The sequence below is a fragment of the Tiliqua scincoides genome, chromosome 1 (genome assembly GCF_035046505.1).
Source record: "Tiliqua scincoides isolate rTilSci1 chromosome 1, rTilSci1.hap2, whole genome shotgun sequence".
NCBI lineage: Eukaryota > Metazoa > Chordata > Lepidosauria > Squamata > Scincidae > Tiliqua > Tiliqua scincoides.
Window position 1 is genome coordinate 64,376,636 of NC_089821.1, and position 436,602 is coordinate 64,813,237.

Below are 436,602 nucleotides of genomic sequence, written 5' to 3' on the forward strand. Positions count from 1 at the left end.
GGTTAACAACTCATAGAAATGTTGGCAGAAAAACAATGAAAGTGTTTCAGAGAAGCAATTGATGGCTCAGAGATCTGCTGTTGTTCCTGACTGATTCAGTTGTGTGCCTGTATTTGTGCGCGTGTGTGTGTGGGGGGGGAGACACCCTCTCAGGCAGAGAGAAATGCAGCTGGAGACACAGGCGAGAGCATGTCCCAACTGGCCCTTGGTAGAAAAACAAAGCTGCACAATGGTGGCATACACTTAAACGTGTCACATTTGCACAATTTAGGAAACAATCCTAACCAGGTCTACTCAGAAGCAAGTCCTATTTTGTTCAATGGGGTTTACTCTCAGGAAAGTGTGGTTAGGATTGCAGCCTTATTTTGACAGCAGTATTGAAGGTTTTGTGGAATTCAGCATATTTTGGCAAGGATCTTCATGGCAAACAGCAAGAAGGCAAGAAGTCATACAGAAGGGAGGCCCAGGCAAAGAACAGCAGATGGCTGTATGGAGCAAAGTAGCCCCACCCCTGAATGCACTGGAGAATCAAGCAAGAAGCTCTCCCTGTTTAGTGAGACGAACTTCTTTTGGCAGGCAATACTCCCCTGCTCGGTCCTTGCCCCAGTCCCTGTGCCATATCACAAGCTCTTTTTTATAATTGCAGGACCATCAAAAGCAGTTTGTGATGCAAGTCAGCTGCTCTCAGGAAGGCAGGATGGGGAGAGCGATAAGAGTTCTGCTCTTGCACAAATCATTCCTTAGGCTCTGAGCCCTAAGCAGACGTTGCCCATACATTTTGAAATGACTTTCTAACATAAGTGATACAAACCCATTTTTAAAAGATGGATTGAAAGGGTTCAAGGAGATTCTTTCCTTTGATGCTTCCACAGTTGCTTAAAAATAGTCTCACTCTGATAGGCCTGGAGGAAATTTCTGAGTCTGCTTCCTCAAGATGTCCACCTCTCTGCTCGCTTGCATATCAGAGATGACCAGGCCACTCCTCCTCTCTTTCCCAGATCAGATTAGCTGACCTACCATGGAAAGATACCACACCTGAGTGGCAGGGCACACATTGCTGGAATGCAGAAAATTCAGTTCTGTTTCTGGAATTTCCACTTAATATTTTTGGGTAGATTTGGGAAGGGATGTGTCTGCGATCTGGGGGTGGATAGGCTGCTACCAGAACATGCAAAAAGATGCCACTGGTCAAAAGTAATGGACTGATTCAACGCATATTCAAACAGCGGCATTTCATTAGGGGTGGCCCAAGACCTTTTGGTGCCCAGGGTAGTGTGCCAAGTGCTGTCCCCCATCCCAATATGGCGATGTGCAAACTTCTGCTCCTCATATTCCCTGGATTGGAAAAGGAAGAGGGGGATGGAATGGATAAAGAAGTGTGGAAGAGAGTGGAAGTGGGAGGAGGTGCCCCCTCACCAATCTGCTGCCCAACTTGACCTCACAGATGGACCAGCCTGGCATTTCATCATTCTATTCACAATGCTCACTAGCACCCACTGTTCTAGCAATGATGAGGAAGGGAAAAAACCCTAACACTGGCACACAAATGTGCAACTGGCTGTTTGGGTTTTGTGTGAGATTTCTTTTACATTATTTTGAGGCTGCCCTGCACCCATGTACCAGCACAGAGCACAATCCGGGTTGCTGAGGTAGCTGCTGTCTGCCCCAGTCAAGCGTGTGGAGCACTTGATGGGCACCAGCATTAGGCAAAGGTGGAGGAGCTGGGCTGGTGGAGGCACTCTGCAGCAGACAGGCTGTCAGAAGGTCACTGGGTGGATGACACATGTACCTTCTGTGCTGCTTGAGTTTCTCCTCCTGAAGTGCCAGGTGGGCAGGACTAGGCTGTGTTCTCTAGTCATAAAATAAATAAATAATCAGGGGCAGGATCTGGGTAGTTGTTGAATGCAAGAAGACTAACTGAAGGGAACTGATCTGAGCCAGGATCTTCTATGAAATCCTTTCATGGGTTCTTCTATGAAATAGGAGTTGCAGAAGTAAATCAAAGGAGGCACCACTTTGGCCTTGTTCTTAGTTTGAGGCTTGGGTAAGGCAACTGTTTCCATCTGTCCCTGCACTTTCTTTCAACCAGCGGCCAACTGAATGCCTCTAGGAAGCATACAAGCACACCACGGGGGATCTTCCTGCTGTTTGCTTCCTTGGATCTGGTAATCAAGAGGGAGAAAGGAAATATGTGGACGTGTGCGTGTGTGTATGTGTGTGTGCGTGTGAATGCCTGGTTGCCAGACTCCTGTCTTAATGCAAGGGGGGGGGGACGACGACACTATGAGTACTGTCAAGCTTTGCTGTCGTGTTCCCTCCATCTAAAATGGATAAACATTTTCTTATTTCCTGAAATATATAATGCAAATCATGTGTGACTGTAGCTTGGCTCACTTTCTTGAGATACCTGCTCTATTTGTAGGTTATTTCCTACTTTCTGATAGGGTCATGGTTGTAGTTTGTTGATCTTTGAGATATTATATGTGGATGGTGTAGCTCGATGGCAGGGGAATCACAAACACATGCAATAGCTGACACCTTAGGAATAGAGCATTTTCTGTGGGTTCTGCCTCCTAATCTGCTAGGTTTTGCAAAACCCTGCCTCCTGTCCTGCCGGGTTCTTCCCAACTGTTAGTGGCTTGGCAGGTAGGTGAGACTTGTAGCATTCTTTACTTTTCGGAGTCACTAACCCCCCCCCCCCATAGCTCCATAAGTTAATGGCTTCATGTCAGATGTGCATTCTGAGGGACTGAAGTTTTGCAAATTGGTGAGGAATGTAGTTGGGCACTGTTGCAAATGGGAGTTGTGGTCAAGGGATTTTGTCTTAGATTCTCCCAAGAGGCCAGCTTGGGCACTGTTTTGCTAAGAAAAATGCATTGGGATGGTGATAGAAAATTCTGATGGAGCAGGACATGCCCCTGACTGAAGGTCACTTGCTACCCAGCCACTGCCACCTGCCTGCCTTCTACTACTGGAGTGCTTTATTTTCCAGGCACGTTGGAGTAGAGTTCTGAAATGTAACTGAGCATAGCCCTGGCGGCACTAATTACTCAACTTTGAGATTTTTGAGTTTTTAATAAGCTTTTGCCAATGAGAACAAAATTGCTGTTACCAGCAGAAGTGATTTTTTCCTCTCAGTTCCAGCCTCCTCCCCTTACTGCCCAACTCAAACCGAAAATCATACTTCATGCATTGATTTAATGTCTCCCTAGAAGCAGCCAGAAACCTTTGCTTTGTGACGCAGCTCACATGGGGCTATTTTTGGGCAGATATATAAGTTGTTTATAGGCATGCCTGCAGCAGGAGGCAATTGTAGCTCATGGACCTGCAGCTCTCGTACATCCCATATCAGATTGCATATGACAGAGTAGTTGGAGGTACGGGAGCCAGCACTTGTATGCATGGCTATCTCTGGCTAGGCTATTATCTCCACCAGCTGGTGGGTGCTCATATTCTAGGAAATAGAGGGGGGCTCATGATGCGGCAGCAGTATCAAGTATCGCCCCACAAAGCAAGGAGATTTGTCACCCTCCATCATTTGAGTCCCTCCCCCAGGCAATAATGTTGTACTGCTATAAATATTTGCCATAGTTGAGAGATTTATGTGGCACAGAGAGCTTCTTTGTAAAAGACCGGATGGAAGCAGCCTTGTTAGAGCATAAGCTAGGAACTAGAAGTCCCAAAGCAAATCTCAGCCAAATGAATTCACTGGCTAGCCTGAAAGATATTATTTCTTAGTCCCCCAATAATAATCTGGGTTTAATGATACTGGCTTATTATATGAGGGTGCCATAAAATTTACTCAGATAATGTACGCAAAGTGCTTTGAGCATTTGGAGAAAGCACTACATAAAGAATAAACAGTGTAATTAACTTACTAAAAGTCTGACCCCATGCAGCATTTTCATTTAGACTGAGCAAGATCAGCTCAAAGACAACCTTCATTACCAGTCATCCTGTGAGAGATGAGGGTGGGATGGGAGGAGACTACAATGGGCATTTTTCCGCCACCCATGACAGTTTTGCACAAAACCCCAGAACATCAAGATTAAAGACTGCAAATGGATCATCTGGCCAGACTACTGCAGAATAATACTATGTTTGCATCATCAGTCATGCCATTGCTCACTGGTGTCACTAGGATTTGTGTCACCTGGTGCGGGAGGCCTGCGCATCACCCCATGCAGTGGGCGGGGCAACGCCCCAGGTGGTGGTGTGGTGATGTACCATCGCCCTTCCCCCACTGGTTTTTTGGCTGTACCTTTTGTTAGAACACAGATATTTCACTGTGGTTTGTTTCATTGCATTCTGCATGAAATTACACATTGATTGATATATAACATGATGGTATTATTCCTCCAAATTCTGATTTTAGTGATTTTGAAAACTTGTAGCAGTTCTCAAACTTTTAGCACTGGGACCCACTTTTTAGAATGACAACCTGTCCAGGACCCATTGGAAGTGATGCCAGAAGTGACATCATCAAGCAAATTAAAATAAATAATTATAAATAATTAAATTAAAATAAAAGAAATAATTAAATAAGGGGGAGCGAGTCCTGTTCCACCAAGTGCATCTACTCTGAAGTAAGTCCTGTTGTGGTCAATGGGGCTTACTCTCAGGAAAGTGTGGGTAGGATTGCAGCCTGTGAGCCCAATCCTATGCATGTCTACTCAGAAGTAAGTCCCATAGTGGTCAATGGAGCTTACTCTGTAGTCTGTCTGCAATAACAACCCCCCAAAAAGAATCAGTGAGATTTCCAGCCCTCCCCAGTGCCCAGTTTAAAGTTCTTCTATTTCAGGCATATCCAGTATTGTTCAAACTGTGCAGTGCAGCTCTTTAGGGAGCCGCCAGGAACTCAAAGGGGAGGTGTGGGGTGTCCTCTCACAGCGATACAGTCACACCCCTGAGCAGAATGCGAGCCCGTCTTCTGCTGTCATCTTCGCTTTTTTTTTTAAAGCAGAAGAAATGGGAGTTGCTCAGCTACGAGAGTGGCTGCTGCCACCCCACCCTCTTCTCCCTCCACTCCGAGGCTGCCGCCTTCTGTGTTCGTTGCATGTTGTTTCCAAAGCTCTTCGACTCCAACCCCCCCATCTGGCACGTACCAGGCATGCTCAGCTTGCAGTCCTTAACCCTCACTGATCCTTGTCTGGTTGGTTCCTACTTCCCAGCCTGGGATCACTTCTCATCAAAGTGAAATCTCTCTTTTCAACCCCCTCCCTCTTCCCCCTTTCGATCTCCAAACCTTCCTGCTTTCCTCCCCCTCCCCAAATAAAATGCTTCCTATTTTACCAGTCACCAGGGGTCTTAAAGTTGTTTGCATGCAGTTGGCAAAGGGGGGGGGGAGAGCTCAAAGGGCAGCTGGGAGGCAGGGAGTTCCTTCTCGGGTGTTTTTGGGAGCTGCATTCATTGGATCAGGACCATACTAACGCTGTTGGAGTCCTCTCAGCCTGCCCTTTCTGACAGAGTAAAGCAAGTATATGCTTACTCGAAGTATATGCGGCCATGTGGCTTCATTTCCAGTTCAATAGACTAGCCGCTGGGAGGGAGGCAGGGACCTCCTTCTTGTGCTTTTGGGGCTGCATTCATTGGATCATCGGGACCAATCAGGTGTCGTTGGTTTTCTCTCAGCCCACCTTTTCCAACAGACTATGGCAAGTGTGCCTACTCGTGAGTAAGTGCGCGATATGGCTCACTTTCACTTTCCATAGGGATCCATTCATTTTTTCTTTCCGGTCTTTTAGCCATAACTTTTGAACAAAAGGAGCTTTTTCGATTCTGTTTTTTGCATTGCACTCCGCTAGCCATTCCACATCCAACAGTGTATGGTATGATGGGGTAGCTCTGAAAGCTGCGAAGTTAGCACATCCTCCCCCCAGGGCACGTCACCCCCCAGCGCATCACCCGGTGCAGCCCACCCCCCCGCACCCTCCTAGCAACACCACTGCCATTGCTGCATCAAAAATGAATAAGAATATGTTGCATATCTCTTTTCAGTAATCATACCAATACAGCCCCTGAGGGCCCAACCTTGCTTTAGGCCACTTCTCACCCCAAGATTTTTTTCTTTTGACTTCGTTTTGAAGTATGTCATCATATACTCAGAAGTGCTTGTTGTCCACTTCTCTAAAACGACTTTAGAATCAGTGCCAACTGAGAACCCTGGGGGAAGTCCTACATCCCCCAAACAGAAAAGCCTCCCTCCCTAGCACTGTATCTCCTAGCACCCCTTTACTCTGGCTGTTCTTGTGGAAGTTAGTGGTAAACTACATGTTACATGATAATAATATAATACATGCAATGAAGCTCTGATTTTGTTTAAGTGGACTGCAGTCTCAGGGACCTGTGATCTTGAGCAAAGAAGTAGCACTGTGTTTGTGTGAATACAGAGTGTGTATTGTGTAACCCTTCCAAGGGGATATGTGTGTGGGGTGATGGTGGTTAACCCTTTCCCTACCAGCTAGTTTTCTGCTTGAAAAACGCCCCAACTGCTTTTCCTTTCATTGAGGGAGGGAGGTAGTCCAGGTGCACATTTATATTTTAACCATACATCTGGAATCCCTTGGGGAAAACCAATGTGGGTGTGTAATTTTAAGCAGAAGCCCAGTTTGTAAGGAAAGGGATAATTACCCTTGGGTTCAGTCCTGGCTTTAAACAGTTTTGTATCTGAAGCAAAAACTCCATGACACCCATTCTCTGCTCATTTATTTTTACTGGCACACAGAGATGGAGGTTAGAGATTAAAAAGCTTTATCTTCTCTGGAATCTGCTGCCCAAAACAACTACTTAATCTATAATTTTATGCTTTGTCCTTCTCCAAAGTTCAGCTCCTTTGTTTTACTTGGGCATTGCTTCACGTTTTGCAAGGAGGCTGGCTGTTAGGAGAGAACCACCAGCATGTTCACCCCATTGGTACTGTATGCATCGCCTAGGATTATATCCCATTTTAGAGATGTCCAAAAGTGGGGCCTTTGAGAGGGGCGGCCAGCCATGCTGAGTCAATTACAGTAAATGCCAAAAAGCATCTCATGGCACTTTAAAGACTTCTATGGAATATGTTTTGGTGGAGTAGTGTCCATGAAGTGGATTATGAAAGCTGTTGCCACAATAAATCTGTTAGGGCCCAATCCTTGTACCACCAGCGCAGAATGTTGGACTGAATGAGGACTGGGCCTCAGCACCAGAAGAAGTGGGAGGAGAGCAGCTGGCAGTAAAGCTTTTTGGGATGGTGGGGGGGAGAGGCAGGAAGGGAACAGAGCTGGGTTGGAAGAAGGCAAACTGTGGGGTGGACTGGACCCAGGAGGGGGATGGAGGTGGTTGCAGGCCCTGCTGCTGAATCCTATGCCCTCTTCCAAGCCAAAAAACCCCAACATGGTCTCTTTGGTTCTGCACCTGCTCAATAGCGGGTGAAGATTGGAGTAGCCCCATAGGGGCCACTGTTGCTCAATATGGGGTAAGGGAATGATTGTTCTCTTACCCTGAAGACCGCTGGGAGCTTCCCTGGCCCCATAGGTTACAGTGGTGGCTATTTCAGCACCGCTGTAGCCCTGGGTGTTAGAGAAGCATAGGATTGGGCTGCTCTTCTTCAAGATATCACAAGATTCTTTTCTGAGTTAGAGTTGAATTTGGTGGCTTTGCTGAGATCCTACAGAATATGGAAAAAAGCAATATTAGGAAGCCAGCAGCATTCAGCATATTACTGCAGTCAGGACGATCTTCTGTTGTTCAGCACTTGGTCCCCCTCAGACCCCGATGACTGCACCTTAGCATGCTAGGACTGCCATCTCTGCTCTCTAAGCAGGCAGGAATGTGCACATCTAGATCCGACTAGAACGCACGATAGTCCAGGGATTGGGACAACCAGCAGTGTAGTATTTACATGCCCAGGCACTGAGGTAAGATGTCTTAGCATATTTGGCATCAAGGACAAGTCAGGCACACCTGCGCAGTTTGGGCACACTCAACTGCCCTTGAAAATATGTTGGGTCATTGAACTCTCTGCCTGTGAGCAGTAGAATGCAAGGAAGGAGAATCTTATCTAGGAATGTGTTTGCGGTGAAGCTAGAACTAGCTAGTAGACAGCCGGTATGAAAGGTAGCATCCTTGTGGAAATTTCCCAACTACGTAATCTTATATCATGTGTTTTGAGACTTAATAAAAAGCTGGGTCAGGAGCTGGGAGAGAGCACTTCACTTCTCCCTTGATTTCATTCCTGCTCCTGCTTCCAGCACTTTCAACCTCTCTGAAACCTGTCTCTGTTGTCTAATTCTTGCTATGGCTTTTCTGCCACACCAACACAGCCTCTCAGGCTGCTCCTCAAGTAGCACCAAAATGCTACACGGCAGCTCAGGACAAAGCTGCCCCTTTTGACTTGCCTTTAAGCATGTGTGGAGCACCTCTCCTTTCTCCAGAGGGTTAGCGAGAGGGGTGTAAAACGCTCCTTCATGGTGCCTGATCGTGCTGGGTAAGCGGCCCCTCCCCCTTGCTGCCGGAGCCATTCGGGGCAGTGAAAACGCAGAGGAGACCATTCAAGAAGAATGAAATTTTGAAAAGGAGACCTAAGGACAAAGTGTCTCTGACCATGTGCCTTCATATGCCCTTTCCCTCTGAGAATGCCCCCTTAAAAAGCAGTTTAGACACAGGGTTGCCCTTCATGTAGGTCTAAGACAGAGTTGCTACACAGTAATTGGGCAATTAGGGCATTGCAGGAGCTTGTCCTCATTCTGTCATGCTCCATGCGTGTCATGCCACATGGGATTATCTCACACAGTGTACCATAATAAGCAGACAAAGATTCAAAGCAGACTCTCTTGAATTTATACTTGCAGCCAAGGGAGCTGATTCCTCATGTCAAACTTCTTTCCTGAAGGCAAGGGCAATGTTGCTGGAGTGGGAAGGACAGACTGACAGGCTGAGAGAGAAGTGCCTGTTATGGAAGTGGATCATGCCAGGGGTGTCTGATGCTATGGGACTCAATGGAGGATAATTAAATCAAACACTGAATATCTGTTTTCATTAATCACCTATATTAAAAATTCACACTGGAGGGCAAAAGCATGAATATGGAGATGGATCCACGTAAATGAAAGGCTTCTCCAAGCCTCTGCCCAGGTCACAGCAAGTGCAGGAAGAGAGTGTGTGCCCTAAGGCCAATATGCAAGAAGATCAAGTCTTGCCTTGTGAACAACTCAAGGCCTTATTCCTAAGGAAGGCAGGCCCACTATCAGGCTAAATATGCACCAGTTAGGTGGAGCAACCAAATTGACAGAATCCCTCAGGGTTGCCATAGCCTAGTCTGGTGACCCAATTTCCAAAGCTGCAAATTATGTACAATTGGCACCTCTGGTTTGTGGCTTGTCAGAGTTCTGTTTGGCCTTGCTTCTTCTATCAAGAGTCAGTGAAAGGAAGGACGGGAAAGGATGGTCATCATCCATGGTTATTTCTCACTGCTGGGGCAGAATGGTTTCTCACATCAACTCTGCTGCCGTTGGTTTCTTCTGGCTGTGGGAGGACACTGTCAATTCCAGTCAGGTATTAGTTTGGACATACCAGACTGTGACTCCTGACACCTGGTGCCCATCCAGTTTATTATTCCAGAGAATAATCCATTCACCCATCATGGATCATTTTTCTTTTCCCAGGTATTCAGCCATAGCCTGCCTTGCATATAACACGGTTTGCTTCGTGGGCAGCCAGCCAGACTTGCCAGACTCATCTTTGTCAATGGCTCCTTGAGAAGTTCCCCAACATATCCAGCAGGAGGAGCTTTCAGACTGCTCCTAGCACATCCAAGATAAGCACTTCTGCAAACACGACTTTTTCCCCATGACTTTTTTTTTCTCCTCATATCCCCTGCCTCCTTGCCTATATGCAGGAGTGTTTGGGGGACAACACAGTCCTGGAACGTGCTGGAATCCCTAGCATGTATTCACTGCTGAAACAGAGACGCCTGCGTTGGCTTGGTCATGTCGTGAGAATGGATGATGGCCAGATCCCAAAGGATCTCCTCTATGGAGAACTGCGATACAAGGACATCTGCAAGAGGGATCTGAAGGCCTTAGGGATGGACCTCAACAAGTGGGAAACCCTGGCCTCTGAGCGGCCCGCTTGGAGGCAGGCTGTGCAGCATGGCCTTTCCCAGTTTGAAGAGACACTTTGCCAACAGTCTGAGGCTAAGAGGCAAAGAAGGAAGGCCCATAGCCAGGGAGACAGACCAGGGACAGACTGCACTTGCTCCCGGTGTGGAAGGGATTGTCACTCCCGGATTGGCCTTTTCAGCCACACTAGATGCTGTGCCAGAACCACCTTTCAGAGCGCGATACCATAGTCTTTCGAGACTGAAGGTTGCCAATACAATGTTTGGGGGACATGATGCAATCCGCCAATTAAATGGTCTTTTCAATTTAACACATTGCCTCTGGCTATCCTTCATAGTAGGGCACTACAGAGGATCAAGAATGTTTATGTAGAACGGCTAGAGAGGGGATTATTTTCTGCGGAATGTAGGGGGTGTGTCTGCAGGGGAATTTCCCACAAGTTCAGCATACATGCTGAACTGGACGTCTGGCAAGCAGTACTTGAAAAACTGAGGAATTATGTTGCTGGGATGGGGAGCAGCAGGCACCATATTCTTCTATTAAGACTGCTACCAGCACTGACCCTGCACCTGCATGGGGCGATGACTTCTTTCTTTCTTCATTTGAGATTTGCATCCCACTCCTTCCATGTGCAAACATTCCCAGGGTGGTTTCTCCAATAGATGAAAACAATGAATGGTAAGTTATAACAACATGATGGCAACAGCATTAGCTGGCTATTGTAGAACAAGGCCGCAAGATAGCTGTTGTAGGGCCTTCCCCCTACTAGTTGCTTACTATGCATCGGTTAATTCAAAGCATCAAGAATTCTCTCTCTACCTCTGTACTGAAATCATCTAGGAATCAAATCTGGATTCATGTTTCTGCACTGGAAATGGTATTTGAATTTGAGCTGCGGGCAACCCTCCCTGCTTTAGCTCACTGCACAACAAACATGTCTGAGATCAGTCACTGCCCAGTCCTATCCCCCACCATTAAAGATGATGCAGCTGTGCATTTGGAGTGCATGCAGTTGGAGGGAACAGTCAGGAAGCCTGCCAAAGATAAGTTAAAAAAAAATTTCAGCTTACCACTGCATGGGCCTCCTGGTGGCCTATGGGTCTCTTCGACGCACATCTGGTGTGCAGCTGGTGTAAATCAAAGGAGAGAAAAGGGGCAGGGTGGGTTGGAAAAGAGGGGTTAGGAACCTGGTGCACACTTGTGCTGGTGGAATCCATCCTCTCTCTCCCCTTCCCTGCCCCTGTCCCCCAAAATGCCCTCTCCCTCCCTGCCCTTGACATATCTCCACCGCCAACTTACCTAGAGTGGCAAAGCCTCTGGAAGTTGCTACCACATGTGCCTCCTGTCTCACTTGCTCTCATCTCTCAGACTAGAGCAGCCACCAATGAGAAATGTGGTTTGGCTTTGTTAGGTGGGGAAGTGAAAAAAGTGACAAACATTTAACATTCACACATTGAGTGAATTCACACAGCCAGGAGAACAGCAGAGCAGGGCAGGCAGAGGAGCATGTGACAACTGTGCATTCCTTTCTTACATTTTGTCACCCATACAGATTGCCAGTGTTGTGAAGGGCTGTTTTAACACTTGCAGCATTTCAGAGGGACCAATATGAGTATATAGGCTGGGTCATGAAAATACTAATGACATTTTGATGTCTCACCATCAACTTCCTTCCAGGCATTTGCATATACATTAGGAAACTGTCAGTAACAGAGTAAAGGAGGATGGAAGCGAGAAAGTTTAGGTCCTAAGCCCAACTCCAGGTAACAGGACTGAAGTCAAGAGAGAGAGGCCTTCAATGTGGCAAAGTATTGCAGATGCAAAGACTTCAGTCAGATTGTGACCCCTTGGTGCTGAAGAAGTGAGACCAAAAGAGAAAGGAGAGGGGGAAGGCTACTGTGGAGATCTTGGAGAGAAGGGTTATTGGAAGATGGTTTTATTTTTTAAGTACATCAGGGCAGGACAGAACTTACAGAATAAGCAAGAGGGAAAATAAGGCCTGTTACTCCAGCATAGCATTTTTGGTCCCATGCAATGACTTTTTAAGGTCATCCTTATGACCCACACCCATGGGAAACCCAAGCACATTTGTTAGGATTTGGGAAAAATTGGGGGAAGGATTAAATGACAGGAAGTAAAATGAAAGCTACGTGTACATGTAGTAGGACTGTCAGCTCATTAAAGATGTTTGATCACCATCTGACTTTTAGCAGATCCATTGATTAAATAATCAATTAAATTTAAATATATGTGCAGATTTTGAAAACCTCAATATAACAATCTTTTCTGAGATAATGCAGGAAATGCAATTTAAATTACAAATCAATAAACAAAGCTGCTGCTCACTGTTAGAAGATTAAGGCCATCCTTAATAGGAGATTTTTTAAATTCTTTATTACAGTAACTGGGTGCAGGATAATGGCAGCTAAAGAGTTTGAGGGCATTGGCACAATTGCTGCTGATAATGCCTTTGCTCAGAGGTGTGTCACTTTTGAACATTTTTATTGCAGGATAGAAAGTCCAAGAGAGCAATTTTCAATTTTCTAGCAAAGGCAATTTGAAATGCATGTGTCGGATATGCAAGGCAATTATTCAAGCATCAGTTGTGGAAACAGTCTTATATTTTACATAGACTGAGGAATGTAATTGGACTAAATAGAAATATTAATATACTGGAGCTGGCTTCCAGCATGGGTCAAGGGTTTAGGATTAGTGGGTTTAGGTGACAAGGCAGGAACCACAGTGGCTAGAATAAAAAGGCATTAATTAGTTCAGGGAAAGATGTCATTGCTCCTTTATCTGAATTCACTCTGTTTGTCAAATGTGTGGTCAGTAGGAAGGGAATTCACAGCCCAGTCCTACCTAAATCCCCGCACAGCTATGCAACAGTGCTGATGTGGCTATGTTGCATCCCATGGGGGATTTTTGGCTGCTGGAGGTCTCCCTGGGGGAAGCCCCAGCAGCTGCAATGGGTCAATTCAGACCTGCGCCAGTGATATCACTGGTTAACGTCCATGCAGCTGGATCAGGCCCAAGAACAGGGTTTCGATTTGGCACACACTGGTGCTGCCAATCCCACCCCCTCCTGCGCCAGATCCGCCCACTCTCAGCCCACCATTGCCATCCCATTCTGCCCTCCCTCCACCCCATTCAACCCCCTCCCCCTCCTCCCCCACCCCTGTGCTGGACTTACCTTCTCCAGGAGGCCTCTGTTGCTCCACTGGTGGCAGTGGGAAGGCTGTGGCCTTCCAACTGGCACACCTGGGCCTTGCATTGTCACAGAGTGCTTTACAGCACTTTTGCGATAGCATACACCACTGGAACACATGTTCTGCCGGCACAGTCCCTCCTTAGAACTGAGTTGCCATTTTTGGAAATCTGATGAATCTGTGCCACTTCCATGTGCCATCATCCCTTACCTGAGGAATCCTTCAGTTCAGTGGAGATCCTGGAGGAAATGTGCAGTGGTGTGCGATGGTCTCCTAGGGTTTGTTGGGGTCCCTTGCAGCTTGTTTGCCTTTCCCGTGTTGTGTGGGAAATTCTCATTGTGAATGGTGCTTTCCAGTTCTTAAGAGCAGCTTGGCAGGCAGAGGGAATGGGGCTAATTACCTTTGTCACCAGCTTCTTCTCTACCTACAGTGAGCAGGAAGCATATAATCTGTCCTGTCAGAGCAGAGCCTGCAGAGGGTAAAAGTCCCGCCTTCGCCCACCCCCAACCTCCAGCAACCCCACATGCATCTATTCAGAGGGCTGTCATTGCCAAAACACCGCTGGCTGACAACAAATATTTTGCCAGGCGAGGAAGGGAAAAACTGATTAAAGTGGGATGGGCCGTGTGATTCACAGGATTAACTGGCAGCTTGGAGCTTGGGATGAGAAAAAGCAGCTTCCCCACAGCAGTACCCGCAGTCCTGCCAGATCACCTCTGAATACCAGAGAAGCATCACTCTGTCCCTTGGTTCATCCTGGGAGAGAGACCCTCAGTGTCAAACAGTTTAGTTAAATAGTACCAGGATCAGCCAAAGATTGTCTTGCACTTGAGGCAGGGGACCAAAGTCCACTTCCTCTTACTTGGCATTCCCGGGCCTCTCCTCCACACTTCCTCTGTTTTTCTATTTCCCTCTTCCTTTTCAAAACTAGGGAATGTGGGAACAGGAGCAGGAGCAGTGGGGGCCAGCAGAGGGTGGCAGAAGTGGGCAAAGGCACTCCCCACCCCTGCCAATTTGCTACCTGAGATAACAGCCTGTCCCTGAGTAGAAGCTAGCAGATAGCTGGTGTGGCCGAATGTCTCATATGTTGAACTTGGTCTGGGGGGACCCAAGTTTAAGGCCCCTGATATAAAACTTAATGGTCAGTCATGATCCCTCAGCTGAAACTACTTTGCAAGCCAGTTAGGATGATGAAATGGGATAACACCTTAAGCTCCTTATAGGATAAATGTGGTAGCAAAATCAGATCTGCTTGCCTTGGCATATATATGTTCTGCATGCTGTTTTTGCTCATCTCCCACACAGTTAATCTTTGGGGGGGGGGGAATTCCGTAACACCCCCTTCCATTCTGAAGAAGAATGCTTATAGTTTGTGTACATTTCTGAGGGAGTGTCACCATCCATAACTCTGTCCATGACCATCTCTCACAGAACTCAGAGGTACAAAATGTTGTAGCAGTTACTACAAAAACAGGAACAAATTTGGGAGAAAGATTCCCAAGCAAATTATCTTAATGTGTTTATAATAGTTCAAGTCTTTTCCTGATTCAACATATTTTACTCCATTCCAGATTATAGATTTTGCTTTACAGAAATGTTTTTAGAAGAACAGGGAGTTGAATCCAGACCTCGGTTTAGATCTAGTGATGTGCTTGGGCACCCTCAATGGGGTCTCTGGCTTCTTCCTTCTGAGTGACAGATCACCTGGGCAAGACTTTTGTTTTGTAATCTGCAGCTAAAGCTCTCATTTGTATCACTTCTTGCAGGTTGTCATCTGCTCATCCAACCTGTCCCTCCCAGGGCCCCGCCTCCTTCTCCAAAGGCTTCAGGAATGCCCTTAGCTCCACATCCTCCTTCACATTAAGGCACAGACTGCCTTTATATCCCTCTGGCTGCCATCACATGTGCTCTATCCCTCCCTTATCAGGTGTCGATTGCCTTAGCAACAGGAAAGACTTCCTTAAAAACCTTGTGAGAGGCAAGGGTTTCTTGCACATGCCTCTTGCACTGCTTTTTTCTCCCAATGGGGGAATTTTTGCCCTAGGCATGAGGTGAGTGGCAGTGCCCTCAGAGACCATAGATTGGGTGCCAACGAGGACAGATGTAGTGGGTTCTAAAACACCAGAAGTCCTGACAGCTGCAATGGGGATGGTGGCCAGGATTGGACATCCTGGTGATGGGTCTACTGGTGATGGTAAGGATCCCAGACACTAAATATCCAAATTATTCTTTTTTCTCTTTTTTGGTACTGCTTTTCGCAGTTTTCGGCCACATTGGTGGAAGGGAAGTTTTAACCCATTGTCCAAATCAGAACCTCTGGTGGTTGCTATTTGCTCCAAGAGGGAAGCTCCCATTGGCTTCTCTTTTGGACCTAATAGCAACTTTGGGGCCCAGTCTCAACTGGGGCCACAGCAAACTATTAAAGACCTTCTCTCCCTGTGCCATGGTCCCATCCTGACTGGGGCTCCTGAGGCTATTATTTGTAAACCAAAAGTAAACATGTCAGAGCCAGTGATGCATTTGACATGATGTAGTCATGAGTTACTGCTTTTCTTAGGGTATAGCGCAGTGGTTCTCACACATTTAGCACAGAGACCCACTTTTTAGAATGAGAATCTGTCAGAACCCACAGGAAGTGATGTCATGACTGGAAGTAACATCATCAAGCAGGAAAATTTTTAACAATCCTACGCTGCAATCCTACCCACACTTACCTAAGAGTAAGTCCCATTTACTATCATTGGTAAAAGAATATACATAGTAGCTTATTAAAAGTACAGGTCTGTAACATTTCCCCAAATGCAGTCACATCCCATGGTAGCATCAAGTCTAATATATTAAAAATAAAATATTGAAATGAATGGGGACCCACTTGAAATGGGCTTGCGACCCACCTAGTGAGTCCCGACCCACAATATGATAAACACTGGTATAGCGTATACCTCAGGGGAATTGGGTTAGGTTATTATGCCCCAGCTTTTGTGACCAAAGGCAACAGGTCATGTCTGCAAAGACATAACTTCAGTTTAACAAATCTTTAAGGTATTTAACTCCTGTTCTCACTGAAAGAGGACTTGAAGTGAGGAGGGAGCAATTCCTGGTCTGGAATGGTTTGTGTGAATGCTGTCAGAATAGGGTTCTCTCCACTCTATTCCAAGTTGTTTTCATCCACATTTACCATGATGAAATTAAGCAGACAAGTGAGCTTAATTGCTACTATTGACTCTTGTAATTCCTGCATCGTTTTTTACAGCTCCCTGAGGCTTGTTGTCCAACACTGTTACCTAAGGTTCTTTTCTCTTTTTGGTGATGCCAAACATTAAAAGGCAATTTTCTATTTGCAAAGTATAGGCTACATCAGCTGCCACCTTGTCTGCTCTTGTTAAGAACATAAGAACAGCCCCACTGGATCAGGCCATAGGCCCATCTAGTCCAGCTTCATGTATCTCACAGCGGCCCACCAAATACCCCAGGGAGCACACCTGATAACAAGAGACCTGCATCCTGGTGCCCTCCCTTGCATCTGGCATTCTGACATAACCCATTTCTAAAATCAAGAGGTTGCACATACACATCATGGCTTGTAACCCATAATGGATTTTCCTCCAGAAACTTGTCCAATCCCCTTTTAAAGGCATCCAGGCCAGATGCCATCACCACATACTGTGGCAAGGAGTTCCACAGACCAACCACACGCTGAGTAAAGAAATATTTTCTTTCGTCTGCCCTAACTCTCCCAACACTCAATTTTAGTGGATGTCCCCTGGTTCTGGTGTTATGTGAGAGTGTAAAGAGCATCTCTCTATCCACTTCATCCTTCCCATGCCTAATTTTGTATGTCTCAATCATGTCCCCCCTCAGGCGTCTCTTTTCTAGACTGAAGAGGCCCAAATGCCGTAGCCTTTCCTCATAAGGAAGGTGCCCCAGCCCAGTAATCATCCCACGGAAAGTGGAAAAGTGCCATACAGTTTGCATGCTCATATAATACGATCTAAAGGAACTACACAATCATTACACAACAATATCCCTTGCAGTGTGTTTCCCTATGCAACACAATGGGGGGACAAGGTTTGGCTGCCACAACAGCATCCTTTAAAATTGCACTGCTTGCAATGTTTTTTCTCTGGCATAGCATCAATGAAATGTTACCTTTCTGCCATGCTATCCCTTGAAAACCATTCTCTACCATTGTCTTGATGAATCAGGGTTGCTGGACTAACTTGCCAGTAATGCATCCCATTGTGTTCCCACTCATCATCCCTGGAGCAGCATAGTCTACAAGAAGTGGATAATTCTGCTACAGTAGCACAGCTTCTCCTCCCCTATGAGTGACTGTGGCTCTGTGCTGCATCAACCTCTCATTTGTTGTTGGATTTCTTCAGTATACATCACCCACTTGAATTTCCTTACTAAATTGCTTAGCACTCATTTCACAAAAGAACAAGGTTTCCAAGGAGTGGGTGAGATCAAAAGAGTGCTCAGCTAGTATCCACACATTTCTCTGCTCTAATTATTCACTTTCAAATTCTTCTGAAGAATTAGGGTTGTCTTTAGGCTAATTTATTAAATAGAGGTTCACTTGTAGCGGGTGCTTTAGCATTTGCCGACCCGGTGCTGAGGGAAATGAGACTTCCTGGTGAGCAATTCACATTGCCTGAGACTTGAGGCCCGTCAGTCTGATGGGAGGGGAGGCTGATGGGAGGGAAGGCAGATGAAGGCAGAAAGGTCCCCCTCCTGCTTGAGACCCCATACTGACCAGTGGCTGGAGGATATGATACTCAGGTGAAGGGTGTAGGGGACCAGGTGGGAAGGACTACTTGGGTCAGCATGCATTCATTCATTAAGGAAGGTTGCAATCCTTCCTTAATGAATCCTGAAGAATGAAGTTGCTGATCTCTTGACTAAAATATGCAACTCGTCCCTCAAAACGGCCAGGGTGCCAGAAGATTGGAGGATAGCAAATGTCACGCCGATCTTTAAGAAGGGAAAGAGGGGGGACCCGGGAAACTATAGGCCAGTCAGCCTAACATTTATATCGGATAAGATGGTGGAATGCCTCATCAAAGATAGAATCCGAAAACACATAGACAAACAGGCCTTGCTGAGGAAGAATCAGCATGGCTTCTGTAAGGGTAAGTCTTGCCTCACAAACCTTATAGAATTCTTTGAAAAGGTCAACAGGCATGTGGATGCGGGACAACCAGTAGACATTATATATGTGGACTTTCAGAAGGCGTTCGACATGGTCCCTCACCAAAGGCTACTGAAAAAGCTCCACAGTCAGGGAATTAGAAGACAGGCCCTCTCATGGATTGAGAACTGGTTGAAGACCAGGAAACAGAGAGTGGGTGTCAATGGGCAATTTTCACAATGGACAGAAGTGAAAAGCGATGTGCCCCAAGGATCTATCCTGGGACTGGTGCTTTTCAACCTCTTCATAAACGACCTGGAGACAGGGGTGAGCAGAGAGGTGGCAAAGTTTGCAGATGACACCAAACTTTTCCGAGTGGGGAAGAGCAGAAGTGATTGTGAGGAGCTCCAGAAGGATCTCTCCAGACTGGCAGAATGGGCAGCAAAATGGCAGATATGTTTCAATGTCAGTAAATGTAAGGTCATGCACATTGGGGCAAAAAATCAAAACTTCACATATAGGCTGATGGGTTCTGAGCTGTCTGTGACAGATCAGGAGAGAGATCTTGGGGTGGTGGTGGACAGGTCGATGAAAGTGTCGACCCAATGTGTGGCGGCAGTAAAGAAGGCCAATTCTATGCTTGGGATCATTAGAAAAGGTATTGAGAACAAAATGGATAATATTATAATGCTGTTGTACAAATCGATGGTAAGGTCACACCTGGAGTATTGTGTCCAGTTCTGGTCGCCGCATCTCAAAAAAGACATAGTGGAAATGGAAAAGGTGCAAAAGAGAGCGACTAAAATGATTACTGGGCTGGGGCACCTTCCTTTTGAGGAAAGGCTACGGCGTTTGGGCCACTTCAACCTAGAAAAGAGATGCTTGAGGGGGGACATGATTGAGACATACATAATTATGCAGGGAATGGACAGAGTGGATAGAGAGATGCTCTTTACACTCTCACATAACACCAGAACCAGGGGACAGCCACTAAAATTGAGTGTTGGGAGAGTTAGGACAGACAAAAGAAAATACAGTGGTGCCTCACAAGACGAATGCCTCGCACACCGAAAAACTCGCAAGACGAAAGCGTTTTTGCGATTTTTTCTGGTGACTCATAAGACGAATTTTTCTATGGCCGTGCTTCGCAAGACAAATTTTTAAAATTAAAAAGTTGAAGTTTTGTGCTTGAAATTTTTGAAATCCTCTGTACAGTATGTATGCCTTTAAAGAGCACTTAATAAACACTTTGTAAATGAAATTTGACTTTGTTCTGACTTTTTTTGCCCTTAGGAACGCATTAATTAAATTTCAATGCATTCCTATGGGAAACCGCGCTTTGCAAGACGAAATTTTCGCAATACGAAACAACTTGCAGAACAAATTAATTTCATATTGTGAGGCACCACTGTATTTCTTTACTCAGCGTGTGGTTGGTCTGTGGAACTCCTTGCCACAGGATGTAGTGATGGCATCTGGCCTGGATGCCTTTAAAAGGGGATTGGACAAGTTTCTGGAGGAAAAATCCATTATGGGTTACAAGCCATGATGCGTATGTGCAACCTCCTGATTTTAGAAATGGGCTATGTCAGAATGCCAGTGCAAGGGAGGGCACCAGGATGAGGTCTCTTGTTATCAGGTGTGCTCCCTGGGGTATTTGGTGGGCCGCTGTGAGATACAGGAAGCTGGACTAGATGGGCCTGTGGCCTGATCCAGTGGGGCTGATCTTATGTTCTTATCCTATACACACTTACCTGGGAGTATGTCCCATTGCACTCAATGAGACTTGATTCTGAGTAGACATGCATAGAACTGGGCTGGAAATGTATGCCCTGTTTCCCATTAGAATTATGGTGCCTGAGACTGTCCAGAACTGCCTCCAAAACAGAGGGGAGCCAGAGGCAGCCAATCCAAAGACACATGGCCCTCCCCTCAACCCCTTCCCCCCACAACCAGGACCAGAGAGGGAAACAAACCAGTCAAAAACACACACAGCAAGGAATCCAGAACTGCCTCCAGAACAGAGGGGAGCCAGAGGCAACCAATCCACATGGCCCTCCCCTCAACCCCCACAACCAGGACCAGAGAGGAAAACAACCAGGACCACAACCAGGACCAGAGAGGGTCACCACTGATATGGTATTCTCCCTTAGACAGCTGCAGGAAAAATGCAGGGAACGACGACAGCCACTCTCTATGTGACAGGAGGTCTGGTCTAGAGGGTAGAGCCTCCGTCTGCCTGAAGATAACATCCACAAGGTCGCCAGTTCGAGGCCACCGGCACCGTCGACCTTGGAGCAGCTGACAAGCTGAAGCCGAGCAATTCTATCTGCTCTGAGCGTGGGAGGATGGAGGCCAGAATGTGAAGCCAGATTGGAATGAAACACCTTGAATGTAGTCGTTCTTGAAAGAAAGAACCTTCTTTGAAATTGTAAAAATCCCTATTTAATAAGGGATTTAATAAAGCCTGCCTATGTAAACCGCCTTGAATAAAGTCTTGAATAAAAAGACCAAGAAAGGCGGTATATAAATACATGTTGTTGTTGTTGTTGTTGTTGTTGTTGTTGTTGTTGTTGTTATTCTTTATAGCCTTCATAGATCTCACCAAGGCTTTCGACCTGGTCAGCAGGGACGGCCTCTTCAAGATTCTCCCCAAGATCAGATGTCCACCCAGGCTCCTCAGCATCTTCAGGTCTTTCCATGAGGACATGAAGCACACTGTAGTCTTTGATGGCTCCACATCAGACCCCTTTGACATCTGAAGCGGAGTGAAGCAGGGCTGTGTTCTTGCTCCTCTTCTGGTTTAGCAGAAGCAGAACGTGATCTCTCCACTCTCACTTTCCCTGACCTGGGGAGCCCTGCAGGCACTTGCGCATGGCTCCCCGCACCCAGGGACGGCTGCTGCAGAGACTGCAGGGTGCACCCCAGTCCCTGCAGCCCCCTGAGCGACACAATCCTAGGGAATCACGTTGCTGCCTCCCCCCCGCCCCCGCCAAGACTTACTGCAGGTTTCAAACTCCCTGAGAGTTTGAAAACCGCAGGGTTAACCTAATGTGAGCTACAACCTCATCCATTACCATTTGGGAGCCATTGGCCTGTCTCCTGTTTTTCATTCTTTGTTTCTATTCACTGTATCTGCCTGACTTTTTCTTCTGGGTCAGATGTATTGTGTGAAAGTACCAATTTTCCCTCCTCCCTCTTGTTTTTCTTTTTCATTCTCCCTCACTTACCACTCTTGCTTTCAGCAAAAACTTTGAATGTGTCAGTGGCCTCCACTTGCCATTGCTTTCAATAAACCTGATTAGAAATGAGAATTCTTGGCATTCTCTTTGGTTAAAATGGTATTCCTTGCCTTCCTTCTTTTTTCACAGGCACCTGCTTTGCATGAAGAAGGCCCCAGCTTCAATGCCTGGTGCCTCCAGTTAAAAGGATTCTGGATCAGCAGTTCCCAAACTGTGGGTTGCAACCCAACAGTGGACTGTGAGCCGATTTTTGGTGGGTTGTGAAAAAGTTGCAGCCCAGTGCTGGCTATAGTGCCACGAGGCATTCTGAAACGTTACCTGGTTCCTGCAAGGCAGTCTGGGATGCTGCCCTGCTGTTGCAGCCTACGAGCTGGGTCGCAGTGCTAAAAGGTTTGGGATGCACTGCTCTGGATAGCAAAACTTTTTAAAAAAAGAACCTTTATCAGGGCCAGCCCAAGACCTGAGGCAGCATGCCAAATGCTGCCCCTCTTACATGGGCTGTACTAGCCTTTGCTCTTCTCACTCCCTGGTCTGGAAATAGGAAGGTGGAGGAGAAGAATTCCAAAGGAGAACAGGATAGTGGGATAGATGATCTCACTTTAGACACTCTCAACTCCTCCAAACTTCCTCTTCTGTCCCATCCTCCTCCTTCTGTTTCAATCCAGGGAGCAGAAGGAGGAAGAGCAGTGAAGGCACATGGTTGAATGGAGGTGGGCACCCTCCACCAATTTGCTGCCTGAAGCTACCTACTCATGGATAGGTCAGCTATGCCCTGCCCCTCTTGATCTTTTGAAAGTCTGTAATTGCCTTTCTTATTCTAATGCTATCTGTAGATCTCTCTCTCTCTCCTGCATGCAGAACACAGGTGCCTGGATCCTGGCAAGCATTGTGAAATGTTATCACGTCCCCTGACCCTGATAGCGAGCACAAGGCCACCAGTGCAGTTTCTGGCAGTCATATTTGTTCACTTGCATCAAAGAAACTATCTGCTGGCACCAGGTAAGGCAGCATTGGGGGCGGGCAGTGGTAGAAAGAGGGAGTAAGTGAGAGAAATAGGGGTGCTTCTGGGCAGGGAAGGGGTGAAACTGGGCATTGGAAGAAGGTGGGAGGGGGTGGATCTAGTGGCAATGGTGGATACCAGATATTCTCTTCTCTTTTTAAAACCTTCCTTCCCCTTTTCCTTCGTCAGATATGCACCACCAACAGAGGCAGTATATGTCTGAGGAGACCCACAGGCAACCCCAAGCCTTATATGTTGACCTTCCATTTGGCTTTGGGTCACCCCCCCTCCCACACACACACAATAGGATGCAGTGCACAACTTTTTGGCACATATGCAGCAGTGCTGAATACGGATTGGGGCCCAGTTGGATGGTTTACCCTAGTGGTTCTCAAACGTTTTTGACAGGCTGCTGCCCTGTTTATAAATATCAAGGGGTGTGGCTATAATGGTAATTGGGCAGCAGTGCACCCCCAAGTACCAGCTTGTTTAACTCTTGAGGTGCATAGCCTAACCTGCCCGGTCAGTTCTGCTGCCCAACAAAAATGGGGTCACAATGCACTGGTGGGTCCTGGACTCAGAATTTGAAAACTGCTGGTCTACCTTGACTGGCAGTAGTTCTCCAAGGCCTCAGTTGGAGAGGGATCTTTTCCAGCCCTGCTATCTGAGATCTTTTTTCCCTGGAGGCACCAGAAATTGAGCCTGAGAAGCATGTGCAGGACTGAATGCCCCAACAAGTAGGTTTTCCCTTGCTATGACTTTTTTCCCATGGGGGTTACACTGTGAAGATGTATCATCATATTCATGTCTATACCAATGAGATATTTGTGCAGGAATGCATGAGTGAAAATAAAGTGCATTCATAGGAATTGTAACACTAAACTCACCTTGAAGGAAAGGTGAATCAGACAGAAAAGATTAGGGTCTCTTCGGCTTTCAGACCAACAACTCAACTGCTGTGACTGAATAAACAAGTAAGAGCTTCTCAATGTGAGACTGTGGATGTCCATTCCAGTCATCATTGGCATTTGTCAAAAGCCTACATAGGTCAGCATCGCGAAAGTTAATGTTGTGAAAAAGCTGACTATGGCGAGAAGAATATATGGAGCGGTATTGAACTCCTGAATTTTTACTTCCAGGAGGCTACGTTAAAAGTTCATTTTAGTGGCAAAAATGAAATTGTAAGTGAATAGTTCCAAAGTTAGCATTTTATTTTAGAGTCAATACTTGGATGCACTGCACAGCTTTTGTATCTTGGTCAATGGAAACATTTTGTGAACTGTCAATTTGATATAGAGGCATAGGGGGCCACTGCAGTTTTTGGATAATTGGGTATGGTATTTCCAAGTATTAGTGCTGGGCAAACAAGTGAGGAGTTCTCATTCAGAGAGCCGTGCAGTTTTCGTCAACCTTCTGGAATGTTCAAGAAGGACAATTGTTCAGAGTGGTTTGTGAGAGGCATCACTTCCATGGGTTTGCACACACATTTCTTTTGTTTCAGAGTTGACTCTGGTCAAACAGTTCTTGTAGGTGTCTGGAAAAAATATGAAAACTTACAAAATCTGTTTAACTGAGGTGAAAGTACACCACAGGCAACCATACCTCTTTCAAGGGCCTTTCAACTCTGAAAACAAACAATTGTCTCCAACAGCAGTTGCAAAAGAGAAAAAAAAAAACTATAATGGTCATGGAAGTGGAATGTTACGACATTGAAAGAATGAAGGAGTTTGAGCTTAAGAAAAAGGAGGTCCCAAAGAAAAATAATATCCTTCCACAACAGAGAGTTTGTGAAGTATGGTGGCCAGTGGATTGGAATTAGATTGGGAAGACCTGGGTTCCGATTCACGGTCAGCCATTAAGCTCTTTAATAACCACACAGGAATCATTTTCTCAGCCTCACCTACTTCACAAGGTTGTTGTGAGGACAGAATGGGAGAGCTCCTACATATGCTGCTCTCTTCTTATTGAAGGACAGGTTAGGTACAAATATGATTGCAAGTTCACAAGAAGAACCTATCCTTCTCCCTCCCTTCTTTTTTCATGGCTCATAATATGTTCTTGCACTAATGTTGCTGTTGTTGGTGGTAGATGTAGGACATTGTTGCTGTTTCCTACCAAGATCTTCGAAGTCTCTGTTCTTCCACTGCTCATATCTCACTTGCTTAAAGGCAAGGGATGTTGAGTGGGATGATTTCCGTTAGTGGGTCAAGAACACTTTTCTCCTTCATGAATTTTATTTCCCACCTGGTGACTAATGCAGTGTTGGGGGGGAAAAAGAAAATACCCAAGCCAGATTGGTTTGCAACCCTGTTCACTTTTGAACATTTCCATTTGTTCACATTTGCTTTTTGCTTTAGTACAGTTGGTGTGAGAACTGATCTTTAGGGGTGTCAATATGAGGTGGAGAGTCTTTGACTACTGGTTGAATGAGATCAGAGCTGGCCAACTGAAAGTCCATAGCCAGGTTCTAGCCCCTGAAGGGCATTTCACTTGTACAGAAATGAAGCCCTGAGTTGTGCATTTCATATAGTATTTATTAGTATCAGAGGCTGTTGTTTCTGGAAAAGCAAAAGGTTTTACTTTGAAGGCTCTTTCAAGAAGCCCATTTATTCCTCCATCAACTCCTGCCCAATGGATGGCTAACGGAGGTATTGGCCCATGCTTTGGGGGTCTCTCACCATCAGCAAGCAGAGCTACTTGCTACTGTTCCTCCTCCTTGCCAACACCCACTTGCCTGCGCAATTGCTGTCCTCCCCTCTCCTGCTGTGGGCCCAAACTCCACCGCCTTCATCAGAAGTAACAAGCAGAAGGAAGCTAGCAAGTGTACTGTGGTGGTTGCTGCTCCTTCTTCCTGACTCCTTCTCAGTGCTACCACTTGCTCACTGGCCCACCCTGGCCCCCTCTCTGGATAGCATTATGAAAGTAGGGAAGAGGAGGAACAACTGCCGCTGCTAACCAACCCTTGGTGAGGGAGAGGTAGCCAGTGAGTGTAACAGGTCTCTCTCATCCAAGTCTGACTTGTTCAATCCCCCATCCTCACAATAGAGTTATCATCTTCTAGACCAGAGAATGGAATCGTTCTATTACAGGGGCTCCTGGAGGAAAGGGGAAGAGATGACTTCCTGAAGCGAGACAGCAGCCTATGTTTTCGCATCTGGGGGTGTCCAATTCTTCTCTGACACTGTCAATAACAAGATTCTAAATCTGTCTCTGAGTTTGGTGGGGTGGGAGGATTTGCGTCAGTTGGTGACTTTTATAGCTGAGAGAGTGGAAAGGGGGGACTCCTGGAATGTGAAACAGCTGGTGCTTGAGTCATGGAATAAGACGGCCTCCTCACTGGCAGATTGGAAATGGGGAGCGGGTGGTATTTATAGGCAGTTTGGCTATGACATGATGAAAGGAAAGGTGGGTAGACCCATCACCTTTTCACTATGTGCGAGGAAGGCATTTTCCTGGAATTTACCTTTGTAGGTTTCACTTCTTCACTGGTGCCTCCAGGTAGGTCTGGCATGGGAAATGTGTGACTCAAAACTTCCCTTCCCCTAAATTCAAGAAACTTGGTGAGGACACAGCCCATGAGAATTCTCCCCAAGAAGCATTTTCCCAGGTGGGCATTTTGCACATGCAGAAAGCAATTCTTCGAACTGTGAAAGTCCTGTGCTATCTTGCTGTTGGGAATCCACTTATGGAAAAGGGCTTGAAAATCAACTGTGCAGTTATGTTTTTGCTCAGTTATGTTTTGAAATAATGTGCCCATTATTTCAACCTAGACTTTCCCTAGAGACCCATGGAGGTCTTTTGCGTCAGCTAATGTTATAGGTTGTATCTGCTTAGAACATATGCAGAACCCCCCTCCCCCCATTGTACATGAGCTAGGACAGTGGTATTTAAAGTAGTGGTCCATGAACTGGGACTAGTTCATGAACCACTGGCTTCTGGTCTGCAGAGAATTGCAAGGAAAGCAAGAAACAACAACAATATGGCATAGATTTTCCCCTGACAAACTGGGGAAAAAACTTGCCAGTCCCTGGCCCACATTGGAAAAAAAATTCTGGTCTGCCACATCAGCTAATTTGAGAAGCACTGAGCTAGAAGACTCCAAATAAAGAGACTGCTCTGATAGTCTTCATAGCATTGTAGTGTTATAGGTAACAGGACGGAGGGAGGGTGGCAAGAAGGGTGAGGTGGGGGGATCAGGCCTGAGAGGGAGATGGGATCAGTGCCAGCCATGCACACCGTATCCTATCCCCCTCCCAGGCCCCATCCTTTGAGACTGAGCCACTCAGCCTTATGTCTGACTTGTGTCTAAGCTTTTAGTTTGTGCAGGTCTTAGTAGACGTGGTAAAGGCTGGGGCTTACTCTGGAGCAAGAGGACAAATCTCCTCTTACATGGAGGAGACCTCCAGCCTACCACCTTCCCCCATAGGATGCAGCGCAGTCCATTGTGGTCCCGCTGCAGTGGCGCAGAGGCAATAGGATAGAATTGGCTAGGCTTATGCTCTAGGTTTAAGCTGTGCCTGGAAATCTCCCTGCTGTTTGCACTTTTCTAGTTGTTGCCCTTACAGCCCACCTGTTCCCACTATGCATGCTCTTCTCTTGGTCAAAACTCCTTAATTTGCATGATGTATTCTGATCACATAATTGGTCTCTTGTCAGTGCATAATCTTGTCACCAAGAAGACTCAACTGGTTTTATGTCCCAGAGTATTTCTGCTTATTTTTTTCTCCTGAAGACAACACATCAGCTCTTTTAAATTATCATGTCCTTCCTCAGCAGCTGTCAACATGCTTATCCACCTCATTAATTTTTAGTGGACATTGTCTTAACTCCATATTATTGGAAGATCAGAGTGTCCAGTTAGAAGAGATAATTGGCAAGAGCATTAAGGAATGTCTCTCCCAACCTGTCTGCCTAACCTGTCTTTTCCCCCCTCAAGCAGGACTCATCTGGTTGCACTTTTTAGATGATCATGAACAACAGCCATATAAGTAGCAGGGTATGTTTTACATTAGATGGACCTGGTATGCTATATTTTTTTTTTTCCTCTTGGCATTTGGCCACCTAGTACTTTGCTAAAGGGAAAAGGGTGGGAGTTATTAGAGTAAGGACACAATGAAACAGAAAACAGGCAGGGTTAGCAAATTTAAATGGAGCTTTGATGTTGCAAATTTCAATGGAGCTGGAGGCAGGAGACAGTCCAAGAGAGTAAGAAGCAGGTCTGATGAGGGCATTGCTGCCTGCAGTGTGCACATGCATTTCCTTTGCTTCAAGAGTTTTGTCCTTTTGTCTGTTGTCCCTCAGCAAAAGCTTTTTTTTGGGGGGGGGGGGGGTTCTGAAGCACCAGGGATGGGGATGGGGATGGGATGAGTGTGCACAGCATAGGAAACGGCCGCTCTTTTAAACCTCCTTCAGCTCCCTGGAAAAATCCTTCTCTCCAGTCTGTCTTCAGAACACTGGATTCCAGACTATTCAGGCCCAGGGACTCCTCCACACCAACCTCTCCTAGCCCTGTGGTTTGTCAGCAGCAGCAGGAGCCAGTCACTCTCCCATTCCCCACTATTCCTCGCAGCAAACGCTTCGCTTCTTCACTCCAATCTGTCTGGTGCATCTGTTGTTCTGGCTCGGTGATGATAGCGAAAGCGTCAGCAAGGGAAGGGAAGGGAAGGGAAGCACACCTTGGTTTTTTCCCATGGTTTTCCAACGGCTGCACTTTTCACTCTGAAGAAGCAGGCAATGTCAGCTGGTGATCATTCCATGTGATCCATGCAGTGTCAGGACCTGTTAACAAGTGAAGATGAGTGGCTTCTCTTGAAGCAAGTGGCTATTAGTCATGCAGGGGAGAAAGCTTCAGGGACTGGGCCACCAGACACGAGGCTGCAGCAAGGACTCAGCAGTCAAGGTGCTCCAGTACATCCGCACTTCAAGATGCTCAACACTCTGGCATGAGTGGACTTAGATTTGTGTCCACATCTATACAGTAAAAGTTGCAATATCCCATTTCTTTGGGACTGAAGGGTTGCTGGATATTGTCATTTTCTGGATATTAGAAGAGTATACCTAACCTCATGGATAATGCCCCCCATCCCCCCCCAAATCACTGTAATAACACCAAGCAAAGTTACTCATCAGCAGTCTCTTCTGCTGTTTGCCTTAGTTGATCCTTCCTTGATTAATTCTTTCAGTCACCTGGAGAAGTGCACAAGCATTCTGAACTCTCACTGCCACTCTGAATTGCTGCTGGGTGCTACCAGTTAAGCCATTTCTGCCCAGTGTTGCATGTACACAACACAACAAGGACCAAATGTGTACACCTGTGGGTTGGGCAGAAATGAGTTTTCATAGAACAGCAAAACATAATTGGCCTTTTAGACAATTTCTGGTTCTTAGGGCTTCCTGATCAGCCTGCACCAAATATTTCAGCTTTTGCTGTACTGGTCCCTTTCCTTCTGATGGCCACTCTTGGTCTTGCGAATGTTTCCCTAATTCCCCCCCCCCCTCTTGACTCATGCCTTCTGCAACCTCCAGAACTATTTTGATTCCCAGCAGTTTTCAGTTGCATCTACCTTGGTATAAATTTTAGCTTTCGCCTTATTTCCAATAATTTACTGTTACTGATCGGGACCATTTCCCAATCTTGTCAAGATGTTCCTTAAGTCCCAGTTCTGCTGATTTATTGGAAAAGTTCCATGGCAGCCGCGAGAGGATGCCTAACAGTTCTGGTGGAGAGAGACTTTCTTGCTTATGCTACCATTTCCAGAATGGTAATCCTTTCCAGTGAACATAAGAACATAAGAACAGCCCCACTGGATCAGACCATAGGCCCATCTAGTCCAGCTTCCTGTATCTTACAGCGGCCCACCAAATGCCCCAGGGAGCACACCAGATAACAAGAGACCTCATCCTGGTGCCCTCCCTTGCATCTGGCATTCTGACATAACCCATTTCTAAAATCAGGAGGTTGCGCATACACATCATGGCTTGTACCCCATAATGGATTTTTCCTCCAGAAACTTGTCCAATCCCCTTTTAAAGGCATCTAGGCTAGACGCCAGCACCACATCCTGTGGCAAGGAGTTCCACAGACTGACCACATGCTGAGTAAAGAAATATTTTCTTTTGACTGTCCTAACCCGCCCAACACTCAATTTTAGTGGATGTCCCCTGGTTCTGGTATTATGTGAGAGTGTAAAGAGCATCTCCCTATCCACTCTGTCCATCCCCTGCATAATTTTGTATGTCTCAATCATGTCCCCCTCAGGCATCTCTTTTCTAGGCTGAAGAGGCCCAAATGCCGTAGCCTTTCCTCATAAGGAAGGTGCCCCAGCCCCGTAATCATCTTAGTCGCTCTCTTTTGCACCTTTTCCATTTCCACTATGTCAGTGCTGGGAAATAATTTTTTTTTTCTTCTGCTGCCACCCAGAAGGTACTCAGTAGCCTTCTGGGTGGCAGCTCAGTAGCAGCTCAGTAGAACTCAGTAGCCACCCAGAAGGCACTACAGTAACAAAACTACTTTCTGGAAAGTGCTGCCTTTTGTGGTTAGGCCTGGAATGAAGCACTGATATTAGAACGTTTTTACTCAAGAGAAGGGATGAATGTTCTCATTTCTGAATCACTGGACTGTGAAAATACACACACAGTCCAAGGCAGGATGCCCCATATCATCATAGTTGCAGGAACAATATGTTTTTGAAAGGAATTTTCTGCCTAGAACAGTTGTATAACAGGCAGAAATTCAACAAGTGTGAATTCTTCTCTCCTTTCTCCCTGAATATGCCTGGAAATCTAGTCATAGGGTCATAATACAGAAACTTTAAAGACACCAGTGCCTAAACTCAAATAAAATAATAAACTGCAGTTATTAGGATTTGACAGATGGCTGGTGTAAACATGACACACAGAGTGTGTTTTTTAAAGGCACCTTACCCATGCAAGAATATGCATTCACTACCAGGTTTAACTTGGAGGCTGGCACTTGCTAGGGCAACATTGGCATTATCATTAGGGCAGAACATTTGGGCAATATATACCCTGACCAAATGAACTCCTGGTGCTAATCTTTCCTGCACAGGTGCCAGCAACCCAGTTTATACCTACTGCTGAGTGCACAGAAACTTCCATGGGTAAATGTGTGTGTGTGTGTGTGTGTATTTAACGGACCTCGTGGAGAAAGCGTGAGAGAAGGAGAAAGGTGAAGGTTGTAGAAGGAGATAGTTTGCTTTAGTCTTGCCTTGTGAATAGTCCTGTGTGCCAAGAATACATTATAAAAGACTTGTGGTTAGAGTTGAGCCCAACTGGGGGGAGGCATGTGTTGTGAACACTTCCATCAAAATGCACACATGCAATTTTTCTCACCCCTTTGTGACATTCCTTTCACACAGACCGTGGATGTATATTCTGCCTCAATGATTTGAGCATAACTGTGCCTGACTACAGCTGGATTAGGATGAAGGTCTTGGTGTGCAGTATTGGTGGGCAATGAAGCCCACCCTTGGGGCTGTCTTGGCAGACTGGCATGTTTTGCATTCTGATGGTCCCAGGTAGGGCCAGGTTTAGGAGCTGTAAGGCCCAACTGGAAACACTTTTGCGGGGCCCCCTCTAGTTTTGCAAGGCCCCCTCTACTAATTTTTTTAGCTCTTAGCTTGAATGGAGCCAGACCAAGAAAAAAACATCTGTTACTTCTGCACAGGTGGACAGGACCTTTAGCGGTACAGTGTACACCTAGTCCAGAGCACTCCCTGCCACTTGCCTGTCACTGCCCCACTCGCAGCAGCCCATTCAGGAGTGAGATAGGGAGAGGATGGCAGTGGGAGCTGTGAGGGTGGGGGAAGAGAGAGGCAAGCTTGCTGCAGCCTGCATAACACCAATTTTGGGCCAATTGGAAGCAGTGGTGGGCAGGAGCCGCTTCCAAAGTGACCCAATTTCAGGTCAGTTGGAAGCAGCAGTGGGCAGAAAGGCAGTGTGGGGCCCCTACCATGCACAGGGCCCAAATGGGTGAAATTGCCTAAAAGCTGATCCTGGTCTCAGGTTAAATGCCTGCCATGTTCAGGGAATGGAAATCAAGCAGAGATTATAACAGCCTCACTACCTGATGCCCTGGAGAGCTGCTCCCAGTCAGAATCAGATAATAGTTGCTAGAAGGTCTGACCTGGTATAAGGAAGTTTCTGATGTTCAAGACAGCAGCCAAGTTGTTCAGGCAACGAGAAGGCATTCCCTTCCCCTCCATTCAGAGAGAAGTCAACAGAAAGGCTTCAGCTGCCCTCGGTAGTGTCATCACGTAGCCAAATCTGATCGGCTGTGTGGTTTGTGATCTCATCTTACTTGCTGCAGGGTCCCTGACAGGCTGGGATCATTCAGTGAAGAAATGTTTTCAAGTAAAGGTGATCTGCTAATGTGGCAGCAGATCAGGCAAACAGTAGTTATGAACTGGTGTGAAAATTGCATGAAAGTTTGAAGAGTAGTGGATTTTCTGTGCGGCCTTTCTTGTAGGGCCCACCCCCCTTCCCAGTTCTTCAGACTGTAACCCAATTTATTTGTAAATCGTATCCCAATTTAATCAGATGTTCCTCATCTGATTAAATGAGGATAATTCCCATCCCATCTCAAGCCTTGCCTGCATACTGTATTTTGTTTGTTTGTTTTTAGGGATGGGAAAAAAGAAGAGGGCCCGTTGCATACAGTGCATGTAATAAAGTATTCAGCAAAGCAGAATTCAGTTTCATATGAAGCCTCTCAATGGCGGGGGAGAATCAGAGAGCATGATTTGTAGAGGGCTTACAGCACAATCCTATCCATTTCTACTCAGAAGTAAGTCTTATTTATTTCCTTGGGACTCACTCCCAGATAAGTGTGTCTAGGATTGTGCCTTTAGTTATACTGAGGTAGGATGCAGATGAAGGGAAGGGCATTATGATAGCAGAAACTAATGGAGACTATCCCATCCTCTTGGACTCAGAGCTCCATCCAGTCCGGGTTTCTACCTACATAGAATATGTGCCAAAGTATTCCAATGACTCATTCATCCCTGAAAAAAACAGAAGTTAGATCCTTTTAAAAAAAAAAAAAAAAAAGAGTCATGGTCACATATCTCATGAGCAGCCGGCATCCATCTGGACCTTCTGTGTGGAGGAGACAATCTGTGTACAAAAGAGAACAGAAGTTGGAAAGGGTTGCCAGAAGTTATTTAAATGGGCAATCAACAAGCTTAAACAAGTGGAATGGTTGCATGGGAACTGAGATTTTATAAACCATATTCAGTTCAGTTCAGCCAATGGGGCAACCAAAGAGCGTTGAAGTACTTCCAGCACCAAATGCAGCATCAGTGAATCAAAAGAAACATGGGAAAAAGAACGCATCCATTTCATTAGGTGCTTAGAGAAGGATTTAGACTACACATGCAAACTCAAATAGTGGAGATGGCTGGTGCAGTGTTCCAGGATAAAGACTGGAATGTAAATCTGCAGGGGTCTAAAAGCTCAGGATGCTGAGAAAGCCACAACACATCTCCTGCTGGCAGGGTGCTCCTCTTCTGTTTAGCAGCAGGAGAGTAACATTCCTCTTCACTCTAGCATAGCATCTTTTCTAGTGGATGTTTGCTGGTTTGTCTGCATCTTGTTTAGACTGTGAGCCCATTTGGAACAATGAACCATTTATTTAGACGTGAGTATTTTTGTTGAAAAGTTGTATACAAATATACTTATGGCCCAATCCTATTGAGGGCCTACAGCCAGAGGCATCTCCCCAGCACCTGGGGCAGTGACGTCATGATGTCATGCAATGTTGTGACATCACTGTCCTGGCTTCTTCTGGGGGTGGGGCTTTGTTCACCTCCTCCCGGCATTGGGAAAGGCTGTGAGCCTTCCCTGATGCTGGGAGGAGGCGTGGCACAGCTTACAGCACTTTGTCCTCAGGGAGAACATCTTGACGTTCTCCCCAAGAGTGGGCCTTTATGTGCCTTCTCCCATCACTGAGAAAGGCTTGGAGCCTTCCCCAGTGGCAGGAGGTGGTGCTACAAAGGCTGCAGTGCTCTGTCCTTGAGGTGACTGGGTAAAGCTTGGGGCCAGTCATGTGTCCCTTCTGGCATGGTGCCTGGGGCATGTGCCCCTCAGGCTCTGCCCTAGATATGCCTCTGCCTACAGCAGTGGTTCCTGTGGGTCTTGTAAGTCCTGGGATGGCTTCACAAAAGTGATGCTGCTGTCATGGGCTGTGGGACCACCAGTGCAAACAGCTGGAAAATGAATACTGGGCCTCACTTGTATACCTCCCATAGACTTCCCTGGGGCAAATGCCCCAGGCGCTGGCCACTAGGAGGCCGCGGAAGCTCCTCTAAGGCTTCCGATGAGGGCGGAAACTGTGCTTCCGGTTTGCCAGAAGCACAGTTTATAGTGTCGGGGAACCTCACAGAGGTTTCCCCTACGAAGGAGAAGGTCATGTGAGGATCCATGAGCCTCTGGTAAGTAGGGGGGCTGCATTTCTGCACAGGGGTGGCGATAGACCGTGGGAGGGGGCGCCATCTCGGTGTTTTGCCACAGGCGCGAGGCTGCAGAGGTCTGCGGCTGCTGGGCCTCTGCTCCAGCTGTTAGAGATGAGAATGGAACAAGAAGAAAAAGTCTCAAACAATTCTTCAGATAGTTGGACCCACAAAGCATACCATTTAACAACACAGACATCTGTTAGGCCGCAGGTTCAGCTAATCATGTGTCACTCAGGGCTCTCATCTTACAAAGAAAAGAATTTAATTAGCCGGAAAAGCGCACTAAGGCTGAAATCCTGTAACAGCTAACAGAGTAATGGCCCAATCCCAACCCCTCCTCACTGCCCAAACTAGTGTTCCAGCAGCAGGCCATGCTTTATGGCTGTCATGAATGGCCTTCCAAAAGCACATGGAGCCACACTTTTCTGGAACATTGGTGGCAAGGGTAGGTAGAAAGATAGGTCAGTGGAGAGGATGGAATGGAGCAGGGGGAGGGAGGGCTGGGGTCATGATAGAGTAAAGAGGGGGTGGCACCCCCACAACTTGTGCTGGATCTGTCCCTTCCTATAGCTGGCATACCTCCTTACTCTCCCTGGACTTGTGCCAGCTAAACAGCTGATGCACGTTTGAGGAGACCCATTGGTGAGTGGGAGACTTATGGGGAGGTAAGGGGAAAATCTTATCCCAAGCCTCCTGATCCCCCCCCCCCCCCGTGCAGCTCATTGAACTGAGCTCAAGTCTCCTTGGTGCAGTTACATAAGCAACGGGGAAGGATAGGATTGGCTGTTGCCCTCATTGAATACAATATGACTTCCTTCTGAGTAGACATACATAGAATTGCACTACAAAAAGAGGATCTGCATGCTTGGTCAAATGTGAGCTTAGCAGGAAAAAGTCACAAAAAATGAGATGTTCATGGAGTACACAGGCTAAAGACTATTTTCCCTCTTCAACCCAAGGTCTGTACCATTCATCAAGGAGATACACTCTCTAACACTGATCAAATCCTGCTGTAAATATCCATGACTGCACTATCACATGGCTAACAGAGCACTGCCCTGTAAATACCTGATTGATTTGGGAATATATCTCTCTGGCTGACACAGATTCATGGACTATACTTTGACTGTAATGCAAGAAAAAAAAAAATCAAAACACATCTACTGTGTGAAGCTGAAAAATTAAAGATGAAACTTCATGGAAGCAACGTTTCATGAGAAAATTTGTTGTGACTATTGTTTTTTTTATATCAGACAATCTGAGATGTTGTAATGGAAGATCAGAGGATCATCAGGTGGATGCTGTGGTGTTGACAGCGATTCCATGTTTTGACAGCTGGTTGACAGCTCTGGGAAGGGCAGGGCTGGCTCCACAGCTGTAATCAATCAAGGCCAATGGAGACCTGGATGGACACCTGAGCTTCATTTGACCTTGATGGGACTTTGAATGGACATGGACTGAAAAGATGGCTCACCTGAGCCTAATTTGGACTTAACGGGACATACAAGGATAAAAGGCAGCTTCAGAAGGAGCAAAGCTACCTGACCAAGAGGCTACCTGACCCCAGACATACAGAACAGACACATGGGAGAAGGGGACTGCCAGGACCCTGCTGGAGGACACAGAAGAGAGGACTGCCAGGACCCTGCTGGAGGAGACACTCTGCTGGAGAAGACTGAACTGGGAAGACTGGACTATGCTTTGGAGACTGGATTGGACTTGGACTGGAGGCTTCAGACCTTTACCCACTGAGTTAAGTGGAGTTTTGGGGAGGGAAAGCCTCTGGACAAAAGGACTTGCAGGGAGTGTCTGTATTCATAGCAATAAATTCTTGTTAATTGCTCAACTGATAAGGAGTTCTGTTCATTTCTTTGCACACCACAGCTGTTCTTGGAAAAGGAGTTTGTTAATTAGCCAAAAAGTGGGCATTAGAAGGGAGTTGGAATACTCGGACAGGACAGATGTAGATGGTAGAGTTAAAGCTGTGGGAGAGAACAGTTCCTTCATCTTCCCTATAATATGAGCCTGCATGAAACTTTTATTTCTACAAAGATTTGGGAAGTGGAATGTGACATGCAAACTCCATCTTTCCCAGGAACCTTGAGTTTCCTCAATGAAAAAGTTATCAGTAGCAGCAGCAGGCAAGCTTTCCTGAAAGAGAGCATGCTCATTACAACCTGTCTTCTCCTGCAATGTGCAGTGTCAGGAGGATGTTCTGTGTGTTGTTCTAGGTCATGTCCTTAGTTCAGGTGGGACAGTAGGGAGACTGTCAGGCCTTTGGCATCCCAGGCCCTGAATTGTTGTAAGCCAAGATGTGGCAGGAGGGGCCTTGATGTGTGAAATGCCTGGTGTGAAATGTAAATTAAAGGAACACCAGCACTGTCCATGTAGGCTGATTAGCAATCAGTTGCACCTGTTGCAGGTGTGAGTCACGTGACTTGGGGAGAGATGTGTGCAGAGTCACGTAGGCTATGGTGGAGTGGTGCAATGCACCACTGGACAGCCAATCAGAGTGGGTCACAAGACTGTCTTGTGATTATGAGGTCGCCCTACTCTGATTGGCTGGCCCTGGTATATATGGGGGCAAGAGCAGACATCAAATGTGGGCTGCTGTGGTGGAGTTTCTGTGTGTCGTGCTGCTGGTTTGTTCTGTGACTTGGACTGTGCTTCATCGTGACTGTGCCTCTCTGTATCCGTGACTTCTGGACTGTTTGACTGACTACCCTTCTGCCTGCTCCTTGACCAATACATGCTTCTGCAACAAAAAAGCCTGTGTCTGCTTCTTTGGCTCTGTTTGGGATCGCCTGCTTCTTGTGCTGTCTCCCTAAGCTCCCGTGCCACTTTGCTATCGGGAAAGCAAGGGCTATCCTCCCCTGCTGCCCTGACAGAGACCCAACCAACTATGCACCCTAGAATAAGCCCCAGTGTCTTCCACAAACTGCTGAGGCACCTGCACAGATGGAAAGCAGCTCCTGAAGGCAGGACCACTGCTGCAATACATGCAAGTTCTAGATAGAATGGATTTGGGAACACAAAACTCTTAAGCCATCCACCCTTGTATATTCATGCTGGTCCTGGACATTTCTCTTAGGGATGCTGTTCTCTTAAATGCGTGACAAAGCACCACAAGTATCAGCAAGTACTGGGCTGTCTTCTGTGAACTCCTTTCAGGGCTGTGCTGGAGTTGATTCCTTGTGTAGTAGTAGCCTTCATACCACACATTAGAGCATCACCTCTTAGAACTAAGCACAGACCGATGGGCTCTATCTGCAGTGTAATGCAAAGAAGGATTCTGTATTCTATCAACTTCTGTTAATGAATCCTTTTGGGACATGGAGTTGGCAACCTTCAGTCTCGAAAGACTATGGTATCGCGCTCTGAAAGGTGGTTCTGGAACAGCATCTAGTGTGACTGAAAAGGCCAATCCGGGAGTGACAATCCCTTCCACACCGGGAGCAAGTGCAGTCTGTCCCTGGTCTGTCTCCCTGGCTATGGGCCTTCCCTCTTTGCCTCAGACTGTTGGCCAAGTGTCTCTTCAAACTGGGAAAGGCTATGCTGCACAGCCTGCCTCCAAGCGGGCCGCTCAGAGGCCAGGGTTTCCCACCTGTTGAGGTCCACTCCTAAGGCCTTCAGATCCCTCTTGCAGATGTCCTTGTATCGCAGCTGTGGTCTACCTGTAGGGCGCTTTCCTTGCATGAGTTCTCCATAGAGGAGATCCTTTGGGATCCGGCCATCATCCATTCTCACGACATGACCGAGCCAATGCAGGCATCTCTGTTTCAGCAGTGCATACATGCTAGGGATTCCAGCACGTTCCAGGACTGTGTTGTTTGGAACCTTATGGCGAAGTTGGAGTGTCCTCTCCAGTGCGCGAAGCCTGGGTAAAGAAGGTATGGAGGATAGGCTGTTACCTGTGCAGCAAATCCCCGCTCTCCACGTCGCTGGAATGATCCAATGGAAAGGCAGAAGCCAATAGGGTTGGTTCCAGCGGCGTCGCAGGAGTTGCCAGAGCGTGACTGTGTACAGCCATGAACGGCCTCAGGGACTCCGGCTCCTGATTTTGCCTCGAGGTTGACTCCTGAAGCCTTTTCCACAACTGGATGTAGCCACAAGGCAGTGGAGGTTTGGGATCAGAGTTTTCCTTCTCTTAGATGAGCTGCCTTATACAGAATAAGAAAGACTGAAGGCCCAATCCTATTTGGGCCTTATGCCAGAATGCTTGATCCAGTGGCATAAGGCCTTTTACAGCTGTTGTAAAATGTGACAAGCCATTTGGCACAGCTTAGCCACTGCCGGAAGCAGTGAGCAACCAGTCCGTGTCTGCCACAACCCAAGCAGACCAGGGTCACCCACCTATGTTGATAAGTCAGCGCAGGGGTTCAGAGGGAAAAGAGGAACAGGGCAGGAAGGGGGAGGGGTAGATTGGAGCTGGGAAGGGGTCGGTATTGGTAGCCGCAGTACACATCAATATCTTATCCCCCTTCTTGGCCTTGATCCCCAAACCTGAGTCCACAAAGACCTGCACCAGTGGTATATCTGGCACAAGTCCGAGTAGACCCAGTGGGCTGGTGTGGGCTGACCCCGGGACAAGGGAACAAATGTTCCCTTACCCTTAGAGGCTGACACCAATCACATTGGTGCAGCTGCATCACTGTGGAGGGAGTTGAGAAGGATTGGCTGTGAAAGAATAAGAAAATGTAAGGAACGGCAGTAAGATAAAGTCTGGGGGGAACAACTTTTTTTTTTTTTAATACATGGTAGTCTGAGGCACTGTAATATAAGCATGCCCAGAACCTCCCAGCTTTATTAACTTCCTGCATTGTAATGGATGAACCAGCACTTCAGAGTCTTCAATGTTACCATGTGCCTTGTGGGGCTGGGGTGGAATTATTTTTAAGTAATCCAGACAGCACAATCCATTCTACCTCTGTTCCCCTTTGTTCTTGCTCTCTTTTCTTCCTATGGCTTCCTCCTTTTTGTGGTCTATTAAGGGGTAACACTTAACAAGCCAAGGGTGCTTTTTCATAGGACTTCCTGAAATGGAATTTCCAGAGTGGAGGAGAGCAGGGCAAATCGCAGCGTGGGGTCAGATTGGACTGAGCTACAGCTGCCTGGTCCTTCTGTAACGTGACTGATCTGGCTCAAATGTAAGGCGCTTCCTAGTCTCTTGAGAGCTAAATACATATAGATTTATAGAAGTGGGTTGATGGCTTCATTAGGTTCCCTTCTCACATTTCTGTGTCCTGGATCCAATCACTCCCCATGCCTGTTTGGTTGTATTGGAAAAGATGCTTGAAACTCTAGTCATGAAACTTCATGTCATGTCTAATCTGTCACATTCAGAGACACCCTGATCAGAGTACCTTCTGAAGTAATACAAATTGGTTCTGGCTCATGTTGTTATTATTTGGTTTAAATGGTTTAAGATGTTTTATTTATTTTTAGAATTTTTAGTGTTTTATTGTTTTGCTGACACTAAGTTATTAATAGCTGTTAACTATCTTGCATGGAAAGGTGAGATAATATTTTAATAAATAACTTTTGACGGGAATGGTAACGCTGATTCTTCTCATTCTATAATACTAGAAAATAGATTTCTTTCTAGTGGTGGGGCACCAGCTTGTAGGACCAGTTCATAAGTTATTTTGTGTGAAAACTCACTTCAGCAACTAAGGCTAAAACACTATACACACTTAGGGCCCAATCCAGATTTTTGTGCACTGGCTCATTGCTGGTGCACACTGTCACAAATGTGCCATTTGGCATGTTTGCTAGCCTTACCATGGGCCCAGCACAACAGCTAGCCCAGTGTGAGCCTGCGCAGGGCCCATGGTCCACCACCCAGTGCTCCAGGCAATGCACCAGTCGGCAGAGAGGTAAGACGGGCAGGAAGGAGGCGTTCTGGGGCAGGTGGAGGGAAGGGGGAAGGCATAGCGGGGGAGGGAGGCAGGACTGGGGGAGCTCAGTTCTGCCAGATCTGGCACCCTGTGTTGGGCCGTGTGGGGACTCCTTGGTTCTGCACCAGCTAAAGAGCTGCCGCAGACTCAAGTAACCGCATTGCAGGGCTACTTCTCTTACTTGGGGGAAGGGGACGAATGTCCCCTTCCCCCGAGGACCTGCTGGCGAATGGCCGATCCACTTAAGATGCCACAGCAGCCATTTTGGTATTGCAGTAGCCCCACGTGCCAGACAGTTCAGGATTGGGCTGTTACTTGGGAGTAAGACCCATTGAATGCAGGAGGATTTTTTTTAAATAAACATATGTAGGATTGGACTGAGTTACTTTTAAATGCTGAGGTGAAGTAGAATTTCTTTGCACCTACAAGGCTTATGTTATCTGTAAGCAGTATAGGAAGTTGGTAGAAATTCTTCTAGGAAAATATTCCTGTTTGAAATCAGTGCCAACTTTGGCAAGAATTTTTTAAAAAGATACGAAAGGATCAGGATTAGAAAAAATGGGTGGAAAGCTACTGTATAAGGTGGAAAGCAAGGAGTATAGGAATAAAGTAAGTAATAAAGGAATAAAATAAGAAATTCCTAAGGGATAAAAGGACCTGGATTCAGGTCTGAAAACTATTTCAGACGGCAAGTGGTTTTAAAGTTCCATCAATAAAAACAAAACATTAAACAGAATAAATGAGGTAGCCTATGTATCAAGGATGCAAAAGATAGCTTCAGTATGGCACAAATTCTTAATGCATACTTTGGCCTCTGTTTTTCACAAAGATATTGATAATGCCTTTACTGAAAGGATAGTTGATGTACAAAAAAAGAAGAAGAAAGGTGACGACTAAGGAGTTAATGCATCTCAGACTGAAGCAAAGCTCAACATCTATGCAGCCCAGTTCTCTACTTGCTTACAGGAAGTCCCACTGAATTAAATGGGACTGACTGTGGTGTGGCCATCAGCAGAGGGGTGCTTGTAGGGCAGATGTTCTGCCAACGTACATTATTTTGCACTGGTGTATTTTGAGGATAGGACTGGCCTGTAATGAACTTGTTTCTTGAGGGTCTGATAGTTTCTGATAGGGTCTGATGTGTGAACATCTAATATTTACATACCACAACAACTTGCACGATAAGAATTGTAATAAAACAATTGACTCTAGAATGGTATCAGATGACAAGAAATGTGCCACCTATATTAAAAAGAAAGAATAATGGTAGCCTGGCTGTCTTGAGAACTGCTAGTTTAATTTTAAATGATGATATTTCAGGTCTAGTATGAATATTATGACTATTAAAGGAAAGAATAATTAAATTTATTATGGAAAATGGCAAATTAGATATAGGATAGCATATGATCACCAAAGGAGGGCAATACAGATTAATCTGTTACCTTTTTCTGAGTAGATGGTTGATTTTCTTGTGTCCAAGGGAAATGCAGTTGATCTAATCAATTTAGATTTCAGCAAAGCATTTGATGCAGTGCCATGTGGGAAATTACTATTTAAATGGGAAAAGTTGGACATGAATATAATGAAAAAAGGGGGAAAGGAACTGGTTAAATGGAAGAAGCCAACATCTGTGCTGAATGGCAAATTCACCGTTTGAAGCGAAGAAACCAGTGGAATTTCTCATAAGGGCCGATCTTATTGAATATGCGTAAGCTGTTAACGCCATGGCATTGTGTTCACGATATTGCTGAGGATGCCAAGTTAGGAAGCATTGTTGGTACAAATAAGGAATGGTGTGTTATTCAGGATTAATTGCACAACCTCTTGGCCTATGGAAAAAAAATAGTGGGAGATCTTGCTTCAGAGACTAAAAATAAGCTTTTTTTGCTATGTGGTCAGATGTCTGAAGTTGAAATCACAAAGGAGGGTCTTGGTTAATCACACAAGATTATTGTGCTACAAAAATGCTGTGTTAGCAGTTCTGTTAATGATGGAGAACCACTAGTATCATCATAAGACTGTTATTTTTATACCCACAGGTCTGCCTCCTTACCCATGGATTCAGGATCCGCAGTTTTAACTAACCAAGGGTTCTGAACCCACAGGGTCCAGGTGGAGGCTGGAGCTGTACCTTCTGAACACGACTGGAGGTGTGCTCTGGTCACATTTGGAGGGCCTTCTGAGGGCTGGGGAGGCCTCCCCCACCCTCAGAAGGCCTTCCAGACATGACCAGAGCACAGCTGCAATCGCATTTGGAAGGTTTCGCATGCCCTGACCCACAGATTTGATAATCCGCAGGTTTCACCATCCATGGGGATTCCAGGAACAGACCCCCAGAGGATGTCAAGGCATGACTGTCTTTTATGTTATTATCCATGTCACCCTTCAACATGAATACTCTCAGGATGTGACCCAATAATAAGGAATATGCCACAGTACATACTATACAGTAAAACCACAAGTAAAACCTTACAACAGTAGGTAATTCAGCAACAAAATCACAGTAAGTAGTGAAAACCTTGGAAGAATAAAACAGTCTTGCAAAGATAGCAGAGAGGACACCAAACAAGACTCCCTGGGGAGACAATTCCAGAAATCAGGAAGGCCCTCTTGCCAGTCGCCAACCACTTGGCAGCAGGGACACCTAGCAGAGAAGAGGGGGGATCATCTACAATACAATCTCCCATACAAACTGAGTGAGGTATGTAAAAAATTTTCTTACTTAACTTTTTGTAGACTGTCTGGCCTACAGTGGATCTCCTTAGAGCAGTGATTTTCAACCTATTTAATCTTGTGGCACACTGGCAAGGCACTAAAATGGTCAAGGCACACCATCAGCTTTTTGACAATTGACAAGGCACACTGTGCTCTCAATGGGGGCTCACATCTCCCAATGGTCCTATTGATAAATGACGCTCTCCCAAATTCCCACAGCACACCTGGGGACCACTCGCGGCACACCAGTGTGCCATGGCACAATGGTTGAAAATGGCTGCCTTAGAGTATGCCGTAGCTGGCATAACTCTGAGGACAGGCAGAAAGCATGTCAGGCTTGAAAAATGGGGATAGCATTCCAGCGCACACTACTACTGCCGGGATCTACCCTCTATAGCCTCTGAGAGGTCTTTGCTCTCCCCATTCCCTGCTCCAAACATCTGCCAAACTGCCCACAATCCACCCATACCCCAACCCTGCCAGCACCTTACCTGTTCTGACATGAGCAGGGTTCATATGTGGTGAGTGTGAGGGGCCTCCGGCCATTTCCCCCAGCTACTCCAGGGCTCAAAATGGCAGCACAACAGTTGCACTGCTATTAGAGGACTCATGGCAGCAGATCTCCCAAGCTGCTACCAATAAGCCCTCTGTAGGATTCGCCTGTAACAGTACAAAAAAGAAGGTAAAAGGAAAGAAAATGTCTTCAGTAGCAGAGAATGGAATCAAGAAAATCGCAGAGTGTGGCTTCAGTCACTTTAATTAGCAGAGAAACAAAAAACATGTCCCCATATCTGCTGAGAAATCCCTGAACTGTCTTTTAAAAATATGGAGTACAAGAAATCTCTTGAGAATATGAGATTGTTTGGCTTCCAAATGTTCTGCATATGTACAGCTATAGTGAAACAACTGGATACCAGAGATGGGCAAATCCAGCGTGGCTTGACTCGAGTTGAGTCAAAAGTCTCCACCTCCCGTGACTCGAATTGAAAACAAGTCCTAAGGGGGGCTGTTGAGTACGCAGAAGCGCCACTGCTCCAAAGACCCAAGGTCAGGCAGTTGCTCCCAGGAAATAACGAGGCACAGATACGGCAGTGCACTATCACCAGATGTCCTTTACTTGAAGTATGTACAATATGTACAGTGCCAAGGCAGCACAGCAAAGCAAACAGCAAAGATAGAACTTGCCACAATCTCCGATCACCAACTCCACTGACGTAGCTTCCCTCAGACACTCCACATAACATCTCCCACACAGCAGCTGCACAAGCTCCAATATATACTGGCACTAGCCAATGGGACCCTGGCTACGATCTGGTGACAATTTGACTCATAGTCTTGTGACATGGTATTGCAGGCTATTGCATCATCCCTGCTATGCCCTGTTGCATCAGCCAATCCCATGATGCAACAGGTCTACAATATATGTATTCAAGCCAAGACATCAGGGCCTAGCCTTGCCCTATCCAGCCGGTAAATTCCTATAGGCCTGGGGCATATATCACAACAGGGGCACTTTGCAAGTTGCCTGGAGCATTTTCGCGACTCAAAAAGACTCGAGTCACGAGTGTTTTTGATACATACTGTGTCAGGCATGGGGAAAAAAAAAACAGAGCTGCTGCCAGGGTGTGTGTGTGTTGGAGTTCCCTATAAACTCTCCCCTGCTGTCCCATCCCATCCATAAACAAGGTGACAGCGTGAGAGTGGGAACAGAGGAGGCAAGTGGGTCACACACAGCAGCTGTGAGGCTTATCAGGATGGTTCAATTCTTTGCAGCTGTACTCAAAAGTAGTCCCACTTCAGTCAGTCATTCAATGGGGCTTCCTCCCCCCAAGTAACTATGGAGCTCACAGCAACCATGCGACTGGAAAGTGTGATCTCTACGAACCTCCCCCCCGTCCCCACTTCCCTGCCTCCTTTTTCTCTGGGCTTCTCTGGGCAAGCCCCTTGGGTTCCTCCTCCTGCCCTCCCTCATCCAAAGAAACAAATCAGACCTCCCAACCTTCATCCAATGATCATCTGTTCCTTCAGAGATGGGCAAGAGTGCCCACACCTGCCTTTCCCCTCCTGCTTGAATGTAAAAGCAAGCATTGACCTTTCCTTGCCTCCTGGCTGGAACTTCCCTACTGCTCTCCCAGTCTGAATGATGGCCCCATAAGGTTTTTCACACTGCAAAAACAGTAAGCAAGTGCACACCCAGACACAGACAGACTCTAGTCTGCATGTGTGGGAACTGAGTGCTGAGTCAGGGGCCCTTGACTGTTTTGTCAAGTCTTCCACGGATGTGACTTGAGTGTACACAAGACAGGGAAAAAGATTGATTTAGGTGACTCGGACTTGAGTCACCTGACTTGAGTTCCCAGTCCTGTTGGATACGCACCCTTTATGGGCTACAGCTCATGAGAAGGATGGAAAGGTGAATGTTATCCTTTCTAAAGTCTAGTTCTCTAGATATCTTACCTCAAAACGGACTTAGCTGGAGATCTTCCAGGGGATTTCGCAGGGCCTGTGGGTGCTCTCAAGGCTCTTCATTTTGGCACTGATTTTTACACAAGCATTTGGTCATGTGGAAAGGAAGGGGACTCTGAAGGAAGTTGCAGGGAATCAAAGGCTTTGTGATTCTCCAGCACAGAGAAGTTCAGGGAACCTCTGTGTGTGGGAGATTCCAGAAAATTTGTTTCAGATATATATTCTTGCAATTTGTTTGTGTCTGACTGCCAGCATTGAGCTGATATATACAGCTGGCAGTATGCCCTGCCTCTAGCTTTTAAACCCCTCTGAGCCTTTCTCTTCCTGCAGGTCTTTGGCACACAGTGTAACTTGAGCTCCATTTCATAGGCCTTATTATGATTGGTGGCGAACTGAAGACCCATACCCTTCCTTCTCACCTACTGTGGTGTCCCACCAACAAGAAAGAGGAGGGAAGATGGTGAGATAGTAACATGAAGAATGGAATGGGCCAATGGAAAAAAGGAGCTGTGGAGGAATGAAGAGAGGAAATGCACGGAGTAGCAAAGAGAAAGAGAGAAGGAAAGTAGCTCTTTTGTCTGAGATTGTCAAAGACTCAGAGCCTCAGGAAACAATCAAGCAGAATATGTGGATGGGTTTCTCTCCCCACTGCTCTTCTAGTCATGCTTTAGGCAACAATGACAACAAATCCCCCTGGCCAGCCAGGAAGGAAACCTGCTCCATCTGTGACTCAAACAGCAGCTGTTTCACATTCCAGGAGTCTCCCCCTTCCTTCTCCTTCATCTGTAAAAGTCACCCACTGACGCAAATCCTCCTACCCCCCAAATCTGAGAGACAGATTTAGAATTTTGTTATCGACAGTGACAGGCAGGAACTGGACGCCCCCAGATGCTGGGAGATGGGCTGTTGTCTCACTCCACTAAGTCCATCCCTGCTCAATCAACAGAGGGAGGCAAATTCCCTTGTCCCACTCAAAGTGCTGAGACAATTCATCTGGCAGAGGAGGTGGTACTCAGTGGAGGAGAAGTCTGTGATGGATGAAGCTAGGGAGCTGCCTGTCATCCAGTCTTTGATCAGCATCTAACTGTGCTGTGCTCCAAGGAAAGACACTCTGAACCTGTTGCTCTGCTCTCATGGAACGGAATGGAAGGAGCGCTTTTCTAGAGACAGGTTTTGAAGATGTCATGTGATGCTTTAACAATGCAATCTATGCTCAAGGGCAGTGGTTCTCAAACCTTGTGGTCTCCAGAGCTCTTTACACACCTTAGTGGAATATCCGGGAGCCCTGCCCAGCTCCTATGCAAAGTCTTGGGGAGCCCATGAGCACCGGTGCATGCACAGAGTGGTGCAACAAGCAGATGGCAGCCATCTCTGGGGTGTTCATGGAGCCCCTGAAGGGGTCTTAGGGATCTTTAAAACCCTCCTTATACCTCACCTGCATTGGAATGAGTCTGCACTGGAATCAGTGCTATTGACTCTCTCTTTTGACTGTGAAAGTGCAGCCCTGGTCTTAGAAATAGCCCCATTTGGAGCCATATGGGGACAAGGGCGGGCAGGCTGATTTTGCTGTATTTGCCACGTGCCTCTGATAAGTGCTGTTACACACCCCACAAGCGGAGATGGTGGAAAACTGCCACTCCACCATAGGGGGAATGTACCCCCTGCCCCAGCTTACCTACGCCACTGGAAAGATTCATGCCAGGCCATTAGGTTGCACAGCCACTAGGGCTTAAAGGAATCTGATTCTTTAAAGGGATCTGCCTCTTTAGAGTGCCATCTGGTAAAAGCCAGAACTCCAGTTTGTGGTCTTTATTTTATTTATTTATTTGCAGTCGATCCTTCTTGTCTACAGTTTTTCTACCTGCACATTTAACTCAATGTGGAAGGCCACTGTGGACTTGAACGGCCTTGCCAATCCTTTTTTTAAAAAAGTCCCTTTAAATCGCGGTTTAAACAGTTCTTTTCTTACCATAGTAGAGCGGCAGAGTGGAAGGCAGGCAGCCTCAGGCAATTAGAATCACTATTTCTGTGAGGTTGTGACCTCCTCCCTTAGCCCTTGGTTGCTCCAGAATGCAACTTGGAAGCATTTAATCACTTTCACATTGCATTCTTCACCAGGGCTAAGGGAGGGAGTCGCTTGCCTACACATGACTCCAAAATAGCCATTTTAATCGCATGAGATTGCCTGCCACTCTGCTGCTCTACAATGGTAACCAAAGCAGTTTGTAAACACAATTGTTTTAAAAAGCAGGTTTCACTATCCATGGTTTTCAGCATCTGCAGGGGTTCTGGGAACAGAACACCTGCGGATGCCAAGGGCCGACCAGTATTGCCTTTCTCTTTGTGTAAAAATACTCAGTATTCAAGATGGTTTACAAAGGCAGGTGAATCTAAACCACAATTTTTAATGGGGTTTTACAATATTGTTCTGTGAGAGAAACTCACAGAGCCCTCAGTTCATCAGATGTTTCCCTTCATGGTGTGGTTATGAGTTCTTCTGGCTATATGCCATTGAGCAGGGGTGCTCAATAGGTGGATCACAATCTACCGGTAGATCGCGAGGCAAAATGAGTAGATCGCGGAGTGCCGACCCCCCCCTTCAGGTGCCTCTGGGAGGAAACGCCGGGAGTAAGGCCCATTGTACTCAATGGGGCTTACTCCCAGGTAAGTGTGGCTAGGATTGCAGCCTCACAGCCTAATCCTAGGCATGTCTACTCAGGAGTAAGTCCTGTTATACTCAGTGGGGCTCACGGTACGCCAACATACATTGTACACATAAATGTTATATGTTATGATGGCGCGAACATTGTAAAAAAAACTCTGGTAGATCTCTGGGCCTTGCTGGGTTTCAAAGTAGCTCTCGAGCCAAAAAAGTGTGAGCACCCCTGCCATTGAGCTTCTACAGGCATCTGTAAATCAAGCCAGGTAGGTTCTCACAGCAGGTTCTTATTTGTTCTCGCCAGCCAACCTCCCCACTCTCCCCCACACTCTCATTATGGCAGTTCATCAGTGTCTCTGCCCTCTCACAACAGGTTTTAGCAACGTTATCTGCTTGGTTTCCAGTCTCTCCTCCAGGCACAACCAACTTGTTCCTGCTTAGCTCTTCAGGTAGTGTGGCAGCTCAACTACTGGACCACACCTTGTGCCCCGCCTTTCCTATACACAAGGCCAGTGGTGGATCTCCCCAGCCCTGCACCCTGGGGCAAAGGTCCACAATGGCACCCCCCCACACACACACACAGGATGCTGCCACCCCCCCACACACACAAATCCCCTCCCACTTACCTGGAGCATACAGAGCTTCGCACAACTCCAGGATGCACCGGGGAAGCCTACTGAAGCTTCCCAGGCTCTTAAGCTGTGCTTCCAGCAAACCAGAAGCACAGTTTCCGACCATGTCAGGAGCCTCAAAGAGGGTTCCACGCGGTCCTAGAGGTGCTTGAGGCTCTGTGCCTGGGGCATTTGCCCCTTTTCATTAATGGCAGGTCTGCCACTGCACAAGGCAATCTTTGTCAAGTTTACTGAATGAATGGCCTTCAATGAAGTACTTATACTGACTACTAAGCCTCTCTGAGGCTCCTGACGCGGTTGGAAAGGGTTTACCAGAAGCACAGCTTAAGAGCCCGGGGAAGCTTCAGTAGGCTTCCCCAGTGCATCCTGGAGTTGCACAAAGCTCTCATTCATGTTAGCGGCCTAATCCTATGAATCATTTACAGCAGCAGATCTATCAATCATCTGTTGTAAAAGATCCTGTGATGGTACAAATGTCATGCATATTGGAGCTGCTGACAGAAATGACCAGTGGCTGGAAATGGCTAGCAGCTCTACCTGGACACTCTGCCAGCCCAGGTAAAGTTGGGCTGGGGCAGGTTCATGGGCAATTTGGGGGAAGGTAGGGGTGGGAAGTGGGAGGGCAAGGGTAGGGAGCAGGCTGGTGGGAACAGCAAATGCCAGTCCTATCCCCAAGTTTTCAGTACACCCTGACTCCTTTCTCAGACTTATGCCAGCAAAGTGGGTCTTATGCCAGACCCATTTAGTTGGTGTGGATCTAAGGAGACCCACAGGAGAGCAGGCAGCTTACTAGGAGGTAAGTAAAGCAGTTTTTTTACTTACCTCTTGCTGGTCATCTGATCACACACACAAAATCCATAGCATGCAGTGCTCACTCCACTAGAGCAGCTGCATGCTATGGAGTGGCAGGGAATAGGATTAGACTGTTGAACTTCAAATCATGAGACATTAAAACAGTTCTTAACTGTTTGCTTAGTCCAGAATGTTTGCATTCTTAGTCCAGAATGCTGCACTATCGGCTTGCGCTGAATGGGGTTGCACTTCCCCTGAAGGAGCAGGTTCACAGCTTGGGGGTCCACCTGGACTTGCAGCTGCTCCTGGATTCCCAGGTGGCGGCTGTGGCTAGGGGGGGGGGCCTTCGCTCAGCTTCAGCTGGTGCGCCAGCTGCAGCCATACTTGGATCGTGCAGACCTGGCCACGGTGATCCATGCCTCGGTGACATCGAGGTTAGATTACTGTAACGCGCTCTATGTGGGGCTGCCCTTGAAGATGGTTCGGAAACTGCAACTAGTGCAGAATGCGGCAGCCCGTGTGGTTACTGGAGGTAGGCAGTTCGACCCTGTCAGTCCGTTTCTCCAGCATTGGCTGCCCATTCGTTTCCGGGCCCAATTCAAGGTGCTGGTTTTGACCTTTAAAGCCCTATACTGCTCTGGGCCAGGGTATCTTAGAGATTGCCTACTCCCATACAATCCGGCTCGTCCTCTTAGGTCATCAGAGAAGGCCTTTTTACAAGTGCTGCCGCCTAGGGAGGTACATGGGGAGGCGGCAAGAAATAGGACCTTCTCAGTAGTGGCACCAATGCTATGGAACTCCCTTCCCCTTGTCTTAAGAATGGCTCCCTCTCTTGAGACCTTTTGGCGAGGCCTGAAGACCCTTCTGTTTAAACAAACCTTCTGAGTTCTCGGCCATTTTAACATCTTTTAATATTTTTTACAGGCCTGATTCTTTTATGATTTGCTGCTGCTCTATGCTCTTTTAACCTATTTTTTATCTGACTGCTGTTTTTGTGATATGTGTTAATATGTTTTTATTTGTTTTAAATTATGTTTTTAAATCTGTTGTAAGCCGCCTTGAGTCCCTTCAGGGAGAAAGGTGGGGTAAAAATAAAGTTGTTGTTGTTGTTGTTCTTATTATTATTCTTATTATTCTTAAGGCACGTTTATAAGGAGATGGAGACTTAAAAGAGGGCCAGATGTGTATCCAGTGCCCATCCACCCCTGCCATGCATGCTGAGGTATGCATACAGTCTGGTGTCATGCTGTTGGTTTGTGAATGTCATAGGACAGAGGCTCCCAAATGTATCGTAGTCATGGCGCCCTTCCCCCACAGCGTCTTGTCACAACAGCACCACACACAAGATCTCACAAGAATCGTGCAAGATCTCAGCCCAGGCAAGATGGCAGTACCTAAGAGAGCTGGTAAGAAGAGGCTGTTCGGGATATTTTGCAGGGCCCCTGTGAGTTCACTGAAGCGCCCTGAGGCACCACGGCCACAGCGCACTGTTTGGGATCCACTGTAAGAAAATTGATGCCTGCCTTTCCCAGTTAAGTCTGTGCCACACATTTCCATTTCCAATGGGCATAGTTCTGGCACTTGCCCTGCAATCATCACAGCAAGGAAATGCCAAATAAAGTACCAGAGGAAATAGCTTATGGAGAACATGGTAGTTGGTTTAGTGCATTGATATGATTAAAAGAGTAGCACTGGCACAGGAGAGCGGTATGGGAAAGGAAACAGGTGGTGTTTCCACTCACCTCCACACTTTGTTTGTTTTTGGATTTTCTCCTGGTGCGCTGAGCCTTAAGCCTTCATTGATTGCGGGCGACCTTTGTGAAGGCCTCCCACTGCTTCAGTCTCTCCAGGAAGCTGAATCAAAGCTTGCTGGAGTCAATGGGAGCTTTTCCATTCACTTTAGTGAACTCTGGCTCAGGCTCCAGCTAAATGCCGTTTCATTCTTTCCTCCCAGATTTGCTGCTCCTCTCCAGTATTTGCATCAGTGTCAAACTGTGTAGTGCAAAAGATGTTCATAGGAAAAGATGAAACAAACACAGGGAGATTTTGAGGTAGTATAGCTGATTGGAAGTACTTTTTTTGAAAAGCCCTTACAGCCTTCCAAATCTAAATTGTTTTGAGGGAGAATTGGGACACAGTGAAGTTTTAATTTGTGACCAGAACTTCATCACATACATACATCTTGCAAATCATGGGATCTCCCTGGGCTCTACAATCGTTCACTCCTCTTTTGCATCCTTTAGCCCTCATTCCAAACCCTTCACTTTTTAAGTCTTTCCAGACAACCTGTTTTAAATGCAAGCAAACAAAAAAAGTTTTTTAAAAAATGCACTGTTCCTCATTTGTTGTGTGGAATCCAGAATAGCACTTCTGTAACAGAGATGTTGCATTGCAGGTTGCAAAATGTTCTTGCTAAGAAAATGCAATTACCTTGCAGGTATTGCACACATTGCTATTTTCATATTAATCACTAATCACAGACCTAGTTTTGGTTCTGTATCATTTTTGTTGGCCATGGGGCAAGCTATGATTTTGGGCCCTTGCACATGTTCAGGTCCTCTCAACAGCTGGGGTTGGGGCTTTCTAGACTGAGAGTCCAATCCTATGCATGTCTACTCAGAAGTGTCCCATTATAGTCAATGGGGCTTACTCCTAGGAAAGTGTGGATAGGTTTGCAGCCTGAATCATCCTTCTCACACAAAACTTGCAATAGGAAACTAGCCAGAGAAACAGCCATGCATGAAATATTGTTCTTGGTTATGTGCAAGGATTGGTATAGAGGGGCATTCAGTTATGCAAGCCAGGGGCAGTACCAGGTTTTGCTGGCCATGATTTTATGATTGTAAAAATCCCCTTGAGGGATTTAGAAATGCCTGCCTATGTAAGCTGCCTGGAATAAAGTCAGAGGAGTAATCCGATGACCAGAAAGGCGGTATATAAATACCTAGTTATGATGTTGATAATGATGATGATGATGATGATGATTTTGGGCCACTGTGCATGTTCAGGCCCTCTCAACAGCTGGGCTCTTGTGGTGGTTATCAAACTTTTAGCACCATGACCCACTTTTTAGAATGAGAATCTGTCAGAACCCGCCAGAAGTGATGTCATGACTGGGAGTAACACCATCAAGCAGAAAATGTTTTAACAGTCCTAGGCTGCAATCCGACCCACACTTACCTAGGAGTAAGTCCCATTCACTATCATCGTTAAAAGCATATACTTAGTAGCCTGTTCAAAGTACAGATCTAGGACATTTCCCCAAATGCAGTCACATCCCATGGTAGCATCAAGTCTAATATATTAAAAATAAAATATAGAAATGAATGGGGACCCACTTGAAATTGGTTGTGGGTCCTGATCCACAGTTTGAGTAACACTGCTCTACAGCATTTACCCCCTCTCCGGCACTCTCTACATTCCCCTCTCCTGTACCCTTCTTAAATGGCCAGCTGACAGGCAAGTAGGTGGTCATCTCTCTTGCCAAGGTGCCCGTATATGACCAGTGCAGACATTCTTTTCATCCCATTCCTTCCTGCCAATCATACTTGCTTTCAGGAACTCTCTGCTAACCCAGAGACCCCTAGAAGCAATTAGGAAGCTGTGTGAGTCAGGGGAGCAAACAGAACACAAAGAGTTATGTATTTAGGAAATTTTGCCAGGTGTAGCTTTTTAAACCTTTCCCTATTGGGCTGCACCTGCCAAAATGCCCTCTTCTAAACAGTGATTAAAGGTATAGGCACTCTGTCCTCCATTGTTTCTGGTCACCCTGTATGAAGAGCTTCTTGCTTAACACACCAGGCACCTAAAAGGTGGATTTGATTCATGGTTCTCCTGCAGTGGGTTCCAACCTTTTTTCACTTGTATACTGCTTGGCAACCCATTTCCATTAATTGTACCCTTCATATTAGCTGAATATTTGTAATTAATATTAATAATACAAGCCCTCATCTCCTCCATATGAAAACCCAGACTTCAAGTATTCATCACAGTATTTTCTCTTTTTATCTGTTTGAAGAACTGAAGACACTGCCTTTTCACTGTTTTGCACCAGAAGTGTCCTGAGGGATTCTTGGTGACTGATCACTTTCCATATTATGTTTCAGCTTTTTTACTGTGCTGGTTTTCAATCACTGATTCATAGATGAATTGATGACCAAAACCTAACTGTTGGTGGAGATTTCACAGCCAACTAGCTTACCTCCCTTCCTGGCCCTGCAAGGTAGCCCTACCTGCCTTTTCCTACCATTATTCCATTCTTTTTCAAGTACCCTTAAAGGTCCTGTTGAGTGCCCCTAGGGGATACATGAACCCCAGGTTGGGAACCACTCTTCTGCTGGTATTTTGTTTACAGTGCACTTACTCTGATAGTGTTTACAAAAAGGTTGTGAAGACCAGAATTTAAAAAGTTAGAGCAGCCATTTTCAACCACTGTGCCATGGCACACTGGTCTGCCGCAAGTGATTTACAAGTGTGCCACAGGAATTTGGGGGAAAGTCATTTATTAGTAGGGTCAATGGGGATTGTGAGCCCCCCACTGGGAGCATGGTATGCCTTGTCAATGGTCAAAAACCTGATGGTGTGCCTTGACAATTTTACAGCCTTGTCAGTGTGCCGTGAGATGAAAAAGATTGAAAATCACTGAGATAGAGAATAAAAATATATCTTAGGATCTTTTTACTATATTGTTAATAAATTAGAGGCTGTAAAGTTCTTAGGTAACAATTACTGGCAGGTTATTTTTCAGGATCTAGTCTTAGGTAAAATCAGACAAAACTATTGTTACAGTATGTGCCCCATACAGCAAGGCAATTTGGTGGCTGGATAAGGCAGGCCTACCAGACTGCTGCTGTGTATAAGCAAATGTAAGCATACCTGTCAGACAATGGGGCAAGGACCAATCAGGGCAAAGTGCTGAGTCATTGCACAGAACAAGGAGAGATGGGAAAAGCTAATGCAATCCCCACCCAGGATGATGCAATGACATTCCTCAGGGATGAGGTCATGGCCTTTCCCATTGGCTGACAGGAGTATAAATGGCCAACAAGCACACTCCACTAGGTGAATTATAGGAGTGAGTTGCTGCATGAATCCTTGATTTACTGACTACTTGGACTGTTTGCTGGACTGCCTCTGCTTGCTGATTTTTGGAACTGCCTTCTACCTGTAAATACTGCCTGTAAATAGACTCTGGTGTTGGTACTTCCCTGGGTCTTGCCTCCTTTTTTGGCGTCCTTCCCTGTGCTCTGAGCACCACACTCTGCAACTGCCGGTTTGCGCTTCTGCTATCTCTGTGTTTTGCCCAATTATCTCTAACAACTATAGTCAGACACCCCCCTAAGTTTAACCCCCCCCAATCCAAGAGTCATAGAAAATTCCATGATTTTTTGCTCAAAAACCTGCCCTCGACTTATCTCTGAGATCAACTTTTGCTCTGTATCTCCAATTCCACTGTACAGATCTGTACAGATCTGTCAGCTGCAGTTTTAACAGCTGCAACCACCATGAAATGGCCACCGGGGCTCTTCACAAATGGCAGGTTTCCTCAGGAATAATTTCTCCGTGTATGAAAAAACACCATTAACAAAATGTGAACCCTCAGTGTGCATGGAGTCTATAATGGAGTCTATAACGTATTTGGGGGGGGGAAGTGTGCAACACAGCTCAGTGTGTGCTTATGGTAGATGATTTAATAGATTATTTTGCTCATCCAGGTTGTTTGATTGACTTCTGGCATGTATACCCCAAATTCCTAATAATCAAGAAGAACGAGCAGATTTTCACATTCACTTGCTACTTGGTCCATAGATTCTCCTAGGTGAACCCTGCTCCCATACACATAGAAGTATGCATCACCAGACTCACCCTTAGTCATGTAACATCAAGATTTGTGCAAGTAATATCATTGGTAGAAGGTGAACTTGGGGTTGTTGTCAAAGTACTTCCTTAATGAGATGCTTCACAGCCACCTCCTCATATATTCAGTGTCCCTGAGGGACATTGCTGGTCACTTCGGACCGAGATCAGCCACCTTTGAGTTAAAACAGATTATTAAAGCTCTCTGAAGTGTGCCAGCTCCCATTATTGCTCAAGTGCAGTCATTACCATGTAATAATCACTAATCCCTTCATTACTGGTTATCTCTACTCAGAAGGTACTCAACCATGCCCAAACGTATATCTTCCCTTTGCTCTCTAGGAACTGTGCATCCCAAACCCCTGGAAACAATCCCTGATTAAGACCAACCAGCTCACCGCTTTGGCACAGTTCCAGAACAGGAGGGGGGGGGGAAATCACAGTGTATCTTGACAAGGCAACCACCCTGGCAATCTTCTGTTGTTGATCCCCTGCTTGGGCATGTGCTTCTTAGCACAAGTCCTTTTGGGCTGCTTGCATTCCTCACAATTCCTCATTTTGGTACAGCTGGGAGCTCAGAAGGAAAAATGGGAAACTAGTACGGGTCCTTGGATGTCCTGGCTGTTCTCTGCTCTCCCCCCATTTTGCTTGCCCCAAGTTTGGTGTCATTGGAACAAGCCAGTACATACCCTGCGATTCCCCAAACCCAGTGCAGTTTACACCACATGGCTGGCGATCCACCAAGGGCCTGATGAGCCTCCTAGTTTTGCTGCCTGTGTGGCACTGCTAAAGTGTGGGGGTGGGGGGTATTTTGAAGCCTCTGGAAGGCTGTAATACATGGCTGGAGGCTATATTTAAATTTGGTGAGCTGCAAGTTCTGCAGATCTGGGTATGGCAAGAGAATTGTTGCTTCCTGGTCATACCACTCTGTTAATGACCCCCACCTACTCATCTGCCACTTACGTGCTAGTAATGCATGTGACAAGTCCTCTTACCCCCCTTGGTACTAATCCAACCCCTTAATGTTTCTAATGTGGCACTAGAATGACTGCCTGAGTTAAATCCACATAGAGAGGATGTCTGCGCAGCATTCTCCTTATCGGCTGGATCAGTGATTGCTTTAAGAAGGCTATTAGCAGGCTTTGGCACAAGTCTTTTTTAAAATCAGAAAGCCCATGTGGCTGCTCATTGGCTCAAAGAAAACCTTTCTCCCGCACATTTGCATTATTGACTATGCTTTTTTCTGCAGACAGCTATTTTTTGCTTAGGTTAATTGGTTTGGCCAATTTCTTATTTAGTTCAAGGATATTACATTTACTCCGTACCCCCACCCCTTTTCTATTCTATACCTTTCTCCACAGTCCCATGACTTACTAAAGATAGATCATTTTTATTTGCAAAACAGTCCATGAAAAGAAAGCATCTCTTGGGCACATTCCAGACAGGCCTTCAGACTTACGTCAAGCTCAGTTTCCATTATTTCATCTCTGTGCCTGCCTTTGAAAAAACAAAGATGCAGTTTTCGGAGCGCAGATGTATGAAGAATACATTCAGACAGGTTCCTGGATCGGTCTCGTGAAGGGTGATGGAGGCTTTTAGCTCTTTGGAGTTCATTTTAGCCAGCATGCCATTTGTTCTCATATATATATATGAGACTTCCCCTCATTCAGTGCTTAATTCAGGCCATCAACTCAAATTCAGCTCAAATGGAAGGGTCTCACAGCAATTCCCCAGTCGCTCAGACTCAGCTGTTGGTGAGTCTCCTGTGAGATAAACCTTCAGTTATTTGTTTATTGAAAATGCCCACTGCTTGGAAAAGGATGAGGCTCACCCCAAGGTTGGTGTTCCTGCCAACAAAGGACGTGATCCGCAGCAATCAGTGCAAGTAGGTTTAGCATGTACAAAGGAATGTGTCATAGGCTGCAATCTTAAACCCATTTACATGGGAGTAAGTACCATTGAACACAATGAAATTTAGGGCCCAATCCTATCCAACTTTCCAGAGCTGATGCACCCATTCCAATGTGATCTGTGCTGTATCCTGCCGTAGGAGGAACAGTCATGGAGGGCTCCTCAAGATAAAGGAAGATTGGGAAAGATTCCCCTCACCTTGGGAAGATTGTGGCTTCATCAGCATTGGAAAGTCGGATAGGACTGGGCCCATACTTTTCAGTAGACATCCTTAGGATTGTGCCATCTTTATCCTTTATCTGCATCTTTGAGTCTTTGAGTCCTTTATCTGCAGTCTATGCAGGTTCAGCTGCCACATATGAGAGTTTACATCAGCGGAACTCCTGCTTTCATAAAATGGCTGCTGTTGGAGCACATAGCACTCCATTAGTGGCCATTTTGTGAACGCTGGCACTAAATGTGGCAGCGCTGCAACCCCACCGACTGACCCCATCAGACGAAGTAAGACAGCAGTGGGGGCAGGGAGGAGGAGGAATGGGAGGGGGGAGACAATGGGATGGGGTGGATCTGGCAGCAATGGAGTGCACTGGATCCTATCCTCTTTTTTTCAAACCTCCCTGCCCCTTTTTTCTCAGTTTTGTGCCAGCCAAAGGGCTGGCACAGGTCCAAGGAGACCCACTGTGGAGTGAGAGGTTTAAAGAGGGGTAAGGGAATATAACTCCCCTTTCCCCTCTGAAGCCTCCCAATTGCTTCCCCATGCTGGATACAGCACACACCTTTTTGACATGGCTGCAAGGGCAGGGGTAGGGATAGGATTGGGCTCTAAGACATGCTCTCCATTTCCACAGGAAGTCAGCTCTGATGTGCCATGTTTCCCAGAACGTCTTGTGCTCTCCAAGTAACAACTGGCTGCTCTAGCACTGTCACAGCTGAATGTGAACCTACAGAAAGGACCCGCATATTTGCCTGCTGGAGATGAGTGAGGGACTATAGTTGTGATGCCGCAACCTCCACCTGGTTAATGGGGCTCCCCTCCTTGCTCATTTCAGGGTATAAGGAACACCATTACTGGCAGAGAAGCTTCAAGGGTGTGCGTGCATGAACTGCATCCTCCGCTTACAGATTTCCTGTGACCCTGCTGCTACCCTGGAGCAAGTGACGGGAGGAGTGAAAGCAGCATGATCAATGGACAGAAACCAGATAACTTTTTTTTATGTTTGCTTGGTTTCCTCACTCAACTGTGCAAATCTACAGTATTAGTGTAATTATGGACTTCATAAAATTTTTAAAATGTCATAAAGTTTTAAAAGCATCATATCTGAAGGTGACAGATCTAACAAGAGAAAATCTCAATGCTAAGGGATTCCAGAAGGGTGGCCCTGTTAATCAGTGGTGTCTCGGGGGGGGGGTGCATCTGGGGCAGACCTCCCCAGGTGCCACGTCCAAGGGCGGGTCAGGGGTGACAGGTGCATTGCCCAAGCACCTGCTGAGCAAAGCTCCATGCCATATTTGGTGGCAGAAGGGCCCGTCCTTGCATCTGAAAGGCCACAAACTGCAACCCCTGGAAACAATTGGTGGTGGTGCAAATGACACACTGACATCATCATGTCACCACCAAACTGCTTCCAGGTACTGTGCCTTACACCTGTCTGCCAGGCAAGCCTGGGTCCATCATTGCCAGAAGCACCCACTGGCCAGAATGGTGAGCAAGGGGTGTGTTTTGATCTATGGGGAGTTTCAAACAGTGGGGGGAGTGACAACTGCCGGGGTGGGGGGAATGCATCAGCAATGCATTCTGGACAGACTATTAATCTGTCATAGCAAAAGCAACTGAGTGCTAATGAGTAGGGCAAATGGAGGGCCCCAGGAAGAAAGTTATATTGGCAAAGTCTGAGGACAGCTTTTTTTTCTTGTTGCACTAGACCAGGGGTGTCCAAAGTTTTTGGCAGGAGGGCCGCATCGTCTCTCTGACACTGTGTCGGGGGCCAGGGGGAAAAAAATAATTAATTTACATTTAAAATTTGAATAAATTTACATAAGTTTACATAAATGAATATATTAAAGATGAACTTATATGAATGAATGAAGGTCTTGCAATAGCTCAAGGCCTATAAAAGGCCTTGCACAAAGCAAGGCTGGCCTTTCCTTTGCTGCCGCTACTGCATCACGGATGTGAAACAAGAAGCAGTGGAGGGAGCCCTCATCCCACAGCTCACATGAGAGGTCAAACAGTCGCCCTCACACTGAGAGCAGTTGCGTCGGGCCAGTGTGGGCTCCAACAAATCTCCGGAGGGCCAGAGGCTCATTGGAGACTTTGGGCTCCCTGACGGCCGCACTGAGAGGCCTCGAGGGCCGCAAGTGGCCCCAGGGCCGGGGTTTGGGCACCCCTGCACTAGACAGTGCACACTACTACGTGAATATGATCCTCACTTATAATGTTGCCGATGAGTAAACAGTTCGGGTATAGGGGCAGGGCAAATCCTATGAATTTCTGTTCAGTGGAGCTTTTTCCTTGGTAAGTGTGCTAGGATCATAGCCTTAAAGCATCGCCAGCTGAGCAGTCTGTCTTTGTTTTGCCTTGAGGCTTGAATAATTTTCTGCTCTACCCAAGCAGGAGTGCTGTGATGAAGTTTCAGAAGCCATGGCCTGGAGGGTTGATTTGAACAGTTGCTGGTGCTCAGCTGCTGACTGCACTGCTAAGTGTGTTAAGGGAATAGGGTCCTGGTAGAAAAATGTGTCTCTGTCTGTGAGTCCAACATGATATTATTGGGGGATTTGGAAAAAATCCCTCATCTCTTTTCTGCAGTCTGCTCATCACATGTTGAGAATGGCAGCCGTACTCCAACCCATATTGGCCTGTCCACTAATTCACAAAGCAAGTTGGGGCATCTGGGAGGTAGAGAAGGCAAGGCAGGCCAGAGATGCAGGACCTTAGATGAGATGAAGGATGGCTGAAACTGCTTCTGCTTATGTCATCTAATTATTCTCATGTATCAAAAACAGCTCTCCCTTTCCATCTATAATTTGTTGATATTTTGGTTAAAATTAAAATTATCAAAATATTGAGTGCTTTGAATTCTATCTTTCCTCCAAATGATGATGCTGAATTTATTTATTTCACTGATATCCTATCCTTCCTCCAGGCAGAAGCGGCTTGCACCATTGAACCATTCACTAACAAAGCTATACTGCATCTCTGAAATGAGACATGATAGGGCAAAACCGATGCCAGTTTTGGAATTAGCGCCCCCAGTACACCCAAGATTAGGTCTAACTTTTAGACAGCAAAGTGTGTGTTGGCCTTTGTTATTGACAGCCTGACACATTCCAGGATATTGCCTTCTTTTGAGGCACCTTCTGCAAAAGTAAATTCTCAAAAATGAAGGCAATATAAATGAAGACTGACAGCAAACAATCAATATAGTCCTCATCTGTGAGGATTTACTCTTAGAGAAAGTGCCACAGAAGAAGGCAATGGGCTGAGATGCATTCGGCTATCAATAATAATCTAATATATATAAGTCTCTGCACCTGTTTGGAGGCTAGTAAATATACAGCTTCTACCTTAGTTCTGGAGACAGCAGATTATTAATATAATTCTCATCTTTGAGAGTGCATTATTGCAGAAAGTTATGTTTGATTAAGGACTAATTTCTGTTTTTTTATGACTTTGTTAAAAGTTCTCCATCCTTCTGTGTACATATTTTTTAGATACTGGCTTCATAAATTCCATGGTTACAAGTTTGGTGTTGGAGGTAGGTGGAGAATTTCAATGTATTTTCAACACAAACATACATGTCTATGAAGTATGGCTCAATGTGTTCCCAGGAAAGTATTTGCAGGATTGCCACCTTATTGCACCTTATTGGTGCATTCTATATAATTTTGTTGTTATATTTCATATAATTAGTATATTTCATAATTTATTATTTCTTGATATTTTCAGGGTTGTATTTTTAATTGGTTTGGGTAATTTTTAAAATGTCTGTTGCAGTATAAATATGTTCAAATATTTTTTACATTAATTTGGTGGAATTTTGGGTCAATAGTCTCATACCATTATTAGTAACGAGGTTGAACCGACTTCTCACTTTGACGTGTATTTGAGAGCATCTATAGTGATTATTCCTAATTGTCTGTTGAGTGCTTCTGATGAAGGAGCAACATGTCATTCACCATCTGCTGTCATAACGCTGCAGTAGTATGGTATTGGACTATGCCAAAGCAGGGAAGGTGGTGGCAGGGGCAGGTTGTGGGTAGTTTGCAGAAGACCAGGAAACAGAGAGTGGGTGTCAATGGGCAATTTTCACAGTGGAGAGAGGTGAAAAGCGGTGTGCCCCAAGGATCTGTCCTGGGACCTGTGCTTTTCAACCTCTTCATAAATGACCTGGAGACAGGGTTGAGCAGTGAGGTGGCTATGTTTGCAGACGACACCAAACTTTTCTGAGTGGTGAAGACCAGAAGTGATTGTGAGGAGCTCCAGAACGATCTCTCCAGACTGGCAGAATGGGCAGCAAAATGGCAGATGCGTTTCAAAGTAAGTGTAAAGTCATGCACATTGAGGCAAAAAAATCAAAACTTCACATATAGGCGAATGGGTTCTAAGCTGTCTGTGACAGATCAGGAGAGAGATCTTGGGGTGGTGGTGGACAGGTCGATGAAAGTGTCGACCCAATGTGCGGCAGCACTAACGAAGGCCAATTCTATGCTTGGGATCATTAGAAAAGGTATTGAGAACAAAACGGTTAATATTATAATACCATTGTACAAATCAATGGTAAGACCACACCTGGAGTATTGTGTCCAGTTCTGGTCGCCGCATCTCAAAAAGGACATAGTGGAAATGGAAAAGGTGCAAAAGAGAGCGACTAAGATGATTACGGGGCTGGGGCACCTTCCTTATGAGGAAAGGCTACGGCGTTTGGGCCTCTTCAGCCTAGAAAAGAGACGCCTGAGGGGGGACATGATTGAGACATACAAAATTATGCAGGGGATGGACAGAGTGGATAGGGAGATGCTCTTTACACTCTCACATAATACCAGAACCAGGGGACATCCACTAAAATGGAGTGTTGGGAGGGTTAGGACAGACAAAAGAAAATATTTCTTTACTCAGCGTGTGGCTGGTCTGTGGAACTCCTTGCCACAGGAAGTGGTGACAGCATCTGGCCTAGACGCCTTTAAAAGGGGATTGGACAAGTTTCTGGAGGAAAAATCCATTATGGGTTACAAGCCATGATGTGTATGTGCAACCTCCTGATTTTAGAAATGGGCTATGTCAGAATGCCAATGCAAGGGAGGGCACCAGGATGCAGGTCTCTTGTTATCTGGTGTGCTCCCTGGGGCATTTGGTGGGCTACTGTGAGATTCAGGAAGCTGGACTAGATGGGCCTATGGCCTGATCCAGTGGGGCTGTTCTTATTGTGCCAAACCGTCTATCACATCTCATCACACTACCATTCCCAATTTCTTCTCCTACTCTGCCTTTACCTTGTTGTTCTCTAACATCCCCATCCTCGTTCCATAGGGATGAGGATTCCCAAACCAGATGCCCCTCGGCTCCTGTCGGCTTTCCCCCAGGGATCAGTTTAAAAGCTGCTCTGCCACCTTTTTAATGTTATGCACCAGCAGTCTGGTTCCATTCTGGTTCAAGTGAAGCCCGTCCCTCTTGTACAGGCCCCACTTGTCCCAAAACGTTCCCCAGTGCCTAACAAATCTAAACCCTCCTCCCTATACCACCGTCTCATCCACGCATTGAGACCCCTGATCTCCGCCTGCCTAGCTGGCCCTGTGCGTGGAACTGGTAGCACTTCCGAGAACGCTACCTTTGGGGTCCTGGCTTTCAGCTTCCTACCTAATAGCTTAAATTTGGCCTCCAGGACTTCCCGGCTATACTTGCCCATGTCATTGGTGCTGACATGCACCACAACCGCTACCTCCTCCCCAGCACTATCTACCAGCCTGTCTAGAAGAGAAGTGATGTCCGCAACCTTCACACCAGGCAGGCTAGTTGCCATGCGGTCCTCACATCTATCACAAACCCCCCCTCTATGTTTCTAATAATCGAATCCCCCACTACAAGAAGCCCCCAACCCCCCTCCCGCCGAGGAGTATCCTGAGTACGTTCGGATACAGGCCCGTCCCCTGGAGAAGGGGTCCCCCTAGCGGATTGTTTCCCTCCTCTCCAGGATGACATCCTCCAGCCCCGAGACTTCCCACCCGGGCAGCTGAGGAGCTGCACACTTGACGTTGGAACGAAACCTGATTGTCCCCGAAGTCTTCCCACAGTCCTCCTCTGCCTGCCTCTGCTTCTCCAGGTCAGTCACCAAGGCTTCAAGGGAGTGGATGCGTTCCCTGAGTCCCTGGAGCTCCTTGCACCGAGGACACCCCATGACTTATGCCCCAGAGGGCTTTTGCAGCACTTGATGCAAAACACTAGATAGCCCCCACCCTGCTGCTGGCTGTCTGACTGCATAGCTTTTTTATTTTGTTTGCTTTTGTTTAGGGGTACTTAAAAACCCTACACTGGTTAGCAGCCCTCTTCTCAAGGGAAGAGAAAGGGCGGTATCTGGGGCCCTGGCTTCCTCACCCTGCTGCTGAACTCACACAGTTGCTAAACTTGTGGTGCCTTACCTGGCACTTTGTTCCAGAGGCACTGGGTTTCCCAGAGGGCACAGGTGCTTCTGCAGAGAGGCTCACACAGTGACAGGCACTAGCTCTATACTCCTAGCTAGCTCCTCCTCCCTCCCTCCTTGCTGATTGAAAAGGGGCTGGTCTTCCCAGGTGAGATTTCCCTGAATGGGGTGCTTGGATTTGCCTAATGGGGCTCTTATCAACTCCTAAAGGTCAACTGCTATGACCTAAAGGACAATGACTATGCTAAATTGCCCTGGCTGGGTGGGAACTGGCCCTTCCTAGGTTCTTACCCTCCTACTTCAGTTCTCTGAGGCTGGACTGTTTTAAGCTGGTTTTTTATTTGAGTTTAAACTGCCCTGGTTTAAGAGTTTTTTGGCTTGGCAGAACTTACACACTAAGGTTTAAATCCTGTTTAGCCCTGCTAAAATCCTGCTTTTATTAAGTGTGCACCTTTATTTGACTGATTGATTGATTGCTCTCACCTAGATCCTGTGTCCTAATTTACTGAACCTTTAGATTATGTTCTAACTTAGATTAAGTTTAACTTGGGTCAAGTATAGGGTTAATTTCAACCAAGTAGAAAAACTTGCTTTCCACTTTATCCTCCTCTGTTTTATTTATTTTTCCAAGTGCCTGTACCATGGGCTCTTACTCACAAGTAGGACTCTGCTCCTGCTCAGAGTAGACCTCTGTATGCACTTATGTATTTATTTTTATTGCCCTCACCTAGCTCCTGTGCCCCAACTTGCTGGACCTTAGAAGCCCTCCCTCAGGTTAGATTAGGTGCTAACTTAGGTAAAGCTTAGGTAAAGCTAAGCTAAAGGTAAAGCTAAATTTCAATGTTGATCTAAGGTTGATTTAAGGTTAGAAGACAAAGAGTTAGAAAGAGTACACTTACGTTCTCCTTCTCTTCCTCCTCTCCTCTTCACAACTCAGGAAGTCTTCCCTCTCAGGAAGTCTTCCCTCTCCTTCTCTAAAACTCAGAGGTCCACTTGCCTTCCACTTCTGCTAAACTCACGGTGCCTTACCTGGCACTTTGTTCCTGAGGCACTGGGACAGAGGCCACGCGCGCTTCTGCAGAGACAAAAAAGATTGAAAATCACTGGCATACACCATAAGTTCTACTGGCATGGCTGTGTGGCAGAAGATGGTCGTGGATAGGACTGGGCTGTTAGAAACCCAGCTTGTTGATTCATTCTGTCTGCTGTTTAGATGCTCAAAGCCAAGGACATACAGGGAGCAGCAATTGCACAATGGGCACTGTTGTGGCCAATGTTGTAGAAGGGAAGATTTGTTTTGTAGCGCTGGATCAACTGATGATTCCCTGGCAGCACAGATTAATAGCCACAGTAGGGACAGGGGTTAGGGCATTTCACTGAGCTTATGAAGGCAATAGGTTCTCATATGCGATAGTCATCCTTTGCCTATTGTCTGGCAGTGGGCTGTCACTTGATACACTGATCTAAAGAAACTTGTAAGATGTGAAATTGATCACAACACTGTCCTGTGCATTGTTGACCAATGAGTTAAAAGCGCCTTAACTAAGGGCCCAATTCTATCCAATTTTCCAGCACCGGTGTAGCCGTGCCAATGGGCCATGCACTGCATCCTGTGGTGGGGAGGCAGTCACAGAGGCCTCCTCAAGGTATGGAAATATTTGTTCCCTTACCTCGGGGCTGCATTACAGCTACACCGGTGCTGGAAAGTTGGATAGGATTGGGTCCTAACCTGGCCAAATAGCTTGAAATGGACTTACATAAAATATGATATCTTGTGTTAGGCAGAGTGATGTATTGTGTAAACAAATTTGCAGGGCCTTGTTCTGTATTTTTACCTGCATTGTGGGACTTAATATGTGCTGTCTGGGAAAAAATAACAACAACAGGGCATGCTCGGAATAGAGAAAAGAAGATTAAGAGGGAGCATAATAGCAGTTTTCAGTTATCTAGAAGGCTGTTACAAAGAAAAGGAAGGATCATTTACCAGGGCTGCTTACTGTTTATCATTCTGTAGTACTTTTCATTGTATTGAAGTGCTTTATAATTTATATGTTTTATGCCCTCACAACAGCCTCATGAAGGAAGTTGGGCTGTGGAAAGATGGCTTGAATGGGGCAAGGTTATTCCAATTGAGCTTCATGGCTGAACAGGAAACTGCACTGTGGCTTTCTCACAAAGCCAACACTTTATCCACCATATCATTTTTTTCCCTTTAGGAAAAAAAATGCAAAGCAATATCCTCATAGTTAAGCAAGGGAGATTTCCTAGCGCTAAGAAAATGCTAGAGAGACCCATGATGGACCACTATCCACAGGACCACAATGCAGTTGGGGGAGACATTGTACCTCCTCATCTCAGAGAATTATCTGGCTTAGGTTGCAACTCAAATGGATGCATTCAGTTGGAAGAAATCCTAATTAAACCAGCTAGGACTTGGACTCTGGGGAAGATTTAGGCTGAAATGTCTGGAAACAATTTCTTTATCCTGGAACTGCTGGACAAAATGGAACACACCTTATAGGGAAGTTGCGGAACCTCTCCCACTAGCTTTTGAGAGGATGCAGAATGAACAGGTATCATTCATGTTTTGGGACTAAGCAGGACTGAGGCATAGTGAGAGCTGCGTAAGAAGAAGACCAGGCTCTTTGAATGAATATGCTCCTCATGGACTACTAATGTGTGACATGCATTGAGACTTGCATTTTTCTGCCCAATAAAACCTGCTTCCAATTTCTGTTCCTATTTATCTCTCCTTTCCTCCAGACTCCAGGGTGGCGGTTGAGGGCCTGGAGCGCTGTCTGGAAGCAGTGAGGATCTGGATGGGGGCTAACAAGCTGAAATTAAATCCGGATAAGACAGAGGCTCTCCTGGTTCGGAAATCCTCGATGCAGGTGCTGGATTATCAGCTTGCTCTGAATGGGGTTGCACTCCCTCTGAAGGAGCAGGTCCGCAGCTTGGGGGTCCACCTGGACTCGCAACTGCTCCTGGATTCCCAGGTGGCGGCTGTGGCTAGGGGGGCCTTTGCTCAGCTTCGGCTGGTGCGCCATCTGCGACCGTACTTGGATCGTGCAGACCTGGCCACGGTGATCCATGCTACGGTGACATCGAGGTTAGATTATTGTAACGCGCTTTATGTGGGGCTGCCCCTGAAGACGGTTCGGAAACTGCAATTAGTGCAGAATGCGGCGGCCCGTGTGGTCACTGGAGCTAGGCGGTTTGACTCTGTCAGCCCGCTTCTCCGGGGGCTACATTGGCTGCCCATTCGTTTCCGGGCCCAATTCAAGATGCTGGTTTTGACCTTTAAAGCCCTATACTGCTCTGGGCCAGGTTATCTTAGAGATTGCCTACTCCCATACAATCCGGCTCGTCCTCTCAGGTCATCAGAGAAGGCCTTTTTACAAGTGCCGCCGCCTAAGGAGGTACGTGGGGCGGCGGCAAGAAATAGGGCCTTCTCAGTAGTGGCACCAATGTTGTGGAACTCCCTTCCCCTTGACTTGAGAATGGCTCCCTCTCTTGAGTCCTTTCGGCGAGGCCTGAAGACCTTGTTGTTTAACCAAGCCTTCTGACGTTATGGCCTTTTTAACATCTTTTATATATCTTTTAGTTGCTTTTTTACAGGCCCGATTCCTCTAAGAACTGCTGTTTTATGCTCTTTTATTCTGACTCTTCTGACTACTGTTTTTATGGGTTCTGCTAATGTGTTTTTTAATATGTTTTTATCTGTGAAATTATGTTTTAATTTGTTTTATATGTTGTTAGCCGCCCTGGGTCCCTTTTTGGGAGAAGGGCGGGATAAAAATAAAGTTTTATTATTATTATTATTATTCCTATTTGGGGGGCTTCACTGGATCAGATGACTTGCAGCTCTGCACTTCTATAAATACTGTATTCCCTGCATCCCTTCATTACTTGAAGGAAGGAATATACTGTATTTAAAAGCAAATATTTGAGGAATATGGAAATGCCCAAGGGCTTTACTGCACACAAGTACAGCCAGTCTCCCTTATTCTAGAGTCATATCCCACAAGCCACTTCTCATGTCAAGAAAAACTTCTAGGACAGTGGTATCCAAACTGCTGATCAGGGGTCACCACCCCCAATTTTTGGTGGGTCGCAAAACTGACAAGCTGATAGCCAACAAGGAAAAGGTATTGAGCCCTATGGAAACCAAAATGAACAACACGTGTGTTTACTCATGAGTCAGCAAACATGCCTTGGTCTACTTCAAAGGGCACACTGAAGGAAATGCAATGTCACCAGAATGGTCCCGATCCAATGAACACAGACCCAAACAAACTTTTGAGAAAGAAGTCCACCCCTGCCCCCCACCATGATAAGGAAAATGTATTGAGTCATATGAAAAGCAAAACTGAGCCACATGTGAGCATTTATTCTCAAGTATGTGACTGGCTTAAGGTGAAAACTTATTTTTTTTTGTCTTGCGAAGCTTATTGGGTTCCAATAGATAGAGTGTAATTTTAAATAGTGGGTCCTGGTACTAAAAAGTTTGGGAACCACTGTTCTAGGATCAAACCTTTGCATTGTTAGGTGTGTTATTCTTGGATCAATAACTTGCCTTTGGAGATTTAAGCTTACATACTCTCTAGCAGGGGGCATTAAAAGTTGGGACAAGTCACCATACAGACTTATTGACATATATCTGCCAGGCTTGATCTTCTCTTTGTGCCTCATTCAAAGGTCATTAAAGTCAATGGGAGATTTTCCATTGATTTCAAATAGATTTTGATCTAGTTCTTAGCCATCTTTTTTTCTTCATCAGAGTTTTAGGGCTGTGGTGTGTTTGTTTTTTTCCTTGTTACTTTCATAGAAAGCACAGTACCTGCATAGGCATCTCTCCATACAAAACCAGCCGTTAATGCCTTGTCACTGCTTCGCTCACCTTTTGTCTCTTCGCAGAAAGGCAGTGTCATTTCACCCTCTGGTTCCTAAGAAGTTTTATTGTTTAGGAACACCAGCTCTGTGCTTTGTGAATTCTGTGTAGTTTACAGAACATGTGTGTGTGTTTAGAGAATGACAACCAGTTTTGGCATAACAAATGTACAAATGTACAATTAGTGTTTGTGTTGGCAAATTAAGAGAAGCAGTTTGGGTTGATGAAGTAAATTATGAAGAACAATGATGGGATGGGAGAGAGGGGAAAAAGATATGCCACTGGGCTCTAAAGACCGCTTTAAGAGCACTGCAGAGGGAGAAGAAGGGCAAATGGAAGAATGACTACAGGGCCTGTAGGCTATGTCAGGCCTGATGTGGCTCTCCAACCAGCCTACTGACTGCATTTCCCTTTCATACCATGGCTGCCCCTTCATCATTGTCTGTTGCTCTTGGGTGGCTGCCAGATTCAGGGTCTCTGGACCATCTTCTTCCTTGGCCTATGTAATGGAAGATCAGAAGATCATCAGGTGGATGCTGTGGTGTTGACAGCGATTCCATGTTTTGACAGCTGGCTGACAGCTCTGGGAAGGGCAGGGCTGGCTCCACAGCTGTAATCAATGAAGGCCAGTGGAGACCTGGATGGACACCTGAGCTTCATTTGACCTTGATGGGGCTTTGAATGAGCTAAGGAGGTAGCTCACAGCTGAGCTGCATTTGCACTTAATGGGACACAAAGGATAAAAGGCAGCTTCAGAAGGCCCAGAGAAGCCAGATGCTGACCCAGAGGGAGAGCTGGAAGTGGGACCCTGACCCAGAGGGAACCAGACCAAGAGGGCTACCTGACCCAGACCTACAGGAGAAGGGGACTGCCAGGACTCTGCTGAAGGACACAGAAGACTGGGAAGACTGGACTGTGCTTTGGAGACCGGATTGGACTTGAATTGGAGGCTTCAGACCTTTACCCACTGAGTTAAGTGGAGTTTTGGGGAGGGAAAGCCTCTGGACAAGAGGACTTGCAGGGAGTGTCTGTATTCATAGCAATAAATTTGGGTAGTTGCTATAGATAAGGAGTTCTGTGTTCATTCCTTTGCACACCACAGCAGTTATTCTAGAGAGAGAGAGGGTGGTAATTAGCCAAAAAGCGGGCATTAGAAGGGAGTTGAGATATTTGGACGGGACAAATTGGCGTAGTCGGCAGGATTTGAAAATTAGGACAGGACAGCCTACAATGCATGGTGTATGGGTTGGTGGGGAGCAGAGAAGGGGCACTAGTATTGATCCCAATCATGAAGTGATGGAGCAGATGACCACTCTGGGGTTTGTCAGGAAGTGGTGCTGTCTCAGCCAGCAATCACACTGAGAGGCACCTGTCTAGCCAGTAGAAAGTATTGTGGGAAATGCCTGAATGTTGTTTATGCTTCGTGTTTTCTCACATCCTGCTCAATCTTCCCATCCTTAAATTTGGCAAGTACAGAGGGAATGACAGAATTAGAGCATGGGATTCTCAGGGCTTGTATGTAATAAGCAAGCTGTAAAGGGATGAATGGTTAGTGATAGTATAAAGTCAGTGTTCCCATGAGTGGTCCAAGTGCCTCGTGGGAAAAGGAGACATCTCTCTTAGCTGAGCAAATTTCCCCTTTCACAATGTCCTTTACACCTTGCTTCAGTGATTCTTAAATCTTGTTGTATTGGGAACAATTTTTCTGGTTTGCTTATTCTTTGTAGACCATTGGTATCATTTGTGTGGCATTTGAGACCACAGTGAAAATAACAAAGAAACTCACTAACAAGCAGAGATTTTGTGCAGACACAAGTTAAAATTCAATGAAGGATCAAAAGATTTCATAATTATTTTTATAGGAAACTCCTTGCATTAGATCTGTCAGTTTGTGTTTACATACAATGTAACAGACTGAGGAACTGGTCTCAACTGGGGCAACCAGGTGCTGTTGTTATCCTAATAATTATTATCTGATTAACAGTCCAACCAGAACAGCTTGTACTAGGCCTATGCATGAAATCTACATAGGGCCTTATAATGTAATGGATGAATCTTTGATAATTTAAATTAGCCCAAGGCAGAAGCAAATGCAGATGGCTAAATATACTTATCCTGGAATTGCGCCTGTTGGCCCTGGTTCCAACTTCCACGCATTCACGTGACCCACTGTATGTATTGGCAACCTTCAGTCTCGAAAGACTATGGTATCGCGCTCTGAAAGGTGGTTCTGGCACAGCGTCTAGTGTGGCTGAAAAGGCCAATCCGGGAGTGACAATCCCTTCCACACCGGGAGCAAGTGCAGTCTGTCCCTGGTCTGTCTCCCTGGCTATGGGCCTTCCTTCTTTGTCTCTTAGCCTCAGACTGTTGGCAAAGTGTCTCTTCAAGCTGGGAAAGGCCGTGCTGCACAGCCTGCCTCCAAGCGGGCCGCTCAGAGGCCAGGGTTTCCCACTTGTTGAGGTCCATCCCTAAGGCCTTCAGATCCCTCTTGCAGATGTCCTTGTATCGCAGCTGTGGTCTACCTGTAGGGCGCTTTCCTTGCACGAGTTCTCCATAGAGGAGATCCTTTGGGATCCGGCCATCATCCCACTAAACATATCTATTTATGCACAAACTGTACACCCATAGGCACTATATGTGCATTTCATACACAGTTCGTACCTTTTATTTTGTGGTTGTCTGACTCTGGACAGAGACTGTGTGCATACAGTTTATACTATCACATCACTGCTGTGCACAAGCTCAGATGAGCCAGGGGTACAGCCTTAACTGAACTTACCTGCATTTACTGATCACAGAGATGTTATCTGCAAAGGGCTAAGGAGCAGCATTTGTAGGAAAACCAACATTGAGTCTTGTGGCTCCTTATGACTAACAGTTCAATCCAATGTAAATACCCATGTGGTAACGCAGCAGGGCAGTGCAGGTTACGCTGCATCCAACAGGGGAATTTTGGATGTCTCCTCAGTTTAAGAGAGCGGTTTTCAAACTCCTGGAGCGTTTGAAAACTGCCCTAAGTTCTTGTGGGGGCAGGGGGGAGGCAGCGGGGGCTGGGGGAAATCAGTGGTGCAATCCCCAGGATCACGCAGCTCAGGGGGCTGCAGCCTGCAGGAGCTTGGGTGCACTTACCAGAGCCTCCTGCAGCCTCCCAGGGGTGCTGGGAGCCCTGTGCAACCTTCTGCAGGGCTCACCACAGCTTTGAAAGTGAAGTGATTGCGCTCTACTTCTGGTTCTGCAGAAGTGGAGCGTGATCCTTCCACTTCTACTTCTGAAGCTGCAGGGAGCCCTACAGAAGGTCACGCAGGGTTCCCCGCACCCCCGGGAGGCTGCAGGAGGCTCTGGTAAGTGCACCCAAGCCCCTGCAGCCTCCTCCCTGCCTCCTGGCTGCCTCTGCCCCTTAAGGGGACAGAGGCCAGGGCCCACAGGCTGGGGCGTCACAGCGCCCCAGTCTGAAAAGCCCTGGCTTAAGGGCATTTGCTCCCTTGCCCTGAAGTAAGCCCCAGCCACTGCAATGGGTCAACTCAAACCTGCACCAGTGATATCTCTGGTGTCTGCATTGATCCATGCAGGCAGATCAGGCCCAAGAAGTTTGGATATGGCATGTGACAGCACCACTGACCCCACCCCCACCTGGGCCTGATCGTATCTAATTATGGATAGTTTACCCATCAGTTGTCAGGTAGAGCTACCCAAGCTCAGGTAGAGCTCTGCCTGCCCATACCAACTGATACCAGCATTATGTAATGGACTGCTCCTACCACCAATAGACAATATGAACCATGAACTCTGCTTTTCCTGAAAGTTAGGCCAAGCCTCTAAAATTCAGATCAAGCCCTGGAGTCCATTATGAAGTCTGCCTTTTCAAGACACACACCCTGGGAAAGAAGATAATCCCATCTATGCAACCTCCTGTTTTCACTGAATATGCAACTCCCTGGTTGTGCCTGCATTTTAATGCAATTCCTCAGTGTATCCAGTGCTTCAAGCTCTCGTTGTATTTGCATTTTGGTTGTCTCCACTGAATGCTACCCCTCAGCCATTACATGTAATCCCTGTGCGTAATTTTATGCATCCTGCTTGTATTGCTCCACCTACAAGATACCTATTGTGCAACATCCCTCACACATCTGCATTTTTGGCTGTCACCATTGAGACAGTGGCTCTGTTTGAAAATACTGTCGATTAAATGCTTCCTGCAGGACATTGGAGGCAGTGTATTTGACAAGAAGTAGATAACTCAGGGGCTATCTTAGGACCTGATCCTATGTTTCGCATGCTGGTTCACTGCTGGTGCACACTGTTGAAAGGTGCCGTAATGTACATAAGAACAGCCTTACTGGATCAGGCCATAGGCCCTTCTAGTCCAGCTTCCTGTATCTCACAGCGGCCCACCAAATACCCCAGGGAGCACACCAGATAACCTCATCCTGGTGCCCTCCCTTGCACTGGCATTCTGACATAGCCCATTTCTAAAATCAGGAGGTTGCACATACACATCATGGCTTGTAACCCATAATGGATTTTTCCTCCAGAAACTTGTCAATCCCCTTCTAAAGGCATCCAGGCCAGATGCTGTCACCACATCCTGCAGCAAGGAGTTCCACAGACCGACCACACGCTGAGTAAAGAAATATTTTCTTTTGTCTGTCCTAACCCTCCCAACACTCAATTTTAGTGGATGTCCCCTGGTTCTGATGTTATGTGAGAGTGTAAAGAGCATCTCTCTATCCAATTTATCCTTCCCATGCATCATTTTGTATGTCTTAATCATGTCCCACCTCAGGTGTCACTTTTCTAGGCTGAAGAGGCCCAAACGCTGTAGCCTTTCCTCATAAGGGAGGTGCCCCAGCCCAGTAATCATCTTAGTCGCTCTCTTTTGCACCTTTTCCATTTCCACTATGTCCTTTTTGAGATGTGGTGACCAGAACTGGACACAATTCTTCAGGTGTGGCAACAGTTAGCTCTGGCCTATCGTGAGCCAGCATCAGTCGGAGGCTGGCCAGATGCCACCTGGTGCTCTGGGTGAGGGCTGGGTGGTGGATAGGTGAGTGGACTCTCTCACTGTCTCATGGATTGAGCTGCCTGACCTTTACTTTGTCCTCTTTGTTTTTTTGCTGGAGGGGGAGTTGACTCTCCTTGACCTTTGTCATTCCTGTTCTCCTGATCCTCTAAACATGCAGACATCCCGCTATCAGCTCTGACCAGATACATGGGGTCCAACATGCCATGAAGTTTCATGCATCCTTGCAAAGGAAATAGCTCTAGGAAGGCCTGTTCCAAATTTTAAGACCTGTAGATGCAGCAAAGATGCACATGCTTTTGAACTGTAAGTATATATTTCTTTCTTTGAGACCTTTTTTCTACTTCTGCTCCTACTTCATCCTCAGCAGCAGTCTAGCAGAGGTTGGTGGTTTGCTTCAGGAAGAAGGGTATTCATCTTTCTAGCTCATCTTTACAATAAAGGATTTATCAAAGACCCCAAACACTGACATAATAGACAAGTCTCTTACACATACGATCTGGTCATGCTCAGAAATACATTTTTTTTGGGGGGGGGAGGGGGAGAAGTTATTAATTGCAATGTAATATTGCAACAATCACTGACGATCAGCCTAAAGAAAGCACAGGTCATGGTTCAGGATGTGGACTCACCTCCCTGCATTACAATCTCTGCGCATGAATTGGAGGTTGTCCATGACTTTGTGTACCTTGGCTCAACGATCTCTGACACTCTATCTCTCGATACCGAGCTAAACAAATGTATCGGTAAAGCAGCTACCACGTTTTCCAGACTCACAAAGAGAGTCTGGTCCAACAAGAAGCTGACGGAACATACCAAGATCCAGGTCTACAGAGCTTGCGTCCTGAGTACACTTCTGTACTGCAGCGAGTCATGGACTCTTCGCTCACAACAGGAGAGGAAACTGAACACATTCCACATGTGCTGCCTCCGACGCATCCTTGGCATCACCTGGCAGGACAAAGTTCCAAACAACACAGTCCTGGAACGAGCTGGAATCCCTAGCATGTATGCACTGCTGAAACAGAGACGCCTGCGTTGGCTTGGTCATGTCGTGAGAATGGATGATGGCCAGATCTCAAAGGATCTCGTCTATGGAGAACTTGTGCAAGGAAAGCGCCCTACAGGTAGACCACAGCTGCGATACAAGGACATCTGCAAGAGGGATCTGAAGGCCTTAGGAGTGGACCTCAACAGGTGGGAAACCCTGGCCTCTGAGCGGCCCGCTTGGAGGCAGGCTGTGCAGCATGGCCTTTCCCAGTTTGAAGAAACACTTGGCCAACAGTCTGAGGCTAAGAGGCAAAGAAGGAAGGCCCATAGCCAGGGAGACAGACCAGGGACAGACTGCACTTGCTCCCGGTGTGGAAGGGATTGTCACTCCCGGATTGGCCTTTTCAGTCACACTAGACACTGTGCCAGAACCACCTTTCAGAGTGCGATACCATAGTCTCTTGAGACTGAAGGTTGCCAACAACAGGTCAGAAACCATCACTACATCCAGTGGCAAGGAGTTCCACAAACTAATCACATGCTGGGTAAAGAAATATTTTCTTTTGTCTGTTCTAACTCTCCTGACTCTCAATTTTAATAGATATCCCCTGGTTCTGAGCATACTCAGTAGATGTGTTCATCAAGATACAAATTAACAAATGGAGGGGGGTAGTTAGGATTACCACTCTTGACCTCTATGCATTTAAGGGTCCCATGTGCAAGAAGCCCTAAACCATATACCTGAATATGCAGAGTCTCTGTCCTGTACCATATTGTGCATAGAGTAGCCTAGTTGTGTCCAAACATTAACATAGATTCTGTATACACAGGATCCTTGAACACATGATTCAAGAACAGAACTTGTGGGCAGCTTGATCCCAGTCAGCCCCCTTCACATATTCATTGAAGCTCTGAACAGGTCTTGAATAATGATTGGTTTGATCCTGGAATATGAGGATTCACTCCTGTGATTTTGTTTAGCCGCATTATCTAGGGAAGCAGTTGAAATATTTTTTATTTTCTCCTGCTTTACTGCATTGTTTTAGAAATCCTTGGTCTTTGCATTACCTTCATCCTTCCTCCCTACCCATCCTCCAAGAGAGCAATAAACAAAAAAGAAATATTTATTTAACAGCCATTGCACGCTTCATAATGCTAACATTTGCATCCATTTCAGACAAAGCCTAAACTTCAGAGAAAGGAAATGATGGCTTCATTAAATCCAATGCTTGTAACTGTGACTGAAGAAATTAACCACAGCTGCAGATCAAGAGGAACAGAGGCCCAGCTGACAGCCCTATGCTGTAAAAGGTTACTCAGCTGTAAGAACCAATGAAATTTAGGCCTTCCAAATAAAGCATACTTTACTGTGCACACTTATTTGTCCCATTGAACTCAGTGAGACTTCCAAGTAAATAGGATTGGGCTGCAATAGCACATAGAATTGTGGCCTCATTAAGTGGCTATACTCACTAAGTGAGTTATAAGTCACTAAGTGGTTATACTCTGTGTAGTATAACTTAGTATGGAGCCCAATCCTGAGCTTTCTGGCGCTGGTGGGTATGAGCGTATTGCTGGAGCTGGGTATTGCAAATGTGCCGTAAAGTATGTTTACGGCACCCTGAGAGTAGGGAGTGCTGGAGCTGGACCTCAGCACTGAGAAGAGTTGTTGTGGGACTAGTGGATGGTAAGTAGCACCACTAGATAGTAGTGCAGCTTTTAGGGTGGGGGAGGATGGGACTGAATAGGCGGAGATAGCAGCAGACTCTGCTGCCATATCCTGTGCTCCCTCCCAACACAGGTCTCTCAAAAATGGGCACAGATCCAATGAGACCCATTGGCACTGGAATGGCATTACCCAGGGTAAGGGAACAAATGCTCCCTTTTACTGAGAAGATTCCCAGTGTTAGCCCAGTGCCCAAAGGATGCAGCAGCAGTCATTTTGGTGGTGCTGCCTCCCTGGGCACAGGGGAGGATAGGATTGGGTTCATAGTCTTTAGACTAAGGGGAATAGTCTGTTGGGAGACAAAGAAGAACTAGACACTTAATTACTATGGTATTTTACAAAGATGGCTACAATTCTGCTACTATAGTGACTGCAGGAGGCTTCAAAGGCATAGAGCAGTCATTTTCAACTGGTGTGCCACAGGTGATCCTGAGGTGTGCTGCGAGATTTTGGGGGAGGGTCATTTGTTAATAGGGCCACTGGGGGATGGGAGCCTCTGCCATCAATGGGTGTACCTTGTCAATGGTCAAAAAACTGATGTGAGCCTTGACAATTTTAGCACCTTATCAGTGTGCTGTGAGGTTGAAAAAGGTTGAAAATCACTGGGATAGAGAAATATGGCTGGCCGTATTAGGGAGAAGTGTAAAACTGCTGGTGATTCCTTTGGAAATCAAACATAAAAGAACCCAAGAGTCTTCTGGACTGTTTTTTCGTCAACTAAACCCCACCTCCTATATAGCTGAAGACTTTAACAATAAGGCACAGGGAGAACTGAGGGATTCCCAGATGTTTATCAATATTTGTTTTCAACCTGCCAAAAGAATCGGACATAGTAAGGTTGCCAAAAGCTGATTATTGGTGGTTCTCCCCCCCCCCACCCCCACCCCCAGCATTAAGCTTCATTTTAACACTACTGAAAGATGCTGGGTGAAATTATGCTGGAGAGTCTGGAATTTCAGACAACATTCACAGCTGGTTAATAAGTAGGTGAAATTTCCTTTGAAGTTTCTCATAATATTTTTGCACATCTCTAGTGTTGAGGTCCTACTGGATTTAAAGGTCTCAAAGGCTGGCTAACAGTCCACTCCTATACAGGTCTTACAGAGATGAATCTCATGTGCTGCCAATGTAAAGCTTGGAATACTGGTGTGAAAGCTGCACCACTGTTGTGTGCTTCAAGGCCACTAGTTGGCACAAAAGGCTGGAGGCCCTGCGCATACAACAGTGGCTCCAAGATACCCTGCCAGAGCAGGTAGGTTGGTGGTAAGAACTGTTTGGGGTAGGGACAGGCAAGAGGGGGAGGATCTCAGCATGCACTCAGAGACACCTCTGCATTCTCAGCTGCAAATGGCACAGGGGGTGAGGAGAGAGACCACTTTACACAAGCATTCAGATGCCAGAAAAACTTAGGGTGCAATCCTAACACACTTTCCAGCACCAACATAAGGGCAATGCAGCTCTCAAGGGAACAAGCATTCCCTTACTTTAAGGAGGCGTCTGGGAGTGCCACCTAACTGCAGGATGCATCACACGTCCCATTGGCACTGCTATGCCATTGCTGGTGGGTTGGTTAGAATTTGGGCCTTAGTGTCCCGTCCGTCCCCCCGGAATGCCTGTGGTTTAGATATACCCAACTTTTATGGATGATGTGGTCTCAATGATGGTGGCCTACATACCTAAACAAGAGGGGGTTGTTAGGCCTTCCCACAGGGACTGGCCTACAACTTTAAATGCTTTAAGGCACTAAGATGAGATGCAGCTACTGTTTCCCTCACCCAACCATCTCCTCTACTGCAATGTGTAACTTGGCTGTGTACATTTCAGTCAGAAGACACACTTCTACTTTTGAAGAACAGGCAGAGCCAGGAGCTGGGGGTTGGTACTCTCCCACCCTTTCACTGCAAGTAGCAATCCTGAGCCCTGATGAAGATTGCCCATTTCTGCTGAGGAGGGAGGGGGTTTGGAGTCAATCTACAAGTGCAAGAAATAAGATTTTTCAACCCTCCTTGATGATCCACCATGCTTCAAATGTTCATTCTTACTGTTTCATGGGACTGTTTTGCCCCCAAATTAAATTGTGGCTCCTAGGCAGAGTATTATTATTAACAGTATTTATATACCACTTTTCAACAAAAAGTTCACAAAGCAGTTTACAGAGAAAAATCAAATAACTAAATGGCTCCCAGTCCCAAAAGGGCTCACAATCTGAAAAGATGCAAAAGAATACCAGCAGACAGCCACAAGAAAAGACACTGCTGGGGTGAGGAGGGCCAGTTACTCTCCCTCTGCTAGAAGAGGAGCACCCACTTACCAAAGATTTCCTATCTTTGCTTATGTAAGGATGCTTTAATGTACTCCTGTCCTTTTCTTTGGGCTCTCCTTGATTCCCCTGCACAGTTTGCCACAGGAACACTTACCATGCATCCCCTTCAAATGCTGCCTTAGGAGTAAGTTCTACTATGTTTGGGGCTTAATCTCATGTTGTAGGATTGCAGTCTTGATGGCTTGATTGCAGTCAGGTTGTAGGATTGCAGTCTTGATGGCTTAAATTTACACAAGCTTAGATGCTTACAATGGCAAGTTTAACTCCCTGTGGGACTAGTGAAAGTTAACTCTTCAGGTTGACTGGCCATGGGCACCAAGTCTGCATGGAAAGTGACCTAGGGCAACATGAGGATGGTTGTAAAGTACTCGCCTATCCTTTGGATTTTAATTTTCTTATAGGTTATTTTGGCTCTCTTATCACAGAAAGGAATGCAGCCAAAAATATAAATGTTACTGTTTTAAGTTTATTTCCAATACTGCATTAACATGCTCCAAAGGCAGGCTACATGCTAAGCCAAGAGGTTTGGTTTTTCCTTTCATTCTCAGTGCACTCTCCCTGCTTGAGGCCTCTCACCTTCCCTGTGCCGTCTTCACTAGATACAGGAGTCATTGATTTGATGGGCAGCCCCTGCTGAGCAAGTTGTTCCTCATTGTCTCAGCCTCAGAATTCAGATCTGAGACGTAGGTACCCTTCTTTCTGATATATCAATGGCCCAAATTCACTGAGGAGGAGAAGCACCAAAACGAAGCAGTGTATTGTTTTCTGTATTTTTTTCTGAACACAGATGTTATTCATCTACACTCTTGATTTTTTTAAATGCATTTATTTATTTTTATTTTAAAATATTGATATACTGCCTTTCTCTCTTACAAAAGAGACCTAATGTGGTTGACAACCAAAAGAAAAAATATTTTTAAATACAATGATAATAATACTAAATTCAGTGGCTCCAGCAGGGTTTGCATCACCTTGTGTGGGAGCCCAGCACATCACCCCCATGATGGACTTCCTCCCATGCAGTGGGCGGGGCATAGCCCCAGGTGGTGGGCATGGTGACGCACCATTGCCCCACCCTTGCTGGTATTATGGCTATATACGTTTTGATAGAATAGAGATATTTCAACGCAGTTTGTTTCATTGCATTCCCCATGAAATTATGCATCAAATGATATATAACATGATGGTATTCAAAAATACCAAGATTTTAAAAATTTTGGCTAGTAGTGGTGTCAACCCTCCTGTGCATGTCACCTGCTGCAGCCTGCACCCCCCAGCAACGCCACTGACTAAATATAATCTAAAATACAAAGTATAAAAAACAGCAACCAGACATAAATCACTGCAAAGAGAAGGCCATCTAAACTTTTTTTTAAAGACTAGAATTTTATCCAAGTCACCACCAGAAGAACAGGAAAGGTTCAGATGTTCATTCTACAGGAGTGAGTTCCATAACTGTGGAGCCACTTCAGAGAAGGGTCTCCCTCTTGTTGCCATTATCCAAGCATTATCCATAATCAAGCATTATCCAAGCAACAGCACACATACAAGAGACCCTTCCCAGATGTCCTAAGAGGGTAGGTCATTTCATATGGAAGGAGGTGGCCCTTCAGGTACCCCAGCCGTAATCACTGAAGTGTTTTAATGGCCAGCTTGGAACTGAATTGGCAGCAAGTGCAGCCATAGGTGAAGCAGCCCAACAGAGTCAATTGCCTCACCCCTTTAACCACACAGGCTGCTGCAGTCTGCACAGAACTGCAACTTCCAGATTGTCTTCAAGGCCAGCACCATGTATAGCATGTAACCATAGTCAAGTCTCTCAATGTGGTATCATGGTTAGAGTATTAGACCCAAGTTGAAATCCCCACTTGGCCGCAGAGTTTACTGGGGCTGCAAATCTAAACACACTTTCTTGGGAATAAGTTCCACTGAACACAATGGGCTTACTTCTAAGTAGATATGTATAGACTTGTGCTGTGGGTGACTATAGGTCACCCATTATCTCTCAGTCCATCTCACAGGGTAACTGTGAGGATAAAAAGAGGAATCATATATGCTACCCTAAGCAACTTGGTGAAAGGGTGGGTTAAAAATGTAATAAAAAAATAGATTTATTCTAAGCATTCATTCTCTAAATTGCTATAATTCTTAGCAGATTCAAAGCCCAATGATGACTCCATGACCACTCATTTCACAGGTTAAAAGAAATCATAACTGAAATTAGCTGTCATTAAAAATTGAATAATTCTTGCTCAATGCTTTTTCAACAGGGTCACTAATACAAGGTTGCATAATTTGCTATTTCTCCTCTGTGTGGGGTATCTTGTATAATACACAGTGCATCCTGCTATGGGATGCTTGTGTATATAAGGATCAGGAGTAATTAGGACAGCATTTTCTTATATATATAAAAATATAAATAATGACTTCAGTGGGTCATATCCTAGGTGAATGTGCATACAATTGTAGCCTTATTTATTATTTTATATTATAATATATAATTTTATCCAAGCTTTTCAGTTTTGGGAAGAAGTCACTGGAATTCCAAAATACAATTTTATTTGAGGAATGAAAAGGTCTTCAAGAAAGCGTCACAGATTATGATAATGGGTCTAATGTGGAATTATTGTCCTGAAACAATGATCGTCCCTAGTGGGAAAGAAACATTATTATGACTCTTAGATAGCACATAAAACAGTAGTACACTTGGGGAATAAAAAACTAGTAAGCGGTTTTTGTTATAAATCCCATTGTTCTTTCTACTTTGAGAATCACACTGATGTCTAATTGCTATGGGACTACTGTATGCTTTAATGGCAAAAGTAGTAAGTTATGTAAGAATAAAAGAAAAAGACACATAATTGATACTTTTGTAACAAAAAATGAACATCTTTTCACTGAATATTGTAATAGCAACCAAGTACAAAATATTATTGTACTTTATTCTGAAGTATTAGAAATGAATAAGAAGTACAGTTGCCCCTTGTCTTACGGAGGGGTTACATTCCAGTGTCGGCGTGTAAAGCTGAAATAGTATATGCTCATAATTTCATTGAAAATTCCTCACATCTAGAAAATACATACTGTCTTTTTAAGAGACACACAGGAACTGAGGGAACAGCAGCTACATTCTCCGATCTCACGGTCATGTCCAATCTGATCACTAACCCCATGGTGAGCACTGTAACCAGTAGGTGGGCCTTAGTCCAGTCCAGCAACTACTTGCGCCTGTCCCAAGGCAGGCTTCCTAGTTTCTGGGACACCAGGAAGACAGATACTGGGCTGGAAAGTGGGCAGGACCACATGCGTCCATAAGACAGGCCCCAATTAAATGGCTCAGTCGGTGCCAGTGCTGGGGCAGGAGCAGCAAGATGGAAAGATGAGGGCTCTGTCTCTACAGCCATGGAAAGAGACAGTAGCCAGAAGCTACTGTGGAAGCTATAAAACCCCCCTTTTATCCGAGTTATGCAGAGGAAACAGGGGGAAGCTCTCCAGGCTTGGCAGCAGGAGCCCAGGTTGATGTAGAGGGATGACCTGGAAGCCCAGCAAGCAGATACACTGTACTATGATTATAAAAATCATAGCCCCCCTCCAACCTGGACCTGGGGAACCCCACATCTGTGTATTGTAAATTAGATGCGTTGTAGTCTAAAGTCACCGCCTTGATTTCCACTAAGTTTGCATTCTCTTAATACATCTTTCTTTTTCTTCTTGATCGAAGAGGAGACTGCTGCTCACACCTCCTGATGTATCTTAAGTCAATTCAAATCCAATTAGTCCAATTCAAGTGTGAATTACCCAGTTCCACAAATGAAACTGTTTTGACAGGCAGAAGTCCCCTTTTTATAGCCTATTCTCTCTCCCTTTTAATTTGTTTAATTTCAGGTATTTTACTTCCCTTGTTAAACTCATTTAATTCCATTTCTGATTTTGACAGCTAGCCATTTTCCTGTCAATTGTCACTTTCAAGTCTTGAATTGTTATGAAAAGTACAGATAATAAAGAAAAACAATGACAACAGGGATGTTTCTTGAGTATTGCACACCATCTGCTAATAAATTCCTAAATGGTTCTAATCATTCCTGGCTCCTTGTTAATTTGTGATCCTCTTGGGATGCATCTACTATATTCCAGAACAGTGAAATGACACATGAAATTTAATTTCTTTGTATGTAATCTTGCAGACTCATTCCTGTCCTGTTTCCACTGTTAGTCTGAAGGAAAAATTAGGAAGTTTTTCCAATCATTTGTCAAGATGCTGCTTAGAAAAATGGAAAATATTGTCCAAGGCTGTTTCCTCCACAACTATCTGGTATGAAGAGGAGAAGAGGGGGGAAGAGAATTCGGGGGGGGGGGGGGGAGTGGCATTCTGCAAGGATCCTGTCTTGTTCATCATAGATTTACCTGATCTATTCTGAGCTACCAACTGACCTCTCAACATACATAATTCTCTTTCATTGGAGAATTTCCTCTTCATGTTTATCCAGTCTGCATTTCTTTTCAGCAGTTCTCAAACTCATGTGTTGAGTTTGCACTGCTATAAGTCTTTGCGGGGGTGGGGAATGGTGGTGATATGATCCTCAGGATCATGCCAGCTCCAGGGACAGAGGGGTATTTCTTTACTGACCCTCTGCTTGCGCCAGCCCCCTGGAGGTGCTGAAAGACCCACGGAGCCTTCTACAGGGTTCCCAGCAGCTCAGAACTTTGAAAAAATGTGATCGCAACCCACTTCCAGTTTTGCGATCACAACCTGGAAGTGGGTTGCAATCACATTTTTTCAAAGTTCTGAGGTGCAGGGAACCCTGAAAAGGGCGCCGTTGATCTCCCTGCACCCCAGGAGGCTGGCGCAAGCAGAGGGTCAGTAAAGAAATGCCCCTCTGTCCCCGGTGCTGGCATGATCGTGGGGATCACATCACCACTATCCCCTCCACCCTGCTCCTTAAGGGGGCAGAGATAGTCCTTCTCAGGATGGTGGGTCATGACCCACCAGTTTGAGAACCACTGTCTTAGATCATATATCCTTGAGGCAGAAATCACAAATCACTTCTACCTTTTGTACAGTATCTAGCATGTTGTTGCTGTTAAATGAATCTTTAAACAATGACAACTATATAGAAGTAGAGCAGCTTACACAGGGAAGTGCTTAAACCGATAGTATAATCCCGTTATTGTGAGGAAGACATCTTGATAGAAATATCATGTCAGGACTCAAGCCCATAGTAGGTAGAGAAGGCAGAAAACACTGATTTTGCAAGAACACTTATTTGTTTGAATATCATCCTTGTAATCTCTCAAGAGCTTAGGACAGATTTGTTTTCACAATTATGTAGGGTACTGTGTTAGGACAAGATAATATGGCTTTTCCAAGTCCAACTTTCCCACATCAAAGCCCTAACTTTCCCACAGCCCAACTGCACCATGCTAGTTCATAGGCACACTAACCCATATTTGTCTCACTGATTTAATGTGACCTGACATCTGTGGATACCCTCAACATCCATCTATGGATGCCAAAAAGCCTTTTCTTTCTAGAGGCAATATCTGTTCCAGTACCTGACATCTCGAATGTCAGGTCATCTTACAGTAAGTATCTTACTAAGGGGCATCAATATTTTTGCCTAGATCCTCCAGTGATTCAGTTTTCTCATCTATGAAACAAAAGCTGCTGTTTCTTTTTTCTCCCTGTGGAATAAGGCTAAATAGTTAACGGAGGCAGGAACAAGGAAAGCAAGTGAAGAGTGATTCACCCAGACTCTTTTTGCGGAGGCCTTACTTTCAACCTTGTTCAGTCTTGGTCAGTGGTTTCCAAACTCCTCCAAGGGAGTTGGGAACCCTGTAAGTGGTTGCAGGGGCAGGGCAGGAGCGAGGGGGTGCCCTAACAGCGCTGCAGTGATCATGGCACTACAGGGATCGAGGGTCATTTAAATATATGGGAGGCGGGTGTTGTGAAGCCTCCCAGAGGATGAAGCCTCTGAACAGAGCTCACTGCTGCAGTGGGGAGGCTCACAGAGGAGGTTGAGAGCCTACAGGACCCTCTGGGAGGCTTCACAACCTCCAGGTATGCTTAAATGACCATGGGTCCTCATGGCATCACGATCACTGTGGCACCATCAGGGCACCCATTCCTGGGCCACTCCCCTTAAGGGAGACCAGAATCAATTGAGAGAGAAGACCACCTTTGGATAGGTGAAACAACACGGAGAGATTTTCCATAATTCATAGCACCAGATACCACTGCAACTACTATACTTTTCAGGTGAACCAGACATGCATTCAGGTGTAAAACAACAAGTGCTGATTTACAATCAAAGTACATAAGTATGCATCCTGGCCCTGAGATTGTTTGCAACAAACAATCTGAGAGATCTGAGAGTGTAGTGCTATAGGACCTGCTTCACTAGAACTATATTAATGTCTGGGTTGATAAAACATTCAATCTCCTCTCCAATGTTATCAAGTCTCCTAAAATAGTTGGGTAAATGAGCCTTCAGTGCAGGGAGGGAAAGATATGAAAACACGAGCGAGGAGGCTGAAATGATATCTCTGGACTTTCATTCTCTTGCTTGTGTTGCTGCAGAAAATGCCAACTGGAGGAAAGGATCTCAGCAATAAGTATTTTTAGTTAAAATTACTCCCAAAGAAACAGTGGTGCATCTTGCCCTAAGGAGTGTAAACATTTGAAGTAGGATGCGCATGGAACAAAAAGCAAGCAAAGAGAAGAGGGCCAGAGGAGCAGGCAAGATGTAAAAAAAAGAAGCCATGAGGTCAGGTAGCAGCAGAAGAAAAGAAGAAATCATGCATTCCCTTTTCAGAGTGAAATTCGGAATTTTTGTGGTCTTGCAGTGCTTTCAGTTGGACTCTGCAGGAGTTACTGTGTTCCTTTTAAATATTTAGATCCCACTTTCTAACACAAGTGGCTGCAGGGCAGCTTACAAATGAAGATAATAAAAGAGACTTGTGCTACATTTGTATTGGCAACCTTCAGTCTCGAAAGACTATGGTATCGCGCTCTGAAAGGTGGTTCTGGCACAGCGTCTAGTGTGGCTGAAAAGGCCAATCCGGGAGTGACAATCCCTTCCACACCGGGAGCAAGTGCAGTCTGTCCCTGGTCTGTCTCCCTGGCTATGGGCCTTCCTTCTTTGCCTCTTAGCCTCAGACTGTTGGCCAAGTGTCTCTTCAAACTGGGAAAGGCCATGCTGCACAGCCTGCCTCCAAGCGGGCCGCTCAGAGGCCAGGGTTTCCCACTTGTTGAGGTCCATCCCTAAGGCCTTCAGATCCCTCTTGCAGATGTCCTTGTATCGCAGCTGTGGTCTACCTGTAGGGCGCTTTCCTTGCACGAGTTCTCCATAGAGGAGATCCTTTGGGATCCGGCCATCATCCATTCTCACGACATGACCAAGCCAACGCAGGCGTCTCTGTTTCAGCAGTGAATACATGCTAGGGATTCCAGCACGTTCCAGGACTGTGTTGTTTGGAACTTTGTCCTGCCAGGTGATGCCGAGGATGCGTCGGAGGCAGCGCATGTGGAAAGCGCTCAGTTTCCTCTCCTGTTGTGGGCGAAGAGTCCATGACTCGCTGCAGTACAGAAGTGTACTCAGGACGCAAGCTCTGTAGACCTGGATCTTGGTATGTTCCGTCAGCTTCTTGTTGGACCAGACTCTCTTTGTGAGTCTGGAAAACGTGGTAGCTGCTTTACCGATGCGCCTGTTTAGCTCGGCATCGAGAGAATGAGTGTCGGAGATCGTTGAGCCAAGGTACACAAAGTCATGGACAACCTCCAGTTCATGCTCAGAGATTGTAATGCAGGGAGGTGAGTCCACATCCTGAACCATGACCTGTGTTTTCTTCAGGCTGATTGTCAGTCCAAAATCTTGGCAGGCCTTGCTAAAACGATCCATGAGCTGCTGGAGATCTTTGGCAGAGTGGGTAGTGACAGCTGCATCGTCGGCAAAGAGGAAGTCACGCAGACATTTCAGCTGGACTTTGGATTTTGCTCTCAGTCTGGAGAGGTTGAAGATCTCTAGCCTTCATAGATCTCACAAAGGCTTTCGACCTGGTCAGCAGAGACAGCCTCTTCAAGATTCTCCCCAAGATTGGATGTCCACCCAGGCTCCTCAGCATCATCAGATCCTTCCACAAGGACATGAAGGGCACTGTTGTCTTCGATGGCTCCACATCAGACCCTTTTGACATCCGAAGCGGAGTGAAGCAGGGCTGTGTTCTTGCACCAACCTTGTTTGGGATTTTCTTCGCTGTCCTGCTGAAGCAGGCCTTTGGAACTGCAACAGAAGGCATCTATCTCCGGACCAGATCAGACGGAAAGCTCTTCAACCTCTCCAGACTGAGAGCAAAATCCAAAGTCCAACTTGTGCTACAAGTAAATGTAGTATTGGTATAATGTTATAATTTTTTATTCTGACATTGTTTGTTGATATCTTCTGTAAGCAACTTTGGAAAACAGGCTTGCAAAAAGTTGAACAGAAATGTTTTTTTTTTAAAATTAAGAGCTGTGTTTTTCTCATTTTAATCTGCAAGAACTTTTTCAACTATCATCTTAAAACAAGAACAAATGACAGACTATGTTAACTGCCGTGGCCTTTCCCAGAGACATCTATTTCCCCCCTTTTAAATGCACCCAGCCTGAGGAAAAAGCATCAGTATAACTCAAAAGCTCACATACCACATTCCCATCCTGAGAAAAATGGTTTTTCTAGCACTTTTTAATTTTTTTTACTTTGCTGATCTTGTTACATGTTCCATTTTTTGTACTAGCTGTAGCTATTTACCATTTGACCATCCTTTACATCACAGATATGGGATAATTAAAGATCAGAGATTTGAAGGCCTTTTTTTATTTTTTTGCAGTATTCAGATGTCAGGGGACATAATCTCTTTATAGAGGTTTTAAAAATGGTGTTATTTATTTTACTCAGAAGTAACTGCATTGCGTTCAGTAAGACTTAGGCTGTAATCCTATTTTACTCACCATAAACAAACACCTCTACATTAGACTTCATATCAATGTTGTAACTGAGGGATTGTATGAATGGTGCAACTCAATCCTACCCCGATCAGTTTATGAAATGCAATGGTCCTGATTGAGGTGACACTGCATCCCATGGTGGTGGTGGGGGGGGACGACTGACAGCCTGTTCAACAATGGGTGTCTTCAGAACTATACCAGCTATTTAGCTGGCATGAATCTGAGGAGCACAGGGGCAGGTTCAGATTAGGAAAGGGGGATAGGACCCCAGTGTGTGTCACTGTTACTGTGATCCACTCCTGAACCACCCCCAGTCTGCCCCACCTCAATTCTCCCCTGACTGGTTCACAACGCGCCCCTGCCACCACCTGACCTGCTGTGATGCAGCACGGTTGGGCTGTTGGCACATGCATGGGCCCTTTGGCTGTTTGCGCCAGCACTCCCACAGCTCATGACAGCAGCACGTCTTTTGTGGTGCCACACCAGCATTTATGGCAATTGGTCAGGAAATCTGTCACCCTAATCGCCCAATACAAGTGGGCTGAACATTACATGACCTATGACATTTCATAGCATTTTCTAACATATATGACATTGAATAACAATGATGTTTATCACTATAATTTGGAATGATTATTTATAGATTATTTTTACTGAGGAAATTAATTTAGGATATTTGGTTCAGCTTTTTGGATATACCTGCCCTGAACCACCCCCCCCCATGTGTGTATTTCTATAGCTCTATTCAATTCATTATTGATTTGATTGTGTGTTTTTGGATGGCTGGATATCGTTATATGTGGCGCTGTGCACTGGCTTTGTATTGTGTTAAATAAAAGTAATAATAATTAGGAAAAGAATATTTTAAATAGAGTTTATTCTACTTATTCAGAGGAGCAGGATAAGGATGCTAATTTCTAGTTGGGTCTATATGGTCCCTGGGAACCAAGTGCTGCGCCCCTTACTTGGTTCAGTAATACTGAGGAAAATGCATATGTTTAGAGGCTCTCCTGCTTGAAAGTCTCAGGTAGTTATTTGGTAGAGAGAATTTCTGAAGAGGGCTGAGGATGGCTGTGGTTGTTCAGAAGGTGGAGGCTGCTATGTCCAAAAGTATACCCAGAGACAAGAAAAATGCACTGTGTACTGAGAATTTGAGTGCTATGTACTCGAACAATATGGGACATACACAGTACAGGGGCAGCCCCACTCCATCTCCACCAAGTCCAAAATTAATCAACTGTCACTGCTCCTGTTTCAAGAGGCTCCAAGAATTATTCTACTGTAGTTTTGTTGCTGTGAGTGGAAATGTAGCCCCGTCCCAAATACAGGGCTTTGAATGTTTCAGAGCAGTCCTTCAGACATCTTTTTCATGCAACACAACACCGAGCAAACATCTGGAAAGCCAAACATGACTGGAATGAAGAGGTGAGGTTTCAGTATTCCTCTCATGGATCCATCCTGCCTCCCCCATTTCCCAGGCAGCCCAGCGAAAAGGCCCTGGAGCTGTTCTGCTCGCTGGATGCTCTGCTCAGCCAGGTTTGAGTGAAGCATTAAAGTAGCAGAAGAGCTCTAGGGGGTCTGTGCAGGGTTCCACTCAGACCTTGCTCTCCATTTCATAAAAATTCATTATTTCTCCTCTCCCAGGCGGCAAATGTTATTAAAAGAACAAAAGACGCCCAACCAGAAACATAAAGCAATCATTAACATGAGAACAGGAGCAGGAACTGCACTGGAAAGCAGAATTAGAGAGGCAGATTACGGCCAACCAAAGGACCGTTTTCACACAGTTATACTTGCCCACCCACCTCCACTTCCCTGTAGGCTGAGGGTGTTGAGAAGGCTGGGCCAATCTTCTCCCAGGGCCTCCACTTTCACACTTGTTTAAGTGCTCCCATGTGAAAACAGTGCCCCAAGTTAAAAGTACATTAGGGCAGAGTTGCCATATTTGTTTTTAGAAAATCAATCCTGCTTCTGCACCTTTAACATGCAGAACATGCAGAAATTAAGCAGGTGAAATGTTCCTTTGCATGGAAGTAAACTGGCCTGCACTGCATCCAGAGCAGTGCAACTTGGAGTAAGGAGAATTCATTCTCCTTACCCATGTTGTCCAGCAGCTGCCCCCATGGGGGCTACGCGAATCTGTGCCACCTAAAGAGGTGGAGCAGATCTGAGCGGCCCAGTGTATGTGTGGGCCACGCGGAAGGGAGTTAGGATCCTGAGTGCCGGATCCTGGTCCCACCACCCCTCCTGGGCCTTGTCTTCCCACCAGCCCAGCCTCCCCTGCCCTGGAATGCCCCCATTCCGCCCTCCCCTGACCCCTTGCACTGGCCTGGCTTGGCCGGCATATACTCACTGTTCCACCAGTATAGCAGGGCTGGATTTGGCCTCCCAACTCCCCCAGTGGTACAAAGTGCTTTATGCGAGATAAATGGCAGATGCGTTTCAATGTAAGAAAGTGTAAAGTCATGCACACTGGGGCAAAGAATCAAAACTTTACATATAGGCTAATGGGTTCTGAGCTGTCTGTGACAGATCAGATCTTGGGGTGGTGGTCGACAGCTTGATGAAAGTGTCAACTCAATGTGTGGCGGCAGTGAAGAGGGCTATTCATGCTGGGGATCATTAGGAAAGGCACTGAGAATAAGACACCTAATAGCGTAATGCCGAATATCCAGTTCTGGTTGCCACATCTCATAAAGGATATAGTGGAGATGGAAAAGGTGCAAAAGAAAGCAACCAAAATGATTACTGGGCTGGGGCACCTTCCCTATGAGGAAAGGCTACAGCGTTTGGGCTGCTAGAAAAGCATTTGGGCCGCTAGCGTTTGTTCAGTCTAGAAAAGAGGAGTCTGAGGGGGGACATGATTGAAACATACAAAATCATGCAGGGGATGGACAGAGTAGATTGAGAGATGCTCTTTACACTTGCACATAACACCAGAATCAGGGGACATCGGTGAAAGTTGAGTGTTGAGAGAGTTAGAACAGACAGAAGAAAATATTTCTTTACCCAGTGTGTAAGTAGTTTGTGGAACTCTTTACCACAAGAAGTAGTTATGGCATCTTGCCTGGATGCCTTTAAGAGGGGATTGGACAAATTTCTGGAGGAAAAGTTCATTACGGATTACAAGTCATAGTAGGTAGGTGCAAGCTCTTGGTTTTAGAGGCAGGCTGCCTCTGATTGCCAGATGCAGGGGAGGGCACCAGGCCACAGGTTGTTGTCTTGTGAGTTCCCTCAGGTATTTGGTGGGCCACTGTGAGATACAGGAAGCTGGACTAGATGGGCCCTTGGCCTGCCAGTGTGGCTCGTCTTATGTTCTTAAAAATGGAACTAAACAACAAGGTTATGGAATAGCTGTGATGGCCTTGAAACCTGAAAATGAACATTTCATTAGGTGACAACTCTGGCCACACAGAAGCCTTAGTTTCTACACAAATCCCTTGGCCTGATCCAGTGGGGCTCTTCTTATGTTCTTATGGCACTTTTGTGACACCTCTGGGCTGTTGGCCCAAAAGCGCTCCTGGATTGCATTCTTTGGGAGTTGCTTTGTTCACTTTGTGAGTTCACTTTGTGAACTTGTTGAAAAGCAGTACATATATATTCTTAATTATAATAATAATCACAGCTAATACTAGAGCTCCTGTTCAGTTGTATGAGTTCATCAAGTTTTTGTTGGTTACTGATTTGTTGGGTGACTTGTGCTTTTTTGCTCCCCCCTCCCCGCTTTATGAGGGAAAAAAGGCACACACAAAAAGCAGTCAACCACTCAGAGCGGCTCACAACCGCTCCCAGCGGACCGTAACCCAGAAGAATTTGGCTGTGACATGATCCCATCACTACAATTATGGCCAGATTTTGGTGTATTGGGCGGGGGGGGGGGAGGGTGTAAAACATTTTTGTGCCCCTGGGTGCCAGATACCTTAGCTATGCCACTTTGCTTAGGGATCTCACTATTGAGCCCCAGTGCCTTTCCTCAGAACAAGGAGAGTGATTATTGGTAATATGAAGTAAAAAATGATACTCCAGTTGATTAATGTGATGCCCAGTGATGAAAACTGTGGTGGTTATAATGAGAGCAAAGCCCTTAGTCTGAAGAAACCCAATAGAAAAAGAGAGAGAGAGCCTGCTAAGATGGCTTTGAAATGCTAACAATTTTGATAAATTAGAGACAGGGACTGAGATCAATTAGATGAGATTCAGCGAGAATGTGCGCAACATGATTTATGTGAGAAGAAATAACCATAAGCACATGTATAGAATAGGACACACTAGTGAGGCAGGCAGCCTGCAGAGAAGGGCCTGGATGACAAATGGAAGAGTCTACAACAGACTTGCAAAAATGGCAAGCACCCCATTGGGCTGAATTTGCAGGGAAGTCACATGGGCAACAAGATTATTTCACTCTGACTAAGGCCACAGTTGGAGGCTTTTGATTTTGAGCACTGCAATTCAAAATGAGGAACTAAAGAGAGATCAGAGGACAACACCAAAAGCCATAAGGGATGTTTAGAGAATAAGTCCTGTAAGGAAAGGTTAAAAGAAAACAGCTTATTGAGTCCTTAAGAAAAGACAGCTGAGGAGGTGCTGGAGAGCCAGCTGACAGAAGGAGGCTGATACAAGTAGTGGACAGAAGAAAGGAAAACAGTAGCTGAAATGGCAACTGGAAATACAGTACTTAGATTGACAGTCCCCTGTTGAAACACCTCCCTGCTGGTGCAGCTATGCCCACGGAGAGTGTACTATATCTTATTGTGGGGGGGGGGGGCAGTCACAGAGATTTCCTTAGGTAAGGGAACTTCAGTTATTTTGACTTTTGTTTCCTTACTCTGGGGAAAGCCTCCACTTCCCCAATGGGCCTCTTTGGGTCTGCTCCGGCCACATTTGCCAGCCATTACACTTCCTCTGGCATCCCCTCACTTCTGCCAAAATTTGGAAAGAGAGGATAGGAGGGAGCTGTAAGTAACCCAAAATGTCCAGAATTTAACTTTGGATTGGAGTAGTAATATTAATAATAATAATAATAATAATAATAATAATAATAATAATAATAATAATGGTATTTATATACCGCCTTTCTGGTCATTAGATTACTCCTCTGACTTTATTCAAGGTGGTTCACATAGGCTGGCTATCTCTAAATTTCTGAGTGGATTTTTACAATAACAGAAAGGTTCTATCATTCAAGAACCGCACAACATTTCAGATGGATCTATCACTATCAAGACCAGCCGATCCATGAAACCAACTGAAGCTGTCACCTTGGCAGTGGACTGGAGACATTTCTGTCCACCTACTTGCCTCTGCTGCTTCTCCTTCTTCTTCCACTTCTTGGACTGGAATAGGGAGACAGAGAGAAAGAGGAAATGTGAAGGGGAGTGCTGAGAACATTGGAGAGTAGGAGGAACAGATGATGTTCACTGAATAAGGGGTGCAGCATTTGGCATGTCAACTCAGGTGTCAGGACATCTTGCACCAGCACTGCACAGAGTTTGGCAACATCCCTGCTGAGGGATGGCAGGAGAGGATCAAAGAGGCCAAAGGGCTTGTTAGCTTTAAAATGAATAAAACAAGAGAGGCTTCAAAATACAATGTGGCAAATTAGATCAGGCAGTTTTTGAGTTTTATGAAGACAACTAAGACCAGCATCCCATGGAGGGCACATTTTATTTGGGTCTGTTCTGTAACTGGTGGGATATCAACTTTTGAAAGCAAGTACCTTAGAATTATGGCCATTGTGAGCAGTGTTATGTTTCTTCAATAGCAACTGCTGCAAGGTGCATGCTTGTAATGGCTGGTTGCTGAAAAGAAAATTACTGAGCAATTTTAGGCAGAATGTCATTGAGTTTGCTTAGAACTCAACAGTCTTAGCATTATAAGAGACCTGCTGAACAAATCAATCTACCCAGTGCTAGAGTGTGCAATTTTTGTTAAGACATACAGATGCAGTGTGTCTGTCCACCTTTAGTAGGTACTTTGTCAGCTTGCCATGACCTGAGGAGTTAAGCCTGAGCAGCTGTTAAGCCAGGTTGGGTGGCACATTCACTCTGACAATGGTAGCATGACACCTTCAGAAAATGTCAGTGTGACAGAACTAGGGGAAGCCCTAGAGTTTTGTGCCTTACTGCCCTTCTAGAAGCTGTCATCAGAGCAGAGCCTGAAAGACATATGAGGATGAGGTCACCTGAGGCAATGGTAGTTGCCAGCCATGATGAACCCAGAAAACAGGGGAAAGTAAAATAGTAGTGAAATGGCAATCATGTTGCAAGATACACCTGCCTCAGACCAAATCTTCAAGTGCATAAGCCAGTGATTCCTTTAGCTTTTTCCTGCAGAAAATGGATCTATCTTCCCATGACAACATTCATTTAGTCCTTCAAGCTAGCTTACTGCTCCCATGTGCGAGCCATAATATGAAAAAGGAAGGCTAGTATAGTAGCAGGTCACCCTGGAATAAAGGCTTATTGAGGTGAGTTGATGTTCAGGTAGCACCACTGAGACTTGACTCATCTTCCTGTTCCTCACGCACAAGGAAGGGCATGACCAGAAGCTGTAGTGTAAATTGTGCATTCTAAAGCCAGAATAAGCAATCAGAACTGGAATGAGAAAATGTAATCCAAAGCCAAGTAAAAGCTTTCTAAATATGTGAACATGTTTGGGCAAATACAGCGACAGACTGAATACCACAGGAACAGTGCAATGGCAAGCATGATTGATGCTCCCTTTGTAATTAAAATACATGCTGAGCATTCAGTCATCACCAACATAATTTCTCAAATGTTGAATGATGCAACAAAGACAGGCTTCTCCAGCAGAATGTGACAACATGTGGCCAGTGACCACAGCCAGTTCCGAAACCTGGGGAAGAAGGAGCCAGGGCAGTGCTCAGCTCGCCAGGGCCTGGCTGGAGCCGAGGGAGCAAAAAGGGAGGGCAGCACCCAAGAGGCAGAAATGAAAGAAGGCGAAAGAGGCAAAATTCAAGGAGGAGCAAAAAAAAAAAAGGAGTGAATTATAAAGTATTCTAATCAGCCCAGTGTGTTTCAGCTCCATCTTATCCAAAGGAACTAAAAAGCCAAATATTCAACAGACACCCAATTAAACAATAACTAATACAAAAATCTCTCCAACACCAAGCCCAGCCAAAGGAGAAATAATGCCTGAAGCATCACTGAAATTCTGACATGTCCCCACAAGTGTTCTCCCTCTTCGGTTTAGAGGTGGTGACAGCAATGCTAGATGACAGCAGTGACCTGCAACACCCCCCCCCCAACCATGGCACCACTGCTTTCTTTCCTCCCCAGCAGTGATGGGTGGTGGTGCCACGATCTCTACCTCTTTCACCCGCAAAACAGCAGCATTGTGATCTCGGTCTCCTTACCCTTCCCTAGTGATGTCAAGCAGCTTACATTTTTCTCCTCGCTCTGCCACTCTGTTCTAAACTAGGGCAGCAAAACGGTGCCAGAGTAAGGAACAAGATCTATATAGCTTTTTATAGGGACATTCTAACACTGGTGGCCCAATCTTATGCAAAGATGGCGTATTAGGTGCAGGTTCGCCTCTGTGATGTCCACTGCATCCAACACATTGTCCCAATAAAAGGGGGGAGTAGGATTTCTCTGAATGTCCCAGCCACCACATAGTCCCCTGTTGCTGGCATAGCTCTGAGGAGCTGCTGGGGGCATGTCAGGCAAGGGATGGGGTTTGGGATCCAGTGGCCACCAGTTCCGTCTTGTCCCATCCCCATTCTGCCCTGTTTCCCACCCCTTCCTTGCCTTTCCACTGTTGGGGTTGTGCCAGTGGCCATTCTGTGCCTTGGTGCCAATGTCTAGCTTTCTGCATTACCATTCATGCAGTCACCACCTATGGAAGGTCTTCCATGATAGCATGGCAGCCTTTGCACGGCAGTCTAGTGGTACCCTGGCATTCCACAGCATAGGATTAGGCTTTAGCTTGAGCCCCTTCTTAATAACTAACTCCAAATTCCAAGCATGGAATTTGCTTTCTTCACCCCTGCCACATACTGGGTCAACACTTTAATTGAGTTTTATTCCTGTACTCGTTTCCTGTTCTTTAACTAGTTACCAGTCCATAAAACGACCTGTCCTTTTATTCCATGATTGCTAAGTTTATTCAAAAATCTTTTGTCAAAAGAGTTTTGGAAGTTTGAGTATACTATGTCAACTGGATTGCCTTTACTTGTCCATTGACATTCTCAACTCTAGAAGGTTAGTTAGGGAAGGCATACTTTGCAGATTCTCCTTAAGCAGGGATCTTCTTTGATATGGTTAATAATTTTATCTTTAATTATGCTTACTACCAGTTCACCCGGAGCACACATTAAGCTGACTGGCCTGTAATATCCTGGATTCCCCCTGGAAACCTTTTTAAATAAATCAGCATTATGTTGGATACCTTCCAGGTCTGGAATGGAGGTTGATTGAAAGGACAGATTACATATTTTTGTAAGAAGACCAGCAATTTCACATTTGAGTTCCTTAAGAACTCTTGGGTGGATGCCATCTGGACCCAGTTACTTGTTAACATTATAAACTAAGTTAAAAAAACATTGCATAGGCATGCTAGCGCTTATGTCATTAAGCCCGGGGGACGACGACGACGACAATGAACTATCATAATAAGCCCTGAATTATCAATTGCTCATGAAATCCAAATCTTCCATCCAGTGTCCAGGAAGGCAGCATCCACAATCACTTGACACAAATGGACTGTTTAGAGAATGCGCCATCAATTCCATTCAGTATAGGTGGATTCCTACAGCATCCAGCTGTGGTCTTCCAGAAACCTGCACTTGACTTTCAAGCAATTTCAGTCTATGAAAGTTGTTTTAGTTGGTTGATGCCAATTGCTTGTACCTCAGCCAAAACTGATATCAGGAGGTGGAGGACCTGCAGATTGCTGGATGTACTTTGATTTCTCCTGCACATTTAAGACCAATTTCTCTGAGCCTTGAGAAATCGTATTATAAACGTATATGAAAATGGAAGCAATTTCATAGTCATTACCATTTGTTCGGTCAATCAATACGTGGAACTCAGTTAACCGGTTGCTGTAACTACATATCTTTTCATTATGTTGAAGGCCACATCTCTCTGAGACTTGGGGAAACAATGGAACACCAAACTAGGGCAGCAGTAGGCAGCTTCCCTAACTGGAGCTAAGTCAAATAATGTAGGGGGGGGGATTGGGGAAGTGGGGTAAATCATGATTTGCCAACGCGCTCAAGTTCATTTCAAGGACTGTTCTGATGTTTTGGTTTGAGGAGGGAATGTGTCAGTATCTGCTGAAACAGGTAGCATTCCCCATCTTCCTGTTCTATACCAACATGCAATGAAATAGTGAGTATTAAAGATGATTTGCAAACTAGCTATGAGAATTGTCTCAAAGGAATAAAAAAAACAGGGTGGTTTGAGGAGTGAGAGCACCAGAAACTGCAGCTCCTGTAGAATTTCTGCCTGGACATTTACTGTAGTTAAACTACATTTTGGGGAAGCACTGTGTTTTGTACAAATGCATCAGGTAAATGTTCATCAGGTGTACCTGGCAAGTGATTCGGGAAACATCACCTGTTGAGTGTTTGCCTGGATACATCCCTCCCAACCCAGTGACAAGCTAAAAGTCCAAGGCAAAGTGTATGTGCATTAAGCCAGAATAATATATGAGATGGTACAAAGTCTTTAATACTTACATGGAACAGAAGTTAAGCCAGCACCAATTTCTAATTCCCCATACTTTGGGAAGCACAAAGGAAAATTTTAAGCACCTTAATATTGACTGATCTCCAACCAAAAGTTTTCTGATATTTTAATGCAATAGTACAATAATAATCTTACAACCTAACAATCCACAAAAAATGGTAAGAAGCTACTGTGTTCATCATTCATCAGAATTATAAGAATGCAATTCTTTTCACACATGCCTTTAAAAAAATTGTACCAAAATATCTCCAATAATGTGAGGGATACACTCCTGGAACACTATGTGAAATAGCACTACAGGAGATGTCATTAGAGGTGCTTGAAAATGGTGTAATTTATTTTACTCAGAAGTAAGACCATTGTGTTCAGTAAAACTTAGAGCACAATCCTGGCTTTGACTTTGGCTGGTGCAGATCTCCTGCACTGGCCCAGGAGTGTTGCAGCCCAGGAATGTTGCAGAAAGGTGGTCCGTGGTCCAGTGGGGGAAGGGCAGAACAGAGGCAAGGAAAGGGTTAATGGGGCACAGAGGGAGGGAAGGTAGGGCTCAGGCCCGGGAGGGGTGAATGGCATCAGTGGCAACAGCCATATCTTATTCCCCATCCTGGGCCTGATTTTCCAACATGGGGCTGCTCGGGCTTGTGCCAGCAATTTTTATGGTCTGAGCCTGAATAGCCCCATAGCTGGGGTTTAACCCAGGGGAAGGGGACATTTCCCTCAGGGAGACCTCTAGCAGCCTCTGTTCCCACGCTGGATGCAACAGAAACTGCACCGCCACTGCTGCATCACAGTGTGGGACTTTGGTTAGGATTGGGGTGTAAATCTTATGCATGCGGAACAATCTAAAGTGGGCCCTCTTTATCCATGGGTTCAGCCTAAACAGATGCTGAGACTGTGCCTCAGAGGGCTTCAGAGGGCCTCCTGGACATGAACAGAAGCAGGTAGGTGGAGCAGGTAGGTGCTCACCTCTAATTCACACCCATCACGTTCTGAGGCATGGGGAGGTCGCATGTGGATGTGAAGGGATTGATTACCCACATATCATTTTTTCCCCATGTGAATGGGAATACTGTATACTTCATCAGTGCTACTCAAGTTGTACCTCACAGGCTATACTGGCTTTAATCCATTGGATTGGTGAATTGCTCTTTCTTCGAAGCAAATTTACAGTAAATGCAATTCCCACATGGGAACTGCAGATGCCCGATCTCGTCTGATCTCGGAAGCTAAGCAGGGTCAGGCCTGGTTAGTACTTGGATGCGAGACCACCTGGGAATACCGGATGCTGTAGGCTTGTACCATAGTCTTTCGAGACTGAAGGTTGCCAACCAACCATGGGAAATGACCAGAAGAGACACCAGCAACAGCCATTGGAGAAGATGCCGTGCTGGGTGAAGAGGCATAGTTCTCCTCCTGCTAAACATAAGAGGATACCACTTTTAAAGGCGCCACTTTGCTCACTTAGCAGGGTATGACCTCCTATACATCATTTAGACCTCCTGTATGTAACAATAGGCTGGTCCTCATTCCCAGTGATATCCTTCATTAAAAGCCAGTGACAATGGATCTCTTCAAGATTAAGATCAACTGGTACACCAGGCCCCTGTGCATCACAAAAGCACCATAAATTGCTTTGTGAGACTGGGTGCACTAGCGTGAATGCTGAAGCCTTCCTGCCCACACTGGCACAGCAGAGGATATCTGCCAAGGGTGGGGAAGGGTGGCAATGGAGGCAGGGTGGCAGGAGGAGGGGTCAGTGGCACCAGAATGCACCGCATCCTATCTCCCCCCCCCCCCACCGGGCCTGATCTGCCAACATGGGTGCATGCAGACTTGCACCAGTCATATGGTTTTCACAGACCTGAGTAGACCCATTGCATGGCTGGGGCTTTCCCTGGGGCAAGGGGATGATCCCCTTGCCTCGAGGATACCCCCAGTCCGCAAACCTCCCTCCCTCCAGGATTCAGCACAGCCCACTCTGGCCTCTCTGTACTGCTGTGGGGAATTGGCACTGGATCGAGCTGCCATTAGAAAATTTAACAGCCCAATTTATCCTCCACCATTACATGCAGCTACAACAATGGAGTGTGTGCGGCGTGTTGGAGGGGACGGGGACAAGACCACCAGCATAAGTAAAAAATATGTATACTTACCTGCCAGTAGACTACTTAACCAACTGTGGATCTCCTCAGACTCATGCCAGCAAAAAAAAGTTTGAGGAAGAGAAAAGGGTATGTCAGGCTGCAAAAAAAGGTTGAGCATCATGGCGCATGATACTGCTACTGCTGCTGCTGCTGCTGGGACCCACTCCCTCCCACCACTCATTTCAGTAAGCATTACAGGAAACATCATTTCCTATAAGGATGCCTGAACTCTTTAGGATACCTTTTTTGTATACAGATAGTGAGCACACCTGCTTCTGTGCACTCAGTGTGTGTTTTGCAATTTATGCCCAGAATTGTATTGTACAGACTTTCATTCTGCCTTACATGATAGGGCATGGCACTGAGATTAAGGTCCAAATCCTAACCCACTTTCCAGCACTGGCATAGAGGGGCCAATGGAACGTGTGCTGCACCCTGCAGTTGGGGGCACTCAAGGAGGCCTCCTCAAACTAAGGGAATGTTTGTTGCCTTAACTTGGAGCTGCATTGCCCTTATGTCGATGCTGGAAAGTGGGTTAGGATTGCGCCCTAAGTTATTCATCTAGCACTCAGATCTAAATAGCACAAAGCAAAAAGGAAAAAAAAAGGATGTTTGCGGCAGTGCCATAAGAAATCTCTCTCTCTCTCTCTCTCTCTCTCTCTCTCTCTCTCTCTCTCTGCTGTTGTCCAGCAGATTATCTTCAGGGCTCACCGAGAGACCATAGCTTGTGGGTGCATTTCCAGCCTGCTTGCTTTTTGAAAGAATTATTAGTTGTTCATTGTGCTTGCGGCAGCTCATGTATGTTATTTAACTGCTGTCATTTCAGTTGCCCCTGAGCAGAGAGGGACTTGCTGACAAGAGAATGTTGCAAATTGCAATAACCAACTGAACTGATGAGTGTGCTCCCAAGGGTAGCATGCTCCCTTGCTTGCTCTTCATTTCCTGGCAAAAGTGCTAGCAGGACCATGGATGCTGAATCCTTGAGTCCCAACACCAGAACTTTTAGCTAGTGCCAACCTAGACTGCCTCCAATCTCCTGGAACACACACACACAGCAGATCATACAAGTTAAATAACACCTTCCATTGAGCCACCTGACCGGTTCTACCCCAAATACAGTGTGTCCAGAGAAAGGCAAATCAGGTGCTTTGTCTCCAAGGTACAATTCCATTCTTGTCAGCTGATGAGAATGACCCAGAGCCCGTCCTGCGCTCACCTGCTGAATTAGCATCCTGCCATAGCCATTACAGGAAGAGTGAGACTCGTATTACGTGGCCTACATGAAAGACAGTGTTCTGCTGCATTGGGCACAGTGCCCTAAGAAAATATGGGGATGCAGAAAAGCAGCCAGAAGCTGTCAAACTTCAGGCAATCTTTAGTATATTCAGCTTGGATGGTTCTCCACTACCAATGCAGGATTCAGGGAAACTGATGAAGTCAGCAAGAAATGGAAAGGACGAATTGATTCAAAACTGGATGGCCATGGACATGTGTATCCCTTTGGGTTTGTGCACCTGCTATGCTGACAGCCACTGCCCAGGTCAGTTCTCCTCTCCATACAATCTGCTCAGGCAGCAGAAGTCACAGTTGCTGTAGCCAGAAAAAATTGCAGTATCGGGTGTTTCCACAAGTTAGTAAAATCTTTATTATTTGCATTTCCCTCAACTACAATCTGAATGTAAAGCTCAGATTAACTAGAATGTTTCCATTTGATTTAACAATGGTTCTCTTTCACTGTCTAATCCATATTAACAGCATGAGGGACGCTCCAAAGTGCTGCTCAAGTCATGTCTTCAGATAATCATACCTAGTTTTTAAGCAGCAAACAGTGACAATTCACAAAAGGGACGAAAGAAGCTACCGGGGGTGACTACAGGCCATTCTTACAAACAGTAGCGTAGCTAGGGGGGTGCAGGGGGTAGCAGGTGCACCGAGCTACAGGGTGGGTGGGGGCAACAACTTGCAGGCAACAGCACCTGTGTGCAACAATTGGGCTGCTGCCGGCAGCCCTGCCAGTGCCAGGCACTCCGGAGGGAGGAAGGGCAACAGTCACGGAGAGGGGCGAAACAGCATGTTGCCCCTCCCTGCAGCCAAGATGGAAGGTAGTCTAGCTCGTTGGTTCCGGCAGAGCTCAAGAACCACAGGTCTCGGCAGGCACAAGGAGCTGGCCCTCTCCCCCTCCCGCAGCTGAGATGCTGGCAACGGACACAGACCTCCTCGGAGTCTTCCTTTCATGCACCTGCCAGCCCTCATTCCCTCCGTGATTTCCTCCACCTGTCCTGCTCAACATGCTGCCCCCTGAAGCCCTATGTGGCTTAAATGGCAAGAGAGGCGTGTGGGGAGCGAAGCAGAGCGTGTCAGTGCTTGTTTGTGTTTAGAGAGGGAGGAAGCAGTGTGTTGGTGAGGGGGGGCTGTGGGATGCTGATCAGGACACTGGGGGTGTGTGTGAGAGAGAGAGATGGAGCCCCCGATAGGCAGGCATAGCCCCCAGAGACCCTTGTGGAGCCCAGCCTGGACTGAGGAGGGGGTTCCCCTTGTGCAGCAGGACCAGTTGCTCACCACTCCCCCGCCCTGCGCTGCCTACTCTCCTCTGCTTGTCACAGTCCTCTCTCTACTTGCCTGTTCCCTTATCCTCCTCTCTCCTCCTGGCAAGGCTGCAGCAGCCCAATTGTCTCCAAAATCTAAGCCAGTAGGGCTTGCTCCCAATGCAGGAGATTGGGCTCTGAGGCTGCAACCCTATCCACACTATCCTGGGAGTAAGCTCCATTGACTAGACTGGGCTTGCTTCCAAGTAGTCAGGCAGAGGACTGGGCTCCAAGGCTGCAATCCTCTCCCCACTTTCCTGGGAGTAAGCCCCATTGACTATAATGGGCTTGCTTCCAAGTAAACAGGCAGAGGATTGGGCTCCAAGGCTGCAATCCTCTCTGCACTTTCCTGGGAGTAAGCCCCATTGACTAGACTGGGCTTGCTTCCAAGTAGACATGCAGAGGATTGGGCTCTGAGTTGGCTGACTGTGATAGGTTACCTGCGCATGTGCAGGAACCTGAAAAGGGTAGCAGGCAAGGCACAGCAACCTGGGAGGCAAGTTGTAGCAGAAGCACTGAGCAGCAAGTGGTTTGGACTCATCATTTATTCACATAGTTCCTCAATTCCACTTCCTAAAGGTAAGCTGCTGGCTCTTATGATTGTCTCCAGTCCCCTCCTGCCCATTTCAAACAGTAAGGCTGCAATCCTACCTTACTTCACTTACCAGGGAGTAAGCCCCATTGAACACAATGGGACTTACTTTTGAGCAGATATGAATAGATTGCGCTGTAAAAGTGCAATAAGTACTTTCACCAAGTGTTTGCTATTTTAAAATATTAGTGAACTTTCCAAACAACACAGTCCAGGAACGAGCTGGAATCCCTAGCATGTATGCACTGCTGAAACAGAGACGCCTGTGTTGGCTCGGTCATGTTGTGAGAATGGATGATGGCCGGATCCCAAAGGATCTCCTCTATGGAGAACTCATGTAAGGAAAGCGCCCTACAGGTAGACCACAGCTGCGATACAAGGACATCTGCAAGAGGGATCCGAAGGCCTTAGGAGTGGACCTCAACAAGTGGGAAACCCTGGCCTCTGAGCGGCCCGCTTGGAGGCAGGCTGTGCAGCATGGCTTTTCCCAGTTTGAAGAGACACTTGGCCAACAGTCTGAGGCTAAGAGGCAAAGAAGGAAGGCCCATAGAAAGGGAGACAGACCAGGGACAGACTGCACTTGCTCCTGGTGTGGAAGGGATTGTCACTCCTGAATTGGCCTTTTTAGCCACACTAGATGCTGTACCAGAACCACCATTCAGAGTGCGATACCATAGTCTTTCGAGACTGAAGGTTGCCAACAATAACTTTTCTCACTCACTTTAACAAATAAAAAGACCCAATGTAATTAATTAAATTTGATTTCTTTGCCAGGAGGGGGGCTACAGAATTTTTTTTGCACTGAGCAGCAACTTGGTTAGCTACACCACTGCTTACAAATACTGTATTTGGGGGGGAAGAAATGCAAGGAACCTCTCTCTCTCTCTCTCTCTCTGTGCGTGCACCACTAACTAGACAATTTTAAACTGATGATGGCAAGCCCCAATCAGAGTGATTTTCTAACCTTGGATAATATGCAAATATGCAATGGCAAATATTCCAGGTTCAGTGTCTCAAAAATACTGTGCACCTACAAGCCCTTATCTATGTCTGAGTCCCTATCTGAAATTGGAAGCAGCCAAGGGTTCTCCTTTCACCATATCTTTTTAGCCTGTTGGGTGTTCAGAGCAGGGGCTAACTCTTTTTTGCATGTGCATGGAACTGCAGCATTTAGCTCACGTAATGTGCAAATTTGGTCAAGGCACTATGTCGCCCTAATAAAAGTTAAGAAGAAGGATGATATACATGAATTAATATACAATAAAGTGAAAATCAATAGATGCCGCTGTGCAAAGATGTCAAAAGTGCTGTTCAAACATCAGCTAATGAAACTAAATATTACCTTGTGCATTAAAGAAGGGCATAATGAAGACTCAGGGAGGAAAGAGACTGTTCCAGCTTCTGCACAGTGGAATTGTGATTGGGGTCTGAACAACAGAAGACTGAAAACATTTAGCTGTGAAGCATAAGTCTGATATCTGTGTTTGGAAGGATGAGGAATTTTGCCTGCAGACCTTGCAACAATACCTGGGGAATACCACTCTTTTTCTCCCAGTGTTTCTCACAGCCACTGCCCAGGTCAGTTCTCCTCTCCATACTATCTGCTCAGGCAGCAGAAGTCACAGCAAAAACATTTGGTGGACTGGGGAGAGGAGTCAGAAGCACTTCTACCTCCCAGAAACTCTCTTGGCCATCACCATAGAGGAGAATGGAGCCACAGCAGTTGGATATCAGCATAGGTCATTTGGTGTGGGCGATAGCATCTGGTATTCCAAAGACAGATCTTGTTTATAGTATTGTGGACCACTTCAAGAAGCATTCTGGTTGGGAAAGCAGCACAGAGATACACGATTATAGACACACATCAAGCCCTCTCCAGATTCATTTCTGATGGAGTTTTTGCTTAGCTGCTTCTCAATTGGTTTTTTTTTTTTTAACTGCTGGCACTTCTTTCCCTCTAAGTGTACTTAATAACTGTAAGTAATGGCCGTTCCATCTCAAAAACACCATTCAAATGTTAATGTGCAAAATTTTTATGAGCTGGGAACTATGTGTCCATAAGCAGTAGGTGGTTATTGTATTAATTCATGCCTAAGGAACATTCAACCCACATTGACTATACCAAGGAAGCCTTATTGCCCACAGAGCTTTTAGAGGCCTGCCCTTTGCTCCCAGATCATCTAGCTGGCAATGAAAGAAGCTTCTATTTAAATAAAAAAAAAAAGCAGCTGAATCAACCTTCACCAAGAAACTCAAGGAGATAAATTATAAATCTGTGCAAATTGCTTCATTCTTTGCAGTTCAATTAAATAAGACCTGCATAAAAGAAGGATAAGAAGTATGAGTGAGAGGAGAAGGGTGGGGAACATGCATTTGCTGTTTTCTGTTCCTCTGAAGGATGCTTCATAATCTATGCACACTGTGCCCCATTTACAGTGTACTATATATACAATAGGATTCTTCCTGTAAAGACTGGGCAGTTCTTCCTTCAGTGAGGGTTGAGTTGGGAGGGGGGTTTAAGAAAACAAAATCCTGCCCAATGAGCACCCCGTTTACAAACTGCTAAATTTATGGAGGAATGAAAAATCTCTAAGAAGTGTTTTTTGTTTTTTTTTGGAAGGTGGAGCTCTTGAAAGATCTCATGTAGAGCCTGACAAATTGGTTGGCATACACACAACATAAAGATACGAGTACAAAGCTGCAAGAGAGAGTTCCACTTGTGAAAATTGGTGCTGTAATTACATTGATGATAAAACATCAAGAGAACATTTAAGAATAGATAGCATGAATGGAGCCTTCTTGCTCTCCCCCCTCCTAGACATAGTTCACACTGAATATCATACGTGATAGCAGGAAGGGCATGTGTCTGAAGCTCTCTCTGACACCTCACCACATGTAACAGAAGCTCTGTTTGCTTTATTTATCACCCCAATGACAATTTTAAATTAAAACATAGTGGGCAGAATAAATGCATCCCCTGCGCACGTTAAGGGTTCTCCTCTTCCTTCATTTCTATGTTGGTACCTCCCTCTTTTTCTCCATTGCTCTGAAACCCCATCAAAAAACTGAGATTATATGTGAAGAAACAGACCTGAGAAAAGCACACAGAAAACAAAAACCACCCAAAAATCTAACCCAGAATAGTTAAAGCCTCCTAGTATGCATAGGCACATAAATCAAAAATAAAAGCCAAACCACACATTAGTGTGCACCCAGCAGTGTGGTGAGCAGTGAGGATTAATGCTTTCCCCTTGCACTATTTCTTCTTATACCAAAAATCTCCTCCAGGGCAGTAAATTGCCCCCCCAAATGGCAGTTTGCTGTAAACAGCTAGCTGGGGGAAGGGGTAAATTGCTGCAAGGGGACAATTTTTCAACATGAAACTGACCCAGGAAGAGAGTGTTACCCCCACGCTCTCAGCATACATTCCTTGGTCTGATGGGAGACAGCAAATTTTTAAGGAGAAAAGGGTCGCTTTCAACTCATTTCCACATTAAATCTGTCTTCTAACAATGGATTTAATAATGTAATGTGCTTGCAGCAACTGTTACCCTGCACATCCCTGATCTTGTCTGATCTTGGAAGCTAAGCAGGGTCAGGCCTGGTTAGTACTTGGATGGGAGACCACTTGGGAATACCAGGTGCTGTAGGCTTATACCATAGTCTTTCGAGACTGAAGGTTGCCAACCAGTTTGGCTCTAATTTGATTTATATGGCTATACATACTAGCATACTAAAGGTAGCATGTTCGAGCCATGTCTGTGAACTAGGTAAGAAACTTATTTCCAGCTAGAAAAGATCTGGCATCATTGGTGGCATCATGCAAGTGGCCAGGGCATGACTCCTAGGGTCCCCACATGGAGCCTTGAGTCTCTGCTACCCTAAGTAACTAGAAGGGCTGGTATTTAACCGTATAAAGTTGTCATAGCATTAATATGTTGTCGCTTTGGGCAGTGATATCCCACAGATGTTAGGAAGGGCACAGTACTTTCATCCATGCCCCATGAAACCTAGTGCTGGCTGTAAGCCAGAACCCAGCTAATGAAACTAAGTAAAATGGCTGCATGTTCTTCTCTTCATAGTATTGGGTTGCTGCTAGAGCAAAGCACTTTTAAAAGAGGGCATATTCTGGAGTTCTAGTGCTCAAATTCACACATAATGTTTGATGGGGGTGTGTTGGTATGCCATAACAAAAGTCAGTGCTTCTGTTCTGAGGCTGTGATATCCGGCAACAAGGAATGATCCATTAAGGATGACCCCATCTACAACAGGGGTGCCCAAACCCCAACCCGGGGGACACTTGCAGCCCTCGAGGACTCCCAATCCGGCCCGCAGGGAGCCTCCAGTCTCCAATGAGCCTCTGGCCCTCCAGAGACCTGCTGGCCTGATGCAACTGCTGTCAGTGTGAGGGCAAATGTTTGAACTCTTGACAAAGGCTCCCTCCACTGCTTGCTGTTTCACGTCTGTGATGCAGCAGCAGCAGCAAAGGAAAGGCCAGTCTTGCTTTGTGTAAGGTCTTTCATAGGCCTTCAACTATTGCAAGACCTTCATTCATTTATATAAGTTCCATCTCTAATACATTCATTTATGTAAATTATGTAAATTGTTTCAAATTTGAAATGTAAATTGATTCTTTTTTATTCCCGGCCCCCCGACACAGTGTCAGAGAGATGATGTGGCCCTCCTGCCAAAAAGTTTGGACACCCCTGATCTACAACATGGTTTCCTCATCTATACTGCTACTGTTGTCTTTACGTTCCAATACATATTGTCCTTTTACATTTCCGAGCATTCCTGTCTACTTGATCAGTACAACTGCACTGTAGAAGAAGAAGCATACTGGGGGCAATTGCTTGAAACTTTACTGTGTCTGTACCTTTTCCTTAGTTAGTGAAAAGCAGCTTAAGAATTGGAGTTTCAAACTGCAAGAACCACTTTTTTAAAAATAAAATTACGAACCTGGCTCAGAAAAAGCATGTCTGCAAAGTTTTTTGCCCTTAGGATGCACATTTGTTTCCCACTAGGAGGGTTGAGATTTTACTTTATAAAATGGAAGCTTAAGTTTACACAACCACATGCAGGGGGTTTGTAGCCTCTAGGTAAGTTATTCCAAGTTTCAGAGCACATTTTAAAAATGATGTTCAGTCAACTTTCCCTCTTTATTTGCTGCTTCCTTTGACATATCTACTGCTTGTTCTCAAACTAAAAGAACGGAGGTGGAGGAGGGGTAGGGTGTACGTAGTTGAAAGGAAACTTGGCCAGATAACTGATTTTCTGAGTCATCCAATTCTGTGACCCTCTTTGCCCTTAGTAATTATCACTCATTAAAAACTGTCAGAAGCTTCCTTCCTCTTCCCAATCTCCCCTTCCCTGCTTGCTCTCACTTAACATGCACATAGACTGTACTTAGCCTGCACACAGTTCCATTACATTGGCAGCCTGATCTTAGCCATTCAGATAAGTCTAGCTGAGACCTTCTTTAGACTTGCTGGAGACTGATAGAATGTTGAGCTTATAGAAGGGATTATACCATTTCAGACAGCAGATGTGGGAATCTAGTTTTTAATGCTCCTCCTTATGAAAACCTCCCTGCATGCAAACAGAAAACTAGTGCAGCAGAGTATAACCAAACTATCCAAGCCCTTGGTGTACTATTCTGGTTTTCTATTTGCAGACAGCTTTTGCAGGAGAGCATTCACTCATATGATCACCCACCTGCAGTCTGAAGTGGTACCGTGCATTCTACGACCTATTTTGTTGCATGCAGAGACTAGGCCTGAGCTTCCTAGCAGATGAGCACAGGACTGCAACTCTGCAGTAGAAGTTAATTGCTTGTTTGAAAAGGCTTGAGGAGGAAGATGCCTTATTTCTACAGCAGAATTAAAACTATTTTATAGAACCAGTTAGTGATTTCAGCACCCATAGGAGGCTTGTTCCAGCAATTTACTTAAGTATTAGATTGTAATGCTGATGCACAAACGTTTTCCTGTTCAATTTCTACAGATACTTTCCTAATCGCACAGGATCTCCACTTAATGTAATGGCTTTGGTGTTACTGTGGCAGAAACAGAGAAACTGGGATTTGGGAACTGGTAATATCTCGAGGAAATGCACAAATACAAAGTGCATTGTAACATAATATGGTTTGATTCATACAAACAAGCAGCTGTGCTGTGATCACTGATGTCAGAGAAACTGAAGACCCAAGATAGTATTGGTGCCCTTGAGATGGCTATACAGTATTCTTATGCCAAACTATACAATAGGACACTAAGGGCGCAATCCAAACCTGCGCTGGAGCAGACAAGCCAGGAGGCTTGCGCTGCATCCAACGCAGCTTCGTTGGCTGCAACGTCTCAGCCAGAGGCAAGGGGAAGCTCTTCCCCTTACCCCTTTGTAAGGGCTGCTCACCCCAATGGGTCTCCTCAGACCTGTGCCACCTCTGAAGGTGGCGCAAGTCTGAGGAGAGCGGAGCAGCTTGAAGCCGCTCCGTTCTCTGCGGGGACAGGGGTTGGGATCCGGCATAACTGCCGGGTCCCAGCCCTGCCCCCGGCTCCCCGCACGCCCGCCCCCGCGGCCACCCATTGCCTGCCCTCCCCTGCCCAGAAACACCCATCTACATGCACCAACGCGGCTTCCTCCCGCAGAGGCGCACACATGCTTTATGGCATGTTTGTGACCCTCCTGGAGGACTTGTGCTGGCCTATGTGCCAGTTAGGATAGGGCCCTAACTTTCTTAAGATTTATAGAATCCATATAGCTTCTGTGTAGCTATTAGCTTATTTCAAAGAAAGAAAGAAAGAAAGGAAGGAAGAAAGAAAGGAAGAAAGAAACTTGTTAGCTGAAGATATTTTATTTAGGTATGTGCTTTGGCCTTGTCTTTTCAATTTGGCAAACCATATGTATCTTGTTAATGAAGCTGAACCAAAGCCTATCTACAGGTAGAGATTATGTATTGTTGTATGCTTGGATTATGCTAACAAGTTTTGGGGATGTCATTTCAAATAAATAATATGATTTTGGAGAAATGGAAAACTAAAAACATGCTTTATGCACATCAAGCAAGGTTTTGGAAAAAGCAAGTATACTAATGCCTGCTTAATCTTATGTGTACTCCAAATAAGGTGGTGGGTTGGTCTCTGTAACTGTGGATACAAATAAAACTATAAAAACTTTGAACACCTTTGTTAACAGTGTGTACTCCAAGACAGCTGGCCTGTGACAGTTATGTTGGCCTGGGCATCAGGCAATTGCTCTTTACAATAAAAGAAAGAATCTCTAAGCTAAAAGCTACTTGTGTCTTCAGCATGTGATTTCTTCAGATCAGAACCCCAGGGGAGCAGCTAGTTCCCCAACATTGGAAATCCAGAAGGGCATGGAGAATTGCCCACAGGACAATCTGACAATGTGTAGTTGACCACCATGCGGATTTGCCAATTTCACCACACTACTGTACTGCAAAGTAGATTTTGATACTTTGTGGTTACATGATGACATCTACCTGGTGAGTTATGGATCCATGTGGCATGCATAGATGTGTGAATTGGGCTTATGTTCCCAAAAGAGGGTGACCACACACTTGCGTTCACTTCCCATACACAACTCTTTGAAGAACTGGGACAGCAAGGAGTTACACAAAGAGTGCCACAGGCTGCTTGCCTAACATGTATTTAAAAGGGATTGCAGAAGTGTAGCAGAAGCCTGGAACACAGTTGTAGAGCAAATGGGAAAAATGAGATGGTACAGCTGATTGGAATAATCAGGGTTTTGTAGGGCACAACTAGATTGAGGGAATGCACAGTAGATACGAAACTGACAGCACAATCTTATGCAGGTTAATGCAGAAATAAGTTCTATTGTGTACTCACCTCTAGGAAAATGTGTTTTGAATTGCAGTCTGAGACTCAGACACATACAACTTATGTACGTACCAAACTAAAGTGAGCATTTTCAAGCTATAAGAAAACATAGTTCATTTTGTGCTTCAGAGAAAGGCGAGTCAGTTAGAAAAACCTCTCCATCTCCATTGCATCTTACAGGCGAAAGAATGACAACACTTCCTTCCTTTCATCTTTGGCAGGATTTATCTGTATAAAACTGTTCAAACTCTTTTCAGGGAAAAAAGGGAAAATAGTTTGGTGAATACATTTTCAGCATTCAAATTGCTCATTTAAATCTCTCTCCCTATTTCTCTGTCATATATACATATTTCAAGGACAAAATCCCAGTTCAGTTAAACTTAGCAATAATTTAAGTGCAAAATTGTGTAAGCCAGAGTACTATTTTTATTTACTTTTAAAAATTCTATCCTGCCCCTGCAGAGGCCACTGTCACAGCTTACAACAGTTAGAACAAGAAAACATTTTAAAACAAAGGGAATTTAAAACAAAAACAATTCAAAAAAAGAACATAGAAGGTAGCAACACAAGCAGAATAAAACTAAAAACAGTAGCAGTGAATTAAAATTTAGAAGCCTACCAAAGCCTACCAAAAAAGATCTTTCAGCTCAGGGGATAGAGCAGCCATTTTCAACCAGTATGAACATATAAGAACATAAGAACAGCCCCCCAGGATCAGGCCATAGGCCCATCTAGTCCAGCTTCCTGTATCTCACAGCGGCCCACCAAATGCCCCAGGGAGCACACCAGATAACAAGAGACCTCATCCTGGTGCCCTCCTGGTGTGCCCACAGTGCCCACACTGGTGTGCCACAAGTGGTCTGCAGGTGTTTTGCAGGAGTTTGAGGAAGAATCATTTATTAGTAGGGCCTGTTGTGTCCCTGTGGTTCAGGGGAGGTTGAGACACTTGAACATGTCATGTTCTGTTGCCCATTTTATCAGGGGATCCGAGATAAGTTTATTATTCCCCCCGAGCAGAAAATTTTTGGGCTTGTCACAAACAGAAATGGCCAAGAAATTTCTTTCAGGTGCTAATTCTCAGCTTTTAAGACCAACTGCAAGTTTTTTGGCTGCTGCTTACAAAACCTGGATGGGCATAATTAATAATGAGAGGAAATTTTAATTGCTACGCCTTATTTGTTACAATACTGTGATGGCTATTTTAATGTTGAATGTATTTTAATGTTGAAATTTTAAATTCCGCCTGTTGTAGGGCGGTATTGTGTATTTGTTTTTGCTGGTCTTTGACCGTAACAATAAATACCTACCTAGCAGGGCCATTGGGGGATATGAGCCCCCCCACCAACAGTATGGTGGCCTTTTCAATTGTCAAAAGGCTGATGGTGTGCCTTGACAATTTTAATACCTTTTCAGTGTGCTGAGAGAAAAAGGTTGAAAATCACTGAGATAGGGATTGCCAGAGTGAAATGGATGGGTCCGCTGGGGTATGACTTTCAACAAGAGCTGAGGAGGCCTAGGAACTCCTAGGGCTGGTGATGGGATCCTCTGTCCTGTGGCCCCTGCAGGGAGCCTGTGGCCAAGGCTCATAGCCAGCAGGGCTTGATCTGGCCCCCATCTGTCCCTCGTCCTACCTCTCCAGTTGTCCACTTCTTCTGCTCCTTCTGCCCCAAGTTCTTCTTCTCTTCTTCCACCTCTCAGCCCCTCCAAATCTCCTCCTGGTTGACTCCTCTCTTCCCCTCAGTCCTTGCTGGTACCACTCTCTGCTCTGTCCTTGATTCCTTGGCCCTGTTTCTCTGTTCTTGGTCTCCTTTTCCACCTCTCACTCCCTCTGTTGTCCCCTTCTGTGCCTTGCCTTTCTCTGCTATCTTTTCCCTCACCACCTTTCTCCCTGTTGTCTCCTCTCTCTGCACCTTCCTCTCTTCTCCCATTTGCACAGATTTTGAGGCCAGCCAATCTGGCCTGGTCCACGCCCTCCCAATCAGTTGCCCCAGCCAGCTGCCTTCATTTTCAGATGGTTCCATGGTGCCTGGCAATGACATCACTTCCTGGTGCCTTGTTGCCAACTGACCAGCCAGAATGCCTACAGGTAAACTACACAGCAGCGCAGGCTAGCAAGGGACCTCAGAACCATTTTCAAAGGCAGCCCCATACCCCAAACACTAGATCTGCTGCCATCTGTGTGCTGGGAAAATTGGGAAGGCCCTTTTATGTTAAAATATGTATACTTTTATGTACCACCACCGACCTTTTGGTTGCTGGTGAATTGAGTAGTCCCATTGTGGGGTTACACTCTTTACCCAGGGGAAGGGGACGAAAAGGCGCAGGATATGGCAGCAGCCATTTTCAGCGCCGCCACAGCCGCGCGCCCTGGGCAGCTCAGGATTGAGCTGCCCATCTAGCTCTTATTTCTCCATCCCTGTCTATAAGTCAGCAATGGGAATGCTTTGTTTTTATATTTAGCCCTACCTCTGTGGCTTGTGGCTTGCAGCTGCTCCAAGTAAATGATGTCAATGTAGCATACTCGTGAATGCAGTATGTTTCAGAGGAAGGCATTTCATAAGTCACTGACCTAAAATTCAGTAATAAAAGCATTCACGTAGACACAAAGTCAGGAAATGAAGCTTTCAGCTAATACCAATCTTGCCAACAACCAACTTAACTCTTTTCTGTGACATGACATGTGACAATGACACAAATACATGAAATTATCAAGAATGTTTGTAGTTCACCTAAGCAGGTTAATTAACATTTTTTCAGTATTTGCATTATTATCTGCACATAGTGAATATGGCCAGTAGTGTTGGGGGGGAGGAGCAAAGCACTAAGTTTTGCAGGGTGCCTCAATGTGCCCTGTAAACTGCCCCTCCTCCTTGCTTTCAGAGCCATTCTAGATAGTGAAAGCAAGCACTGAGGTGTCTTCCTCTGTTTGGGGTCAGAGGCCATTTAAAGTTTCCCAGGCTAAAAACATACTTGTGTTACTCCACTATTAAGAGCACATTGCCTTAGAGCAGTGCTTCCCAAACTTTCCAGCCCAGTAATGCCCTGCTCCTTGTGCTACTGGTCACCAAACCCAAAAGTGCCAGGGTTGGGAACTTGAGTCAGTGACTTGGACTCCAGTCGCAAAAATGCATGATTTTGGATGACTCGTTGACTCATGAGACACACGTGTGGAAGACTCTGAAAAACATTTGAGTCAGGGCCCCCCTGACTCGGCACTTGTCCCCACATATGCAGACTTGAGTCCACCTGTGTCTGGGTGAGCTTGCTTACTGTTTTCATGGTGTGAAGAACCTTGTGGGGCCAGCATTCCAACCAGGCAAGCAGTAGGGAGGGAGCCTCATTGAATTACCTGCTACAGTGGGACTACTTCTGATTAGAGCTGCAATAGATTGGGTTGTCCTGGTAAGCCTCGCAGGTGCTGTGCATGACCCTCCTCCCCCTTGCTACTTCTGTCCCTGCTCTTACACAGTCCCTCTCATCCCTCCCATCCTCCCTTACGGATGGGATGGGGCAGCAGGGGAGTAGTTAAAGAGAACTCTGACACACACACACACACACACACACACACACACACACACACACCAGCAGCAGCAGCAGCCCTATTTTTTTCCCCATGACTGGCTTTTTAAAGGGGGTGACTCAACTTGAATCCTTTAGGGTCACTAAAGGGTGACTTGGAGAGTTCCCCCATGTTGACTTGTTTTCGAGCTGAGTTGCAGGGGGGCAGTGACTCTTGACTCGACTTGAGCCATGCTGGACTTTCTCATCCCTGGTAAGTGCCAATGATGTGAATGTGCAACATGATGATGTCATTGGCACATACTTTCAGGCTTGGTGAATGCAAATGACTCTGAAAGTGTAAATGGGGTGAGGGTGGGTGGGAGGACCCACAAAACCCAGTGAAATGACAGTATGTGGAGCAGAGCTCTGCTCCATGTTCTGTCACATTACAATCACATCGCCGAGCGGCTCAGCTGGTGCATCTCCCACGACGACCCTGGGATCTTGTCACAATGCTCCATGGGCATCATGGCACCCTGCCTTAGAGTTACACTGATCCCAAAACTCTCTTATTAAAATAACTTTTGACTGAAATCTTCTGTACACTTACTTCAAGCAAGTTCCATTAAAATGCTGTGAGATTTACTTCTGAGTAAATCAGGAGATTGGGCTGCACATCAATCAAATTCCAAGGCTGCAATTTCTAAGACAGGACTGCAGCAGATCCCCATTTATCTCTGTGGAATTTGAGAAGGGGTTTGAGTATGGCTCATTGTAAGGAATGGAAGTTGTGCAGCTGTAGCACCTGATGAACTGCCCCTCTGGTTATTGGGCCTGCTTTTCGTCTCAATTTCATAGTCCTGTTTAAATCATTCCATATGTCATATTCCAAGGCAGGGGTGCTCACACTTTTTTGGCTAGAGAGCTACTTTGAAACCCAGCAAGGCCAGGAGATCTACCAGAGTTTTTTTTACAATGTTTGCGCCATCATAACATATAACATTTATGTGTACAGTGTATGTTGGTGTACCTTGAGCCCCACTGAGTATAACAGGACTTACTCCTGAGTAGACATGCCTAGGATTAGGCTGTGAGGCTGCAATCCTAGCCACACTTACCTGGGAGTAAGCCCCATTGAGTACAATGGACCTTACTCCCGGCGTTTCCTCCCAGAGGCACCTGAAGGGGGGGGGGTCGGCACTCTGCGATCTACTCATTTTGCCTCGCGATCTACCAGTGGATTGCGATCCACCTATTGAGCACCCCTGTTCTAAGGGAACACTGAGTTTGCTTGGGAATAAGCCACCAGTGAACTCAGGAAAACTTACGTCCAGGTAACTGTACCTAGGATTGGGCTGGTGCAGATGTTTATGCTTCTCTAGTGTACTGTGGCAGCCAAATTTCGGATTGCTGCATTTGGGTTTTTGTTTTGCTGTGGTATAGTAGTTGCTGTTTTGGGTTGGTTTGTTGTTGGATCAGCAAACAACATAACTTTCCTTAGCATTGCAGGAATGAGAGAATCAGGACCCTGGCAGTTTCCTGGCTTCAGCACCAGGGAAGAAGGGCTTCACTGACTGACATGAAGGGTCAAACTAAAGGTGCATGCAAATGTGCGTATTTGACCCTTGCGCCGTTGTCGATTTTTAACAGATAATGTAGGAAGAGTTTGCAAAATGACTCTGTCATAGTGCCTGTAGGGCAAGCTGAGTGTTGTGGTTTTGGGTTGTTTCACACAGTACCTGTAGTGTATCCCCCCCCCCCCCAGCACAGTATCTTTTAAAAATCAACAATGTGTCAAGGGTCAAATGCAAACACATAAGCATGCATTGCTACTTCACCTATACAAATCAATCAGTAAAGCCCTTTTAATCCTGGTGCTGAAGCCAGGAAACTGTCGGACCTGGTTCTCTCCATGGCTGTTTCACACACCTCTCCTCACCCTGGCTGCTCTATTCGTTTATAAAAATCAAAATTCAAAGACCAAACTAAGACATTTCTGTGCACATCAAGTTTGACCTGAGTACAAGTCTGTAAAATGGACTGAAAGAATTAGTTTTGTACTGCTGTCTGCTCCCATCACACCTTCTTTACCTTAAAATTAAGACTATGGTAAGCGGCAAAATTGGAGCCACCTAGTGGTGGGAAATAGGTGGTGCCTGCAGAACTTAACTATACAAGAGGAGCGTTATGGGTGGGGCTCATGTATAAGTTTAGTTGTAGAGATTTTTGAGATGTGGGGACAGTCAACTGGTATGGCCAGAATTAATTACTTTGTATCAGTTATCTTCAAAAGGCCAGTGGTCTTTTTTGTGCCATGACCCCAATAAAAAATAAGTATGAGTTTGGGAACTCACCACTAAACCCGTCCCCCTCTTGGGACCCCTTGGGGGCACCCAACCCTGCCCCCATCATCACCTACCCCACCTTGTTTACCTCTACCTCTTGTGTCTTCACAACAAACTTATAAGGTAGCAACCTAAGCAGGGCTGGCTTTAGGAGCTGTGGGGCAAGACAGCAAGAAAAGACTATGCAGGATTATACCAAGAACCCAGTTATAAGGCTTTACCATTACTGGATTGGATCCAAGCCCCTTCTTGCACAGGCTCTGAAAAGTTGCTGCAACCCCTCAAATGAGGCTTTGCTACCCCATTGGGGTCCCAATCCACAGATTGAAGAACACTGGCTTGTACTACTGATAGCTGAGCCTCGGCTACAAGAGGAAGAAATTGTATATTGAAGTGGCACTGCATACCCTAGCCATGTTACTGGGAATAGTGGTGTGTATGTAAATACTCATTCAGCTAAGATTTTTGATAAGTGTAGAGGGCAAGTTTTGCTGGAATAGGTGATTTAAAACCATTGTCTGTTGTTTAATAAAGGTTGGTTTTTGCTGTGTTGTTGGATGGATTGAAGATGAACTAAGTCTGAAAAGAGAAAGTTATTATTGAACTTTTGTTATCACTTGAAATGAAGCAACTATTGAACATAAGAACATAAGAACAGCCCCACTGGATCAGGCCATAGGCCCATCTAGTCCAGCTTCCTGTATCTCACAGCAGCCCACAAAATGCCCCAGGGATCACACCAGATAACAAGAGACCTGCATTCTGGTGCCCTCCCTTGCATTGGCATTCTGACATAGCCCATTTCTAAAATCAGGAGGCTGCACATACACATCATGGCTTGTAACCCATAATGGGCTTTTCCTCCAGAAACTTGTCCAATCCCCCTTTAAAGGCATCCAGGTCAGATGCCGCCACCACATCCTGCAGCAAGGAGTTCCACAGACCGATCACATGCTGAGTAAAGAAATATTTTCTTTTGTCTGTCCTAACCCTCCCAACACTCCATTTTAGTGGATGTCCCCTGGTTCTGCTGTTATGTGAGAGTGTAAAGGGCATCACTCTATCCACTTTATCCTTCCCATGCATCATTTTGTATGTCTCAATCATGTCCCCCCTCAGGCGTCTCTTTTCTAGGCTGAAGAGGTCCAAACGCTGTAGCCTTTCCTCATAAGGAAGGTGCCCCAGCCCAGTAATCATCTTAGTCGATCTCTTTTGCACCTTTTCCATTTCCACTATGTCCTTTTTGAGATGTGGTGACCAGAACTGGACACAATACTCCAGGTGTGGCCTTACAATCAATTGGTACAACGGCATTATAATATTAGCCGTTTTGTTCTCAATACCTTTTGTAATGATCCCAAGCATAGAATTGGCCTTCTTTACTGCCGCAGCACATTGGGTCGACACTTTCATCGGCCTGTCCACCACCACCCCAAGATCACTCTCCTGATCTGTCACAGACAGCTCAGAACCTATTAGCCTATATGTGAAGTTTTGATTTTTTGCTCCAATGTGCATGACTTTACACTTACTTACATTGAAACGCATCTGCCATTTTGCTGGCCACTCTGCCAGTTTGGAGAGATCTTTCTGGAGCTGTGCCATACCGTCTATCACATCCCATCATGCTACCATTCTCAATTTCTTCCCCTACTCTGCCTTTACCGTGTTGTTCTCTAACTTCCCCATCCTCATCCCTATGGGATGAGGAGTCCCGAACCGGATGCCCCTCGGCTCCTGTCGGCCTTCCCCCAGGGATCAGTTTAAAAGCTGCTCTGCCACCTTTTTAATGTTATGCGCCAGCAGTCTGGTTCCATTCTGGTTCAAATGGAGCCCGTCCGTCTTGTACAGGCCCCGCTTATCCCAAAACGTTCCCCAGTGCCTAACGAATCTAAACCCCTCCTCCCTACACCACCGTCTCATCCACGCATTGAGACCCCTGATCTCCGCCTGCCTAGCTGGCCCTGCGCGTGGAACAGGTAGCCCTTCCGAGAACGCTACCTTTGGGGTCCTGGCTTTCAGCTTCCTACCTAATAGCTTAAATTTGGCCTCTAGGACCTCCCGGCTACACTTGCCCATGTTGCTGGTGCCGACATGCACCACGACCGCTACCTCCTCCCCAGCCCTATCTACCAACCTGTCTAGATGAGAAGTGATGTCCGTAACCTTCACACCAGGCAGGCAATTCGCCATGCGGTCCTCACATCCGTCGCAAACCCTCCTCTCTGTTTCTAATAATCGAATTCCCCACTACAAGAAGCCCCCGACCCCCCTCCCGCCGAGGAGTATCCTGAGTGCGTTCAGATACGGGCCCATCCCCTGGAGGAGTCTCCCCTAGGGGATTGTTTCCCTCCTTTCCAGGATGACATCCTCTAGCCCTGAGACTTCCCACCCGGGCAGCTGAAGAGATGCATGCCTGTGGTTGGGACAAAGCCTGATCGTCCACAGAAGTCTCCCCACGGTCCTTCTCTGCCTGCCTCTGCTTCTCCAGGTCGGCCACCAAGGTTTCAAAGGAGCAGATGCGTCTCCTGAGTCCCTGGAGCTCCTTGCACCAAAGACACCCCCATGACTTATGCCCCAGAGGCATATAGTCATACATGTGGCACTCGATGCAGAACACTGGATAGCCCCCACCCTGCTGCTGGCTGTCTGACTGCATAGTTTTTCCCCTGGTTTGTTTAGGGGCACTTAAAAACCCTTCACTGGTTAGCAGCCCTCTTCTCAAGGGAAGAGAAGGGCAGTGTCTGGGGCCCTGGCTTCCTCACTCTGCTGCTGAACTCGCACCGAGACTAAACTCGAGGTACCTTTCCTGGCACTTTGTTCCCGAGGCACTTGGTTTCCCAGAGGCCACTTCGCTTCTGCAGAGAAACTATTGTTGCTATTGTTTTGTTATGCTGCTGGTTCAGCTGAGACATTGCTCCCCTTTTGTGAGCTGTTATCAGGAGGAAGAGTTGTCACTTGGTTTTAGGGCAGAGGCATGCAGAAGGACCCAGGCTCAATTTCTGCTGTTTTTTGGTAGAAGGACCCCCTCAGGGGTCAGTGATAGCCAGTACTGTGTATAATTGATAATATTGAGCAAGATGAGCCAATAATCTGATTTGTTAGAATGTAGTGTCCTGGATTACCTGTACTCTTCTGTGTCACCTTTCCTGAAATTACTTAGAGCTGATTCATCAACCCTCAAGTGTATAGTAATGGTGCATAGTCGTAACAAGTGCACTGTGAGTAGTAACAAATGCACTTGGAGAACTGTGAGTAAAACTTAGGGAGTGTCTCCTAGATGTTCATCTAGACTTTGGGGGCAAAGCCTCCATTGATTGTTTGAGAAAGCAGTCAGTTTTTCATGCTGTGTTCTTTTGAGTTTTTGAATAAGTATTTTGAATAAGTATTGAGTTTTTGAACAAGTATTTTGTTCTTGTTTGCGTAACATATGCTTTTGTGAACTTGAGTACACTCCATCAGATGCACAAAGTGTTTTCCCCATTAGGGGTGTACACAGACAGAGACACACACAGAGAACACAGATAGATATAGTGGGGCCAAAGGGATAAATTCAAGAGATGCATTTAAACTTTCCATAAAAATTGGTCACAGGCTGTAACACATAAGGGCACTGACAATTCAGAACAACAGCAATTGTTGCTGATGCAGTCTTCCGGGCTATGCTAAGTTAATTAACACATGTAATGAGATGGGAAACAGTTGTGCTTATTTAAGCCTACCAGGATGGACTTACTGTAAACACTGGTATAAATGGCTATGGAATGCAAAAGAATACAGTCTGTGACTATTTAATCACAGGGATGTGAGGGAATGTACATATTTCCTCCAGTTTGTAACTTTAGTGTGCTCTGTATTGTTATACAATGATCCAGTTTAGCTATAGGCAGATAAATTGAAAGGTCAGCCCAGAAAACAGAAACCAAAAGTACTGGTTGGAGAAATGGAAAAAAAGGCATTGAGAAATGGTAAGCTAAAAATACTACATTGAAGAAGCAAAACTTAAAAGTGACCATCTGATTGGTTAGAATCTGAAAGGAAGGGCCTGTGTTTTCTTATTTTAAGTTGGTTGAGTCAAAGCACAGGAGTAGCGGTGAAAGGAAGAATCAGAGGAAGTTGCTGCTGTGCCAAAAAGGAATCAGGACAAAGGGAGCTGTCCCCAAGAAGACATAGCTAAGGGACAAGAAGTCAGACAGAAAACATATGAACATTGCTTTAGTTTGGAACCCGGCTACAATAGGGTACAAATCTAGTTAGGGTTAATTGGAAGTTTATTTTCTTACTCCATATGCTTTTAAAAAAACTGTTTTACAACTGTATTTTTCCTTGCAGCCCAGTCCTATGCAGGATTGTGCTGCCGCGCAGGGAGCTTTATGGCAGTGGAAACATCTTCCACTGTGGTAAAATGGCTGTCAATGGCATGTGCGGCGCACCATTGGTGGCCATTTTGTGTGTGCTGCTACAAGAGGCAGTAGTACCGCAACTCCACCGCACACACTGGACCTGGAAAGTCAGGGGGTGGAGGTGAATGGGGAGGATGAGGACTGGGGATAGGTTGGGAGAGAGAGGAGTGGAGGTGGGGAGAAGATTGGAGGGGTGGTTCTGGCAGCAATGGCATGTACCGGACCCTATCCCCTTCATTGAGGAGCTCCCCGTTCCTTTTTCTCCCCAGAAGCGGTGGCGTATATTTGAAGAGATCCATAGAAGACCCTAGGGTAAGTATAAAAGTGTCATACTTTTTGATTGCCGTCAGATTGCTGGATGCAACATGCACCTTTTTGGTGTGGCTGTATCAGTGGGGGAGGGGAGAAGAGGATAGGTTTGGGCCCTTGGTTTCTGATCTTGTTAGTTTCCCACTTCTGCTAATGGCCAGCCCCACTATAGCAAGTATTGGGAAAGTGGCTGATTTGTAAACAAAAGGCTGCCTAAGGCAGCAAACTGATTTAGTGGGGGCAGTCATATAAAGGACTTATACTTATTGGCAAGGGAAATTTCACAGCAGGAGTAGGATGGGATAGGAAGGGAACTAAATAAGGTGCTATTGTTCACCTTTTCTCCTGTTCATGGCACAGGTTACTGCTGGACTGTACTAAAGAGTATATTAAAAGGAAGTAGCTTTGGCACTAACCCTTTCTATTCCTTATTTCTACACTTTTATATTGTGAGAGAAAGTTTAAGACTTCTAGCTTAGGTGGAACTTCACTTGCTTTTATTGTGATTATGTGCAAAGTTCCTGGAGCTACGCTACAGGTATAGTTAATCCACTTCCTCATCTTTCTCCCACAGTCCTTGACAATACTTTTCATTTGTTTGTGTGCATAACAAGTGTTGTTCATAGGGGAAAAAATGGACCAACAAGGTGGAAAGGGCTGTGATATCAGCTGGAAGCTAATTTATGTGCTAAATGATTAAGTTTTTGCATATGTCTAGTCAGAGAACATTTGGCATTATACTGCACTCAGAGGAGAGCTGTGATCCTACACAGTTGTAGGGGGCATAGTAGAAAAAAGTAAAGATTAGGGATTTCTTTCCTTTTTTGTCTGGCTTAATTTTTTCTATTTGGAATTTTCACAGCTTAATTTGCAAAGGTTCTTGACTCATGGGCTCTGCCAGAGGGACCAACTGCATCTTAGTGTCTAGCATGGTGGCTTATCAGAGGAGGAAGTTGCTTGCTAGTTCTCCACTGTGCTCAGCACCACCATTGTGGATGGCAAGAAATGCTCAATTGCAGCCTGGGGTCTCAAGAGGCCAGTTGGGTGCTCTAAATGTGCTGACTCAGTCCAAGATGCTCTTGGATAGTTCCAGCTTTGGTATCCGTTTACCTAGATTGCCATCCCAAACACACAGAATACTAAGCTGATGGAGAGACAAACCTTCCATATTGTGTTTTTGTCTGGTGATTCTGGATTGGCCATATGCATTTCAGGGTATGAAGGAAGCATTCAGCAGTGCATATTTTATGACAGAAGACTCAGTCATATCAACCCTTTTTTACAACAGGTTACTGTACACTTAATTACTTGGCTATCACTTGGAAGAGAGCAAGTGAGTTATTAATAGGCTCCTCAGATAGTAGACTCTCCCCTACAAGGGCTGGTGGATTTCTTTATTATCAGATGTGGAACTTATCTACATATCTTACAGTTTGTTTTTTGTTCTGATAGGTTTTCATTGAAATTGTTCTGAAATGTATTTCTTCTCTGAGCATTCCAAAGCAATACTAGATTGTGAGGCCATTGGGGACAAGACTGTTAACATGTACAAAACCACAAGAAGTTGTTCTGAATAAATTGAATAGAGTGGGATATAAACCAAAGAAGTAAAGGTGAGGAAAACAGCAAAAACTGGAGTGAAGCTAACTTCTGTACAAGAACTCATCACCTCTGTGGACAAAGTGAATTAACATAAACAAGATACATTTTGCCAACTTACGAGGATAGGCATAGATAGAGCAACAAGAAATAATTAAATCTTGTTTCTGGACTTAATATATGGCATAGGCAATATGGACCCTGCTAATGTTTCTTAGTTTTAACCTGTTGTTGATATGTTCTTTTGTAGCTGTCTTATTAACGGCTCCAAGTTATCTTTTGATCCTGATTCAAGTTTTTCTTTTCTGCTCCCAGCTGATAGAGCAAAACTGTGATTGGACCCTGGGAGTATGCCCTTCAACTTTTTGTCTATTGAATGTCAGCATGTTTCTGTTACTCCATTCTTTGTAAGATCACCCCGTTCATCCTGCAGAACTTCCTGATGGGTGTTACAAGAGTGCAGGACTGTGGGTGAGATGGAAAGTCTATTTCTCATCCTGGCAGAATCCCTGGCTCATCATGGATTTGATCATGCTGCTGTTTAATGCATACAAGTGCTGAAAGACTTAGGGATCCAGAACAATTGTGGTGCAGTGTGAGCTCCATGTCTAGTAACTGGCACCACCAGTCTTTAAGAGCCAGGAAGTAGCCCAAAAGCCTTCAGCTGCTCTGGGGGTGAGGGACTAGCTTTATCCAGGGTGGTGGCAGTAATTATAGGACTAGTTTCCCTCAAGAAATGTGTACCCAATTGATTTGCCAGTGTGTGAGCTAGCTAGGGTCTATGTTTAAGAACCTTGTACTCTGTGTGTGGTAACTGTAACTTGCTATCTCTGGAATGCTGTGCCCCCTAAGATAGCCAGGAATTGTAAGAACCTAAATTAAGAACAATAGCCTTTACCCTTAAGTGAGAGTTCAGACGCCCTGAGAGTATGGGTTACCTACCTAAGAACTAAATTGGGGACATGCACCCTGAGCATCTGTGAGGTTGGGATGGTGTGTTGGGTGGGATAGTAAAGCCAGGGAGCCCTGGGTTATGGACTCCTGACTTTCATAGACAGGTGACCTTCAAGTAACCAAAGTCTCTTGACTATCTCACTGTGGGGTAGATCAAGTAGGCTTCACTGTCCAACGAGCTGACTCATAACCATGTTTTTTGCTTACCAGTTTGTAGGGAATAAATGGGAAGGTTGACAGTAACAAAAGAAAAATGCAAATGACTAAGCAGCCCTTCAGGATGTTGATCATTAATAGGAATAGCAACAGGGAGGTCAAAACAGGTTAAAACAAATAGGAAAAATCAGGGATTTACACCAGAGTGTGTGTGCATAATTACTGTATGTGAGCACTCTTTATTAGTGGAAGTGGTTGTATAAGTTGCAGAACAGCGGAGAACTTGTGAGTGTGCATGCACTTTTCCTTGATAGTCTTGGGTGAGGGGAAGTAGAACTTGCTAGACCTTATATTTGTGTTCTTGGGAAGTTCATACAGTGGAGTGAAGTAGAATGGAGCAGTGATTTTTCTGTCAATAGTTTAATGAAAGGTTCCCACAAAAAGCTTCCCTGTTGCTGTGCAAAAAAAAAAAAAAAAGCAAGCCCAAGCATGAGGTGTGTGAATGCTCACCACACAGAGGGTAAAGACCGGGCAAGCTATTCATTTGCCTTCCCCATTTAAACAAAACTATTTTCTCATAGCCCCAGGGAAGCAAACAAGATCAATTGGCAAACAAAGTTCTATTAAGTGCAGTTGCTGGAAATGTTTATACGTTATTCCTGAAAAAAATAGACTGACTTTGCTGCAACTCCAGCCCACTGTTTAACAACTTGTGCAATATTAAATGCTGCATGTGTGTGTTTTGGTTCACCTGCTCTGTTTAGCAGAATCCAACATGCCATAGTACTTCACCACTCCTTTATTGGCATATGACAAACCCCTCTGAGAAAAGGAGCAAGCTTGCTTGGTTTCAAGCCAGTTCGAAAATAAAATCTTTACAGAAAGGTCACAAAATATTTGTTCCAAACCTGACTAACCACACTGAACTTCTGAACCACACTGACCTACTGAACATTTTACTTCAAAGAAAAAATTAGCAATCACTCTATCCTAGTTCCCTTTCTTAAAAGACCATCCTCTTATTAACAATATACCACTTTAGAGTATACAGCATACTAACATTTATCTCACATTGTCTTCACAGTGGCTCTTGTGAACTTGATTAGCCAAAGATAGTGACCTGGCTGAGCTATAATCTTCTCACAATCAAGCCCTAACCTCCAGTCAGAACACTGTGTTGTCTCTTGGTGGGTGAAAAGGGGACATAGTAGTCTATGTTTAGAGTATGTCTATGTCATAGTAGTCTAGATCAGTGGTACTCAGACAGGTGGGTCACAACCAGGGCTTTTTTTCTAATGGAATGCGGGGGGGACGGAGTTCCGGCACCTTTTTGCAGGGGCCCCTCCCCTTTGGAGGCATTCCAGGAGGGGGGGAACAAAATAGAGGCATTCGCTGGGTGGGTGCTGGGGGGTGCAGGGTGCGTGGGCGCCTGGCCCCTGCCTGACCGCAGAAGGACCCCCTCCTGCCCCCATCTCCAAGCTCTTGCCTGAGCCCAGCCCGCCTCCCCTCCCCCCGTGCTCTGCTTCCCTGTGCAGCTTCCAAGCCGGTGGAGGGCGTGGGGGACGCGCGCTGACGCGGAGGAGGAGGATGGACAGCCAGCCAGTCAGCCAGGGAGACGGGCTGCGGCACCCATGGAACGCCCAGGCACTGGCTTGGCGGAGGAGGAGGGGAAGGAAGCTGACTGGTGCAGCCCCCGTGCCAATCTGCAGCACGAGCCTAGGCATGTCTACTCAGAAGTAAGTCTCATTGTGCTCAATGGGGCTTGCTCCTGGGAAAGGGTGCATAGCCTTGCAGCCTGAGAGCCCAAGCATGTCTACTCAGAAGTAAGTTTCATTGTGTTCAATGGGGCTTACTCCCAGGAAAGTGTCATAGCCTTGCAGCCTGAGTAGATAGGCAGAGGAAGGGCTCTGAGGCTGCAGTCCTCTCCACACTTTCCTGGGAGGAAGCCCCATTGACTCTAGTGGGACTGACTTCTGAGTAGACAGGCACAGGATTGGGCCCTGAGGCTGCCATCCTATCCGCAGTAAGCCCCATTCACTAAAGTGGACTTCTGAGTAGACATGCATAGGATTGGGCTCTTAGGCTGCAATCCTAGGCACTTTCCTGGGAGTAAGCTCCATTGACTAGAAGAGAGTTACTTCAGAGTAGACATAGCTAGGATTGGGCTCTTAATCCTGGCAGAGGTATATATTTGCACCTGTTTTCACATGCTAAGGGCAGGTGAAAAGGGATTCTCCATGTGTACAACGTGCTGTCCAGCCTTGCCAGAGATCCTCCTCATCCTTCCCCCACAAGCATGCCTTCCGCCAGCCAGTGTTTGCAGCTCCTCTCCAGCAATGCACAGCAGCTACTCAGGGCAGCAGAGAACATACAATTGCATGCCAAGCGCCTTCCCAAAGACAGAGTATTCTGATACCTGAATTAAATCATATTTAATGGCTTGTTAGCAAACGTAGCTGTTTCTATGTGCACCTCAGGACCCATCTTGTGTAAGAATTCCTTTTTTGTTCTTACTCCCACAGTTGCTTAATTTTATTACATGGAACTCATGTAAGCCATTTTCCAGAATCCATTCACTGCTTCCTCTCCTTGAAGTAGTGCCACACTACATACTACACGCTACAAGTGCACCTGTGCAGTATTTTAGCTAGGGGGAAGGGGATGTGGAGATTGACAGCCCAATCCTATGCATGTCTACTCAGAAGTAAGTTCATCTTTAGGGGGGAAGCACATAAAAAATATTTTATTTCTCCAATAAAAAACGGCTAATAAATAAATAAATAAATAAAAGATTAACAAGTTGTGAGTTCCTGCACCTTTTTATTTACAAAAAAAGCACTGGTCACAACCCATCCACTCCTGTAACATAGCCTCTGGCCCCTTAAGGGGCAGGGGAGGGGAGAGGAATGAGGGCAAAGGGTGGTACTTTTACTTACAGAAGGCTGCTGCAATATCCACGAGCTGTGGGGACCCTTGTGCAGCCCTCTGCAGGGCTCCCCAAGTCTTTGAATGTTGAAAAAAAAATATGGCAAGACTGCTTACATTGTGTGAAAATTAAGGTGACCATCTTAGTTTCTAATTTCCCATGTTTTGGGGAGCACAAGGGAAAACTGTAAGCACCTTAATACTAAGAACATAAGAACAGCCCCACTGGATCAGGCCATAGACCCATCTAGTCCAGTTTCCTGTATCTCACAGAAGCCCACAAAATGCCCCAGGGAGCACACCAGATAACAAGAGACCTGCATCCTGGTGCCCTCCCTTGCATCTGACATAGCCCATTTCTAAAATCAGGAGGTTGCACATACACATCATGGCTTGTAACTCATAATGGATTTTTCCTCTAGAAACTTGTCCAATTCCCTTTTAAAGGCATCCAGGCCAGACGCCATCACCACATCCTGCGGCAAGGAGTTCCACAGACCGACCACACGCTGAGTAAAGAAATATTTTCTTTTGTCTGTTCTAACCCTCCCAACACTCAATTTTAGTGGATGTCTCCTTGTTCTGGTGTTATGTGAGAGTGTAAAGAGCATCTCTCTATCCACTCTATCCTTCCCATGCATCATTTTGTATGTCTCAATCATTTCCCCCCTCAGTCGTCTCTTTTCTAGGCTGAAGAGGCCCAAACGCCGTAGCCTTTCCTCATAAGGAAGGTACCCCAGCCCAGTTATCATCTTAGTCGCTCTCTTTTGCACCTTTTCCATTTCCACTATGTCTTTTTTGAGATGCGGCAACCAGAACTGGACACAATACTCCAGGTGTGGCCTTACCATCGATTTGTACAACGGCATTATAATACTAGCCGTTTTGTTCTCAATACCCTTCCTAATGATCCCAAGCATAGAATTGGCCTTCTTCACTGCCGCCGCACATTGGGTTGACACTTTCATCGACCTGTCCACCACCACCCCAAGATCTCTCTCCTGATCTGTCACAGACAGCTCAGAACCCATTAGCCTATATGTGAAGTTTTGATTTTTTGCCCCAATGTGCATGACTTTACGCTTATTTACATTGAAACGGATCTGCCATTTTGCTGGCCATTCTGCCAGTTTGCAGAGATCCTTCTGGAGCTCCTCACAATCATGTCTGGTCTTAAATGAAAAGGTTTTAAAAAAATATTTGAATTATTAGTTTTACTGAATAGATAAAGAAACTGAGTCTGAAAACTGACATTCTCCCTCCCAGCTGCCAATAATGCTTATTTTTTGGGGGGAGGGGGTCTTATTCAGATTGTTGCATCAGTATAAGTAGCCACTAGTGCAGCTAGGAAATTCCATAAAAGTATCTGTGGTTAGGTTCTAGCAGCAAACAGAATGCATACTTTCCTGAAAATAAACCCCACTGGAGGTAATGTGATTTACTTTTTGAAGAAATATGCATAGACGTATTATAGCCCAACTTAATTCTATGGGCCCTTAGTTGCAAGTAAGTCCACTGAAATTTCTAAAGGAACATGCACACATAGGAGTGTGCTAGGTTGGTACAATCAAGCTGCTCAACACATTGACTTCTGTGGAATTTAAGCAGTGTGCAGACTTGCAGCCCAGAGGTGAATGAAGAGTAGCACTCATGTCAGATTTCATTTTTGTAATGTCATTCATTATCTTGGGTACAGTTTCCTTTACACAGTGTTTCCTGCTCCTGCAGCAGTGAGGCTCTGGATTTCCCCACTAAATTTAGACAGTTGCAAAACACACAATCACACAAAAGAGTCAGGTTGTGGGGTCATAAAGTAGCTGTAGTAAAAGTATAAGATGAGAATGATCTGTGCCAAACAGGTGCCTGGGTATACTGGTGAGGACACTTCATGTGGATGTTCTGACTTGTAATTGTTAAGGAGTGGGTGCCAGCAATGAAGGACATCGGGTAGGAAAGGTGGTCAGAGACTGAGGGCCCAATCCTATCCAACTTTTCAGCACCAGTGCAGCCATAATGCAGCCCTGAGATAAGGGAACAAATGTTCTTATACCCTGCGACTACCGCCCCACCACAGGATGCAGTGTATGCCCCACTGGTATGCCTGCACCGACAGTGGAAAATTGGATGGGACTGGGCTCTGAGACTCATGACTAGGCTGATACTAGAAAGATCTGTAACATTTGTACCTCTTTAATGTGGTACAAACTTTTACATGTAAAAAATACAGTGACAGATCACAGGTTGTAGTGCTGTGTGCCACCTCTTCATGTAATTTATCAGTATTATACTATAATATTTATATCGTGTTTCCCTTCAGTGCTGAAAGTCACTTCAAACATTATTTTAGTGCTCTTTATGGCAACCCTGTAAAGTAGACTAGAATTGTTATCGCAGCTTCATGGAGTGGGGAGGGATGAGATTGACAAATGGTGGCCTGTTAAAGGCCACCCAGTTAGTTCATGGCTGAGCTGAAATCTACACCAAGGCTAAAATATAAGACCCTAAAGTTAGAGATAAAGTTTGCTGTCCCAACCACATATACTGTACACTGTATTAAGGCCCACTGAAATAAACAAGATTTGTTTGCAAGTAAAAGGTTTCATACAGTGTGTTTAAAAAGTGTCTGGGGAATGTGTAGGAAACAGGTTTTCGTTTTCAAAGTGTCTGTTTCAGCTCTGGACTGACTACCCCTGTATTTCTCAACGTTTGTCTTCCACCATACCACTTCCCATGGCCCACCTATCTGAAGTACCACTGGAAGTAACTGGTGATGGCATCATTGCCAACTACCTCTAAGCTAGGAGGCCAGATGTGATGCGACAGACACCAGTAAGAGGTTCAGGGTGGACAGGAGAGCTTTTTGGAGCACAGAAGAGAATGCTTTGGAGCTCTGCCAGCCAAGCCAAGTGTCCTACCACTGTTTGTTGCATCACATTCCTGGTTTTGCTGCCAGGTGGCACGGGTCCCACAAGTACCACCAGACACCACCTCAAGTACTACTGGAAGTACCTGTACCACTGGTTGAGAAACACTGGACCACCCTCTAATCTCACACATCCTTACATAGGATAGTCTATGGGTTTCTTTTAGTTTACTGACAGGATGTGTTGTCGTCCCCCCCAATTCACTTAGCAAAATAATTTAGTAGTGATGAAAGAAGAGCAAGGAAGCTTCATCCACATTTGCTTGCTCTGGGAATTCTACAGGGACCTGTTCCATCACTCAGCGCTTGAATTCACCCACCAGCAACCAAGGCTGACAATCCAGTCCTGGTCTTGGCTGCGATCGTATCAGCGAAAGTGCCTCTCCCGAAGTCTTAGAGAGAGAGAGACGATGCTTTCTCTTAATTTACTAGAAGAAGAGACGGAACAAACTCTGAACTGGAGCCAAGGGCGCACAGGAGCAGACTCTCCCCTCCAAGAAGAGCACAAGCCTATGCATGTCTACTCAGAATTAAGTACTATTATAGTCAGTGGGCCTTACTCTTAGGTAAGTGTGGATAGGCTTGCAGCCCAAGAAGCCTGGAAATTCGAGGAGGCTCAGAACCCAATCCTAGGCATGTCTACTCAGAAGTAAGCCCCATTATAGTCAATGGGGCTTACTCTCCGGTAAGCGTGGATAGGACTGCAGCCTCAGCCCCTCCAAAGGAGTGGGAGGCTGCTCTGAACTAAGGATAAGGCAGATCATAGGCAGGCCAGTGGTGGAGGAGGGCAAGCGCTTTGGGAGGAGAGATGACACCTGAGCGCAGCCACCTCTGGACACCGAGCCCCGGGAGGAAGGAGCAGAGGCGCACGGGGTCGCCTGGGGCAGTTCCTTCAGAGCTGGAAAGGGCTCCGTCTGACTGACTGACCCCTCCTGAGTGCACTTTGGAGCTGCTGCGCCCACCGGATCGCACTGCCCCTCCGCCACTGGTAGCCACGCCGGCCAGCGGGCCCTTCTGGGGAGTGTGCGCACAGGAAAGGCTGCCCAGGCTGGGGAGCCTGGAGAGATTTGCAAAGCCACCACTCCCCGCCCTTCCAGGAGAACCAGTGGAGGGGGAGGAGGCCCCACGGGACACCGCCGGGCCCTTCCCAGCCGAGGCACTCGGAGCGCCTGCCAGGCTTCTGTGTGCGCCGCCAGGCCGGGTGCGAGCGGAGAAGTCACCTCCCCGGGGGACGCGCGCGCAGCCCCCAGGAGCAGCCATCCAGCCAGCCCTCTTTCTGGCGCGCTGCTCAGGGCTGTGTCTTTCCACGGCCTGCGTGCAGTTCCCTCTCCCGCCGGCAGCGAGCAGCAACCGGACGCGTGCGAGAGGGAGCAGCGCAGTCAGTCACACACACCGCACACTCGCACGGCGAGGGGAGGGGAAGGCTCCAGAGGCTTGGCATGTTCCTGTGTGGACGCGAGTCAGTCAACGAGCCCGGGCGCGGGAGGACGAGCCCCGACCACTAGGCGCCTCCTGCAGCCACTCGCCTGCCCTCCTCATGCCGGCTCCCGCTCTCTCGCAGCCCGCCGCCCGGGACGCCAACCTGTTCGTGGAGGTCACTCTTGGGCCGGCGGCAGCCTGTGGCTTCCCCTCCTTCGCTTCTTGCAGCATCTGATGCTCTTCCCCCGGGGGAGGCGAGCCGGCGCTGGGCTTTGAGGAGCAGCAGCCCCGTCGCCCCTGCGCAGCTTGGGACGTACCACCCACCCATCCCCGCCCCATTAACACACCCACCAGAGGGATTTACTTTGGCAGGAGGAGCCCGCGGGCTGCCACGCCGAGAGGAAGATGTACATAGACCAGGAGGCGGCCAAAGGTAAGCGCTGCTGCTTGAACGCTTGTCGGGGCAGGGAACCAGTCCCGGGCTGCGCCCACCATGCGCTCCGGGCTGCAACTGGGGCGGCCGCCGCCGCCGCCGCCTTTGTGTTTGCGGGCGTGAGCGATGGAGCACCTGGAGGAGCGAGCAGGAGGAGGAAGGACGCCTCTGTGTGGCTGCCTGGGCGGGGAAGGGGAGGGTCGGCGCTCCGCTAGGAGGCGAAAGGGGCTCGGGAACGTGCTCTCTTGGCAGCGGCGGCGAAGAATGGAGGGCGGTGGCGGGAGGGAGGCGGGGAGGGGCGCCGCCGTCTCCCCGTCCGAGGAGGCAGCGACACCCTGAGGGTGCTTGGTGGGGGGGGGCGACGAGGGCGCCGCCAGGAGGGGACCCAAGTTATCCTGGGAGCCCTTCGGCCGCCCTGGGCACCTGCTGGCTGCTTTTGTTTCCGGGCAGCGGCAGCCACCCAGGGGAGGGACTGGCTTGGGGACCGTTGCTGCTGCTGCTGGAGTTGGTGGGCGGGAGGAGACGCTGCCAGGCTGGGGAAGCGCCCCCCCCCCGCTCCAGCCAGCCTCCCCCTCGCAGTTCGCTCCTCGGACTTCGCGGAGTTTCCTAGCTGCCTGCAGCCCGGACAGAAAGTCGCTCGCGGGCTGCCTCTTCTCGCCACGAGCACCTGCCATGCTGGGGCAGCCTGACCCAACCCACCGCTGCGCGGCGGCCCGGGAGAGAGCCCGCTGGCTGCTGGGCTGCCTTCCGTCCCCCGTCGGAAGCAGGCTGCTGGTGCCCGCTCCTCTCCTGCAGCCTGCACGGAGCGCTCACTTTTTCTGCTGCTCACAGGCTGGTTCTGCTGAGCTCACGCTGCCAACAGGCGGCTTCCAGGAGCACGAGCTGCATCAGTGCAAGCCGCACTCAGACCACGCCAGTTTTATTCTGGAACAACTGCCTGGGGAGTCTACTCCGGGATTCACAACAGTTGCTTCCAAGCGCCACCCCCACACACGTGTGGCATGAGGAGAGAGCCTACTCTCGGTTGCTTTGTGTGTTTCCAAACGGTGGCTGCACCGGGATGGGGCTCGCTGTTTTGTCCCTAATCTACTCACTTGAGTAGTGTGGTGCTGCCATCAGATTGCTGGTAGTATAACAGGGATATCTTAAAATACCAGGGAGCAGGCACATGCCCCCCTCCCCTTTCCAAATCTGACTACACTTGTGAAAGCAGCCTTTGGAAATGAGGCTTCCTGGTTCATCCAGTCTCATACATATTACAATAGTATCAATAGATTTCCTCCCTGAAGTGGCTGGGGTTGGAGGGAAAAAATGATCCCAATCAGCTGGTTGAACCCTCCCTTTCCCAGCAGTTGCTGTTTAGAAAAACGGGTACATGTAAGACCAAAGCTTGAATTACAAGTAGGGTAACCACTAGTTTGACATCTCTCACAGCGACCAGCACCTGCTTCCCTGAGGAAGTGTAACCAAGGCATTATGGAACTGGCAATCGAAGTTACTTCCTGGTCCCTGTTGCATGGTGGCTGGAGCAAGTATACTGATCCACACTGATTGCTGTTTTGCCAAGAGCTAGATAGAACCTCCATGGTCAGAAGTATTCTGTATCTGAACACCAGTGGCTTGGAACAAACAAGGGAAGGCAATTTTGCTGTCATGCTCTGCTTGTAAGCTTTCTGGAGGCAGTTGATTGGTCACTGTTGGAAGAGAATGCTGGGCTCTCATTTTGTCCAATAAGGCTTCTTACATTCTCATGTAAAAATTACAGTACTCTATTATGCTAGGCAGTCAGCTTTAGTGATATCTCATGGCAAGTATTGTCACATGTTAATTAGGTTGTGTTTGTATGTTGTGTCAAATCTCTTAGTGATTTGGAGCTTGCAGTCTGTTACCTTTGCTGCCTATTTTTTGTTCAAGTGCAGGTAGATAAAACACCCAGCATCCATCCTCCATAGTTTTCACTACTCATGTTTATTATGTATGTAATCCTCTATTCAGAATAGCTGCACTTTTCTTCCCAGCTTCAGTGCAATTGTCATAGGCCTCTGAGCCCATTTTTCTGCTGTATTGGGAAACAGGAGGTCAAACCTTGAATGCTGCTCTAGGCAGGAGAAAGGCAGTCCTTTGGAAAAGAGCATTGTAATATTATTTTCCAATTATCCATTTTATTCTCCCTTGTTTATTTTTCACAGTTGCAGCACACAATGGAGAAGTACACTGAGTTGCCCACTGATGTCAAAGTTTCTCTTCTGAGTTACTTCAACACTGCAGATCATACAATCCAATCCTTGTTGAATAGGTCCTTCATTCTTGGGCTACCTATATCATGCAGATCTTTTGCTATGAAAACTGAGGCATAGTACTTCATGTGCACTAGTGCAGTGGTTCTCAAACTTCGTAGCACCGGGACCCACTTTTTAAAATCACCCTATTGAGACCCACCTAGCTTTACAAGACTTTTTAAAAGGTGATCTAGAAAGAAATAATATTTTTATTTATTTGCAAAAAAAAAAAAAAAAATCTCAATCCATTTCTCATAATGAGGCAGCCCTAATGAATAGCCTCAAGTCTTGAGGGGCTTAATCATGTGACCCAGACTTCACCTGCACCCACTACTAGTCATTGATTTAAAAAACAAAACCAGATAAAAGACTGTCAAACATTTTTCTCCCTATATTTACACAAACTGCAGGAGCTCAGTTGTTTGCAGGGCAATCTTGCAAATTGCAGGAGCTTAGTTCTTTTCAGGGCAGTTAGCAGCCCTGTTTTTTGAGTAGCCTCAGAGCTTGTTGCAATTAGTTGTCTGATCTTTCCATCACCCTGTTTTCATTGGAGGCTCTGTGGGACCTACCAGAAATTGAGTCACGACCCACCAAGTTGGTCCTGACCCAGTTTGAGAAACTCTGATCTACTGAATGGTTTGTGCTCTGATGAGGTCCTGCTTCTGCACTTATACCAGCCTTTCAGGATTTGATCTCTACACTGATTTTGTTTTCACACTAGTGCCACATGAGCTAACCTGAATTGTTTCTTTCTGCTTGTGTCACATTTTTGTGATCAGTTTTGACCACGCAGCTGCACTGAGAAGTGCACCTGTTATCTTTACCCCACCTCCTCCAATGACCACTTAGGATAGACCCTGCCCCACCAGTTCCATTGAACTAACAAGTTCTGTACAAATCCATCATAACAGAGAGGTGATTGATCCCTCCTCTTTGTATTTATAATGTTGACCAAATGTATGGACAGCTATTACTGATAAATTACCCTACTGTCAGGCTGTCAGTGGGAGCTAGATGTGGAGATTCTAGGTCAAATCTTATTATGAGATGCAGGCATTGCCATACTGAGTCAAGCGCATGGAGTGGTTCTCAGCATGCTGCCTCTGACAGTCTGTGGTCTCTAGGGAGGTTCAGGTACAAGGCATTGTGATGTTTGCTCATCCTCCACTACTCATTCCAGCATTTGGTAGACAAGGAGTACACAATGTCATGGAAAATTGAGATTACGGTTCAGCATTCTTTCTGTCATACTACCCTGGAAGTAATCACTGAACTTGATGGGGCTTACTTCTGAGTAGACATGCCTAGGCTTGCACTGATAAAAGTCTTTATGCTGATAGATTCTTCAGCTTCTTTGCATCTCATTAACACGTAATCCATTTGCCTTCTTCCAGTATTTCTTTTAAAGCATGTATTGTGCTTCCACCATGAATCTTCTACAGAATCCTCTACAGAAGATTTCTGCACCTCAAAATCTTCTACAGAAAGTGTTCTGCACCTCATACTTGTCAAGCTTACCTGTATCCTCAGTGTTTCTACGCTTACAACCCAATCCTATGCATGTCTACTTGGAAGTGTGTCCTGTTGTGTTCAATGGGACTTATCCTAGTATGTGTGAATAGGATTGTAGCTTTAAACTGCAGAAAACTCACTTTTTTGTGATCAGTTTTTGCCACTCAGCTACACCAACATGCTGCACCTGCAACTCCTATACACAGGCGGCCATCCTGTGCACACACACTCAGGAAACTTTGAGACTTATTTCCAGGTAAACATGCATAGACTTCCCTGTTCAGAACAGAGCTCTATAAAGCAGAAGGATTGGACTTTTAATGACTTTTAATGACAGGATATACTCTGTAGTTTACTTAGCATTGTGCTTACTCCAGACTACTGTAACTCTTACTCCATTTTACTCTGTGACTTTCTGTTATACAAACATTCCCCATTTGATCATTCTTTTTGAGTGCCCCAGAGAGTGCTTGATTGCTGAGTTCCAGAGTTCAACCTGTGCAGAATGGCACCTTAATCCTAAGTATGTTTACTTATAAACAATCAAATTGATTCCAGTGGGACTTAGTTCCAGGAGAGTGTGCTTAGGGTTGTAGCTACAATGTTACAGAAGCATGGAAGAAGCTGGTAGAGAAATGGAGAAACAAATAATTTTTTCCCCCTATGATTCAGAAGTGATAATGTAGGTAATGCGTATGGTACACATTACTCCTTTTACAGCCTGGAAACCCTACAAGATTAAATTTAACTTCAGAACCACACTGCCCTGCTATATATAACTCAATTGATCCAAATAAAGGAATAATCTAAACTCTTCTGGATTCTGTTCACTATTTTGACAAACTAGAAGCCATTAGGATAGCAGATAGTCTATCCTATATAGGGAGAGCATCTATGGATGTGATACTGATGTAAATAGCACATACAGGACAGTGTGGAAAAAGGTCAGTATTAGCACACACATCACACCATAGATTTAGCAGAACTTTACATTATGTGCTATTTTGTGCCCTAAAGATGGTATGAGATGACTCTGACCCAGAAATAATTTGAAGCATTGGTTTAAGATCAGGTTTCACAGTGACAGCACAATCCTAGGCATGTCTACTCATAAGTAAGTCCTATTGTATTCAATGGGGTTTACTCCCAAGAAAGTGTGTATAGGATTGCAGCCGAAATTTTCTTCCTGTTTCAGAAGAACTCTGTCTCTCTCCCCCAAGCCCCTAACATGACAAGTATTTTCTACCATATAAAAACTTGCAGGATAGCTGTACTAGTCTGCACTATTTATAATTCTCTCTCGCTCTCTGCCTATGAAGGATTACACTGTACTTTATGTATCTGATGAAATTGACACTAGTGGACAGAAGCTTATGCTGAATTGCATTTGTTAATATTTAAGGTCCCACAAGATTCTTTGCTATTTAGTGATATGTGATAATCACACCTTCACACTTGAATACAAACTTCTTTGCAGATTGTTCACCTGTTCTGTGAAAAATGCAAGGTTACTTGGGCCGCGCAAGAATCACTTGCACTTCTCAGAAACAGTTTTCACAGGCTGTCTTCACATCTTGAAGGAAGTTGATTAATATGATTAATGTAGGTTGAAGTTCTATGCCTAGTTAAGAATTCTTAAGCCCCTAACTTTACACAAGGAATGCTTTCATTTAACTATACACAGACCTGAGTGCTAGCAGTATGCTAGGTGCAGTACAAACAAAACAATGACATAGTCCTTCCTCAGTGCAGGGGCTGGGAAAGATGAGAGAAGGCAGGGTTTGACTGAAGCACTAGCAAGGATAAGGGAGATTAACAGCCCAATCCTAGCCACACTTTCCTGGGAGTAAGTCTCATTGGACACAGTGGGACTTACTTCTGATTAGACATGGCTAGGATTGTGCTCTAACGAAGTTGCACACATTATATACAAGTGACTCTGTGGTGGCGGCAGTGCAGAAGAGGCCTTGGGGAAAGAGCAGGGTTTAAACAGGATTTTAAAGACTAGGAAGTTTGACAGTAGAGAGAAAGTCGCTGCTTCATTTCATATCCCTGTTTTAGATAAGTTTCTAAGGAGTGAGAGAAGTTTTGTTTGGGGAGGAATAAATGATAGAAGAGAGGTGGCAGCAAGAACATGGAAACCAGTCACAAAGGTCTTTGAAACATTGTAATTTGGGTGCCTGTGTAATTTATAAGCTGATTAGGGTTCTCTGGATAAAAGGTGCTTTTCTGTGTGACGTATTATTAATTATGATTAAAGTGAGATTAACAATGTAGAATGCAGGCACCTAGCAGAGGTAGAGTGGTAGAGGCTAGGGTGCAATGCAACCTTTCAGGTGTACCTTGAATTGCTATCAAAGCAAGGATAATTCTGTTGAAAGGGCCTCTGCAGACACATGCAATATGGAAAATGGGGCATCTGAATTGGCACTGCATGCTTTCCTAAAGTGCCTTGAACAGAGGCATGCCAAATTGAAAAATAGACTGAGAATAGCAGGCGTAGACAACTGGTCTGCCTTGAACAAAGGCTAGACAGGCCCTTAAAAGAGCAGCTAGCTAGCCATTATGAGTGCCATGTGAAGAGCACCCCTAAAGGAACACTGACTCAATGGTTCATTATTCTGGATTAGCTAATCCAGAATAGACATCCCCCAGGATTAAAAATACCACTTGAGAACAGCTGTGTATTTAGGAACGTCTCTGAACAAAAAGTATTCTGAAGGTGAACTCAGATTTATTTCACAGAGTTGGAAGAACTGTACATAATCAAGTCCAGCCCCTTGCCAGTGTAGACTGTCCAGAACATTCCCAACAGAAGGTTATCCAGCCTTGGCTTAAACACCTCCAGTGATGGAGAATCCATCCATCGAGTGTGTTCTGAAGAGACTGAGTAGTTTGTACTCTCAGGAAGTTCTTCGTAACATTTTAATTGAAATCTCCCTTGTACAAGATGATCCCTTGTCAAGTAGCAATTACCATGCTGGGCATGTAACCTCTTGGTAAGTACAGTGGGTCCTCTCTATCTTCTTGCTAAGAGGTGAGAATTGCTTTCACTTCCCTGGTTCTCCAGATTCCTTATGAGGTGCCAGAGCCTGGTCGGGCTCTTCTCAGTACTAGGCAAGACGATACCAATGACTGACTGATTTATCAGACAAGTGCACACCTTTGTGAGTTATCACTTGGTAATTTTTAAAAAAATTCACCCTGATTGTGTGACTAAAAGGGTTGTTAAAAGAGCAGCCAATGTCTTCAGCGGTGTTATGATTGCAGGAATATACTTTGTTCTATTTGATTTTTTTTTTATAAGACCCATTGAGGGGTTTTTTGGTAAGGCTCACCTATTTGAAGAGGGATGAAGCTGTGCACAGGACAGAGTGTGCCCAGGCCGTGCTGCCTCCAGCAAATAAGAGGCAGACTAAAACAGAAAAGATGCCATCTTATGGCACTCCCACCCTATTAAAAGTTGGAGCTGGGGGGCCTTGGCCCTTGCTAAAATGCCCCCCCCACTCCTTGTTTCCCATTCAGCAAGCGCCCTTTTACTACCGGAGCACATCCTTCACCCCAGTGGTGTAGCTGGAGGGGGGGGCAAAGCACTAAGTTTTGCAGGGACCCTCACTGCAGTGTTCGCCTCCCTTTTGCTTCCATGGCTCCGAAGGGGAGGGCCCGCTTGCACGCTGCTGTGAGGCTGCCTGCAAAACTTAGGCTGCAATCCTAGTCCCAATTACCGGGGAGTAAGCCCCACAGAGTATAAAGTAACCAGCTTATGTGTAGGCACGCATAGGGTTGGGCTGTCAGTGCTTTGCACCCCCTCCAGCTACGCCACGCCTCTCCTATGCCTTGCCATGGCCGCAGCTCCAGCCCAGAGTGACTCCGGGGGAGGAGCCCCGTGTGCCCGGCAAGCTTTCTCCTCGGGAGCCTTTGGGTGGTTTGCGCGCTCTCTGCCCCGCTGCAGCCTGCAGGAGAGCCGCGCGGGCGCTGAAGCAAGAGGAGGAACCTGCCCGTCAGTCACCCCGCGCCTGGAGGACGTGCGCCTCCCTCCGCCCGCGGTTTTGGAGAAAAGCCGAGCTCCTGCAGGGGAGGGGCCTGGAGGAGCCCCGAGCGAGGCTGGCTAAAAATAAGATGAGAGAGCATCAGAAGGGGGCGGCCCGGGGCTTTGGTACGCACCGAGTAGCTGCCTGGCTGGCTGAGGTGAGCAGCCCCCGCTCTGGATGGAAGGGCGGGCGGGCGGGCAGGCAGGCAGAGCCGGAGAGACGTCAAGAAAGGCTCCGCGGCTGTCCAGAGGGGAGGCACTGCTGAGCCGGAGCTGCCCACACGCGCCCATGTGCTCCCCGCGGCGCGCCTGGCGCTTCCCGCAGCAAGGGCAACATTAGCCGGGGGGGCGGGGTTTGTGCTGCGTCTCCTCAACCCTCCTCCAGCCGCACGCCGCGCTCTGTTTCTCCCTGCAGCTCCTGCTCCCGCAGCCCTGTGCTTGAACGTGGTCTGCAGTTCAGCCCCCCCCCATTTAATCCTGAATCTTCTTCATCTGTGATTGGAGCCCCTGATGGCATCCCTTGCAACGCCCCCTGACTACTGCAGGCTCTTATAACTACTGCACTACTAAGCTACCTTGTCCCACTCCATTCAACACCGACTGGGGCAGTCAAACCCCCCAATGCATCTGAGGCAGCCAGTTTGCCTTTCAACCCCTTTTGGAAGGGGGGGTATGTACTCACATGCACCCCTCTTCCTGATCCTTTCACAAGCTTCCAGAAGCCATCAAGGAGGACAAGTGAGGGTGGTGCTGTCCCCAGAGGCTGGGGAGTGATGGGCAAAAGGAGCCAGCAGGCAAGGGCATGTGAGGTGCTCTTGCCGGTCTGCTGTGACTCTCCAGTGGTTCGCTGCCTCATAGGCATGCTCTGAGGAACAATTGGGAAGAGTGGTGGCGACAGCTTAAGTTAAGCTGCAGCTTAAGAGACTGCTGGCAGGAGCAGCAGCCCCTGCCCACCTCCTCTTCCTGAGTCTGTGGGACAAATGGGAAGAGGAGGTGACAAGCCCATCCGAGGTGAGGTAAGCAGCCAGTAGAGGCAACAGGCACATGTTTGGATTGTGCAGGGCGCCCTACTAGGCTGACACCCACTGCCAGACCATTGCTTCACCACACCTTATGGGTGAGCCGGCCTTGCCCGCTATTGCTGTGTTTTCTTGCTTCCTTTCCCCAGTCTCTGGCTTGTGTGCTGCCTTTTGAAAAGGCAGTGTGAAAGGCAGGCCAGGGAGAAGAAGTCAGTGCCAGGAGCCACCAGCATTGCCAGCCAGAACAGAGCCACTGGAGTGGCCAAGGAGTAGAGTGGCCAAGGAGTAGCAAGTGGCTGCCACTAAGTGTAAGGTTTTTAGTCAGGGGAGAAAAAAGGAGGGGGAAGCTGTGGTGGGAAGAAGGAAGACTGTGGGGCTCAGTGGTTGTGATGCACTTTGCACATTGAGGGATAAGGACAAAATTAGGAGGGGGCACCTCAGACCCCTTCTCAGGTGCCCAAAGGGCGTGCACCAGGGATGACCTCTCTACCTTTTCCAAGCTAGAAAAGATGCCAAAAATCTCTAAGAGGCCTCTCATCTGCACTCAAATTTGCCTGAGTGAAAAGCCTTGGAGTGAAACTGTTGCATCACTGAGACTGCTGCCTTTTCCTCCTTCTCCCTTGTCTAGATCCCGCCCACTTGCTGTAAAATTCCTCTGATGCTGTCAGGTGCTCAATGTCTCCCAGAATAGATCCCATGTCTGTTTCCCTGACCATCCTGCCCCCTCCCCAGCCAAGTGGCAGGTGAGGTCAGGTTGCTAAAATTAAAAGCTATTTTGGTTATGAAAGGATGACACCCCCTTGCCAGACAGAACCTTCGATCTGCTGGAGACACAGATGGGGGGTGGGAATTGTAGATCAGAAGATGGTTCCATTGGGGAGGGGGGGTTAGAAGGCGCTAGAGGCTGTGGTTTCCATAATCTGTTCCCTTGTAGCTTTCAACCTGGCAGAGAGAAGCAAAGCAACAGGAAAATGAAGACAGATGCAGATAATATCATCCCTGCCACTCCTCAGGCCCCCTAGGGTTCAGCTATAACATCTATGATGAATATAACAGGGAAGGCTTTTTTAATATATAAAGGCAGGCAGTAAGATTGCCATTAAGGGAATGTGTTCAAAAACCAGATTGCTTTGGAAAACGGAGGTGCAGGAGGGCTAGACTAGACACTTGGAAAGCTAATGATTGTGGGGAATCTCATTTCTTTTTGTTTTGAAGCAGGAGTTGTGGTATCCTCTCATAGATTGGGCGGGTTGCCTGCTGCAGGTAGCAGAATGCTAAGTTTCGTGTGTCTTTTATCTGATCCCTCAGGGCTGTATGTCTGTGAGGTCTGCCAATTTCAGACATGTGCTGGGAATCTATACAGAGCTGTCTTGACTAATCCCTTTTGCTATGTCTCACAGTTTTCACTTCTTTCTTCCAAAAAGTTCAGGATATACATGATTTCCACTCATTTTCTCATCACAACAAGCCTGTGAGGTAGGTTAGGTTGAGAGATGGTGATTGACCCAGGGTGACACAATGTCTGAGCAGGGACTTGAACTCAGATAGATATCCCTGGTGCGAGTCCAACACTTTATTCATTGTATCACATTCGATATCTTGAAGACTGTGCCAGTAAGAGGCTTGGCAAAGAAATCAAAGTGAAGTTAAACAAAAATTGCTAGTGAGCAAGGCTGCTGCTGTCTTGTTACTGGAGTGTTGGGTATGGAGATGGAGAACCAGATGTAGCCCGCTGAGTAGCTTACTACATATTTGAGCATCTGAATGATATATTGTAATCATCTCATGTTTAAAAAAAGGTGCATCTACTGTATGTTGTACTGCAGTGATGGTCAACTTCTTTAGCTTGAGTGCTGGATGCTCCCCAGTCAAACTACTTAGGGGTTGGAGCTCTACCCATCCAATCTCTGACATTATTGCATTCCAGCAATTTGGCAATGAGGAATCTGCCTTCAGGCTAAGGAACCTAGCAGATACCCCTCCCACTGGGAAATGACTGATAAGTCACTCAGGAAGTTGCCTGTCAATTGAACTCTGCTTTTCTGATGAGAGGGAGTGCTTGCTAGATTTTGTTTGAAGGAGGGGGCCCCATTCGGGTGAGGCCAGAGGACTTCATTGGCTGGGGGTTGGCTATTCCTGTTTTATGGAGGGTAATGCCAGCATTTACTCTAGCACAGATGTGACCAAGCCAGCAAACACACGGAGAGAGATGATCCCATTTGTGTAGTAGCCATGGGAGGAAAAAAACACAACTCTGTTACAATATATAGGTTTCTCGTCCACAAAGATTGGATTGTATCCAAATAAAGTTAGTCATGACTAAACCCAGTTGGTGTTAATAGATTTAGATTAGTGGTGGATAACTTGTCTTATACACAGCCCAACGCAGCTGTGGTTACAAGCTGTGGTTACCACAGCTGCCTTACAAGAATATCTGTAAGAGGGATCTGAAGGCCTTAGGAATGGAACTCAACAGATGGGAAACCTTGGCTTCTGAGCGTCCCTTTTGGAGGCAGGCTGTGCAGCATGGCCTCTCCCAGTTTGAAGAGACACTTGGTCAATAGACTAAGAAGGAAGGACCATAGCCAGGGAGACAGACCAGGGACAGACTACACTTGCTCCCAGTGTGGAAGGGATTGTCACTCCTGAATTGACCTTTTCAGCCGTTGTTCCAGATGCTGTTCCAGAACCACCATTCAGAGCGTGATACCATAGACTTCTGAGACTGAAGGTTACCAACAACACAGCCCAATCATAACTAGTGCTGGCACAGCCACACCAAATGGCCGGCACTGTATCCCATACAAGTTGGGAGCTGGCTGGAAGTCTCTACTTAAGGGGATATTTTCCCTCTTACCCCAACACCCCAGCCAGCTCTATGGGCCTGCTTGGATCTCAGGCAGCAATTTAGCTGGCAGAAGTTCAAGCAGCCCCTTGTAGGGCTGTCTGGGCCAGGAATGGGGCTGGGATATGGTGGAGGAGGCCTCCACCAAGCCTGTCCCCTCCTGGGTTGAATCCACCCCCCATAACACCCCCCCCCCCAAATTCTCCCTCCTTATCACCTTCCCCATGCCCTTGTGCCAGTTGGTGCAAATCCTACCTCCACCAGTAGCCCTGTATTGGGATGCGGCATCAGTGGGGCGCTGTAGGCCTCCCCACCAGCACTGCTGTTTTAAATAATTGCAAATGTGCCTTAGAGCACATTTGAGACACTCTAGGCCAGCACTGGTGTGCACTCCCTTAGGATTGTGTTTGGATTACTTACTCATATTGTATTAGCAACCTTCAGTCTCAAAAGACTATGGTATCGCGCTCTGAAAGGTGGTTCTGGCACAGCGTCTAGTGTGGCTGAAAAGGCCAATCCGGGAGTGACAATCCCTTCCACACCGGGAGCAAGTGCAGTCTGTCCCTGGTCTGTCTCCCTGGCTATGGGCCTTCCTTCTTTGCCTCTTAGCCTCAGACTGTTGGCCAAGTGTCTCTTCAAACTGGGAAAGGCCATGCTGCACAGCCTGCCTCCAAGCGGGCCGCTCAGAGGCCAGGGTTTCCCACTTGTTGAGGTCCATCCCTAAGGCTTTCAGATTCCTCTTGCAGATGTCCTTGTATCGCAGCTGTGGTCTACCTGTAGGGCGCTTTCCTTGCTCGAGTTCTCCATAGAGGAGATCCTTTGGGATCCGCCCATCATCCATTCTCACGACATGACCGAGCCAACGCAGGCATCTCTGTTTCAGCAGTGAATACATGCTAGTGATTCCAGCACATTCCAGGACTGTGTTGTTTGGAACTTTGTCCTGCCAGGTGATGCCGAGGATGCCTCGGAGGCAGCGCATGTGGAAAGCGCTCAGTTTCCTCTCCTGTTGTGAGCGAAGAGTCCATGACTTACTCATAACTAACTTCCTTTAGCTACCACTTATTAATTCTACATAGAGAAAAGTAATATATGAAAAATTGATCTCAGATAAATTATAAGTTTAAATGCAATAAAATACTTTATATATTTATAAGTGCTGAGGAAACAATCCACCATCCTCTCAGGATGAAGCTTGAGGGCATGGTATTCCTGGTAACTGGGCAAAGAGGTACCTTTAAGTGATGGTTCTCCATTTAGCAAGGGAAGATCAACTGTTCCTAGTCATCCTAACGTATTCCAGTAGCTGTTTGTTGGTGTGCCTCTTGTGTCTTTTTTTGGAGTGTGAGCCCTTTTGAGAGAGGGAACCATCTTTTAATTCTGTTATGTAAAGGCCCAATCCTATCCAATTTTCCAATGCTGTGCAACTGTGCCAGTGGGGTGCACAGTACATATTGTGGTGGGAAGGCAATCATGGAGGCCTCCTTAAAGTATGGGAACATTTGTTCCCTTACCTTGGGGCTGCATTGTGGTTGCACCGGAGCTGGAAAATTGGGTAGGATTGGGCCCTAAGCTACTTTGTGAACTTTTTTGTTGAAAAGCAGTATATTAAGATTTTCATCCTTCAGTTTCAGGATCTACAGAGTCCTTAAAATCACAAGATTGAAACTTCCATGGCACCATTGATTTGCCTGCTGTTACATTTTTACATATTTTTAATCTGTGTTCATGTTATCTTGTGTAGATTTTTATTGGGTGCCTGATGGGTTATGCTGGGGTTGAGTTTTAATTCATATTATGTTTATTATAATTGTTTTTAGATTGTTAACTGCCCTGCACAGTTGGAAAGGCAAGAAATAAATTTAAAACAAACATTGGGGGGTTTGGACCAGGTCCTGCTTGCTTCAAGACTGGGGCATCCAGGCTTCAGCATTGCTAATGTTTATGGCAGTGTGGGTATTTTTGTTCGCCTTGAGCTTTGGAAAAGGCAGGGTATACTATAAATGTTTTAAATCAATATATCCTGATTTTAGAAATGGGCTATGTCAGAATGCCAGATGCAAGGGAGGGCGCCAGGATGCAGGTCTCTTGTTATCTGGTGTGCTCCCTGGGGCATTTGGTGAGTCGCTGTGAGATACAGGAAGCTGGACTAGATGGGCCTATGGCCTGATCCAGTGGAGCTGTTCTTATGTTCTTATTAAGTTTGTTGTGGTCCATCATTCCTTCAAGGAGTCCAGGGTGGCTTACATGAGTTTTTCCCCATTTTATCCCCACAATATCCTTGTGGTGATAATATCCTTTTGATGTAGGTTAAGCTAAGCAATTGTGATTGGCCCAAGGTCATCTAGTGAACTTCCTAGCCAAGTGAGAATTTGAACCTGGGTATCCCAAGACTAATGGTTCAACAAGTAACTACAGAATTCTGGCTCTGCTGTACCGGATATTTTTTCCCTTACTGGCTTTATTTTTCTAAAATGATATGTCTGTTGTCTCACCTTACACCAGCATGTATTGGTCTGAGTGCTTCTTTCTCATCTAATTTGTTTCTGCTTTGTCCTGACTCATCCTGTTCTCCTTTCTCCCATTATGTGCTTTCCTGAGAGTCCTATCTGTGATCAGTGTATTTAGGTTTGCAGGAAGCAGGACAGACGGGCACCCAGGTGAGATCGACACTGATGATGCAGAATGGGAAGGATGTGAGACAGGAGGAAGAGGTGACCTTGTGTTAAGTTAATCAAGTCTGAGTGGAAAGTGACCAATCACATGAGAGCAGATAAAGGAGGGTTATTGTAAGGGGCTAGGAGAAGCTGGAACAGAAATGGGAATGTTTATGGTCTTTGAGGCATTCTTTACCTAGCATATGTGCACTTATATGTGCACTGTAATTCTGTTGATTTTATTGCTGCATTTTAGGAATATTTACATGACCAAATATTGCAGCAGTTACAGCAGTGATGACAATAATGACTCCATTGCATAGAAAAAAGTTTCTAAAAACTGAAAGTACTCACCAACAATAATAAATATTTATATACACAATAGAGTTTAATTACCATAGGTGTTATTCCAGTAGTTTTCTTATGCTTATGTTACAGAAGAATTATTTCCACATGTGGACAAAGACAGTGGCTACTCACATCACATTTTTCACTGCCCAGGTGATGCGCAACCATTCCCTAGCACAGATTTCAGGGTGTAGAAAATACCTTTTGGAACTGGGGGTGAGTCTCTGTACCACTAACCTGGGGTTAGAAGGAAGTTTGTTAGGAAGAGAAGGCTTTCCTCCTTGTGGAGTGTATGAGATTAATCTTCCCTGCTTTCTTAAATGAATGATATTAATTTATGAACATTATGTACCTATGCTTTGAAGAGCAGGCATGAATGAAATTCCAAGTACCTGTTTGTATTGGCATCTAACATTTTGATGCTGGCACCTAGGAATTTGAAACACTTTCTAGCCATGCCAGGAAACAAAATCACAAGGCAGTGCTTATAGTATCCTTGAAGCCTCATGATTGAACAATGTAGTTCCCTGATTTTGTGTTAGCATTATGTTGGAATGGAATGGAATGCAGGTGTCCTACATATGAAGATCAGAGAGACAGACCAGGAACAGACTGCACTTGCTCCCGGTGTGGAAGGGATTGTCACTCCCGGATTGGCCTTTTCAGCCACACTAGACGCTGTGCCAGAACCCCCTTTCAGAGCGCGATACCATAGTCTTTAGAGACTGAAGGTTGCCAAAAAATAATACCCTAAGACAGTGTTTCTCAAACAGGGTGAAACTCTCAAGGTGGGTCGTGAGCCAATTTCAGTTGGGTCCCCTTTCATTTCAATGTGTATTTTAATTTTTATTACATTAGACTTGATGCTACCATGGTATATGACTGCGTTTGGGGAAATGTTGCAGGTCTGTACTTTTAACAGGCTACTATGTATATGCTTTTAACAGTGATATTCAATGGGACATTCCTGGGTAAGTGTGGCTAGGATTGCAGCTTTTGGGATGTTTGGGAAATTTTTTTAACAGATCAGCAGCTTCTTAGGAAGGCTAGGAGGGTTCTTCTTTATTTTAAATACATTTTTACACTTCTACTTGTGTAAACTTTTAATTTACTTAATTAATTTGATTGTGTGGAGGTGTTAAAAATTTTCGTGCTTGATGACACTTCCAGCCATGAGTCCATGATGTCACTTTCAGTTAATGACATCACTTTCAGTAGGTCCCAACAGATTGTTATTCTAAAAAGTGGGTCCCAGTGCCAAAAAAGTTTGAGAATTGCTGCCCTAAGAACTGTAGGCTGACTGTACTCCAGAGGAACAGCTCTGTCTATGAGATGGTAGCAAATTGGATAAATTGTCTGTCTGTGAGTTTTCACAGATTGGACACTTGTTTCCATCTTATTTCTGTTTAATTCTTCCAAGTTTCACAAGACTTCTGCATTTTTCTTATTCATGTGGCGTTACCCAGTGCCCTTTGGTAATTAAATTAGCCCGAATCCTCTTGGGCTACAGCAGGCTACAAATCTTTTAATGAATGAATGAATGAATGAATGAATGAATGAAAGAGCATACTCCAATCAAAATCCTAGCCACAGTGGTGGGGGATTCATTTGGGAGTAGCCAGTCAGTGAGTGCACACCTTTACCTATTCCATGGTATGCTTCATATGCTCATTCATTCCCTTAGTTACTTTAGTCTCCCTTTCAACAGGGCTCTCAGCAGTAATTGCCATGGTTTGCATAAAATACTGCTCAATAGGTCTGAGCTATTGTGCATGTATAACATCCGTTCTTGACATTGACTGAGTGGAAGTGCTGAATTGGTAACATTTGGTGTATAAAACCCTGGTGGTTCAAAGATGCATGACCTCCTCTTTCTCTGTCTTATTGGCGTGGTGTCTGCTACATGCACAGTTTGATATTATACTATCAAATTGTGTGTGGACATAATGCCTTTCTAATGGGGAGAATTATGGGTGTAAAATTAACTCCCTGCCAGGGAATTTTGAGCATATGTGTGGTTATTTGCCTAGAATCTGCGATATATCCTGTAGCAGGTGCAAAAAATGGAGCAGACATTTATATGTGGCAGAAACGTAGGGCATGTGATCACTAGACTGTTGGGTCACTAGAATTTGGCCACTATGCTGAGATATCAGTCTTAGGCAGCGGTTTTCAAACTCACTGGGAGAGTTTGAGCCATTCTAAGTCCTTTCAGGGGCTGGGGGAAGGCAGCGACGACGTGATCCCCAGGATTGCGTCGCTCAGGGGGCTGCAGGGGCTTGGCTGTACTTACCAGAGCCTCCTGCAACCTCTCAGTCTCCCAATTTTCGGGGAGCCCTGCAGACACTCGTGCAGGGCTCCCTGCACCCCAGCAGGCTGCAGGAGGCTCTGGTAAGTACTGCCAAGTCCCTGCAGCCTCCTGAGCTGCCTCCTTGCTGCCCCCGCCCCTTAAGGGGGCAGAGGCCAGGGCCTTCAGTCTGGAGCGTCAGGATGCCCCAGTTTGAAAACTCCTGGTCTTAGGCACTACTAAGTGTGAATGCAGCATCACTTATGTGTACATCAGCGAATCTGCTGATACAGAGGATGTACCACATAAATGTGGTCATCATTAAGTTCTTGTGAGATAAGCCACATAAGGAAGGTGAGTGCATTGCCCATGTACATATCCTCTATTCATTTGTGTTGTCATGGTATCAGTCACTATTTGAGCAGAATCCAATCATATTTGTAGGTAAAGGTGCTTGATGCACCAAATAGCAAAACAGAAGAAGAAGATTTAATAAAGTAACTCAGTAAAAATAGAAATGGAGATTAGAATAGCTATATGCTCATCAAGTTTGTCTCCTGAGGCGTGGCCTTCCAGTACATGCAAACATGTACAGCTGGTTATATATTTAAACAGGTTATATATTTAAACAGGTGCTTTTTTTTTTCTTCATGCAGTCCTTCCTGGATGCAGGATCATGCTGAGAAATCCTGGAAGGCATACAGCCCACAGCCATCAGCTGCCATTTCCATCACAGTGACCTGCTGAATTGTTGTGCATTATGAAACAGAAATGGCTGATAGCCACTGTGGCTCTTAACATGTGCAGCCCAGTTCACATTATCCCACCCCAGGAAAGATTGCATGCAAAAACAATGATTTAAAGCCTGGTTTGTTAGGCTGCAATTCTGTATACACTTTCCCAAGAGCAAGCTTACTTACTTGTAAGTTGACATGCATGGGCATACCCCTGCTAACTGGGTAAGAGGCACTTTTTCAAGTGGGTGCTCCTTTTTTTAGCAGGGGGAGAGTAACTGGCCCGCCTCATCCCAGCAGTGTCTTTTCTAGTGGCTGTCTGCTGGTGTTCCTTTGCATCTTTTTAGATTGTGAGCCCTTTTGGGACAGGGAGTCATTTGTTATTGGATTTTTCTCTGTAAACCGCCTTGTGAACTTTTAGTTGAAAAGCAACTTTTAGTTGAAAACAGTATATAAATACTGTTAATAATAATAATAATAATGGGCTTGTGCTGTTAGTCTGTGAGTGTGCATGCTTCCCATCCTTTCCTCTATCCTTCATCTGTTTTCTTCGAGTACCACTCTGTCATGCTTATGTCAGTAGTGATAAGCTAAGTGTAGAGAGCAGGGAGCACCTTCTCATTCCAATTTTCTGCAAACTGCCCCCTCTCCTGGCAATGGTTAATCTCTAAAAAAGAGAAATCCTGGCCTAATGCTTGCCTGAAGACCTGGTACTTGAAAGCCAAGACATTCTGCCCTCTCATCCCAGGGTCACAGAAGCTGATTGTAGCTTCTAGGGATGTTGGAAATGCATTTGGTATGTGCTGCTCATAGGTATTTTTATTGCTATTATTAGTTCATGTGTACCAAGGATGGGTTCTGGCATTCAAAACAGGTACTGGAGCTGATGCACTGTTCGGATATACTCCCTGTTCAATGATTGTGTCAGACCTGGGTTAGGTTTTCCTTGCACAGGAATCTGGAAGTATCTTTTTGATTCTTTTTCTATTTCCTCTGTCACCTTAAATGTGTATAAATAATTGAAGCCCTTGGAGGCAGAATGCAAAAGTGATTTTGAATGCTGCTGAGGTGCAAGAGCTGATTCAAGGCAGCTGGCAGTCCCTGGTGCTTCCTATGTCACATCCAAAAGCTCAGGAACAATTCTGGGGGCTGTTGTTGCAGAAGGATGAGAATTTCACTCGAAAGAGCTCTGAAGAGATGATGCCTTTATAAAGAACAGTTGAGGTGATGTGGCTTGCTTCCTTCCCTCCTGCTGTGAAACATACGGAGGGTTAGGGAACTGTATTAAATGTTTAATGAGAATCTGACTGTGCAATGTTGGCAGAACCACAATCAACGGCCTTTTTTCACATCATGGGTCACTGGTTTTACACATAGCTCACTCCATGGCAGCACCAAAGAGCCCACCCCCCACCATGGGAATGGGCACATCAGACCTGCAGGAAGCAAGTCACCAAGTAAGCAAGCTCCCCAACTACGTTCAGAACCTCACTGAGACTTCAACAACATAGAGCTCTTTGCTATTCTTGCCATCATCTTACTCCCACCCAAGGCTGATGGCATGCTCCCACACCTTTTATTGGGCGCTGTAGCTTGGTGACAGAAGTATTTACTCTGGAAGAAAATGAACAGGCTCCTTTCCTCCAGATTTTCTAGATCACCACTATATACTGGAAATACTCCTTAATGTCCTTCAGGGCACACATCTCCTCAAGGACCTGAGCCAAGTGTGTTGAGTTGAACAACATGGGCGTGTGCACATTCAATAGGGAGGACAAAATATTTATTTTACCCCCTAGTGACATGAGATGACTTTCTGCATTAATGTTTGAGTGGAGATCTATGATATTGAAACTGTGAATGGTTAACAAACCTGTTTGCTACATGCATAATAGACTTTTTGTGGTGCCGATAAGGGTCTCGTGAATCTTCAACATGAAAAATATCTTGCAATGGAAGTAGCAGTTATGTGGCTCTATCCTGTGTCTTAAGGGGTTGTTATGGCTGAGGCTGCAATCTTCTGAATGCTTGTTTGAAAGTAAACCCCATGGAATAAACCCCACTACTTCTAAATAAATGTGTAGGTTCAAACTGAAAATATGAATAAACTTGTTTTTATCATGGGGAGACTGTAAGAAACATCCATAACCTCCTTCTACCCTAATGTGCAGTGCTGTTCTTTGTTCAGTTACTTCGTGCAGGTGAGAGAAGGGACTGGTGAGGTTAATCATTTTAGAGCCCAATCCTATACCTGTCTACTTGGAAGTAAGTCCTATTATAGTCAATGGAGCTTACTCCCAGGAAAGTGTGGATAGGATTGCAGCCTGAATGTATCAGCTAATTCAACCTTCTTAGATGTTGGAAGAATTAGATCTGGGGTTGAATTTCCCTGGGGATTAAGTAAGGAAAGTAAGACTATTTCTTTCCTTACTGTGACTCAGCCTCGTGATAAGTCAAATAATCGAAGAGAGTATTTTGAACTAAAGTTTTATTGACAGAACACCAAAGTGAATAACCATGATTCTTGTCTATAGGGAGAAACTAGATTGTCTGGATCAGAAGGAATAATCAAAAGGTGCTTCCTGCATCCAGAACAATTTTGGATCTACAGTACACGAAGACAGTAGCTCTTAATAAGCACGTTTGAGTCCAGGAACCAATGAAACTTTGCTAGTGGGGTGAGAAGAAAGAGGAGATGGCAGTGCTAGAGAGAGTGAGAAGGATGAGCATGTGATTCAACCTTTACCATTTATCATTGACCATTTTTGTTCCATTTACCATTTTTGTTCTAGTGAAATATATTTATTTTGGAAAATTCACTATCCTGTTTCAATCAGACCAAAGCAGAGAGCTACTGCCCTTACTCTCTAGAGATTACTCATGACTAACACTTCAAAGTTTGTATGTGTGTATAGGTACAGAGAAGCTGGTATTGGCCAGTTCAGGTGGCTCCCCAGTCACTTCTTTTGCATCTAGCTGAGGGATCATGTTGAGGGAGCTCTGGCCATTGGACTCTCTCTGAATAGGATGGCATTCCCTTTTCCATTTCTGATAGTAGGAACTTTTCCAGGACAGTCTGTGTCAGGGTGCTGTATCTGTCCTAGTCATCCCAGAAGGAAGTCAAAAGTGCATGGGAAAATCAAGTTAAGTACATGGGCAGTGCGCCTTGCTTCTTCTCCTCATCCCTATGCATTCAGTTGATCTCAGTGGCACCACCAAATCACTGAACAAATATAAAAAGAAGCTTCAACAATTGCTCTTAAATTGCATGATTTTTGCAATTTAGGATATATTCAAGAATGTCTTCCCTCAATGCCCCATTCCCCCCAGCTACAATCTTCAGTTCACTTAATATCAACACCCTCTGATGGTGCAAAGGACCCTGGGATTGTGCAGGGCAGTTAGGCTTGCCCTGAGTGGATCAGGTGGTTAGGTATGTACAAATCGTCTTTTACTTTTTGCAGTATCAGTATTGAGTTGGACCTGGGTATGAGCATAAGAACAACCCCGTTGAATCAGGCCAAAGGCCCTCTAGTCCAGCTTCCTGTATCTCACAGCGGCCCACCAGATGCCTGAAGGAGCACACAAAACAACAAGGTGTTCAAGAATTCTTCTTGAATTTATGTACAGTTACATTTCAGTTTGGAGTTGCGTGAATGTTCCTTTAAAAAAAAACACATAAAGAGTGTGCAGTTCTGACAATCTAAGTTACCCATGTGGAGGGGTTTATGATAGCAGAAGAGTCCTCTACAACCATAAAATTGCAACCAATGGTGTGTGCAGCACTCTGGCAATGACCATTCTGCAGGTGCTACCACAAGAGATGGCAGCGCCACAGCTCCCCTGCTGGACCCTGCCATGTCCACTTGACTTGGTAAGTCAGCAGTGGGTGGGTGGGTAAGGAGTGGGGCTGGAGGCATAACTGGAGGAGGAACTGGGGCTGGGATGGAGGTGGGAGGGTCATGCTGAACTTTACACCTTCCATTTTAAGCCTCCCCATCCCTTTTCTCTCCTTGGAAACACATCTATTTTGGTCTCATAGGCTTTTTAAAAACTTTATTTTCATTTTAAACAAGAACAAAGCATGAAATTACACACATATAATGAATGTGAACTAATGGAAAGTGGATAGCTAAATTCAAAAAACACTGAGTATAGTAATCTTTGGTGAATTTTAAAAAAAGGATATATAAGCTATCAAAAAACCAAATAACATAAAAGTTCTCACTTCACCTAATTATAAATTATGTGTATTTTAATTTATATTTATAAATATATTTTTCAGAAGTGACCCAGATAGACTTAAATATATCCTATTGTAATTGGTGTCAATATGCCATTCTTTCAAAGGTCTGTAAGTTCAATAAACCTTCCATCCATTGTGAAATAGTAGGTGATTTTTTTTTCCTTTCAGTTTTGCAGTACAGTTAGTTCTTTTTATATACGAATTCTCTTTCTGCAAATTCACTTATCCATGAGAGGAAGAAATGCTATCTACTATAATTATCCACACCTCTTATCTCATTATCTGCTATGCAGTAACCTTCTGGAGGCTGCAGGGACCTTCAGAATGGAGCCTGTGACCAGTGTGGACCTGTTTAAAATGGCCAGTGGAAGCTTCTACTGGTCATTTTAAAGGGATCTGTGCTAGTTGTGGGAGCCATTCTGAAGGTCCCTGCAGCATCTGGAAGGTCTCTGCAGCATTGAGAGATATTTTGGTACTTCCTGCTGCACTCTGTTGGCTTCCTGAGAGTCTGTACTGGATTCTTCATGGCAAGGAAGACAACCCTTTCCTCCCCAGGTTACCCCATGTACCTAATCTCATTGATCCCATGGAATCAATGGTTAGTTATTTGCGAATTCACTATCTGCTAGGTTTTCCAGGAACCTAACCCTAGCAGATGATGATAACTGACTGTATCAATCTTTTAGGTATTGTAAGGGCACAGAGAGTCCATTTCTGTTGACCCATAGTCAGTCTCCAAGTTACGGATAGATAATTCAGAATAAGTATCTATTAGTAAATATCAAAGATTGTTGTAGCTTAATAGAAGTGGCATATGTCCAAGAAGACCCTAGGGAGCCCAGGGCTTATGTGAAGCTATCTATAAATCAGTGTTTCTCAAACTGTGCGTCGGGACTCACTAGGTGGGTCGTGAACCAATTTCAGATGAGTCCCCATTCATTTCAATATTTTATTTTTAATATATTCGACTTTATGGTACCATAGTATGTGACTGCATTTGGGAAAATGTTACAGACCTGTACTTTTAACAAGCTACCATGTATATTCTTTCAACAATGATAGTCAATAGGACTTACCCCGGGTAAGTGTGAGTAGGATTGCAGCCTAGGACTTAAAAATTTTCCTGCTTGATGATGTCACTTCTGGTCATGACATAACTTCCTGTGGACCCTGACAGATTCTCATTCTAAAAAGTGGGTCCCGGTGCTAAATGTGTAAGAACCACTGCTATAAATGTTTTGAACTTTTGTTTGAACTTCCCATTTGCCTCTTTTGGATGCAGTTTGTGCCTTTTTGGCATGGCTGCATCAGCGCTGCTGGCAGGAGATAAGATTGGGGCCCCAGTCTTATTTCTGATTACTTCCAGCTTGTGAGCCATTGTAGAACCTGGAGCAGAGCTGATTCGCTTCGCTTCACTCCAAGTTCTGCAGCATGAGAACAGGAAGAAGCCTGGTTGCTCCAAGCCCAACCAAGTCATTGCTCCAAGTCAGGCCACTGTAGAACTTGAAGCGGAGTGAAGCGAGTCAGCTCTGCTCCAAATTCTGCAGGGGCTCGCAAACTCGAAGTAATTGACGGTGATGGTGAAAATGCCATCAAGTCACTGCCAATTCCTTCTGTGCCTGCATACTTGGTTGACTGATGTTATAAGTCACCTTACTGGATCTGAGGCCAGGTAGTAATGCCATTGCTTATGGAGATGTTGGGCTGGTAATTGTGACACCCTGATGCCTCTGTCTGCAGAGCCCATAGCTGACCTGTCAATGACTTGCATTTCTACTCTTTTTCACTGTTGACTCCCTGCAGTGGAGAGGCCCCCTTGTGGCATGGGAAATAGTCTGGAGCAGGGGTGTCCAAAGTTTTTGGCAGGAGGGCCACATCATCTCTCTGACACTGCTTTGGGGGCCGGGGAAAGAGAATTAATTTACATTTAAAATTTGAATAAATTTACATAAGTTTACATAAATGAATATATTAAAGATGAACTTATATGAATGAATGAAGGTCTTCCAATAGCTCAAGGCCTATAAAAGGCCTTGCACAAAGCAAGGCTGGCCTTTCCTTTGCTGCCACTACTGCATAACAGACATGAAACAGCAAGCAGTGGAGGAAGCCCTCATCCCACAGCTCATGCAAAGAGGTCAAACAGTTGCCTTCACGCTGAGAGCAGTTGTGTCGGGTCAGTGCGGGCTGCAACAAATCTCTGGCCAGAGGCTCATTGGAGACTGGGGGCTCCCTGAGGGTCAGGTCTTTCAGACCCTCTATTAACTCCTTCAGTTTCCCTACACTTTCGGCTGTGACCGCTTTGTCTCTTCATCCTACATTCATCCTACATCACTGTGTTTTCTCTGAACTCTATCGCTTTATCTTTCTGCAACCTTCTGCTTCTGACCTTCATTCAGTCTCTAAGAGGCCTCTTATCTGGTGATATAGTCCAACCCAAATGTGACTATCCTTTGAGGAGGAATTCAAGGAAAGTACAAGAAATCTGTGTTCAGCCAATGATGGGTTCATAATTCAGTTCTCAGGTAAACCGTTCTTTCTCTGAATTCATATTGAAATGAAGGACCCACATGAATCAATTCATGTGGTAATTCACCTTTCCACACAGCGTCATTCATAGAATTCACTCAGTACCTTTGGCGTTGGGAAGATTTGTCAAGTACACAATAATGAAGAATCCTGCTTTCAGTGAGGAATAAATCCCAAGCCTAGGGTAATGAATCCAGCTCAACCTTAGGTCTGTGAATATCAAAATCAAAGCAATTTTCTACTTACACATACACCCAAGTGAATTAGTTATCATTAAAAGTTACCTAGGGCAATTACTCTATGTCAATCAGACTTCATTTATATTCCCACTTCGGGTTTTTGGGAGGGGTGATATTTGTATTATAGCTAGATAGACTTTTCCAAGTGAATGTCTAATCCCTTTATTTAATCCTGTTAATCTTTGACTTCAGAGATGAAGCAATCAGTTCTGCAAACTAATTATATGTTGTGTGAAGAAGTATTCTATCAGTTCTGAATTTACCACTTTCCATTTCCATTGAATGTTAATCAACAGTTCTTTAGAGGGTGTTAAAAAATCTCTTATTAGGAACAGAGAGTCACTTTGAGGTAATAGCTGTTGTTGTGGAAGCTTTTTAAAGACCAAACAAAGTCACATGCAGAGATAAAGGAAAGAACAGCCAAGATAAGAAGCAGCAGCAGCTTCTGTCTTTCCCGCTTGGAGTTTAGCTGCTGACAAAGCATGTATTACACAAAACCTTAGTGGCCATTTGAAACCCCAGCAAGGTCACACGAAAGCATCATTTTCAAGTTGTCTTTTGGTCTCAGCAGTGTTGCAACAGGAAGTTTGCTTAGGCTGTTATAGCCAGGCTATTAGTGAACAAAAAACAAGAAGATGAGGCAAAAAAAAAGGTCAACGTGAAGTAGGAAAGATCAGAATAGAACTTCTGTTATAGGAGAATAGGAAGCATTTGATGAAGGACTGGGTGGCAGTGAGATGCAGTAAAGGCAGTGAAGTGTAAGTTGATCAAAGTTTGACTATTTTCTCCTGTGCATGTGGTGCACAAAGTATTTAAATGATGGTTTCAGCACCTGTATTGGTTCATGGCTTTCACCACTTGACCACATTTTTCCTTGCATAAGAGCTTTGTTGGATCATGCCAAAGGTCCATCCATAGTTAGCAGCCTGTTTCCCACAGTGGCCCACTAACTGCCTCGGAAAAGTCCCCAAGCAGAGGAGAGATGCATAGTAATCTTTTGCCCAGGGGTGGCCCAACTGGGTCTGCTGTTCAATGCCAGCTTTCCCAGCCCATTTCTATCCTATCTTCTGACTCAGCATTCTGCTCCTATCTCCACTCCACCAGCCATCAGGAAAACCCAGGGAGTCAAGTGGCAGGCTTCCAGCACAAGAAGAATGCCCTTTATTGCAAACTCCGGGCCTTCTGTAGGACACTTTGTGTTGGGATAAGAAAACCCTAGAATCTGTAAAAGAAATTGCATGACCCTCTCAACTTCTGCTGAGAGGACAAAAATGCCAAACTGCATTCACCATTCAACCCATATCTCGCTATATAGAAAACAGTCTCCAGGAGCTGATAATTGGCTGTTCAGGAAAGATGCAACTAGCTAGCCCAACAAAGATTGTGATGCCATTCAACTGGCATAGTAGCTCAGTGAAAGGACATATTGCTGAAGTTAGCATTTTACCTTTGATCAGTGTACCGTGCAATAAATGCAAAGCCGTATTCTTTCCTGATCTTTGACTGAACCAGTCTAAACCTTTTACTCACTATGGGGTTTGGCATCCCCATTATTAATTTTCTGTCCCAAATCCCCATCCATGTCATATAATACAACTCACCATATGACTCAGGTCCATCAGTGTGTTTCCCACTTGTAATACATATCAATGGCATTTGCTGATGAGGAAGGGAGACTTACGTTCAAATGGCACAACTCCTGCAATGAACTTTACTAATTTACTGATTGTGTGTGTGTGCATGCTTGTAATTTTGGATCACAGACTCTGGGATTGGAGAAAAGCTTTCACTTTGTAGTCATGGACTAGAAGCACTAGTCAGGGTAGAGTCCCAAATGTGACAGAAAGCTCTAGATGCTACCAACTAATAACTAACTTGACATCTACTTTTATCTCACTCTGGCAGGTGCCATTTTTCACAATCAAGTATGAAGTGCCAATGGTGGAAGCTGTAGCCATGAAATGAAAAGATATCTTTCTTCCTCTTTCCCTCTCTGTCTTGCAAAACCTTTCTTGGGGAAGCTGTCATCTAGTAAAACATTGTTCTAAAAGGACAGAGGCCTTGTCCAATCAGAGTTAACTTAGCAGAACAGGGATCTGAAGAGTTACTGTAGTGATTTCTGCAGAGGCCTTGATGATTATGTCTTTCTGTTTAATTAAATACTGTGTTTGCATATGTTTGTGTGCTCAGACACATATAAATGCAAATACACACCAGCCAGCTTTCTCTTTCTAATGGTGACTTTAGTTGTGTGCATGATCCCAAAAAGTGATTACTGCCCCTTTACACGGTTCATGCCAGCATGTGCTTCTGAAAACAAACATCACCATTTGCCAGCAACTCCTTCCACACAGGTGGAAGGAGCTGAAATATACTTTAGGCATTCTGTATGGGGATTCTGAAGATCAGAGATAGGTCGATACTGTGCATTTGAGTCTGTCCTCCATATACGTCTTCAGCTTACAACCTGCCATTTGCAGTACAAAGGGGGATGTTGTAAGAGCACTGCAGATCATGCACATACACAACTAAAATTCATAATGACAATGTAGTGAATAGTGATCTGACAGAAGAAAAAAATACTTAACAACCACAAACCTTAAGCACTTCCTACGTTTCACATATAGAATTAAAAAGACCTAACTAAGAGTTTATAAAATTGCCATGCGTGCTCAGCTTTCTGATTGTGCAGCATCAAAGGGGAAAGTAATTATTCTGATGATCTTTGTTTGCATGTCATTATGGCTAGTTGTACCTGACATGCCCCACTGGGGGCTTTGCGTACTCCTCTTCCATTACCTTTGTGTAGCTAGAAGATATAAGTAAGTAGGACTTGGAAGTATGTTTATCTTTCCTCCACTGGAATTCTGTCATTCAAGATGACTTCACAGTAAGGGCCCAGTCCTATTGGGTTGCTGCACCCCTGGAACTTGTGTTTCGCAATGCAGCATGCATTATGGCTGTCACAGAAGGTGACACACCATTCAGTGCAACTGGGTTGCCACCGCAAGCAACATACAGCCATGGCTATGCATCAGCGGTTCACCAAGGAGTCTTGGTGCTAGTAAGTCGTAAGTTGGGGGGGCAGGATGCAGGGGTGGGTAAAATTGGGTGGAAATGGAGAAGAACAGCGCAGAGACTGGGGCTGTGACCCATTAGTTCCATTTGGGCAGTACAATCTTGCCCCAGAGCAAGGGAACAAATGGAGGAGACCTGCGGGACTGCACCTCCTGCAGGATGCAGCACATCCTTTGGTGACACAGTTGTGTTAGCTGGGGGGGGGGTTAGGACTTGATCCTATCAGGGTTCAGTACTGGTGCTGCAGCCAAGCATTGGTGCTGGGTGTTGCAAATGTGTCATAAAGCACGTCTGCAGCAACCTCGAAGTAAGCGGTACTGGCAGGGAGGCCTGCGCCACCTTGTCAGTACCACCGAAGAAGCCCCGGTTGCTGCTGGTGAAACGGTGAGCACTGGGCGGTTGGCGGGAGGGCAGGAGGGAGGTGTTCTGAGGCAGGGGGGAGGGTAGAATGGGAGGAGAGACCAGACCAGCACAGGGCTTCTCAGGTCTGCACTAGCAATTTAGTTGGCACAGACTCAAGAAGCCCCACTGCAGGACTGAGCTTTTCTCAGATAAGGGGACAAATATTCCCTTCCCCTGATGAGTCCTCCAGTGGCTTCCTTGGCCTCTCAGGATACAGTGGCGGCCATTTTGGTGCTACTGTATCCTGCGATGCTGGGAAGCATAGGATTGGGCTGCCTGTTGAGATTAGGGGCTGTTATCCTGTTAAGGGGAGGCATGTGCTTATCATTCTTTGGTGCAATGAAACAACCTGCCTAAGCCAAGTAAAGAATCCTGTCTGACTGTCAGACTGTCTACTTGCAGACTATCTAGTTGCTGACTTTTTTTTTTTTGGTTGGCAAATTCTTCCAGTTATTGAAACTAAAAATGTCTCCCCACTGTTTCAGAATATTGTTGCTTCACTGTCATATGCACAACATGACTTCAAAGAATCATTGGCTACCATTTAAGTTTCCTTCCTCCTCTTCCTTTCTCTAAAGAGACCCAGTTTATTCCTTTCCTGCTTTCTTCCTGGCTCCCTGAATCATACTTGCATGTTCTAAATCCTTTATTATTGCTCTTTAAGCAGTCTGGGTAGATGGTGGGAGTGTCTTTGGAGACCTTGGGCTGACGAATGAGGGTCTTTTATTAGTTTATTTGCACAGGTTGTCTTTCTCCCCTTATTCTGGTGTAATGCATATGTGTATATGTAGGTGCATCAGTCTGTCTAGGATAGTTTTGTATTAAGTCCATGTAATGCTTGCAAGTATGGATTTTCCTTCTTTGCAAAGGCTTAGAGAAGGGAAGAAGTGGGAGAATCTTTATTTTATCACATTGCACGGGGGGGGGGAGTGTACTGACTCAGCGCAGATTGCTTGCAACTTTGTCTCCTGCTTGGTTATGTGAATATGCTGAGTCTGGTGGTATTGTTACACCCCTTAGTGACACTGCAATCCATTCCACGTACATAGCTCTGACAGATTTTAATGAAGATTCAGTGGGATCACATGTGTATGTCTATAGCCTGTTTTATCTCCCATGTGGATTACAATTGCATAGATATTGGATCTTACTTTCTCATATGTGCTTAGCATCCGTAAAGAGCTTTCTTGGAAATCTAGCTCAGTACAACTGCTCAAGGCTGGATCATGATATGTTTCCTTTTTGTTTAGTACTTTTAGATCAGGGGTGGGCAAACCTTCAACAATTTCAGCAGGTGCAGCTTGTCATCTCACAGAGACAAAGCAGCACCTGCTGAAATTCTCTCTCCTACACAATTGTTAAAGGTCCAGGATCCCTACAGTTGAGTTTGCCCACCCCTTCTTTAGATGAAGCAGAGAGAGGCCATGCCCCTTTTAAATGGAGCATATGTGACATAAGTCGCCTGAGTCATTGGAGGTTTTTGGAGTGCAGTCTTTGTGTGTACAACATGCTGCTGCTGTAATACATTGTGGGGATGGGGAAGCACTTGCTACTAGAGGTGTCAGCAAGAGGGTACAGAGAAGGCAGAGGACAGAAATGGAGCCACATTCTCTTTTGGCATCAACTTCTACAGACACATGGAAATTTGGAAATGCGTGTGTGCGTTTTAAGCAATATGTCAAAATATTTAAGCATTTTGCAGAAGCATGGCCAAAACCGTTATTTATAAAAGATGACATCTTTTGTGGGTAGCAAGATCTTTTAAAATCTTGCCTGGCGCTCTCATGATGGAACTCTTATCACCAAGCCAATCTGGTGGTTTCTGAATCATCACTCATAGCTGTCATAATTTATTATTATGCCTTGTGATGTTACAGTATTAGGCAATTGTCCAGTTTCTTCTGTGTTCCAGTTAACTGTTTTGACTTGAATCAATAAAGAAGAAGGATAGGATGAATGGGGTCCAGGCTGTTCAGTGAATTGGTTTTCCACTATACCAGGTGAAAAGTAAAAGAAGCAGGCCTAATTCCTAAAAAGTGTGTATAATTCAGGCTTGGGGGCCAACTACTGATGATGTGTGTGTGTGTCATATATGGGGAAATGGGGCAATCAGAAACCTTTTCATAGTTATGGAGAAGAGGGAATGTCAACAGGCACAACTGTTTTCATCCTTGCAGGACAAACGGAATCCCCTTTGAATTGAGGACAGCTTCCTCATTATTAACATTCCGGCAGGGCCTGAAGACTTTTTTGCTTAGGAAAACCTTTGAGGCGCTATAAGGGTGTTTTTATAAATTTATAAATTATGTCTTTTTACTGTGTGCTTTTAATCTGCTGCTATATATTTTATCTTGTTTTAATTGTTTTTAAGTGTTTTGTATTTTTAATGTTTATTTTTATCTTTGTATTTTAACTTGATTGTTAGCCACCTTTGGGGGGAAAGGCGGAATACAAATCTAATAAATAAAAAAATAAAAATAGACAAGAAAGCTGAGGGGTAAAATAAGTATTGGCAACACACTACACAACTGCTAGTGTGCACATTCACATTTGATCTGTTTATACAGGTGTGAAAAGAAAAATTTGGTTTAAATGAGAGTTGGAGCTGTGAAAGGTTGATGAAGTCACAATGTAAGTTTTTTATAGGAATAGTGGGAATCCTGTTTCAAAACCAAAATACTCTTATCTATACTTGAATCACTCAACTAGAAAAGGGAGTTTCATTCTGCAGTAATGTTCTAAGATGCTGATTCTCAGTCCTGTCCATTAATAATGACTTAGAGCTCTACCACAAACCATCAGATTTGGCATGGCTATGTGGGAGAGTCTTGAGTTGGGTCTCCTGGGAGTCAGTCTCTGGCACTTTACCTTCTGTATCCACCTGCATGGATGCCCATCTTCAGACTGGGGGATTAAAGTCTCTTTGGCCAAGGATGTAAATGGGTGCAATAATGGACTGAACACAGTCAGTTGTTCCCAGTCTACCTGTGGTGTGCTGTTTGACTTTTATACTCTTTTATAAAGAGTTTTATACTCTTGCCACTAGGCCAGTCTGTCAGCAGCTTTGCTTCATCTTGCATCTGCGTGACGGACTCCCTGGGTACTTGATCCCATCCTGGCCCTTACACTTTCTGCTTCTGGCTCTCTGCTTGATGCAACCTACTATCTGATCTCAGCCTATCCATGACTGGCCACTCCTTTTGTGTCAGGTCCTCTGCTTCACACTCACCAATGCTTTCCTAGCCAAGATGTGACAGATCACTAAGCAGTACATCAACTCCTTGTCAGTAGCCAATTCACCTGTTAGACACAAAGGCCAAAATGAAAGACCAGTCATCACTATTCAGGAAGTTCAAGTCCAAATCAGGATCTGAGCCCTCAAAGCCTGCTGTTTTACTGCTGGACCACACACCAATTTATCTGTAACTCTGGGGATTATAATGTATGATTAACTTGTAGAGACTAACAGGTCAGTTCACTGTCTAATTTATGATGGGACATAAGTGCTGTGGGATTCTTATCAGTAAATAGCTATCATTGCTGAGAGCGTGAAAGGACTGGGGTGAGTAGCCTTCTGAGATATCATCCAGAGAATTCATTGGGATCTACCAGTGACCATTTCTTTTTTCACCCAGTAGCAAGATGGACTGATCCTCTATATATGGTATATATTTCAGAAAGTTGTTTTTGTTCTGTTCTTGATTGCCTCATTGTTTCCTCAGAATCTGAATCTTGAGTGAAGCTGACTGAGAGTGCTTTCAGCAGGATAATCCTTTGGGAGGCACAGCAGCACTGAGGGACAAGCTAGGGAGTGGAGCATGGAAAGAGCATTCCTTCCATGTGCTTCTTTCTCTACAGTTGTATGGCCCAGTTGTATTGCGAGATTATAAATGGGGGGGGGGAAGCACCCTGAGAACGAAACAAAAAAAATGGTGAAAATGCAGGAAAATGCCCTGGTATCTGCGAGGGTTCTGTTCCGGCCACTGCCACCACCCCACATATACTGGGGATCCACAGATACCAGAGAAAGTGAAGGGTGAGGATAAAAATAGCTCTTTTTACCTTAGCACAGCAAAACAGCTGTGTTTTAGGGTTGCAGGTAGCCCTGCAGCCACCTGCAACCTCTTTCTGGTTGCTCTGAGGCTCTTCCTTTCCCCCCAATGGTGCCCCAGAATGCATCACGATGCATTTTCTTCCTGGTCATGATGCACTCTGGGAACAATGGGGGAAATGAGGTGCCTCCGAGTGTTCAGATACAGCAGTTTCGCTGTGCTAAGGTAAACAGCTATTTTAATGTTCCCCTTCACTTTTCCTATATTTTAAAGGTATCCCGGTATCCACGTCCCGGGTATCCACAGAGGTGTGGATAACTGAAACCATGAATAGCAAATCAACCGAAACTGGGGTATGTACTATAGTCCCAACATGCTCCAAGTGCCGACTGCTTTCTTCAGGTGAACATAAATATTTCCAAAAAGTGTTACCCCCCTAAAGGGAAATTAAATATCTTTCTCCAAGGACGAAGTTAACTATTTGAGACCACTGGACCAAAATATTCCTGTTCTGTCACCATTTTTTTGTTTAAGGAAAGTTAGAACAATACTGTATACTGATCTTGCTGGGCTTTGCTATTCATTGCTGTTCTTGTCCAGTTTGGTCTACAGTGGCTTCAAAGTCTCCATTGGAGCCTCCAACGGGTGTCTGTTTCTGACTCATCCTGGCCTCCATTCTCTCTCTTCTGCCAGCCCCCCCCCCGCCTATCATTCTGTCTGCCAGCACACAAGAATGTTGATGAGAGGCTCCGCAGTGACCCCTGGCATTGAGCAGCACTTTGAAAATCCTTTTGTGGTTTTCTTAAGTGAAAACTAAAAGGCACCACAAAGCGATGGTTTGCCTATGTGTGCGTGTGTGCAGGGGAGGGAATGGTGACGTGGGCCGCTAACCATGATATCAAGCTCTCTGTTAGTGGGTAGTGTGGGCAAGATACGAAGTGTTCTCCACCCTAATGAGTGTCCTCTCTTTCTGCCCTAAAGAAACAAAGAAACATTGCCTGTATGTAGTACAGCTGCTTTGCGTTCGTGTTTCCCTCACCTCTCTGCCCTGTGCAGCACAGAGGGACTCTGCACAAGGCCAGGCAAGAGAGAGTACAGACAAGAGCTGTTGGAGTGCAGATCTAGAATGGATTGCTCACTTATTAGCCTCACAGTAGGGGAAATGGTGTATGTGTGTATTTTTCACACAGCCTTTGGGAATTAACATTGTGGTACATTTCACAGAATTGAAGAGAAAAATGAAGAAGGCCAGTACTCGGGGAGATATATCAGGACATTTATTGTGCAAAGGCAGTGGCGTCACTAGGGTTTGCGTCACCGGGTGCGGGATGCCAGCGCGTCACCCCCCCATGCAGTGGGCGGGGCCCCAGATGATGAGCGTGGTGATGCACCATCACTCCGCCCCCACTGGTTTTTTGGCTGTACCTTTTGATAGAACACATTCTGCATGAAATTACGCATTGATTGATATATAACATGATGGTATTATTCCTGCAAACTGTGATTTTAGTGATTTTGGTCACTAGTAGTGTCACCCTGCCCCAGGGTGTCAACTTACTATTACCTTATTGCAGCGGTTCTCAAACTTTTAGCACTGGAACCCACTTTTTAGAATGACAATCTGTCCAAGACCCTCCAGAAGTGATGTCATGGTGGAAGTGACATCATCAGGCAAATTAAAATAAATAAGTTTAAATAATTAAAGTAAAACAAATAATTAAATAAGCAGAAGCCAGCCCTGGTCCACCAAGTGAATTTCCTCTGTAGCCTGCCTGCAATAACACCCCCTCCAAAATCAGTAAGGTTTTCAGCCCTACCCAGTGTCCAGTTCAATTTAAGAACTTCTGTTTCAACCAGATCACTGTCAGGATCCACCTGGCTTTGCAAGACTCAAAAAAGTTCACCTTATCAGCTGAAGCCTCTGTTTTGATCCTTTTTAGTGGGGGGGGGGAGGCTGCCTTCTGGAGCATTTGTCAAGCTCCAGTTCCATCAGATCAGGACCATTCTGGTGGCTTCACATTCCCCTTTGCCTGGCCTGACCACCAGCCAAGGCCCATTTGCTTACTCACTAGTAAATGTGACTGTGAGGCTTGGTAGTTTCGCTTTCCATAGGGCTCAATACATTCGTCTGCTTGGATGGACTTCCTTCTCAGGTGTTTTTGGGGGCTGCATTCATTGGATCAGGACCATTCTGGTGTCATTGGATTCTTCTCAGTCTGCCCTTTCCGACAAACTAAGGCAAGTTCACCTACTCACAAGTAAACGCACGATACGACTCACTTTCCATAGGGATCCATGCATTTTTTGTTCTCCAGGTTTTTGGCCATAACCTTTGATAGAAAGGAGATATTTCACTCTGGTTTTTTGCATTGCATTCTGCTCGAAATTCTGCATCCAACGGTATATGATATGATGGTGTTACTCCTAATTTTAGCGTGTCACCCCCTGTGCGCATCACCCGGTGCGGCTTGCTCCCCCCCGCACCTCCCTAGCACACCTCCTTGCACTGTGCAGAGGGAACAATCTTCACAGAAACATGTACAAGAATTTGTATTCAGGAGCGTTTGAGCTGCTGGGGAGTAGAAAACCCACCACTAAATAAAATTTATAATGTATTTTACATTTCTAATTTGACAAGTGCTTGACATATTTTATCTTGCTTATCTTCAAACTCATCTTGTGAGTTGGTTTCTAATATTTCCAAATGTATAGATGTGGAACTGAGGTTGAAAGTGAGAGTCACTTCTCTACAACCACCATCCATGGAGGACTTTGAGGACTTTGAGGACTGCATTTTCACCCTAACAGTCTAGCTTCAGTTCCTCCTTTGTTGCCATCACTCAATATTGCAATGTATTAAGGACCTTTCTCATAGTTGTAGATGGGTATGATGAAGTTTCTAGTAGTAATTGGTTCAGTTTCCTGCTTGTCACAAAAAGCTGATTCATTTTAAGGCCCCATAACAGGGATTGGCTTCCCTACCTGCCTATCACAGAGAGGCAGGGCAGTTAGAAGATCTCTAGAAATGATCAGCTAAAGTTCACATATTGATCTGAAATAATTAGTGAACTCTTGGACTACAAACTTCTAGTCTTACGTATTCTTGCAGCCCTCCCTCACTCTTCCCTGTTACGATATTCCCTGTCAAACGATATTGCCATTGTTTCACCCATGCATCAACAAGCTATGTTCCTTGTCCTCTATCCTTGAAGTGCTTCTTATGTGATGATGAAGCACATGTCAGCATCTCTAAGGCTCCATCTGTGATCCTAAAAGAAGTTTGGGTTTTTTTAGATGTTATAGTTGCAGAGATACTTTGACAGTTCAGTGGAAAAATGCTAAAAGGCTGGAAGGGAATAAAAAAGTCCAAATCCATGAGCTATTTCAACTCTCATTATTTTTTAAATCAGTCTAGCAATACTTTTTAAGGGCTGACTCACATTTTCCCTTTTTGAAGGTAACAATTTCAAAATAAGGACACTTCAGAATAAAAGAATTTTGCATTCTACACTTTAGAGTTTAATTTTGATGTAACCCACTCAGAGCTCATACACAATAGGTTGCAGAAGTAGAAATGATGGTGATAACAGTAAGAGTAATTTCTGTGTTCATTTGTATATGTTAACTCATTTGTTTTACACATATCCATATTTTGTTGAAGTTAAACTATCTAATGTTGTAGATGAATTACCCTCCTTCTAGTAACCAAACGGAGGGCCCAATCCTATTCAGCTTTCCAGTGCGGATGCAGCCATGACGATGAGGTGTGTGTTGCATCCTATGGTGGGACAGCGGTCACGGAGGCATCCTCAAGATAAGGGAGCATTGCGTTCCGTTATCTCAGGGCTGAATTGTGACTGCATCAGCACCTGAAGTCTAGGTAAGATTGGGCCTCAAGAGCCAGAAAACCATCAGGCAAGTTTTAAAGTATCCAAATATCAACTTTAGACCATAAAAAAACTGTCATAAATGTAGAGTGTCCACTAAGTGTAATCTAATGTCTGTTATTCTTATGAAAAGGATATACAAATTATGTCAATTATCCATAAGTGAACTATGCAGATTAACCGTGGTTTTCTATCTTTCAATATTAGATTGCAGTGCAGGCTTCAGCACTGAATAAGTGCTGAACAAGTGATGGCCTCACATCCAACCCTTTCTGTTCTCCTCTTCAGCTCTGTAGTACGCTGTCCTGCCATTTTCATCTCCCATCTACTGGCTGCTACCCCCCTTATCTGCTTCCTTCAATCTTCTCTTCTTATTTTCCTGACTAGTATTTTATTTTACCCTTAAGCATGCACATTTAGTCTGCCTCCTTGCCACCATTTACTGGTGTTAGACCTGTAGCTGCTGCCTTCTGGGGTTGCTTTGGCTTGGAGTTGGCCTCCTTATTTAGTACTCCCAACTGCATGGAGTGTCCTGCAGCATCCCCAGGAGAATGCTCCAAGTTGCAACAATTCCCTTCTCTGACCACATGGCATACTCAGTGCTGTAGAACAAGTAGTCCTTCTTTGGAAGTGTCCCTTTAGCTCCCGAGACGTATTTGAAATCACCTGAGTTTTAGTGACAGGTACTTGAAACAGACCCAAACAGACAGACAAACGCTGATTTTATGCTCCCTGAGAGACTGTCCTTGTCAGTCTCTGTCTCCCTGTTGCTTTCTTAACAGGCAAAGTTCCCTGGGGCTTGAATGGTTTTCTTTACACAGAGTACATTCAAGTGGACAGCACTGCATGAAAGGTTACTATCTTGTGCAGGAAGTAGAAAACCCATGCCTCTGGGATGAGACTGTGCCATTCCCTTTGCGAAGAAATGCCAACTGCTCAGGTTTGGTTCTCCTTGGCTTAAGACAGGGGTGTCCAAACATTTTTGGCAGGGGGGCCACATCATCTCTTTGACACTGTGTTGGGGGCTGGGGAGAAAAAAGAATTAATGTACATTTAAAATTTGAATAAATTTACATAAATGAATTTATTAGAGATGGAACTTATATGAATGAATGAAGGTCTCGCAGTAGCTCAAGACCTATAAAAGGTCTTGCACAAAGCAAAGCCAGCCTCTCCTTCACTGGCACTACTGCATCACAGATGTGAAACAGCAAGTAGTGGAGGAAGCCCTCATCCCACAGCTCAGGTGAGAGGTTGAACAGTCGTCCTCATGCTGAGAGCAGTTGCGTTGGGCCAGCAGGGCTCCAGCAAGTCTCCAGAGGGCCAGAAGCTCATTGAAGACTGGGGGCTCCCTGAGGGCCTGATTGGGAGCCCCTGTGGGCCGCAAGTGGCCCCCGGGCCGGGGTTTGGGCACCCCTGGCTTAAGACATTGAATACTTATAATAGTGAATGTGAATCTTAGAGCTGGGATATTTTCCAAACAACACTGCATTGATTGGTATACCTGCGTGTTAAGTGTACTATACTCATGTGTGTGACAGAGAGAGTGAGAAAATAGGTGTTTGAATTTATTTTATGTAAACTTAGCCTGTGTATTTTAGCTTGACGTGTGTGTGTTTGACTGTGTTCACTGGTGAGAGGTATATTGCATACAGGGGTGTGGAGGCTTATTCTACACACATGTATGTATGCCCAAGATCAGGCCTTTCATATATAGTAATTCTTGGACACACACACACACACACACACACACACACACACACACACACACACACACACACACACAGAGGACTTTAATGTACAGACCACTGTAAGAGAACAATTTCATTATATACCAGAAAATAATAGGTTGGGTCAGTTCACACAAGGGTGTACAGACAAACTAGCCACATGATGTATTAGATATACCTGTGCAACAGTTTTGCATGTGCCAGTGCACACAGGGTGTGTCACTGTCTATTGTTGTGCTAGGTGTGTGTGTGCCATAGCTTGCAGTAAGCAAACCCCACCTGGCAGCAAATGCACCAGTGTTCTCTAGGAGCTGAAAACACCATACTCCAATTAGTGTGTTTTATTTTTGGGTATCTCAGTAAAGTCAACACCAAGCAACATGGAGCCTAGTGACTTCTATTTCCCAGCTGAGATTGCAGCCTTCCATGTATATGCGTGACTGAGGCAGAACTCAGTTCATAGCAGCTATGCACATTTAGGGCTCCAGTGATATGTGTGTGTGTGTGTGTGTGTTTGTGGGTATCAGGAAATTGGAGAAGGAGTAGTGGTGAGACAAACGGGATGCAGGAGGGGGGCAAGAGAGGGGTTTGTGGGTATCAGGAAATTGAAGAGGGAGCAGTGGTGAGACAAACGGGTAGATGAGCCTCGTCAGCCTGGAAAGGCAGCTCATCTAAGAGAAGGAAAGCTCTGATCTCAAACCTCCACTGTCTTGTGGCTACATCCAGTTGTGGAAAAGGCTTCAGGAGTCAACCTCGAGGCAAAATCAGGAGCCGGAGTCCCTGAGGCAGTTCATGGCTGAACACAGTCAAGTTCTGGCAACTCCTGCGACGCCGCTGGAACCAACCGTATTGGCTTCTGCCTTTCCATTGGATCATTCCAGCGACGTGGAGAGGGGGGATTTGCTGCATGGGTAACAGCCTATCCTCCATATCTACTTTACCCAGGCTTCGCGCACTGGAGAGGACACTCCAACTTCGCCATACGGCGTCGGCACAACACGGGAAGCAGCAGTTACCGGTTATAAGTCTTCACTCGATTGGCGTAGAGCGTGATGCCAGGGGCTGTTTCCGACGGTGGGAGAGATCATTGCATCTCATTGGGCAGCTACCGCCCACCTTAAGCTGGGCAGTCCCCAGCCAGTAAGGTGTTGCCTCGCCACGGTCCGTTAACCTCACGGGGTGCGTGGGGTTTAGGGTGAAAACTGACAAGCGGATCGACAACTCTGCACCATGCAATAGAAAACAGAAAACTCCTGCCCTAAAGCCGGGCACCTGGAACGTAAGGACAATGACACCTGGCTTCTCTGATGCCCTGCAAGAAATAGACAACGCACGCAAAACAGCTGTCATCGACATGGAGCTGAGCAGACTGCAGATGGACATCGTCGCCCTTCAAGAGACGAGGCTGCCAGATTCCAGATCTGTCAAGGAGAGAAATTTCTCATTTTTCTGGCAGGGAAAACCACCAAACGAAACCAGGGAACATGGTGTTGGCTTTGCGGTCAGAAATACCCTGCTGAAATCCATTATCCCACCTACTGTGGGAAGTGAAAGAATTTTGTCCCTGCAGCTCCAGTCATCAGCAGGACCTGTCACTCTCATCAGTGCTTATGCACCGACTCTGTCGTCTCCAGCAGAAGCCAAAGACAAATTCTATGATGACCTGGCCACCGCTATCAAGAAGATCCCCGTAAAAGAGCCATTGTTCATCCTCGGCGATTTCAATGCTAGAGTTGGTGCTGATAACAGTTCGTGGCCCACTTGCTTAGGTCAGTTCAGCATTGGGAAGATGAACGAGAATGGCCAACGCCTGCTAGAGTTTTGCTGTCCTCACGGTCTCTGTGTCAGCAACACTTTCTTCAACACGAAGCCCCAACATAGAGTCTCCTGGAGACACCCAAGATCAAAGCACTGGCACCAGCTCGACCTGATTCTCACCAGACGCTCCAGCCTTCCCAGCATCAAGATCACGCGCAGCTATCAGGGTGCTGGTTGCGACACCGACCATTCCCTGGTGTGCAGCAGAGTGAAACTGCAAACAAAGCGACTGTACCACACGAAAAAGGAAGGAAGACCTCGCATTGATACCAGCAAGACCTGGGATCAGAGAAAAGTGGAGGAATTTGCACGAGCGCTTGAGGAATCTCTTCCAGGCCCGGTCGATGCAAACGCATCCAACAGATGGGAACATTTCAAGAATGCCGTTTACAACAACGCCTTGTCCATATTTGGCAAGAAGACCAACAAGACGGCAGACTGGTTTGAAGCCCACTCTGAGGAGTTGACACCAGTCATTGAGGAAAAGAGGAGATCTCAAGCAGCATACAAGGCCTGTCCCAGTGAGCGCAACCTGCAGGTCCTCCGAGCTGCTCGCAGCAAAGTCCAGCAGACTGCCAGGAGATGTGCTAACGACTACTGGCTCCAGCTCTGTTCCGAGATACAGCTAGCAGCTGACACGGGCAACATCAAGGGGACGTATGATGGTATCAAGCAGGCCCTAGGTCCAACACAGAAGAAAATTGCCCCTCTGAAGTCTGCCACAGGCGAGGTCATCCAGGATCGGACGCAGCAGATGGAACGCTGGGTGCAGCACTACTCTGAGCTATACTCCAGAGAAAATGTAGTCACCGAAGAAGCGCTGAACAACATTGAGTGCCTGCCTGTGCTGGAGGAGCTTGACAGTGAACCAACCCTAGAAGAACTTTACGTGGCCCTGGACTCCCTTGCCTTTGGCAAGGCACCTGGAAAAGACAGCATCCCTGCTGAAGTCCTAAAGTGCTGCAAAGAGATCATTGTCACTGAGCTGCATGAAATCCTCTGTCTCTGCTGGAGAGAAGGTGGAGTACCTCAAGACATGAGGGATGCAAACATCATCACGCTGTACAAGAACAAAGGCGACAGGGGTGACTGCAATAACTACCATGGCATCTCTCTTCTTAGTGTTGTAGGAAAGTTGTTTGCCCGAGTTGCACTAAAGAGGCTCCAGGTACTTGCAGAGAGCGTTTATCCAGAATCACAGTGCGGATTCCGAGCCAACAGGTCCACCACTGATATGGTATTCTCCCTTAGACAACTGCAGGAGAAATGCAGGGAACAGCGACAGCCACTCTTTATAGCCTTCATAGATCTCACGAAGGCCTTCGACCTGGTCAGCAGGGATGGCCTCTTCAAGATTCTCCCCAAGATTGGATGTCCACCCAGGCTCCTCAGCATCATCAGATCCTTCCACAAGGACATGAAGGGCACTGTTGTCTTCGATGGCTCCACATCAGACCCCTTTGACATCCAAAGCGGCGTGAAGCAGGGCTGTGTTCTTGCACCAACCTTGTTTGGGATTTTCTTCGCTGTCCTGCTGAAGCATGCCTTTGGAACCGCAACAGAAGGCATCTATCTCCAGACCAGATCAGATGGAAAGCTCTTCAACCTCTCCAGACTGAGAGCAAAGTCCAAAGTCCAGCTGAAATGTCTGCGTGACTTCCTCTTTGCGGACGATGCAACTGTCACTACCCACTCTGCCAAAGATCTCCAGCAGCTCATGGATCGTTTTAGCAAGGCCTGCCAAGATTTTGGACTGACAATCAGCCTGAAGAAAACACAGGTCGTGGTTCAGGATGTGGACCCACCTCCCTGCATTACAATCTCTGCGCATGAACTGGAGGTTGTCCATGACTTTGTGTACCTTGGCTCAACAATCTCTGACACTCTTTCTCTCGATACCGAACTAAACAAACGCATCGGTAAAACAGCTACCACGTTTTCCAGTCTCACAAAGAGAGTCTGGTCCAACAAGAAGCTGACAGAACATACCAAGATCCAGGTCTACAGAGCTTGCGACCTGAGTACACTTCTGTACTGCAGCGAGTCATGGACTCTTCGCTCACAACAGGAGAGGAAACTGAACGCTTTCCACATGCGCTGCCTCCGACGCATTCTCGGCATCACCTGGCAGGACAAAGTTCCAAACAACACAGTCCTGGAACGTGCTGGAATCCCTAGCATGTATGCACTGCTGAAACAGAGACGCCTGCGTTGGCTTGGTCATGTCGTGAGAATGGATGATGGCCGGATCCCAAAGGATCTCCTCTATGGAGAACACGTGCAAGGAAAGCACCCTACAGGTAGACCACAGCTGCGATACAAGGGCATCTGCAAGAGGGATCCGAAGGCCTTAGGAGTGGACCTCAACAAGTGGGAAACCCTGGCCTCTGAGCGGCCCGCTTGGAGGCAGGCTGTGCAGCATGGCCTTTCCCAGTTTGAAGAGACACTTGGCCAACAGTAAGAGGCAAAGAGGCAAAGAAGGAAAGCCCATAGCCAGGGAGACAGACCAGGGTCAGACTGCACTTACTCCCGTTGTGGAAGGGATTGTCACTCCCGAATTGGCCTTTTCAGCCACACTAGACGATGTTCCAAAACCACCTTTCAGAGCGCGATACCATAGTCTCTTGAGACTGAAGGTTGCCAACAACATAAAATTATGCCTTAAGCAGTGCAGCAGGCACAATGTTCGCCCATGGCATTTTGCTTCCTGAAGCTGTGCATTAAATGGCACCCTCTCCCCCCCTTACCTTCTATTTAAGTCACCCTGCCAAGTCCTTCCTATCAAATTTCTCCTTCTTCCTTTTCTCTAAGGAAGGGAACAGGAAAAACAACATGTTACCATTTCACCTTCCTTCTTTTGTAAGCCATCCCTTGGGGTGGGAACTGGGTGTTCTACTGTGCTCTTATAAGAACTGACCCAGAATTAGCTGTCTGAAGCAGCCCATTTCACAGTCATGCCAGTTCTGAGTGGTAGGGAAGGGGGAACCTGACCATTGCTATGTTCCCTCGTCCCTCTCTCGCTAGCCATTCTTTTATCTTTGTCACATGTACTACTGCAGCTGCTGGTGAATAGATGTAGCTCGACAAAGCTTTCAGTGAAAGTCTGGAGAGCATGTGAATCATGCTTCTTTAATTGTTTGTGACCAGCATTTGCACTGGAGGAAAAGCTAGAAATATGGTTCAAGGCAGAACTAGAATGACCTCTAATGTTAGCAGGGTAGAAGGTGCAGACATTTCTGCTGAAGGTGTGCAATAGATGCAGAATTTGGCTGGCTCTTCAGATGTCTACTGATAAGACTATAGCGTCCTAGACCAGCAGAAGGATTATTTACACCAACAAAAGTCAGCATGAAATCCATTGATGGAACTGACTACAGTTGACTCAGTGGAAGCAGTGAATTAGGTGCCCAGGAAGCTAATAATGAAAAGTCCTGGATCAGTCCAGTCATGTTAGCTTCTATTTTAACTTATACTTGTGCTGCAGGTTCTCAGCCAGAGGATCATGAGCAGTGGTCAGATTTTCTGTCTCCTATCTGCAGAGTCATTTGCATCTAGAACTCTCCCCCTTTGAATGCAGTGTTCATCTGTTGCATGCGGTTTCCTAGCATGCATTCTGTCAGTAGCATCACTAGGATTCGCGTCACCCAGTGTGGGAGGCCCATGCATCACCCCATGCAGTGGGCGGGGCAACACCCCGGGTGGTGGGCATGGTGATGTACCATTGCCCCACCCTCACTTTTTTTTTTTGCTATACCTTTTGTCAGAACACAGATATTTCAATGTGGTTTGTTTCATTGCATTCTGCATGAAATTACATTGATTGATATATAACATGATGGTATTATTCCTCCAAATTCTGATTTTAGTGATTTTGAAAACTTGTAGACTCTCTCTCTCTCTCTCTCTCTCTCTCTCTCTCTCTCTCACACACACACACACACACACACACACACACACACACACCCTATCAACTTACTAACACCTTATTGCAGCAGTTCTCAAACTTTGAGCACTGGAACCTGTCTCAGGGTGGGGCAAGTCCCTTTCCCTTTAAGATGGATTAAGTTGGGTGTTACCCAGGTGTAGTGCATTAGTAATTTAAAGAATAAAACCTGGGCATGGGTGCCTGAAAACACACACAGCAGGAGGAAGGGAGCTGGGGGTTAACAGCTTTTATACTGGAAGAAATGCTGAGAGACCTGGAAGATGGTAATTTTAGCCTCTTTTTAGATATGATCTTTTCTTGTTTTTAAGCTACTGTAATTCATGTAAATATGTTATTGGAGCAATTGAAGCTCCTTAAAGCTATAATAAAAATCTTTTACATGAAAATTGAGTGCAATAATTAACCAAGGACATGTATGTTAATAGGACCTGGGGCTTGGAGTAAGCTAAATAAATAAACATTGCTCTTGGGGGTTTGTGGAGGATGGTGTAGGTGGAGGAGAGTTAAATCCTGGTTGATTTGGGAATCTCCCCTGGTCCTTCCCTACCCCAAGGGTGATGTTTGTGACAGGACCCACTTTTTAGAATGACAGTCTGCCAGGACCCATTGGAAGTGATGTCATGGCCAGAAGTGACATCATCAAACAAATTAAAATAAATAATTATAAATAATTAAATTAAAATAAAAGAAATAATTGAGGAGCCAGCCCTGTTCCACCAAATGAATTTTCTCTGTAGCCTGCCTGCAATAACACCCCCTCCCAAAAAAAAAAGAATCAGTGAGATTTCCAGCCCTCCCCAGTGCCCAGTTTAAAGTTCTATTATTTCAGGCATATCAAGATAAAGAACCACCTGCCTTTGCAAGTACAAAATAGAAAACATTCTCCTTACCAGTTCAAGCCTCTTTTTTGTCCTTTTTAGTGGGGGGGGGGGGGGAAGGCTGCCTTCTGGAGCATTTGTTGCACTCTAGCTCCATCGGATCGGGACCATTCTGGTGTCCTCACATTCCCCTTTGCCTGGCCTGACCACCAGCCAAGGCATGTCTGCCTACTCACGCCAGTAAATATGGCCACGCGGCTTCTTTTCAGGCTCAATAGACTTGCAGCTGGGAGGGAGGGACCTTCTCGGGTGTTTTTTTGGGCTGCATTCATTGGATCAGGACCATTCCAGTGTCATTGGATTCCTCTTAGCCTGCCCTTTCCAACAGACTATGGCAAGTACGCCTACTCACAAGTAAATGCACGATATGGCTTTCATTTTCCATACGGATCCATTCATTTTTACTTTCTGGTTTTTTGGCCATAACTTTTGAAGGAAAAGAGCTATTTCAATTCCGTTTTTTTGCATTGCATTCTGCTGGACATTCCACATCCAACGGTGTATGGCATGACAAGGTAGCTCCTAAAGCCGTGATTTTAGCACATCATCCCCCAGGGCGCATCACCCTCCTCTGCACCTCCCTAGCGATGCCACTGCATTTTGTTCAGCACTGTGGCATTCAGCACTTACTGCTTTTGGGAGATTCCAATCATCTTGGTGCTTAAGCACATTCTACAGCTTCAGGATCAGTGGTGTAATGAAAATATCTGCCATTACAAACTCTGAACATTCTATTTGTTTTGCAAACTTTAAAAAACCAGTGCTGCTATTGTGATATTTGGCATAATATACATCGTGAGATGTTCTTATATCAGTCATAGTTGTCCTGCCTGAGTACTATCTTATGGCTGTCATAACTTCAGATTATTGGCTGAAAGAACAAGGTAGATACTTTACCAAAGTTAGGCTGCTTCAAGCAGGTCTTTGTTTTCTCAGCCTTAGGGAGCAAACAGAAGCTGTTTCTCAAGAAAAGTCACACCCTTCATTTATAGGGTTAATTTCCTGGTTCAGATGTTACTAGCAATCTCACAGTCAAATGGGTTTGAAAACCAACTAAATAAAACATCTATTAGAACAAAGACTGACAGCCCAATTCTATCTAAAGCCAACCACTGATGCAGCCATGCCATTGGAGTGCACATTGCATCCTGTGGGGGGGGGGGGGCAGTCCTAGAGGTGATCTTCTCCAGGTAAGAGGACAAGGGAACATTTTTTCCCCCTTGCCTGAAGGGTAAACCTCTGGTGCTGTGATGTCTACTTAGAACTGCACTCCTAATTTTGCTGGCACAAGTCTAAGTGGACCTGGGAAGGGGATAGGATATTGGTAGAGCTGTCTTCCTTGCCCTGGTCTCTGTCCCGTTCCTCCCCCTCCCTGCTCTGTTCTGTCCATACCCTGCCCAGCACCCATGCCAACTTACTGGTTCCGGGTCTGTTCAGGAAGCCAGTGGTGTGTGTCCATTGCAGTCCAGCTTCATACAATGGCAGGTCATACTTTGCAACCACCATAAAGCATGCTGTGCTACCAGAACTGACAGTGCAGGGGGCCCATAAGAGTGACTTTTAGGTTGCAATTCTATCACTTTCCTGAACGTAAGCAACAATGAACACAGTGGGATTTGTGTAGAAAGTAAGGCTTCTGAGTGGCCAGAGTTGTCACCTAATGAAACGTTCATTTTCAGGTTTCAAGGCCATCACAGCTATTCCATAACTGTTTCTATAACACAGCTATTCCATGTTGTTTAGTTCCATTTTTCTTAAAGGCACCTGTTCTTTGTTGAATCTTAAAATGCTGGTGTTGCTACCAGAGTCCACGCATGGCTAGAGTCTCCTCTCTAGAGGTAATTGGGGGTGGGATTAGATTAGCAGCTAGTTGATTAGCAAAGCCTGACTAAAATACTCTTGTTCTTGTCCTGGCATTTAGATGGGAGTAGACTCTGCTGTAGGCGGGTTGCAGCTGGCCTTTGCAAGGTTCCTTTGAACTTTTGGCGGGGATATTTGCCCCTTTTTGTTTGTTTGTTAATCCAGTAGATAGTGATATTTTTGGTCTTAGCGGGTTTCCAAAGGTCAGTTTAATTGTATTTTTATCCTTTAATAATGCCCTATATAGTTTAGGGCACAACATTGGGTTACTATCTGGATTTGATGAATGTGGCCTTGAAACCCAAAAATGAATATTTTATAAGGTGACAGTGGGACTAACTTCAAAGTAAACATGCATAGGATTGCACTGTTAATCATATTTCTGTATTGATACAACCTGCTGGCTTTTTTGTGGTTTTGCTTAAGCCCTTACTTGGGTTGTAAATGGTGGAGCTATGCTGTAGACTATGAAAGAAGGCATTGTGCTTCTTTTGGACATTGAACTTGAACCAATAAATGGTTTCATGGTTGGAAACTCAGCTGTTCCTTATTTGATCTCTCTGATTACTAACTGAGCTGTCTTATTCTATGGGAAGTGAACATATTTTAAATACAGGGTGTCTCAAGAAAATGTACACACACTTTATTGTGTCAAATGTACAATGCTATAATTCACACATATACTGCATCTGGTATACACAGAAGCAGTACCTTGACCCAATTAATTAGTTAATAAGTTAGATTAGACCAAGTACTCAAAGTCCTCCACTGGCATCTATACACCACTGACATTGTTAACTAAGGGATCTGAAGACATCCACCAAAATGCATGCTGAGATGGTTCTACACATCTCTTCAGTTCCTTCCTGTAGATAGGACATTGCAGGTTTTCTACAATGAACTGAAGTATGTATGAATTACAGCTCATTAAAACGTGAAAAAATTAGGAAAAAATGTGCATACATTTTTTTTAGTCACTCTCTATATCCAGGTGGGACCTTGTTATCCACAGGAGTTCCATTCCTGGACCCTGTCCAATGGATACCAAAAACCATGGATAATCTGTGGTTTTCAGGCCCACTGGAGCTCCAAACATGACTGGAGCCTTGCTCATGTCTGGAGCCATTCTGAGCCTTAGAGAGACTGCTTATGCCTCTCTGAGGCTCAGAATGCCACCTGGAGCCATTTTTCAGTGACTTCTGGTTAACCAGAAGTCACTGAAAAAAGGCTTTGGAGTGCATTCTGAGCCTCCGAGAGGCTGTGCATGGTGGCATGCGTCCTCTCCAAGGCTCAGAAAACCTCTCAGATGTCACCTGAACAAGGTTCCAGTTACATCTGGGAGATCTTCAGTGGTGCAATCTGTGGGTTCAGAACCTGAAATCCACGGATGTCACATCTGTGGTTAAAGAGTTCCTTCCTGTATAAAGATTTGGCTGTATTGCTGGAGTTCTGTTGGTGAATTACTTATTAGTATGTTGAGTTGTGATTTTCTGTTGGTAAAACATTCATTTATTTTAGTTGTATTTACTATTTTGATAAGTTGAAAGTTCTGGGATTGCAATTTTTTCCAGATGAGTTTTGTTTTGGTGCTCAGTTTAGATAAGAATAGTGGATGTAACATTCTAACTTACTGACTCTGTCTAGGAACAGTGGCGGACCTCCCATTCACTCTATGGGGCAAATGCCCTGAGCACGGAGCCTCTCTGAGGCTCCCGATGGGGTCAGAAGCTGTGCTTCCAGTTTTCCAGAACCACGATTTAAAGCATTGGGGGAACCTTCAGAGGCTTCCCCAATGTGTCTTGGAGTTGTGCAAGGCACCGTGTGCTCCAGGTAAGGGGAGGGGGCAGATTTATGCTTGTGGGGACGGCAACATCCCTTGAGGGGGCGCCATCGCGGACTTTTGCTCCCGGGCATGGGGCTGGGGAGGTCTGCCACTGGCTAGAAGTAATTTTGTAATGGTTCTTATCATTTATTATAAGGAAACAGAAGAGGGTTGAAAATTTTGAATGACATGATAGCACAGTACCTTCCCATTTACAGCCAAGAATTTCAGACTACTTTCCTATTAAGATGGCTGTTATTGTAGTGTGCAGTGAACTCTATAATAGGAACTGGTAAAGGACTACTGGGTAATGAAAATAAAATTATTTCTCATTTAAGTATATAAGACAGGGGTGCCCAAGCTCCAGCCCTGGGGCCACTTGCGGCCCTCGAGGCCTCTCAATGTGGCCCTCAGGGAGCCCCCAGTCTCCAATGAGCCTCTGGCCAGAGATTTGTTGCAGCCCGCACTGACCCGACACAACTGCTCTCAGCGTGAAGGCAACTGTTTGACCTCTTTGCATGAGCTGTGGGATGAGGGCTTCCTCCACTGCTTACTGTTTCACGTCTGTGATGCAGTAGCGGCAGCAAAGGAAAGGCCAGCCTTGCTTTGTGCAAGGCCTTTTTTAGGCCTTGAGCTATTTCAAGACCTTCATTCACTCATATAAGTTCAACTTTAATATATTCATTTATGTAAACTTATGTAAATTTATTCAAACTTTAAATTTAAATTAATTCTTTTTTTCCCCGGCCCCCAACACCGTGTCAGAGAGATGATGTGGTCCTCCTACCAAAAACTTTGGACACCCCTGATATAAGAGGTTGAAATAGTCGGTTTGGTTAGTTGCACTCAGAATTCCTGTCATGGTATACAGTCATTGACTGAAAACTGATACTGGAAAATCATTTTCATTCCTTTCCCAGGTGAATTACAGTCTAATCCTGAGCTGGGCGGGGCTGTGGTGGTGCCAAAAATGGCTGCCGCTGCATCCTGTGCACTTTTGGCAACCACCAGCGGCTCCTCGGGAAAAGGGAACTTTTGTCCCCTTCCCCTGGGTAAAGAGAGCAACCCCGCAATGGGGCTACTTGATTCATCACCGACAAAATAGTTGACAATGAATCAAAAGCCTCTGTGTCGGGCAGTGAGCTGAACTTGGAGGCTTTGAATCCGGTGGAGTATTGCTTCACCGGTCCTGCCTTCCTCCCCCCGGCACGCCTTGCCATGCCCTCTCACCACCTCCCGCCACCCGGTAACACCTTCTCCCCACCCTCTCCCGCCCTCCGCCTGCCTCCCCCCTCCCCGGAACGCCGCCTCCCCCCATGCCCCCACTTACCTCTCCGCCACTTGGCGGTCCACGCAACCGCCAAGTGGTGGAGGCTGGGCGCCCGCCCAGCAATAACCCAGCACCGGCCAGCGCTGGGCTACCACTGGTGCTTACCCAGCACTAGGGACCGCAAACATGCCTTATGGCATGTTTGTGACAGTGCACTCTGGTGGTGAGCCAGCGTGCTGTGCTTAGGCTTGTGCTCTTAGTCAGCTGCTGGCCCAATTCTACCATGTGCCCAGTGGATATATTTAAAATAGTTGACCAAGTTGGTAACCTTCAGTCTCGAAAGACTATGGTGTCGCGCTCTGATTGGTGGTTCTGGAACAGTGTCTAGTGTGGCTGAAAAGGCCAGTTTGGGAGTGACAATCCCTTCCACACTGGGAGCAAGTGCAATACATACATACATACATAAGACCTTTATTGGCATAGATAATGGAAATACGAAACAACAACCAAACATTAAACATTCAGAACACACAATAAAATAAAGCACTCGTAATCATCCAATACCCCCTCCCCCCATTCACCATAATATAGCGGAAGACCCAGAATTCCGTCCTGCCAGAATCCCAGAAACAAAGTTGGCAACCTTGTCAAGAGAGTCAGTTTCCTCTATGGAAAGAAGAGTTTGTAATTTAAATGAATCCTCCCAGCCCTGCATTTTGTTCAGCAGTGGAGCCAGACAGATCTTACGAAGGGTATCATGGAGTGGGCAGTAAAAAAATATATGATGTAATGTCTCCACACAATTCCTGTCACAGGTACATCCTCTTTCTGAGTAGGGAATGCCACTAAACCTGCCCGCTAGCAGAGCTGATGGAAAGGCATTGCATCTCGCAAGGGAGAATGCTCTGCGAGCCTGTGGGCACTGCAGATGATAAAGGAAAGAAGCCGGCTTCCCAAAGCTGACTGGGATGTGCAGATGGAGAGGGGAGCAAATGGTGTTAGCTGCACAGAGTAACTCTTGACGCTCAATATCGAGCAATCTTTCCTTGATAGTCCTGTAGGCTTCGCTTAAACCAATCATACCCAGGCTTGCTGTGTCTAGTCCTATAGATGTAAGCTTGGTGAGTAAATCCGCAACCTCCACAGGCAGTACTGGATCAGCCAGAAGCTGGTACATTAGCCCATATGGGGCAGCACTGAAGAGGATTGCAAGCCAAAATTTTACTGATCTCAACCAAGCCAATGTTTTGAGTCTAATAAAACCCACTTCAAGACACATAGCAGAGTATGGAACACATCTGGGAAAACCCAAGATCCTCCGCAGGAAGGATGCCTGTATGCTCTCAGTTGAATGATTCAAGGCCTTATGCCAGATTGGACAGTCATAAAGAACTTGCGAAAGTACCTTAGCCTTGAATACCTCTAAAGCAGCCGGGACATATCTGTTACCTTGGCTAAAAAAAAACCGGGAAATTGCAAGGGATGAGATTTTTGATGCATTTAGGACTGCATTACGGTGAGAAACCCACGAATGCTTATAGTGGAAATTAATGCCTAAATATCTGAATGTCTTTACCTGTTCCATTTTGTTGCCCATAAATGACCATTTAAATGGTTTCCAATTGTTGGCAAACACCATGATTTTAGATTTAGAGTAGTTAATCTGTAACTTGTTGGATTTAAAATACTCTATAGATTGAGTAGACGTTTTAAGCCAATTCTTGTTCAAGAAATAAGAGCCGCATCATCCGCATACAGTAATAGAGGCACTGGATGGGACCCAAGTATTGGGCAGTGACTATCCACTGTCTTCAAGGCTGGGGCTAAATCATTCAGGAACAGGTTAAATAGCATGGGAGCCAAAATGCATCCCTGCTTAACCCCTTTGTTTATAGCAATGGGGTGTGTGAGGCTACCACTCCTGGTATATCTAACTTTACATGATGTGTTAGAATATAAGATCTTAATTAACTTCAATAGTCTTTTATCAATCCCCATGCTGGCTAATTTAGACCAAAGAAGATCTCTATCAATGGAATCAAACGCAGCTCTTAGATCAAGGAAAGCCACATAGAGTCTTGCCTTGGCTTTCTTAATCTGTTTATAAACTAGGTGAGATAAAATTAAACAGTTATACATCGTTGATTTGCCCCGACAAAATCCTGATTGCTCAGGACCTAGGATATCCTTAGAGTTGGTCCAGATAAAAAGCTTATTATTTAGGTATTTTGCATAAATTTTGTCTATTACAGAGAGCAAGCTGATAGGCCGGTAATTTGCAGGGAGATTAGGGTCACCCTTTTTAAAAACTGGGATGATTGTTGCCGAGACCCAATCTTTGGGAACTAAGCCAGTCCTATCGATCGTTGTGAAGAGGGGTGCAAGCAAGTGAGCCCACCACTCAGGGTCACATTTTAAAAGTTCAGGAGGTATTAGATCCGGTCCGGCAGCTTTCCCTGATTTCAATTGATCTATTATCTGTATGATTTCCATGGGCATCACAGGGGGCCAGGTAGGTAGATCAGATGAATTGAAGTCGGGTTGGGTATCTGGGGATTTAAGTGCAATACATTTACTAAGTAAATTAGTAGAGAAACATTTCCAAGAGTAAGTTAACATAAAAAATCAACTTACTACAAAGTAATGGCAGGAGAAATGCAGCTATTTCTAGAACACAGTAAGGCAGTGGTTCTCAAACTCTCTGGGAGAGTTTGAGAGCCACTAAGTTCTTGCGTGGGCAGGAGGGGGGAGGCAGGAGGGGTGGGGGAAGACAGCAGCGCGATCCCCAGGATTGCGCTGCTCAGGGGGGCTGCAGGGTGCGCTGCTCAGGGGGGCTCCTGAGGGTCCAGGGAGCCCGGCGCAACCTGCAACAGGGCTCCCCGCAGCAGTGAAAGTAGATGCGGAGCGATCGCGCCCCGCCTCGGAAGTGGAGTGCGATTGCTCCGCATCTACTTTCACTGCTGCGGGGAGCCCTGTTGCAGGTCGCGCCAGGCTCCCCGCACCCCCAGGAGGCTGCAGGTGCTTGGGTACACGTACCCAAGCCACTGCAGCCCCCCTGAGCGGCGCGATCCTGGGGATTGCGCTGCTGCCTCCTCCCTGCCTCCAGGCTGCCCCCACCCCTTAAGGGGGCAGGGGCCATGGCCCGCAGGCTGGGGTGTTGTGACACCCCAGTTTGAAAAGCCCTTCAGTAAGGGTATATCATGGTCAGAGAATCTCCATCCATCCCTAACCCTGGTTTTCCTTTACCATTTAGATATTCCCCTCCAACCTTACAACCTGATTTGCTTTCGCTGGTTGTTTCCGCTTCATAGCAGAATGGAGATTTGACTTAAACTACAGGAAAGCCAGATTCAGATATTTCTAATCTTGGTTGGCAACCTTCAGTCTCGAAAGACTATGGTACAAGCCTACAGCACCCAGTATTCCCAGGCGGTCTCCCATCCAAGTACTAACCAGGCCTGACCCTGCTTAGCTTCCAAGATCAGACGAGATTGGGCATGTGCAGGGTAATCTTACCATGACCCAAAACTGTAGCCTCAAAATGTATCATTTTTGAGCACAGACTCAGTTGAGAGATCTGTAGATTTTGGTAGCTCTTGGACACCACTGTTAATTGATCCAGAAGTGGTCTATTTAGCAGTCACAAGAAACAAGCCAGTCATTTGATTTTCCGAGATGCATTCAGAGTTATTTTCTCTGTTTTTTTTCTATCAGTGTTATTTAAAGAGACACCTGGCCTCTGCTGTCAACAGAGCAGTTGTCTTTGTTCTTCCCACTGACCAGATTTTCAGAATCAAGAGAGGACTATCCAAATATAACACTGGCAATATGGAAGCCATTTTTTTTTCCAACAAAGACTATTTATATACTGTCATCCATTGAATGTTTTCTTTTCATCACAGACTCTGTATTAAAGAGAGAAGAGTTATTGCCTACAATATCCACAAGACAGCCTGTATTCTTTTTCTTTAAGCTCTGTAAAAAATTGGCAGTCCTGTTGGGCAGGAAATAGATTTCAAAAAATTCTCATGAACTTGGTGAAGATGAAAGCAATCTACCTGGTCCCAGTTTCTCCATCATGCCAGCTGTAGCATCAATAACTGAAAAATACCTATTCTGTGTTTTTAATAATGGTACAATGTATTCCAGTGACTCTTCCACTGTAGAGTCAGGTCCATTGAATAACTTGGATCCAAACATGGCTTTCATGTCTTTGCAAATCTGAAAAGGATATTGGCTGATCTAGAAACTGAATAAACAAAATAGGCAAAGATGTTGTTAATGGAATTACGCTTGCCCCAAGTCCCCATTAATGAATCAGGGTATGTTTACTGTAAACTCTTTGTTTGAAGAGTTAGTAATTTATGTACATTTGACTGGTGGATCATAATTCCGAGATTAAGGCTGTTGAACTTGTGTCCTGGAATGTTTGGGAAGAGAGTGAAAAAGGCCAAGTTAGAGATTATTTGGTTTATACTGCACTTATCTTTCACAACATCTGGCATACCGAAAGTGATCATTTAAAATTAGCTGCTTTTTGTTGAAGTTGCTGGTAAAATTAGAACCAGAAGTCATCTTTTAAAATGTGACTCATCTTTAGAGATAAATTGTATTTGTCACTGATATCTGGGTAAATTATGCATTCAGGATTTCATCTATACATTAGTTTAGGGATCAACCTCTGTAAAGCATATTTTTGTACTTGAACTCATTTGTTTTAAAAATTTATTTGTATGTAAGTACATTTATGTTCTGCTTTGTAGTGTTCCTGAGCAATCTTGTTTTATTGCTTTATTGTTATAACCTTGTTATATCAGGATTGCTGATATATTTTGTTAGTATTTATTTTTGTTTCTATGGCCTGTGGCTAAGACAATTAACATATAAAGTACCATTATAGTGATGCCACAGCCCCAGCTCTAGGGCAGAGCTTATGTATTCTTGCTAAAAATGTGCTCTTAGGAAAGGGTTAAGTAAGTTCTCTTTGAAAACCATATGCTACTTGAGAGGGTTTTTTGACTAGCAGTTATTGGATAGAGGCAAACTGGAGCCAGTCAATTTGCAGAGCTGTCTAGCTCAAACCAAGAGTTTTCCTTGTGACCTCCATTTCAACTTTCCAGACACTATCTAATGCCTGCAGCTTTATCACCTTGGGCTGTGATCTTGTCATGTCTCATAAACTGAGCAGAGTTAAGCCAACTCAGTGCTTGGATGGGAGGTCTCCAGGGAACACTTCAAGGATCAGCACTGGTGCTTCAGGTTGTAGCATCCTTCTCCTGGCATACTTTGCCTCAACTGCTGCTTGGGGTGTTGTGATACCATCACAGAAGAGACTTAGGCATTTACAGAACTTGTCCCTTTGTGGTAGTTATGTAGTTCCCATGACTGACATTAACCCTGCCATCTCAGCCAAATACCCAGGTCATATGATGTAGCCCACAGAACTGCCTCAGAGATTGATCATTTCTTGGACCCGCTTAATAGGAGCTGCTTGAGCTGCTGTTTCTACAGTGCTCCACCTGGAGCTGGCTATGTTTTGTTGCTGGATCAATTGTGTTTGTAATGTTCTGGATTGCTTTGTTTTGGTGACTGATTCTGTTCTTAGTTCAACAACTGGCGAGATGGCAGAGCAAATGCATATCACCATTGTGTGTATTGCTTTCAGGAAATGAGTCTTGGGTATACTGGGGTCCAGTATAAGTATGCAAGGTATTTATTTGTTGTGAGCATGCACTGCTTTTATATCTGCTCTCTTCAACTCCTAATGAATTAGTGGTGAACACTGCATTTATATGGCAGTGCACAAGGGATCCATGCACAAGGGATTCTTTCCAGATCTGTATGGCGCAGGAAAGGACAGAAAGTCATTTCCTTCCAAACGTTTAATCTGCGATATGGAAGGAATTGCTCATTAGGTACAAGCCAGTGGAGGAGTTGTTATATAAATATTCTTAATAATACCACTTTTCAACAAAAAGTAGGTCACAAAGCAGTTTACATAGCTAAATAAATGGTTCCTTGTTCCCAAATGGTCACAATATTTTTAAAAAGATGCAAAAGAGACACCAGCAAATAACCACAGGAAGAAGATATTCTGGGGTGAAGAGGGACACTAAGTATAAGAGGGACACTACTTTAAAAGGTGCTCCTTTGGTTAGTTTCCAAAAATCTGGATTATCACAGGTCTAGCTAATGAACAAAGTCTTTATGCGAGCATCCATACAGCAAGGAAAGCAAGAAGTAGAAATAGATGTTCTTTTAATGCTATCAGTTCCTCAGAGCTCAAAGCACAATCTCAAGTATAAGAACATAAGAACAGCCCCACTGGATCAGGCCATAGGCCCATCTAGTCCAGCTTCCTGTATCTCACAGCGGCCCACCAAATGCCCCAGGGAGCACACCAGATAACAAGAGACCTGCATCCTGGTGCCCTCCCTTGCACTGGCATTCTGACATAGCCCATTTCTCAAACCAGGAGGTTCCACATACACATCATGGCTTGTAACCCGTAATGGATTTTTCTTCCAGAAATTTGTCCAATCCCCTTTTAAAGGCATCCAGGCCAGATGCCAGCACCACATCCTCTGGCAATGAGTTCTACAGACCAACTATATGCTGCGTAAAGACTTATTTTATCTGTCCTAACTCTCCCAACACTATTTTAGTGGATGTCCCCTGGTTCTGGTGTTATGTGAGAGGGTAAAGAGCATCTCTCTATCCACTCTATCCTTCCCATGCAAAAATATAGTCTTCAGCCAGAAGAATCTCCATTAGATTATTTTGTGTGCCTGTAGCAAGTTGTGTTGGTGGGGATTTTTTAATGTATTAAGCACACAGCCTGTAATGCAGGTCATTGTGATTCTCATTTTACAGTTCTGGAACTGAAATGAAAACATGCTGGCTTGTCTGAGGACCCAAAATTAGTTTGTGGCAGAGATGGGCTTGAAAGTAGTCTGGTCCCAATGATGTAGCCACTGGACCACTCCTACTGTGGCTAGGACACCAACATTTGGAAGGATCAAAGTCCCCACCAACTTACCTCTATATTTGGCATAGCCGTTTGTTTGTTTTCTTTAAGCTTGGCCTTGTGAAAGCACTGGCATCCAGTGTGAACAGAAAGGAAAGTGGAAAAAAGAGTTTCCTATGAGCCTGTGAGCAAAGTTCATCAGCATACTCAACAGATAGGAGACTATTCTTTATGTATCTGTTAGGATAGGAGGATGGGGTGAGCTCTTCTTTCATAAAGGGGGATATATTGAGTGAGGAGCATTAATGATGTAGCTGAGGAAGAGAAGAATGATCTTATTCTAGCTAAGGGACAATGCAGGGAAGCTTTCTGTATAGGAGGTGTCAGGAAAACAGTTGACCAGTTATGTTGGTGAGGTAAGAAATGCATATGAAATTTCCCATGGGTTGATAATAGGGAGTGGAGTAGAGTCATTAGAGTGCCTCAGTCCTGTGAGTATATATGGAAATTTGATTGGTGGGGAGAAGTATTAGATCCAGAATGAATAAGAGCACCAGTGTGCAGGATCACAGCCCAAGAAACTGTACCAATGAAAGAGGCACCAATGGTGATGGATAAAGCAAATCTGCATCTCTGGTGGGGCTGGGAGGGAACAGGAGTACGAGACTAGTGTGTCCAATTAAACAGTTAACTGTACTGTAGAAGCCACCTGCCCTCTGTATCCCAATGGAAGAGAAACACAAATGAGCTTGTTCTAATTATCCCTCTGGCAAATACACACCAGCCAAGAGAAAAGAGCACCTGTCATCTGTGGCCTCCTCCAGACTTCTTTCCACTAGGGAAGGAGGTGTAGAGGGGTTTGATTCTGTCATTTGTCTGTATGTGTAAAACTCCTGTTACTGTATGCTGTATTTGCAAACCCCTTCCTATGGTTGTAGGGTTGGGGAAAGCAGGTAAGTGTAGTGTAAAGTCATGCACATTGGGGCAAAAAATCAAAACTTCACATATAGGCTGATGGGTTCTGAGCTGTCTGTGACAGATCAGGAGAGAGATCTGGGGGTGGTGGTGGACAGGTCGATGAAAGTGTCGACCCAATGTGCGGCAGAAGTGAAGAAGGCCAATTCTATGCTTGGGATCATTAGAAAATGTATTGAGAACAAAACAGCTAATATTATAATGCCATTGTAAAAATCGATGGCAGGGCCACACCTGGAGTATTGTGTCCATATTGTGTCCAGTTCTGGTCACCACATCTCAAAAAGGACATAGTGGAAATGGAAAAGGTGCAAAAGAGAGCGACTAAGATGATTACAGGGCTGGGGCACCTTCCTTATGAGGAAAGGCTATGGCGTTTGGGCCTCTACAGCCTAGAAAAGAGACACCTGAGGGGGGAAATGATTGAGGCATACAAAATGATGCATGGGAAGGATAGAGTGGATAGAGAGATGCTCTTTACACTCTCACATAACACCAGAACCAGGGGACATCCACTAAAATAGAGTGTTGGGAGGGTTAGGACAGACAAAAGAAAATATTTCTTTATTCAGTGTGTGGTCAGTCTGTGGAACTCCTTGCCACAGGATGTGGTGATGGCATCTGACCTGGATGCCTTTAAAAGGGGATTGGACAAGTTTCTGGAGGAAAAACCCATTATGGGTTACAAGCCGTGATGTGTATGTGCAACCTCCTGATTTTAGAAATGGGCTATGTCAGAATGCCAGATGCAGGGGAGGGCACCAGGATGCAGGTCTCTTGTTATCTGGTGTGCTCCCTGGGGTATTTGGTGGGCCGTTTTGAGATTTAGGAAGCTGGACTAGATGGGCCTATGGCCTAATGCAGTGGGTTTGTTCTTATGTTAGGTAAGTGAAAGAAATGAAGAGAAATTTAACTGCCTTTGCAGCTAAGTTTCCTTGGATTACATGGATGTGTGGGTTCCCAGCTTTTTTCATTTTTCTGTTCTGGGTAGTGTCAAAGATGTAGTCCTTGAATTAATCACAGAAATTTTCCTTTAGTACTAAGCAGTCTTTACTGCCTTTTCTGGAAATTCAAAAATCTAGTGAAGGTATTTCTGCTTTCATCTCAATCACTGAACATGTCATCCAAGACCTGCTGCCATGCTTATCTTTTCTATCAGGTTTCGATATATACCAGATATTCAATGGTAAATATATTAGAAATAGGAAGATTAGCTGTTGGAATCTCCCCCAGACACTGCGAGGGACAGATAATAATATTAATAACATTAATAATGTTTCAAATGTTCATCTGTACAATCACCTAGGAAAGGGAGGCAAATATTATCCCCCTTGTTCTGCCAGATTCCCAGCCCAAGCCTCACTTAGGGAACTTATGCCCTCTCTAAGCTAATTAGCTCCCCTTTCGTTCCCCCAACAATGGTCCCAGTTCTCTACTGCAGTACTGCAGACTCCACCACCAGGGTCGCTTGCCTGTTTAAACTGCAGGGACCCAGTTCCTAAGGCAGCAGCCCTTCCAGGTATAGCAGCACACCTCAGCTCCCCGCAGCCTGTTTGAGTAGTCTGTTAGTCAGTGAGCCAGATAATCAATTAGCCAGAAGGTCAGTCCAGAAGGCAGAGCCGTAAGTCAACAGTCCAGTAGGTCAGATTCCAGGTAAGACAATCAAATCAGCCAGTTGCCAAGCCAAAGTCCAGCGTCAATAAGCCCAGTCAATCTCCACTCCTACAACCCACAAACCCTTCCTGCCTCAGGTGCTCCTTATATCCTTAGGTACCTCATTGCCTCTAGTGGCTGCAGCTGTGCAGCACACCCTTTGCTGAAAGCCCAGGCCTTAACTCTTAAAGGAGCCACTGCAGACACCACATTCTACCTCCTTGCCAGATCTTCCTCGATTCCAATACACCCCTACAGATGGTACAGGGGAGATAGAAGAAGTTGAGAGAACAGCAGCTTGCCTAACCCTAAGATCCCTGCAGTGAGTTTCTGGTTGAGAAGCGATTTGGACACTCACTTTCTTAGCTCATAGTGTTTCTTTTTCAAGACCCTTCAAAACATCATTTGCAACCCTGAGCCATGCCATCTTCCATAACTAGTAGTGGTATTTCTATAGCAATATTTTCATTGCATCATTTTGCTGCCATAACTCAATGTACGAAGTCCTTTTTGTGCCTCATTTTGCAAGAGGCTCAGTGCAAAAATTATTATTTAAAAATTTCAAACCCTGCTTGTCAGCAAAAAAGTTCATAAAGGGGTTTACGTAGCTAAATCAATAAATACAATCATATACAAATGGTACTGTATACCTTTCTTTCAAATAAAATAAAACAAATAATGGTTTGGGAGCGTAAATTATCGAAGAGATTAATGTGATGCTAGAATGTGGATTCCTGTAGTAATTTTACTAATAGCCCAGTCCTAGCCCCCACCACTGATACAGCTGTGCTTACAGGCATGCACGGCATCCAGTGGTGGTAGGGGGGAATCAGATGGCCATCCAGGGGATAAGTAAAACACTTTTTAAAAAATGGGTCTCCTTGGGGCCCTTACCAGCTATTTTGCTGGCATAAGTCCAAGGAGAGAAAGGGGGCATGATAAGCCAAAAAAATGGGGGATAGGATCCCAGCACAAGTTGCTCTTACTGAGAGCCACCCCCTCCAGCCTGAATTCAGACACGGATCTTTCTCAGCCCATCAAGAGATGCAGAGATTGAACTTGAGAACTTCTACATGTAAAGCAGATGCTCTGGCACTGTCTGACAGCTCCTCCCCTTCAAGAAAACTTGATAGTCTTGGCAAATACTGGAAATCCACCCGTATGCCTATACTGTATTTCCTGAACAGACATATTAGTAACAGAGATCATAAAGGGATTGCAAGTATTGCCTGCCAATTATTGCAATTTGCATTGAAATAATGCACTTTTGGAAAACAATGTATTCTACATGCTTCTTATATTAACTATAGTTTAAAAAATATTTTGTTGGTTCTAATACCCATCCTGAGAGGACTTATTTGAATCAGCTTCATAGTAGAAATCCGAACTTGTGTATCCCAGAGCCAGGCTATACACCAGTCTGTGGATGGCAGGTGGACTGTGAGACCCTGAGAAGTGGTCTGCAAGGTCTCAGGAAAAAAATTGCCTTTGATCTCTTCCAGTGTCCCTCCAAGCGAGTGCTACCACAAGGACCACCAGAGAGGGTGGAGAACAGAACACGCACAACCGGAGTTGGCAACAAAAGCAGCAACTCAAAAATCTCTGTAAATAATAAATTACAAATAGAACTCTAATAAATCTTTTCTCTTATGAATTTAACTGCATTTTTGTGTGTGCAGGGGATGGGGGTGTTGGGGATGGAGGAGTTGCATGTGGTCTTTGATGATTTCATTTTTTGCCTCAGTGGTCTGTGGGCTCCTAAAGGTTGGGAACCACTGCTATACACAGTATAATATAATAGACCTAAAATACATGAGGAGGTTATCTTATAACACATGTGAGCAAAAGTGCAATAAGTGGAAGTGTTATAATACTGGTCACTTGTCTTAGAAGAAGCTGAACTGCACTCTCTGACTGCTCACAAGTGAGGTTTGTAAGGGCAGCAGAACTCTTTATGGTCCTATGTAACATTATGGCAGTGGTTCCCAAATTGGTGGGTTGTGACCCACCAGGGGAACTGGAAGAGGGCCATTCCTCCTTAAGGGGATTGGTCCAGAAATGGGTGCCCCGATGATGATGATGATAATAATAATAATACAGGTATTTCTATACCGTCTTTCTTGGTCCTCACATTTCTCCTCGGACTTTATTCAAGGCGGTTTACATAGGCAGGCTAATTAAATCCCCGAAGGGATTTTTACAATTTGAAAGAAGGTTCTATCTTTCAAGAAACCAAAACATTCAGATGTTTCTTTCTGATCTGGTCGCAACATTCTGGCCTCCATCCTCCCACGCTCAGAGCAGATGGAATAACTCGGCTCAGCTTGTCAGCTGCTTCAAGGTCGCACAGTGCCAGTGGCCTCGAACCGGCGACCTGTGGATGTTATCTTCAGGCAAATGGAGGCTCTACCCTCTAGACCAGACCTCCTGCCCAGTGATGGTGCAGCAGTGATCGTGGCATCACTGGCAGCAAGCCAATTTTAAACTTACAGGGGGGGGGGGGAGCACAGGCCTCCAGGGCAGTCCTGGAGGTTTGCAGCCCCCTTTGCAGGCCTCCACACTGTAGCAAATAGCTTAGATTGTCAATCGGAACCCACTTCCGGTTTTTGTGAAGCCTCCACCCAACCCCCTACTTCTATGAATATGTAACCAGTAGCAGTGGCATTCCTGGAGAGAGGGGCTAAGCAATATGTTTCTTCAGGTGCCAGGATGTCCATGTAAAGTGGCCCTACCAGCTTCTGTGTCACTGGCTGTGAAAGCAAAGTGGAGGTGTCTCCTCAGCTTTGCTCTCGCCTTCCCGAACAGCTCAGTAGCTGAGGGGGCCACTTTACACAGGTGTCCTGTTGCCTGAAGAAACTTACTGCTTTGCTCCTCGTCCAGGAATGCCTCTGGCCAGTAGCTTGATGAAAGGGAAAGACCTGCTCTGTGATGAGCCCAGTAACTAGTTCCTGGTTTCACTTGAGCATTTTGTGCACATTATGTAGGATAGAGAGAATTGTGACAGGAAGCAGTGCACACGGGAAATTGTAAGTTCCATGCTGAGCAGCACAGGAGTGGGGAAAGGACAAGGGAGGGCAGGAAGGGGGTGGGACGGATGGGAAGGGTGGTGGTGATGCCCGAGGATGGTTGGATCAGACCCAGCAGTGGGCAGGATCAGTAACAGCAGCACACACTATATCATATCCTCCTTCCAGTCTTTAGAGAGCTGTTGCCTGAGGCAGTGATGGTGCAGATACACTGGCATAAAGTTAATTGTTTCAAAAAATGATTTGGGTGCCTTGTTTAAAGAGCATATAAAACAGTATAAACACAGGTGTGTGTCCCCATATGCACAACAGCTTTGAGAGAGCTTTTGCATGTGTGTACGCTAACATCACGAAGGCTTTCGACCTGGTCAGCAGGGACGGCCTCTTCAAGATTCTGCCCAAGATCGGATGTCCACCCAGGCTCCTCAGCATCATCAGATCTTTCCACAAGGACATGAAGGGCACTGTTGTCTTCGATGGCTCCACATCAGACCCCTTTGACATCTGAAGCAGAGTGAAGCAGGGCTGTGTTCTTGCACCAACCTTGTTTGGGATTTTCTTCGCTGTCCTGCTGAAGCATGCCTTTGGAACTGCAACAGAAGGCATCTATCTCTGGACCAAATCAGACGGAAAGCTCTTCAACCTCTCCAGACTGAGAGCAAAGTCCAGCTGAAATGTCTGCGTGACTTCCTCTTTGCCAACGATGCAGCTGTCACTACCCACTCTGCCAAAGATCTCCAGCAGCTCATAGATTGTTTTAGCAAGGCCTGCCAAGATTTTGGACTGACAATCAGCCTGAAGAAAACACAGGTCATGGTTCAGGATGTGGACTCACCTCCCTGCATTACAATCTCTGCGCATGAACTGGAGGTTGTCCATGACTTTGTGTACCTTGGCTCAACGATCTCTGACACTCTTTCTCTCGATACCGAGCTAAACAAGCGCATCGGTAAAGCAGCTACCACGTTTTCCAGACTCACAAAGAGAGTCTGGTCCAACAAGAAGCTGACGGAACATACCAAGATCCAGGTCTACAGAGCTTGCGTCTTGAGTACACTTCTGTACTGCAGCGAGTCATGGACTCTTCGCTCACAGCAGGAGAGGAAACTGAATGCTTTCCACATGCGCTGCCTCCGACGCATTCTCAGCATCACCTGGCAGGACAAAGTTCCAAACAACACAGTCCTGGAATGTGCTGGAATCCCTAGCATGTATGCACTGCTGAAACAGAGATGCCTGCGTTGGCTCGGTCATGTTGTGAGAATCGATGATGGGCGGATCCCAAAGGATCTCCTCTATGGAGAACTCGTGCAAGGAAAGCACCCTACAGGTAGACCACAACTGCGATACAAGGACATCTGCAAGAGGGATCTGAAGGCCTTAGGAGTGGACCTCAACAAGTGGGAAACCCTGGCCTCTGAGCGGCCCACTTGGAGGCAGGCTGTGCAGCATAGCCTTTCCCAGCTTGAAGAGACACTTGGCCAACAGACTGAGGCAAAGAGGCAAAGAAGGAATGCCCATAGCCAGGGAGAGACACCAGGGACAGACTGCACTTGCTCCCAGTGTGGAAGGGATTGTCACTCCTGAATTGGCCTTTTCAGCCACTCTAGATGCTGTTCCAGAACCACCATTCAGAGTGCGATACCATAGTCTTTCGAGACTGAAGGTTGCCAACATGCACGCTAACATCAGATGAGGAGCAATTTCTTTCCCAAATTACTGCAGATACTCGCCTATAAGTTGACCCCACAGATAAGTCGAGGGCAGGTTTTGAGCCAACAATCATGGAATTTTTTATGACCCTTGGATAAGTTGGGGATTAAACTTAGGGGGATGTCTGACTATAGTTTTGTCTGATTTTACCCGAGGCCAGATCCTGAAAAATGACCCACCACTAATTGTTACCTAAGAACTGTAGTCTCTAATTTATTAAAAACATAGTAAAAGATCATAAGATACCTTTTATTCTTTTTTAAATTCTGGTCTTCGCCACCTTTTTGTAAACACTATCAGAGTAAGTGCACTGTATACATACCAGTAAATCAGTGGTTCCTAACCTGTTATTCACGTACTCCCAGGGACACTCAACAGAACCTTTAGGGGTACTTGAAAAAGAATGGAATAATGGCAGAAAAAGGCAGGCTGTACTCCAGAATGCCTTGCAAGGACCAGCAAGGCAGGAAGGGAGGTAGCTAGTTGGCTGTGAAAGCCCCACCAATAGCTAGGTTTTGGTCATCAATTCATCTATGAACCAGTGATTGAAAAGCAGCACAGTAAAAAAGCTGAAACATAATATGGAAAGTGATCAATCACCCAGAATCACCACACTTCTGGTGCAAAACAGTGCAAAGGCAGTTTTCAAACAGATGAAAAGAGAAAATACGTGATGAATACATGAAGTCTGGGCTTTCATATGGAGGAGATGAAGGCTTGTATTATTAATTACAAACATTTTGCTAATCTGAAGGGTACGATTTATGGAAATGGGCTGCCAAGGGATATGCAAGTGAAAAAGGTTGGGAAACACCATGAATCAAATCCACCTTTAAGGTGTCTGGCTCTACATACAACATACAACCCATAACACATAATAGAGTGTGCAATTCAATTCACAGCAGAGAGATGAGATATTTGCAACCCTTTTTACTTAGAAGTAGACCCACTGCTTTCCATGGTTGTTATTCTGAAGTAAGGGTGCACTGAATTGTAGCCTGGGAAGGGGGATCCCATCCTGGTGTTTCAAAAAACGGACCTGCTTTGCAAGCTTTTGCCAAGCAGAACAGGCTGCAACAGAAGGAAGGAGAATAAAAGGTTAACTTTGGCTGGAATGTCCCAGGAAAATCACTATAGCAACTAAGGAGGTGCCTGCCTGAGCTGATCAAGAAAGAAACTGTTCAGAGTTGAAAGGCTCTGCCCTCTGATTGACCTGGAGATAAGGCCAAGTGATAATTGGAGCTTGATACTATACATGAGTATCTATGTACTTCTGTACCTCCTAGACCCCATAAGCAGTAGTCTCTGGTGCTGTTAGAAGCCCATGAGGAAGGCATTTTGTTTGGCTCTGCATTATACTGAGCTTTGTTTGGCTGATGTGCTTTGTTACTCCTGAACTAGCACAGGTGTGAAAGATGTAAATTCATAGCATGCCAGCTGAGACCTAAAAATAAACACAGATTTATTGGACAAGCTTGGCAAATAAGGAATGCAGAGAGGCCTAGAGCCAGAAATGCAGCCTCTAAGGCCCTCCAGCACAAACATGCTTTTAAGTCAAGGCCAACTGAACTTTTTCAGTTTTAGTCAAGTCAACTGAAAAAAAAAGGAACACTTTTGTCACTTTCTGAACAGGACACATTGCACTTTGCTGCAGTGAAATATGATAGTATCTGCCAGCCCTAAGAAGCAAAGAGAGATACACCCCTTAAAGGGACAGAGGAAGCTTTACACAAGCTGGTGGGTTGTGACCCATGAGTTTGTGTACCACTGTACTAACTAAAAGAAAGCCAAGCCAAGCCAATCTCAATTTGCATCTAGGAATTAAATTATGTGAAATTACATTCAATTATTTAGGAAAAAAGATATGATTCTCTGGAAACTGAGTTTTGGGCTAAATTTGACATTCTTCAGAAGTGAAGTATCACTCCAAAACTCCTCGTATCCCACTGTGATTTTGGGTTCCCTGCCCCAGAGGGGCTCATAATCTAAAAATGGTGCCAGCTTTGTCAAGTAAATAGTTCTTATTCCTGTTTTAAGATGGAGAACTGAGGCTCTAAGATACAGCTTTTTGCAAAATTGGTCTTGTTCTTAGATCTGAATCCAGGTCTCCCAACCAACAACTGCCCTGCTAGACCATGTAATTTGTAGTCTATAGTGGCTAGGAACAAAACAGAGAAACTACTCTCAAAACTCTACCTCAGTCTGAAATTTGGCATGAAATAACCATGTAATCCTTATAGAAAAAACACTTCTCTATTATTTTATCTTGGCATGGCAGTTTTCAAAGCAGAAGGTAGCCCTCCTTAAGGAGACACAAGTGTGATTTCCTTCTTCACTGATCCTTCCCACAGGTCTCAGCCTTGTCCCAGCCACAAGTCCCAGCCCACACTCCAACTAAAAAATGCCACTGTTGCATCTGGGTGGGACAGATAATGCCTACTACCTTTTGGTATGCCAAGCACTTGCATCTGGGAGAGCAAAATGACAGAAGAATATCAAATCAGCAGTCACAAAGTGCTCCCAGAACAGGGATGGTTACAGTCTAGGATAGAGTTGCCAACTCTCATTGAAGCTATTCCTCAGTATGTGTTTTTTCCTCAAAATGCAACGATGTTGGACATTCCTGGAAGCTCTGTAAAAATCTCTGGGTTGCTTTCAGTAGTCACCTGGAGATTGACATTGATTCCTGGAGACTCCAAACTGATCCTGTAGAGTTGGCAACTCCTAGCTTCAGCTGTGTATGTGTGCTTTTGGCAATTTTACTGTATGCATGCTGTGTGTGTGTACTGGCAGTGCTCCACTAATCAGGAAGGTCTTTGCAATAATTCTCCCAAACCCTTGCTGTAATGGCCTTTAGGGCGCAATCCGAACTAACTTTTCAGCACCAAGGTAAGGACTATGCAGCTTCTAGATAAGGGAACAAACATTCCCTTACCTTGAGGAGGCCTCCGTGACTGCCACCCAACTGCAGGATGCAGCACATGTCCCATTGGCACAGCTGTGTCAGTACAGGAAAGTTGGTTAGGATTTGGGCTTTAATGTATTTGCTCATATGTTGCATTTCCCCAGGTAATCCTGGAACCTAGAATAATCCGTGTGTGTTTGGTTTGACCAAGTCCTCCTCAACATAAAGAGGCATGACTTTCAGAAGGCATTTGACACGGTCCCTCACCAAAGGCTACTGAAAAAACTCCACAGTCAGGGAATTAGAGGACAGGTCCTCTCGTGGATTGAGAACTGGTTGGAGGCCAGGAAGCAGAGAGTGGGTGTCAATGGGCAATTTTCACAATGGAGAGAGGTGAAAAGCGGTGTGCCCCAAGGATCTGTCCTGGGACCGGTGCTTTTCAACCTCTTCATAAATGACCTGGAGACAGGGTTGAGCAGTGAAGTGGCTAAGTTTGCAGACGACACCAAACTTTTCCGAGTGGTAAAGACCAGAAGTGATTGTGAGGAGCTCCAGAAGGATCTCTCCAGACTGGCAGAATGGGCAGCAAAATGGCAGATGCGCTTCAATGTCATGCGCATAAGTGTAAAGTGTAAAGTCATGCACATTGGGGCAAAAAAATCAAAACTTTAGATATAGGCTGATGGGTTCTGAGCTGTCTGTGACAGATCAGGAGAGAGATCTTGGGGTGGTGGTGGACAGGTCGATGAAAGTGTCGACCCAATGTGCGGCGGCTGTGAAGAAGGCCAATTCTATGCTTGGGATCATTAGGAAGGGTATTGAGAACAAAACGGCTAATATTATAATGCCGTTGTACAAATCGATGGTAAGGCCACACCTGGAGTATTGTGTCCAGTTCTGGTCGCCGCATCTCAAAAAAGACATAGTGGAAATGGAAAAGGTGCAAAAGAGAGCGACTAAGCTGATTACGGGGCTGGGGCACCTTCCTTATGAGGAAAGGCTACGGCGTTTGGGCCTCTTCAGCCTAGAAAAGAGACGCTTGAGGGGGGACATGATTGAGACATACAAAATTATGCAGGGGATGGACAGAGTGGATAGGGAGATGCTCTTTACACTCTCACATAATACCAGAACCAGGGGACATCCACTAAAATTGAGTGTTGGGCGGGTTAGGACAGACAAAAGAAAATATTTCTTTACTCAGCGCGTGGTCGGTCTGTGGAACTCCTTGCCACAGGATGTGGTGCTGGCGTCTAGCCTAGACGCCTTTAAAAGGGGATTGGACGAGTTTCTGGAGGAAAAATCCATTATGGGGTACAAGCCATGATGTGTATGCGCAACCTCCTGATTTTAGGAATGGGTTAAGTCAGAATGCCAGATGTAGGGGAGAGCACCAGGACGAGGTCTCTTGTTATCTGGTGTGCTCCCTGGGGCATTTGGTGGGCCGCTGTGAGATACAGGAAGCTGGACTAGATGGGCCTATGGCCTGATCCAGTGGGGCTGTTCTTATGTTCTTATGTTCTTATAGATTAATTTGTTAGGGAAGATGGCAGCCCTGATTTCTAGAAGATCATGCTTCTGGCTTCTGTATGAGTTTGGAGAAGCTAAGGGTCCAATCCCATCCAACTTCTGAGCACCAGTGAAGCCACAATGCAGCCCTGAGATAAGGGAACAAATGTTCCCTTACCTTGAGGAGGCCTCTGTGACTGCCTCCCCACCAAAGGATGCAACGCATGCCCCATTGGCATGGCTGCACCGGCACTGGAAAATTGGATAGGATTGGGCCTCTTCCTCAGCCAACTCCTCCCCACTGTGACTCCCCAATATGTCAAACTCAGTCTGAATGACAGAAGTGTGACACAATGGGTACATCTATATGACCTAGATTCTTATCAGGAGAAAGGATTATTTATTTACCTACTTGCTTCCTTTACAATATTTCCATAAACAGCTAGTTCTTACTGAACAGCTCAGAAAAAAGGGATGGAATAACTGTGGGAGATTATTAGCTACTCTAGTATCCACTGTCTCATTCCATTATCAGCACTTGACTTACAGTGGTGCCCCTCTGAAGGGAAATCTTGCTCCTAGAGGACGTGATGAAGAATTTTTTCTCTTGCAATTTAATCCATGCCAAGGACACAACCACTGCATCCATTTGTCAATAAGCACGTGCCTATGTTGTGAAGGACATTTCGGAGTGAAAATAATGTGAGTGATTATTTTGAGACTTGAGTTGTCTCATTGTCTGCCTTGTGTGAATGTAGAGAAAGAGCAGGCCGCTCTGTTGCGGTAGCAACAAGTGTCATAAAACAAATCGCAATACTGCATATTTTAGTGTTTGCATGGACTGAGGATCTGCAAGGCTTCTGTGGATCTGTTCGGTGTGATTGCCTGTTCCTCAGCCCGCGGCAGGTTGTTGCATATTGTCAGGTTATTGGTGATGTCTCTGTCACTTCTTGCAGAATTCAGGTCATTTTTTTTCCCTTCCTTCTTCCCTCCTGCCTAAGGGAAAGTTGCTCACTTTGTCCAGTAATCGTTCTGGTATTTCTTGACATTTTGCAAGTGGAGAAGAAAGTGCCCCTGAGTTTTAATCTCTTCCCTGTCACAACAATTACAGAATTGTCCTTCACTTGGTTTCCATTGAGCACCCCCCTCCCAGCATCCATCCCTATTTCTGTTTCCCAGTTTGTCATCCCTGAGTCAGTCTCAGATGAAGACCTGCCTCTATTCAATGTGTCCTGTTGTTGAAAAGTAAGGTATGTGGAATGGAGTTTCTATGGATGGTCTCGACTGCTTCTGTTTCAAGAGCTTTTTCCACTCCTTTCCCCAAATACACTGTACTCTAGGCAGACTCATGATAGGATTCTGAGCATTAAAGACTGAATTGCACTTTTCCCAAATAGTACAAAATTCAGAATAGACTTTACAGGATAAATGTTATCTGGAAAAGAGATCACTGGGATCTTACAGAGTCTTAGTACTCTTTGTGTATGTTTGTGTTCATTTGTGCTGGAATCACAGTGGTGCAGAAGCAAGCCTGCAGGCCATTGTGGATTCATGGCAACATCAGTTCTGCTCCCCCAAATCCAAATCAGCTAAAATTGCTGCTTTCAGCTCTCCTGGACAAGAGAATTGATTTGTGTTCCAAATATCTAGAACAGACAACTGGCTGTGGTGGTTCCATCAACCACCAAGCCGTGTTCCAACCTAAAAGGTCACATTGTTGCATATCAGAACAGCATGGCTTATGGTAAAACTAAAGGATGAACTTCCTGGTAAACTGGGACAATAATCTTGAAGTTTTTCAGTATGGTACCAGTGACATGTGGTGAGGTCCAAGACTGGGAAGGCAGTGTATGTGGAGCTTGGTGACCCCAAATATGGTGATGACGTGATCTCATCACTGCCAAACTTCTGGGTCACTGAGCTTCTGTGTTATTTTTACACAGTGCTTGTGCAATCGCAGCAGAGGCTGAGCTTTCACTGCCGTAGCTCTAGTCTCTTTACTGGGAGAGACTAGAGCTGTGGCAGAGGAGAGCTCAACCTCCCCTGCAATCACACAACTACTCAGAAATAATGTGATTCCCTGTGATTGTACACATGCTTCACCCAGTTTCTAAGTGGTTGAGCAATCACAGGAGAGCCTGATCTCTAGCTGCCACAGCTCTAGTCCAGCTATAAAGTATGTTGTGACAGCAAGCCGGTTTGGCGCAGCGGAGGGGAGATCTGCACTGACCCGGCAGCACCAGCACAGGAAGCAGTGCACACTGGAAATTGTAAGTTCCGTGCTGAGCAGTACAGAAGTGGGGGGAGGGCAGGGAGGGGATGGGGAGGGTGGTGATGATGCCCGAGGAAGGGTGGATCAGACCCAGCAGTGGGTGGGTCAGTAACAGCAGCACACACTGTATCATATCCTCCTTCCTGGGCCTGATCCACTGACATGGGTGCACATGGACTTGCACCAGCCATATGGCTTGTGCAGGTTTGAGTAGACCTATTGCATGGGCTGGGGCTTGTCCCCTGGGGCAAGGGGACAAATGTCCTCTTATTTCGTGGACACCTCCAGCATGCATATTTCCCCCACAGAGGCAGCAGGATGCAGTGCAAGTCACTCTAGCGCCACTGCATCAGCACAGGGAAATTTGCGCTGAATTGGACTGTAACTATCACCATTATCAATATGGATTGGAACATTGTGTTCCAAGCTATCCATATGCAAAGTAAAACCAAACTATTGACATCTTTTGAAGTCATGCTGGTACCTAATAGAGCTAGTGATGATGATGATGATGATTTCAACAGTCTGGCAAAAGGGTAACGGGGAATGAGCAATCCATTGAGGGTTTGTAATTGTAAAAAGATTAAGAACTGATCTAGTGCATACCACCAGTTCACTATAAAGAGGGAGCTGATGAGTGCAACCATTTTGAAGAGAACCTTATATACCCAATTGGTCATAAGATTCAGCCCTGCACATGCATATACCCATATCTGCATTTCTGGGTACATACACATCTCTATGTACCTTTCGGGATCCTCAGATTCTGCTTCATCATTTGGGGAAATAAGATCAGGTAGTATTGGTAGTTGGAGTCTTCTCAATAAATATGCCTAAATTATGGAACATCTTTCCAAAGAGGTTTGTGAAGCATCTTCTTTGCCCGGTATGGGGTAGCAGTAGCTTGTTAAAACTTTTTTTGGTTGAGGCAGGCATTCTGTGATGGTGTTGGGGTGGTGTTTTAAATTTTTTCTTTTTTCAGAAACTTACTGCTTGATCGTCTTTGTCTTTTGCATGTCAGATGCTTAATGTGGTGTGGGCAGCAGGGGTGGCTTGTGTGTGATTTATATAGTTTGTTATGTGGAGAAAATAAGATCTGAACCAAAAATGCTATTCCTTTTGTGTTGCTTTAATTGTTATTTGGTTGGGTTTTTAAAAAGGGTTTTTTTTTAACCTCTCCCTGGGCATTTTGTTACAAAAGGGATGATAAATTGTAATAATTCTATTTTATATGACAGTGATTATAGAGAGTGTGTCTTCAGAGGTGTATGGTATCCTAGGATATGCTTCAGTATAGATTCACTATACTGTCTGTTATTTTGGTCCTTTTTTGCACACATTCTGAGTTTGGTCTTCTAATTCTTTGTGATGTTGGGAGTCCATGTTGCTTTGCCTGAGATGACAGCAGAATACCGATTAGCCACGAGAATTGCCCTAGTTCAGCTCTGCAGCTGATATTGGGAAAAATCCTTCCTCTGTATGCTTAAGGCTTGTTTGCGGAACTGATTATACAGTCTTCCATCTGGTTTTGGCTTCCATAGGAGCAAACTGGAAACCCGCCTTTGCCTCCAGGGAGTTAACCAGTGCTGCCAAATAGTTCACACAGTAGCTTGATTGGTGATACGTATTAGTCAGGCTTGCTTAATGGCAAAGGAAGCACATAGGGCTTTTATCTTTTTTATAGGTGTTAACAGACCTTTAATAGGCATTTTAATCAGAATATAAACCTCTACGATGCATTTATTATGATGACAAGAAATAAAGGCTGTGTCAGAATTTCTGTATCTCACAGATAAAATATTTGCTTTTTGAGGTCTGTTAGCAAGAGATCCAGATTTTATTTTGCACAGGATGATGGCCTGAGAATGAGAATTTCTCATGTGGAAGATGATAAACAAAAAATAAGCAAGGCACACCTTTACTGGAACAGCTTCTGTTAATGTAGCAGTATGCAAGTTTTCAGATCATACAGAGCTCTTAGAATTTAAAAAGCAACTAATTATGTTGATTTGCTACTGCTGTATTTAGAGGCTGGACACAAACAATAATTGCAGACAGTTTCAGATTCAGTCCCTTGCATCCCGAGATAGAACTGGGAAAGATCCCAATCTGGCAGGGAGTGTAAATGATACCCAGTTAGATGGTGTAACTCTTGCAACTGCCGAAATATAAGAAGAGCCCCTCTGGATCAGGCCCAGGACCCATCTAGTCTAACCCACTATATCTCAGTGGCCCATCAAATGCATCAAGAGCACGATGCCAGTATCCTGTTGGCACACCCTTACATCTGGCATTCTGAGACACATTACCTTGAAAATTTGGAGGTTGCATATACAGTGGGCCCTCCTTATCCACAGGTTCAGAACCTGTGGGTTTTACCCAAAGCAGGTTCAAAACCTGTGTCTGGAGGGCCCACAGAAATCTACTGCCAGTAGCTCAAGTACAGGAATTGCCACTGGGTTCCATTCACACACTATGTGAATGCTGCTCTGGAAAGAACTGGAGTGCATCACATGGCGCTCCTTTGTAATGTGTGAATTTGATCTGAGTCTCTGATTTTCATCAGATTATGGGAGCTACCCTACTTGGATAGGCTGGTTTTTGGTGCATTTCTGTGAAAAGAACAGCTACACACACAATTCCTATTTTACTCAATGGCCATCTTCTGATATTGATTCTCTGTCCCCTGAAACCTCATACTGCCAGGCAGAATGATGCAAAATGATGGCATTGTGGATGGGAAAAAATCACTTCTCCATTGTGACAGAGCACATTATTTTTTATCTTTGGAACGCTGCAGCAATTTTTAAGTAGAGCAAACCTGCTCCCCTAATTTTGCCTTGTGCCAATTTTGTATCGAAAGCCTATCAAGCACAGACAAATGTTGTCCCGTGTGTAATTTGCTAATCAGCATGTATATATGGCAAGCATGTGCAAGGTGCTTCATTTTTCAGAGAGGGACCCAATTAAGTTCTCGTGTGTTCTGTCGTTATTGGTCAGAGACTCTATTATTCTTTCCTGGAGGGAATCTACTGCAGTTTGGCAAGCTACAGCAGAAACCTTTGTGCATATTTTATCAGTATAGATTATTTATATTATAGCAGCACGTTCAGAATCAAACCACACTGTCTTGAATTCGACATATCAACACAGAAGAGTTCCTGTGCAAAAGAGCTAAGTTGCCTGGTCACGTGTGTAGCTGGAATAAATGTACTCATAATTATGTTTAAAGAAAATCCCACCTTCAAAAAATGGTCACATTCAGTATGTGTGGTAGGAAGCACACTTACATAGGTCAAAATCAAAATCCCTGGCAGCCATGCAGGCTTATTTCATTTAGTGTAGAGAAATCTTTTGTTATGTCTGAAACCTTCAGAATGGCTACTTGCTCAACATGTATAATTTATATTAGGAGCATACCAGATTATTAACTTTTCAAACACAGAAACCAAAAATGGCACTTGGGACAGCAGCAAAGCACACTGAAATTTAAAAAAACCAAAACTACAGCAGAATGGTGTCCTACAGTGCTTAGAAGGTTTACAGCACAATCTTGTGCATTTTTAATCAGAAGTGAATCTGGGGCTTATACCCCAGTGTGTGTGCAGGACTGCAGCTTTAAAAATAACCTTTAAAAAAAACTCTAGTTTTTACATTTGTGTTTGTATTTGTTAAATGCAAATATTGCAGATAAGTAGCTAACCCTGACTGCTATGAACTAAGGAATACCTGTTCTAAAGACAAATAGCAGCGTAGCCCATGAACTATCCCTAAGAAATCAAGTGTGGAAAATGGGAATGATGGTGAGCTGATTAAGGAAGTGTAGTGTGAGAATGGGAAGACCCTTGCTCAGGCTTTACCTCAGCTCCTATGAAGTCAAGAGGTAGTCTTGGGTCCGCTACTGTTTGAATCCTGTCTCCACAATCTGTAATACGAGGATAACAATGCTTCTAGGGAAGTTAATTAGCTTGACAGCCCAATCCTATCCTGCGCTGGAACAGACAGGCCAACTGGCGTATGTCGTTACCCAGAGAGGGTAGGAGGTGGTTGCTGCAGAACTCGGAGTATGGGAATTTATTTTCCCTTACTCCATGTAGCGTGGCAGCAACCCCTATGGGGCTGTTCAGATCTGCGCTAGCGAAATCGCCACACAGGATGGTGTAACACTGCTAGGCAAGTCATTTGAAAAATCTGGAATAAATTCAGAGCCAGCGTCTTGCACAGTGCAAGAAACTACTGCTGGGGGAGGGGGGAACCAGAAACTTTTTATGGCCCATCTTAAATTAGATCCCTGGCAGGCTAACTAAGATGATTTATATGGGGTTTCTTGTGATCAGTGCCAGGTAAAAAATCCAGGGCACTGGCAAGTGCACTTGCTTTAACAGCACATATCCTCAGGCTGCAGATTCCTGTTTAACAACATGCTAATGTTGCACACACTAGTTTCAATTACATAGTTTATATGTAACACTGAGTGTGCAAAACTCAAAATGGTTAACATGCCTGGCTTTTAATGTCTGGGTCTCAGACAAAACTCCACTATGTGCCCCGAAAGGCCTTTTCTGAGTCAAAACTATCCAACTTCAGTGCCTTTTGTAAAGCACTTTCAAGCAGAAAAGTGCGATAGAAATTATAAATAAATAAGCAGCAGCATCTCGCTATTTATATAGGTGGGGAATAAAGGTACAGAGAATCAGATGCATTCTAGTCTAACACTGTAATGCTGCAGAATCTAGTCTTGATTTCTTTGACTTTCCTTTTATCAAGCCAGTGAAAAATGTCCAGGTGGAGCAATAGGTTCAACATCATAAATAGATTCAGAATCATCTTTCATGTATTGTCTTTCTTCATCTCACTGTGCTTTTCTCTTGAGAATCTGAAAACCTTAGTAATTATATGACTTCTCTGGGGTTTTTTAATTATTTTCTCTAGAGAAATTGTTTTTCTTTTATTGTGTTGTTGTGTGTTGTTTCTGAGTAAGTTTGCCGGGGCGTATTCCTCTGTGTGGCTCTTTACAGATCTAACCTGCCTGTGTCGCTAAGCTGTATTCCTCTTCCTTGGGGATATTTTCTCACAAGGCTTGCCAAAGAGAATTGGTGCCAGGTTTAATGTGTGGCAGTTTTTTTTTTCTTTTTCATTCACCGATAATTTTGAGACTACAAGTTCACTTGTACACATTAGTAGGAGATATTCTTAAAACCACACTGGCATGGCAATTACACACTCTCAGTTGGAAATGTATGTTTTTGCAGACACATACTTCATACTGTTGAGACTGCTGCTCATGAGTCTCAAAGCGGGGAAGGAGGATCAGGCAGGTAACCTGTCCTGTAGCAGCTTAATTGAATAAGCCCAACAACATGTTTTCAACGCTCAACCTTGGATAGTGTGAAATGGAATAGTAATGCTTTTAAATTGGTATTGCCGCCTAAAAAATGGATCATCTCCTAGCCCCTGCTAGTATCTTTTTCCGCCATTGCTATTCCTCCTATTCTACAGGGATATTCAGGATGAAATATAGAGTGGAATGTTAAGTACCACATGGAGTATTCCTACTCCATTAGGGGAATATAATATATATCCTCTAGCTAGCTAGCTTTGTGTTGTGGAGGAATCAGGGCGGCTAGGTCAATTTCTAAGCTCTGACACATAGTGTATTTTGTATACACATAGTGTCTTTTGGGCAAATGCAGCAATTGTGCAGAATTTGGGACTGGGCTTAGCATACTGGAAAATTTCAGCTTTCCTTTAAAAAGGAGGGGTCATTTCTAACTCTTATTACTGTTAAGTTAGATTTGAAAGTGCATGGACAGTGTTTGAGAAAATAATCAAAAAAGAGAGTGGGGCTAAATATGTTTTTCACGGATCAGTGCCACCACATAGCTTTTTCCTATCCACATGTTTAGCAGACGCAGGATAACTTAACAAAATCAGTAAATGTATGGAGATTTTCTAGACACACCTCATTTTTACAGGTTGCAGAATTCAGTCTTTCTTGGCCTTAAATCTGAGTTACACTGGTGAAGAATTTTAAAATATTTCTTTAACGGAGCCAGTATGTGCAATCATTGTCTTAGAAGATAACATGAAGTTATATTGATGCATGAAGAGACTGCAAATCTGTATACATGTATGTTGGTAACTGCATGCACAAGAAAGCAAGGATAAATGCATTTGGAAAGGCACAAAGCAACAGATTTAAGTCAATAGTTTCTCTTCTCTCCCTCCTCCTCTTTCCAGCCACCTGCTTGCAAAGATGTCTGTGAGGATGAGTTTATGCAGGATGCAGGTATTCAGGGTGCTGTTTAAAGGCGCATCAGACAATGAGAGACACTTTGAAATGACAGTTAGCTGTGAGCTGTGCATGGTGACAGTGACTAGCAAATCCGGTAGTAGCCTTTGGCAGAACTAATGAAGCAGGTAATCTACTCATCAATAACAAGCAGTAAAAATGGAATTATATTTCATCAAAAGACCAAATAGTATTGAATACTGATGAAAGTATTGCTGAAAAATAATGGCTGTCTCATGCTGTTCAGCTTTTCTGCTGCTCCCTTCTTCCTCTCAGCCTTTTCACTCACTTGCTCTTTATTTCCCTCTCCCTGCTTTTCCAGATGATGGGTGGCACTCATTTGGGTCACTCAAGGATGCTGCTCATGAATCCATGTCAGAAGCATACCACACATGGCAAAGGGGTTTCTTCAAAGGAGCTCCAAAACCTTCTGCAAGAAATTGAGGTGGAGGTCTGACTGACATCCACCTCCCATCATATTGCAGGAGGCCCTGAACACTGAACTCCTCACAGACATGAAAAATCCTGTGAAGTAAAGCCTATGTTCAGCAAGCCAAGTGCCTGTTCATTCTTTCAGCCTTGAACCATTTTATTGGGGTTTATTTTTAACCATTTTATTGAGCCCCACAGTCTTCCTCAGGTGACATGAGCTATGGAGCCATTGAGGTTCTGCTATTACGAATAATTTCTCCTTGACTGAATGGGCACAGGGCTCTGTTATTGCCAACTAACCAAATTCCATCAACAGTCTGCCACTAAATCTGGTGCCCAGGCACCTGGTGGCCTCTGCAGGCTCCCAGAGCCTGCTGTGTCTCATATTTGCACTCTGATTCTGTCTGCTTCAGCAGATAAAATAAATTTATTGAGAGAGTCTGAGAGAGAAGGGAAGAGAGAATAAACAAGTGCCTTATTTATCATACGTGCTTGTCTCAATATGTCCACGTACACAGTGCCTCTGCCAGAAGCAATTACCATCCAGGGCGAAAAAGCCCAAACTGATGAGAGGATGAGCTTGGTAAATGAATCACGGCATGGCACTCTGCACCACACTCATGGGGGCTGGGGTTGGACTTTTTAGGGGCCCTATAAGGAAAGGGCCGTCCGATACTGCAGTATTCCACCAACTAGCAACTGCAGCTGATCACACCTGTGCAGTTGAGAGCCATATAGCCTTTGCCTGGTTCTCATTCCATTTTCCTTTTTTGCCATTTGCTCTGACAGTTACCACACAGATCAGTTGTGTACAGTTTTTCTCATCCTCCTTCTACTGGCTTCCAGTCTTCTTCATCCCAGAGCTGAGGGTCACCTCACATATTGACATTAAGTGTATGCTGAAGGTGTTCCAAGTGTACACATAAAAAAATAAAAACGTGTTACAAACAGGTATAATTGTTCTCACATTTGTCAGGTAGCCTCCATTGGCTGTTGCTCCATTGGCTGAGGGACACTGAGATGCAATCCTGAACTTGCCTCGATTTAACAATGTGTGAAGTGGCCTTTATGGATTTAGGAGCAATGCATTGGTTGCATCACACTTAACACAAAAGGCACAGTAGGCTTTTGTACTGTATTCCATTCTGTCCAGCTTCCTCCCCCTCTTTCCTTCTCTGCTGCGAGTTCACATGTACACATGAGTAATCATTTAGTCGCCAAGCTACGATTTCATATCCCCTGCTAACTGGTAAAGAAGCACTTTTAAAGTGGTTGTTCTCTTATATTTAGCATGAGGAGAGCAATGGCCTGTATTTATTCCAGGGAATTCCAGTGAAATAGCTTTTCCACTGACTATTTGCTCGTATTATGACTTCTTCCTTTTTTTTTTTTTTTAAAGGTTTGAGCCTCTTCAGGACAGAGAACAATATTCTCTTCCATTACTTTGTAAACCACTTTGTGAATTTTTTTGTAGAAAAGCAGTACAGTATATAAATATAAATAATTTCAATCATTGCAGGTCAAACACCACAGCTGCAGCTTTCATATCTCCTGACATTTCCTGAAGCAGGGTACTTTACAGTGGAATAATTTAAATATTGGGCAGTGAGTTCCTGAGTGATGTGTGACTGATTCCTTGCAACCAGCTTTGAACAGCCTAAGTTTAGGGGGCAGTGTGAACATGAGGATGAGCACCATGACTGGTATACCTTCCTGCCTCACTTCCACACACCTTGGTTTCCTCTGCCCCAGTTCTTTGCTCTCCGCTGCTGTTTCACTTTCCCTTTTTGCTCTAGAGGTGTACATAGGCTTTGTCATAAGACAAAGGAGCAGAAGAGAGGCACCTCCTCTCTAGTAATAACTGTCTCCTAGTCTAAGCTTCATTTTGCCTCTGGCCAGAGCACTGCCAGATGTTTCTCTTTTTCAGCTAGTGCAGATCTCTACAACACTTCATTGTCAGAGATCCAGCTTCTAAGCTATGTCTGTCCAATGGTTGAGCTTTTCAGAATGGCATCTTCCAGGGATGCGTTTCTCTCTGGTGACTGCAACAGGGTTTTCCAAAGCCGAGGTTGTCATCCATTTTTCCCTGTTGTCTTACTGAAAGGATTGCTAACAACTCCCTTTTTATGTTATTTTAAGGTCAGCTTCAGAACTTGAGAAACTGCTATATAAAAAGTGCACATGTGTTTTTGTATTTGCATTTTTAAAAATGTGCTGACTGACTGACTCATCAACACCAAGCCCAAATCCCTGGACCTAGAAACATGAAATACAGGAGTATATTCCTTTCATGATGTAAGCACCCACTAAGAAGGCATTTTTAGAAATTCAGTGCCTAGGGGGTGAAAAGGGGTAAAATAACAAAGAAGTGAAGAGTGAAGTGAAGAGAAAGAAGTGGAGGAAGGATGTCAATGGCTGACCAGGAGTGAAGAAGGACCATGCGCTGGGAACAGTGAACACCATCCACCCAAACAACACTGAGTCTTATCTTTACCTGCTACTACATAAGGTTTGAGTCCCAATGTTCTTTTCAGAGTTGAAGACTATGAATGGTGTCCTTCATCATATATTCCAGCCTACATGCAAGGCATTAGGTTTGCTGAAGGATTAGAGGCACCGAGACACTAACTTGGAGGAAGCTACCCTGTGTGATTCTCCATTCAAGAGTTCTTCACAGTGATGTTGATGTTCTGTCAGCTTTCCAATCCTCCATTTTTACCCCCAAGAACGATGAGGCTGCTGTAATTAATGAGACGGTACTTAAGTTGTTTGAAGGGTCAGAAATGGAGTATAGGGCTGGAGTCTTGCTGGTGCAAACAGATGACACGGTCCACTACCCTGTGGAGTTCCGCAGCACCCTCAACCCTCCTGGCTTCCCAGCCCACGAGCTTCTCTCAAGTGGAGGCTCCAGTGATGTTGCTGTGGAACCTCAACACACCCAAACTCTGCCATGGCACCAGTCTGTGAGTGAAGGCCCTCCACAGGAACATCATCAAGGCCACACTGTGGGTCCTAGGTGCTCACTAAGAAAGCTTTTTGAAAATTCATCCCCCAAGGGTACATTTAAGGGTTGAATCCCAAATAATGAAAATATCTGCCTTCTTGAAGTCTAAAAACTACAATGTGAGATTTCAATTTAAAGGGAATTTCAACCTGAACATGAATGTGGTGTTGGTCATGTCATTTAATGGAACCAGGACTTTAAATAATTACAGGGTGTTGCCTGACATGGGGTAGTTGTGCTACTTTTAAATTGTTCATTGCAATCAAAGGAAAGTTTATTGGACTCAAAATGATTTAAAGTAGTTAAATACCGTAGCAAGGCACAAGTATCAAGCTAGTGTATACATATTAAGAGTTGGCTAGTTCAGAAGGAAAGTAATATGAGAATGTTTTATCAATGAGCCCTTGTTGGTCTGTAAAATGTACTTAGCTTGGTGACTTGCACATTTTCTTGGTCTGGCTTATGTTTACACAGCACCGCTCTTTCTGCCTAACTTTCTTTCTTGGGACCATTGGCAGCTATACAGTACTATCCTTGCTATATAAATGTGCCAGAATGAATGATCATAACTAATACTAAAGGCACATCTGAACTATCAGATATAAATATAAACATGTTCTGTTTTGTCATGAATCCTGGAAACTGAATTTTTGTAATGGTGCTGAGACTTCTATTAGCAATTCCTAGCAATCTCTGTGACTCCCCCCCACTCATGGTTGCCACAGTGTCCCAACACAATTTCAAAAACATTGTTTCCTCCTCTTCATGTTAATTAGCAATGCTGGGAATCTGTATTGTAACTCTTCTGTTCATTGACATACAGTTTACTTCCATAGGGGTCCTCACCTGAGCATCCTGAACATTCCAGAGCATCTTTGCACTCCAGGTGGTAGATACATGCCCTTTTCCTCAGATGTATGTTCTACTGCATGTGGTACACACACACACTCACACACGTGGGGGGTTGGGGTGGAGAGAGACCTTGACTGCACCACACTCTGAAGTACTGTATATTCTACTTACCCAGCTAGCATCTACTCAGGTCTTCTACCATCCTCTGCAATGATGGCATTAGTTTGTTCTGTTTATACATTTCTCCCCCAGGTTTGTAGCACCAACAGCCAAATAGCTTTAGAGCCTTCAAGCTTGTCACTTTTCTATCCTAGAAAAGTGACACCCTCGTAGTCACCCTGTTTGCAATTAACCTCTCACCCTGCCCACCCTTGTGTAGCTGTTCTTTTAGAGTAATGGTATAAAAGTCGGCATCACCAACTTTATACTCTTAGCACCTCTAAATGGCCTCCAGAATATTAATTTTTGTAATATACAAACTGTATGCTCTTTCTTCAAAGCAAATCTCTGTGGCATTTGCTACCTATTAAGCTCTGAGCCTGAGTAAGCTCTCATGTTCAACCTTAGTACTCTTCCTACTTTACCCCAGTGGGCATGGGTTTCAGATTTTTCCTCTCTCACCCTTTCTGGCCATCACTCTGCTTCAGGGCCCCCACTTTTATTTTGCTCTCTTTCCTGGCATTAACATGCCCATTCACAGATGTTTTCCTACATTCATCTCCCATTCCACATCCCTGACTAGTATTCCCATTCAGTGCTTTGTTCCTAAATTCCAGAACTGGAATAAGAGTCAGTGGTAGGTGTAAAGGATCAGCAGCCACCCTGCTAATTAAGTAGCACTAATTGACTGAAAAAAATAATTTAGTCGGAGAGCAAAGGCTGCAACTTACATATTCTATTACTTAAGGTGAGAAAGTAGGGCAGAGTGTAATGGGGACAGATTCACTGTGAAATTTCAGGGCTTTCTATCAAAATAAAATTTTCATGCTTAAGTCTTTAAGGGTGCAATCCTAGAAAACAAGTATTTCTCAGACTGTTAGTTGGGACCCGCTAGGTGGGTCGTAAACCAATTTCATGTGGGTCCCCATTCATTTTAGTATTTTATTTTTAATATATTAGATTTGATGCTACCATGGTAAGTGACTAAATTTGGGGAAATGTTACAGATCTATACTTTTAACAGGCTACTATGTATATACTTTTAACAATGATAGTAAATGGGACTTACTCCTGGGTAAGTGTGGATAGAATTTCAGCCAGGGATTGTTAAAAATTTTCCTACTTGATGATATCACTTCTGATCATGACATCACTTCTGGTGGGTCCTGACAGATTCTCATTCTAAAAAGTGGGTCCCAGTGCTAAATGTGTGAGAACCACTGCTATAAAGCTAATTGGTCAGTGCAAGTACCAGCCCTCTGGTATCGTGAAAGTGCTATAAAGCACTTTCATACCACCAGGAGGGGAGGGAGTCCGACACAGGACCCACTCAGCCGGCCTAACAGGTGAGCCCACACCGGCTAAGCTAGACTGGCACAGGGGTCTGGGTGAATCATTGGGAGGGAGGTGTTTGGGGGGGAGGGTGGGTGGGCCTGTGCGCATGGGGATTGATCAGGGTGCGGGACCAGGATCTGGCACTTATGCTGGATCCTATCCCCATTCCCAGGCAGCCTGGGGCAGCTCCAGGCTGCTTGGATCTGCGCCACTTCTTTAGGTGGCGCAGATATGAGTAGACTCATTGGGACTGCTTCTGTGTTACCCGGGGTAAGGGGAAGCAGTTCCCTTTGCCCTGGGCTGAGCCACTTTTGGCCCCAACCCTGCCTTGGATGCAGGGCAGACCCGCCAGCCTGCCTGCTCCAGGGCAGGTTAGAATTAGCCTGTAAATTGACCTGATTCCCTTACCAAGATCTCTCTGGGGTAGGAGTGTTGACTGCAGTGCTACAGAGGTGATTCCTACATAATGGCTTATATCAATAATGTGCTTTTGAAATAATCCTATGGAGCATACCAATGAGAAATTTAAGTTGAAATGGGTTAGCTGTGTTTCTGTTGTAGGAACTAGTCTGTGAACAGGTTCCAACAGGAATTGAACATCCTCCTTATGAGATCATTTTGAGAAACATTACATGGTTAACTATTTCTGACTTAATTTGTCCAAACACTTGCAGTTCTGCTTCACCTAGTTCCCAGGTTCTTTCATGTGCTGTCTTGGCAAGTCATTGTCTTCCCTCTTCTGCCTCTGTTGGGTTACAAACAACAACAGCATGTCAGTCCTTTTCAAATTAAGTCATATATTCTGCATTTTTTTTTGTCATCTTCCAGCTCCCTACTACTATGGCAACATGGGGAGGTATTCCCACAATAACTAAAACATATTTTCTTTCCCTCCTCTGCCTCCACTACAATTTCTGTTTCTGCCTCTCCGGGCTGCTTTGCATGAAGTAGAGTAAATTAGACAGAGGCAAAAGAATCAGTGCTTCTCCCAGGGAAATCCGAGGGGCAGATTGCCTTCTATGTCCTACTCTGTTTATGTTCGTTTTTGTCTTCTGTGAAGCAGGAGTGGCAGGAATGGAATATAGCCCACAGAATGAATACATAGAAGTTTGTGAAAGTCTACTGCGCACACGCTCATACAAATAAATCTTTCTGGATTTACCCATGGCATTTTTGATACCATGCTACCATCCATCCATGAAAATTTATTCACACACACACACACAAAGTGAAAGATTCAGCCTTCCATGAAATATTTCCTGCTGCAAGTTATTTATGTTTGTGGTAGCTACTTCCAGTGTTGCACTAAGGCCTGGCAAAATGTTTTAGAACCTCACAGCAGCTAATGGGAAAAAGGACCAACACCTCCTCCTCTAAAAGCATAAAGCTGCCACATTTTTGTGGTGCTTCTGCACATCTGTGTGAAAGTTCTCTGGCAGTTCAGGTCCATGTTTTTTCTGAGTCAAAACCAAATAAGGGCTGTGGAAAGGGAAAGTTGTATAAACATAGCCGTGCTGGCCCTAGATTGCTGGGACAAAGCTCTGCACTGGGCCACACATGGCAGCCTCTGCCCACCACCTGATGGTGCATTGGGTGTTATCACTGTTGCTGCTATTGAAGTGGCATCTAAATTATGCTATCTAATTAGCATAGAGGTCATCTAAATTATTTTAACTGGACTGTGTAACTAGGATGCTTTCAGGAACATTCATGAAAACTGAAGTACTAACAGGTTGAGGTCTGTGATGCAGAGCAAAACTTCTTCATTAGGAAGGCCTCTAGTTCAGTGCCTGAGCACAGGTTTCGACTGTGGAAGTGAGGGTCCACTGGTGTGACTCTATCTAAGTCAGCTCTTTATATATTCAGTCAGCAGGAAGGCCTAAATCTGCCAGCCAGTGTGCTTTTCTGCTAGAATCTACCAATCTGTGTTGATAAAGCATGAATTATGATAGTTGCACTAACAAATAAGTGGGGGCATCACAGCTCAAGATAGGTAAAGAAGGGAACACCAAATTACTTTAAATGAATTCAAGGCCCCAATCCTAACTAAATCCCCCTGCCGATGCAACGGCACCAAGGAGGTATGTACTGCATCCTATGGGGGGTAGTTTTGGACGTTTCCTCAAGGTAAGGGAACTTTTGGTCTCTCATCTTGGGGAAAGCCTCTGCTTTTCCTATAGGTCTCCTTTGTTTTTCACCGGCTGTTTTGCTGGCTCAGGTGCGTAACCGCAGCAGAGAAGGAGAGGGATCGGCCACACCATTCTCCAGCAGACTTCACTTTAAATACTGCATCCAGTTTTGTGCACCATATTTTACAAAAGACATTGATCAGTTGGAGTGGGTTCAGAAAAGGGCACCAGACAGCCCAATCCTGTGCCCCCCCCCCACTGATGCAACTATTCCAAAATGCATCCTACCAGGGATGGTGTAGAAGTTGCCAGAGTGGAGTAGAGGGTTGGAGTAGTGAAGCTCCACAGTCTCTTCCAGCTCTACATTCTATAATTCAGATATTTGATTTTAAAAGACATGTATCTTGCAGAAGTTATGGTTCTTTGTGGTATACTGTGATATACCAAATATCAGTCAAGGAGAGATCTCTCTTCAGCTCAGATTTGCAAAAAGGATCTAATAAGGACTTATGAATGCCCTGCTCTTCCCATATACTAACTTAGAGTCTGCCTAATATGGAAGACTTTGGACTCATGCCCTAGTTGCACCATGAGCAGGGAGATACCCAAAAATACAATATATGTATTATAGTTACTTTCCATGTCATCTTTTTTAGGTGTAAGCATTAAGATGTGATATGAATACCATAAAAATGTGAAGTGTAAATACAAGTATCTGCAAACATGTATTGTACAGGTATCCTTCTCAGGAAACTGGGATTGGCTCTGGTTCCCCATCAACCATATACTTAGTGAGAAACCTGGACTTACTACCAAGTAATGTGTGAAGCATCCTTTAGCATAGAAAGATACGTTCCCCATTTAACAGAGTCCTCCTAAAATATACCTTGGTTCTTTCTGATAACTGGGGAGAATCAAGAATACTGGGTAGATTCCTTTCCCTGTATTTTTGCAGTGAGTCTCCTTTTTCTGTTGCAAGTGGGAATGTTGATCTCAGCTTTCAGTATGAGCCCAAACTCAGCCCTACACCACAGCAAGAGGAAGGTAAGTAAACCTCAGTTTAGGCAACATCCTCTCCACTGATTTCTCTTTTGCTCCAGCTCCCTTCCATCCTGGGGTTGCTGTTCCTTGTAACGGATTTTTCTGCTAATGAAGTTCCCAGTCTTGGCCCTATTAATACCCATCTAGAGCTCATGGCACAGCTTTGGTGTGTGAGCTGCATATTTCTAGGAGCAGAACAAGAGGCAAACCAAGACAAATTAGCACAATCAGCCATGCAGCTCCATTAAGGTGAGCCACAGGAGGCACACAGCTAGTGGTCAGTAAGAGCCTGAGAATTGAAGGAGGTAGCTCAGAACATGTGCTTTTTGTGTGTATGCATTTGCACACACACCTGAAACAAAACAACCCTGCACAAGTTAGACACTGGCCTCCTATGTTGGGCCTCAGGAAACTAGAGGGAGGAGACAGAGAAAATGCAAGTTTGGGGGAAGGAAGCAAAGAAGTGGATCATTTGCAACTATATCTTTTGTCACTGCTAGCATTTGAGACAGATAAACCTTTAAGACTGAGTACCTTTAATTTCTCAATTAGAAAGAAACCATGCTGAGTAGGATAATAAGGGAATGACATGTCACTGCTGAGCTGAGATCACAGCAAGACTGAAAGGCCTTGGAGACAGAGGCAGGAGCCATAGAGCTACTGAACAAAAGTCTACCAAGGCAGGTGGTGGTGATAGGCATACACCTGTGAGACAGTTGACGGGGTGCAGCATTAGAGAACCTTTCTATTCACTATTAAATAATTTTGTCTGAGTATCCTATATCTATCTTCTAATTTGCATAACCATGCTTCGTGAATGGTGCTAGTCCACTATCCAAACTTAGTGCAACATACATTACATTCCACCCTCCATCACAGTGCAATATTACACAAAGCAAATGATTCCTAATAAACTGCCAATATAAACCAAACACAGGAAGTGTCAAGCACCAATTGTGTGGTATAGGAGTGCTTGTTTGTTTCTGAGGCTATAGTTCTGTACACACTTTCCTGGGAGTAAGCCCCATTGAATACAGTGGGACTTACTTCTGGGTAGACATGCTTAAGGATTGTGCTATTAGCCTGAGCAGAGGTATTTGGAAATGTTATTTATTTAACTCAGAAGTAATCCCATTGTATTCAGTAAGACTTGGGCTGTAATCCTTTCTTACTCACTGGAAACAAACACCTCTATATGAGTGTGTAGGTGCAATACAAGAAGTTTGCATATGTATGAAGAAAAGGAGGCAGTGCTACTGAAAAAGAATGAGACAGAAAGGGACTGAAACATATAACACTGAATTTTATAGTCATAAACATATGGAGTATAAAAACCCTGAAATTAGCAAATGCTAGCTTGTTCCGCCATGGAAGTAGAGTATGCTAGTGCCTGCTAATTCTGCCATCCTGCCTTGTGTATTAACAAATGTCACCTAAGACAGGTGAATGATCCACTTTCAGAATGTATTTGTTGGGGCCAACCCACCTGAGAGCCCCTGACTTATCTGCAGGGGATGAGGGAGCAGCGTCCAACCCCGAGCTGTCCTCCAAGAATGTGGATGGATCTGCGCTGCTACTGCCATCCCTGGAGGTGGTGAGTGCAGTCCCAGCAGGGAGGGCGGACAAGGTGTAGCCTCCCCGACTGCCCCCCCACAGCGGACCAAGACCCCCTTTAACCAGGGCAGGCAGCAGGAGGAGCAGCCGCTGCTCATACCACCTACCCGCTGCCAGGACACCAGGAAACCTTGTGGCTTCCCAGGACGGCCCATGGCAATGACCTCGCCAGCTGGAGACACCTGCAGCAGGCCCCACTCTCTGGCAAGGACACCACATGTCATGGCAATGGGGCGGGCACCCTCTCCACCAGGGCAGGCAAGTCCAAGGAGCCGAAGCACCCCCGACCTGACAGGCAACTGCCTGCCATCCCATTAGACACCAGGGAATTGGCAGGGGGAAAGGAGGCTGGGGTCACTTTAAGGATAGCTGGCAGGAAGGGGGAGGAGTTGGGCGGAGCTGATAAGCTCCATAAAGCTGGGTCTGGCCAGTGATGATGAGGAGTGAGGACAGGTAGTGCAAGGCCTGCCTGTGAGCCAGCCACTGGCTTGCCTTAGGACCCAGGCAAGGGATTAGGTTGCATTCAAACCCCCCCCCCCCCCAGTAGTCTGAGGCCTCCCTGAGCTTCCCCTACAGGCTCCAGACCCACTGAAGGTTACGGGCAAGCCATGCCTATTTGACCATCTGCCAGCCCAGCAATGTTGAGCAAAGCCCTGGGCCAGAGGCCTGATAGTATTTAAATCTCTCTCACGCATGCACACACATATCCCCTTGAGACAGTTTGATTTTGGGTGCTTCTATAACAATCTGTATTCATTCCACTCAGGATTCTTAGTAAGGATAGAAGAAGCATACATTCAAGAACAATGTCATGAGAGCTTCATCCCTCAGCTGGTGGAAGATGGGGCATGAAAAAAGCCACTTTGCTCACTTGGCTTCTCACACAAAACTCGTTTTCACACCCACAAGTTGTTGTGGGTGCTGGTTACATCTGTCATCTATCTTTCACTCAACCTTTAGTTCATGTGTGACACATGTTGTATTACACCATACACCACCTGTATGTATGAGTTTTGCCTGTACTGGCTTGATGTGCATAAGTCGTATGGATAAACTCTGATTCAAGTCCCATTTCAATGTCTGAACTGGCTTTGAAAAATTATACTACAGGTATAGCACCTCCAAGGTAAGCACCACGGAGAACACTCATGGCAAAAAAAAGTCATAAAAGAAATCTAAAGAAATAAGAAATCTAAATGTCTTCTGTGGCTTCTAGTCAACTGAGGATGCAGGCTGTGTGCCAAGGTACCTACTGTCAGGACTGATGGGTTGGCTGATGGGTCAGCCAGGAGGCAGGTGAATCAGCACTTCAGTCATCATATAGATAAGGCTTTAGGCAGAGATTCAGGTGAGGCATGCAGAGCTCCAGGCAAAGGCAGGTAAGGCTTTGGGTCTGGTCAGGCTAGGTTCAGGACCCTATAGAGGAACACCTCTCTCCCTATAGCTCTACTGATTTCATGTTCTTAGGATTGTTGTGTTTAGGTAGTGCATATGTTTTGTATGTTTGATTCTATTGTATAGAATTCTTTGGAATTTATGTTTTGTCATTTATTACTTAGATTACAGTGTGCTGATATAGTGCTTTGTTTGTTATTTCAGACTGATTTTGGTTTCTTGTTTATTATTAGTGTTGTTAGTATTTTGTTCAGTTTTGTTCCCATTTTCCCCTGTGGGTGGATCTCCCTTTAGTTATAGCTCCAGCATTTGTCCACTCAATCCCTTTTGTTTAGTTATATTGATAGAATCATAGAATTGGAAGATACCCACAAGGTCATCTAGCCCAACCCCCTGCCTGAGCAAGAAATCTTCTAGAGCAGTGGTTGTCAAACTGGTGGGTTGTGACCCACCAGCTTGTGTAAAGCTTCCCCCATCTCTTTAAGGGGTGGGGGAAGCGAGGGAGATAGCAGCACAAAGGGGCTATTTTTACCAAGGACTGCTGCAGGAGTTGCGGGGAGCCCCAAGCAGCGCTCAGCAGAGCTTTCCAATGCTTAGAATGTGGACGTAGAATGCTAGAATGTTGAGAAAAACTGGTCGCCGAGCAACCAGGAAGTGCTTAGCTACCGGTCTTTCTCAACATTCTACATTCTAAGCATCGGGGAGCCCTGCGGAGGGCTGCTTGGGTCTCCCCGTAACTCATGAAGCTGCCAGCAGCCCTCAGTAAGTAAAAATAGCCCCCTTTCATCCCTGTTAGTGACATGATCCTGGGGATTGTGTCGCTGCCCTAGCTCCTCCCCTGTAAAGACTTAGGGAGTAAAACTCTCCCTAAGTTTGAGAACCACTGCTCTAGTCTAGAGCATCTCCAGCAGATTTCCAGTGAGGAAGAATTCAACTCCCTTGATAATTTGTTCCACTGCCAAACTGCCCTTACTGTTAAGAACTTCTTCCTGATATCCAACCAGAATCTCCTCTCTTGCAGTTTGTATAATAATTATTAAACCATTTAAAGGCTACTGAGCCCTATGAAAACCTAAAAGGAGTGTGTGAATAGATGTGTGCGCATCCTCTTTTCTCCCTCTGGTGGTCAGCAACAGGATCTACAGTCCTCTGATAATACCACTATGTCTAAAGCGATCAAGCATTATGTATTAGACACTGAGGGTTAAACTACATAGCGTTCACAGCATGGGACTACTATTGAAAATGGTATCCCTGTGTCATGTTCTCTTTTCCATCTCTAGTAACATGTAGTATTGTTTATCCCATATTGTGACATCATCACATCGTGTATTTTTACACCTCCACTGGATATCAGTGGCTGGCAGGGGCAGAGAAATATTGTCATTACAACACTGGGTAAGCCATCCTATATATTATAGGAGCAAAGAAAATAATTCAACATGGGGATGTTGTTTCTGGCAGCAGCTTCACATTGCATGTAACTTGTAGCTCCATGCCATGATCACCCTTATGGCAGGGTGCCAATTGTTTCCATACAGAAAGAAGAATTCCACTGCTATTATTACACTTATATAGGAAGGGACCACAGATGGTTTATCAGGTTGTGGCCCCAACATAATAGGTGCTATAAAAATATGCAAACTATTTCTCAAATGTCTTGTCAATTAAGTCTTATGAATTCTAACAAATATTTGTGCAAGTTAGCTCAAGTAAGTGATAAATTGCTAATGTGAGTAAGAATTATTCATATCAGTAAGCGTAGCAAAATCTGAACCACTGCTATTCCCAAAATATTAACCTCAAGGTTGAACAGCGTTCTGTCAGGTCATAAATTTGAGGAATATGTCTAGTAAATTTAACGAAAAGCTGTTCAGGCAAGTCTGGATACAAAAATAAGCTCCTCTCAGCCATTCATAGATGGGGGTGGGACTGGAACCAAGAAAGAACTTCGCAGGTTTTGTCTGGTCCTATAAATCAAGTAGTTGAGATTTAAAGCCTGAGACTTGTGCCTTACCTTTATATGAAGATATTTGCCTTTTAAATCAAGCCTCGAATGGTTTACTTCTGTGTCACAAGGGTGCATGTTGGTTTATTATCCTTGTTGTGATGCTAAACATGAGCTGAAGTGTGGCAGCCACAAGTAACACAGCTGCCTTTGCTTTGTTAATTGGCATTCCGGTCCAACCTTACAAAAATTGTAATGAAGAAGCATCAGTGTAGGGAACAAGCCTATTATCTAGCTCTCCCTAGCATAATAGTACCTCCTGTGAGTTCAGACACCTTGAGCAGATCACTTAAGTCTGGTTTATAACAATACTCAAAAGAAGAGCTGCTTCTGACGTAGAATTTTGCAGGGGGGGGGGGTTTAAACCAAAAAAGTGGTGTTTTGGTATCATTGATCTGTACGGCAATGACCATTTAGACATACTTTCTTAGTGCCCTGACTCAGTTGGGCTCGGTTAGCTCCTCAGTGGAAGGATGACATCAAAAGTTATTACCACCAACTTGCTTTGATTGCTCTGAAGGGCCAAAACCATGTGGAAGCAATCAGAGATGGACTCTGCGTATGGCTGAATCCACAGTTAAAATTAAGAGAAAACTTAGCAAGGATTCTCTGTACATAATGCTTAGAGTAAGAATGGATGTAATAATATCATAATACAGGTATACCATATCTGGGTATAAGAATCCCCCAAAGATAACACTACTATGAAAATGACCCTAAGTATCCACTCTGCTAGAGGAGCAGATTTAACTGTATGTGCAGAAAAAATATCACCACCAGCTAAGGAAACCCAGATTTGCCATATTTTCTGGTTGCCATCTTTCAGTTTTCACAGAATTCTGAATAATTTAGCAAAGACTGAAAAGAAGAGCAAGGAAGAGGCTAATAAAGCATTGTCTTTTCTTGGCCACCTGACTCAACAGCATTCTTTAAGCAGAAGTGTTCCATTCCTTATGAACCTGACTATTTAACTGAGTCCCAGTTCCAAAGTGGTGCCTTGGTGATGAGAACTTTTGGCTGGTTTTATGCTGGATTTTTTTAACAGCTGTCTTTGCTGAACTTTACAAGTATACGTGTCATTTTTGTATACCATATGACAGCTCCAACTGAAGAGTTGTTAACAAATGTTATATTAAATATACAGTAATGAGAAATCCCATTTAAGAAATTATCAAGAAAGGAACTGAAAACAAAACAGCAAGTAGGTGGCCATTCTGTAAATGGTACCACCAATGTCTTGGTTGCCTAATCGAAAGCACAATATTATAGAAGTATAGATGCTACAGAAAAGGGCAACAAAAATGCTAAGGAGGTTGAAACGTTTGCTTATGAAGAAAGGCTTATGGAGCTGAAAGGATGCCGGGTAGCTCAATCCTGAGCTTCCCAGCACCTGCTGGAGCACTGGTGCCAAAGTGGCTACCGCTGTATCCAGTGAGCGCTAGGAAGGTCGCCTCAAGGGAAGGGGACTTTCGTGCCTCCCCCCCCCCCCGAGGAAAGCCCCAAGCCCTACAATGGGGTTTCTCAAGTCTATTTTGCTGGCGCAGACTTGAGAGACTCCGTCAGGCTTGTGGCCAGACACGTTCAAGATCCAGCGAGGCAGGGCTCCGCCAGTCTCACCCTTATTCTGAACCGATTCTTCTCCTGCCGTGCCCTCCCCTTGCCCCTCCCAGAGGCCACACTACTGCCCAGAAATTGCACTTACCCCTGGTGGCAACATGACCTGCCGGTGCTGGGTCCAGTGCCTCTTACTCACAGAGTGCCATAAACGCGCTTTACAATATGTTTACAGCACCCAGCACCAACACTAAGGCTCTGTACTGGCACTGGCTGCATTCCAGTTTGGGCCCTAAGGTTAGAATTAAATCAAGGGAAGTGTGATCAAGATGTACACAGGGCAGGAGGTCTGGTCTAGAGGGTAGAGCCTCCGTCTGCCTGAAGATAACATCCACAAGGTCGCCAGTTCGAGGCCACCGGCACCGTGCGACCTTGAAGCAGCTGACAAGCTGAAGCCGAACTATTCCATCTGCTCTGAGCGTGGGAGGATGGAGGCCAGAATGTGAAGCCAGATCGGAATGAAACACCTGAATGTAGTGGTTCTTGAAAGAAAGAACCTTCTTTCAATTGTAAAAATCCCTATTTAATAAGGGATTTAAGTAAAGCCTGCCTATGTAAACCGCCTTGAATGAAGTCTTGAATAAAAAGACCAAGAAAGGCAGTATATAAATGCCTGTTATTATTATTATATTATTATTACACAGTTAGGAACATTGTGGAGAGTACAGAGGGAGTTACGTTTATTTTCTTTTTTCTTTCTCAAAATCCTAGCAGTAAAACTGGGAGTGGATCACCAATGTTTAGGACAAATAAGATGAAGCATTTCTTACTCAACCCATCAAAAAAAAGGAACTACAGCTTGCTAGCAAAATGATCTTAAGATGTACTGCAGAGTCCTGAGATTTGGTTCTCTCTGGCCTATAGTTCATTTTCTTTCCTTCTGTTTTTGATCCATGGGAGAAATGCAACTCCACTTCTTTCATGCAGTTGTTGAGAGTGAGAAATACAACAGGGTTAACTTCATTCCATTCTTGCAGCCCAGTAGCCTTGGCCTTGCTCACTGAGGCATTGTCTGCAAGCAGCACAAATAAACCCACTAAAAAATTTCACTCAGTAGTCCAGTACTCACTTCAAGTGAGGTTTTTCTAGTCTCACTAGATAATTGGGAGGGAAGGGTGACTGGCAATTGTATGCAGTGGTTTCTTTGTATGATTTGAGAGCAAGCCCATTGTAGAAGTGTAAAACCTTTTGAAAGTGCTTGAATCTACTTCAGCGCCCCCACAACTCCCTCCATGCTGATCAGGTTCCTCACCCACAAGCTGTCTCCTTGCTCTGGAAAATGCACACTTCCACACAGACTATAATCATCTACCTTAGTGGGACAGCTCATAGCATTAAGCAGTAAGACCTAAAGGGTCTGGATTCACCCTTCACCACAGGGTTAACCATGATCTCAGAGGTGGCCTTGAGCAAATCACTACATTAGTCTCATTTCTCTATCAGTAAAATGGGAATGTTTTTCTGTAAAATTTTCACCAGTTGGGATTTTATGAGGATGAATGAGTTCAGAATATTATTTATTTTTATTTTTCAAATTTTTATACCGCCCTTCCTCCAAAGAGCTCAGGGCGGTTCACACAGCTGCTCCCCTCCTTCTTGTCCTCACAACAACCCTGTGAGATAGGTGAGGCTGAGAGAAAGTGACTGTCCCAAGGTCACCCAGGAAACTTTGTGGCTGGGGGGGGGGGGTTGAACCTGGATTATCGAGGTCTACCTACCAAACCACTACACCACTCTGGTGGACCGTCATTATCCACAAGGGTTCCGTTCCTGGACCTCTTGTGGGTTCAAATTCTGCATGATATCAAATCACGTGGATTTCGGCGTTCACTGAGCTCTGAGTGCAACTGGAGCATTGCTCTGGTTGCATTGAGCTGTTCTGAGGCAGTACACAGCCTTCAAGGGCCTCAGAAAGGTGACTTCTGGTTTTGCCTTCCAACACTTTTGGGTGGCCTTTCTGAGGCCCATGGAGGCTGTGCACGGCCTCCATAGGCCCCAGAAATCCCCACCCAAAAGCATTGGAAGGCCCCCAAAAGCGTTGGAAGGCAAAACTGGAAGTCGCCTTCTGATGCTTTGGGGGGCCTCAGAAAAGCCTCTGGAGGTCCTAGAACGGCACTTCCAGTATTCGGCAGTATGTGTGCAGCCTCTATGGGCCTTAAAAGAGCCTCTGGAGGCTTCAGGTTGGGCCGAATGTGGCTTAATGGGGGTCCAGGGGATCCGCATTGAGCCAAATCTGCAAATCAGAAATCCATGGATAAGTAGGCTCAAGCTGTAACTGCCTTGTACACCTTTACTGTAGTTTTAGTTGGAGCAACAACCCTATACACACTTTCCTGGATGCAAGCCCCATTCAACACAATGGGAACTTACTTCTGTGTAGATATGCATAGAATTGTGCTGTGGGGCTACTTTATCTCTCTTCACTCATTAAGCAAGTGAGTCAACAGAAATAAAGTCAAAGATTAAAAGCTATAGAGTACTAGTGTTATGATACAGGTAGATTTTCCTGTATCTGCACTATTCCAAAATCCAGACATTTTTGTCCAAGCTTTGTTTTCTGTTGTGTGAACGCTAGAAGATCTTGTATTGATTCACACATAGAATGCAGGTGCAGGCTATAAGTTCTGTTCTCTGCTCCATGGTATGTATCTCTACAGACATCATTGAAAAATGTCAGAGGCCAGCAGACACCCATACGGGTAACAGTGAAAAGGGCAAGAGGAAGCATTTCTCATTGTATTTATGCAGTTATTCCAAATTCCAGACAAATCCAAAATCCAGACACCTTCCCATCCCAAGCAGTCCAGATAAGGGATACTCAATATTAGCAGGTAGCACAGTTGCGCAATTGTGTCACTGTTCCCCATCACTTCTGTGCATCCTCACGTATAAGAGTGGGCATGCATATAGACACTTTTAAAGATGCTAGAACCTGGGGCTGCTTCAGCCCCTCCTTTCAACCAGTGGTACTTGCACATGCATTGGTGCATACCTGACAATTGTTTTGTTATCTCAAATTCATAAAGTTGTCATTGCACTATATGTTCCAGATCAGGATTTCTTTCTCAGCATAGACAATGATACCAGGTAGTACTCAGCAGAAGGGCAGCCAGTAGAACAATATCAGACATGGAGCTAAATGTCTGCAGAAATATGTAGGAAGTTGTGATTTGAGAAGTCATATCTGTTGCTGAGAAGCCTTCACCTGCACCATTTGTATTTCACTTTGAGAGCCAAGGTGGTATAGGGTACCAGAGAGTCAAAAAAGAGTCAGAGGGGCTCAAATATTGCTTATGAACCCCAAGGAAATTAATTGCTAAAGACATAAAGTCAATTCTCTTTATTTGTGCTGGGTAGGACCCTTTAAGTGTTACCCTAGCCATGTGCACACTGCTTTTATTCAGCAGCTCGCACATACCAGGGGTAGCATTTAAATAACTATTGGGGGGTGGGGGTGGATTTTTTTTTAATGAGGAATTTTTTCTCTCTCTTGTACACACACACACACACACACACGCACGCACAGAGAGAGAGAGAGAGAGAGAGAGTGGGGGTGCTGATTTCATGGTAATGTCCTGCATGGTTGGCCCCCTGTCCATGTGGTTGAGTCTTTTAAACATTAGTGCAGCCTTATGGGAGTTGCCCACAGAAAAGTAGCTTCTGCATGAATTAAAGCTTCAGGGCTCCTTAAATATTACCTATGATTTGGAAGGCAAAGGCCTTTAGCTTGTTGTTTTCCTGGAACACATTCCTCATAAGCAGGTATGATCATTTGAGGTTTGATGTTTGGCTACCTTTCTGCCATCAACAGATTGTGCAAATGCAAACTCCCATTTCTATTTCTCTTCCTTCCCTAAAATGTAAGAATATACAGTACTTAAGCAACTGATGCTTACAGGTCAGTCTCACCTTCATTTGCTAACTGAAATTTTTACTTTCAAATGTGCTAGCTGATATGACACTTCCTCCTTTTTGAACTTTTCTACTCTTAGCTGCTGCCAATTTTCCAGAGCAATTAACTTTCTGGAATGACTTTTCTCCTGTTTGCTCTCTAGCCAGAGGAGTTTCCCCCTGCTTTGTTGCAAAAAATATATTGAGAAGAATTCATCCTGAGAACTTAAAGTTCTGGCAATAAGATATTCTAGACCAAAAATTGTATACATTTTCTTTTGAACAGTAGCAAAGTACAAATTGCTGCTGCATGTTAGCAGAACATTGCTTGATTTTCATGAGAAAAATAGCAGGGCCCTCATACCTGTTCATTTCTAAACATGAAATGAGTTGGATTCATGAGGTTACTTTGCATGTTTACTTGTCTATAATTCACATCACTTTAGTTTTTACAAACATGACTGGCGCTAAACTACATTTGGAATTATTGCATGCAGTTTTGTTTTGTAAATCATACCTTGGAATTGCTATCTTCAGATGTTAGAACTTGAATCAAACCTTAAACAATCTTGATTATGGACTTTGAATGAGAGTTTAGCGAAGCAATGAGGTTGAATTGCTCTTCACTTGTTTCTGATTCTTTCTAAATGAGCAATGTTTGCTCTAAGGATCTAGACACACTTTTCCCCAAAGGAAATTTTGAATTTGAAGAATTTCTGTCAAGTATCCATGAGCTGCATAAAAATGTCTGAGGGACCTCAGGTATCTTGGAACCCGTATTGATTTTAACCTTGCTCTATATTTAAATGCTCCAAACTGAGGGCCCAGTCCTATCCAGCACTGGAGCTGCAGTCCCTAGGTAAGGAAACAAATGTTCCTTTACCTTGTGGAGGCCTCCAAAACTACCCTCCCACCACAGGATGCAGCTCACACTGCATTGGCATGGCTACACCAGGGCTGGAAAGTTGGATAGGATTTGGCCCTGAGTCTCCTATATCATATGACAGGAGAGATTCAGCTGCACCATCTCCAAGGAACCTGTTGAAGAGGAATTTTCTGGTGCCTCTTATGGTTGGAACCACCTCCCAGTTTTCTACCACCTCTAGCAATTTGGTGTGAATGGGCTTTACTAGTGCAGCATGGAATTATCTGAGAATCTTATCCCTAGAAAATAACAACTCAGGATACTTCATTCTTATTCATTCTTGAGGACTGCCATGTAAATCACCTTGAGCTATTTCTACTATCAATCCCACCTGTATTCATTAAATGTCAGCCTACACTGGTACTGATAACATTTGTGTTAAATTTAGCTGGCAGATCTGTTGATGAGTGCTTAGTGTGGAGAGTCTTGCCTTCTCAGCAACTGAAATGCAGATTGCATGATTGTGAAAATAATTCTGTGTTCCATAACTGTTAGCCTGTACCTATTCATACAGAAGTCACTTGATCATCTTGTGCAGTTCGGACCAGGGTATATTTTGTCGTAGTTTACAGAACTCAGGGAATTGGATACAGTTTTACGGACATGGCTTCACAGCTCAGTTCTCCTGGATATATCTCATTAAGCTTACTCCTTCTGGTTTGTTGGAGAGTTTGACTGTATGGCCTCTAAAATCTTAGGATTCCATGAATCAGTGACTCATGAGTTACAATTAATCCTAAGTCAACTGCTCAGTCTTTTACTTCACTCCTTTGCCTTTCCCATCTTATTTTTTGTCTGTATAGATTACACATTCTCTCAGAATTGGAATGGTATAGCCATAGGATTTGGTATAGGACCTACATCAGACTAAAGACTCTGGGGCTGCTGTAAATAATGCCAATAAAACCACATTTTAAAAAAATGATAGACTAGTGGCAATAGGCTTGTAGGAGATGTATTCAGAGAGATTTGGTAAGGTGGGAACCTCCCAAATGCAGCCTAATCTTGTAGAAGGGAATTGCATATGATGACCCTGAATGATTTCCCTTGCTCTCATTTCAAATATATTAGATGATGCACTGTTCTCTGTTTCAGTAGCTCATTAGAGAAAACATGAGTGCTAATAGAAAACGAGAGGATGGAGTAGGGTTTCTGGAGAAACCAGGCTCTGCCAGGTTTTTTATTATTATTATTTTTGATCCCTTTTGCTTATCTTGGGCTCAGTGTCCTACACTTGGTCCTTTGTATTAGGAATCAGATTTCTTGGATGCTGGAATTGCCACATTACAGTACATTGCTGGTCCTACGCTTGATTGGTGTTGCTACTGAAACATTATTACATAAGTAGTAATTTTCCTCTGTGTATCAGTGTGCATTCACCATGTGACTACGTAATGACAACTGCTTGCAAGGAAAGCAGTGACACAGCCGAGGTCATGCTGTGTCTTTAGGCTGATCAAAATCTAGGGTCTTGTGATGACAGCAGTGCAAAAATAGTAAAGATTTGTCAAAGGATCCCATTGTCCCTGTGTTTACTGCTTGGCAGGTTAATGAGCAAAATTATTAATCCTGTTTCTGATCTCAGCTTGATATTTTTGGTCTAAAATAATCTCTCCAGTAATATCCATACAACCTGATGCTTGATAAGGAAAACCGTTCTGATGTGAAACCGTGAACACAGCTCCATGTCCCACCATCTTCCCCATTAGAAGAGGGTGTTTAGTGTCCTGCCTGCCCTAGAGACCAGCCTCTGATCAGCACCATGGAGAGAGGCAGTTTTAAAATGCCAGCTACCCTCAACAGCTGCTTTCATTGGTTCTGCTGTGCAGGCTAGCAGAGTTTTAGTGAACAGCCCTCACAGCAGCTTATCTGGTTTCAGGTTATAAATGTTTAAAATTAAGGGATGGTCCCAATTCCCTTCTAGGCAACAGTTGCTAAGAGTGTTTTAGACAAAGATGCATCATTACATATCTGATTGAGGGTTGGGTGAGGTTTTTTTTTTTTTGTGGGTTTTTTTTTTCTTTGTACTGTTTCTCTTGGAAGATGAATGGGAAACACCTATGTCTGCGGCATCAGTCATCACAAGAGCCTGAGCTACAATGATTACTGTAAGGTGGTTCAGTGTGTTTCTTTGTCAGGCAGTTATTTCCACCACTGTGCCTTTTCAAAAAGAAAAAAAAAGTAAAACATCTGCTGGGATGCATCTTGCAGCCCGTCAACAACAACACTGAGGCGTTTGAGTGCTTAATAAAGCATTTGTCTTCCTTCTCTCCCCTGCTCATTATCCTTTCTGACAAGTCATGTATTCCTCCCCAACACCAACACCACCCCCGACACATGACACTGTACTCTAATTAATGTTTCTCCCATCATCCTACAAGCCCGTGACACTCTCCAGTACAAGGGTGTGGGAATAACATGGCTGATCCATATGCATTCTGCACCCATCTTCTTATCTCTTGGGGACTCACTGAGTTGATTTCCATTAGGTGTATTCCTGACTTGCCATGTTTTCTGCACTATTATAAGGCATAAGACTGGCATTTGTTACAAGCAGCTGCTTTTGTGGCTCATTCTGGTTTGCCCTGCATCTTAGCCCTCCTCCAGAGATAACACAGCTTTTCCGTTTGCAGTTCTTCTTTTTCTCCAACTTTCCCCTCCAGCACTGATGGCATTTGCAGATCCATTTATGGCCTCCTTTTAGTGCCTTTACAATACTTTTCTTTGTCAATTACATGTAGCATGTGTTTTCCTCTGATTTATGCTAGGTTTACAAGGTGGTCATTTTCCTATCCATTGAGAAGCTAGTGATGCAGAGATGAATTATTGGGGGGCGGGAGCAACTGAGAGAATCATGTGAAAGGCAGCTCTGGGGATTAAGTACTGATATCAGTAAGTGCAATGAGAGAGAGAGAGAGAGAGAGAGAGAGTTGGAGGTATTATCAATATGGCTTACTATAGCTCTTTGGACCTGCTCATTTAAAGAAGCACATTGAAATGAAATACTTAGAATATGAATACACTGAAGGAGATTAAAGAAATGTACCCTGTGGCTTGTAACTTACAAAGTCCAGGCAATGAGCACAAAGCACAACCTCTCTTATTCTAGAGCAGCTGGTGTAGTGCCTGTGTGCCAACCTACACAGGACTCTTAACTAGGAAAACAGTTGCTTCTGCTGTGCAGTGTTTAGTTTGCATCCGAACTCAAAAGTGGATTTTGTTTCTGGTTCTAGGGGTCAGTCTTGTGAAATAATAACAAAAGAGAGAGACCTCTGAGCGTGTGCAGAATGCCACAGCTCCCACTCAGTAGAGCTAAGGTTAGAGCAGCACAATATTTCTCAGCCAGGGTTGCATGGGGAACTCCCAGGGGTGCTGTGACCAAACCCCCTCTGAATAAACATTGTCTCTGTTGAAAAACAAGCCTACTCCAGAAGTTGTCTGCACCTGCGTCTCATGGTCTCTGCACTTATATCTATTCCCTAAAAGCACCTGCATGAGATTAGTGAGGTATAGGGAGGATGGCTGTTGATAGCAGATAGTGGCAAACTCACACATATTGCAGAGTAGCACAGTAAGTGGGGGGGGGGAGAGATTGGGGGAGCTGATAACCTGCAGAAGTATCCTAGTGGCAGCTAAGAAGTTGAGCGTGTAGGGTCCTGTTTGGGAGAGGAGTGTGGAAATGACAATGAGTGGAGGGAAAAATGACAGCAGCTGTTTGTTCCTGGTGTAAGAGAATGGGGAGAGGTCTTTGAATGAGACAGACCAAAGCTCCTATTAACATACACAGAATATCTCACAAGAAAAAGAATTAATCTGCTCAAAATGTTTTGATGCTTTGTATCTATATATTTACATTTTTATATGTGGGTTCTTAGTGATCTGAGGCATGACTTAGCTATGGGGATGCAGGTTGGCTGGGGGCCTATCAGGTTCCTCAAGATGTTGCAACGTGTTACAGCGGTTCCCTAATCAAAAAAGAAAAGGTTGTAAAACACTTGGTTAGATAATGTGAACTACAAGCTGGCCTAGGTTCCAGACCTGTTTTCTTTTTCGAAATAACGTACTGCTGCATGGCTCTGCAAATGCATCAGTTGCTTCTCTTCATATATAAATCATAGCAGCCAAATAAAAACCTGTAAGAGAAATAATAGTTCAGGTATGTGGTGAAAAGTATTTCTGATGATATCAGGGGCTGCATAGAGCACTATAAAACAAGCATGGATGCCAACTTCAGCCATGGGATCCAGCCTATAGAGCCCAGGCTTTTATCAGAAAACTGTATGAAAGAAAAAGCGAGAGGAGCTCCAGATGGAAAGAAGACAATCCTGTGCTCTGCAGTCCAGGGGAAATCACACAGAATCCCAAAATCAAATATATGAAGTCTTGATTAAGGTCTGGTCAAAATATGTGGGAGAATGAGGTGGTAGAATGAACTGTGCCACTCAAGAGTGAGATGGAGAGAATGAGTACGTTTTTGAATGCTCTTCTTTGTTCAAAGCTGCCTGCAAATAGCATATTAGAACAAGTAGCTGAGGACTAGGATAGAGACTTTCTCCTCACGGCATTAGTCTTCTGTTTGCTGGCTGATTTTTATTTGGAGGTGCGTTCATATCTGGAATTCCCCACTATTGTCTGAAATGGTGCAATCCCTACCGTCAAGTCATTTCATCTTCATTCTCCTGCATGTGTAGTCCAGGCTTAAAATCCAGGGGTGGGAGATGAGTAATCTGCATGGTTATAATTATGACTCAGAGGCCTCTGATACATAAACCAGCACTTTGTGCAGAATTCTGAGAATGCTAACTTTTAACAGAAAAAAAACAACAGCAAATCTCTAGCTTTCATAGATTTGGTGGAGGTGAAAGGTTGCCAACGTCTGCTTAAAACTAGAACAAAAGTGAAAGTTTTCCCTGGTTTTCGTGATTATTTTTGGCAGTATTGAAAAGCACAGTAGCAGCAGACCTGTCATTATGTGAAAGGGCTAAATGCCCCAAGCACGGAGCCTTGCACACCTCTAGGACCGTGTGGAAGCATCACGGAGGCTCTCAACATGGTCGAAAACTGTGCTTCTTTACTGCAAGCACAGTTTAAGACCATGGCAAAGCCTCAGGAGGCTTCCCTATGTGTCCTAGAGTCACTCTAGGCTCCATTTTGCTGCAGGTGAGTGGGGGGGGGGGGCAGATTTGTGCATGGGGGCCAGCGGCATCCCATGGGGGCACCATAATGGACCTTTGCCCTGGGGCGCGGGTGGAGAAGTCTGCCACTGGAAAAGCACACCCCTTCAATGATTTTTCAGTGATTGTTTCAAAAGTGTTTACCTCTTCAGAAATATTACCCTAATTCTGGATTGACTTGGTTTACTCTCAGTGGTGTTACATAGCTAACGTATGATTGGCTAAATCACATCATGAGATCACACAATTTACTTTGTATGCCTGATTGGCTGGAATTACTATGGGAGACACTGGGTAATTAAATTAAGGATAAGAAGTGCTTCTCTGGGTTGCACACTGTCAGACCTGTGTTTCTTCTTAGTAGTGAAATGTGCATGCATGATAATGCACCCTTAAGACCAAAAGGCATGGGCATTGAGAGCATGAAATATATAGATACACAAACATTTGTGACCTTAATTTGAACTGAGCTGTTGGTAGTACAGTACCAAAGGAGGGAGAAGCTATACAGGGTCAACCAAAATTTGAGTGATTTATGGCATTTCCACCAAAAACTTAGGATTGTGCTGGATCCTGCAGAAGTAGTATTAGAAGTCTTAGTATTAGAAGTTGAATTTATTGTTTCACACCTAGCAAGACTTCTGTTCTAGATTTCCCAGAATTTAGACCTTTCTTCAAAGAGATTACCCATTCAACTCTAGAGGAATATGATTATGGCAGCAGATCACTACCCTCCAGCAACAGGAGGACAGGCCTGGTTCTTAGATTTGCTCTTCTTAGCGCTCCTTGGTTATTCTCTCTTACCTTCTGTTGCACTGGATCACCTTTCCTGGGCTGAATTAAATAAAATGCTGGTTCTACTTTGAAGCTTTTTATCCTCTCTGCACAAACCAAACCCAGATCTCCTTGTTCTTCCATTCCCTCCCCTTCTGATTATTATTTCTCAGATTGTTAGCAAGGTGCTAAAGCTAGGTGGGGAGGTGGCAACATGCCTTCCACTGACACTGAGCCAATGGCATCAGGAGTACAGATGGGAGCCATTGTCTCCATTTGGTTCTCATAATTTGAGCCGTATTTCAAAATGTCAGAGACAGGCTTGCCTTTTTCTCTTATCTTTTCTTTTCTCCTGCCCCTTGGAAACATGTACACACAAAGACATTTTAAAAATCAATTTGGGAACATTTTGCCTTTGGTGAACAACACCCCCTCACATACGCACACACACAAACGCACGCACAAGTCCTCCCCCAAAACTGCTCCAGGCAGAGAACATTACAACTGGCTCTTTCTGCCATTGTTCACTCCACTGCCTGCCGTATGGAACAATAGCAAGAGCAGGCTCTGGCATCTGTCACCCAGACTGAAGGTTCCATTTCCAAAACTACCAAGCCATTACATTTAGTAATAGCAGCCAAGCGTGCTGGTGGAAAATGTTCCATGCCTCGGCATCACAGATGTAGTGGGGGAGAGGGCTGCAGGAAGTTGACTACTAGCAGAGGGCACCAGAAGCTTGAAATTCAGGGGGGGATGCATGGATAAATGGATAAATCATGGATAAATCATGCAACCTCCTGATTTTAGAAGTGAACTATCTCAGAATGCCAGATGCAAGGGAGGGCACAAGGATGCAGGTATCTGGTTGTCTTGTGTGTTCCCTGAGTCATTTTGGTGGGCCACTGTGAGACACAGGAAGCTGGACTAGATAGGCCTTTGGTCTGATCCAGCGGGGCTCTTCTTATGGGTATTGGGGAGAGGAGCAATGGCACCTAATTGCACTTGACAGGAACGGGTGGGGGGCTTTTGAATAGTGTGACCATCTTGATAAAAACATGTACAGTGTTTTCTTCAGTGTGGTTGAAGTTGGAGTGTGTAAGACTGGTGATTTCTCACAGAATAAATTTTATAAATGAAAATTCCTGCCTCAGAGGCAGCAAAGGGTCTTATTTGTTTCTTGGTGATGATGGTATGTTCACAAGATCACGCAATTTGATTTGGGGTTAAGTAATCCAGAATAAATAATGCGCCTTGATAAAGCTCATATAATTGTTAGTGTAGATGAGACTCTCTATCCAACACCTCAGGACACATGGTCAAGGTCATTTTGACTGTGTACAGCAGTGTTTCTTAGTGTACTCGTAGGAGGTCTGGGGCTCCCTGAGACCCATTCAGGGGGCTCCATGAGTGGCAGCCACCTGCCCAGTTTGTTCATCCTACCCTCCTGCCGCCCCTGGCTCTCCTTCTTCATTCCCCTCCTGTTCTGGCTTTTTGCTGGTATTCAGCATGAAGTTTGGCGTTGTGCCACTCCGCACGTGTGCTGGTGCTTTGGGTCTCCCAGACTCTTCATGTGCCAACAGGGCTCCCTGAGACTTTTTTAGGAGCATAAAAGGCTCCAGAGATCAAAAAGTTTGAGAACTGCTGGTGTACAGATACTTTCTCAGAGTCCTAAGAGTAATAAGAGACCTAAGGCCACACCTGGAGTATTGCGTACAGTTCTGGTCGCCACATCTCAAAAAGGACATAGTGGAAATGGAAAAGGTGCAAAAGAGAGTGACTAAAATGATTGCTGGGTTTGGGTACCATGAAGAAAGGCTACAACGTTTGGGTCTTTTCAGTCTAGAAAAGAGGCACCTGAGGGGGGGACATGATTGAGACATACAAAATTATCCAGGAGATGGATAGAGTGGATAGAGAGATGCTCTTTTCCCTCTTGCACAGCACCAGAACCAGGGGACATCTACTAAAAATGAGTGTTGGGAGAGTTAGGACAGACAAATGAAAATACTAAGCGTGTAGTTAGTCTGTGGAACTCCTTGCCCCAGGATGTGGTGATGGCCTCTGGCCTGGATGCCTTTAAAAGGGAATCGGACAAATTTCTGGAGGAAAAATCCATCACGGGTTACAAGCCATGATGTGTATGTGCAACCTCCTGATTTTAGAAATGGGCTATGTCAGAATGCCAGATGCAAGGGAGGGCACCAGGATGCAGGTCTCTTGTTGTCTTGTGTGCTCCCTGGGGTATTTGGTGGGCCACTGTGAGATACAGAAAGCTGGACTAGCTGGGCCTGTGGCCTGATCCAACAGGGCTGTTCATATGTTCTTCTTAATATTGCAGAACTATCATAACCATTGGTTAGAGCAAAATAACACCAAAATGGTGTTATTTATTTTATTCAGAAGTAAGCCCATTGTGTACAATAAAACTCAGGCTGTAATCCTATCTTACTCGCCAGAAGCAAACACCTCTACACATGGTACACATGTTCTTTTTTCCTGATCAACTGTGATTTCTGGTCAAACCAGTTTTGCAAGTTTTTGTAGTGCTTCAAGCAGTACCGGGGGGGGGGGGGGACGGGACGGAACCTGATGCTACCCACCAGCAGCAGGTTCTGCTTTATTGCAACAGATGTGGACAGTATTGCAAGAGTATTGCATCACTATTGGATAGGTGATGATGATACTGGTAATGAACAACACCCTGTTCCTCCACCCCAGTGCTTGGGACATTTAAAAACATGTTTTCTTATATTTTATTTTAGTATGGTGAGTGGCATGTGTTTATACACATGAGCCATCATGTAACTTCATAAAACGACTCCCAAACGAGCATGCATAGGATTGCAGCCTTACTGTGCATACTTGCCTGACATTAAATTCAGTGGAGCTTAGTTTAGAATAGACCTGCATAGGTTAGCACTTCCAATGTCTTTCAATTGCACCTTCAGAGATTTACAGCCCTCTCCTATTGCCAGGCTGTGCTGCAGGCAGTGACATAGCATGGGTGGCGCCACAGGAGCAGTTGCAAAATTTAAAAAGAAAAAAAAGTAGTAATAACAAATAAAATATAGCACGCTGTCCCCCTCACATAGAATTTCTTGTCTCCAGTTCTGGACTTCAGTCCTGGGGAGGGGGGGGACATCATGCTGCCAAGATGGCAGCAGCCAGTGTGCACCTGACAGCAGCCTGCAGCAACTGCACCCTGAGCACTGAGGGACTTGGGCTTGGGGGACTAGTGATGGGGGGGCACTCATTGCCTCTTGCTTGGGGGCAAACAGGAGATAGCTGGTGCTGGGGAAGGTGACAGAGCAAGAGGAGGTAGTGGCTGCCTCTTACAAACAATTCCTTTTTTTCTATAAAGGGGCGGTTACAGTGGCGGTATGTGGCAAACACAGCCAGTTGTCACCTCTTGCTCCGGGGGCTTCAGGGTGACTGAGGGCTTAGAGGGGGCCAACAGGAGGGGCCTGGTGCTGGGGGGAGGTGGCATAGTAAGGGGCAACAAATGGCAAGGGACTGTGTTTGCTGCAGTCTCTTGCAAAGCATTCCATTTTGTTTCCTGTAGAGGTGGCAGTGATGGACGTAGTCCCTTGCCGCTCATCACCTGTTGCTCCAGGACCTGGGGGGTGAATGGGGGCTTCAGGGGGTGAGCAAGAGGGGCCTGGTGCTAAGGGGGGGTGGAAGCGGCAGAGCAAGAGGCAGCAGCAGTCACAGTGTTTGCCCCCAGCAGCTCTTGAAAAACGTGCCACTTTTTTTCCTCTCCAGAGAGGGTAAAATGGCATTTTTTGCAGGAGGTGGCAGAGTGGTGCGCATGGCCTCTTGACTACTGCCACCTCTTGCTCTGGGAGCTTGGGGGAGAGCAGGGTCAAACAGGAGAGAGGCTGGGGCTGGGCAGAAGTGGCAGAGGGAGGGGGCAGCAAGCTGCTGCGGGGAGGAGATGGGTTTTTTCCCCTCTTCTTTAAAATAACTTTTTTGAAAAGCCCAGGTGTGACGTTATGCCTGAAAAATATGTCACTTTTGGTGTGTTTTCACTATCATGGATGCAGACTGGGGACATGACTTCATCCTTGAAACATTCCTTGAGACAGCCTGTGTATTTGCTGAATCTCTTCAGGCCATTGTAACTGGGTTTTGTTCCTCTTGTTTAGAGTCCATATTCTGTTCCCAGTCTTTGAATCAAGTGGCCAATATTCTGAAACAAGCTGACATGCCACACAATTTGAAGATGGAACTGGAGGGATCAAGCATTCAAACACAGGCTATTCTTTCACCGCCCCACTTACATGCCTGTGTTAAGTTATTCTAATTTTAATAAAATGTCTGAGCAGATCTAAAGGAGAACAAGGAGTGGGAATTTCAGCTAGCCATGCCATAGTGCTGCAAGAGTGAGGAAAAACTACCCATGCTTTATCTGCATCGCTTAATCAGGAATATTATTCACACTAACTCCACTTAAAAAAAAATTGTATATTAACAGAAGCAAAATTAAAGTGAACTGAAGCTTTGTAAAACTTGAGCCATGAAGAAGCCTGAGCAAAGGAAAAGTCCATGGCTGCAATCCTATACTTACATATTGCTGCCTTAATCCCACTGATGCCAGTGAGTTTTATCCTCAATAAATGATGGCAGGATTACACTCCATGTTCTTTAAAAGTGTTTAATCTCTCAGGCTATTTAAACACAAGAGTAGTTGAAGTATATTGAAGCTAATAAACCACTCTGTATTAAGCAGTCTATTTAAATGCAGTCTTGCAATTTGTGTCACTGTATTTTGACTTAAGAGGCATGAGGGTTCTATAGTTGTTTTAAAAGTTAGAACAGAAATATTTTAATACGTGTATGTATGTATGCACACTATTTATTAATTTGTTTAAAAATATTTGTGCCCTGTCTTTCTTACTCAGTGAGAAACCAAAGGCAGCTTACATCAAATTAAATATATATATATATATATAAAAGCAAGTTCACAATCAAATAAGCAAATCAGTAACTATAAAAAAACCACAAAAATCGTAACTGCAATGAACATTCACAAATGAGCAGCCAGATACAACAAAGTAAAATTGATATCAAAATGCCTTCATATGACAGCAGTCCTATATATTGTGATATTACAGGATTTATAATTGGTGCCTAAACCACCCATGAAATCTGGGGGGGGGGGGGTTCATTGTGGATGAGATCATGTAACCAGTTGAACAGGAGCTATCAGAGTGTGAATATATGTGCTTGTGAAAAGCAATGGCATATTCCACCACTGCTACCATAAAGGTCATGTCAGGTGGCTGAGCTCAGAAACAGGTCACAAAGATTTGACAGCAAAGCTGACTGAAGAGTCAATAATTTCCTCCTGATTTCCTCAGAATGAATCTAATCAAGGGTATTATGATATTGGTTTGGTGATAATATTAATATCATTTTCTTCTGGGCTATTCAAGCCTCCTCCAAAATCATTATAAATGTGAATTATGAAGGATTGTTGATATTCAGATGGTCTTCATAACCCCAAGCTATGATGAGGTTATGGTTATCTCCTACAGTCCCTTCATAGGTTCTCCTACCTCCTGACTCTTTCCAAGAGAGACTCTCCCAGAAGAGAAAGACATGCCAAAGGAATGTGCTTGGCTCCAGAAGGCAGCAACACAACCAAAGCTGCATCTGTAGTTTAGAATGCAACTCATCTATTTTGGAGCATGACTACAGAGGTCATCAAGACACTGATTGGAGATGTGTTTACATATTTAGAGTAAATATTTAAAGTTGAATAGAGTCTACAGAAAGCTCCAGAAAGGAGGCAGGAAAATCATGGACAGCACTCCACATGTCTTGGCCAATCAGCTCTCATGATCCACATATCCCTGGAGGGCTTTGGCATGACATAATGTTCAGAAGGTGACATTCCATCCTGGGTAGTAATTGTTTGCAAAACAAACCAAAACAGCTTTCAAAATGGAAGGGTGTTCCCGCCACATTGTTTTGCTAGGGATTAGCAGTTCCTTCCCACTCTTGTGAAGACCTTAACCCTTCTTGTAATATCCTGTTTAGCTAGGAAATAAGCCTTTTACATTTCCAGAGATCAAAGCAATGTCATTAGCACTGAAATGGAGAATATGAGCACCTTAAAAAGGGCTGTATTTTAGTTAATCTTGGAACTTGCTAGGGTGCACTTGAGGCTACAGCGCGAATCCAGCACAATAAAATTCTCGTTCCAACAGCAGTTGTGTCTGAACACTGCTAAAAATGTCAAGCAATCCAAGAGGTTGCTTTTGTCGAGCCAACCAATATTCAGAATGATTGATGTAATCTTTTGAGCTACACAGAACTCTTTTTCAAGCATAAGTTTTCAAAGTACAGTATAATTTTAAACAGTTTAAAAAGAAAGATGATCTTTGAACTGATGGAAAAGGTGCAAAAGAGAGAAACCAAAATGATTTACTGGGCTGGGTCACCTTCCTTATGAGGAAAGGCTACAGCATTTGGGCCTCTTCAGTCTAGAAAAGAGGCCCCTGAGGGAGGACATGATTGAGACATACAAAATGATGCATGGGAAGGATAACATGGATAGAGAGATGCTCTTTACACTCTCACATAACACCAGAACCAGGGGACATCCACTAAAATTGAGTGTTGGGAGGGTTAGGACAGACAGAAGAAAATGTTTCTTTATCCAATGTGTAATTAGTATGTGGAACTCCTTGTCACAGGACATAGTGATGGCATCTTGCCTAGATGCCTTTAAGAGGGGATTGGACAAATTTCTGAGGAAAAGTTCATTATGGTTACAAGTCATAATAGGTATGTGGAAGCTCTTGGTTTTAGAGGCAGGCTGCCTCTGATTGCCAGATGCAGGGGAGGTCACCAGGACGCAGGTTGTGTCTGTTGTCTTGTGTGCTCCCTGAAGCATTTGGTGGGCCACTGTGAGATAAAAGAAGCTGGTCTAGATAGGCCTTTGGCTTGATCCAACTGGGCTCTTCTTATGTTTTAATGAAGTAGAGTTGTGGGCAGCAAGCAGCTCACTGACCAAATTTCTGGTGAACCTCCCAATGTTTGACAAAGAAGGCAAGAATAGGTAGGCCTTGATATGTACCAGCAAGACACCTTCTGGTGTTCTGAAGGGGCGTGTTGGAGGTGGGGTGGCTGTTTATGTTAAGGAAGGGATAGAATCCAGCAAAGTAGAGATTGAAGGTGGGTCCGACTCCACCGTAGAATCTCTGTGGGTTAAATTACCAGGCTTGTGCAGCGATGTAATACTGGGGGCATGCTATCATCCTCCAGACCAGAAATTGGATGGGGACCTTGAAATGAGGACACAGATCAGGGAGGTGACAAGGAGGGACAGGGTTGTAATCATGGGGGACTTCAATTATCCACATATTGACTGGGTCAATTTGTGTTCTGGTCACGATAAGGAGACCGGATTTCTTGACGTGCTAAATGACTGTGGCTTAGATCAGCTAGTCACGGAGCCCACCAGAGGGCAGGTGACTCTGGATTTAATATTGTGCGGTACGCAGGACCTGGTTAGAGATGTAAACGTTACTGAGCCATTGGGGAACAGTGATCATGCTGTGATCCGTATTGACATGCACGTTGGGGGAAGAATACCAGGCAAATCTCTAACAAAAACCCTTGACTTCCGACGGGCAGACTTCCCTCAAATGAGGAGGCTGGTTAGAAGGAGGTTGAAAGGGAGGGTAAAAAGAGTCCAATCTCTCCAGAGTGCATGGAGGCTGCTTAAAACAACAGTAATAGAGGCCCAGCAGAGGTGTATACCGCAAAGAAAGAAGGGTTCCACTAAATCCAGGAGGGTGCCTGCATGGCTAACCAGCCAAGTTAGAGAGGCTGTGAAGGGCAAGGAAGCTTCATTCCATAAATGGAAGTCTTGCCCTAATGAGGAGAATAAAAAGGAACATAAACTGTGGCAAAAGAAATATAAGAAGGTGATATGGGAGGCCAAGCGAGACTATGAGGAACGCATGGCCAGCAACATTAAGGGGAATAATAAAAGCTTCTTCAAATACGTTAGAAGCAGGAAACCCGCCAGAGAAGCGGTTGGCCCTCTGGATGGTGAGGGAGGGAAAGGGGAGATAAAAGGAGACTTAGAGATGGCAGAGAAATTAAATGAGTTCTTTGCATCTGTCTTCACGGCAGAAGACCTCGGGCAGATACCGCTGCCCGAATGGCCCCTCCTGACCGAGGAGTTAAGTCAGATAGAGGTTAAAAGAGAAGATGTTTCAGACCTCATTGATAAATTAAAGATCAATAAGTCACCGGGCCCTGATGGCATCCACCCAAGAGTTATTAAGGAATTGAAGAATGAAGTTGCTGATCTCTTGACTAAGGTATGCAACTTGTCCCTCAAAACGGCCACGGTGCCAGAAGATTGGAGGATAGCAAATGTCACGCCTATTTTTAAAAAGGGAAAGAGGGGGGACCCGGGAAACTATAGGCCGGTCAGCCTAACATCCATACCAGGTAAGATGGTGGAATGCCTCATCAAAGATAGGATCTCAAAACACATAGATGAACAGGCCTTGCTGAGGGAGAATCAACATGGCTTCTGTAAGGGTAAGTCTTGCCTCACGAACCTTATAGAATTCTTTGATAAGGTCAACAGGCATGTGGATGCGGGAGAACCTGTAGACATTGTATATCTGGACTTTCAGAAGGCGTTTGACACGGTCCCTCACCAAAGGCTACTGAAAAAACTCCACAGTCAGGGAATTAGAGGACAGGTCCTCTTGTGGATTGAGAACTGGTTGAAGGCCAGGAAACAGAGAGTGGGTGTCAATGGGCAATTTTCACATGGAGAGAGGTGAAAAGCGGTGTGCCCCAAGGATCTGTCCTGGGACCGGTGCTTTTCAGCCTCTTCATAAATGACCTGGAGACAGGGTTGAGCAGTGAGGTGGCTATGTTTGCAGACGACGCAAAACTTTTCCGAGTGGTGAAGACCAGATGTGATTGTGAGGAGCTCCAGAAGGATCTCTCCAGACTGGCAGAATGGGCAGCAAAATGGCAGATGCGCTTCAATGTCAGTAAGTGTAAAGTCATGTACATTGGGGCAAAAAATCAAAACTTTAGATATAGGCTGATGGGTTCTGAGCTGTCTGTGACAGATCAGGAGAGAGATCTTGGGGTGGTGGTGGACAGGTCGATGAAAGTGTCAACCCAATGTGCGGCGGCAGTGAAGAAGGCCAATTCTATGCTTGGGATCATTAGGAAGGGTATTGAGAACAAAACGGCTAATATTATAATGCCGTTGTACAAATCGATGGTAAGGCCACACCTGGAGTATTGTGTCCAGTTCTGGTCGACGCATCTCCAAAAAGACATAGTGGAAATGGAAAAGGTACAAAAGAGAGCGACTAAGATGATTACGGGGCTGGGGCACCTTCCTTATGAGGAAAGGCTACAGTGTTTGGGCTTCTTCAGCCTAGAAAAGAGACGCCTGAGGGGGGACATGCTTGAGACATACAAAATTATGCAGGGGATGGACAGAGTGGATAGGGAGATGCTTTTTACTCTCTCACATAATACCAGAACCAGGGGACATCCACTAAAATTGAGTGTTGGGCAGGTTAGGACAGACAAAAGAAAATATTTCTTTACTCAGCGTGTGGTCGGTCTGTGGAACTCCTTGCCGCAGGATGTGGTGCTGGCGTCTAGCCTAGACGCCTTTAAAAGGGGATTGGACAAGTTTCTGGAGGAAAAATCCATTATGGGGTACAAGCCATGATGTGTATGCGCAACCTCCTGATTTTAGAAATGGGTTATGTCAGAATGCCAGATGCAAGGGAGGGCACCAGGATGAAGTCTCTTGTTATCTGGTGTGCTCCCTGGGGCATTTGGTGGGCCGCTGTGAGATACAGGAAGCTGGACTAGATGGGCCTATGGCCTGATCCAGTGGGGCTGTTCTTATGTTCTTATGAAGCAAGAATGCATATGTGGGATTACTTAGCCTAGACGAATTATTTAATTAATTAGTTATTGCTTAACTGTGAAGCAATCCTGAGTATACTGTCGTACTTCTAAATTTCAAATACAATCATGGAATATGGAAATTTTGTGTGTATGTACCATTGGTAGCTGTGACTAGCCTTAGGTCCCAGGGTCCAATCCAACTTCCTGTACTTTTAGAAGAGAACAAGTTACTTTGAAGCTGTAATAATGTGGGGCGCAGTAGAGAGAGCGGCTGTTGGGCAAGGCTGCCAAAGCTTTTGACCAAGGCTTTGTCACTTCTGGGTAGGAAACTGCCAATAGATCTGACCAGCAATGCTGATGACTGAGCTTTCCTTAATTGGGAACCTGTTGGGGAGAGAAAATCAAAAGGGTAAGACACAGGCAAGGCATGTTGGGAGAAGGAGATGCTAGAGAAAAGGGGATTGGACAAATTTCCGGAGGAAAAGTCCATCAGAGGTTACAATCCATGATATGTATGTACAACCTCTTGATCTTAGAAATGGGCTACGTCAGAATGCCAGATGCAAGGGAGGGCATCATAATGCAGGTCTCTTGTTATCTGGTGTGCTCCCTGGGGCATTTAGTGGGCCGCTGTGAGATACAGGAAGCTGGACTAGCTGGGCCTGTGACCTGATCCAGCGGGGCTATTCTTATGTTCTTATGTTAGAAAGACAGATCATTGAGAGAGAATGGTAAAGGGAAAGAACAGAGCTGAGAAAGGAAAACTAAGGTGAAAGTAGGGCTGGTAGTCAGGCAGAAGGAAGGTATAGCTGGGGGAAGAAGCAGAGGGTTGAGTTGGAGAAAGGAGACAAAGATGGAGGGACGGGGCACAGAAGATTGGATGGAAGGTGGAAAAGTTGGAACAAGCTGGAGAGGGAGACTGCTGGGGAGGAAAGGATGGAGTAGAACAGAGTGAGCTAAAAAAAAACCCAAGTATTTCTCTAGGGGAGTTGCCAAGCTATACCCTCACAAGATGGATCTGGTTCCTACCTGAACTCTGACCACTGAGGATATACCAGCACCTCCCTTCCAAGGCGGGGCTGTCAGGAGGTTTGAACAGTGTCTTTGTAAGCCCTAAGGAAGGTATGACTGTGGTCCAGAACAAAGACGGTGACAGGCAGCCAAACAGAATAGCCTGCCAGAGTCTGTCTCCCTTTCCAGGCCTTACTTTTCTCTTCTGTCTTTCTACCCTCTGTCTTGTAAATAAAACTTCAAATAGCAGCACCTGATACCTTTGTCTCATATTCCATGCTGTGTCTTTTGATGCCCTTTGATGTGGAACTTCCCCCACAGGATGAGCAAGAGAGGGTACCACACCTACAGTCGGAAAGGAAAAAATCTGCAGACTTGTGGGTGTGGTATGCTAGAGGCTCAGGAGCAATGAGGAAGTTGCTTTAGATCTTGGTGACAGAGGAGTGAAACAGGAACAAGTTGCTGCTGACTAAATGTAGGTTGATGTAGTGAGAGTGAATACTGTGCCTCAAGGGCAAGTTATGGAGGTAGATGTCCCATGGAGTCTACTTGAAGACTTGCAACCCAATCCTTTGAGCCACTGCACTGCAGCAACCTTTTATAGGATCAGAGAAACATTTCAAGTACCCGTCTGAGAGAAGGAACCGTTCCTTGCATCAGTGCCGGGACCCACCTTCATCTTAGCATTGATGCAGCAGTGCTATTGCAAGTACTCAGCTTTCCATCACGAAGTTGTGCTCAGTCTTTCCATCACGAAGTTATGATGAACAAGGAGCTTTTGGGAGGTGTGGAGGAGAAAAGGTATATGTTGTTAGTGAAGGGAAACCAGCAATGGATACTTCTACATGATGCTAAGGAGTAGTAGAATAGCACTGACTCCACAGCACAGATGTGGTAGCAATGAATAGAATAGGAAGGTTTGGGCGTGTGAAATGGCACGTGAAACAGGTGAATAAATCTGCTCCCCTGGTATAAATTGCTGGGGAATTCTTCCTAAGTTGCCATGCTAACTGCAGAACTAGCACAAGCATATGTTTAGACCACAGCACTGGTAGTCCCATTGGATCACGCGGACTTGGTTGTCTGCACAATTATTGTAAGGCATTGGTTTTGTAGTAAGCTTTCAGTTATCTACGGTAAAATTCCCAAAAGGAAAGTTGATCTTCGGGGCGAAATAAGCCCAGTTTGTATAAGGCAAATTTCATTGGAACTCTGCAAGTTCTACCCATCAATGATCTACCATTCCTTGGAACGCAACCTGGAACACCACCACAGATTTGCAAGCACTTGTGTTTTATGGGATGTTAGTGATCCCCCCCCCGCCCCCAGGTTCATAACACCTGATTCCCAACCAGTGGGACTGCAGTGGATGAGGGAAGTAGGAAGCCAGGTCATGCTATGAACTGCTCAGTGACCATTTAACATTCTTTCTAATGGTTGGTCAGTATACTAGTTAATTCTAAGAGTTCAAGATTCCCAGGCAGGAACCTTCTATTAGACATGAATAAAAGGAAGTATATACGAGTATGTAAATTGATTTTAGAAGGGAGCAAGCAAACAGGGAAACAGATTGAACATTTCAAAGGCTCGTAACCTTCACTTGGATTTTTTTTTAAAGGAAACAAAGCACAGAACTATTTAGCAATACATGGTCATAGTTTCATAACCATCAAATATACAAAGTTCATATTTTTCTTGCCTACCCCAAGCAGTATTTTGTGTGAATCCATCCCAATAAGCTCCTGGAAAAATGTACAGAACCTTATAACACATTGATTACCCATCTACTGTGCTATCCTTGAGGGGAAATTGCTGGCCTATAACTAATAAATTTTATTCGGAGGTAGCAGCTGTCATTGCTAATGCCTTGCAGAGTCACATAAATGTCTGACCCTTTTGTGAATTTCATTAAACTGTTTTGTCTCCATAAGAAAGCTGAGTGAATTAAATATTAACTATCATTATTTAATATATTGCAGTAGTGCTCAGGGGCTGCAATTGGCACAGGGAATATTGCCATGCGGGGTGATTTGCTAGTGTCTAGGAAAATCAATTGATTAGTTACAACAGTCATTAGACTTTGGAGGACTGCAACACAATTGAGGAACTTCAGCCACTATCCAGTAACTCACTATGACCAGCTTTCAGAAGTTTACCACCACCACCACCCCAAGCACAGGCATGCAGTTGTGTAGATAACTTGCATTTCTATTTGCCATGCTTCCACCTTCATATCTGGCAGAATGGGCAGCAAAATGGCAGATGCGCTTCAATGTCAGTAAGTGTAAAGTTATGCACATTGGGGCAAAAAATCAAAACTTTAGATATAGGCTGATGGGTTCTGAGCTGTCTGTGACAGATCAGGAGAGAGATCCTGGGGTGGTGGTGGACAGGTCGATGAAAGTGTCGACCCAATGTGCGGCGGCAGTGAAGAAGGCCAATTCTATGCTTGGGATCATTAGGAAGGGTATTGAGAACAAAATGGCTAGTATTATAATGCCGTTGTACAAATCTATGGTAAGGCCACACCTGGAGTATTGTGTCCAGTTCTGGTCGCTGCATCTCAAAAAAGACATAGTGGAAATGGAAAAGGTGCAAAAGAGAGCGATTAAGATGATTACGGGGCTGGGGCACCTTCCTTATGAGGAAAGGCTACGGCGTTTGGGCCTCTTCAGCCTAGAAAAGAGACGCCTGTGGGGGGACATGATTGAGACATACAAAATTATGCAGGGGATGGACAGAGTGGATAGGGAGATGCTCTTTACACTCTCACATAATACCAGAACCAGGGGACATCCACTAAAATTGAGTGTTGGGCGGGTTAGGACAGACAAAAGAAAATATTTCTTTACTCAGCGTGTGGTCGGTCTGTGGAACTCCTTGCCACAGGATGTGGTGCTGGCGTCTAGCCTAGACGCCTTTAAAAGGGGATTGGACAAGTTTCTGGAGGAAAAATCCATTGCAGGGTACAAGCCATAATGTGTATGCGCAACCTCCTGATTTTAGAAATGGGTTATGTCAGATGCAAGGGAGGACACCAGGATGAGGTCTCTTGTTATCTGGTGTGCTCCCTGGGGCATTTGGTGGGCCACTGTGAGATACAGGAAGCTGGACTAGATGGGCCTATGGCCTGATCCAGTGGGGCTGTTCTTATGTTCTTATGAAGGAAAACCTGAGCCAAACAATCTGTATCTTCATGACTCATGCCCATGCACATGTTAAGCAAGAGTACTGGCTGGCTACCAGAAGCAATGGCTCTCTAAGGTCAACTGTCAATTTGGTCACCAATTGCCAGTTGTCTGAAAACTTGAGAAATGAAAGAAAGCAAGTTCTGGCTTCTGCAATTGGCCAGAGACCTAAATGCCACTGTGAGGTTTTATCAGCTGCCTCACAGGATGAACACCATGGCAAGGGGAAGATCAATCTGACCCCAGCCAGTGGCCAGAGAAGAAGGAACTGTAGGGAACTCACTTTCTCTTCCCCCAAAAAAGACTCTCCTCTAACTGTCAGTTGCCTGAGGCCTGGAGAAGCAAATGGAAGTCTCTGCCATCAGACAGAGGACTAAGGAGTTTCATGGTTTGTTTGTTTTTTCTTGTAAACTGCCTTTGGGATAATTTTGATTGAAAGTTGGGGTATACATTTTCAAAATAATTAACCATGTAGGAACCCGAAACACAAACTTCTGCTTTGTATGACCTCCAGTGTTCATCACCGTGCTTTCTGTACAAATATAAAAGAGTTGGACGCATTCTCAGCATCACCTGGCAGGACAAAGTTCCAAACAACACAGTCCTGGAACATGCTGGAATCCCTAGCATGTATGCACTGCTGAAACAGAGATGCCTGCGTTGGCTCAGTCATGTCGTGAGAATGGATGATGGCCGGATCCCAAAGGATCTCCTCTATGGAGAACTCGTGCAAGGAAAGCGCCCGACAGGTAGACCACAGCTGCGATACAAGGACATCTGCAAGAGGGATCTGAAGGCCTTAGGGATGGACCTCAACAAGTGGGAAACCCTGGCCTCTGAGCGGCCCGCTTGGAGGCAGGCTGTGCAGCATGGCCTTTCCCAGTTTGAAGAGACACTTGGCCAACAGTCTGAGGCAAAGAGGCAAAGAAGGAAGGCCCATAGCCAGGGAGACAGACCAGGGACAGACTGCATTTGCTCCCGGTGTGGAAGGGACTGTCACTCCCGAATCGACCTTTTCAGCCACATTATACGCTGTTCCAGAACCACCTTTCAGAGCGCGATACCATAGTCTTTCGAGACTGAAGGTTGCCAACAAGGCACAACGTCACATGACCTGCAAATTGCAAATCAGGCATATTTCCAAATTGGGTTTCTCTTTGTCACACTTTTTCTGCATAGCGTTCTCATGCACCCTGTGAAGAAGGATTTGGAAAAGACAAATGTGTGTGTGTGTGTGTGTGTGTGTGTGTGTGTGTGTGTGTGTGTGTGTGTGTGTGTGTTCGTCCAGTCTGTTATGGGCAAAATGATGGATCAGAGGAATCCACCAGTAGATCAGAGTTGCCACAGGTAGCTTGCCAGACTTCTCACAATGAATTCTGAGAACCATGTAGGTCAGGCATTAGAGAGATGGTAATTTCTAGTAAATAGGGAGGCCTCATAAGTTAGTGCTTGATCTTTCAAGACTATAATAGCCCCTGGAATGGGAATCTTGTCTCACCCAAAATCTGCCACAGGCCATGCAGTCACTAGTAGTGTCTGCTTCTGGTGGCAATGAAAGATACAAAGAGTGATGGCTTCATATGTGCATTTAATAATCACAGTCTCTCTTGTTAGAGGCATGATGTTCTGCAACACCCTGTCCCATTACTAATCTTTAAAAAAATGTTTCTTTTAATTACAAAGCACCTTACCACCACTGTTGGGGTTTTACACCGTGAAATAAATCACATCAAAATACAATTAAACACTTTTTTAAAGGGAAGAGGAAGGACATTACAGATGAAGGAACACCAAGGGTATAACCTCTAAAGCACCTGTGGAATAAAGACCCAAGCAATTTCTTGTGAGGTAAGGCAGATTAACAGTTAATTCTGCACAGAGAAGGTGTCATATATTTTTGAAGGCTGCAAAGTCATTGCAACACACGCAAAACCACCTTTTGTATTGTAAGAATTTCAGAAGGTCAAACACTGGAGTACAAACAGAAGGAAATAAAATTATCGGTGTAGTCTCGTCCTTCCAAGGACATAACAACTTTCAGACAGACTTTCAGTCAACTTTCAGAAGCCTACTTCTCTCAACCAGAACCTTCAGATCCCAACATTCCATTTCCTGTCTCTAGTCCTCTCAAAGCACAGGACTGCCAGAGACCATATAGCTAGGACTGAACCATTGTCCCGCACAAGAACTGTGCCTGCTGTGTTCTATAACTGCTTGCTAATATTTTTACATTCACCCATTATGCTGTAAGATCCATGTCAGTGCTGTGCCTGACACATTATTTTTTGCTTTCTTTTCGCCTCCTCCTTGGTGCATTAAGCAAGAGTCTTTGGCTGTCTGCAGTGATGCCTAGATCTGTTTCTTGGAAGGTTATAACTAACTCAAAGCCCATCCAGTTGTAAAGACTTTAAATTGTACTTAACAATGTGCATTTCTTTGTACTGACCTGCCCAATGTGTCACTTGCTTCTGCCTTGTCCAATTTCTGTTCTATTTTAGTTCTGTCGTGTCCTTCCACAGTTCTTTTCTTGCTTCTGCTAACCTGAATCATTGGGTCATTTGCCACCTCATTGCTTGCACCTCTCTCAGACTATTAATAAACGTTCCCAACATTGTTTCTCAAGTTTTGCAAGGAATGCAGGCACAGCACACACACATATACACACATTACTAATAAATGCACCCTGATTGTTGGTGGGGAGGACACCCAGGGCATATGGTATGTATATGCTATAGATTGGGGTCTCCAAACTATGGCCCAGGGGCCATATCTGGCCTGCCACAAGATTTTATATGGCCTGCAGCAATTTTTTTTGGTCAGAGCACTTGCTAATGTTTAACATTTTTACTCATTAGATATCATTTCTCAGCATGGCATTGTTTCTTTATAATTGTCACATATCTCTTGTTCAGAATCATATCAGGCTGATTACAAAAAAGATCCAGGTAAAACTTATTCATTTAAATTTCGTTCATTCATTCATTTATAAAATTGATTTTTTTCAGCCCACGAAAATTTGTAAAATATAGCTGATAGCCCTCGTGCAGAAAAATTTGGAGACCTCTACTATAGATAACTGCTTATATTGAACAGGAATAGGTTCTGCCATATTTGTGAATTAAAAATGATGATAGTTGTGTCATCTGCCCCCTTTCCTCATAGACAAAATGAGTTTGCTCAAGTGCAGTGGTTGTTAAACATTTTACCTTCAAGAATCTCTTTCAAGAATTGACTGATGCATGTATTGAGGAATTCTGCATACTTATCATGAAACCCCAGTGCATTGCTGAGGATTCTGGTGCATGTCCTAGAACCCAGGGTTGAACACAATTTAAAACCCTTTGCATTAGTGCCTCTACAATAAGAAAAGTGTACAATATTACCTGTAGTGCTTTTTTTTTTTTTTTTATAAATTGGACTCCTCAGTGAAATTAAGGGATGTTGTGCTTGAGGCTGTCTATATCAATACAGCCTTTCTTCTGAAAAATGTATTGTGAAGATGTTACTTTATGCACATAGTTTGCCCCTGCTTGGGTTTTAAATAACCATGGAGGGGACTGAGCTGGATTGGGGGCACATAGAAGCTCTTCTTACTTGTTCATAATTTATTAACAAATTTATTTATGGGGTTGGGGCTAGACTCAGTAAGACTTGCTTTGAGTAAATATGCATAGGATTGCACTGTGATTCATACCTTTGTTAGGAACATGCCTTCTCTTGACCATATGCAGCAAAGACACCATCACCTCCTTTGAGGCTCTCCTATTAGGTAATCACTTTTGCTGATTAAGAACTATGCCTAATATGAACTAGCCCTATTTTTTCTCTTGTAAGCACTTCCTGTACCACTTGCTCATAGATAGATAGATAGATAGATAGATAGATAGATAGATAGATAGATAGATAGATAGATAGATAGATAGATAGATAGATAGATAGATAGTCATTTACTAACAGGATTTATATTTTAGGCAAACCACCTTTTGGCCTCCTTTTGGGCAAGCAAAATATATTTGCTTTCATATCCTAAGGTATGTTTCCCAGTCTCAAGACAAATTTGAACCTTGTTTTTGTGAGGCTAAAGAGCCCTGCTAGATCAGGCCAAAGGCCCATCTAGTCCAGCTTCCTGTATCTCACAGTCGCCCACCAGATGCCTCAGGAAACACACAAGACAAGTTACCTGCATCCTGTTGCCATCTGGCTTTCTGAAGTAGCCTACTTCTGCAATCAGTAGGTTGCACATACCCATCATGGTCTGTAACCTGTGATGGACTTCTAGAAATCTTTCCAATCCCCTTTTAAAGGCATGTAGGCCAGATGCCATCAGCACATCCTGTGGCAAGGAGTTCCATAGACCAATTACACGCTGAGTAAAGAAATATATTCTTTTGTCCTAACTCTCTTGATTGCGCAAACTGGAAGCGAGCTACAATTGGAGCTCAGGGCAGCCACGCAGAGTCTCGCAGAGGGGGCTGCGAGCCTCCAAGACCCTCATGGAGGCTTCAGGAGCCCCTCTGGTACATTAAAATGTCCCTGGGTCACTGTGGTGCAGCAATTGCTGTGGTACTGCCAGGGCACGCATTCCTGGGCCACTCCCCTTGTGGAAATGGCCCATTTCCAGTTCCCCTGGTAGGTCATGACCCACCAGTTTGGGAACCGCTGCATCAAGCCTATATGTGAAGTTTTGATTTTTTGCCGCAATTTACAGTGAATGCTTGAATTGAAACTCTTGAATGCTTCAACAAATCTTATCCAGGCAGCTTTGCCAAAACTGCAAGTATATATAATCCTAAGAAAATGTATCTCCTTCTCATACAGGGATTTCCCAAAGCCATATGCAGCAGCTTTGTTAGAAAACACATCTTGAAGCTGGCCTTCTCTCCTGGAAGCAAGTGCCAGGCCTGGAGGCCCAAGTGGATCTTGAACCAGTGCCATGGGTGTTAATGGGAGACATTCCAGTACTTTTCTACAGCTGTCCTTTGGCAGCAGCAGGCTGTCTGGAATTGCAGACTGTCTTTTCTCATCTGACCAGCAGTAGTGAATAGACTTTGATCCCAGTTGGATTCCTTTTTCTTAAGATTCCTAGAAATGTTTCCCAAAGTTGCAATCTTCCCTGATCAGATCAAACACATGGCTTGCTCAGGTATAAGTCGTCTTGTGTTTGTTCTTGCTATTCATCATGTTTTATACCTGTCCCAGCTTTCTTTGTCTGCAAGTACTTGCTTCCTTTATTGGGTTAGGGCTTGGCTTGGAACAAACAGTTTTCAGGAACTAAAGGTCTGGGCTTATAGTTATAGGCTACTGAGTCTGGAATCTAATCTTTGGTCCCTGACCTTTGGAGGTCATGGATGGTCTGTGTTTAGCTTCAGCACCCTCTTCAAGGACAAAATGAATGTGCTCCATTGCCTCCTGCTATTAGCAGGCAGTATAAAAGCCTCTGAAATAGCCAGGCCTGACATAACTACTAGGAGCCAGGTCTTCTTTTTCCTAGTCAATGCCATTTGTTCAGGCTCAAGCACCAGCTCCAGAGTAAACCTTTGACCTCTGTGTTTTTGAGCTGAACAGTATAACTTCCAGATTAAGATTTGGGTATGGACATTCACAACCCTGGCATTGCCGTGAAAACAGCCTGGTTCCAGAGATGTTCTGTGTGAGGAGTTTTATAGTTTGACACAAAAGGTGCCTTTTTTTGCTCTGTATTGTATTCCTAACTACAGGTACACAAGGATAAGTTGAGTTTTCACTTGCATCTCCTGGGGTGGCAAAAAATCTAACTTGACAGTGCTGCTGCTTAGTAAAGATTGCTTTGGTATTACAAGTAGGATATTGGTCCATTGGTTTTATTTGAGAGTGCATACATTGTAAAGAAATATCTATAAAAAGGTTATTAGATCAGCCTATTAGATCCTTTGTGGATTTTATTAGAGCTGTAATACTGTACAAACTTACCTGAGAGTAAACCCCATTGAACACAATGGGACAAACTTCTAAGTAAAAACATGTATGGAATTGTACTGTACATCTATTAGATGGAATTATGCAAATGAATGCTTTTAAAAAATCTCTGTCATCCTTGGCAGTGATTAAAATAATATCTATACCTATAATATGGGTTACTATAACAGTTTTATGGTAGCATTCTTTGTCCTGGGTGTAATCTTTGCAGAATTATAAAAAAGAAACGTTAAAAGCGATAAAATTATTCCAAATTTTGTGGCAGAAAAGTACAGTAGTATGTACTGTGCTTTTGGCCAGCAGAAGCTTTGTATTCTCATTCTGGCTAGCTTCCTACCAGGAAATGCTTTAGAAGAGGAAGAAGCAGGTAAAGATCCGTATCCGAGATCCCTTCTCCCCCCCCCCAGGACATCGTTCCAAAGGATAAGGAATCAGAACCTGATTTATCCTATTGGGTGTAGCTCCTCCCATCATCTTACATGGCAGCCATGGAGGAGAAGTGACAGCAGCAATGACTAATTACATAGCAGGCTGTGACCTAATGCACTGGTGAATGGACATATCTACATTTGTACAGTGTTCTAATTACATCTTATAGTCTAGTTCACTCTGTTTTCCAGGAACGTAGCCACAGCACTACAGGCATATTATTGTAATTACAAGAATTACAGTGCAGTCCTTGTGCTGGAACAGGCAGGCCAGGAGGTTTGCGCTGTATCCAGCATGAGATAGGGTGCCAAAGTGGCTCAGCCAGAGGTAAGGGGAACTCTTCCCCTTACCCCAGGGTAAGCCACTGCAGCCCCTATGAGTTTCCTTGGACTTGTGCCACCTCCTGAGGTGGATCAGCCGGATCCCAGCCCCACTCCTTGCCCTCCCCCACCCCGGAATGCCTCCCCCCACCTCCTCCCCTCCCACCCCAGAGTCTTGCGTCAGCCGATGCAACGCTTCCCATGTCAGCATGGAGGCGGCTGGTGTGCACCCGCACCAGCCCAGCCAACTCTTGAGGAGGCGCAAACGTGTCTTATGGCACGTTTGCAATCCTCCTGGGCCAGCTCAAGGGACTTGCACCATCCCAGGGCACTGTTAGGATTGCGGCCTTAGTGGCATAGTCTTTAAACATTATTTAAATAAGAATAAATTACCAAAGTTTGACTTGTTGCACAAATACTCTTTTAAAATAATAGTAATACATATATACTATACATAATATATATTTATAATTTATTTATATATATATATATATATATATATATATATATATATATATATATATAATTTATTTAAAAGATTTTTTTCCTGCCTTTCCTCTGCTGGAGCAGATGCCCAAGGCAGCTTACATTTTATAGATAAAAATTACAATTTATAAAAAGAATGAATAAAATCAGAAAAAAATAAATAAAACTAAGTGGAGGAGGGCAAAAACTATTTACACTCAAGGATCTGCTATAGAGGCATAGGAGGCAGACAACCCATCACCAAACGCCAGACAAAGCAATAAAGTTTTGAGCCCTTGTCGAAATGCCATGAGGGAGAGGATAGATCTTCATTCCCCCAGTAGTGAGTTCCATCATATACACTTCCAAAGAATTAGACATATTCTTGTTTTAACTTCTACTTAATTTTCATCTCATGAGTACTGTACCTCAACAGAACATCTTCAAACCTGGGTGCCTCAAATAAGACTTGCTGGCATTTAAACAAGCATTTGTGGCTCCATATCCTCTTCCTAATTGGTGGTCTAAATACTCTGTTGTGAGATTCAGCCCCAGCCCAGCTGTAATGATTTTCTTCACTGTCTCCCCAGCACTGATGTAAAAATCTCTGGTCAGTAATTGCCAGTGTCACCCATCTTTTTAGAATCTTTTTAAACAGAGGAACAGGGCACTGGCTACCGTTCAGTGCACTGGTAAAGTAGCTGTTTTTCATGATAAATTGCACCTTCTTGTTAGCGGCCCTGTTTAACTTCCGAGTGTCTTCCAAACTGTGTGATAAATACCATTTGACTCCAGTGATTTATGACCGACACCAAGCTTATGGCTGAGGAAGCAGTTTCCGTCACGGTTGCCAAGAAGAATGACCCTTTGGGCAGAAGTTTTTCCTGAGTGTAGCAGCTAGGTATACAAAAAAAAATGTTACGTGTGCATGCAAAGCCTTATAAAATTCCTTTTGGCTATTTTAAGACACTTGACCAGAAAGGGACAAGGGAAAAAGGACATTTTCCCCCAGATCTTTTTGCTGTGTTCAGATCACTCAGATCTGACTTTTATTTATAACTTTACACTTTGCAGGAGGCAGGCTAGTTAGGGCTAGCTTTCACAAATGCTGAAGCGGAAAGCATTCCGAGCAGCAGGTGTTTGGCCTCTTTGGATGGAATCAGGTCACACAGTCTAAAAAAGCAGCCTGGGGAGCTGGCAAACAAGCCTTAACTTATTCCTCCATTTGTCAGAACCTGGTTTTGTGACCCAGAATAGATCCCATCACAACTCTAAACTGAAGATGCCGATCAAACCAATTAACTTAAAAGAAACGAAGGTTTTCATATGGAGGTTCATGGATATAAAACTGGCCACAGCAGCATAAATTGAGCTCTTGCTTTTTATTTTTACTGTTCTCCCAGAAGAACTGTCGATCAATAGTTTGTTTATACATATTGTGAAATTGTTCACTGCTCAATATTGCAGATAAACTAAAATTGTCCCCCCAAAATACACACCCCAGACTGACTTGAGTAGCAATCTATTATACAGCTTTTGGAGAAATAAAGTAAAGATGGTCTGGGTTCAAGTAATAATTCAAAGACATAGTATTTCAGTCATCACAACTCTTCCAGAATCCTAGGACCAAACTCATAGATTGGTAAACTCCTTGGAGAGTTTTAAGGTAGAATAGAAATGTAAGGTTTTGTTAGAGTACAGAAAATCCATTTTAGAAATTAGCCGTGGGACTTTCTACTTGCCACAGACAGATCCAAAGGGATGGTTGTTCTGTAATGCAATTTCTCTTTATTTGCAAAGGGCTCCACGCTTGTGCCCCTGTCTTGCAATCCTGCTGACTATGCCAATTTGTCCCATCCAAATATTCTAACTCCTTTCAATGGCTTTTGGCTAATTAATACATCCTCATCTCTAGAAACAACAGCTGCAGTGTGCAAAGGAATGAAAACAGGACTCCTTATCTATAGCAATTAACCAAATTTATTGCTACAAACACTTATTCCCTGCAAGTCCTCTTGTCCAGAGGCTTTCTCTCCCCAAAACTCCACTTAACTTTATGAGTAAAGGTCCAAAGCCTCCAGTCTTCTACAGTCCCCTTCTCCTGTAGGTCTGGGTAGCTCTGTCTGAAGCTGCCTTTTATCCTGCAGCCCCTTGTTAAGTCCAAATGCAGCTCAGCTGTGAGCTACCTCGTCAGCTCATTCAAAGTCCCATCAAGGTCAAATGAAGCTCAGGTGTCCATCCAGGTCTCCATTGGCCTTGATTGATTATAGCTGTGGAGCCAGCCCTGCCCTTCCCAGAGCTGTCAACCAGCTGTCAAAACATGGAATTGCTGGCAGCCCAACATCATCCACCTGATGATCTTCTGATCTTCCAATACAGCCCCCCACGGTCTTCTACTAATTTTAACTGTTAGCTTTTATTATAATAGTACAGAACAAAAATAGCAGCTAACATAATACCATAAGCTGGAAACATTAAAGCACATCACAGATGTGAATTAAGACTCATCACATGTCCTCAGGGGGAAATGTAGACATATGTAGCACATTAAATGACAGGCACCTTGTGAAATGGCCATGTATATCACCTCTTGGAGCCCAACCCTGTTGGCATGGTACATTCCACTGAATTCAGTAGGACTGTGCACACTTACACCAGAGTAAGTCCCATTACATTCAGTGGAACTTATACCTGCATAAACAGTTTAGACTAGTTAGTAGATTCTTAAACTAGGGATAATTGGGACCTTGACTCCTATTTGTGTGATGATGTGACATCAAGGCCTGAATATGTCGAGAATGACGTAATGGCAGAGATGCATCTTGGTGGCAGTTCCTTCCCCAGCCGAACTAGCATTGGAAGTGTCAAGGAGGTAGCTCAAGGAAGACTTACCAGCTGCTCCAAGCTTAGAAATAGTCGTGCCTGGTTGCCTAGCATGAGAACAAATTGCCTCCAGGCAACTAGGAAGGATAGCCTTCTTTTTTTTTTTTAAACTGGAAGAGAATAGGACATACTTTTTTTTCCCCCTTTTAGGTCATTGGTGGGTCACAAATGAGTAACAAATGTATGTTTTCATGGACTAATATTTTTGTAGACTTATTTGCAGAACTAAACTAGCATGTTTGGTACTTAAAAACAAGAATCTGCCCTTAGCATTGATAGCTCCATATTCTGTGGCTGTAAACCTACACAAGTTTTTTTGCCTCCTCTCGAGAAATACTTCTTGAAGAAAGACCACTTAGAGCACAATCCTAACTAGGTCTACTTAGAAGTAAGTCCTATTGTGTTCAGTGGGGCTTACTCTCAGAAAAGAGTACTCTCAGCCTTAGGGTGCAATCCTGACCTGTATTTGGACTGGTGCAGACTTGCGCTGGCCCAAGAGGGTTGCAAACATGCCGTAAGGCACGTTTGCACCTCCTTGAGAGGAAGCCAGGCTGGTGCTCTGAGAAGCACCAACTTGCAGAGGCTGACATAAGCCTCTGTGCCGGCTTCCTCTCGGATGCTTGTATCGGCCTGGTTGGGCTGACGCAAGCACAAGAGGTAGGCATGGGGGAGGACGGGAGAAGGGAGGCATTCCTGGGCGGGGGCGGGCAGTGGGCAGCCCTGGGGGCGGGCAAGCAGGGAGTGGAAGGCGAGGCTAGGATTCGACAGTTATGCTGGATCCCCCCTGTTCCCAGGGAGCCTCTCAAGCCACTCCACTTCAAGCCACTCCACTTTCCTCAGACATGCACCACCTCAAGACGTGGCACAAGTCAGAGGAGACCCATAGAGTTTCCATATGTTTCCCCTTACCTCTGGCTGAGCTGCTTCTGGCCACTATCTTGCGCTGGACTATCCTTGCCTGTTCCAGCTCAGGATAGGACTGCACCCTTTATCTTTGAAATAAGTATCGTAAAAGTTAACACTCTTTAAAAACACATCACGCTGTGCATCTTTAGGGTTGACAGGTCCTTGCAGAACTTATGTTCTGAAGATGTGCCCATATTGCTACGTCCATCCCTTTTATCTGGTGTGGTGGTGTTGCTCTAGATCAGGGGTGTCCAAACATTTTGGCAGGAGGGCCACATCATCTCTCTGACACTGTGTCGGGGGCCGGGAAAGAAAAAGAATTAATTTACATTTAAAATTTGAATAAATTTACATAAATGAATATATTAGAGATGGAACTTATATGAATGAATGAAGGTCTTGCAGTAGCTCAAGGCCTAGAAAAGGCCTTGCACAAAGCAAGGCTGGCCTTTCCTTCACTGCCACTGCTGCATCACAGACGTGAAACAGCAAGTAGTGGAGGTAGCCCTCATCCCACAGCTCACTTGAGAGGTTTAACAGTCATCCTCACACTGAGAGCAGTTGCATCGGGCCAGCACAGGCTCCAGCAAGTCTCTGGAGGGCCAGAGGCTCATTGGAGACTGGGAGCTCCCCGAGGGCCGGATTGGGAGTGCCTGAGGGCTGCAAGTGGCCCCCGAGCCGGGGTTTGGGCACCCCTGCTCTAGATATTTGGTCCTTCCAGGACTACATATCAGTGTACCCAGGCGCATTGCCTATGTCTGCTTGAGCTGAATTATGCTGGAGCAACTGGGTCGTCCCTTGGGATAGATGAATGTTAGAATAACAGTCTAATCATTCTAACCAAGAGACCAAGTACAACAGAGCTCCTGTTCATTTTTTACACAATCACTCAAGAGGGAATGTCAGGAAGTTTAACTTTTCTCTGCCCTGCAAGACAAACTACCCCTGCCAAAATTCCCTCTTATATATACCCACCCACTGGTGGGTAAGGTATAGGAGCAGTTTCCCTAATGGGCTTGACTGACTTTAGGTCATTTTCTTGTAATTTTCCATTATTATCATTTAAACAACAACAATCTTTGCTAATTCAAAGATGCTGCGGAAAAGTACTTGTTCAAGACTGCAATCCTATACAGACTTAACTGGGACTAAGGGCCCAATCCTATGAGCCATGGCACCGGCATTCCGCTGCTGACTCAGACTGTTGCAAAAGTGCATTAGCTGCCTTGAGTGCTCCTTTCTGGAGTGGAAAGGTGAGATATGAATTCTACTAATAAATAAATAAATAAGGCACTTTTGCATCAGCGCCAACAATGTGCCACTGGCACTGAGCCCAGTGCTGGTTGGCATTGGGCCTTAGCACTCAAGACTGTCATTGAGAGCTCCCAGCTGTTGATTAGAGCCGCTGGCTGGCAGCAGGGCTTTTTGGGTTAGGGGAGGGTGGGAAGGGGGCAGAACTGGGCAGGGGGAGGGTGGGGGGAGGGGGTGAGAGGGCCCAGGAGGGGAGCAGAGTCAGTGGCAAGCTCTGCCATCATATCCTAAACCCCCTCCCAGGCTGGGAAACTGACATGGATCTCCTTGGTTCTGCACCCTCTCAATAGCGATTCATTCCCTTACCCTGAGGAGACGTGGCACTTCTTTCCTAGCCCCATAGGATAGAACAGTCATCATTTTGGCACCACTGTAGCTCTGGGTGCTAGGGAAGGAGCGGATTGGGCTGTCCATCCCATTGAACTCAGTGGGGCTGACTCCTGGGTAGGCTTGCACTGTGGGGCTGCAATTCTATACCTGCTTAACTAAGAGTAAGCTCCAGTGAGCAAAATGTGACTTGCTTTTGAGTAAACCAGTATAGGATTGCATTGTTAGATAATCAAAATGCTTAGTTTTAATAATGCAGAAGAGCAGTGACCTTTGGAAGTCTGTGCTTCTTAGTCTGTGCCTCATTTCATGCAGCTTCATACTCAGCCCCAAGAGAGGCAAGTGAGTCCCCCTTTGCCCCCACTGTCCCTGCAGAGTGTAATAAGCAAGGGCTTCCCCTCCCTGCTGTCTCTTTGGCAGTTAAATTACAGAGGAGTCTCTTGCATTGCCACTAATTCTACTCCCTCTATGAACTGAAGCCTGTAATTTGTGGCATGGAGGAAAACTCACTTTGCACTTCCTGCAGGTACAGGTGGGAACAGTAGGCAGGGCAACTGTAAGGTATGGGGCACAAATCCTCGAAAGCTGCAATAAGGGAAAATAGCAGCTCAAAGCCATCCGTGTCCAACAGAAGCAAAATCTCCCACTTTCAGGCTCACCGTTCCCTGGGATGCACAGCTATCCCTTCTGGAAATTATGAACCACTAATCTTGTTCTGTATCCTCTTGACAACAGTGTAGCTACATCATCAGTCCCCCAAAGCCATTTGTCCCCACATTAGGCATCAACTTAAGTTCAAATGGGCCACAACTCATTGAAGCTTATTAAAGAACAGAGTCTGTGACAGGTTCTAAGTAACCCTACACTCAGTTCTCCAATTCACTGTGGTCCTGAAAGAATCCATGATGAAGCCATCCCTTTATCAGTCTCCCTGGGTGACCCTACCCTAGCTAAGAACAGTGAGTCAGGCATCTTCTGTTCCCAGTTTGTCATAGCCACCCATTTTGGGTCAAGAAGGCCCTGTGACTGCATCACATCTTCCAGGCCATTCAGCCTTTCAGGAGATGATGTTGCCCTGCCCCTATGAGGGCTGTCCTGTTTCTTCTCATGCTGTACAGTCTCAAGGGATTGGTAGGCTCTTCCCCTGCCTTGTAAAGTGCTCCAGGAGCTCACCATAACTGCAGTTTCCCATACATGCACCACACCTGCCAGTTGTCTGAAAAAAGCACAATCAAGACAGACTTACCAATCCAAAAGATGTGACACAGGTAAGGAAAAACCCCTCACCAAAGCCAGACAGATAGGGAAACAAAAAATTTGTATTCAACCCAGAGTGACTGGCTAATCTATACTTCATAGGTGCCAGACAAGGGCTTTTGGTCCTAAGGGCAGGCAGCACAAGGGAGTGACACAAATGGTCAAAATAATCCTGCCCCCTTTTGTGCAGCAAGTTGTTTCCTCCACTCACTTGTCCCTTTTACCAAGAGGGTGGAACAAAATTGCAACCCCACCCCAATCAGAACACAAGAGAAGGGTAACTGTCTGAGTAGAAGACGACAAATGTCACTCATTCATCTGCCCAAACTCTCATGCTGCATCCAGGCATTAATTAGATTAGAATCCCCAAAAGTCACTTCCTTGTAGCTTTATGGCCCAATCCTATGAGGGCCCTGGGTTGCCTGAACAAGCGTTCTGGCAGTGCAAGTTTTTTTACAGCTGTTGTACAATGCAAGATGTCAACAACTCCCAGCAGTGGTAAGAGGGAAGCAGAGGGTGGATGGAGGTCGGGAAGGGGAAAGTGTTGGTGTCAGCAGCGCCGCCAATGCCCTAACCCCTTTTCCAGTCTTGATCCCCTCAGACTTGTGCTGGCTCTATAGCTGTTGTCAGTCTGAGTAGACCCAATGCAAACAAATGTTCTTCTATCCAGGTGAGACCACTAGGACTGCTTCCCCCTCGCAGGATTCAGCCTGCACTCTGGAGGCATGGCTACATCAGCAGGAGTGGGGTTTCAGTAGGATTAGATTGTGACATCTTTTGAAGTTATCTGTACCTGAAAATTGAGGTTTTCCTCCAATAAGAGAGTGTGATTTATCCTTGGCAGTGTTAGAATTTATTTGGAACCCTGCCTCCCAGTAGCTGCAAGGTATTTTTTTTTCCTCTGAGGAGCAGGTCCTCCTGTACATTCATAAATAATGTCTTAAAGAACTCTAGTAACTCAGAATCTTGCTCTAAATTCTATTGCTCTAAATTCTATTTCTGTGACCAAGCTGTTGCTGAGATATTCTCTCATGTTTCTGAAAATATGAGAACTAGTATAATATATAGTGAGTAAAACATCAGATTTGAGCTATGAAGGCTTGAGTTCAAATCCCTGTGCAATTATAAAGTTCACTGGATAGGTATCTTGGGCCAGTCACTCCCACTGTAACCTCCTTCAAAAAGTTTTGTGAGATAAGATAAGGGAAAACATCATGTATGGCCTCTTGAGCTCATTAGAAGTAGAATAGCAAAAAATGTTCTGATCCAGTTTCCTTAAATAAACCTTTTTTTTTTTTTCTTTTTTTTTAAACTCAAGAGTATTCTGTTTGTCTTGGATTATTCAAAGAGTCTTTCCTGCTAGTGAGCCATATTACTGCTTGGTACTGTGCTTTTGGATATGTAATATTCTTTAGGAAGGTGACCAATAAGATTGGAAAGCCCCACATTAAATCATAAAGGGGGTGAATAGTTTGTACACATGCCCTAAAGATTTATAACGCTTGTGCCCCACATCTCCAACCAATGAGAAGTTTAAGGAACTGCAGCACAATCCAGTTTTGGGCTTCCTTTGAATGTGAGAGCATTGGAGACTTTTTGTGTGTTTGTAATTTTTATTTCTAGATACAGGTTTGAGCACTGGATAAGTTGGGTAGCACACACTCCTGGAAGCAGTATCAATTATACAGCATATGTGTTCTAAGGATGTCTGCAGCTGTTAGCTGCCAGGTCTTTCTCTTGGCTTTCATTGCAGTCCCTGCCAGATCAAACCCTGCCTCTCACACCAGCTTCTCTCCAAAATCTTTAGCTCTTAGCTGTCCCTTGTCTATCTTACTAGCTGAGAGAGGAAGGAGGGGATGAATCACCTTGCTGCCTTAGCCCCTGGCTTATTAACTTGACAAAAGCACTGTGTGGCCACTATTCTTGACCGCTCACCTGCTACAATTATTTGTCGACAGCATGTTTTGTACTGCCTTTCTATAAAACACTCCAAGTGGTGCATATTAAAACAATAAAAGCATATCAAATCAGCATTAAAAAACAAAAAGTAACTGTCCAAAGCTGCCATGAGCCAAATCAAATCAAATAACTTATTTGATTTAGTTATAAGTTATTTAAAGGCTTGAGTAAATTAAAAAAAAAGGGGGGGGGGAGAAAAAACCAGCTGCCTAAAACTCTGCAGCAAAGCCACCTGGCAAGCATCCCCAGGGAAAGTATTTTACAATTGTATCAATTATGAAGAAAGACCTGCTCCAAGTACAGAACTTTCTTCTGTAAAGTTTAGCACCCAAAGCAAAATCTAGCCTCTGAGCTCAGTGTCCATGTCTGTGGATAAGAAAAAGGGCTTGCATGGGGGTGGACATGTTCCCACGTATATGCGGGGCCCAGTGGTGACCCTGATGTGAATTAAACACCAGTGTGAATCTTGCTTAGCTTCAGACAGAGACGAATATTTTAGAAGTCATACGGTTACCACCCAGAACAGTACATCTCCTCTTCTTTCCCTTGATAATGTATAGTTAAAGCAAAATGTGTGATGTGAATGTCCGCACACACCAAGTTTTCATGCCCCAATTCTGCTACCACTTGAAATATGGGAAACTCCTAGAGTTTCATGCAGCATATTTTACTTTGCTATGCATGGTAATGGTACTGCTTTTGGTGCCAGCCATCTACGAGCCCAATCCTGGGCTCCGTGCAGTGGCTCCGTGCCACCGCGGACTGTTGCAAATGTGCCGTAAGGCACGTTTGTGAGCCTTACCGCCAGGCTTCCGCCTGTCCTAGCCCAGCACTAGCCGCTGCTGGGTTAGCGTGGAGCGGTTGACCAGCCTCTGCGGCTCGGTGGTCTCACAGACCGCCAAGCCGCGGCACAGTAAGCGGGGGCGGGGACAGGGGTGGGGAGGAGGCTTCCGGGGAGGGGGGAGGCCAGCGGGGGGCGGAGAGAGGGCAGGGGAGAGGCATGACGCAGAGGCGTGACGCAGGGAGGGGGCGGGCAGGAGGTGTGCTGGGGGAAGGGAGTGAGCCAGGTCCGTGGAGCTCTGTTCCACCAGATCCAAGGCATTCGTGGAAGGCTTGGCTCCCTACACGAACACCTTTATTTTAGGTAAAGTGAGTAGCCCCATTGCAGGGCTGCTTACCTTACCTGGGAGAAGGTAAGTTTATACATATAAATGCAATGGTAGAGTTAGAGTGAGATAAGCAGCTTAGGATAGATAACATGGGGATTGTTGCCCACTTGTAGTTGTTCGTTGCCCAATTATAGTGGGATGCAAATGACCAGGATGCAAAAAGAAGAAGAAGAAGAAGAAGAAGAAAGCCAGATGAAGTCCAGGGATCAAAAAAGTCCGGGGCTGTCAATGACCAGTTGACCAGGGTGCAACTGCACAGGACACAAATATCTTAGTACCCAAAGTTACATCTTTTGGTGGCTGACACTGATGTAGGAGATGAAACAATGTAATCAGAGTGATCTTCATGTAACCTTAGGAGACATTTTCAGGGACTACCATGCTGTTGTGGTAGAGTACAAATTGGCCTCCTCAAAGAATAGGATCATGGATGAAGGCCCATGTTGCTCATGAGCAAGACTAATATCATTATCATTTCTCATATCATAGCTGCTGGTTCTTTAGCTGGACTTGGCATTAATGACTACTCTGGCCCCACCCAAGGGCCTAAGACATCATAAAATATTGACAAATAATGTGTGCCAAACCAAGCAGGGTGGTTTTCTGAATGTGACCAATTGTAATTTTGTCAATATTCAGATGTTTTAGATGTAATTCAAGCATTTTTGGGACTGCACCTAATGTACCAGTCACCACTGGGATGACCACTGCTGGTTTGCCCCGTAATCTTTGGATTTCAGTTTTTAGATCCTGATGTTTACAGATTTTTTCACGTCCTTTTTCATCAGTCCTACTTTCACCAAGTATTGCTATGTCGATGGTGGTCACTTATTTTTTCTATTACTGTAATGCCTGTTGTATTATGCCCCAAAACTTTATCAGTTTGTATTCAAAAATCCCACAAAATCTTGCCTTTCTCATTTTTTGTCACTTTTTCTAATTTATGCTCCCACTAATTATTAACTGTTTCGATGTTGTAATTTCTGTGTAAATTCCAATGGATCATTTCAGTCACTGTATTATGTCTAGATTTATAATCAGTCTGTGCAATCTTCTTGCAAGAATTAAGTATATGGTCAATTGTTTATTTTTATATACAGTATACCGCTTTTCAGTTAAACATTTCACATAGCAGTTTACAGATAAGATCAAATAATTGGCTTCCTGTTCCAAAAGGGCTCAAAAGATGCAGAATAAAACCAGCAACAGTCACTAGAAAAGTCTCTCTGCTGGGGTGAGAGGGAGAAAATATAAATACCACTGAAAAATCTTGCTAGAAAAAAAGGAAATGTAGAAAAAGGTACCGGGAGCAGCCAAGAGTATAGCAAACTCTTCCTATGAACAGGCATGAAAGGAGAAAAAAAAAAAAAGAGATGAGTATACAGAACGGAGGTGTGAAAAATAATGAATAGCACAGTCAGAGCAAATGAGTGCTCCAACATATTTTGCTGATAAGAATAAGAGATGTCCAATTAAATATAAAAGCAACAAATATGCAGCTAAAGAGAGAAAATACCTTTTTCACACAGTGGAACCTGTGGATGAACTTTTAACAATCAGAAAATACCAGATACAGGGTTTCAGTAACATTCAAACTAGCTCACACTTTAATAGAAATAACACTCTGAGGTCTCAAAGACAACGGTGTCGAGATGGTCCCCTGGAAATTCCTCTCTCATCATGCACCTGTCAGGCTTCTCATTTCCAAGCTCTTGGTTCGTCATCCAGTTTGCCACATATGAGGGCAATTGCAGGGGGCCCAATGTTTTCATCTCCACTGCAAGGAACTGGCATTTCGCTTGGGATTGACCCAGTGATTTGATTTGCTAGTCACCGCATCTCCTGTTGAATTGTGGTGTATCATGGAAGAGGTTTGCTGCAGTATTTCCATGACAGCAGGGCCATTACTATCCTCACTCTAAATGAGGCTGGGTCACACAAGTCATCTGAGACCTTTTCAGACACAAGCTCCTTCTCCCTAAATTTTAAATGACTATTTGAGTGATTATTCAGTTGACTTTGCACAAAGTGAAATAGCACAATCGATTTACAGTATTTACAAAGTAATATTTTACTCGACTCAATGACGACTCAAGGTGGTTCACAATCCATTGTAAAAAACAAATACAACAAAACCAATTCTGCCCCCCCCAAAGTTAAACCAACACAGTCTTTCCATAAATTGTGAGACCTTTCCATAAATAGTGCTATGAAGGAAGGAAAAAAGGATGGTGGGGAGGTAGATTTGCTACAGGGGGTATAACTGGCCTGTGGAAGGATAACTGCTTTTTTTCTTTTTTCTTTTTTTAACAGAAACAGAGGAGATGTAATACAGAAGTGAACCTCTGCACTGTTACCTCCTTCCTTTTGTATCAGTGCCCTGCTGCCAATATATAATAACCTTCTACCTTGCTTCTTTTTTCCTTCAGCTCTTTAATTCTTATATGCTTCCCTTCTTCATCACTACAGCATACATTGACTATATGCTAGAGAACTGAAGCACGTAGAAGTTAAAGAGCTAATGGGAAAAAAGAGAAAGGCAGCAGATTATATCATGGTAGGATACTGAGGCAAAGGAAAGGAAGTAACATTGTAACCCTTGTTGCTTCTTAGCTTGCCTAAGGATGACACTCTACAGTAAGAGGAGCCTCACTGCTCCCAAAGTTCCCCGTGCTGGTGTCACTGCGTCATCAGCATGCCCGGGCAGGGTTAGGATATGACGGATGCTGTGCCAGTGTCTGTGCGTCATCAGCGCATTGTCCAAATAGCCTTAGGCTGTAGGTTTCTTAAAGCCATCTATTGTCAGATTGTTCAGCCTTAGACATATAGCAAGCGAAAGAAATGCAAACTACAAGTGAAGCTTTATATTCATACAATTGCTCATCTGACTGAAATGATCACAATATTACCATAAAGCATTTACTATTTTTAAGGGTAGTTAAGTTGCTAAGATAGCTGGGTTAGCCAGTACTGGTTTCACTGAACCAATGAAAATGTGTTTCAAATTGAACACTAAAATTAAGGTTAAATGATACAGCAGTAAGGAGCAATAGTCAATGGGCTCCCTAATAGATCATAATTCCCTTTGAAACTGAGGGAAAAAATGGGCAAGATGTCACTTGTGAAGTGTAGTATTAATGTTCATTTTGCTATCAAAGTTGAGGTCAGTGCAAACATGACAGTGTAGATGGAATGAGAGCAGAATCTGCTTGTAGATCTAAGTAGAAAATGCTTGCAGACTGGATCTTGTAGCATTCCCTCCCTATTCATTTCTTGGGGCTTCGGAATGTTTATTTCGTATTTTAAATAACTGATGGAGAATTATATGTGTCCACTCACCCTCACTATATATATATAATATTAATATTCACTTGTGACATTAGATAAATAACACTCAATATGCATGAATAATTAATTTGCGTAATATTCATTTATGAATAATTAACCTCTATTTTTCATGTCTTTGGCTTCGTCCTTTTGCTTAATTCTCCACTTGCAAAGCGCTCCTTCACAACCTGAAATGGTAGATTTGGTGAAAACCTGTCAATGGGACCAAGGCAGAACTGGCTGAGCCATCATGCTTCTTCTCACACTCCAACTCAGCCCCAGGGTGACTTTTAACACTCAGGATGCATGAAGACTAGGCATAACTGGAGATGTACAGCCCAATACTAAGCTGCCCGGGGCACCCAGCCTTGGTGGCACAGAGAACGGCTGCCACCGGATCCTGCACACCCCGGGCTACCACAGGAGGCAACTCGTGAGAAGGGGACTTTCGTCCCCAATATATATATATATATATTGGGACATATTGGGACATAAATGTCCAGGATGCAAAAAGAACACACGCAAATGCCCAATACCTTGATACATTTGACTGGGACACAGTTGACCAGGACATAATGGACCTGTCACTGTAACTCTGATGTAGGAAATAGCAATGTGAACAGGGTTGTTCCTAGTGCACAACCTGATTTTCTTAGGGCCCAATCCTAATGGTCCGCTGTGCTGCCAAAAATTGTGTTCTGGCAGCCCAGTGTACTTTATGGCTATCACGAAAGGTGACATGCCATACAGTGTGGCCTGGCCTGCCAGTGAGCCCCACAGCTGGTAGTTCAGTGTGGCGCAGCAGGCAGAATGGAGCTCAGAACTGCTTGTACTGCTGTTTTGGCAGCTGCACTGCTTGCTGGTTTGGTTCTGGGCTGCATTCAAGATGTTGGTTTTGACCTTTAAAGCCCTTTATTACTCAGGACCAGCATGTTTAACAGATCACCTCCTTCTGTATAATCCAGCCTGCTCTCTTTGGTCCTCTGAGGGGTCCCTTTTGGATGCGCTGCCACTGAAAAGCAGCTAGGGGGATGGCAGCCAGAAATAGGGTCTTCTCCGTAGTGGCACCTGTTCTATGGAATTCCCTTCTCTTTGAATTGGGAACAGATCTTTTGTTAGAAGTATTTCTGTGAGGCCTGAAAACCTTATTTCAAAAAGCCTTCAGAACCCAATAGGTTTTTTTAAAAATTGTGCTCACTGGTACTGACTGCTGCTTGTTGATTTTTAATACTTATTTATTGTTTTTACAACCAATGGCTTTACAACCAATGGCTGTTTGCCACTGGTTGGCTTTTAATATGGTGTTTTTATGTATTTTATAGTTGTATGTATGCTGCATACATTTTTAACATGTTTTGAGCTGCTTCAGGTGCCCTTTGGGGAGTAAACAATCAAACAAGCAAACAAATATGAAGCATTTACCTGTATCTTTGGATGCCCAAGGAAAGGACTATTGAAAGCAGCATGTTGTGTGCACCCCCCAGGACATTTGATGACTCATGCAAGACAGATGGTCATGGCAGTGGGGGTGGGGCAGTCTTTTTATGGTCGAAGGGCAGCAAGTTGAGAACCACTTCTTCTTCACCATCTGGTTCTTCTCCTGCATCCCCTGATGCAGGTGTGCAGCTCCTTCACTGCAGCACCCCTGAGCCATTGTGGAGAGTTTACAACCACCCCACGGTCCACACAGAGGAACTGGTCTAGGATGTTGAAGGGCATGGCTGTCTTGGAGCACGTAGATTGACTTTTGCCTTCCTTGTCCAGCTTGAAATTCCACCTCAGCCCTTGTGCCTTGCTTATGCATGTCTCCAAGTCTCTGTGGTCACCCATGTCCCACATTTCGTCAGATATGTAATGAAACCACTCCACATTTCTGAAACATTTGGTAATAGCTGCCCTGCCAAATGTCAATAAACTCCTTCTTGATCCACAAAGAGGTCCTTGGACAGTGAAGGAGTACCCTGCTGCAGAGAGGAGTACCTTGAGTAGCTTCAGCACAGAAATATTGCTTCTCTCCATCGTGAGCAAAATCAATGTTTTCAAATCTGCAAGTCAAACTAGGTCTGCTTTCACGCCTTTCTCTCCTTGCAACAAGTGGTGGCGGTGGGGGGGAGTCGGACAGCTGCCTTTTAAAGCTGAAACCAGTTACAGTAGGAACTGTGTTGAAGGAGGGCTCCTCAGGAGAATATTCTAGGATGCTGTCTCACCTAGCAACTCACAGCCCAATCCTAACCATCGCTGGAAAGGAAGCTCGGGAAGGGGAATAGGATTCAATGTACACTGGCACCACTGAGCACACTTCCCTCCCATGCATGAACTACTCCCTTTCTACCCTCCCCCACCCATTAACCCCCTCCCCACCTGCCCCCTGTGGTGCTCAGAATAGCTCTTACATGCTCTAGCACCTGTTCCTCAGGATTTGGCACCGGTGGGACAGTGCAGGACTTTCTGTTGGTGCTGCTTGGTCTCCGGGTGTCACAGCTCACTTCACAGGACATCTGCAGCACCCTAGGCTGGCACAACAGTCACTGTGCCAGCACAGCGTGACAGTAGGATTGTACTGTCTACAGATATAGAGAATCACATAGGTTTCGCAACCATACATTCAAAAACCCACATGGGAGAATCTGAACTCATGGATTAACAGGGGGGTGAGTAGGAAAAAGATATCTGTACATTCCATAGCATAAAACCCATGGGATCAGGAAACCCATGTGGATATTCCTTATGCTTTGTGTAGTAGTGGGCTCTCTGTCATTGGGACACTGAACAGCCACCTGCTGAGGCAGTTGCCAGCACTGAGCAGGGAGTTGGACTAGATGACCTCCATGTTTGCTTCCAAATCTAACGTTCCATAGCTCTGTGATTTTTAGTAATATTTTAAATTACTTTTTAAAAAGAAATTATATAATTAAGTCAAACAGAATGAAAACATAAATCCAAAGAAGACCCAAAGGCAGAATACACATATCAAAACCTGTAATTAAAACAATACAAAAACCAAAACTGAACATTATCACCTGTTAAGATCAACTCATCTTCACAAACCAAGAGAGAAGCTGGATACATTCCAAAAACATTGAAGAGCAAAAACTGTTTCTGAGTATTGAAAGGGAGTTAAGCCCCAGTGTCATTTTTATTTAATTGTTACAATGGTAATAGAGTGAACTTATGCAGACTTGATTGGATTGTGCCTTGAGGTCAGGAAACAATCGTCTTGAAAATACAACCACCAGTATCTATCGGTAGCACCAATTGGAACTCTCCTGTTTCATTTATTCATATTTTAGAAACTCAGTACTTACCCACTGTGATATGTACATACTTTGCCCACTTTATAGTGTGGAACTGTTGGGAGTTAGCAGGCACAAAGGATAATGGGAGTGTGGAGAGTCAATATACAGTAGTTTCTTGTTGTTTCAGCCTGCCTGAAACCAATAAGGAGCCACCTCCTCCAGCTGCATTTTTAGAATAGCTTCTGGGGAGAGGCAGTTTAAAGGTGTACTTTTAATGCAAAATGTCTATGATTTACATTTCCTTAATCCAAAGTGGAAAATGCTGCTAAATCAGTATGTGTTTTCAGACCAATGCTTGGCTTCCATACGCTTTCACTAGTGGTCCTTGAGACTTTGCCATCAGCCCAGTATATTTAGATATTCCACTGCTTAGCACCAGATAGCAGAATGAGCGAAATAAACTGAACATGGTATTTTAGGTGACCCGTATCACATAGATGTACTATAACATTTATTATTACTCTTTTACCTTCCCTCCCTCGTTTTACTGTACCATTAAAAACAGAACAAACAAAAAACCTTTTCATTGGGGTTTTCATGATAATGCTTCAGCCTTTTCCATGAAAGGTTACAGTCATGGACACATTGATATAGCTCAGTGATTCAGAGCATTCTCTTCAGTTTGCATCACCTTGAATTTATATCTTTTTAATGTCATAACCCAGGGTTTCTCAAACTGTGGGATGCTACCTGATTGTTGGTAGATCACAAAGCTGAAACTGACAAATAGTTAGCTGAGAAGGAAAATGACCAGAAAGCATCAATCCTCTTCAAATATTAATAAAATATTTACTTTTTAGAAAAATACTGTAGCCCAATGGATTACAATCTCCTTTAGGGACAACTGAATTTACTCATTTCTGACCTGTCTAGATTCATAGTCTAATCCTACCTAAATCTCTGCCAGGTGATGCAGCGATGCTGGTGCAACTTTAGCTGTATCCCACTGGGGGAGGGCACTAGAGGCTTCATTGGGGCAAGGGAATATTAATTCCCTTGCCCATGGTAACCCCCAGCAGCTGCCATGGGTCAACTCATACCTGTGCGAGCTTAATAGCTGGCATAAGTCAGAGCTGATCTGTGAAGACAGATCAGGGCCAGGAAGGAGGTTAGGGTTCGGTTTGTGCTGCCAACGCTGAACCTGCCCCCCCTCGGGACGTGATCCACTCTCCTCTCCTGTTCCGCCCTGTTCATCTCCACCCTGTTCCACCCATCCAGCTCCCTAAATTAGAGTAATCTGAGTATTTCTAATTGTCATTGTCATGCATTCCTAGGTCAAGGCCACTATTTCTGAAATTGGGTCACATCTCTTGAACTGTGACCAGGCTGTTGTTGTTTAAAGTCTAAATGGTCCTGACCAAATGAGATTTCAGTGCAAGCCCCTTCCCCACACACACACCTTGGGCCATGGGCCTCAGATATAAAGTCTCTGCTAATTTGGTTGGCTTCATTTCGTTTGGTTTATGAGCAGAGCATTTCTCATACTGGACCCGTAATTTCAATAACAGGCAAAATTTTGGTGCTTTGATAACTGTTCTATGGAGAGCCATGCTGCTGGAGTGTTATGAAATCATAAAGCTTGCTAATTATGTTCTGCAATAAGACTTGCCCTCTACGAGTTATGGACATCTGCAGAATCTCCCTACCACCAGCTGAAAGACTGGAAACAGAAATACTGGCCTGATCCCTCTGCCTGAAATTTGATCCACCTTTGAATAAAGCCATTATATATTTCTGATTTTTTCCAACCAATATTTTAAATTGGTAACGGGTAACAATTACTGGAAGGTTATTTTTCAGGATCTGGCTTCAGGTAAAATCAGACAAAATTATAGTCAGACCCCCCTAAGTTTAACCCCGACTTATCCAAGGGTCATAGAAAATTCCATGATTTGGGGCCCAAAACCTACCCTTGACTTATCTGTGAGATCAACTTATAGGCGAGTGTCTGCGGCAGGATTTTTCAGGCTGGGGCGTAGTGACACTCCAGCCAGCCTGCGGGCCCTGGCCCCTGCCCCCTTAAGGGACGGGGGCAGCCTGGAGGCAGGGAGGAGGCAGGAGCGCAATCCCCAGGATCGTGCTGCTCATGGGGGTTGCAGGGGCTTGGGTACACGTGAAAGTAGATTCACTTCCGAGGTGGGGTGCGATCGCTCTGCATCTACTTTCACTGCTGTGGGAAACCCTGCTGCAGGTCGCGCCGGACTTCCTGCACCCCCAGGAGGCTGCAGGGGCTTGAGTAATAATAATAATAATTTTATTTTTACCCCGCCTTTCTCCCCGAAGGGACTCAAGGCGGCTTACAACATATTAAAAACATAATTTAAAAACAAATAAAAACATATTAACACATCATAAAAAACAGCAGTCAGAATAAAAACTAGGTAAAAAGAGCATAGAGCAGCAGCAAGTCATAAAAGAATCAGGCCTGTAAAAATATTAAAAGATGTTAAAAAGATGTTAAAAGGCCGAGAACTCAGAAGGCTTGTTTAAACAGAAGGGTCTTCAGGCCTCGCCGAAAGGTCTCAAGAGAGGGAGCCATTCTTAAGTCAAGGGGAAAGGAGTTCCATAGCGTTGGTGCCACTACTGAGAAGGCCCTATTTCTTGCAGCTGCCCCACGTACCTCCCTAGGCGGCGGCACTTGTAAAAAGGCCTTCTCTGATGACCTAAGAGGACGAGCCGGATTGTATGGAAGTAGGCTATCGCTAAGATACCCTGGTCCAGAGCAGTATAGGGCTTTAAAGGTCAATACCAGCACCTTGAATTGGGCCCGGAAACGAATGGGCAGCCAATGCAGCCGCTGGAGAAGCGGACTGACAGAGTCGAACCGCCTACCTCCAGTAACCACACGGGCCGCCGCATTCTGCACTAGTTGCAGTTTCCGAACTGTCTTCAAGGGCAGCCCCACATAGAGCGCGTTACAGTAATCTAATCTCGATGTCACCGAGGCATGGATCACCGTGGCCAGGTCTGCACGATCCAAGTACGGCCGCAGCTGGCGCACCAGCCGAAGCTGAGCAAAGGCCCCCCTAGCCACAGCCGCCACCTGGGAATCCAGGAGCAGCTGCGAGTCCAGGTGGACCCCCAAGCTGCAGACCTGCTCCTTCAGAGGGAGTGCAACCCCATTCAGCGCAAGCCGATAGTCCAGCACCTGCATCGAGGATTTCCGAACCAGGAGAGCCTCTGTCTTATCCGGATTTAATTTCAGCTTGTTAGCCCCCATCCAGATCCTCACTGCCTCCAGACAGCGCTCCAGGCCCTCAACCACCACCCTGGAGTCTGGAGGAAAGGAGAGATAGAACTGGGTGTAATCGGCATATTGATGGCACCCCACTCCAAACCCCCGGATGACCTCTCCCAGCGGTTTCATGTAGATGTTAAATAGCATGGGGGACAGAATTGAGCCCTGTGGCACCCTGCATTGCAAGGGCCAGGGTGTCGAACAGGCATCCCCCAGCACCACCATCTGGGACCGACCCTCCAAGTAGGAGCGGAACCACCGCAAAACAGTGCCTCCAGCTCCCAACTTGGCCAATCGGCCCAGAAGGATACCATGGTCGATGGTATCGAAAGCCGCTGAGAGGTCCAGCAGGACCAACAGGGATGCACTCCCCCTGTCCAGTCCCCGGCATAGGTCATCCACCAAAGTGACCAAGGCGGTTTCTGTCCCAAAGCCCGGCCTGAAGCCAGATTGAAAAGGATCCAGATAATCCGCTTCATCCAAGACCCTCTGGAGTTGGGACGCCACCACCTGCTCAATTACCTTGCCCAGAAACGGGATGTTGGAGACTGGCCGGTAGTTATCCAACACAGTGGAATCCAGGGAGGGCTTCTTCAGGAGGGGGCGAACCACTGCCCGTTTCAAAGCGAGTGGTAACGTCCCCTCCATCAAGGAAGAGTTGACCACCCTCCCTGTCCACTCAGCCAGCCCACCCCGGGCAGCTCTTATCAACCAAGCTGGGCAAGGGTCAAGCAGGCAGGCAGATGGCCTCACACTCCAAAGGAGTCTGTCCACATCCTCAGGCTGTACAAGCTGAAAAGAATCCCACAACACAGGACAAGCAGTTGCCAAGGGGACATCGTCAGACACTGTCAATGTGGCATCCAAGTTGTGACGAATACGATCGATTTTATCTGCAAAATGTTGCACAAACACGTCACAGCGGCTGACCGTGTATTCCTCCTGGTCTACTGGGGGGGCCTGTTGGAGGAGGCCCCGCACCACACAGAACAGCTCTGCCGGACGGTTGTCAGCAGACGCAATGGTAGCAGAGAAGAATGATCTCTTTGCTGCTACCACCGCCACGGAATAGGCTCTGTAATGAGCTCTACTCTGTGTCTGATCGGATTCATCCCAAGTTTTCTGCCACCGTCGCTCTAGACGCCTGCCCTGCCGCTTCATCATTCGCAGCTCCTCAGTGAACCAAGGAGCCGCTCCGAGTCTGCAACGTGGCAGAGGTCGCTCCGGAGCAATCTCATCCACTGCCCTGGTCATTTCCCCATTCCAGAGGTCAACCAGGGCAACCATGAGGTGTCTTGGCAACGGGAAAATCCCCCAGAGCCCTCAGGAAACCTTCAGGATCCATTAGCCTCCAGGGGCGGACCATAGAAAACGGTCCCCCGCCTCTGCGGAGGTAGGAAGTCGCAACAAGCCTAAACCTTACCAGGAAGTGATCTGTCCATGACAACGGAGTGATCTTGATCTCCTCTACATCCAGATCACTACTCCTGTGCCCAGCTGTAAACACCAGGTCCAGCACATGTCCTGCAGTATGTGTTGGGGCCAAGATCTTCTGGGACAGGCCCATGGTTGTCATGGCGGCCATGAAATCCTGAGCTGCACCTGCTGTGGGGGCCTCGGCATGAACATTGAAGTCCCCCAGCACTAATAGGCGGGGGGCCTCCAATGCCACCCCCGAGATCACCCCAGTCAGCTCAGGCAGGGAGACTGTTGGGCAGCAGGGTGGGCGGTACACCAACAGAATCCCAATCCTGTCCGGCCCTCTCAACACAACATGCAGGCACTCGAACCCAGCACTCCTGGTAAGGGAGATGGACTCACGATAGACCATTGCAACTCCCCCTCCCCGTCCCTGCAATCTTGGCTGCTGCAACACCTGGAAACCTGGAGGACAAAGTTCAGAGAGACTAACTCCTCCTGCCATGTCCAACCAGGTCTCCGTAATACATACCAGTTTGGCTTTCTCATCCAGGATTAAATCCCGGATAATGCAGGTTTTGTTATTCACCGACCTGGCATTCAAAAGCAGCAGCTTCAGATCCAGGGACTCACCGCCAAGACCACCAGGCATCCGAGAATTGGGGGAAGGACCAGAAGGAGAGATGATCTGCCTATGATGAACTCTCCTTCTCCTGTAACAGCCTGTCCAACACCCACCGCCATATCTCCCTTGGCCCGTCACTCTCTTGATAGTGGCACCCCTCCCCTCCCCTGAGCTCCCTCCTAAAAAGAAACACATGTGGCAAGGCCCACCTTCTGAGACTGGCCTATACAGAGAGAGACACCCAGCAGGACTGCTTACAAAAAGATAAAAACAAGGCAAGCCTAGCACTGGGTGTCTCACAGGCCAATCCTCTGCTGCAAAAAAGACTGTGCTGCCCTAAAGATTTCAGTTGCTCCTCTCTCCCCTGCCTTAAACAGAAGGGTACGTGTACCCAAGCCCCTGCAGCCCCCCTGAGCCGCTGCCTTCCCCTGCTGCCAACCCCTTCCCACCCACGCAAGAACTTAGTGGCTCTGAGAACCACTGATCTACGGTTAACAGAAATGGGGGAAAGGACGGAGTAGAAAAAGTACAAGCAGCCTGATGGAAAATGCTTGTCTCAGCTATATAGACACAGAGCAGAACTTGTCAAATGGATTTAGTAACTAGTAGTGCTCAGCAGATGGTGCTGGAATGCTATTTAAGAACAAAATCTAAAAGGTTCCCCTTCTTACACACACAGTACATCACTTACCCAGGAAAGTTTTTTAAGCTGGTTTGGAGCAAAACAACCACAAAAAGCAAAAGAAAATTCCTTAATGCATCTGGCCGACAGCTGTACCATTTTAATTTTACAGTTTAGCACTAGCTACTTACATCTTTCCAAGGAATCCTCACTATAGTGAAAGTGGGTGCCTACTGTATCACTACATAAGGGTTCTTGGGTCCTTTCGAGGAGAAAGGCGGGATATAAATAAAGTAAATAAATAAATTCTCACAGCTGACTGGCAGAAAAGCACACCCTTTCCCTATCCATGGGCTTAATACACTTAGGTTTGTGGATGACTTCAAGTGGATGACTTCAAGATTGGAGAAGTGGAACCCATCTGGCTTTTCCAACCCATGCCTTTACCTAGAAATAGACAGGTTTGGCTGCCCAGTGGCAAATGCCTGCCAATCCTGGAGGCAGGCTAGCTCTTCCAGGCAGGAAGAAGGACCTCCATCCACAAAAACACCTGCTTTCTAGTAATGGAGTTTCAAACAGGGCAAAGGGCAAACAACTTTCCAGTGTGGAAGCAGCCATCCCTATGGGGCATGTGCTTCATCAGAAAGCATTCATCATGCAGGAGTGCAGGAAATAGGTATGGAAAGAGGAACAGCAGCCAGGACTGCCACATCAGAGCACATGCTTGCATGCAGAAGGTCCCAGGTTCAATTTCTGGCATTGCTAGGTAGGGCTAGGAAAGACCCATAACAGAATACCAGGGGTGCCACAGTCAATCATTGTGGATAGTACTGAGCAAGATGGTCCAATGGGCTGAGGCAGCTTCATATGTAGAACAGGGGTTGCTAGGAGATAAAAAAAATAGAAAACTTGCATTTCAAGGTCAGATAGGACTGAGCAGCTATTCCTGACAACAGCATGGTAAACCTGTATTTTTTTCTTTGCAGGGGCACCTTCCCGTGATGTCATTCTGGTCTCAGCCATCATCACCATCAGCCTTAGTGTAACCATTGTCCTGTGTGGGATCTGCCAGTGGTGTCAGCGCAAACTGGTAAGTCTTAACAGTTGTAATCTGCTGTGCTGAAAGGTGAAACACAGAACAGGTGGAAAGAGAATTTTTCCTGGGCAAACCAGCTGCTTAAAGCATGAAGAACCTCAGAGCCCCCTTGGCTAGAACAGATTGTTGAATAGGCTACAAAGGAGCATGCTTCCGGTGGGGAGGGAGGAGGGAGTCAGGCAGGAGTTTAATTACAATGCTGGTTGGTAATAATAACGGTGTTTATGCCGTGCCCCCTAGTCCCTGCTAAATGCTTGGGGCATTACACCAGCAATTAAAGTGGGACTGTGGTTCTGTTCCAACAACAGTAATTAAAGGATCAGGAGCTACATAGGGAGCGACCAAACCAAGCAAATGAAAGACTGAAAAAGGGTAGGGATGGAAAGAGGGAAAAAAACCAGGTGGATAGCAGAGAAAAGTGGATAATTGCTGGTCTGAATAGGTGGCATGGAAAGAAATGGAATGGAATGAAGATGAGTTGGGTGGGGAAATTACAGATCTAGAAATCTAACAGGTTCTCCCTCTCCAGCAAATTTATCGAAATACAAAGGCAAAGTACATTTTCACACAGAATAGTGCCTTATAATATGCCAAGTACAGAGGTGGAGGCTATGTCATTTCTTCTCTTTTGTGAGTTACACTGACAATACCAAAGCTCTCACTACTTAATACAGAGTTTTGTGCTGTTGCCACCTTTTTTTAAAAATCTAAACCAACCCGGATACAGTACTACTCTGAATGGAAGCAGGCAGTGCAGTGAGAGGCTGCTTAATTCTTTCTTTTCTAGCCCCTTTTCATTTCAAAATCATTCTCCCTGTGCTGCTATTTTATCATGGTGTTGTCATCTTCGTTGTCCCCCAGGATAAAAAGCAGCTTGGGGAGTGTGATTTGGAGTTGAAAATGGGAGGAAAAGGGTTTAACAACTTCTACCCACATTGCCATCCTGTGTGTGTCTACTCAGATGTTAGTCCCATTGTGTTCAACGTGGCTTTCTCCCAGGAAAGTGTTTTAGGATTGCAGCATCAAACTGGGAGCTGTCCAAGGCTGAGTTTTGGACTTTTTTAAAATAATGGAAAACAACAGGGCACACCCAGCTTAGTTTTGGCATCAGCCTGTTTTGCAAAGAGCACTGCACAGTTCTACCATCACCACAGGCTTTGTTTCTGCCCCCATGTATCCCAGGAGGCTGGGCACACTGCACCCAGGCTGCAATCCTATCCACACTCATCTGGGAGTTAGCACCAATGACTATAATGGGGCTGAGTAGACGTGCATAGGATTGGGCTTCCATTCATTAGCTATCACAGACATTGTTTCTGCTACAGTTCCATCTTCATCCAAAGATGGATCACACCTGGAGAGTCCTTGAATGTTATAGGTTGTCAGTTTCTCACTGGAAAAATGATCTAAAGTCAAGAAAGTTACACCAACTCAACTTCACAGACCAAAGGAATTACAGCTAAAGGTGCTATAGAGTTTGCTTTTTTGTTAAAAGGACTGATAGATTTTGAGCTGTGAAGCTCAGTTTCAAAGTCACTTTTTTCTTCTCTCAGGTACTTGGAGCAATGGTATTCAGACTGGGGTGTTGTGACGCCGCAGCCTGAGGGCCCTGGCTTCTGCCCCCTTAAGGGGTGGGGGCAGGGGGGAAGGCAGCGATGCGATCCCCAGGATCACATTCCTTACGGGGCTGCAGGGACTGGGATGTACTCACCAGTCCCTGCAGCAGCCTTCCTGGGGTGCGGGGAGCCCTGTGTGAGCACCTGCAGGGCTCCCCAGCTGGTTCGAAGTGAAAGTAATCGTGCTCTACTTCTGCAAAACCGGAAGTGGAGCGCAATCACTCTGCTTTCACTTCGAACCAGCTGGGGAGCCCTGCAGGTGCTCACACAGGGCTCCCCACACCCCCAGGACGATGCTGCAGGGACTGGTGAGTGCATCCCACTCCTTGCAGCCCCCCTGAGCGGCACAATCCTAGGGATCGCGTCACTGTCTTCCCCCTGCCCCCGCTGCCTCCCCCCCCCAGCAAGGATTCACTGCGCTTTTCAAACTCCTGGAGAGTTTGAAAACAGCAGACTTGGAAGGAAAGTAGGCTCTCTTTCTCCCCATTTTCTTCTTGGGTTTTTTTTCTACATGGAACTAGAGAAAAAGAAGTCCTGTTCTTTCTAGGGTGGGGGTGTAGGTCCTCAAGTGCATGCAGAAGGTGTCCAAACAGGGCTGGGAAAGACCTCTTTCTGAATCCCTGGAGAGCTGCTGTCCATTAGAACAGACCATACTGAGCTAGATGGAAAAATTATCTGACTCAGTGTAAGGAAGATTCATAAATTCACTCTCTAAAGAAAAAAGAAGTGATTTCTATATCATATGGAGAAAAGCAGGGCCTTGTCTTTCTGCTGTAATTGTTTTCTATATGAATCAAACCATTGGGGAAAGAAGACTGAAATTCTGGTGGCAGGTATAACTAGGCAAAATTGCTCAGAATACACACCTGGCTTTATTAGAACAGGGATATTTTTTTCATGGCCCATGTAACCATCAAGTTGTGCTCTGAGACATGATGATTTGATTACCCAGACTATGCTGGCATAGACCCCTTCTCAGGCTTATCAGAGCACTGCCAAATATACACACACAACTTCTGCAAAGGAGACTGGTATAGGTAAGCTTCTGCTTGGCCTACATAATGCTGGCTTAAAGGAAATGATGTATTTTATATTTACTTGCGTGGTGGCAGAGTTGTACAGCATATCTCTGACCCATGTATCCTCATTCCTCCTCCAATCACACTGGTCTGAATAAGCAAACACTTTTATCCTGTTTTGATAATTCCACAAATGACATTATCTGTGTTGCAGACTGTGGCACAAGGGAAACATGCATAGGAAATGCAAGCAGAGGGCAGAACAGAGTGAAGCCCAGCAGTGAGGAATAGCCATCCTGCCCCTTCCCTCTCCTGCTGGTTGGTCTGGAAGTATTTGGGGATTTGTAGCTATATGCCATCACCATTACTAGTAGGGAAAAGCCAGAGAGAGAGATACTACTTTGGAAACCTTCCACCCTGATCTGTAAAATAAATTCCCATAATCCAGGGAATTCTCATTTATCTAAAACAAAACAAACTGCAGTGAGCACTGGATAGTCTGAGAAAATGTGGCTAATCTGCCCTCTCTTTAGTAAATGAGGGCCAAATCCTATGATTTGAGCTCCAGTGCCAGCGCTGGGTATGGTAGACATGCCATAAAGCATGTTTACGGCACCCTCCGTGTAGGGAGTGCCAGCAGTGGCCCAGCACCAGTCAGCACTGGGTGCAACGCCAGACAGGCGTCGCCAGAGCAAGGTAAGAGCTCCGGGTGAAGGTGAGGGCCTTGGGCTCAGGGGAAGGTTTTCCGGGGCAGGGTTGGGGGAGGAACTGGGGCAGGAGGGGAGTGGAACTGGTGGAGCCCTGCTCCCCCATATTAGTATTAGTATTAGCAGTATTTATATGCCGCTTTTCAACTAAAAGTTCACAAAGCAGTTGACAGAGAAAAATCAAATAACTAATGGCTCCCTGTCCCAAAAGGGCTCACAATCTAAAAAAACCCTCACAATCTACTCAATCCTCTGTGTTGGGCTACAAGCCCAATACAGAGGCTCTCAAGTCTGCACTGGCAAAATAGCCAGTGATGGCCCTGGAAGTGCTGCCGGATACAGCAGTAGCCATTCTGGCGCTCCTGCACCTGGTGGTGCCGCTGGGCATAAGATTGGGCTGCCCGGCCAGAAGGATAATCAGTAAAAATGAAACAGGGTTTATTAAATGACTGGATAAACAAGGCGAATACAAGGAATGGGGAGGAGATGCAAATGATCACAAAACACAAGCCACAGATCAAAGGGAAAGCAGGGCTGTCCCAAGTTTAGCTAGAATTTGGCAAAGGCTTAAAAAGACAAGTGGAATATAAAATAAAATAAATGAATACAATCTGTTAGATATTTTTCTATCTTTAGCTACTCACGCTGTCCATGAGAAGGGGAAGGAAGTCCAATTCCTGCATCCTTACAAGGGGTGAGCAAGTCCTTTGCTAATGTATGCGTGCAGTACATCAGTGATGAGCCAAAGGCAATGAACAAGATAATTTCTGTGTATGTCCTAGGCCAGGGGTCTCCAAACCCCGGTCTGGGGGCCAGATGTGGCCCGCAGCCAGCCTCTATCCTGCCCGCAGCCAGCCTCTTGTCCCCTGAAAGCCTCTGGCCCACTTGACTGAACATGACCAGAGCTGTGTTCTGATTGCATCAGGAGGGTGTTCCGAGGGCCAGAGAGGCTGAGTGACAGCCCAATCCTGAGCTGCCCGTGCTACTGTGGGAGGCTCTGTAAGGAGGCCAAGTAAGGGAAGCAGTCCCGCAATGGGACTACTCACTTTAGCGGCGACTGTTTGGTTGCCGCTAAAGTGAAGGTGCTTGTGTAGGGCGCGCAGCCCTGCCCGAGTGCCCTGGATCCTGCGGAGCTCGGCTCCGCAGATCCACCTCTCCCCCACCCCTGATACACCTCCCCCACGCCCCCAGCCATGCCTCCCCCCTCCCTGAATGCCTCCCCCACGCATCCAGACACACCCCCATATCCCGTTCCGCAGCCCGGCGGTCATAGACACCACCGAGCCACGGAACGTGGGCGCCCGCCGCGCACTGGCTTAGCGCCTGCTGGAGCTGAGCCAGCTCCGGCGGGAGCCCGGCAGTAAGCCCCACAAACATGCCTTACGGCACATTTGTGACTGTGGTCCGCGCCACGGAGGTGCGGTGCGAACCACAGGATTGGGCTCTCAATGAGCCCACTCATTCATTTATTCATTCATCTAAGTGCCATCTCTAATTTATTTATTTAAATTTTATATTTAAATTTTGTTCCAACCCTCAGCACTGCGCCAGATATTTCATGTGGCCCTCTGGCCAAAAAGTTTGGAGACCCCTGTCCTAGGCTTACCGATGGCATATGGTCATCCAGTGGGGTCCACCTGTACATCTCGCCCCTTCACCTAGCCAGGTGGACTTGGCTGCCGAATCGGTGGTCACATACTTTGTTTCTGGGGAATTCCAGGCATAAAGCAAGTAGTCTAGTCCTTTGAAGTTGTCCTGCTGTTGCAAGTTTCACATTTCTTTCTAATCGGATTTTATTGCAGTGTGTGTGATTATATAATATATACCGCCCTGAGCATTCTTCCCCAGAATGGAAAAGCAGGACAGAAATTCTAATACTAAATAGAAACAAATAAAATGTTCATTTTCAGTGCAGTGAGACTAGGGAAATGTGATTCTCTTCCCAGCTGGCACATTCATTGCTACTGGGAATGACGTTTGGAGTGCAATTGCAAGTGTCACAAGCACCAGTGAGATGCCTCCCGTGACTAAATTGTTCACAGGTGACAAGCCACTCCATCCTATGCCTGCCACGTATTGCAACCTTTTCTTTTTCTTTGATTTTCTGGATTGCTGTTTTTCAAACCTTCAGAGCTGATCATTCCCCCTGCTGTACCACTGCAGCAAGGAATCAGGAGCACTCACCTCACCTTTGAAGAAAACGCGGAAATCTCCATTTTGGGACATGAATGGCGGCAAGTGTGACAGGGCTACTCCACCCTACAGGCTCATGCAGCCTTGTGACATTTTTGCTACTGCCTTAGAAGCTGTCCTCTAGATAGCACTTAGGAAGCAAACATACATCCTGCCGTTTCATAAACCTTTCATTTTGTTTTATTTGCTATAGTTCCTTTTTATTAGCACTATTTATTTTTCATATACATAACAGTTTCATAAGACCTGAGACACTGTTTAAACAGCCAGGAAAACTGGAGCACATGTCTAACAATTTATTTTTAATTAAAAAAGGGGGGAACAACTGTATTCCAGCATAGCAAAATACTCCCTCTCCCAGTCATTATGTTTAGAATGAGTCACATACTCTCTCGCTCTCTCTCTCTCTCTGTTTTAATGTGACTTGTAAATAAACCTTATACTGTAGTTTACTTATCTCATTTATACTGAGTTCTTTTTCCAAGATGCTCAGGGCAACATACAACAACCCTGTAAGGTAGGCTAGGCTCTCCCATTGACCTCAAGGCTGAGCAGAGATGTGAGCATGAGGCTGCTTATACTGAACCAGGCCTATGGTCCATGCACTCAATACTGTGTATGCTGACTGGCAGTGGCTCTCCAGGGTTTCAGGCTGGAGTCTTTCTCAGCCCTACTGAAGATATCAGTGATCAAAACTAGGACCTTATATATGCAAAACAGGGACTTATAACTGATCTGTGAGTTCACAGGTTTGGAATGAAGGGCAGAAAATGCAGTGGGTGGGATGAAGAAAGGGATCCATTTGCTTTCTATCAAGGAAATCTGGAGATTGCACATAATCATGCAATGATTTTAAATACAGGGGATTTGAGCCGAATCCCGTCCTTTTCCCTGCCATAGCATGCAGCTGCATACAGGCTCTGCTGTATACTATGGTGCAGCAGAGCAGATTGGGAAATGAAAGGGAAATTAGGAAATTTTTCCCTTACCACTCCATAAGCCTCCCCATCACCAATGGGTCTCCTCAGGCTTGTGCCAGCTCTTTAGTTGGCACAAGTCCAAGGAGACAAAGGGGGCATGCTGGCTGTTATGGGAAGGGATAGCTTCCAGTGCCAGTTGCCCATGCCTGGTTCCCCTCTGTCATGCCCCCAGCCCTCCCCCATTCCACCTGTTCTACACACACACACACCCCACCAACCTGCCTGACTTGGCAAGCTTTCCTCCTCCTGCCACCACACCTAGGGCTGCTCTGACCTCTCCAGCAGCTTTCTGGAAGCATGCAGCTTCACACGCTGCCAGAGTGCTGTTTGCAACTCCCTTAAGGTGAAGACCATTAGGACTGGGCTGTAAGAGACTGAAAAACTGTCAGCAGTGAACAAGATGGCTTGTGAGGCTGCGGAATCTTCAGGAGGTTTCAAAGGAAGACTGAAGAAGTGCCAGACAAAGATACTTTGGACATGGGAAATTCAGTCTTTGAGTCCTGAATTGGTCAAAGTTCCCACAACTAGGCATCAAAAAGAGAAAAAATTAACTTGACTGGATTGACCTTGGGGGGGAAAGGGTTCCAGGTCTCCCTAAATCAAGTTCAGCCCCTTATCCATTGTTCCACACTGACTGCCTCACTGTAGTAGACATTTATTGATCTTAATAAATTCATCCCTGGCTTCTCTGCAGTCCCATCATAAAAGCCACTTCATTACCAGTGAAGAAGGGAAGTAGTGCTGATCCAGGTAATTGATAAAGTGATGCATTCAGGCCCACATTTGCTTACAATTCTTTGCAGGACTGGGAACGTTTGCAAGATTCAGATTCACTGCTAAATGTGCAGGTTGAATAAAGAAGAGGACACTAATACAAAGCCAGACTTTTGCACATTTAACTGAGACCTGGATCTCTTTCTGACTTCAAAACCCTTGGCTAATGCCCACACTTGTGATCAAACTAAATTTTGGATCCAATAGAGCTGAGTGAAACATCTCATGCATATACTGTGTTCTTACTCTTTTAAGCAACAGGGTGTCTAACCTAATTCACTTTCCCTGTAGCTCAGAGGAAAGAACCATGCATTTTCATTCAGCTCTTCTTTCATCCCTCTCAATTTATACAATAGCTCATGAAAAATCATCTAGAGAAGTAGTTGAACTTATAAGACCTATGTTACGGCAGGTAACTATGTCTCAGATGTTCCTGACCTAAAGTTTTGACCATTGCATTGTGTTATGCTTCAGGTTGTTTCCTTTGCTTGTCTTTTTCAAAGCCAGTGACCTAGATGTTATTCAGTAGATAGAATAAGGCTTCAAGAAATACACTTTATTTCCTGAATACAGACCTTCAAGGCAGCAGATCAGTATTGCAGAGTTTCCAGAAGTTAGAACAAACTACTTTCTATTATTGCACTTTTAAATTGTCCTCAGTTCGAGTGGCTTAAGGATTTATGAGTAGGGTGTTTGATGTTGCAATAGGATTTGTTGCTATTTCTGCTGCATCAGTGTACGCCATGAAACCTTGATGTGTATGAGCCCAGTTGCTTACTGTTAATATGACAAAAGAAATGTTCACTTATTTTCTTCTGAGAGGATGTGCAGCTCTTCCGCATACATCTTGCAGACAAATCAATTGTTTCAATAATGTGAAGACCTGGAAAGGGGGGTTTATATGTTTAAACTCAGATATTTGCATAGAGGGCGCCCAATTGCACAGAGGCATTCTAATTTTGAGAGCAAAGGGTGCATGTGGGTGAGAAGTCCTGAACTGTAGACCTTCTCTACAGTCTCACTTCTCATTTCAGTTTTCACTCAGTCAAGCTCCAAGTCAGACATGGAACTGACTGAGAAAAAGCAACAGGGTAAAGAAGGACATAGAGGTATGTGATAAGGTGAAGGATAGTTCAGTGCCCCTTTTGTTCTTTAAATTGGACCCTCTACACACACTTTCTACATGATTAGGAAAAACCTGGGCTTAAGCATACAGATCTGCTGCCACCACCACAAGTTTGGTCCTCTGAGATCTTTAACCAACGAGATGGGCTAAGTTGGATGAATTGGCCGCACCCCGTTCAATTTGGGGTGTGAATTCTCTGGTCTGGCCCCCTTCCACTTTTAATAATCATGTGAGATGGGCCACCTCTCACACAAAATTTAAATGCTACTGAAATGTAGCATTGAAATGGCATATGGGGGATGGTTCAGATGAATCATTGTCACTCAGTTATGAAAAGTGGAATGACATGCCAGGAGGAAGGTGGGGCATGTACCATATGCAGTGGTCCAGTGGTTGGATCCATTGCCCAAATCATCCCAATGTATAACTTTCAGTCCAAGTTCAGTCCTAACTAAAGACCCAATCCTATCCAACTTTCCAGCACTGGTGCAGCCACAAATGCAGCCCCGAGGTAAGGGAACAAATGTTTCCTCACCTTGAGGAGGCCTCTGTGACTGTCTTCCTACCACAGGATGCAATGCACGCCCCATTGGCACGGCTGCACTGGCACTTGAAAATTGGATTGGATTGGGCCCTGAATCCCCCCCCCCCATGTAACTGCACCACAGGAGGTATCTGGTAGAGCTGAAGATAAAGCAACCTCCAGATAAGGCTACGTTTTTTTCCTTGCCTAGGGATAAACCTTTACTGCCTGAATGGGTCTACTTGGACATGCACGATAGATTTTGCTAGTGTAAGTCTGAGTGGACCCAGGAAGGTGATTGAGGTCGAGAAGGGGAATGGGATAGGATATCAGTGGCGGTGCTGCTACTAACACTGCCCCCTTCCAGGCCTCAATTTGCCCCCTCCTTGCCCCATTTCTTCTCCTTCTACCCTGTTCCACCCCATCCCCCACTGACTTACCAGTGCCAGGACTGCAGCCACTTGGAGTGGCAGTCCTGTCACACACTGTGGCTTGTTGCCTTTTGTGACAGCCATAAAGCACGCTGCACAGCCGAAACACATATCTGACAGCGAAGCAGACCCATTTAGAATTGGGTCCTAAATGTCTGCCAACAAATACCTCTTCGGGAACAGCATCTCTTATTCTAAAGATGGTAAAAGCGGGGAATCTTATTGTTAGCAATGTTTCCATTACTGTAGAAAATGGAGTCAGTCAGGTTTGAGGAATCAAAATTTCATCACAAGCTTGTTCTGTTGGCACTGCCAACACCATTTAAATGTTAAGCAGCAATAGTGGCACGAATACCCATTGCAGAAAAATGTGATTGGTATAAAATTAGTGTTAAAAATCTTATGTAGACAAATGTGCTACAAAGCCAGGCATTGCAACAATTAGCTAATCAGAACATGAATAGCCAGTTTAACACAACTGTGAAACATGAGTTATTTTCTACTTGCTAGAGAAACCAATTGGACTGAGTGCATAATATCCTCACAAGTCCTAACTTTTATCTCAGTGAGAGGAAAGTGAAAGGAAGGTGTTGGCTGGGACTGTTCCAGATTCATCACAGTATTTCTTTAAAAGCAAAATGAAAGGGAATAATCTCAAATGTGGAGCTTCTCCCATGGTGCTGTTCCCTTCTAAGGAAGTGCAAGAGAGAAGCAGTAGGAAGGGTCCAGCATTCTTCCACCATGGAGATGGGTGCCCTCAAGCGTCAGCGCGATGGGAGTTGCATCTCCCGTTGTGCTGCTTCTCTAGGGCGCCCTCCCCCCTCCTCCGGAGGATATGAGATGTGCGCCCTAGAGCGTCAGCGCGACAGGATCCGCATCTCCCAACGCACTGCATCTCTAGGGCACCCGTCTCCTATCCTCCTATAAAGGAGGAGGGGAGGGAGGTGGCTCAGTCCGGTGCTGAGGCGCTGAACAGAGCGGCAGCTTCTCGCTGCCTCTCCACAGCGCTCCTGGGCGCTCCTCCTCCAGCAGGGGGAGGGATGAGGCTCAAGGAGGCGCCTCTGGAGGATTGGCCCCCTCTAGATACACCAGTGCCAGCACCCACTACTTCTGTCCTTGCCCCACCTGAGGGAACGACCACCACAAATCACCCTGGATATATTGAAACTTTTTTGTAAGGTTGTAGACTGTGGGTTGTAACAACATCTTTAAAATGGTTATTTTTCTCATATATATCGGAACAGAGTTAATCAAATAATCTGGAACTATGAAAGGCACTGCAAGAAGTACAGATGAAGAATAGAAACTTGGGTTTGACAATGGGTGCATAAGGGTTATGAGAAACGGTCAAAGCAGAGTCCTTTTTGAGGATGCGGGGTTTGTAGTGGAGCTAATGATCCTTGTTTTGTGTTGGAGTGTGAGTTTATTGATGGGGAATCCTGTCAGTGAATGAAGATGTTACAGCCAGTGAGAGGCTCTTGCTGAGAAGAGGTTTATCATGGATGGTTCAGCTTTTGTTATTCAGCTTGTTAGAGGATGTGATAATTGAATGTTTTGGTGGAAATGTTTTCGTAGCATGAAGGGAAGTTCTCAAAATAATCTAAATACAAGTAGAGTTCTGTGGAGACAAATTGTGGTTTCTTATTTTGCTCCTAGCTTTCCTTGTTTATAATTCGCTGCCAGTCTTTTTTTTGGGGGGGGGGGCTAGTAAAATGCTCCTTTTAAATTTGAATACAGTATGGGGGGCCCCATATCCGTGGATCCTGTATCCGCGGATTCACTTATCACCAGGTCGAGTCAGCGGGGCCCCCCTTGCACGCCCCCTCTGCAGTTGAGGGGAACTCCCCTCATCTCTGGAGGGTCGTCTGAGCCCAGCAGCAGCCTCTGCAGGGCTCAGACTGAGCTTTAGAGATAAAAACACTTGACTCCCAGTTTTTCAAAGAAACAAGAAATGATGTTTTTAATGCCTTATAAGGCGTGAGGAGGCCTGGAGGTGGGGAGGTGTTTGCCTATTTCTGGGGTTTCACTTAACCGAGGAGGGTTCCAGATCGGAATACCCACAGATATGGGGGCACGCCTGTACTGCCTTTCAACTTTAATTGATATTGCTCACTTTTTTCATTTTTTTATATATTTAAAGTTCATATTTATTATACACATACATAATAATCCCTCCCCCACCCCACTCATTGTTCCCTGTCGCTGAGCCTGCACACATCCCTTGACAGCTGTTGTACATCATCAATTGCACATATGCAGCCTAACATTTTTTCCCCCATTTAGCACTTTTTAAAAGAATGCAGGGCTGTTCTTCAGAATTCTCCATGATTTTGCCACATCCCTGACAGGTTCCCTCTCCACATCCCTACATTCTTCCAGGATCTGTTTTGAGCCTAGCACCTCCACATGAGTGTTTGAAAATAGCTGGAGTTGTATATTTGGAATGAATGGTAACCATCTGGGCTGTCTTCTGTGTTGTTCCTCACTTCATGTCTGATACTGTTGCCCAATCTTGCCTACCCTTTAAGCCAAAAAGCACTAGTTCTCACAAAACTCTTTGGAGGTCCATCACCAATTTACTCAATCTCTCTCTCTGGTGTCTCATACTGTCTCCAAGGCTTATGGCCATCACTCCTAACAAGGATCAACACAGTGTCCTACTTTCCTTTTCCCAACAGAGTTTCTGTTCGAATTCCTCGTACTCATGTCCCTAGCATTGTTGGGGAAAGGCAGGGCCAGCCTATCCATGAGGCAACTGAAGTGATAACCTCAGGCCACAGATTGGTGGGGGGTGCCCATTACTTTCCAAGACTTACCTCAACTGCTCCTCCTTCTCCTTTCATTTGCTGGATTAGAAAAGAGGAGGACAGAGAGGAAGAGGAAATGTGGAAGAGAGGATGATGCTGAGCTGGAACATTGGGAAATGTGGGAGCAGAGTATGGCACATCATTGGGTACACTGAGGTTAGCATTCAGCTGTTAGGAGGTCTTAAGAACATAAGAACAGTCCCACTGGATCAGACCATAGGCCCATCTAGTCCAGCTTCCTGTATCTCACAGCGGCCCACCAAATGCCCCAGGGAGCACACCATATAACAAGAGACCTGCATCTTGGTGCCCTCCCTTGCATCTGGCATTCTGACATAGCCCATTTCTAAAATCAGGAGGTTGTACATGCACATCATGGCTTGTAACCTGTAATGGATTTTTCCCCCAGAAACTTGTCCAATCCCCTTTTAAAGGCATCGAGGCCAGATGCTGCCACCACATCCTGTGGCAAGGAGTTCCACAGACCAACCACACGCTGAGTAAAGAAATATTTTCTTTTGTATGTCCTAACTCTCCCAACACTCAATTTTAGTGGATATCCCCTGGTTCTGGTGTTATGTGAGAGTGTAAAGAGCATCTCTCTATCCACTTTATCCTTCCCAAGCATCATTATGTATGTCTCAGTCATGACCCCCTTCACGCGCCTCTTTTCTAGGCTGAAGAGGCCCAAACGCCGTAGCCTTTCCTCATAAGGAAGTTGCCCCAGCCCCGTAATCATCTTAGTCGCTCTCTTTTGCACCTTTTCCATTTCCACTATGTCCTTTTTGAGATGTGGTGACCAGAACTGGACACAATACTCCAGGTGTGGCCTTACCATCGATTTGTACAACAGCATTATAATATTAGCTGTTTTGTTCTCAATACCTTTTCTAATGATCCCAAGCATAGAATTGGCTTTCTTCACTGCCGCCGCACACTGGGTTGACACTTTCATCAACCTGTCCACCACCACCCCAAGATCTCTCTCCTGATCTGTCACAGACAGCTCAGAACCCATCAGCCTATATCTAAAGTTTTGATTTTTTGCCCCAATGTGCATGACCTTACACTTACTGACATTGAAGCGCATCTGACATTTTGCTGCCCATTCTGCCAGTTTGGAGAGATCCTTCTGGAGCTCCTCACAATCACTTCTGGTCTTCACCACTCGGAAAAGTTTGGTGTCATCTGCAAACTTAGCCACCTCACTGCTCACCCCTGTTTCCAGGTCATTTATGAAGAGGTTGAAAAGCACCGGTCCCAGGACAGATCCTTGGGACACACCGCTTTTCACTTCTCTCCATTGTGAAAATTGCCCATTGACACCCACTCTCTGTTTTCTGGTCTTCGACCAGTTCTCAATCCATGAGAGGACCTGCCCTCTAATTCCCTGACTATGGAATTTTTTCAGCAGCCTTTGGTGAGGTACCGTGTCAAACGCCTTCTGAAAGTCCAGATATATAATGTCTCCTGCAGCCACATGCCTGTTGACCTTTTGAAAGACGTCTTTAAGGTTTGTGAAGCAAGACTTACCCTTACAGAAGCCATGCTGATTCTCCCTCAGCAAGGCTTGTTCGTCTGTGTGGTTGAGATTCTATCTTTGATGAGGCATTCCACCATCTTACCTGGTATAGATGTTAGGCTGACTGGCCTATAGTTTCCTGGGTCCCCCTTCCTTCCCTTTTTAAAGACTGGTGTAACATTTGCTATCCTCCAATCCTCTGGCACCATGGCTTGGGCTTGGCTGTGGAGAAAGGGAACATTTTACCTGATTCTGACATGGAGAAAAGAGTCCTGGCTGCAAGCACATTACCTTGAGGGAAAGAAATGAGCCATAGGTCCCAATCCTATCCAAATTTCAAGCACCAATGCAGCTGCAAGTAAGGGAACAATCATTCTCTTATCTTGAGGAGGCCTCTGTGACTGTCCCCCACTGCAGGATGCAGCAAATGCCCAGTTGGCATGGCTGCATTGGCACTGGAAAGTTGGATAGGATTGGGCCCTAAACTATCTAAACCAGAGGTTCCTAAACTGGGGCATTGCAACGCCCCAGCCAGGGAATCCCTGTCTCTGCCCACTTAAGGGGCAGGCAATGGCAAAGGCATGATCCCTGCTCCTTCAAGCATTAGCTACAGTTTAGATCAGCAGTTCTGTAGTTTGGGAACTGGATTTAGTGTATGCGGGGGAGGGGCTGAGGCAGCGACACAATCACCACGATTGTGTCACTGCCAGGGCCAGAGGGGGGTTCTGCAACTTACCTAAGGCAGTGCTGGCCTCTGGGGGTTGCAGGGAGCCCTGCAGATGCTTCTGCAGAGCTCCCCAAGCCTGCAAAATGCAAAAGAAAAAAGAAAAAAAAAGGATCACAATGTACTTCCAGTTTGCTATTGTGAAACCAGAAGGGGGTCGTGATAGCTTTTTTAAAGTATTTTTTTAGCATTCTGCAGGTTTTCCCACACACCCTCTGGAGGCCATTGCTGCCTTAGTTAAGTTGCAAAACCCTCACCCTGACAGTGACACGATCATGGCAATTACATCACTGCCTTCACACTTACCCTGCTTCCCAAACTCCCAGAGAGGCAACTCTCCCAGAGAGTTTGGGAACTGCTGTTCTAAACTGTGGATAATGCTTGAAGGAGTGTATATAAACTTTTTTTTCCTGATATGGAACATCAGATTTTGTAATGTCTTATTAGGTTTGTTGGAGTCAATCAGAAATAGTGTGAGAACAGAATAAGTAACATTCTGAACTGTTAGCCCAAACTGCTTTAGAGCACAGAAACAAAATTTTGTTTCAGGTCTCTCTTGTTCTTTATAAGAAGTAAATTGTTGTTTCCTACATTAAAGCTATTCTCCTCTCCCTCTAGTGAGGCTAAAGACCATCCATTATATGGGGTCTGGATATCATGCTCCTGGCATTGATTCAGGATTAGCACAACTACGGTACTATAGAGCTAAAAATAAAATCATTTTTAAAAATCTGATGAAAAGCTGCTCCAGACCCCCCATTCTGCCCCACCCAACACATGTGACGTTCAACACTGTGCTGTGACTTGTTTTCTCTTGATAAAAAACCTTGCTTGGTTTGTCTAGGGATTCAAAACTGGGTCAAGTGCTCCAAAGACAGCTACATTTTTTCCCCTTTATCATCACTGAAAGCACATTGATACAAATAAAACCGTATCTCTTTTTTAAAAGATTTCCTCTCCCTGAACAGAGCTGTTGAACCAGGATCAGTAATAATTAAAAACAAAAAAGAAATCTGGTATTTAATTTGAAACAGTATCTCCATCATGAAGCAAACATTAACAGCATTACAGCTGCCCTGCTTGGAGCTCTGCCACACATCCAGGATTCACTGCTTCCCCGACCGTCCAAGCCTACATCAGGACTGCCAATCAACTTGTATCTATCTGGCAACTACCTCACTCCTTCAGAGAAGCCGGACCTAGCTTCCTGGATTGTGACTGCTTGTTTTGCCTGTGACTTAGACAAGAGAGGAGCTTATGTGTAGAATACATTCATGAGTTTAGCAGTGATATCGCCACATTAATAAGTAATGACTCTGATCTGGGAGCCAAGTTAATAAAAGTGGCAGCCACAGAATGAGCAAGATGAATTGAAGATCAGAGATAACCAGGCTAGAGTCCTGTCTAGTTCAGTTTCATTCCAGTGAATGGCACTGCACACCAAAAAAAAGAACCCTCACAGTGACAAAGGAGACAACCTGCTCCTTTGCTTGCCACCAGATGGAGTAGATAGTGATAAGTGGCTGGGGAAAAAATAGATGCTGGCTGGATTAATGACTCGCTTGACAGGTAAGGGAGCTAGAAGGCAGCCATCTTCTCCAAAATTGACTCAAGTGTCTTCATTCTTGCTAAGAGAATGTCTCAGTGGCTGCCTGATGTTTCTTCCCTGGCACAGTTTTTGATCTCTGTTTCCTGAGTGTGTAGGTAGTTGAGTCATATGACTTAAGGCCCAGTCCTAAATCACCCAGGAGGTGTGCACTGACTCATGTAGTAGTGGTGGTGGGGAGCTGTAAAGGTCTCCTGAGGGCAAAGGAACTTTTGTTCCTTTATCCTGGGGAAAACCTTGGCTTTCCCTATGGGTCTCCTCTGTTCTGCAACAGCTATTTTGCTGGTGCAGAACTGAAAAGGGAAGTGGGATAGAATAGGCCACACGATAGTGTTGCCAATCCTTCCACCGCCCTCCCCATCCCCTCCATACCCAGAAACACCTCTGTCCCTCCCACCACCTACCATCAACTCCCCTGGTGCTGGTGGATGGTGGCCCTGCCACTAGTCCATGTGTGCAGCTGCCAGTAATTGCACTGGTAGCCTCATTGCACTCACCAGAAGCTCACATGATGTATGCCAGATCTAGGCACTTCCACCTGGACCCTGATGCTTCTGCCAGTGGAATGTGCATTCCACCAGTGGGGTAGTTTGTATAGGATTGGGCTGTTAGTCAGCCAGTTAGCTGATTTACAGGAGCTTCACATGAGTTGATTAGTTGTACTAAAGAAGCATCATGTGACCTATGGATGTGGTCAGGTGGTGGAGAACAGGATTGGATGAGGGATATAAAATGGAAGAGGCTCTTTGTGACGGTATTTCCAGAAGTGCAAGAAATTTTATAACCGTTTGGGAATCAAGAACATAAGAACAGCCCCACTGGATCAGGCAATAGGCCCATCTAGTCCAGCTTCCTGTATCTCACAGCAGCCCACCAAATGCCCCAAGGAGCACACCAGATAACAAGAGACCTGGATCCTGGTGCCCTCCCTGCATCTGGCATCCTGATGTAGCCCATTTCTAAGACCAGGAGGTTGCACATACACATCATGGCTTGTAACCCGTAATGGACTTTTTCTCCAGAAATTTGTCCAATCCCCTTTTAAAGGCATCTAGGCCAGATGCCATCACCACATCCTGGGGCAATGAGTTCCACAGACCAATCACACACTGAGTAAAGAAATATTTTCTTTTGTCTGTTGTAACTCTACCTCCACTCAATTTTAGTGGATGTCCCCTGGTTCCGGTGTTATCTGAGAGTGTAAAGAGCATCTCTCTATCCACTCTATCCTTCCTGTGCATAATTTTGTATGTCTCAATCATGCCCCCCTCAGTCGCCTCTTTTCTAGGCTGAAGAGGCCCAAACACCGTAGCCTTTCCTCATAAGGTTTCTCCATGAAGTACACTTGTGAGAATTCAAGCTTTATACAAGGTTCATAACCACTTCTTTGGTCATATACGAGAATGTGGTTTTGGTTGAAACTCTTCCCCCACACACAAACACTGAAGTGTTTGTCTGATATTCTCTCAATTTTTTTTCCTTCTGCATATGTGCTATTTACCCCTGGGGGCTGGGGGATAAGAATAGGCCCTCAGTTTGGCTGTACTTGTCATAAGAGACGACTAAACAACCACTGGGTAGATGGGACTCGTTAGCCTGGGAAGGCAGCTCATCTGAGAGAAGGAAAACTCTGATCCCAAACCTCCACTGCCTTGTGGCTACATCCAGTTATGGAAAAGGCTTCAGGAGTCAACCTCAGGGCAAAATCCGGAGCCGAAGTCCCTGAGGCAGTTCATGGCTGAACACAGTCACGTTCTGGCAACTCCTGCGACGCCTCTGGAACCAACCATATTGGCTTCTGCCTTTCCACTGGACCAGTCCAGCGACGTGGAGAGGGGGTATTTGTTGCATGGGTAACAGTCTATCCTCCATATCTACTTTACCCAGGCTTTGCGCACTGGAGAGGACACTCTGTTCCAGAACCGCCATTCAGAGCGCGATACCATAGTCTTCTGAGACTGAAGGATGCCAACATGATGTGCTGTTCAAGGGAAGAGAAGGAAAAGGATGAAGGGATGAGGAAAATAGAGAGAATCAGCACAAAAGAGAGATGCACACCAGCCCTTTTTTCTCCATGGTTCCACTTCAAACATGAGTGTGAGTGTGAGTAATTTCTAGGCACAGGAGCCAGGGAGGGCATTGTTTTATTAGGCATCCCAAGAGTCAAGACAATTACACAGTCACTGTGTTTCTGTTGTGGGGTAGTCCAGGATGTTCAAGTGGTGAGAAAGCTGAATAAAGGTACCCCTTCCACTTTGCTCACTCATCTCCATGAGTACAAAAGCACTTTAAGGAGCCCCATTTTACAAATGCTGGGAGGCGTTTCTGGGAAACTTTTCTACAGGTGAGTTCCTATGCAAATTTGTTTGGGAGCAACCTCCGGAATTCTCAATACAATTTACATTTATGGGGATGTAAATTCTGTAGCTTTGGTCAGGAAGGGTTTCACCCCTGTTACATTCATGCAACCATTCCGCCAGGATTCAGAGTGGTCATTATTGCCTCAGTACTGTTTTGAGAAGGGAGGGGTTATGCAGCACCCTCTTCCTCATCCTCTCACAGGACCACTTTCCTGGGCTGCTATTTCTCCCTGTCTGTAGAGGCAGAGCCCTCAGCTTTGCATCCTGTCACTACAGCTTCATCACTGACACTGCCTGATGCCTTTGTACTGCAGCCTGCCTTATAGATCCTGTTCTATCCCCCTTCTCACCCAACCTCTCCCCATGCTTTTGTTGCTCCAAGCAACCATGAAACCTGCATGGGAAACCTCAAGAGAGATGTAAGTAGTTCCAAGATCTACCTGGGGCTCATTTTGTGGCTGCAGTGCTGGCAAAAGAATTTGGGGCATGCTTGTTGATGATGTGGCCCATGACACCAAGAGTGGACCTGGAGATCATGCATGGGGGATGAATGATACCTCCAGGGGGCCTGGCAGGTGCAAGTCTAGGGAGGCAGTGTTGCTGCCAGACAAAATCTGAATATAACTTGCACAGGCTGCTCCACATATATTAATGGCTAGGAGCATCTTGATTCAAACGTCAAAAGCCAGTTATAAATGGAAAGTACATTACTTCTGCATCCAATATATAATAAATGGTTTTCAGTTTGATTCATACCTATGCACCATTTGTAATGCAATTTTCTCAGTCACTTTCCTGACTATATAGTATATATGAGAGCTGCAGAAAATGAGGATTTGTGAGCTGCATTCCCCTCCAAGAATTTGCAAATGAAAAGCTGATAATGCTGCTGCAACCTATTTTGGACATGGGAAGTGTACCAACCTTGAGCTTTCAGACAGGCTAGGAGGGGGACAGATCACACCCAAGGTGTCTGTGTGAACTCTCAGCCTATCCATTTGTGTCTTCAGTCGCATCTTTTCCTAAGCATTTCTTCCAATATGAGAAGGAGCTAAAGTCAGCTGCTGACACATGTGCCACCTGTTTGGTGCCTTCCAGTGGGGTCAGCAAAGCAGCTGAAGCAGGAGAAAGGTTGCAGTGCAGGCAGCACAGAATGTTAATGAATGATTATGTTCTTCTGCCAAGCTATATTTAGAATCAAAACCAAGAAGGTGAAATCCTCTCACCTTCTGCCAAAATGTAGATGAAACATGAACAACCAGCCCTCAATCAGCTTCCATCTTGCTCCCACTCTGTCTTCAGCAACACTGGATTCCGAAGCTCTTTCTCTGTAGAACAGACTGCATTTGAATACAGTGCATGTCCTAAGACCACCTGCGCTCCCATTCAACAAGAATATTTGCTGACTTGGAGCGGAGACATTGAGGAAGCGCATTTTGCACAGGAAAGGAAAGGGGGCATGTGTATTTCTCCATGCACTGCAATTTAAAGATTGGGAATAAGCAGCAACTTACGATATGTGACAAGTTGTTTTTTTTTAAGCCAACAACAGATACTCTTTAAGGACACAGTGTGCACAGTGCTGATTGAACCTGCATCACTCGTGCTGTATTTTTTTTTTTCAAGTCATAATTGTAAGAAACATTCTATATCTCCCTCCATACCCTGTGAGTTAATAAGCACGTAGACAGGGTTGATCCGGCAGATGCTGTATACTTGGATTTTCAGGAAAGTTTTGCCAAAGCTCCATTTGCCAAATGCTTCTAAGAAAACGCAGCAGTTGTTCTTATGAGTTGCCAAAATGCCTCCCAAGTCCTCATTAAATGCAAGAGCCTCTCCAGTGTAGCATTAGGATAAAGAAAGCTAAATTTGTCAGGGACTCCATCAGTGAGAAAGAGGGTAGCCTGGGAAACATTGTGAATATGAGAGTTTGTGTGTGTGTTTAAAATATTCCATTTCCCCAGACCATGGGCTCTCATAGCACTTAACTCCAGCTAAAAATACAACATAATAAAAACAGCAGAGCAGCACAGATATGATAACCCAGTGTCTCTTGGTTATATTACCTAAGTTGAAACAATGACTGCCCTCCCCCCTTGGAGATGCTGGGCTTCAGTTGTGGGGTTTCCATGCCATATGCACATTCAGGGTACTCTCATTTAAGTCCCATTCATTTCAATTTCATTTCATTCTCTTCTGCTGGAGAAGTTCCCAGTTGATTATGCTTATAAAGTATCTCTTAGTGATGAACATACGTCTTTTCTACTCATCGAACTGCTCTGTGTGAGTGTGTGGTTGTGAGAGAGAGAGAGAGAGAGCCCATCCCAAAGTGGATGCTGTGCCTGTTCGTTTTCTGAATCATGCTGGCCTGACAGCACCATATAGGTAGCTGGGTTACTGATCTAAGCAGGGGTGTCCAAACTTTTTGGCAGGAGGGCCACATCTCTCTGACACTGTGTCAGGGGTTAGGAAAAAATAATTAATTTACATTTGAAATTTGAATAAATTTACATAAATGAATATATTCGAGATGGAACTTATATGAATGAATGAAGGTCTTGCGATAGTTCAAGGCCTATAAAAGGCCTTGCACAAAGCAAGGCTGGCTTTTCCTTTGCTGCCGCTGCTGCACCACAGACATGAAACAGCAAGCAGTGGAGGGAGCCCTTGGTCTGCAGCTTACGTGAGGGATCAAACAGTTGCTCTCACATTGACAGCAGTTGCATCAGGCTAGTGCAGGCTTCAGCAAGTCTCCAGAGGGACAGAGGCTCTGGGGCTCCCCATGGGCCTGTTTGGGGCTCCCCAAGGGCTGCGAATGGCCCCCGGGCCAGGGTTTGGGTACCCCTGCATCACAGTCTGCCAGACATCTGCATTGTTGAGATTAGTTAATATGAATTTGTATTTTGAATCAACCTGTGCAAAGAAGACTGAATCAGCCCAAAAGATAAAAGAGATTCTTTCCCTTCCATGGTTTCTCCAGGTTTCCTGTGAAGCAGATGAGATTGCAGTTGTTGCTGAGCATAAGCATATGACTGTTCATTTCTGAAGCCCTTAATTCAAACTTCTCACCAGGCTGTTCCCCAACAGATGTGCTGTTATTCATTTGTTGCATGCAGTCTGGACATCTTCTCTTGAGGCTGCACATCTGTTGCAGGGATATTACATTTTTCCAGTAGGAAATGTCCCATATTTATACCTGGGAAAATGTGCTTCTTCCTAACACATAGCACGGTAATGTCACAGATAGCTATTGGATACCACTTGTGACATGGTGGTGACAAGTGACATTAGTTACACCCATATACACCAACTGTGTCATTCTTGACTTTATTTAGGTCCAAATCCTAACCAACTTTTCTGCACTGACACAGCTGTGCCAAAGGGGCATGTGCTGCATCTTGCAGGTGGGTGGCAGTCACAGAGGCCTCCTCAAGGTAAAGGAATGTTTGTTCTCTTACCTTGGAGCTACATTGCCCTTACCTCTGCACTGGAAAGTTGATTAGGATTGCATCCTTAGGGTTTTTATGCTTTGGCAGTTAAGCATTTACTATTCTTTTGTATTTCTGTAGTGTGGGAGTGTTCATCCAGCCTGCAAATGTAAGGTTATCCCCTCCTCCCACATCGCTCCCACTACGTCATTAATGGACCTTTTGCTTTTCTTTTATTTAATTCTTTGAAGGCAGTATAATGAAGAGACTTATGGTAATTTGTTGATTTCACATCTGCACCTATTCAGACAAAATGCTAAACCATAGTTTTCTGCTGTATGAATGAGTTAAGGGACAAATGGGCTTGCATACTCCCCCTTCCCCTTTCATATGTGAGGAAGAGAGTGAAAATTGTCATTTTCACTTTAGAACAAACTGAAGTGCAATGATATATTCACCCTGGGGCCTGTGGCTTGTAAACTAACTATAGTTAGAACTAGTCAGGATATCAAATCAGGATCAAATCAGGATCAGGTTTGTTAGCCTGGCTTGCTCCAGCTTTAATTAGTTAACAAGCCACAGACTTCAGTTTGGCTACATGCTGATGATCTTGAAGCCAAACAAGGTTCACAGTAAAGGGTTCTCAAGATGTGGGTCAGGAACCCTGGAAGTCACAAGCAGCTTGGAAGGGTATCAAAATACTCTGAAGAACTGGGTTCAATTTCTGGAATCTCCAATTAGAGCTTGGAAGGATTCCTGTCTGAAATTCCATAAAGCCACTATCTGTTAATGTAGACAGTAGTCTTACTCTAGGGGTTCTCAAAGTGTAGGTTGTGGCTAGCTGTACTATGGCGGCATTACATAAATCTCAGTATTTGGGGGGGGGGGTCATAGAAACATAAAATTTGAAACCCCTTACAATAAGGGCAGTATATTCTGGATAGAGTTTTCAGGGCAGTTACTGAAAAATTCTCTCTCTCTCTCTCTCTCTCTCTCTCTCTCTCTGTGTGTGTGTGTGTGTGTGTGTGTGTGTGTGTGTGTGTGTGTGTTGCCAAAAATGGCCACAAAAAACAGTGATCACTTTTGGTTCAGCCCAAGAAAGAAAGCATTTTACATTCTAGTCAGATCCTTTCTATGTTATACATGCAGGAACTATTCAGAATTATGGGTTCGGTACAGGTGAGAATCACAGGATATACTCAGCTGTTCACAGAAAGAGGGGGGGAAATAATCTATTTAACTGTTTTGCCTGACTGAACAAAATGGAACTGAAGCATACTTGGAAGGGACTAATCCTTATTTAGAGATCTTGAAGATATGCCCTATGAACAAGTTGCCTACTAGATGTGACCAAGACCAAGTAGGTGTCCTCCTTCATAAATTAAAGTTTCTGAAGGATTTGACCACAATTGCAAAATGCTCTTGCAAAATGCTGAGCTATGTTACAGCCAAAAGAACTGAGTTTTGTTATAAGCCTTCAGAACCATCTGATGGCTTCAGAACCATCAAGGTAGATTGAACTGGCGACCCCCTCCCCCATGCACCTGAAAGCCAGATCAAACTGCACTGAAGTCTGCACATCCCACCCTCTTTGTCCACAGCTCCTAGACAGTGCCTGTGATGTTGCTGGTTGGCCACTCCCTCCCACGCACTCCTTTGATTTGACTGGTTGGTCTCATTGCCTTAATTGTTTCTCACCATCTTTACTAGTTGACCATGATGCAGCTGGACCAGAAGAGGCAGGCAGATTCCTTCTATCATTCTTTTTGCAGGATAGCATCCAAAAAACAAAAGTTAGCATAGACACAAAAGCCTAGGAGTGAAACTGCAGGTTGCAGATTAGGCAGCAAGGGGGTTGATTCACAAATGCATCATGCTGGTAGTCCCACACAGTCAGAGTCTGGCAAGACTTCAGAATGGGCGTGTACTGGGATGGGAATTTGAATGGTTTTTGACACTAAAGCAATGGCATAGGTTGTGGATGGAATAGCTGTTTGTTAGCACTTGCACAGCTAAGTCCACTTGTTGGAAAACTGGGATTATTGCCTCAGCAAACACAACTGTTTCAGCTTCTGCTGTGGAAACATCAAATGCATCACTGTCATGAACGCCTACTGCAGCATTTCTCAACGTTTGTCCCCTGCCACACCACTTTGCATGGTCCACCTATCGGAAGTACCACCAGAAGTAACTGGCAACACCAGTTACTTCCACATTGGGAGGCCAGACATGATGCGACAAACACTAGAAAAAGGTTCAGGAGCTTTATCGAGTGTGGAAAAAGTACACCCTGGATCTCTGCCTGCTGAGCCAAGCCTCCTACCACTGATTGTTGTGTTGCTGGTCCCACTGCCAGGCGGAGGGAATCTGGGGATCCCACAGGTACCACTGGACACCACCTCAAGTACCATCTGTGGTATGAATACTACTGGTTGAGAAATGCTGACCTATTAGGTGGTGCCCACATCATATTGTGAGTTGTGACAAAGGTTTTTGTTCTGCTGTGGTAAACAACTCTTCCCTTGGTCTTTGCTTCTCCTTCTGCCAACCTTTTTTGAGAAAGGTTGAAGTCTGTCTTCTCCAGCACTGCAACATGCATCTCCAATGTGCATCACTGAATGAACATCCAACAGTAAGGCTTCCCCCCACCCACCATTAAATAGTAATATCACTTGGAATGACTAATACAAGTACAGCGATGAGCTTAAAGCATTATTTTTAAGGGTTTTTTTTCAGAATTGTACTGGCTCTGTATATTTAAATAAATAAATAAAGGGCCCAATCCTGTCCAACTTTCCAGCAGCGATGCAGCTGCAATGCAACCCTGTGGTAAGGGAACAAACATTCCCTTACATTGAGATGGCCTCTGTGACTGCTCCCCCACAGCAGGATGCAGCATGCACCCTGTTGGCACAGCTGCATCAGTGCTGAAAAGTTGGACAGGACTGGGTCCAAAATAAAGGCTCTAATCATATTTTCCTTCAGAGGTTGTGATGTTGCTCATATGCGTTTCAGAAATCTAGAAGTGTCTATGGCCAGCCATTTTCCCTAGCCCTTGGCTAGTCAATTGGTAAAAGAAGTCCTATCAATTTCAAATACATTATGCTAGTCTATAATGATTGTACCTTAGAGGGTTTGGCTTCTTTCTTTCTTTCTTTCTTTCTTTCTTTCTTTCTTTCTTTCTTTCTTTCATTCTTATGATGCATATTATCTGTGTTATCAGCAATACTGCCTCTTATTTTTATACTGTAAGGGACTTATGGTAAGATAATTGCAGGGAGAGCCTGTATTCAGATCCAAGGTTTAAAATCAAGTGCTATTGGCAAAGAAACAAAGGATAAAAAACTTTCAGATTGAAAAATGGTTGATTTATACACAGGTACAAATTTGTACTATACAAGTGTAGCATGACACAGAATTGATGGATTTGTACATATTCTGCTCAGCATGAGCTACCTTGCATTTTCCAGCAGCCTGAGAAAGCATTATTTAAGCATGTCTTTTTGTCTGAGACTGTCCTGTTGCAATTTTCAGTCCTCTTGTTAGTAAGCACAACACTCAGCAATCCACCTGAAAGCCCAGCCAGTGTCTGTCAAGGTGAATGTGGTTTTCAGCAAATGTAAAAAAAGAGTTTGCTTCTTTATCTTGCTCAAATGGCACAGCTGAATCCACTAGCATGCCAGCAGCTCCAATCTTCTTTAGTGTTTTACCTCTCTTTCTACAGTGCTTTCCCTATAAATAATCTATCCATTCTGTATTTTGTGACCTGGTTCACTTGCAATCCTCTTCTTATTCAACCACATAACCCTTATGCTTCCAAGTACTCCGTGGTTTGTTTTTCCTTTTTCTCTTTATCTTATTTCACTCTTACTATATCTTTTTTCTCCACTGTTCTGCTCCAGATAATTTATCTCCACTATATCCTACTTTTTGAGCTGTTCCATCTGCTCGGAGCGTGGGAGGATGGAGGCCAGAATGTTAAACCAGATCGGAGTGTAACACCTTGAATGTAGTGGTTCTTGAAAGAAAGAACCTTCTTTCAATTTGTAAAAATCCCTGCGTGGATTTAATAAGCCTGCCTATGTAAACCGCCTTGAATAAAGTCTTGAATAAAGACCAAGAAAGGCGGTATATAAATACTGTATATTATTATTATTATATTTTTCCCATCCTAAAATAGCCAACATCTGCTTTCTTTATTTTTTGGTTCAGTATATTGAGCATCAAAAGTCTGTAAGCAGTTATGCATGATCACTGTAGATATGATCTGTCTTCTTTAGGTTCTGTTCTCTTCCTTGCCAGGCCTCTTCATTCTCTGGATCATAATCCTCACCATCTTTATTATTATTTTTTTAACTTGAACTCAGTCCTCTCTGTTTCTATGCATGGGTCAGTGTGTCCTGTGATTCCCACCCATACAGAACCCATAATTCTGAATAGTTCCTGGATGTATTAGCTCGTTGCTTCCGGCAGTGGCCAGGCCTCTGTGACAGTCAGAAAACGCACCATGCCAGCAGGACTGGGCCTTATCCCTGTGTGCCTTTTCTGATCCCTCCTTCCTGATTTGCTTTCAGCTGTTCACATGGACTTCTGTGACTCTGGACTCCTGCTTTTTATTTCTTCTTTCATTTCTTTTGATTATTTTTCTTCTTCCTAATGCTGCTCCCTATAGGGTTTCATATGGTGCTGTTCTTTCCTACCCCTCCCCCATTTTTTTGCTCCACTGTCTTTTCTAAAAGTTCTGATTCAGCGGTTCTCAAAGTGTGGGTCCGGGACCCAACAGTGGGTCATAACCCATGTTTTGGTTGTTCGCAAAACTGACAGGGCAGATTAGACTGTGCTCATCAAGGGCTAAACAAGCTGTTATTTATGAAGGGGGAGTACTGCTACCCAATCACCATTATAGCCATTTAACGTTTATAAAACAGGCAGCAGCCTCTAGGGGCTCTAAAAAGTTTGAGAATCTCTGCTCTGATTCATGGCCACGTATTGGATTGCAACTTCTAAGATGATAATGTAAGAACAGATTTTTTTAGCTCATGATATTTCACTTCTAATTTGCCCACTTCACTCTAATGCTCTAGTGCTCTAATTCACTTCACTTCTAATTTGCTCACCTCTTAAGCTGCTTCCATGCTGCTGAGTGCAGGAACCTGAAAAAACAATCCAAATTTAAGTGAAGCCCATAGTGAATCCTAGTTATAGTTTCCCATGAATATCATGTGTGTAATCTCCATGTCACAGAAATTTCTACATTACTCTGGATTGAACAGTTTTGGAGCAGTGTTCCTGACTTGTCTGCATGTAAAATACCAAGTTTGTAACTTTGTCGTATGAGCAATCAGAGGAGTGCTTACAGAAAAACAGGCTGTTTGGGCGAAAGTTATACTATCTGGAGCCAACCAATGCAAAGAACAGAGTTCACGTGCTCTATAGATTGTTATAGACAATGAGTACAGCTTCTACGAATTGAACTATTTTGGACAGTAAAACTTAAAACACTCATCTGCTGTGTAACAGAAGTCTCCAACTATATTGACTACAACAAGTGGTTGAGGGAGTTTAATAATTCCAGCAGCATTTCTATCAGAGTCATTGTCTTTTCAGATCTGAGCATATTTTTATCCTCTCAGGTCCTCTCATGGGTTAGGAACTGGTTGAGGACCAGGAAACAGAGAGTGGGCAATTTTCACAATGGTGAAAAGTGGTGTGCCCCAAGGATCTGTCCTGGGTGCTTTTCAACATGTTCATAAATGACCTGGAGACAGGGTTAGGTAACAAGGTGGCCAAGTTTGTGGAAAACAATAAACTTTTCTGAGTGGTGAAGACCAGAAGAGGCTGTGAAGAGTTCCAGAAGGATCTCTCCAAACAGGGAGAATGGATAACAAAATGGCAGATGTGTTGCAATGTAAGTAAGTGTAAAGTAATGCATAGTACGGCAAAAAATCAAAACTTCACATATAGGCTATCTGAGCTATCTGTGACAGATCAGGAGAGAGATCTTGGAGTGCTGGTGGACTGCTCGATGAAAGTGTCATCCCACTGTGCAGTGGCGGTGAAGAAGGCAAATTCCATGCTTGGGATCGTTAGAAAAGGTATTGAGAATAAAACAGCTAATATTATAATGCAATTGTACAAACTGATGGTAAGACCACACCTGCAGTATTGTGTCTAGTTCTGGTCACCACCTCTCAAAAAGGATATAGTGGAAATGGAAAAGGTACAGAAGAGAGCAACCAAAATGATTACTGGACTGGGGCATCTCCCTTACGAGGAAAGGCTACAGTGTTTGGGGCTCTTAATTCTAGAAAAAAAAGTGCCTGATTGAGATGATTGAAATGTACAAAAATTTTATGAATTGATAGAGTGGATAGAGGGATTATCCCCCCCCCCTCACACAACACCAGAACCAGGGAACATCTACTCAAATTGAGTGTTGGGAGAGTTAGGACAGAAAAAGAAAAAATTTCTTTACCCAGCATGTACCCAGCATTGTACTTTACTCCTTGCCACAGGATGTGGTGATAGCATCTGGCCTTTAAAAGGGGACTGGACAGATTTCTGGAGGAAAAGTCCATCACGGGTTACAAACCATGATGTGTATGTGCAACCTCCTGATTTTAGAAGTAGGCTACCTCAGAATGCCAGCTGCAAGGGAGAGCATCAGGATGCAGGTCTCTGGTTGTTTGTGCTCCCTGAGGCATCTGGTGGGCCACTGTGACATACAGGAAGCTGGACTAGATGGGCCTTTGGCCTGATCCGGCGGGGATCTTCTTACATTCTTATTTTAATTCAGTCATTCATACGTTCATTCATTATACCCCACCCTTCTTTTCCAGTGAAACTTATGTTGTATACACCTTTAACAAAAACAAAACACTGCAGCTGAGGTCAAGGTGACCTGAAATGCAGCAGGACATAATTACTGCAGTATGTTTTGTCTGTTTGCATGCAAATAGTGCATCACTCTGACCACAGCTGACTCAGGTTGTTTCAAGGTCTAGAAAAAGTGATGCACACCTTTCATATTCGGGAAACTGATGTAACAAATTCTTCAGGTCCACTGTCAGGATTTCTAACTTCCTAGAAGCCTCAAATTTCTAGCTGCTGATCATGAACTCTCTGTTGAATTCTGCCAGACAATGTGGACTCCAGCAAAGATGGAGTGATACGTCCACTTTACAATACATTCCATATGGGAATTCTGCTAACTGAGCAAGAAGTCGCCTTTTAAGTGGTGCTGCTCTAGACTTATTGTATATTTAGGAGGGGGATAAATACTTGTCATTATTTAATAAGTCTTTTCCAGTTACTGTTTGCTGGTTTATTTCTTGTGTCTTGTTTGTTTGAGAGATTGTGAATCCCTTTGGGACAGGAAGCCATCTTTTCATTTCTTTTGCTATGTAAGCTAGAACTTTTCTGTTGAAAAGCAATACAAAAATAGTAATAGCAGCAGCAGCTCTGGGTCATCTGAAGAGGTCAAACATACCATGTAGTCTACAGCAATCACAAATAGATGATTTCAGAAATCTGACTTCTTTAGTTGTTGGAATGTACCAATCGTCAAAGGTTCTGTGGCATTCCTTCTGGCACTTAGGACTCCATGTAATACTTTTGCTACCTGAAACAAATATGAATAAAATCAATTTATATTAGTTGGAATTTGAGCCTATCCAAGTGTCTTTCAAAGACTGGTGTGGTCTAAGCCAAATGACAGGGTCAAAACAGGTCAAAACTTTAGCACACATGCACCCCTTCTACATATTATCCTTTCTCCTCTACCACTAGTGTCATATCTCATTTTATTTTGAATGCTCACACACCCCACTAGTACCTTTGTTCCTCACCCTGCCTCCACCAGCCACCAGCCCTTTCCTACTTCCCAGGAGCAAACAGAAAAAAAAGTATATGTAAGACAGAAGAGTGGGCTGGCCTAGAGTGTCTCCTAGGAAACACTTTAAGCTACTCCACCCCACTCTATTCTCTTACATATACTTTCTTTTCCACCTACTCCCAAAGTGCTTGCAAAACCTTTTTAACTTTGGGGGGTAACCAGTGGCCTGCCTGGTGACATGAACTAGTGACATCAGCCAGGCTGTGAGAAAAGGACTACCTCTTCTAAGATAATGCCCACCACAGCACACATCTGCACCATCCAAAACCAAAGAAAATTGGCTGTTTCTTTAGAAGAATTGGTTTTTCTTACAGGAAAATGCATGGAGATTCAATCAATTGACTCATACTATCAATGCAGTGGTTCCCAAACTGTGTGCTGCAGCACACTCACAGAGGTACTCTACTGATGGTACTGTAGAGGTACTGTAGGATGTCCCTGGTTGCCTTTCCTACCATTCCCAATTATTTAGTTGGGTAACAATGCATAGAATGCATGTATTTGCCAACACAAGTAACTAGCATAGCATAGTAGCAAGAAACAAGGACACTGAGGCAAAAAATCCCTGGTTCTCTAGATCTCTTCTCCATGAAGAACTTAGTTCAGGGGTGGCCAGTGGCGTACCTGAGAGGGGCAGGGGGGACAAATGTCCCAGGCGCCGGGCTGGAAGGACACAGCCACACTGCCATCCACTCTCCCACATGTTGCCCCCCCAAGCCAAGCTGCTGCCATCCCCTGCCTCCCTTTCGGAGGCAGGGGGCAGCAGTAGCTTGGTGCAGGAGGAAGGGCAGCAGCCTGCAGTCTTGGTCCTGTGTGTTACCAGGGCCAGGATCGCCACTGGGGATAGCCAGACTTTCTTAACAAGAGCCACAAGTGATAAACTGCAGATATTTTAGAGATATACTTTGGTCTAGATTTGCACTGTGACAGAAGGAGGGAGACTTCAACTCTTTGCTCCCACCACACTTCTGATTCAGACTATTCCCACCCCAAATGTTCTGTTTTCTTTTTCTTTTCTTTTTTAAGTAGCTTGACCCAATCACGCAATCTGCATATCATAGTTTGGCCTTTGGAACATATGTGAAATGCTCCAAGTTAAGAGACTTCCAAGAAATAAGGACATTTGACTGTTGCTGAAGATATATTGCATTTCTAGACCAAGCCATGTATGGACAAGAATTTTTAAAAATAATTCTGAGCAAATGAAAGAGTTCCATGTTTGAATACACAGCCTCAGTTTGGGTAGTATCTGAAACTGTGACTGTACTGAAGGCCCAATCCTATTCAATTTTCCAGCGCCAGTGCAGCTGTGCCAGTGGGGCGTGCGCTGCATTCTGTGGTGGAGAGGCAGTCAGGGGAACTCCCCAAGGTATAGGAACATTTGTTCCCTTGCCTCAGGGCTGCATTGTGGTTGGACCGGTGCTAGAAAGTTGGATAGGATTGGGCCCAAAGAGAGCAGAGCGGAAAAGAAATAAGGACAGAGAAGAAAGTTAAGAGATCTGAGTTTTCAGAAGGGAAAGTACAACACAGCTTTAGCTAGAAAGCTGTCACAGTTCCAGAATTATCCCTCCCTCCTCCCGACAACATTTTCTATAACTGCCCACCCATTATCTTTATTCTCAGCCTATTGTTTGAAATTGTCTAAGCTCAAGCTTGCAAGATATGCTAAGCTGTGTGTGTCACTCAGGCTAATAGACTGTACAGTTCTGAGAACAAGACAAAGACACCAGGGGACAAAGAGGCCAATATATCACATCAGTTACAGCCATAATTCCTGAGCTCAGGATGTACAGTTGGACCTTAGGAAATGTATGAGTGGGTCACCACGTTGCTGGTAGAGAGTGCAGGGAACAACAGTGAGTTCATTGGGTAACCCTCCAGGTAAAGTATTTGAACTGGAGTATAGATCCTGAATTAAAACAGAATCACAGTGGTTGCCAGGGAACGGAATTTTACTTTATTTTTAAAAAGTCTATCCCACTTTTCTTGACAACCAAGGAAATCAAAAGCAGCTTACAATAAGATAGAATAAAACAAAAATCAAAAAACAATCAAATGAAACAACAACTAGTTAAAAAGGAAGCAAAAAACAAAACAAAACACCACAACTGAAAAGCCACAGCTGATTGAGAGCCCAATCCTGAAGGGCTCATGCCAACCCACCACTGGTGCGCACTGTCGCAAACGTGCCATAAGGCATGCCTGTGGCAGGCAGCGCTGACCCAGTGCCGGCAGTGGCTCAGCGTGAGCTCACACTGGGCCAGCTCTGGTAGGAGGCTGGCTGGATGCTGCCCAGCGCTCCATGTGAGAGCCAGGAATCGGAATGGTAAGTCGGGGCAGGGAGGGAGGTGTTGTAGGGTAGGGGCAGGGAGCGGGGCGACCTGTCACCATATCCTAGCTCCCCTCCCAGCATGAAAGACCCAGCACAGGTGTCCTTGAATCTACGCCCGCTCAATAGCAGGCACAGATCCAAGGAGACCCATCAGGGCTGCCTGGTCGCTACATGGGGGGAGCATAAGCTCCCTTACCCCAAGTAGTCCCGGCGCTGCTTTCCAGCCCCATGGGATGAAGCAGTAGTCATTTTGGCACAGCTGCAGCCCTGGGTGCTGGGAAGCTCAGGACTGGGCTGTGAGGCTGCAATCCTAATCACACTTTACTGGGAGTAAACTCCATTGATTATAATGGAACTTACTTCCTAGTAGACAGGCATAGAGCCCTCAGAGCCCAATCCTACCCAACTTTCCAGCACCAGTACAGCTGCAATGCAGCCTGAAGGTAAGAGGACAAATGTTCCCTTCCCTGGAGGAGGCCTCTTTCACTGCCTCCCCAACACAGGATGCAGCGCACGCCCCATTGGCACGGCTACACCAGCACTGGAAAGGATTGGGCCTTGTGTCAGCTCACCTCAGAATCCCTTTGGATTCTATGGGGTAAACTTCTATAAAAACTCTGAGTTCTAGCATTGTGAGGTGCTTTAGGTAAACAGAGGTGTTTACTTTGTACTCGTGTGTTTGCACCAAGAGTAGCGCAAAACTGCCTTTCCTCTGCACCTGTGCTTTCATCTGCTAATTGTTCACTAATTAGCATTAATTGTCTCTTGTCTGCCCTAGAATCAAGGAGCACATTGAACCTGTCACCCGAAATCACAACAAAGTGGCCTTATTATTGAGACCCAATTAGAAACAAAATACATACTTCATTATCTTATGACATAATTTTTTGTTAACTATGAACTTAATTAGAGTTCAATTAATTTTAAAATTGCCAGATCCTCCCCTACTGTAGATGTGATGATGGAGTGGGGGCAAGGTAGGCCTTCATGGTTGACTTGTATTGGTTTGCTGTATGCAGATGTCTTGACAGGCACGGAACACTAAGTAACCTTCTATGCAATGAGGGCCTAGCAGAGGAAGATCTGACTAGCAAATTCCCATTAACCTCTCTGATTGTTTAGAACACTGGTTCTAAAACTCTCAGGGAGTTTGAGGACCAGGGTAAGTCTCTGCAGGGAATGGGGTGGAGAGCAGTGACGTGATCCTCAGGATTGTGCCACTCAGCGGGATCTCGGGGCTTTTTTAAAACATGCAATTTTTTTTTAAGAAATGCAATTGCAAACCACTTCCTGGTTGCATTTTGTCAGTTTTTAGAGGTGTGGGAAGCCTTGCAGAGGGCTCTGAGGGGCTCCCTGCACCCCCCCCAAATGCTGACAGGGACTCGGGTAAGTTTTTTAAAAGCCCTTAGATCCCCTTGCTGCAGTGGGATCCTGGGGATTGTGCTGCTGCCTTTCCCCTTTCCCTGTCAAGGGGCAATGGCATTTGTTCTCAGGTTGGTGGGTCGTGACCCACCAGTTTGAGAACCACTGGTTTAGAAGGTACAAAGAAAAATAAAAAAAAAATGCATATAAATGTTTAGGGTTACAGGTTTGTAATTTAGAGATTCTCATTATGCATTTATGTAAACCACAGATTCTCATTATACCTTTAAATTTGTCATAGAATCATGAGATGAAGCAGATTATGTTGTCCATCTTCATGGGAGGGGGATGGAAGGTCTGTGACAAGATCAGCAAGAGAAGATACTGCTGTATCTTTTTTTCCTCATTTAAAAGTTAATATTTTATATATAAGAGGATTCTTTTTGGTTTGTAACCTGGCAATGCTATGATGTTCAAAGAGTACTGTCCAGTATTGCCAATTTACTTGCAAATAAAATGTTTAAAGAAAACAAAGCTACCCTCTTGCCACATAACAAAATTGGAACCACAAAAAACAGATGTTACAATCAACAGCTGAAGAGTTGAGACTGTTTATAGACTCACACAAAGCAAAAACTAGTCTTTCCATCCTGTTCCTAGGCCTTTTCACCCTTTTAGCTCTTTCTCCCACAGGTTCTATGCTGCTATAGGTAGCTTGGTAAAATATCCTGACTCATAGATAACCTATTGGCTGATTAAGCATTAGTCACATAGGATATTCAACATTACTTATGTTATATGACCAATCACCTTAAATGGCAAATCAAGAAATGAGCAATTGTTTGGTTGGCAAAACAGGACAAAATTAGTACTTGAAAGTTCTTCTGACTTTAGCTTGACCATGGATTCTTTTTGTACATCTGAGCATATCATTAAGTGTTTTTTTCATTTGCAAGAATGGCAAAGAAACTGATGTTTTTAAAAATGCCAAATGCCTTTGCAACTGCCCTGTGCCCATCTAGTTCTTTGTAAACTGCATTAGATATGGATTCTAGAGAACCCAACACGAAACTTTTGTTCATAAATTTGTTTTTTACAAAGGCACTTTTAAAAAAGAATTCCTTGGATCAGCTTGGAGCCTTTGACTGTGATTATGTTCCTTAGCAAATAAATATCAATTTGCAAGAACTCTAAGCTGAAGAAAAGTGTGTGGTTAGAAATATCCTATAGAGTTTGAAGGAAGTCGCAATAATAAAAACTACAGAGAATATGTTACTTCTAGGGGGCAGATAATTACATTTCAGTGGCCTGATTTTCAGAAGTCAAAAGCACCCTGCAGTGTTCCCACTGATTTTATTGTGAACCATGGTTATTCATTTTCACCAAAAGCCAGCCTCCTTCTGACTTTGATCCTTCTATATGGCTTCACATTACCTAACCTGAGAGACACAGATGTTGCCAGTATCAGCCTGATAGCCCAAATTACCTGATCCATTCTTGAACAATGCCATCACTTTTCCTGCTTTAATTCACTATGAATATTTCTGTTTCACCATGATAAACAGAAATGAAAAATAAGGGGAAAATGAAGTGGAGAGATAATTATTGGGGGGGGGGGAAGCAAAATTGTGTTACCTTCCTAATCTTGCTAGATCTCAATACAAAAAATTATCTTGTCATTCTGTGGCATGCAACACAAGAGGTCTTTTCAGTAACAAAACTCTTCCAAGATTGACTCAGAATGGGAGCTTTGGTTTCAAGGGCCAATTTAATAACATGAGAATTGAATTGTGGTAGGCCAAGTGCCAAGGTTTGCTCAGAAATAACCCAAAATAAAATCCACCATCAATTCACAGTTCACTTATTTTTTTTCCTCCTTGTGTTTATACTTCAGGAATTCTAGGCTTTAGAAAATCTAACATTGAGCTAGCCTCGTGTATGAAACTGTCACTTGATGATCGCCTTGTGGGAGCCTTCCTTGTACTGCATCAATCATGGCTTGGAATGTACTGATCACTGAGGTCCAGTACATTTTGCATTGCTAGTAGACATCACTGATAGAAAAATATGAGATGGAATAGTATATGTTTGATGTAAAGGCAACATTGTATAAGCCCGTGAACATGTGTGTGTGTGTGGGGGGGGGGAGGTAATTGGCTGCTCCAAAAGAGTTAAAATCTCCCTCTGTCTCTCCCAAATAGCAGTTAGTGGAAGTTATGAACACCTGGATCAGTAGACAGTACGTGCTCTAATTGGCTACACACCTAGAAGCTTCTAGGGCATGACAAAATATGGTCATGCATTTCCAGAGGACTGTGTATAAAAGACAGGGAAAATGGTGATCAGGGCTCTCACTTTCTGTGAGACAGCAGAAGGTGTTAGTCAAGGGCTTGTACTCTGAGAAGCCAACCAGGGTGCTAGGCTTCCTGGTTTATTTCCACCAGACCCACTCTCCTTCCTTCCTTCCACCAGGCTGTTAGCCCCCTTTTCCCTTGGTGTCATCTTTTGGTCCTTATTCCCCTTCTCAGGTACCTCATAATAAAATTTTTGTTTCACTCTGAAAGAACCATTATTTGTTATTGTCCTTTGGATTGTCTCATCAAGCTGGTGTATCAATACAAAGGGTCCAGCACGTAAATCACCTTGCTTGGACTTCTTGGCCCGAAATTTGGCTTGCATTACTGTGCCTTCTGCCCTCATTAAAAGTGTATTTAGTCTTGGTTTTATCATTTTCTGCTCCTGCATTGACTTGGTAAATGCTTCCTTAGCTGTTCAGCAGGACTTATCTACAAAGAGGAAATGCATGTGGAAACACTAAGGAAAAAAAAGACCTCACGTCAGCCTTGGATATAGCAGACATATTACTCTACTGTGATTAGTATGTGTGTTCATTGAATGTGGGGAAAATATCTTTTTCTTACTAAATTCCTCCATGGATGTCACCCCCATTTACACTAACAATCTGCTTGTACAAATATTCTTCTTGCAACTGGACACAGCTGGGCTGTCTGTGCCTCTAGCTAATCACAAGTAATGGCATTGCAAGAATGAAAGGGAAGAGGGCCTAGATAGAGCTCTCTGTTCTCCCCGTTCACAAACAAACCCTTGTCCTCACGTTTTTTGTTTTTTTTTTAATTTCAGGGTAAACGTTATAAAAACTCCTTGGAGACGGTGGGGACCCCAGATTCCAGCCGAGGCCGAAGTGAAAAGAAAGCTATTAAGTAAGTCCCAGGAGGGATCATTGGAGAGAATGTATTGTAGGTGCTGCCTCAGGACACAACTATTACATGACACTTCTTGGGTATATGTTGGCCATTGTGCCTTCAGACTAACCTCAGTGGCCTCAAATACACATCAAGTCCCCTCTAGGGTCTGCACACCAGGTATATTCTCTTTTTGCTCTATTTGTGCCTAAATTCACATGCCCACGCCTTGCATGCATGTAAACATCCGATACTGCTACAGTTATATAATCATTCCTTTGTCTTCTGCACCCACCATGATGTTTTTCACTCAGACACTTCCTCTGAGGTGCTCCCACTTTGAACCACATTCAGCACACTAGTACACCTTCCTTTATTACCCAACACTCTGAGAGTTTGTCCCATGTAACTAATGCTATTCTCTTTATACTCCAAGACAAGTTATACTTGATACATCGAAACACATCTCTGCATCCCAGAAAGTCTCCAAATTAAAAACAGTAGCTCATAATTTTTTCAAGCATGTTATTTATCTACATCAGCGATTTTCCACCTTTTTCATCTCAGGGCACACTGACAGAGTGCTAAAATTGTCAAGGAACACCATCAGTTTTTTGATAATTGACATGGCACACCATGTTGATGGTGGGGGGACTAACATCTTCCAATGGCCCTTCAAATAAATGATCCCTCCCCCCCCCCAAATTCCCATGGCACACCTGCAGACCATTCGTAGCACACCAATGTGCCACAGCACACTGGTTGAAAATAACTGATCTACCTCCTCCTTGCTCCTCTAATTTTTACAAAACATACTATTTGATCTGCTCTACTGACATCCCCCTGCCAGGCACATCCCTTTATTTCAGAATATTGCACATCTTTACCCCTTTGCAACACATATGACATCAACAGATGCAAAAGCAACTAGTATCCAGGATCAGCCTTGCTGGATAGTTGCCAAGTGCCCTTGGACCATAAGAGAACCCTCCACTGATCTCTGAGATGCCCAGCATCAGAGTAGCAGCATCTCTCTCTCAGCTAAGAGAGTCACTCCATCAACACTCCAAGCTGTTCTGTCCACAACTAGGAACTGTCGGAAACCTAGCCATCTTCACAGCATACTTCAGGAACAAAACTGTAATTTTAAATGGGATGACAATGTCTATGTCCTCTTCCCATTCACAAAAGGGAACCTCCCCTAGACAGATCTCGAGGGGTACTCACATGGGAGGAGGCCTGTGGGGGGCACTTTGTTGAGGACCCCCTCAGACTTGGAACCAGCAGTGAACAGACTGTTCCAAGAAATCCATCCCAAACTATCTAGGTGGATTATTATAGCTATCCAGATGTGATAAGTACCAGTCAGATGAAAGTTCAACCTTTCTCCTATCTCTGAGCAAATGATAAATCTCTTGCATGGAAGAGCAGGCAATTGATATTTTCATTCTGCAAGACAGTCTCAGGCTGTCCATTTTGCCAAAGTTAATAAAAACCTTCTGGCTCATTGAAGAGGGCAACGCGAAAGACTGCTGAGAATCAGAACCATGACCCCACATCTTCAGATTGCAGCAATCAGTTTGTTCTGCTTCAGGCAAAATGCATAGCCACATAATCTGCTTTTGAACTGTTTATATTATTTTAAAAAGTCCCACTTGCTCTGAAACAACTCCAAGACACTGTGGTCTGTTGATTGCTTCCAGGTTCCTTTGCAGCTGTATGTTTTCACACAAAGAAATGGCTTGGTGATGAGTTGTACAGTAGTGAAGTGACCAAGAATACTTTACAGTAGAAGGCAGATATGATTTCAGCCCCTCTGATTCTTTCTCTTGGTTGAAAATCTTCTTTAGAAGAAAGCTGGTACCAAGCTGATTTCCATATTCCCACCAATTGTCTGGTTCTATGGCCCATGTCCTTAGCCTGCTGTGGAAAGATTGCACCTGTCAATGTTTCTATGCCAACCTCAAGATAACAGCATGGGAACTACTCTCCTCTGGAAACACTTCTGGGTCTCTTTCTCCTCATGTTCTACATAAATTTTGGGAGCCTCTGGCTCTTCCGTGCCTACACAGCAGGAACCTTTTCCTGTTTACCTGAATCCCTATCCTTGAGAACTTTAGGGCAGAAGTCTTCAGGGAAGCAATGAAATACATACTGCTAAGAACCCATCTCCAGTTTGTTCAGAGGATAATGGAGCATCAGTTGAAAGACCTGTAAAGTAAAAGTAAAATAACACTTTACTTTTTATTTAGTAAGAATTCAGCTTGTTATTGAATACTTCATAGATATACCCAATCTACATTTATAATCTAACCTTGTTAACATGATATTTTTACTTTGTTATTGCCATTTTTTATTATTATTTTGCTGGTTTGTTGGCAGGAGATTTATTCTGTTCAACACTTTGAGCTGGGCCTATTTCAAGCAGATGCTTCTGTTATTTCTCGCCCAGAGGTGTGTGGGTGCAAGGTCATAACAACACATTAAAGGAATATTTCATGCAATAAAGACATACAGCAATTGGGCATTAGCACTGGTGGAACAAGTGCTTTTCCAGCACTAACTACGTATCTTTTGGCAGTTGTGAAAGGCACTGCACACGGAGTCACATGCTGGTGGAGCATCAGGGGAAGGCTCGAGCCTTCCCACACGCACTGGAGGATATTCTCACACATGCTGAGGCAGGCAGGGTGGCAGGGGAGGCTGGACAGGGTGGGGAGAGATGGAGTGGAGCAGTGGAAGGTGGAACGAGGTGGTGATGGGGGAGGATGGAACAGTGAGGCAACGAGGTCGGGGATAGGTGGATTGGCTCCAGGAAGAAGGTAGGTGCAGCGCTAGTTGCCAAATCCTAGCCTCCTTCACATATTTTATCCCACAGCCCGGGTTTACATGGACCTGCCCCAGTGATTTTGCTAGTGACGCTCCAAATAGACTCCTTTGCACTGTGGAGGCTTACTCCTCGATAAGGAACTAATGTTCCCTTACCCAGAGGAGATTTCTGTGATGCCTCCCCTTGGAGAATGCAGTGGTAGCCATTTTGGCATAGCTGCATCATTGGGGGGAACCATAGGATTGGGCTGTTGGTTGGCCAGTGACAGACTAGAGCTTTCCCTTGGGCCTTATTTACAAAAGCAGAGACGAAGGGACTACGGTTGGTAATTGATTCTTGCAGCTGCACATGAAGCTGCTGTGCCAGGCAAAGTGGTGGCAAAAACCTTTAAGGTAACTTCCCTTGACCCACCAATACGAACAACTCTTCCTGAACCTGAGCTGGGTGGGCCTTCATTCAATTCCCTTTCCTTATTTTCCTACTGCAGAGATATTGTACGGTAAGTTTATATGATTATTTTTTGCAGCATAGGAATATATCATCATGAGGTAACATTCCACTGTCATGCTCCCATAATTACAATTTTTCAAAAATGCATTTCCATGTAGTATAACTGTCAACTTCACCTTCAGGAATGATTAAAAACTCATGTTTTCTGAGAGCTTAATTGTGTATCAGTTTCACAATATGGCTGGTGTTTTGTCTTCCAAGCTTACCCTCAGTTTCCCTCTGCCACCTGCCTATGTGGTTGCCAAGTCAGATTTTCTAGTGACACAGTGCAAATTTGACAGTTGTTCCATGAATTTTAGTGGTGAAGTTGGGGGTGTTCTGAAATAAGGGACCTTGATTATTTCCTGTGGAACTCTGGTAAAATGGGTGTTTTGAGTATCTAGCATTTCCTGCCCTGTGTCTTCTGCTGGCCGGTACTCAAATAGTCAAATTGCTAACATTTTTGTACATCTATGTGCATTTGTATTTGTGTATGCATTTATGTCTGATTGTGCATATGTGCTTGAGTGCTCATGTCTGTGTGTGTGTGTGTGTGTGTGTGTGTAAAAATTTGTGTGCTTACTATATAGCTCTTTAGTGGATCCCTGGATACATGGGCCTATCACTAGCTTGAATCTCTGGGTGACACTGCCTTCCCTTAGATGAACTCTTACCTCAGCTGGATGTATTGGAGGCAGAACTTCAAGGTCATGTTCTTTGATCATAAATGTATGACACTGACTGTTGTCCCCCTGGTGTGCTTAAGACCTTGTAGACTATGTTTACTTTGTTGTCAGTGGTGGCCATGAATGATAATGGGTAGACTGAGGCCACCACAGAGCAGCAACTCTGCAGCCTTTCTTCTCATATATGTTGACACAGGAACTGCTGCAGACAGGAATATGGAGAGCCTGGGCTCCTTTCCTCTCTCACTGAGCTGTAAAACAATTCTCCTGCATATCCCCTTGCTAATGCCAGTACAAGGTTTGGTCTATACATGCAGCAGAATGGGGTGGAAATATCCTAAGATGGTAGAATGAATGATATTTCAAACTGCAGGTAGGAGATTACGTTTTTGGGTGTTTCTATAGATTGGGTGTTTCAAAAGATTACTCTGCAAATAGAAAACTAGGGGCCCAATCCTATCCAACTTTCGAGCACTGGTGCATCTGTGTCAATGAGATATACGCGGCATCCTGCAATGGGGAAGTAGTAACGGAGGCCTCAGCAAGGTAAGGGAGTATTTGTTCTCCCTTCCTGCATTGGCGCAGGAAAGTCGGATAGGATTGGGCCCTTAGCAGGGAGTAGACTAAGACATACTTTTTCTCCTTAGTTTATTTATAAGAGGTATGTGCATGGGAGATCATTCAGAAATACGACCCCTCTCCTGAAGTGCTACAGTCCATTCAACCCCTTCATTCTGTTACATGTTTAGACAGACCTAAGAGAGACCTCTGTGATGCCTCTGATTCCAAATTCAGCAAGGCAAGTGATATATGGGGGAAAGAGATAGAGGCTTTGTTTCTCTCTCTTGTATGCTCCCCAACTCCCTTGCAAATCTTTTCTGCCTACTCCCATTTGCTGCCTTGTGAATGAGCCTTGAGCTCCTTGGTGAAACACAGCTGCTTTTTATCCCAAGCTTTTCATCTCCCTTGTATATGGGTTTCAAGAGGCCAGCAGTGAGGCATTTCATTCCCCAGCCAGAGAAGGGCAAAGACAGTTAATGAGAAGAAAAGGGGCTGAGTGCAGACATATAGCCTGGAAGGAACCTTTGATGTCTCTAATAAATTTGCCTCAACCACTTGACTTCAATGGCCATAGTTGCCATCTGTGAGGAGATGGTTTGGTCCGGCTCTTGCTGATCACAGAGTGGTGTCATGACCTATTTTGTGAACACTGTCACTGCACAGCCTCCAACCTGAGGCAGATCACCCTGACTAGCTCCTTCCGCACAACTAAGCAGAAGATCCATGAAAGGACATTCCACATCCCTCAGGCTGGGTGGGGCCTCTTTTTGAGGACAAGCTGCTAGAGTTGTCTTTATTATTACTTCCCATGTTCCACAGCACATACTCTGGTACTTGCTCAAATTAATCCTATCCCACAGTAATATTCTTATTTAGATTCACTATAAGTGAACATGGTCAAGAAATCTTTCATGGATCCCTCCACTGCCATTAAAAAATGGGACATAAAGCCATATTTCACATGCTTTGCATACAGAAGCTTCTGTGTTTAGTCTGTGCCATCTCCTGGTGGCACTGGGGCCAGAACCCTGACTGAAACCATAAGGTACAAATAATATTGAGATAGATGGACCACTGGTCTCACTCATTTATTCAGACAAATAGATTAGATGTGCACACATGCACACCACGTTTCTGAAATTTATTCCACAACTATGTATACATGGTTGAAAGAATCTGAGTAAAACCTCTGCTACTCCAATCTCTTATGTGAACCGTCTTGGCAAATCTCCTTTCCCAAATCTGACTCCCGGAGTCTTTGCTGCTTGAGTTCTTGCTGCTTCTCTGTTACCATTTATCTTTAGCCTGATGTACACATTATTCTGAGGGGACTGGAAGAGATTCCATTCTTCCTCCAACAGCAGTTGGTCCAGCCAGTGCTTTGGGGCTACGGCGGAAATCCCCACTGCTTTCAAAACAGTTCTACCACTGTGTGAGGTGGTTGTGTTAAGTGTTGTGCCCTCTTTTTTCAAGGGCTCCATACTGGAGGGACAAGACAGGTAAAAAGGGAGAAGCCAAAAACTGACAAATGAGTAGTGCGTATAAAAGAGCGACTGTCCTTCCTAAGAGGCACAGCAGGGGTCTGACAAAGCAAGGTTTAGGGCCACCTGATGGAGACTTATTTAATCTGCACTACATTTCTCTCTCTCTCTCTCTCTCTCCCCACCAGTTTTGGAGATGCCAACTCCTGTCTTTCTCCAGCAATACCTCCTGTTCCCATGTGTCCCTCCATGTGTATGTGTATGTGTGCGTGTGTGTGCATATGTATGTACACGTGGGTGTGAGGCACAGAGCTTACCTTCCGCAGGAGGAGACGTCACCGCTCTAACCTTGCTGTCTCTCATTTGGGTTTTTTTTTCTCCTTCCTTCCCTTGCAGGCATTTAGATTCTCTCTTTTGTATTTCCCTTTTTTTTTTTCTCCCCTCATCACCGCCGATCTAGTGATCTAGACAGAGACTTTTGGAATAACAATGACAACACAGTGCAGCAGAAATGGAGCTCCTACCCTCCCAAGGAGTTTATACTAAACATATCACCGTACGCCCCATATGGTGATCCACGACTTTCCCTCAAGTGAGTCTCTCTTTACCTGATTTGATCATATATAGTGAGTATATGCGCACCCTACCTCCCACCTTCCTCTTCCTGCTCTGCCCTCCGCCTCTTTCTTCCTCCACCTCCCTTCCCACACACTCCACCCCCCATGGGCAGATGGCCATGGAGACGAGCAACCCCTCCTGCCTTCCCTTCCCCACCTCACACTTTAATTCAGTGGTTCCCAACTGGTGGCACATGCGCTGGTACCGGTACTTCATACTTGCTGTGCAGCTGGTGCCCTGGGCTCTCTCTGCTTTCTGGGTCTCAAGTGAAGCAGAGAATGTTCTGCTGGTGGATTTGCTGGCACCAAGATCAAGCTCTGAACTGTTATTCATTGGACAGGGTCTCCCAACAGTGTGAATGGCTTTCATACTTGAGTTTGGCTCCAAAAAGTGTACGTGGTTACAAATAACCAAAAAGGAAGCAGTGGCTGGCACTGGCTGAACACACCCAGGCCTTAGAGCCTGCTCATAAACCACTGCAATCCCGTTATCTTGGAGGGACCTTTCAGGCTTTTGGTCTGCTAGGCTCGTACGCTGCTCCCAATGGGTTGAGAACCACTGCCTTAAGTAACTCCCTAACAGAGGCCGGCACCTTTCCCTCCCTGTACCCTGGCTCCTTTGGCTCTCCTACCCCTCACCCCCCACTTCTCTGCAGCACAGGACGGGGTTGCCCGTTTTGGTCACCCCCTCAGCGTATTCTCTGCATCTGCACTGTGTGGTGATGGTGATGGTAGTGGTAAGCTCTCTCACTAACATGGCTTTTTTCTCCCTTCGCCTGCACAGTGCCTCTCCTAACGGTCTTATCCATTGTTCAACCCTTCGTTGTCTATGGAATAAAGTAACTTTGGCTGCCAGCGTAATCTCCCAGCCAAGTCAGGGCTGCCTGCTGTCTTTGCCTGGGACAAAGGCTCTCCTTGGCCCTTTCTTTTGCAGTGCTGATGTCTCTCTTTCTCTCTGTCTGTCTGTCTGTCCCTTGTCTGTCTGTCTCTCTCTTTCTCTCTCCCACTCTCTTTTCCTCCCCTTTGCGTGACCTCCTTCTCGCTGCAACCTGCCACCTTTCTTTCCTGACATGCCCCAGTGGCTCATTGCTGTCAGGTGCTAAGTTGGCTGCATCTGCCACATCAGGGTTGGCAGGGGAGCGGGAAGGACGCCATGGGGAGAGGCAGCAGCTCCGAGAGGACGGCATGAAGAGCAGCGTGTCTGCCCAGAGCGAGCCCAGCATTGGGAAGGCGGGGAGAGGCCGATGGCAAACGGTGCAGAGCCACCTAGCAGCAGGGAAGCTCAGCCTATCCAAGTGAGTGAGAGTACATCACAGGCCTAGCTGCCTCGTCCCCCAGGAGGCACTGGAACTAGGAACATGGAAATGCATTCTCAGCCCTGCTGTCTTCATGCTGGAGTCAGGTAGAGCACAGAAAACATAGGTGGTGGATGCAACACCTTGATGGAGAGGCCAACTGTGGGGACCAGTGAGAAAAGCTCAGTTGTGCAGGAGCAGAGACAGAGGGCTATATTCTTCTCCACACCTCCATTCAATGGCTTTGGCCAGAAGTAGTCTCTAGTTCATACAAATAAATGAAATAGATAAGTTTTCACCATCTGGAATGATTTCTCAGTGCAAGAGCAAGGACACTATTTAAGTCATTGCTGCTCCTTCACCAAATAGCCCACATTTCTAGTTCTACTCAACTAGCCTCTCCTTCCTATTCTTCTCCCCAGCTGGCAGCAGGCAAAACACATTTTCCCCTATGCTATCACTTAGGTTGCACCTGGTAGTGGCCACTTAGAGATCACTTCTAAGATTATGTATTTCAACTGGATTCAGTGCAAGGGCAGACCTCAGTTCCTCCATTTCTGTAATGTACCTGCACTGGGAAAATGAGGGAAGGAGCTTTGCAGTGATGGAAGGACAATTCTCCACTCGCAGTGCAAGTATTATCACTATGAGGAGGAGGAGGTTGTAAGGTGCTGCCCAATAATTAAGTTTAAGAGAACTGTCCCTGCCCACAGCCCCTACAATATAAGGAAAATAAAGACAAAGAAGACCAAAGAAAGGGAGAGGCAAAGATGAGGGAAAACTGGAATTAAAGGCTCATGAGAAGAGAGGTCTGACTTTTCTGTTCTCATAAGCACATCAGAGCTGACTCCATACTGGGCCAGGCTAAAGGTTTGGCCCGCTGGCCATCTTCAGCAGAGGCCACACAACTAGAAGCTTCAGTATCAACATACTATGAGCCACAAATAAATTCCAGAAGAGTGATTCTGGAGAATGATTCATGCCAGCTTTTTTTTTTTTTTCTATAATCACAGAAGCTTTTGCTGTCCTGAGCAGAAAGATTCCATAACTGTCTTGACTGATGGCTGTTTGCTGACTTTATCTTTCATTAGCTTTTCCAATCCTGCTTTGAATCCATTTCTCACTTTTGACTCCACAGAATGATCATTCCAGTACAGCTTCTCCAAATTGCTATAGGAGGCCTGGATTGCCCTTACTAGGAGAAAGGCAGGGCAGAAATCCTTAAAATAAATAGTCCCTTCATTTCTTCTGCCAGATATTCTATTCTTAAGATTTAAGGAGCTAACTTGTTGAAGTCTCTGGTTATGTCATATTAACCACATGCTAAATACTGATGACCTGTAATGTGGGTTTAAATTTCAGTTAAACCACTGACTAATGTAAATCCTATCTCTTGCAACTAGAAAAAAAGCAAATAGAGCTCCTTGTGGTAAATAGGGCATTTCTTGACACTTTTCACCACACTTAGAGCCCAATTCATACTCAGCTGGTGTGTGATGCAGTGGTGCCAATGCAGCCTTCACTGCATCCCACAGTCTGGCTGGGGACCAAGCAGTGGCAGAGAGGTAAGAATTTTTTTTTTTTTTTACTTACCAATTCTATGGCATCCTGGTTCTCAATGGGCCTACTTGGATCTAGGGCAGTTCTTTTGCCGGCATGAAGCCAGTAGGTCCAAGAGAGAGTGTTGGACCCAGGCCAAAGGCATAGGATCTCAGTGGCCACCGTTGCCACCAAGATCCTTCCCCTCCTGCCACCAGTGTGCCCCTGAGCCACCTGCGCCCCACCCTGTTCTGCCCCTTATCCTCCCCCCTGCTAAATTACTGGTACGGCAGACAAAGCGGAGCCCATTGGTGCACACAAGCATCCTACAGGCAACTTCGCTGCCCCCAGCTTCCCAGAACTGCTGCTGCTGCACCAGCAGCCCTTGGGATGCAATAATGGATTGTGAGTTCTGTCATCGCATCCTATTCATAGGATTGGGCTGCCAAAGAGCATATCCCTTTGAATCTTCTCATGAGCAGCACACTTGCGACTGGACAGCATAGGCAGAGTTTTATGGGATCAGCAGTAACTAAAAATATGACCCCCAAATTGCTAAGCACCATTGTATAACCCCACTTTCTATAAGAACTCTTTCATGCAATACATCTGTGTATTAATTAATTAAGATGTAATAGTACATCTCAAATAACTTTGATAGCTCATGTATTTCAATGTAAGTGTAAAGTATGGAGGCTGCATTGACAGTTTTTTTTTTTACTTTAAAACTTCATTAAATAGTATTTTTAAAAGCCAAAACAGTAAAACCAAGAAAGCTACAGGAGCATGACTTGCTGTTTCAATCTGCAATTATAGTTCCCAGTGACTTGTTCCACTGTAAAAACAGTTTGTCTCTGGCCATCGTATTTCTATTACATTCAGGGCTGCCAATTGTTCTTTATTTTACCAGTCCAGTGAGTAAAACCATGTTCTGCCAGATAACCAGTAACTGGGGACTAGAAAGTCTGTGAATATCAGAGCTAATGAAGATGTTTTGCTATTGAATAACTCCCAGACTCATAAGGCTCCAACTATGACTTGCCAGGTTACACTATCCCATGATATACCAGATCACTGGCTGGACCAGTAGCCCACCAGATTGGGCCCTGGCCCCATCTTCCAGACTCACTCAGCAGAACACTATTATCAAAATTAACAACCCTATTTGCACTCATCAGAGGTATGTCAATCTCAGCATTCTCCAAGCTGTATCCCCTCTCATTTCCAGATAATACAGTGAGATGATACAGTGTTGATAAGGACTGCACTCCACTACCAGAGGAGACTGCTTTATAAATTGATACGCAGAATGGGCATTTCAGCTGCAACATACGCCCTCTTACAGCAATTTATGTGCTACGTTACTTCATCTTCCCATTTAACTGGAGCTGAGCTTTAAAGATTTCCCTTCACTTGGGTCGGCCAAAGATTTTCTGACACCTGACTCCACCTACGCTATGTGCTCTCTGCTCTCACCCTCCTACCCCCTTACTTTTTTCCTTCTTTGCATGGTCCTTTAAACAAAAAAGGAAATGTGGGACATGCTGGGAATGCTGGTACCACACTTTCTATTTTGTTTAAAGGGACCATGTGAAGGTAGGAGACAGGACTGTGGCAGGCTTCAGGGAGGCAGCAATGGAATGAAAAGCACCCTGAGTCTTTTTACCACTTCTGCAGCACAATGACCAATGTAAGCCACAACAGTTGCCTCAACCTCCTCGTTCCAAGACATTTAACTTGCAACTCCTACAGTTAATTTCCACTTCACAGCCTAACCCTTCAGAGTGCACATATGATTAAATTTACTCTGTCAGTCTTTTTAAAACAGAGCAGTCCTTGAAATCCTGCAGACACAATAGTTACCCAGCCCTAGTGGCTGTGCTCCACGTACTTTAAAGCTAAAAACATGTTCTGTATGTTATCTAGCAGTTACTATCATGTGGAGAATGTGAAAGAGAACTGGAGCTGGTAGCATTTGTTCAGGTTATTAATGAGAGCAGGCAACAACATATTCATAGTATTTTTATGATATTGAAATGAGCCCAAGACTTTGACACATTTCTTGGTTTAATAAAAATTTCTGAGCAAACAGATCCTACCTAACAAAGGTTCTTGTGACTGAGTTGTCCCTGTATCTGGCATGTGTGTTTCTGTGATGGAGTGCTATTTTGCTTTGTCTGTCCAACAAAGATAGCCCTTCTGTCTGCTTGCACAATGGCAATGTGATAGGAGCTGAAAGTGGGATAAGGTACCAGAAGATACCAGCGTGCCAGGTGTGGTTGGTACAGTCCCTACTGCACTGGGACTGCTTCCCACACAGCAATTAGCCTTACTAGAAATTTATATATTCTGCTGGCTTCAGGCCTAGAGGAGCCAATTTTAGTTTCCTGTGACTGAGAGGTTGAAAATTGGACTAATTTGGGATTTGACAGAAAACTGAAATGAGGTCACTGCATGCAGAAAGGCAGTGGCTGGGAAAAGTCCATTTCTGCCTCATGCCTGATAGCAGGTGGGTTGGGCTTAGGGACTCTGGACATGATCCAAGCAGGCTCATTTACATTAGATGTATGCAGAGTTCCCTGAATAATTTTCTAAGGCAGAAGAGATCTGGGCTCTTTGCTTATACAGGTTTTCACAGTTCCTTCCCTCTCTCTCTCTCTCTCTCTCTCTCTCTCTCTCTCTCTCTCTCTCTCTCTTCACATTACATAAAGAACTTTGCCACTGCATCTCTGACATCAGCGTTTTTGCTGCTTTTGGTAGAGGCAAAGTCATTCTCTCCGATTTCCAGACCAGCAGGAAGAAGGGATGCTAGAACCTTCTGCTGAGGTCCTAGTTTCCATGCTTCCTTGGTGAGCCAGAAACTAAGTTGGGTTTACTTATACCATGGCAATAAAAGTGGCCTTTGAGTATTTGTGCCTGCAAGCTCCATCTGGCTGCTCTAGAGAAACTGTGATCAAACCTTGGCCTGAGAGCAGCAGGGCTTGGGTAGAAGCAGAACTGGGGAACAATAAGACTGGTGGGTGATCATCCAACTGTGCACCTATAACATGTTCATGTGTCTGCCTCCGTGATTGTCCATCTGTGTGTGATGCTATCCAGACATGTGGTCAGTCCTGGAGTACACCCAAATGCAACCTTCATCATGTGATAGTTGCACCATCAATTCCCTGCATTCTTAGCCATTCTTTCATATTCTCATGCCTATGCTTTGTCATGTACCTTCCATGCCCTTCCTCCTCATTCTTTTCCCTGATTTTTTTTTCTGTAAATCTAGCTTTGGCTTGAACTGCAGTCAGGGCTGTTCATTCAACATGTTTTTTTAAAAAAATGAAGGAGAAAGAAAACAAATTCTGTTGTGGAAACAAAAATTCTCTGCTCTAAATGTGGTGTGGAAATCAGCACAAATTGGCATTCTGTATTTGAACTTGGCATTTGGTTTTCTGCCAAATTTGAAATTTGAGATAAGAAAGATGTGGCAGGTAAGTGAGAGGCAGTAGGGTTTGATAGGTATGAGAAAGTGATTGAAAGTCATAAGGGATGAACTGATAGCCATGCATGGCACAGAAATGCTGCCCCACTCTGTAACTTTTAATTATAATTCAAAACATAAGAATTAGTTTTAATTTCTATATAAATGAAAGTCTAATGAAAGGAGGAAACTAAATCCTGTGCCATGTGCAGCAAGTCCTCAGTTAAACTTGTTTCAAACAACATTGTTTCCTTTTAAAGTTGGTCAGTGGTTCCGATCTTCACAGCAACGCTATTGTACGTCTACTGGAAGCCACTTCTGGGTCACACTAGGGCCGTGATCCACTTTCTTGGCCTTGTTGCACCCCCAAATGCCCCACAGGCAGCTTCCGCAAGGCTTTCTGGGGCGCAACAATGCTTTGCAGCGCGATAGGAAAGCACTCAGCAAGCCTGCCACTTGAGAGAGTGTTATTGAGTCTGCATACAGTAAAATTGTATGTTTGTTATAAGTTGTCATTTTGCTTAATGTTGCAGTTTCCAAGAACTTATGGACAACTTTAAGTGAGGACCTGCTGTTCCAGATTTCACATGAAATTTTGCTGGCACAAAACTGCAAAAAATGAACAGCCCTGGCCATTGAGACCCTTTCTGTGACTGCCTGTATGCTTCCCCCTGTTACATGTCTTCATCTGACATCAGCCACATCTGTTCATCTCACGTCTTTGAATGGTTGGCTATGATCTGCATTGTGTTTCTGGATGTGTGTTCAACTTCCTGCTCTGTGTGGTTAGCTGTGGGGCTCTGTCATGTTTTTTGAGTTTTGATAGCGATCTGCACCTCTGTATTGTCTTTTGAGCTATATGTTATGTCACGGCCAGCCCATCCACGAAGCAGACAACGCAGCTTGTATTCTATGGCAGGGTGCTGGGAATGGCAAACATTCTGAGGGTGCTTTTCAACCTGAGTCTGTTGCTTCCTCCCTTGACCAATTCATAAGCTGCTCACTAAAATTGAGCAGGAAGCAGATCAGAAGGCAACAATCCCCTACCCCCTTTCCTAACTCCTTCCTCATATTGTCCCTTTAAACAAGTGCGCTTCCTCATTTGTTTAAAGTGTCCATGCGAGAAAGGAGCGAGGTAAGGAGGTAGGGAAGCAGACTATGATTGCTGCCACAATCACGGTGGTGCCAGGTGGTGGTTCAGCTCCCTACGCCCTACCTTTCTCCTTCCTTGTGCAGACGCTTTAAACACAACAGGAAGTGCAGGACTTGTTGGGAACTCCTAGCAAGTCTCACACTTTTTGTTTTGTTGAAAATGCCCACACCATGAAAGAGCAAGCGAGAAGGTAGGGACATGAATTGCCGGGGGGGGGGGGCTACAACTTTGTGCCAGGTGGCCAATCATCTTGGGCTGCTCCTGTGTTCTGTCCTGTGCTTCACTGTCCACAGGCTACAGATCATACCTATAAGGGCATCTCTCACATGTACAGGTTTGTGGCCACCTTATATATTTTTCCAACATCCCTCCTGTCTTCTCAGTGAAGGAGCTAACTACATGTTATGTTCAAATGTGTGTGTGAGAACCTTAGTACCATTTGTTTGATTTTTTTTTTTCAGAAAAGCTGCTTTGGAAGGGGCAAATAGGGAGCAAAAGGGGTCTTTAACCCTGTTCTTGCCTGTTACACTCCAACGCCCACGCAGTTTTCTCCTCTCCTATGGGGCTTGAAATGAGTGTTTCCCTGCTACTTGTCATCTCTCAGTGCCCCCTCTAAAATGGCTGTTCTAAACAAAACAAACAACTGCGATTCTATGGGCCCAATCTTATCCAACTTTCCACAGCTGATACAGCTGTACCAATGGCAGGAATCATGGAGGCCTCCTCAAGGTAAGGGATTTTTTCCCCTCTTACCTCAGCGCTGCATTGTGACTGCATTGGTGTTGGAAAGTTAGATAGCATTACACCCTAGCACTCACATGTGCACCTAATGTGTAGTAACTCTCTTACAGTCGTTTCTTGTATTGCCTTTTTAAAAAAAGGGAATACATCTAAGGACACAATCCTAAAGTGCCCTTGGGCTGGCGTAAGTCCCTTGAGCCAGCCCAGGAGGGTCGCAAATGTGCTGTAAAGCATGTTTGCACCTCCTCAGGAGCAAGCCATGCGCGCGCTGGAGCATGGAGGCTGCATCCAGCTTCCACGCTGGCTTGACCTAGGTAGGTTGACCTAGGTAGGTTGAGCTCAGCCAATGCAGGTGTCTGAGAAGGGCGAGGAGGCAGTGGGAGGGAGGCATTTTGGGGTGGGGGGAGGGCAGGCAGAGGGCGGTCCCAGGGGCAGGCAGGCAGGGAGTGGGAGGCGGGGCTGGGATCTGGCTGTTATGCTGGATCCCAGCCCCATTCCCCAAAATGCTCTGCTCTCCTCAGACTTATGCCACCTCTGGAGGTGGTGCAAGTCCGAGGAGAACCATTAGAGCTGCAATGGCTTACCAGGGGAAAGGGGAAGAGTTTCCCCTTGCCTCTGGTTGAACCACTTTGGGCAGCTATCTTGCACTGGATACAGCGCATGCCTCCTGGCCTGCTTGTTCCAGCGTAAGATAGGATTGCGCTGCACAACATTTACAAACATGCGCATCATATAAGTGCACTCAAGAGGGAGCTGTATTTGGTAATGGAAAGTCCTTTCCTCATAATGATATGTTTCCAAGGGCAGGACTAGGTGACATAGCAGCAGATCTGCATCTTCTAAAACAAGTCACACCAAACAGTTATAAACGGAGGGCACTATTTCAAGTGGAGATGCAGCAGGTGGGAAGGGATTCCAGTTCCTTCTTTGGTCTGTCCAGTTTCCCCAGCAAGCTGTCTCCCAGCTTCTTTTTTTCTAGCTGGTCTCTAAGACTAGAATTAAGACCAGATAGAAGGAAAGTGATGGAGGGGGATCAGTAATGGGGGGGACAGTGGATAGATGAAATGTTCAGCACCTCCCCCAACCCACCTCTTCTTCACTTGTAATCAGTCTCTTTCTCCCTCACACACAAACACAAAAAATTGCAGCTCTTTGGCAGTGACCTATTTTTGAAGACGCGGGTCAAATCTATTTCCTTCCTCAAGCAGCTTTCTAGATTTCACATAACCATTTCTTCTTGAGGGGATATGGCAGGTTTTAGGAACATAAAGACAGAGTCCACTCATGTCTGTCTGGCCCATTCAGACTCCAGGCCTGACACTGTGACCATTACCTGTACAATTACATCATTACTAGGGTTGCCACCTTTTAGGGGGTGGTTGCACTGCCCTTAATAGCTGCACGATGGATAGAAATGCAATGGCAGAATCTTTCCTTGGCATGCAGTGGCTGAAAAAGCAGCAGCACCATTTCAGGCTCTCGCACAACTGTTAGAGGCACAAAAATCCAACCAATAGGAAGATGGCAAAACTAATATAATTGTGTATTCCGGGAGACTCTTCTGCCTGAACTTATGATGGGAACAGAAAGCTGCCAAACCTCACTGACCAAAAAAACCACAAAAAACCTGAGCCCTGGAGCATGCCACTGGTTTGACCATCAATGTCCATGACACCATTCTCAGATACGTGACAGTTCTTGATCTCATTTGGTCCTTGCCACTTCTGTGAAGTTTCCTGATTCAGACACAGCCAATGGGGAAAGTGGTTGTTGGGTGTGTCGCATGTCACAGGCAGCAGCATATGCACCAGGGAATTTGCCTTTACAAAGCAGCCTAATTAGTTCTGCAATTAGGGTTGATATTTTGAGCCTCCTTACAAGATAAGGAGAAGGAACGGGAGAAACTGCTTCACTGGCAGACTCACACTGAACTCCAAGGACTGGAGAGCATCTGCAAGGCAAGGGAGGCCAGCAAGATGGCGACAAGGCAGGGGTTCTATGCTGCTAGAGAAGCAGAGGTGGGGCCGCAACCCCGAAGAAGGGTTTGCTGCTTCCAAAGGTGCCTGGCAGAGAGAGTGCTTTGTTGGGGCATCATCTCTCTAACTCTCTGCTTTTCCTTCCTCCAATTTTGTCCCTTTACCTTCTTTTCCTTTTTCTCCTTTCCCTCGCCCTTCACCTCCCTAAGTTTTGAGGATTCCACCTTGTCCACAGCCACTACCCTTGAGTATATCCCCACCTCAGCAGGAGACCCGAAATGCCAACGCCCGCGCACCCTGCTGCGCCAGCAGAGCCTCCAACAGCCACTCAGCCAGCACCAGAAACCCAACCACAACCAGCCCACCACCAGCCAGAGCCTGGGTCACATCCAGTCCCATAGCAGTTCCTCCACCAGCGGCAACCCTCGCGGCTGTCGAAGTGGGCAGTCACGGCAAGGTATCTCTGCTGGGTCCAAGAACAGGACAGCTGGTGGCCACAGCCGCTCCAACCCCGGGAGCTGGGACCATATGGTGGGGCAGATTCGGAATCGAGGCTTGGATATGAAGTCTTTTCTGTAAGTTGACTTGTTCTTTTCTCTTTCTCTCTATGTGTGTATTGAGTTTGCTTGTTGTTCAGCCCACTCCCTTGTTTGTTAGGTCCCAAGGTTGAGTCAGGACGTGATACTCTGAGGGCAGTGTATATAGTGCCCTTAAACTCCTGCTATGGTGCACCTAGCTCCTCACCAGTCATAGAGTCAGCATGCCCACTTCCACCACCTTGGACAGGAGCAGACAACCTCCTCCTCTCGTCCAAACTGCCTAGTATCAGGACCAAACTCTTTTAACATGCATTGTGGGCGGGGGGGGGGGGGCTCTCTCCAAACAAGGACAGCTTTTTCCTATTTGTATCGGAGGATCTTTCTCTCACTCATTCCTTGTTTGGAGTGATGTCGATTTGCGTTGAAATAACATACTTCAGAAACTCCTGCTATAGCATCAACTCTCTCTTCCACATTTACCAATCACAGACCTACAACCTTCTCTGGAAATAAGAACTCTTGGTTTTGTAGAACTTGTTTATTGTTCTGCAGTCCCTTTTTGCCATAACACACCTCAGATCTTTAGTATCTGCTTTTGACACACTGCTTTTTGGAATATATCATATGAAATCTTAGAATATGGGGAATCTCGTCTCAGTATAATGCTTGGATGATTTCTTCTTGTCTACAATTCTGTGGGTGTATTCATTTAGCCAGGGAACCTAAGTTTCTGCATGAGTTGAGCAACAATGGGCCATGCAATGGGGTGCACTTGCATTAAAATTCCCCAGGTTTTCAGGTGGAACTCGTAAATCACAGATCATGGCCACTCTGTGACTTCACGACCGAGTATGGACTTGAATGTGATTTGCCCACATCCACAGCATGCTATCCCCATCACTAATTTGCCTCTTTTGGAGGGAGAAAGCAGCCCAGCAGCTTTTGAGCAGCAGGCAGCTTTTTGGGAGGGCACCAGGATGCAGGTCTCTTGTTATCTGGTGTGCTCCCTGGGGCATTTGGTGGGCCGCTGTGAGATACGGGAAGCTGGACTAGATGGGCCTATGGCCTGATCCAGTGGGGCTGTTCTTATGTTCTTATGAGAAAGATTTTTCTTCCTTTCTGTTCTGTTGCATTGATTTTTTTTTCTTTACATCACTGCAAAGCCAACAGACCCTCCCAGAAGGAGGTGACTCTTCAGTGCCCCCTTCACAAACAGGGGTTTGGTCTTCTTATCCATGAAATCCCTGTCTATCAGCCCTTCAGATCCTCCTTACTGTGATCTGTAAAGGCAGCTTTGTCAGAGCAGTTTGAAGTGTGTGGTTTTTAATCTGTCTTAAATACTTTCCCGGTTGGTGACAGCTTCTAAATTCCAAGCACCAAGGGCTAATCTGAAGCCTTCACCATCACCTTATCGAGGAATGTGACAATGTCACATATGTTCTTTGGAAAGGAAAAATTGTTGTGCCGTCCTTTCCCTTAATGTTAGCTAATATTTGCTCATGCTTGTGGTTTTCCAGTCAGTCATTAATCTGAATGGTACATGGGAAATTGAGGTTGTGATTTATTTAAATCCCCATTACATTCTTCAGATGGGTTTTTTGTCTCAGCATAACCAGGAAACTTGTTGTGAGAGTTGGGAAGGATAGTTGTAGTGGGCTAGGCACTGCCACAGTCAAGACACTTCTACTCACAGATTGGTCCCATAAATATGACCACATACCAGCACTGATAAAAGAATAGGAGTGCCTGGCTACCACCCCAGAGCGATGGCAGAAACCTCATTTAAAAAAAAAGTATGTCCAAGGAGAGGTTGTTGGCATCCTGCAGTCTCAGAAGACTATGGTATTGCACTCTGAATGGTGGTTCTTGAACAGAGTGTCCTCTCCAGTGTGCAAAGCCTGGGTAAAGTAGATATGGAGGATAGACTGTTACCCATGCAACAAATACCCCCTCTCCACATCGCTGGAGTGGAAAGGCAGAGGCCAATATGGTTGGTTCCAGCAGCGTCGCAGGAGTTGCCAGAATGTGACCGTGTTCAGCCACGAACTGCCTCAGGGACTCCGGCTCTGGATTTTGCCTCGAGGTTGACTCCTGAAGCCTTTTCCATAACTGGATGTAGCCACAAGGCAGTGGAGGTTTGGGATCAGAGTTTTCCTTCTCTCGGATGAGCTGCCTTCCCAGGCTAAAGAGTCCTATCTACCCGATGGCTGTTTAGTCGCCTCTTACGACAAGTACAGCCAAACTGAGGGCCTATTCTTATCCCCCATTCCCCAGGAGTAGGGGTAGCCCCAAGGAGAGGAAGTATGTCCCAAGTATGTCCGAGGAGAAGAAAGGCGCAGGGAGCATTTGAATGGGGTGATAGAATCCAGCACATGCCATTGCCACCTGCCGTGCCCTGTTTCTCCCCCCTCCCTGCCCAGTTTTTCCCAGTTCACCCTCCCTGCCCCCACCACTGCCTTATCTGGTCTGGTGGGTGTGGTGGATGGGGTCCAGTGATGGAGCTGTGGCATTGCCGCCTCTCAATGCAACATACATAGAATGGCTGCTGATGGCACGCTGCACGTGCCATCATCTGCCATTTTACAACAGTGGAATTTCCACTGTTGTAACTCCAACCAACCAGCAGCCCAATCCTGGATAGGATTGGGATGTAACAGAATCCCTTGGGCTGCAACACACTTACCTGGGAGTAAGTTCCATTAAACACAGTGGGGCTTGCTTCTGAATAGGTATGCATAAGATTGCACTGTTAGTGTCTTGATGATGACCCCACAAGGCTGTGGGGAAACCCAGTCCTGGTTTCTCATTTGAATCAAAAGTTTGTTTTGTAGTTGTAGTCACACAGGGGAAAGAGAACAGGGATATGAATGAACACCTCCCAGAACAGATAAGGAAACAGGTGTCTGACAACAGAAAGCAAGTGAATGGACTTTGGAATCAAGAGATGATCAGCAGGCTCAGGGGGAAAAGGTGTGCTGTATTATAGATTTTGTCAGATTTATTGTCAGGAACAACTGACAGCAGAGAAAACAAAAAACCCCAATGGGTGATTAACACAGCTAACACACCTGTGCCTGGTAAGATAAGGAACTACAAATATAGATTGGGATGCATGAAATCATGCCTGAAGTCCAAGTATTAACAGAAAACTAGCAAAAATGGAAATTCGTATTGTGAATTTCTGTTCTCCAGGACTCCCAAGGACATTCTGAATTCCTATTGCAAACTCTTCAGGTATAGCCCCTCCCCTTAGGCAGTAGGCATGGCCTTAACTTTGCAGCAGTTCCTCCAAGGGGACGAGTAGCTCTTTCCTGTCAAACCAAACTGGACAGGCAGTAGGACATCCAACCCTACTGAACTTAGCACAGGAACCAGGGGGAAAAAAAGAGAAAGAAACTGGAACAACTGCCTAACAGACATGAACAAAGTCAATCTCCTGTGAGGAGAAAACAAGGAGCAAGCCAATATGCAGCAACAAAAGAAAAAACAAAAAACAGTTCACCTGAGAAGAGGTGGGCGAATCCTGAAGAACAAAAGAAGTTCACAGTAAAAATGTCAGCTTTCTCCCAGGATTTCCACAAGGGATTCCAAATTCCTGTTCCAAGCTCTTCAGGGCATGTAAGAGCAGTGCTGCCCCTGGGCAGGTCTACAGGTGAACCCCTAACTCAAACATCCAAAACGTGCTGCAGAACGTTCTCTCAAATGCAGCATCTGCAGTGGGGTAACCACCAATTTGATAATGTTCAACAAATGAACGGATTGCCCAACAAAGCTGTTCAACAAATCTCATCCAGGGAAGAATTATTCCCAAAAGCAGAAGAGGATGCAGCTCCCTGAAGTGAATGAGCAGTGATCCTTACCAGTGGAACCTTCCCCTAGGTTTTACAGGCCACAACTATATAGTCGCAATAGCCAATTGGAAATAGACACTCTCCAGCCAAGGAAACCTCTTGAAAAGACCCAAACAAGAATTCAGACTGTCAAAGCAAAGCCAAACAATCTAAGTAAAAATGCAGTACTCTGAACGTCCAGTCAGTACCATCACTTTTCCAGTTGACGCACAGGTTTAGGACAAAAACATGGTAAGACTACCTCCTGGATCCTATGAGATAAGGAATTAACTTTGGGCATGAAGGTAGGATTGGGCCACAGCACAGCCTTATCCTCATGGAAAACACACCATCACAGATCAGCTGACAGTGACCCCAGTTCTGACATTTTATGAGCAGATGAGACTGCTACCGGGAAAATTATCTTTAGCATCAGTAGCTTCAAGTTGCAAATATAATCCCATCAGAGCAATGAGGGCCCTGTTCAGATTCCACAGTGGAAACAAATGAACTGTTGCAGAGTTAAGAAAGACTGCCCCCCCCTTAGGAATTTATGCACCTGAACATGGCTGGCAATTGATCATTGGCGTAGACAACCCAGTATAGTATTTAGGGCAGGTACCTGTCTCCAAAGGGAATTTGTACTTAAAGTACTTAAAAACTTTGAAAGTTCCTCTTGGAGGCACTCCAAAATATATCCAGGATATACCCCCTCCTTAGATCTATATTCCTTTGTACCACATTAAGGTAGCATGTCAGGTAACATTTAGATCCTATTGGTAGAAGCCCTCCTGGAAGACAGGATCTCATTGAAGAATCCGCAACTCTTCATCCAGTGCCCCTCAGATTCCATGCTGTCAATCTGAGCTTCTGTGGCCCCAGAGTAGCTTCTGTGCCTTAGTTCTTCCCAAATGGGTTGTTTCCAGTGCCTTTTCACCAACATGCAGACTAGAGCCAGGAACCACAAGTGGCATAGCTAATGCGGTGCCACCAAAATCAACTTGGCTGTTGTACCTATGCAATACCCATGGAAGCAGTGGAAAAGGTGGGAAGGTATAAAACAACCCCCTCAACTATTCTACCTTTAGAGCATCAGCTCTTTCTGCAACCACATAAGGAGATCTGTGAAGAATCTTGGCACTTGAGCATATTCTGGTGCAACCAACAAGTTCAGCAGCAGTTGGCCGAAGTGCTAGACAATGTGCTGGAACACCTGGGGGTGCAAGGCACCTGTCGGAAGAGGGACCTGTTAAGGCAAGGTAGATGCCTCCCTTTGAGCTCTAGCTCAATAACTGCTTCAACATATTGTTTATTAGACACAGACTCAAATCCTAATCCACTTTCCAGTGCTGGCATAGTGGTGCCAATGGGATGTGTGCTGCATTCTGCAGCTGGGGGGCACTCATGGAGTCTTCCTCCAAGTAAGGGAATGTTTGTTTCCTTATCTAGGAGCTGCATTGGTGTTATGTTGGTGCTGGAAAGTGGTTTGGGATTGTGCCACAGATTTCCCCTTCTTGCTGCTGTGCTGTGGCCATTCTAGGTACTCTATTTTTATTTATTTTTTACATTTTTATACCGCTCTTCCTCCAAGGAGCTCAGGGTGGTGTACACAGCTGGTCCCCTTCTTTTGTCCTCACAACAACCCTGTGAGGTAGGTGAGACTGAGAGAAAGTGACTGGCCCAAGGTCACTCAGGAAGCTTAGGTGTGGCATATTTGTGGAGAAAGTGACACTGCGCTGGAGTGGGAAATATCACTCCCCGTCCACCATAGGCCAGATTTCTGAGCAAAAGAAGAAAGTAGATTGAGAATCTAGACTGCTGTCCAGTTTGAGATAGGAATAGAGAACCTGTTTTTAATTTGTCCTCCGCTATACAAAGCTAAAACAGTCAAAAATATCCAAAAAGGAATTGCAATGTTTAATTAATTTGTAGTTATGTAAGATGCTTTTAAGATCTTCAGCTAAAAGACACAAACTACTGTACAGTGATTATCAGTACAGTGATATTCATAAATTAATAAGGGCCTTTATATGTTCTGTAATTATGCTGTGCCCCCCATACTTCTCTTACAGTGGCTTTTCTCATGCTCAGATTCTAACTAATCATTTAATCACTATGTATTTTGAAACAGAAAGAAATCCTCCACCAGGTCATGTTGACTAGTAACTCTCTAGGTAGTATTTTGCCTCTTGCTTTCTGAGCATGTTCCTTGTAGCAAGTTAACTTATTTAGTGCATCTGGACTTACTTACTCAGATGAGCCCATTTGGGAATTAAGATTATGGAAATGCAACGTTTTGGTGCAGGTTCTGCTTGTGTGTATAGTCATTGTGGATTTAGGTGGTTGACTACCTGTCAGATTGCAAGCAAGTTGAGTGTCTATATGCAAAATAGGGCCACCCACAGAAAAGTATTTAATTTCTGATACAGCATACTAACTATGCAGAAGCAGGTAAGCCTGTTAATTAAAGGAAAAAGTAAAGGGGGGAAAATCACAAAACAGCCTGATGGAGAGGAAGCATGGCTCCCAAGAGACATGGAATGCTGAACTGTCCATTGGAAGGGAAGACAATAAGCGGAACACAGGGAAATGGCCTGCTTGAGCCAACTCAGAAGAGTTGGGGAGAGGCAACGTTTTCTTGCAGGACTTATTTCCTGGCCAGTTATATCAGCACTACCAGCTATGCCCGGGTTTGAAACGAAAGGATGTTCATATGTGACTTCATAAGGCCTCTTTATTTGCACAAATTCTGATTTATAGATGAATTTCATTTGTCCTCCAGAAGATTATGGACCTCTCTGTTTGCACAGCATTATTAGCTTATTCCAGTCTTAATTGGTTGAAAAAAGCACCCACAAAAGAACAAGTTGTTTAGCCTGATTGTTCTTACTTCTCCAGAAGCCACTGCTTTTTAGTGCCATCACTTCTCCTCCCTCCCCCACTCTCCCTGCCGCCCATGCTCAAAAAAATCCATTAACTTCTGGTAGGTTCCCTCCCATCTTGTTTACCTCACTTCTTGCGGTTTAATGCAAATGCATTTATTAACCTCCAGGGCCTGTGGGAGGCTGCAATAACAAGGCTGTGTCATCGACTCAAAGTAACGTGGGGGGACTCCGTGGATGAAAATACCCAGTCTCTGAAGCAAGGATCACAGCTTTTTCCCCACACTTTTTCTTTAGAATATTTAAGTGTTGCAAAAGTATAAAAAAAGAATGAGGTATATAGAACAGAGGCAAGGAACCAAATCCTATAATCAACAGTACAACTCCAGAGGTAGAATGCCAGTTATGAAATCCATGTCATGGATAATAATCCAGTTTCTTCAATAAATATAACAGGGATGGAACCAAAGTGTTTAGTTCACATGAGATCTTGCAGAATTACAAATGTCACAAAAGATAACCAGGTAGTTTACAGTGCATATCTACTCAGAACTAAGCCCCACTAAGTTCAATGGGACTCTCATGTAAGTGTGTATAGGGTAGTTTGTTGGACTTTGCTTCACTAGTCTCTGCTTTCCCAAAGAGATTAGTCTCTGTTTCCATCAAAACTAAGTCCCAAACTTTGGTCAATCACTGATTTTCTGTCAGTCTCAAGAAGCCAATCAATGGTGATGGCTGCCTTCACAGCTGTGTGCAAGAAAATGAAAAGACTTCTTGAAGAAACAGAAATAGCAAAGTCTTTGTAATAGTATAATACAACAGTATAATAAAATAAAATCAACTTGGGATTTTCTGGTACTTGAAGCTCAATAATAGCATGGACTGGAAGTAAAATAATTGACCAAAAAGATTTGATCACAAAGCCACCAGATATGGCAACAGATACTCCTGTGACAACCCAGTGGTAACCTTGGGCAATGTCACACCCAGGGTCAGAACTGCAGAGTGCACACTTCCCCCAGCTGGCACCCTCCGCCATGAGGCTGGTGCCCCCCCTTACTTACTTGGGTACTCCAGAGCCTCACAAGGCATCCCAGACCACTCAGAAAACCTTGTGAGACCGGGATGCCACATGATCCGTCACCACTCAGTACTAGGTGGCCCCCTGGCTCTAATGCCACGGATGCCACTGTGACAATCCGCTGTCCAACACCTGGCATACTTATGGTGCAACTTGGGGGAAATTATAGACAACAAAAGGGCTTCTTCAACACAAGTTTCAGTATACAGTTCTTCCTTTAAGTCCCACTGGACTCAGTGGTAGGCTGTCGAAGCTGGGTTGCTGTATTCACTGTTGAAGAGGCAGTCTCACCTTTCTCTCACCCACCCTCTATCTTGCTCACTCTTTCAGATCTTCAAATCAAACTCATTCCCCTTCTCTCTTCATATCTTTCTGTCTCCTATCTCTCCTCCCTCTCTCTGTCTTTTACACAGCCAGGCATGTTGTATAATGCCAAGTGTTGCTGTAATAATGTTGAAAATAAAACTGAAAGTCCTTTCCTGTTCACTCAGCAGAAAGTTCTAATCCAGGAGTGTCAAACGTGTTTCGTACAGCAGGCCGAATAACATTCATGATGCTTGCTGAGGGCCGGAAGTGATATCATTGAGCAGGGAATGACATCGTTGAGCAGGTCATGACCAGAAATAAATACATCTTTCTCACTTAGAAACTCATTAGCTACAAATGACAAGATATGGGAGACCCCAATTATGCAGGCTGCCCTTTCAGCAATGTCAGCACAGCTCAGCAGCGAAGAGCGGCTGATGGTAGTGGTGGGAGAGCCTGAGGGCCATATAAAGAGTTTCCACGGGTTGCATCTGGCCCACGGGCCTTATGTTTGACACCCCTGTTCTAATCTAAGGGCGCAATCATAACTTGCAGTTTGGCCGGCCCAAGTCCCTTGGGCCAGCCTGGGAGGGTCGCAAACGTGCCGTAAAGCACACTTGCGCCTCCTCAAGGGGAAGCCAGGCCGGCGCTCCGAGAAGTGCCAGCCTGCAGAGGCTGACAGATGCCTCCGCGCTGGCTTCCGCTCAGCCGCAAGCAGAAAAGTAGGTGTGGGGGGGAGGGGAGGAGGAGGGAAGGGCGGGTGGAGGGAGGGCGATGGGAAGCCCCGGGGGCAGGCGGGTGAGGAGAGGGAGATGGGACTGGGATCTGGTAGTTATGTCGGATCCCAATCTCCTTCCCTGGGGAGGGTGGTGCAAGTTCGAGGAGACCCATTGTGGCCAGCAGCCTTTACCCAGGGGTAAGGGGAATAGTTCCCTCTTGCCTCTGGCTAAGCCGCTGCTGGTCTCAATCCTGCGCTGGATACAATTCAAGCCTCCTGGCTTGCCTGTTCCAGCACAAGTTTGGATTGTGCCCTAACTCATTACAATGTCTCTCTAGAAATCCAGACTCTCTCTCTCTCTCTCTCTCTCTCTCTCTCTCTCTCTCTCTCTCTCTCTCTCTCTCTCTCTCTCTCTCTGTAATCATTAGCAACTCTGGATGCAAACTATGTTGAGGCTTTGTTGCCTTTTTTGATTGACTTTAAAGAAGTTTCATACCCTGTAAACTTCTGGAGCTCAGTGAGTACTAAATACTCAGTGAAGAAACCTCCTTTTGGCTATATCCCTATCAGCCAGGGATGGGAATTTTAGAAACAGAGAACTGAATATAATCAAAGAGGAGTGTTCTGAAGTGTGATAGCTTTTAAACAAGTGTGTGTTTGTGTGCAGCTGTAACTCTGTGGATTGTTGAGTGGCAAGAGTCATTGAATATGCTCAGATTATGCAGAGTAACAGCTCAAACCTATCAGCCTAGCCTGGTGCACTGTATACCCACTACTGGCTCCAGGTGTTGCAAAGAGTGCTGAAAGGCATTCTGGTGCTGGGAATGAGAGCGTGGGACTGGCAGTGAGGGCGGCAACAGTCATTGTTGGGTCTCAGCATTGCGAAGACAACTGCTGCTGCTTCACCAGCCAGTGGTAAGCTTATTCAGGACAGGGGGAGGCACGGAGGGACAGAATGGATGGAGGGAGGGTGGCCAGGCCCAGGAGGGTGGTGGAGATGGTAGCAGACTCTGCTGCCAAATCCGATGCTCCCTCCCAAGCTGGGAAAACTTACACAGGTCTCCTTGATTCTGCGCCCGCTCAAAGGCAGGCACAGATCCAAGCAGACCATTGGGGCCCCCGTAGGTCAACACATGGTAAGGGAGTGTTTGTTCCCTTACCCCAAGGAGTCCTAACATAAGAACAGCCTCACTGGATCAGGCCATAGGCCCATCTAGTCCAGCTTCCTGTATCTCACAGCGGCCCACCAAATGCCCCAGGAAGCACACTAGATAACAAGAGACCTCATCCTGGTGCCCTCCCTTGCATCTGGCATTCTGACATAACCCATTTCTAAAATCAGGAGGTTGCGCATACACATCATGGCTTGTACCCCATAATGGATTTTTCCTCCAGAAACTTGTCCAATCCCCTTTTAAAGGCATCTAGGCTAGACGCCAGCACCACATCCTGTGGCAAGGAGTTCCACAGACCGACCTCACGCTGAGTAAAGAAATATTTTCTTTTGTCTGTCCTAACCCGCCCAACACTCAATTTTAGTGGATGTCCCCTGGTTCTGGTATTATGCGAGAGTGTAAAGAGCATCTCCCTATCCACTCTGTCCATCCCCTGCATAATTTTGTATGTCTCAATCATGTCCCCTCTCAGGCGTCTCTTTTCTAGGCTGAAGAGGCCCAAACGCCGTAGCCTTTCCTCATAAGGAAGGTGCCCCAGCCCCGTAATCATCTTAGTCGCTCTCTTTTGTACCTTTTCCATTTCCACTATGTCCTTTTTGAGATGCGGCGACCAGAACTGGACACAATACTCCAGGTGTGGCCTTACCATAGGCCTTACCATATAATACAATGGCATTATAATACTAGCCGTTTTGTTCTCAATACCCTTCCTAATGATCCCAAGCATAGAATTGGCCTTCTTCACTGCTGCCGCACATTGGGTCGACACTTTCATCGACCTGTCCACCACCACCCCAAGATCTCTCTCCTGATCTGTCACAGACAGCTCAGAATCCATCAGCCTATATCTAAAGTTTTGATTTTTTGCCCCAATGTGCATGACTTTACACTTACTGACATTGAAGCGCATCTGCCATTTTGCTGCCCATTCTGCCAGTCTGGAGAGATCCTTCTGGAGCTCCTCACAATCACTTCTGGTCTTCACCACTCGGAAAAGTTTGGTGTCGTCTGCAAACATAGCCACCTCACTGCTCAACCCTGTCTCCAGGTCATTTATGAAGAGGTTGAAAAGCACCGGTCCCAGGACAGATCCTTGGGGCACACCGCTTTACACCTCTCTCCATTGTGAAAATTGCCCATTGACACCCACTCTCTGTTTCCTGGCCTCCAACCAGTTCTCAATCCATGAGGGGACCTGTCTCTAATTCCCTGACTGTGGAGTTTTTTCAGTAGCCTTTGGTGAAGGACCGTGTCAAATGCCTTCTGAAAGTCCAGATATATAATGTCCACGGGTTCTCCCACATCCACATGCCTGTTGACCTTTTCAAAGAATTCTATAAGGTTCGTGAGGCAAGACTTACCCTTACAGAAGCCATGCTGACTCTCCCTCAGCAAGGCCTGTTCATCTATGTGTTTTGAGATCCTATCTTTGATGAGGCATTCCACCATCTTACCCAGTATGATGCAGTCCTGCGCTGCTTCCCTGGCCCCACAGAATACAGCAGTAGCCATTTCAGCACTACTATAGCCCTGGGCACTAGGGAAGCATAGGATTAGACCCTAAGTTTCTCTGTCTGCACCAGCCTCTTTCTTTCCAGAATAGGGAAGGTCAAGTTTACTCTATTTTTTTCCCTTGTCCTAGTAAGTTCTTGAGCTTTTCTTTGTGCAACTATTTGCACAAAGTGCAGTGCCAGGAATAAACTAATGCCAATGGGTGCCTTCTATTCTTCAATTCTGCATGCTTTCCCCTGCATGAGTGAAACTTATCAGTTGGTTCAGTGTAGATGGGAAAGGATGGTACTCCCACAGAATAAGGATCTCAATAAGAGAGACTGCTGTACTGTTCTGCACATATCACACCACCTGCTAGACGTGCAGCTAACTCAGTGACACTACCACATGAATCTGACTGTTGTCCTTGTAGAACAGAAGGTAAAATGACGGCATGGCAGCTGATAGCAAACAGTGCCTACAAAACATGGTTAGAGCTATTTATAGCAGATGTTTCCTTCATCTGCACAGCTTTTGCTGAGGTCAGTGAGGTGATCTGTGAACAATTGTTGGGCTTTATTCTGAAGCCAAGACACACACTTGGTGAGGGTTTTGCAAAGAGAAGCGTTCTCAGTATGCTAGAGACACTGTTGGCAGTCATGGCAGTATTCTCTCTTTCTTTTTCCTCCGCATCTACATGGTACAACAGTACTAGACTCACATTAGAATTTAGAGAGACCTCTCATGTTTGAAAGCTTCCTTATGTCAAAATTGCATTTAGGGAGAAGGGCTCTAGCCTAGCCTTCTCTCTGACATGATGACTTTCTGCATGCAAGGTGTTTGTGATGAGGGGAAACCCTAACATCTGTGATTCCCCCATGTGCATTCTGAAGTGGTACAGTTCCAGGAGGACTGTACCACCTGGTATTTCTGACTGTGTAACTCATTAGGGAGGAATGTACTTGGATGGATGTGGGATCCAATGCTTCTGCAATAATAGTTGTCAGTTTTTTGAAGTGCCTAGGCACTGCACAAATATAAAAGTAATGACAGAACTCTACCCACAAACTTACAATCTAAAACAAACACAGAAGGAAAAGGGGTTAAGGAAAGACAACTTTAACTGCAAAAAGTAAAGGGTAAGGAAGCACAATCCTTCCTTACATGATTGCAGATTGATTAACTTGAACATACATGAGCAGCTCTTGAATTTTCCATCACTTTTCTGCTACTACATTCCTCCAGAACCCCTTTCTCAAGTTTCACAAATGTGGAACCCGAGTACAATACATAGAGAAATGGGTCTGCATTACTCACCACCCTGTAAAAGTCAGTTCTACTGGAGCTGACAGAAATGAAGGACTGTCCCATCCCCTTCCCAACTCTGTTTTGGTGATCCCAGAGTCAATGGGAAGCTTCCTCACTAGCCAAAGCTGCTGCTGCTTCTGAACTGCTTTCATATACGCATATTATGCAGCAAAGAGGTATTTTTAAAATCCACCTGGAACTCAGAGATACTCCTGTTTCTGCTAATTGGGTATCATGCACTTCCTGAATCTAAATATGTGGTAGGTTACTGAAGGGTTAGGGTTCCGCAGCACTAATGGAACACTTGTTCCGCCAGCGCTAGAGCCCAGTAGGATTGGGCTGTCAATCATGTCCTCCTCAGGTGCCTTCTTTCCAGACTGAAGAACCCCAAAGACTGTAGACTTTCTTCATAAGTGCCCTAGCCCACTAATCATTCTGGTTGTTCTCTTCTGCATTTTTTCCAGTTCCACTATACCCTTTTTGAGATGTGGTGACCAGAATTGGACACACTGCTGTAGATGTGGGCCCTAGTTGACTAGATTAATCCCTGAATCTGTGACACACACTACAAAGTTTGCCAAAGGAAGTGGGCAACCAAGCCACAACCTCTAACTTTTTGGAAAAGCACTCCAATGAATCCCTCTCTAAGCATTCACAGTGATCAATACAATTTTTTCCCACAACTTCATACACTCAAGCCTGTCAGTACCATACTGATGGACTCAAACTCAATGTACAATTTCAGGACCTTTATAAAGGTGAAATCATAGGTCAGCGGTTTTTAAATAGTTCATATCCATTTGAAGATTTGGGCAGTGTCATGTAACATACCCAAAAATAAGTCATTTTGTTGCTCAACCAGTGCAGGAAGGTAGTTCCCCTAGATATGAGTTTACAGTGTCAGGATTCCAGGAACAGCCAATAAACATAAGCTGCTGCAGCAGAAACAAATAGATTTATAGGCTGCTGGACAAAACTTGAAGATGATCTTGCACAATGCTTGTATTGAGGAAGGCTCTGATGAATCTTCACATTCCAACACATTCCATTGAGATTACAGTGAAAGAAAAGTAAAACAAAAACAAAAAAAACAGACCAGAGTGTGGCATGCCAGTGGTGTATGTGTGATGAGGTGTACATTTAATAAAACTGCATGTTCTTATTTTCAGAAAGGTTAGCCATCTTCAGCTCCCTGTAGAAACTGCTACAGATCATGCTCAATCCTTTTGAAAAATCAGGAATCAGGTTATCTCAGCAAAACCAGTCCTTACTCTCAGTTTCATTTGCATTGATTTACCTCACTTCCTTTTTGTAGCAACATGACTCCTCTGTCTATCCAGAATTCTACAGAGTGTTCTAGATACCAAAGAGAAGGACTATGTTGTATAACAATTGGAAAACTCAGATTATCACAACAGTACTGTGAAACAGGTTAGGATGAGAGAGAGCTCCTGGCCCAAGGTTACCCTCTGAGCTTTATGGCTGAGCAGAGATGTTGTAAACCCTGATCTCACTGGTCTAAGACTAACCACTTCACTGTGTGGTTTGACCTTTCCATCTTGTTCACTCTCCCAGCACCTTACAAACAGCAGAACAGCAAGCTATAGGGTATATATACTCTCTATATACAAGTTTTATATATATATATATATATATATATATATATATATATATATATATATATATATATATATATATATTTCTGTTACATGCACCCTAAACGTTTATGGCAGGATATTTCAGGCTATTTCCCTGACAAAGTTCTGAAAAAGTTACAGAATGAAACATTGGACTTTTTAACAACATGGATTTTAATCCTTTAACACAGTCATGATCTTCCCACCCAGATATGCTAAATTGTTGAAATATTTCCTTCTATTTGTGTAACAGCCCCAGATGTTAGGATAAAACTTATCCAGTAAGCTCCATGACTGAGCATGAATTTGAAACTAGGTCTACAGTATGTCCCAACTTAATACTTTGCTGTGCCATAGCAGACATTTTATTTGCATTCATTTGTTCTAATGAACAAACCCAAGTTGATTAGAACTCTTCAGAATTTGAAATGTGTCTTGAAATATAGGATCTGGCATAACCACTGGATCCAGGCCCTGCCCCCCTCTCCCTGCCTGCCCCTAGGAATGCCTGCTACCTGCCCTCCCCCTGCCCTGAAACGCCTCCCTCCCACCTCCTCCCCAGACCCGTGCATCGGCCAAGCTCAGCTGATGCCAACTCACCTTCCCTGGGATCTGTGATGGCGCAGGGCCTAACTGCCGGCCTCGATTGCACCCTTCATGTATTAACTTTAGTTTACTAATCATATAGGGCTTTAATTTAACAGCAAGAATGAGAGGGAGTAGAGAGGAAGCAATGAGAAAAGAGGGAGAGAGAGGAGCAGAATAGTCAACTTCTAGGGCACGCTAGCTCATCTGAACAAGGTTCGTTCTTAAGTACCGCTCCTGCTTTCCCACATTTTGGCTGCCTCCATGGGTTACTTCTTCCAGCACAGAAGCTGCCACAGAATCCTCCTGTTTGCAGATGAGGCAAACCAAATGAGGTACAGATAGACTCAGTCTTTGTCCAAGGTCAGACGGTAAGCCAGCTTCAAAATATGAGCCAGAACATAGCAAGCGTCAGCTAATAATGAAGCTTTGCTCCCTGCCTGATAGATATCGAAGGGACTGTATTATGATCTATTTATTGGACAGCCTTCCATCTTAGAGAGGATAGAGTAGATGGTGGTGGTTCTCCCCTGATTTGTTTGGTTGCATCATGCTATTTGGCCTGCCTCTGTTCCTGCTATTTCTTGCCCCCTCTCATTCTTCAGACATCATGCTTATCTGATCTCCCATAGATGCAGCTCAACAGTTTCAAATCTAATTACACAGAGTCCCTGCCCAGAGCTTTCCCCAGCACCTTTTCCAGTCAGACAAGTGCACCGAACCATACTGAATTCAGAGATGCGAGAGGTTTCACAAGGCGTGATGAGTAGCGGTGTCTGCATGTCAGAGAGCGGGTGTATCACACTTCATTGGGAGAGGCACAACAGTTGAACTGGGGTCACAGCACTGTTTGCTGTTTGCACCATACTCAACAGCCTGGGGCACATAGCACGGCTGCCTGCCAAACAAAGGCCAAAAAGCTGCTTTGCTCAGAGCTAAATATCCCTCAAATCCTCAGCAGAGGTGAGTTTGCAATTAGAGCTAACACTATCTTATGAGGCCCGTGTTTGACAGTGACCACCTGTGCCTTGTAGGTGGGATTTCACACTGCCATGGCATCATTTAGCATGCTTTGGATTTGTTAATAGCAGGTTTAATTCATCCAGGAACATTAGTATGTTTTTCCTTCTGTACCTCAGGATATATAGGATAATATAGAATTCTAACTGATAATCCCTAAACCAAAAGTTATAGCCATAGTTAGTGCCAATTTATATATACAGGCATGTCCCCGTATCTGCAGGGGTTCTGTTCCAGAACCCCCCGTGGATACCTGAATCCACAGATACAAAGGGACGCCTACTCCCACCCTCCTTTGGAGGGTCCTGTGAACCCAGCAGAGGCCATGGAAATCCATCCATGCCGGGCTCAGACTGAGCCTTAGAGGCAAAAAAACATCAATTGCGGTTTTTCAAAAAAACCGGAAATGATGTTTTTAATGCCTTGTAAGGCATTAGGAGGCCCAGAGAAGTCCTCAGAGAGGGACATCTGCAACTTCTGCTGGGCTTAGAGGAGCCTCTGGAGGCGAAGGAAGCAGAACTCCCATCGTCTCCAAAGTGGATTTGTATCAGAGGCACACACCAGGGTCCCTGCGGACCCAATCCACAGATAAGTGAATCTGTGGATACGGGGGTCCCCCGTATAATGACCCAGCCCAGTTAGCGTGTTGCTTGCAATACAGAATTTAAACACCATTTAGGATGCATCTAGCTGCCAAAAAAACCCTGCTTTGCATTGTTTTGTATGCATTGCTTTCTATAGCTACTCTCATCTGGTACCAATTATCCACAATAATGTATATCTATCAATCACCACCTCTCCTTTCACATAACTCATGTAGAGCACAATCCTAAGAGTGTGCTGGGTCAGTGAAGTCCCTTGCACCGGCCCGGAAAGATCAAAAACGTGCCATAAAGCACAATTACACCTCCTCTAGTGTCAGCAGGGCCGGCGCAAGGACATGCATGGCCCACAGAGACTGCATCCAGCACACCAACAGAGGAAGGTAGGTTTGTGCCAGCCGAGCTCAGCCAGCACAGGAGGCGGAGGGGCATGGGGAGGGTGGGGAGAAGGCATTATGGGCCAGGGAGGGCAGGTGGTGGGCAGGCCCGCGGGCAGGTGGCCGGAGAGCGGGGAATGGGGCCAAGGCCTGGCACTTGTACCGGATCCTGACCATGTTCCCGAGCAGCTCTTTAGATGGCACAGATCTAAGTAGACCCATTCCCAATCCCCTTGCCCCAAGCTGAGCCGCTTTCAGCCCCAAACTCACGTTAGACATGGGGCAGGCCTACTAGCCTCCCCGTTCCAGCACAAGTTAGGATTGCACTAAGAATCTCCTGCTGCAAAGCCATCTACTTTGAACCTTTGGTCAATCTCTGTACCATTTATCTAGCGAACCTACATTGGCAAAATGTGAAGTTAGTTGTGCAACACTGCCTCTTCAAATCAGCTTTACCAGCAGTTCTTATTACAGTTCCAAAAGATGAACGTCATCGGCTAACATCAGTTATTGCAGGGATCTCCAAACCCCGGCCCATTTTCTCCCTCCAAAATGTTTGCCCCTTAAGAAATTCCATGGATACAGTGTTATGCAGCTTCCCTTGTGAAATACCTACTTTCTGTTTTCTTTAGCCTCTGAAGGAAGCCTGAGCATTTAATATGTGTTTTGTACAGACGTTATACTATATATTCAATTCTATTTTAATTGTGGTTCTGCAATACTGTTTTCTTGCCAGCTCTGTTTCTTATGCTTTGTTCTCTTTCTCTTTCCTGTCTGTCTTCTTCATCTGCATTCTGCTTACTGAACCTGGGGTTTCATCGTTCCCCTGGTTGGATCGGCTCTGGACAGGGAAGGCCGTATGGTGGTGTTATCCCTTGTTTTGGGTCTCTCAGAACAGGACGACTTTGCCAATATACCTGATCTACAAACCACTGGGAACCAGCAGAACCAGAACACTCAGGGGGACAAGAGGTATGAGTAGGAGACAGGGCTCTTGGCAGCAGCAAACAGCAAGAGGGAAGATAACCTTGTGAGGAGGTTTCCATCATGCCTTATGAGAGTGGAAGATTGGTACAGGAGATCAGGGAGCCCCCAGTGTTGGGGCCCGGTGGCATATTTAAGCCAATCTAGCAACACCCTCCTCTCCTACTTAGAAACTCATTCCCTCTTTGCCAGAGAGGAAGTTGAACACAATGACCATTTCTGTCCCATCTGCATTTTCTGGTGAGAATACATCCTCATCTGAGCCTTTCCCTTCAGTGCCATCAACTTTCCCATTCCTCCCATTTCCAGCTTTGGTAATGTGTATAATATGTGGGGACTATATGCTTTACTATAAATATTTCCCATAGGACTGGAAGAAAAAAGAACATCCTGTATGCTGTGTAGCATTTTGGTGCTACTTGAGGAGCAGCTTGAGAGGCTGCGTTGGTGTGGCAGAGAAGCCATAGCAAGTATTAGACAACAGACACAGGTTTCAGAGAGGTTGAAAGTGCTGGAAGCAGGAGCAAGAATGAAATCAAGGGAGAAGTGAAGTGCACTCTCCCGGCTTCTGACCCAGCTTTTTATTAAGTCTCAAAACACATGATATAAGGTTACGTAGTTGGGAAATTTCCACAAGGATGCTTCATACTAGCTGCCTACTAGCTAGTTCTAGCTTATCCACAAACACATTCCTAGATAAGATTCTCCTTCATAGCATTCTGCTGCTCACAGGCACAGAGTTCAATGACCCAACATATTTTCAAGGTTGGTTGAGTGTGCTCAACTGCGCAGGTGTGCCTGACTGTCCTTGATGCCAAGTATGCTAAGACATCTTAAACTCTAGTGCCTGTGCATGTATATTTACTACAATGCTGGGTTCAGTACTGAGCTTGAGAATGGTTTCCCTGACCATGTTTTCAACTTTGTCAGTGTCTCACCCACTGGTGACTAAAAAGGGCAAAAGTTCAATTTTTCTCCACAGAATTAGTTCTAGTCAGCAAGAAGATACGTCATACAGACATGGGGAGCATGGATATTACTCAACTGCTACTCATATGTGAAAACATTTGATCTCACTGGGATCTGCACATTAGAAAGAAGTAAATAACATCTATCCAATTGCAAACAATCTCAGCAAACATGGTCTCTGACAGTGGCACATAGAATACGCTCTTGAAATTTCCTCATCTCACATGTGAGATTAGATTTCATGAGGTGGTATCCTTCAGTCCAATGCAAAGGCAAATTCTTTGCAACAATCCCATCTTTAAGAAGGCCAACCTCAGCAAGTCTTTCTCATGGATGTATAAAAAGACTGTGCAATTTCAAAAGAATCCCAGAGTCAGGTAGTGTGAACCCTGCAGCAATCGAAACTCGGGTTCATAATGTACAAACATTGTAGACATGCCTGATAATAACAGAAGATGCCAACCCTAGCTGCATATCTGCCAGTATGCCATTGGTGCTAAACAAGACCATGAGGACCTGGTTCTACAACCAGGCATCAAAGTGAGCATTAGGATGACTTATTATCATAAGGTGGTCACAACCTATCCTAAGCCACAACCTTCTACTGAAATTGCAATAGTCATGCCACTGCTTCCTATTCTGAGCAACACTGAATGTAGGTTGCTGATTATAGGGCAAAGATAGTGTTTTGTTCTTTCTCCCCACTTTTCTAATGCTATCTAACAGGTCATGTTATATAACTCAAAAAATTGGCTCTGAGAAAAGAATTGCCTAGCTAGAGGCAAAAGCCTCAGTGAATTTCACATGTGTTAAATTCCAGCTCTGCAGGCAAAGAGGTATGAAGGAGGAGATTTCACATGATCAGTGCATTAATTAACTGTTACCATTTTAACTGGTTCCATTCTCGCCTGGTGACTATTTTTAACTTGCTGTGGCTATATTTCACTACTTATTTTAGCATGTCCCATTTGGTCACCGAAGTGCACAGTTTATCTTTGCCTTTCCAGCCTGCAGTTTTAAGTAGTAGCAGGAGGATTCAGGGAACCCCTCAGGCCATCACGGTTCAGTGGAAGAAGGAGTATCATTTACTGACACATGTCCATTACATACACCCTCCATCTGGGAAGCTTCTCTACATCAGGCCACCCAAATCCTAGCTCTGTAACAGTGCACCCTGTTGTTGCACTCAGATGCAAGGGAGGGCATCAGGATGCAGGTCTCTTGTTGTCTTGTGTGCTTTCTGAAGCATTTGGTGGGTCACTGTGAGACACAGGAAGCTGGACTTGATCAGTCTATGGTCTGATCCAGCAGGGCTCATCTTATGTTCTTAGATACCTAATAAGAACACCTACTTTACTGTGTTTATTAATTATACCCATCATTCTAAGACAGAACAGAGTAAGCTGGTAGCATCCTAGTGTGGCAAATGTTTGTCCAGGGAGGGAAGGAAGGAGGAACAGTGTGTGTAGTTTCTTCTTCCTCTCTCCCTTCCCAGGTGCCAGAAGAGTTGGTATCAGAGGCCCTCTGCAGAAGGCTCCGAGGAGCAACCCCCTTTGGGAGCTGCCATGCAAAGGCACCTAAAGGATCATTTGAAAATCTATTGTCAAAACACAACCTTAGATTTTCAAAGGAGCTTTCAAGTACTGCTGCAAGTGGTTCAACAGCTCCCAAAAAGGGCATATTGCCCTGGATGGTCCCCAGTGGGCCCATCCATGGGACCCCTGCATGTGCCTTGCAGAGCACCCCCCCCCACCCGTGGCACCACCCCTGAATGAACCCATTTTGCATTAAGCAAAAGGGGCTTGTTTGTTTTGATTCTTTTCCCATCTTGGTATTTGCATACTTTCAGCAAAAATGCAGATTGCCTCCTCTGACTATCAGGCATCTTATAACTTGCATGCAGATATTTGGAGACATTTGCCATGAGAGAGGAAACTCACGACTCATTCCTAATGCTTTTTTTGTACATGAAGATTCATACTTGAGTCTGAAAGTTTCTCTACGAATGACCTCATTAGTATACAGTACATTATAGACATGACACAAAGTGGAGAGCTAGTCCTTGCATCAGGTAATTTATACATGTATCTATGCATTAATCACACAGCCATTTGATATAAGAGTATGCCTAATATGCGTATAACCCGAGAATCATTCCTTGAGAATATCTAGTCTGGATGTCTTGGATTTTGCACGATTCAAGCAGTCTGTTGAGGCAGGCTTCACAATCCCAACATCACAAATAGAAACGGAACCCACAGTATTTTGCTAGCATCAGGTGAAAAGGCAATGACCTTAATTCATCCTTGGGTCAGACAATCATGAGCAGTGCAGCAGTCACTTAAAAGTTTTCCATATGGTACCAGTAACCATATGGAGGTGCCCATCTTTAACTTCCAACCACACTATAAGTCCAGTTTTACTACCATCCACTGCAGCTACTGAGCGAACTGCCCTCACTGCTTGGTTAAAGGCACCACATGATAAATTTTTACGTGGCTATGACATGGATCCCAGGTAGCAGATCCACCCTTATTCAGATGTCTTTTACCATGCTACTAGAAATAAGGTGCCATATTAGCAGGAGGAATAATTTGTCATTGCTGTTAAGCAGAAAGAATGAGATTTAAAATCTATGGTACCAGAACACATTCTCAGACTCACCCAAATGCATCTTTTGGGGCCATCTCTCTGAGCTGTGTCTGCATGGGCACAAAACCCTAGATGTGTGTTGAATGTGAGTTGAGTTGTATCTGTCCATATTTCATTCAGCTATTTTCAAAAATTTTTAGATTGCCTTTCATTCTTGGACCCCAAGGTAGATTACGCAATACATCAGAAAACAATATACTGTATAATCAAATCGAATATATAAACACAATAACATATTAGCACTTGCCCTTGTGGTTGCTTTTACTAAACATCCAGCTCACAATTCAACCACATGTACAACATCACCACAAAGCGGGGGGGGGGGGGGAATGGCAAGTTGTGTAATGGGGCAACAATTGTGCATCCCATTGTTCATTGGGTGGGCTGGATCAGGACAATCCAGCCTACTGTCTGAGACAGCCAAACGCCCCCCCCCCCACACACACATTGAAGCACCCTGCCTTCTTTCTAATCCCCCTCCACATACTATCACATACCTTCATCATTGTCCTCCTCCACCTCACCCCACTTTGAAAAGGTCAGACAGCAGGCAGAAAAGAAGCTGTATGGAGGATTGGAGAGGTACTGGCCTGTATTCCTGGAGACTCTCTAAGGTAACACCTCCCCTTTCCTTCTCCATACACTTCCTGGAGAAGCCCAAAGTAGAGAAAGAAGGAAGCAGGTGCTGCTGGGGCTAGGCAATCGCTCTCGCTCTCGCTCTCTCTCTCTCTCTCTCAGTGAGACTGGCCTCAGTTGAGAAAGAGGGCAAGGTGAGCATCCAGGGGGCCAGGCTTTTTGCAGGAAAGAAGGAGTCAACAGTGGAGCAATCCCCTGAAAGGGGAGCAATTGGATGAGGTTGCAGCATCCCCCTGCATTCTCCTCCAATCCTGCTTCTATGGCAGCAGCACTGGACAAAGAAGTTGCTCTGGCTCACAGCAAGCGAGAAATCATTTGGAGCACAGAACGAAACACTGGGTGGGCAATGAGCTGAGAGAGATGGAGGAGATGCATGAACTGCAGGGCACACTTGCCAAGTCACTGCATCTCTTATCTCACCACTTGAAGGAACTGGTTCACTTGCCCTCATGCTTGGACTGGTCCTAGGCTGGACACATAGTGAAGCATGGCTGACCAAGAGCATGCAGCACCAACAATGCAGTGTGCATTGGATGCTGTAGGCCAATTGGGGACCAGGCAGCCCAGGAGAGGTACGAACATTTTCACTTACCTCTCTGTAGAATGTCTGGTCCCCCAGTATTTCCTCAGACCTATGCCAGCTCTTTGGCTTGCATATGTCTGATGATCTTTTGGGGACAGGTCCAGGCCAGGAAAGGAGGATCAAATCTGACATGTGCAGCTGCCTCCAAGATGCTCCCACCCCCTGCCATATCCAATCCCATTCAGTCATCTTTGCTGCCAGTTTACCGATCACAGGCCAAGACACATTTTGCTTCCTTAAAACATTACACCAATTCCTAAGTATATTTGGGGTGCAGATTCAAAAAATAGCATCCGTTTTGTCCTATTATGTCTAGTTTTGGGGATATAGTATAGCCTCTTTAGTGAATGGTTCAAGCAGCTTCCTCATGAGGAAGCCTACACCATGGCTTCCTCATGAGGGAGCTGCTTGAACCATTCACTAAGGAGGCTATACTATATCTCCAAAACTAGACATAATAGGACAAAACGGATGCCATTTTTGGAATCGGCACCCCAAATTCATATCAAAGCACCATAAAGTTTGGGAAAAACTTTTCTGACCCTCAGTTTTGTATTCCTATATAACGGGTGGAGATTCTGCAAGCTACCACCATATCAATACAAGGCTTCCTGGCTGTTGTGTTGTCACTACCGAGCTGCAGAATGGCCAGCAGACCAAGGCAACAATGGACCACAAGATATTATGAGATCCACCATTGTATCCCATGGATAGGATTGCTCTGGCAGTTACATGCCTTCTTCACATTATCAACAACCATTACCAAAACATTTTCACATTACCAACACCATACCTGTATGGTCATGTGAATTGACCTTTGGCTACAACAGCAACTAGCCAGTGAGGAAGTGTTCTTCTGGCATCATCTCTAGGGGAAGGCACAATGAAAATGTGTTTGGAACATGTCCTAATAGAAACACAGAAACCCCATCACCCATAAAAGCAAACCAAGGGAGATAGTGTGGTGCCAGAGCCTAGACAGAGAGGATATGTTTCTCCAGCCTACCAAATGCTTGGTTCAGCAGAATTCTGGGGGATAGGAAATATGGTCTGTTCATTTTTCTGCATCTCAGAAGCTCAGCATCTCTCACTGCCCTCTGGGTTCACAGTACGATGCAGTAAGCCAACTGAGTCAGAAAGCCTTATTATCACTTGGCTTTCTCCTTTTCTTATTTCCCTGTGAGGCTCAGTTTATATATTTTTGAGATGGCTTGGTAGATGGAGGAAAATCCCTTCTCCCATCTTTTTGTAGTTCCATTTCCTCCTGGGGAACATCCTGCTCAGATCATGTCAAGCTGCACCGATCACCTCATTCCTTTCCACACCACTGCCACCACCCCCCACCCAATCCAGAGACTGTATGGGAAGGAGCTATATGATCAGATTAGCCCCTTGAGATTGCATTACTGAGCCTCATGAGATGGAACTGCAGGTTCTTGAGCAACTAATACAAGCCTCAGGATACGGTATGAATTAGTCTTCACCTCTAAAGTCCTACATACCTCAGCCTGTTTCCTTTCCCACCTTCTTAATGAAAATACAATATGTCTCTAATTGATTCCTCTGCACTCTTCTCCCCTGCTTCCTCTACACACTCATCACACCATCTCTGTTTCTTTTGTGCCTCCTCAATTCTCTCCTCCACACTGTTCCCTCCTTCCTTTTCCTATTCTCTGCCTGCCTGGCTATGGAATGTTGATGGTCATGAAGTTGTGGCTGCTGGGTGGTCTCCTGGGGGCTTGCTGGGTAGTTATGGTTGCATTCAAACCCTTCTTACCTGAGTCTCTCCCCTTCCCAGCACTCCTGTTTGCAGTGATCACATGATGATCTCCCATCCCATATTGCAATGTATTATCTCCTCCACCTTGCATTATTTCTTCTTCTTCCTTCTAGCCTTGCTACTACAGTTGCAGTCTGACCTTTTCCCCCATTGTCAGCCTTGGCAACTCCAGTCCAGTGCCTTGTTTTGTGGGTGTGATGGCTGCTTCTTCCTTACTTATCTGTGTTTGTATGTGTGCGTGTACATGTGTGTGAGAGTGTGTGTTTCTCTCCTTCCATAATGTTTACCTCCCATCCCATTTCCCTTCCCTCAGGAGGCAGCTTGCAGTCCCTGTGAGCAAAGATATTCTTCCTTTCAATCTCTCTCTCTCTCTCTCTCTCTCTCTCTCTCTCTCTCTCCTCTCTCTGCCTGTCCTGTGACTTCTACAGCTCTAACCAACTCCCAGACAGCATTGCAGCTGATCCAGTACTCAGGGGTTGCAAAAATAACTCTGGATTTGTCATACCTTTTGACAGTCAATCTCTTTCTCTCTCTCTCTCTTTTTCTCGCTTTATTTTTAACCTAGTTTTTCGTCTTCAGCTATTCCAGGCTCCTTTGTCTGTGCATGCATGTGCCAGCCTGATTCTCAGGGCATACCAGCACATATGGATCTTTGCATGTGTCAGTCTGCCTTGGAGTGTAACCTGAGTGTTTATGTGTGTGCCTTGGTATGTCTCTGTGCATATGTCTGGGGAGCCTGAAGCTACCTATGTTGATGATCTTGTTTGTATTGCTCTGTTTCTTGGTATGTATCCAAATGCTGAGAGCTGTGTCTGAGGTGTACCTGGACCTGTGCATGTGGTGTACCAATGCCTCAGTTCATTGTCACATACTGGTCTGTCTCTTTATGGTTATCACAGCATCTGACACTTCATGAACAGTCAAGAGATATCTCTACCTGATCAATGTCTTGGGTTTCTTTGTTCTTTAGCCAGCATTTCTTTGATAATATTTGTCTGTTTTTGACCTATTTGTCTGTGTATGTATCTTACATTTCTTGTGCACATTGTGCAGAAAACTTCTGTGAGTGAAGTACAACTGACTGAGACTTAAACTTGACCCTATTCCCCATTAACTGACCGGAAATGATAGACCTTAGCCTCATTCAAGAATGGGTTGCAGAATGATCGACTTAGCTCTACAGCTAAGCTGGATGTTTATTAATTCTGCTGGATATTTATTAATTCTTTTGACACATTATACTGAACGTATGGATCATGTGCGCTTCCTGCATTCCCTTCTTCCATGCTTTTGACTGCCTGCATAGAATGTACTGCATAAGCACACAACCCTCTTCTTGCGATTAGAAATCTTACTTTTCAGGGTTTCTGGTTGCAGCAAAATGCCCTGCATATACAGCTGAACAAGCAAATGAAGACAGGTATATGCAAACAGTCAAATGAACACATGGAAACCAAGAGCAAGAACAGTGCATATGACCCTACTGTTTCACACCATGAATTCAACATAATGTGTGAAAAGGGTTTCCCCCCTATACAGGAACCCTGTATATCCTTCTTTAGGTAGCTAGCAATTCTTACTATCTGATGTCTGTACAGTACTTAGCAATCTATCACGTTCTTTCAAAAACTTTATTTTCGTAATATCTTGTGTGGTAGGCTTGATAGTGATTGTTCCAGGGGCATACCATGAGCTTTGTGGCTGAGCGGAAATTAGAACCAAACTCTCTCCAATAAAACCCAACAGCCCTGGTAAGAATGAGGTGCAATAGAGTTTTCTACTTCCTGTTCCTTCCTGTGGGCAGTGGAGGAAATTTCTACCCCTTCCCATATTGACCCATTTTTCCTGACTCGATTGATCCGTTTTACTAAGGAGATTGTGCATATGGACCATCATACGTTATGCGAACCATCACCTGGGTATGGAATTTACACAATGCTGTCTTGAAAGAGCAGGTTTCTGAGCCCAAATAGCAGATATTTGCACAGCAGCTTACCAGCAGTTCAAGCTATTCCCTCTGCATCCCTCTATGCTGAATTTCATGCTTAAAACAAAGTACATTCTATTGGCGTTTCTGGGCTCAACATTTTTCAAGAACAGTTTGACTGGGTCTGGAAAGGAGCATTTTTCCCAGGCTGTCATGCTTGTACCGATAGTCAATGTAACAAGGAATAGGACTGGTTTATGGATGGGCACTAAATACAGCATTTTTTCTTGGACCAGGCAGGTAGTGTATGTTCTCTCTTGTATGTCTTTGTACATCAGTGTCTGGGTCTATGTCTCTGCTGTGTGTCAGTCATTCTGTAGCTGACCAGCTGTCTCATTGTGCATCCGTTGCAATAATATTTCTGAGAGCAATGAGCGAGTTTTAAGTTTCTTCTTCTGTGTATGTTTTCTTCAGGCATTCTGCTTCTTGCCACCTCCTCCCTCTTTCTCCTGACTCACTTCTTTCTCCTCGCTTCCTGATGGTTCCACCTCCTTATGCCAGTGTCACAATATGCCTGCCCTCACTAATTTGAAATTCTGTATTGTCATGAGTGTGCCCAGCACTATCAGAAGCAGATGGTTGACAGGCTAGACCACTGAAAGAGAACGTAGCATGTGGAGGTCTTTTGTGAGCTTGTAAGTCCCTTCCTGAGGATAGGGGGGAAAAGAGCATGCAGAGAGAAAGACCACTTTGATTAGGGTGCCCACCTATTCAACTCAGGCATATTTGACTTTAATATTTGACATATGGGGTAAGTGGAGAGAAGAATGGAATGCTGCTGGCAGGTCCCTTGAAGAAGGCACATTTGTACACATTTGAGAGAGTGTGGTTTCCCTTGCCAACAACCATGCTGTTGTGTAGGAAACAAAGAAAGCCAGTGAATGGAGGGGATTTCCAGAGGTGCTATTGCTTGGGAGCCAGAAAAGTAGCTGCTATGCTACGTTATCACTGAGATGGGGCGGCACTTTGAGGCACAGTTGGTAGGTGATAAGCCAGTACAGTACTGCCCAGGTCCATCTGGTAAAAGATAGAGTGCTGTGATGTTACTTAATTTGCCTAGCATCATGCTTGGACTGCAGACAGACCTGGCGCAGGCAACATTCCTTGGACATATGACTCCACTTTTTGCTGGGACCCTGCGTGACATCCCTTTGCCACCCAGCACTCAGACTCCCCAGGTGCTCTGCATACACCAAGGCTGGCAGGGAAACCATCTGGCCATACGTCATCTCAGCAATTGCCTGTCAAGAAAAGCAAACAAAGGCGGTTGCCTCTTGTGAGAGGAAATGTTTGTTTTTGGAGAAGGTTAATGGACTGGAGAAGCAAGAAAGGAGTTTGCAGGAAGTGACTGCACAGATCCAGCCTGCAGCCAATGATACATCAGCGCTCCCTGTCTGGTTCAAACTGGGCCAAAACAGAGAGAAAAGTGACAAAACATATAGATGATCCCCAAATTTATATAGAAGGGCAAGTGAAAGAGAATGGCCAGTACACTGCGTATGTGCTGGTGGGAGAAAAGACAGCAACTTTGAAACCAGGATTACAAGAGACCTTGTACAAGAAGGAAGTGATATATATATGATTATTATTACAATACCATGAAATCAATGTACATGGCACTTTGCAACATAAAATAATAGGCTTGTACTCTGAGGAGTCTACTTCTGTTTCAGCAAATGGGAGGAAGAGACAGTCAGAAGGAGGGCAAAATTGCAAACAACACTGAAGAGGAAGGAGTGAGTCAAATTGGGTGAGGTCCTCTCCCATATACATTGTATGGATTCCCAGAAATGTGATGAGCAAACAGAGTAGGTGTCCATTTAAAAATGCCTGTTCAGTCCAAGGGCTTCTTTAGCTCTCTTTTCTTTGAGGGACTGCCACAATGTGTTCTTTTGCTCTTTGCCTTGAATATGTATTTCAATTCTATCCAATGCATACACAATATATTTCTTCTCTCTCCACAGGTTACCTACTGGTGGCAAGGTTGTAAATACAGCCCCTGTGCCAGGGCAGACACAACATGAGGAGCCTGACCACAAGACAGAGCCTCGCTCATCTGTCACAGACCTTGTAAATTCCTTGACCAGTGAGATGCTGATGGTGAGTGCAGTCAGGTTTGCTGGTATGAACTGCTGTATGGTCTGAAGAAGAGAAGTTCTCTAACCTCATCTTGATTTCCTTTCTCCATTCACACAGGGCCTCTTACTAGAAAAGGCAGGGGCAGGGCACAGATGAAGTCAAAATTAAACTCTGTTTTAATTGAATTAAACTTTACTCCTAGGACAAAGAATGCGACCAAGACTTGAATCATGGGTTAGCATTCTTCTGTCAAATACAGATTTCTCTGGAATCACAATCACTGGAGATGTTGCAGACCCAAACTATAAGCAATATAGGAGATTCATGACTGATTGCCCAGTTGCATGCCTGCTATTGAGCACCCTGGGGCAAATGCCCTAGGCGCCAGCCGCTGGACTCTGCAGAAGCCTCTCTGAGGCTCCCGATGGGTGGAAACTGCTTCCGTTTCGCCAGAAGCACAGTTTATAGCGCCGGGGAATCTCATAGAGTTTTCCCCGGCATGGCAGGAGGTCACACGAGACTCCGTGAGCCTGTGGTGAGTGGGGAGGGGCAGATTTCTGCGTGGTGGGGCGGCGATAGTCTGCAGGGGGCGCCATCGCGGAGCTTTGCCCTGGTGCAGGCCTGCAGAGGTCCGCGGCTGGGGTCACCCAGTGTTTTTTAACTTTAAAGCAGGCTCTGAATTTGATTAGGACAATGGCACTGGGATGAGAGGGTGTTTAACCCCTTCCTCATACATTGTTTTCCCTATCTAAATCACCCCTCCAAAATCTGCTGTTAGCCTCTTGGAAGGAACCCTGTTGAACAACATGACTGCATTAATGAGCAGGTTCTCCCAGCCAACAGTGGCCTTTCTGTTTTGATCCATGGCTGTGAATATGGCACTTCTATTTCCTAGACCCTTTCCCCTGCTTTCCATCCTCGGAAGCTGACAGAGCTGACCAGATTTAGCTGTTTGTCCAGCTCAGATAAAAAGAGCAAGAAGCATTCTCCTCTTGAACTCTCCACCATGTCTTTATCATCTTACTGAGAGTCACATCTAGGGAGGAGGAGTTAGAGCTTCCAGGATTGTAGAGCAATCAAGCAACTTTGTTTACCTCTGGGACCAAAAGCAGTGGGGTAGCAATGTGAATTCAAATCTGCTTTGAACATGGCTAGCTGCACACCAAGTCCTGATTGAAAATCTCCTATAAATAAATATGTACAAACATATTAAGTGGAGTCCATGTATTGATTTGAACAAATCAAGAATACAGGAGGTAAAACCTAGACCTTTCAGCTCGTTTTTCATTTATAAATACATAATATAGGAGGAAATGATCCATGATAAATTCTTCATAATGGTAGGTTCATACTTATCAGGCTTATCAAGAGATGGCTGCAGTTACCATGTTGTGACTTTACCGCTGCTTTTGAACCCAGAAATTCAAGAAATGAATCCATTCTAAGATACTGCAGAGTGACTGGAGTGACTCTGGAGTCTGGGCTTAGAGTGACTCTGTACACGAAGAACAATACAGAGGGGAGTGAGACTGTCTGCACTGGAACCCTGACACAAGTATTGGGGTAGAATTTTTAAATAAATTATTAGGTTGCCATAGCAGTTTATGTTTTAACCCTTCTCCAGGCAGACAGGCAGAGACAGAGCTCCTAAAGTATCCTGGTTAAAGATTCATAGATGAAAGAGAAAATTAACTGGGTTCAAAACTGTGGTCAGCCATGATACTTGTTGGGTGACCTTGGACAAAGTAGCACTATCTTTCAGCCTAACCTGCTTCATATGTTTGTCGCAAGGATAAAATGGTGCTCACCTTCAGCATGCTGTTCTGAGGGGATGGGCAGGATGCAAATGTGTTTCCCTGCCCAGGCTTCCCAGAAGCTGTTTGTGCCTTGGGAAGATCCTCATATACAGGTTCTGGTATTTACTATCCACATTTCACAGTGGGCCTGCCTCTTCTGCACCTCACCCCTCTCCTAGTCTACACTGTCTTCTTCTTGGCTTGTTTCTGTGGGAGAGATTAATGAGCTAAGATACAGAACACAGCAGACATAAATCTGGCTGCTGGATGCATTAAACCACAGGCATGGTTTCTCTCTGGGATGTAGTTTCACAATTTTCACAATGGAGAGAGGTGAAAAGAGGTGTGCCCCAAGGATCTGTCCTTGGACCAGTACTTTTCAACCTCTTCATAAATGACTTGGAGACAGGGGTGAGCAGTGAGGTGGCAGAGTTTGCAGACGACACAAAACTTTTCCGAGTGGTGAAGACCAGATGTGATTGTGAGGAGCTCCAGTAGCTCCAGAAGGATCTCTCCAAACTGGCAGAATGGGCAGCAAAATGGCAGGTGTGTTTCAATGTAAGTAAGTGTAAAGTCATGCACATTGTGGCAAAAAATCAAAACTTCACATATAGGCTAATGGGTTCTGAGCTGTCTGTGACAGATCAGGAGAGAGATCTTGGGGTGATGACAGGTGGGGACAGGTCGATGAAAGTGTCGATCCAATGTGTGGCAGCAGTAAAGAAGGCCAATTCTATGCTTGGGATCATTAGAAAAGGTATTGAGAACAAAACAGCTAATATAATGCCGTTGTACAAATTGATGGTAAGGCCACACCTGGAGTATTGCGTCCAGTTCTGGTCACCACATCTCAAAAAGGACATAGTGGAAATGGAAAAGGTGCAAAAGAGAGCGACTAAGATGATTACTGGGCTGGGACGCCTTCCTTATGAGGAAAGGCTACGGCGTTTGGGCCTCTTCAGCCTAGAAAAGTGACACCTGAGGGGGGACATGATTGAGACATACAAAATGATGCATGGGAAGGATAAAGTGGATAGAGAGATAGAGAGATGCTCTTTACACTCTCACGTAACACCAGAACCAGGGAACATCCACTAAAATTGAGTGTTGGGAGAGTTAGGACAGAAAAAATAAAATATTTCTTTACTCAGCGTGTGGTTAGTCTGTGGAACTCCTTGCCGCAGGATGTGGTGACAGCATCTGGCCTGCATGCCTTTAAAAGGGGATTGGACAAGTTTCTGGAGGAAAAACCCATTACGGGTTACAAGCCATGATGTGTATGTGCAACCTCCTGATTTTAGAAATGGGCTATGTCAGAATGCCAATGCAAGGGAGGAAACCAGGATGCAGGTCTCTTGTGATCTGGTGTGCTCCCTGGGGCATTTGGTGGGCCGCTGTGAGATACAGGAAGCTGGACTAGATGGGCCTATGGCCTGATCCAGTGGGGCTGTTCTTATGTTCTTATGTAGTTGGAACCCTGAGGCAAGAAATCAGGACAGAAGGTCTCATCATGCATAATGAAAATTAAGTAGCGAGCTTCCCCCTTAATAAATCAAACTTACTTCTTATGTCATGTATACGTCCTGTGCCTAGAGAAAGACATGTATCATGTATAGGAGGATTTTAATACCTTAGCTGACACATGTTGACTATTTAAATGCATTCCTTGACTGATTAATTTCATAGCCAGACTTCTGGCACTGATTGGAAGTTAGAAAAAGTTTCTCGTATTGAATGAATCTGACTCTCCATACTGGTATAGGAAGTTTTGCTGACTGGAGTTTGTCTTTTATATATACTAATAAGGAATGAATTGTCTCATGGCTTCTTTGTCATGGAAAGAGTCCTGCCATAATCCTGTGAAGACTTTTCCATTAGATAGGTGTGCCTAGCTTGGAGATGTAGCCATTCCCTGATAGTCCAAGTTTTTAACATAAGACTGGTTCACACATGCATGATAATCGCTTGACTCCAGCCTCAGGTGGTGACATGTTGGAATTATCCATCACAGTTTGTACAGAATTTTCATATTAACCTCCTGGGCAATGTCTTTCAGTGGAATCAGTTCATACATTCAGCTTCAAGCCATTGTGTGAGTAATCAAGTGATGTACTTGCATGTGAGAATCAGATGAAAGGAATAAGCAAATCTGTGAGAGTTCTCGATGGCACTGGTTCTCTAGTGCTCAGTTCCAGACTGCTGTTCATTGCTTTTACTTCATTTAGGGCTGGCCTCAGTGAGATTTACAAGCCAATTATTTATTTATAGAATTCATACCCTGGCTTTCACCACAAGTAAAGCATCGCACAATGCAAACTTCAAAGCAACTCGCAATGATAAGAAAAACAAAACCAATTACAAATGCAGTATCAAACAGCAGTGAAACCATATGGACAAAAATAGCAGAGCCAGAGGAGAAGCAGAAATTAAAGATGTTTGGAGGATCTCAAATACTATTAAAAGTACAGCAGAACAGAATGGACTTCACCTGGCACCTAAAAATAGCAAAGAGAAGGCACAAACAGGCCTAAGGAGGAAGTTCTGTAATTTGGATGCCATTTCAAGATTAGTCCTTTCCCCAGGAGCCACATACCTTATTTCAGGAGGCAGGAGCACCCAGAAAAGGGCCTCTGAAGATCTTGATTGACAGGAATTATAAAACTGGTTCAAGAGCATTATCACCCCCAGATCCTGGCAATTTATAACCAACCTGAAAAAAACAGGCATCACTCATTTCAGAATTGGCTATGTGATGTCATGTGCTTCCCTCTTGTGGCAAAACTGGGAAAGCATCATTAGAAGTAAAATGTACATGACATGGGAGGGAGAAGCAGAAAGAGGGACTGGTGATGGTGCCTAACTGAAAATTCCCGTGCTGGCATGACTTCTCCCTACACACATTTTTAAGGTGCATATAGCACTGGAACATCCACATGCAGAAGTAATACAGTGTCCTGCCTGTAGAAATTTCCTAATGCAGGGGTCTCTAGACTTTTCAGTATGAGATCCACATCATGGCCACATGGTATATTTTGTACATTTTCGTGGGCCGAAAAAAAAACAGTTTTATAAATGAATGAATGAAATTTAAATGAATGAATAAGTTTACTTGCATCTTTTTTTGTAATCAGCATGATATGATTCAGAACAAAAGAAAAAGGTGACAATTACAAAGAATAATGTCGTGCTTAAACTGAGAAATCATTTATAATGAGTAAAAATATCAAACATTAAGGCATGCTCTGACAAAAAAGACAAGTTGTGGAGAGCCAAATAAAACCTTGTGGTGGGCCACATTTGGCCCCCGGGCCGCTGTTTGGAGACCCCTGTTCTAATGTGTGAAATGACTCTAAGAGTACAGGAAGTCCTCCCAAACTAAAGAGGGAGGAGTGCTGGTAATGTCCTCATTTTACAGCACAGGGTCACTTGCCAGGCCACTTCCTATAGTTTTTCATCACAGTTGAAACACCACAGTGAAGAAGCTCATGAATGTAGAGTTCATGCTGGGCTAGAGAGGTCACTGTACTATGGGAGATTGCTGTGCAGGAATACATTGCACAGGGCCCCAGAGAAAACCTGCATCCAGAGCAATTCAAGAGGACAGCACTGATGCAGAGGACTGATATGAGGAAATGGGTGGCTAGGTAGTGACTATGCTGGGATTGTGAGGACATCGATGAGAGGAGAATCCAGTGCTTTGGAGAAGGTTGGAATGCACATAAGGAGGAGATGGATGCAGCACTGTTATGAAGAGCTACACACTTCTGGAAGAGGCACAACTCAGTAGCATAGTACTGTACATACACTGCATGCAAAGGTCCCATCCTTTATGGGTGGGATGCTGAAGATGCTTTATCCTCCAGCATCTCTGTAATATGAGGCAGTTGCATATGTTCATACTGCTAATATGAACATTTATTTCATTTTTATTTCATTTTTCATTGTATCTTTCCATTTTTCATTTTTCATTGTATCTTTCCATTTTTGATAATGTCTCTTACAGTCATAAAACATCATCCTTCCTAAATCAAAGTCAACCATTAAAATAATAAAATACAAAATCTGAATCCTAAAAAAGCATTCTTAAAATATATGGAAGTGAGTTACCAAAAAAAAACAGCTCTGAGATTTATGTGCCAAAGGCCTGATGAAAAAAATATCCTAGCCTGAATTATGAAGGTCAGAAGGGAACGAGCCACAAGGCCCTCATAGGGGAGACTATTCCATAGGCAGTTTGTCACATCCAAAGAAGCCCTACACATGGTAGAGATCAACCTCATTTCCAAAAGGAAAGAGATATGGGTTGTGGTATCCCATCTGTAGAATAAAGTTAGTAACTGAAGGTCTTAATGCACAGGGACGGGACATACAGGAGAAGGCACTCTCTAAGGTACCCCAGCCTGAAGCCTTTAAAAGTCAACATCAGCACCTTGTATTAAACATGGAAACAAATTGGCAGCTAGTAAAATGTTCTTAATCTTAGTGTGGTTAGTAGCTATTATTCCCTGTGCTGCTGTACTTAGGACTGCAATTTTCAGATTGAACCAGCATAGAGTCATGGTTAGAGTGTTGGGCTTTCGCTGATGTTTAAATCCACAAAGCTTACTGAAGCTGTCTTGGACCACTCACCACTCCTAGGCCCAGCCTATCTCGCAGAATTCTTATGAGGACAAAAGTAGAAGGGACCAGGTGTGCCAACCTGAGCTCCTTGGAGGAAGGGCAGGCTAAATGTGTAAATAAGGAAATAAAAAGAAACAGCATGGAAAAAGCTTGTATATCCAGATTCACTTTCATTGCCCTTGAAGATATGTAGATTATCATTTTGTGGCATCCTGTGCAGTTCAGCAGGCTCTCTAATGCAGTTGTCCTGCCATCAGCCTGTTTCCAAGAGCTTTGACCCTTCTTGTTTTAAATAGCCTGAGTGAAAGGTCTTCCAGCCTCTCCCTGGGGATAGCATCGTGCAGTCTATAGCATGCTGTTAATAGCTCTCTGTCTCCTTGCATTCTGCCTCCTTCTTCCCATGCCGTTTTGCTTTTCAGTTGTTGTAAATGGTGATGTCCCTGAATCTCCTGTCAGGGATGCACACGGGAAGCTACGAGAAGAGAAGCTCGTAGAAGGGAATAATGCAATTAGTTTGGCTGCAATATGGCCAGGGTGCCGTATTTGTGAATATTTCAGTTCTGTGAAAGGATGTAGGACAATCCAGTTTTATTTTGCCCTGTGTCAGAGAAGAGGTGTTGTTGTGTTAACACATGCATCCAGCAGAACAAGTCATCTGAAGTGTTGAAGAGCAGCAGGAAGATGGCAAAACATTAACGTTCCTGTTCTGTTGTGTTTGTCTCTTTTTTGCTCCAAGGATATGAGATGCCATGCATTTGATTGTCTGCTAATACATTTGAGACCAGGAGAGCACTAATTTACACAGCAGATGCTGAAATTCTGCACTAAAAGACCTTCGATTCTGTGACTAGAGAGCTCATCTTCTGGTTACCAGCATACATTATGCAAATTTGTGTGCACTAAGTACATTTGCTTCAGGAATTCTTAGGTGGAGGAAGCGGCACTGACCGTCTCCTCCTTGACCCCAACTTCTTCCCTCACAATGTATTAGCCTCCAGCTTCTCACAGATTAAAACAGGGACACGCCAGTGGACTTGTGACACCCCTATCCTCACACCAAAGATAATTGCCTGAGATACTGTCTCCTCTACTATATATTGTTGAATGCTCTCCTGTTCCTGCTCCATGTTGTGTTCCATTCCTGTGAAATAGCTGTCCTGCACTGCCTTCTGAAGTGAGTGTATAAGGGCCCAATCTTAAACTGGGACAGCGCCAGGACTGTACTCTAGAGCCAGCGCTGGGTGTCGCAAACGTGCAGTAAGGCACAACTGCAACATCCCGTGCGGAGCCAATGCTGGCGCCAGCCCAGCACCAGTCAGGACTGAGCGTGGCACCCGCTGGACGCTGCCTGGAGCTAGGGAAGATCTCTAGGCAGCAGTGAGGACCTCAGGGACAGCAAGGAAGGTCTCTCAAGTCTGTGCCAGCAACATAGCCAACACAGACTTGAGAAGCCCCACTGTGGGGCTTGGGGCTTTCCCCAGGGGAAGGGAACTTTTGTCCAAGGGGACTTTTGGCAGCCTTGGTGGTGTCACTGGACACAGCGGTAGCTGTTTTGGTACCGCTGCCCCCAGCAGAACCTCTGCCTTCAGGATTGGTCTGCTCATGAACAGATTCCCCGTTTTCTTTTTTTCTTGACTGATTTATTATTTTTAAATATACAGCCCATTTTTTCACTCTCTGTGGTTTTGTTTTTTGTTAGCTAAAGAATATTTAGTAGAATGTTCAATATCACTATGGATCTGGTTGTGTTTGCTCACAAAATAGCTACAACTCAAACTCACTGTGTAACATTTGGATAGGCTCTTAAGGGTTGGGGAGGGAAAAGAAGCTAACACAGACATGCGAATAAAACTGTTGAAATAGGTATCTCCAAAAGCAAAATAAGAGCAAGGGTTTACTAGGGACAGGTATCAGCAAATAGGGACTGTCCATGATAAATAAGGGCAGTTGGAGTATACAGACATATGAAACTGCCTTATACTGGATTAAATTGTTGATTCATCCAGCTCAGTATTGTCTGCACCAACTGGAGATGGCTCCCCACAGTTTCAATCAGTTCTTTCCCAGCCATTCCTGGAGATTCCTCAAGAGATTTAACATGGGACCTTCTACATGCAAATCTTGTGCTCTAACATTGAGCTATGGCCCATCCCCAAATGGTGTGAGTATACGCACACTGGACCTATGCTGACCCCCCCCCATCTCAATTATTAAGCCAGGTGCACAGTATCACACTTTGGTTAAGGTTCATTAATAGATGCTTTACAATTCTGTCTCTTATCACAGAACAAGACAGAAACATCAGCCCTTTCTCCCATCTATGCAGTTTTAATAGGCTTCCTGCTGCCTATTTTATCTCATTTTCCTTTAACATAAAGCTGACTATTGTGGCTTCTATAAAAAGGCAGTTCTGAGACACTTAGGCTCCCCACCCCGGGTCCTAAGGCTTCTCAAATTTCACACTCGCCTTCCGCCAGCTCTTCAAATCTGCCCACTTCATTTTAGGTTGCACAATTCATTTTGTTCCTGTGCAGAAATTTTGCAGCTTGCAAAACAGCTGTGAGAAAGCATGACATGAAAAGAAGGCTTGAATGTTTTAGATATAATGGGGAGATGAGTCTGGATGTCGCTGGGGAACCTGAATAGGCTTTACAATATTTGTTGTTCTGCTACATAGCAAACCCCAAAGACTTTTTAGCAGGACATGATCTAACTTCACATGATGCCTGCCAAATGAGCCAATGACATGCCCTGAAGTGACATGATCAGGTGTTCAGAAGAGCCAGTGCCCTTTAGCTGGCAACCAACATTAAAAAGTGTGTCCCCCAGATTGCAGTGTTCTCATTGCCTGCTTGAATTAGGTATTTCATTCAAATATGTGCAAATGTACTCATTTGTCCAATAAGTGAACTTTAAAAGACAGAGATACAGGACAAATATGTCTGGATGGTTGGGGGAAAAAATAGTTTGTAGACAAACTTATACCTGTTCTGGTGGCTTCAGGGCAGTGAGACAGACTGCTGCTCAGACCTCCCATCCTGGAGTTGAATGGTCCACTCAGCCATGCCTTTTCCTGCCTGTGTTAGCAAGCTAGGTTCTAATTTCCCTCCACATCATCAGGTGCAAAGCGTGTGTATGTAGACACTGTTCTACTTACACTGGGATGGGAGGCATCTCTGCTACTTACTGTTTCTCTGCCTTGAAGTTCTCAGAGCTATCAGTCTCTGTATAATTATGGACCTTGCCACCCTGTGGAAGCCAGAATTGGTGGCATAGGAATTGCTGCAGCCTTCTTCTCCTACCCTGAGGCTAGTTCCATCAGCATAAAGCTTCTCTGAAGTCACTGGATTTGACACAATCTCTCCCCTAGGAGATAACGGAACCATAAAAATGGTTCAACACCTCAAAAATAAAAGATACAGCTATAAAACTGTTAAATAGGTGCTCTGAGGGATGAGGTTCCCTGTGTCCATTGTAATGCATGCAATGAACCTTGAATAAGTTTCTTCAAATGAAGCTTGTGCATCTGAATGACTCACAGTAAAGAGAGACAGAAATCTTTTTTCTATGTGGTGCATGAATGAATTGGTGAATTGGGATGGACTAGCTGGAAAGATCATCTCCTTGATTATTAAGCCTCTACGATCACCTGCCTCCTAAGTAGACAGCACCCATTCCATAGCCATCCAGGAAACTAAACACCTGCCATTCCTTCTCTCCTCTAGTCTGAGACCATATCCCTCAATTAGCTGCTTTGAGTGAGACCCATTCCTCAGCCAAGTCCCACTCGCTCTTCCACAGCACATACGATGATTCCAGGCCCCCAAGATCTGTTGCACTGAGAGAGAGGCAGCCCATGCTGTCATATTGGCTCTTGAGAAGGTGGCTTTGGGAATGTGACAGGCAGGCTGTCAGGGACGATTTATCTAATTGGCCCTCCCAACCCTGCTGAAGCAAGCACGTGGACTGGAGCCAGGAGCCATCTGAGGAGACACCATTGACGGAAGGGAAGGCTGATCTTTTCTGACAGCTCCCTGGATAGCACCAAAGCTACAAGCAAGAAATCCAAGAGATATTATTCATTAGTCTAAACTGAGAGGAATGTGTCAAGTGTTCAGCTTCATGCCATTTCACCATGGCGTGTTCTCTGGAGAGAGGACAAAGGAGTGCTTGGAAGAAGGGAGCACCAAAGGAAAAAAAATTCTAAGAGTCCTCAAAATCCAAGGTCTTCCCCAGTATAACAAGTGATTTTCCCCATTTACCCTCTGGCTGAGACCATTCAACTATTAAAAGGACTATTGCCTAAAGTATGGAAGATATCAACCCAGTGAAGGTTGTCACTGCACGTGTAGATGCATTTAGACAGCCACAGACAACCTGTGTGTCCATGAAAAAATCTAGTGAGACTAACCAGTCCCACTCCTTAATATCTCTTCCTCAAAGGACATATTTCAAGGAGATGTTAGGGCACCAGTGTTCATGGAGAAAGTGTTATAAAGATATGGGTAGTATCTGGTGAAAGTTAGGATTTTAGAGAAGATTAGGAAAGGTGTGGTGTACTTCAGCACCCGACTTACTGGAAAGTTCTTTAGGGAAACATTCTACTGACATAGCAAGTGCACTGGGGAAAGGTCATTCCTCTTGTCCCTTTGCTGTTGTCTTCCTTACTAGCAGGATGCAGGGAAACCGTTGCCCCTTGATGTGCTCAGCAAAACAATATGCTACAAAATATAGGCAAATCTACTCAGGCACACTATTGTCCTGAGGGGCTTCCGAGGCCAACCCTCTATATCTACTTCTGCTAGCAGCCCAGCAAATTGAAGTTTCTATTTGTAGATGCAGTGTCCCTGCAACATCACCAGTGATGGTGTGCAGTTGTGTGCCTCCTCAGTTTTTCATCATTTCCTTACAACGCATCAGAGGTGGGGCCTGGGCCAGGGACCTGGCCACCCCTGAGACAGAAAGGATCTGCTGCTGTTGCTGCTGCTCTCCACCACTGCCTAAGCCAGGGCCTATGATTGTGGAGAAGCAGCAGCACGTCACCCAGTTTCGCTTCCAGCACATTATAAATCTTGAATGTCCTACTCCAATTGTAGCATCAGGGCCCAGGCTTCTGAGAATTGTAAAAGAGCACTCAGGGGGAGAAAGAGGACACCACTCCTCACTATTGCTCAGACAGGTGAGAGTCTTCGTTGCTATCATTTTACCTGTGGGGGGCGGAATAAAAAAGGACTTGCGACCATCTGCTGCCTAGTTCCCAGATTCCAGAAAGGGCATGTGCGCCTGCTTTCCAATTCATGAAGGGACTGTGCCACTGGCACTTCCATGAATGCTATTCTTCTGCAGTCAGAAAATGAGGCAGATGAATATGAGGACGAGACAAATTTGGGAGAGGAAATTCCTGCCACGAAGCCTCTGAAAATTTCTACTTTGAAAACTTATATGAAAGAGATACCCTCAGAGTTGCATTCAGCACACCCTTCATGGCCAAAGAACATAGCTCTGCCCTCCTCTTTGGACTTTGAAGACTCTCCTGAGGAGCATGCAAGGGCACCACATTCCCACCCCCACCCCACACATCACCAGAGACAACAGGCGCAAAACCAGGCAAAGTCCATTTAAACAACAGCAGGCTTCTTGGGAATGGACAGATCTAGCCACCAGGCATTCCTCAGGCTGCATCCTATAACACTTCCTTGGGAGTAAGCCCCATGGAATACAATGAGACTTACTTCAGAATAGACAGGCATAGGATTGTGCTGTTACTTAAACCTGCAGCCTGTTTCCCACCTCTGCTGAAACATCCAAGACTACCTTGCTGGTTGTGACTGGCCTTACCATGGAGCTGCCTGTGATCCTGATCGCCTATGTGTTCTGTCTCCTTTGGAAGCCTGACTTCCAGAAGTATGCACATGCCATGAGCCCAACTCACCATTCTACCAGCATGCTTGTGACACTCCCAGGATTCTTCTCTAGTTATGCCACTGTGAGCAAGAGCAAGAAGAACAAGGACAGTGACCAAGAAGAGGATGAGGCAGACAGCAGCCTAGGCAAGCAATGAATAGGCACAAGGTGTGGGGCATCACCTGACAGTTTGCCACCTTTCCCCATCCTCTCTTGAAGCAGCCACTTCACCCTTCCTCATGGGTAGGCTAGCACTGGTAGCAGTTCATTCACAAGGCAAATATCTGTTCCTTCACAGTAGGTGCAGGTATCGATAGCTATATGTAACTGAAACTTGAAGAGCCTCTTACTGTTGAAGAAGAATTGATGATGGGTTTCATCATCACCTTCAGAAAAGAGGAAAGCTACTCCCAACCACAGGCAAAAGCCTCAGAATATACTCCCCAGCCAGAACTGGGAAACCAATCAAAGAGGTCCAGACTAGACCAACTGTGCCTCATCCATCTCATCTTCTGCAGCTGCAACACTGTAGTGACAGTGCTTCGTCCATCTCCCTTTTGGGCCAGTGGCCATTTTTTCAATGTGAAAAAGTTCTCAGAATGAATTTTTGGCAAACTTATGATGCAATCCTAACCCCTTATGTCAGTGCTTTCCAGCACTGGCATAGCGGGGCCAATGGGATGTGTGCTGCATCCTACAGTTGGGTGGCACTCACGGAGGCCTCCTCAAAGTAAGGGAACATTTGTTCCCTTACCTCAGAGCTGCATTGCCCTTAAGTCAGTGCTGGAAAGCACTGACATAAGGGGTTAGGATTGCGCCCTTAGTTATTCTAATCAACCCTCTCTGACCTGTATCTAAATTATGATTTGCCATACTCTGGCTGCTCATCAACTCTGAGCAAAATCTTAACACAAGTTAGTGGCTTCAGAACATTAGTTCCACTATGCAAAAATTCCTTAAGAGTCAACTCACAACAATCCATCATGTGACACATGACTTTATTGACTGAGGGGTCAGTCTCCAGCTCAACAAAGCCCATTCAGTTCTTTGGATCATGAGGGAGCTGGGGGCAACGGAACAGCTAGGGAGATGGCTAGAACTAGATGGCAGAAAAGTCACAGAGAATTTGATCAAACTCAGCTGAGAGCTCATTGTCCAACCTGTTCTGTGGTGATGAAAGGATATCACAGACAAATCCTAGACAGGCCTCAGACCACTAAAACTAGTGTTCTGGTGGCATAAGGTGCTTTACAGTGATCACAAACATGACCTGCCAGTGGGAACAGCTGAGCCACTTCTGCAGTTGGTGGGCAGTGGAGTGCCAGCAGATCCATTGTGTTCCCCAGCACCAGTAAACCAGTGCAGGGGGAAGGAGGGAGGCGGGGAGGGGCAGAATGGGGCAGGAAGAAATGGGGAGGAGACGGGGCAGAATGGGATATGGACCATAAGAACATGCCCCACTGGATCAGACCATAGGCCCATCTAGTCCAGCTTCCTGTATCTCACAGCGGCCCACCAAATGCCCCAGGGAGCACACCAGCTAACAAAAGACCTCATTCTGGTGCCCTCCCTTGCATCTGGCCTTCTGACATAGCCCATTTCTAAAATCAGGAGGTTGCACATACACATCATGGCTTGTAACCAGTAATGGATTTTTCCTCCAGAAACTTGTCCAATCCCCTTTCAAAGGCGTCCAGCCCAGACGCCATCACCACATCCTGTGGTAAGGAGTTCCACAGACCAACCACACGCTGAGTAAAGAAATATTTTCTTTTTTCTGTCCTAACTCTCCCAACACTCAATTTTAGTGGATGTCCCCTGGTTCTGTTGTTATGTGAGAGTGTAAAGAGCATCTCTCTATCCACTTTATATTTCCCATGCATAATTTTTTATGTCTCAATCATGTCCCCCCTCAGGCGTCTCTTTTCTAGGCTGAAGAGGCCCAAACGCCGTAGCCTTTCCTCATAAGGAAGGTGCCCCAGCCCAGTAATCATCTTAGTTGCTCTCTTTTGCACCTTTTCCATTTCCACTATGTCCTTTTTGAGATGTGGCAACCAGAACTGGACACAATACTCCAGGTGTGGCCTTACCATTGATTTGTACAACGGCATTACAATATTAGCTGTTTTGTTCTCAATACCTTTTCTAATGATCCCAAGCATAGAATTGGCCTTCTCGACTGCCGCCGCGAGCAAAGGCTGGAGGGAGTCTGTATCTGTGGCAGCAATGCTGCTGATATCCTACCTCCTTTCAGCCCTTGATCTTGCTTTTTCAGGTCTACTCAGACTTGCGTGAGTGATTTCAGTAGACCTGTTCCAGCACAGGAGGCTTACCCCTTGGTAAGGGAACAAATGTTCTGCTACCCAGAGGTGAACTCTGGGTCAAATCTCCCCATATGATGCAGTGTGCAGTCTGGTGGCATGGCTGCATTGACGTGGGGGAAGGATAAGATTTGGGCCACCATTCTTCACTTCCATCGTGTCTTCACAGTGTGGTCCAGCAGAGCTTTTCTGAGTAGTTTGAAATCTTCTGCAGCTTGATTCTTAGGGTAATATGAGAGTTCAGGAACTCTCAGTAGCTCACTGATCTAATTGCTAAACATTTTGAGAACAAAGTCTCTGACCTAGACAGCATTAACAGCCCAATCTTATCCAGGGCTTAGAGTGTGGATCTCATGATCCATAACGATAAGCCTTGGATCAGCAGTATGACTGCCACTGCACACTTCAGGGTCACCAGCGCAAATGGCCAGAAGCTCTGCATTCGCACCAGCTGCTCCCAAATGGAGATAATCAGTGAGGTGACCACGTTTGCAGATGTCAGCTCTTCACAATCCCTTCTGGACTTCACCACCTGGGAAAGTTTAGCATCCTCTGCAATATGACATACAGTCCATCAACTTTACCTCCTGCAAAATCACAGTGGGTTGCAATCACTTTTTGTATTATTTCCATGTGCAGGGAGCCGCGCAGAAGACTCCAAAGGGCTCCCCCAGGAGGCTGCTGTGGGGAGGGATAAGTTTTTTTAAAGCCCCTGCAAGCCCAGCAGCGATGCAGGATATGCAGGATCACCTTCCCCCCCTTCCCCACCCCTTAAAGTGCCAGAGGCACTCATTTGAGAATGGTCGCAACCTACCAGTTTGAGAACCACTGCCCTAGAGCCTTGCTGATCCCTTTTGCATGTGCTTGCCTTTGAATAGCACGCATCTGTTCAGGAGCCCATTTAAACAATAGCAGCTAAAAGTTTCTTAAAGTTTTTTAGAAGTATGAGAAGATTCATGAGAAATTGCCAAAGGAGGATGAGATTAGAAATTAGAAATTGTTGACCGTGGGGTAAGTCATGGGTGCCCAAACCCCAGCCGGGGGCCACTTGCGGCCCTCAGGGACTCCCAATCCGGCCCGCGGGGAGCCCCCAGTCTCCAATGAGCCTCTGGTCCTTCTGGAGAGTTGCTAGAGCCCGTGCTGGCCTGACGCAACTGCTCTCAGTGTGAGGGCAACTGTTTGACTTCTTGCGTGAGCTGTGGGATAAGCACTCCCTCCACTGCTTGCTGTTTCACATCTGTGATGCAGAAGCAGCAGTGAAGGAAAGGCAGGCCTTACTTTGTGCAAGACCTTTTATAGGCACTGAGCTATTGCAAGACCTTCATTCATTCATATAAGTTCCATCTCTAATATATTCATTTATGTAAATGTATGTAAATTTATTCAAATTTGAAATGTGAATTATTTCTTTTTTTCCCCGACCCCCAACACAGTGTCAGAGAGATGGTGTGTCCTTCCTACCAAAAAGTTTGGACACCCCTGGTGTAACACAGGCATTTAACTTTTTTATGAACCCTAGATTTTCATTGTGCATTACATATAGTCAGCAAACACACAGCATTTCAGGATCAGAACCTCCCCCTGTTCCAGTCTCTTATCAAAAACCCTTGAATCCTATTTCCTACTATGCTAGAATCTTGTGGAGCTAGGATGAAAGAGAGAGTTAGTGACCGCATCCTTCATTCCTTCCCCTGGTCAGCATTTTAATAACACAGGCTGAAATGAAGCCCATAGTAAGGGTGCTATTGTATGGAATACCACTGGACCAAGGGGTTTATGTGGCCCAGTAGCTAGAAAGCAGGGCTGGCCTTGAAGATTTGTGTTCAAGGTCCATTTTTCCCCATGGCCTTACTATGTGGTCTTCTTGGACAAGTCATTTTTCTCATCTGTAAAAAAAGAACAAAAAAAACTGCTTTTGTTGCAGGATGGATACAGTAATGGTGTAATGTATTTTGTCAATCTAACCTGTTATATTAATGTTAAGTACTTTAAATGGCTTTCTGAAACATTCTGCTCTACATTTCATTGTAGCAAGAGGTTACTATTGCATTTTCCGAGGTAAACCTACCTACATGTGAATTAGCTCAGGAAGTATACTGTAGCTTCCCTCTGTCATGACATGATGACTGATAGAAACTGTTCCAGGGCATTTACTTGAATTTACTTTACTTGAGCATTTACTTGAATTGCTTGTGTGTGCTGATTTTAGTGGAATACCATTTAGGTATTGTCATTATGCTAGGAGCTGCTTTCACTTTATTCAGTCCCATATCAAGAACATCTATAAAAAGGAACCTCGTAGGCAAATTACCAGTAATAAAATGGTTCTTCAAATACCAGTGTCTCTCCTTCTGGGATCTGGTGACCCTGGAGTGAAAAAAAGATCATATCATTACCCTGAACATCATTTGGAGGTAGGGCCATAGAAAAGCACATGAATTGCATGCAGAAGGTCCCAGGTTCAATTTTAGTGCCTGGCATCTCTCTGTAGGTCTGGGAAAGACCATGATCTGAAATTCTTCAGAGTCACTGCCTGTCAGTATAAATAATACTAAGCTGGATGGATCAATGGACTGATTCAGGATAAGGCAGTTTCAGATATGTCTATGACCCATTTCAGGGGTGTCAAACATGAGGCTGGCCCATAGAAGCTCTTTATTTGGCCCTTGTGGTAATTGGGCTTTCCCAGCACCACCACTTCAGCTGCTGAGCTGCAAAGTAACACATGGGCAGAAGTAGCACTGCCAAGGTGGTGCTAGGAGAGCCCAATTATCATACGGGCCACCCTTCCAATAATGCCATTTCTGCTGAAAGGGTGGTGAGTGTGATGGGTCTCTAAGCACCACTTCTGCTGAGGCACTGGGAGGGGGAGAAAGAAGGGGACATCAGAAGGTGAGAAATGATCCAGGGAAGTGGCAGACCAAGATGTGTGAGAAAGGGAGAAGGGAGGATCTGCCAAGGTGCTAGAAGAGCCCAGTTATAATGTGGACCGCCCTTTCAGCAGCACTGCTTCATCCAATCCCATGTTCACAATGGTTCTCATGCTGCATTGGAAATGTATGAAAGAACCAGCCCTCATTATCATGTAAAGGCCTTCAGGATTGGTGTGAGAGATGGAATTGTGCACAAGTCCAAAGTCATTTGTTTGCGATATCCCACAGCATTAGAGCATTCCTGTGGCACAGGCAATTTGCATGGCTATCAATAAAGCTCATGATTACCCTGAAAAAGGAGTAATAGCAGTACAATCCTATTGGGCTTCAGTGCTAGCGCTGCAGCCCCAGCACTGGCACTGGTTGTTGCAAACATGCCACCCCACAAGCAGACTGTGCTGGAAACCCACCCTGGCTGCCTGCAGAAACGAGGTAAGCACTGAATGGCACAAGGGCATGAGGAGGGGGGCAGCGGGAGGTGTTTCTGTGTGGGGGAGGGCAGAGAGGCAGAATGGGGGTGGGACCGGCAGTGGCCTCCTCCGCCAAATCGGATCCCCCTTTCCAGGCTCAGAAACCCAACACAGGGCTAAAGAGCTGGCTCAAACTCGAGATGCTCCATTGAGCAGGCTGGGACTTTACTCTCCTTCCCCTAAGGAGACATCTTGCCTGCTTGGATCCAGCACAGGATTTGGCAGTAGCCATTTGGATCAACTACTCCTGTGCTGGATAGGATTGGGCCCTAAAACTGTTAAACCCAGGACCTGCCTTTTGTTTCAAGGAGTTGAGAGTCCAAGTTGATACCAAGTGTGAGAAAAGATTTATAGAGTAATGTGAAAACTTAATATAACCCAAACATATTTCCTGCTAAGCACCGTGCAGTAAGCTACTGCATGAATATATACTCAGACACTTCCATGGTGTTCTTCTATAGAAGAGCAGATGTACTTTGGAACAAAACATGATGTACCCACATTTACTTTTTCATTGTCCTTTGATTTGTGATGTCCTTTGCTTGCAGGGAGGTGGTGATGTCGCTTCTACCAGCATTTGTCCTTACACCTGCTCAGTGCTGGTGACCACCTAGTGAAATGGAAGGAACAAGGCTGCATTAACCCACAATGCATTTACCCACAGTTTCAAATAATTAGTTAAAAAAAAAAAAAGACATGCAGGAGAAAGGTCTCAATGCTGTGTTTATGGAACAGTGTCAAAACCTTTGCACTGAGACATACACAGTTCCTTAGTTTTCCTATGCTTTTGGACAAGCTAGATACAGAGGATCCACTAAATCCCACAGATTTGTTAATGTCCTTATCTTTGTTGTATGAACTGAATGCAGGAGGATGGATCTGAGCTACTGCTGTTTGGTTCACTGTCATATTTTCAGCTTTTCCTTTGTATAATTTGAATATTTTTTAAGGCTAACCTGAATTTTAATGTCTTCTGCTTTCATCTGTGTATCTGGAGTGTGTTTTTTTAATCAGACAGTTCCCTCTGTGCATTTTGAACTATAAGTAAGCTTTCCCTCTTGAAAGGGAGACAGAACGATCCAGCTTGTCTTTGCCCACCCCACCCTCTACCAGCCAAAGTGAGGTTAATTCCACAGTGTAGCCACTAACCTGAGGAATTGAATGCCATTTCATTGTTAAATATTAATGCAGGTTTAATTAACATCAGCAATAAAACTGAGAGGACACAAAGAGGAATGAGAGGTGTGGGTAGCGTGGGAAGGCTCATACGCCTCTGAGAAATGGAGGGAGGAAAGCGCTTTATAACTAAAAGGCAGGAGATTATAGTAGCAGTATTGCAAGCTGCTTATGCCTTGTGAGAAGTATTGGCTCAGGAGCATGCAGGCATGGCATTTCTCAGTCAGCGCTCTTCGATACACAGACTACTGAAAATCAAGAGGCTGTGTTATAGATATGGTGAGGCAGGGAAGTGCTGGGGGTGGTTATAAAGGGAATTCTCTTCCTGACTCAATATTTGGGGGCTTGATGTGAAGGCATGTAGAAATGGAAGGTGAGATGCTTAACTAGGACGCTGGAGCTGTGGCTGATGACAGTGGGGTGACGTGTTCCCAAGCTGGGCTGCTTCACAGTCCACTAATGAGAAGCAGAGTAATACAATGCTCTGCAGAATACATATTTTCTGTCCCTCAGGCTCATTCCCAGTTAAGATTGTGATTAAATAGACCTTGTGCTAACAATATCCCTTCTCTGCAGTAATTTCCCAAAGCCCTCTCCCTTCAAACACTCACTTACATTGGATAAATGGTTTTTCAAGTGCTGTCTCTCACCTGAGGACAGCAGACAGTTTAGAAAAGCCTCAAGCACTCCAAAGGGAGGAGGCACCAGAGTTCTTTCCCTGCCTGAGTTGTTGGCTGAGAGAGACAGGATGAAGCAGCTTATAAAGGAAAATGTTTTTGAGGGGCAATTGAACATAAAACATGTGTACATGTGTAGGTTAGGAAGCCCTGAGAAATACATCCCTGCCACTTACCCAGGCTGAATAGAGACCCGGGTTAGCAAACACCTTTGGGTTTCTTGTGCCTGAAAGTGTCTCTGGAGAAGAAGATGAATCCTCCAAACTGGAATATCATAGCTGCCTCTTTTTTGTGTCTCTTTTCCCTTGCTCACAGCTCTCCCCAGGCTCTGAGGATGATGAGGGTCACGACAGCTCCAGCCGGGAGAATCTAGGACGTATCCAGTTTAGTGTTGGCTACAATTTTCAGGAATCCACTCTGACTGTCAAAATACTGAAAGCTCAGGAGCTGCCAGCCAAGGATTTCAGTGGCACAAGCGACCCTTTTGTCAAAATTTACCTCCTACCAGACAAAAAGCATAAACTGGAGACAAAGGTGAAAAGGAAGAATTTGAATCCACATTGGAATGAAACCTTTCTCTTTGAAGGTAGGTCAAGATTTAGAGTGCTAGTTACAGAAACTGTGGATTGGCTGTGGCTTCAGGCAAGTCATTTAAGGAATCAATTCTCTGCCTATTCCAGGCTGTAGTGTTTCTCTTCATTGCCAGGTTGCTAGGACAAGCAATATTATCAATCGTAAAGAGTCTTCATTGTCCAGAATGTTTGTAACCAAATAAGAAAAGAGCATGTGCCAGAATGTAGCTGAACATTAACCCATATAGTTCAGTACTCCTTCCTCCTGCTAACTATGAGGCCAGATATGACATGGACCCCGAATATAGTAGGTCTGCTGGAAATGCTTCTGAATGACTGCAGCTCCACATAGGAGCTCTATGGATCTGTACTCTCATGTGGATCTGCCCACTCATGTGAAGGATCCCTATCCCAGTATCACACTGGTTCTCATTCAGACACAAGATGAGTTTCAAACTGCACCAGCTCGTTGCACTATTTTTAGTGACAGGGTACACAGAAATGAGAGGATGCAGACATACCCTAAGTCATTCAACCATCAAGTTCAACATCACAGTACTCCATGGTCTATCTACTCCATTTGGCCTGTTCATGCGACATATCATTCCTCTGCTTTATCTACTGTCTTGCCTCCTGCCAAATCAGATCATACCACTAGTCCATCACATTTAGTACTGAACCTCGGGTGAATGGTCAGTGCCTTATGCTACCATGGAGAGGCCAAAAGCCTTCACTAGAGATCTAAGTACAATGATGGATAGGGACTAGAATTCCTTCCTAGCCCTTACAACAGGCAGCCAGTTCCCTGAAGCATCAAGTTTGATGAATGAAGTTGGATTACTATTCATTCAGCTGGAATACCTACAAATGTTATTCAAGGCTGTAAGATTGCCCAGAAGTATGGATTCCTTTATCTGCATGTGGGCTTGGCCAATCAATCCATTGACTGTCTGGATATAACAATACAGTCCTCAACAAGGAAAAGGCCAGAGTATGCAATGGAATGGCTGGTGTGTGGTGGTGGTTGTTTTTTTCGTGAATCCCAGTGAATATGGAACCTTCACATATACTTGCATATGTGAAAGTGTACTTGCATTCAGTTTATTGGCTTTTTCATCTGTTCCTTTACTTTTGGCAGGTTTTCCATATGAGAAAGTGGTCCAGAGGGTGCTCTACCTACAAGTTCTGGATTATGATAGATTCAGCCGTAATGATCCCATCGGGGAAGTATCTATTCCCCTCAACAAGGTGGACTTGACCCAGATGCAGACGTTCTGGAAAGACCTAAAGCCTTGCAGTGATGGGAGTGTAAGGTCCTTGCTTTGCTTTGAAAAAGAGGGCCAAGCAGAACAGCCAAGGCTGGCATGGGGTTTGTGTTGAGGGTTGTTGTTAGGACTTGCACCTGCCTGTTTCTAACACAACCAGAGGACTGAAGGGCTTCCTCCTGAGCTCCTGTATCCAGGAGATGCTGCAGTCCTGATGGGGAAACCTCACTTCTCTTAACAATCCCTTTGAATGGGTGGAGTTTGAGGACTATAAAAACCTTCTTAATGCAACAAAAACAGTTGCCAAGCATAGGCCAGATTGCCATTTAGGAAGGGCAGGTGAGGCAGTGTTACACACATGGATAAGCACACACACAGCTCTGAACCCATGTGGCTAATTTGTGAGAAGTGCCTATATATCTGTGGACAGCTCATGAGTTATACAGACAGAGTGAGTGATTATTGGAATCAGTTAAACAGAACTATATACGTGCATGCCAGAGGCACAACCTTTTGCTTCCAAAACAATTCATTTTTTAAAGGATTAATATTCTGTATGGATTAGATGCTTATTATATGGCATAAAAGTAATAACAAATGTTTTTAAAATACTGCATTTTTAAATTTATTTTTGGATATATCTAAGGGCAGGCCTGTGAACCATATCGTTAATTGTGCTCCTCTTGCCCCAGAAATCTTTGTCCTCCATCCCACTCCACTGAAATCCAAAATGGCACCCCAGAGCAGGGCTATGCTTTAATTGAGAACCAGCCTCACCTCCCCAGCTATAAGCATATTTTTTTACTCTGATCAATGTGAGTAAATGCTTAATGTAAACAGTGATGTCAACCAATGCAGGGCAATTGTTCCTCACACTTAGCAGCTGATCATGAGTAATTGCATATTTGGAGACGTGTTCCGAGTAGAAATGGGGCAGCAGAAGATCCTGAACTGTGCTGGGAGGCTTCTGATCCTTAGTGCCCTGAGTGCTTGCAGCCAACATCACCAATGTACAATGTTGGACAATCTCGTTGATTCCTTAGTCTTGTGTTAACTCCTCTCTACAGGGAAGTCGAGGAGAGCTGCTTCTGTCCCTTTGCTACAATCCTTCTGCTAACTCCATCGTGGTGAATATTATCAAAGCTCGGAATCTTAAAGCCATGGACATTGGGGGAACGTCAGGTATTGGTTTCCAGAACTGCTCTTCTTTATATACTGGAAGGTGTTGTCTGCTCTAAATATGTATCTAAAGGAAACCACAAATTTCCCTTTTCTTAGAAATTTGGACACATACCCACTTCCAGTAAAATATCTGTAGTGGTCAAGGGTTGTTTTGAGTGTGGGCTTTAGGTGTCTTCCTTTAAGACATAGGAGCCAGGCCTTATTTATGACTGAAAACTATGATCATCATCTCCAGCTGACAAGCTATAAAGAAGAAGTGCCAGGGAACTGATTCAGCCTTTCCTTGGGGAAGAAGCAGAATCTACAGTACATCAGGAAATGTTCCTTTGTGCAAAGATTCCCACTGAATTTCTCTGACAGCTCTAGAACAGTGGTTCTAAAACTGTGGCAAAGTTTTAGGTGGCCCTTGAGACTGCAATGAAAATAACTGATGAAACTGCTGAAGAGCCACAGGCTTCTTTGATGTTTCTATCATTAAATTTTCAACTGAAAAGTATCTTGCCTCTGCATTGCAGCAGTGCAAATGGCTGCACTGGAAAAGTCAAAAGAGCACCCCTCCCTCTCTCTCCTCTGTCCATACATTTGGTTTTGTGGGATCATGGCCACAGAGAGCAAATGCAGAATTTTATTTTTAATTTGGAAACCATTTGAGCATTCTCCTTACTGAAGACATAAAATAAGATGACATAGAGCGCAATCCTAACCACCTTTTCAGTACCAAGGTAAAGGCAATGCAGCTCTGAGGTAAACAAACATTCCCTCACTTCAAGGAAGACTCCTGGACTGCCCCCCAACTACAAGATGCAGCACATGTCCCATTGGCACAGCTATGTCAGAGCTGGAAAGTTGGTTAGGATTGGGGCCATAGTGATCTGAAACAAGAATATCATACGGTGGTCCTTCCTTAATACCACAACGTTTCTAGAAATTCTAGAGGCTTCTTTGTTATTGTAGGAGGGAGGTGTCCCAGTTCCTTAAGTGGCTTTTAGTATGCAAAACATAAGCATATATCCCTCTTACTTACTTCCTTGCTTGCTTGCTCATTCTCTCTTCCACACCAAGAAGGGTGGCATCTGACTTGTGAAGAGATATGTTTTCTGCCCTGGAAAATACCATAAGAGGAGAAACAAGAAAAGTTCAAGTAAACTTGTTCAAGTTCAAATTTACCAAATCACCTCATAAGTAGCCCACTGTTGGCATGTGATGGGTAAGGAATGATGGGTACTCTAGTTAGGAACAACACCTTAAGAATTCTGCTGAAAAGCTGGTTGTACAAGCAAGCATACTCCAGAGTGTTTTATCAGCAGCACAGCTACTAGCAGTAACAGCCTGGCAGGTCTCTAGCTGGTATCAGAGAGAACAAAAAACAATGTTGCAATGGTGTTTGGGGCAAAAGGCATTTGGAACTGAGGATAACACAGCTCATTCAGCATCAGAATTGGGAAATTGATTGTAACTGGGTATTAGCAGAAATAATAACTGGTTAATTGCTTGAATAATTGGGTGGTCAGTCATCTGTGAAAATGTATTTGGCATGAAAAAATGTAATGGAAATGAGTCTCCTACAACTCCCAATATGGAGTAGGCAGACCAGAGTATGGGATGAATCTGGAATAAATCTCCCCTCATTTTTCCATAAAGGAGGCAAATTAACAGCTGCACCTTCTTGTGTAAATAAAATGGAACTTTGTTGTCCTTTCTAAATTGATGTGCATTCTCCTCAGTGCAAAGGGAGTTAAATTAACCATATTTAGCAAGTCTAAATATCCATGTCCTCTTTTTCCTGTACCAGACCCCTATGTGAAGGTGTGGCTGATGTACAAAGACAAGCGAGTGGAAAAGAAGAAGACAGTAGTGATGAAGCGGTGCCTGAACCCTGTCTTCAATGAGTCCTTCATCTTTGACATTCCCACAGAGAAGCTGAGGGAGACAACCATTATCATCACTGTTATGGATAAAGACAAGCTCAGCAGGAATGATGTCATTGGAAAGGTGAGTTGTCCTAGCCAAGAAGCTCAGAGGATCCTGTCTAAGGTCTTTTAAATGGGGTGCAGTTATGTAAGGCCACAGAACAGTGGGCAAAATAAGATGAATGAGCTTTGTCAACAGAAAGGCTAGAGGTAAAATAGGATCTACTGGTGGATCTCTGGGTGATTTGCAATATAGGCAATAGTTTAACAATTGTCTGACTCCCAGTAGCTTACCAATGGGGATTTGAGGGGGCATAGCTCAGTGGTAGAGTACCACACAGAAGGTACCAGGTTCAATCCCCAGCATTTCCAGATAGGGTAGAGAAAAACATGCCTGAAACATTGCAGAAACACTCGCAGTGAGAATCAACACTAATGAATAAGATGGACCACAGACCTGACTCAGTATAAGACATGCTTGTACGCTCCCAACAATAGAAAGTAATATTGCAAGTAAAAAAAGAATTCTATGTCATGGCTAGCTATGTGCCAATCACTTGTCTTTCAACCTCAGTGTTCCTCATCTGCAAAAGGGGGGGGGGAGTCATAGTGAATTGCCTTTGACCAGGTCTTTGTTCAGCATTGATGACCGTTTTAGAGATTTGTGATCTGTAGTGACTCTGAAATAGATTTTGTACTTGTATTTGCAGATTATTTCAAGATATGTGTCAATGGGTATCACAGGGCCCAATCCTATCCAAATTTCCAGCACTAATGAAACCATGCCAACAGGGCATGCACTGTACCTTGCATTGCGGAGGGCAGTCACAGAGGCCTCCTTAATGTAAGGGAATGTTTATTCCCTTACCTTAGGGTTGCATCAGCGATGGAAAGTTGGATAGGATCAGGCCCTTCGTCGTATTTGCATCTGAGCCACATTTGCATCTGGCCCTGGCCCTCATGCCACTGTTTTGCACCTGGCTCTGGTTCAGTGGCGTCACTAGGGTTCGCGTCACCTGGTGCGGGATGCCAGCACATCACCCCCCATGCAGTGGGGAGGGGCAACACCCCAGGTGGTGGGCGTGGTGAGGTACCATCACTCCGCCCCCACTGGTTTTTTGGCTGTACCTTTTGATAGAACAAAGATAGAACACATTCTGCATGAAATTACGCATTGATTGATCTATAACATGATGGTATTATTCCTCCAAACTGTGGTTTTAGTGATTTTGGTCACTAGTGGTGTCACACACACACACCAGGGTGTCAACTTACTAATACCTTATTGCAGCCATTTTCAAACTTTTAGCACTGGGACCCACTTTTTAGAATGACAGTCTGTCCAAGACCCACCAGAAGTGATGTCATGGTGGAAGTGACATCATCAGGCAAATTAAAATAAATAAGTTTAAATAATTAAAGTAAAACAAATAATTAAATAAGCAGAAGCCAGCCCTGGTCCACTAAGCGAATTTCCTCTGTAGCCTGCCTGCAATAACACCCCCCTCCAAAAACAGTAAGGTTTTCAGCCCTACCCAGTGCCCAGTTCAATTTAAGAACTTCTGTTTAAACCAGATCACTGTCAGGATCCACCTGGCTTTGCAAGTCTCAAAAAGTTCACCTTATCAGCTGAAGCCTCTGTTTTGATCCTTTTTAGGGGGGGCGGGAGGCTGCCTTCTGGAGCATTTGTTGAGCTCCAGTTCCATCAGATCAGGACCATTCTGATGGCTTCACATTTCCCTTTGCCTGGCCTGACCACCAGCCAAGGCACGTTTGCTTACTTGCGAGTAAATGTGACTGTGAGGCTTCGTTTCACTTTCCATAGGGCTCAATACATTTCATCTGCTTGGAGGGAGGGACTTCCTTCACAGGTGTTTTTGGAGGTTACATTCATTGAATCAGGACCATTCTGGTGTCGTTGGATTCCTCTCAGCCTGCCCTTTCCGACGGACTAAGGCAGGTTCACCTACTCGCGAGTAAATGTACAAGATGGCTCGGTTACGCTTTCCATAGGGCTCCATGCATTTTTGTTGTCTGGTTTTTTGGCCATAACTTTAGATAGAAAGGAGATACTTCGCTCTAGTTTTTTGCATTGTATTCAGCTCGAAATTCCACATCCAACGGTATATAACATGATGGGGTTACTCCTAACCACCATGTTTTTAGCGTGTCAACCCCCAGTGTGCATCACCCCCCTGTGCGCATCACCCAGTCTGGCCCGCACCCCCCACACACCCCCTAGCGACGCCACTGCTCTGGTTGATGTATCTCAGGGTTCTAATAAAAAAGCAGACCTACAGGGCAGGGCAGACCTACACAGGCATCCCTAGGGAGCCCCATCCATTCATCCCACAGCTGCTGTGGGACTCAGGGTAGCCTAAAAATCTGCTTTGAAAATCTTGAATAGGTAGTGACACATGATTTTCTTAACTCTGTGTACAAGTCACCATGTGACTCAAGATTTCCAGCATGAACTCAGGCTGCTACAAATCCCGGGCCAATGGGATTGCTCTTAAGAGCAATTTAGGGCTCCTGAAAGCAATCTCTTTTGGACAGCCCTCCCTTCACCAAAGGACACTGTGACCAATCAGCTCCCAGGCTGGGTGGGAGTACTACTGGCACGCTGTATTCTGCCATTTAGTACATCTCTATATCAGTTGCAGGAATGGCAGGCGAGAAGCATGTCTTTCTCTCCTGCTTGTGGGTTTCCTAGAGGCAGCTGGTTGCCCACTGTGAGAAATAGGACACTGAAGTAGATGGGCCTTTGGTCTGATCCAACACGGCTTTTCTTATGTAAGCCTCTAGATCAGCCATTTTCAATCACTGTGCCGTGGCACATTGGTGTGCTGCGAGTGGTCCACAGGTGTGCCACAGGAATTTGGGGAAAGGTCATTTATCAGTAGGGCCAGTGGGAGATGTGAGCCTCCCACTGGTGGCAGGGTGTGCGTTGTCAATTGTCAAAAACCTATTGGTGGGCCTTGACAATTTTAGTGCCTTGTCAGTGTGCCATGAGATGAAAAAGGTTGACAATCACTGCTCTAGATAAAGTACAAGCTCAGGGAAGAGCAACAGCCAAGCAAACTGGAGGGAGTGAGGTGAGGCAAGGCAACCCGGGAAGGAGAAACAAGGTAAGCTGGGAGGGGAATGTGTGTGCACTTTGCACACATGGAAATGACCCAGAACTGGGCCACACCCCAAGGCCTGGCAGACCCTTGCACTGACCCTGTGAAAAAAGTAAGTCCTAAAAGCCTGAAGCCTGCCTCCCCTGGACTAGATTCATTTATGACAGAGCAGAACCAGGTGTGTAGTCATAGCTGGACAACTGGATAAGCAGCTGGTGCCATCCAACTTAATTTGTGATGTTCAAGAAGGTGTACAGGTAGCAACAGCTGTGGCTCAAGTCTCCCAAGCATATTTATTAAAAACAAGCACGAGTCCTCCAGCAGAATAACGATATTTGAATGAAAAGCAGACTATGGTTGTGCAAGGATGTATTTTTATTGTGGAAAGAAATCGGTTTGTGCCCAGATTTGATCCTGAGAAGAAAAGATTCTGAGATTGGGTCTGGGTGCTATGCAGATGTTTCCCCAGGCTGACTCTTGTGAAGTGCAGCTAGGGAGGGGTGACACCAGTGGCAGGGTTTGGTTCATTTCCTTCCTCTCAGAATCAAGCCCATGAAAAGCTGACTAGAAATATTATCTCTGCCTCATCTTGTGAGGAAACTGAAAGAGAATATTGAAATTGAGATGAACTATTATGAACTCCAGTGCTTATTTCTTGTTGCTTTTGTGTGCAACCTGCCCTATTCGTTCCACTGGAGAGAGCCAATCCCCTGCATAAATGAGAACACCTTCAGTTGAAGCTAATGGAAAAACTGTTCTGAGCATTTTGCAGGACACATTTCTATGTGAAAGGGATGTGAGAGAAGATTCTCCTGAAGAGGGAGGGGGAAAAGTACAAACCTATTTTTAAACCTGTTTGGTTTTTTAATTGGCTTCAGTCTTTTTTAGAATAAACAGCTCATTTTAGCATGAGCATGTGAATTGCATCTCTCTTTGCCTCTCATGCTTCTCATTCTCTCTCTCTCAAATTAAAATAAACTTGTGTGCCAAAAAGGTGACTCGCATGCTCATGATAAACTAGCAGAGCAGAATAATATACACAGTATCATCAAATCACATTGTGAAACAGACTGTGTGAAGGAAAAAAAGAAGAAAAGAGCCATCCATTCAGCTCATATTAATATCATTGCTCATTAACATGCCATACCAACATAATAGAAACAATAAGCAATCAGACTTTATTAAAACCACAAACTCAGCAAAAATCAGTATAAAGGAGTCACTAATGGCATTGAAGCCAAGAAGTTAGTCATACACATACTAATATCTCTCTTTCTTTCTCTCTCTCCTCAAAAGGGGTGTTCTCTGTGTGCATTTGAGCTCCCTTGCCCGGAAAGGATTGTTGCATCAGGGTAGGATACTGTAATTATGATAAATCATGCAAAGAAAGTAAATTACAATGTATCTACTTATTTTGCATGATTTATTCTGGTGGCAAATTTTGCAAGGTTTGGAGAATTATTTTTTCATCATGAAGTGGCACAGGGGAAAGGTTGCTAGAATTAGATGCAGAGAACAATGAGATAAAATAGTGATTGGGGATCAAGGGGGAGGAATGTGAAGCTGAACAATGAGGGAATCTTGCCCTTTAGCCAGTAGAAGAATCACCATGTCCCTAATGTTTTATCAGAAGTAAAGTAAATACATTTCAGGCTTTATCTTCATTATTTTTAAAATTTTAGACAGCATTCTTTGAGGCACTTTATGAATAATAAACATAACAGGATCTAAAAACTTCCTTTAAAAACAAAAGTTTTTAAACTTTTTGAACTAAATTTCAGAATTTTATTAAAATTCTTAGATTTCTGAACCTGCTACCTAACTATGAATTATGAATTTGGACCCTATATGTACAACAATATGACCCTGTCATATAGCTTCACACACACAAGATCAGTGAAATTCCAGGTTATGAATACGTAGAATTTGTTGCAACATTCCTATGCATGCTTTCTAACTTGTGTACAGCGTATTCAGATCATAACACAGTGATCTGTGTAGACTTGCTGTAGTGATCGCCAACACTAAACAGAAGGTTCAGCTAGATGACCCCTTCCAACCCCTTCCAACTCTACCAGTCTATGATTTTAAGGTACAGTATTGCTTCCAGTTGATCCAGAAATAATTCTGATCAATTAAAAGATTTGTGATGCTTATTACATATCATTGCTACTTATCTAGGAGCTGATCTAGTTGAGCCAAAACACATCTCTTAAACCCTACCCTTTGAAAAAGAGAGTTAGGCTGCAGTCCTATAGGCTTTGACCTGGGAGAAAGTCCCACTTAATTTAAGAGGGCTTACTTCTGAGTTGACTTGCACTGTAAGCTAAGCAAATGTTTCATTTGTGCTTTATCCAGGATAGCTGCATCCACTCTGTCACATACTGAGATTCATCCTGGTAGGTTAGAGATAACAGTGCATTTCCTTTTGATATGACAAGAGTATTCTCAGAAATATTCTGTCCCAGAAGCATAGTATCAAGAAGATAAGGTTCACCGGCATTTAAAAACAGGGGGCTGAAGTTGCATAGAAAATTTACCCTGTACTGCAATTAGTTCTAGCTGGAAGTATTGACTGAATCAGGGGAAGAAATTAACTTGGTACCACCCGATGTACCTACGTTGACTGCTAAGCTCCAATGGCTGATCATCCTAGCCCCATGCCCCAGGGCAAAGGTCTGCAATGGTGCCCCCGCAGGATACCACTGCCTCCCCCAAGTGCAAAACCACCACCCCCACTCACCCCAACATTCCAGAGCCTCACGCAACTCCATAAAAACAGTCCTGCTGGATCAGGCCATAGGCCCATCTAGTCCAGCTTCCTGTATCTCACAGCGGTCCACCAAATGCCTGGGCAAGCCTCCTGAGGAAGCACAGTTTCCAACTACATCGGGAGCCTCTGTGAGACTTCTGCACAGTCCTAGAGGCACGCAAGGGTCTGTGCCTGGGGCATTTGCCCCTTTCACATAATGTCACGTCTGCCACTGCAGAGCTCCAAGGTTCTAAGAGTTTACCTACATAGTCAACCATTGATGTATAACAAGAAAAAAAGCCCTGTATCATGTATGCCAGTGTTTCTCAAACTGTGGGTCAGGACATAAGAACATAAGAACAGCCCCACTGGATCAGGCCATAGGCCCATCTAGTTCAGCTTCCTGTATCTCACAGCGGCCCACCAAATGCCCCAGGGAGCACACCAGATAACAAGAGACCTCATCCTGGTGCCCTCCCTTGCATCTGGCATTCTGACATAGCCCATTTCTAAAATCAGGAGGTTGCGCATACACATCATGGCTTGTACCCCGCAATGGATTTTTCCTCCAGAAACTTGTCCAATCCCCTTTTAAAGGCGTCCAGGCCAGTCGCCATCACCACATCCTGTGGCAAGGAGTTCCACAGACCAACCACACGCTGAGTAAAGAAATATTTTCTTTTGTCTGTTCTAACTCTCCCAACACTCAATTTTAGTGGATGTCCCCTGGTTCTGGTGTTATGTGAGAGTGTAAAGAGCATCTCCCTATCCACTCTGTCCATCCCCTGCATAATTTTGTATGTCTCAATCATGTCCCCCCTCAAGCGTCTCTTTTCTAGGCTGAAGAGACCCAAATGCCATAGCCTTTCGTCATAAGGAAGGTGCCCCAGCCCCGTAATCATCTTAGTCGCTCTCTTTTGCACCTTTTCCATTTCCACTATGTCTTTTTTGAGATGTGGTGACCAGAACTGGACACAATACTCCAGGTGTGGCCTTACCATCGATTTGTACAATGGCATTATAATATTAGCCGATTTGTTCTCAATACCTTTTCTAATGATCCCAAGCATAGAATTGGCCCACTAGGACCAACTAGGGAGGACGCGTGCCCATTTCAGTTGGGTTCCCATTCATTTCAATCTTTTATTTTTAATATATTAGACTTGATACTACAGTGGTATGTAACTGCATTTGGGGAAACGTAATAGACCTGTACTTTTAACAAGCTACTATGTAAATTCTTTTAAAAAATGATAGTCAATGGGACTTACTCCTTGCTAAGTGTGGGTAGGATTGCAGCCTAGGATTGTTAAAAATTGTCCTGCTTGATGATGTCACTTCCAGTCATAACATCATTTCCGGTGGGTCCTGACAGATTCTCATTCTAAAAAGTGGGTCCCAGTGCTAAATGTGTGAGAACCACTGATGTATGCAGTCCTCCTTTTATATCTAAGCATTTCTGCTACCTTCATCCTCTGGAGTACAGCAGACTTGCTTAGGATAAACTTGAATTTAATGAAACTCTATTTATAGTGAGTTATAAAATAAAAGACTTGGATAATTGGAGTGCATTGTTGTTTCCAGGTAGTAGTAAAACTACTCTAGCATAAAACTTCTGGAAGAGGAAGAGAGATGGAGCAGGGGGCCATACTTCATGACTGCCTGAGTCATCTTACCAGTGTTACTCAGGAAAAGCCTTGCAGTGGCCTTGGTGGAGCTGTTCACATGAATGGTGGACATGTGTCCTTGAATGTGGTGTACTCTGAAAATGCGAAGCTGCTTTATACTGGGTCAGACCATCAATCCACCTAATACTGGGCCAGCCTGATTGCTAGCAGCAGCTCTTCAGCATCTCAAGCAAAAGTCCTTCCCAGAACCTGGGACTTGATATATGCAATGTGTGTGTTCTACCATTAAGCTATGGTCCCTCCCCTACATTTCTAGTTGACTTTGTTAGAGATGCCACAATGGTTGGCAACCTTCAGTCTTGAAAGACTATGGTACAAGCCTATAGCACCCAGTATTCCCAGGCGGTCTCCCATCCAAGTACGAACCAGGCCTGACCCTGCTTAGCTTCCAAGATCAGACAAGATCAGGCATCTGCAGGGTAACAGTTACTGCAGAGTTCTGCTGTATTCTGTATTCAATGTAGAATTAGGTTTGAATCACAATCTGCCTATGTGATAGGACCTGTCACTGTTGATGGGTCTGCCAGTGTCCATGTCCCTGGCCTGCAATCTGCCCTGGAGTTGTGCACTGTGGTGTCATTGAATGGCTGCATGTTGTGTCCTTTGCTTCAAAGTGGTGTGTTGAAAATGTGGTTTGGGTGGTACATGCAGAGTTTGGCACACAGTGAAACCAACTTTGCCACACACCCAGATCATAAACCACACATGCTATGCCATTCAACCCACTGTTAGCAGCTTTGTAGTGTGACATGGTATGGGTCAAGTTACTAGCTGGGTGCTGTTATGGTAAAGCATTTGCAAGCCACAAGCTATACATCTGCACCAGATGTCCTTCTGTACTTATTCTTTCAGTTCTCCTTTGTTTGGTGCAAATCAGTTCAGCTCCATAAACTTCAGGGAATAAGGAATGTAAGTTTGTAACAGCTGGAGACCTGGCCTCTTGTTTAGAAAGGCAAGATTATACACAGCACTTAAAAAAAAAAATTAATCAGCTCCAAATATGATTTACATTAAATATATATAATTCTACTCCCATTAACGTAATGATAATAAATTGATGCAGTAATCTTATTATTATTGCTGTGTACTGCAGAGAGCCAATTATTCCCTAATGCAGCATTGTATTAAAACAAGCAACACGTATATTAAATTAAAGTCATCATAACATGAACCCAGCATCAAGAGGATTAGAATTTCAGCACAGTAAAATTGTTTAGCAAAGGCAAACTTGGCCCAGGCTACATTTAATGACCAGCTCTGCCACAGGCTCTCAGGGCTGCTGAGAGCTGGCACTGGGCCAGGGCAAGATGCCTGATTGCCCCCTTCCTAAATTTCCCTACAAACCAAATACATTTTAAAAACAAGTTTTTGACAGTTTTAATTTAGCATGAGCAAGACTGAAACTAAATGAAAACATTTATCAAAATGAGATAATTACTTTGCATAGTGCCACTGCGTTCACTGGTGGTCCTGGCCACCATGCCCCCGGAGTACCCCCTGGCCACCATACCCCCGGGGAGGAACAAAGGCTGACCCCTCAACCAGAAGGAGGCCCAACACCTCCTTCCCCTATTCAAAGAGGAGAAAGCCAGGCAGGTCTTTCAGAGATAGCTGTGATCACATAGGCCATTCTGAGCCTTTCTGAAACCCCCCCCCCGCCTCCTCCTCTTTAAATAGGGGAAGGAGGGGCGGTTCTGAGGAGAGCCAGTCCTCTGAGAACCTGTCCTCCTTCTCAGGTCTTCCCCCTCCTTCCCCAATTTAAAGAGGAGGAGGCTGGGTGGAAGTTTCAGAAAGGCTCAGAGTAGCTGTACAGTTACAGCCACCTCAGAGCCTTTTTTAGCTACCTGTTCTCTTCTTTAAAAAAATAGCGGAGATAGGGGTGGCCCCCAGAAAGGCTCTGAGGGTGGCTGCAATTGTGGCCACCCTTGGAGCTTTTTCACTACACTCTGAGGGCCCCCCACCCTCCTCCGCTATTTTTTTAAAGCGGCACTGGTGATGGGGGGTGTGCAACAGGTCAGGGGGAGTGATTTTGCCACCCTCCTGTATGGCATCCTGGAGCTTTTGCCCCCTTGCCTCCCCCCAGGAACGCCACTGACCGTTTCTTTTCTTCTACCTCAGCAAAAGCCTCCTTGTTTGCTTTTTCTTCTAATAATGCACAGGTATCCAAGGAGTGGCTTTCACTACCTCCTTCATTACTATCTGATGATTTTGAGACAAAGACCAAGTGAAACAATATTGCCTGACCTGTTTTTGATTTTTCATTTTTTTTCTCTTTTTTCTTTTCTGTGCTCCAGACTTATTACATTTGTCCTCCATAATGTTAATTTCATCTTCAGACAATGCCGAAACACATGTAGCTTGATCTAATGCCTTGTGTTCTAGACACACACTGAACTAGAAGAAGGGGTGGAAGAGCGGAGGAGCCTAGGAATTCTGTGAACTGTACTGGTGACTGAGGCCTACTAGTTCAGATCTGAAGGTTTAAGTTTCATTTCCCTGTGTTTGAACTGTATTCATACATGTTGGTTCTTATGGACAAGACCTGGGCTGCATTTCCACCACAGCTTTAATCCACTTTCAGTGGATTTCTATTACCCCAATTCATTATTGGGGGGGGGGGGGAACCTATGGTTTGTTAAGGAATCTGAGAGCTGGTAGAGATACCCTTAATACAGCAGTTTTCAAACTCTCAGGGAGTTTGAAAACCACTGTAAGTCTTGGCGGGGGGGAGGCAGTGGGGTGAGGGGAAGGCAGTGATGCAATCCTCAGGATCGCATCGTTCAGGGGGGCTGCAGGAACTGGGATGTACTCACCAGTCCCTGCAGCAGCGTCCTGGGGGTGCGTGCAGAAAGTTGAAGAAAGTGCACTTTCAGCATGCTGGGGAGCAGGGCCTCTGACAGGAATTTTATCAGGGGGTACAAAGTTTCTTTTGGGCCCCTTCTCAAAAGGGGAGGGGGCAATGGCAGCAGGCAGAGTGGGGGGTAGTGAGTGCATCCCAGTCCCTGCAGCCCCATTAGCGGCACGATCCTAGGGATCGCATTGCTGCCTTCCCCCCTGCCCCCGCCCCTTAAGGGGGCAGAGGTCAGGACCCTCAGGCTGGGGCGTCGCAATGCCCCAGTCTGAATACCACTGCTGTAATAGACTACAGTCTCCAGAATGCATTGGGGGTATAGAAGTACATTTGAAAGTGGATTAAAGCTGTAGTGGAAACATAGCGCTGTAGAGGCTGAAACTGAGAAATCCAAATTTATTTGATAATAAATTTGTTTTGTACTGTATAGGGTTTTTTTAGTCATGCCCTGGGGGGCCTGGGATTTGGCCCCTTCCCCCTCTGTCTTCAGGGCTGCCGGCTATCTTCAGGCCTGCCGGCAAGTGACAGGAGTCTTGCTGAGTTTGTTGAGGAATGAGAACCACCCTTATGATCAGTGCTCATGCTGCATAGGGTTGCTTACCACCTATTCATAATTTGCATGGATTGTTCATATTTTGGGAGCTTTGTCCACAATAAGTAGAAAACCAATGATGTGCAGAGGCTGCCCATATTTTTGGTTGTCGTGAATCATTTCTCTTAAGAAACAGAATCTCAATGGACAATAGCAAATTGCTTCTGAATGAAATGCTGAAAATACTGTATGTTATTTTCAAAATCATCCTCTTAATGGCCTACCACAATTTTAAAAAAATAAAATTCAAACAGAGCCATTGGAGAAAGAAGGGAGGCAAGAGCTCAGTGATGGAGACACAGCAGAATCAAAGTTCATAACTCATTTTTCTGTCCTCCTAAGAGGAGTGGAGTAGAGTTAATTCAAGTTATTTAATTCCTTTGTATCTAAAGGTCAAGTGACCCTTTACCGCAAGTGCATGCTCAGCCTTTCCATGTTTGCTGTTTCACAGTAAATAGCAGCTGGATTGGGGGCCCCTACAGATCAGGATTACAAAGGGGGGGAAGGGATTCAACTCCACCTCCCCTTCCCTCCCCACCACACACACACACACACACACACACACACACACTGCCATGATTCCAATCTGGATCAAACCATCTCCTCACCCCCTGTGGCTGCTATTTGTTAAGGGATAAAAAGCAAATAAGGAACTGACTAGAAGAAAATTTTGGAAGAAAAGTTTTAAGCATTTGCAGCCCAAGGTTTAGAATAGCTCACCCTCCTCATCCTCTGCCGCAGCAACGTGATAATAAGGAGTGATTGAATAATTGCCATTATTGTGCAACCTCCAATCAAGTTATGAAGTCACATTTCTTTGAGTGAGAGTCATGAGGCTCCATTAGTGAATCTGGAAGACAAGTCTTGGCTGTCATTGCGGGGGAGAAGCTGACACATACATCCTCCACGCTACAGTATAGAAAGCTGGTGGATAAAAATAACCAAAGCTACGCAGAGGGATTAACACTTGTTTGCATTGCCATATATCTAATTTTGACACCTCCAACACATTTGTTCAGCAGAAAAGGAATGAAGGGTGGCAGCTGGTGTGGGTGAAAAGCTCCATCAAATGGAGCTACTCTGCTAGGTTCACTGACGGAAGTGAAGCCCAGGGCAGTGCAGTGAGAGTCAGTGGCTGGAGATGTCTGTCTACATCTATAAGAAGTCTCATGTCCAAGTTGGAGTGTGAGGCTTTCCTGCTCTGGTTCCATAGCAGCAGTCAAATCCATCAGTCAGATGGATCATGCTGTTCCATAAAATGTGTCACCTGGAGTTAGCATTCCCAGGCTGTGTCTTTCCTCAGATCATCAGATGCTGTATCGGAAATATCTGTCTTTGTCAGTGGGTGGTTTTCAGTTTCCTGGCTGTTCCCTGTGGCCTGGCCTATGTGTTCTTTTTTGCCCTCATCCCAGATCCACCACTTCCTTAGATCCTGCACTCTTTCCCTCCTCTCATCCTGATCCTCTCAAGTCACTGAGAGCAACTCTGAGATGTTCTTTCCACTAAGGAAACTGACTTTTTACTGCACTCTTTCCTCATTATCCATACCCTGAAAGCTGCCCTCATAGCAAAAATCCAGATAACACATACAATTGGGGGGAAACTATTACCCATGGCTCACTGGCATATGTCCACGGCTTACTTTATGTTTGTTTTTATTATTTTTCCTATAAATGTCTTTGTTGCTTTTCTAGTAAAATAAGTTCCAAAAGCAACTTACAACATGAAGTTTTTAAAAATGTGTTTAATTTTTGTAACACTGCAACCATACCAATTAGAACTGAGCTGAAAGTTGGGGAGAGGATGTGAACATTATCCTGAAACCTCACTTTTTGTGTCACTACCACCATCTGTTCATGTAATCCTGGTGGCAGCAGCTCTCACTCTCCTTGCTGCTGGGTGTTTCTTCTCCAGATTTCTCACATTCCTAGCCAGCCTTGCTTCTTTCTTCCTGAAGTCAAATCTAAGTGAGGGCAGGAGCAGAAACCAGTGCTACTTACCCTCAGTTTGGAAAACTCTGCCCTCACTACTAGCACCAATAAATGGGGTGAACACTTTGTTCCTGTTTTGCAATCTCTCCCCCCCCCCCCCCAATTTGCCAAAAGCTGCCAGGTAAAGTGACTGGTGTCACTCTACCTGTAAACACTGGTGTAATTCAGCTGTCAAGTGAAATTGCAATTAGCAGAAGGCCATATACTTTGCATGCGTGAAGCCTCAAATCTGGTAGCAATTCTCATTGAAAGGATATCAGGAAGCAGGCCTGAAAGTCATTAAGGTTTCATAATAATAAGAACAATAATAATATACAGTATTTATATACCGCCTTTCTTGGTCTTTATTCAAGACTTTATTCAAGGCGGTTTACATAGGCAGGCTTATTAAATCCACGCAGGGATTTTTACAAATTGAAAGAAGGTTCTTTCTTTCAAGAACCACTACATTCAAGGTGTTACACTCCGATCTGGTTTAACATTCTGGCCTCCATCCTCCCACGCTCTGAGCAGATGGAACAGCTCAGCTGCAGCTTGCCAGCTGCTTCAAGGTCGCACGGTGCCGGTGGCCTCGAACTGGCGACCTTGTGGATGTTAATCTTCAGGCAAATGGAGGCTCTACCCTCTAGACCAGACCTCCTGCCCATACTTCATACTGCCCTCATAGCATAATACCTCTCACATAATACCAGAACCAGGGGACATCCACTAAAATTGAGTGTTGGGCGGGTTAGGACAGACAAAAGAAAATATTTCTTTACTCAGCGCGTGGTCGGTCTGTGGAACTCCTTGCCACAGGATGTGGTGCTGGCGTCTAGCCTAGACGCCTTTAAAAGGGGATTGGACGAGTTTCTGGAGGAAAAATCCATTATGGGGTACAAGCCATGATGTGTATGCGCAACCTCCTGATTTTAGGAATGGGTTAAGTCAGAATGCCAGATGTAGGGGAGAGCACCAGGACGAGGTCTCTTGTTATCTGGTGTGCTCCCTGGGGCATTTGGTGGGCCGCTGTGAGATACAGGAAGCTGGACTAGATGGGCCTATGGCCTGATCCAGTGGGGCTGTTCTTATGTTCTTATGTTCTTAGCAGTATTGGCTCTCCTTTGCCTCATTGGCCCATGTAGCTTTGTGTTATCTGTGCTGACCAGCAGAGGGTCTCCAGGGTTTCAGCCAGGAGTTTCTATCTGCTCTACCTGGAGATGCTGGGTTTGAATCTGGGACCTTCCACATACATTCTATCATTGAGCTACCCTCAGTTTGACTCTGTATAAGGCAGCTTCTATCCTCAGGTTGCTGAGAAAAGAAAGCAGTGGCAAAAGAGCAAAGTGTAATTCTGTGGGCCACCAACATGTAATCAGCAAACACTGTTCAGTTCAGCATGGGATCTACTGGTGAATTTCACACAGGTATTTTCCCCAACACTCCTCTGTGCAATCATTCCCAAACGTGCTCATGCTTATCAGAGAAAAGAATTGTATGAACTACCAGCACATCAACACACACAGGCAAGCAATTTTCATCATCACAGCAGGCCCCCCAAAATTGCTGCTGTGATTGTGGAAATTGCTGCTATCCATAAGCACATGGACTACCAAGAGTGATTACACAAAGAAAGTCAGTCAGGAAAATACCTAAGTGCACTGGCTCTTGGGCTTCTGCAAACATAAACCTCAGAGCAGTCCATACTGTCTATGTGACTTCTGCTTTGCATTCCATACCCAGCATTCTGCTTGTGTGGTGCCTTGTTACATGAGGATTTCATATGCTATGCATGGCTAATATTGACATCTCCATACTGGTCATGAGGCCAAGTTATATGTGATGGGAACAGCCACATTTGTTGTTCATATGTCTTCCTCATTCATATATAAAGTGGGAGGTAGGATCTCATTTTAATGTCAAAACAGCACAGGAATAAAAGCCAAACTCTCCCCCTGTTTTCCTGTGGTCCTTTGCCTCAGATACTTTCCTCCCAATGTGATTCACCAGTACTGGAGCCAGGCTGGGAGGAAAGTACTTGGACAAACAGGCTGTGAGAAGGTAACACATGGGTGAGCTCAGCTTCCCTTGCTATCACATCTCTTTTCATGAAAAAATGAGCACCATCATCCCACCCCTTTATACAGGGTGAACCAAAAGTAGGTGGACAGTAAATCATAACATTTATTTTGAGATTACATATACAGTTATATTTACTAATACAATTAAATATAATTTAATATAGTAATATAACACAAACGCCATAGTTATAATGAACAGCATCGTTATAGTATAACCCTAACACAAACCCTATTCCACCTACTGTCCACCTACTTTTGGTTCACCCTGTATATAGGTACGTTCAGACATGAGTAAACAAATACAGGCATGCGCTGCTTAACAACCATTCACTTAACGACAGATCGCATATATGACGGCTGTCAAAGCACAATAAAGATACTCTTAATGAGGCAATCACATCTCCCATAGCCTGCAGCAGAGTGTCTTTACACAACGCTCTTAATGCAAAGAAGAGGCAAACTATCTCCAGTAGCCTGTGCAACCAGCTAGTGTCTGGCAGGGAGTGTCTGTTTACACAACAGGCAATAGATTGGACTGGATGTTCACTTAATGACCTAATTGCATAACAACGGGGATTGGAGAACAGATCCCAGTTGTTAAGTGGCGCACACCTGTATTGCTGTCACATTTGTTTAGTTCCTAAGTCTAGAGGGAGTAAAGAATCTGATATTACATGAGTGGTCTGAAAAAAAGATCTGTGCCCAAAGACACAATTGGTAGTAATGGAGGGAATGTGGAGGGTACATGAAAACAGTAAGAAGAGAAATGGAGGCAGAGTCTTTTTGTGATTAGTTCAGCATTTAACAGATAGTTGTGAAAGGGGAGGGTTGAGAAAAATGAAAATGTTGGAGTGGATTCAGATGGAAAAGGCTCTGGGTGGGAGTTTTCCATTGATAGAGACAAGAAGACCCTTCACAGAAAGCTAGCCTTCCAGTATTCTGACCGGTGTGATTTGTTTTCCCATCTCTACTAGATCTACCTGTCATGGAAGAGTGGCCCAGGTGAGGTGAAGCACTGGAAAGATATGATTTCGCACCCCCGGCAGGCTGTGGCACAGTGGCACCAGCTGAAGGCCTGAGAAGCAGCGGCCAATGACACGCTCTGGATTTCAGTGCACCGAGTCAACGTTTATTGGCCACACTCTCACTATTTTATGCACAACGGCTACACCCAGGTCTCCCCCAGGGGGAAAAGCTCGGGGATGACTGCAGGCAAAGGGAGCAAACCTGAATCATGTACCAAACTCTGGGAAAGTGGCATTGGTGCCCAATGTGCTGTTTCAGCATACAGCACCATCAGGAGCATTGTTACTCCCCAACCTCCTGCTTTAGCCTTTCCTTCAGACTCCTTATGTAGAAAGAACAAGAGAAAGAGAGAGAGAGAGAGAGAGAGAGAGAGAGAGACCAGAGCAGACCAGCACTCTCCAGTTGAAAGTGGCCTCAGCACTGATTTTTTTTAGGTTCACAGTGTAGGAATGACACTGGCATGATGGGAGGAGAGGGGTCTGCTATCGCCATACAAGACTTCCTATGAGTTCTTCCAGCCAAAGGCCCATTGGGATGGCACCCTACTCCGCCATGAGAAAGTGAGCCCCCACTGGTGGCTGCCCAGGCCTATGAGGGGGAATGGCAAGGAAATCACATTCTTGGTTTCAATGAGGTTGTTTCTTTATAATTCAATAAAACTTGTAAGAGTAATAAGAATAATATAAATAATAATGCCAGCTAGACCTTTGTCCTGGCCGGAACTCTCAGCAAAGGGGAGAGGAGTCATGATACTCCCACAGCCCCCTCTGTGTTTTGTGTGCGTGTGTGCGTGTATGTTGTGACTATGCCTGCAGGACATCCATGTGTCACTTGTGTTCTCTTTCTCTCAACCCTAGAGAAATTGTTTCCCTGAGGGGGTTTGATTGATTGACAGCCCAACAGGAACTGAGGGAGAGCTCATGCCATAAGGGGAAGGAGGAGCAACCAGGTTGGGAAGTCAGAGCTTTAGGTTGGGAAAGGGGAAAGGAAGAGGCCATCTATCTCCACTGCTCTGTGACTTATGGAACGGAAATCTATGAAACACACACATCACAAGCTAAAGCAGCGCCTAATCTTCTTGCTTGGCAGAGGGGAAGGAGACACCCCAAGTTTCTTAGGTAAGCAACACAATCTGCCCCAGTCAACATTCCAACAACCATGTAACAAATGGTGCCAAGCAGCTCACCACTTACTTTAAGGTCCCCTCCTTGTTCTCAGTGCTCCCTCCAGCCATCCACAAGCTCAAGTACCCCCACCCACACCCCTGTATCTGGTGTGTCTTGGCACAAACTTTCCACCTTGACTCCAAGCCTTGCTTTTACGCAGCCCACACATGAACACCCCCTCTCACTTTCTGGGAGCTTTCCCACTTCACATACTCTCCTGTCGCACTGATACAATTGATTGCCTGGAAACTTAACTTCTTCTTAGCATTTACATCTCCCAAATGTTAGTTCTCCTCAGATTAGTGACCATTACAAAGAAGAGTAAGATTATTCAGAGAAACCAAGGTTTCCCTAGAGTGAGTCAGTGGAATATCCCTTACATTGTCCAAACTGTCCAGTTCTCCAATGCAGAAGGTTTGAATAGTTCATGCAGTGTCTCCCAACTTATCCCTTAACTTTCTTTTTGATGGAATGCTCTGTTCTCTGCTTTTTCTTCCTCGTTGCCTGATATACCTCATCATTCAGTACCAGGGAGAACTAAGGAAAGCTCTCTCCTCCCCCCCCCCCCCAGGTAGAGAGAATTGTTTTGAGAATCACTCAAAATAGCTAAGAAAGCTGCTCAAGATAGATGGACATTCCTGTGAATACAGGGACTGAGAGGCTCTGACAAATTCTTCACTCTTCCTAGATCTTTGTCACAGACTTATCTTACCTTTCCTGCAAGCACAAAGCAATAGCCAGTCCCCACAAGGATCACCTTTTTCATATCTTGAAGTCAACATGACTTTTACAGTAATATCTGTAGAGGGTGTAGAGCGTGAGGCTGCAATCCTAACCACACTTTCCTGAGAGTAAGCCCCATTGAACAAAATGACTTACTTCTGAGTAGACCTGGTTAGGATTGTGCCCTGATTGTCATAGTCTTATGAATGTTTTGACAAGTGACCTGATGGCTGATCACCATATTCTTATTTTTTTTGTTTTTTCAAAAGTGAGTCAAGCCAGGCTATATCCAGCTCACACAACCACTCTGCACATGCCTGCCATTCCCGTTTCCCCCCCCAGCCCAGATTACTCTGTCAAAGAGGATCATCTGAGTTGTTTTTTATGTCAGTGCAGCTTAATATTGCACACACCACAAACCTTCCTAATATGTGTAATGTGCTATTATATGATTGTGTCAAATATCCAAGTAACCCCTCTGCCATACTACAATATCTAGTAGAAACCCACACCTGGGAACATGTGCAGAATGGTTTTTGTGAGAAGAAGCAGAGATTTGATCTTGACAGATATTGAAAACTTTACCAAATCTGTTTAATTCAACAAAACCCTCTTGACGGGCAATTCGTGTTGGCTTCTGTGTGTCAAACATGAATGTGTGACTCATCCCCAAAGTGGCATTGGCAAGTTGCAGTCAGGTGTGGCACAAATGCTTTAATACATTGCTCTTGCGTCCTTAGTCTAAGGCAGGCTGATTGGCTAAAGGAGGTCCAGGGAATGGCCTGTAGTGCTCTCTGTCCCTTTTCCCAGGCTACTGTCCATTCTTCCACCTGGAAACTGCCTCATTTTCCCAGATTACCCAGTGCCATCGTGTTTCACCAGAAGCCCCACCTGTACAGCTTCTGAGGTACTATCAAAGGGCAGCAAATGGTCCATTATTACAGTACTTTAAAAAAAAAATTTTTTTTACCACAATGGGTTGCACAACTTGGATTTTTCTGCCTGGGCCACCAAATATCCTTGAGCTGTCTGCACAAGTATCTCTGCTTCTAGGATGGATGCAATGTTTTTTAGCAGATGGTCAGGTCAATACTGCAGGTACTTGAATCCTTCATCTAAAGTGAAGGTAAAGTAGGCCTCAGTCTCAGAGGCCCTTTACTATTCATGCATTCACTGTATCTTTCACTCAAACTGTCCATACCAAAGACTTTAAATTTTCCCTTTGCATTATGTGCAGCTAGCGACCTATAATCCAGTTCCCAGTAGGAATGTGTTGCATTTTAATCCACAAAACTGCATATCCAATGTATGCTGTAACCCTTGAGACGATTCACGAGGCTGATTGCAGTTGGGACCGAGAATCATTTAAAGCACTGTTTCTCAACATTTGTCCCCCACTGCACCACTTTGCATGGCCCACCTATTGGAAGTACCGCTGGAAGTAACAGGTGATGATGGCATTGCCAGTTACTTCTGGATTGGGAGGCGAGACAAAATGCAACAAACACCAGTAAGAGGCTCAGGGCAGAGGGAGGGCTTTTTCAAGCATGAAAAAAGCACATGCTGGAGCTCTTACTTCTGCTTGTCGTGTTGCATTGCTGGTCTCACTGCCAGGCAATGTGGGTCTCTCCTGTGCCACCAGACACCATCTCAAGTACTGGTGGTACAAGTACCACTGGTTGAGAAACATTTGTTTAAAGCTTTCTGCTCTCTTTTGAACCAGGGCAGACGGTATATAGACAAAAGTCAAGAGGATGCAAGCATGGAAAGCACCCACTAGGTGGCACTGATATTCTACAGACATCAATACCTAGAAGCTATATTAGACAATGCTAGGTATTATTCAGAGCAGCTTGAGAAATTTCTCTGTAGTAGGACTTGAATATCCCAAATATAGGGTCAACAATCACTGCAACTTTTTAATATCCCTCAATGACCGGAGTACTTGGGAATAACAGTCATGTGTCAAGATTGCTTTGCCAAAACTGCCAGGTTGCTGGGGAATGAGACCATATCCAGGAAAGTTTTTGGATGATAGTGAAGTGAGTAGCTCCAGGGAGGAACATGCAGTAAGAAGCTGAGTAAGCAGGGTTTGGAGGCACTGAGGCTTTAGGATAGAAAAACAGTATATGTGATGTAGGCCAAACCCAAGAGTGCAAGTTTGGGGGGGGGGGGGAAGGAATGCCAAATCTATCTATAATAACATGGCATTGCTAGCCACGTCATTAATTTTGGGTTGAAAGAGTGGGGTGATGGAGCTGCCCAATGGCATCTCTTTCCAGCCCAATCCATTTCAGCAGAGATACACAGCTAATCCTAATATCCCACAACATTCGCTGGCACTCAACACTGCTGCCCATCAGTCTGTCTTTCAGCTCCTCGTTCTTCTCCCCTTCACCCACACTTCCACCTTCTTGTCTCCAAATGCTCCATTTCCCTGTGCATTGCTCCTCCAACTCGACCTACCAGTCTCCTCTCCAGTTCTCCTGACCTTCTTCACAGCCCCAGTAAAAAGCCTGTATTCACACAGCTATAGGGCTGTGCCTTTAAACAGAACTAAGAGAGTTCACAGCCCAGAGCTGCCTCCTTGGTTGAATCTTTTACCTTTCTTTAGCCATCTTTTTAGGTAGTGCATTACCACTGGATACAACTTGGGTTGAATGGCAGAGATGCTGCCACTTATAAACAGAGGGAGTTATGTTATGAAAATTCCTTCCTCCTCCAAAGCCTTGCATGAGCCCAGCAGAGGCCATCAGAGAGCTTGTACAGGACATTCAAGACCTTCCATTAGTCTTAGGCCATCGGTCCTGCAGAGTGTGAGCCTAACTTCTAGTATGTACAACAGGGCATTTAGCTTCTTCCTTCAGGCAGTGAACTCCTGGGTCCATTCGCAAACAGACCTTTGAGCAGGCTGTCAGGGCATGTATAATAGTTTCAGGGTCGGGAGGGCGGGGAAGAGTATTTCATTTTCTTGATTTAGTTAGTGTGTTACAGTATTTTTTCTATATGATGTACAGATGCCTGAATGATATTTCTGGCAGGCACATTTTTATACGCATAACAATACCTTGTTAAGCTAATGAAGGCTTATGAAAACAGGAAACAAGTCCAAAATAGTTTGGGACGGTTCGGTAAAAGTCAGGGACCTTGTAAGAAAGTGTAAGTTGGGCTTTGGCATTTTGTCCCTTCTTCCACCATGGTATTTCATGGCACCCCTTCAGCTGGGCTGGCTTTTGTAAAATCAAAGCCCTGAGAATGATTTTATAACATTTCTTTATTATTCAACAATAGCGAAGCAGGAGCAGAACAAAGAGAGAAAGAGATTGTGAGAAGTGATTTAGGAAGTGTCACTTGTTGAAGATCTAATGTCTTACTGGAGATATCAAACCAAATTGTATTGACATTAGTGGGGATGCTTTTTGTTTTTGTGCCCCTCCTATACAGCTGTCAGCCAATCAGATGCAAAAAACAAAAGCAAGCTTGTATATCAAAACAATAAAAGAGACTTTCATGCCAAAGCAAAGTGGAAAATATACTGTATGTCCTATTTCAGTATTTTATCAACTCTGTGTTCCACGGAAACGTTGAACAGCCTCTTTTCAAAGCCTGCTGTAAAACAACCCAAAGTCCATCAAACTATCTGTTGTGAGTAGTGTTCATGACTTCTAGTAACCAAATCATCCCCAGTCTGATTCTGATATCTTGCATCCTTGTGTTTTGAACCAGGAGATCCCCAAAACTTCATTGGTTGTCCATTTTATATTACTTTGTGTGAGCAAAGGATCATTGAAATCACAGGCCATGATGCCCTCTCCTTGTCTGAAGCAAGGTTTTGTTCAAAAACAAAATCCTTGTTCAAAACCTAAAATGGTTTTGTTCAAAACAAAATCCTTCTACGTTCTGGTATGTGTTTACCAGACAAGATGTCCTAAAATTCACAAAGCAGTTGGGAGTGGCTAACATTTCTGGTATACTTGACTTGCCCCAAATAGTCACCAAATTGCAGGGCTATACAAGTCACAACAAACTGAATGTGACTCTTCCACGTCACCCTAAGCTCCCCAGTGTCATTAAGGAGTTCATCATGACATTAGAGGTCCTTACTGATGCTACAAACTGAGTACTGTGATTATCACTAGAAAGTAAGAAGAAGCAGCAACCCTAACAATTAAGTGGGGGGATCAGGTGCTTTAATGGTGTGGAAAGCCACAGGGTAGTAGGGAACATGACTGGATATCTAGTTCTTCTGTCAGCAAAGCATTTGTGTAGGTTTCAGGTGAGTAACGCCACAGCATTCACAGTTCCTACTTAAACAATGGATTGGAACTACTAAGTCGGGCCTGCACAACTTGTTCCCCATCAAGCAGTTTCCTAGCCCCATGTATTCTAGTTTGCCCAGGGCTTATGGAGACGCAGTTTCCATAACTGCAGTCCCAGGCAGGCAGAACACCAAGGCAAATTTCTTGAGCTGCCAGACATGCCAAGTGGTGCAGATGGACTAGTAGGTCACATGCATTGTGAAGACCTGCTGTTGGCTGTCACAAGCCCTGAGAAGCTTTATCGCAAAATTATCTTGCTCTCCCTTAGTCTGAGACAAGGATCAGTGTCAAGTGTCTCCTGTGTTGTCATATGTCTAGCTCATGGGATGTTAACAGTTTGACATGGGAAAAAGCACTAAGCTCTCTTCAACCCACTGGCAAGAAACATTAATGATCCTACAAGGAATTCAGCCTCTTACTGAGTGGCTGTGTCAAGATCCCGGCCTCCTTCAGCCCATCCAACTGTGAGCTAAATAACATGAGACAAAGTTCCCAGTGAAAGAAGTTCAGCTTTTTCCTGTACAACAATAATTAGCTATATCCAGGAAGCAGGAGCCACAGGCTCCTTTTCTGATTTTGTCACAGGCTTGCAAGGTAAACAGCATTGAATCACTGCAGCCCCACATACTTTGACAATAATACCTGCCTCCCAAGGTCCTTTGTTGTCTCTGTTGTGGTTTTGGAGCGCTGTGAGGTCCTTAGATGAAAACGCAACAGTCTCATTGCTTCCCGCATCACGCATGATGTGACTTTGGAGCGAAATGACACATTATATATGGCATTGACATGTGCATTCCTCCCTCCTTTCCCTAAAATGTTTAGGGTCCTTCACTTTGTGCTATGTTGTCATCACATTGTGAATAGTCCCATCCCTTCACATTTTATTGCTGGTACCGGCAGACAAATGCTTAAGATGACATCACAACACAGGTATGTGATCCTTTTCCATTCCGGGGGGGGGGGGGGAAGAGGGCCAATTCAGCTTGGATATACCATTTGCAGTGACATTTCTCTGTCACACATAAACTACAGTTTTGCTCTGAGGCTGCATTGTGGCAGATGAATGATTGCCATGGCTTCAGAGGGCTTTGGCTACTCGCTATCCTTTAATTCAATTCTGTCTTCAGCACATTGCTAACAAGGCTCCCGGCAGCATGTAATCAGGAAGGTGTTTAGAAGAAATGATGAAAGTGCTGGACAATCTTATCAAACCCAAATAAAATAACATCATAAAATAGTTATTTCCTATTTTCACTTTTTAAAAACCGCAACCAACTTTATAACATGCTGCAGGAAAGGAAGCAGATCAATTCTAGTTTCACATTGCCAGCTTGTGGCAATGGTAGCACTGATTGGCTGACAAGGAGGTTTTGTGGATGGCATGATAGGGAATTGGGGTTATATAACTATATGGGAGGGGTGCGTGTATGCGTGTCCGTTTGTGCATGCGTGTGTATGTGTGTGTGTGTCGTTACTGGCTTTCCTGGTTCTGGGAACTTCTGGGTTCTCTTTCTATCTCTGCCACGGAGTAACTTTTTGGGCAAGTCCCTGAACCTCTCGTTGCCTCAGTTTGCCCACTTGTACAATGGGGATAATAATGCTTCGCTACCTCACACATTGTGAGGCTTTCATCATCAGGGCCTTGAGTGTATGAAATAAAATCCCATTGCACAAAAAGCCCCCTTTGACTCCATAGTGGGGCTTCATGGGGTAGAAGGTTCTCTGGTTCTTATCAAATATCCCCCAAACTGGTCTCCAAACACTAAGTCAGCCTTTGATTAAAGGTGCTACCATTGATGCGAAAAGTATTATTATCGCTCTTGACAAACTGAGCAGTTGCTCCAGCCAGACTTCCCATGAAATATCTCACCCACTACTCCCAGGCCCCCAACCCAGAGTTGGTTCCTTTTGTACGATTGGGATTTGGAGAGTTGTATGTTCATTTTTAACTCTAGAGCTCTTAGCTGTATCTTGTTCAGGTATCTCTTCTTCATGTGATGATAACCATCTAACTTAGTGTGTGCAAACAGAAAAAAGGTGAAAAAAATATGACTACACTGTAGATGACCTTCTTTGCTAGCAGCGGGGGTGGCAGTCCAGCTAGTCTGCCTAGTCACCGCCTTTCTATTGTGTTTGGAGATGTTAAAACTCATGGAGCAGACAACATATTTTCTAATAAAAACCGATAAAACACAAAAAAGGATGGAAAAAAAACATTACTACTGCTGCTCAGCCAGTGTGATTTCATCATCACTGACATCTATAAGGTAGGAGCCTTTTCTTTGCAGAACCATTTTTTTGAGAACCAAGCCCCCTTGTTTTGTAGAGGAGGCTCCTGGTTAAATCAATAAAGGATAGCAAAACAACACAATGTGTGGCTTTCTTTTTCTGTCATTAGAAACCGATCAGCAAGTAGTGTTAAGCCTCCCCCCAGCAATATCAAAAGGGCTGGGTGAACTGCACATGTGTGGTAGTTGCACTTGCCATGTGGGATGTGGTTCCATAAGCATCAAGTAGTCCTACTAAACACCCCCAGGGACTTTATTAATTCCCCCATGCTCATGTCACTGAATTTTGTTTCTCAGGAAACTTCTTTTGTGCCTGTATGCTGTGTCCTGTAGTGCTCCCCCAGTGCTGAAGTACTTCTTCAGGAATATCTTGCTTTAAAAGTAGTAAAAGGTAGTGGGGCAGGGGTGGGGAGTGGGGGGGACTAGTGCTTGCACCTCCATCATTCCCTCAGATCTGCCCCTATACCAGGGCCAAAACTGGTAGGCTCAACTACTATGTATTACAAGGACAACGCCAGGCAGAGAAAGCACATCCTCAAAAGCCCCCCGTCGCAAGCTGCATGGAGAATCATGTACCTCAAAACCTATTGAATAGTGTGTGGCCAAAGGTCCAGGAAGACTAGGGCAAGGATCACCTTGGTATCCCTATCTACTCTCTTACCTGGTCAGGTGGGTGTGGATACCTAAGACTGGGCTGGGGCTGGATAGGGACTTTTGTCCTTGGTAGACCCAGGTAATGAGGACAAGCCATTCACAAGCCCTTGTCTACTTGGCCATGCAGGCTTTCTGAAATGGCACTGATTTCCAAAGTGTCACAGGGACGCCTCTTTCAGATGGATAGAAGAAGGGAACAAAGGGTTCTCAATCCTTGAAAGTAGCAAGATGCACAGAAAGATCTGTATAAGTGTGTTTCTATCCATAGACTTGCTTGCAACCAGCTTCTTGGTGTGTGCGCAGCAAGGACCTGGTTCTCCCTCCTCCTCACTTGTCATTTTGCAGTGTTGGTACAGAGGGTTCGGTGCCAGAACTGAGCCCAGGCTTCAAATTAAGCTTGGGTCACACAGGAGCATATTTCCATTTTCAACTTCACTTTGGTATTTTCATAGCCACTTTAAAAGACGGGCGGTCAGAATCAAAGGAATTACTGTTTATTTAAAGTCCCAGAGCTCACGTTCAGAAGACGTTTTCAGTTTTAGAGAAACGCAAAGTTTAGTGCCATCACTGCATTTGATGGGTGGTTTATAAGAACATGTCCAGTCCATGTTGGTGGACAGGCAAAAGGCTGCCCTACAAACAATAGTGTGGTGATCCCAGCCTCGCAAGAGGCATCAGGAGTGTCCTGCAGCACCTGATGGTCACATTCTGACATGCACAGACAGCTCTACAATGAAGCAGCATGAAGCAGGTTGCTTTAGGCCACAGCTTGTGGGCCAAATCTCAGGAAGCAGCCCCACAGCAAATCCTCCCCCCTCCCATAGATGGTCTACACAGGAAGGAAGGCAAAGTGGCACATTTCCCTCCCTATTCAAAAAGAAAGGAAGGAATTGTTGGAGTGAGGGAAGGGCGCAGGGGCTTTTAGTACTCTGCTTCCAGGCACAAAAAAGGGTTAGAATACTAGGAGGGACAAATGGGGTGACCCAGACTGCACAAGATCCTTCCTTGCAAGACTGATTCTGTTTTTCCCTTCTAGGCATTTGTTCTAATATTGGCATTTTTTCCCTGGAACACATCCCTGTGCACACATTGCATGTTAGCAATACGAGCCTCACTGTCCAAGACAGGCTCAGTGTTGGTCATGGTCACCACTCAAGACTTGATCATCGTGGGCCTCATTGGCTGTTGAAACCCTTAAAAAATCCCATGTATTGCTGACAGGAGGAGCAGATTGAAATGACAGGATGTTCCAAACCATTGTGTCCTCTTCTAGCACTCGTAATACGAGACACAAGCTCAGGACATGATGTCAAGAACAGCTGGTGTTCCTGGTGGTCTCTACCAGGACAGACATTGCTGGCTTTGCAGTGCCTACAAGACCAGAACTGCGGTTCACCACACAGAAATGTGACCAAGACTCACGCACATGACAGAGCACAGGTGGAACATATAGAACGTTAAGAAGAAGAAGGGATGTGCACCTATTGTTGGATAGTTGAAAAGCTGGTGAAGAGGATGACAAGATAATTATGGTTTATTATGACATCTGCAAGGCACATATTGAGCCAAAATTAATCTGCTCTGACAGACTGCATGAAGAAAGGTAAAATATGAAAAGAGGCTGCTGAGCAAAGCCCAGGTGAATGAAAACCGATTGCTTTTGAGGGCAATGGATGGGGAGGAGCAGAGGGGAAAGGGCCACAGGCAGGCAGTGTTTGGCCCATAGCAAAAGGGAGCTACTAAACACCCTGGGGAACTGACTAGGAACTCCTATGCACAAGGATAAAATAGCTGCAATCCTAGACGTGCTTTCCTGGGAGTAAGTCCCATAAAACACAATAGAACTTACTTCTGAGTAGACATGCCTAGGATTGTGCCCAATGACAGCATGGTTGGTGACATAGTTGGGAGTGAGCAACTCTGCAACTATATTACGGTCATCCTACATTGGTCAAATCCTTCCTAGGGCAAGGGCCCTAGTTCTGGCAAGGATGAGAGACAGAAGCAAGGGAGTTAAAATGTAAACAAACAGATGTTTCTGATAACATCACAAGATTTAGAATGTCTTAGAACAGGGGTCTTCAAACCCCGGCCGGCCCACGGCCAGCCTCTTGTCCCCTGAAAGCCTCTGGCCCACTTGGCCAAACATGACAGGAACTATGCTCTGGTTGTGTCTGGAGGGTGTTCTAAGGGCCAGAGAGGTTGAATGAATGAGCCCATTCATTCATTTATTCACTCATCTAAGTTCTATCTCGAATTTATTTATAAATTTTTTTTCTGGCCCGCAACACCGTGTCAGGTATTTGATGCGGCACTCTGGCCAAAAAGTTTGAAGACCCCTGTCTTAGAACATGGAACTGGACAGCTTGGCAGAATCCAGAGGATTTAGGTATCACATTTATGGAAGAAGTTGCCAATTCTAACCATTGTGAGGGGAAAATCTGAAAAATGTGTGTTCTAGAAGGGTGCTAAGCAGGGCTGTTAGGGATTTTCTAAAAAGTGATCTGTCATTTGGCAGAGTCCCTTTGCCTTTTTTCTGTTTCTCTAATCCCAGAGCCCTGTTGTGTCCAGCTGGCATTCAGAAAGCGGGGACTGTCTTTTCCCAATGGGCAGAGCTGGCTGTCTAATGAATCCTGGTGAGACGAGTGCTCTATGGTGACACATTGGGGGCTGGCTTACTGGGGGGGGGGGCAGCAGATTTGCCTTGTAGGCCATCACTAATCCCAACCAGGTAAAAGAAAGGAGGGAGGACTCCATGTGTCCTTTTGCTGGCCCCTAATCTGTGTGCTTTCTTTTGAAAAGGCAGCCTCAGCCTGGGACGAGGAACCAGCTAGCCAGAGAAAGAACAGAAGTTCAGTGCAACTGCTCCAGCAGCCACTGAAACAAGCAGACACTCCAGCAAGTGACCGCGAGATCTACTGCTGCCAGTAAAGGGGGGGGGGAGGCAAAGGAGAAAGAGAAGGGAGGAAGCTTTGAAGGGGAGGCCTGGGCAGCCCTTGGTTGAAGCATACTTTATGCATCAAGGAGTGGAGGGGGGGAGAGAAGGGAAGAAACAGGAGGGGGAGGCTCATTACATGGGCAGTGCCTCACAACCTAGTGTCAGGCACCCAAGCGCCTACCAGTTGAGGACAATATTTATTTTTTTGAAAAATATATATCTCGCCTTTCCCATGCCGAAACAAATGCCCAAGGTGGCTTACACAGCTCCATAACAATTGTACAATGTCCAAAGGAACGTGGAAACAAAAATGTGCTGCCACACCAAAGTATGCCAGTGCTGGGAGTAAATATACAATTTGAGGGTAAGCCATTTAACTCAGTGGGACTTGCATCTGGAGTAAACACGCTTAGGATTAAACACAACAGAGACCTGAGGCACCTCATAGATGAACTAATTTATTTCTGCATAAGCTTTTTCTGGAACTTCATGGAAACGTGGGTGCTCTGCACAATGTAGAATCCAAATGCAGAATACAGATTTTCCACTTGCAGAATATTTTTCAGCAGCATTCCAGGCTGGGGGATATATGAACCGGCAGACCCTTCTTACAAACATAGTAATGGGAGACAGAATAGTATTTGCATAAAGAAAACATGGACAACAAGGAGATATGGGAAAAGATCCAGTGTCCACAGCAAGGTCCTGGAATTTCTCAGCTCCTAGAGCTCAGAAATGGTGCAAAAGTCAAGAGTAAGAATGACAGAAGGATAGAAAGCAGTGCTTAAAGAATTGCCTTACAATCCACAGAGCTGCCTCAGACAAAGCTGAGCGATGTGGAACAAATTGTGACCTGTCTTGAGGGAGGCAGAGAACAGCTTACTGATACCAATGGGTTTGACTTATACTTGGGGTTAAGAATGTCCAGGAATAAGAAACCAGATCGTTCATGTACAATCCAAATCTCTCCAGGGTGTCATTAGGCTCATATGCTCAAATGATTAGATTTTTAAAAAAAATTGTTTTAAATGTTAAATCATCCAAAAATCCTGCAGATATGAACAGGAAAGTGAAATACGTATCTGTGAACTGGCATGACATGGATATTTATTCTACGCCTTTACACCAGCCTGCCCATGAAGTGAAACCAACACATTGAGCAGAAATGGTGAAGAGGCACCAAGTGGACAAGCCCCCAGCCCCTTGGCCTGCTGCTCTTCTCAACCCACTGCTCTGGCCAGTGATCCAAGCCTCTTCAGGTTCACTGAAAGGGGATAGTGGCAGCGGCTGCCCCCTTCTTCCTCCAGTGCTGCTGTTAAAAGGAAGGGGAAGAAAAGAAAAAGTTGCCATGGATCTAGACCAGCCCACCAGATGCTTATGGAAGCACCATGAGGACACTTGCCTCTTCCTGCTTATCAAATGGGGCAGGGGGCAGGCATGCACATATGCTTGCTCGCCGGGACAGCAAAATTGGGTGGGATGTGTGCTGTTGCTGTGGTATTGTAAAGGTGTGTGCTTGCTTTTTTTTATGATAAAGGGCATCTTTGGAAGTATGTGCGGGGTGGCCCTGATTATTTAGCCCTGATTATTAAAAAAAAAGTTTTAGATTGAAAGGCCAATTCCTGGATGCAGGATTTTTCTCCCTCAGAAGAGCATCTGTGCAGCAATTCTCATGACTCAAGTTATATTAGATGGAAACACCTGCATGGTTTTTGCCATCTGAGGTTTACAGCCATTAATCACAAGGGCAGATTAGGATCAATGCAATCCTCAAAGGAATTGCTTTGGGGAAGGCCATAGCTCCTTGACAAAGCTCACACTTCGCATGCAGAGCGTCCAAGTTTCAATCTGTGGCACTTCAAGTTAACAGCATGTGTCTGGGAAGGACCTTTGCTTAAGCCATTTCTGCCCAATGTTGCATATACGCAACAGGGATCAAATGTGTACACCTGAGGGCTGGGCAGAAATAGGTTTTAGGGACACCCACTACCAGGCAAGAGCAGATGATAGTATATCACTGAGCCAATGATCTGACTCTGCATCAGGCGGCTTTCTCAATACACTTCAAAGAAGTTCAACTGCACTGACTAAGATGAATCTGGAATAACAACTCTGCTCCAGGAGGAGTCATCCTGGCTGCCTTGTCTCCGTTCAGAGCGCGGTCTATGGAACAGATCCCTTTGCCCACTCGCTGGCACCCATGGAATGGATGATGCACAGGACTGTGACTGAGAAACACAACTGGCTCAAAAATACAAACTCTTCATATAATTGTGGTGAACCTATGAAGCATATACTTTTTTTACATTCCCAAGGGTTCCTCATTTGTAACAGAGGCATGGGTATTGTGGCTGTGGGATAGTAAGTCCCTCCTTCTTCCTGCTGGCAAACTTTCTCTAAAAGATATCTAGTTGGGAACTACAAATACATCTGACACAGAAGATATAAAATATAAGCCCTACATGAAATTTTCACATTTTATCATGATTTTCTCACAGCTCCCTGTATGATCTGCACCAGTAGGGATTCCCATGATACACGCTAAGAATGCAGTAGGCCTGGCCTGAGGGGCAAGCAAGATGATTGACTTAAATGAGCCTCTTTGTTGTCAGAAAGACACTTAATTCTTACAGTCGGATGGGCCCTGATAGCCTGTTCACTCACAGCTTTGGAGAGGAGTCACAGATCTGTTTACCTTCTCTGAAGGAGAAGGAAGCCTCCTGATTCTTCAGGGAACCTGACAGCATTAAGGTAGCATTCAGAAGCTGTTTAACTGGGAAGACTTTGGGACAAGAAAAAAAAAGTAGGTACATGGTGTGTGATGGCAATGAGGGGTCTATCCTACTGCTTTCAGCTCTCTTCAACTATTCTCATTATGCTATCTCCAAACCTTCTATGAGACCTATTGCAAACATTTATGGATCACTATGGCAACACATCCAAGAAGACTACCCAGGGTCACCTACTGGAAAAAGACAACACACTTCTGCTTTTAAATGTCCATATTATGTTGTCAAATCTTGCCTTCGAAAAAGAGAGCTGCGAGAGGCTTATGTTCCTTCCTTTGCTAGCTGGGTCCAGATGGCTCATTGACTTGAACAGAGCGATGCCATCTGAAAGAGTGCTCCTGTTTGCATTCTTCCCTTGCAAAGTGATTGCCATGGTCATTTCATATCAACACATTGCCTTTAACGTAGCCAGGATGACTCAACCCTCTGTCTGTTGCCTTTTTTTCTTCTCCTAACAAAACTTGTACACTTTCTGAAGATTTTCTTGGAAGAAAAAGTAACAGTGCAATTCCCTCTCTTTCAGTCACTGTGGTCGTTTCATTTACATAGGGCCCTTCCAAAACATGCTTTTCTGAGGAAAGGACTTCCTTCCTGCCAGGCAGCCTTGGGAGTGCTGTCACAAAGAGCAGATGGAACAGAAGCAGCGATACTAAAACAAGACAAAAAGCATATCGTGCCACTTGTCAAAGAGCTTTTCACTGTTCAGTTTCAGGTTACAAAATCCAGTATCAAGTATATAGTTCCAGAGGTCCAGATACACAAACCAATTTGATAAGATTGGTAAGATTTGGAACCCTTAGACCTACAGCAGTAAAGCTGTGCATGATCTAAAAGTTGTCTAGGGTCCTGTTGCCAGGAGCAGTTGTCCTGTGTTAACCTAGAAATAGACTTCAATCTTTTGCAAGTTTCTCACTTTTCACAAGAGCAAGAGGTGAAAATAAACTGAGAGTTAACCCCAAGCCAGACCGGAGGCTTTTGTTCTTATCCCAAAACAAGTGATTGTGCATGCCAAGATAGCCAGCTGACTCCAGAGGCAATGTTAACCAGTCCCCAGGAGCCCTACCACATTTTAATCACAAGATGGTTAAAAGTTTTGTCCATGGCTTCACTCATTTAAAAAAATAATATGATCATGAAGCCTGAACTGCTAGGATGGCACTAACTTGTTAAAAAAAACAACGTCATAATAGGTTTGTTACAGAACTTGATCTCCAATAAGAATGTATGGCTGTCGGGTCATATCCTCAGGTGCCCTAAAGTCTGTCTGAGTGAGATGGAACTTGGAAAATGGAGTATGCCAGCAGAGGCAAGGAAAATGTTGTTCAGTCAGACCCAGAAGTGGGGTGACAGGTGAGAGGAAAAACAGTTTTAATGGTGGGTGGCTAGCCCAGCTTGGAGAGAAAGGCAGGTGCCCTCATGACACATTTGTGTTTATCACAGTTGAACCATCTATGCCTCCTTCTCTTGCCCTCATAATGCATTCATCTTGCACCAGAAAATCACCAGCATAAAGGGTTTCATGTGAAAAAGACAATGGCGCCAGTTACCCTGACAGAATACAAGGAAGGGTATTCCTTAGCAGAGAAGCCATGGAAAACACAGAGGTGAGTTCCCCTGAAAGCAACAGAAATTAGGGAATACAAAAAAAAGGATAGCAATGCTCGGATTAAGAGAGAGGAGGGTTGATATGATGAGCGCAAAAGGAGTGACACCAGAATGAGATGTTGCTCTGAAACACAACCTAGATTCTTACTGGCCTGCTGCACGAGTTCCTGATCATTGTGTGAATTTTGTGTGGACCTATTTCAAAGGTCCATGAACTCTAGAGGAGATCTCTGCTGACCGTGCAATTGCATATTTAGACAACAGAGATTTGAGGGGGGGGGGAAAAGGATCCTCAGTTCTCCATGAACATATATCACTAGGGCACAAACACAAATATGGTCCTGCAGACTTCAAATACTACTGTAAGTGACCCAGTGGTTTTTTTTTATCCCATGGTCCACAGTGGCTAAAGTATGTGTGATTATGAGAGGCTGTTGCTGCTAGGGATTGAAAACACCATGAAAAATGAATGTATTGAAGGGGGGTGAAATAAGAGGATGAGCTCTTGAAACCACTAACCGGGGGGGGGGGGAATTAAGAATCCTAGAAGTGTTGCTTAATAATTATCCCACTGATGTAAGCAAACTCATAAATGAGGGAGGGAAGCTTCACGTTTCCTGAGCTTAGATTTTTGAAGGCTAGGCATAGGCTATGCTGGTGACAGTGTAGTCCAAGGTCCTGTGAATTCTGCAGTTTCTGAAAATATTACATGACTGAGACAACCTCAGAGACAACAAAACATGAAGTGCAGAGAACCAGCACCTGGAGCTACAGAAAGGACTGGGAACATGCTTCTATCTAGCAGCTGCATTTACATTTCTGGATAGAAAGTATTCTTACAACTGAGCCAGGAAAACATTTCTATTCATGAGTTCCCCCACAATCCTATTCACAAGTTTCCTCCCATACCCAATGCTAACAGCAAGCCATGCGCTCATGACAACATCTTTCGGTTGCTCTCAATATGCCTGCTGGCCACAGCTTCTCAAACACATTACTCATCAGTACTTCAGTCTCTGGCAGAGAAGACATTCCAGTGCAGCATGAAGCAACAATTTTGTTTTTAACAAAAATGATGCAGTTTGCATAACCTGCTTGTAAAATTGGGGGGTTCTTTTGTGAAGCATTTGGAATTTCTGGTGAAGGATTCTCTACAACAGTGGTTTTCAACCAGTGGTAATTGCATCACCGGTGGTACTTGGGGTGGTGTCTGGTGTTATGTGCAGTGGGCCGCAGACTCCTGCCACCTGGCAACAAGAGTAGCAATGCAATGTGGCAAGCAGAAGACCCAGCAGGCAGAGCTCTGGTGTGCACTTTTCACACACTCAAAAAAAGTCCTCCTATCTGCCATGAATCTCTTATTGGTGTTTGTCATGTTGTGCCCGGCCTCCCAATTACATCATTGCCAGTACTTTCAGGTGGTACTTTCAAAAGGTGGACCATGCAAAGTGGTACGGGGAACAAGCATTGAGAAATGCTGTTCTACAGCAGTTAGGAGAGGCAATCCATTGACTCCAGAGCAATGAAGAGGAGAACATTAAATGAATTCAAGGAATAGAAATGCTCCTACTCAGCATTTAGACAGTCCTTTCAAATGTTAATAGCAATTCAAATACGTTTATCTGGTTTTGATCTTTATAACTACCCTGTCAAGTCAGTCAGTATTATTATCCCTGATATTATTGCAGATGGGCAGCTGAGAGACAGTAGATGTCTACTTAGGGAATGAATGGCAGAGGAAAGATCTGAACCAGGGACTTGTTCCTGAGTCACAGCTCAGTCTCTCAATCACTACACCAGCCCTGGGATATCTCACCTACACACACTATTGATGAAAAAGGCATCCCTAGAACAAAGCAGGTTTCAACTCTGAGCCCAGCTGTACATTATGCACCACTTTGAGTATTTTTCAGAAAGGCAGTATACATGTTTTGTAAACACATATACAAACATAAGTCTTATTTCCACATACATAGCTTTTAGGAGTATCCACACTGGATATATTGGTGAGTTGAATGAACTTAAATCCAGACATGATGAATGTAACAATCATCAACTGGGTGTTGTGTTTTGAAAGGGTCTGGACCACCCATCACCCCCTTTGGACACTCAAGCTCATAGGCTTAGGGTGTAGCTCAATGTTTCTCAATGTACTCAATTTTGAGTACAATGTACTCAATGTTTCTCAGTGTTTCTCAATGTACTTAAGATGGTGTCTGGGGATGCTCACAAGACCCCTGGATACCTGGACCTGGCAGTAAGTCCAAGAACATGACACAACAAACAGCAATAGGAGGCTTGGGTTGGTGGGCAGAGCTCCAAAGCAAGCTTTTCCACACTCAGAAAAGCCCTCCCATCCATCCTGAGCCTCTTTCTGGTGTTTGTCACATCACATATGGGCTCCCAACCCAGAAGCAATGGACAATGATGTCATCACCAGCTACTTTCAGTGGTACTTGTGAACCATGTGAAGTGGTACAGTGGAGGACAAATGTTGAGAAGCACTGGTGTAGCTGTATTCTTTTCTAAGGCTAGATATCCAAGATGAAGTGGTGACAAGTACTTTCTACTAGCTGCATTTTAGTCTTCTCCGAGGCTGACCCTTGTTTTCATAACTTCTCTGTTGTCATGCCTGCCCCTCATGGCAGTTTAGAAGTTTTTGTGAAGACATCAAAGCTTGCCTTCTGATGGGGAGGAGTCAGTGTGAGCACATAGATAGTGGTTTCCTATTCTCCTTCAGGCTAAATTTAAGGCATTTGTGCCCAATTTGTTTAGGCAATCTACTTGATTGGCCACCTCTATCCTGGCTGAATCTTGAGCTTCAAAATTGTTCTCTTAAGTTTACCATCTATGCACCAAGGCAAGGACATGCAGGAAGATGGTTTCCGGTTGCTCCACCTTGACTGTGAACGGCACCATCAGACCCCACCCCCATCCTTGCCAAAGTCTGAATGAGTATCCTTCCAAAACCATACAGTATAAATAAGTTTTATTTCAGTAGGCTTTTAAAAGCCAGAAATGGGATGGGGGATGATTTTATAAGCTGTGGTGGGTTTTATGCAATACTGTTGCATGCCTTAAGTTTTTGGGATCGAGTAGATTATAAATAAAGTATGTAAAACCCAAATTTCTATATACAGTTGAAGAACATTTGTACTGATTTCAGAGACATTGGCAAGATGTTGCCCCTTCTTTGCACTTACTTTGTACCATCAACATGCATTCAGGTGTCCTCCTTTGTAAAGGGCATCTTGTATTGCTGGTTTTCATTGTTTAAAGCAGCTGCATCTTTCTCTTTTAAATTTTCCAGTTCTAACCTGTTCACAACTTTTCAACACTCAGTGAGCAAAGGGGCCCCTGTCAAATAAGGACACTGAGGGGCATGTGAGTTATTCCATCAATATAAGCCAAGATGAATTCCCAGACCTCAAGAATACTGCATTCAAGAAACGGTTAGAAAGCATTAGCTACAAGGACAGAAGGTTCCATTCTAACAGTTGGGCCTTTTTGTATTCTTAAAATTCATCAAGCTCTGTATAACTCAGGCACTGAATTGGGACCCACCAATGAATGATGGCAATTGTAAGGGCTCTGAGTATTTCTTTTTAAATGGAAAGGCAGAATCTAAACCAGGGGTGTTCACACTTTTTTGGCTCGAGAGCTACTTTGAAACCCAGCAAGGCCCGGAGATCTACCAGAGTTTTTTTTACAATGTTCGCGCCATCATAACATATAACATTTATGTGTACAATGTATGTTGGTGTACCTTGAGCCCCACTGAGTATAACAGGACTTACTCCTGAGTAGACATGCCTAGGATTAGGCTGTGAGGCTGCAATCCTAGCCACACTTACCTGGGAGTAAGCCCCATTGAGTACAATGGGCCTTACTCCCGGCATTTCCTCCCAGAGGCACCTGAAGGGGGGGGTCAGCACTCCGCTATCTACTCATTTTGCCTCGCGATCTACCGGTAGATCGCGATCCACCTATTGAGCACCCCTGATCTAAACATTTAAATAAATACATAGGCTTCCACATGAGAAGGTGAAACCACTGGTGAGTGTCTAACAAAAACAAAACTCACTTGCTGAGTCTCTTTTAAAAAAAAGAGTTTGGGAAACACTGACTAGTTTGGGTTGGAATGGAATCTGCTCAACCCGATTCTTGCCAAGTATGGAGACAGTCATGACAAAATGCATCAAGAGTTCCAACAGAAGCCAATCAGAGCAAACCTGTGGATTCGTTCACACAATTGGTATTACCTGTCGTAATAAAATCTATGGTGCTAAAAATGGATGCGGATTCCAACAATAGTTTCCACTAGTTTAATTTCCAGAAGAGTAGCCATGTTAGTTTGTAGCAGCAAAACAATAAAGAGTTGTGAAGCCACTTAAGGACGAATCGGCTTGTATCTGTATAAGCTTTCACGAAGCATTATCCACATGAAATGGGCTGTGGTCCATGGAATTTTATGCTACAATAAATTGGTGAGCCTTCAAGAAGCTACAAGACTCTTTATTGTTTTGCCATTAGCTCACCAAAGTTAGAACCATGTTGCTGTTAGGTAGAAACTGCACATGAGGCAATCATAAGTTTATGGCCCCAGATCTATGGTAATAGACTTCTCACAGCATGGTGATCATGTGGCTGGGCCGAAAAGAAGTGTGAAACATTCTGCATGAATCAGCATCCTGTAACTAGTCCAAGAGTGAAACTGTTAATTTGCATTCTGTTGCACAACATTAAAATAAGAAAAATGCTTCCTCACAGTATCTGAAACTGCAAACCTGAAAGGGGGGGGGGGTGATATAAAGAGAAAGAAAAGAGACAGCAAAGGTAGCTCTTGTGGCAACCAGCCAATACATCAGAAATAAAATACATTGGAAATAAACTGCAACAAAAATGGGAAGACATAGCATAAACATCCATAATTTCTCTGAAATTCTTCCAAAACAAAGACACAGTGAGCCCTTTTGGGACAGGGAGCCCATTAGTTATTTGATTTTTCTCTGTAAACCGCTTTGTGAACTTTTAGTTGAAAAGCGGTATATAAATACTGTTAATAATAATAATAATAATAATAATAATAATAATAATAATAATAATATTAACTTTGGCAATGCTTGGGTAGCATGTGAAACCAATACAGATATTGAGATTGAGGCTGAACCAAGAGGAATCAGTCCAGAGTCAGAATGAACACAGCTGACAGAGAGGTATGTGCTTGAAGAGAGAGGAAAGAAAGCAGTGGAAAAAGAGGGGGGAGCAAAAGAAAAAACTTCGCAGAAAGAGAATGAGCTACTATTGGAGAAAGGTGCTGAAAAAAATGGAGCTCTGATGAAAGACAGGCAGAAAGAAAAAGAGGTAATTTAAATAAATAAATACATACATTTATAAACATGAATGCCTGAGAAACTTGTTTCCTTTCAGCAAGTGTTATAATTGTTATAACACTGTTATAAGAACAGAGCCCAGCCCGTCCAACAGCTTTGGTCTCCTGCTTTCGGAGCAATCTCCCTGAGAATATATGCCCCCTCCTGCATCCGGCTTTCTCACTCACCCTTGGATGTGCTTTTATTGCTTAGATTTAGTACAAATCTAGCCCTAGAGTCCCAACACAAATGAACCTGTCGCTGTTAAAGACAGGAAAAGTCTTGTGGCTGCCACCCTTCTACCCAAGATCCACACAAGTCTGCAGCAGCCCAGATCATACCAGCTTTTGCGTCTGTGCCCTTTTAAGGGAATAGAAAGTCCATGAAAGCAGCAGGAAAGTGCACAAGGCTCCTTTCCCACCATAGAAAGAGTGGAGGCAAAGCTCTTTCCAGGACGGATAGCTCTCTGCACAAACAAGGATTTCACATGAGCTTCTTTTCAAACCCGACAGCTAGAAGGAGCAGCCCAGGGGAGGTTTCTCTCCAAGTCTAGTTTCTAGAAGTAGGATAAAAATTCCCAAGATGAAAGGAAATTTTACTTTCATGCTCTCAACCCTGCAGCCCTCCAGGGCTCAGAGTTCAAGGGGGGAAATAAAACAAACAAGATGGCTTTATCCTGTCTTGTTTTTGAGTCTCACTGTCGCATGCCAGACAACCAGGATGGGGATCATCACCCACAGTTACCAGACTGTCACAGCATCATATTAAAGTCAGTCTGATACTCTGCTTTCACCATGATGTGACCATTATCCATGCCTTGGATCAGGAACAAAAAACTATCATACAAAGACTTGGTACAATGGAATTCTCCCTTGAGAACAATTTGCCCCCAACTCCCACCCCATCCTGAGGATTGCTTGCAAGTCAGAAAGATTACCCAGAGTTCATTACAGACATATACCAATCCTCTTTGCTGGGACTATCCATGATTCCAGTCAGAAAAGAGACAGCCAGCTTTCTGGTGAGTAATTGTCCTGGGTCCTTTACGAAGGGTTGACAGTTGTCATGGTCAACAGTTGCCCATAATCCTGTCTCCATGATGATGGTTCTGGAGGCCAGGGACAGTATATGCCCACCTTCCAGTTCTCTGTAGATCAGTAGATTCATCAGTCTTCCAGTATTCACCAGATATTTTGATCAGCAGTCACACTGATGTTGTACCCATTTCATGTCTCTTCTGGAGAACATTCCACGGCAGAGTAACTGCCCTCGCCATCATCCAAAACATCATCATTTTTCATATTGACCTGCAAAACTTCAGATTCATTCTCCTCCTGCTCTTCCTCTTCTTGTTCCCGAAGGTTTTGGAGACGTTCCTGCCGAGCCTCCAAAAACTCCTGGGCCCCCTCACCCACCACGAGGACTGTGTCAGCTACACTGGGTGGTGCTTCTACTGGGTTGTGATCATAGGAGAAGAGTCGAAGCCTCCGCAGATGACTCAAGTCAGGGAATTCAGTAAGCCTGTTGCGGTCAAGGTCGAGGATGTGCAGCTGGGTCATGCGAAGCAGAGGCTTTGGGAACTCCTCAAAGCGGTTTCCATACAGCCAGAGCCCCCGGAGTCCCCTCATGCGTGGCAGACTGTTTGGCAGCGTTCGTAGGCGATTGTCGCCCATCTGCAGGGACTGCAGCCCAGGCATTTGGAGCAGGACGCGAGGGAAGTGGTATAAGTAGTTGCTCTCGATCCACAGACAGCGGAGGGTCTTGAGCTGGGAGAACTCCGCAGGGAGCCCAAAGAGGCGGTTGCTGCCCAGATAGAGGCGGGTGAGGTGGGGTAGGCGGCACAGAGCCTCAGGCACTTCCTCCAGTTTGTTGAAGTCCAGGGCCAGGATGCGCAGCTCCTGGAGGCCCTCTATCTCTTCCGGCAGCTCCTTGATCCCAGTGCCGCTGATGTAAAGCTTCTGCAGGGTGCCCAGGGCACACACGGGTCCTGGGAGGGTCTTCAAGTGCCGCCCAGAGAGCTCCAGCATCTGATCCCCACCGCTCAGTTGCTCTTCCACAGCCGACGGCAGCCGCTCCTCCCTGCCTGAGGACCCACCACTGCCCATCCTCATAGCCAAGGGAGGCTGCTGGCAGGACAAATGCCACCACCTCGGCCCGGGGGGCTCCAGGGAGACATGGCAACAACCACCTAGGCCCCTGCCCACCAGACTGGCCTCCTGGGGTGCGGACCGGGGCTCCCTGGACGACTCCCCCTGCCAGGGCTGGAACTCAGGCTGCCTCCTCCTGTTCGCCCCTCAAACAGCTTCCCTGCAACGGGAAGAAGCCGGGCGCCCTCGGGCAGACCCCCGAGGTCGCCCACTGGAGCCCTGGGGCGGAAGAGAAGAGCTGCTGCCCAGCCCAGCCCTTCTCCTCAGGGCGCTTCGCTCCTGTCCACGGCAGGACTCGCTCCCTCGGGCCGCCCAGGCGCGGTCTTGGGGTCTTCGGCTCCTGTCCTGGCAGGGGCTGCGCCCAGGCTCCCGGCTTCTCGCACCAGGGCTGCCCGCGAGGTCTGAGCTCGGCTCCCACACACGCACCGGGCGCCTAGCGACTCGTCTCCATGGAAACCCCCACGCGGCATCGTCAGCCTATGGGCGAGCCGAACGCCCGGAGAGGGGCGGGGCTACGCGGGGTTCCGCCTGCCTGCCTCCCTCCCTCCCACCGGGACACACCCCCTTCTCGGGAGTGGAGGAGCCTCGATATAGCCCGCTTAAGAGATGCGGCCCCTCCCCCCGCTCTGCTACCCTCGGATAAGAAGAGGCGCGCGCACTCTCTTGCACAGGTCAAACAGGCCTCGCGCCTTCACACCTACAGGGCAGGTGGAACCGGGGCGGGGCTCGTTCCGCTGTGCCAGGCGCAGGAGCCCAGAAGGGGAGCAGGGGACGGGCGGCTGCAGGTCAAGCACCAGCAAAGAACCCAGCCTGAGGGCTTTGCGGTGGCAGCACTGACGCAGGCGCCCCTGTGCCTGTCCAGGCTGGAGCCTTCCTGGCCCCGGGGAAGCAGCCAGACCCAGGCAGCCCCCTTCCCTGCAGGGCCAGGGAAAACTCCCCATGCCAGCCCCAGCCTTGTATAAACTGCTCCTTCGTCTCTCCTTCAGGCCTTAGCTGGCACTTGGAGGCAGTGGCAGAGCCAGAGGGGGGTGCAGAGCGCTAAGTTTTGTAGGGAGCCTCAGCATGCAAGCAGCCCTCCCCTTCAGAGCCATTCTTTGGAGCATTTGCCTCCATTTTGCTCCCACCACCCAGAATGGCTCCGAAGGGGAGGGGCCACTTGCATGCCACGCTGAGGCTCCCTGCAAAACTTAGCACTTTGCACCCCCCTTTGGCTACGCCACTGCTTGGAGAGAGGTTTCCTCTCAGCCAATGCTCTACTGTAGGTGCTGCTGCGATCCGTGTCTCATTTATGACACGCTTCCACTCTTTGCCATTGTTGGCACTGTTTCTTGCCTTGTCAGTGGTCAATCGCTGGTTCCTTAGGTCTTCTGCAATGTGTTTGAGCCAAGTTTTCTTTGGTGCTACCCATTGAACCCTCCAGTACGGAGGTTGCTCTCACCAGAGGGGCTCCAGAGGCAGCCGGCTGGTGTTTATATTACAGACGTGGCCAAATGATTAGTCTGCATTTTTGGATTTGCTCTTTGACTGATGGTTGATAATCACACTTTTCCAAAGTGTCTCATTACAGTGGTGATCACCAAGAGACTGACACCCAGGATCTGTCTCAAGCATCTCATTTGGAAGACCTCGGGCGTGTTCATGTCTGATTTGGGCAGAGTTCATGTTTCTGATCCATACAGGAGAATGGACAAGATAAGTAAGATAAGTTAGTAAGAGGTTCGCCTCTTCCGCTTACCACCCTTTACTGAAGCATGTAGTCTTGGTTAATCACCCTCAGAGGATGGTTCCTGCACTGGAATGTGCAGACTCTTCCCATAAAAGGGAGAGCAGTGCCAGTGAAAAACAGCACCATTTAGAGCAGACAGGTAAGACCAACCTCCATAACAGCATAGAACCATCTGGCACACCACTTGTACCTGGAAAAGGGAGATTTTTTTTTTTGTTACCAGTTACATGGGAGTAAGCCTTATTCTAGTGGCTCTAACACATCGATCTTCAACCTTTTTCATCTCCTGGCACACTGAGAAGGCAAAAAAATTGTCAAGGCACACCTTCAGTTTTTTGACAAGTGACAAGGCACACCACACTGACAAGAGGGGCTTGCATCCCACAGTGGCCCTAATAACAAATGATCCTCCCCCAATCTCATAGCACACCTGCAGACTATCCACAGCACACCAGTGTTTGAAAATGGCTGCTCTAACATCTGACAAAAGGATCAGACCAAAAGGTTTTCATCCATAACCCCCATAGGTTGGTTACTGGAATATTAAGCACCCATTGTAAATATACTGTAAATTATATAGTCACATGAATTAGAAACCTTGAGAAAAATTGTGAAAGACTTTCTTTCAAGGGTTTAAAAACACTTGAGGGAATTATATACAGTATTCTCTGTATTTTGCAGCTGAGAAATGGAGGGCTCAGTCTCACCACTTTTTATTGTAATTGACATTGCACATAATTACTTCCAGCCACAGCGCCATGTGCAGAGGTGGTTGTGTGAAGGCCAACAGCACATGCAGAATGCATAAATTTACTATTAGCATACTTCTGCAAAAGCAGCTTTTGAGTACTGTACTTAAGTGAACTCTGAAAAGCTGATCCATACAGACTTCTGCATATGTTGTCCTTCATGTGACTACTTCAGAGTGAAGCATCTGCTACTGGAACTTAATGCATGCTGCAGGTACCACACAAGTGGTTATGAGATGAATCATGTGGTACAACAACTGTTATCAAGGCAGTATCAAGAAATGTGCCCTTCGTCCTGACCTCTGGGCAGGCCCAATTAGCGATCACTTTATAAAACACTAGTCTTCATTAGTTTACATGCAGAAGAGAATGTTAAAGCATGAAACACAGGAGTAAAATGGCCTCTAACCACTGCCATATTCCTTAGCAGCGTGTGATATCAGTTATGCCAATATGAAGGCAAGTCATGACACAGTAACACAACTGGGCAAAAGATGTGGTCCATCATCTTTTTTGTTCAACCAGATCTCTATCTGGTTGAAAATAGGAAATCAGCAGTTGATGTATTGTTGCAGGTTCCTGTCAAAAGCGCTCAGTGGTGTGGAAGGTATTAAAAAATTCCTGCACCTGCCTAATATGCATGATTAACTGATGAAAAATTCATATAGAAATTATTGGCCAATATTTATGGCATATGCAAAAGTCTAAATCTAGAAGATGAGAAAAACAAAGCTCCATTCAGACCCTAGTCCAGGGATTTTCAGTCACTGTGCTGTGACACATTGGTGTGCTGCGGGACTTTGGGGAGGGTCATTTATTAGTAGGGCAATTGGGGGATTTGAGTCCCCTACCAACAGCATGGTGTACCTTGTCAATGGTCAAAAAACTGATGGTGTGCCTTGACAATTTTAGCACCTTGTTAGTGTGCTGTTAGATGAAAAATGTTGAAAATGGCTGCCCTAGTCTAGATCGCTTAGAAACAAACTATTTCTCCATGCCCTTAAATCAGTCCCTCAGAATCCTGTATACAGTGAAATTCCTTAGAATTACTCTCCCAATGTATTCCCATTGGTAGGCTAGTTATTTTTGTTCCAACTCCCCCTCAGTCTTATATATATCCTTCACCATGAGTGACACTCGCTCTGAATTAATCTCACTCCAGATGGTTGTAAAGGTGATGGGGATTCTTTTTCCAGAGCAATATGCAGGCTTCTGTGTTTTCCACAGAATAACTTACCAGCTGATGTTTCAGTTCTGATCCACACCCATATGCTCCTTTCAAACTCTTACATTGCCTTTTTTTTCCATTGCTCAGGTAACCAACAGCATCACTAACCATGTACAGACTTGTGTATGAATGTGGAAAGCACGCCTCCACATCCTGGCAGGGATGCAAACCCCCTACTCACTCACAAACAAGGTAACTATCAGCATGAACTGTGTATCTTCAGAAAATGCAGCTAATCCATCTGGGCAAATACAAACACAGATATTCAGTGGGAGGGAGAAAGCAGAGATAGCATATTAGATACGTAAGAGAACAGCATTGCAAAGTGTGCAATTCCACAGGGTGCATGGAAATGCCAAGATTTTCGAAGAGGGAGGAGAAGAGGATTCTTGTCTATAGGATTCTGCTAAGAGCTCTCTTCAGCTCAGGTGACAACTCTTCAACCCATCTAGCAAATTAGAAGATGCAAAAACCCAGAAATAATCAAACAGCAGGCAGAAATGGCTTAGAAAGTGAGATCCTAAAGAATAACACTATATGGCTTCACCAGAAGAGGTTGCATGGGTTAAGGCACAATCCTAAGCAGGTCTACTCAGAAGTAACTTCTATTTTGTTCAGTGGGATTTACTCTCAGGAAAGTGTGGTTAGGATTGGAGCCTAAGAAGAATTAAGCACGGAAAGAGATTTGAAGCAAAGGACCTGACATAAAGGAGCATTTGCACCCACAGCCACCATGATAATGGAAGCATTGTGTGATCACATTTTCAAGCAGCAGAAGCAGCCCAGCAGTATCCTGAATGGGGAAAGATTACTTGGAAGTTCATAGTGCTTTCTTTTTCATTTTTAATGGTCTTCTTACAAGCTAGTTCATTCCACATATATGCAAAAAAAAAAGTTATTGCTTTTGCTCCATCATTGAAACACTTTGCAGACTTCTTCATTATCAGGCAACAAATGCATTCAACAAATATGCCAGCTGAACTCAAAAGGAGATTTAGGACAACATCACAGGGATTTTTGGGTAAAATGGTAGGCTCATCTCAAGCCACTCTCCTTTCAGTTTGAATAAGAGATCAGGTGTGTTATTGCATACCAAAGGACAGTGGAAAATGGATTTGATGCTATATTTCATGACACTGAGTGTGAAGCTGATGCACATGGTACTGCAAAGGATTTTTTTTCCCCGTGTCAAGGCTGCCTGTGCCACCAGCTCATGAAACATTCATTAGGAGTGAAAACTCACCCACAGAGAGAAATGTGAGAAATTGAAAAAGAAGACTTTATACTGTGGCACCTATTATTACTGGACAGAAAACTGAGAACAAGAGCTGAGATGGTGTGCATTGCACCTGAATGAAAAGAGAAACCGAGGTGTCAGTTACATGAACACACACTCCACCCCCTGTCAGCATGGAGCAATGTGCCTGATGCTGGGATATGCATGGTTGGTTGGTTGGCAACCTTCAGTCTCGAAAGACTATGGTATAAGCCTACAGCACCCGGTATTCCCAGGCGGTCTCCCATCCAAGTACTAACCAGGCCTGACCCTGCTTAGCTTCCAAGATCAGGGTTACAGGAGAGACACATTTTCCATGTGAGTTATACAGGGAATTCCAGCTCTGTACTCACCTCCTACCACTTCACACCATACAATGGCCCCCCCAACTGTATGCATGTTTCTTTTACAATGCATGAAAGCAGCAGTATCCTACTGAGTAAGTGGGTTAATTTGTGTATAACAGCACACAGGGGAATATGGAACCCTTGTTGTACTGTATGATCACACCTCACAGGGATGCAAGGCATCCTGCTCTTTCTATGTTGTGCCTTTTACCTCATATTGAGAAGAGGAAGGCAACTTATTTTGCTGCCACAAGGCAAATACTAGTAGTTGAAAACAAAATACTATTAAAAGTGCTATTGGTAAGGGAACATAGTCCCAGATAGGTTTCGTGAACAAGCATTCTGAGCAGGGAGTCAGTATTTTCTTGCACTACAGATACTAGCAACAAAGAACATAATTGTAAGAGTATGGATGGTGAAAGTGAGACTGATGGCATCCTGGGTGTGAGTGGAAAAGATATCAGATTTCTGCAATATTGACATAATGTTGCCAGATCACAGACACCACCCAGTCTTGTCACAGATACTGATCCTACCCATTCACTCTTTTCCAGGAACAGTGGGTATTAAAATGTTGGAAAGCTTTCAAGTAGAAAAACAAATATGGACCTCTATTTACATCCAAATACTGGCGACAGCTTTGTATCTGGCACCTGATTACTGATTGGTCAGCTCAGGGAGTCACAGGAGACCTCAATGTGCCATTCCACTTCTTATTCTGATTCTAACGCACTAGTCCTGTTCCCTGCCACCAGCAAGTTCCCTGCCTGATGCAAGTGCACCAAAAATGTGCATGCTAAATCCTACTGGCGTTTACAGGACAGCCAGAAGGTGGCAGATAAAAACACATTGTACTTACCTCCTGGTAGACTGCTGGATTGCTAATAGCTCTCTTTGGACATATGCCACCTATTTTGGTGGTGTATGACTGAGGACAGGAAAGGGACAGGGAGATTTGAAAAGGAGGACATAAGATCCAGCATATGTCATTGCCACCTGATCCACATTCTCCCACCTTCTCCTCACCCCTGGTTCCTCCCCTGGCACCACCTAGAAATGCCCCTGTTCCTCCCACTTCCTATCTCACTCTTCCCATTTCGGCACTGCTGCAGCCCTGGAAAGCATAGGATTGGGCTGCCAGTGAGCTGACAGAATCCAGGCACTTCTAGCTGGATCCCATCCTGGCACTTCTGTTGGCAGAGTGCATGTTCCGCTGGTGGAGGCCAGCCGATAGGATTGGGCTGTCAGTGCTTTAAAGCTTCCTCCAACTCCTCCTTCCTTCTATATATCTTCTATAGAGGTGTTTCCATCTCTAGTCAGATGCCATGTATGTCCTTGTAGACATACGAACTAGAGCCACTCTTTATTTCTTTAAAACTACACAATCATTAACATAAAATTGATCTCAGCACTATCACAGATGCTCCTTCCTTAACATGTGGGAAATTGACCCAAGGTCTGAAGACATCACAGCGTTGTCCCATCCAGAAAAGAGGCTGCAAAGAGGTTGAAAGTCTTAAGTTAGTTACCTTTGGAAAAAGTGAGCTTTTGTTTGCTTAGTGTAAGAACAGTCACACACTGTACCTCTTTCATTCAATAAGCATTTGGTCCATTTGCTTAGAGGTTTGGACCCTTGTAAGCTCTAATAGTAAATGACTGATCTTGCTTAAGTGCTTGACTCAGCCTATCCATGGTGATCACTTTCACTGTTACTGTGGATGTGAATATGTCCCTGTACTTTGCATAACAATGGTCACCAACTGCAAGTCTTTCATTTCATAGCCCTTTGATCTGCATCTTTCACCACTTTTCTTCCTCCCCCCATCCTCATGTGTATATTCCTTCCATAAGGATACTACTTCATGAACCTAATGAAGTAGATGCTAGTCCATGAAGGCTTATGCTGAAATACATTTTTTGGTCTTTAAGGTGTTTCAAGACTCCTTGTTGCTCTTGCTGAACAAACTAACATAGCTTCTTCTCTCTGGAAGCTGTCAATTGGGAAAAAGAACAAAGAGTCTTGTAGCACCTTACAGATGACAAAGTTTATTTTAGAATAAGCTTTTGTGGAAGAAGTGAAGCCAGTGACCATTTTTATGCAAAGTGAAGTCAAACTTTATAACATATAATAGAGATTAGCAGTCTCTCTGGCTGTACTGAGTTAATTAAAGTATTGAAGTAAGGATTATGGTTACCAACTGGAGCCTAAACCTGTTAACAAGATGACCAAATATTGACTGAATATAAGAAATATAGGGTGACACTGACTTCTTATGTGAAGCCAAACACATGAGATATGACTGAACATAGTTGTTGTTTTTTAAACAATTCAGTGAGAGAGGAAAGCTTAATTTTTGTTCAAACCAGACTGCATTCAGGTGGAGCCTGTTTCATTCATGAATCTGGCTCAATGCGGGTCCTCTAGATCTGCATTGAGCCAGACTCAGCTCCATCTGAGCCCTTCAAAGGGGACCAGAGCTGTGCTCCGTCCTCTCCAGAGTACTTTAGAATGGCCCCGAGAGGAGGAAAAAAACACTTTCGTTTTCCCGAAGGAAACAGGAAGTGACTTTTTTTGTCATATAAGGCGCTTGGAGGGCTTCCCTGGGCCTCAGAATACTTTATATGGCAAAAAATATCACTTCCTGTTTCTGTGAAACTGGAAGTGGCATTTTTTCACCTCTCTGGGCCATTCTGAAGCCCGCAGAGATTTTAGAGGGAGAAAGGCCGCCCTGGGTCCCGTTAGGGAGAAGGGCGGGATAAAAATAAAGTTTTATTATTATTATTAAAGGGGCAGAAAATCGCAGATTTGATTATCCGTGATTTTCAGTATCAGCAAGGGGTCCGAGAATGGATCCCTCATGGATACCAAGGCCCCACCTGTATAGCCAGATTAAATTCTAGTTTAGCAGATTCTTGGGTAATTGTCTCTTCCTGGATGAATGTGAAAAGTGCCCCCACTCTCAATGACCTATTGCTTTTCTTCCCCAGTACTGATCAATGGCAAATTCCTTAGACTTTTCTTGGATAGGGAAAGGGCTTGGTTGGTTCTGTGCAGGGGTGGCCTATCCATGAGGCTAGGTGATGTAAGTTGCATCAGTGGCAGATTGCAGGCATGAGAGGGTGGCAGATTCAGGGCACCCTGAATCTGAACCACCTCCCTCAAGACCACTGGGAATATGATCCACATTGATCTGTTTTCTGTCTGATAAAAATAAGCAGAGCATGGATCTGCCTCCTTATCTTTCTCCTGGTACAATTTTTCAGATATGAAAGTTTGAGGCTTTTGGTTTGATTTAGAGGGACTGCATGAATGCCAGATGTTTGGGGCTCTGAAGTCTGTGGAGATTCAAGATGATGATGAGTAAAGGAACAGTGGCAGAAGTTGATGGTTAGAAGAAACTGTAAGGAAAGCAAGAATAAAGATGAAGAACTGCATGAATGAAGGAGTTCCTTCATTCCCTTTAAATCAAACTAGGTCCTGCATTTCCACACTTGAATACACTATGGAAGGAGTGTGGTAAGATGCTGCTTTTGTGTGTGTGTAGAAGTGGCAGTGGTGGACCTGAGGGGAATCAGGCAGCATTCAAGGTCACACCACCCCTAGTGCTGTGACATTTGGATTGGGGAGACACTAGAGTTGTCTATATGAATTCCTAGAATAGCAAATGTTGATTAGATCTGAGAGGCTCTAAATTGCACTACCTAAACAGTGGCCTAAGTCATGTAACAGAAAATACTGCCCTGTCTAGACATAAAAACATAAGAAAAGCCTACCTGGATCAGGCCAGAGGCCCCTCTAGTCCAGATTCCTGTATCTCACAGTGACCCACTAGGTGCCTCAGGGAGCACACAAGATAACAAGTCACCTATATCCTGTTGCCATTCCCTTCCATCTGGCATTCAGAAATAGGCTACCTCTAAAACCCAGAGATTATATCTAGTCATGGCTTGTAACCTCTGATTAACTTTTCTCCTAGAAATCTGTCCAATCCCCTTTTAAAGGCATCTAGGCCAGATGCTATCACCACATCCTGTGGCAAGGAGTTCCACAGACTAATTTCATACTGGGTAAAGAAGTATGTTGTTTTGTCTGTTCTAACTCTCCTGATAATTTTAGTGGATGTCCCCTGGTGCTGGTGTTGTGTGAGAGGGAAAAGAACATCCTCTATCCACTCTGCATCCCCAGCATAATTTTGGATGTCTCAATCACATCCTCCCTCAGGCACCTTTTTCTAGACTGAAGAACCTCAAACTCTGTAGCCTTTCCTCATAAGGGAGGTGCCCCAGCCCAGTAATCATTTTGGTTGCTCTCTTCTGCACCTTTTCCACTTTCACTATATCCTTTTTGAGA

At 45.0% G+C, this 436,602-nt stretch overlaps 2 protein-coding genes and 2 pseudogenes across 2 annotated transcripts; 2 read left to right on the plus strand and 2 right to left on the minus strand.

Annotated features, from left to right (window-relative positions):
• The first annotated feature begins 106,210 nt into the window (after positions 1-106,210).
• On the plus strand, positions 106,211-106,330 carry LOC136638179 (5S ribosomal RNA; annotated as a pseudogene).
• Positions 106,331-131,475: 25,145 nt separating this feature from the next.
• Positions 131,476-403,307, plus strand: SYT7 (synaptotagmin 7). Its single transcript, XM_066635941.1, has 13 exons — positions 131,476-131,503; positions 279,242-279,345; positions 315,897-315,976; positions 322,466-322,597; positions 323,702-323,917; positions 333,005-333,370; positions 351,196-351,318; positions 361,902-362,037; positions 382,229-382,499; positions 383,624-383,793; positions 384,818-384,932; positions 386,725-386,924; positions 402,873-403,307. The coding sequence occupies exons 1-13, from the start codon at positions 131,476-131,478 to the stop codon at positions 402,975-402,977; spliced, it is 2,046 nt and encodes a 681-aa protein (XP_066492038.1). The 3' UTR covers positions 402,978-403,307.
• On the minus strand, positions 184,376-184,494 carry LOC136638442 (5S ribosomal RNA; annotated as a pseudogene).
• A 22,697-nt stretch (positions 403,308-426,004) lies between the features above and the next one.
• LRRC10B (leucine rich repeat containing 10B) lies at positions 426,005-426,889 on the minus strand. Its single transcript, XM_066611870.1, has one exon. It carries the CDS (start codon positions 426,887-426,889, stop codon positions 426,005-426,007), a length of 885 nt encoding a protein of 294 aa, XP_066467967.1.
• Between the last annotated feature and the right edge of the window lie 9,713 nt (positions 426,890-436,602).

What these genes read in the sequence shown, in the direction of transcription:
- SYT7 (XM_066635941.1), top strand. Translation starts at nt 131,476, where the DNA reads ATGTACATAGACCAGGAGGCGGCCAAAG. An exon ending in AGACCAGGAGGCGGCCAAAG is followed by an intron (nt 131,504 to 279,241) that starts GTAAGCGCTGCT and finishes TTTTCTTTGCAG; the next exon opens with GGGCACCTTCCCGTGATGTC. An exon ending in AGCCTTGCAGTGATGGGAGT is followed by an intron (nt 383,794 to 384,817) that starts GTAAGGTCCTTG and finishes TCCTCTCTACAG; the next exon opens with GGAAGTCGAGGAGAGCTGCT.
- LRRC10B (XM_066611870.1), bottom strand. Translation starts at nt 426,889, where the DNA reads ATGAGGATGGGCAGTGGTGGGTCCTCAGGCAGGGAGGAGCGGCTGCCG.